The sequence below is a fragment of the Pan troglodytes genome, chromosome 1 (assembly GCF_028858775.2).
Source record: "Pan troglodytes isolate AG18354 chromosome 1, NHGRI_mPanTro3-v2.0_pri, whole genome shotgun sequence".
Lineage (NCBI taxonomy): Eukaryota > Metazoa > Chordata > Mammalia > Primates > Hominidae > Pan > Pan troglodytes.
Window position 1 is genome coordinate 69304622 of NC_072398.2, and position 576716 is coordinate 69881337.

At 40.8% G+C, this 576716-nt stretch overlaps 6 protein-coding genes, 1 long non-coding RNA gene, 1 other non-coding gene and 4 pseudogenes across 34 annotated transcripts; 6 read left to right on the plus strand and 6 right to left on the minus strand.

Annotated features, from left to right (window-relative positions):
• Window positions 1-301: 301 nt before the first annotated feature.
• On the plus strand, window positions 302-3198 carry LOC107969456 (uncharacterized). Its single transcript, XR_008536567.2, has 4 exons — window positions 302-399; window positions 993-1392; window positions 1510-2014; window positions 2105-3198. It is a non-coding gene; the product is annotated as an uncharacterized LOC107969456 (long non-coding RNA).
• Window positions 3184-91284, minus strand: FAM163A (family with sequence similarity 163 member A). 19 transcript variants are annotated; one of them, XM_063810788.1, is made up of 8 exons: window positions 91221-91284; window positions 90522-90557; window positions 13560-13695; window positions 11444-11535; window positions 7700-7792; window positions 7228-7249; window positions 6172-6286; window positions 3191-5583 (listed from the first exon to the last, which is right to left on the minus strand). In XM_063810788.1, the coding sequence occupies exons 7-8, from the start codon at window positions 6262-6264 to the stop codon at window positions 5173-5175; spliced, it is 504 nt and encodes a 167-aa protein (XP_063666858.1). In that variant the 5' UTR covers window positions 6265-6286; window positions 7228-7249; window positions 7700-7792; window positions 11444-11535; window positions 13560-13695; window positions 90522-90557; window positions 91221-91284; the 3' UTR covers window positions 3191-5172. The 19 variants fall into 19 exon arrangements, with proteins under 19 accessions (XP_063666845.1, XP_063666825.1, XP_063666829.1 ...); XM_063810775.1 differs by lacking the exons at window positions 7700-7792; window positions 90522-90557; window positions 91221-91284 and adding an exon at window positions 75670-75802 and having other exon boundaries at window positions 3184-5583; window positions 13665-13695; XM_063810755.1 differs by lacking the exons at window positions 7700-7792; window positions 90522-90557; window positions 91221-91284 and adding an exon at window positions 75670-75802 and having other exon boundaries at window positions 3184-5583; window positions 13550-13695.
• Window positions 91285-127850: 36566 nt separating this feature from the next.
• On the minus strand, window positions 127851-219722 carry TDRD5 (tudor domain containing 5). Of its 3 annotated transcripts, none has more exons than XM_514031.7 (18): window positions 219196-219722; window positions 218474-218719; window positions 217456-217863; window positions 215509-215699; window positions 192642-192725; window positions 190230-190286; window positions 180430-180583; window positions 176712-176884; window positions 175459-175679; window positions 171300-171512; window positions 170902-170968; window positions 160607-160807; window positions 159467-159625; window positions 157286-157447; window positions 149399-149581; window positions 148193-148336; window positions 141674-141884; window positions 127851-128436 (listed from the first exon to the last, which is right to left on the minus strand). In XM_514031.7, the coding sequence occupies exons 2-18, from the start codon at window positions 218703-218705 to the stop codon at window positions 128189-128191; spliced, it is 3108 nt and encodes a 1035-aa protein (XP_514031.3). In that variant the 5' UTR covers window positions 218706-218719; window positions 219196-219722; the 3' UTR covers window positions 127851-128188. The 3 variants fall into 3 exon arrangements, with proteins under 3 accessions (XP_514031.3, XP_009437392.1, XP_003308667.1); XM_009439117.4 differs by having other exon boundaries at window positions 219162-219707; XM_003308619.5 differs by lacking the exon at window positions 157286-157447.
• LOC129135576 (large ribosomal subunit protein eL21-like) lies at window positions 142854-146082 on the plus strand. Its single transcript, XM_054656336.2, has one exon. It carries the CDS (start codon window positions 145565-145567, stop codon window positions 146045-146047), a length of 483 nt encoding a protein of 160 aa, XP_054512311.1. The 5' UTR covers window positions 142854-145564; the 3' UTR covers window positions 146048-146082.
• A 2311-nt stretch (window positions 219723-222033) lies between the features above and the next one.
• LOC100615818 (arf-GAP with GTPase, ANK repeat and PH domain-containing protein 1-like) lies at window positions 222034-224684 on the minus strand (annotated as a pseudogene).
• A 10281-nt stretch (window positions 224685-234965) lies between these two features.
• On the minus strand, window positions 234966-235077 carry LOC112206955 (U5 spliceosomal RNA). Its single transcript, XR_002941427.1, has one exon. It is a non-coding gene; the product is annotated as a U5 spliceosomal RNA (small nuclear RNA).
• Window positions 235078-235386: 309 nt separating this feature from the next.
• On the plus strand, window positions 235387-260824 carry NPHS2 (NPHS2 stomatin family member, podocin). Of its 3 annotated transcripts, XM_016933386.3 has the most exons (8): window positions 235387-235754; window positions 246577-246680; window positions 250005-250077; window positions 251605-251687; window positions 254132-254335; window positions 256831-256886; window positions 258682-258760; window positions 259912-260824. In XM_016933386.3, the coding sequence occupies exons 1-8, from the start codon at window positions 235481-235483 to the stop codon at window positions 260188-260190; spliced, it is 1152 nt and encodes a 383-aa protein (XP_016788875.1). In that variant the 5' UTR covers window positions 235387-235480; the 3' UTR covers window positions 260191-260824. The 3 variants fall into 3 exon arrangements, with proteins under 3 accessions (XP_016788875.1, XP_016788881.1, XP_016788880.1); XM_016933392.3 differs by lacking the exon at window positions 254132-254335; XM_016933391.3 differs by lacking the exons at window positions 246577-246680; window positions 250005-250077 and having other exon boundaries at window positions 259912-260280.
• AXDND1 (axonemal dynein light chain domain containing 1) lies at window positions 256627-450611 on the minus strand. Of its 5 annotated transcripts, none has more exons than XM_001157492.6 (26): window positions 449902-450611; window positions 449294-449496; window positions 446929-447101; window positions 445825-445928; window positions 437150-437270; window positions 436425-436510; window positions 433157-433213; window positions 432369-432471; window positions 430541-430662; window positions 421851-421991; window positions 420691-420795; window positions 402567-402687; window positions 386001-386102; window positions 384689-384843; window positions 382958-383033; window positions 370107-370341; window positions 344327-344525; window positions 329723-329816; window positions 321218-321417; window positions 320006-320102; window positions 303620-303727; window positions 287572-287685; window positions 284510-284614; window positions 279073-279155; window positions 277987-278219; window positions 256627-256850 (listed from the first exon to the last, which is right to left on the minus strand). In XM_001157492.6, the coding sequence occupies exons 2-26, from the start codon at window positions 449388-449390 to the stop codon at window positions 256843-256845; spliced, it is 3039 nt and encodes a 1012-aa protein (XP_001157492.2). In that variant the 5' UTR covers window positions 449391-449496; window positions 449902-450611; the 3' UTR covers window positions 256627-256842. The 5 variants fall into 5 exon arrangements, with proteins under 5 accessions (XP_001157492.2, XP_054512282.1, XP_054512283.1 ...); XM_054656307.2 differs by having other exon boundaries at window positions 449921-450196; XM_054656308.2 differs by lacking the exon at window positions 303620-303727.
• Window positions 351318-359601, plus strand: LOC104004083 (heterogeneous nuclear ribonucleoprotein A1-like; annotated as a pseudogene).
• LOC104004079 (myocyte-specific enhancer factor 2A-like) lies at window positions 366893-367772 on the plus strand (annotated as a pseudogene).
• A 10735-nt stretch (window positions 450612-461346) lies between the features above and the next one.
• Window positions 461347-522159, minus strand: SOAT1 (sterol O-acyltransferase 1). Its single transcript, XM_514030.6, has 16 exons — window positions 521919-522159; window positions 513029-513154; window positions 492374-492432; window positions 480227-480378; window positions 477947-478006; window positions 476330-476437; window positions 474571-474853; window positions 473688-473766; window positions 472940-473021; window positions 472234-472279; window positions 470810-470939; window positions 468196-468293; window positions 466985-467083; window positions 465499-465634; window positions 464480-464625; window positions 461347-462338 (listed from the first exon to the last, which is right to left on the minus strand). The coding sequence occupies exons 2-16, from the start codon at window positions 513144-513146 to the stop codon at window positions 462282-462284; spliced, it is 1653 nt and encodes a 550-aa protein (XP_514030.2). The 5' UTR covers window positions 513147-513154; window positions 521919-522159; the 3' UTR covers window positions 461347-462281.
• A 22436-nt stretch (window positions 522160-544595) lies between these two features.
• Window positions 544596-544746, plus strand: LOC134807712 (large ribosomal subunit protein eL39-like; annotated as a pseudogene).
• Window positions 544747-576716: the final 31970 nt, after the last annotated feature.

The window sequence follows — 576716 nt, forward strand, 5'->3', positions numbered from 1 at the left end:
AGGTGTGAGCCACCGCACCCAGCCAGCTCACTTAATTTTCATGGAATACAGTGGGCATTATGATCCCAATTTTACAAGTGAGAAAACTGAGAAGCAGAGAGGTCCCCAAAGTTGCCTAAAGTCACACAGTAAGTGGTAGAGTCAGGATTCTAGCTGAAGTCTGCTTCCAAATCCCACCTTCTAACCGCCGCCACTAGACTGCTGTGTCTGCTGGGGTGTTAGGTCACAGGAGAAAAGAGATAATGGCTTTGTGACCCGGGAGCTCCTCCTTCACCTCCTCCTGCCATCCTCAGCATGAGCCAGCTGCATGAAGGGTGCTGTGTGCTGGGCTGGAGGATGGAGCCATGTGCCACTCCCTCTGAGGCACGCTGTGAAGGTGCAAGCGGTGTGTTCTGAGAGGTTGTGCACTACTTGGTTCTCCACCCAGCGAGCTGACAGGCCGGCGATGAAGGAAGGATGGCCGTTGGGAGGGGGAGCTGGTGGAGAGAGGGGCCAGCTGGGGAGGAGGGTGGAGGAGTAGCTTGAGTTAGACTGCAGGGGAGGTGCTGGCCGTCCTTGTCACTGTTCTTTAGAAAATGCCTCCGTCAGTGCCTGAGGTTCAAGGAGTGTGGGCTGTTTTCTTTCTGAGTTCCGAGCAAATCGAGCTGGGGGACTCCGGGGTATGCTGCCCTATCCCAGGACTCTCAGTCTTAGGTAGTTTGGCGATCTTCTCCTGTAAATCATCAATAGTCCCTGAACAGCACTTGTAAACTTGAGCGTAGAAAACTGGGTGAGATGTTTTTATGGTGAAAGAAGCTTCTCCTTGAAGTCCCCGCAGAAGCCCCAGGGGCAGAGTGACATGGACAGGTTTTGGGGATGTGGGCTGAATGATGCCATTATGGGGCTGCTGGAATCTGGGGTGCCAGAGCTGTTGGTTGGAAAGCCCCCGGGTATGAGGGCAATGTGCCACTTTGACGACAGCCTCTGCCTCCAACTTTTTTGGGCCTGAACAGTGCAGAGGATGAAAACTTCTCACCCAGCTTTCTACATTCAAGTTTACAAGTGCTGCTCAGGAGCCACTGATTATTTCCAGGGGAAGATCACCAAACCGCCTAAGGCCGAGACTCCCAGGATAGCGCAGCATGCCCCGGAGTCCCCCAGCTCTATTTGCTCAGAACTCAGAAAGAAAACAGCCCACACTCCTTGAACTTCAGGCACTGATGGAGGCATTTTCCAAAGAACAGTGACAAGGACAGCCAGCACCTCTCCTGCATTCCTCAGTCTGACTCAAGCTGCTCTTCCACCCTCCTCCCCAGCTGGAGCTGAGGCTGAAGGCAGTTGAGGGCCACCGGAGAGAAGAGCTGGGTCAGGGCCGTGACTTGCAGCAAGCATGAGGCCATGCAGATGTGCCGGGTGAGAGGCTGGAGGCTGAGTCCGGGCTGGCTGCCCTGCGGCGGCAAAGGAGATGGCTGGAGGTTGGGATGGGTGCTATGATGAGTGTGCCTCAGGGTCTGGTTTCTGATTCCATAGGACAGCTGTGGTGACAGAGCTGTGGCCAACTGCTCCCTGGGCCGAGGCTGAAGGAAGCTGTGCTCCCACTGGTGCTAGGGAAGGCTGCTGCAGGGCTGGAGGCCTGGGTGCTGGACTGCTGGGGCGGGCTGCCTGCTGCACCCCCAAGCTGCAGTCAGGGCTCGCCCTGAGGCCCTGAGGTGGAGAGAGAGCAGCTCTCTCGTACACACCCATGTGCACAAGCGCAGGCACACACACACACACACACACACACACAAGACGTTCTCACTTCATCCCCGAATTCTCCCTCCTACACACAAAGCTAGTTCCCAGTTCTCCAGTCCCCCTTCATCCCTCTCCACTTCTGTAGTCTCTGCTGGGCTGCACTGGGGATCTGGTCCCAATTGCCCTCTCTTCCCTTGCTGCCCCTGTAACAAAGGGCTGGCCGTGTGACATGATCTCCTCAGGCTTCAGAGAAGTGATTTTACCCTGAGCTACACAGGCAGGAAGACCACCAGCCTGGAAGGTGTGTGTGCAGGGTTGGGAAGAGGGGAAGGGCAGGTAGCAGGGGCCAAGGCCTGGGTTGCCCCACAGGGAAACTCACTATCCTCAGCAGGGCCCTTCAGCCACTTTCCCAACAAACAGCAAATCTCCGCCGACTGAACTCTGACTGAGGCAATGGGGGCATGCCAGGCAACAAGGTGGAGGTTTGCTACCGTGGGAGCAGGGAGAGCGTGGAACACAGACGCTCTGGATGTTGAAGAGGAGGCTTCACCCTTAAATCCACACCAACAGCCCCCTTCACTTCCCCCGGTGAAGAACGAAGGACCCTGTGGGATTTCTACTTCAAATCTCTCATTTATTCCGACACCCACTCGGTTATGACTCCAAGTTATCAAAGATGCAAGACAAGAAGTCTAGAGCAGGAGTGGTGAAGTGGAGGTGGAGAAAGACGGCGGAGAGGGCTGTGTTCCTGGCCCCTCCTTCTCTTCCAATTTAGGGCACCGTTTGAAAAGTGTACAAATAGTGTCCCTTAGCACAGTCTAGATAGCAGAAAAGGACAGTGCAGTTGAGTGGGGGAAGCTTCCTTTTCCACCGGGTGGGGCCCTGCGGCTGCAGCGGGCAGGCAGGCAATCTCGAGCCTGGTCGGAGACCGTGCCCTGAGCAGCGTGGGCTGTGTGGGGAAGAGCTGGGGCCCACCATCTCTCCAGCGCCCCAAACCCAGATTCTGATTTTTGGGGCTAGCAGGGCTTAGCTAGGAAAGCAGTAGGAGGGAGGGGATTGCACAGGACGCTTACACTCAGGGACCCCATCGATCAGGGGCAAGAAGCGGGTGATGGTTAACTGGGTCTTGATTTTTACAAAGGCAGGACGTACGAATGATGTTATTTCTGGCAAGGAGGACATGGCTGCTGTGGTTGATTGGCTGTGGAATTCCAGGGGAGCAAGGCACTAGGAAGTGGGGAACGCTGCCAGGCCCAGCAGCTCATCAGGAGCTTGCACTTGGCCCAGTTAGGGCTGGCCGTGGGACGGGTTTGTTGAAGCTGCTGCCGCCATAAGCTGCCCCTCTGCACCAGGAGACAGATCCCATTACCCCACCTACAGCTGCTTCCTGGTACAAGAGAAGAGTTACCATTTGAAGTGACTCCACAGGAGAGTCTGACAAACATGTTTGCTTTTCACTGACAATTAAAATTGTTTTGCTGCTAATCTTGTTTTATTGTGGTCTTTCATCCATCAGCAAGCATCCCTGCACGCAAGATCAGAGTTGGGTAAATACATCCAGACCCTGCCAGGATTAGGGCAAGAGGGAGTGGTCTGGGCCGGCAGATCTTTTTCGGAAGTTCTCACTTCTTGGAGCACTAAAGGGTTGTTAGTCTATCTGGGCAAGCCTCGTTTCCCTGGAGAAAATGGAGTCTCAGAGATTAGTGACTGGTCCTAGAGCTAATGAGTGACCAAAGTGTGACCAGAGCCCAGGTCTGCTTCTCAACCCAGGGCACTTTGATTCCAGATTGAGATGTAAGGTGACAGGTGCCTTAATAGTGGTGCAAAAGATGTGCATTCCCCTCTTCCTCCCTCCCCGCTCCCTGCTCCCCCAGCGGCACCCTGACCTTCCTCTAATGCAGAATCAAGATTTCAGCAGGGGGGGCAGCCCTTTCCCTGCCCCACCCTCCTCGAATTCAGTGACTCAGGAGTGGGAAGGGGGTTAGCTATGCCCTTAGAAGGGGGCCAGCTTCTGCAGAGGCCACTGGAAAACTCATCAGGATTCTCACTCACAAAGCCACTGCCACATTCTAAGTAGGAAGTCGGAGTTGGAAATGAGGCTGGTGTGAGACACAATAAACGGCTCATCGCCAGGAAACTGGGGAGTAGGGCGGCCAAGGGAGGGCGGCGAGCGTGGAATCCCAAGGCTAAGTCACGTCCCTCCCATCCTCAGGACTGGGCTGTTGCTCTGGTGAGATGAATGAAGATCCTGCTCCACGGCGTCACGGGTGGATGCTCACGTAGAATGCCGGGCTCTGGGGGACTTGACGTGGTTTCAGCCGCTGCAGCATCGCCCCACAGAGATTCTGTGCTCTTCCTGTTCACCAGCCCGCTGTCTGCCATGGGGATTGGTCACGTTAACCACCTTTCGTTCAAGCTGTTTGGGGATCAGACTTTTCCTTCTCTGGTACATGGGAGACCTTTCCTCTCTGCAGCTCCTGAATGTACAAAGCCCCTGGTGCCTACCCGTGGTTACTGGTGTGTGTGTGTGTGTGTGTGTGCGCGCGCGCGCGTGCGTACACCTGGGAACGGTTATGCACACCCTCACAGGACTGCATCCACGCAAGCTACTCGGCGTGGTGGGCTGGGCTGAGAGACAGTCAGCTGGTCTCTTTGCTGAGCTACCAGAAGTCGGCTAACAAAAATGAAAAAACTTCTCCAGCAGGGGGCGCTGGTTCCTAAGTCAGAGAAAGGATTTCGGGGAACACAAGGTTAGACACTTTCTGGTGCAGTCCCCACGAGCCACCTTAGGCTTTAAAGTCAACTTGACACGTCCCACGAGGAAGGGGGCAGGTGAGATGTGATACGTTCAGGAATCAACGTCCCTACGGGAGCAGCTACAGTGACAGCAGTAGCTATGGTAACCAGCGTACAAAGCTGGGCTGTGAACTAGCTGTTGGATTCGTTTCAGCAAGCGCGTCCTGAAGCAGTGCCGTTGACGCCCCGCCCCTCGTTTCTCCAATGCTGGAATTGTAGCTCTCACTTCTCTCCTTGCCCTCTGTCCCCTTTTCCTAGGCACGGATGCTTCATCTCCCGAGGACCCTGGAGGCCTCCCGAGCCTTTGCTGAGCTTTCCCTGGTGCTCCTTTTTGCAGTCCAGCGAATCCAGGGCACTGGGGCACACTGCAAGGGGTTGTGGTGGTGCTGGGGCTGCCAGAGGAGTGTCCCAACCAAGAAACTGGCGAAGCTGCAGACTCGACCTAGCAGTCCCCCACCTCTGGCCCACAGAGTTGGAGCCAGGCCCTGTCTTGGTTCTCAATGCACTCAAAAGCTTAAATCCTAGTAAACCCTCCACTGCGGAGCGAGAAAAGCCAAAGAAACAGAGACAACCCATGTGGGGCTGTTGGAGGGTCATTCATCACCCTCATGGCCCCCGCCAGGGCAGCAGTGTGGGTGTGTGTGCGGGTCGGGGTGGAAGGATTTACACGTCTGTACTAACAGCCCTTGGATTGGTGAAGGCCTCACGCCCAGAGCCTGGCCAGGTCACCGGGTAACTCTGGGGTGCTGCCAATTTGAGGGATGGGGGTCCCCCCTCTTTGTAGTATGTGGGAGCAAAGGAGAGCCTCTCGCCTCCACCCCCATTGGGCACCATGTCAGCCGTCCGTATGTAAAAGGGGGAGCTGTATGGGGAGCAGGTAGTGCAGTGGCTCGCGGCCACCCCACAGGGCTGGCTGCAGGGCTCGCTGGTGAGAGGCGCCAGGCTGCCTCTGCCGTCCAGGGCTTGGGAGCTGCAGGCATTGCAGGTGGGGCCTCTGGGATGCGTGGGAAGGTCGTGCTCCCGCTCCTCCTCCTCGTCTGCATCCTCGGTTCCGCTCTTCTTGCAGCAGTAATACTGTGCGGAAGGGCAGAGGGATGCCTGAGAGGGTGAATGCTCCCCCCGCCCCACGCATTTTTGAGCGTGCACAGGTGCCCCTGTCCCCTGCTCCATGGAGAACCTAGTGCCAGGCACTGAACCCCAGGGGCCTGCTCCACAAGTTTCTAATCCCAGCTTTGCAAGGCCAGTACTGCTTTCCTTTTCCCCTCCCACCACTCCTCGCAGTAACTCCAGGCTGTAGTTGAGCGGGGCAGGGACACACACATCATATTGAGGACAGGGCTGGAGCTGCTGGCGGCAGCTTTCAGAGCCTCCCCCGAATGGTGCTCTTCCCACGCTCCTGAAATCTCAGAGGTGCAGGAGACACAACCCAATGACCCCGTATCTTCCCAGCACACTTTCTGTGTGCTCTGAGTGGGCAGGCTGGGGGGCACTTAGCTCCCTTCCGACCAGCCCCAACTCCCATCCTCCTTGACTTAGGCCTGCTACATTCCATGGCTTTGGGCTCTGTGGGCCCTGAAGTCGGCCTCCAGTTTCTGCCCCCATAATGAAAAAGAGGTTTGCTGGTGGCCTGGCAGCCTCTGGCTACGGGTCCCGGGGACTGACCTGGAGCCTGCAGTAGCACAGGACGGCAATGATGCAGAGGAGGATCACCGTAGCTAGGATTCCGCCAGTGATCACAACCGTTCCCGCTGTCATCCGCCCGGCGCCCCATCAAACTCTGCAAAGATGTGCGGAGGGCTGAGGACCAGCTGTGGCTGCAGCCCTGGGCTGGGCCGGGGGGAGTCTTCCTGGAACTGCCCCGAGGCTGGGGCAGGGGGCCTGAGAGCAGCAGGTGCCGGGAGGGCCAGGCCCCAGGGGTTTCCTGAAGGCTGAGGACGACTGTGGCTCCAGACTGGGCCAGCCTAAGTGGGCGAAGTTGGGTACCCAGTTTCAAAAAGTTCTCACGATCTTTCCCCTTTGGTGCTCTTCTCGCCTTTCCTCTCCCGTCACACCCTTCTTAGCTCCCGCTTCTGCGTGGCTGCAGACACAGAGGAACAGCTGCCGCTGATTGCGGGGCTCCTCCCTGTGTGGCATCATGCTAAGCACCCCCACGCATCTTACCACATCCTCGCGATAACCCTTCGGGGCAGTTATTAGCTATCCCTACACGCATGCTGAACGGGGCTGCGAATAATTTGGCTGCAATTCCACCCAGCCCGTTCATCCCAAAGGCTGTGCTCTTGATCCCCGCCCTCTTGGCACACACCCCAGTGGTCCCTGAGCCTTTGGCCCGGGCTGGCGGGGAAGGGGCCAAATCTCGAAAACACCAGGTGGCTCTTCTCTGGCTCAAACCAGCACTTCTTTTAGGGGTATCTCTCTTCTCCTTCAAACCCTCCTGGAAAACAAAGGCAAGGCGAGCCCAGAGGGAGTGGTGTGTGGCATTCTGGGCCCTGGAAGGCTGTGGCCAAGCTGGGGAGACTGGTCCTGGCTTCTGAGGCTGAATGAACAGGACAGAGGCAAGCTCTGGGCATGAGGCTGTCATGGCTTCAGACAGATTCTCCTTTTAGGTCAGTGAATGGGGATTTCTGAGCCTCCCAGGTGCATTGGGACCAAGGGGCAGGAGGGTGGGGAATGGGAACTTGGCATCTTGGAGATGGAAAAATGACTATGATCACTTACATTCAGTAAAGGGAACGGTGACCTGCAAGACAACAGAAAGGACAGAGATGTTGGAATAAGAGAGTTACTCACTGAAAAAGGCCAGAAGGGTTAGATGATTCCCAGCCAACCCTCATTTTGCTTTCTTCGCTGTGTGGCATATCATCAGTGAGCCCACAGACCCCAAGTCCAGGTCTCCAGCTGGGTCTCCAGCTGCTAGTAGATAGACATTTCAGTGGATGTCCCAGTGGTCATCTCAAACTCAGTTATGACAGGTTAAAGTCACCACCCTGCTCTCCAAATGGACTCCTCGCCTCCGACCTGTCTCTGTTGGTGGCTCCACCAGAGCTGCCCCGAAGGGCTTTGCAAATTGTTTATTACTCAAAGGGCAAGTGGGGCTACAACCCAACTGCACTGTGCTCACAAAGCTATGCACCCTGGTGTGTTCACCAGGTAAAAGGGGTACCTTTATCTCTTTACCCAAAGATATCACCTGTCCACCACTGTCCTCTTAGAGGGCTGCACCTGCCCGGCAGCGTGGCTCCAAATCCACTCCCGCTCTGTGGACCAGCAGCGTGGGCATCACCTGGGAGCACCATTAGAAAGATAGCATCTCAGGCCCCCCACAGGCCTAATGAGTCAGAGTTTGCATTTTAACAAGGTCTCAATTGAGTAGGTTGCACATTAGAGTTTGACAAGCCCATGGGACATTCCCCCAGCTGCCCAGAATTTAAACTCCTCAAATTCTTCTTTGGCTACCCAAGTCTTCTGTCCCCCACACCAGTGAAGACTCATCACCTCTCAAGCTGCACTGGCATAATGGTTTCCTAACAAACCTTCCCAGTTTTGTCTCTGAGTACCCTTCCTGCCACCAGCTGTTAAGCCTTCCTTCATACCCCTGGGCCTTTCTGTGACTCTCATGCACCACATTGCCTGCAGGATACATTTATCTGCCCATAAACTTTTAGAGACAGCTTCAAAGACATTGCCATCCCCCACGTTCCTGCACACTTACCCTATTTATCTTTCCCTCCTCACCTCCCTTTCTTCCGCTTACGTGATCCACTGCCCCATCATGCAGTCCCACTGTTCTTTTTTTTGGAGACAGAGTCTCACTCTGTCCCTCAGTCTGGAGTGCAGTGGCACAATCTTGGCTCACTGCAACCTCTGTCTGCTGGGTTCCAGTGATTCTCGTGCCTCAGCCTCCCGAGTAGCTGGGATTACAGACGTGCAACCCCACACCGGACTAATTTTTGTATTTTCAGTAGAAACGGGGTTTCACCATGTTGGCCAGGCTGGTCTCAAACTCCTGACCACCCACCAAGGTGGGTGATCCACCCGTCTTGGCCTCCCAAAGTGCTGGGATTACAAGTGTGAGCCATAGTCCTACAGTTCTTAAGCAGCTTATTGCCTAGTGATGAAAAGATATGGGGCAAACCTTAGGATACAGTGTGAGACTCGCAGCCACAGAATTGCAGACCAGAGTTGCGGAACCTAGAGTGGGGCAGCTACTGACTGAGGGGAGATGCTCCACTGCAGGTGTTGTATTGAGCTGAATCCTAAAAGCTGAGTGAAAGCTTATCCAGTAGACAAGGTGGGGAGGGCAGAATGAACAGTCCAGGGGTGTGAGAAAACAGTTCCAGGAAGTGCGAGGGATCTGGCGAGGCTGGGACAGGCCAGGGCAGGCATGCAGCTGCAGAGGCTGCAACCCGGTCAAGGAATCCAGATGAACTCTCTTGGAGACCCTGGGGGTTTCCTGACGGGGCTTTTGACAGGGGAGCGTGTGGTCTTTCTTTTTCCATCTGTTTAAATCCTGCCCATCCTTCAAGGTTCTGAGAAGCCTCCCCTGACTGCCCCAGCCCTGAAGCTCTCTCACTTCTGGGCTCCTATTGCAATGCCCTTCATGGTTTGCTCTTCAAATCCCGCTTGGTGGGATGAGAGTCAACTTTTCATGTGGGAACATCTTGACTCCTCCACTATATTATAAGTCCTCTGGGATCAAGGGTTGTGTCTTACACGGTCTCCTATCCCCTGCAGCCTTATACACCATGCCTGACACATAAAAGCTCACTGTTTAGCTTGTCACAGCCCTGGCAGTTATGACTCTGACAGACCACCAGGGGGCAGCAAGCTGTACCTCTCAGCTCAATCCCATCTGCAGACTTGAGCATCACTGAGACCACTTTGATTTTGCCCAGGTGCATGGTGGGCCATGCTTCAGGGGTTTCTTGGGGCATCTGGAGGCGGGGTCAGATGAATCTCAGTGTGGGGAAGGCTTAGGCACTTTCACTACAGCACCACTTCATCCCCTCACCACTTCCCTGCATATTCGTCGCTGAGGGCTGCTTATAGACAGAGAGGTCTAGGAGTGACCTGAAGCTGGGGAGGCAGCAGTGATCCACCCCACAGACAGGCTTGGACTAGTGTTCCAGGATGTGCCAAGCCTATTTTAGGAGACAGGGAATTATGGAGAAGTCGTATAAGAACAGTGCCCTCCCTCCTCCCTGCCCCTGTGCTGGGCCACCCCTCTTTCAGGACCACGCAGGCTGTGCACAGCAATGGCCTGGACATTGGGGGCATGGCAGTGTGGGCAGAGCTGGGGTTCTCAAGGCCCAGGTTCGAGGATCACCTGTGCCACTGAGCAGCTACCCCATATTGGAAAATGACCTTCTTTCTCACTTGTAAAGCAAAGATGAACAAAACACTCAGCTCTCACATTCCTCTCACGTCTCCCTTGCCAGTAGGATTGCGAGGAATCGTAACCAAGGCTCGCCTCTCTTCCTCTGAATTCTCAAGTGTGACTGTGAGGAAAGAGGGGGATGGGTGTGAGAGCTCTTTGTAAACTAGAAAAGACCCCACAAACATGGTTTTGGGGGGCCTCGACATGTTGTGGCTGTTTAGGTCTGACCTTAAAATCATAAGCCAGAAAGGGACATGTACAGGGTATGAGACGAACTAATCAGCTCTCAACCAGTTTCCCTGAAGGCCCAGTACTAATGGAAAAAAAAATTTTTTTTTTGAGACAGGGTCTTGCTCTGTCGCCCAGGTTGGAGTGCAGTGCTGCAATCTCGGCTCACTGCAGCCTCAACCTCCAGGGCCCAAGCGATCTTCCCACCTCAGCCTCCCAAGTAGCTGGGACCAAAGGCATGTGCTACCACGGCTGGCTAATTTCTGTACTAATGGTACAGTTTAGCATTTAAATTCCCACATTCAGTGGCTCTCTATGATTTCAGGAGGGCTCATTGTCTCTTTGCAACTAGATGCAAATGCTGGCAATAACTCCTTACACCCAAACAGCAGCCTACAGTTTACAAAGTGCTCCATTTATGCTCTCTTATGGCAGGCAGGCTCTGAGATGGCCCAAGTGGTCACTGCCTCCTGGCAGTCATGCCCTTGTGTACTCCCCTCCCCTGAGTATGGGTGTGGCCTGTGACTTGCTTTAACCAATCGAAAACAGCATGGGTAATGGGATGTCACTTCTGTGAATAGATTATATAAGATTCAGACTATTCTCTTGCTAGCCATTCTCTCTGATAGTTTTGATACTGAAAGTTGCCATGTTGGGGAAGAAACCTAGGGTGGCCTCTGGCCAATTCCTGGCTGGGGACTGAGGCCCTCAATCCAGCCTCCCAAAAGGAACTGAACAGCCACATACTTGAGAGATGAAGTGGATCCTTCTCCAGTTGACCTTTGGGATGAATTGACAACCCCAGCTGAGACCTTGAGGCAGCGGGTCAACCAGCCACATCTGGACTCCTGACCCACAGAAACTGAGAATCACTGTGTGTTGTTTTAAGCTGCTGAGTTTGTGGTAGTTTGTGACGCAGCAAAAGATAACGAATACATTCTTGAATCTTACAAAAGCCCCAGCAATGCTGGAGGAGAAGCGAGACCATTAAGTCATTTGCCTAAAGTCATAGGATAACAAGTGCCTGAGTCAGGGCCCACGGGCCAGTGCTGTGGAGTTTCTAACACACCAGCTGCCTCCTGAGGTGTCCTGAGGACAGGAGAAAGAGGTCCCTATGTTCCCACCCAGGTCTCAGCAGGTCTAGGGCAGAACGACTCAGTGGTGGCCAAGTCAGGGAATGGGGGTAGCCAAAGAGGACAAACCTGCTGTCCACTAAAGAATCCTAAGGGCCTTCCCTCTGTGACCAGGACTTGCTGAAGCTCCTTCCCCACTGGTGGCCCAGACACCCTCCCCCAGAGGAAAAGGGAGTGGCCCGTGCCTTACACTTACGTGAAACAGCTGGAGCAGCAGTGACTCAGTCACGCGGGCCACACCTGAGCAGACAGCAGTTGGGGGTACGTCATGGCCAAGGGCATCAGTCCCTGCCAGAGAAGGGAAGGCTCATGAGAGCTGGACAGGGAGGCTGAGGACAGACAGGCTCCTGCTGGCCCCCAGTTGTGACCCCATGCCTCTAGAGTGGGAGTCTCTCCAGGGGTTTGCTTCTTGAGGTGAACTTCTACAGCTGCCTTGGTTTCCGAGGCCCCAGCCTAAGAACCTGAGGACAGACCTGTAAGGTTACACCTATCCCAGCTTTGTCTCCTTCCCTCTGTGCTGCTGCTGGAAGCCTGTGCCCAGGGCAGCAGCAGGATGCTGGGCACATGTCTGGGAGGTGACGGTGAGTGGGGCAGGGTGCTCGGCTGGCTTTCTCCTGCTCCACTGGAGGATTCGGATCTGTGCCCAGTGGATGCGTCCTTGTTGCCTGCACACTGACCCTGCTCTTAACATACCTCTTTCCCAGCCCCTTCCCCACCGTTTCCCGGGCCTATTTTTCCCAGTGCCCGGGCTGCACACTTCCTTCCCCTACTCCAATACCCTGACTTCTATCAGGCCAAAGATGGCGACTGGACAGCCAGATGAGCAAGTTCAGGCTGCTGCGCTGATGGTGGAGGGGGAGGCAGGGCCCTCCCGAGACATCCAGGAATCCAGGGTAGGCTAATTTTTGGGGGTCTCTTTACATTCTTTCATTTGTTTATTCATTTAACCAATCAATCTAACCCAGGACGGTGTTGATCTTTTTTTTTTTTGAGACACAGTCTTGCTCTGTCACTCAGGGTGGAGTGCCACTGCAACCTCGGCCTCCCGGGTTCAAGCTATTCTCCCACCTCAGCCTCCCAAGTAGCTGGTACTACAGGCACGTGCCACCGTGCCCGGCTATTTTGTGTTTTTAGTAGAGATGGGGTTTCACCACGTTGGCCAGGCTGGTCTCAAACTCTTGACCTTAAGTGATCCTCCCACCTTGGCCTCCCAAAGTGCTGGGATTACAGGCTTGAACCACTGTGCCCAGCCAGGACAGTGTTGATCTTTAAATAACCACTCAACATTATTCGGAAGAGTCTGGACCCTACACTGAGAGAAGGAGGGAGAGGAGGGATGCCCTGTGGGGGTGATGCTCGGCCCCGGCTCAGAGGAGGAAAGGCCCCCCTGGGTGGGGGATGTTTGTATTGGGGAGGAAACCCAGCCATTAACCACATCCACAGAGCCACCTTCCCAAGGGGACAGTGCTAACCACCTCCAGGTTCTCACCCTCGGCCAGAAACTGGAGGTCAAAGGACAGACATTAGCATGATGCCTCACGGACTGGGGCTGTCTGAGCCCAGCAGCTCTCAGGGGCAGAGCCCTGGGGAAAGCTGAGAAGGAGGCAGAGTGACTGCGTGACAGAACAGCCCTGTCCCCATATCACCTCTCTCCTAGATCTAGGCCTTCCTACACTCTCCCAGCTCCTGCCTTGGACATTCTGGGCACTTAGGCTTTCTTTTCTCCAAGATGTTCTCACTCACATTAACCTGTGATGTAGAGTTTAATGTGACTGGGTATCACAGTGGGGCTCTTGCTGCACGAGTTCTGACAGGGCAAAGGATAGAAATCAGAAGGTGAAAGTGAGTCTGGGGCAGGGCCCTCTGCCCCTGGCTGTGCACAGACTGTACAATGGGAATGTAAAAACATCTGTCTCAGGATCCGTGGATGCTTTCACCCACTTTATAAAATACATATAGGACCATAACTTGGTGAAGATTTGCTGAGGAGATTTCCATGGTGAGAGGGGTTGCTGAGCTATGTATCCCAAGGGAGGAGAGCTCTGGGGCTGGCTGTCTTGAGTCAATATTGTGTAAGTGTCAACAGGGAGAAGACCTGTACTGAAGAGGCTGCAGGCGGCCTCCAGATGCCCAGAGGCTGAGCAAGGGTTTGCAAAAGGTTCCTGGAAGAGAGATGCAGTGCTTGAGTGGGTGAAGGGAACTTCGGAAGAGAGGGGTCCAGCCCAGCAGGGAACCCCAGGAGAGCCCACAAAAACATTTCCAAAAGCAGGAGCCAGTTTTAACTTTGTCCAAGCTCTCTAACCAGTAAGAACCTCGAATTTCAATCCCGGCCAGTGGTAAAACAGCAGCTCCTGGGCAGGTGGTAGGGAAGAGAGAACAGGGCGGTGTAGACAGCAGAGGGACGTGTGGGGGCCCACCTCAGGTGCTTCCAGCTTGAGCAAAGAGAAACTGGAAGAAAGGAGAAAAACAATGCGGTCAGAGTAAGAGTGTTTCATTACTCATGATTATTATGCATTCCTTTCTTTTTTTTTTTTGAGACGGAGTTTCGGGAGTTTTGCTCTGTTGCCCAGGCTCGAGTGAAGTGGCACAATCTCAGCTCACTGCAACCTCTGCCCCCCCGGGTTAAAGCGATTAATGCTGGCTTTAAGGCAGGATGCCTCAGCCTCTCAAGTAGCTCAGATTATAGGCGCCCACCACCACCCCCGGCTAATTTTTGTATTTTTAGTAGAGATGGGGTTTCACCGTGTTGTCCAGGCTGGTCTCAAACTCCTGACCTCAGGTGATCCACCTGCCTCAGCCTCCCAAAGTACTAGGATTACAGGCGTGAGCCACCATGCCCGGCCTATGATGCATTCTAATGTCTGAGTGGACTGTATCTATAACTTACAGTAACTATAAGGCTATCACCAAAGACTGGATGAAAAAGCAATGGGATCGGGCCAAGTCTTTTTTCTAGGGGCAGGAGAAGATTTCTCCCACTGAATATACATTTTAAAGTAAAGGGACATTTGAAGAAAAAAAAATTAAGTTGCTTTTTGAGCATAAATCATGCAAAGTGCTTGTTACTTACAGAAAAATGATCCATGGAAATGTAAGGACTCCCGTGTCTTTTTAAAAAACTTTTATTTTAGGTTTGGGGATACAAGTGCAGGTTTGTCACACAGGTAAACTCATGTCATGGGGGTTTGTTGTGCAGATTATTTCATCAGCCAGGTATTAAGCCTAGTGCCCAATAGTTATTTTTTTCTGCCCCCTCCCTCCTCTCACCCTCCACCCTTAATTAGGCCCCAGTATGCATTGTTCCCTCTCTGTGTTCATGGGCTCTCATCATTTAGCTCCCACTTATATGTGAGAACATGTGGTCTTTGGCTTTCTGTGCCTGTGTGAGTTTGCTAAGAATAATGGCCTCCAGCTCCATCCGTGTTCCCGCAAAAGACAAGATCTTGTTCTTCTTTATGGCTGCATAGTATTCCATGGTGTATATGTACCACATTTTCTTTATCCAGTCTGTCACTGATGAGCATTTAGGTTGATTCCATGTCTTTGCTATTGTAAACAGTGCTGCAGTGAACACATGTGTGCATGTGTCTTTACGATAGAATGATTTACAATATCTTTATTTTCCAGATGATGAAACCAAGTTCAAACAGGACAAATGACTTGTTTAACACACACAGCAAGGCAGAGATGGCATTGTAGAGGTCCCAGGCCAGGGCCCTTCCATTTGATATTGTCTCTCCTTCCAGAAGATATGCATTTATTTCATCAGGAGCCAGGGTGTCCCCTGAAGTAGGGTTTCTCAAACTGGCTTGAGGGTAACAATTACCTGAGCCACGTATTAAAAAATGGAGACTCCAGAGTTACTGAAGCAGCATCTACAGGGTGGGGCCCAGGAATCTATGTTCTTAGCAGATGTGAGCCTTACCATCTGGCCCTTTGGAAAATGATGCAAGAAGAAACTTCTCTGGGAGGATTTCAATCTGGAGGCAGCAGGGGAGGGGAGTGATCTTGCAGAGCCTGTGGCATCATCTGGTGCCCATGACAAGACAAGAGTGGCTCTGGGTTCTTCTTAGGCTTCCCCCTCCTCCTGCCGCCTGGCCTGGAGGCAAGCAGGCCAGGGGGCAGGAGGAGGGGGAAGCCTAAGAAGAACCAAAGGCATGTGGCATTAGCCTGGGTGGGGATGGAGCCAATAAAGTGGTCAGAATGGGGGGCCTGGTTGGGTGCGGTGGCTCATGCCTGTAATCCTAACACTTTGGGAGGCCGAGGCGGGTGGATCATGAGGTCAGGAGTTTGAGACCAGCCTGGCCAAGATGGTAAAATCCTGTCTCTATTAAAAACACAAAAATTAGCCGGGCGTGGTAGCACGTGCCTGTAATCCCAGCTACTCAAGAGGCTGAGGCAGGAGAATTGCTTGAACCCGGGAGGTGGAGGTTGCAGTGAGCCGAGATTGCGCCATTGCACTCCAGCCTGGGCAACAAGAGCAAAACTCTGTCTTAAAATAAAAAAGAAAAAAAAATGGGGGCCTTAAAGGCCATTTGTCTAGTAGAGGCTGGAGTTGGGCACTAAAAGCCACCCTGATAGAATGTGCTGGGAAATGGGTCTCTCACTCCCCACGATACCAGGGGTCTCTGCTGTATCTGAAGGTTCCCTGTTCTCAGTGACTTCAGCCTCACTGAAGCAGGGTCACCTCGCCTCACTGCCTGGATGAATGCTGGCAGGAAACGCCAGCTGCGGCTGGCCCCAGCACATGTAATTAACCATCGACTGCCCCCTGCTCCTTGCTCAGCCCCCTTAGGAGCACAAGTTAATTGAGTGGGGCCTAAGCACCGGCTGATCTTAATTTCTCTGATGCAATTAAGCCTTCTCTAATCATTTATTAACTTATGAAATTGACACAGCAGGTTAGCAGTCCCAGAGAAGAAGAAGTTTTTTTCCCTGTTACCTGTCTTCCTGGACGGCAATCCTCAGGCAAGGCTGGAAGAAGGAAATGGGGAAGGGATTCCCTTTACTTTGATTGTATATATGCCCATTACAAAGTCCTGACCCCCAGGATGAGGGTTTGAAGAACTGGTGACTACATGGGTTCTTTTACCCCAGATGGGTAACTACAGCAGCAAAGAGATGTGCACTGTTTGAGAAGGGGTCTCTCTAGGAGATACAAGACTCTTGCAAATCATCAAGAAAAGACCCCCAAGAACGCCAGTGTAACAGTAGGCAATGGCAGGTGGTTTACCCTAAAGGCTCACAAAAAAGAGATGCACCAACTCATTATTAATTCAAGAAATGCAAGCTGAAGCCACAATGAGCTATCACTTTTTACCTTTGGATTGGCAAAAGTCAGGAGCAGGATAATGCCAAGCATTGGTGCAGATGTGGGTATACAGGAGCACTGGTGGTGGGTGTAGCTGGGGCAGCCACTGAGGGAGTGACCTGGTACCACTTAGTCATAGCAAGTACACACATGGCCCATGAAACAGCAATTCTGCTCCTGGTTTGATGTCCCTGAAATTTCTTAACACAGCCATAAGGTGTCACATGTGAAGATGTTTGTTACCGTTGCTGGGCTGTTTATGACGGCGGGGACCTGGAGGCAACCTCAGTGATCATCACCGAGGAGTGGACCCGTAAACTCAGGTAGATGCTATCACGGAGGATATGCACCTGCTGAAAGCAGAGGACCAGATGTGGCACCGCAACACACAGCAACGAGGAGAAAGCTTAGCACAGTGCTAAGAGAAACAGCGAAACAAAACAAAACAACCAAGCATGAGAGTCATAAGAATTCTGCTCACATGCATTTAAACTACAAGCATACAGATCCACAATCCACATGTTCAAGAACACATACCAAAAAATGAATACACATTATGGCTGCCTATGGAAGAAGGTAAATGAAAGTGAGAGTGAGAATAAACATCAATAAGATGTGACAGATCTTGCACAGACCAATGATCATGATACTGTTCTATGATCTGAAGAATATAGTTAACTTAGTCTTCTGCATCTGAAGTCCAAGTCAAACAAAAAGAGAAAAGAAAGGAGGCTTTCACTTCCCCCAGGGAGCCTTCCAGGATTGACTAAATGCTGCACATTTTTGTTTGGCCTTCCTAAGGCCTATTTGTCCTCTGGTATTGGCATTTATTGATACACGGGTATCCTGTGGGTATATTTTGCTTTCTCCTTTACAGTTTAGACCATTTAGGGGCACAGACTTGGAATCACGTGTCTTTGTTAAGCTCCACTCCAGCCACCTGCCTGGTATCTGCACATTCTGGATGCTGGAATGACCAGGTCTAAGGCGGAAGTTGCTTTGCACAGAGTGCTGTCCCCACACAGAGCCTTCCATCCTGCTGTGCTCTGCTGTGCACAGTGGAAAAACCACTAGGCCAGGAGTTCCAAGATTTGGGTTTAAACCCTATTTTCTGCACTTATTACCTGGGTGACTTTGGACAATTAATGATCTCCTTGAGGCTCATCTGCAAAACGGAGATAAATAATACACCTTTCTCTACAGGGTGAGGATTACCTGGGAAAATGGGGGGAGGGTGATCTTTAAAATCACACTGCCTTCTAAAGAGGGCTGTTGTTGTCCCAAGAGCCTCAGGGTCCCTGCAGTTAGCCCTCTGAGCTGCTCACAGGAGAGATGTCTCCATGCTCACTCATCCCTGGGTGAGTCTGGCTGTGCTGAGGTTTGGGAGTGGGCCTTGGAGAGCTGTGTGGGTGTGGGGTGGTGGGCAGATCAGGGATGGTGGGGTGAGGAAGAGAGATGAGCCCTGAAAACCAGCTGAGGCTCGGGGGTTCCACTGGGTCTCCCGGCCAGTTAAAAATCCCAGCAGTCAGACACTGCAAAAGGCTTCCAGGAATTGGGAGGTGTCTTATTTAATTCCAAGTGTTTGTGTTGGTGTCTCCTCAATGTGAGTGATATTTTTCTTCTCTGTGGCAATCCAATATGCATCCAGATGTGCCTATCTGGGTGCATATCCATAGTACACAGAAGACACTCACAGCAAGAATTCAGTGGAGGGAGAAGTTTGGAGCCAGGGGTGACCATGAGAACAGCAGTCCTCAGAACAGAGTTTGGGTTTCCGCTGAGCCCTATAATGGGGGCTTGAGCAAGTCCTATGTAGATCCTGCAGAACGTGTGACCCCAGCTCATATTTGAGTCATGCCTGAGCTAATGCATGTGAAAATGAGTTTGTTATTCCTCTTCTCTTCCATTCCATCCTTGATGGGCTGCTCAGAACAGAACATGAACCTCAGGCTCCTGATCATGACCTTGACTGGACCTTGTCTGGCTGGGCCTTTGTGTCTCAGCATCCTTGTGGAAACTCTGTTATTCCCCTCATTTATCCTTCATCTACTACTTACTGAGCACTAAGGAAAATGCCTGGCATGGATCCCAGCGCGAGGGACACAAGATGAGAGGCAGAGTCCCCTCAAGGAGCTCACAGGAGGGGACGCGGAGAGAAAACATGGCCTGTCCTCTGGTTTCAGGACCCCCAGTGTCCAGTCCACCTGTGGAAGGCCTGGGGGTGACTCTGCAGTCTCTGTCAGACCACCATGGTCTAACATGGCTTGGAGTGCACAGACACCCCAGAGTAGGCATATCCATCAGGCTTGTTCAGTGCTTGGGGTTACAAATAAATATTTGCTGCAGATAAACAGAGGTGCCCTGCTCCTCCCAGCCAAGGGCTGTCTCAGAGGTGCTGCCTACATCCTGGATGCCTGTCAAGGGCAAGGCTGAGCGTACCCCTTCCCTGATTCGGGCGACACAAAACAGGCTGCTCTGCATGTTTTTTTCAGCAAAAACTGTGCTGATAATGGAAGAAGAGTAGGCACAGGTGTGTCGGAACCCCTGCACTGGCAGAGCCTGAGAACCTGGCTGTGGGCCCCTTGGGCTGGGGAGGGGCTGTGACTTTGGTCTAAAGCCCCACAGCACACTGTTTCATGTCTGCCTTACTCACCAGTGAATCTTTAGCCCTAGAACATAGTAGATGCTCAATAGATACCTGTCGAATGCAGGAACTAGTGTATAGAGCATGCCATGTTTATTGGAAGTCTTCCTTGCCACCATCCCCCACACTGTCCACGTGTCTCTGCTGCAGAGTGTCACACAGCACCTCAAGCTCCACCTGCCACAGCTCCCAGCCTTTTCTGATCCTTCCAGGCCTCTCTTCCTGAGAACCTCAGTTTTGCCTATAGTCCATATGACACAATTGGGACTTAGTTATGTGTCATTTTACACGAGTGTGGGCAATTTTATGCAGATAATGCTAGTCTCTGGAGCTCCTGAAGTTCTGATCACAGGTCTGTCTGCTCTGCTTCAGAGAGGCCAGTGCTGAGGCCAGTAAACCTATTAAGGGTTTGGTTCACGTTGGACTTGGTTTTGTTTCTGTTTCTGCCTTTCTTAACAATGTTCATTAACAGTTTAGAGAGTTTTCCTATGCTTCATCTTGTTTGTCTCCTAGGCATGGCAGATTTTGATTTCTCTTACTTTACAGAAAATATTAAGTTTAGGAAGGCCAAGTGATTTGGCCACAGTCACATGACTATTTCCGGGACAGCCTGCTGCCACTCTTCTTCCATGACCAGAGTCGTTCTTGCTATGCACGGAACATGCCGAGCGGCCCATCTCCATGCCACCCTGGCTCTTCTAACCCCACAGTCACTACTCTTTCCTGGCCTATGAAAGCAGCCTGAATTATTGGCCATTCACAGGAGGCATGAGGACACCATGGCCTAGCCCAGTGTCGTGGGATAGGGCTTCACATTTCACAAGTCTGTTGTGTTGCACTTTATGGCTTGGATTTCTCCCTATCTGTCCTTGATTGTTTAGAGGGTGTTCTGAGATTCCCTATGCAGCAGGCCTGCAGCTCAGTGCCTGCTAAACAGACTTGCTAGGCAAGGCAGAAGCATCTATAGGGCTTGTTTCACTTCTTTAGTGAGATGTCAGCAGACTGGAAGAAATCCAGTAAGAACACAGGCCACTGAAGGGACAGAGAGCTTGATTTCTGAGGCAGATGGAGATAAGGAGGGTCACTGCATTAGGCTGACAAGAGGGCCAGAGGGAGCTAGCTGTAAAGACTGGCCATGGAGCCCAGAGTCCTCACACTCAGGGTGGCAGGAAGCGGGAGGCTTGCAAAGGGGTTTCCAAGAGGGGCAGGATTGAACTAGGTTGATTAAATTATACCAAAGAAACTTTAGACCAAGTCCAAGATGAATCTCACAGAAGGACATACACAAGTGCAACAGGGAGATTTGGAAGCTGTGTCCACCCACATCGTGCAGGGAGGCTTGGGGAACATTTTTGAGCTGCTCTCCTCTCCTTTCCTCCATCCCAGAGGGCCTGGCCTATTTATCCCGCCAGTCGGATCTGACTGGGCCAGACTAAGGCTTGTCTAGAGTGGGACAAGGCAGCTTCTGGGGTAGGAGACCTTAAAAAGCATGTCAGGGTAAATCCAGAATCCTCAATCACATCAGACAAATATTCTAAGATGGGCAAAAGTGCCCCGAGGAGGACTGTGAAAAGCCCAGGGGCAGGTGATAAGATGAAAGCGGCAGCAGGCCTGCTGAGTGTGCGCGTGGTGGCAGGGCTGCACTGAAGCCACTGGAGGGGCCGTCCAGAGGCAGCTCCTGAAACAAGAGGAGACACCAGGGGAACCCCACGGGGCAAGCCCCGTGTGAGACACAGTGGAGCCTGCAAAGGAAGGATCCCACTGGATCAGAATAAAATGATGCCCTCAGCCACACGGACGGGAACTTCCACCCTCACTTAGAGAGCTGGAATGGGACATTCACATCTAAACACATGCCTTATATTCTTTTTTTTTTTTTTTTTTTTTGAGATGGAGTCTGGCCCAGGCTGGAGTACAGTGGCGTGATCTCAGCTCACTGCAACCTCCACTTCCCAGGCTCAAGCGATTCTTGTGTATCAGCCACCCGAGTAGCTGGGATTACAGGTACCTGCCACCATGCCTGGCTAGTTTTTGTATTTTTAGTAGAGACGGGGTTTCGCCATGTTAGCCAGGCTGGTTTCAAACTCCTGAGCTCAGACAATCCACCCGCCTCGGCCTCCCAAAGTGCTGAGATTACAGGTGTGAGCCACTGCGCCCGGCCATGCCTTATATTCTTAATAGTTATACACACACATGCTCAAGTCAACTGCACATCAACACATATGGTTCCTATTCCACATAGGGGTTTAGTAATTCTCAACTCATTCTTTGGGTGTCTTTGTGAAGGTCCAAGTAAACCTTCTAGAAGTTGGCCTTGTTGACTATTAGAATCAGTATTCTGAGAGAGCGAAACTAAGGAAACAGCAACCTCTGTTTAGATTTTTTTAATTGACAGATAAAAATTATATATATATATAGATAAAGATGATGTACAACATGACATTTTAATATAGGTACACATTGTAGAATGGCTAAATCAAGCTAGTTATATGCATGAGCTCACATACTTTGTTTTTTTAAGGTAAGAACACTTAAAATGTACTCTCTTGGCAATTTTCAAGTATATAATATATTGCTGGGAACTATAGTCCCCAGCCTGCACAATAGAGGTCTTGAACTTATTCCGCCTGTCTTGACAAGTCTTATTTCCCTTTTTTTTGAGACAGAGTTTCGCTCTTGTTGCCTGGGCTGGCGTGAGTGCAGTGGCGTGATCTTGGCTCACTGCAACCTCTGCCTCCCAGGTTCAAGCGATTCTCCTGCCTCAGTCTCCCAAGTAGCTGGGATTACAAGCATGTGCCACCATGCCCAGCTAATTTTTTGTATTTTTAGTAGAGACGAGGTTTCACCATGTTGGCCAGGCTGGTCTCGAACTCCTGACTTCAAGTGAGCTGCCCGCCTCGGCCTCCCACAGTGCTGGGACCACAGGTGTGAGCCGTTGCACCCGGCAAATCTTATTTCTATCTGAGAAACACACTCTGACTTCTCTGCAGGGGGCAGTCCTGCGACGGCTCTGAGAGCTGAATCATTATCACTTTGCACCCTGTAGCTGGGGTGAGGCAGGATGTGCTGATTCTAAACTGCAGCTTCTCACTCTTCCCCAGAAGTGGAGGTGAAAGTGGGCAGGAGCCCCCGTGTCATACACAGGCCTGTGAGCTAAAGGGGTGAGAACTGCATGTGGTGGCTAACCCATGGGGGAAGACTCCAGAATGGATGATCCAGGTAAGCCTGCTGTCCTAGAGAACAGTTTAGGAAGGTTAGCAAGAGGGCAACTTCTCAAGTCTTCTATGTAACAGAAAAACACAGTAGGTTAAGATACAGTGTCTACAGCCTTTCCCTTCTTCTGCTTTCTGCTAAACAGTGTCCACCAGCTCATCTTGTGGGCTGCGCAGACTTGGGGTAAAAGGTAAGTTGGGAGGTACCGTGCTGTTTGGGTTTATATGTTAGAAAGGTCAGAGTAGCCAACCTGGATGTACTTAGACAATGAGAGAAGAGGGGGAGATATCAAAGAGCCAGCATGACAGGCGTGTGAGAAGCATCCTGGAGAACCTGCAGGAGGAGGAGACTTTGGGGGCAGCTGCCATCTGTGCAAGATAGAGGGAGAGGTGGAGATGGGGAAAGAGATTTTTTAAAGTTTTAACAATATGTTATGAATGAAATTCCTCCATTTGGAATTTTCCCCAAATCTTCAATAAACATTTTAATCGCTTTCAAAATACGTGACATCGGATTTGAGTCTCTTTAAATGTGACACCTTGAAGAGATGGAGCCCACAGGGCAACTTTTTTTTTCTTTTGTGGGTTGTAATTATAAATGAGAATGACTTGTCCAAAGAAAGTAGGAATTCAGTTGGAAGTATCAGTAACTCTCAGAGATAGAAAGACGCCAATTTAGGTAAAGTTGAGAAGAAATAGATAGATTAGCATTGATGTACATCCCAAACCTTAAGTTTGTGTGTGTGTGTGTGTGTGTGTGTGTGTGTGTGTGTGTGTGTATTATTGAATGTTTCTCTGGAGAAGGGGTACATAGCTTTCGTCGGATATCAGGGAGTTCTGTGACTGCAGAAAAGTCAAGGGCAACAGAATTAAGATGATGAATAGAAAGGAAGTAACAGAGGAAGGGAATGGCTAAGGAGACACAGTTGTAAAATAATAATAATAATAATAATAATAGAGAAAGACTCCTGTCATAGGATCTATAGGCAGAGAAAGGAAGAATAATAAAATTTAAATCAGTTATGAATGGCCAACGCAGGAACTCATTTCCATAAAACCAAGCCAAACTTGGGGAGAGGGGTTAGAAAAAGACAAAAGGAGATAGTGATTTGGTGGGAAACACGAATGATAAACACTCTTCAGAATGTTCCTATTTGGTAGCCTCTCTGGAACCAGCTGCTATTGAGCCCGATTCAGCCTGTGGTCAAGGCCATAGCACTAGCACTGTTGCTGGGACTGTGTCTTAGCCTATTTTCTACTGTTATAACAGCATATAAGAGACTACGTCATTTATGTAGAACAGAAGCTTATTTGGCTCATGGTTCTGAAGACGGGGGAGTCCAAGAGCATGGCACCAGCATCTCGTGGGGGGTCATCCAATGGCAGAAGGTGAGTGAGCAAGGGAGTGTGGGAGAGCAAGTGAAAATGCAGGCCAATTTATCCTTTTATCAGGAGCCCATTCCCACAATAACAATATGAATCCCTTTACAAAGGCACAGCCCTCATGGCCTAATGGCCTCTTAAAGACCCTACCTCTTAAAACCGTTACAACGGCAATTAAATTTCCAGCACATGAACTTTTGGGGGACACATTCAAGCCACAGCTGAGTGTAAACTGGCAGAGGTGATTTGAGGGCGATTTGATCGTATGTACCAGAATCAGAAAGATACCTCCACTTTGCCTCAGCCTCCTGAATAGCTGGGGTTATAGGCATGAGCCACCATGCCCGGCTGTTTTATAATGATGTGTCATAAATTGCTTTCTGTCCTCTTTAGGAATCCTCTTTAGATTAATCCTTGCTTTTCAGTAATTCTAGTCACTCTGATAGCCCTCTCCCATCCCCCTTCTTACCACCTTGCCAAGAGTTTGTCGTGCGCATATTTCTCTCTGGGGTTGCTGCTGGCAGGTGGTGGTGGTTAGAGTTCTGTGGTGAGTATGTGGGAAGGAGCCCAGGCCTTGGAGTTGGGAGGCCGAGATTAGATTCACGGCTCAGTGGGACTTTGGATAAGTCACTCAGCCTCTTTGAATTCCCATTTCCTTATCTTCATGCCCTTCCTCCCTTGCACTGTTACACGATTGCATAAATGCCTCCCCTTCAGCATTTCCTCATGACCCAGGGTTCACTCCCATGTAATATCTGTCTGAGCGCCTTGCCAGATGTAAACTCCTCTGATGCAGGGACCCAGCTTCTTTATCTCTGTATCTCCCAGAGCACCTAGCAAAGGACTCCAAACATAGTGCATACTCACATTTGTTAAATCAAAGCCAGACATTAAAAAGCACCACATAAGCCCTCACAAAAGCAGAGGATTACTGTCTTTTTAAAATTAGTGTTGTTATAATGATTTTTGGTTTGCCTAGTTTCATGTTATTGTCAGAATTTCTCATAGTGTGTCTATCCACCGCGTGCCACAGAGATGCCAGGATGCTAGTTTAAAATCCAGATTCCAGGGAATCCCAAGACACCTGTGGGTGCATCCTGGTAATGTGCATTTTAAGTAGGGTGATTATTCAATTTATTGCCTAACTGGGACACTTGAGTGAATGGGGGTACTATTAATAGTTATGCTGGGACAACTGGCATAAACCAGGACAGTCACACTCATTTCAAGTATTTCTTTGGACACTCAAGTGTGAGAACTGCTGCCCAATGCTCTAATTTTTTGGTGGTAAGAACCAGTTGTCTTCTCCCCTTTAACTCCTTAAACTGTGCAGCAAAGACAGGCCCCTGAATTGATGGGCTAGGCAGGCAGCTACGGTGCTGCCATTAGGCTGAGCAGAAGCACAGGGTGGCCAAGAGTGTGAGAGTAAGGGCAGCTGCTGCCCTGTGCAAGTCCTGGCCTGGAGTGTCCTCCTGCTACCTTGGAAGATGCTGGCTGTGGCCACTGTGAATGAAGCTGTAAGGGACTGGTGCTGATGTCTTCTCCAGCTGTCTTTCAAGGACCAGGCCCTCTTCACTCACAGATGAGACTTTAAGGGGACAGCAATAACACAAATAATGCCCCATACTCAACAGTGAGGGAGAATACCTACCTGTAAGTCAGAGAGCCCCGGGCCGGCAACAGCCACCCAGCATGTGGTGGCACTCTGCAACCTGGCCAAATGCCCACTGCATCACTGAGGACAGCAACAGGGCCTCCAGATCCTGTGGCAGGGCTGTTGCTTCCTTTCAAGAGAACTTGTCTTCTGTTCATTTTGCTTTTTCTTTTAATTCACAATCATGGAAAAGCACCCAGTTCTATCAAAGCCAATTCTAAGACTTTTGAACCAAAGCGAGCTATGACATTACACCTGAAATATGAGTTCCAGACCTATCTCACCAGGATCCCTTGAGCTTTAATAAGACACCCTCTAGAGCTGGGGTTTCACTGTCCCCTAATAGCACTAAACCAGCGGTCCAAGGAATCCCTGCATGAGCACGTACGCTTTTCTCATTTCTGTGCTTCATGCTTTCACCACGCACATACTTTTCCCATGAGACAAGCCCATATGTCACTAGGTAGATAGATGATGAGCCTTCTGATTTGCAGTAAAACTCATAGACTCTTAGAATTTTGGAAAGTATAACCTGCTTTCAAATAAGGTATTAATTATGCTCTGGCTAAAGAACTGGTTGTGGTGACATATGTGACATGTAGACATATGAGTATGGCCTGCCACTGGGACACACAGAGAAGGGACCGTATCCAGAGAGGGCGTGGGAACACTCACAGCCATGCAGGTGAGCAATGGTTGAAGAAACTGGGGATGTTGAGCCTGCCTAAGAGAAGTTATGATATCTTTGTCAGATATCTAAAGACCTGTCACTTGAAGGAAAGATTCATTTTATTTTGTTTCTCTGTTCCACAAAACTACATGATTCCATGCCTTTTGTTTTCATGATATTCTCTTCCCCACTAATCCCTCTCAGATGCTACCTTCTTTATGCACCCTTTCTGGGGCAGAACCAGCTGTCCCCTCTTTCAGGATGCCAGTTCCTGTCACACTGTATTTTATTATATATATATATTTTATTATCTGTCTCATCCACTAGAGTATGGGTCCCTTGAGTGCAGGAGCTGGGCACACTTTTCTATCTCAGCACCAAATACAAAGTAGCCCTTTCGTGTATGTTTACAGAATGAACGAATGAAGAAATGACTTTTTGGTAGGGGTGTTTTAGTATGAGCTCTGTGAGGTGATGGAGATCATCAGCTCCATTTTATTGATAGGTAACTAATGGAGGCACACAGAGAAGAGGTGATTTGTCTAAGGTAACACAACTAGTAAGTGGAGGCGCAGACACTAGTTCTCAGGTCTTCCTATGTAAAACTCCAGCCTTTCTGCCATGAGAACAAGTGTGAACGTAAACAGGTAACATTAATAATCAAGTCACTATTTATTGGCACTAATTATATCCCTCGTCACTGAGACTGGGCCTTCTGTTTAAGATATGGAGACCAAAGTCCAGGAGCAGTGGTTCCTGCCTATAATCCCACCACTTTGGGAGGCTAAGCGGGGGTGGATTTCTTGAGCACAGGAGTTTGAGATCAGCCTGGTCAACATAAAGAGACCCAATCTCCACACACACACACACACACACACACACACACACACACACACACAATCAGATATGGTGGCATGTGTCTGTAGTCCCAGCTACTCAGGAGGCTGAGGCAGGAGGATTGCTTGAGCCCAGAAGTCTGAGGCTGCAGTGATCCATGATCTTGCCACTGCACTCTAGCTGAGGCAACAGAGGTGGTGAATTATTATTTCCATTTTACAGATGAAGAAACTGAAGATCAGAGAGATTGAGAAACTTGCTCAAGGTCACACATCTAGTAAGTGGCAGAGTCAGGATTTGGAGCCTGGTCTCCATGAGTCAAAGTTCATTCATCTCTATACTCCATTGCCTGGCAGAGTGAGCCTTCAACTTATTACTAGTAAACGCTGTTTCTGGAACAGGAAGACATCGGAATAAAGGACCGCTGCTAGCAGTGAGAAAACTGCAGAGACGAATGAGCTAGTACTTCAGGAGGCAGTTCGACCAGCATCCAATCATAATTGGAAGTGATTAAGCATTTGGTGGGACGGCCAGCTTGGCCAGGTGGTTGGAATGAATGACTTTTACGGTTCCTTCAACTCAAGATCTTGCTATCCTAACATTTGTAGGGGTGAGGGCAAAAAGATAAATGGAGGCCACAGATGATACGTCTAAATATTTAAAAGTTAAAAATCCAGCTAGCAACTGTTAAATGAAAACACGTTCCATCCTCAAACACCTGGAAGATCAGCTCCATGCTGAAATGTGGCGGCATGGGAAGAGCTGGCTTAGTTGCCAGCCTGCAGCCTGTTCCCCTTCTCTTTCCACCCTAGACTGTACCCCTTAGGAGCCTCATGTACATGCAGTGTGAATACCCCGGCCCTAATTGTACAGGTTCCATCCCCTGTCCCCAAAGAACTGCCTCCTGGCCATGCTGCAGGCACAGGGTATGCATACCCTTGGAAGGAGAGAGCAGGGGGAAGAGGCCTGCATGGGCCCGGGAAGCAGCTTTGGGTTGTTTGGACAGCGCAAGGATATGGTCTAGAAGGGAGGGCACAGGCTTGCTCCCCATGGAGGAGGTGGTATGGCCTGAGGAGGGCCAGCATAGGGGCCTCTCGTGCCTGGGTCTAAGGGCAGTGTTACTGCCAACACTGAAGTCTCATAACGTTAGGTTCCTTGGGCTTTTCCTCTCTCTTGGACGTTTATATTGAGGTAATATATTATCTGAGATTAAGACTAATAGCCTCTGTCTGGGACAAAGACACCTAGGCTGGATGATTGAGCTGGGCTTCAGGGGAGCTTTGCTGGACTGTTAGACTTTGGGTACAGTGGGCCTAAAAGGGACTATTGCTGGATAAATGCAGGCAAAATAACTGATGGGAGCTCTAGTTTGTTTCCTTTCATGTTCTGTTCTTTTCTCCCTGGTTGGCTGCCTATCCATCATCCCTTATTTAAGAATATTCTGGGTTTTGGAGGAATTTCCCTCTTTTATCCCACAACTTTCTTCTACTTAGTCTCTTCTGTGTCCTCATTCTCTAATGTTCTGAAGGCCACTATATTCCCAGGTCTGTCCAGAGTCTGAGCTGGAGCTGCCTTCTCCCACCCTGACAGTGGACCTTTTGTGGAGTGAGTATCTTCAACTGTGTCTTCAAAGTTGACAGGCAGATCACCTGAGGTCAGGAGTGATCTGACCTAATCCTAAAATCCTAATCTCAGTGAGTGCTGACTGCCATCCATCCAGATCAGTGGAAGGGTGAGTTTGATCTCTTAGGGGAGACAAAGCTATAGAGGCCAGGTCTGCCTCACTTGCCGAACCAACTCGTCCTTTATCCAGCCTGTATCTGCAGGTGGGTTGGAGGGGCTGCTCAGTGCTGGGTTAAAAGTGTGAATTCTAGAGACTGTCAGCCAGACCTGAGTTGAAATACTGGCTCCCCTCCTTATAAGCTGTGTAAACTGGGCAAATCACGTCATCACTTTGGGCCTCAGTTTCCCATCTCCAAAATCTGTAATATGGGGAGACTAGTAAATACATCCTAGGGCCATTAGGAGACTTAATGAGAAAGTTGACAAAAAACCTCTTAGTTTTGCAGTGGCAAGCCCATAACAGCGGCTCAAAAAAAAAAAAAAAAAAAAAAAAAAAAAAGGAAGTCAGCTGTTATTAATACTTCCCACTCCTGTTAATAGTATCCCTCCAGTCTCTAGGCTTGGAGCCATGGCATTATCTTTGACACTGCTTTCTGTACCTACTGCTACCATCTGGGTTGAGGGTCATACTTCAAACAGTCCCTTTCCTACCAATCTCTTCTCCTTTCCATCTTTTCTGTATGTTGCTGTATTCACTTTCCTAAACCATTCTTTGGTCATGTCCTTTCCCTCTTCTAAAACATTCTGGGGGTTGCTATTGCCCACGACATAAAACACAGCCTCACCTGTTCAGCCCTCCTAAATGTAGCCCTAGTCCTACTCTTCCGCCATGATTTCCCACGACCCAAAATATGGTTGCTTTATTTGTGGATTTTGGTAAATATCTTGGGTTCCAAATTCAGTTTGTGCCATTTTTTAGTTGTGTAACCCTGGACAAGGCTTTAACTGCCTTTGAGTGCCTGTGTTCTCATCCTGGGTAATATTACTCGATTAGTTAATGACTTTGCCTTCCTCCCAGACCAGTTTCCATGTGATAGCACCCTACCAATGTTAAGTCTTTCACCACTGCAGCTCATGCCCAGGACATTCTCCACCCTTCTAAGAGATACCTCAAGGTCTACATCCTCCTGGTTGGATGATAGGATCCAAGATTCAATGATGTTCTAAAATAAGGAAAAGAAGGGGAAGGAAGAATGGTAGAAGAGGAGGAAAAATAAGAATCTGATCCCTGCCGGGCGCGGTGGCTCACGCCTGTAATCCCAGCACTTTGGGAGGCCAAGGTGGGCAGATCACCTGAGGTCAGGAGTTCAAGACCAACCTGGCCAACAAGGTGAAACCCCATCTCTACTAAAAATACAAAAATTAGCTGGGTGTGGTGGCAGGTGCCTGTAATCCCAGATACTTGGGAGGCTGAGGCAGGAGAATCATTTGAACCTGGGAGGTGGAGGTTGCAGTGAGCTGAGATAGCACCACTGCACTCCAGCCTGGGTGACGGAGTGAGACCCCATCTCAAAAAAGAAAAAAAAAAAATCTAGTCTCCTCTCTGCTCCCCTGGGAATGCACTGAAGATTTTGAGATTAAATAACCACAAATTTTACTTATTTCAAGTTGTGTTTTTAATGGCTGACCAGAGTGATCTTTGGGCTCATAGAAGAGAGTCTGGTGGCAGACATGCCCACTGGGAGGCCTGCTCCATGTCAGCATGGGCTGGAGAGTGGAGGCTGACATGTACTAAATGAAGAGACTGTTTAAGGGAACACTGGTGGGCAAGCAAGGGCTCAGCCCTGGGCACAGCACCACAGTGGACATAGACGGCGGCAATTCTCTGTGCCAGGTAAACACCCCACCTGGTGAGTGAGGCAGGCTGGAGGGTTGGACCTTGCACTGGAAGGTAGTCACAGCCAGGGTGCCTTGTTTGCAGACTTCTTGAGCCCCCTTTTTGTGACCTCTTTCCTCCGCAAAGCTGCAACCCTGCATTTCTATATTCCTGCGTAACGCCATACCAGATATATAACATGCATCACATCATTCAATGTTGCAAGATCCCTGGGATATAGATATTATTTTCCCCGTTTTGGAGACAGTAAAACTGAGGCTCAGAAATTTAAATTACTGTCCAAACCCATGCCACAGGTAAGAGGCAGGGCTAGGATCCGCAAACCCGAAAGCTCCACTTCACATTGAGTTTATCTGGACTCAGCCCATTAGTGATCTATACCGGTTCTCACAGGCTTTGTCATGTAAAAGAAAGCAGCAGGGCCAGTGGAAGAGCAGGTCTTGTTCAGAGCAGGCTTTCCCTGTGAGCTTCAGGGCAAGGAATCTTCCCTAGGAGGAAGTAAATGGGCTCCAGATGGTTAACAAATGCAGTCTGGGAGTAACAGTTTTATTTCAAACAAGAGAAATATCGTTCGGATTTACCAAAGCTATGAACAGGTGAGTGGGTGGTGGGAAAGAGAGAGGATTATTCAGTTTCAGAATGATTTCCCTTGGCTGGAGAAGAATTCTCTTGGCTTGACTGGAGACCAGAGGAGCAGGGAAATAGATGCAGAAAGAAACTGAAGTCAAACCTGCCACTGATTACACATTGTGAGAAGTGATTAGGTGGTGGTTGACAAAATTACCTTTATAGAGAAAATCCTGAAAAACACATCACTCATATTTGCATAGCATTTCACAGCTTACAAAGCCCATATATTAACTTGTTGTCTCCTAGAATCTCTGAGCTGGAGGGCACCTGGACCAGCAGTTTCCAAGCCTGGTTGACATCCAGGTCGCTTTGTAACGGTCCCCAGATTTCACCCAGACCCAGGGTGTCTCTATGGGTGGGAGGCTGGGGGGTTAAATGTGCCCCTGGGGCTTCCCATGGTGATCTGGATTTGGGCACTGCCAATCTCCACCAGGACAACTGCCACTACCTCTCACCTCGGCCCTGCAGTGGGTTCTTCACTGAGCTCCAGTCCTCCCATATCCAGGCCCTTCTCCATTCTGCCACCAGACAGGAGTTCCCTAAAACACATGGAGTCAGGTCCCGCCCCTGCTCCGGGACAGGAGAAAACCTGGCACTTTGGGGGAGCTGTAGAGCGGTGTGTCTAGACCTCATGCTCAGGCCCTGGCTACTCCTCACGCAAGGCTCCTCCTCTGTGAAGTGTTTCCCGATTTCACCCCTGCCTGTGGAGCAGGTGCTGTAGATCTTCTAATATTATAGCAATGCTCTCAGGGTCATGTCGTTATTTGATTACAGAACCATTTATCTGCACAAAACTGTGCGCGAGGGAACCTTCGGGGCAGGGGCTATGCCTTGTTCATTTCTGTATCCCTGGAGCACATGGTAGGATCTCTATAAACACCAGCTGAATGAACACATTGCATGCTGGCACCTTGAGCTATCACTGATGTGCATTTTAGATCAAGCAGGTCTCAGGAATAGATGCGTTTAGGGTGAGCTCTCCCTGCTCAAAGGCCTAATAGCCCAGCTAAATAGCTCTCTATTTACTACAAATTAAGAGCAGCCTCGGGCTAAAGAGATTGCTTAGAAACTGGAAGACTCTGCTTTGGGTCTGATACCACTTGTTCCATGACCACTTAATGTTTTCGAAATAATCTCATTTCAAACATTATTAATAATACTGCTTTGTATGTTAAAGGATGTCATGGTTTGCTAATGGACTTTAATTCATCCTCTACATCTCTGATGGGTAGGAAGATCTCCCTCCCTTTTCCTGGCAGCAGGCCTGATGCGGCCAGGGTGCAGGCAGAGCTGGTGGCAAGGTGCCAGTGGAGAACTCTGGCACCCTGCTTTGTCAGCCAGCTCATTCCACTGTCAGACCCTCGGGAAAGGGCCTTGGCTCCTGGGTCCTGAAACACACACAGATACTTAAGGATGAGGACAGAGGCCTTGGGCTGAGACACGCCAGGGGCTAGACAGGTTACAGGTCACTTTGGAAATGCTCAGGATTTGAGGCCTGAGGTCTGAATTTAAATCCTGGTTTTCCTTGAGACTTTGAGAAAGTTATTCAATCTCTCTGAACCTTGATACTTTCATTTGTTAATGGGTATAATACTTGTGTCTTCCTTACTGGGTTGTCTTGAGGATTCAATGGGCACAATTATGTCAGAGGGCTTAGCAGGTGGCTAAGTGCTAAACACATGTGGCTGGTATTACCCCTTAAGGCTGAGCCCTGGGGAACCCTCTTCGCTGCTGGGCAGAGGCTTTGGTGGGGAAGTAGAAGAGCCCAGCTCTGCTCCTAGGTCCATAACCTGGGTTCGTTTTACTTTGTGCATGGCACTCAGGCCTGCAGCCCAGATTGGTGGCTGGCCCTAAGAGTCTTTCTCTGGGGTTGAATAGGACATCCAACTTATGCCTGGCTCTGAATCTACCCTGGGGAGACCTGAGACCCTGCTGCTGTCACTGTTGCCATCCTGAGGGTGAGGGAGCTCAGAAAAGCCTAGCCAGGGCTGGTGGGAAGGAGCATCCACTCCAGGTTAGGGCCTGTGTGGCTCTGGGAGCCTTTTGTGATGTGTTAGTAGGTACTAAGTGGCTATTTGGATTAAAACAAAATAACATCTTTTTAAATCCAACAACTTGGTCAAGATTAAAAAGTATTAATTACTAGCCCCTTTTTGGCAAGGGAGTGGGGAAATGGCCACCAGTATACACTAGTAGAACCTCCCCAGAAGGTGATTTGGCAACATACACCAGTCTTAAAAATCAAGGGCTCAGCAATTCCACTTCAAGCATTTCCGCAAAGGAAATAATTATGGTTATGTGAAGAGATGTCAACTCAATGTTCACTGCAGCATTATATATGAAGGGAAATCTGTAAGGAATCAAATTCCTTAACAACGGGGGAAGCTAAATACACTATGGCACATGTAGAATACCATGGAAAAATAATATTATCAAATATTGCTGAGCAAGCAGGCTACAAAACAGTATTAGTAAATGACACTCTTTAAATATGTTTCCGAAAGCAAAACAAATGTGTACATATAGCCTATTAAAGAGCCTGGAATAATATATCCTAAAGTGCTAACCATTTTTTTAAGGGGTGGAATTATGGATTATTTCTCCATTGTGTTTTTCAGTGTTTTAAAGGTTTTGCCTCGAACTCATACATCATTTATACATTGTGAAGAGATCATTTTTATGACCCCCTCCCCACTCCCCCAAAACAAAAACAACAAACCAAAACCAAAGCTGGAGTGTGGGCTGGGCTGCTGGAGGCTCAGAATTCCCAGCTACACCCAAGAGAGCAGGCTACAGAACGAAAACCCAGGGAATGCCTTTTTGATCTCCGTCTTCATGTTCTCTCATTTTATCAAAGAAAACCTCAGTTGGAAGATGTGGGTGTACAGGAGATAATGTGCTTCAGAGACTTCCACTCACAGTTTAGAAATGCCTGTATTTATAGCTTGTGCAGTGACCTTTCTAGTCGACCACAATTTATGGTTTCTTAATTGGTTTTCTGGAAACAAGCAGTGGTAACTTATATACCAGGCAAGGGAGGAGCAAATCTAATCAGTTGCCAGGGTGAGGAATGGGGGGTGGGAGTTGTGGACCAGGGGAGGCTGGATGTGTTCTCTTCACAACAGCCTTCCTGACACACTGAATTACTGCGCCTTTAATTGATCTGGTGAATCACAGTGAGATGTTGGAGAAGCTGGGCTCTAAATGAATAATCTCTTGATGTTCTATATTTATTTGTCCTCCCACAGTGATGTCCATGGCCAAATTCTAAGGTTGGCCAGCTTTTCTTTGACATTTGGAACTACCTGCCGGGTAGCCAGGCAACAGAAGAGTCCAGTTTACCCAAGATAATTGAAGGGACAGAGATGAGGAGGATTAAAGTTACTTGTTAAGTCAGTGAAATAAAGTCATCACAAGGAAAGGAACTGGAAGGAATACTCCACACCCCCAGCATCTAGATTTTATACACTGCGACAAGTCACAATTCTAGGCTATCTTCTACCTGAAAGAAATGAGTATGCTTTTTCTTTTCGGGGCATATAATAGGAATTCAGCAAATGTTAGTCTATTTTTCCTTCTGTGCTTCATGTGCGCAGGTTTTGTGCTTTCTCAAGATAAGCCCCTCAAGGGAAGATGCTATACTGTTTTCTCTGGGTCTGTTGTGTATGTATATAGGGCAATGCTGGACCAAGCAGGAAGGGACTATTGAAGGTTACATGGAGACATGCCTGCCATGTGCCAGGCACTGCGTTAACTGTGAATTTAGTTCACCCTCACAACAGATTCTGTAATGCAGAATTGTCTTTATTTTCAGAGGATACAACAGGTTCAGAGAGGTTAAATTAACTTGTCTAGTAAGTGACTTTTCTCCAACATCCAGTAAGTTACAGAGCTGGTATGTGGACTTACACAGCGTGGCTTTGCATCTTACACTCTTACCTCCTCCACCACTGCTCTCAAAGAGGAGGCAGGTTTGGCTCAAGGTCGGGGCATAGGCAAGTTGAGCTGTGGCCAGGTTATTCCTGGTGAAGGCAGGAGGTTCTGGAAGGCCCAAGATGATAGTGTGTGGAAAGCAGATTTGTTATCAATTACGCCCAACCCTGAATTGCACCCTAGCCTTCCAGGAAGCCTCCACCTGGTCTGGTCACAACAGACCACAGCCAACCTATGCAGAAGGATCAGACTCTTGATGGCCTCAGAGGCAGCAGGAATCTCACCTGTATCTCTCTCCCTCGGGACTTCTATTCCAAATGTGCCCCTGGCCAGTGTTTGAACAAATTTCTGAGCCAGCTAGGTATAATCGGGAAAATGTTCCTTATAGCCAACTAGTGTATCCCATCAGGAAATATAATTTAATTTAGTTTTTTTTACTAAATTATATAAACTTATAAAAATTATATAATTTATATATATAATTATGTAATATTTGGGCTCAATTATATAAAATTTGGGAAGTATAAAAAAGTGCCAAGTGTGTGGCAGTCCTACATAGTGGCTGATGGTTAATACAAACAGGATCAGATTCTGGATTTGCTACTTAATATCTATGTAGCCATGGGTCAACTTTTAAACATTTCCATACCTCACTTTTCTTATACACTAAGTAAGATTATCTTTTTCTATTCATTCTATTATTTCATCAGGATGTCATGGGGTAGGAAAAATAAAAAAAAGGTGTTGATCAGCTATTTTAAGTTAGAATACTTTTTAATGCACATTTAAAAAATAAACATTGTCAAACTGTTTTCCCAAACGGTTTTACAAAATTTCACTGCCACCTAGCAACACAGGAGTTGTACCACAATCTTATCAACATAAGGTCATTGTTAGGATGGGTCATTAAACCCAATAAACGTTAGTTATTAACAGTAATAACTCCCTTTCCAGAAGCAGCAACAGTTAAGTCTTTCCCCATGTTTCTACTCAGTCTTTTCCACATATTTTATTCTTCAGATAGTTGAGACTATGCTGTCTGTACAGTTTGGCATTCTGCATTTTGAATGAATGAATGAATGAATGGCTTTTTCCTTTTTTTTTTTTTTTTTAAGACGGAGTTTCACTCTTGTCGCCCAGGCTGGAATGCAATGGCACGATCTCGGCTCACTGCAACCTCTATCTCTGGGTTCAAGCAATTCTCATGCCTCAGCCTCCCAAGTAGCTGGGATTACAGGCATGCACCACCACACCGGGCTAATTTTGTATATGAATGAATGAATGGCTTTCAAACCATCCAAGTGGTTTGGGATACAAGTTGCTGGAAATGCACACAGGCTGAGGACAGAGGGACCAACTGTGACCACGGTTTGAACAAACAGCACCAGCTAGGGGTGGGAGGTCTGGATTGCAATGCTGACATTGTCTCTAAGAGTTGGATATTCTCAGACAAGATTTCTCAGCTTCTCTAGGAAACAGTTGCCTCCTCTGTAACATGAAAGCGTGGACTCAGGACATTTAATGATTGCTCTGGCTCTAATGTTCTTTATTCTCAAACCAAGAAGGTGCCTGGCAGGGTGGCTTAGAACTTTGGGTTCTAGAAAGGGAAGGAGAATGCAGCAGCTTCAGGGTGCCTGGAAAGGATGATGGGCACAAGAAACTGTCCAGAACCCTGGCCAACGGCCTCTGAGAATCCAGATTCTGCGAGCAAAGCCCACCAGGCCAGCCTTACCAGTACCAGAGGAGTCTCCATCCCGTCCTGCTTGCACAAGCTTTCCCGCCAAATGAGAAGATGCTCCTGTGCTGCCCGGACCACATCACCAGGCCTCACTGTGTCCCTGCCGACCGGCCCTTCTGGTCCCCTTCTCCCCTTGCCCGTCTCTGCCCCCACAGCCTTACATTAGTGTCCGTCTCATCCCCTCTACATTGGCTAATTCAATGAGTCCCAGGTCTGTTAAATTAAGCCCACTGCTGCCCCTGCCAGAATCCTCTAACAGCTCTAATTGGAAAAAACAGCCTCAGCCTCTGCCTATCAAAGCTGATTATATCCATGCGCACAGAGGCCTGGTCCTTGTCCGGCATGCTCACTCCACCCGGCCCGTGAGATCATTTCGCCTGTTCCCCAGGGCTGTCTGCCAGCTGCAAAGGAGTCAGCCTGGTAGAGGCGCCTTCTCCACGTCAAGGAGCAGCAGCTGGCCTCCCAAGCCGGCCCTGATAGCATAAACAAGTTTGTGCTCATCACAGGGAACTGGAAAACAACTTGTGCTCGAAGCAAGACGTCTGTTTTTTTGTTTTGTTTTTTGTTTTTTTTTGATACGGATTCTTGCTCTGTTGCCCAGGCTAGAGTGCAGCAGCACGATCTTGGCTCACTGTGACCTCCGCCTCCCGGGTTCAAGCGATTCTCCTGCCTCAGCCTCCCGAGTAGCTGGGATTACAGTCACCCGCCACCATGCCCGGCTAATTTTTGTATTTTTAGTAGAGACGGGGTTTCACCATGTTGGCCAGGCTGGTCTTGAACTCCTGAACTAGTGATCCTCCCGCCTGGGCCTCCCAAAGTGCTGGGATTACAGGCATGAGCCACCGCGCCTGGCCAAGACGTCATTTTTAACTAACCTGCATTTACCACCCTCATCCCTGCAATCCCAGCGGAGTCTCTCACACCGGAGGCAAGGATTTACTCCAGGTAAAGGTACACTTGCCCCAGGAAGCCATCCCAAGAGAGTATAGTCCAAGCATGTACTAATTCCCAGGTGCCTGCTCATTTGAGCCCCTTTCTCGGGGGTCAGAACAGTCAACCAACCGAGAACTCTGTGAGGATCTAATACGTGCCCCATGCTATACTGCAGCTAGATGTGGGAGAAGGGGAGATCGGAGAGAAGTGGAATCATGCCTCCACATAAACCAGTGGGTTTTAAAAATATTTTTTGAGGTAAAATTCATATAAGATTCACATTGTCACCATCTGAAAGTGTACAATTCAGTAGTTCTTAGGATAATCACCATATTGTTGAACCATCACCACTATCAGATTCCAGAATATTTTCATCACCCTAAAAAGAAACTCTGTTCCTAGTAGGTAGTCACGCCCCATGCTCCTCTCCCATCCAGGCCTGGGCAACCACGAATCTACTTTCACTCTCGGTTAAGCCCCTCATTTTAAAGCCATCGTGTATGCTTGCATTTCTCCCCTCGTCTTTACGGTTTTCATAACTGAGTACCACCAGACCTTTGCATGGAGCACATTAGATGCTTTTACTTCTGAGATCTCAAAACACTTAAACACTGCAGTTTCCTTGGTTCTTGCCACATATTATAATCAGCAAATGCCCTCTGTCCTGTCAACACCAAAATGATGAGAACACTCTGATTCTGTGATGAAAGTCTGGTAATACAGCTCTGGTCTAGCTGATGTAACTAGGTAGCATTAGAAGTTTAGCCAATGTCAAGAACCTTATTTTGTCATGAAGAATGAGACATTTTAGGCAAACATAAGAAAGCACAAAGACAGTTAATGCAAACTGTCTTGGGGCAGGTACCTGTGTAGGAATCACACAACCTTTAGCAAGTATCAAAATCACCTGGAGGACCTGTTAAAATATGCATTGCCGGCCCCACCCAAGTTTCTGATTCAGCGGGTCTGGGGTGAGTCTTGAGAATGTGCATTTCTAACAAGTTCCCGGGTGATGCTGATGTTGCTCATCTGGGGACCACACTTCGAGAACCACTGGCATATTGACTAATGGTCACAGCAAGGAAGAACGATCACCGAGCTTATGTGTTTGGCTTTGTTTCAATTTCACTTCTTTAGGCTAACTGATAAGGTTGAAGTCTTGTCTTGATGGTCACTGGCAAATAACACTGCTTGTATTTCTACAAGTATGTTTTATGTTCAAAATTTTCCATTTCACACTTGGGAGCCAAGATCAGTAATTCCTTAATGTGCTTGCAACAGGGCATAATCAAGTAATAAATAATTTCCTTTCTGAATAGAAGTGTGATTGTGGATTATTTTATCCTGTCAGTTATGGTCAATCTTTGAGATCTTTACCCATAACATAAATATACATTTGCATAGTCCTGTGCCTTTTGGCCCATTATCTAGAGGGCTCTCTCCCTTGAATATGTGTCATAGTATTCACATGAACCTGCCTGGCCACAAGTGCCCATGTCTTGTACTCCAGGGACAGAACCAAGAGTCAGACTTTGGGTCACAGCCAGGGCATTCTTCAGAGCATGCAATCTTTGTGAAAACAACCATTTATAGTTTTATAGTGTTTTCATATTGTCTAACATAAAGCTCAAAACAACCTTCTCACATAAACTGGGCTGGTATTTCAAATCTATTTAGCACATACATAAACTGTGGCTTGGTTTACTGTGGTGATTTGCCCAAGATGTTCCAGTTAGTGGTGAAGCCAGGCCTCTAACCAACATATCCTCCACTTTATCATTCATGTGGATTCCCAGAGTTAAAGCTCCACTGATCTTTATGAATGCCCTGAGAGTGCCACTTGAAAACAACATAAATCTGTTTATCTACAGTAAGATAGTAAAAAGCCCATATGAGCCGATAAACAGGAAATAGGAATGCACATTACCATTTGGTTTTTAGTCTCAAATGTCAAGAAAGCCAAGACCATGCTCCCTGGAACAACTGTCTATTCATTCAATGGAAACAGCATCTTGTCACTGCCTGAGCTCTTTCTCTGAGACCCATAAATGGGGTCCCACTGGGACTTTTAAGGCTTTTAGGAGGGAGCAGGTGTCTCTGCTGGCCAAGAGTCACCCACAGTCCCAAATCCCACCAGCTCTCATTAAAGTATCAGGGGCCAGGGAGGCTCTCCAAGGCCTGCTTTAACCACAAACGGAAGGCATGATCCTGACTGCTGCAGCCTGCTTCATTCGTATCCCCCTGACCCCTGGTCTAAGCCAACTCCCTCTTCAAAAAGGCTGAAATCCAACCTATTCCTTCTACTCCTGCTACCACAGACTACTGCCAGGATAAAATATTTTATTTTGATATGACTTTTGTTGATCCTTTTCTAATAATATAAATATTGGTAAAGATAAAAGTGTAAGGAAAAGAAAAACTACCCAGATTCTTAACACCCAAATTAATCACCGTTAATATTTTCCATCATTTTTTGATATGAGTGTACACTGAGAGCATTTAGTTTTGTAGTAACTTTCTAAAACATAACTAGGTTTCTGTCCTGCCTAAACCTTTTGAAGGCTCCTCCAGCCTCTGAGATGACATCTAAATATTCCCTGCCTTGCTGCGTCAGCCTTCCGTCTCCTTATGAACCTCCCTCCCAAACCCTGTGAGTCTAGCTCGGAGCCTCTATTAGGTCTGTGTCTGTCTGTCTGGCTATGCTCCACAGTGTTTGAAGAAACATTGTTACTAGGTGGGTTGCACCCAGCCCCACTACAAGCCCCTTGGCACCTATTTCCTTATACTCTTCCCCCACCCCTCACGCCTTATACATATACGTTAACTGCACACCCCTGCAGGCCTTTGAGTTTGCGGCCTGAGTGTCTAGCTATACTGATCCATGTACCTTTCCCCACACCTGCCTATAAGCCTTTGCTCAAGAGATTGCCCTTGCCTGGAATGCTACTGTCTTTCCTACTACTGCTTGTGAGGAAATCCAGATCCAATTCTCATTTTTTTCAGATCCCATGGTCCGTAAAACGTCTTCCTTCCCTCTGCTCCTGGGGCATGCGATGCTCTACTCCACTCCTTTGCATGAACTGCAGACTCACATAAGCACATGTTCCCTCACCCTCTGGAATTCCTAGTGGCTCGGGATCACCCCATTTGGCCTTTTATTCCATAAAATGCTGTTCACAAGTAGGTGCTTGGGGTCGGTGGAACTGAAACTGATCACAGCTGTGTAAGGCCTTGGGCTCACCCATTTTCACCTGATCAGCACCTGGGGTGCTGTCTCTTCCTTGGAGTCAGGGATATGGGGTGTGAGGAGGCTGCTCTGGCCTCCTCGTGATCTTACCTAGGCCAGCCCTGGGTTCTACGTTCAGAGTTCATGGCAGGAAGACATCTATATTCACAACTATTAAGATGGGAAAATGATTTGTTACATCTTACCCCAACCTAAAGAGGATTTTAGGTGCTTCAGAAATACAGGTGGTTCCCAACTTATAATTTTTTGACTTTATAATGGATTTGTCAAGGTATGACATGCATTTTCAACTGATGATAGGCTTATGGGAACATAACACCATCATAGTCCAGGAGCATCTGTACACTCAGTAGGATAAAAATGGAATGAAGATCGCAGGGAGGATAGCATAGCAACATGCAGCCAGTCATAAGGTTGGTCTGCAGAACTGCAGGACGTGAGCTGCAGATTTAACTCTGAGCTTCTTAGCAACCAACGTGAAAAGAGAAATACAGTCAGTTAAACCAAATCACAGTGTGGAGGAGCTTAGTTTTTCTCTCCACTAAGCCTTGAGAGGAATTTCTCCTGAGGATCCTCTTAAAGGGGAGGCTGAGAGCTATAGGGGAAAGTTGTTACTACACCATTACATATTTAAAAAGCAGCTTCTTACCGTATCTCCCAGGGGAGTCTGAGGACTAACACCCAGGTACGGCTCTTTGAAAGGAGTGTACCAGGAAGCAGCAGTGTTCAAACCTTCAGTTTTCTGGCAGGTGACCTTGATCTGGAGCTTGGGGCATCTGCAGCAGCACATCAGAACCGCTGCCCAGAGTCCAGGAGGTCTGAGTGGCTCTTCGGGTCTGTGGGGGGTGGCGCACGAAGGCTGATCTCACGGAGCTCCTGGCCTCCTTGTCTAACTCACCCACAGCATTTCTGCCTTTTTATGTTTTTACATGTTAGAATTTGGGGTCAGCTGTTTGACAAAGAGTTTTGCATCAAAAACTGAAGTTTAAAAACCTGTCTTGAGTAATATTTCTCTTCACTGAGCTTTTGACAAGCATTTGCTGACATAAATTCATGTTTAAAGTTTTTGGGCAAAAATTTAAGAAGATTTCCATTCTTAGGTGTATACCCAGAAGATAGGTACTCAAACAAATACAGGTACCTGCATGTTCAGAGCAGCACTATTCACAACAGCAAAAAGGTGGAAACAGTGTTCATGGATGGAGGAATGGATCAAAAATTGTGAGAGGTTCATACAATGCGACGCTATTCAGTCATGAAAAGGAATGGCATTCTGATGCATGCTACAACATGGACAAACCTCCAAGACACGTTAAGTGAAAAGAGCCATTCACAAAAGTTCACATATTGCATAATTCCATTTGCATAAAATTTCCAGAATAGTCAAATGCATAGACAGGGTACAGCTCGGGGAGAACTGCTTAATAGGTAAATATAATAGGGTTTTATTTTGGAATGATGGCAATGTGACACTAAATAGAGGTAGTGGTTGTACAACACTGTGAATGTGCTGCCATTGAACTGTACACTTTGAAATGGTGCTTTTATGATATATGAATTTCACTTCAATACATTAAACAGATTTAAATTAAACAGATTAAACAGGGAAAATCATCCACATTGCCAATTAAAGACCATTTCGCAATTTGACAGTTGACCAGGCAGAGGGTAGGCCTGGCATCCTCATGGAAATGAAGGGGCTTTGTCAGGGCCGATACACACACACTTACCTCCTTATCAGGCAGGGCTGAGGGGATAAGTGGCCATAAGTGAATGCTACAGCAGTAAAGTTGTAGGTGGTTTCTCTCTCTCTCTCTTTTTTTTTTTGAAATGGAGTCTTGCTCTTTCGTCCTGGCTGGAGTGCAGTGGTGTGATCTCGGCTCACTGCAACCTCCATCTTCCAGGTTTCAGCGATTCTCCTGCCTCAGCCTCCTGAGTAGCTGGTATTACAGGTGTGCACCACCATGCCCAGCTAATTTTTGTATTTTTAGTAGAGACGGGGTTTCCATGTTGGTCAGGTCTTGAACTCCTGGCCTCAAATGATCAGCTCACCTCGGCCACCCAACAAAGTGCCGGGATTACAGGTGTGAGCCACTGCACCTGGCCAGTAGGTGGTTTCTCTTTCATGTGATTCCTGGCCACGATTTACACTGCTCTTATCTCTTCAGCACCTGGCACAGAATAAGCTGTCCAAGAAATGCTGACTCGTTGACTAGACCAGCACCAAGTGTAGGCCTCTTATTTTGAATCTATGATGCACCTATTTCCCAAACCCTCATATGTAACAATTTCCCTAATGCCACCCAACCCCCACCCCATCTGATCAATTCATTCAGGCTTGTCTGCTGTTGAATTTATAGCAAAGAATTAATAGGAATAAATCTTTTCCGCCAACGACCCTGGGGAATATTCTGAGGGTAGTAAAATTCAGCCTCACCTCAATAGAGTTACTTCACAAGCTCACACTTATCTTTGTCCTGTTCTTTACTGCTAGAATAAAGGTCGGCCCCAGCTCTTTTCCTGAGGGTCCTCAAAGTATTCTCCGGGCATCTGTCCACACTCATAACACAACATATTCTTTTATTTTTTCATCCATCTATCCTACTGATATTTATTGAATACTGAATGTGAGTGTTGATCATATGCCAGGCACTGTGCCAGGCTATAACTGGGGCTAAAATTAGACAAAACAAGCAAGGCTCCCCTGAATAGGAATCTACAGACACTAGCCACAATTATAAGTGTGCTGGGCTTTGATAGGGGATATTGCGATTGAGGCAGGAGAATAGGGTCTGGAGGAAAGGAACCTAAGGCCATTTCACGCTGACTTCTTAGAACTAAATTGAAAGGAAAACCCTAACTTTCCATGCCTAAGTAACAAAAGGACCAGAGGCTACTCCCTTTGCAAATCCCCACCTTTTCTGCGTGGCAGATGGGAAACTGGCTGTCTGCAACCAATCAGACTGATTGTAGACTAAGTCTTCGTTTGCATAGAAGTGCAACTTTGTAACTTCACCTTAGCCTCTGATTGGTTGCTTTTTGCAACCAATTGGATGTTTGCACAGGAGTATGACCTTTGTAATTTCACTTCAGCCTCTGATTGGTTGCTTTCGGCAACCAATCAGACCGTTTGTAGGCCACGACATGAAGTGAGCCAAGTGGCCAATGGGGAGCCTCTGCGGGTATTTGGACCCAAGAAAATTCTGCACCCAGGCCCTTGAGCTGCTGCTGGCTGCTTGGGCCAACTCCCACAATGTGGAGTGTACGTTCATTTTCAATAAATCGTTGCTTTCGTTCTTTTGTTGCTTCATTCTTTCCTTGCTTTGCTGTGCGTTTTGTCCAATTCTTTGTTCAAAACGTCAAGAACCTGGACAATTTGCAGTCAAGACCTGCTACCGGTAACACTATGGGAATGTTTTTCAGTGGAACAGACGGGCCTGGGGGCTCAGGGAAACTCTCCCTAGCTTGAGGGATTCACTCAGCCAGAACTAAAAATGAGGTCAGTGGGGACAGCATGGAGACGAGTTCGTCCAGGGTCTGCGGGTGGAAACAGGCTGTCCTGGCCGTGACTTCTGCCTGGACTGAAAGATGCTCACCCCACAGGGAACCAGGAGGATCAGTGTCGCTTCCATCAGCTCAGCCCACCAGTCAAAGCTCAGTGAATTCTCACCTGCTCTTCTGCTCTAGCTGCTTCCCTGCTGTACTCAGGCCTTACCTTCAACTCCCTCAGCACTCCTCCTCCAGTCTCCCACTCTCTGTATCACTGGGGATCATTCTCAGCTGCTAGGAGCTTGTGGATGCCTTTGAGAACCTGACGAAGGCTATGGACAGTCTTCCCGGAGAAAAAAGCACATAGGGAATTCTGCCTACAAGTTTAGAAAATTCATGAAACCCCTAAAGCTCATCCTTGGAGCCCCCCACTTCCCTGGGCATCCATGGGCTCAGGACTGGGAATGCCGGACCTGTAACCCCAGAAGCCTCTCACACTCCAACAGGCCTGGCTGACTGCAGCACACCTCAGCTGGTAGCACCTGCCCTGCAATGTGCCTGTCCCTCCTCAGGGCAACCGAGAGTCTCAGAGAGCTGTTGTGGGAAAGCCTCAGGCAGAGTTCTGGCTGAGCAGAAGCTCCTGACAAGTGGTTTAATTCCTTCCCATGGGGGCACAGTGAGGTTCAGCAAGGCTGCCCAGGGGTGAGAGAGCAGCTGGTGCTGGCTGATGCCTTAAGGAAGAGAGCTCCAGAACATGGACAAAGATGACAGGATGGAGTACTTTAAAAACCACTTGGAAATATGCTTCAGTACTTTCTGCTCTCACTGCAGTCACTACAGCAACCTGCAGGTCTTAAAAGTCCCTCTTTGCTCACTGCCCTTTCAATTAGACAAAGTCATTTTCATTCTCTGTTCAGTGGGCAACATGCCTGCGAATACCGGTGCTTTCTCAGAACGGAGGCTTCTGAAGGTAAAAGATGTCCGTTTCATTGGCTCTCTTCAGGGCCATATAGGTGAAGAGGCAAGTGCTTCATAAATACCAGCCATAGCTTTGGGGCCTGCTCTCTAGAGGCCGATGCTTTAATGCAGACAGCACTAACCCGGCAAGGTATGGACTGCTTGGGAAGCACCTTACTGCTAGGTCATGAAGGCCTTAATTATGCTAAGAACCTTGGACTGCTTACAGCGGGGAATGGGTTAGGTTTACAGCAGAGACACTAGTTGCTTATGACACCTCCCCTTCATTATTTTTGCTTCTTCAATGTTTTATTTTGAGATAGTTGTAGATTTACATGCAGTTGTAAGAAATAATACAGATCCCATATACTCCTCACCCAGTTTCCCCCAATGGTAACATCTTGCAAAACTATAGTGAAATATCACACCAGGAAATTGACACTGATACAATCTAGTGACATTTGGATTTCTCCAGTTTTACATGAACATATGCATGTGTGCACGCGTATGTGTGCATGTGTATATTTAGCTCTATGCAGTTCTATCACTTGTGTAGATTCGTGACCACCACCACAGTCAAGATACAAAACAGTTCTATCATAAGGATCCCTGGTGCTACCCTTTGGTAGCCACAGTCACTTCCTTCTCTCCCCACCCCCTGACAACTATCAATCTATTTTCCATTTCTATAATTTTGTTATTTCAAGAATGGTATATAAATTGGATCATACAGTGCTATATGTAAAATTTTGAAAGAACTTCAATTTTTAGCTGAGTATATTGCCACCCAGAACAAAAAACTACTTCTCAGCTTCCCTTGTATCTAGTATGGCCATGTGACCAAATTCTGACGAACTAGATTTAAGTGGAAGTGTTATTTGGGTCTCTTGGGAAGGCTGCTTAAACGGAGGGAGCTGACTCAGCTGGAAGAGTCCTCCTTTTGGCTCTTGTGCTTTTTCTCCTGGTCTGTATTAGGATATGATGGCTGGAGTTCTAGCAGCCATCTAGAGCCAAGAGGTAACTAACCTTAGTGGTAGAGCAAGCCATATTCTAGGAGTTGAAACAGAAAGCTAGGGCCCTGGGTTCCTAATGACACCATGGAGCTGTTAGATCAGCCCTGCACTGTCCATGGCCAAACTCCTTTTAAGTGAGAGAGAAGTAGATTTTTATTGTTAGCTGTTATAGCCAATTAAACCCTATCCTAACTACAACAAAGTGTCTTAGGTCTTTAAGCAGAGAAGAAACTTGCTCAGAGCAATGCTTCAGGGCAGTGGTTCTCAAACGTTAGTATGCATTGAATTACCAACAGATTGCTGGGCCCCACCTACAGAGTTTCTGAATCAGCAGATTTGGAGTGGGGCCTGAGAATGTGCATTTCTGACAAGTCTCCCAGTGATGCTGATGCTGCTGGTCTACTTTAAGAACTTTAAATGGACTTGGCAGCAGAGTAGACAATGGTCTGGAGACATAAAGACTGAAAAAGATGATCTGGAGGACCGGGGAGGTAACAAAATGCCAGCACAGTAAGACCTAAACCAAGGGTGAGGGTTGGAGGAACTCAAAGGAGATGGATGTGAGAGCCTGTGGGACAGCAGGGACAGGACCTCTGGGCTGACCAGATGTGTGAGCAGAGGAAAGGAAGGTGGCAGAGGTGGCTATGGGTTTTTAAGCCTGGGGATCAGAGAATGCCAGGACTGTTAACAGAGAGTCCGGAGGAGTTGCTATTTAGAGGGCAGCAGCTTGACTTTGACCTTGATATTCAGTGAAATTGAAATGCAAAATAAGAGCAGGAGAGATGTTCAGGCTAGAGACTGTGACCTGGGAGCTGCCACCTGGAGGGGTCATTTGGAGCAGCTGAATAGATGGTGTGGCCAGAGAACAGAATCTCAAAAAAACTGACCTGCAGAGAGGTTAGGAAGATGGGGACATGCCAGCAGATGAGTCAAAGAGCAGATAATCAGAAGCCCAGGCAGGCTGAGGGGTGCCAGGGAGCCTGAGGAGAGCATCTGAGAGCAGAGGATGGCCATCGGCATCCAGGGCAGCAGAGAGGCCAAGCAGATGACTGAGGATTTGTGATTAGATGGGCATGGGGGGATTTGGCAAGACTGATGTCAGTAACAGCAGTGGGGCTGGGGGATGTGGAGCTGTGATGATGTGGAGGCGGTGAACCGTCTCTGGGGAGGAAAGGGAGCAGAGAGCCAGGATGTGAGCTATGAGGCTCATGGGGCAGGAAGGAGCTTTAGAAGAGACAGATATCCAAGCACAGGTGTAGACGGAAGCAAAGAGCCCAGGATGAGGGGACAGACCAAAGATACAAGAAAAAATGGGGCAGTGCTGGCACAAGGGCCTGAATGAGGAAAGAGAGGGTGAGGTAGACGCACAGGCCAGAGAGGCACTTCAGAGACAAAACAGGAAAAAGAGGGTAGGATGGAAACTCTGCAAAGGAGAGAACAAAAGTGACAGCAGCTCTCACAGGGCGCCTCAATGAGGCCCAGAGGTCAGACAGGTAAAGCTGATGGGCCTGGACCATCTGTGGGCGGGACAGACCCCAGTGCTGGGTGGGGCTCTGTGGGTGCAGAGCTGGTGGGGCTGCAAGCGGAGGGGATGCACAGGGGGAGCCGGCGCTCTGACTTGGAACCTCCACTGGGGGCTGAAGCTGTGGACAGCTGGGCAGCTCCCTTGACAATGGGGGAGTGTTCAGAAGGCACTGTCCTGGTCCTGCATGGGGTGGGGTGGTAGTGGCAGGGTTAGAAGATCTAACAGCAGAGTGTGCTTGAGATCATACCGGAAAAAGCAGGCCCTGTCAGCAGAGGGCAGCAGGATAGATTCTGCAGCAACTGGAAAACTTCCTTCAGTAATAATCAGACCAGGGAACATTTGTGGGATGACTTTGAAGGCACAGGGATATCTGCGGACTTGAGGATACTGTGACCTGCTTGTTGCAATACATATTTCTGTACTTTTTCCTTTCTTGCAAATCAAATATATTCAGTCAGTTCAAAAAGAAATTTACCGAACCCCTGTAATAAGGGGGCTAAGTCCTATGATGGGGGCGTTTCCAGGTGAGCACAGAGAAGGAACACCAACCTGACTGGGGGACAGGAGGTCAAGGGATGCTTCTTGGAGGAAGCGAGGTTCAGCTGAAGCCTGTGGGGTGCGCAAGTCATCCAGACCAAGGCAGGAGGGAGAGTGTTCCAGGCAGAGGGGGCAGCATGTTCAAAGGCCTGGAAATGAGAAAGAGCGTGGTGCTTTTGAGGAACTGAAAGAATTTCAGGGTGGCTGGGGCACAGGGATAGAGAAGGCTGGAGATGAAAAATGAGACTGGACAGGCAAAGAGAGGCCAGGTGCCCCCAAGACTCTGGCACTGCTAAAGTTCAGCCTTCACTCCAAGAGCAATGGGAAGGCTTTCTTGTTTTAAGTACCCAGGTAAGAGATGACAGCAGCTTGAACTAGGGTAGTGGCCATGGCCATGAATGAGCAAATATGAGGTATTTAGGAGGCAAATTCAATCACAGCATTGGTTGGATATAGAAAAAGGGAAGAATTAGGGATGAAAGAGGCCAGGTGCGGTGGCTCACACCTGTAATCCCAGCACTTTGAGAGGCCAAGGCAGGCAGATCACGAGGTCAGGAGATTGAGACAATCCTGGCTAACACGGTGAAACCCCGTGTCTACTAAAAATACAAAAAAGTAGCCAGGCATGGTGGCAGGCACCTATAGTCCCAGCTACTCGGGAGGATGAGGCAGGAGAACGGTGTGAACCTGGGAGGCGGAGCTTGCAGTGAGCCGAGATCACGCCACTGCACTCCAGCCTGGGTGACAGAGCAAGACTCTGTCTCAAAAAAAAAAAAAAAAAAAAAAAGAATTAGGGATGAAAGAGTAAATGAATACTTAAAACAAATGAACAAAACAACGTATTTACTTTGTGATGTGGCCAAACTGTTTATAAGTAAGAAAGCTGGTGACTGCCAACTGCCTCTGGTGGAGAAGCACCCTAGGTCCAGGTTCAGGATGGAAGGCCTGATCCCAGAGCACGGCCTGCTCCATGGACAAAGCTCAGCTCCTCATGCCACTGCCACCTCTGCCACGGGGCTACACACATCTGCTGGTGCCGTTCCCGCAGCCTGCAGGGATTTTTGTTTGTGTTTACATTGCCTGCCCAATGGCTGTGGTACTTTATTTTCCAGAGCTTACAATTGATAGTAGTCAAAACTCCTCCTATTTCAGCAATAATCTGCTGAGTTCTTGAAGAGTGGGAGGCAGGTGTGACCTATCCAAATGTAAGATGAAAAGAGTTTTTTAAGATTCAAACATTTTTATTTTGGAAGACCTCTGTAATCCCAGAACTTTGGGAGGCCAAGGCAGGAGGACCATTTGAGCCCAGGAGTTCAAGACCAACCTGGACAGTGTAGTGAGATCCCAACTCTACAAAAAAAAAAAATTGAAAAAATTAGCCAGGCATGGTGGCATGCAACTGTGGTCTCAGCTACTCAGGAGGCTATGGTGGGAGAATCATTTAAGCCCAGGAGTTTGAGGCTGCAGTGAGTCATGATCACTCCACTGCACTCCAACCTGGGTGAGAGAGAAAGATCCTGTCTCAAAGTAAATAAGTAAATAAATAAATAAAAAATTTCAAACATATTCAAAAGTAGAGAGAATGGTATAATGAGCCCCCAGCCTAGTTTCATCCATACTTTCCAACAATGATTTTGAAGCATATCCTAGACATCATGTTTAATTTATAATCACTTCAGTATGCATCTCTAAAAGTCTTTTTAAAAAGCATATAACACAATACCATTAATGCACCGAAACAAATGAACAATAATTCCTTAGTATCTTTAAAAATCCAGTGTCCAGGCCGGGTGCAGTGGCTCACGCCTGTAATCCCAGCACTTTGGGAGGCCGAGACAGGCGGATCATGAGGTCAGGAGATCGAGACCATCCTGGCCAACATGGTGAAACCCCGTCTCTACTAAAAATACAAAAATTAGCTGGGCATGGTGGTGTGCACTTGTAATCCCAGCTACTTGGGAGGCTGAGGCAGGAGAATCACTTGAACCCAGGAGGTTGAGGTTTAAGTGAGCCAAGATCATACCACTGTACTTCAGCCTGGCGACAGAGTGAGACTCCGTCTCAGAAAAAAAAAAAATCCAGTGTCCATACACATAAGACACTTGACCACACCAAAGCCAAAGCTGGATGTTCTCACAGGTGTACAGTGATCAGGACTAGCCCAGCCACCATCACTTGCCCCTGCAGCCTCTAGTAATCTTGGAGAGCCTATTTTCACTAACGCCATGTTAGACCAGAGCCCCTAAATGCTGTTGCCAGAATCCAGGAGAGAATAATAAAAATCTGTACAAACAGACATCTTATTGGCTGTGTGGTCTTGAGCAATTATTGCCACACTTATTGGCTGTGTGGTCTTGGTCTTATTGACTGTGTGGTCTTTGTTTATGTGGGTGATGAGTTGCAAAATAAAGGGTTAAAAAAAACTTCTGAGGAAGTGACCCAAATGTCTATCAACAGATAAATGGTTAAAGAGATGTGGTATATCCATACAATGGAATATTATGCAGCCTTAAGAAGGAAATCCTGTCATGTGCTACAGCACGGACAGACATTATGCTAAATGAAATAAGCCATTCACAAAAGAACAAATACCATATGATTCCACTCATATGATGTATCTAAAGTACTCAAAATCATACAAACAGAAAGTAGAAAATGTGGTGGCCAAGGACTGAGGGAAGGGGAGAGGGGAGATTAGTGTTTAATGGTTACAGAGTTTCAATTTTTCAAGACGAAAGTTATCTAGAGATCTGTTGCCCAACTATATACTATACTTAACACTACTTAACACTTACGAATGGTTAAGAGGGGAAATTAATTGTTGTGTGCTTTTTTTAACCACAATAAATTTTTTAAAAAAACTTCTGAGGTCCCTTCTGGCTATAGGAATTAGAGGGCCATCGTAAAATTCTGGGATGCTGTTACATTGACCTGTGTTGGGAGGGCATTGGAGCACCAGGATTCTCCTTCTGTGGGGAGAGGGATGGGAGGGAAGCTGTACCTGGAACAGCAGGCTGCAGGTAGGGGGTGCCAGGACCTGGACAGGCTCTGTAAGGTAGGAGTGGGGGACGGGGGGTTTTTTCTCACCAAGAGAAACAAAAGAAAGTGGAAGCCTTTATCAAGGGCTGAGTTGTCCTCAGGGAACATTCCAGGGGAAAAAGGAGAAGGCTCCCAGTTGGCTGAGAGCAGCCATGCGGGGGGATCTGAAGTGACAGATACAAACGTGTAGTATACTGGCAGCCGTGTGGGAGATTAAAAGTGCACAATGCTGAGAGCTGGCAGTGGAGGGGAGGGAGCTGGGGAAGGCTGAGTCCCTGAACATCTTCCCAGGGCACCCGGTCTGCAGAGTGCTTTTAGCGCTCATTATCATAAGGCCATTTTTCAAATTAGCACAAGCCTGGCCTAAGGGAAGCCAGGCAACAGTGAGCAGGATTGGACTCGAACATGTCCAGCCCCTTCTCTGTGACCTCTTCTGGGAAGGTTCTGGAATCTGAGCATGCCAGAGAGTGGAAGGCAGATTCACTGTACTAGACGGTCATATTGTCTTGGTGCCTGATATCATCTCTGAGGGAAGACACTGGGAGAACGATGGCAGGGAGGACTCCCGTTTGTAGCTTCGAAAAAGGAGTAGAGGCCGGGGGCGGTGGTTCATGTCTGTAATCCTAGCAATTTGGGAGGCTGAGATGGGCAGATCACCTGAGGTCAGGAGCTCGAGACCAGCCCGGCCAACATGGTGAAACCCTGTCTCTACTAAAAAGATAACAATTAGCCGAGCGTGGTGGCATGTGCCTGTAATCCCAGCTACTCGGGAGGCTGAAGCAGGAGAATCGCTTGAACCCGGGAGGCAGAGGTTGCAGTGAGCCAAGATTGTGCCATTGCACTCCAGCCTGGGCGACAAGAGTAAAACTACGTCTCCAAACCAAAAAAAAAAAAAAAAAAAGAAAGAAAAGTAAAAAGGAGTGAAGTGCATCTCAAATGTGAGGGGCCATTGGGTGTAAAGAGAAAGTTCTGTCTATGCTGTGGGGTGTAAGGAGAAAGTTCCCTTTGGTTCTCTGAAGTTTCACTGAAAAATCAACTCGAAAAAGGCAGATTAATTGGAGGAAAGGCATACACATTTATTTAACATGTGTATCTGGGAGCCTTCAGAATGAAGACCCAAAGATATAAGGGGAAATTGTTCATTTTTATGCTTAGGTTCAACAAAGTATGGGCAGCTGTGTAGAAATATGATTGGACACAAAGGGTCTGATCTAATGTGAATAGACTGAGTGGGGAAACCCAGCCAGGCCTGTGGGTCTGGATTCTTCTTGGCCCCTCTGAGCATGAAGTCCTTCCTCTGGGTGTGGAGCAGGGCCCTCTCTGGAATGGGGGGTCTCATGACCTACAGTCAAACAAGGTGGGTCAGATAATTTCTTTATGGGAAAGCGGAGGGCAAGTTAGGGTAATATTTTTAGGTTTCATAGTTGGCTTTGGGGAAAAGGGGTTCTGGTTTCTATGACCTGTCTTGGGGAAGAGAGATTCTAGTTCCTATGGCTGGACTTGGGGCAAAATGGGACTGAGAGACAGGAACGCAGGGGAAAGTCAGAGAAAAACTTGTGCTTCTGAGGCCTTCATCTTGGGGTATTGTTTTCTGAGCCTGAACAAGGCTTATTTCTGGAACCCAGATTGTTTGGGACAGTTTTGTCCATTCATCCATCATGGAGCTGTAAGAGCCCTTCCAAGGTGGCTGAGAAAGTATCAGATCCCTCCTAGGCAAGGTCACTCTCTGTGAGGGGGTTTTTGGGTAGGGAGCCTGGAGGCCCAGCTTTGGGGACTTCTGTCATTTCAGGCCAGCCATTCTGAACCTCCTGTAGTCACACTGACCATGTGTCATTCCCAGGCACTGGGGGGCACTACACCCTTTGTCCACCATTCAAGAGAGCAAAACCATGGATGTGAGAGAGAAAGACTATCTAAGCAATAGTCTCGAACCAGCTCTGATATTTAAAATCAGCACACACAAAAAAAAAATTCCCAAAGCTCAATTCCTTAACCAGTTGTTATTAACTTTACCTACAATACTCACCATAGATCTCAGCATCAGCCCCACAGACCTTTCATGCCCCGATGGCTTCACCACTCTCTAAGCTGCTCCCCTCAAACACTCTAAGCATATCTAAGCAACTCCCACCCCTGTCCCCAGCACTAATTCTATTTTAGGGTCCTCAGCTGGGCAAGAATATTACCGTCTTTTACTTAGACTCCCACAGGCTGACACATGATGTGGCCTGGCCACATGTTTGTGGCCCATGGAGTGGTCCCAAACCGGCAGTATCTTTGGGAGCTTATTAGAAATGCAAAATTGTGGGCCCCACCTCAGACCTGCTGAATCAGAATCCACATTTAACAAAATTTAACAAGATGCCCAGGTGCTGTGTGTGCATGTTCAAGTCTGAGAGTACTGCACTTGGAGATCACATCCCACCCGCCTGCCATCCCTCAATCCTGCCAACAAGTGAAGTGGGGTGACATCCACTTTGACACAGAGCAAACCAGCCTCCACCAGCGGCAGCCATGGGGCGAGGAAGAAAGGGAAGAGGTGGACGAGGAAGGGGGTTGCTACAACGTGTGGAGTGCATTTAAATTGGGGGGCACTGAGATGAAATCTAAGGAGGCAGCCCATCAGTTCTGAGATCCCGCGATCTCTGTGATTCATCAACAGGCAGATGCTGTCAAAGTAATCATGGCTAACAATTACTGAGCTCTTCTTATAAGACAGGCACTATTTTAAGTAAAAGAGCATTTCACGTATGGATTTATATAATTCACACAGCAACCTCTTGAGGTACAGATTGTCACTATCCCCATTTTACAAATGAGGCAACTGAGGCACAGAGAGGTCAAGTGATTTGCCCCAGGTGACAGGGATGTGTTCCAGAGCTGGGACTTGTACCCTACCATGTGCCCAGAGCCCATGCTCTTAACGAACATGTGAGACCACCTCCAGAAATGCTCTCCCCCAACAGCCGTTTCTCTGAAGCAGTTACATACCTCCAGGGCGAACAACCATCCTGGTTTGCCGAGGACTGAGGGGATTCTCTGGATTTCAAACTTTTAGTCATAAAATGGGGAGAGTCCTTGACAAGTTGGTTACCCTATCAATACCTCATCTACCATGGAAGGGTAACAGAAGGAAAGTAAATTAAATTTAATAGGAAATCTTTGAGAGTACAGAATTTGAGCTGCTGGAGCACTGAATGAGAGGTTGCACAACTTGTTTCCATTTGAAGAACCCCAAAGTCTATCCACGAGACTTTGAACAACCTTCACTCCCCAATCATGGCTCAGTTTCTCTGCTCCTCAAAATGGGTATATTCTTATCTGCCTCGTCGTTCCCGCCCCTTCTGCCCAGATGTCATGAGAATAAACCAGAGCCTGTTGCTAGTGGATGCAACACCACCAACGTCCTGAGACAAAGTGGGCAGATAAAAATACTGGCTAGTGTTTCCCTTGTCAAGGTCACCCACACCCACACAGGTGTTCCCATCATCTATTTTCTGCAGTGCTGCCAGCCAGTTCTGTGACACTTGTTTCTTTTGAGCCCTGGGAAGAGTGCTTGATTGGTTCAGCTCTCTATTTCACCTGAGAGTCGTTATGATTCCCCAAATAAAATACAAAGAGCATGCACTCTCTCTCTCTGTCTCTCTTTGTGTGTGTGTAGTCTTTGAGAAATAATATTTAAAAGCAGTTCCCCATCCGAGTTGGATGGGACTGGCAAAGAAGCAGTGGAAGGAATTCAAGGGGAGGAATTCAGACTCCTCCACACACCCAGCTAAGTCCTCTAGGAGAGAAACTCTCCTCAGCCAAGGGAAGGCACTTGTCTTGTACCCATTGCACAAGTCCAAGCATTAGGATTTCTCTGCCATTTTGGGGAGGAGGTCTGGCCTTCAGTTTCTGCATCTGTAAAATGGGACTTGCTATAACCTACCACCAGAAACCCTGTGTCTCCTCTCAGGCTGAGCTTATAGTCCTCCAAAGTCTCCTATGCCCTTTCTCGGAAATCAGCTAAATCTTCAGGTCTTTCCTGATTAACCTTATTAGACTTGTGATTAAAGAATTACACATCCTTAGAGCAGGAAAGTAGGAAAAAGCAGAGTGCATCCCAGCTGCCTTCATTTTTCAGAAGAAACTAGCCAGTCTGGTGTTTTTCAGCCCCTTTGCTCACAACAAGTTTTTTACAATTATTTCGATGGCACTGCTCTGTAATGCTACAGTCAGTGCATATTCTCTGTCCAAGGAAGCTGTTGTAGGAGACCAGAACGTGCCATGCCAAAATATGCCTCTTTCGCATAAGGATGATTTTGAGCTGATTATTTTGAGAAACAACAGATACAGGAGAAGCTCTGAAAAGAGAGTAGAAGTTACCCTTTTGTAAGGGAAATTTACATCTATAAAGGAAATCACCATTTGTAAGGGTGTCTGTAGCAGGAAGAGAAGCATGGCTAAATCACGAGAAGGTCTTACTAATGGAGCAGGCTTACATCTGCATAACAGACTTTATTCTGATAATTTGCCTGGTCATCTCCCCATAACTGGCCTCCCCCACACCCTTCTTTCTTTTGCCTTTAGCTGAAGATGGTGTTTAAGCCTGAATTCTAAGCTGCCTCTTTGAGATTTACTTATTTTTTCCCTAAGTATCTCCCATGTAGAGATGAAGTATACATGTTGACAAATTTCTATTTGTTTTTCTCCTGTCGATTTGTCTTTTGTTACAGAGAGTCCCAGCTATGAACTCTGAAAAGCAGAAGGAAAATTATTTTTTCCTCCCCTACCCTGGGAACTCCTGGAAGATAAGGACCATCATCATGTCGCCTGAAGTATTTCTCTCCTAGGCCCCCACAGTGTGTGTTCACAATGGCCTCATTCCCCTTGCTGGCTAATGCAGAGCTGGAAGAAGGTATATTCAAGCCTTTTCTTGCACAGCAAGGAGGATGACTAAGGAGCTAAGAGATGTGAGCCGAAGCCTCCCTCAGTGTCTATTTGCTGACCCAATAACCCATCTTGAGCATTCCTGAAGTTGGTGAAAACCAGCTCTTCACTTGATATAATCTTGAATAAAAAAAGAAAGCATTTCCCTCAAATGTGCCCCAAGAAGCTGTGCCATCTGGGCCTCCTTCTCCTCTGTGTCCCTAGACCATGGGTGAGGCAGGCAAATTGCTAGGACAGGGAAGGACCTTGTAAGCAATCTGCAAATGAAAACGGCAGACATCTAGCCTTGTGCATAGGAGCACAACCAGGTGAACACCTCTCCTCTCCCAAACCGTGACAGGACTGACTGACCCACACACCCAGCATGATCCCAATTCTCTGCAGCCCTGGAAAAAAGACTCTCCTGATGTTTACTCCCATTACAGGCATCTACTTATAAATCTTGGGTAGGAAACAGAAAGAACCATTGAATTCTTGCCACATTCATTTGTAGCAGCTATCTATGAGATAGGTTTCTAACATGATTATCTCTCCCTGCCTTGATAGGATTATATGACCTTTTAAAATCATTCTTTCTTTTGTTCATTCATCCATTCATCCATTCAACAAGAGCATTTGGTATCTGCTTCCTGCCAAAATCAATGGGACATTTTCCAAGCTTTAAAATTCCTGGCCGTTAAGCAGCACCCTTTCAGTAGGGAAGTGGAGGAGTGGGGAGTGTTCAGTGCAGAAACGATGTTAAAACACAAGCTCTGTGATTCACCAGCAATTCCTTCTCTCTGAGTCTCCGTTTCAACAGCTCTAAAATGGGAATAATTCCTCCCAGAACTGCTGTGAGGTAAAAGGGAAGAATGCGTTTAGAGCTATACTCAATAGCTGATGCAAAAAAAAGGCATTCAATCATTATTAGCTTAAAGGAAGTGACCCAAAAATCCAGTTTGCTGCTCAATACTCGATTATCCTAACACCTCACCGACCCCAGTCAACATTCTCTCCCACATTCATTTTGCCTCTTAGGACAGTGTTCTTGGAGTTTCAATCCTTCGTTGAGCCGGCCCTGTCTTTATTCTGACTGATGGACTATACTATTTTGAGAATGTGATCTGTATCAAAGTCAGCTGGGAAGCTCTTGGAGCTTCTGGGAGGATGGATACATAAAGTCCAGTTAATAAATAAAGACACAGACATCAAGGCTACCGGCTGTCGTAGTAACAAGACTTTATGCTTTCCTGGCTCCTGTCATCTTCGGGACTGAAAGCACTTAATGAATTAGTCTCGCCTGCAGTCCTGGAGAAAAAGACTGCTGTGTCTACATTGTGCAGTCACGGTCACCAGCCAGAGGTCAATCGCTCTTGTGAACATTGCCAACCAGATCCCTAGAGCAGCTTTGTTTGTTGTTTGCTTCTTATCATAAAAGTAATACTTGCGTATTAGAAAAATGTTAAATTACGTAAAAGATAAAAACTAAAATTTGCTATAACTCTGTCCACTTGGAGATAAGCATAGCTAACATTTTGCGATACCCTCATACACACAAAATGCACATACACTTACCAGGATTATACCATGTATGTGCTGTTTTATAATTAATATATCATGACTATTTTTTCATGTAAAATATGTTTCTACATCATTTAAATGGCTACTGGTTTGCTAAACAAATCCCCTATTATGAAACATTTCAGTTGATATGAAGTATGTTAATTGTGAGAACAATCTTGTGCTTTCTCCTTTTAGGAGTTAGGGAGCAGCATGAGTGTGGGCACATGGCGTAGAAGAGAGTGGCAGGTTTGCAAAAGTAAACGTCACTTGGTGTGCCAGGAGTGGGGTGGGAAGAGGACATTCCACACCCAGATTGCGGGGGTCCTTGTGGGACATACAAGAAGAGATGAACCTTGAGAGGTCTTAAGCAGTTGTAGACTTTAGGAAAGTGCCCCTGGTAGCAAGGGTGGATATATCGGAGAAGACCAGACAGTGCTGGAGGCCCCACACTTCCCCTCTGCTCCTGCCTTCGCCACTTCATCAGCTGTTCCTGGAGCCTCTGGCTGCATTTGCTGAAATGATCTGGTCCTTGTCACCTACTCCAGTCTCCTCTCTCACCTGTCTCTGGACTTGATGCTTCTGCCCTGCCATGCTGTTGGGATCCTCTGGATCTTTACTGGGTTGTGCTGGGCCTGGCATGCCCATTCTCCCCCACTTTACTTAGTTAGCTAATTAAAGAAAATCAGTTTAGGTGTCACCTTCTCAGTTTTCCTGGATCTCCCCTTCCCCTGAGTTAGATTAGCTTCCCTTCCACGACTTCAACACCTCATGCGTATAGAATCACGGCACCTCTATACTTGGTTATCATTTGTGTCTGTCTCTAATATTGATAGATTTTGGGCTCCCTGGGTCAGCCTTACACATTGGGCATACAATGGGCACTCAATAAATGCTACTGAATAAAGTAAAGGTGGTCCCAGAACTAGTACTTCCAACCCCTGGGCATGACCAATATATGTGAGGCATCAGAAACAAGCAAGGCAAATTCCAAATCCATCCATAACTGTCCAACTCCTCTGGCATGCTCCAGGCTACCCTCAGACTCTCGCCTGGACCGCCATAACCATCTTCCAACTGGCTGCCACTCAGCAGACAGATGATCTTTATAAAACATGAATCTGCACCCATCATTTTCCTACTGAAAACTCTGCACGAACATTTGGATTACTCTTAGAATATCATGCTTTACAAAGACCTAAAAAATCAGGCAGGGCGTGGTGGCTCATGCCTGTAATGTCAGCACTTTGGGAGGCCAAGGCAGGTGGATCACCTGAGGTCAGGAGTTCAAGACCAGCCTGGCCAACGTGGTGAAACCCCATCTCTACTAAAAATACAAAAATTAGCTGGGTGTGGTGGCACGTGCCTGTAATTCCAGCTACTCAGGAGGCTGAGGCAGGAGAATCACTTGAACCTGGGATGCAGAGGTTGCAGTGAGACAAGATTGTGCAACCGCACTCCAGCCTGGGTGACAGAGTGAGAATCTGTCTCAAAAAAAAAAGGGGGATCTAGCTCCTGCCTACCTCCCCAGTCCCACCTTGCACCTCCCTTCCCTTTGGTCCCTATCTGCAGCCTATGAGCCCTCTTTCTGTTCTTCAAACAGCCAAAGCCCTTCCTGGTCTTGGGATGGTCTCTTGCCAGGAATGCTTGGTCCCTTGTCCCTCATGTGACTGGCTCCTTCTTGTCCCTTAGGCCTTGGATTAAGTGTCACTTCATCCACGTGACCTTGCTTCATAGTTGAACCCAAAGTCAGTCTCCCTTCATTCTCGCTCATGGTAGCCTGCTTGTTTTCTCCAGAGCATCTTTATATTGTTCAATAGTATTTTTATTTTTGTGATCATTTGTTTGATAATACTGTTTATCCTCTCAATGTGGTGGGGGTGGGGAGGTGATTTTGCCCCCATAAAGGCACAATTGGCAATGTCTGAACACATTTTTGGCTGTTAAAACTGGGAAGTAAACTATTAGTCTCTAGGGGCAGAGGCCAGGGATGCTCCTGAACATTCTACAATCCACAAGAAAACTCCTCGTGACAAAGAATTGTTGGCCCAAAATGTCAACGGTGACAAGATTGAGAAACCCTACTCTACACTATACATTCTGCAAAGGCAGGTGAACACTTGTTCACTAGTGTATCTCCAGCACCTGGCCCAACATCTGAGACACAGTAAGTGCTTAATATGCAGCTGAATGGAAAAATCGATGCATGGATGCAGGGGTGCTATTAAAACTATTTAACAACTAGTAGGGCATATCATGATCAATCAGAAATGCCAACCATAGTGCTGGAGCTGGGGTGAGGAGGCCATGCTGTGCTAGCCATTATCTCTTTGGTTGCCAGACTGTGGGGAAGTCTGGGGGTCCTAAGGAAGGGGCTGAGGCAGCCCCAGGGGTGGAGGATTCAAGGAACTCCAGGAAGTAGTTATTTACCATCTGATGAGAAAGTATGTAAAAATTTTAACAATCTGCATGGCCCTACCAGTGCATACCTGCTAAAAGTCAGTCCTGGACGGAGGAACAGAGGGACAGGAACACTAATGAAGCAGCTAGGGAGTGGAGGAAGGAAATGGTCTAGAAAGGAGCTGCTTTTTGTGTCTGTGTGGACAAAGAAGCTCTGCGCCCTTCACCTCTACACAAATTTGCCAACTAAGAGAAGGTATGAAGTATGCTAGAAGTATGAGCAGACATAAAGCTGGGGCAGAGAGAAAGGTGATGGAGTGGGGTGGGGCGTTCACCCTTTTTTTCTTTCTGTTGTTTTTCTCAGCATGTTCTCTGAGCACGGCTTTGCTAATAGAGACAGCAAGAAAAAGAAAGGTACCAGAAGAGTTCTTGTCCAGCCTACTTACTTTACCCCATATGACCTTTTCAACTAACAAGGCATCAGGAATCCAATAATAATATCAACATTGATAAGTCTATATGACTTTGTGCTTAGAGATTCTCCCACAGCATGTTCCTGAACATCTCATTGGTTTTACCGCCTCCTCTGTGTGAGGAAGTCACCACCAGATTCTGCCTAGCAGCCAGCTACGCAGTTCTGTCAGCAGAATCTGGAAGCTGGAGAGGATGCTGGCTTTTAATATACCCTCGAGATATTCTCAACATGTGTAGGACTTGTTCCCATGGATTTTCTGCCACTGCCTGAACTTAACAGCTTCAGAAACATCCTTAGCATCTTCCCCCAAACAATTCCCATTTCTGTCAATGCAATCATCATTGTTCAGTTGCCTAGGCTCAAACACTTGAATCCTTTAGTTCAGAATACTTCCATTTCCCTTTGGGACTATTCTAAACCTTTGTTCTTTTCACACCTCCACCTGATCCCCATCCTCTTCACTGTTCTTTGTTTTGTTTTGTTTTGAGACAGTCTCGCTTTGTCGCTCAGGCTGGAGTGCAGTGGTGCAATCTCAGCTCACTGCAACCTCCACTTCCTGGGCTCAAGTGATTCTCCTGCCTCAGCCTCCTGAGTATCTGGGATTACAGGCATGTGCCACCACGCCTGGCTAATTTTTGTATGTTTAATAGAGATGGAGTTTCACCATGTTGGCCAGGCTGGTCTCGAACTCCTGGGCTCAAGAGATCCACCCACCTGGGCCTCCTAAAGTGCTGGGGTTACAGGCATGAGCCACTGCACCCAGACAATCCTCTTCACTCTTAGCAAACAACCTTGTCTACATCATGGAGGGCACTGATGCCATCAGGGGTAAATGATTTAAGCTTCCTACCCCCATCTCCAGCCTAATCTGAAATATCCAGGATTACCCCAACTCATTCTCTCCACTCCATGTCTAAAGGCCAAAAGATTCCTCCTGCTGCTCAATCCAGCCTCCCATTTGTAATCTAATCCTGCTTCCTCCTCCTTTCAGACCACGCTCCACTTAGTACTCCCTCTGCCTGTGCTTTCCCCTTTCCCCGTCTCCACTTTACCTTTCGGTCCAAGGACATGGTCAAGCTTCTTCTACTCTTAAAAAACAACCCATTGCTTCTCCTCACATCCCACCCATAGCTACTATCCCAACTATCTCTCTTTTCCTTCCCAAGAAAGCTACTAGGAATAAAAGTCTATACGTGCTGTGTCCACACCTTCACAGCAATTATCCAGCTTTTGCTGCAGTTCTCTGTACCAATCACAGCAACATTTCTCTAATGTTTGCGTAAACTTGCTGTCTCTACTTCCTTGCAATTTGTTTATTCTGAATTCACAGAAATCTGGCCTCCAACTCCTACTCGCTATTCTGAAACTGCTTCAGAAAAAGGTCTTCAGTGACCCCCGTACTGCCCCTCCCAAACACTCTTCTGCTGACTAGACACTCCTACTGGAAACTTGTTATCCCTAACTTTTCTCCTCTTCAACCATTCATGACACTACTTCTCCTGGTTCAGGCCTTACTGCCTGTTCCCTCCCTGACTCCTGACTCCACACTTCCCCCACCATGAGCTTCCACACATTTCTGTCCCTGCCTCACCATGCCTGCCTTAGGCACTCACCTGCTTATGGATGATTCCCAAAGCTAGATCTCTGGATTCAACCTTCCTTGAATTTCAGACCTGCACTGCCAGTTGACTCCTAGACGTTGTATTCTTAGATATCCCAAAGGAACCTCCAATTCAAATGGTCTAAAACAGATCTTTGCATTTACCTGCTCTTTCCCCCAGACTACTTTTCCTCCTGTATTTCTACTGTTTAATTAATGGCACCACCATCCATCCTGTCCTCAAGCCCCGTAACTTGTGAGTTACAAGTCCTAGACGTGTCCTCTTTCTCTCCCCTCACATCCAATCAATCTCCAGGTCCTGCACATTTTCTCTCTTAAGTGTTTCTAGAGCTTGTCTCTTCCTCTATAGACATTGTCTATATTTAGACAAAAATACCATTGTCTCCATTTGGCTCCTCATTACCTCTTGACTAGATAGTTACGATACATTTACCTTCTTTCCTGACTGTCTGTACTCAACCCTAACCCTTAAACTACACAAGGCATTACTGCCTTCTGCTGTTCCAGATGGACCAGTCTGGCTTTTCTGGTAAGACTTTGAGATCTTTGATGGCATGGATCACATCTAGTATTTTGCTGAATCCTCCAATGTGCTCAGCACAGTACTGGGCCTAGAGTAGATGCCCAAAAGGAAAATGAGGCAGCAATGAGACACATCTGCTAAGAGAAGGTTGGTGTTGAACTATCAGCACCTGGGGTAAAGGGTGTTGCTCACCTAATTCCTTTGCCACAGTGAGAGCCTATCCTCAGTGTCAGCAAGACTTCAGCAGAGAGGTGGGGAATGGTCCTCTGAGGGGCCTGGGAAAGGGACCCCACCAAAGACATTATCATGGATTGTGGGGTCACCATGAGGACTCAGCTAAGTTCGGAGACCTTGAATCCATGGGCACTCATCTGTAAGGTTGTATGTGGTCCTCAAGCAGTTCTCAGTGGCCTGGCATCTTGGAAATGGCCCTACCTGTTTTGTGGTGGTTGCTTCCCCCGGGAAATAAGAAGAAACAGTTCAAATCTTTCATGAATCAATTCTGTTTTCCCAAATTAGAGTGTTCTATTTCCATTATCTTGCAAAAATCCTCATTCCTTTGAGGCCTGTGCCATGTGATTATTCTTCACTCTAACCCTGATCCCACTGCCAACTCTTCTCCACTCACTGAGAACTTTAGAATTTGTTTCCCCTTCATCAAAAATTCTGCCATCATCCTGGAAAGTTTCAACATGCACAAAGATGGCCTCTGTGACATCCTAGCCACAACATTTAAAAATCTCTGTAATGCCAGTGGCTTTTCCTTTCATTTCACTCACCCACTACCATGGCCCCACCTTGGACCCTTATCACTGAAACTGTTTCTGGTCAACCCTCACCTGGACCACCCTCACAGTCTCCTGACCAATCATTCTGCCCCCAATCACAGTGAATCTTGGTTATAACCCCATCCTCCATCCCCATTCTACCCCACTTCTACACTCAAACTATTCTTCCACTGACCACTAGAGTGGGAGAATTCTTTAGAGTGACCTTTCTTTTTTTTTTCTTTTGAGACAGAGTCTTGCTCTGTAGCCCAGGCTAGAGTGCAGTGGCACGATCTCCACTCACTGCAACCTCCACCTCCTGGGTTCAAGCAATTCTCGTGCCTCAGCCTCCCAAGCAGCTGGGATTACAGGTGTCTGCCACCACACCCAGCTAATTTTTGTATTTTTAGTAGAGATGGGGTTTCACCATGTTGGCCAGGCTGGTCTCAAACTCCTGGGCTCAAGTGATCTGCCCGCCTTGGCCTTCCAAAGAACTGGGATTACAGGCATGAGCCACGGCGCCCAGCCTAGAGTGATCTTTCTAACATGTAAACCAGAAGGTGTTATGCCTCTGTTAAAAAGTCTACAGTGGTTCCACATCTACAAGGCCAAGTCAGGGTCCTTAGCCCAGCAGGCAGTACACCAGGCTACTGTTTAGCCTCTCATCGCCATAACCTGCCATTTTATGTTCTGACATCACTGAATACGGACAGCTCCCAGTTCCCCTTGCCATCTCTTGAAGCCTCTTGGCCCTCCCTCTGCCTGGAAAGGTCATTTTCCTGCTTCTCTGTAAAGATGTTCATTTCATCTTTACATCTTTCATCCAGCTCAAATACTAGCTTCTCTGAGGAGCCTTCTCTGCTTGGTCTGGGCAGTTATGCGCTTTCTCCTGCACTTCCAGCACTTTCTGATACAGCCATTGCAACATTTATCTTATCAGATTCATGAGGGCTGGAACCATTCCTCTTCATCTGTGTGTCTCAGTCCCGGGTGCAGGCCTGGTGCAAAGCTGGCTTCTGTAGACATTATGAAAGGATTGGAGGAATGAGTTCCAAAGTCTTCTGTATATAAGCAAGGTCAGAAGAGATTGAGCTCTTAAATTACTTAAACCTCTTCTCCCTTTTCCCTGGCTTAGTGCCCTGCCTGTATGATTAAATCCCCTAACAGAATCTACCCTGGCTTAGCACCACATACAAATCCTTCAGCACTGAGTCATGGAAAGGCTTCCAAGTGCTTAGAAAAAAAAAGAGACTGGTGCTTCAGAGATGGGAAGTAAGACAAGTGATAGATACAGAGATGTCCTTCCGCTTCTGAGGTATCACCCGCCTGGGAGAATTGGTGAATATTTTATATTAACATCAATCATGTGGTCAGCACTCTGCTAGCCACCGACAGTGAAGATAAAAGTTAAAACAACAGCATACCTTTGTTAATAATCACTTTCTATGTACCATCTACAACTTTGTGGGGTAGGTATCATGGTTATTCCTATTTTTTAGGTAAGAAAATGGGCTCAATATCACACAGTTAATAAGTGCTCCAATATTATCATCTTTCTCTACTGTCCTCACCCTTTCTCTCTTCACCGAGTCTTTCTCCTAGTGCTCATCACACGCACTCTAAAATAAACTTCTTCCTCCATCCTGCCTCGCCTTCTATTTACATTTCAACTTCCTTCTTTTCATCAGATGGTAACATTCTTGCCTTCCCACCACCATATACACACCTATTGACATCTGCCCTTATCCTATCCTTCTCTCCAGTTACCCCAGGAGAGTGGTCCCTCTTTCTCCTAAGACCAGTCCCTCCACTGCAGTTTGATGCTGTCCACCCATTTTCTCAGGAAACTTACACTATGAATTAACCTTCCTTTCATCTATAATAACATTTCCATTAAACTGTGCCCTTTCCATTGGCTTTTCAAAAAATTATGGTAAGAATACTTAACATGAGACCTACCCTCTTAACAGATTTTGAAGTGCACAATACAGTATTATCCATAAACACAATGTTGTACAGCAGATCCCTCACATAACTGAAATTTTATACCCATTGATTACCAACTCCCCCTTCTCCCTAGCCCTGGGCAATCACCAGTCTACTCTCTGTTTCTGTGGTGACTATTTTAGATGCCTCATGTAAGTGGAATGATACAGTATTTGTCTTTCTGTGGCTGGCTTATTTTACTTAGTATAATGTCTTCAAGGTTCATCTGTGTTGCAAATAGCAGGAATTCCTTCTTTTTAAAGGCTGAATAATGTTCCTCTTTATGTATACACCACATTAAATCCATTATGCATGGATTTTTTTTAAATGTGGTGTATACATAGAGTGGATATGGTTGTTTCCATATCTTGGCTATTGTGGATAATGCTGCAAGAAATATGGGAGTACTAATATATTTTCAAGATTCTTATTTCAATTCTTTTGGATAAATACCCAGTAGTGAGATTGATGGATCATATGGTAGTTTTATTTTTAATTTTTTGAGAAACCTCCATATTGCTCTCCACAGTGGCTGCACCATTTTACATCGCCCCCACAAACAGTGCACAAGAGTTTCAGTTTCTCCACATCTTCACCAACTCTTATTGCTTTATACTTTGATAATTGCCATCCCAACAGGTGTAAGATAATATCTCATTGTGGTTTTGATTTACATTTCTCTGAAAATTAGTGATTTGGGGCATCTTTTCCTATGCTGTTGTCCATTTGTATATCTTCTTTGAAGAAATATCTATCAAAGTCTTTAGCCCATTTTAAAAATGGCTTGTGTTTTGCTATTGAATTTTATGACTTCCTTATATATTTTGGAAATTAACCCCTGATCAGATGTACAGTTTGCAAATATTTCCTCCCATCCCATAGGCTGCCTTTTCACTCTATTGATTTTTTTTTTTTTTTGGCTGTACAAAAGCTTTTATGGTTGTTGTAATCCCACATGTCCATTTTTGCTTTTGTGGCCTGTGATTTTCATATCCATGAAATCATTACCAAGACTAATGTCATGAAGCTTTCCCCTATGTTTTCTTCTGAAAGTTTTACAGTTTCAGTTCTTATGTTCAAGTTTTTAATCCATTTTGAATTGATTTTTTGTGTATGATGTAAGATTGGGGCCCAATTTTATTCTTTTGTATGGGGATATCCAGTTTTGCTAACACTATTTGTTGAAGAGACTATCCTTTCCACTTTGCGTATTCTTGGCACTCTTGTCAAACATCAGTTGACTGTATCATATGTGGATTTATTTGTGAACTCTCTATTCTGTTCCATTAATCTATATGTGTCTTTATACCAGTACCATACTGTTTTAATTACTGTAGTTTTATAATATAGTTTGAAATCAGGCAGTATGATGCCTCTAGCTTTCCCTTCTTTTTCAAGATTTTGGCTATTTGGGGTCTTTTGTGGTTCCATATGAATTTTAGGGCTTTTTATTTCTGTGAAAAATGCTGTTGGGATTTTGATAGGGATTGCATTGTATCTGCCAATCACTTTGGATAGTATGGACATTATAAAAATACTAAATCTTCCAATCTATGAACACAGGATGTCTTTCCATTTGTTTATGTCTTCTTTAATTTCTTCCAGGCCTTGTTCTTGATCTTAGAGGAAAAGCTTTCAGTTTTTCATCATTGAGTATGATGTAGCTATGTTCTCCACACTGGCTTTTTTTTCTTTTTCTTCTTTTTTGAGTCTGCTTGCTAGAGAATACACTGGCTTTTACAGGTCCTCAATTCTGTCATTAAAACAGAACAAAATCACCCTCTTTCTCCCTGACTTTCACAGCAAACCACTGGAAAGACTTATTTATACGTGCAGCCTCCATTTCTCACCTTCCATTTTCTCCTCCACCAATTACATCTGGCTTTTGCCCTCCACGTCACTGACCTCTTGCTTAAACCACCTACGATCTCTTTTCCTAAGGCCAATGGACCTTTTTAGGTCCTCATCTTAATTCACTCCTCAGCAGCACCTATGCTTTCTCTTTTCGTCTTCAGGAAATGCTCTGCCCTTGGCTTTCATGACATTTCTCCCTCTTGGTTTTTCTCTCATCTCTTTGGTTCATCCTTCTCTGTCTCCTTTTCAGGACCACCCTCTTCTACTTGAGGTTTAATTCCAAGCCTTCTCTTCTAAGCCCACCCTCTCTCCCTAGGCACTCTCATCCATGCCATGGTTTCAGTTACCCCTAGATGTTGATGACTAACAGAGGCATAGCTCCTACCTGGACCTCTCCTCTGAACTCCTGCCTGTATATCCACCTGTTCTCTTGACCCATCCACTCAGATGGTTCAAAGTCTCCTGGCTGAGACTCACTCACAATGTTTGCCCCAAAGCCTGGTTCTTTACCACTGTTTCCTGTCTTAGGAAATGGCATCACCAACCACTGGTACAAAGCTGGAAGTCTGGAACTCATCCTCCACACCCTTCTCTCCCAACTCTCACATCCAAACCATCACTTCCTCTCCATTTTACCATCTCGAATTTCTCACATCTATGTCTCTCCACCATCACTACAAACTTTCCAGTCTAAACAACTGTCACTTTTTGCCTGGACTATATCAGGAGTCTGCTAACAGGTTTCCCTGGATCTTCTCATGACCACCTCAAATAAACTGTTCAATTATATAGCCAAAGTGACCTTTTTGAAATAGAAAATCTGTCATCCTACTTCTCAAGTACTTCAGTGACTACCCCTTGCTTTAGAATCAACCTCAAAATCCTTAATGTGGCTGATAAGATGAGGTATGTTTAACCCTTTCCTACCTCTTCCGCTTATGTTGTATGATTTCCCCTCTCATTCTCTGAACCCTAATTCTACTGGCCTCAAAATGCCATATTCTTTCTAGCCATGGTCTCTGCCCATTCCAGGAATATCCTCTCCCATCTCCCAAAGTCACCTCACCTCCTTAGCTCCTACTCATTCTTCAGGTTTTAGCTCAATCATCACTTCCTCAGGATGACTTCCAGCTCCTTCCTGAATGGCCCCAGGCCTTCTGATAAACACTCTTATAATACCATGCACCTCCGCTTTATAGCTTTTATCACAGTGTTACTTTATATTTGTTTTGTGACAAATTTGTTTCCCCTGAATGACTTCAAGCTTCATGAGGGTAGGGTTTTGACTGTCTCCTCCTATCCCCCTGCCTCCAACATTGTATCTCCAGTGACATTCAGTAAACACTTGCTGACATCTTGACAATGCAATCCTCACTTTTCAGCCCCAGCCCCCTCTAGCTTCTGGCCTCACTACTCTACTGATATTGTCCTTGATAAGTCATCAACAACCTTCTGACTGCCAAAACTGCGCTTCTGTGGAGCCCTGGTGTTCTACCAGCTGGATTGAGGGTTTCCTGCATTAAAACAGAATCCTGGTAGTCTTTCCCCAATTCACAGACAATAAATAAGCTGATAGAATATTCTCAATGTAAAGCTTTTGTTTCATAAAGTTTTCTTAACACTTGGCACCTGTGCTCTTCAATTTAACTCAAAATTATATTTTCAGTTATTTTTATTTATTTATTTTTGACAGAGTCTCACTCTGTTGCCCAGGCTGGAGCGCAGTGGCATGATCTCGGCTCACTGCAACCTCCACCTCCCAGGTTCAAGCGATTCTCCTGCCTCAGCCTCCCAAGTAGCTGGGATTACAGGCACATGCCACCATGCCTGGCTAATTTTTTTGTATATTTAGTAGAGGTGGGGTTTCAGTTTCATCATGTTGGCCAGACTGGTCTCGAACTCCTGACCTCAAGCAATCCGCCTGCCTTGGCCTCCCAAAGTGCTGGGATTATAGGCGTAGACCACCGCGCCTGGCCTATTTTTAGTTATTTTAATATATGAATAATTCATGGTATTCTCCAAAGAGCCCCACAGTTTCCATGGGTTTTATGACATAAACAAGTTTTTGAGACCCACTGGCCAAATCCAGAGAAATATTTTTTAGTCCTCTGATTTGTCTTCTTGTTGGTGTCTGCTACTGCTTATCATGCTGTTTATTCATTATAGCCACCATTATTTATTGAGCACACACTAGGTTTTCCCACAGCCCCTTATCCCTGCTTTTATGATGGTTACCACCTTCTTCTGTGATCTCTTCCATGTACTGTGAGTCCCTGGAGGGTATAGAGACCATGCTTTTCCTTTTTTCTCTCTCTCCATCATCAGCCCTCCACTTGGTCCAGGCACAAAGATCATGTTTTTGGAATGCAAGAGTAGATGAATGAAAGAATAAACAAACAAATAAAATGCTGAGGCAGAACTCGAATCCTCATCACCAGCACTCTTACTCCAGTGTTCTGCTACCTTCCCACTGAAATAGTCATAGTGACACAGTAGCTGGATATTTAAATACAACAGAAATGTTGATTTCACATGCCTGTTGTCAATACCTGTTGATTTTACCACACACATGAAAAATCATAGTTGACTATTTTATGGGGATATAAACGTTTCATGTTACAAGTAATTAAAAATGACACGTATTATGTCTGTGGCAGAAGTTAGGTAAATGACGAATTACTAAGGCTTTTTAAAACACTCTGTATTCTACTGTAACCCTGTGTCTTTGCCCAACCTGTTGTCTGAGTTCCACCCTTTCTCCTGAGCTTATGTATCAAAATCACTACTTTACCTTCAAGGCCCAGTTCAAAAATCACCTTCTCCAAGACGGACTTAATAATTTATCAGAGTTCCTTGGGCCAGTCTCTGCTTCACTTTAGCCCTGTGCACCTCACAGCATGTCACTTGCTCCTCTACTTAGTGTTTGCTTCTTTAGTCTGCAGAGTCCTGCTGGTGATGTGAATGTTCCTCTCCCGCACTGCCCACGGGCAACCTGAGCCTGGGGGCCATGCCTTGCTCATCCTTCTGTGTTCTCAGGGCTTTGATAACAGACATTTTCTGAATTCGATGTGGTTAAACTGGTCCTCCACTACTTGTATATTATGTAAACATCTTTATTTTTGGCCTAAGGTGATTTTTTAAAAAAAACTAATAGGGCTCCCTGACTTTACCTCTCCTTGCTGGGTTCTGGCAGCCCTACCTGAGAGCCCAACCCAGCTTCTTGCTTCCGCCACTGTGGGCAACAGCAGCACAAGAAAAAGCAGCTGCCTTGTGTGTTCCAGAATTTATTTGGGGAAAATTAGAGCTGTTTCCTTTTGAAGTGGAAACAGAGTCAGAGGTGAGCCCTGGCTAATGAGACGGAGGAGGTTTGCAATGAGAGAGGCTCTCAGGTCTCAGGCTGTTTTTTCCAAACAACAGACAGACTCCCAGCACAGACTTGGGGCTTAGTGGCCACCTTGCTGACCTTTCTCCTTGGGTGCAGACACAGGGCCTCACAAGCTCATCTTCACAGCCTTCCACACCACTGGTGTCTGGACCAAAGCAATGACAAGCTGCCCTCCTCCTAGTCCTCTTCCTCCTCCCCCTCCCCCTCCTCCCCCTTTCCCTAGGAACATCACATGCACAGTCTACTCAGCTCCAGCCCTAATGCACACACAGAAACAGAAATAAGAGAAATGGAAATCCAAACCCAGAACACTGACTGCTTTGTTTCTGAACTGTGCCTTGTACAAATCTATCCATACTGCAGAAATTTCAACTGATCCATCAAAGCATGCAATGCTCAGCCACATACTGTTATAACCCAAAACCAGGTCTGTAAGCACCCATGTGATGCAGTTGCGCCTGTGTTGCAGCTTACTGCGTAGAGAATGGAAAAGTCAGTGAAGGGAGAGCAGAAAGACATGCTGCTTGATACCAAAGAGCCTGGGCTCTCACATATACCCGAGATAAAGAGATTCAATGAAATAGTGTAGGCTTAACAGAGTGACTGAAACATAGAAAGCTCTCAATGAAGGCTTTCCACCTAATGGTGTTGGAGGACCCATCTTTTGTGGCTGGAAGCAAGTCCTTCTTCCATTGTTTCTGCTATTCAACAGCCTGTCCCATCACCCACCCCAAAAAGAAAGGCAGTACCTAATATCTCCCCCATCCCCTTTGTGTATCCATCGGCTTCCAGGCTGAGGGATCAGCAAAAATGGGTGCTTGGAAGTAGGGGGAACTGAGCCAGGCATCTGTGCTGATAAGAAATGCTCAAAGAGGCATGTAGGACACACTGATTGATGCAGTGACAACTGCGCCAATAATCTTCCTTCTTTCTCTGGGGCAATACAGCCCTAGACTCTAGGATAATGTCAAACCTTTTTTTTTTTTTTTCAAGCATCTCTCTCTTCACCTTTTTGAGGTCCAAATGCAACACCAGAAATAGCCCTCCTACATATCTTTTGCCCTTTCTGATGTCCAGTCACAGTGTTCCTCTTGCTCCTTTACCCAATCCTATCCAGTCACTGACACTTTATCCTGTACAAGGGAACATTAGGGCAATAGAGAAAGGGGTGGTTTCTATTTCTGCAGATTGTTTTCAAGGCTGGATGATCATAACTTGCCTACCCAGCTCAGAGAGCCTGCTGTCCAAAGACACCTCTCCCCAGCTTTCCAAGTACAACTCTGCATATTTCAAAGGAATACTGGATGGCCCAGATACTATGGGCACTGTGCAGTCTCACAGCCCTTTGGCTTTTAATCCAAAGGGAACCTCTCAAGCAACCAAAAGGGGGTGGGGTATGTCACCCCACACTGTTAAGCTGGAAAAGTGTTTGAGGGAACATATCAGGCACAGGACGGATAAAGAGAATTTTAAAATAGTTAACGTATTCCCATGGTTCAGAATTCAAAAGGTACAAAGGGTTTACAGGCCACTTTTCCTGGAGGTAACAGGTATGATTAGGTTTTGTGTCTATAGTTATACACAGACAAGCAAATACCGTAAGACTCTCCTTCCTCTTGTATAACACGAGCAGCAGCATATTATAAACACTCCAGGCATGTTGTTTTTTCCACTTAGCCATATATCTTGGAAATCATTCCATATCAGTTACATAGTAAACTTACTAATTCTTTTTTCCATGAATGAATAGGACGCTATTTGACTCTCTGGAAGTACCATAAGACACTTAACAAGTCTCCCTTTGATAAGCATGTAAGTTGTTCTTTCACAGTTCGAACAGTGCTATAATGTACATATATCTTTGTGCCCATATGCAAGTTTAACAACAAATTCAATTCCTAAAAATGGAATCACTAGGTCAGATGGCATGGGCATTTATAATTTTGACAAGCGTTTCCAAAAATGCCCTCCAAAGTTGTACCAATTTACTCTCCCAGCAGCAATATATGAAAGTACCTGTTTTTCTACAACCTCATCAACGGTTTATCTCTTTGATGTTTGCTAGTTGAAAGATTTGTACTTAATAAGAAATTAGTCCTTTGTGTAGGAGTTAAACCCTTGAGTGACAGAGAGAAGGAGGTGCTGGCTGTTTACCAGGCCAGCACTTTCTGAAGTCTAGAGTCTAATGGGGTTATAAATATCTCTTGGATCTACAAGTAAGAGTCTTTATTCACGACAATTCTGGATTTCCAGCTACCACATGTGTGTCTGTTCTTAATTGGAAGAAAGTGGCCCCGAGGAAGGAGTAGTGACTTTGGAACCAAAGAGACCTGGGCTTCAAGCTCTGCTCTGCCATTAACTAGCTTTATGATCTTGGCAAATCGTTTGCCCTACCCCCAAACTCAGTTTCATCACACGAAAAATGGGGAAATAATAGTAATTTTGCAAAACCTTGTGTCTGGCACATAGCAGGTACTTAATAAATGTTAGCAACTTTCATTAATGTTAATAATCACCAGGCCAGATTCTAAACCCCAGGGCACTTTTCACAATGGACAGACCCTGGAATGGCCCTACCAGAGTCAAATGACTTTTTTGTTAAGTGGCCACCCAGAAGATTCCCAACTTCTCCTCTCATCCACCTCAGCCTTCTAAAGTTTGCAGATCAGGAAAATCCCAGCGTGGGCCTCTGGGTGAGGACTGGACTGTGCTGGGGCCAGGCTCCCCTGTTACCAGCTGATGTTTGCACTCAGGCTGAAGCACTCCCTGAACTAAGCCGGGGTCATTTCCAGTTACAGACGGCAAGCTAGAGAAAAAACAGAGATTCTTGGGCCAAACAGGGGGACCTGCTCTCATCTGCACGAGCCCATCTCACCTTGCCTTTCCAGAACAGTATGCCTGATGAGGTCACTGAATGCAGATCTCTAGCCCTGGCAGGGCCGCTGCCGACCTGCCTGATGCCCCAGCAGGACCCTCCGAGAGCCACACATTACTTCCCCTCTGGACGCCAGCATGACCCTGTATGTACCTGCTGGTTTAGATGCTCTTAGGCATGGGAACTGAAACCTCCCTAGAGAAGGCTAAGAAAATCTGTTTTCAGAGCATGTACCTTTACTGTTCCTTCCCCGGGGTCCACCTCTTTCAGGGTCTGAACATCTGTTACATGCAAGTATTTCATTAGGGCAGAAGGAAAGCTGCCTTTCCCCTCAGGACACAGACTCCAGCGAATCTTAGGCAAAGCGAACATGCGGGATTGAAGTCCGCAGTTATTGTTTGTCTCCCACACGACATAAAACATGTGTCTGGCTCAGCTGCTAGAGGACCAAGCAGGACACAGACGCAACTGCGCAGACGTCGGCCCTGCCAGCCACGCTGCGGCCCCCTCGGAATCTCAGGATGGGGCCCCCTGGGCGCCCTGGGGGAGGGCCCAGGTGGGCGAAATGACAGGAGAAAGTGCCTGCGGGCCTCCGCCTGCAGGTTGGATGACTGCGTCCCCGTCACGTCAAACTTGCCAGGACTAGCAAACTTCCAGGGCCCCACAGTTCCACTCAGAGGAAAGGAACCCCCAGTGTGACAGGAAAACACGGCTGGTGTGTGTCGGCCAAAGGGCGCTGACCGAGGGAACAGATCTGCACCCCTGCCTTCCCTCGCGGCCTTCGGAGCCGCAGAGAACCAGGATGCCACCCACCCAGGGCCCCGGCGCGCGGCTCTCGGCCTCTACCCGCCCCACCCAGGCCAGGCCGGGCGGCGGGGTCCCAGCAGCCCAATGCGGGCCTCGTCCCCACACTGCCTTCTGCTTGCCCGCTCTGCTCTCTGCTTGGCGAGGCCCTCCTCTGGGCCGCGGGGCGGAGGCTTCCGTGTGGCCGGCGCCTTGAGCGCGCAGGGCCCTCTGGAATCGGAGTGCGGTCGCCCGCTCTGGGGCCTCGGGAGCAAGGACACCGTGGCCCCACGGGCACGTCCGGCTTCTCCGTCCTACCCCCGCTGTCCTGGCCCCAGACTCGCTGGCCGAGACGCCGGCTCCCACAGGCCCTGCCGCCTGCATGCCCACGCCGCGCCGCGAAGGCACTTCGCCCTCTTTATTTTGTAAAACTTCGGAAAAATCACCAGCAAACCGAGCCCCGGTCTCAAGGTTGCCCACAGTTGCCGGCACGAATCCGGACTCACTGACCGACGGCGGCGCATTGGCCCAGCAGACCCCGCCGGTCGGCCCCCACCCTACCCGGGTCCCCTGCCCCGGCCTCATGCTCCCCGGGTGGCGGCGGGCGCGAGGCGCAGCAGCAGCAGCGGCGTTCGCGTGAGGTCCGGCCCGGCTGAAAGCGCAGAGAAGCGGGTCGCTGCAGACACGCTGAGTAGAGCGCCTTCGGCACGGCCCGGGGGCAGGGACCCGGCAAGTCCGGCCCCGAGGCGCGAGCACCGCCACCCGCGGTCTGGCCACGAGGCCGGAGATGCCCCCGAGTCGCCGCGCCCCTCGGAGCGAGAGGCCCCTGGCGCGGAGAGGGAGAGCCAGGGCGCAGACCCAGACCCAGTGGGGAACTGCTACGCTGAAGGCGGCGCGGTGGGCAGAGGGAGGCAGCCGGGGCGCGCTTACCCGGGTGTTGAGGCGCCCTCGAAAGTACGCGGTGGCCAGACACATCCCCGCGCGGAGCCCGAGCCCCGCGGCTCCTCAGCCCGCCCGCGCTCCGCCCCGCCCCTCCGCTCGCTTCCCTGCACGATGAGGCCCCGACCCGTTACCGCGGCTGAGCAGCTCCGCTCGGGCAGCGACTCCCGCGTTCGGCTCCCACGGGGTCGCAGCGCTTCCTTCCGGGCGCCCGCGGCTGGGGCGGCACACGTGAGGCTCCGCGGCCTCCCCGGCGCTCCGAGGACTGCCCTGCTCCGGGCGTGGAGCCTCATCGCCCCTCCAGGTGGCCAGGGCTGGGGGCAGGTACCGCGCGACCTGATTGGCGCTGGCCGGAGTCCGGGGAGAATCCCCCGCCAGAGAGGCTGATGCACGCGGGCCAAGTGAAGCCACGCAGTGAAACAGCGCAACGGGCGCCTTCCAAACACCCCTGCTTAGCTCCGCTGCCTTTTTGCCTAAGAAATGTAAACTCGGGAGGCGGGCGCCCTGGGAACTCCTCAGTACAGGGGACTTTGCGCCCTACAGATCGGGTCCAGGACGGAAAATTCGGAGAGCATGAGAATCTTAGGGACCAGGGTGTGTCGCTATCCACTGGAAAGAGACTGCCTCGAGAGCCTCCCGAAGGGCTCCTCTGTGTTCCTATTTCCGGCCCGCACTGTGCCCTGGAAATCCAGGGACACCTGGATGTCCCCGCCGCTGAGGGGTACCCGGGCCTCGTGGCAGGGCGGGATCAGATCAGTCAGGGTGTGATTAGAGCTGTGACGGTGAAGTCTGGCAGGAAGAGGCAGGAAGAGAGAGAAGCAATGCCTCGACACGAGGAGAAACCTGAATGGTGCGCTAGATTTCTTGTCTGAAATCACCTTCTTTTAATGTCTTAAAACTCTACGAGTTGCTTATGTGCTGTAGCCCAGCCAATAAGTTCTGACATCAGTAATTCAGAGGGTCTGCTGAGAGAACATGACGGCCTGAGAGGGGATAAGCTGTCACTTCTCCGCACTTCCGAAGCATCTCTATATGGAACGTTTACCTGTTCCGGTCTGATCATCTTTCTCTTGATCCTGCTTTCCGATCTTGATTGGACTGAAGACAGCGAGGACAGAGAGGTGGGGTCAACCCGGTTAATGCTCGAGGAGGGAGCGTTCCCACTACATCAACAGTTTTCCTCTCTTCTTAGGCAGGTTAGTTCGGGGGATTCAAGGCAAAGGTGATCAGGGAATCAATTTGAAAAACAAAAACAGAAAACTCCAAAACATTTAAAAACTGTGGACCCTCAGCCTAGGTCCAACTTCTAAAGAAGGGGAGTAAGAAATTTAGCACCTGGAGCAACCTTATTATTCCTAATACACTATTAAAAAACAAAAATCCCAAGGCAAGCCACCACCTCATCATGCCAGCAAGTCTACTGTTGTTGCAGCACACTCCACTTTTTACTCTAACTCTACTCACAGGTTTTACATTTTGAGCTCAGATTTTCATGTGCCGTCTTTTCTCAGCACAGTTAAGGCTCGTGCCTACATTCTTCCTCATCTCAAAGGCAAAACAATGAAATATGAAGAGGACGTGTGATTTTGTTATAAACTGTAACACAGAAAAGTGAAAACAACGTACCTTCATAGCCTAATGAATCATAAACCAAACACCACCCAGGTCATTGCTACCACCCCAGAAGTTCCCCTGCTCCACCAATTCCCTTCCACAAGTCCTTCCCTTCCCCCTAAAGCAACTATCCTGACTTTATGGTAATTACTTCCTTATGTATCTTTATAGTTTCTACCAATTTGTAATGTATCCCTAACCACTACAGTTTAGTTTTGCTTGGTTTTGAACTTTCTATAAATTGAATAATATTGCATGCATATTTTTGTGTGTGTCTGGCCTCTTCTTCCATTTGGCTGTAAGAGTCATCTACTTTTGTGGCATGTAGTTGTAGTTCATTCATTTTCATTGCTACGTAATATTCCCTTGTATGGACATATCACAATTTCTTTGTCCATTCTGGCACTTTAGGCATTTGGGTTTTTCCCATTGGGGCTATTACAAATGCTATTGCTAATGACATTTTTGTGTATATCTCCTGGTATGCAAGTGCAATCTTTAGGATGTATACCTTGGGGTGAAATTACTGGACTATAGGGTATGCATATATTTAGTTTTATTAGATCATGCCAAATTGTTTTCCAAAGTGGCCACAAAATTTAGACTCCCATCAGAGATGTACGGTAATTGCCATTGCTCCGCATCCTTGCCAAAATATAATATTATTAGACTTCTTATTTTTTGCCAGTCTGGCGGAGATGTAATGGTGTCTCACTGTGATCTTCGTTTCATATCCCTAATTACCAATGAAATTGGGCACTTCTACATATGTTTATAGGCTACTTGAGTTTTCTGTTTTCTGAGTGCCTGTTCAAATGTTTGCCCGTTTTTTTGAGCTTTTTCTTATTGATTCATAAAAGCTGTTTATAAAGTCTAGCTGCTACCATGCCTTGGTCAGTTAGAGACTGCAAGTATCTTCTACTCATTTAATGGTATCTTTTGATCAAGAGTCGCTTTTTAAATTAGAACTTTCATTTTGAGATAATTGTAGATTTGCAGGCAATTGTAAGAAATAATACAGAGAGATTGCAAGTACCCTTCACCCAGTTTCCCTCATTGGTAATATCTTGCAAAAACTATAGTAAAATATCATAATTAGGATATTGACATTGACACAGTCAAGATACACAACATTTCCACCACCGCAAGATCCCTCATATTGCCCTTTCGTAGCCACACCTGTTTCCCCTGTGCATCCTTCCCCATCTCTAATCTCTTGAAACCACTTACCTGTTTCCCATTTCCAAAATGTAAAATGGTACATTTTGTGATTTCAAGAATGTTATTTAAATGAAATCATTTGTATCCTTTCGTATCAATATATGTAACCTTTTGAATTTTTTCCCATGCAGCAACCTGAGTTGCAGGTTGTTGTATCAGTATTTTGTTCCTTTTTCTTAGTAGTATTTCATGGTATGAATGTACCACCAGCTTGTTTAACCATTCACTTAATGAAGGACATTTAGGGTTTTTTCCCCAGTTTTAGGGGTATTACAAATTAAGTTGGCTGAGGTGGGAGGATTGCTTGAGCCCAGTAGTTCCAGACTGGCTAGGCAACATAGTGAGACCCTGTCTCTACATAAAAAAATGAAAAATTAGCTGGGTGTGGCTGCACACACCTGAAGTCCCAGCTACACAAGAGGCTAAAGGGGGAGGATCCCTTGAACCCAGGAGTTGGAGGCTGCAGTAAGCTAGGATTGAACCACTGCACTTCAGCTTGGGAGAACAGAGCAAGATGTCTCAACAACAACTACAACAACAACAACAACAACAAAAACCAAATAAAGTTGCCACAAACATTTGTATACAGGTTTACAAGTGAGCATACATTTTCATATCTCTGGGATAAATGCCCAGGAGAACTATTTCTACTTTGTAAGGTAAATGCCCAGGGCAACTATTGCTAGATCGTATGGTAGTCACATGCTTAGTTGTTAAAGAGATTGCCAGCCTGTTTTCTAGAGCAATTGTACCATTTTACATCCCAACAAGGAACATATGAATGATCCAGCTTCTCCACATCCTTGGCAGGATTTGGTGTTGTCAATATTTTAAAACTTTCACCCATTCTTATACATGTATAATGATGTGTCATTGTGATTTTAAATTCCATTCCTCTAATGACTACTGATGTCAGACGTCTTCAGGTGCTCGTGCTTACTTGCCATCCTTATTTCCACCTATATGCAATCTTTGGTGAAATCTCTGTTTACGTCTTTTGGTCATTTGCTAATTGGATTGTTTTGTCTTTTTGATTGTTGAATTTTCAGAGTTCTCTATATAGTCTAGATAAGGGGTGTCCAGTCTTTTGGCTTCTCTGGGCCACATTGGAAGAAGAAGAATTGCCTTGGGCCACATATAAAATATGAAATAAAAAACACTAACAACAGCTGATGAGCTAAAAAAAAATCACAAAACAATTCTCATAATGTTTTAAGAAAGTTTAAAAATTTGTGTTGGGCCGCATTCAAAACCATCCTGGGAGGCTTGTGGCCAGTGGGCCATGAGTTGGACAACTTGGTCTAGATCCTGGTCCTTTTTCAGATCTGTGGCTTGCAAATATTTTCCCCCAGTCTTTTCATCCTCTTTACATGCACTTTGTAGAGAAATTTTTAAATTTTGATAAGGTCTAATTTTACTATTTTTTCTATTATGGAGCATGTTGTTGGTGTCAAGACTAAGAACTTTCTGGCTAGCCCTAAACCCCAAAGGTTTTCTCCAATTTTTTTTTTCTGTTTCATGTTCTGTTGGTAATCCATCATAAGTTAATTTTTGTATAAGATGTGAGGGCTAGGTTGAGCAGCTCCTTCTCCTTCTCCTTCTTCTCCTTCTTCTTCTTGCCTAATAAGGTCCAGTTGCTCTGGCATCATTTGTTAACCATTTAATTGCTTTTGCACCTTTGTCAAGAATCAGCTGGGCATATTTGTGTGGGTCTATTTTTGGATTCTCTATTCCATTCCATTGATCTATGTGTCTATCCCTCCACCAATACCATACAGTCTTGATTACTGAAGCTATATAATAAATCTTGAAACTGGGTAGTCTGATTCTGCCCACTTTATTTCTTCTATTCAAAATTGTTTTAGCTCTTCTAGTTCCTTTGCCTTTCTGTTTAAATATTAGAATAATCTCCTCTATATCTATTAATACAAAAATTCTCATTGATATTTTGATATAAATTAGGGAGAAAGCATTCAGTCTTTCATGATTAATTATAGATTAGCTATAGCTATCTAATTTGCCTTCTATTTGTATTTTTCTGAGAATTTTGTCATAAATGGGTGTTGAATTTTGTCAAATGCTTTTACATTAGTTTGTATAGCCATGTGATTTTTTCTTTTTTTAGCCTTTTAATATGGTGGATTGCGTTGATTTTTGAAAGTTGAACCAGCCTTGCATTCCTGAAAGCCTACTTGGTCAAAGTGTATAAATCTTTTCACATATTGCTAAATTCTTGGTTTTTAGATTTTTTAAACGCAGCTTTATTGAGGTATAATTGATATAAAAAACTACATATTTTTATGATATTTTTGCTTTTATTATTATTTTAAATTGACATGTAATAATTGTACATATTCATGGAGTACAATGTGATACTTTGATACAAGTATATAATGTGCAATGATCAAATCAGGGTAATTAGCAAATACATCACCTCACACATTTATCATTTCTTTGTGTTGGGAACATTCAAAATCCACTCTTCTAGCTATTTGAAAATATACAATTAATTCTCACCCTAAAGTGCTACAGAGCACTAGAATTTATGCCTTCTATTTAGCTGTACTTTGGTATCTGTTAACCAGCCTTTGGTCATCCCCTCTCCCTATTCCCCTTCCCTTCCTCTCCACTTCTATGATACCAACTTTTATAGATTCCACATGTGCCAAGAACATGCAGATTTATCACTCTGTGCCTGGCTTATTTAACTTAACCTAATGTCCTCCAAGCTCATCCATGTAAACTGCACCTATTTAACGTATTCAATCTAATGAGTTTGGACATACTGCGAAACCATCACTACAAATCAAGGTGATACACATAGGCATCACCTCTAAAAGTTTCCTTGCATCTCTTCGCTTTTTTTTTTTTTTTTTTTTGAGACAGAGTCTCACTCTGTTGCCCAGGCTGGAGTGTAGTGGTGCGATCTCCACTCACTGCAAGCTCTGCCTCCCAGGTTCATGCCATTCTCCTGCCTCAGCCTCCCGAGTAGCTGGGACTACAGGCGCCTGCCACCACGCCCAGCTACTTTTTTGTATTTTTAGTAGAGACGGGGTTTCACTGTGTTAGCCACGATGGTCTTGATCTCCTGACCTTGTGATCTGCCCGCCTCGGCCTCCCAAAGTGCTGGGATTACAGGTGTGAGCCACCGCGCCCAGCCGCTTTTTGGTCTTTTTTGATGGGGCGTTCGTTGTTGTTGTAAGAACACTTAACATGAGATCTACCCTCTGAACAAACTTCTAAGTGCACAGTCCAGCATTGTTAACTATAGGCATTATGTTGTATGGCAGATCTCTGGAATTTATTCATCTTGTATAACTGAAACTGTATAGCCATTGAACAACAACTCTTCATTTCCTCCTTTCTCCCAGCTACTTGGAAACCACTATTTATTTTCTGCTTCTGTGAGTTACTATTTTAGATACCTTATGTAAGTGGAATTATGCAATATTTTTCCTCTTCTAACAGGCTTATTTTCACTTAGCATCATCTCCTTCAGGTTCATCCATGTTGTCACAAATAGCAGGATTTCCTTCTTTTATAAGGGTGATAGTATTTCCTTGTATTTATATACAATACATTTTTCTCCTTACATGTCAGTGGACATTTGAGTTGTTTTGATACCTTGGCTATTGTGATAATGCTGCAATGAACATGGGAGTGCAGGTATCTCTTTGAGATACTGATTTTTTAGATATATATCAGAAGTGGGATTACTGGATCATATGGTTTTCAATTTTAAATTTTTTGAGGAAAAAATTTAAAATTTGAGGAAATGTCATACTATTTACCGCAGCAGCTGTACCATTTTACATTCCAACCAACAGTGTACAAAGGTTCCAATTTCTCCACAGCAATGCCAATACTTGTTACCTTTTGACTTTTTTTTTCTTTTTTCTTTTTTTTTGAGACTGAGTCTTGCTTTGTCACCCAGGCTAGAGTGCAGTGGTGCAATCTCTGCTCACTGCAACCTCTGCCTCCTGGGTTCAAGTGATTCTTCTGCCTCAGCCTCCCAAGTAGCTGGGATTACAGGCTGCCACCGTGCCTGGCTAATTTTTTTTTTTGTATTTTTAGTAGAGATGGGGTTTCACCATCTTGGCCAGGTTGGTCTCGAACTCCTGACTTCGTGATCCACCCGCCTTGGCCTTCCAAAGTGCTGGGATTACAGGAGTAAGCCACCATGCCTGGCCCACCTTTTGACTTTTTGAGAACAGCGCCACCCTAACAGGTTTGAGATGATATCTCAATATAGTTCTGATTTGCATTTCTCCGATGATTAGTGTGTTGAACACTTTTTTATATACCATTTGGCCATTTGTATGCCTTCTTTGGAGAAATGTTTATTCAGGTTCTTTGTCCATTTTTAGTTGGGTTATTTTTTTTTTGTCACTGAGTTGTATTAATTTCTTGTATAGTTCAGATATTAACCCTTATCAAATATATGGTTCGTAAATATTTTCTCTTTCCAAGGTTACCTTTTCATGCCACTGATTGTTTTCTTCGCTGTGTAGAAGCTTTTTCGTTTAATGTAGTCCTACTTGTCTGTTCTTGCTTTTGTGACCTTTGCTTTTGGTGTCGCATCCAAGAAATCATTGCCAAAACCAGTATCAGGAAGATTTTTCCCTACGTTTTCTTCTAGGAGTTTTATAGTTTCAGGTCTTACACTTCAGCCTTTAATTCATTTTGAGTTAACATTTTGTGTATGGTGTAAGATAATGGGTTCAATTTCATTATTTTACATGTGGCTATCCACTTTTCCCAGCCCCATTTATTGAAGAGACTCTCCTTTTCCCATTGTATAGACTTGGTACTTTCGCTAAATATCAGTTGACAGCGAGTCACCAAATCCAGCCCACGCAAGTGCGAGTGCTGCTCCACTTCCCATCCACCCTGTCTTAGAATGTAGCTCTTTCGGCTGGGGGCGGTGGCTCACGCCTGTTATCCCAGCACTTTGGGAGGCCGAGGTGGGCTGATCACGAGGTCAGGAGATGGAGATCATCCTGGCTAACACGGTGAAACCCCGTCTCTACTATAAATACAAAAAATTAGCCGGGCTTGGTGGCGGGCGCCTGTAGTCCCAGCTACTCAGGAGGCTGAGACAGGAGAATGGCGTGAACCCGGGAGGCAGAGCTTGCGGTGAGTGGAGATCACACCACTGCACTCCAGCCTGGGCGACACAACGAGACTCCGTCTCAAAAAAAAAAAAAAGAATGTAACTCCTTTACGGTTCCAACTCAAAGCAGGAGGTGGTTTAGCAACATCCATACCTTTGGTGAGCCATGAACTCCAACTTTTGACCTCTAACCAGGATTGCCAAATAATCCCAGTGACACTGAATACAAGGCTCATTTCTTCTGATTTCTGCCTTTTCTTGGAGCTTAAAACTAGTAACTTCTTATTAACGTATTAGCTCTTTGATGCTTTTAAGAAGATTTTAAACATATTTTATCCAATCTTTTTAGTTATCTTTAGCTTGCCCTTCAGGAGTATGGGTCTGAATTATTTAATCTACCTTTTTCAGAAACAAAATCAGTTGCTTGTCTGTTATTGTTATTGTTTAATCTGGGGGGACTTATTTTGAGTGAAAACTGTCTTTTTGCTAAAGATTTACAGAGCTACATCAAGGAAAAACGTAATTACCCACCCCTTGCTTTGTCAGGTGCACTCTAGCTCAGTAAGTTCTAATATAAACTTTTTTTGTTTTAACTTTTAATATAAACTCAAAGGACCATTCAGACAGAGGCCACATCACATAACAGGAATGGCCTAAAACTCAAATGTCAACCTAGTCTCCCTGGCCAATTGAAACAGCTCTTCCTCTCTTACCTAATGAGGCCAGTCCTTTCTTCCAATGTATTTTATGTTGGCAGTATAATTGGTGGGGGTGGGATTCTTTTTACTTGAAGACAGGTTCATCTGGTGGAAGCTTCCTGAAATACTGCAATGGACTGAATGTTTATGTTTATGTACCCCCTACCTAAATTCTATGTTGAAATTCTAACCCGCAAGGTGATGGTATTTGGAGGTGGGGCCTTTGGCAGGTGATTAGGTGAATGGGATTAGCACCCTTAAAATAGAGACCCCCGAGGAGCTCATTAGTCCCATCCAGCACGTGAGGACACAGCAAGAAAGAATCATCCATGAATCAGGAAGTGCGCCTCCACCAGAAACGGAGCCTGCTGCTACCTTGATTTAGGACTTCCCAGCTTATGGAACGGTGAGAAATAAATTTCTATGTTTTTATTGATTGGTATTATTATGGCAGCCTGAACAGACTAAGACAGATATAAAAAAAGGAGTATTCGTTTAATTTCTTCCATTTGGCCAAGTCTGCCATCTGGCATTCAAGTTTTTCTTTTTAAAGATGTCAAGTACTGTTTAGTCAATGATTAAGATGACAGCTTTCTCTAGTCAGGAGCCAGATTATTAAGCCTGGCTCAGTGGTGTTCTCCTATATAGGTCTACAGTCTTATTTACAACTTGAATTTCAAAAATTTCTGACAGTCAAAGTTTAAAAAAGATCTGTTGAGTGCAACATTTGAGCTGAGTTGATGTGATTTTGTGGTCAATTTGAAACTAAAGTGAGGCTATCTAAGCTTTTATTCACCTCACTTGGTGTCGATATTTATTCATTTTGCTGCAAAAACATTGATGCGTTTGCTGCTCCAGACACTATTGGGGTGTGTTGTGCTAATAAACAGGAACACACCAATTTACCTTTCTAAAATTAGGGGTAAATTGATTTTCAAAAAATCGTTCTCCATGAGGCAAGAGGAAAACTGTTATTCCTGGGATAGGAGGAACAAGGAGGAAGATAAGACGACAGTGGATACAGGGAAATGGGGAGAAGACTTTGAGCATCATCATGTCACCCCTTCCTGTGACCTTCTCCCAACCCTTCAGCAAAGTTGCTCTACTAACAGCATGCATTCTGGTGAGTGAATCCGTGGATGTGTGGGACCAGGTGGAGAGAGTTGTCTTTGTGCCTGTTTTGAAGTGGGTCAGAAGAGAGGTAGCACGTGTGGATACAGGAGCACAGAGACAGAAATTTGAGTGCTGAGTTCTGAGAACTCCCATAAATTATGGGGGATGAGGGGAGCATCACTGTCTCACAAGGCCTTGGAATTAGGATTCTGTTAAGGTATCATCAATTATATAAGGAACAGAGCATGCTACCTCTGTGAGGGTCTTAATTTTATCTTGTATTTATTTAGCTTTACGTGTTTTTCATAATTTCCTCCCTTTCCTGGTCTCCCTAATACAAGTGAAGCATCTATCCTCTCTTGAGACAAGATTTTGTGTTTTATAGTCATTTCTTGGGAACCAGGAATTATTTAATTTGCATTTCAAATAATCATACTGCAAAAACAGATAATATGGTCAATAGGCAAATGATTAAAATGATTAACAGCTTGAACCTTATAATCAGACAAACTGGATTTGGATCCTTTCTCAGGGAAGTTAATCTTTCTAAGCCTTAGTACCTCAGTTGCAAAAAGGGAAATAAATACTCCCTATGTATTAAGGTTGTACATGTGGAGGATGCTAGGCCCCATGCCCTAAGCATAGTGAGAATGCAATACATGATAGCTTTAAAAAATATTGAGAGTTGTCCTGGTCCCTGCCTCCTCGGTATGTGCTTCATATTCACATTACCAGCCAAGAATCCCTTTTTACTTTTACTCTGTAGGTGGCCTTTCTGAGCAGGTCTCTGTCCACATCCTCTCTTATGGCTCCTGTCACCTGCCCTCATCTCCAGAACCGCTGATGCATGAGACTAACAATCATGTAAACAATCTTTTTTTTTTTTTTTTTTTGAGGCAGAGCCTCACTGTGTTGCCCAGGCTGGAGTGTAGTGCTGCGATCTCAGCTCACTGCAACCTCCACCTCCCGGGTTCAAGCAATTCTCCTGCCTCAGCCTCCTGTGTAGCTGGGACTACAAGCTCACACCACCACGCCTGGCTAATTTTTGTATTTTTAGTAGAGACAGGGTTTCGCCATCTTGCCCAGGTTGGTCTCCGCCCCTGAGCTCAAGTGATTCACCTGCCTCATCCTCCTAAAGTGCTGGAATTGCAGGTGTGAGCCACCGCATCCTGCCTAAACAATCATTTATAACCAGCACAGCTGCTCTCAAGATCCAATGTGGTCAGTCTCTTATCTTGGGAGGGTATGAATATTACTCATTAAAAAACAATGTGCTGGCCGGGCATGGTGTACTTTGTCATGACTGAGTTAAAGTAATTGGTACAGCAAACTGAGGGTCAAAAAACATGTGTGGTTCTGTGGGGACATAGTAACAGTGCCCACACTGAAAAAAGCTTTGCCCAGCACCAAAGAGCTTTAGCGCATCTACGTTTCCATATAAAACAAAGTTCACATCCAATTTCTGTTTTGGCATGGGTCACCAGAAGATATTTAAGGATGAATCTGTTCTTGAACAAAAAGTCACAAAACAGCTGTGGGGTAATTTAGTAAATGAGAAAGGAGCAATTTCTTATTCAGATTTGAAACCTCTGTAAGTGATTCCTGCAATTGCTGTAAAACCTTAAGTCGAAGAAGAATGATTTAACAAAATAGAATTTGTTGGCCTTTGGTCTGTTTTTAGCTACCGGAAATAGGCAAGCTTCCATATTTATCTTTCTCAGCACAATACCATATTCGACAATTAATTCACATGGTTGCGACCTTCTGTGGGTTTATGAGACCTGGGATTATTAGCCCATTTTACACATGGGGATAGAGTATATAGCTGGCTGACTCAAGATTATGCAAAAATATCTGAATAGACCTAGAACTTGGTTGTTGGCACTGTGGTCTCACTTTGCTTTCAAGGATGTAATATTTGCCCTCTACAATGATGTAATATTTGCCCTTTACAATGATGTAATATTTGCCTTTTGCAAATATGACTTTAGTGTGTTTATAAACAGGTAAATGGGCAGGAGGGAGAAAAATGGTATTCTAGTAATAAACAGGCTACATGAAGACACAAGGGAGTTATGAGGGGTTGTTCCAAACCCTGCAGTTTGGCAATGCTTAGTCTTGCTGGGATGGCCGCAGTCCCGAGCACTGTTTATTTAGCTCAAGGTGGGCATCACAAGTCAACATTTTCTTCCTATATTGGAAGTTATCGTTAAAAATCTATCACATAAATTTACTTGTTGATTCATATTTCATGCCTTATGGAGCAAACTGCTCTATTTCCTGTGGAAATTTCATTCCGGTTGCTTTCAATACTGTTATGATCGCTATCTAGAGAAGAACCCTAAATCCTTGTACTGAATTCAGTATTGCTCTCTGAGGCTCTCACATCAGAAATGGTTTGTTCGCTGTCATCTGGCCATTTACAGCTGCTTCACTTCTTCCTCTGCTACTCCACATCCAAACTCACATTTGTAGCTTTTCATGGTATATTACCTCATAAATCTATATACCTTCTCTCTTCCCAGGTCATCCTGTCTCAATTTGTTTTAACCCTCCAATATGAAATATATTTGTCCCCTGACTGTATACGCAATACTAGAAAAATCTTTGCTTAAACCTAACGAAGAAAGCACAATTAACCTTTTCAAAAAATGTATCAGGTTTGTATCACCAAAAACTAATTGTAGGTGCTGATATATAACTTTCTCTTTTGCAAATTCATTTTAATTCCAAATTAAATACAAATTATTAAATAAAAAATAAATAAAAATTCCAAAGTAAGTACCTGGCTCAGCAGAGAAACCTCTGTGTAAACCTTGGGCTTTCCTAAAAGAAAAAGCGTTTACTCTAACAATTAGCTGTGGGCACCAGATAGAATTGGCACTCATATTCTTTCCTGTTGTTTTCCCTACCAACACTGATTTTGAGCTTTGTATGCCATCTATTTATTGTTGTTGCTCATGTAGTTTTCAAGATTTGCTGAATGCAAATTAGTGTCTTTTTTCACAAAAAGAACCTTAAGAAAACTATTTTGTACATAAAAGAGTGCTTTTTTGCATATAAAAATAGTTTTAAGAAAAGAGCTTTAAGAGCTCACAAAAAATATATAGATTCTGGTTTTAGATCCAGCACAATAACTTGCATAGCTGAGCAGTTAGTATTTTCTACCAATGACAACAAAGGCGTTAATTTCAGCTATAGAGACATAAACACCTCCTTCTGAGTCTTCCCATGGCACTAGTTTCTACTTTATATCAAATGCAGAGAAAGGGGGTGTCACTTAGGGGGCCTTTACTTTCCAAGAAACTTACTGCCAGTCCTCTAAGGCAAGAGTCTAAGTGTTGCTTCTGACTCACCAAAGCTACAAAAGAGGCCAGATGTGAAGGCTGTAACATCTGTCACCCCATGATCACCAGGATTGGTCTGAGTAACTTTGCTTCCTTGGATGGGGATCGGGGGTTCTCCTCCTTCTGCACCGTCCTACGTTCCCAGAAAGAGGAAATCATTTCTTAGCCTTCATCTTCTGCTGTTTTAAATCACTGTATGGATGCCAGCACGTGGCATTCGGATGGCTTCCCCTAATGGCACTCAGTGCTTGCAAGTGGGAGGATAAATGCCCCTGTGTGATGTGTAAGGTGACTGTGACATCAGGATAGTGAATTAGGATGGGGCTCTTTGTGATACCTAACCTGTCTTTCTTTTTGATTACCTATCTCAAACGCTGTCCTCATTTTGGCCAGGACTGATGGAAGGCCAGATCCCAAAGGTAGGAGGCTGATGCTCAAATCTCCTAATGGAGCTTGACAGCAGCAGGATTAAAAGCACAAGTGCAGCACCCAGAAAGCAGTGCAGGAAGGCATATGCATCCTCGCTATGCCCATTATCATGCTATCAGCTCTTTCTTTTAGAGAGCTGAACCATAAAGATAAATCTTTTCATAGAAACAGAAGTTTAAAAAAATACAAATGATGAAAGGGCTTTGGAGAGTGGGAAAAGAGGCAGAAGTAAACTTCGCTGTGGTATTTCTAGGGGCCAGGAGCTGGTCTTGTCTGTAGAATAAATCCCTTTGGGGAAGCAGAGATATCAGTATGCAAAGGACAAAATGACAATTGCAGTAATGCTACTCTGATAGCTAGATTCATTTGTAAAACCAGGCCAACTCTGAAAGCAGCTACTGACTTATTCTCTTAGAACAAGTAACAACTGTTACAGGCAACTAGGAGCCTTCTCAGAATGGCCCAGCTAGGTGACTTTCCTCTGACATCCTTAGCATTGTACCTCTTGGGTCTACATTTCCACATTTGGCACTGAATTATTGTTGCTTTGCTCTGTTATTGAACTGTTTCACCTGAGTATCCCTTGCTTCCCCAGTGAAACTCTAAGATCCTTGAGGGTAGAACAATGTATTAAAACTAATTTAAAAATATTTACAGAGTGTCTATATTATGTACCTAACTGGAGGGAATTCAAATAAGTGTAAGGGGCTCACAATTATAGTTGGCAAAATAAAACACATACATAGAACACCTATATGGCAATGCAAGGCAATGACTGTTGAAGTCACAAATACATAGGATATATTATCAATATACACCAAGTTTCTTTGGAAAGAGAGACTATTCTAAAGAAACAACAAGGGAAGACTTTGAGAGGCAAGAAGTCCAAGAAGAGAAGCCTCAGTATGCTCCCTTTCAGCTGGCAGGAAGAAAAACAAAAGGGTCCGTTCTGATCCTGTGTCCTTGAAGAGGAGAGAAATGTTGTCTTTCCAGACCAATAGCTAATCAACCAGCTACAAACAGATGCACGTACTGAGAAGCTGGGGTTAACTGACGCTTTAACAGGGCTTATATGCTGCACATATGCCCAGGTCTTGACACAAACATGTATCGATGCCTTGGGGAGTGAGCTGGCACTCTGAGGAAAGGCACTACAGTGACTTCAGGACAAAAACCATTTAGTCGTCTTTGCCTTCCGCTAGTTTACCTTGATTGTAGATTAAACCAATAGCTTTATTATTTTGCCACTGTGGCTAATCTTTGGTGGTTTAAGTGCTCCTAAATAGTGAAAACTGGGGAAATGTGTCTATTTGGCAGACACTGAGCAAATGAAAGACCAAAAACAAACAAATCACAAACCCACAAACATCAACCCTCCCAAATTATCACAGGGAGATATGGAGATGCCAGAAAACCCATCTGGGGACCACGAATTCACTGGGTGCTCTTACATCTGTGCTATAATCAAAATGAAGCTGCGACAGGAGCTGCAGAGAGAAAAAGGAGAAAGATCACTTACTGCCTGATGTTATGTGCCTGGCAGCACCCCCAAAGCACTCTTTCAGGCTGAAATGAGCTGTCATCTCACCGCATCCTGCCAGCACCAAATGCACTCTGACAGGCCACTTAAAACACAAAACCCTTCCATTTACAATTCCTGAAAAAGTAACTTTTGTCTGTAGTGGCCAAAGATACAGTCATTCATAACTGTGGATGACCCTCTGAGTCACCATGTACGTTCCCAGGACTCAAATAAGATAATCACAGTTTGAAAACATTTTTAGGAAAAAATGAACTTTGAATAGACATACAAGGGACTAAGGATAGGAAACATAATATTAAGAATAGGGATGTGCTTACTATGTGACAGGCACTGGGCTCAGCATGTCAGAGGGGCTATTTCATTTAACCTGTGCAACAATCTTCCAGCTACTGTCTCCTTTTTCTGCCCACTCACAGCAAAATCTCTGGAGTTGTCTAACATCATCTCATTTCCCATTGATTATTCCACCCATTATAATCAAGCTCCTATCTTTACCCTCCATTCTTAAAGTCACCAACTTTCTTATGTTGGCAAATCTATTAATAGTAGACACATCCCTGCATCTTACTCCATCCTTAATATTTTGTCAGTGTTTGACACCACTCACTGTGTTTTTCTTGGGAGCTTCTCTTCTCTGTGCTTCCAAAACACCACACAGTTAGTTCAAGATTATGTCAGTGTTCTCATGGTGCTTCTAGAATAATATCCTAACTCCCCATTGTGACCTAGAAGCCTGATGTGATGTAGCTTCTGTCTGCTACCACAATCTTCTCGTCCCCGGCCACCATCTCTGTTGATCACTTCATGGTGGCCATGTAAGCCTCCTTTCTGTTCCTCAGACAATCCAATCTCAGGACCTTTGCAGCTGCTGTTCACGCTGCCTGGAAAGCTCTTCTTCCATGCCACCCTTATAGAGTGGGTTCTTCTTAATCTTCAGACTTCAAGTTAATGTCACTTCCCTAGAGTGGCCTTTCTTGACCACACCATCCAAAGTGTCCCCTTACCACCCCTACCTACAGTTATGCTCTCCACCCGCATGTTTCTTTCAGAGCACTTATTAACTTTAAATATCTGTGCCACCTGTTTGTTTGTTTGTCTGTCTCCCTTACTAGGCTGTAAGCTGCACAGCCATGGGAGTTTGTCTAGATTTATTGCATGTCTCCAGTGCCTAATAGTGAGTTAGCACATAGGAGGAGTTCAATAATTACCAGTTAAATTAACGCATGTTACTTTAACCCCATATTATGCTGAGAAAGCTGAGGTTCAGAGATTGCACATTTCTAAGTTTTTGAGCTAAGATTTAATCCCAAGTTTTCAGAGTCTACACTCTTAAAACCATTACCTAGTAGTATTCCAGGGCAGTCTTGCTACTAGGACTTAGTTACAGCTTCAGAGGGAAAAAAATCACATTTCTTTATTTTATAGGGTTTTATAAGGTTTAACAGAAGTGACTTTTAAGGTTTGTGATAGTATCTGTTTGATATCTGAATCTCCTTCATTCAGTCAACAAACGTGGCCCCTGTAGGCTCCATGAAAGTGAATACTGTGTCTGTACCCTAGACTCTGGGTGTGTTCCTGGCACATGATAACCCTTTTAATAATTATTTATTGAAGAAAACATTCACATTTATCAGGCATTCTGCTTAGCACAGGAGAGAAAAACCTGTTTGAGAATATTCCGCTGGCATCCAAGAGCTCATATTTGCTGTTTCTCAAAGAGTAGTCCCAGAACCACCAGCATCAGTGCCACTTGGTGTGCTTGCTGAAATTCAGATTTCCTGGATTCAACCTAAGGCCTAATAAAAATCAGCTTTCTGCCTGATGCTTATGCATTCTGAGCTTTGAGATCCACTCCTCTCTAGGGAGGCAGTCATTTAAACAGCCTTCTCCAATAAAGCATGATCAGTTTTCAAAAAGGGTAGCATGGAATCTGGTGGAACCAAAAAGAACACAAAATCCAGACAGATGAGGTAGAGTTGGTAGCAGTTTCCTGGAGATGATGCCCTAAGCTGAATTAGCCAGAGGAAGGGGAAGAGGAAAGCCACTTTAGGCAAAGGGAGCAGCTTATTCAAAAGCAAGGGGGGTTGTTCTCAGAGGATAGGTTGTGAGGGTGAGTGGAAAGAGAAGTAGAACAAATGGGACTTGGAGCTGGATTGTGAAGGGCCTTCCCTGTATATTTTGCAGAGGAACTTGGACTTACTCTTGAAAGCAATGGAATCATTAATTTGTAGTGTCACCAGTTTGCATAGAGTATGATTTTTCCCCAATAGTATGTGGTATCTTGCCTGTATGAATGGTGAAGGCAGATTCACATCAATCCAGGATTATGTTTTGACCCATGGGTAGAGAAAAAGACAAAAAGAATAAGGAATTCAGAGCTGACCAGAGTGGTTAGAATGGCTGGAGAGAAAATGAAGGGAAATGCAGGAAAAGCTGCTGAGAGAAGTCAGAAAGGTGAAAGGACCCATGTATGGATGGGTGAAGACGTGTGGTGGTGATAAGGGAGCTAAAGAGCCAGAAGAATGGGAAGTTGTTGTTAGAAAGCAGGATGCTTGAGTTTCATATTTCAGAAATTGAATAGCTCCTGATGACAATGAAAACCAGAATGTAGCCGGGGGCACAAGGGGATGGAGTGAAGATGAAAATCACTGGAATCAAGGTGAAGACACTGCAAAGCTAAGTCACTGGATGGGTCTTCAACATGAACAGTTCAGTCATCCAAGACAACAGTGTAAACTGGGTCAGAAAGAAAGACTACAAGTCAGGAGCAAAGTCTTTGCCAACTAATTTTTTACAAATTTCCCATTCCCGATGTTCCATTGCTCATGAATTTTTCTATTCTCATTTAACAAATATTTGAATGCATATTCTTTTTCTTTAACCACTTCTCCCTTGGCATGGTCAGGAACTTAGTCAGCGATTAAGATGGCATTATATAAATGGCATTGGGAATCTGGATACATAAAAAATATTAAGTTGGGGCTGGGTGCAGTGGCTCATGCCTGTGATCCCAGTACTTTGGGAGGCTGACGTAGGTGGATCACCTGAGGTCAGGAGTTCAAGAGCAGCCTGGCCAACATGGTGAAACCCCGTCTGTACTAAAAATACAAAATTAGCCAGGTATGGCGATGCATACCTGTAATTCCAGCTACCCGGGAGGCTGAAGCAGGAGAATTGCTTGAACCTGGGAGATGGAGGCTGCAGTGAGCTGACATAGGGCCATTGCTCTCCAGCCTGGGCAACAAAAGTGAAACTGCATCTCAAAAAAAAAAAAAAAAGGTTGGATTCCTAACTTATTTCTTAGTAAGAATAAATCTCACATAGATCAAAGATTTAGACTTAAAAATAAATATCTTTTTCTTATAATTTTAGAGTTCAGTAGGACTTTTAAGCATAACTCCAAACTCAGAAGCCATATAGGAAGAGGTCAATAGACTATGTGGACTCACATAATCAACTCCGAAAATATACAAACCACACAATAGACAACAAGACTACATATGCTGCATAAGTTTATAAAATTTGATACATGTAAAAGTACAAACACATGCAACAAATTTGGAAAATATTTACAATATATATAACAAAACTAAATTATTAATGTATAGAGCTTATACATATTAAAGAAAAAGACCAATAACAATAGAAAAATAGGCAGATGTACAGAAAGTATACAGAAAAGGAAACACGAATGAATTTTAAACATAAAATAATGCCAAACCTCATTTGTAACAAGATAAATGCAAATTAAGGCCCTGAGACACAATTTTTCACCTGTCAGACTGAGAAATATTAAAGTCTGCTTAACACTGAGTGGATGAGGCAGAAACAGGGACTCTAATATATGTTTGGGGTTATAAATTGGTATAAATTAGGAACAATTTGGTAATAGCTTTCAAAATTAAAAATGTTTATACTATTTGAGCTAACAAGTCCATTTCTAGTAATTTATTCTGCAGACACACTAGCACCTCTGTACAAAGATGTTCATTAAAGCATTGTTTGCAATAGAAAAACAATGGAAACAGACAATGTTTACTAGTAGAGGATTAGAAGTAAATTGTGGTGTAGCAATAAAAGACAACACTATACAGCAGTCAAAATGAGAAAGTCTGTAAATGTGTACTTAGACATACTGTTAAGTTTTTTTTTTAAACAAGATGCAAAACACTACATAGAGCATGTTGTTATTTGCTATATATATAAATACATAAATAGGGCCAGGTGCAGTGGCTCACGCCTGTAATCCCAGCACTTTGGGAAGCCAAGGTGGGCAGATCATGAGGTCAGGAGATCAAGACCATGCTGGCCAACATGGTGAAACCCCATCTCTACTAAAATACAAAAAAGTTAGCCAGGGGTGGTGGCGGGTGCCTGTAATCTCAGCTACTCGGGAGGCTGAGGCAGGGAAATCACTTGAACCCAGGAGGCGGAGGTTGCAGTGAGCTGAGATCATGCCACTGTGCTCCAGCCTGGTGGCAGAGTAAGACTCTGTCTCAAAAAAAAATCTCTCTCTCTATATATATCTATATAGATAGCTATATAGATATATATATGCCAGATGTGGTGGCTCACGTCTGTAATCTCAGCACTTTGGGAGGCTGAGGCGGATGAATCGCCTGAGGTCAGGTATTCGAGACCAGCCTGGCCAACATGGTGAAACCCTGTCTCTACTAAAAATATAAAAATTAGCGAGCATTGTGGCACATGCCTGTAATCTCAGCTGCTCAGGAGGCTGAGGCAGGAGAATCACTTGTACCCAGGAGGTGGAGGTTGCAGCGAGATGAGATAGCGCCACTGCACTCCAGCCTGGGCGACAGAGCGAGACTCTGTCTCAAAAAAAAAAAAAAATTAAAAAAAGATGTATATATACCTATTCATATCTATATGTGTGTGTGTGTGTGTGTGTGTGTGTGTGTGTGTGTGTGTGTGTGTGTAGATCCTCTGAAAGGATGTTAAAATGGAAGGAGTATCCCTGCTTCTACCTAAGGCCAAGCCCTCCTCTTGTGCCCTGTTCCTATCCCCTCTTACCTTCTCAAGGACTTTATTTTTGAAATGATCTTCTTTCTTTCCTGAATTAATTTCTTTTTCTTTTAGATTATTTCATGTGCATATAAACATGCCTTAATATAATACATTTTAAGAAAAACTCCCCTTGATGCACATTTCCCATTACCTGGGCTCTGCTGCTTCTCTCACATATTTTTAAATCAATATTCCTCCAGCGGATTAGTTGTAATTTTTATATCCCCTCCTCAGCCCATTTCAATTGAGCTTTTGATTGTACCAGTTCACTGAAACAATTGGCAAGGTCACCAATCACCATTACTTGGCGGGCCAATAGTCAACACTTTGTTGCTATCTCACTTGACCTTTCTACAGCATTTGACCTGGCTGACAACTCCCTCATTCTTGAAATCCTCATCTTTTCTAAGTTTTATGAAACCATACTCATCTGGTTTTTCTCCTACATCAAAGCTGCTCCTTCTCAGGCTATTTTATTTTTGTCATACCCAAAGCTATTTTGTTTCTCTTCACGCTAGAATGTAAGCTCATTGAGGACAGGGACTCTATTTTGTTCACGGCTTTATCCTCAGGACCTAGAACAGTGCCTGGCAACATTCCCCCTGGGATAAGAAATTTGATGACTAGGCTGGGCGCAGTGGCTCACATCTACAATCCCAGCACTTTAGGAGGCCAAGACGGGCAGATCACCTGAGGTTGGGAGTTCAAGACCAGCCTGACCAACATGGAGAAACCCTGTCTCTACTAAAAATACAAAATTAGCCAGTAGTGGTGGTGCATGCCTGTAATCCCAGCTACTTGGGAGGCTGAGGGAGGAGAATCGCTTGAACCTGTGAGGTGGAGGTTGCGGTGAGCTGAGATCACGCCATTGCATGCCAGCCTGGGCAACAAGAGTGAAACTCTGTGTCAAAAAAAAAAATTCGATGATTAAAGAAAATGGATGGATAGAGACTTTTTTCTATAGGACCCCTTTGAATCTTTTATGTTTTGTACAACTTGTACATGTTAGCTATAAAAATAATAATTACACACAATTCCTCAAACATTGAATTTTACAATATGGGAAGTTGAAGAATCTTGAGAGTCATTCAGTCCTCTTCTCTACCGTTTACAGGGCCATGCCAAAAAAGTCTCACTCTGTAACCCAGGCTGGAGTGCAGTGGCAGGGTTTTGGCTCACTGCAACCTCCACCTCCCAGTTCAAGCGATTATCCTGCCTCAGCCTTCCAAGTAGCTGGGACTACGGGTGTGTGCCACCAGGCCCAGCTAATTTTTTTTGTATTTTTAGTAGAGACAGCGTTTCACCACATTGCCCAGACCGGTCTTGGACTCCTGGCTTCAACTGATCTGCTCACCTCGGCCTCCCAAACTGCCAGGATTATAGGCATGAGCCACCACACCCAGCCAGGAAGTGATTTTTATAGGTCCCCTTTGGCTTTGGTTTTCTTCCCATCTCACCCAAACCCAGATGTATTATCAGTTGTTTCAGTAGACATTGTCAGTAGCTATTCATGAATCTAAGAAAATGTTTTACTTGTGAAAAATGGGATCTTTCATCAACCCTATAGTCATGCAGCGAGATTCCTTGATGTTGATTGTCCTTGGAAACTGGGAGACAGTTCAGGTTTTATAAAACCTGGCCTGGGTTCTTGGCCACAGATGCAAACTTATCTATAATTAAGCAGCTGATAACTTCGCAGGGAAGAAAGGTGATTTGTGAGCTCAATGTGATTCGTGAGCCCAAGACAGATTTAGGATGGTATATGCCTGTTTCTCTGCTAAAATATCAGACATGGCCTCTTGTAGGTCTGAACCAAATGGTGGGAGTCATTACTGAGGTAAGAAGATCATAAATCATGGAAACAGATTGAGGCACTCCTCAGGGTTCTTGTCACAAGTCATTCTTCTTTTTCTGGGACCTACTGTTCTTGGGACAACTCTGGAGAGTTCGTGTCCTAATACTTGCCAAGACTGAGGTTGTGAGCAAGAGAGTTACATAATGCTATTGAGTGATTAAGGAGATATCTGATTTTCACTAGAATTCACATTTCCTTTCAGATTACCCAATATTAATCCTTATTTAAATTCTTTTTATTTTTTACATATTCCATGGCTACCATTAGGGAAAACTAGTAATTTCTAAAGGCTTAGGGGTTCAGACATAAATTGATATAGTGACGGGAAAGTAAATAACGTTTATTGACTACCTCCTACATGCCTGACACATTTGAGATTTTGGCATGAGTTTGGGAAAAGAAGCATCAGTGACCAATATACTTTGTAAATATTCTCCATGAAATATGAGAGGTAGACAGCAATTATTCTTAGAATATGGCAGATCAATCTTGGTATAGAATCAAATGACTTACAATGAAAGGCATCTGGATTTCCTAATTCTGGTATCTAATGTTATATTCTAACAACTAGAAAGTCCTAAACATCTAAAGCAGAGATATATACCATTTTCATCACCACAGAAAGAAACTCCATACAAATTAGTAGCCTCTCCCTGTTCGCCTCTCCCACCAGCTGCTGAAAATCACTAATTGACTTTCTGTCTGTATGCATTTACCCATTCTGTATATTTCATATGAATGCAATCATCCAATATGTAGCCTTTTGTGTCTGGCTTCTTTCACTTACCATAATTGCAAGGTTCATCCATGTTGTAGCATGAATCAGTACTTTATTCCTTTTTATGGATAAATAATATTCCATTGTATGGATATACCCCATTTTGTTTATCCATCGATCAGTTGTCATGAGTCAGTAATTTGGGTTGTTTCCACTTTTTGGCTATTACAAATAATGCTTTTATGAACAATCATTTACAAGTTTTTGTAAGAAGATAACTTTTCATTTCTCTTGGTATATAGCTAGGAGTGAAATTTCTGGGTCATATGGTAATTCCATATTTAGTTAGACTGTTTTCCAAAGTGACTATATCATTTTGCATTCTCACCAGCAGTGTATGAGGGTTCCAGTTTCTCCACATCCTCACCAACACTTATTAGCTGTCTATTACAGCCAGGCTAGTGAGTGTGGGGTAAAGTATTAGGTAGTGATTTTGTTTTGTATTTGCCTGATGACTAATAATGTTCAGCACCTTTTCATGTGTTTGTGGGACATTTGTTTATCTCTTTTGGAGAAATGTCTATTCATATTATTTGTCCATTTTAATGGAGCTATTTGCCTTTTTATTGAGTTATAAGAGTTCTTTATATATTTTATATGCAAGTTCCTTATCATATATATGACTTGCAAAAATTCTCTCCCATTCTGTGGGCTGTCTTTTCACTTTCTTGAAGGTGTCTTTTTGAAGCATGAAAGTTACTAATTTAGGTGAAGTCCAATTTATGTATTTTTTCTTTTGAAGTCCTAATTTTTCTTTTGTTGCCTGCGTTTTTGGTGTCATAACCAAGAAATAATTGTCAAATCCAAAATCACAAAGATTTATGCTCACTTTTTTCCCTAAGAGTTGTATAGTTTCAGCTCTTAAGTTATTGATCAATTTTTAGTTAATTTTACATATAGTGTGTGATAGGGTCCAATTTCCTTCTTTTGCATGTGTCTATCCATTTGTTTCAGAACCATTTGTTGAAAAGATGACCCTTTTCCCATGAATAATCTTGATACCCTTGTCAAAAATTAATTGTAAATGTATGGGTTTACTTCTAGACCATCAATTCTATTCCATTGTTTTATATGTCTATCTCTATACAAGTACCACACAGTCTTGATTACAGTAGATTTATAGAGAGTTTTGAAATCTGAAAGTATGAGTCCTCTAACTTTGTTCCTTTTTTGTTCTTTCCAAGATTGTTTTGGCTATTTAATGTCCCTTGTATTTACATATGAAATTTAGGATCAGCTTGTCAATTTCCACAAAAAGCCAGCTGGGATTTTGATAAGGATTGCATTGAATGTGTAGATCAATTTGAAAAGTATTGGCATCTTAACATGCTACAAAGCTTGCTCTTCTTACCAGGTTTCAGCTATTTTTCTTGACTAAACATTCTTTGGATTGCTGCAAGTCTTTGGCTAAGTTTCAGAGTTCTGAAAAAGTTGATTCTGTCAATTTTGCTGCTGTTTTTATTGCCTTTATGGAGGAAAGGATTTTTGAAGATCTTTACTCTGCCAGTTTCCCAGATGGCTTTAGGTCCTGGGCTGATCAGTTGTTTCCTTCTCAATCTTAAATAACCAGTTGTGACTGATGCTTCCTCAAGAGATCAACTGATTTGTCTTTCCACTGCATGCCTAAGAAAATACCAACTTTAGCAAAGGAAAATGATGTATCTGTTAAGAAAAGGAGCTTCAATTCATTGTAAGTGATTAATTGGAATTGTGAAAATGGAAATCTTCTGTTTCCAAAAGGTCGAAAGGAGATAACTGTAGTTCAATATTTATCCCACATGAACAGCTTTCCTAGGAATGTAGGGAAATTTTCATGAACTCTGCACACTTAAATGTATGTACAGAATAAGATATAGCTGAAACATTGGGTACATATGGACGTAAAGATGGGAAAAATAGACACTGGACACTCCAAAAGGGGAGGGAAGAGGGAAAGCTTGAAAAACTACCTGTTGGTTACTATGTTCACTATCTGGGAGACAGGTTCAGTTGAAGTCCAGACTTTAGCATCACGTAACATATTCATGTAACAAGCCTGTACATGTACCCCCCAATCTAAAATAGAAAAGGAAAGTAAGATATTGCTGGAGAGGCCAAATGCCAATGGATACTATTCTCTGAATAGACCCAAGATACACATATAAAATTGCTGTTTAGAATTTTAGTATTATTTATTTGTTTTCATACAAATATATTGTGGAGACAGGACATGGAAAAGAGTTGCATTTTCTGAGTGAGACCTTTGGACTCTTTCCTTTTCAAGGGGAGATACTCTGATTCTCTCTATCCCCTATGTCTTACTTTAGGCCTTCATTACTTCTGCATGGATTATGGACTATTGCAATAACCTCTTAACTAGTCTTCCTGTTTCCAATCTTGCCTCCTTCAAGTCTATACTTCATATTTGCTGTCAAAATACATCTTTATAAAGTGCATTTGAAATCCTTCAATGGCTCCCTATTAAACTCAAAAATCTCAACTCCTTTGTATGGCCTGCAAGGCCCATTTTCACTTGGCTTCTGCATGCTTGGGTAGCCTTATTTCTCTATCATCTTATTTGCATCCAATGATCCAATCATATTTACCTATTTGGAACATTGTGTTCCTGGTCCCCACATCTCTATGCCTCTGCACATGTGGGTCCTCTTTTCTTGGTACATATCCACTATCCATCTTGTTTAATCTATGCACTCGTCTGTCAATTTATGTGCAATGAATGAAGTGAAAAAGAAATGAACTCCTTTTAAATATCTATACACTAATTAAAAATTACTCAGTTTAAACACACATCAAAAATTTTGGATATTGTGGTGGTCAAATTCAGCAGAAAGTGCCGTAAGCACAGTGTTGCACTACTTCCAGCAGGATGGAAGATGATTCCCTGTAAGGTATAGCTAAAGCAATCTAGATAAAGAAGTGCAAAGCTGCAAGCATCACACTTTCTAAATTGTCACATGATGCTACATGGTTCTGGTGTTCTCAAATTAATCTTTGCAAATGTATATGCTTTCTGAGAGAATTTTTAAATCACAAAGAAAAACATAAACTAACACCACCATAAAGCCTCCAGATGAAGCAGAGAAAAACTATCCCAGTTAGTGTACACAGGTGGGGTGGCAGAACAATAGTTGAGATCACTGCCTAGAAGAGAGTGCTGAGTCTAGAACATAATTGCAAATCATTCTTTTTCTTACTATGGAAAAACAGAGCGTAATGTGGTTGAAGGGGGTTGGGTAATATCAGTAAATTAGTAACTTTTATTCACCAAAAAACTTTTAGAACTAATAAACAAATTCATTAAAGTCAAAAAATACAAAATCAACATAAAAATAATGAATTATCTGAAAAAGAAATAATGAAAACAATCCCGTTTATAATAGCATCAAAAAGAATAAGATAGGAACAAATTTAATCAGGAGGTGGAAGATCTGTATACTGAAAACTGTAAAACATTGATGAAAGGAATTGAAAACACAAATAAATGGAAAGATATCCCATGTTATGGATTGGAAGACTTAATACTGCAAAAATGTCCATACTACCCAAAGTGATCTACAGATTTAACATAATCTTCATCAAAATTCCAATGACATTTTTCACAAAAATAGAAAATAAATTCTAAAATGTATATGGAACCACAAAAGACCCCAAATAGCTAAAGAAATCTAGATAAAGAAGAGCAAAGCTGGAAGCATCACAGTTCCTGATTTTGAATTATGTTACAAAGCTACAGGAATCAAAACAGTATGGAATTGGCACAAAAACAAACACATAGATCAGTGGAACAGAATAGACAGCTCAAAAATAAAGCCATACATATACAGTCAACTAATCTTTGACAAAGGTGCCAAGGATACACAATGAGAAAAGGATAGCCTTTTCAATAAATGGTGTTGGGGAAACTGAATAGCTAAGTGCAAAAGAATAAAATTGGAGCCTTATCTTACACTATACACAAGAGTCAATACAAAATGGATTAAAGACTTAAATGTAAGACTTGAACCTGTAAAACTCCTAGAAGAAGACATAGGGAAAAATCTTGACACTGATCTTGGCAATGATTTATTGGATGTGACACCAAAAGCACAGGTCACAAAAGTAAAAATAGACAAGTGTGACTACATTAAACTAAAAAGCTTCTGCACATTAAAGGAAACAATCAGTGGCATGAAAAGGCAACTTTTGGAAAGAGAGAAAATATTTGCAAGCCATATATTTGATAGGGGCAATATCCAAAATATATAGGAATTAACATAATAGCAAAAAAATAAAAAATAAAAATAAAAAATAAAAAAATGAGCAAAAGACCACAATAGACATTTTTCCTAAGAAGACATACAAATGGCCGACAATATATGAAAAGATGCTCAACATCACTAATCATCAAGCAAATGCAAAACAAAACCATTATCACCTTATACTTGTTAGGATGGCCATTATTTGTCAAAAAGACAAATATCAAATTATCAGAAAGACAAAAGACAAATGGTTAATGTTGATGAGGATATGGAGAAAAAGGGACCCTGGTACACTGTTGTAGAAATGTAAAATGGTGCAGTCAAATGTAAAATAGAAAACAATATGGAGATTCCTCAAAAAATTAAAAATAGAACTACCATATGATCCAGCAATCCCACTTCTGGATGTATATCCAAAGAAGATGAAATCAGTATCATGTAGAAATATGTGCATGCCCATATTTGCAGCATTATTCACAAGAGCCAAGATGTAGAAACAGGTTGGTGATGTTAGCAAGATGGTAGAATAGATCTCCTGGCATCACTTCCCCCACAACAATACAAAGAGAAACCATCTAAAGAAGAATACCACTATGAATTCACCAGAACTCAGGGGAGAAGTAGAGAAACCTCCTGGGCCCACAGAGTTAAGAGAAGCTGCAAGTGGTAAGAGAAATGGTCATTTCAGAATGAGCTAGCCACTCCCCAAGCTGGCATAATGCCACTCACAGAGAATTTCCCTAGACTTAGAGTTTCTGAAGTGAGAGGAGGGAATTGGAGGTGGACAATGGATCTCCTCACCAGTCTGGGAATTTTCACAGGAAGTTGACTGTGGTCTCACCCTGCAGGAACCACTAGGGGTAATAGGAGAGTTGAACCACTGGGGTGAATTGGAGCCAAAGAAGAAGGCATTGATGACAATGACTGATCCATGGATCTTAGAGGTTATTCTGTGCTCTGGACAGCAGGGACACCACATTCAAGAGACTGGCTTGCCCCATAGCACTGCAAGGGGCACAATTCATGAGAAGGCCCAAATTCCTGGCTGAATTTTTTACAAAGCCCAAGTGCTTATGTGGAGCCTTTCTCTGGCTTGGAAACAACTAAAAGATCAGGATTAAGTTCCAGTGCCTATTTAAGTAAGCCTTCTCCAGACTAGGAAATAATAGGGTAGCAATATAGTTCCAGGGCAATGTTTGAGTTCTGATGTTTGCTGTTAGTATTCCCCAGATGAAGAAATAATGAAAGAGCAGTGAGTTAGTTCCATTGCAGTGTTTTCATTCTGGTGCTCACTTTAAGTCCTCCCCAGAACAGGAAGCAATGTTGACCAGTGCTTAAGTTCTGATACTAAGTAGTAAAACTCTAATACCACCTAAGAATACCTGCAAAACCTGAAAAAAGTGGCTATCTCTTCAAATGCACAGGTGTTGATATAAAGCTGCAAAGACTGTGAAAATTCAGGGAAATATGACACCACCAAGAGAAATGAACAAAGCTCCAGCAATAGACCCAGAAGAATTGTGGATCTGTGAAATGTCTCACAGAGAGTCAGAATAATCCTCTTTAAAAAGTTCAGGGAATCATAAGAAATACAAGAAAAGACAGAAAACTAAATGAAATTTGGAAAACAATCCAAGAACAAAATGAGAAATTTTACAGATAAATAGAAACAATTTTTAAATATCAAATGGAAATACTGGAAATAAATAATACAATAGCTAAACTGAAAAACTCATTAGAAAGCTTCAACAGCAGGCTTCATCCAACAGAGGAAAGAATTAGCAAGCATGAATACAGAACACATGAAATTATCTAATTAGAAGAGCACAAAGAATTTTAAAAAAGAGTGAAGAAGGCCTAGGGGAATTATGGGACACTGTCAAGAGAACTAACCTTCACATAATAGAAATTCCCAAAGGAGATGAGAGAGGAAAAAGGCCTAGAAGGCATCTTTAGGGAAATAATGGCTGAAAATGTTCCAAATCTGGAGAAAGACAACAGCATCCAGGTATAGGAATCTCAGAGGTCACCAATCAAATTCAAAACAGGAATTCCTTAAGGCACATCATAATCAAATTAGTAAAAATCAAAGACAAAAAAAGAACACTTGAGACATTTAGAAAAAGGAAACATATCACATTCCATAGAGTCCCAATACAGCGTTCAGCAGATTTCTCCACAGAAACTCTGCAAGCCAGGAGACATGGGATACTATATTCAAAGTGCTGAAGGGAAAATACTGCCAACCAAGAATACTGTACCCAGTAAAGCTATCCTTCAAATAGGATGCAGAGAGACTTTTCCAGACAAACAAAAACTGAGGGAATTAATCTACATAGGACCTGCCTTACAAGAAATGCTAAAGGGAGTTGCTCAACCTGAAAGAAATAGATGCAAATGTGAAATGAGAAAACATCTAATGTAAATGACGAGTTAATGGGTGCAGCACACTAACATGGCACATGTATACATATGTAACAAACCTGCACATTGTGCACATGTACCCTAGAACTTAAAGTATAATAATAATAAAATATACATATATATAAGAAAAGGGTGATAATAATGATGATAACACAAGCCACCATCAATAAAGTACCTTTTTATGAGATTAAAAAAAAAACCTGAAGGTATTAAACTCCTGGTAAAAGAAAGCAAACAGATAAATTCAGAATACTTTAATACTGTAATTGGGGTAAATAAACCACTTATATCTTAAGTATGAAGACTAAAAGACAAAAATATTAAGATATGGAGACAACCTAAGTGTCCATCAACAGATGAATAGGTAAAAAATTGTGGCAGATAGCTAGCTGGCTATGTGTTTGTGTATGTATGTGTGTGGTTACTAATCTTTTGCAAGATCCAAATATTTTTCCCATTCTGTAGGTTGCCTTTTCATTTTATTGGTTGTGTCCTTTGATAGAGTTTCAAATTTGGGGGTAGTCCAATTTATCTGTTTACATTTGTTGCCTGTGCATTTGGTGTCATATCCAAAAACCATTATCAAACTGAATGTCATGAAGCTTTCCCACTACATTTTTTTCCTAACAGTTTTATAATTTTAGGTGTTACCTTTAGGCCTTTGATCTATTTTGAGGTGTATTTGTATATGGTATAAGGCAAGGGACCAACTCCATATTTTTGCATATGGATATTCAGTTTTCCCAGCACCATAAGTTGAAAAGACTGTCCTTTCCCCATTAGATGGTCTTGGCACCCTTGTTGAAGATTCAATCACCATATAATTGGACGTTTATTTCTGCCATCTCTATTCTATTCATTGGTCTATATGTATTTCTTTACACGAGTCCCACACTATTTTGATTACTGTAGCTCTGTAGTGGGTTTAAAATTTGGAAATGAGACTTCCAACTTTGTCTTTCTTTTTCAAGTTATTTTTGGCTGTTCAGAGCCCCTCAAGTTTCCATGTGAATTTAAAAACCTAATCCTTATACAAAAAAATGGTGAGCTAATTTCAAAGTTTTATTTAACTCTTTAATGATGAACTCTTTAATGATGAAACCAGTAGGATGGCCAAGTAGGTTCCAAAAAGAGTTTGAGAAACTGAGATTTTTATAATGAGGGGGAAAAAAGGAATTCTGCAATAAATTTGCTAGTTACAAATTGTCGTATGGGAAAATTATACCCACCCACCCCCCCTTTTTCTTAACCAATGTAAAGAACCTTTTCTACCAACATAAAGAAGATGATCCATGGGTCTTCTTTACACTGGTAGAAACAAAAATCACCTTCTACATTTTATAGACTTGTAAAATGTTTGAGTCATGATCAGTTGTGTAAATAAAGTAGGCTCATTAGAAAATGTTGTTAGCATGACATAAAAAGTCATATAATCATCTTTTATCTACAAGTTTTAGGTAATTTTCCTTTAACTTATTTTATTTTATTTTATTTTTTAAGACAGAATCTCACTCTGTCACCAAGGCTGGAATGCAGTGGCAAGACTTTGGTTCACTTCAACCTCTGCCTCACAGGTTCAAGCGATTCTCATGCCTCAGCCACTGGAATAGCTGGGATTACAGGCATGCGCTACTACGCCCAGCTAATTTTTGTATTTTTAGTAGAGATGGGGTTTTACCATGTTGGCCAGGCTGGTCTCGAACTCCTGACCTCAAGTGATCTGCCTGCCTCAGCCTCCCAATGTGTTGGGATTACAGGCATGAGCCACTGCGCCTGGCCCCTTTAACTTATTTTTTACTTTTTTCCCCAACCAACTGGAATAATATCTCCCACATTTCCTTTTTTTCTTTTGTGCTTTTGAAATACCATTTATATGCTTTGGAAATACCTTCCATACACTAAAACTAGAGACAGGTATATGACCTTTAAAATCCAGCACAGGTTTTTTTTTGAGAAATCTTCCTCCAATATACCCTTCTCTCCAACCCTAGAGTGAGTGAAGTGTTCTGTGCTCCCAATGTTCCCTGTACGTGCTCCATAATGGCACTTATCACAGCCCATCGTAGTTGCTTATTTTAAGTTTCTTCTGCCCTGTCCCACCAGACTGTGAGATCCCTGAAGACAGGAACAGTCTTTCATGTTCAGCATCGAGCCTGATGCCTGGCACACGGTAAGTCCTCAACAAGTATTTGTTAATTAAATGAAGAAGTTGAGCTTTAGCCATCCAGAATCAATTGTCTAGATGTCTGTTCACATTTGGTTCTAGTGTCTCTTCTTACAGCCTCTTCATAAGTTTAAAATGGATCCTTTAAATTTGTGAGGAGCTAGAGACTTATCTTGGAAGAACTCTAACAACCATCTTTCATTTTATGTGTGATTAAATTATACATTGTTAAAGTGATGAAATTTAACATCTTTTCATAGTTTAGAAATGCTATGTCCTATTGCCATATATGAGGAGTTAGAAATGAGGGACCTACTGACTGGTATTTGTCTGGAAAAGGGAGGATTAAGAAGTGCAGTTGTCTCATTTACTAGAAGGGTCAATGTAATGTTTTGTCCTTGGCAAAAATCTCAAGATTTTAGTTAATTCTCATATTACTTTGAGAAATAGAATAGAATCTAAGAAGGTTCTATTTGGTTCTGGTCATTCGGAGCCTCATTTTCTTATTTATTGCCTCTCCAAAAGGCAAGCACTCCAGGAAGTTATCTAAACTATTATAGTCACTAGTTTATTCCTTTTCAATTGGTTTTGTCACATTCCCTTGCTAGATAGCAATATTTTTTGGGTATTTGTTTTGTTTTTTGAGATGGAGTCTCACTCGCTTACAGCTGGGATAATAATGTTTACTGCACTGCACTCCAGGCTGGAGTGCAGTGGCGTGATCTCAGCTCACTGCAACCTCCGCCTCCTGAGTTCAAGTGGTTCTCCTGCCTCAGCCTCCTGAGTAGCTGGGACTACAGGCACGCGCCACCACACCCAGCTAATTTTTGTGTTTTTTAGTAGAGACACAGTTTCACCATATTGGCTAGGCTGGTTTCGAACTCCCGACCTCGTGATCCGCCTGCCTTAGCCTCCCAAAGTGCTGGGAAGACTGAGGAATAATTTCAGACTCTAAAATGTAAATGGGTCAGTGTCACCTAGCAAGGTCCTTGGGTGAGTTGTGATAGGGGAGGGCAGGGCAGGGGGACTTTGTGGCCACTCATGGGGCAGAACCAAATAATGGTCAGAGGGAAAAGAGCTGAAAATGAAAATTGGAGAATGTTGAGGATCAGTATGGCTCACTTCCCAGTTTTGCCAGGCCAGCTCTGCCTGACGAGATCTGCCAGGTCTATCTATGATTTTCCTCTAGAATGTTGGGTGTCATCCAAGGTGTCCTGAGTTCTAGCATCTGGTCATTTTTTACAAGAAGAAAGAACAAGCTCTTGCTGTAGGCATTTAGTTAATGCCAGGGCCGACTTTTTACCCTCTATGCCTGGTCACAGTTGCACTAGGGAGCTACCCTCTTTAGTAAAGGATGAGCTCTTTTAGTCAATTTAATACCCTGGAGACAGGAGGTGACACAGCCTGTGTCAAACAGGCCCCCAGTAAATTTTCATTGAATTAGAAAATGACAGCTCTGTAATTTGGTGACTAGGGACATGCTGGAGGCCCACCTGGAATGAAAGGGGAAAGGGAGAAAAGGGCATTGCAAACCATGCTCCCCTCAAGGTACTTCTTTCTCCATTTTCTATTGTGTGTGTTTTAGCCATGTTAATACTACACCTCTGTAACCTGCCCTAGACTTTTCCAGCTAGCCATTGCATATTAAGATGCTATTAGGCTGGTGCAAAAGTAATTGAGGTTTTTGTCATTGAAAGTAATAGCGAAAACCGCAATTACTTTTGCACCAACATAATAATATCTTTAATCCGTAATTCCAGACCCTAATAGTGCAGAAATAAGGTGGGTCAAAAATTTACACAAGGCTGTTGAGTAAACATTATTATCCCAGCTGTAATGATTTTTTTTTTTCTCCTGGGACTTTCCAGGGGAAATGATTTTCAGCAGCAAATCTGCTTCTCTGCTCCACCTTCCTGTTGGCGTCAATGGAGACTGACGCCAACAAGCTTCCTGCGCTTTAATTCATCTCTGCTGAGCTACTGCATTGGGGTCATAGAGAGGTTACAGCAGATGTTCTTCTCACTGCTCCTGCTTAACATTCACTTTGGTTTTCTCTTGGGGGTTACCAAAGTAGGAAATAACCTGGGGGGAGATGATAGGATATAAGGGCTTGTGGCCCTTGCGGTGATTCTGGCCAGTCAGGCCCAGTTCTTTTTCATTTTATCAATCAGGCAAGAACCTCAGGCTCATTGCCTGGTCCTCCTAGGTAGCATTATCTTGTTTATCCTTGTATTCTTGGAGGTCAGCACAGGACCTGGCACATAGAAAATACACACTTTTTTGTTGTTAAATACAGGGCAATACTGAGGGTGTGGGGAATGTGGCAATTGCCTGGGCAGAGAGCTGTGGACAGTTCTGTGCCTTGAACCAGACTGTCCCACAACAAAAGGACCACTCCAGCTGAGGTGTGAGCACATTCTCCACCTCTGCCCGTAATCTCCTCTCCAGGCTGTGCACTCTCAGTTTTTCTCCAGGCTGTGCACTCTCAGATATTTATCATAAGTTGAAACAGAGGGAATATATAATGCAATGGAAAGGAGCAAAAGCCTTTGAAATCATTCATTCACAATAAACAAACAATTATTGTGTACAGAGGTGCTATTGTTCTAGCCTCTTGGGATATGATAATGCATGAAATGGACAAAAATACCTGCCCGGTGGAGTTTAGATTCTGGTTGGTGGAGACCTACGTTCACAATAAAACGAATGAGTCATGTTAGAAGTCAGGTGCTATGGAAAAAAGTGGAGCAGGATTAGGGGCATTGGGAGCACAGCGTTGAGAAGTCATTTTAGAAATTACCTCTTTGAGAAGACGCAGATGCTGGAGGAAGAACAGCCAAGGCAAGAGCCCAAAGTGAGGAGCTATGCACTGGAAGAAAGTGAGGAGGCCAGTGTGGGGGAGTGCAGTGAATAAGGGGGAGATCATGGGAGATGAGGTCAAGGAGGTAACGGGGGGCATATGTAGAGCTGGTGGATATGCCTGGCAGATTTAGCAGATAAAAATTTGCAATCTCAGCTAAATTTGAATTTCAGATAATAATTTTAAAAATACAGATATGCCTCAAATATTGCGTGAAACCATACTTAAACTAGAAAGTTATTAGCTGTTTACCTGAAATCCATATTTAACTGGGCATCCTGCATTGTCTTTGGCAACACCGCTGTGGACCATTGTAAGGACTCTGAGTAAGACTGGGAGCCCTCAGGGGGCCTTGGGCAGAGGAGGGATGCCAGCTGCCTTGGAGCTTGAAAGGGCCCCTCTGGCTGCTTTGTGGAGAGCAGAGTGAGAGAGCACTGTGGACAGCAGGGAAGCCAGACAAGGCTGCGAAGTGGTCCAGGCTCAGTACAGTAACTCTGACCTGGTGGTGGAGGTAGGGTTGGTGAGAAGCCGGCAGATTCCAGACACATTTTGGAAGCATAGCCAACAGGATTTCCTATAGATGTAGATGGTAGTTAAAGCCAGGAGACTGGGGGAATTCCCAAGAGAATGAGGCCTGGTGCCCTGCAGCATTAAGAGGTCAGGAAAAAGAGGAGGAGGCACAAAAGATGCTAAGGCTTTGACCAATGAGTACGAGGAAACCCTAGAGAATGAGATGTGCTGGGAGGAGAGAAAGTGTCAGGGAGGAGGATTGTCAAGTGTATCAAATGCTACTGATAAGTCAGATGGGATGACTGAGGGCTGACTAGTGGATTCAGCATGGAGTTGCTGGAGACCTTGACAGGAGCAGTTTTGGTGGAGTGGTGTAGGTGGAACTGGAATTGGTTTAATAGGTAATCGGAGAAGTATAAGAAGATAATATGGGCAAGTCTTTGGTGAAATCTGACTTATTTAAGGTCCTACCACTTACTAGCGTGATTCTTGGTAAATAATTTTCTGATCCTCAAGTTTTTCCTCTTGTAAAAAAAGAATAGTAACAAGGATGCTGTAAATATTAAATATGTAAAAGTTTTGGCATATAATGAGCATTTAGTAACTGGATATTAAGATTATTGTAATACAATATTAATTTCTGACATGATGTTGGCAAAATACATTTCTGTGCCTCAATTTCCTTATCTGTAAAATGGGAGTAATAACACCACCTACCCCATGGTGGTGTTGCAAGGATTACATGATGTAATCTATATAAAAGCACACAGAATAAACAGCTTGTGGCACATGTGAACTCCATAAAACTCTTATTATCCGATCAGTTCTCTTGTGAATGCTGGTCTATCTTCTTTGTAAACATTTTGCTTCCTAGAAGCCAACAGAGGTGTAGAACTTATCAAATTACTCTCTTGTCTTGTATGCTATCCTTGTGTTAATGTGATTTAAACTTTAGTTGGCAGCAGCCTCTGCTATTTTGCAATTTGTAAAGTCCTCTGTAAGTGATGGTTATTAGAGCTGACTCCTGATGTGAGTTAAAACCAGGCTCTGACCACAGAATTTGCTTGTCTTCATTTGAGAGTGAAGTCACAAGGGTTAATCAGTTTTCCATCTCACCGAGAATCTGGTGAGCAAATAGTCATATTACAGGATGCAGAATTCCTGCAGGCATTCTTGTTTTTGTTTTTTGAGATGGAGTTTCACTCTTGTTGCCCATGCTGGAGTGCAATGGTGCGATCTCGGCTCACCGCAACCTCTGCCTCCCAGGTTGAAGTGGTTCTCCTGCCTCAGCCTCCCGAGTACCTGGGATTACAGGCATGCACCCCCACACCTGGCTAATTTTGTATTTTTAGTAGAGATGGGGTTTCTCCAGGTTGGTCAGGCTGGTCTTGAACTCCCAACCTTAGGTGATCTGCCCGCCTCGGCCTCCCAGAATGCTGGGATTACAGGCATGAGCCACTGCGCCCGGCCTCCTGCAGGCATTCTTAATCATTTTTGAGAATCTGAGCAAGCCAAGAACCTTCCCCCAGAAAGGCAGACAAACACAAAACTTAATGCCCTGGAATTTAAAAAATCATTTTAAAGACTAAAAAATGTGCCTAAATTGTAATAATTTTGTATTTTTTCCTATAGCAGTAATTTATAAAGGAGGTGAAAACACATCTGCATGGAAAGGCCAAAATAAAGATGGCAAAGTGATTTTTTTTTCTTAAAACTTTTTCAGTGGAGCAAGATAGAATCAGTACTTGTAGCTTCTGAAAGAGATTAGGGGTTGTTGGTGTTTCCCCACCACCTTCAAAGAATAGATAACTATACAGTATTAAAGTTTAAGTTCTGTAAAAAGGGAGTGCTCTGTGGCCATTTCCTGGAGGGTAAAATTAGAAAGGGAAATTTTAATCTGTGGGAAGATCACACATTAAGAACCTATTTCCAATGAATTCATGTTCTAGGTCACTTAACTTGTTTTTTTTTTTCTTCCAAGTAAAAAGAGGGGTTGGATGAAGTTAGCTCCTAGCTCCATTTTTAACTCTAAAACCTGCGATGAAACACACAAGGGAAGGATTTTTAGCAGCTGGCCTGGCAACAGAACTCCTGTCCTAGAGCGCCACCTAGCAGCAAGGAAAAAGCAAAACCCTCTAAAGAATAATTAATTTGACTTTAGAACAAAACAATTTTTTAAAAATCCAGCTTTGGTGAAGTAGTCCCCTCACCAAGTCTACTCTGAGGAGTAATTCAGGTAGAGAAATCCTGGGCTTATCATCTCCAAGTTGAAAACTCGAATGAGGTTTTCACACACTACTTTCCCCTGGCTCTCCGTTTTAGCAGCTGCTGCTGAAAGCTCAGCTATCCGGGCAGTATTACCAACTAACCCTCGGCCAATGCCCTTATGACACCAAACACTCCTTATGACACCCTGACACTCCTAAAGACTCATTTCAAAGACAACAGCAAATTCAATTTTGTTAAGATTTCACAAAGGTTCCAATGATATCAGTTTATCTTGCCCAATCAATGTCATGGCATGAACAAACAAAAGAAGAGTTGCCACCGGCTTCACTGTTGGGAAGGTTGTTTCGACTCTCCCCACGTTGCCATCCGTTTGGCCAGTATTGTGAGAGGGGAAAAAAGCCATCACAATTCAAGTATTGTTCATGATATGGCCCACATTACATTTTTTACAATATTTGGTAGGAAAATACCACTATGGGAAATAAAAGAATATAGAACTTAGATAGTGGATAATCAAATTCAGATGAGTTACAGTAACCTATTGCTACTCTATTTCACTTATTAAAAATAAAATTACTTTCTAACATAGGAGTTCTCAGCTTCTTATGCCCATGCTCGCATGTCTGAGGGATAAAACCCTAGGATATGTCACAGTGGCTGTCACTTTCATTTGGGAAGAAAGAATTGCAATTCATGGCATACAGGGCGGTCTTTGGTATGTCTGAAGAACAAAGAGAACGTTGGGGGTTTTATAAAAAAGAGAAATGTAGCCAGGTGCAGTGGCTCACGCCTGTAATCCCAGCACTTTGGGAGGCCGAGGCGGGCGGATCAAGAGATCGAGACCATCCTGGTCAACATGGTGAAACCCCATCTCTACTAAAAATACAAAAATTAGCTGGGCATGGTGGCGGGCGCCTGTAATCCCAGCTACTCGGGAGGCTGAGGCAGGAGAATCGCTTGAACCCGGGAGGCGGAGGTTGCAGTGAGCCGAGATTGCGCCACTGCACTCCAGCCTGGTGACAGAGCTAGACTCCGTCTCAAAAATAAATAAATAAACAAATATAAATAAATAAATAAATAAGAGAAACGTTACATACTGCTCTTTGAGAAAGTTCTTTGGCACTAATAAGGTTCTAGGGAGCTGCAAGTTTTGATTAGTGAGTGATGGCAGTAGATAAAATTAGTCATAAAATTGCAGCAAATCATTTTAGCAACTATTTGATGAAATGGGTTTCAGATTACAGCACGCAGTTTCAGCAGCCAGGTGTGCAGAGAATTACATTTTTGGAGCAACGTTTTGGGTCCTGAGTTCTTTTCCCTCATGGCTTCTCAACTGTTTCATGTGGGTGTGACAAGAATGGCCCAATTCATATGATCAGCTTTCACAGAAGGACTGAAGAAATGGGGCGGGGAGGAGGGGCAGTGTGAATAGACTGATGAAGTTCTCTCTTCATCCAGGCAGTGTGCTCCTCCAACTCCTTCCCTTGAGAATCACCACTTTAAAGTTTTAGTAAGAAAGGTCAGGACATATGTGTTTGTGTTTGTTTCTTGTATGTAGTTGGTGTTACCCTCCCTCATGGTAGTTCTCAGCTCTTGTTGCTCATTAGAATCAATCACGTAGGAGCCACTAAATCAGTCTTTGGGAGATATGTTCCAAGCAGAGGAAGTTTTTGAAAGCTCCTCCAGGGGATGAAAGTGCAAGGCCAAGCTTGCAAACTGCTGCTGTGCCTGCTGCATTGGCAATGCTTATTTTAATGCATTTTATTTTTCAGTGTGAATCCATGATTTAATCTTTGTTATCTAATAGAAACAAAGTTGGTGGTACTTTCCTTGCTCATTTCTTTAGTTGTAATATTATTTTTTAAAATCACATTTTCTCACACTATGCCACATTCCAAACAAAACAAAAATCTCACGATTTTAATATTCAAAGTCAATATATACTTAAAAAGGATTAATGGAAGAAAAGCCACCACAAAATACAAAGACATTTCTTGGTAAGTAGAGCAAATTCTTTGGTTTGTTTCATTTTTCTTTTGTCCCTGGAGTTCATTATTTGGCACAACACATAGCCAGTGGTCACACCAGCACACACACACTCTCTCTCTCTGACACACACACACGTCCCTTGATTTAGCTACAAACTTTAAGACCACCAGAAGGTCCACAGAATGAAGTTAAAGTTCAAGATAAATATTAACTCTAAAGGGCAGCTTTAAATGAATTTCTTTTGACTTGTGTTTACCTGTTGCACTGGGGTTTGTGGTGTTAGAAAAATTTTCTGGAAAATAAACCATGAAGTCAGAGGTAAGCCTCAGAGAATGAGGAACAATAAATTAAAAGGAGCCAATTTGGTAAATCAGTGTTTTCTGGGGAGAGTAAGAGGCTGTTGCTGAAAAGCAGAAAATGTCAAATTGCTTTTCTGGGGGGACAGTTTCCTTCACAAACCCAACCAGAAAAATGATCAAATATGGTTTCTGCAGAAGAGTAACCTTAACAAAATACTTCCTGCCTTTCTACTCAGAACTCTTATCTGGAGGATGTGCTTTTCATCCAATTCTAAATGCAAAGTTTAAATGGGATGTTTGCTCATGTTTGATTAGGCTCTTCCCAATAAGTCTTCTGTTTTATAGATATTCAGAACACAGCATTGCAGAAAAAAGATCAAGATTTCAATGGCCTTAATTTATATCCTATTCCCTGTCCTATCTACTCATTCTATCACTCAGTAAAGTTTACCGAGCATCTACCACGTGCCAGGAAAGACATGGAAGTGGCTTAGCCTAGGGTGGCAGCAGGTCTACAGAGAAAGAAGGACTAATGAGATAATGAGGAGGTAGAATTTGACAGGCCTTGAATGTGAGGCATGTCATCCAAAACCACCAGGATGGCTAAATAGTAAAAAGGAGAGCTTTATTGGTGGTATCAGTTTGCAAACAGGGAAGAGATAGTCTCCAGCATGGATAAAGGTTCTCCCTCTTCTAAGAGGGGAAGAGAGGTTGAGTTTGATAGCTCACTGGGCTGTAACACATAATAGTCATACACATTCAGCAGGACTGGCAGAAAAGCTATACATATTTATGAAGGGGAGGGGCCGAGCACATGCCCAGTGGATAGACATATGTGTAACACACATCTCATGTTCACTCTAGAGTGGGCTTTTAACATTAAAATGCGGTAGAATTTGGCTCTTTACATTAAAAGGTGAACTACAGAACACAGAGTTTGTGTACAGCCTCTATCAGCTGGCTGAAACTGGCTTAGAGTCTGCAGGTGTGCTTATCAGAAAAGAATGTTTGTAGGGCTGGAAATCAGTTAGGAGGAGTCTGATAGCTCCTATTGTTAGAGGGTTTAGCAAGAGTGTAGTTTTCCTTGTCACCTAGGCATTCAGGAAGGTATCATGTCAACTGAGCCCTGAACCCTTGACCCGTAGGTAACTTTTGTTTTTTTAACCTTAGTGTCTGTCTTAGTTGATAAAGGGGCATTTTTATTTTTATTATTTATTATTTTTTTATTTTTTATTTTTGTCTCTCAGATCACAGGATGAAGGGCTGGGAGTAGCCAGAAGGAGTCTATTCCTAGTTCATATCTAGGCGAGGAACACAGGGCAGAGGTGGGGCTTGAGCAAGAGGGAGATTTTTCTGAACTTCTATTCAAGAAAGTCTGGGCCAGCCACGGTGGCTCATGCCTGTAATCCCAGGAATTTGGGAGGCCGAGGTGGGAGGATTGCTTGAGGTCAGAAGTTCAAGACCAGCCTGGGCAACATAGCTAGACCCTGTTCCTAATAAAAATTAAAAAGACAGAAAATTAGCCAGGCATGGTAGCATGCACCTGAAGTCCCAGCTACTCTAAGGCTGAGGTGGGAGGATTATTTGAGCCCAGGAGTTTGAGGCTGCAGTGAGCTATGAGTGCACCACTGCACTCCAGCCTGGGTAACAGACCAAGACCCTGTCTCTAAAAAGAAAGTTAATGACTCCATAAAAGTTGGAGATCACTTGTCCCTAGCATATAGAAACTTGAAAAGTCTTAGACATTATACTCATGTCAAACAGGGTATCATGAAGAGGAAATACATGGGGATATTCTTTGTCTAACAGTCAGTATCCTAAGTGGTACATACCATCTTATTTAACTGAAAGGTGTTTTCATATATATGGTATCAGAAGAGATTCTCTATCAGAGTAACAACACTGCAGTAATGCATGCTTTTGTCAGGGAACCATTTGCTCTAGTAAGTAATGAATTGAACTTGTTTACAGCTTCTACTTATGGTCCAGTGGAATGACAGATGAAGGAAAAGTTTGGAATTTCAGAACCATCTGGAAATGTTCTGCTCTAGGCAGAAGAGCTGGACTGCAGCAAAGGCTCTGAATGTGGAATCAATAAATCAAGGAGGCAGCTGAATGAGCACTGAGTTATAGTTGCAAGACAGAATTAGGTTTGGTATTTGGTGTGTGGAACAGATTCAAAAGAGAATTTAAGAACCTAGATGATGACTTAGGGTTTGACACGTTGCTATACAAAAGATAAATAATTCTTTGAAATGTAGCTGTCAGGTACTTAAGAAGTGGCTCCAACATTAATGAATTTCCAATTTCATGGAATTATCTAAAATATAAGAAAGGCTGACTAGGCCAGTACTTTGAAAATAAAGAGGTCATGCCAAAAATGAAGACAAATGGTTTAGTCAAGAATCAAATCTGTTTTCTAACTACATAAATTTTGCATTTTACTCAAGTGCTTTACATATTTAAATGAAATGTTCATTCCTATAGAATCAACAACACTAATTTACAAACACCGAGACATTTTTGAAAAAACAAATTCCAACTTCATAAGTATTTAAATCAAACAAAATGCTGTTACATACGTAAGTATTTAAATCAAACCAAATGGTAATCTTTAACCAAAGATTAAAGATTAAGCTAATCATTTCTTGATTCCAACAACTTCCCATTAGTTCTGTAACAAAAGTTTAGAGGGCAGAGATGGAGTTATACATTTGGCTTCATCATCAGATTATTTATTTAAATTGCACCAAGAAGTTAAAATCAAGTAAATATTATTTATTATATCTTTTCCATAAATTAAAAAATTTTAATGGAAACATACAACAAAGTTTAGGCCAAATAGAAAGCTAAAAGCATTTCCTGAAAATGAAGCTTAAAAAACCAAGAAAATTTAGTTGTGAATAAATTCTCTATTCAGTTTTGAGGTACAGTCACTCAATTTCACATGGAAAGTGGCACACAAGTCAATTATGATACTAAATATTAAAGAATTCCCTGAGTAGTTACAACATCTTCTGTCCACAGTTAAAACAAGTATCTAAGGGATTCTGGTTTCAAGAGGCCAGTGGGACCTAAAACTTGCTAGAATGACTGGTGACTGTCCAAATGAAACAAACGCCACTTGTTAGGAATGGGGCTAAATTCAAAGTACATAGATTTAGTTCATACAGCTATGCTCCTTGATTGGAATCTTGGAAAAGGTCAAGCTTTGAATGGGCTTCAGGAAATGAAATATATTCAACATCTTAGTGACAGCTCCTGCAGAATTATAAATAAGGCATATAGTGAATGCTATCCATTGGACTGTATATGAGATTATGAAAAGATATCAAAAATGTTAGAAATGCCTATTAGTATAAATGTTAATAGAAAGCTTCAGAAAGATTTCTCTGTAAGAAGTTGGTTTCTCATTCCTTATGCTAGCCTATCCCTTTTTCAGATTCTTCAGCTGTAGAACTGGCCCACTATTTAAGTATCCACATTCAAGGATATGACCAAGCCTGCCAATTAGTCCCTTGCCCCACCACCACCACCAAGCACCTTTCTTATGGACTGATCTATCAAAGCTGTGTCTTCTGGCATCAAATCATTTCAAGTACACAAGATGGAGCTGCAATATTTCCTGTGGAAAGGGCACTGAGCTAGGAATCAGCAGATATGATAATTCAAACTGTGTGACCATAGGCAAGTTGATCTTTTTTTTTTTTAATTTAAGTTCTGGGATACATGTGCAGAATGTGCAGGCTTGTTACATAGGTGTACATGTGCCATGGTGGTTTGCTGCACCCATCAACCCGTCATCTACATTAGGTATATCTCCTGATGCTATCCCTCCCCTAACCCCCCACCCCTCGACAGGCCCCCGTGTGTGATGTTCCCCTCCCTGTGTCCATGTGTTCTCATTGTTCAACTCCCACTTTTGAGTGAGAACATGTGGTGTTTGGTTTTCTGTTCCTGTGTTAGTTTGCTGAGAACGATGGTTTCCAGCTTCATCCATGTCCCTGCAAAGGACCTAACTCATCATTTTTTATGGCTGCATAGTATTCCATGGTGTATATGTGCCACATTTTCTTTATCCAGCCTATCATTGATGGGCATTTGGGTTGGTTCCAAGTCTTTGCTATTGTGAATAGTGCTGCAATAAACATACATGTGCATGTGTCTTCATAGTAGAATGATTTATAATCCTTTGGTTATATACCCAGTAATGAGATTGCTGGGTCAGATGGTATTTCTGGTTCTAGATCCTCGAGGAATCACCACACTGTCTTCCACAATGTTGAACTAATTTACACTGCCACCAACAGTGTAAAAGCATTACTGTTTCTCCACACCCTCTCCAGCATCCACTGTTCCCTTTTTAATGATCACCATTCTAACTGGTGTGAGATGGTATCTCATTGTGGTTTTTATCTGCATTTCTCTAATGACCAGTGATGATGAGCTTTTGTACATATGTTTGTTGGCTGCATAAATGTCTTCTTTTGAGAAGTGTCTGCTCATATCCTTCACCCACTTTTTGATGGGGTTCTTTCTTGTAAATTTAAGTTCCTTGTAGATTCTGGATATTAGCCCTTTGTCAGGTGGATAGATTGCAAAATTTTTCTCCCATCTGTAGGTTGCCTGTTCACTCTGATGATAGTTTCTTTTGCTGTGCAGAAGCTCTTTAATTAGATCCCATTTGTCAGTTTTGGCTTTTGTTGCCATTGCTTTTGGTGTCTTAGTCATGAAGTCTTTGCCCATGCCTATGTCCTGAATGGTATTGCCTAGGTTTTCTTCTAGGATTTTTATGGTTTTAGGTCTCACATCTAAGTCTTTAATCCATCTCGAGTTAATTTTTGTATAAGATATAAGGAAGGGGTCCAGTTTCAGTTTTCTGCATATGGCTAGCCAGTTTTCCCAACACCATTTATTAAATACTGAATCCTTTCTCCATTGCTTTTGTCAGGTTTGTCAAAGATCAGATGGTTGTAGCTGTGTGGCATTATTTCTGAGGCCTCTGTTCTGTTCCATTGGTCTATATATCTGTTTTGGTAGCAGTACCATGCTGTTTTGGTTACTGTAGCCTTGTAGTATAGTTTGAAGTCAGGTAGTGTGATGCCTCCAGCTTTGTTCTTTTGGCTCAGGATTGTCTTGGCTATAAGGGCTCTTTTTTGGTTCTATATAAAATTTAAAGTAGTTTTTTATAATTCTGTGAAGAAAGTCAATGGTAGCTTGATGGGGATAGCATTGAATCTATAAATTACTTCGGGCAGTATGGCCATTTTCACAACATTGATTCTTCCTATCCACGAGCATGGAATATTTTTCCATTTGTGTCCTCTCCTATTTCCTTGAGCAGTGGTTTGTAGCTCTCCTTGAAGAGGTCTTTCACATCCCTTCTAAGTTGTATTCCTAGGTATTTTATTTTCTTTGTAGCAATTATGAATGGGGGTTCACTCATGATTTGACTATTATTGGTGTATAGGAATGTGTGATTTTTGCACATTGATTTTGTATCCTGAGACTTTGCTGAAGTTGCTGATCAGCTTAAGGAGATTTGGGGCTGAGATGATGGAGTTTTCTAAATGTACAATCATGTCATCTGCAAACAGACAATTTGACTTGCCCTCTTCCTATCTGAATACCCTTTCTTTCTTTCTCTTGCCTGATTGCCCTGGCCAGAACTTCCAATACTATGTTGAATAGGAGTGGTGAGAGAGGGCACCCTTGTCTTGTGCCAGTTTTCAAAGGGAATGCTTCCAGCTTTTGCCCATTGAGTGTGATATTGGCTATGGGTTTGTCATAAATAGCTCTTATTATTTTGAGGTATATTCCCTCAATACCTAGTTATTATGAAAATACCTAGTGTTTTAACATGAAGGGATGTTGAATTTATCAAAGGCCTTTTCTGCATCTATTGAGATAATCATGCGGTTTTTATCATTGGTTCTGTTTATGTGATGGATTATGTTTATTGATTTGCATATGTTGAACCAGCCTTGCATCCCAGGGATGAAGCCAACTTGATCTTGGTGGATAAGCTTTTTGATGTGCTGCTGGATTTGGTTTGCCAGTATTTTATTGAGGATTTTTGCATTGATGTTTGTCAGAGATATTGGCCTGAAATTTTCTTTTTTGGTGGGTCTCTGCCAGGTTTTGGTATCAGGATGATGCTGGCCTCATAAAATGAGTTAGGAAGGAGTCCCTCTTTTTCTATTGTTTGGAATAATTTCAGAAGGAATGTACCAGTTCCTCTTTGTACCTCTGGTAGAATTTGGCTGTGAATCCATCTGGTCCTGGGCTATTTTTGGTTGGTAAGCTATTACTATTACTGCCTCAATTTCAGAACCTGTTATTGGTCTATTCAGGGATTCAACTTCTTCCTGGTTTAGTCTTGGGAGGGTGTATGTGTCCAGGAATTTATCCATTTCCTCTAGATTTTCTAGTTTATCTGCATAGAGGTGTTTATATTATTCTCTGATGGTAGTTTGTATTTCTGTGGGATCAGTGGTGATATCCCCTTTATCATTTTTGCATCTATTTGATTCTTCTCTCTTATTATGGCTAGTGGTCTTCTATTTTGTTGATCTTTTCAGAAAACCAGCTCCTGGATTCATTGATTTTTTTGAAGGGTTTTTTGTGTCTCTATCTCCTTCAGTTCTGCTCTGATCTTAATTATTTCTTGTCTTCTGCTAGCTTTTGAATTTATTTGCTCTTGCTTCTCTAGTTCTTTTAATTGTGATGTTAGGGTGTCAATTTTAGATGTTTCCCACTTTCTCCTGTGGGCATTTAGTGCTATAAATTTCCTTCTAAACACTGCTTTAGCTGTGTCCCAGAGATTCTGGTATGTTGTGTCTTTGTTCTCATTGGTTTCATAGAACTTATTTATTTCTGCCTTCATTTCATTATTTACCCAGTTGTCATTCAGGAACAGGTTGTTCAGTTTCCACAGTTGTGCGGTTCAGAGTGAGTTTCTTAATCCTGAGTTCTAATTTGATTGCCCTGTGGTCTGAGAGACTGTTATGATTTCCGTTCTTTTGCATTTGCTGAGGAGTGTTTTACTTCCAATTATGTGGTCAATTTTGGAATAAGTGTGATGTGGTGCTGAGAAGAATGTATATTCTGTTGATTTGGGGTGGAGAGTTCTGTGGATGTCTATTAGGTCCACTTGGTCCAGAGCTGAGTTCAAGTCCTGAATATCTTTGTTAATTTTCTGTCTCGTTGATCAAATATTGACAGTGGGGTGTTCAAGTCTCCCACTATTATTGTGTGGGAGTCTAAGTGTCTCTGTAGGTCTCTAAGAACTTGCTCTATGAATCTGGGTGCCCCTGTATGGTGTGCATATATATTGAGGATAGTTAGCTCTTCTTGTTGCATTGATCCCTTTACTATTATGTAATGCCCTTCTTTTTTTTTTTTGATCTTTGTTGGTTTAGAGTCTGTTTTATCAGAGACTAGGATTGCAACCCCTGCTTTTTTTTTTTGCTCTCCATTTGCTTGGTAAATATTCCTCTATCCCTTTATTTTGAGCTTATGTGTGTCTTTGCACATTAGATGGGTCTCATGAATACAGCACACTGATGGGTCTTGACTCTTTATCTAATTTGCCAGTCTGTGTCTTTTAATTGGGGCATTTAGCCCATTTACATTTAAGGTTAATATTGTTATGTGTGAATTTGATCTGTCATTATGATGCTAGCTGATTATTTTGCCCATTAGTTGATGCAGTTTCTTCATAGTGTCGATGGTTTTTACAATTTGGTATGTTTTTGCAGTGGCTGGTACCAGTTTTTCCTTTCCATATTTAGTATTTCCCTCAGGAGCTCTTGTAAGGCAGGCCTGGTGGTGACAAAATCTCTCAACATTTGCTTGTCTGTAAAGGATTTTATTTCTCCTTCGCTTATGAAGCTTACTTTGGCTGGATATGAAATTCTGGGTTGAAAGTTCTTTTCTTTAAGAATGTTGAATATTGGCTCCCACTCTCTTCTGGCTTGTAGGGTTTCTGCATAGAGATCCACTTATAGTCTGATGGGTTTCCCTTTGTGGGTAACCCGGCCTTTCTCCCTGGCTGCCTTTATTTCCTTCATTTCAACTTTGGTGAATACGACAATTATGTGTCTTGGGGTTGCTTTTCTCAAGGAGTATCTTTGTTGTGTTCTCTGTATTTCCTGAATTTGAATGTTGGCCTGTCTTGCTTAGGTGGGGGAAGTTCTCCTGGATAATATCCTGCAGAGTGTTTTCCAACTTGGTTCCATTCTCCCTGTCACTGTCCGGTATACCAATCAAACATAGGTTTGGTCTTTTCACATAGTCCCATATTTCTCAGAGGCTTTGTTCATTCCTTTTCATTTTTCTCTAATCTTGTCTTCTTTATTTCATTAAGTTGATCTTCAATCTCTGATATCCTTTCTTCTGCTTGATCGATTTGGCTACTGATACTTGCATATGCTTCACAAAGTTCTCGTGCTGTGTTTTTCAGCTCCATCAGGTCATTTATGTTCTTCTCTAAACTGGTTATTCTAGTTAGCAATTCGTCTAACCTTTTTTCAAGGTTCTTTGCTTCCTTGCATGGGATTACAACATGCTCCTTTAGTTCAGAGGAGTTTGTTACTACCCACCTTCTGAAGCCTACTTCTGTCAATTAATCAAACTCATTCTCCATCCAGTTTTGTTCCCTTGCTGGAGAGGAGTTGAGATCTTTTGGAGGAGAAGAGGCATTCTGGTGTTTGGAATTTTCAGCCTTTTCAAGCTGGTTTTTCCTCATCTTTGTGGATTTATCTACCTTTGATCTTTGATGCCGGTCACCTTCAGATGGGGTTTTTGTGTGGATATCCTTTTTGTTGATGTTGATGCTATTCCTTTCTGTTTGTTAGTTTTCCTTCTAACAGTCAGGACCCTCTGCTGCAGATCTGCTGGAGGTCTACTCCAGACCCTTTTTGCCTGGATATCACCAGTGTAGGCTGCAGAACAGCAAAGATTGCTGCCTGTTCCTTCCTCTGGAAGCTTCATCCCAGAGGGGCACCCACCAGATGCCAGCCAGAGTTCTCCCACATGGGGTGTCTGTCGACCCCTGCTGGGAGGTGTTTCCCAGTCAGGAGGCATGGGGGTTAGGGACCCACCTGAGGCGGCAGTCTGTCCCTTAGCAGGGCTCGAGTGCTGTGCTGGGAGATCCACTGCTCTCTTCAGAGCCAGCAGGCAGGAACGTTTAAGCCTGCTGAAGCTGCGCCCACAGCTCCCCCTTCCTCCAGGTGCTCTCTCCCAGGGAGATGGGAGTTTTCTCTATAAGCCCCTGACTGGGGCTGCTGCCTTTCTTTCAGAGATGCCCTGCCCAGTGAGGAGGAATCTAGAGAGGCAGTCTGGCTACAGCAGCTTTGCTGAGTTGCAGTGGGCTCCAACAAGTTCTAACTTCCTGGTGGCTTTGTTTACACTGTGAGCAGAAAACCGCCTACTCGAGCCTCAGTAATGGCAGACACCCCTCCCCCTACCAAGCTTGAGTGTCCCAGGTCGAGCTCAGACTGCTGTGCTGGCAGCGATAATTTCAAGCCAGTGGATCTTAGCCTGCTGGGCTCCGTGGGGGTGGGATCTGCTGAGCTAGGCCACTGGGCTCCCTGGCTTCAGCCCCCTTTCCAGGGACGTGAACGGTTCTGTCTTGCTGGCATTCCAGGCACCACTGGGGTATGAAAAAAAACTCCTGCAGCTAGCTGTCTGCCCAAATGGCTGCCCAGTTTTGTGCTTGAAACCCAGGACCCTGGTGGTATAAGCACCCAAGGGAATCTCCTGGTCTGTGGGCTGTGAAGACCATGGGCAAAGTGTAGTACCTGGGCTAGAATGCACCATTCCTCATGGCACAGTCCCTCACGGCTTCCCTTGGCTAGGGGAGGGATCCCCAACCCCTTGCATTTCTTGGGTGAGGCAATGCCCTCCCCTGCTTCGGCTCACCCTCAGTGGGCTGCATCCACTGTCTAACCAGTCTCAATGAGATGATCCTGGTACCTCAGTTGGAAATGCAGAAATCACCCACCATCTGTGTTGATGTTGCTGGGAGCTGCAGACCGGAGCTGCTCCTATTCAGCCATCTTGCCAGCCACCCCGGCTGCTGTCAAGTTGATCTTTCTAGACTTCAAATTTCCTCATGTTAAGTTCCCTTCTAGATCAAAATTCTGTAATTCTAAGTCTCTAGGTTAGACATAGGCTGATTGTGGGCAGAAGCCTCTAGTTACTCCCCATGCCTTGAAATGGGCAACTGACATCTCAAACCTGAAGTTTAGAGGGGAAAGGCTGCTTGCTGCTGGAATGGCTCCTCTTTTGGTATCTCATGGGTTGTTTTTTTTTTTTTTTTTTTTTTGAGACGGAGTTTTGCTGTGTCGCCTAGGCTGGAATGCAGTGGTGCGATCTCGGCTCACTGCAACCTCAGCCTCCTGGGTTCAAATGATTCTCATGCCTCAGCCTCCTAAGTAGTTGGGACTAACAGGTACATGCCACCAAGTCCAGCTAATTTTTGTATTTTTAGTAGAGACAGGGTTTCACCATGTTGGCCAGGCTGGTCTCGAACTCCTGGCCTTAAGCGATCCACCCACCTAAGCCTCCCAAAGTACTAGGATTACAGGCATGAGCCACTCCCCACCCCAGGCTTTTGGGGTATTTTTGGATGGGAGATGGGTAGTATTGGCTACAAGCCACTGGAGGTAAAACCAGAGTCGCTTTTAGTAAAGCCAGTCCCTCTTCCATCCCTAAGGAGTTTAGCACCAGGATTTTCCTTTATGTTCTCACTCATTTCCTTTCACATACCTCAGGCTCCCATTTCCCATTCAACATTCACTGGGGACCTCCATTACTGCAAACAGGTCTTGAATACCAAAAATGTTGGGGGTGGGGCAGGGAACTGTTCAAAGTATAGATGTCAGCCCATCTTTTGACAATAAAATAAAATTAACTCTAAAACACATAGCATCTACATATCTTTTGTACATTTCTTTCTTATCACTGTTCCTACCCATATACAGAAATCTACTCATTTTCAAATGATGTATCTACTTTGATTCTTTGCTGACAGTTTAGTTTAGTTTACTAGACAAAGCCCACCTTTTTGGGAGACAGTATAATAAGTAAACAGATTGACAGGGTGGCTATCCTAGTCAAAGCCAAGCAGTCAACATTACAAGCCTCTGAAAGGCTCTTTCTTCACACCAACTGAAATAAGGTATTAATCATTAATTACTAAATAGGCTTCTTTCAAAGTGTGTTGACACTCATTTGAAAGAAGTTTGAGATAGTTTTGTCTAAATGATTCTCTATCCAGCCACAGGCAAATGAGATTCTGAAACAGCCTTAGCACAGTTATTTCATAATCCCCATCCAGTTTGCAAGGTGTAAAATTAGTCCCTATCAGATTATGAAACCAACTATCAAACTTGCAAAAAGGCTACCCAGCTTTGGCAGACTTCCTTCTGGTATCTGGGTGCTATTATAGAGGGGGTTACAGTTTGGCTTACTAAATGTGTATTTCCATCAACCCTTACGACATACTGCTTCTACCAGAGTCATCTTGCCCCAAACCCAGTTTAGTGTTCACCTGGAAAAGTAAAATATAATATCAGATTTGGCTTCTTCTTTAAAGGAAGAATCAAAAGTGCCATCACTTCACAATGAATTTTCTTCTTTTGAAACACATTTTGTCTAATTATCTAAAATTATATGAAAAACTGCTCCACCGGTTCATACCAATTAAGCATCATATATATATATATAATATTTAACCATCACATTATATTTAACTGTCCACTGACCCTCCATATAACTCTCCACCTGCCTTCTCCAATAAAGATGTCTGATACAAAATCACAAAAGCCCAAAACTCTTTCATCAGTTGGATTAACTATCAGTGATGTTTCCAGATTACTTTTGTCTTTTTTTGTCAATTAGTGTATCCTTACATTATTCTTATAGATATATTGGAATTATAGGTGAATCTGAGCTTTTAAATTGTACGACATTTAAACATGTTTTCTCTAAGGCTTTTAAACAGAAAATGATCAGTAAAGACTTTTGGTTTACCTTTGTCTCATGATAATACTCTGAATGTATTTCTGTATTTACCCCCCTCCTACTCCCTTCCTTAGTGGATATTTTGCTAATTAAGTAGTTGGGAAGGAAAGAGGAGAAATTCCTTATTGTAGAAAAAGAGAGAGGAACCAGGAGACCAGCTCTGTCATTTAATGCCAAAAAAAGGAGGCCTTAGAAGAGCAGCTATGTGGGTGAGAACCTTCTTGTTACATGAAGCATGCTATTTACATCTCTTTCTCAGATTTTACTTCTAAGAAATGATTCTGTTTTTTCTCAGATTTTACTTCTAAGAAATGATTCTGTTTTGGGGGTTAATTCTGTGAGTAAAATATTTTTAAAATCTGGGTATAAGTCAAATCTGGTAAAAAAAATTAACTAGCATTACTCACATTTTAAAATTTCACCTTCAGTCTTTTTTGATGATCTATACTATGAGCTCAACAGACTACCATTATCACATTTCACAGAATCTGACCTCAGAGAACGTCATGTTATATAAATGCTTAAACAATGCCACTGTTGAACGATTGCTACATTAAGGCTCTTGGGAACTGTGATAATTATAGAGATGACTCAGCTACATTTCAGAAATTGCCTTTACTGCAAACAGCTTAATTTTTTTGAAATGTAAAAGTATTCGTATGACCAAAGCTTCAGGGTGTAGATTTTCTTATTGATCCCAATATTTCAAAGACATAATGGTACTCTATGATATAGAAGACTTCAAGTTAGAAAGCAGCCTTAAGAGTCAGACATCTTTTTTTTCTGGAGATAGGAATGTGAGACTATTTTGTCTTGCCAAATATAGATCACAAACATTAGTTTTTCAATTTTCATTTATCAGTCATGATAATGTACAAGAAAAACAGAAACACAAAAAAACATTCCTTTAAACTACATTAAAAACAAAGGTGAACAAAATGACACAGAATAAAATAAAATCAAGAAAAATCAAGATTAACAGTAAATATCAATACTTACTTACACATCAAAGTAGACTGTTAGCATAATAAAGCTAACATATAGTCACAGAAAGACAAAAGTATCAATGATCAAGATACTATTTTGCTCCAATAACTCCTCATTTTGGCCTGGGAGTTCATCAAGGCCTAAGCGGCTGGATTCTGTTTTTCTCCTCCCTCCCTCCCTCCCTCCCTCATGCTTCCATCCTTTTCACACTGGGGTACCAGTGTAGGAGGCTCCTGGATGTAGCTAACCGTGCGGCAGCACCTAAGGCAGCAGTGGCTGTACTTCGAGGAATGTAGAGCTTCTGAGAAATCTGGCACTCATAAGACAAAATCAAAGACAGCTGGTCCACAGATTCTTGACGCTTGTCTTTGTACAATGTAATAGCACGGCTGCTAGAAAAATCTTCATTCTTTAGGATCTCTGGTGAGCTTTCCACTGGAAAAGAAAGAGTACACAAACATCTTTTCAAGGGGTACTCATACTCACTGCCTTCTCTCCCCCATTCTAGTTCTATACTAATATGTGTTACAATCATTTTCTGTTAGGTAGCGACAATTACCAATGGCTAATCAGAGAAGATGAGACTTAGAAACCAGTCAACAAATGGAAAGGAAACGGGGAATCATGAATTGAGATAAAATAAATCTTGTCAGGATGAAGGTAAGTGAGAGAGGGAAAATATACCTATGAACAACGAAGGGATGCCTTATTTCTAGGAATGTCATAAAAATAAATTGGATATAATGGAAATCCCAGAGAAGAGCTCATAAGTGCTTCTATTTCCTTCCAGCACTAAGCTAAATGGTGTCCCACAGGCATTCTATTGCCAGAGTTGTTCCAATTCCAAGTCTGTGCCAGGGTAAAAATAAAACCATCCTAGACTGTGGTTGCTAAGAAGTCCCCCAAACCAGTTATCAGCCATAAAATAAATGCCGAGAGGTTCTAAGATGGCTGAATAGGAACAGCTCCAGTCTACAGCTCCCAGTGTGAGCGACGCAGAAGATGGGTGATTTCTGCATTTCCAACTGAGGTGCTGGGTTCATCTCACTGGGGCTTGTTGGACAGTGGGTGCAGGACAGTGGGGGCAGCCCACAGAGCATGAGCCGAAGCAGGGTGAGGCATCACCTCACCAGGGAAGCGCAAGGGGTCGGGGAATTCCCTTTCCTAGCCAAGGGAAGCCGTGACAGGTGGCACCTGGAAAATCGGGTCACTCCTACCCTAATACTGCACTTTTCCAACACTCGTAGCAAATGGCACACCAGGAGGTTTCTATCCCATGCCTGGCTTGGAGGGTCCCACGCCCACGGAGCCTCACTCACTGCTAGCACAGCAGTCTGAGATTGAACTGCAAGGTGGCAGTGAGGCTGGGGGAGGGGCGCCCGCCATTGCTGAGGTTTGAGTAGGTAACCAAAGTAGCCAGGAAGCTCGAATTGGGTGGAGCCCACCACAGCTCAAGGAGGCCTGCCTGCCTCTGTAGACTCCACCTCTGGGAGCAGGGCATAGCTGAACAAAAGGCAGCAGAAACTTCTGCGGACTTAAACGTCCCTGGCTGACAGCTTTGAAGAGAGTAGTGGTTCTCCCAGTGTGGAGTTTGAAATCTGAGAACGGACAGACTGCCTCCTGAAGTGGGTCCCTGACCCCTGAATAGCCTAACTGGGAGTCACCTCCCAGTAGGGGCCAACTGACACCTCATACGGCCAGGTGCCCTTCTGAGATGAAGCTTTCAGAGGAAGGATCAGGCAGCAACATTTGCCGTTCTGCAATATTTGCTGTTCTGCAGCCTCTGCTGGTGATACCCAGGCAAACAGGGTCTGGAGTGGACCTCCAGCAAACTCCAACAGACCTGCAGCTGAGGGTCCTGACTGTTAGAAGGAAAACTAACAAACAGAAAGGACATCCACACCAAAACCCCATCTGTACATCACCATCATCAAAGACCAAAGGTAGATAAAACCACAAAGATGGGGAGAAACCAGAGCAGAAAAGCTGAAAATTCTAAAAAATCAGAGCTCCTCTTCTCCTCCAAAGGAACGCATCTCCTCACCAGCAATGGAACAAAGCTGGATGGAGAATGACTTTGACGAGTTGAGAGAAGACGGCTTCAGATGATCGGTAATAACAAACTTCTCTGAGCTAAAGGAGGATGTTCGAACCCATAGCAAAGAAGCTAAAAACCTTGAAAAAAGATTAGATGAATGGCTAACTAGAATAAACATCATAGAGAAGACCTTAAATGACTTGATGGAGCTGAAAACCATGGTATGAGAACTGCGTGATGCATGCACAAGCTTCAGTAGCTGATTCGATCAACTGGAAGAAAGGGTATCAGTGACTGAAGATCAAATGAATGAAATGAAGCAAGAAGAGAAGTTTAGAGAAAAAAGAGTAAAAAGAAATGAACAAAGCCTCCAAGAAATATAGGACTATGTGAAAAGACCAAATCTACGTCTGATTGGTGTACCTGAAAGTGATGGGGAGAATGGAACCAAGTTGGAAAACACTCTGCAGGATATTATCCAGGAGGACTTCCCCAACCTAGCAAGGCAGGCCAACATTCAAATTCAGGAAACACAGAGAACACCACAAAGATACTCCTTGAGAAGAGCAACTCCAAGAAACATAATTGTCAGATTCACCAAAGTTGAAATTAAGGAAAAAATGTTAAGCGCAGCCAGAGAGAAAGGTCAGGTTACCCACAAAGGGAAGGCCATCAGACTAACAGCGTATCTCTCTGCACAAACTCTACAAACCAGAAGAGAGTGGGGGATAATATTCAACATTCTTAAAGAAAAGAATTTTCAACCCAGAATTTCATATCCAGCCAAACTAAGCTTCATAAATGAAGGAGAAATAAAATCCTTTATAGACAAGCAAATGCTGAGAGATTTTGTCACCACCAGGCCTGCTTTACAACAGCTCCTGAAGGAAGCACTAAACATGGAAAGGAACAACTGGTACCAGCCACTGCAAAAACGTGCCAAATTGTAAAGACCATCAATGCTAGGAAGAAACTGCATCAACTAACGGGCAAAATAACCAGCTAACATCATAATGACAGGATCAAATTCACACATAACAATATTAACCTTAAATGTAAATGGGCTAAATGCTCCAATTAAAAGACACAGACTAGCAAATTGGATAAAGAATAAAGACTCATCAGTGTGCTGTATTCAGGAGACCCATCTCATGTGCAGAGACACACATAGGCTCAAAATAAAGGGATGGAGGAAGAACTACCAAGCAAATGGAAAAAAAAAAAAAAAGCAGGGGTTGCAATCCTAGTCTCTGATAAAACAGACTTTAAACCAACAAAGATCAAAAGAGACAAAGGCCATTACATAATGGTAAAGGGATCAATTCAACAAGAAGAGCTAACTATCCTAAATATATATGCACCCAATACAGGAGCACCCAGATTCATAAAGCAAGTCCTTAGAGACCTACAAAGAGACTTAGACTCCCACACAATAATAATGGGAGACTTTAACACCCCACTGTCAACATTAGACAGATCAATGAGACAGAAAGTTAACAAGGATATCCAGGAACTGAACTCAGCTCTGCAACAAGCAGACCTAATAGACATCTACAGAACTCTCCACCCCAAATCAACAGAATGTATGTTCTTCTCAGCACCACATCACACTTATTCCAAAATTGATCACACAGTTGGAAGTAAAGCACTCCTCAGCAAAGGTAAAAGAACAGAAATTATAACAAACTGTGCCTCAGACCACAGTGCAATCAAATTAGAACTCAGGATTAAGAAACTCACTCAAAACCGCTCAACTACATGGAAACTGAACAACTTGCTCCTGAATGACTACTGGGTACATAACAAAATGAAGGCAGAAATAAAGATGTTCTTTGAAACCAATGAGAACAAAGACACAACATACCAGAATCTCTGGGACACATTTAAAGCAGTGTGTAGAGGGAAATTTATAGCACTAAATGCCCACAAGAGAAACCAGGAAAGATCTAAAATTGACACCCTAACATCACAATTAAAAGAACTAGAGAAGCAAGAGCAAACACATTCAAAAGCTAGCAGGAGACAAGAAATAACTAAGATCAGAGCAGAACTGAAGGAGATAGAGACACAAAAAACCCTTCAAAAAATCAATGAATCCAGGAGCTGGTTTTTTGAAAAGATTAACAAAGGAGATAGAACACTAGCAAGACTAATAAAGAAGAAAAGAGAGAAGAATGAAATAGATGCAATAAAAAATGATAAAGGGGCTATCACCACTGATCCCACAGAAATACAAACTACCATCAGAGAATACTATAAATACCTCTGTGCATATAAACTAGAAAATCTAGAAGAAATGGATAAATTCCTGGACACATACACCCTCCCAAGACTAAGCCAGGAAGAAGTTGAATCCCTGTATAGACCAATAACAGGCTCTGAAACTGAGGCAATAATTAATAGCCTACCAACTAAAAAAAGTCCAGGACCAGTCAGATTCACAGCCGAATTCTACCAGAGGTACAAAGAGGAGCTGGTACCATTCCTTCTGAAACTATTTCAATCAATAGAAAAAGAGGGAATCCTCCCCAACTCATTTTATGAAGCCAGCATCATCCTGATACCAAAGCCTGGCAGAGACACAACAAAAAAAGAGAATTTTAGACCAATATCCCTGATGCAAAATCCTCAATAAAATACTGGCAAACCAAATCCAGCAGCACATCAAAAAGCTTATCCACCATGATCAAGTGGGCTTCATCCCTGGAATGCAAGGCTGGTTCAACATATGCGAATCAATAAACGTAATTCATCATATACACAGAACCAAAGACAAAAACCAAGTGATTATCTCAATAGATGCAGAAAAGGCCTTTGACAAAATTCAACAGCCCTTCATGCTAAAAACTCTCAATAAATTAAGTATTGATGGGATGTATCTCAAAATAATAAGAGCTATTTATGATAAACCCACAGCCAATATCATACTGAATGGGCAAAAACTGGAAGCATTCCCTTTGAAAACTGCCACAAGACAGGGATGCCCTCTCTCACCACTCCTATTCAACATAGTATTGGAAGTTCTGGCCAGGGCAATCAGGCAGGAGAAAGAAAGAAAGGGTATTCAGTTAGGAAAAGAGGAAGTCAAATTGTCCCTGTTTGCAGATGACAAGATTGGATATTTAGAAAACCCCATCATCTTAGCTCAAAGTCTCCTTAAGTTGATAAGCAACTTCAGCAAAGTCTCAGGATACAAAAATCAATGTGCAAAAATCACAAGCATTACTATACACCAATAACAGACAAACAGAGAGCCAAATCATGAGTGAATTCCCATTCACAATTGCTTCAAAGAGAATAAAATACCTAGGAATCCAACTTACAAGGGATGTGAAGGACCTCTTCAAGGAGAACTACAAACCACTGCTCAACAAAATAGAAGAAGATACAAGCAAATGGAAGAACAATCCATGCTCATGGATAGGAAGAATCAATATCATAAAAACGGCCATTCTGCCCAAGGTAATTTATAGAGTCAATGCCATCCCCATCAAACTACCAATGACCTTCTTCACAGAATTGGAAAACACTACTTTAAAGTTCATATGGAACCAAAACAGAGCCCACATTGCCAAGACAATCCTAAGCCAAAAGAACAAAGCTGGAGGCTTCACGCTACCTGACTTCAAACTATACCAAGGCTACAATAACCAAAACAGCGTGGTACTGGTACCAAAACAGAGATATAGACCAATGGAACAGAACAGAGGCCTCAGAAATAATACCACACATCTATAACCATCTGATCTTAGACAAACCTGACACAAACAAGAAATGGGGAAAGGATTCCCTATTTAATAAATGGTGCTGGGAAAACTGGCTAGCCATATGTAGAAAGCTGAAACTGGATCCCTTCCTTACACCTTATACAAAAACTAATTCAAGATGGATTAAAGACTTAAATATTAGACCTAAAACCATAAAAACCCTAGAAGAAAACCTAGGCAATACCATTCAGGGCATAGGCATGGGCAAGGACTTCATGTCTAAAACACCAAAGCAACGGCAACAAAAGCCAAAATTGACAAATGGGATCTAACTAAACTAAAGAGCTTCTGCACAGCAAAAGAGACTACCATTAGAGTGAACAGGCAACCTACAGAATGGGAGAAAATTTTTGCAATCTACCCATCTGACAAAGGGCTAATATCCAGAGTCTACAAAGAACTTAAATAAATTTACAAGAAAAAATCAACCCCATCAAAAAGTGGGCAAAGCATATGAATAGACACTTCTCAAAAGAAGACATCTATGCAGCCAACAGACACATGAAAAAATGTTCATCATCACTGGCCGTCAGAGAAATGCAAATCAAAACCACAATGAGATAATATCTCATACCAGTTAGAATGGCGATCATTCAAAAGTCAGGAAACAGCAGCTGCTGGAGAGGATTTGGAGAAATAGGAACACTTTTTCACTGCTGGTGGGACTGTAAACTAGTTCAACCATTGTGGAAGACAGTGTGGCGATTCCTCAAGGATCTAGAACTAGAAATACCATTTGACCCAGTCATCCCATCACTGGGTATATACCCAAAGGATTATAAATCATGCTGCTATAAAGACACATGCACATGTATGTTTGTTGCAGCACTATTCACAATAGCAAAGACTTGGAACCAACCCAAATGTCCATCAATGATAGACTGGATTAAGAAAATGTGGCACATATACACCATGGAATACTATGCAGCCATAAAAAAGGATGAGTTCATGTCCTTTGTAGGGACATGGATGAAGCTGGAAACCATCATTCTGAGCAAACTATCGCAAGGATAGAAAACCAAACACAACATGTTCTCACTCATAGGTGGGAATTGAACAATGAGAACATTTGGACACAGGATGGGGAACATCACACACCGGGGCCTGTTGTGGGGTGCGGGGAGCGGGGAGGGATAGCATTAGGAGATATACCTAATGTAAATGACGAGTTAATGGGTGTAGCACAACAACATGGCACATGTATACATATGTAACAAACCTGCACGCTGTGCACATGTACCCTAAAACTTAAAGTATAATAAAAAAAAAAGCTGAAGTAATTAGTTTTAATTCAGAAGAAATAAGAATTTAAACAAAATGGCTGGAAATGCGATGCTTGAAATTTCCTAATAGCCAAGGAAGGGGATGCTAAGCACTCTGAGATGTGTACTCGTAGCTGGTCTATAAACGGCTTATTACCTGCCTACAATGAAAGAAGGCCCTTTTTCTGGCATCTAAACCAACACATTGTTTCCTTCAAGAAAGTCCTGCTTAAAAAAAAAATTCAGGTGAGCTAAGCAACGTGTTCAGCAACGTAGCTGCTTGAATACTCTGGAACAAACTCCTTACAGTATAGTCCACTGCTGCAAACCCTTCAAATTGGCACCAGTATGTAGACCACATTTTGAATAGCACTGTTCTAGATCTTAAAAACATAGATTTCAAAAAATTCAGAGAAAAAGGAGGCATAATCCATTATTTTATTCATCTTTGCATTTTTAGCATCTAGCAGAGTAACATGTAGTATATGTTCTACACTTTTGTGATGAGTTATGTTCGAGAAGGATTTGACAGCGTATTCTAAAAAGTGAAATTCTGATCATAAAACTATCGTGTCTATTAGAGAGGAAAAAGAATAATTTTTAATTAAATAATGTGATTTTACAGGAAGTCTTAGGTGAGCTCGGATATCAAAAGGTATGAAAAGCAGGAACACGTGACCAAGGATTTGAGAGTAGCAAAATTTCTGCTTTCAGTCATGGTGTTTTTCAACGAGAATATTTACTCTCTTGCCTTACACAACTGGAAAACTGGACAAAATGTATGAAACAACAGCTTTCAGACATTGAACAAGCATCCCAGGACAGTGACCCCTGAGAGAAGGCAAACTGTAAGTGCTTTAGCTCACTGCCCGAAAAGAATTTTCAGGCTGTAGTATGAGAAGGAGGAATCCAGACTGAACCAGGTAGTCTTACTGAGTTGAGAAAACAGACTTCAGAACTCAGAAAGGCCAGTCATCTAAAATTTGTGGATATAAAGTACCAGAGAGGAGGCAGCTGCAGAGAGAGACAGAGAAGAAACTGAGGATCTGCTGAGAGGTCTCCTTGAGTCTTGGAATGAGTAGTCATCTGACTCCTGTGTGTGTCAGCAAACTACCAAGGCCAGGGAAAAACTACCAGAAAGCAGCAGGCAGAATAATCATTAGATCTTACGTTGGGACAAAACAGTTTGTGTTCTCACCAGCCATAATGGAAAGACATCCTAACACATGCAACATCAAGTCCATCAATAATCTCAGAAGGTATTAGGTATTGCCTAAATAGCAGAGCCAAACCAGACCTAGACCACAGGCTTTTCCAGACCAGCCTAATAAACCTAAAAGGAACACTGAAAGAAAAAAAAAAAAGGGAAATTGAACTGCATCTCCCCACCCCCCAAAAAAAGACAGGAAGAAAAGGAGAAAGGGAAGAAATTAAGCCAACACACATATACACCATGGAATACTATGCAGCCATAAAAAAGAATGAGTTCATGTTCTTTGCAGGGACATGGATGAAGCTGGAAACCATCATTCTCAGCTAACACAGGAACAGAAAGCCAAACACCGCATGTTCTCACTGAGAAGTGGGAGTTAAACAATAAGAACATGGGCACAGAGAGGGGAACATCACACATTGGGGCCTGTTAGTGGGTGGGAGGCAAGGGAAGGGATAGCATTAAGACAAATACCTAATGTAGATGACAGGTTGATGGGTGCAGTAAACCACCATGGCACGTGTATACCTATGTAACAAACCTGCACATTCTGCTCATGTATCCCAGAACTTAAGTATAGTAATAATAAAAAAAAGAAATTAAGCCAACAATGGAAGTGTACCAGTCTTGTTCAGTTTCTAATTCAGTGTGTTTTTCTTTTTTTTTTAAGACAGAGTCTCGCTCTGTTGCCCAAGCTGGAGTGCAGTGGTGCAATTTCGGCTCACTGCAACCTCCGCCTCCCAAGTTGAAGCGATTCTCCCAAATCGGTAAAGAGGAAGTCAAACTGTCACTGTTTGCTGATATGATTGTATACCTAGAAAACCCTAAAGACTCATCCAAAAAGCTCCTAGAACTGGTAAATGAATTCAGCAAAGTTTCAGGATACAAAATTAATGTACACAATCAGTAGCTCTGCTATACATCAACAGTGACCAAGCTGAGAATCAAATCAAGAACTTGTGAAAGGAAAATATCTTGCGCCCGCAAAATCACTAAGGAAAACTCAAGTTGGAAACTGCTTAGGGTAAACCTGCCTCCCATTCTACTCAAAGTCACTCCTCTGCCCACTGAGATAGATGCATATCTGATTTGCCTCCTTTGGAAAGGCTAATCAGAAACTCAAAAGAATGTAACCGTTTGTGAATCACCCATCTGTGACCTGGAAGCTCCCTCCCTGCTTCTTGCCTTTGCTTCAAGTTGTTCCAACTTCCAGACCAAACCAATGCACTTCTTACATATATTGATTGATGTCTCATGTCTCCCTAAATGTATGAAACCAAGCTGTGCCCTGACCACCTTGGGCACATGTCATCAGGACTTCTTGAGGCTCTGTCACAGGCACATCCTCAACCTTGGCAAAATAAATTTTCTAAATTAACTGAGACCTGTCTCAGATTTTCTGAGTTCACAAACTCAACCCCTTTCACAATAGCTGCAATAAAAATAGAATACTTAGGAATATAGCTAACCAAGACGTGAAAGACTTCTATATGGAGAAAAACAAAACACTGCTGAAAGAAATCATAGATGACACAAACAAATGGAAACACATCTCATGCTCGTGGATGGGTAGAATCAATATTGTGAAAATGATCATACTGCCAAAAGCAATCCACAAATTCAGATCAATTCCCATCAAAATACTACCATCATTCATCACAGAACTAGAAAAAACAATCTTAAAATTCATATGGAACCAAAAAAGAGCCCACATAGCCAAAACAAGACTAAGCAAAAAGAACAAATCTGGAGGCATCACATTACCTGACTTCAAACTATACTATAAGGCCATAGTTACCAAAACAGCATGGTACCGGCATAAAGATAGGCACATAGACCAATGGAACAGAATAGGGAACCCAAAAACAAAGCCAAATACTTACAGCCAACTGATTTTTGACAAAGCAAACAAAAACATAAAGTGGGGAAAGGACACCCTATTCAACAAATGGTGCTAGGATAATTGGCAAGCCACATGTAGAAAAATGAAATTAGATCCTCATCTCTCACCCTATATAAAAATCAACTCAAGATGGATCAAAGACTTAAATCTAAGACCTGAAACCTTAAAAATTCTAGAGTATAACATTGGAAAAACCCTTCTAGACATTGGCTTAGGCAAATAATTCATGATCAAGAACCCAGAAGCAAATTCAACAAAAACAAACATAAATAAATGGGACTTAATTAAACTAAAAAGCTTCTGTACAGCAAAAGAAATAATCAGCAGAGTTAACAAGACAACCCACAGAATGGGAGAAAATCTTCACAATTGATACATCCAACAAAGGACTAATATCCAAAAATCTACAAAGAACTCAGCAAGAAAAAATGAAACAATCCCATTAAAAGTGGGCTAAGGACTTGAATAGACAATTCCCAAAAGAAGATATACAAATGGTCAACAAGCATATGGAAAAATGCTCAACATCACTAATTATCAGGGAAATGCAAATTAAAACCACAATGTGATACCACCTCACTTCTGCAAGAATACCCATAATCAAAAAAATCAAAAAATAATAGATGTTGGCATGCATGCGGTGGAAAGGGAATGCTTTTATGCTATTGGTGAGAATATAAACCATTACAACCACTATGGAAAACAGTGTGGAGATTCCTTAAAGAGCTAAGATCTACCATTTGATCCAGCAATCCCACTACTAGGTATCTACCTAGAGGAAAAGAAGTCATTATACGAAAAAGATACTTGCACACACATTTATAGCAGCACAATTTGTAACGGTAAAAACATGGAACCAGCTCAAATGCCCATCAATCAATGAGTGGATAAAGAAAATGTGATACACACACACACACACACACACACACACACACACACACCATGGAATATTTCTCAGCCATAAAAAGGAACGAAATAATGGCATATGCAGCAACCTGGATGGAATTCGAGACTATTATTCTAAGTGAAGTAATTCAGGAATGGAAAACCAAATATCGTATGTTCTCAGTCATAGGTGGGAGCTAAGCTATGAGGACGCAAAGGCATAAAAATGATACATTGGACTTTGGGGACTCAAGAGAAAGGGTGGGGGGTTTCGAGGGATAAAAAACTACACATTGGGTACAGTGTATACACTCAGGTGATGAGTGCACCGAAATCTCAGAAATCATCACTAAAGAACTTTCAAGTAACCAAACAGCACCTGTTCCCCAAAAACCTATTGAAGTAAAAAAAATTTTTAAATTTTAAAAATCGTATAATTCGTCCTAGGTTTTTACAAAATATTTTATGAAAATTATACATAAGAAGTACAGTATAACTGAACAACTTACATTCTAATGAAAACTTTGTTGCAAAACAAAAAATGTAGTATGTGGATAGACTTAATATTGTTAAGATGAGAATTCTCCTCAAATTGATCTACAAACTTAAATTTAAAAAATCAGATCAAAATCTTAGCAGGCTTTGTGTAGATACTGACAAGCTAATTCTAAAATTTATGTGAAAATCAAAGGGCCTATAATAGCAAAACAACTTGAGAAAAAGAAAGTTGGAGGACTAACATTATGTGATTTCAAGACTTATTATAAAGCCATGGTAATTAAGATAGTAGTACAAAAACAGACATATAGACCAAGAGGACAAAATGGAAATTTTAGAAACAGATCCTCACAAATACAGCCTATTGACTTTTGGCAAAGGTGTCAAGGCAATTTACTGGAGATAGTCTTTTCAACAAATGGTGCTGGAACAAATGGACATTCAGATGCAAACAAAATAAACATTGATCCTCACATCATACCCTATACAAATATTAACTTGAATTGGATCTCAGACTTAAAACTACAAAAATTTTATAAGAAAATGTAGGAGAAAATCTTAGTTATTTGAGTTAAAGATTTCTAAACAAGATACACAAAGCTCAAATTGTAAAGAGAAAAAAATCAATAAACTGGACTTGAAAACTTTTGCTCTTCCAAAGATACTAAAAGGCAAGCCACAGACTGGAGGAATATTTATACCTGACAAAGAATGTGTATACAGAACAAAGAACTTCTACAGGTAGGTAAGAAGATAACCCAATTTAAAAAGTAAATAAATACTTGAACAGGCACTTAGCTAAAGAAGATATATGAATGGCAAATAAGCACACAAAAAAGATGGTGAACATCGTGGTAAACAGGAAAATGCAAATTAAAACTACAATAATATACCACTACATACCCAACAGACTGGCAAAATTTAAAAAGATCGACAATAACATCTACTGGCAAGGATGTGGAGTGCTTGGAACTTTTATTCCTTGCTGGTGGGACTGCAAATTGGTGCAATCACTTTAGAAAACATTTTGGCAGTTTCTAAAAAGTTAAACATGCAGTTACTGTATGACCTAGCAAATCGACTCCTATGTGTGTGTACATATATAATTTTTTTTTTTTTTGAGACAGAGTCTCACTCTGTCACCCAGGCTGGAGTGTAGTGGCACGATCTCGGCTCACTGCAACCTCTGCCGCCTGGGTTCAAGCAATTCTCCTGCCTCAGCCTCCCCCAAGTAGCTGGGATTACAGGCTCCTGACACTGTGTCTGCCTAATTTTTGTATTTTTAGTACAGATGGGGTTTCATCATCTTGGCCAGGCTGGTCTTGAACTCCTGACCTCGTGATCCACCCGCCTCAGCCTCCCAAAGTGCTGGGATTACAGGCGTGAGCCATCGTGCCCAGCCTCTTATGTATACCTTTAATAGAAGTAAAAACATACGTCTACAGAAAGAGCTATGTGCAAATGTTCATAGCAGCTTTATTCATAATGGTCAAATTCTGGAAACAACATAGGTGTCCATTAACTGGTAAACAGGTAAATTGTGGTATATCCATGTAACTGAATACTATTCAGCAAATAAATAGGAGCAACTTTTTGATACTGGCACAACATAAACGAAACTCTAAAATATTACCGTAAGTGAAAGAAGCCAGCCAGACATAAAAACTACATATAATTCCATTTATATGAAATTCTAGAAAAGGGAAAGTGACATGCCAGAGGCAAGTAGGCAATGGGACTGACTGCAAAGGGGCACAAGGAAACTTTTCAGGCTGATGGAAATGTTATCATGATTATGGCTGTGATGGCGAGACTATCAATTTGTCGAAACTCAAAGAACTATACACTTGACAACCAGCAAATTTTACTCTATACAAATGGGACGCCCCACCCCTCCGGCAAGAAAACAAAAGTGCAGAAAAAAAGAAGAGTGGCAAAGTTAAAGGAACAATTGAGCCCAAACATAAAACAAGGACTTAACACAAATGCTAAGGTCAGTAATGTTTCAAGGTATATTTTGCAAGGGATAAATGAAGGTTTTTTTAGCAACATGGCAAACCATCATGTTTGTCAACTGTGAGCATGCACAAGTACACACAAACATACCAGAACCAGAGGGCTTTTCTGCGGAATCATCCACTGCAGTTGTTGAACAGGGTGCTGCTGTGGAAAGCTGAATTTGCTTTGGCTGAGTCTGACTGTTGTTGGGTTCAGACTGGCTCCCATCTGCTGACTGCTCTGACTGGGTAAGAGAGGTACAGAATTCTTCCAATTTGGGCAGTGTGGAAGAATCTGAAGAACCATTTATGTCTAGTTGCTGCAGAATGGGAAAAATGGGGCAAAAACATGAAAAGTGTTAGTATAAGAATAATTAAGCCCTATTTCCTTACTTATAAGCAAAATACAAATATTTCCATATTATAATAAATAAATAAAACTACTCACTTTCAAGAACCTAGATACTCTCAGCCGGGCGCGGTGACTCACGCCTGTAATCCTAGCACTTTGGGAGGCCGAGGCGGGCGGATCACGAGGTCAGGAGATCGAGACCATCCTGGCCAACATGGTGAAACCCCGTCTCTACTAAAAACACAAAAAAAATTAGCTGGGCGTGGTGGCAGGCGCCTGTAGTCCCAGCTACTCAGGAAGCTGAGGCAGGAGAATGGCGTGAACCTGGGAGGCACAGGTTGCAGTGAGCCGAGGTTGCACCACCGCACTCCAGCCTGGGCGACAGAGTGAGACTCCATCACACACACACACAAAAAATAACCTAGATACTCTCTAGAAAAAGCAAGTCCTTCTCTATCCTAATGAACATAAATTCAATTCAAGAAACATTTATGGAACACATCCCATAAGCAAACAGGGCACTGAGTGCTAACATACACAGGCTGGGAAAGAGGGGCAGGGCACGAGAGAAGTGATGTTCACTGAGCACCCCGTGTCGGGCACAGTGCTAGGTTATCTGCATGTGTTTCTTCATTTGAACATCAGAACAGGTGTCCTAGGTAGGTGATACTACGTCTTCTTTCACTTAGCATAATGCTTTTACAGAGTGGTTAAGTTATCCAACGTCCATCAGTAAATGGCAGGGTGCAGATTTGAACTTAAGCCAGTCTATGTTCTCTGTGCTCTACCACACCACCTCCCAGTCAGACAGGATCCCTGTCCCTAAGGGGCACTCAGTCCTCAGTCAGGGAAACTGTGTGTGCGCAGCTAGCCATGAAAGGAGGCAAGAGCTGCATGCTCCTCAGAAGGGACAAAAAGGCCAGGGTTTGAGAGAAAAAGATGAACTTCCAAACTGAGATTGAACTTGAGCTTAAATGAAGGGAGTGCCAAATTTTAACCATTATGAATTAGACCCCATTTCCTACCATATAGTCATTGCTGAAGTAAGTGTACTCTATGGTCATTTAATAGCATTGATCTTTGGTGATGTCAACTGGCATTAACATGAGTAAAGAGGACCCCATCAGACCAAGCTGTAACAAGCTAAACTAAGTGGTTTATCGTCTGGGATCTGCCTAGAGCAAACTGAAACAATAATTGTACAAACAGATGTAGGCTTGTTTTTCTGGCTCATATGCATCACACATTTAATATCAGCAAATGTTCCTTCTGTGGCAAAAATCTATAGCTGCTCACTTTCAAAGATGGCTGGCATGAATGTGGCTTATATAATTATATAATATATAAATGCCTGTGTGTATAACCTTTCTTGGTTGCAAAAAAGAAATTCTAAAACTCCAGATAGCTATACTGGGCCATACAAGATGTTATTTCAGGAAACCAAAGACCTGGACTCAAATTTTTGCATAGTTTATGCAATTCACATGTATACTTGAGCTACCTTTTAAGTTTATCTTCATTTAAAATGAGGCTGAGAATGAGTGAATTCTTTCAATAAGCTGCAATAATAAGTAAATCAATATTTATTAATATCATAAATTTTTTAAGCTGGGGAGATTACTAGTTCAAATCAGTCTTCACAGGTGGACAAGCTCAGGACACAAAAGGTAACTTGTTTAAACTTGCTAATCAGTGGTAAAGACTAGGCCCTAGATTATAGCACTCACAGACCAGTGCTTTTTACATTATGCCCTACTGCCTATGTTTAGCTGTTTAATAGATAATATACAGAAACATTTTTAAAAAGCTATATCTTCTTTCTTGACAAATATGATTTAAGAAAGATGCACTGTTGACACATATTTAAATGCATCCTGATAGCTTTCACTCTGAATTTCACTTTAAATTTGTATGACATCTGAAAGCAAGTATGTGTAGTAAATTTAAGCAATTAGTTGAAAATAAGTCTTCCCCTTCTAACAGTAACCTAGAGCCTTACTACTCAAAAGTGGTGTTCACTCATCAGCAGCATCAGCATTAGTTGGAAGCTTGCTAGACATGAAGAGCTTTGGTCCCTACCCCAGATATGCTGGATAAGAATCTGCATTTTAACAAGATTCCCAGGTGACCTGTATACACATTATAGTTTGAGAAGCACTGCTCTACCAGATTTATTCTTCTGTAGTTATAAATGACTGACTCCCTCACAGTTGTTTGGAAATACACCAAGATGGAACTACAGGTTAGTCTCAACAAACATGTTCATGATTTATGAAACATGAACAAATGCCCCAAATCACTTCACATCCACTAGAATGGCTATAATAAAAAAGACATGATTACAATTGTTGGCAAGAACAGCAAATGTTGACATGGACAAACTGGAGTACTCTTAAATTGTTGGTAGGAATGTAAAATAGCACCACTGCTCTGGAAAATATCCTGGTAGTTCCTCAAAATGTTAAACATAGGGTTGCCATGTGCTTATCTAGTTACATACTAAGATAAATGAAAACATGGGAAGGAGTAAGAAAACGGCATAGGGCAGAACTCTGGGAGACACCACAGGGAGCAAGCCTACAAATTACATCGGGAGGTAGGAGGAAAAAAGATCATGGCATCACAAAACCCAAAGGAAGATTATGTTTCAAGAAGGAACGCAAGATTACTTTCAAATATTGCTGAGCAATCAGGTACTGTAAGGTTAAAACATGCCAACCTAATTTAGCAACATGGGAATAGATGGTGACTTGAAGGATAATCACTGTAGTATTGTTTAAAGTCACATGAAATCTTAAAAATAGATATTCATCAGAACTATTTAAATCAGTGTGGCATATCCATACTCTGCAGGAGTTTAAAGCAATGAGGTAGGTTTGTAAGTACTGAAATGGAAAGGTGCTGAACAGTATGTGTATTATGTTCTCATGTATGTGTTTAGTTTCTAGGAAGGATACACAAGAAACTGCTTATGATGGGAGTTGGATTAGAAGAGGCAAGGATATCTTATTTCTGTAACTTTCAGAACTACTTGAATTTTAAAATCCTGCATATGTAGTACTTTCATAATTTTCAAAGGCAAAACATGTTTGTCTACATAGGGGATGAAAAACAAGTGTGGTAGCTAGAGAGGACTTTGGGATTTAAAAAATTTGGAATGTTTAAATTTTGTTTAGACGGAAGGTACACTAACATGTTTAAATGCTTATGAGAACACTCCAGTAGAAAGAGGTTGAAGATACAGACAGCAGGAGAGGACTGTATCCTAAGCATACTTCCAGTCCCAAGCCTTTTGAATAAGGGATATTCAACCTGCATGGTAAGTACAGGTTGCTTTAGAATAGGAATAGAAAAAGGGGTAGAAAAAGAAAACTTTCTTAAGAAATATACCTTAAGAAGTTCATTATGATACAGTAAAGATTTTACCTTTGTAACTTCTCTTCGTGGGGTATAAATTAATAGTATAAAACTACATGACAGAAAAAGTTTGAGGACTCAGATTTCCTGACTTCAAAACTTATTAAATAGCTAGAGTAATCAAGACAATGTGATGCTGGTATAGGAACAGACACATAGAGAATAGGATTAAGAATCCAGAAATAGCCTTTCCTTTCGGCCGGAACCGCCATCTTCCAGTAATTCGCCAAAATGACGAACACAAACGGAAAGAGGAGAGGCACCCGATATATGTTCTCTAGGCCTTTTAGAAAACATGGAGTTGTTCCTTTGGCCACATATATGCGAATCTATAAGAAAGGTGATATTGTAGACATCAAGGGAATGGGTACTGTTCAAAAAGGAATGCCCCACAAGTGTTACCATGGCAAAACTGGAAGAGTCTACAATGTTACCCAGCATGCTGTTGGCATCGTTGTAAACAAACAAGTTAAGGGCAAGATTCTTGCCAAGAGAATTAATGTGCGTATTGAGCACATTAAGCACTCTAAGAGCCGAGATAGCTTCCTGAAACGTGTGAAGGAAAATGATCAGAAAAAGAAAGAAGCCAAAGAGAAAGGTACCTGGGTTCAACTAAAGCGCCAGCCTGCTCCACCCAGAGAAGCACACTTTGTGAGAACCAATGGGAAGGAGCCTGAGCTGCTGGAACCTATCCCCTATGAATTCATGGCATAATAGGTGTTAAAAAAAAAAAAATAAAGGACCTCTGGGCTACAAAAAAAAAAAAAAAAAAAAAAGAATCCAGAAATAAACCCTATCTTTATGTCAGCTGATTTTCAATAAGGATGCCAAGACAATTCATGGGGAAAGAATCATCGTTTCAACAACTAGTGCTGGTACAGCTGAATGTCCACATGCAAAAGAATAAAGATGGACTCTATCTCACACCATAACAAATTAACTCAAAATGGATCAAAGGCCTAAATGTAAGAGCTAAAATTATAAAATGCTTATGTGAAAACACAAGTGTAAATCTTTGTAACTTTTGGTCAGACAATGGCTTATTAGGGGAGACCAAGAGCTCAAGCAACCAAATAAAAAAATCGATTGGATTTTATTTAAAAAAACCTTTTGTGCTGCAATGGACACCATTAAGTGAAAAAGAAAAACAGAAGAGTAGAAAATTTGAAAATAATATATCTCATAAGGGACTTGTAATATGATATTTTCTTATATCTGAATAACAAAAGACAACCTACTTTAAAAATGGGCAAAGGATCTGAATATCTTGTCAGAGAAGATAAATCACCAATAAGCACATGAAAAGACACCCAACATCATTAGCCATCAGGGATATGGAAAGAAAAACTTTCATATCCACTAGCATGGCCATAATCAAAAGAACAGGCAATAAGTGTTGGTGAAGATATGGAGAACTGGAACCCTCATACACTGCTGGGGGGTACATAAAATGTTGCAGCCACTTTGAATGACAGTATGCCAATTCCACAAAATGTTAAAAGCAGAATTACCATACGATCCAGAAACTCCACTCCTAGTTATATATCTAAGAAAAACTAAAACATGTTCACACAAAACCTTGTACTTGAACATTCTTAGCAGCATAATAGCCAAAATGTGAAAGCAGCCCAAATTCCCACCAACTGATGAATGGATAAATAAGATGTGGTATATCATAGAAGGGAATATTATTCAGCCATAGAAAGGAATGAAGTACTGGTTCATACTACAACAAGGATGAATTTTGAAGACATTATTAATGCTAGGTGAAAGAAGACAATCACAGAAAACCACATACTGTGTGCCATTTAACAGACAAATCTGTAGAGACAGAAAGCAGATTAGTAAGTAGCTGCCTAAGGCTGTGAGAGGACAGGGAAGGAGTATGACTGCTAATGGTCATGGGTGGTTTTTTTTGAGAGCGTGATGAAAATATTCTCAAATAGACTGTAGTGATAGCTGCACAGCTGTGTACCCTAAAAACATTGAATTGTGCATTTTAAACAGTGAATTATAATGGTATATCAATTATATTCCAATAAAGCTGTATTTAAAAAAAAAAGACAAGAGAAACAAAATATAAAAGCCTACTTTATCCTGAAACTAAATTCATGCATTAAGTAAGCTACATTTCTGGAAGAGACCATTCTATGAAATACAGAATGACTTTATCATTCTCATACAAAAGTAACCACAGTCTGAAGGAAATGTGTCACTTAGAAGGTTCATCTTCCCTAGATCTGCTTTTGAACAAGTCTTCTAGACTTAAGCTCTTTATTTTCAATGTAACACACCAAAGTAAAGAGGCCTGGCAGCCAAATTTCATGATTCACAGAAATTGTCCTGCTGCTTTCAGGATGCTCGTAATATATTCAGGAAACCTGAAACAAATAGATTCTATGCCAGGATTACTGCTTTCTGCCAAAGCAATGTGAATGAAGAAACTAGTCTAGACTATGCGACAAATATAGAGCTTAAAATTATGACTAAGTTACAGGAAAATCCCAATTTTCTGTATCTCTAAGAGAGGTTTAATCATTTTTAAAATTCTAGGCTCAGGATTCTCTTCTGAAGCAATAAGTAATTATGTTTTCATTTTAAAATCAACATATATTTTATGTATATGTATTCTACAACTGCTGAGAGAGGTCATTAACCACAAGTATTCTGGGGTGCAAATCCACTCGTAACTCTAGTACAAAGCCCAAAAAGTCAAATTTATCATCAACAGTAACAGCTACAGCAAGCTGTTAAGAGATAGGCAATATCAAAATATGTAAATTGAGACAATTTTGCTTTCTAAAAATGAAAGGACTTCCTTATGCAAACCTGTCCCAATAACCTGCATTAGACATTTACCTTTTGAGTCCTGTTTGTGCCAGTATTTTTTTCCTGAGCACCGAGTACTTCTGGCTTATGAACTTCTACTTTCGTTCCATTTACAAGGCCTGAAGGCTGCCAAGAATCATCCCATGTATCTTTAGGGGTAGAAAAACACCAGTCCTATAATGAAAAAATGGCAACAACAGACTGAGATAAAGTGCAACATGACCCAAAAAGAGGATAACTTGGGCAAGATAAATGCAAGAAAGCAATACATATTTTTAAAAAAGGTATTTATTAATTTTCTATATCAGTGTGACTTTCCTCCTTGCTTTATTGGTCCATACCCAGTATCTTGAACTCTGAACACATGGATCTCAAAAATAAATACAACTCTGTTTGTAGTCTTTTCTTTAATATCTTTTTCATGGCTAGATGATTTTTTTCATGATCACCTAGTACTTAAATAGCACAAACATGAAGGAGCAACATAATTTCAGATACTTATTCTTATAGCCAGTGGAAAATAAATTTCAAATATATATAGTTAGGCCTAATATTAGCAAATATGCTGACTCCAGAAATCCAGGGGTTATATTACAATGCTAAAGCAACAAAAGTAGAATTAGAGAAAATGGTTTCTTTCATTTATTTACAGATCCTAAGGGCCTTGACTAGGGGCCAATGATAAAACAAAAATCACAATGATTAAAAGGGCAGATATGCAAAAATTGGCCTATGGTTTATTGTCCCATGATGAATCCTCTGTCCCACTACATGTCACTGCCATTTTTCAAAATCATGTATTCTTTGAATTATGGCCTGATAAATACTTTTGAATTCCAGAATATATAGCTTTCTTGGACCTAGACAATTAAATTTAAATTTCCTTTTCTCAGTACTGATTTGCTTTCTTTTCCTATTTTTTTTTTAGATAGGGTCTTACTCTGTCACCCAAGCTGGTGGAATGTAGTGGCATGATCTTGGCTCACTGCAACCTCCAGCTCCCAGGCTCAAGCACTGATCCTCCTACCTCAACCTCCCAAGTAGCTGGGAGAGCAAGTGCACACCACCACACCTGGCTATTTTTAGTAGAGACAGGGTCTCACCATGTTGCCCAGGCTGGTCATGAACTCCTGAGCTCAACTGATCCACCCACCTTGGCCTCCCAAACTGCTAGGATTACAGGCTTGAGCCGCAGTGCCCGGCCTGATTTGCTTTCTATTTTTCCAAGGATCTAACCTTCTGTGGCATTTCTTTACATGATGAATACTGATTCTTTCCACCAAGGCTTGCAGTAAATAGATGGGAGGCAGCATCACCTCCTTTTCCCATCTTAGCCTGTAGAGGTAACCAGTTCTCATCCCAAATATCATCACCTATGGTCACTGACTCCAGGCATGGCATTCCAGTGGGGATCTCATCCTAAAATGTAACAGAAGACAAAGAAAAACTATCATTTATAGTTCCTATATGAGCACATAAAATTTAGGTTTTATAGTTTTTTCCTGACTCCAGGTAAAGATGACAGTTTGAATTCACAATTTATTAATTTCCCTTCTGAAATGCCACCAAAATAATAAAGAGATTTAGGATATAATCTTTATAGTCAAAGAGAACAGAAGAGGAGAAAGCACCATCTACTTTCTGGGTACAGGAAAGCAGACAAGTGACAACCGATTAAGCAGTCCTGAGAAAGTGGAATCCTGAGCTTGTAGTGAAAAAATTGAGAAGCAACCCAAATCTATACAATATATACCTCAAAAACTCAGAAATTTGTACTAAAAGGTTTTTGGAATTGAGGGGGTAAAATGGGAATGAAAACAAGCACACTGGCTGAAAGTCTGTGTAAGCAGGACTTAGATCTCCAGATACTCTCCCCTATTCCAAGGACTCAGGCAACTACATCTCCTCTATCTGTCAGAAGACCAGAAATATTCTGGAGGGTAAAACTGAGGATGGAGCAATCATAATAAAAAATTATTAAGGAATCAAATGAAAGTTTTTATAATGAATATTGAGATCCCTGGCTGTCTTTTCAATAGCAGAACAGAAATGAAAGAATGCATGAACTTGAAGACAGATCCCTAGAAATGATCAAATCTAAACAAAAGAGAAAAAAAGATTGGGGGGGAAAAAACAAAAAAAACAACCAAACAAAAAACCCAAAACAGAGCCTCAGGGACTGTGGAACAATACCAAAAGATATAACATTTGTGTCATCAGAGTCTCACAAGGAGAACAGAAAGAATATAATGCAGAAAAATAATTTGAAGAAATATGGCTGAAAACACCCAAAATTTGGTGAAAGACATAAATCTACAGATTCAAGAAGTTCACCAAAACCCAAACTGGATAAACCTAAAGAAATCCATGCCTAGACAGGTTCTACTCAAGTTGCTGAAAACTAAAGACAAAGAACTATCTTGAATGTAGCCAAAGAAAAATAACACATTACTTATAAAGGAAGAACAATTTCAATTACTGTGGATTTTGCATCAGAAACCATGAAGGGCAGAAAGGAGAAGAATGAAACTGTTAAAGTGCTAAAAGAGAAGAAATGGGAACCCAGGTTTCTATATACAGCCAAAATAGCCTTCAAGAATGAAGTAATAAATATATTCTCAATAAAGAAAACAGAATTCATGGTCAGCATACCTACTCAAAAATAATTGTTAAAGGAAGTTCTTTGGACAGAAAGGAGATATCAGAAGGAAACTTGGAATATCAGAAAAAGAAAGACCAACAGAAATGATAAATATCTGGGTATATATAACAACTATTCTCTTGAACTTTTAAAGAATATTCTTGAAGATGGAAAGCAAAAACTAACATCATAAATTGTATGTAGGTGTAATATATAAGACAAGGATGGCATAAAGGAAAAAGGAAGGGGTAAAAAGATCTAAATAGTAGGGTAAGACACTGACATTCCAAAGTGGTAAAATGCTGATTAAGTACATTGTAAAAGTCAAGAATGACAACTGTAATTCCTAAAGCAACCACTAAAAACACTATACAAATAGATATGATAAAAACACAGTACTTTGGGAAGCCAAGGTGGGCGGATCATGAGGTCAGGAGATTGAGACCATCTTGGATAACACGGTGAAACCCCGTCTCTACTGAAAATTAAAAAAAATTAGCCAGGTGTGCTGGTGGGTGCCTGTAGTCCCAGCTACTCGGGAGGCTGAGGCAGGAGAATGGCGTGAACCTGAGAGGCGGAGCTTGCAGTGAGCCGAGATTGTGCCACTGCCCTCCAGCCTGGGCAACAGAGCAAGACTCTGTCTCAAAAAAAAAAAAAAAAAAACACCATAGTAGATAAAATGGAATACTAAAAAATGTTCAAATAACCTAAGAGAAGGCAAGAAAGAGGAGGCAGATGAATGAAAATCAGGGGAACAAACAGAAAAATAAAATGGCAGATCTAAAATAAAAACATATATATAATCACATTAAACATAAATGGTCCAAACCATACTAATTAAAATTCAGATTGTCAGAGTGGATTAAAAAATAATCAAACAAGGCTGAGCACAGTGGCTCATGCCTGTAATCCCAGCACTTTGGGAGGCCAAGGTGGGCAGATCATCTGAGGTCGGGAGTTCAAGACCAGCCTGACCAACATGGAGAAATCCCATCTCTATTAAAAATACAAAATTAGCCAGGCATGGGGCGCACACCTGTAATCCCAGCTACTCAGGAGGCTGAGGCAGGAGAATTGCTTGAACCCAAGAGGTGGAGGTTGTGGTGAGCTGAGATCATGCCATTGCACTCCAGCCTGGGAAACAAGAGCAAAACTCCGTCTCAAAAAAATAAATTAAATAAATAAATAATCAAACTATATGCTGTCTCAAGAAACTTACTTCAAATATAATGACACAGGTAGGTTAGAAGGATGGAAAAAAATATACCAGGCAAGCGTGCGCGCACACACACACACACACGAAAACTGGAATGGCTATACTGATATCAGTGCATTATGTACACTTCAGTGCAAAAAAAGTAATTGTGAATAAAGACATTTCATAATGATAAAAGGGTTAATTCACCAAGACATGTAAGAATCCTAAATGGATAACACCTAACAATAGAGCTTCAAAATGCACAACAGAAAAACTGACAGAATGAAAGGAGAAATAGACAAAATCCAAGATTACAGTTACAGACTTCAGTGTTCTTCTCAGTAATCAACAAAATCGGTAGATAGCAAGGATCAGAAGAACTGAACAATACCACCAATCAATTGGATCTGACATTTATAGAAACTCCACCAAACAACAGAATACATGTTTTTTTCAAAGACACATGGACATTTACCAAGCTAGACCACATCCTGTGTTGACAAAACAAACCTTAACAAATTTAAAGAACTGAAATCATACTGTGTTCTAAGACCATACTATACTGGAAAGAAGTAACAGGAAGTTAACATGAAAATTTCCAAACACTTGGAAATTAAACAACACACTTCCAAATAATTCATGGGTGAAAGATAATATCTCAAAATAAACTATAAAATATTTGAACTGAATGAAAATGAAAATACAATATGTTCAAATTTGTGAAATGCAGCTAAAGTGATATGTAGAGACTCATAGCATCAATGCTTATATTAGAAAAGGTCTCAAATCAATAAAGTAAACTTCCATCTTAAAGAAATAGAAAAAGAAAGCAAAAATAAACCCAAAGAAAATAAAAGAAAGAAATCAACGAACTTGAAAACAGAAAGACAAGAGATAAAACCAGTGACACCAAAAGCTTATTCTCTAGGAATGGGAAGTTCAATAAAATGGATAAATCTCTAGTAAGACTAATGAAAAGGGGAGAAGACAAACTGCCAATATCAGAAATGTAATAGGAGATTATCATTGCAGACCCTGCAGATAACAAAAGGATAATAAGGGAATACTATAAACAATGTTATACATATAGTTGACAACTTAGATGAAGTGAACCAATTCCTCATTTGATAACTTAAATGAGTCACTTCCTCAAAAACCACGAAATACCAAGACTAAGATAAAATAGCTGATTTGAATAGTCCTATATCTACTAAAGCAATTTATTTTATAATTTAAATTCTTCTGGAAAAAAGTCTCCAGGCCCAGATAGTTTTATAAGGTAATATCAAACATTTTAAAAATTAACTTCTCTCCCTGAAAAATAACCTGATTTTATGTAACCTTTTCCAGAAAATAGATGAGCGAATACTTCCAACTCATTTTATTAGGACAGTATCACCCTGTACAAAGTGTACATCAATAAACAAATAAAGAAAACGTGGTATATATACACGATGTAACAATATTCAACCTTTAAAAAGAAGGAAATCTTGTAATTTGTGACAAAATGGATGAACCAGGAGGACATTATGTTACATGAAAGAAGCCAGATACAGAAAGAGGAATAACACATGATCTCACTTACATGTGGAATCTAAAAAAGCAGAGTGAAATAGTAGTTACCAGAGGCTAGGAGGTGGAGGGATTGGGCAGATGTTGGTCAAAGGACACAAAATTTCAGTAGACAGGAGGAGTAAGTTCAAGAGATCTGCTATACATCTTGGTAACTACAGTTAATAGTGACATATTGTATACTTAAAAATTGCCAGGAGAGTAGATTTTAAGTGTTTTCACCACAAAAAAATAACAAATATGTGAGGTAATGCATATGCTAAATAGCTTGACTTATACATGCTACAGTGTATACATATATTGAAACATGTTGTACACCATATATGCAATTTTACTTAATTAAAAAAACTAAGAAAATAAAGATCCACACAAACAACAAAAATAAATAAAAAGGAAATACAATTCTACATAATCTTTCCCAGAAAACAGCAAAGCGGGCAATATATTCAGATTTATTTTATGAGGCCAGGATTATCCAGTATAAAAACCAAAGACAATACAAGAAAACTACAGACCAATATCTCATGAAAACAGATATCCATTTGCATGTACTAATGCAGACAACATTACTGATACAGAAAATCACAAAAGAAACCAACAAAACACCCCCTAGAATGGATAAGTGAAGTTAGGTAGTTCAAAAAAACACCAATTTCTATATACTAGCAATTAAAATACAAAAACTGGGGAAAACATTTATAATAGCTCTCAAAATAAGTGAAATACTTAGGTATAAAATTAACAGAACATGTACAGATCCTGTATACTGAAAATTATAACACTGTTGAAGAAATAAAAGAAAACCTAAATAAATGGGGAGATACACCATGTTCATGGACTAAAGCATCAACTTTCCTCAAAATTATCTATATATATAACACAACTCCAATCAAAATCTCAGGTATAGATAAGCTGATTCTAAAATTTACAAGGAAAGAAAAAGGAACCAAAATATTAAAAACAATTTTGAAAAAGTATAAAATAGGAGGAATCATACTACCTGATTTTTTCTTTTTCTTGAGACAGAGTTTTGCTCTTGTCGTCCAGGCTGGAGTGCAATGGTGTGATCCCAGCTCACTGCAACCTCCCTCTGCCTTCCGGGTTCAAGCAATTCTCCTGTCTCAGTCTCCTAAGTAGCTGGGATTACAGGTGCCCACCACCACACTCGGCTAGTTTTTGTATTGTTTAGTAGAGACAGGGTTTTGCCATGTTGGCCAGGCTGGTCCTGAACTCCAGACCTCAGGTAATCCACCCACCTCGGCCTCCCAAAGTGCTAGGATTATAGGCATGAGCCACTGCGCCCAGCCCATACTACCTGATTTTAAGAGGTACTATGTAAGGCTACAGTAATCAAGACAATGTGGTAGTGATGAAGAGACAAACATATAGGTCACTGGAGAAGAATATAGAGTCTAGAAATAGACTTACAGAAATATAGACAATTGATTTTTGATAAGGCTTCAAAGACAATTCAATGGAGATAGGATAGTCTTGTCAACAAAGGATGCTGGATCAGTTGGACATCCACATGTAACAAAATGAAACCTAACCTAAATTTCATGCCTTATACTAAAATTAACTCAAGATGTCTTGATACTGGAAACACTGTCCATAATAGAAAACAAGTTGATACGTTAGGTTTTTTCAAAATTAAAAACTTCTGTATGAAAGACACTATCAAGAGAATGAAAAGACAAGCTACAAGTGAGAGAATATTTTTGAAAATCACATTATTTGACAAAGAACTAGTATCCTGAATATATAAAGAACTCTCAAAACTCAAGAGTAAGAAAACAACCCAATCAAAAAAATGGGAAAAAGACTTCAACAGAAATTTCACCAAGAATTGTGTATAGATGACAACTAAGCACATGAAAAGATGTTCAACATCATTAATCACTGGAATTTAAAATCATGCTGTGATACTACTACACACCTATTAAAATGGCTAAAGCAAAATTACTGACAATGTCAAGTGCTGACAAGAAAATGGAGCAACTGGAACTCATATATTATTGCTGGTGAAAATTCAAAATGGTACAGCCACTCTGGAAAAAAGTTTGACATACACTTATCACATGACCCAGCAATCTTACTCCTGGGTATTTACCGTAGATAAATGAAGCTTATGTTCACACAAAAACCTGTACATGAATATTTATAGCAGCTCTATTCATAAATACCCCAAACTAGAAACAACCCAAATGTCCTTCAATGGGTGAATGGGTATACAAACTGTGGTGTATTTATCCTATAAAATACTATTCAGCAATCGAAAAGAACATATTATTGATACATGCAAGAGCATGGATGAATCTCAAAGGTACAGAACTATACTGAATAAAAGAAGCCAGTCTCCAAAGGTTACATACTATATGATTCTACTTACATGACAGTCCTGAAAAGGTAAAACTAGAGTGACAGAAAACAGACCCCAGACCAGTTGCTAGGGGTTAGGGATGTGGGGAGACTGTGATTACAAAGCAGTAGCACAAGGGAGTTATTTTAGATGATGGAGCTGTTCTGCATCCCAATTGCAGTGTTGGTTACACAAATCTACACATTTATTAAAGTTGATAGAATAGTACACCAAAACAGTCAATTTTACTATGTGTTAATTTATAAAAGGAAAGAAATATTAACATGAAAAAAAGTTATACAAGGGAAAAAAAGGTGTAATAGTGTACTATAATACTTGGCCAAGCCGTGAAGAGCATTTACATAGTCACAGTAATGTAAATATTGAATGGTGATCTGATGGAAAGTTTGATGTACTATATCAGTAACATGGTAGGGGGAAGGGACAAAAAGGTTATGTTTGTGTGTGCTGGTGGTAAGGCGATGAAAGAGAACTAAGCCCTCATCTTTCACGGTGGGAAATCCACAGATACTTAAAACTGAAAAATCAGGAAATAACAAATAACAACATGAGGATGTTATTTAATGAAAGAAACAGAAGTAAATTCCAAAAGCAGCTAAAAGAGATAAACGTGGTTGCTCTGGGAAACAGGAAATATAGGGGAAGGAGTCATGGGGGATCTTAAGTTTTGTGTACATAAACATTTGATTAAAATAAAAATACATCCTCCAAAAAAGTTGTAAACATTTTTCCCAATGGGTTTTTTGTAATATAATTTCTCAATACTAGTTTCTAGCTACTGTATAATTCTTGAAGACCACCCCAAGTCACAGGATATTAACTAACACATCAAAGCCAGATACCTTTTTTTATGATCAAGGTTATATTGCTACAACTTTAGTCTTGGTTACTATGAACAATTTTTTTAATTTATTTTACTTTATTTTTTTGAGACAGAGTCTCACTCTATCACCCAGGCTGGAGTACAGTGGCACGATCTCAGTTCACTGCCACCTCCACCTCCTGGGATCAGGCATTCTCAAGCCCCAGCCTCCTGAGTAGCTGGGATTACAGGCACATGCCACCATGGCTGGCTAATTTTTTTTGGTACATTTTGTAGAGACAAGGTTTCATCATGTTGACCACGCTGGTCTTGAACTCCTGACCTCAAGTGATCCGCCCACCTCAGCCTCCCAAAGTGCTGGGATTACAGGTGTGAACCATTGCACTTGGCCTAAGAATTTGTAATACTAAAAGCAGTGGGGTTTAAACAGTTTATTCCAGTCCTCTTCACTTATGAATTCAGTGTATTATATTAATTACATATTCAAAGACTATCTTTCCTTCTCCTACCTCATTTTCTTCCTTCAGATCGTTTGGTTCTGGGTTGGACCACTTTGGATCTTCTTCAAAGCTCTTATTACAGGTTTTCAAAGACTCAAATTCAGAATCCTTTAATGGCTCCTTTGACTCAGATTTAAGATGACTTAAAGACTTTTCATCATTAATATCTTGCTAGTAGATATGAAAGAGAATTCCTTTATTTTAAATATTAATGCTGTTTCCAAAATCTACATGCCTATACATTTTGGGGGGAAGTTTTTGCTATGGTTCACACAAATGCTACATTATTTTATAGCTTTATCCATGATCCTAGGTCTTCCCATCCTGCTACCCTAGTTCCGGCCAATGAACATTTATTGAACCCTTATTGAACATTTATTGAACCCTTAAATGTCTACAAGACAGCTCTGTGAATACAAAGATGAATGCAACAGATTCCGGCTCCAAAGGAACTAAAAAATGTTGTGGAAAGACCTAGAATCAGTCTTCCAAGTACAACCATCACAAAGATATGACAAAAATATGACTGATAGAAGAGGACATCTGAGAAGATGCAATGAAGAAGATAACACTTGAAAGATGAGTAGGAATTCACAAGGAACTGGGTGTAGAGGTGTAGGTGTGTGTGTAGCATATGGGAGTCTTAATATGTCAAAGTACAGACTAGGGTGGAATAGTAGAGTTTTAAGCCCTTTCTCTTTTGCAGAAAAGATGGTTCTTATTTCATTTCCAGAATAAAACTATGATTATTTGAAGACACCAACAGAGTGATAGGATATTCTAAAAATATTAAAGGTTGAATTCAATTTACTATGTAAGAATGAAGAAATAGAATTCTCCTAGTCCAGTAATAATGACTAAGAAAAATTCAGGCTTTGGAAAGTGTTATTGGCATACAAGCTTCATTAATTTTAACATTAACTAGAAATCTAAAAATCTTTATATTGTTTTGAACATGCAGTAGGAAACATCGGTACATATTTTTCATAATAGGTAATCTCCCAGTAGTCAAAATGGCCTTTATCTTTTCTAATAATTAGTAAATGTCTACTTAAAAAATCATCTCTATAATTTTATTTTAAAAGTCAGATATACAAAACACACTAAACAAAACAATATTTTTACATTTTATTCAAAGAAAATAAAAAGACATTGTATCAATAAAACAAAACATTTTTGGCCCTCAAATTAAACACATCCTGTATTCTTAGCCCAGTATCTGTTATCGTGAGGAATATAAGACTTGGAGGACATGGTTTATTTGTTCAAGAAATATTAAGTCCTCACTATATGCTTCACTTGCCTTTTACACATTGAGTATCCCTTATCCAAAATGCTTGGGACCAAAAGTGTTTCAGATTTTGGATAATTTTGGATTTTGAAACATTTGCATATACATGAGATATCCTGGGGATAAGACCCAAGTCTAACATGGAATTCATTTATGTTGCATATATACATTATATGCATAGCTTGAAGGTAATTTTATATAATATTTTAAATAATTTTGTGCATGAAACAAAGTTTGGACTGCATTTTGACTGCAACCTGTCATATGAGGTTAGGTGTGGAACTTTCCACTTGTGATATCATGTCAGGACTCAAAAATTTTGAGATTTTGGAGCATTTCAGGTTTTGGATTTGTGCATTAGAGATGTACAACCTGTCTTTATAATGAAGATATGAAAGTATAAACCTGGTAATTTGCTGTAAAGATTAAATTAGTTAACACATGTGAATGCTTTTAACAGTGCCTGCCATGTGGTACAAGTTCGATAAATAATGCTGTTGTTCTTATTACTGTGGGCTGGAAAAAATACATAATAACATTACAATATTATTATTACTGGGAAGGGAGGAGTTGCTGAAAGTTTACAGGGAAAGTAAGAAACGAGACTACCTGAAGAACCTGTGTACTGCAGAGGGAAGAAGAATAGCATTCAGAAGCAGTGTAGTGAAGTCACAACTGCACAAAGGCAGCAATGGAATTTACTATATGAGAGCAATTGTTCAGGAAGAGGCATGACTGAAGCAAACATTTAAGCCAGCAAATAAAGAGACAAATTGTTAAGATCACTGTGCAAAATTTCCAAACTTTCCAAAATTTGGAAAGCCTTGGTTTCTTCATCTAAAAAAATGAGGATTACAGTAATAAAAAGAATTACAATAGTATTTGCAAAAATCTCTTACCAGGATATGTAACTCACTCTCTTTTGACTGTGGACTTATCTTTCGGTCTTCATTAAAATAGTGCTGCTGGGAAGGATAACCCAGTTCTGTCAAGACAATGTCCTCTGGCCCTCCACTGGATGTCGTGTATAAAGCTAAAGGGTTGAGCTCACTGAAACCCTAAGATTAAAAAAAGAAAAGGGATGGTTTAATTTACATGACCAACAGAAAAAGGGCGAGAAAGCACTTAATAACTTTCAAATGCTATGGAAGTATATTATCTTCCAAATTGTATTTATTTATTTCGAGATGGAGTCTCGCTCTGTTGCCCAGGCTGGAGTGCAGTGGTCCAATCTCGGCTCACTGCAACCTCTGCCTCCCAGATTCGAGCAATTCTCCTGCCTCAGCCTCCTGAGTAGCTGGGACTACAGGCACGTGCCATCACGCCTGACTAATTTTTTGTATTTTTAGTGGAGACGAGGTTTCACTGTGTTAGCCAGGATGGTCTCGATCTCCTGACCTCGTGATCCACCCACCTTGGCCTCCCAAAGTACTGGGATTACAGGCGTGAGCCACTGCGCCCAGCCTATCTTCCAAATTTTAGCAGTTAAAAATGTGTCCATTATTGACAGTTTTTGCTGGTTACAAAAATTATCAACATAACAGTGAAACAGATACTATCAATAATTGCAAAATAGGAGTGTTATTCTTCTCTAGGACAGTTTCAGATAACTACTTTTTATTTTATTATTATTATTATTATTTGAGACAGAGTCTTCGCCCTGTTGCCCAGGCTGGAGTGCAGTAGCACCATCTCGGCTCACTGCAACCTCCACCTCCCAGGTTCAAGCAATTCTCTGCCTCAGCCTCCCAAGTAGCTGGGATTAGAGGTGACAGCCACCGTGCCTGGCCAGATAACTACTTTTTAAATTAATTATTTAAAATAGAAGTATTCACATTTCAAAGGACAATTAGTCAAATGCAGTTTTTCTGTGGTCATCTGAAAATTAAGAGTGCTCTGCATTAAAAAGCCAGGAATCTCGTGGATGTCTCTAATTGGTTAAAGAATAAACCAAATAAACTTCTTTATTAAATTATCTTATACCTTGACGTGGTGAAATTAAACAAAATATATTACAAAATACATCCAGACTGCTCCACCTTAGAAGAGATATTTTCTCGGCATACAATAGCATGGCCCTCTGTTCTCAAGACATGATGGAAATAGACATCTTCGTTTGAGGATGTGTCACACAAAAAAATGTTAAGGATTCCATCTACATATTCATCCACTACCCCCACTAATGGCTTCAAACCGCACAACTTCTGGAACTGCAAAATAGCTTTCGATGTCCAGTGTTCCTGAAATATGATCAAGATATTGGATTCAGGTGATAGATCTAAACATGAATTATAATAACCATATACAACAATGAATTCTGATGAACTAGAGATTTAAGTGGAAATAAAACCATAAAAGTACTAGAATAACACATAGGAGGATATATATGATTTGGGGATGAGAAAAGTCAGAATAAAGGAAAAATGATAAAAAATGTAATTACTGAAAAAATTTAAATAGTTATGTGATGTGCAACTTCCATTTTCAGAAATTGTGAGTTAGATTATTAGACTAACCCTCCCACAGAAAACAACTAAAAATTCTAGGTAAAAGAATTATGAAATATATCCAAAAGGCATCAAAGAACTGACAAGCTTGAACAAATTATCAGGCCAAAATTGAAGGGAAAATGGGAACTACTTCTTTTGTCTTAAGGGTATCTGCTAATCCAGGCAATTTGAACTTTTTTTTTTTTTTTTTTTTTTGAGACAGAGTCTTGCTCTGTTGCCCAGGCTGCAGTGCAATGGCGTGATCTCGGCTCACTGTGACCTCCACCTCTCAGGTTCAAGCGATTCTCCTGCCTCAGCCTCCTGAGTAGCTGGGATTACAGGTGTGTGCCACTACACCCAGCTGATTTCTGTATTTTTAGTAGAGACGGGGTTTCACCATGTTGGCCAGGCTGGTCTTGAGCTCCTGACCTCAGGTGATCCACCTGCCTTGGCCTCCCAAGGTTCTAGGATTACAGGCGTGAGCCACCAGACGGTCTAACAGGACAAACAAGACAGACATCAAAGCCAGGGTGCACCCATGGTGGGGAGTTTACAGGAGAACTTTCCTTCATTAAACTGAGTCCCTAAGGAGATACACTCTCAGGGTAAGGGAGGAAGAAAATAAATTATCCTTCACATAGATTTGCAGCTCAGTTTTCATATTACCAGGGTGGTCTACACATCCTCAAGTTGTTAATTTAAATTAATATGGTCCCAGACTGGTAATATTTCCAGATATCTGGCAGAAGCCCATGTAAATCCTCTCTGGAGGTAGACAACCTCAGCCTTTATTATTCAACCATTCTTACAGTTAATTTTTCAAAGACAATGAGCAGTACATAGGCAAAGATAAAAAATATACAAAGAAACAATGAATCAAAAAAGAACAGAAACAATATAACTAATCCTCAATTTTAGATATTTTAATTTCTAGACAAATTATAAAACAACTAAACTTACTATGCTTAAAGCCAAAAAACCCAAACAAAAACCAGTTTAGCAGAAATTAGCAATCTATAAAAATTGATCTAGCAGAACTAAGAAGTTTTAGAAGGTAAAAACATAATAACCCAAATTAAAAACCTCATAGGTTAATTCAGTAACAGATCAGATATAATTAAAGAGTAAATTGGTAAAGTGTGAGGTATTTTGGAAAAAATTTCCCAGAATGCAGCATGGAAAGACAGACAGATGTAAAATACGATAGAAAGGTTAAGAGAAATGGAAGAAAAACTGAGAAGTTTTAACACTTTTAATAATGGTCCCAGAAAAAAAGCAGCAGAAATAAGAATACAAATATAAATATGGGAAATAGGCAATAATTGAAGAGATAATGGTTGGGAATTTGCAAGATTAAAAAAAAGTAACAAACACAAAAGAAGTCTGATGAACCATAAAGTAGCATAAATAATAAATTCACACATAAACACATCACACCAATACTGAAGAACATGAGCGACTAATAGAAAATTTTAAAAACACCTAGAGACAGAAAGGACACTACCTTCAAAGGAACATCTATTAAACTGACAGCTGACTTCTCAGAAAACGATAAGGGAAACCAGAAGCCAGTAATGATATCTTCAATGTGCTAAAGATACTAACTGCTAACCTAGAATTCTATACTTAGTAAATACATGTTTCTACAATAAGTGAAAAATAAATGATATTTTCAGATAAACACAACTTTGCTACCAGCTGACCCTCATTAAATAAAATCCTAAGGATACACAGTTCAAATGAAGGAAAACGGGTCCTGACGAAGGGTTTGACTGAAGAATGAAGAGCAGAGAAACATGTAATCTAAATTGACATTTTTTTTAATTTTTTTTTTAGTATTTAATACTCTTTTAATCTTGGTCCACGTCTCATTTAGATAGATAAAATGACTTACTGCATATTTAAGTTCAACAGTAGGAAGTTTGACTAAAAAACTCCAGAAGATTTTGATTTCTAAGTTTAAAATATTTCTTTGTTTTTTTTTTCCCTCAGGGTGGTTTGTTTCTTTTTTTTTTATTATTATACTTTAAGTTTTAGGGTACATGTGCACAATGTGCAGGTTAGTTACATATGTATACATGTGCCATGCTGGTGCACCGCACCCACTAACTCGTCATCTAGCATTAGGTATATCTCCCAATGCTATCCCTCCCCCCTCCCCCCACCCCACAACAGTCCCCAGAGTGTGATGTTCCCCTTCCTGTGTCCATGTGTTCTCACTGTTCAATTCCCACCTATGAGTGAGAATATGCGGTGTTTGGTTTTCTGTTCTTGCGATAGTTTACTGAGAATGATGATTTCCAATTTCATCCATGTCCCTACAAAGGACATGAACTCATCATTTTTTATGGCTGCATAGTATTCCATGGTGTATATGTGCCACATTTTCTTAATCCAGTCTATCGTTGTTGGACATTTGGGTTGGTTACAAGTCTTTGCTATTGTGAATAATGCCGCAATAAACATACGTGTGCATGTGTCTTTATAGCAGCATGATTTATAGACCTTTGGGTATATACCCAGTAATGGGATGGCTGTGTCAAATGGTATTTCTAGTTCTAGATCCCTGAGGAATCGCCACACTGACTTCCACAATGGTTGAACTAGTTAACAGTCCCACCAACAGTGTAAAAGTGTACCTATTTCTCCACATCCTCTCCAGCACCTGTTGTTTCCTGACTTTTTAATGATTGCCATTCTAACTGGTGTGAGATGGTATCTCATTGTGGTTTTGATTTGCATTTCTCTGATGGCCAGTGATGATGAGCATTTTTTCATGTGTTTTTTGGCTGCATAAATGTCTTCTTTTGAGAAGTGTCTGTTCATGTCCTTTGCCCACTTTTTGATGGGGTTGTTTGTTTTTTTCTTGTAAATTTGTTTGAGTTCATTGTAGATTCTGGATATTAGCCCTTTGTCAGATGAGTAGGTTGCGAAAATTTTCTCCCATTTTGTAGGTTGCCTGTTCACTCTGATGGTAGTTTCTTTTGCTGTGCAGAAGCTCTTTAATTAGATCCCATTTGTCAATTTTGGCTTTTGTTGCCACTGCTTTTGGTGTTTTAGACATGAAGTCCTTGCCCATGCCTATGTCCTGAATGGTAATGCCTAGGTTTTCTTGTAGGGTTTTTATGGTTTTAGGTCTAACATTTAAGTCTTTAATCCACCCTGAATTGATTTTTGTTTAAGGTGTAAGGAAGGGATCCAGTTTCAGCTTTCTACATATGGCTAGCCAGTTTTCCCAGCACCATTTATTAAATAGGGAATCCTTTCCCCATTGCTTGTTTTTCTCAGGTTTGTCAAAGATCAGATAGTTGTAGATATGCGGCGTTATTTCTGAGGGCTCTGTTCTGTTCCATTGATCTATATCTCTGTTTTGGTACCAGTACCATGCTGTTTTGGTTACTGTAGCCTTGTAGTATAGTTTGAAGTCAGGTAGTGTGATGCCTCCAGCTTTGTTCTTTTGGCTCAGGATTGACTTGGCGATGCGGGCTCTTTTTTGGTTCCATACGAACTTTAAAGTAGTTTTTTCCAATTCTGTGAAGAAAGTCATTGGTAGCTTGATGGAGATGGCATTGAATCTGTAAATTACTTTGGGCAGTATGGCCATTTTCATGATATTGATTCTTCCTACCCATGAGCATGGAATGCTCTTCCATTTGTTTGTATCCTCTTTTATTTCCTTGAGCAGTGGTTTGTAGTTCTCCTTGAAGAGGTGCTTCACATCCCTTGTAAGTTGGATTCCTAGGTATTTTATTCTCTTTGAAGCAATTGTGAATGGGAGTTCACTCATGATTTGGCTCTCTGTCTGTTGTTGGTGTATAAGAATGCTTGTGATTTTTGTACATTGATTTTGTATCCTGAGACTTTGCTGAAGTTGCTTATCAGCTTAAGATTTTGGGCTGAGACAGTGGGGTTTTCTAGATATACTATCATGTCATCTGCAGACAGGGACGATTTGACTTCCTCTTTTCCTAATTGAATACCCTTTATTTCCTTCTCCTGCCTAATTGCCCTGGCTGGAACTTCCAACACTATGTTGAATAGGAGTGGTGAGACAGGGCATCCCTGTCTTGTGCCAGTTTTCAAAGGGAATGCTTCCAGTTTTTGCCCATTCAGTATGATATTGGCTGTGGGTTTGTCATAGATAGCTCTTATTATTTTGAGATACATCCCATCAATACCTAATTTATTGAGAGTTTTTAGCATGAAGGTTGTTGAATTTTGTCAAAGGCCTTTTCTGCATCTACTGAGATAATCATGTGGTTTTTGTAAATTGACATTATTTTATGCAATTTCTTGAGGGGTTAAAAATAACATTACACAGCAAAAACAGGTTAGAAGAGGAGGGTAAAGGAGTTAAAGTGCTCTAATGTCCTTGCATTGTTATGCATGTTGTATTTCCTAGAGTAATCATTAAAATAATAGTGTATTTCTTAGTGAATTATTTTAAAGATCTCTTCAAAATAAGGCATGCATGGTGAGAAAAAGAATAGGTAGACCATATAGTATACACAAAATAAAGTGTAAGAGTTAAACCCAGATAATTCAATTATTACAATAAGTGTAATCAGCCTAAACATTCTGGGTGAAAGACAAAAGGTCTTAGCCTGGATTAAAAAAATACAACTATATAGTTCATAAAAGACATATCTAAATATAAAGATAGAGAAGGGTTCAAAGTAGAATGACAGTTTAAAAACACACCAGGATATTAAATAGAAAATGATAGTTATATTAACATCAGACAAAAGAAGTTTTTTTTTGCATTAGTAGAAATAAAGAGGTTAACTTCATAATGATAAAACATTCAGTCTGCTAGGAAGATATAACAATTTTGGTATTGTATATGTACCTAATAATATAGCCTCAATTGTATACAAAATAAAAACTGACTGAACTATAGGAAGAAATACACAAAAGAATAATCATAGACAAAAGCCACACTTCTTTCAATAATTACAGAAAAGCAATACAGAAAAATCAGAACGAATAAGAGTTTCACACAATAAAGTTGACCTTATGGACATATATAAAATATTACACACAAGAACTGCAGAATATACACTTTTTAAGAAGACACCACCATTTACAAAAAGTGACACTATACTGGACCATCTATCAGCCTCTGCATATTTAAAGGGCTGACGGATACTATCTAGAGGATGATCTCTGACCACAGTGTATTTAAACTAGAAATCAACTACAAAAGGACAAATTAGAAAAATGTTTATAAACTGAGAAACTTCTAAATAATCCATGAATCAAACAAGAAAGCAAAATATAAATTACAAAATATTTTTAACTGAACAATAATAAAACTACTACACAGTAAAACTTATGAGATCCACCTAAAGGTCAGAAATAACCTAAGCTTGCACATCAAGAAGTTAGGGAAAGAACAGCAAAATAAACCCAAAGAAAGTAGAATTAAGGAAATAGTAAAAATAAGACAGAAATAAACAAAATAGAAAAAAAATGTTTATAATAGAAACAAGAAAGCCAAACTTGGTTCTTTGAAAAAACTATTCAAAATGGCAAATACCTGTCTCTTTAGATCCTTAAAAAAGATACAAATACATATTTGGAATGTAAAAGGACATATCACTACAGATGTCAACATCAAAAGGACAAAAAAAATTATGGGCAATTTACGCCAAAAACAAAATTTTAAATGACATCAAAAATGTCAAGAAGGAACAAAAAGTGAAGATTCTACTATAAATACTACATTTTAATTTTTTGTTGGGGTGGTAAAAGTTGAAACAAAATATTAAGATTAAAAAATTAGTCAAAATTTACAAAATGAGTATTACATATAAACAAGTATATATTAGGTTAAAAATTAAACTTTTGAATAATTTCATGATTTGTAGCCTTTATACTCCTGTAGTTATTACAGCTTAAACTGCACTAAGACTTTAGGATAAATATATATTACATCAACATATGCTATAAACTCCAATATACAGTATTACCAATTTAGTTTTGAAAGTTCTATGTCTTTTAAAGGAATTCAGAGAATAAAATTAAAAATAATAGTCTTTCATATTTGCCCACATATTAACCATTTTCCATAATCATCATTCTTTCCTGTAGATCTGCATTACCATTTGGTTTCACTTCAGAATTGGAAGAACTTCCTTCAGTATTTGTTGTTCAAGATTGCTAGTGACAAGCTCAGTTTTTACATTTTGAAAATGTCTCCATTTCTTCATTTTGATAGATATTTTCACTAGATATAGAATTCCAGCTTGACTTCTTTTTCTCTTTCAGACTTCAATGTTGTTCCTTTCAATGGGCAGTTAGTTATTATTTATATTATTGTTTCCTGTATTTTCCCCCTTCTTGTTGCTTTCAGGATTTTCTCCTTTTGCTTTAGATTTCAGCAGTTTGATTATCATGTGCCTAGGTATGGTTTTCTTTGTATTTATTCTGCTTGGAGTTTGTTGATATTCTTGACTCTGAATATTGACCTCTTTCACCACACTGGAAATTTTTGGCCTTCCTTTTTTCCATCCTTTTCTCTCTCTCAACTCTCTTTCTGGGACTCCAATTACATACCTGTTGGGGTACCCGATATTGAGCCATAGACTTCCTTAAGTCTCTGTCCATTTTCACTTTAATTATTTTTTATGCTCTTCTTCACATTGGATAATTTCTTTTGATCTGTTTTTAAAGTTCATAGACTCCTCCACTGTCTCCAAATCTGCTATTAAGCCTACGCTGAAACTTTTCGTTTATTTCACTTTACAACTCTAGAATTTCCATTTATTTTAAATAGTTTCTTTCTGCAGAAATTCCTTCTCTGTTCCTTATGATGAGTAAATCTCTCAGTCCTTGAACATATTCACAATAGCTGCTTTAAAGTCTTTGTCTGCTAACTCCAATGTCTGGGACATCTCAATGTCAGTTTCTACCAACTACGTTTTTCCTTGAGTATATGTCACATTTTCCTGTTTTTTTTTTTCCCCCATGTCTAGCCATTTTTAGTTGAATAGTAAACATTATCAATGTTTTAGAACTTCTGGATTCTGTTATGCTCTTCTCAAGAGTGATTTGTTTTAACTGGCAGTTAAAACTGTCTGGATCCAAACTCTAAACTGTCTCTTCTGCAGTCTGTAGCAACAGAAATCTCTGTTCAGTTACCTCAAATGCCAACTGTTGATTTTTTCACTAGGGCTACTGAGTTCCCTAACACTTAAGAAAGTTCAGTAGTCACCCAAGGATTTGGGCAGATCATATATAATGATTTGGGAACTCATCCATTCTGTGGTTCCCTACCTTCAAGTATTTCCACCCTAACTTCTAGCTGTTCTGCCATTTCCAAACAATGTCTTATAATTCTTTAAGACAGCAAGACTGCAGATTCTCAGAAAAGAAGCTTGAAAAGTCCCATTGCCATTTAACTTCTGCTTTTTTGCCTGCGTCTGATTTTGCTAATGGGCATAATAGTCTGTTGCTATTATGCTATTACCAAATGTGTTATTTTTGAAATCAGAAAAAAAGACACAGAAATAAAGTGAGAGATTCATTTAGTTAAAAACCTAGTTATTGAGCATTTACCATGCACAAAGCCATTACTCTGGGCACTGGAGATTCAGTGGTGAACAAGATAATTTCCCTGATTTCAGGGGCTCACACTGTCATGCACAAACAAGACAATATCAGATAGTGATAAAGCATTATGAAGATAAAACAAGGTGACAACGAATGACTGAAGGGTGCATTTTTAATTGTCAGGTCAAAGAAGTCCTTTTTGAGGAAATAACATTTGGACTTAAATTTGAATGACAAGAAGGACAATCGTGAGATTACTGTGAATAAGCTATTCCAGTTATTAGAATGTGCAAAAGCCCTAAGGCCAGAAGTAGTTTAGAAAGGAAGAAAGGAGGGCTGGGCATGGTGGCTCACACCTGTAATCCCAGCACTTTGGGAGGCCGAGGCGGGTGGATCACTTGAGGCCAAGAGACAGAGACCAGCCTGGCCAACATGGTGAAACCCCACCTCTACGAAAATAAAAAAATTAGCTGGGCATGGTGGCACATGCCTATAATCCCAGCTACTCAGGAGGCTGAGGCAGGAGAATTGCTTGAACCAGGGAGGCGGAGGTTGGAGTGAGCCGAGATTGCACCACTGCACTGCAGCCTGGGCAATGAAGGAAGACTCCGTCTCCAAAAAAAAAAAAAAGAAAAGAAAAAAAGAAAGGAAGAAGGGAAAAGAAAAAGAAGAGAACAAAAAATGGAAGCTATCTGGCTGATATGAAAGTAATGAACACTGGCTACAACTGAGTCACAAATTTAGTCCTGTGCTTCCTGATGGCAAAATAGTAAAAAGAAACTTATCGGAAATAAAATGCCCCCAAGAAAACAACCTTGAATACAGGCTTCCACCAAAAAACATATTTTGCATACATTGTTTCTAACAGTCAAAAATCAGAATCAGTTTGAATGTCAAACAATAAAGAAACGGTTAAGCAGGCGATGATGCACATTTACCTAACAGATTACACTATGAATCCATTAAAATTGAGAACTTAATAACATATAAAAGTACTTATGCTATAATGCTAAGCAAAAGAGCAGAATACAAAATATTACGATTACTATTTTAAGTAATGCTGAAAACCACACCAAAAAACCCTCGCTCCCAACATCCAATAAAATAAACTGGAAGAAACATACACCAAATTTCTAAACTGTATATGTTTGAGTGGTGGAATTATAGGTAATTTTTTTTCTTTTTCTTTCTTTTTTTTTTTTTCTGAGACGGAGTTTCGCTCTTTGTTGTCCTGGCTGGAGTGCAGCGGCGCAATCTTAGCTCACTGCAACCTCCGCCTCCCGGGTTCAAGCAATTATCCTGTCTCAGCCTCCTGAGTAGCTAAGATTACAGGCGCCCACCACCACGCCTGGCTATTTTTTGTATTTTTAGTAGATATGGGGTTTCACCATGTTGGCCAGGCTGGTCTTGAATTCCTGACCTCAGGTGATCCACCCGCCTTGGCTTCCCAAAGTGCTGGGATTACAGGCGTTAGTTTTTCTTTCTTCTTTACAAAATTTTTCAGATAAAAAATATTTTTAAAATAATCCATTTATATGTGAGCAACTGATAAGTTATTTAGATTAAGCAGACAAATATGGCATAATAAATGTGTAGGTATGAGCTAGTAAGAGTTCTGAAGGAAAAATAAAAAGTTAGGTACATAAAATAATTATAATTATATAAATGCACCTACATACATGAAAATGCCTCCTGCTCCATTCCACCTCAAAGCTCTGCCACAATGTTGCTAGAGAATTATCTTGAAAACATGTTATCTGTCAGTGGCAGTTTCCTATTTACATCCTTTAATTGCTCCCCAGCCTCTAAAGGACGACAATGTTCAGTCTTCTGAATGTGGGTCTTCACATTAGGCTCCTATTTCTTTGACATTTTCTACCATGCACCCGCTGTAGCTCATCCTATATTCTGTAGCCAAACAGAAGTACTTAAAATTTCTCCCCTTTGAGATGTTTCATGCTACCCTCCCTTTGCTTGGAATGCCTTTCTTTTTTCATCATCTTCCTAATCTTCCTTCAAAGTGCCACTCAAATGCCTCCCTGATTACCCTGGGCAGAAACAAGCAATCTTCCTTTTGCACCTCTACCATTCATTCTTGAAACCTCTCCTATAGCAAATTTTATATGGCATAACAATTTTTGTCTACATGTCTATTTTCCATACTCTATACACTGACTTCTTTGAAGGCTGGTTCTACGTTTTATCTTCATATCCTGAGCATGTGAAACTGTTATTGGCACATAATAGGCACTCAAGTGTTTGCTGATTAAATGGGAGACAAGCAAACATACCTCTACTGGTCTCACCCAAGCCAAAGAACAAGGGATAGCCTGAGCTGGAAGCTTTGTGTAGCAGCACCTGCAATAGATAATCAAATATGTAAGTTCAATCTTCCTGCTATATATAAATGCACCTCTTAGCATGACCCAAAAAATCACTTTCTTAATAAGAGACTAAAACGTAATCTCATCGTCCATTCAAAATTCAGTGTCATGTAAAAGACAACACAAGAGTTACAATCCATCTGTGAAATGAAATGACCCAGTTGTCAAATATGCACTAAGAAGAAAGAAGGAAGGAAGGATTGGAGGGAGGAAGGCAAGAGAAAAGAGAGATCCCAACCCCACAGAGCTTCAACACTGTGATTCAAAATTTAATTCATCCATTGTTCTAATTCAATTCAACTCACTTGAGGAACCTCAGGGAGGACTTCTGAACAATTCCAATATTTCCAAAGTCTGGGTAGAACACTTCAACTTCCTGTTTCTCAAGGACTCGATGGATAATGACCCGATACCACCACTTATCCTCAGAAATCCTTACACAACAGAGATGTCCCGGCTGAATAAAACATTCTGGCATGACATATCGATCAGAAACCAGCTGATTAGAATAACAGCGCCTGTGGAATTCCATAATACAGAGAAATCCATAGGGGAAGAAAAAATTAAAGATAATTTTTATCAATGTATCAAGCCAGAAAGTCTTGGCAAAAAGCAAAGAAAAGAAAATTGACTTTGTCAAATTGTTAATGCTCATTAATACCAATTAATTGTTTTCTCTTATCTGAATCCCATCTCTTCATCAACAAACTTCTTCAAAGAGAAACACACACTCATTTTCTGATCTCACATTCTCTGCTGGATAGAATGTACCCCATCTTCATTCCCCAGTACTGCCTAGGATAAATTAGTTTTAAGACATCAATGACCTGATAGCTCCCAAATCCAGCAGCCTCTCTCCTCAGCCTTCAATACACATTATCTTGCTGCAGCGTTACCCTATCCTGTTTCAAACTCTTTCCTAGTTTCTAAAACACAATTCTCTACTTCTTTGTCAATAGTTATTTTTTTATTGGCTCTGTATTGCCTTAAATGTTGAGATTCACTTATCTTTAGGAAGTATAACATAATATAAGCTTAGGAACCAATAACCTGGGTCTAAATCCTGACTCCATCATTTACCAGCTCTGTGACAATCTTTCTGTGCTTCAGTTTCCTTGTTTAGGATGGGGATGATAAAAACAAAACATTTGTTAAAACATCTGAAAGTTTAGGACAGTGTACACATATACTAAGCACTCAAATATTAGCTATTGTTCTTGCTATACACTGTCTCACCCATTTTCATGTCTTATACCATACTACTGATCAATTGTTAATTCTCAATCTATCTCTAGAAGACCCTGCATCCTTTCTGCACTTCAAAACTCGAATATTTCCAACTATATGGAAGACATGCTAGTTGTTCCTCAATGCCCATTCTCCTCTTTCCCTTTTCTCTAGCAATAGAGTCCCCCAAATTTTAACTGGGTAAATGGTCATTCAGGTTTCCCAAGCTCTCCTGCATCTAGGTGTGGCTATGTGAATACTAAGTTTTGGCCAGTGGGATACAAGAAAAAGTGTACATAGTTAAAATGAATATATTTAATGTGTATTTTACCCACAGTTTTAAGAGGAAAATTCTGGGTTGTGTCTTTCAATAAAACAGGTATATCTCCCATCCCCCACTTCTTTTTCCCCTTCCCAGTAGCTGGCAGGATGACTGGGTGGTGGTAGTGGTCTGCCACACCCAAGACCACGTGAACAGGGACAACACACTATTCTGGAGCAGCAAGATTCTATACCTGTGTCCCCCTCCCACCACGGAACTATCATATCAGAATGTATTGTGTATATTTGGACTATTCTTGGAAGAAGAAATAAACTTTTATCTTCTTTAAGCTACTATGATAAAGTTATATCTAACAGTGGCTAAACCTAATCCTAACTCATACCATCTATTCAACATTGCCAGTGACTCTCATGGTCAACTCAGAGACACTACAGGTGAACTTCTACTAATAAGTTTTCACCCCAGCTCAAACCTGCCCAGTCTCTAAAGCAAACAGTTTTCATCATCTCCTTCTCTTTCTTATTCTTCTCAACACCCTTCTTGTCACCTGGCAATTTTCATTTTCCAAATTTATCTCTTCCTTTCTAGTCTCACTCTCATCAAGACTAGTCCACTAATAGATCTTCATCCCTTCATTCCAATGGCTTTCTTAAAACCATCAGTGCTTCCCCAGAATAAGATAAAACATCTTCCCATGGTATTCAGCATCTAGCCTTTTCTTAGTCTTCCAGCATCACATCAGTCACTCTCTCCCCCTTCCTGACTCTTGCAACCTCACCTGGTGCTAACGTCACTTCCTTATTGTTGTTTCCAGCGCACGCCACTTACTCCTTTGTTAATGTTGGCCTTGGTTCCAGTGACTGGACCTGATTATACCCACTCATAACCTCCTTGACTCGCAAATTCTTGTCTTTGAGGCCTAGCTCAATTATCTCTTTTGTGAAGCTTTCCTCAACCTTGCCCAGGCAGAACGACTCCCTTTTATAATATCCCATGTATCTCCTATCTTCTTAAGCTAATCACAGTATTTGCAAAGGCAAAGGACCATGTCTTACTTATCCTTGTAGCACAAGTGCCTCAACATTCTGACACCAAGCACAGAGTAGTTACAGTATTTTTTTTTCCCCCCAGACAGGGCCTCACTCTGTTGCCCAGGCTGGAGTGCAGTAGCACAATCATGACTCACTGCAGCCTCAACCTCCTGGGGAGCTGGGACTACAGGCATGCACCATCATGCCCAGCTAATTTTTAATTTTTTTGTAGATACAGGGTCTCACTATGTTGCCCAGATGAATCTTGAACTTCTGGGCTCAAGCGATCCTCCCACCTTGGCTTCCCAAAGTGCTAAGTTTACAGGCATGAACCACACTGTACCCAGTCTATAGTATTAATAATAACAGCAGCTAACATTTGGGCTATGCTCCAAGTACTTTAATTTTTAGAACTCTGTGAAGTAGGTATTATTATTATCTCATTTTGGAGATAAGACAACTAGGCCCAGAGAAGTAAAGTAACTTCAAGGTCACAGAGCCAGTGAGTGTGCTTTTAAAACACGTACAAATGTCCCATGGGCATACTGGAATGGAATATGTATTTTTACCAAGTGATTATGTGACTTACATTATGCCAGGTGTCCTGGAGTAGAAGCATACATACTATTGTCAAATTAAAAACATGGAATGTTTTTTGAGAGACAAAATAAAATGAAATAAATTATTTTTCTATGACAACAATTTATAAATCAGACATTGTTGTTCATGAATAAATCTAAAGTGGTTGAAAATGTCCATATTTTACATGGTGTTTGCTAACAAAGGACAGTTTTTAGTAGAGAAAAGAGATAATATAAGTTAGTAGTTCTCAAAGTATAGTCCACAAACATGATTTTTACCTGGAAGACGAACTAGCCATTTCTTTCATATCATTTTTGCTTGAAAGAACCACTAGCAAGTTGACTTGGGTATTTGACATTTTTCAAAAATGAAGCAAGCTTGTCACTTCAAGGAAAACAACTCACAGTACATGTTGTCAATGACAAAAATCAAACTTTCGAGTAAAAGGATTTTGGAAATGTTGCATTCACCACTGTGAGCTTGACAGCTTCCCAATACTAAATACTTTTCTGAGATCAGTGATGATATTAATGTGATATTTTTATACTGCATAATGAAATGTGTCAACATTTGGAAGATCTGCATAATTCAGCAAACTAGTTATTTTCCAAATGACCAACACATGATGTTATAAAGTTGTATGATCCATTCAGGGATAGGTTGAATCCATGCTTAGAAGCAGCTTTGTGCTTGCTTTAATATTCTGCTATTGCCATCTTGAAATTAGTAATTTTTAAACAGGGAGCACTGCATTTTAATTTTGCACCAGGGCCAGCAATTACACTGCCAGTCTTAGATCCATTCAAATTGTAGAGGCAGACCAGTGGATTTTAACATAATAGAGTATAAAAAGTTCAAATTCCAAATAACATTTGAGAAACTACCATTTCTCAAGTTTTAGCATACTATCAAAAAAGAATATTCACAATTTTCTGAAAAAGCTGTTAAAATACTTTTTCCCAGACTACACATTGGTATGAGGCCAGATGTCTTCAGATACTTCAACCAAAACAACATATCTCAACAGATTAAATGCAGAAGCAAATATGAAAAATCAACTTTCTTCTATTAAGCCAGATATTAAAGAGATCTACAAAAAGATAAAACAATGCCACCCTTCTAAATTTTTAAACAAAAAGTTATTTTCATAAAAATGTTACTTACATTAACACGAGAATTATTTTAATATTAAAATTTTACAGTTTTAATTTCTATACAATAAATACTGATTTAAAAAGCTCTCTTGGGTCTTTAATTTTTAAGAGTCCTGAAACCGAAATGTTTGAGAACTGTTGATTTAAGAGATATGTGAAAAACACATTGAAAACAACAGACTCCTACCGCATTTCAATCATCATATCTTCGAGTAACTCTGACGAATCCCTGCTATAGATCCGGATGTAGAATTGACTAGGAGAGATGATATACTCCACAAAGACCCCTATGAGGGAACTGGTGTCTAATGGTGGGAGTCTGCATAATTTCTTGTCCGGCACAGCATCTGGTGGGATGTCATGATTTGCCATTGCCAGGTTGAGCTCTGATTTGTTTGTTTCTACTTGCTATAAGTTAGAAAAAAAAAATTAAAAATCTCTTGGTGACATTTCAAACCCCATGGCATGTTTCTCAAAGTATATTTCATGAATCACCTTTATCAGAATCACTTGGGCAATTATAAAAATACAGATTCTTGAACTCTAGCCCAGACTTACTGATTCAGAATGCCTGGGAATAGGGCCCACAATTATGCATTTAAATAAATTCCCTGGGTGATTCTTACCTATGTTAAAATATGAAAACTACTACCTTATGACATTCGGTATAGAGTTTAAAAGCGTTACACAATTGCCCTATACAAAATTGAAAATATGATACTTCAAACATCCAGGCTGAACCAAGGTGGATTCTTATGCTACTCATATCAGCAGTCAAAGGTAACTTTAATAGGTTAAATTTCAGACTAGTATTCCAATTAAAAGCAGGATTTCTCAAATACTCTCATTCTGAAACATACTGTTTTCCTCTAGGCCTTCTATTTTCCTCCAGAAAATACAGACAGCTCTCCAAACAAAACTTTTTCCTTCCATGAAAGAAGCCAGGTAGAAAGGGTAGAAGGGAAAAAGAGCAAGCAATGATTCCTTAATAACAACAAAATAAGTAATGGGAGATAAGAACACAAAAAGGGTGAACTGTGTGTGGAGATGCAAGAAAAGAAAAAAAATAAAAGCACCCTATAATTGAGAATGAGTGTAGAGGCAATTTGCAGCAGTGTTGAGGCACACAGCCAAAACGAAGCCTCTCAAGTTTTCCCTCTAAAGCCCCTGTGGGTTTTCAAGACATCATGAGAGATCTGTCAACTCTCAAAACCATTCGAAAACTTTAAAATGAGCCTTGAGGAAAAGCTAGTTATATAAAAGACGAAAACCAGAAAGAATGCTATATGACATAACTTCAATACAAAGATGATTTCTTCTAATAAATGATATATCCAGAAATAAGACTTTTCTAAAAAGAATTTTGGTTTAAAGAAACACACATTCATTTACTTTCCATAATGCTGAATCTCCAGTGCACAGTCTTTAAACCTCACTCACCAGCTGTAAAGGCTTTACCACCAGATTAGGCTTCTTGCAAATCTTCTGTTGTGGCTCTTTTTGTTTTTTTGAAGGGCAATTCCATACAGTCTCTTTGACAGCAGCAGTAGACAATGAATTTCTAGGTGGACTGGAGACACAAGCTTTGGCTTCTATTTTCTTACCTGACTGAACTAAACACAAATTTCTGACTGATGAAACAACTCCATCTCAAATGGCCAATAGAGCAGCCTATGCATATTTGTTAAAATAGCTGTACAACCATTACTAAGCACCTTCAACGCACCAGGTGCTAGAAAGACAATGATAAATGAGAGATACAAACCTGTCCTTGCAGACCTTTCAGTGTGGCAAAATATAAGGGAAGTTCTAGGTGGGAACAAATCTTAAATTATTTGTGCTAGGGGGAGGGAGGCTTGTGATCTGATAAGGTTTCTTTTCTTTTTTTTTTTTTTTTTTTTTTTTGAGACGGAGTCTTGCTCTGTTGCCCAGACTGGAGTGCAGTGGTGCGATCTCGGCTCACTGCAAGTTCCGCCTCCTGGGTTCACACCATTCTCCTGCCTCAGCCTCCCGAGTAGCTGGGACTACAGGCACCCGCCACCATGCCGGGCTAATTTTTTGTATTTTTAGTAGAGACAGGGTTTCACCATGTTAGCCAGGATGGTCTCTATCTCCTGACCTCGTGATCTGCCCGCCTCGGCCTCCCAAAGTGCTGGGATTACAGGTGTGAGCCACCGCGCCCAGCCAAGGTTTCTTAAACTTTAGTTAAAGACTTAATTTTTTTCAGCATCTTGATTTCAATTTACTTTTTGTTCAAATTAAACAGGGAATATTCTTCGTTGCTTAACGTAGACTGTATGTAACTACTTAATATTCCATAATACAATTCCTTAATTCTTAGGAAATTTTCAAGTTAATCATGTATTTTGTTCAAATTTACATGTGTATGATAACTACAAGAGGTTGGCACATTAAAACAGACTCCAGGCTGGGTTCAGTGGCTCACACCTGTAATCCCAGGACTTTGGGAGGCCGAGGCGGGTGGATCACAAGGTCAGGAGTTCAAGACCAGCCTAGCCAATATGATGAAACCCCGTCTCTACTAAAAATACAAAAATTAGCCAGGCAGGGTGGCGGGCACCTGTAGTCCCAGCTACTTGGGAGGCCGAGGCAGGAGAATCGCTTGAACCTGGGAGGCGGAGGTTGCAGTGAGCCGAGATCACACCATTGCACTCCAGCCTGGGTGACAGAGCGAGACTCCATCTCAAAAAAAAAAAAAAAGACTCCAGACAGACCTACAAGCATGGTGGCTCCTAAAAAATGAAGTCATAAATACACAGAGATGTAGGTACAAGAATATTTGTCACTGCATTTTTTTGTGATGGTGAAAAAATGGGAACAATCCTAATGTCCATCAGTAGGAGACTGGTTAAGTACATTATAATTATATATAACTTCAAATGATGAAATGAGCTTGTTTGTACTAATATGAAAAAACACCCACAGTATATGAAGTGTTAAGAAATGAGGATTTGCATAATACAGATGTCCACAGTGGTTTGACTTTCTTATGGTATGAAAGTGATACACATTCATTAGAAACCATACTTCAAGTACCCATACAACACTGTTTTTCACTTTCAGTATAGTATTCAATAAATTGCAGGTGATATTCAACACTTTAATATAAAACAGGCTTTGTATTAGATGATTTTGCCCAACTGTAGGCTAATGTAAGTGTTCTGAGCATGTCTAAGGTAGGCTAGGTCAAGGTATGATGTTCAGTAGGCTAGGTATATTAAATGTATTGTCTACTTATGATGGGTTTATTGGGATAGAACCCCATCATAAGTTGGGGAAAATCTGTATTTATATACTACTGTTTTGTGTAGGAAAAATTATACATGTGATAATTAGCTATATCATATAGAAGAGGTCCAAAAATAAACACACTAAAACTATTAATGCTAGTTACCTCTGTATTGTTGGAATTGTTTAAACAAGCATGTGCAGCTTTTGTGATTAAAAAAAAAAGATCTATCTATGTCTTACATATTCATTGGAAAAAGTCTTGGAGGCTATATAAACATTCTAACAGCATTATTTTGGGGGGGTGGATAAAATAATAGAAAATGTTCTCTCTCTACTCATCTGTGCTGTTTATATATATTCAGAATGAACATGAGTTACTTTAATAATCAGAAAAATCAATAAAGGTAGTTACATTTTGAAAAAAAAAAACCTGTCCATCATAACCACTCATTCAAGCTTATAAAAATACAAGTACCATACTGCAATCTAGTTTTGTGAGGTGTTGCCATTGGAGAAACTAGGTAAAAGGTACATGGTATCATACTGTATTATTTCTTACAACTCCATGTGAATCTAAAATTATCTTAATAAAAACTTCAAAAGAAAAAGAAGGTCATGGCCGGGAGTGGTGTCTCACGCCTGTAATCCCAGCACTTTGGGAGGCTGAGGCGGGTGGATCACGAGGTTAGGAGATTGAGACCATCCTGGCTAACATGGTGAAACCCCGTCTCTACTAAAAATACAAAAAATTAGCTGGGTGTGGTGGCAGGTGCCTGTAATCCCAGCTACTCAGGAGGCTGAGGCAGGAGAATGGCATGAACCCGTGAGGCGGAGGTGGCAGTGAGCCAAGATCGCGCCACTGCACTCCAGCCTGGGGGACAGCGTAAGAATCAATCTCAAAAAAAAAAAAGAAAAAAGAAAAGAAAAAGAAGGTCCCTCACCACCTCCCCCCCGCAAAAAAAAAACACCAAAAATCAAGTGCCCTAAATGCAATGTGGTATTATCCTGGAGTGGATACACAAACAGAAAAAAGACATTCTTGGAAAAACTGGTAAAATCAGAATAAAGCCTGGAGTTTAGTTACTAGCAATGTACTAATGTTAATTTCTTAGTTTTGATAAATGTATCATGGTAAATAAGGCATTAATATTGGAAGAAACTGGGTGAAAGGTGTATGGGAACTCTGTACTACCTTTATGATTTTTCTGTAACACTAACATTATCCTAAAATTAAAAGTTTATTTTAAAAAATACAAGTGCTGGGTCCCAACGCACACCCATTTATTCTGCATCTCCATATATTTCTAAAAAGCTTTTGATGCACGGCCTGAGTTAAGAACCACTGCACTATCAGACCACCATTTTAGGAACTTTATTTCCTTCAGAATTATCAAAAAATCTAGACAATGAAGAGAGCAAGAAAAATTTTTATTTTGAGACAGAGTCTCGCTCTGTCACCCAGGCTGGAGTGCAGTGGCTTGATCTCGGCTCCCTGCAAGCTCCGCCTCCCGGGTTCATGCCATTCTCCTGCCTCAGCCTCCTGAGTAGCTGGGACTACAGGCGCCGACCACCACGCCTGGCTAGTTTTTTTGTATTTTTAGTAGAGACGGGGTTTCACTGTGTTAGCCAGGATGGTCTCAATCTCCTGACCTCGTGATCCACCCGCCTCGGCCTCCCAAAGTGCTGGGATTATAGGCGTGAGCCACTGCACCCGGCCCAAGAAAGCAAAATTTTTAAATTCAGATTATTTTTATTAATAATACAGATTAACCTTATTACAACAAATACCACCAGAAAGGAGGTCATTTCATAAAACATTTCATGGCTAGGCATTATTTCATGTTTTCTCTTTGTCCTCATAAGGACAATAAAAATGAGGTTTGCATCATACTGTGGTTCCACTCACCAGGTGGTAGAGGCTTCTTATCCGCATCAAACACTAGTAAGTCTTGCTGTCCTTCCCTGAACTCAACATGGAGAATGTCACTAAGAGCTCCAACAAGTTCTGTCACATTTAAGAAGCCTAATTTTTTTGGTGATAGTTGCTCTTTAAAAATTACCTGTCACAAGAAAATAGAAATTACATGAAACAGCATTAGATAACAGATACATAACATATATAGTTGTCCTTGGACAACCAAACTAAATCTTAAAGGGTCAATGAACTCAAGTATTACAGAGTAAAGGCTGACTTCCATACCAGTATAAAACAAACCAAGTGACCAATAATCCCTTACCATAAAACTTCTAGGTCAATGTCAAGTTCCTTTTAAAGCATGTGGTAAACTAAAGTAAAAGTTAGGGTGGGCACTTTTCACTTCTCATTTTTAACAATGTCTGAATATAAAGCAAAAGTGTTTAAAAAAACAAGAGGAGAATGCACAAATTACAACAGTTGTAATAAAACTATTGGTATTTCTCTATTTTCCAATAAAGATAATATTCAATATCACTTCCGACATGTACAGAAATTGTTTAAAAATATTTCCTTAAATTTTGTTTATTATTTCACCTTAGAAGTTGGAATAAAGGCCAGGCACGGTGGCTCACGCCTGTAATCCCAGCACTTTGGGAGGCCGAGGGAGGTGGATCACGAGGTCAGGAGATCGAAACCATCCTGGCTAACACGGTGAAACCCCATCTCTACTAACAATACAAAAAATTAGCCAGGCGTGGTGATGGGCACCTGTAGTCCCAGCTACTCGTGAGGCTGAGGCCGGAGAATGGCATGAACCCGGAGAATGGCATGAACCCAGGAGGTGGAGCTTGCAGTGAGCCAAGATCGCACCACTGCATTCCAGCCTGGGTGACAGAGCAAGACTCCGTCTCAAAAAAAAAAAAAAAAAAAAGTTGGAATAAATGAGCAGCTATCTATCGGTGTACTTCCCATAGCATACAGTTTGATTTTCTTGCCTTAGAAAAGAAGAAAAGTCATACCAAATGAAGACAGAAGATAATATATATGGGATAGACACATAAAATACATTCCTTAAACAGAAAACATTTCGTATGTCTTAAAAGGACTGTCTATCATCAGTTATTTATTCCATAGTCAAAAGCATCACCAACATTGTTTTAGTTTCACTCATTTATATTAACTGTATCTTACATAAATTCTTAAAACATTGAAAAAAAACTACTCCAAAGGGTTAAAAGTGAAATGTTCTCCCAAAGCTGCCTTCAGTCTTCATATTTTGCATCTATTGTAGGTATTATTCTAAGAAAGACAATAAATATGTTGCATTTATTGTATGTATTATCCTAGGATGATAAATTTGCTTATTTCTGAGCCTAAAAAACAAAACCTGCTACATCTAAAGAGACTTTTTTGTTGTTGAGTGACTTCTATCTTCATTCTTTACATGCATTTTATACTGAAAAACTCAATTAGTGTATTTTTCCCTTTTTAATCTATCGTGCAAATTATTTTTAATACTAATGTTAATGCTTTCAGTGGAAGACCTTCTAATATGTATTCTCATCTTGGCTCTTCAGGTAGTCTCCCATTTGAATTTTAATACATTATTCTCAATCCTTTTGGTTTTTAAAGTGAATAAGCTTCAGTTTCCTCAATTTATGTTGTGAATTTATTTTTGAGTTTTACATTGGATTGTTATCTGCTAAATTGGTCATGAAAATGTAAGCTGCCATCTTCCAGCTTTCTCCTCCGCACCAAGAGAAACAAGCAGATGAGAACATAGTGCTCATCTGGATTTCTCAATCACTTTGACTTGACAGCTCTTATTCAGAAATGACATTTTCCTTTAGAATTTATCTGTATTTTGGTAAACTGTAATGATGCTGAGTGATCTGATTATTAAAAGACAGGATGTGAGTTTAATCAGGAACTATTTTAAAAATAAACACTTCAGTTAAATTGGCAACAACAACAACAACAACAACAAAAAATTCCTCAGTCACCTAGCAATCACTTCCCTGGAAGTAACCATTATTGCCAGTTCCTTGTTAAAATGTTCCAGAGATTATCAAAACTCAAATATGATTCAACATAATAGATTACATATACTAGGTACATCTTGCTTTTTTCAATTATTATCTCAGTACACGAAACACAGTTGAGTTTTGCTAGCTGATCCTGAGACTCAGTTTCTTTTAAAAGGTTAGTCAATTTACTAATATGTCAGATATATTTTATCCTAATTCCTTTGTTATGCTTTCTGCTTTATTGGCTCCCAACTATGAACAATGAAGAAACTGATGGGCTGGGAAAAGTGGCTCATGTCTGTTATCCCAGCACTTTGGGAGGCTGAGGCAGGAGGGACTGCTTGAGGCCAGGAGTTAGAGACCAGCCTGGGCAATATAATGAGACTCTGCCTCTACAACTTAAAAAAAAAAAAAACTTAGCTGGACATGGTAGCATGTGCCTGTAATCCCAGCTACTCGGGAGGCTGAGGCTGCAGTGAGCTATGATTGTACCACTGCACTCCAGCTTGGGCAACAGCAAGACCCCATCTTAAAAAAAAAAAAAAAGAAAAGAAAAGAAATAAATAAATTGATATATTTCTACTCCCACCCTCCTTACTTTCCTTCCACCTTCAACGAAATTTTAATTATCCTTTTCTTAGAGTTTAGATTTATGCCTTAAAATATGTGTATATATCCTGTTTACATGATTTTGTTTTCTCAAAGTCTGACAATCTTGCAGTACAAACACTTTATTTCCTGCAAATTAGCATAATGAATATCCCCACAGGCTTGATCAGATTTGTGTTTGATCTCTTTGACAATACTATAAGTTATGCTATGTTCTAAAGAGGGGCACGTAATATCTGGTTGTCTCTTTTTTGGTGTTGTTAAGAGCCATTATTAGTCAATTCCTAGATCCATTACTTTGAGGGTTTTAACAGCAGCATTCTGTCAATTCCTTTTCATTATTTAGTTGGAACACTCTATAGATGTATGCTTTCCCTCCTGCTCTTTGCTTATCCAGCTGTATCAATTCATTTAGGAATGCCAAGATAAGTGATTGGCTCTCTTTATTTACCATTTTTAAAGAAAGTGAACTAGTTCCATCATCCTCTATGTTGAGTCATCAGTTTTTTTAGTATCGTATAAACTCACAGAATTAAATATATTTGATAGGCTTCAAAATATTGCAATTATTATCCTTATTGTAGCCTGAAATAATTCTTCAAGTGAATTCCTAAGCTCTAATGTGAACCTAGTTTTTAATAGCTTCCTTGCTGGTCTGGTATGACAAGATGTTCCAAACTCAATTTATGTAACTAGGATATCCTTGTATACACAATTTGAATTATCTAATTATTCATTTGCTTTATATCAAATTACACAACAATGGTCTCAGAATACTACCACCAATATAATCAAAACAAAATAATTTTGCATATGCTCACCCTTTCTTCTTCCACTATTTTGTGTAACTGTACTTTGTCTACATTAGCAGAGTACATTGCCACGAAACACTATATTCTCTCCCCCCAACCCTCATTTGATCTTAGTTGTATAAATGGTATTCACTTTCAGTCCTTTTATCAATGTCTCTCTAGTGTGATTTTGGTTTTCTGATGTTCATTCTCCAGTAGATTCCTCAGGAAGGGCTCATGGGAACAAGAGTTCTTGAATTCTTGCATGGTGATAATAGCTTGTCTGGCTCTCTGCAACTGAAAGTCAGTTTTGCTAGCTAAAGAATCTTTGGCTCATGTTTTGAGTATATAAGTCACTCCCTTTTCATCTAGCTTAAAACATTGCTGTGAAAATGTCTAATAATTTAACTTTTGTTTCCTTTATAAGTCACTTGCTGTTTTTGTTTAAATGCCCAGAAAAATTTTTTTTCTTTTAAGTCCAGAAATTTGATATTGGTCATTCTGAGTTGATATTGTCAGATATGCAGTGTGCTCTTCAAAACACATAGCCTCAAATCTTCCATTTCAGTAAGGTTTACTTGAATTCTAGTTTTTAGGCTTCATTCTGTTTCCTTCTTTGGCTTTATTATTCATGTTGGCTCTTCTTTGCCTGTTTAATACCTGTCATTTTCTCTTGAATCATCTTTATCTTTCCTTTTTTTCCCTAAGATTTTCTTATGTAAAATTTCAAACAGAAAAAGTTGAAAGAATTGGATACTGAACTCTACCACTATAGAGTTGCTATGTCATCTGTGTATCCAACCATCTACCAACCCATCTTATCTTTTATATACATTTCAAAGTGACCTGTAGACATCAGTAGCCTTTACCCCAAAATAGGCCAGCACGTACAGCATTAACTAGAAATCAGTATCTGTTCACTTTTAGGTAAAATTTACACGCAGTGAAATGCACACAACTTAAGTTTACCAGTCAGTTAGCCCTGATAAATGCAGAACTGTGTAACCCAAACCCCTACTCAAGATACAGAACACTTCCATTACCTCAGAAAGCTCTCCCTTTCCCAGTCACCCCTAGAGAGAAACTTTTTTTCCACCATAGATTATCTTTGGCTATTGTATTATTTAATATAAAAGACATTCTACAGTATGCTGCTGTATGAGACTTACTTCCACAGCAACTATTTTTCAGATTCATCCACACTGGTTCATGTATCAGCTGTTTACTTCTTTTTCTTTTTTATTATTATTATTATACTTTAAGTTTTAGGGTACATGTGCACATTGTGCAGGTTAGTTACATATGTATACATGTGCCATGCTGGTGCGCTGCACCCACTAACTCATCATCTAGCATTAGGTATATCTCCCAATGCTATCCCTCCCCCCTCCCCCACCCCACAACAGTCCCCAGAGTGTGATATTCCCCTTCCTGTGTCCATGTGATCTCATTGTTCAATTCCCACCTATGAGTGAGAATATGCGGTGTTTGGTTTTTTGTTCTTGCGATAGTTTACTGAGAATGATGATTTCCAATTTCATCCATGTCCCTACAAAGGACATGAACTCATCATTTTTTATGGCTGCATAGTATTCCATGGTGTATATGTGCCACATTTTCTTAATCCAGTCTATCATTGTTGGACATATGTGGAATAGTATTTTGTTGTACAAACGTACCACAATCTCTTCATTAATTCCCTTATTGATGAATAGTAGGCTTATTTCCAGTTTTGGGAGGCTATAATGTATAAAGCTGTTATGAATACTGTCATATAAGTCTTTGAGGACACAGACTTTGAATAAATATCTGGGAGTATAATTCTGGGTCAAAGGATAAATACACACTTATAAGAAATTGTAAGAACATTTTCCACAGTAGTTGTACCATTTTATACTTGCACCAAAAATGTGAGTTTATCATATGTTTATCAGTCACTCATATCTGCATTTGTGAAGTTAGGCCATTTACAAAAAGAATTGTTTGGCTTTCTATTATGGAGCTATAGACTCGTCTTTATGTATTCTGAATATAAGTCCTTTGTTAGATGTATGATTGTAAATATTTCTTCCCAGTCTGTGGTCTGCCTATTCAATTTTAAATGGGGTCTCCTAAATAGAAGCTAATTTTGATGAAGTCTCATTATCAGTTTTCTTTTAACTGATTACTGCTTCTGTGTCCTAAGAAAGCTTTGCCTGTCCAGGTCATTAATGTATTTTAATTCACCTGGAAGTTTTAGACCTTTAATTTTTTCATTTAGGTCTATGATACATCTTGAAATAATTTTTGTACATGGTGTCGGGTTGGGATTCTTTTTTTTTTTTTTTTTTTTTGTATTCAGTTGTATCTTGCATTCAGTTGTTCCAGCATCATTTGTTGAAAATATTTTTTCAAACTCCTGGCTTTAAGTAATCTTTCCATATCAGCCTGCCAAAGTGCTGAGGTTACAGGCATGAGCCACCATGCCCAGAGCTGAAAATACTGTCTTATCCCTTTTGAATTCCTTTGGCACCTCTCTCAAAAATCACTTCAGTGTATATGGGTGGATCTCCTATGCATGCACTGTAAGGCCAAATTCATGGATTTGTTAGTATCTACGAATAGTCCGCAAGAATTATGATGGGGACTATATTGAATCTATACATTAATGTTGTCATGTTCATATAATGTTATCAGTAATGAGTCTTCTCACCCATGAGTATCTTATACCTCTCCATTTATTAGTCTTCAACTTCTCAACAATGTTTATTAGTTTTCAGTGTACATGATTTATGTTTCTTTTGTTAAATTTATTTCCAAGTAATTTGACGATATAATAAACAGAATTTAATTTCATTTTCCAATAGTTTGCTACTTACATATGAAAATACAATTGATTTCCGTATACTAACCTTGTATTTTGAGCTAATAAGTTAGTTCTAGTAGCTTTTTCATGGATTCCTTAGTATATTCTATATGAACAATCATGTTTTCTACAAATAAAGTTTTACTTTTTTTCTTTTAGGTTTTCATGCCTTTTATTTCCTTATTGCACTGGTTAGAACTTGCAATACAATGTTGAATAGAAGCAGTATGACTGGATATACTTACCTTGTTCCAGATTTTAAGGGGGAATTGTTCAGTGTTTCACCATTGAGTATGACAAGCATATTAATAGGTTTTCACAAATGCACTTTATCAAAATGAGGAATTTCTTTTCTATTCCTAGTTTTCTGAGAGTTTTAATTGTGGATGGGTATTAAATTTTGGTAATTCTTTTTCTGCATCTACCAAAATAATCACATGGCTTTTCTTCCTTGTTATTCTATTAAAATGGTGAATTACCTTAATTCCTTTTGAAATGTTACTCCAACCTTGCATTCTTAGGATAAACCCCTCTCGTTCAGGGATTGCTTAATTCAATTTACTACTGTTTTGTAATAGACTTTTGTGTCCACGTTACGAGAAACATGTTCTAATTGTTTTTTTGTAATGTCTATGTCAAGCTTTAGTAGCAGGACAATGTATTTCTAGAATGAGTTGGGGAGGCCAGGTGTGGTGGCTCATGCCTGTAATCTCAGCACTTTGGGAGGCTGAGATAGAAGGACTGCTTTAGGACAGGAGTTAAACACCTGCCTGGGTAACATGGTGAGACCCTGTCTCTAAAAAAAATTTTTTTTTTAATTGGCTGGGCATGGCACCACATGTCTGTAGTCCCAGCTACTCAGGAGGCTGAGGCAGGAGGATTACTTGAGCCCAGGAGTTCAAGGCTGCAGTAACCCAAGATCATGCCACTGTACTCCAGCCTGGATGACAGTGAGACTCTCTCTTAAAAGGAAAAAAAAAAAAAGAATGAGTTGGCGAATATTCTCTGCTATTTTAAGAAACAATCTGTATATGATTAATATAATTTCTTCCTTAAATGTTTTACAGAATTCACCAGCAAAACCAATACACATCCTTTTCAGTCTTACTGTACCACTTCAAATAAAATATAAGAATCTTGCAACCCTATAGTTCCAGGTACTGCCCCTCCACTCATTATGCAGTAGTTTTCATATGCATTACATTTTCATGTTATAAACCCAATTATTTAATGCTGTAATTTTTGCTTTAAACAGTCATATATTTTAACTGATCAAAAAAGGCAGTCTTTCATATATGCCCAGATATTTACTACATCCTTTATTCAATCCTTCCTGAAGATTAAAGTTCCAATCTGGCATTATTTCCTTCAGCCTGAAGAACATTATTTAGCATTCTTATAGTACCAGTCTGCTTCCAATTCTGATTACCTGAAAATGTCTATCTCATCATCTTCATTCTTGATATTATCACTGGATATAAAATATTGGGTTAACAGTACTTTTCTTTTGAGTATATTAAAGATGTCATTCCATTGTCTTCTAGCATTGCTTCAAGAGGTCAGCCATCATTTGTATCACTGTTCTCCTGTATGAAGTGTGTTATTTTTAGTCTGGCTGCTTTCAGAATTTTCTACTTATATTTGGTTTTCTGCATTTTTACTATGATGTGCCTATGTGAGGTTTTCTCTGTATTACTTGTTTGGGGTTTTCTGGGCTTCTTAGATTTATAAACTTCTTTCACAAGATTTGGGAAATTTGGGCCATTATTTTTTCAAATATATTTCTGCTGTGCCTTCTTAGGCTCCAATTATATTAATAGATACATTAGGCCATTTGGTTTTATTCCACAGGTCTCAGGTCACTCAAGTTCTATTTTGTTTCTCTGTTCTTCAAATTGGATAATTTCTATTGATCTGTCTTGAAGTTTACTAAAGCTTTCTTCTGCCATTTCCAATTTGTTATTAGTGAATTTTTTACTTCAGATATTTTAAGTTATGAAAATCACTTGGTTTTTATAGTTTCTTTTTCTGCACTGAAATATCTTATCTCCTCATTTACTCTGAATACATATTCCTTTATATCCTTTAACATGGTTGTAAGAGTTACTTTAAAACCTTTTTTGCTAACTTCAATATCTGCATGATCTCAGAATTTCCATTGATCACCTTTTCTTTGTCAAGGGGTCACATTTTCTTGTTTCTTACTGTATCTAGTAATTTTGGTTTGTGTTCCAGGCATCATGATAGATGTATTGTAGAGAATCCGGAATCTTTTATGCTCTTTTGGAGATTATTGTTTGATTCATTTTAAATTTGGCTGAACATAAACCCAAAATCTGCCACCCTTTGATGGGCAACAGCTGAAATATCTTCAGTTCTTTTAGCCTTAAAAGAACAGAGGCTGCTCTATGTCTGCCCCAAGCATGTGCAGTTAAGGGTCAGGCAGAGATCTGAGCAAAGCTTATGTGCCAGGCACTGTTCTAAGTGCCTTATTTTTAAGTCATTTAAACTTCACAAAACTCTATAAAGTAGGTATTATCTTGACCTAACATATTGTCTATAAGATAGCACACAGAATTATATATCTTAACAATTATGCTATACTATCTCACAATATCTATGTTTTTACCTATAAATATACTATAGTTTTCATGGCACAGTAGTTAAGAGTTAGGATTCTGAAGCCAGACTGCCCAGGTTAAAATCTTGGCTCCACCTATTACTGGAAGTTGATGCTTAGGCAAGTTACTTCTCTGTGCCTCTATTTGTTGTGAAAACAAAATGAACATATGCCAATATGAAAGATGCTCTGGATAGAGGCTGGCACACAGTTAACATATGTATAGGACTTATCTTTTAAAAACTGGATATATGGCATTATCTGAATTATTCTGCAACTTGATTTTTTTCACTCAACATTATGGTTTTAAAAATGATCCATGTTGCAGAGCAGATTTATTTTATACTACTACATACAATTCCATTGTATAAATGTCAATCTCCATCCATTATCCTACTGATGTCCATTTGTTTCTCATTTGTTCCTATGTTGTGCTGTGCACTTCTTTACAGGTCTTCATGCGTACATGTGCAAGAGTTTCTCTAGAGTGCAAATGTAAAAGTGGAACTACTGGATCCCTGAGGGTGCATACCTTCAACTTTACTTGATAATGCCAAAATGCTCCCTAAGAGCATTTTGTCCCACAAGCAGTGTATGAGGTATTCTGCTTCTCTGCATTCCCACTGACACTTGGTATAACACTGTCAGACATTAATGGGATAATCTTTATTATAATAATATTATAACAATAAGTGGTAAAAATATCCTTCCTATGCATAATCAAGTATTTGTTAAAGATCATATTCTCAAGTCTTATAATATACTAAAATGCAAAACAAAATGTTTCCGTTTTAGAGCACAGACCTGGAGAATCCAAGGAGTAGCCACAAAATTCCATCTATCACAAGAAATATAAGCCATAAAAAATTAGGGTTGGGGAAAAGCAAAACACTTACCTCATACTCTCCAAGCAGTTTAGAAATAAACAAACCCTCTGGGAACTTAGATACAACCTAACAAATAGAAAGTGAAATACAATATAGACACACTGAAATGCTGAGTGACACAATATTAAAATAATATAAACAAATAACAACAAAGGCAAAAGTAACATTATTAAATGAATTTTAGTCATATTACATTGTTTTTTTTTAAATGAGTTTCCAGTTTTAAAAAACATTAGAACAAAAAGAGACTGTGATTTCCAACATTTCCAGAGTTGAGAAATGATTATTACATGATACTGCAATACCACAACTCTCCAGAAATTCCTGCACTTCTTTAAGCTCAGCTAACACATTTAGCTTCAGCTCACATAAAACATCCTATAGCACAGTTTCAAGCATTTTAATTGTTAGAAAAGAAATGCAATAAACACTAGAAAACATTTTGGAAAATACAGTTAAGCAAAAATAAAAGATCTGTTAAGAGCATTATTGCCCATACGTACATCAAAATATCTATTTAATATTAAAACAAGATCAATATTTCTATAGCCAGCTTTTAAATATCATACCAAAGACATCTTTCCATGTCAGTAAAAACAGATAAACATTTTCACTGGCCACAGATTTTTCAAAATATTAAAGACATCTAAATGTATTTGATCTTCTATTTTGTTTCTTATTTTTCATCCCAAATATTGTAATGATTATCCTCATGCTTGAGTTCTGCACACTAGTTCAATGATTTTTAGAATAATTTCCTAAAAGTAGACTTACTCTATCCCAATAAAGTACAAAAATCTTTGTTTTCTAAATTTTTCCAGATATATTTTATACAAAATTCTAATCAAGCTTCAGAAAAATCTAAAGTAAAAATTATTTCAAAATCCTGTGACCCAGAGACAGCCATTGCTACATTTAGAGAAACACCCTTTCAGAAATCCCCTTATGTGTGCACATGTTATTCATGGTTTTATATGAAAGAACAATTCTAACACACTATTCTATAAAACCTGTTTTTAAAGTCCAACAATAAGTCAAGGGAGAAACTTCAATGTAAACTAAGAGAGACATACATAAACTTTCTCATAAGCTACATGACATCCCTAGTTTGGAGAATATCCAATATTGATACATAACCAATCCTTTAAAATTAATGCCTAATTTTTCTCCAATTTTTGGTACCACAAAAAAATCATATTCACTCTTGTAATCCCAGCCTTTGGGAGGCTGAAGTGGGGGAATGCCTAAGGTCAGGAGTTCAAGACAGGCCTGGGCAACAGAGCAAGACCCTGTCTCTACAATTTTTTTTTTAATTAGCTGGGTGTGGTGGCATGCACCTCTAGTCCCAGCTACTTGGGAGGCTGATGTGAGAGGATTGCTTGAGCCCAAGAGTTGATGGTTGCAGTGAGCTATGATTGCACCATGGCATTCCAGCCTGGGTGACAGAGCAAGACCTTGTCTCTTAAAAAAAAAAAAAAGTCATATTGAATGTCCTTTAACAAGTAATTATTGGACACTTGCTCAAGTGTCTAAACAAAAAAACAGGGCCTGAATGCATCAAGGTTTTTGCATCTCTCCTAGTAAAATCATGACAGTTGAAATGGAATAATATAAGGCAGTACAAGCTGTAATAGCACCCTGATTACTCAAAGCAGGATTAACAGCTCCCACAAAAAATTTAAGTGTACATAACTCTTTGGCTCAATACATAACACCAAAGAGTTTTCACTTATTAGTAAGGTAAAACAAATAAGACTAATGACATAAACAGGCAATTCACATAAAAAATATATGTGACTACTAAGCACATGAAAAGATGCTTAATGTAAAAATCAAAGGATAAACTAAAACAACGTGGTGGGATAGTAACACCTGTCAGTGGGAGTATAAATCTGTTCAAGCATTTTAGAGGGCAATTTAGTAATATTTATAATCAAAACATAAGATGCCTCTGACTAGCAATTCCACTTCTAGAAAAATGTCCACGGACATTAACTGGAGAACTTTTTCCATAGCCAAAGATAAAAACACCAAAACTTTAATCAATCACGGATCTCTACATGAAACAGGGTACATCGATGTAATGGGATAACACACATTGGAACAATATTTAATGTACATTTATAAAATTGGTATTTGGAAAGATCTTGAACTGTTTGTCAACAGTGATCTATTGGGATGAGGGGAAGAAGGAAAGGAAGAGAGAACTTATGGAAGAACTTATTTGCTAAACAGTTTTATGTTAAAAATTTTTAGGAGTACGTATTTTGTTTCTTTTTCTTAGTCTAAAAGAATTGTTGCTTAGTTTGAAGTATATTAAAGATTAGATGTAAATTAATACTTGCAGACAAACTCAACCACAAATGATATATAAATTTATAAATCAATTATTATTGTCTCCCAGAAACAGAAATTACTTACAAATTTTATCTTATGTTTTAGTTCTGAACTGATAGTTCCTCCAGGTCCAATCTGTGCAATAACTGATTTGAATGTGTTCTCCAGCTATGAAAAAAGAAAAAAAAAGTCAAGTCACAGTCCCCCTGACCAAAGAAAGTCAAAGGTAGATCTAAACAATATGTAAAGAAAAAATCTATAAAAGGAGATATATTGCAATTAAATAGACAAAATACTGTTCTTAAGAGGAACTGTAACATTTCATACCATACGAAATACACTTAGAGTAGATAGAATCATTATGAAACTAAATGCTGAGGAATTTTCTAGGCTAAATAACATTCTCTAACAATTATTCTAGAGTCTATTACTCAATCCCATACTCTTACCCAGAAAGAATTTTTGTTACTAATTTTCTCCTATTTATAAAAGTATTCCATGTTTATTGGAAACATACTTAATGCCTAATGCAGGGAAGAGATGGGATGGTGGAACGTCCCTGGACGGTGGGACAACTGGCCCTAAAGGACAGGAAGGAAAAGTTTTTCTGTTGTAATAGAAGCAAAGAGAGTGGGGGAAAAGGTAAGGGTACAAAGAAAGGCTCTGTGAATGTGGAGTCAGAAGGTACAGAGAGTTAAAATCTGATAGCTCCTGCATTCTCTGAGTTCAGAAGCAAGGCCCACTCCTGAAAGTAAAAGGAAAGAGGAGGGAGGTCAGACATTTGAGAAAGTAGAAAAAGTGGGAAAATAAAGTTAAGGAAATATTGGATGATAATCTAAACTTAGCAGGTAGGAAGTCAGGACAGGAGGAATCTGAGTTAAGACAGTAGAGTCTGAGGATTTTAGTAGAGAGAAGTCAATGGCATACAGAGGCCCCACTAAAATAAAATGATCATGCATGGGAATAATTGAGAAGTAAGCTGGAAGGACAGGAGGATGTGATCAGAAAGTAGCAGGGAGAATATCCATTTAGCCAAGGTCCAGTGAACAGCCACAGCAGGAGAACTAAAGCGGAGTGAAAGATTGTAGAGTTATGTTCAATCGACATTAAAGTTGATAACTGAATGTAAAAAAAAAAAAACAGTTAAGTCACAAAGATATAAAGAAAAATACCAATTACCTAAAATCCTACCACCCAGACACAATCACTATTAATACTTTTTCCTTCTAAACTGTTTCTTTTGGTCTTTCTTCTTACTCTTACTTGGCCTGACATTACTTACAAACTGTGTAACCTTTTAGGTCTCAGTTTCTTCACCTGAAAAATGAAGATAATCTCCATCTCTCACAAGGCTGACAAGAAAACTAAATGTGATGAGGCACGAAGAGTGCATAACATAATGCCTGGCACATGGTGTGAGCATGACCCTTGCCTGCTCCTCTGGCAAGCAGCGCTTACCCTGGCAGGATTCTCCCTCTGGAACTGACTACCCTTCTTTTCATCCAATACCATTGGCACAGCATTCAGCAGGAGCCCCTCCAAGTTTTGGCAAGTACATGGCTCCCTATCAAGTTTCTGAGGGTTTTCCCCTATTTTCACATTTTCTTGGGCATTTCCATGGGTCTGGGAAGGAGAGGATTAGATACCTATGATTATATCGTTAGCTTTAACAAAAGGTACCTAGCCCTTAGTCTTAGATTCTTTACATTTCTTCTGTAGTTGCCATGAGATAATTTCCTAAAGCTCTCCCAGTGAACAGTAAGATAATCTTTCTAAAGATAACTGATCTTTCCATCCGAAGGTTCCTCCCATTTGCAGATTCAATAACAATAACGTATTAAATTATCACTGTGCTAGGTGTTTCAGGGACAAAAAAAGATTACCTTTGATGGTGTAATTCCTCTCAGGGCACTTAAAATTAAGTAGGGAAGTGAGATCAACGCATAAACATCTATAACCTAAGGCTGTAAGTGCCAGAAGGCTTCCTTTTATAAGGACCTTGCAGGATGGAGAGAATTCTGCAGACAGACATGGTAGAGAGAACATTGAAGGTAGAAGGAACTTCATAAAGAAAATTGAATAAAATAGTTTGCCTAAGGCATTAGGGAAATAGTGAAAGAAAAACTAGAAAGGTGGATTAATGTCCTATTACAGAATACCTTAAATGCCAAGCTAAGGAGTTTTTCTTGGTTATACGGCCAAAAACAGAGATACTGATACTAGAGATTTTTAGCAAGGGAGACAGATTATCAGAACTGTAATCTGGCAACAGAAAATTAGATTGGATGGGTGGACAACCAGTTAGGAAACCACTGCAACTCTCTAGGCAAGAGTTTTAACTGGGGTGCTGGGAGAGAATAGAAAAAGAAGGGATATGACAAAGGTGGAATCCAGAGAAATTAGGAAAGACAATGGAGAGGAAGGAATCGCTGATTCTACAGGGATGAATGATGAGACCAGAGAAACAGCCTCAAGGACCTCAAGTTCTACGTAGGAAACAAAAGTACTGTGGAACAGAGGTAGGCTTTTGTTGTTTTTTAATCAACTATAAAAGCTTGGAAAACTGGGAGGTAAATGGCAGGATGGTGATTACAGACTTGATGTGTCTCTCTGGATCATGGCTTATGACAAAGGTCGGCAAATTATGGCCTCTTTTTGTGCTTCCCATAAGCTAAGAATGGTTATATTTTTAAATGGCTGTGGGAAAAGGTATTATTTGTGACATGTGAAAATTATATGAAATTCAAATTTCAGTGTCCATAGTTTTATTAGAACACAGCCATATTCACTCATTCATATATTGCCTATGGCTGCCCTTGTGCTATAAGGACAATGTTTAGTAGATGCAGAGAACATTTAGCCTGCAAAGCCTCAAATATTTACTATGTAATCTGTTAGAGAACATATTTGCCAATCTCAGGTTTAAGATAGCAAAATGATGAGCTTTTAGCTAGGAATAGAATGCTTCTGAAAAAAGTAAAAAAAAAAAAAAAAAAAGTTTACCTCAAGCAAAATGTCTAAATTAAGGTGACTTTAAACTGAATGCAGTGGAGATTTTTTAAAGCCCAGGAAAAGTTGGAGATATCTATAATTATAGAGGGCAGAAGTTATAATGTGGAATGGAAAAGTAAGATTGGGAGGTAATCAGTGATTTCAACAACGCTTTTAGTGTCAGATGCTATACATCAAACATGAAGAATGGGGAATAAATCAAGCGAATGAGATAGAACTAGAAAATGAAGATGGAAAGTGATAAAATATGCTATATTCAGATAGGAGCTTATAGAACCACAGAAGAGAAAGAGCTTTCAATCAAAAAGATATACTCTTCAGAAAAATGAATCAAAACATGAATAGGCAATAAAATAGAAGACTAAGTAGCAAATTAAAGCATAAAGTTCAACCTCAAATACATACACGTTAACAGAGACAGTTATTTGCCCATCAAATTATAAAATTTTAAAAATACCCACTTATTCATTCAACAAATACGTAATGAGATCATACTATGTGCTATACACCGTATTAAGTGCTGGATATACAGAGGTAAATAAGCTAGATATGGTCCCTGTCCTCATGGAACTTGCAGAGATAGACCTGAATCGATCATATATATATGTAATTACAATTATTATAATGAAAAAACCCAGAGTCCACATGATCTTACTTATATGGGAAGTGCATAAAAGTCAAACTTGTAGACACAGAGTAAAATCGTGGTTACCAGACACTAAGGGGTGGGAGGATTGAGAAGACATTGGCCAAAGGACACAAACTTTGAGTTAGGAGGAGTAAGTTCAAAAGATCTATTGTGTATCATGTTGACTACACTTAACAATATATTGTGTATTTGAAAATTAAGAGTAAATTTTAAGTGTTCTCATCACAAAAAATGACAAGTATGTGAGGTAATACATGTCAAACAGCTTGATTTAGCCATTCCACAATGTATACATACATCAAAACATCAAGTTGTGCACCATATATAAAATTTTTACTCATCAATTAAAAATATTTTTAAACCCCCCCTCCCCCGAGTGTCACAAAAGGATAATATACCTGAAGGTATCAGAAAGGAAATGCAGGTGGGTGGGGAGGGATCTCTGAAGGAAACTCCATTTGTACTGAGTACCAGCAAAGGTACAAGGAAAGGAGCACACACACAATCTATGTGAGTGTCAACGGAAACAATTCTTATGGATGACAACCTAGCCACATACAAGATAAGCCATAAAAGTAAACATTCCTTTCAATCAATGATGGCTCTTCTAGAAATTTATCCTGTGGAGTAACAGAGATGTGTGCATACTTGAGCAAGATTTTCATCATAAGGTTATTTTTAATAGCAAAAACTGAAAATAGAGCAAATGCCCAACTTAGGCTACAAGTTAAATTATGGCACATTCATACCATCATTTAAAATTATGGCACATTCATACCATCATTTATAATCATGGCACATTGATACCATCATTTAAAATTATGTTGCATTAGAATATTTAGTAATGCGGCACATTTGCAATGCATAAGAGGAAAAAAAGCAGGTCACAAACTAAGAACCAGAATGATTTTAATTTTTAAGTCAAATTTTCATGTGATAAGAGTACACAGGTGATCTTTATTTTCTTTTGTGCTTTTCTGTATTTCAAGTTTTCTGTAATCAATCTATATTACTTTTGTAATAAAAAAATTTAAAAACAGACACCTGGATAATTTAGAAACATTATCTAATGATGAAAGCATTTTGGAAAGAGGATGCACGTGGCTAAAAGCAGAAAGAAACAGAAGTTACATCTCAGATGAATATACTTCAGACCTTTTGGCCATATGGGAAAACATTAATACATTTCTTACAAAGATCACAAAACTGGCACAGAAACATACAGCACCAATGCTTTCAGCTGCTTAAATATTTGTTAGGTATATGCTATAGTATAGACGTATCCCTCTCTACTCCCCACTCCCCAAATCCCTAAGTTGAAATCCTAACCCCCAAGGTGATAGTATTAGGAGGTGGAGCCTTTGGGAGCTGATTAGATCATGAGGGAAAGGCCCCCATGAATGGGATTAGTGCCCCTATTAGAGAGGCCTTGGCGAGATCCCTTGCCCCTTTTGCATTGTGGGGACACAATGAAAGACCTCTATCTATGAATGAGGAAGAAGGCTCTCACTGGACACCTTATATGCCAGAGCCATGATCTTTGACTTCAAGATGTTGAAAAATCCAAGCCTCCAAGAATGTTGAAAAATAAATATTTGTTGTTTACAAGCCACCCAGTTTGCGGTAGCTTGTTATAGCAGCCAGAACTAAGACCCTATAAATAGGATTATGTAGGGTCTGACTTATTTGACTAAAGCCAGGCAGTATGGGATTTGATTTGCCATACTAAATACTTCATCTGAACTTGTGGGAAAACAGCTACAGAAAAGCTACTCTAAGTTGGCCAGAGAATATAACCCCCAGAGAACTGCATTAATTAACCCACTGAATAGCTCCTTCTGATAATTGTTAATATATCCAATTATTTAGGAAGGATACTCTTGAACTACAGTTGAGTCAGGTTATCAGGTGAAATAAAATGTTTCACCTCTTATATGCAATGCCAAGCAAAGCATCTAATTCATGTAAAAACTATCAATTGTTTAGGTGCAAATTAAAAGTTAGGTGCAAACTAAGACCACCCTGATTTCATTTAGATGAGAAGATATTTATTTATAAGTCCAAGTTTATCTACCTTAATCTCATGGTGAATGTCACAATAAGGTCTTGAATCTGTAAGACAGAGGGGGCAGGGAACAGGTAGAATGGGGTACTCTTTTTTTTTTTGAGACAAAGTCTCACTCTGTCACCCAGGCTGCAGTGCAGTGGCACAGTCTCGGCTCACTGCAACCTCTGCCTCCTGGGTTCAAGAGATTCTCCTACCTCAGCCTCCTGAGTAGCTGGGACTACAGGCATGTGCCACCACACCCCAGCTAATTCTTGTATTTTTAGTAGACATGGGGTTTCACCATGTTGGCCAGGCTGGTCTTGAACTCCTGACCTCAAGTGATCCACCCACCTCCGCCTCCCAAAGTGCTAGGATTACAGGCATGAGCCACTGCACCTGGCAGGTTGATGTACTCTTAAATGGTATTAAGGCTAGAGATCCTAGAAATGCCAGATCTCTGTTCCTTGACAAATTGCTACTCTTAAAGGTAAATACCTATTAATAGAAAGCAACGTAATCTGTGGTCTAGAACTACACACAATGCAGAAAATTCTGATGACCTGGGCTGGACACAGCATCTGAGGCTTCACTCACTAGAAAATATAGCTAAATTCATATGCTATTCACCCATTAAAATGTTCATTTCTCCTCTAAATTCCCTCTCAAGAAGTCAAAATAAAGAAAATTGAACGCCTTTCAAAAAGAGGCTTTAAACTGTTCTAACAAACTGCTTTGTGAAATAAAGCAATGGGCAGGGGTGGGATACAAAAGGCCAAGCCAGCCTGTTTCTCTTGCAAGAGGAAAGTGAAGACATTCTGATCCTCATTTTATAAAGGAAAAACTTTTTTTTCATTTTAATAATATTTTCTTGTGACAAAAATGATGCATGTTCACTTTGGAAGAACAAAAGATACAGATGATCAAAAAGAAAAAAGTTTACACTTTAATTTTGTAATATATTTTTCTATGCACATAAAAACACAAACTTGCAGAGTTTGGAGGGAACACCTAACAAACTAATAGATCTACAGTTTTGAAGAAATGGAAAGTTGCACTTTTTGTAAATAGGATTCTGTGAGGTCTGATAATTTTGTAGTGTTTGTCCTACCATAAATTAAAATACATAGTTTAGGAATTAGAACCCACACCCCCTCTCAGAAGAAGATTTAAATTGTTCTGGTGGCAAAAAACTTCAACTGGAAGTGAAATGTGGTTATTAGGCTGCATCTATGAGGAATTATTAGAGCTGCAAAACTCAGGATGAAACTCAAAGAAAAGACAGAAGAAAGTGTATCTGCATCTCTCTCACTCCTCAACTTGGAGCCATGCCATGAGCAAATGTCCTCAACTCTGCATTCGTTATTGCCTGGCTCTCACAGTTAAAAGGTAGAGTCTTCCTGCTAAATTCTATAGAGTGGGAAGTTTCTGAAAAAAGAAATATACATTATAATTAATTTTTTTTGGAACTTTTAGTCAGCACAATAAATTTAGAAAATGGAAATAAGAACTTTAAATACTGAAAAGGGCACAGCAAATCTACTGTTCATAAATGGTAGGGTAGTCTACTTGGAAAACCTATGGGAAAACTATTGAAACAACCAAGTTTGCTAAGGTAGTTTCAAAATAATATTTAATAGTCAATTTCTTTCTTTCTGAACCATGAACACTTAGAGTTCCAGTCTTAATGGCAAAAACAGTATCACAACTAGCCAGGCATGATGGCTCATACCTATAATCCCAGCACTTTGGGAGGCCGAGGCAGACATTCAAGGTCAGGAATTCGAGATCAACCTGGCCAACATGATGAAACCCCATCTCTACCAAAAAATACCAAAATTAGCCAAGTATGGTGGCAACCCCTGTAATTCCAGCTACTTGGGTGGCTGAGGCGGCAGAATCGCTTGAACCCAGGAGGTTGCAGTGAGCTGAGATCACACCACTGCATTCCAGTCTGGGTGACAGAGCAAGGCTCCATCAAAAAAAAAAAAAAAAAAAGTATCACAACATACAATATCTAAGAATACAATTTCGAGAAATGTGCCAAACTCTAATAAAGAAAACTACATATCTGCAATGAAAGGCATAAGATTAATACTTGAATAAATAGAGAACTACAACATGTTAATGAATGAATACACTTAATGAAATGCATGAAGTCTCTTCAAAAATTTTAAACTTAATTCTAAGAAATCTCATTGAAATTTTGGAACTTACAAAAACAATTCTAAACTTTCAGGAAAAAAAAATAGAAAAAAAGTCTGAAAGGAGACTAACCAGGGGAGACCCGTCTTAAGAAACATTAAAATGAATTTAAAAGTAACTTAAAAGTAATAAAAATGGCTGATTAAAAAAAATCAACTTTGTCAGTAACCAAAAATGGATGTGAAACAATCAGACTCTATGTTTAGCTTTTTGATGAGAAAAAATTTTTGTACTTAACCATCTTTCAAGGATTGACATTTGAGTTAATAACCACACAGAATCCTAAGAGTTATATAATTAGAAAGTATGGAAAAAAAGAAGACACTACCACACTCTGAGTTGAAACATATATTGATACTTTTCTGGAGGTCAATTTAACAAAAGCCATTTTAAAAAATGAAGACTTTCTTTGATGAAATGAATGAGAAATAACTGAACAATTCATGATAATCTTTCTGAATTTCAAAGAAAAAGAATTTGACAAGCATGCAGTTAGCCAGCTTACCTACAAAGGAAGAAAAACAGGCTGGTTTCAGGCTTCTTTGGCACAGGAAATGACAAAAGAAATCAAAATAATCTAAAAATAAGAAAATTACTAAGAAAGCAACATAAATGAACACTCTTTCTTGGTAGTAAGACTATAACTCTTTTTAGGCTGAGTTTTCTGTATTAAGAATTACTTTCACCATTTAAAATAAAAGTTATGGCTCCCACTCTCCTGCCATAAATAACTAGAAAATTGGGAAAATGTATGAAACAACAATTTAGAGCTGTTGAATAACAATGCAGAACTGAGAGGTGAGCCTTGAACCCACCCCTCCTACACCCTGCCCACCTTACAGTCTGGAGAGCTTTCAGGATATGGTGTAGGAAGAAGTAAAAGAAACAGAGCCTGGCAGTCTAGATGAATTGAGGAGACAGATTTTGAGATGATGAGGATGCTAAAATTTGCAGGATTGAGTATGGAAAAGGAGGAGTGACACAGAAATAGCTCTAGAGATCTGCAGAGGAACTCCCTTAAGTTTCTAGATGAGTACTGATCTGCTCAAGTGGAGAGAAGTTCTTTGAGGCTGGAGAAACAAACAAGAAGCGACAGGCTGAACAATACTCCAAGCTCACATAGGGCTAGGAACAGTAGGAGTACTTCGTAATACTTTGAGTCAAACCTTAGAAAGGTAATGCTTCAGTGGTGGGGCTAAATTAGCCCTAGATTGAAGGCTGTTCTGGACCTGCAGGTCTTGGTCTGCTCAGGCTGCCATAACAAAATACCATAGACTGGGTGGCTTAAATGACAGAATTTTTCTTACAGTTCTGGAGGCTGGGAAGTCCAAGATTAAGGCATAGGTTGAACATCACAAATCCAAAAATCTGAAATTTGAAATGCTCCCAAATCCCAATCTTTCAATGCCAATACGATGCCACAAGTGGAAAATCCCATACCCGACTTTATGTGATGAGTCACAGTCAAAACACAGTCAAGACTTTGTTTCATGCACAAAATTATCTAAAATATTGTATAAAATTGCCTTCAGCTTATGTGTATAAGGTATATATGAAACATACATGAATTTCATATTTAGACTGGGATCCCATCTCCAAGATATCTCATTATGTACATGCAAATATTCAGATAAGGGATACTCAACCAAGCATTTCAGATAAGGGATATTTGACCTGTACTACCCAATTTGGTTCCTGGTGAGCACTCTCTTTGATGGCCACCTTCTTGCTGTGTACGTATATGGCCTTTTCTCAGGGTGTTCCCATGGAGAGAACAAACTCTCTAGTGTCTCTTCTTATAAGCTATTCATCCCATCATAAGACCCCACCTTCATAACCTAATCTAACCTTAATTACTTCCTAAAGACCCCATCTCCTAATATCATCATATTGGAGGCTGGGGCTTAAATATATAAATATGGGGAGAACATAATTAAGTCTATAATACCCACTCTAATACAGCTTAAAAGAAAAACTCAAAATGATCAAATTGAGTCAAAGTAATTTATATGTAAAGCCCAACAATGAAATATTCACAATGGTCTAGCATCCAGTCAAAAGTTACCAACCATGTGAAGTGGTAGAATATGATCATGTCAGGGAAAAAAATCAATAGGAAAAAAAAAAACAGAAATGGCACAGATAATAAAACTAGACAAGCCCTCTAAAACAGTTATTACAAACCTTATACATATGCTTATGTCCATAAAGAAATTATTAACATAATGAATAGAAGAAATGAGGATATTAAAAAGACCCACGTGGAATACCTGAAGATTAAAAATGCAACATCTGAATGAAAAATAATCTGGATGGAATTAGGTTACATTCTGGAGAAAAGATTAACCAGTTTGAAGACAGCAATTGAAACTATATAAAATGAAGCACACAGTGGGGAAAAAAGAGAATTGTAATGAAAGAAAAAGAGTGTCAGTGACCTGCAAGAAAATAACAAGCAGTCTAAAATAGATGTGATTGTACTCCAAAAGAGGAGAGAAAAATATTTGAAGACAAAATTTCTAGATTTCATGAAAATTATAAACCCACATACAAGAAGCTCAATGAATCTCACGCAGAAAAAAATAAAGAAAAGTACAACAAGGGATACTACAATCAAACTGTGCAAAACCAAACAAAGAGAAAATCCTGAAAGCATCAGAGGGAAAAAACACATTATGTACAGAACAAAGATAAGAATTATTACAGACATTGTCAGAAACTACGAAGACAAAAAAATGGAATAACATCTCTGAAGCACTAAAAGGGGGCAAAAACTATCAAACCAGATAGAATTCTATACCTGGAAAAATAATATATCAAAATGAAAATGATAAATAGACTTTTTCAGATGAATAAAAGCTAAGAATATACACCACTAGCAGATTTATCTTAGAGGATATGTTAAAATTTTCCAAGCAGAAAGAAAATTATACTGGAGAGAAATTTAAACAGAAAGAATTGGAGAGCATCAGAAATAAGTGTAAGTAAACAAGTTTTTTTCATTTTTAATCTCTTAAAATTTGACTTTTATGTTTTTAATATTTTAGTATTAAAATAAATATTTCTATTTACCTTAAACATTTTCTAAGCAAAAATAACAATGTATTAAGAGGTACATAACATGAGAACTAAAATGTATCACAATAAGAGCACAAAGGATGGAAGAGGGGAAATGTAAATTTACTGTCCCGAGGTGCTTACATTTTATATGAAATGTTATAATATTATATGCAGGTCAATTGTGATAAGTTAAAAATATAGGTTGAAAACCCTAAGGCATCCACTAAAAATATAAAACAGAAAAATATAGATAATAAAAAAGATAAAGTGGAATCCTAAAAAAAACACTTAACCAGGTACAAGGCAAAGAGTGTTCCCTCCCACTGCTTTGCAACATCTTGCTGGAGTCCTAGCAAATGCAGTAAGTCAAGAAAAGGAAATGAAACAAACAGACTGGGAAGGAAGAAATAAAACTGTCCTGTATTCACAGATCACATCATCTATGTAGAAAATAGGACAGAATTTTTAAAAAACTCCTGGAACTAATTAGCAATTATAGCAAGGTTGCAGGATGCAAGGTTAATGTACAAAAGTCAATCATTTTCCTATATTCCAGTAATAAGTGAAATTTGAAATTTAAAAAATACTATTTACATTAGCACTCCCCCAAATATAATACTTAAGTATAAATCTAAAAAAATATGTACAAGATCTGTATGAGGAATACTACAAAACTCTGATGAAAGATATCAAAGAAGAAATAAACAGATAACTATTCCATGTTCATGGATAGAAAAACTCAATATTGTCCAGATGTTAGCTCTTCCCAACTTGATTTATAGATTCAATTCAATCCCAAACAAAATCTCAGCAAGTAATTTTGTGAATATCAACAAATTGATTCTGAAGTTTATATAGGAGGCAAAAGATCCAGAATAGCCAACAAAATATTGAAGAATAAAGCCAGAGGATTGACACTACCCAACTTCAAGACTTACTGAAAAAGCTACAGTAACCAAAATAGTGTGGTACTGGTGAAAGAACAAATAGACCAGTGGAACAGACTAGAGAACCTAGACATAGACTCACATAAATACAGTGAACTGATCTTTGATAAAGGAGCAAAAGCAACCAATGAATCAAACAGTCTTTTCACAAATGGTACTAGAATTGAACATCCACTTGCAAAAATACCCACAAAAACGACCCCCCACACACATATCTAGACCTTACACCCTTCACAAACATTAACTTAAAATGGATCATAGACCTAAATGTGAAATTCAAAACTATAAAACTCTTTGAAGATAACATAAGATAACACTAGCTGACTTTGGATAAGGTGATGAATTTCTAGAAACAACACCAAAGGCACAATACGTGAAAGAAATAATTGATTGCCTGGTCTTAAGATTAAAAACTACTTCTCTGTAAGACAATGTCAAAAGACTGAGAAATAAGCCACAGATTAGAAGAAAATATTTGCAAGACACATCTGATAAAAGACTATTATTCAAAACAAAACAAAACAAAGAACTCTTAAAACTCAGCAATAAGAAACAATCCAATTTTTAAAAAATGGGCAAAATACCTGAACAGACCTCTCACTAAAGAAGATATACCAGATGGCAAGTAAGCATATGAAAAGATGTTCAATATCATGTCATTAGGGGATTTCAAATTAAAACAGCAATAAAATATCACTATACAGCTATTAGAATGGCCAAAATCTAAAACACTAGCAACACCAAATGCTGACCAGCAATGGGGAACAACAGAAACATTCACTCATTACTGGTGAGAATGCAAAATGGTACCACCACTTTGGAAGGCAGTTTAGCAGTTTCCTATAAAAACAAACATATCTTTATCTGACAGTTTAGCAACTGTACTCCTTAGTATTTACCCAAATGAATTGAAAACTGCTATCCACACAAAAAACCCACACACGTTTATAGCAACTTTATGAGGAAACAAGCAAGACGTCCTTCAGTACAAGTGGATAAACTGTGGTACCAGACAATGGAATATTACTCAGTGCCAAAAAGAAATGCATTATAAAGCCATGAAAAGACATAAAGGAACCTTAAATGCATATTACTAAGTGAAAGAACCCAATCTGAAAGGCTACATGCTGTATAAGTCCAACTATATGACTCTCTGGAAAAAGCAAAACTATAGTGACAGTAAAAAGATCAGTGGTTACCATGGGATTAAGAGATGAGACAGATGAATAGGCGCGAGCACAGAGGACTTTTAGGGGAGTGCAACTATTCAGTATGACACTACAATAGTGGATACATGTCATTACACATTTGTCAAAACCTGCAGAATGTACAACACCAAGAGCAAACCCTCCTACCCCCCACCTCCTCCTGAACAGGTGCTGGTATTCACGGCTGAGAGACCTCATTGTTGCAAGATGAATGCAACAAATAGCAGGATTAATGCAATAGTACCTCACATCTCAAAACTAACATCGAATGCAAATGGCCTAAATGCTCCACTTAAAAGATACAGAACTGCAGAATGGATAAGAATTCCACAACCAACTATCTGCTGCCTTCAGGAGACTCACCTAACACATAAGGACTCACATAACTTAAAGTAAAGGGGTGGAAAAGGCATTTCACGCAAATGGACACCAAAAGCAAGCAAGGGTAAGTATTCTTATATCAGACAAAACAAACTTTAAAGCAACAGCAATTAAAAGAGACAAAGAGGGACATTATATAATGGTAAAGGGCCTTGTCCAACAGGAAAATATCACAATCCTAAACATATATGCACCTAACACTGGAGCTCCCAAATTTATAAAACAATTACTAATAGACCTAAGAAATGAGATAGACAGCAACACAATAATAGTGGAGGACCTCAATACTCCACTGACAGCAGTAGACAGGTCATCAAGACAGAAAGTTAAAGACACAATGGATTTAAACTATACCTAGGAACAAATGGACTTAACCGATATATACAGAACATTTCATCCAACAACTGCAGAATACACATTTTATTTAACAGGGCATGGAACTTTCTCCAAGATAGACCATATAATAGGCCATAAAACGAGCCTCAATACATTTAAGAAAATTGAAATTATATCAAGCACTCTTTCAGACAACAGAGGAATAAAACTGGAAATCAACTCCAAAAGGAACCTTAAAAACCATGCAAATACATGGAAAATTACCTGCTCCTGAATGATCATTGGGTCAAAAATGAAATCAAGATGGAAATTAAAAAATTCTTCAAACTCAATGACAATAATGACACGGTCTATCAAAAATTCTGGGATACAGCAAAGGTGGTGCTAAGAGGAAACTTCATAGCCCTAAACGCCTACATCAAAAAGGCTGAAAGAGCACAAACTGACATTCTAAGGTCATACCTCAAGGAACTAGAGAAACAAAAACAAACTAAACCCAAACCCAGCAGAAGAAAGGAAATAACCAAGATCAGAGCAGAACTAAATGAAATTAACAACAACAAAAAAATACAAAAGATACATGAAGCAAAAAGCTGGTTCTTTGAAAAGATAAATAAAATTAATAGACCATTAGAAAAATAAACCAAGAAGAGAAGAGAGAAAATCCAAATAACCTCATTAAGAAATGAAACAGGAGATATTATAACTGACACCACTGAGATACAAAAGATCATTCAAGGCTACTACGAACACCTTTATGCACATAAACTAGAAAACCTAGAAGACATGGATAAATTCCTGGAAAAATACAACCTTCCTAGCTTAAGTCAGGAAGAATTGGATACCCTGAACAGCCAATAATAAACAGTGAAATTGAAATGGTAATTTAAAAATTACCAACAAAAAAAAGTCCAGGAGAAGACAGATTCACAGCAGAATTCTAACAGACATTCAAAGAAGAATTGGTACCAATCCTTTTGACACTATTCCACAAGCTAGAGAAAGAGGGAAGCCTCCCTAATTCATTCTATAAAACCAGCATCACCCTAATAGCAAAATCATGAAAGGACATAACAAAAAAAGAAAACTACAGATCGATATCCCTGATAAACATAGATGCTAAAATCCTTAACAAAAATACTAGCTAACCAAATCCAACAACATATCAAAAAGATAATCCACCATGATCAAGTGAGTTTCATACCAGGGATGCAGGGATGGTTTAACATATGCAAGTCAATAAATGTGATACACCACATAAACAGAATTAAAAACAAAAATCACATGATCAACTCAATAGATGCAGAAAAAGCATTCAACAAAATCCAGCATTGCTTTATGATTAAAACTCTCAGCAAAATCGGTACACAAGGGACATACCTCAATGTAATAAAAGCCATCTATGACAAACCCACAGCCAACATAATATTGGATGGGTAAAGTTGAAAGCATTCCCTCTGAGAGCTGGAAGATGACAAAGATGCCCACTCTCACCACTCCTCTTCAACATAGTACTGAAAGTCCTAGCCAGAGCAATCAGACAAGAAAAATAAATAAAGGACATCCAAATCAGTAAAGAGAAAGTCAAATTGTCATTGTTTGCTGACAATATGATCATTTACCTTGAAAACCCTAAAGACTCCTCCAGAAAGCTCCTAGAGCTGATAAAAGAGTTAAGCAAAGTTTCCAGATACAAGATTAATGTACACAAATCAGCAGCCCTTCTATACACCAAAAGTGACCAAGCGGAGCGTCAAATCAAGAACTCAATCCCTTTACAATAGCTGCAAAAATAACAAAATACTTAGGAATATACCTAACCGAGGAGGCAAAAGACCTCTACAAGGAAAACTACAAAACACTGCTGAAAGAAATTATAGATGAAACAAACAAATGGAAACACATCCCATGCTCATGGATGGATAGAATCAATATTGTGAAAATGACCATACTGCCAAAAGCAACCTACAAATTCAACGGAATCCCCATCAAAATATCACTATCATTCTTCACAGAATTAGAAAAAACAATTCTAAAATTCATATGGAACCAAAAAAGAGCCCGCATAGCCAAAGCAAGACTAAGCAAAAAGAACAAATCTGGAAGCATAACACTACCTTATTTCAAACTATACTATAAGGCTATAGTCAACAAAAGAGCATGCTACTGGTATAAAAATAAGCACATAGACCAATGGAACAGAATAGAGAACCCAGAAATAAACCCAAATACTTACAGCCAACTGATCTTTGACAAAACAAACAAAAATATAAAGTGGGGAAAGGACACCCTTTTAAACAAATGGTGCTGGGATAATTGGCTAGCCGCATGTAGGAGAATGAAACTGGATCCTCATCTCTCACCTTACACAAAAATCAACTCAAGATGGATTAAGGACTTAAACCTAAGACCTGAAACTATAAAAATTCTAGAAGATAACATTGGAAAAACCCTTCTAGACATTGGCTTAGGCAAGGATTTCATGACCAAAAACCCATCAGTAAGAAAAAAAACAAGCAATCCCATCAAGAAGTGGGCTAAGGACATGAATTCACAATTCTCAAAAGAAGATATACAAATGGCCAACAAACATATGAAGAAATGCTCAACATCACTAATGATCAGGGAAATGCAAATCAAAACCACAATGAGATACTACCTTACTCCTGCAAGAATGGCCATCATCAAAAAATCAAAAAACAGATGTTGGCATGGATGCGGTTAACAGGGAACACTTCTATGCTGCTGGTGGGAATGTAAACTAGTATAGCCGCTAAGGAAAACACTGTGGAGATTCCTTAAAGAACTAAAAGTAGGCCAGGTGCGGTGGCTTATGCCTGTAATCCCAGCACTTTGGGAGGCCGAGGTGGGTGGACTGCCTGAGCTCAGGAGTTCACAACCAGCCTGGACAACATGGTGAAACCCCATATCTACTAAAATACAAAAAATTACCTGGGCGTGATGGCGTGTGCCTGTAGTCCCAGCTACTCGGGAGGCTGAGACAGGAGAAGTGCTTGAACCCAGGAGGTGGAGGCTGCAGTGAGCCAAGATTGTGCCACTGCACTCCAGCCTGGGCGACAGAGCAAGACTCCGTCTCAAAAGGAACTGAAAGTAGAACTACCAGTTGATCCAGCAATCCCACTACTGGGTATCTACCCAGAGGAATCATTATACGAAAAAGATACTTGCAGATGCACGTTTATAGCAGCACAAATTGCAATTGCAAAATCATGGAACCAACCCAAATGCCCATCAATCAACAAGTGAATAAAGAAACTATGGTATATATATACAATGGAATACTACTCAGCCATAAAAAAGGAATGAATCAGTGGCATTTGCTGTGACCTTGATGAGACTGGAGACTATTATTCTGAGTGAAGTAACTCAGGAATGGAAAACTAAACATCATGTTTTCACTGATATGTGGGAACTAAGCTATGAGGACGCCTAGGCATAAGAATGATACAAAGACTTTGGGGACGTGAGGGGAAGGGTAGGAAGGGGGTGAGGGATAAAAGACTACAAATAGGGTGCAGTGTATACTGCTTGGGTGATGGGGGCACCAAAATATCACAAATTACCACTAAAGAATTTACTCATGTAACCAAATACCACCTGTACCTCAACCACCTGTGGAAAATAATAAAACAAACAAACAAAAACCCTAAAAACAAAATAGCCAAACCATAAACCAACTGAACTAAAAGGTAAAATAGACAAATCTATAATTATGTTTGAAAATTTCAATACTCCTCCCTCAGTAGTTCATTAAAAAACAGTTAAAAAGAAATCAATGACATAACTGACTTAATTGACATTTATAGAATATTATACTCAAATATAGCAAAATACATATTCTTTTGAAGTGAATTATGAAACATTTACCTAGATAAACATATTCTGAGCCATATGAGTCTCAATAAATAAATAAGGAATGAAATCTATGTTGTTGGACCACAATGAAATTCGAACAGAAACATCTCTGAAAAAAATCCCCAAATATTTGGATATTAAACAACACACTTCTAAATAATCCATGATACAAAGAAAAAACCAAAAGGGAGATTAGTAAATTTTGACCTGAAAATGAGTTTTCCTATCAAATTTGAATTTCATATCAAAGTTTGGGAGATGTAGCTATAGCAATACTTAGAAGAAATTTATAACCTTAAATGTTTACATTAAAAAGGGAGCAAAATCAATGACCAAACTTCTACCTTAAGAGCAAAGAGGAAATTAACCCAAAGTAAACAGAAGTTACAAAACAATTAGAACAGAAATCAATGAAATAAAAAGTGGAAAAATAAAAAAAATTATCAAAACTAAAAACTTGTTCTTTGAAAAATACAGCCATGCATCTTTTAACAATGGGGATACATTCTGAGAAATGATTAGGTGATTTCATTGTTGTACAAACATAGAATGTACGTAACACAGACCTAGATGGTATAACCTTACTACACACCTAGGATATATGGTACAGCTTATTGCTCCTAGGCTACAAACCTGTACAGCATGTTACTGTACTGAATACTATAGGTAACTGTAACACAGTAGCATTTGTGTATCTAAACACAGAAGAGGCACAGTAAAAATACAGTATAAAAGATAAAATGGCACATCTGTATAAAGTACTTACCATAAATGGAGCTTGCAGGGTTGTACGTTGCTCTGGGTGAGTGGGTGGTGAATGTGTAGGCCTAGGACATTATTGTACACTACTGTAGACTTTATAAACATCATACACTTAGGCTATACTAAATTTATCTTGTCATGTGGTAAGGTGTTCAGGGACAATAATATGCATGGAGCTGTCATCACCTATGATAACAATGCCTTCCTTCTGGAATACTTCCTGAAGGAAATGCCTGAAGCTGTTTTACAATTAATTTTTTTAGTAAGGAGTGCACTCTAAAATAATGGTACAAAGTACAGTAAAAACACAAACCCATAACATGGTTGTTCATTGTCATTATCAACTATTATGTATTGTACATAATTGTGCTATATATATGACTGTCACCACAAATATAAGGGTTGCATTGCACTATGTTGTTACAACAGCTACATCACCACCAGGTGGCAGGAATTTTCCAGTTCTGTTATAATTTTGTGGAACTACTGTTGCACATGCAGTCTTGTTGACACAAGTGTCATTATGTGGTGCATGACTGTGTATAAGTGAATAAATCTTTAGTGAGACTGATATGTGTGTGAGAGAGACAGAGACAGATAAAGAGCAAGCATCACAGACCCTAAAGACCTTAAAATGTTACTGGGAGAACATTATGAACAACTTTATTTCAATAAATTTGACAACCTAGATGAAATGGACAGCACCTCGAAAGACAAGGTACCAAGGCTCATTTAAAAAAAAAAAAAGAAAGCATAAAATACAAAATAGCCCTATATCTGTTAAAGAAACTGAATTTGTTGTTTAAAACCTTTCTGCAAAGAAAGCTCCAGGCCCAATTTGGTTCACTGATAAATCCTATGAAATATTTAAGAAAAACAAATACCAATGCTACACAAACTCTTTCAGAATAAAGAGGTGGAAAAAAACTTCCCAACTCCTTTCACCTGAGGCCTGTATTAAAATGATTCCAAAACCAGATAAAAGCATTACAAGAAAACTACAGAATATATCTTATAAACATAAATGCAAAACCCTTAAAATATTAGCAAACTGAAGGTAGCAACATATAAAAAGGATACTATATGATGACCAAGCAGGATTCATCCAGAAATATAAGGTTGGCTGAATATAAAACCAAGAAAAGAAATTTTTAAAAAAGAAAAGTCCTATAATAATTTCAATGTATGGAGAAAGAACATGACAAAATTCAACATACATTCATGAAAAAAATTCTGAGAAACTAGGAATAGGAGGGAATTTTCTCAACCTGATAAAAGGCATCTAAAAAGCTACAGTTAATATCATAATTACGAAACACCGAATATTTTCCCCATATAGTTAGGAACAAGTCAAGATTTTCCACTCTCACATTTATATAATATTATATAATACTAGAGAGGCTACACTGTGTGGTAAGGGTTGGAGGAAAGGCAGATAGATTGAAAAGGAGGAAGTAAAACTGTCTTTACTCTCAGACGGCATGACGGTCTATGCAGAAAATCCAAACTCTACAAAATAGCTGCTAGAATGATTTGAATTACAGAACTGAGTTTATCAAGTACCATGACTCAAGGTCACAGGATACAAGGTCAACATACCCCCCCCCCAAAAAAAAACCAATTGATTTTCTATTAGCAATGATTAGAAATTTTAAATACCATTTATAATAGCTAAAAAATATGAAAGGTGTAAAGGATAAGTTTAACAAAATATGCGCAAGCTTTATGCATTGAAAACTATAAAACATTGCTGAGAGAATGTAAAGACCTAAATAAATGAAGATATACCATGCTTTTGAATCAGCAGACTTGATACTGTTAAGATGTCATTTTCCCCCCCAGACGTATCTATAGATCCAATGTGATTCTAATGAAGATCACAATCTTATTTATTTCTGGCAGAAACTGACAAGTTGATTTGTATCAAATTAAATGTATCTGCAAATGCAAACCTAGAATATCCAAAGCACTTTTGAAAAATAACAAAGTTGCAAGACTTAACTAGTCATGGGCTGCATTATGACTTATGGTCAACAATAGACCACCTGTATGATGGTGGTCCCACAAGATTATAATACTGTATTTTTTCTGTACCTTTTCTATGTTTAGATACACAAATACCCCGTTGTGTTACAACTGCCTACAGCATTCAGTCCAATAACATGCTATAATGGTTTGTAGCCTATGAGCAATAGGCTATACCATATAGCCTAGGTGTGTAGTAGGCTATATACCACCTAGGTTTGTGTAACTGCATTCTATGATGATCATACAATGATAAAATCACCTAACAACACACTTCTCAGATCATATCCCTGTCATTGACACAGGACTATATATGACTAAGATATTATAAAGCTACAGGAATAAAGATAGTACAGTATTGGCAAAAACAGAAATGTAGATAAATGGACCTGAACAGAGTCTCAAAATAGAACTACACATGTGTGAGGTCAATAGATTTGATAGAGGTGCCAAATTAATAAGGAATAACTGTCTATATGCAGAAAACTTTGATCCATGCCTGGTACCTTGGGCAAATCTGGCTTGAAATGGATAATATACCTAAATATAAGAACTGAAAACATAAAACTTAAAGAAAAACATAGGAGAAAAACTTTGTAACTTCGATTAAAATCCATTAGATAGGCAAGAATAAAAGAAAAATATGGGCCAGGCGTGGTGGCTCACATCTGCAATCGCAGCACTTTGGGAAGCTGAGGCAGGCGGATCCTGAGGTAAGGAGTTCAAGACCAGCCTGACCAACATGGTGAAACCCTGTCTCTAATAAAAATACAAAAATTAGCCAGGTGTGGTGGCTGACGCCTGTAATCCCAGCTACTCAGGAGGCTGAGGCAGGAGAATCACTTGAGCCCGGGAGACGGAAGTTGCAGTGAGCCGAGATCGCACCATTGCACTCCAGCCTGGGTGACAAGGTGAGACTCCCTATCAAAAAAAAAAAAAGAAAGAAAGAAAAGAAAGAAAAATATGAATAAATTAGACTGTATCAAAATTAAAGACTTTTCCACAACAGACAGGATTAAGGAAATGAAGAAGCAAACATAGGCCAGGAGAAAATATTTACAAAACACGCCTCTGATAAGGACTTACATCTAGAATATGTAAATTTTTCCAATTCAATACAATGACAACACAGTTTTATAAAATGGGCAAAATATTTGAATAGACACTTCAAAAAGGAAATACAAATGGCAAACACGCATGTGAAAAGATGCTCAACATTATCATTAGATTATTATGATCCAACTTAAAACCATGAGATAGCACTACACACCCACTCAAATGGCTAATATTTTTAAAACTGACAATCCCAAATGTTAACAAAGATGTGTAACAACTACAACTCTCATACATATCTAATGGGAAAGGAAAGTCATACAGCCACTTTGGAAAACAATGGTAATTTCTTATCAACATACACTTACTATATGATGCAGTAATCCAACCCCCAGGTATTTACACAAGAGAAATGAACTATGGCCATACAAGATGTATGCAAATAATGACAGTGGCTTTATAAGTAAAGGACCAAAGAGGAAATAACCCAAATGTCATCTAATGGGGAAGGTATAACAAATTTACGTGTATCTGTATAATGGACTAACACTAAACAAGAAAAAGGAACAAATTACTGATATATACATCTCGGATAAACCTCAGAAGTATTCTACTAAGTTAAAGAAGCCAAACACAAAAGATTAGATATTGTTTGATTCCATTTATATGAAATTCCTGGAAAGCCAAAATCATAGAAAGCAGTGGTTGTCTGTGGCTGCAGTTGGGGAAAGAAACTACAAAGTGGCATGAAGGAGATTTTTTGGGGATGATGGAAATGTTCTGTTTTTTATTTTGATGGTGATTGTATAATTATATATTAATCAAAACTCAAACTGTGCACTTAAAATGAGTAAATTTTACTACATGTAAATTATGTTACTAAAGCTAATTTTAGTAGAAATCAGGCATTTTCATGTTTTGAACTTAATTTCCACGTGCTCATTCTGAGCTCTAACTTAAGTTGTTAACATGATGATTTAGTCAGGCATTTATTGGTTATATTCTAATAGTTTTTATTCAAAGTCCTTCAGCATTACAGTCACAGAAAAATACCAGGATTATTATGCTCAGGGACAGCCATTCAGAAGATATTCGTGAGGTAAATTGCAAATACGCTTCTGTAACTTTGGTGAGGAACTGGAACTAGAGATACAGATTTGGGAGTTGGGAGTCATTTGCAGAAAATAGTGGAAACTGTGGAGTTGATAAAATTGTACTCTTCTTTCACTCCACTTCTCACTAATCTACAGAACCATAGGAAATGCTTAGTCAAATTTGAAATAAGTGAATGACTTCAGTTTTTAAAAGGTCAACTTTTCCATCAGATCAAAGTGTTAACACCACTGAATTTAAAAACATCGTATATTTATATCTCCAAATTCTTATCTCTCACCTGGTTTAATTTTTCAGTGTGATTCAGTCTTGAAGTCTCCACTACATTTAACTTGGAAGTCTTTTCCATGCTCATTATTTGCTTCGGTGGTTTCATGTTTGAAGTGGGTTGTGAAAAGCATGGCTTTGCTACCGGAAAGCCTGTGGAGTATGACCCTTGTTTCATTCTAAATGGCTGGGTAAAAATTTTACCTTTTGTGAGTAATAGAAGAAGAAAGAAAAATTGTCACTAGCAACTTCTATTTCATTTTCTGGTGGCTACATACAGAGGCTACTGTGAGCTAACTGCCTTCAACTTAGAAGCAAAAATTAAGAAAAGAAAGCTGACATTTTTACATCAAGCCAAAACTTACATATAGTGTAAGTTATTAGTCATCCATAGAGGAAGACAGAGATCATTAAGTGTTACCAAAAGCTTGGGGCTATCTAAAAGTCCACTTAAGGTCACCTGAATATAATTATAGAGAGGTGGGATTCAATATGTAAAAAGCTGTATCCCATTTAGGAGACAAAAAAGTCTCCAAGGAGCCTGCTTAGCACTATGCTTTTCAAACTGGATAACCACTAGTAGTACCATAGTTCTGGGAGGATGAAAAGCTACAGAATAAAATATAAAATATAAATTCTTCAAGATTTGTAGGAAGGGGGAATACCACTGGAGAGGTGTATTCTGTTGCATGACATGAAAGATACATCACCAGACTTCACCACAGCCTAGCTCTTTCTTTACCCTAAGGTCAAGTTCACCAAAAAAACCAAAAAACAAAAAACAAAAAAACACCAGTTGACTTCAAGATATCCTGATGATAGAAGTAGGAACCATGGATGGAGAACATGAACAAAATCACTGGAAAGGAATATTCACCCCCAACTATTCAATAAATTGGTAAAGTGCTTTCTACAACTCAATCTCTTGCAAGTGTAATAGTATGAGTTAGTCTTCCCAAGTTTTAGGACTTCAAGAATACTGATAAAGTTGAGGGCTAGACTTGAAACACTTAGTGGCCTCCAGAGCCTTCCCTATCCAAGTATATCCTCATATCCTCAAACTACATCACCTACCACAGTGTAAATATTGGTTTATAAACTTGTGACACATCCTCTTGGTTCACCTATGTTAATCTAAATGCAGATGTTGGAGAAAAAGAAAATCACTGAAATAAGCATAGAATTCTCCCAAGTAGGCTCCGCCTATGCTCAGTATGTAAACTGTACATTGTCAAGGGAGATACTATCCAGATGGTCACACTGGTCTCTTGAGCCTTTAATAGACACAGCATTTGGGCAGAAATTCACTGGATGGGCAGCAATAAGAGCTGGGTATCTAACTCTAGCTGTACCACTTTTCCAGCCATGTGACTTTAGAAAAGCCATTTAATTTTCCTTAGCTTTGATCTCCCTATCTATAAGACACAGTTACTTACCCTACCTAGTATGGTAATGAGAATGCAAGGTAAAATGCTATACAGATAAGGTGGTTATTATTACACCACAAAAGTTACCAAAGTGTCTCCTAGGATAAGCCCCAGTGATGGCAAAGATTAGAAGGGTTAAGGCTAATAATTTAAGTATTTTAACTTTTCATTTTCCATATAGCTTATTTATATGAACACATTCATGTAAAGTTCATTTACAGTGTTCTAGAGAGAGCTGATCTTGTAGTTTTTAAAATAATAATAGCTACCACTTATTATCAGCTTACTAAATGCCAGAGACTTTACAGAACTCACCTCATGTAAGGTCCTCAACACAACCCTGAGAGGCAAATACTGTTATTTCTATTTTAAAGATGAGGAACCTAAGGCTTAAGTAGATTGAACAGTTCGCCTGAGACCACTCAGCTGGAAAGTAGTAGAGCCAGGCTTCAACTCTAACGAACTCATGGACCTTAGCGATTACACACCCCTCTATGTGCCACGACTGCTCCAACATTTGCTCACATGCATACCTGCTGGACGTCCTCTCGGCTTTTCCTCTGTTACACTCTTCTTTAGCATCAACAAAGAACCTGCTCTGGTCTGCTCTACAGAAATGACATCTGAAGCCGCATTAAGCACTTCAAACATAGAGAGAAATCCATATTGCATGTATTGGAATGATCGTCCAAATCTTTTGGCAAATGCCTTTTCAAAATCAGAAAGAAGAACAGGAGATAACGCCAACAGGTCCTTCAACTCACTCTTCACAACAGCTGGAAGAATAGGGGCAACCCTTCCTCGGTAAGGTACTCGCCGATGAGATCTTGGTCCAGAATAAATACTAGGTCTTCCCTTATGCATGGAGTTTCGAACCTTATGGCTGCTCCTCTGTTTTGCAACTAAGCTTGCTATTCCTTTGGTAGATTCATCTGGAATGGCTGAGACGTGAAAAAAAGAAATCATATTTAGGAGGAAAACTTACTCCCTTCTTTATCCTTAGTATCTGTGTTTATACAGTTTTTAACTCTCCAAGGAGCTGTTTATCCAGGCAGCACGATAAACAGTAACTCTTGGTTCCTCGATTTCTTGCATTTTGCAACAGCTTGCTAGCTCTTCTGCCAGCTGAAGAAAAGTTAACTCAATGTATTATCATTACAACTAATTGACCCCTGACAGATTTTTTGAAACTCTTGGGATGAACTGCAAACTTCCCTACAATAGTTTTTTCTTGTGCTTCACGAAATTTAAAACATGTTTTTATAATTAAGAAGTCCTTTTTTTGTTTCTCCCGACTTAAGGTGCAAGAACCTGAAATCATATGTAAAAATGTAGCTTTTGTGAGTGCACGATTGTTTGGGGGAATGGTTTGTTAATTTTGCAGAAGTTCTAATTTTGCCCACAACCTCAAAAGCAACTATGAGTCTCCCTCCCCCACCAAATTAAAATCCACTGGCTGGGATGCATAATAACTGCAGAACTAGAATAATTATTTACTAAGCAATTGTTTTTATTACAAAGTTTATAGACCTTCAAAAATCTTAAACCTACCTTTCAGTATTACAGTACCACCTGCACCGGGGCAGACACTAACAACATCAGGCATGTCCAATACCAGCTCCATAGTGGACCGATACCCAAGGATTCGGAGTGGTAGATGCTTGCCAACCATCAAAAGGTACTCCTTCTCCAACTCCTGTGGGCTCAAACCATCTTTGGTGGAAATGAGAAGTGACCTTATTTCCTTCCGCAGACATTCCTGTATACGCTCTTGTTCAGACATTGTGCCCTACAGGACTGAAGACAGAAACGCAGCTGAGGAAAAGGGGGAAAACCCACGAAAAAAGATTAAAAAAAAAACCAATAGTGGGATACAAATAACTGAGACGCCAGTTTTAAGGGTAATAAGGCAGAAGCAGTAGTATGAGGGTGCCCTGCGGCTTGCGCGTGGCCGGGCGATTCAAGCCCTGAATCTCCACCTGCGTTGATTAAGCTACAGGTGTCAAGAACTCTGCCCCTGGCCATGCGGAGGCGTTAACTGGGGTTCCTGTCGGGTGTTGGACTCCAACGCAAACTTCCCAGCCGAAGCCTTCAGGGGCTCCTCGGGAACCAGGACTAGGAACTGAGGCCAACGCAATGCCGCCTCCGCCCTGCAGGGCGAGGGCCCCACGAAAAAAGGCGCTCCCGCCGCACACCTCTGGCACCCCAAGCCGAGGGGGCGCTCCCCGCTCCCTCTTACCTGAAGGTACCACCAATCTTCGCCCGCCCCCTACCTGGTCTAGGGTTGGGGTCCCTGCCCCACCCCCAACGTCTCTCGGTGACCCTCGCGGGAGCGGGGCGTGGCCCTTCCACCTGCCCCGGCGGCTCTCTGCAACCTGAGGTGGAAAGGAAGGCAGGAGGCGCCAGGTGAGGCGCCCTTCTCGGCCCGGCACCGCCCTGCTGCCAGTCACCCTTCTTGCCCCCACCGCGCCCTGACGCCAGCACTGCTGTTGCGGGCCGAGTAGAGATCGGGGGCCCTCTCCGAAGCGGCGCAGGAAGGTAGCTGCGACGGCGGCCCCGCGCGCCTGCGCACCAGCGCCCCCTGACCAGCAGGCCTCTCCCGGGGCGCCGCGTTCCAGCCCCGAGGGCACGTGACGGGTGGGACGGTTGGGCAGGATTAGCCGCTCCGGGGTCAGGTGTGAGGTCCGCCCCAGTCTCAGGAGCCGCTGGGCCCGGCTGCAGAGGCTGGCCGCCTTCCAGGATCCCAGGCGCCTACGTCCTCCGACGCGGTGCGAAGACGCGAGGTGGGGCTGCGGCCCTTGAACCAATCCAACCACCTCCAGAGCTAGGGCCGGGCCTGACGCAGGGAGGGAAGCGGGCCGCGTGGGCCTCAGAATCACCTGTGGGGCTATGTAAGAGGCGAAAAGGGTGCACAGGTCTGATAAGCAGAGATTCTCATTCAATAGGTCTGGGTTTATTTGAGGAAAATCACAGACAATTCTGATTCTTGGCTGAGAATCCCTGCAGAGCTAAAGGCAACTCTGGCTCCCTGATGAAGGAATGGGTGGGGCTAGGAGACCTTTTCAAATGAGCGGACAACATTCTAGGTGCCACTAGAGATTTATTTGGATGTATAGTTGGTTTGGTAGAATGAGCCAGATTTATAAAGTCCTTGAAAACCAGATAACAGTAGTTTAAGAGATATAGAATAGGGAGGCATTGTATAATATAAAGACTTATACCTTAAAATGTACAGTCTAATTAAAGAAACAAAGACAAACCAAAATAACCAAAGAATTTGAATCAACGAAGAGGCTTGAGCACACACAACGACCTTATCTTCCTTCTTTTTTTTTTCTTATAAAATGTAAGTTTTAATATATGACAGCAAGGAACACCCCGGAGGCTGCCAGCGCATGTGACTTCGTGTTTCTGTGCTACATGAGACTAGTGTCCTCGTCTTCCATCGTGACAACCCTTCTCTCTCCCCCAACCCTCTCCCCCCCCACAGTGCCAACGGGCTCTGGGCAAAGCTGCCCCGTTTTCTTTTAACCTAAGGGATGCCATGGTTTGGCTGACTATGTTTGACTACCACCACTGAAGGCAGCTGATGTCTCAAGCAGCTGGATACTGTGGCGATGGGAATCAGAGGAGGTACTAGCATGGAGGGCGGGGGTGCAGGGTCAAGGTCGTCTGGGTTATCAGGAGCCAGTCTGTGCCACAGAACCATCGGCAGCTGCCTTCGTAAGGCACCTCGGTCTGGCATTCGGAAAACCACCCTGTCTTGCCAGAGCCCCTTGGTCTTGGTTAGCAAAAACTGTATCTGATCTAAATCATGCTTTCAATCAGAAGAAATCACATTCCTTCTTTTCCCTTTCTAATATATTCCAATGTGTCTTTTTTTCTCAATTTTGATAAGCAAATTGTACCACCATCTTATTCTGAGATGCTCCTTTTTAAAAGCTGTAGATCACATTAATGGAAGTGTTTACTGCTGGGAATATTTTCCATGTACAATGATTTGTAACCCTCTTATCTCAACTAGTTGCACATTATTAGTTCACATCCAGTTCAATTTATAAATTAAGAGAGGTGCCTTTTGTCTGTACAAAAATCAATGCATATTTATGAACTTCTTTTATTCAAATATATTTTCACACATCTTATCTAAATACATAAAATGCAGAAGTCCATGTGAGTTTGGCAGTGTGGCCCAGGAGGGCCTGAGACTAACACATCCACCTTGGCAAAAGGACAGACAATGTCTCTTACGGTTGGAAAAAATAGCCTTTTGTGTGTTTATTTGGTTTACAAAATATACTCAAAATGCTATTATTAGCTGAATTTGTGATTTCCTTTTGAATTTCTGAGTTATTCTTATTTATTTTTCCCATTTTGTTTTTGCACCAAGGAGACCGCAGTCAAAAAGAAAGTTACTCAGCAACTGATTTCCTCTCTTTGGACTGAAAAATTAAACAGATACTAAATTATGACAGTGAATTTAGAAAGGAGAGCTCCAAGGGCTTGAAAGAACATATCTGGGATGATATGATGCTTCTAAGAGTATTGCAATCACATTGTGGTGATCACCGGAGCATGCCGCATAACTACCTCCTTGGCTAATCTGCTGTCTTCTTGGTGATGACTAATCATCTTCTATTAAACAGCAGTACTGCTGGAAGAACTCAACTATACAAGCGTAATGAAGCCAGTATTCTCCCTGGACAGATTAGCTACAACTGACTTGACACATACCATCATAAGGGCTTCAAACCTGACAAACTCTGTGCTTGCTTCTGATTTATGCCATCAAGCTCCTCAGAGAAGAGATGGAATCCAAGTGTTCCGCTTGGTAGTACTGATGTGCTTAACTGCCAGTTAAGGAAAGTTGCCCCTCCCCCTCACATCCCCGCCCCTTGTGCCACCAGAACAAGGGTCCTGCGCCGTGTGCTATCATCAAAGAGCCGAGGCCTGTCGCTCTCTCCTGCTTGTGGTTTAGGGGAGTTTGTGCAAAGGAACTGCTTCTACAGTCTCCCAGCCACCTCTTCACCCCTTGAGGATGTCCAGGTTTTGTGATTTTGTGTGGGGTGGGAGTAGGTGGGTGGGAGGGAGGCGACCACCAGGAAGAGTGAGGGGATGTGACGGGACTCACGTGCTGAGACTTCCAAGTGAGTATGCTGCGAGGCTGCTGCGTCCCAGGTGTGGCTGGCGGGCAGGCAGGCACGGCTGTTCCTCAGATGATGGTGGGCACCCTCCTGCTGCTGCTTTTCCGGTTATTGTTTCTCCTGGACAGGTTAGGGATGGCCATGAGCACTCAGTGCTCATTGGGGCAGCCATACTCCAGGGCACATTGATGCATTCCTGCCTCGAGGCCTGCCAGGTGTAGGCCAGCACTGTGTTCCCATGGGCATCTTGGGCCATGACGTCCACCCGGTACCAGATCAGGAGCTGCACCAGGACCACATTTCCCTTGTGGCAGGCCAGATGCAGTGCAGTGCGGCCATCTCTGTCTCCCTCCCCAAAGGTTTCTTCCACCTTGTCCCAGGAGCTGTGCACCAGCAGCAGGATGGCCATCTGCAGGTCTTCGTCTGCGGTGGCCCGAAGCGGGTGCTGGCCCAGGGACAGCTCTGTGCAGGGTAGCGGGGCCAGGAAGAGCTTCTGCTCGTACTTGGCATGGATCCATTGTTCCTTCTCTTTCCTTGTGGAGTCTACTAAGGGTTTCATCCGCCCCTGGCTGCTCTCTTCCCAGACGCTGTTGAATATCTCGTTCCCAATGGATGACATCATCTTGATAAGCTCAACTGGCCAGTCATCCAGGTCCAGAGATCAGACTCGGGAAAGGTGGGTGCCAAGATTCCAGTGGATCCCTAAGCACTTGATGCACATGAGCACTCCCAAGTTCAAACGGGCCCAGTTAGGATTCTGCGTCTCGCAGTTCACACAGTGGGAGTTCCCGTGCATGTGTCAGATTGACTGCAGGGCCATGGCCTCACTCTGGTTCATCAGCTGGGACTTGTTCTTGCTGCTCTTGCACGACTGCAGGCTGGCCAGGATGGCCAGGATCTGGCTCTCGATGGCTTGGACCCAGGTGTCCTGCTCCTCATTCGTCGTGGCTTCAAAGTGCCACGTTTGGCCAGTGAGGGACACAATGATAAAGTTTTCTTGTTCTTCAGCAGTGTCATACAGGCCATCAGCTTTGAAGTTGCTGGTGGTTTTCTGCCTATAGTGCTTCTTTCTGTTGGTGTGAGGGGAGGTGGGCTGGTGGTGCTGGAGTTACTGGGACTGGAGCATACAGAGTCACCCACCCCGTGTCACTGCTAATGGCCGAGTTTGCAATGACTGTAGCCTGACTCCACTGGTTGGCTCTGGAGACTGAGTAGGAGTGCTGGTGCATGCCATCTGGTTGGCTGTTGAAGAAGACCAGGCTGATGCCACTTGCCAACTGAGACCCAGATGCACTAGTGACATTCCCTGAATTGGGTGAGATGTGTAAACTCCTCATGTGCTTGGATAGGCCATTGGTTTTAGGTCTGGAGATGGGCACTCAGGCCGACGTGGCTCAGGGTAGCCTCTTTCCTGGGACTTTCATAGTGGTTCTCAGAAGGTCAGTCTCCTTACCATGAACATTCTGCATGTAATCATGTAAACTTGGATGATAGGTCTGCATACCATTGTCACACAGGGTGACATATTTCTTTTTCCACTCTTTATTCAACGATTTGCCACTCTGCTTCAACATCATGCCCTGTATAATTGGCATGGCTTGGCTGCTCCCAATGCCGTATGCATGACTCTCTAGGCCTTTCTACTCTTTGGGTTGCTCCCTTTCTGAGAGGTGAACAGGTTCGACCCCACTTGGACTGTTTGTGAACTGCTTGTGAATGGGTGTGGGCGTGTTGGCAGTGGGAGGAACATCCATCTGAAGTTCCTTCTGGCTGATGCTGGGAGTTGATGGAACGGAGGAGGAATAGTTGCTTAAACTCCTACCTCCATTACTTGTCTAGTTGATGTGCATGGTGGACACCTGTGCAGAACAGATGGTGGAACGGCTTGGAGAACTGGGCAGCGACTTGCAGGGTCCTATGGGCAGCTGCTGCTTCTTCCTTGTGGCAACAATCTTCTGGGCAACCTCCTGGAAGTCCCTCTCCACATTCAGCCCACACATAGCACACGTCTACATAGTACGTGCACCACTTCAGGTCGTTGGAGCACTTCCTTACCCTGGCATCATCAATGACCCTTGGGTTAGTGGAACTTATGGCATCCTGGGTTCCCACCAGAACCAGAGGAATCTCCCTCATGTTCTGATAGTTGGCCATTCCACTGTAGTAAACAGTCTGGAAACTTATTTCATCCTCCAAGCTGAAAACAAATATAACTGCATCCACCGACATGGCAAACTGCACCTCCGGGGGGGGGGGAGTCCCCTTCATATTTAATCAGCAGCAGATAGCTCTGTCCATCAACAACAATCTCTTTCTTGAACCTGCCACCACTTTGAGCTCCGGGACAGATCGACTCAGCGTCCATTCCTAGCTGTTCACAAAGGCATCTTCGATGGCGATGACATGCTCCCGGATCTGGTTCTGCAGCACCGGCTCCTCCACGCGCTCCAGCAGCTTGTAGATGGAGTAGACGTTGGGGTGGACCGACTCGAAGTGCTGGATCTCGGCCGGGATGGCAGCCAAGTTGGCCAGCTGCTGCTGGTAGTTCATGTTGCAGGCACCAGGCCGGCAGCCGCCTGCCCCCGCCGCCCCTGCCCCCGCCCCAGAAGCCTGGCCTCCCGCGGCGGGTGGAGGAGGCTCGAGAAAGGCGGGTGGAGTAGGCGCGGGGCTGGCCCGCGGTCTCAATTCATGGCAGGGACAAGCGGCTGGCCAGCCAGCAGCCAGCGAGCAGGCCGGCGTCTCAACACGCCACCCCGAGAAAGCGCGCCCCCACCTGGAGCGCGCCCCTACCTGCAGCGCCCCACGGCGGGCGTGACGGGCCCAGGAGGAGGCTCGCTAGAGCGCCTTCCTGCGAGGCAGCCTCTTTCCAGCCCTAGGCCCCGCTCCGCCGAGCAGCCATTAAAAGCCCTGGCAGCCGCTGAGCGCTTAGCTCCGAGCTCCGAGCTCCGAGCTCCGAGCGCCGGGGCCGGGGGCGAGGGCCGATTCCCGGGCAGTGTGGCTGCTCCGCTCCGGGCGCCCGGCCGCGGCCTTCTTTCTTAAAACTGATGACATAATGCTTTTTTTTTTTTTTTTTTTTTTTTTTTAAGCCAAGGGAACAAAATGTTGTTCCATCAATGAGCCAGGAATATTGAGGAATCCCTGAAAGATTGAAAATAAGACTTATGGGCTGGTTTATAGCAGAATGGGCAGGGCTGAATAGCAGATTAACAAGAAGGAAAAGAAAATGGATCTAAACATTGCAACATTTGAATGACAAAAGCTGTATAAACAAAAACCAGCAAGAATGATGGTGAGGGTTGGGGAGTTAAAAAGAAAAAAATGTCCCAAATTTGCACCAAAACACATCTTATTAAAAGGGCCCACTTAGAGTTCTTAAAATAATTAATGAAAAAATATCCTGTCCTAGATAAACTCTAGGAGAAAGAGAATCAAGAGATTTTTATATGGAAATGTTATCTATAAAACAATGGAAATTAGTTTGCCCTTGAATTTCTCAGTGGCAATATCTTCAGGGCTAACTCTGGAATCCTTTAGGCTAACCAACAGTAAAGTGAGAGGAAAATAAAAACGTTCTCAGACATGAAAGTATTCAGAAAGTTTACCATCTCATTGAATGACTTGAAAATGACTCCTGCAAAATGAACAACGAATTACAAAAAAGATGTCCCAGATTCTCATCCCCAACAGATGAGGCAACAGACATTGAGTACATACTATGTGCGCTCTACACAGATTATCTCATTTTCTTCCCAATAACTCTGAAAAGGGTACAATTATGATGCCCATTTTAAAGTGAAGAAACTGATATACAGATGTGAACCAGAATATATGAAAGAATGATAGGCAATAAAACATAAAATATATTATTGAATCAAAAAGTTATTGGTGCATAATATAAAAAAGAGAGAGTTTTTACAAAGATATTCTGGAGCTAAATCCCAGATCGATAACTGCAAAGCAAGTGTCAGAGGCTGTGTGAAGTTGCTTCATTAGAAAGACTCCATCGGGGAACAGTAGCTACCCTTAGAGTCCCCACTTGATTGGATTTGCAGTAACCTAAGACCTATCAGTCATCTGTGGCAGCTGATCTGTGAAGTGAATGGGAATGAGGTGGGAACCATCACAGTAGCATCTTTCTCTCCTTTGATGGTAACACTTATCTCTGCAATTCTCCAGGAATGTAGCATTGCTTTTGATGTACTGTTTTGGCACCCCACTTGGTACTTCCTACCGGAATAGCCTTTACACCATGGGTGAGTGTACCAATGTAGGAATTGTGCCAGTTGCTAAGATTACCTATTCCAGCTATTCACTTGGCAACTAGGGCCCTTGACCACAGGATGAATTCACAGTCCCACTAGCCCTGCCCAAAGGTGAACCTGGGCCAGAATTCAGTTCATTTGTCACCCAACCTCTATAAGCTCAAAATGTTGATGGCAAACAGCAACATTTTGGGTCCCAGAAATTAGTGTTAGTTTGGGATTTGCATATGATAGTCACTAAAAAGTTTGGGTATTTCCTTTTCTCCAGAGCAATTATCTATAAGGGAGCACAAACTCTTTGGGGAGATGAAAGTTTGCATGCAGTCTTAGGTACAATATTTCCACAGCGTCCTTATTCAAGAATATTTGGGCTATGCTCAAAAGGCTGTGGATCTGGGATCTGATTTAGTACTGGTAATGGGGTGACAAGTTGTATCTCTCTTGCTCAGGAGAGGTCTCTGTTCCCCAGACATAAAGCTGTGTTTTGTGGGTTGTTTTTTGTTTTTTTTTTTTAGAGACAGGATCTCACTCTGTTGCCCAGGATGGAATGCAGTGGCATAATCATAGCTCACTGAAGACCTGAACACCTGGGCTCAAGCAGTCCTCCCTTCTCAGCCTCTTGAGTAGCTAGTCATGCATGCTCCACCATACTTAGCTAATTTTTTTTTTTTTTTTTTTTACTTTTTTTTGGAGGGGGAGGTAGGGGTCTTGCTATGTTGCTGATGCTAGTCTCAAACTCCTGGACTGAAGAATGCTCCCACCTTGGCCTCCCAAAACACTGGGATTATAGGCGTGAGTCACTGCCCGGCCTGGATTTGTTTTTGTTATACAAACCAAAAAGACTTAATGGGTTATTTGTTGAGTTCATTCCTTGGGTTCCTAAAATTACTTAACCACATCCAGAGAGCTCCTGGGTCAGACCAATGTGTTTTCCACCCTGCTGCCTATTATGATGACTGGAGCCCACTGTTCTTCTGGTAATTAACGCCCTCCACATGACTGCCTCCCATCCTTGCTTGCCTGTGGGAGTATATTTTAATTTGCAGCTGCTCCTTCCAGCATTCCTGCCCTAGAAAACAGCTGAGATAGAGAGAGAGAGACCCAATTTGGGCCCATCGGATGCCATTGTTCAAGTCTATTTCCTGCAGCAATGACTCCAGGCCTTTGCCATTGCTCTTACATTTCTTACCCTACTCCTGCTCTACCACTAGATGACTTTGCTCCAAACCACCCAGAGCAAATGGAGGCTCTCATACATGAACCCCCTCAACTTTGAGCCCAGTCCTCTAAACTAGTCCCCATCATGTCTTTCCTTCTGGTCTCGGTCGGTGAGGGGGTCATCCATCCTACTTTTGATTTTATCCCCCCAAGCTCCTCTAGGATCATGACCTTACCCTTTGGTTACTGTTACACATATTCAATACCTCTTCACAGACTACTTTCCTATAGCATAAAATTATGCTCTGATCTTACATACACATAACACAGACAGAGGAGAAAGACAGCAGGAAGGAGAAATAAACACTTTCTCTTGAACTACCTCCCACTCCAGCCTTTCCTTTGTGGCCAAATCCTTAAACAGTCTACACTCAGTTTTTTCCCCACCTTTTCATCCACCATTCACTACTCAGTCCATAGCAATCAGCCTGCTACTCAGGACATCTTTCTTTTACCAAAATTATCAATGGCAAACTTACTAATTGACAAGTTTTACAGACTTTTCATCTTACGTGATCTCTGCTGTTTACTGTTGGTGTCTCCTCCCTTTCTGAAAATCTCTCCTCTGTGGGTTTCTATGATGCTGTTGCACTGGGCTTGACTCCTAGCATTCTGCTATATTTCCTCCTTTTGTTGTTCTGTTAATGCCCATGTACATTTAATACAGGGTCTGTCCTTGGCTCTTTGCTTTTTTTTTTTTTTTTTTTTTTTTTTGAGAGCAAGTCTCGCTCTTGTCCCCCAGGCTGGAGTGCAATGGCGCAATCTTGGCTCACTGCAACCTCTGCCTCCCAGGTTCAAGTGATTCTCTTGCCTCAGCCTCCTGAGTAGCTGAGATTACAGGAGCCTGCCACCATGCCCAGCTAATTTTTGTATTTTTAGTAGAGACGGGGTTTCACCATGTTGGCCAGGCTGGTCTCGAACTCCTGACCTCAGATGATCCGCCCGCCTCAGCCTCCCAAAGTGCTGGGATTACAGGCATGAGCCACCACGCCCAGCTGGCTCTTCACCTTTTTATCCATCCCCCTCTTCCTAGGTCAGCTTTCTCATTCTCACAGTTTCAGCTTTGGCTAATGCCTTCCAAACAGCATGTTCATTCGAGCAACAAATATCTTTTAGCTCCTACTGTGTGCCAAGTACTGTCCTAAGAGATGGGACTATAACAGTAAGCAAAACAAAGTTTCTGTTTTTCTGGACATTACCAAAGACAAGCATTAAGCAGATAAAATATATGATGTCAAGTAATGATAAAGGATCTTGCAAAAAATAAACCAGGATAAGACAGTGAGAATGGGGCTGCTGTAAATGGAGTATTTAGAAAACACTTTTGTTTAACTTGTATCATACTGGCTCTCAAATTGTGGTTCCAAACCAACAGCATCACCTGGGAACTGGCTAGAAATGCACATTATCAGGCCTCACTCGACCTGCTGAATCGGAAAGTAGGGGTGGGGGGATGAGTCCAGCAATCTATGCCTTAACAGGCCCTCCAAGTGATTCTGATGCATGCTGTAGAGGAGTTTCCCATCTCTGTTGCCCCAAATAGATTACAGGTGTGCAGTCTAATACTAATTTTCTTAGCCCATAGGGATAGCTTTAGAGTTGGGGGTTAGAGAGATGCCAAGAACCTCTGGACCAAAGTAGCGTACACCCAGACTTTTCAGAAGGCAACCAAGTGGGATCGGCTGGCATGCCACAGGCCTCCAGGTGGCATGGTAAAAGCCATCCATTGATCTGCTGCAAGAAGCTAAGCGCTGTCAAGGACCTGCTTCCGCCCTCACTTCCAGGTGAAGTTTGTGGTCCCTTGCACATGGAGACTGCACAGCACAGAGCGAGACAGGTGTAGAAGCTACTCTAGCTGCACCACGACAGCTCTTCATAATGCATGTGTTGGGCTCCCTAGAGCTTCTTTCCTTTCCTTTCTTTTCCTTTCCTTTCCCTTTCCCATTCATTCGCATCCATTCTTTCACTCACTCGTTCATTCAATTCATTCATTTATAAATAGAGACAGAGGTCTGTCTAGGTTGCCCAGGCTGGTCTCAAACTCCCGGGCTCAAGAGATCCTCTTGCCTTGGCTTCCCAAAGTGCTGGGATTACAGGCATGAACCACTGTGCCCAGCCTCATTATTATTTGAAATACATTTATTTTTATAAATTTATTTATTTATTTTTGAGACGGATTCTCGCTCTGTCACCCAGGCTGGAGTGCAGTGGCGCAATCGTGGCTCACTGCAACCTCCACCTCCTGGGTTCAAGCCATTCTCCTGCTTCAGCCTCCCAAGTAGCTGAGACTACAGGTGCGTGCCACCATGCCCAGCTAATTTTTTTGTATTTTTAGTAGAGACAGGGTTTCACCATGTTAGCCAGGATGATCTCGATCTCCTGACCTCCTGATCCACCCACCTCGGCCTCCCAAAGTGCTAGGATTACGGGTGTGAGCCACCGTGCCTGGCCATTTTGAAATAAGTTTAAAGAAAAAGTTGATTAGATTTGAAACCCATTCACATTATCACAAGAAATATCAAAATTACATTTGTTGATGACAGAAATTAGATTCTTCAAGTTCAACTGTTGTAAATTTTTAAGCGATTGTAAAAATGATTTTTAAAGCTTTTAAAATTGTGTGAACACATTTCTCATTCATGGTAACAAAAATTTAGCGTTCATCATTTAAAAAATTTTGATTAGGAATTTTATGTAGTCATTTCAAACATGAAATTTATATCTGTGGAAGCAAACTCAAGATTCTATTTTAAAAATTTAAAATATTTGTATACAAATTTAGTTTACTGATATTGAATCCCTAACACTTTTTAAAACAATGATTATATATCAAAAATTAATTTTTTCACCAAGCCCTATACAGATACCCTCAAATTCCCTCAAGTTCCCCAGTATGCTATTCAAATAGTATCATTTTCTGTCCTTTAATGGGAAAAGACTGGAGGCACTGCACTAGGATCACCTTCTCTCTCTCCCTGTCTGTCCCCTCTTCCCTCTCCACCCCTTCCCTCCCCGCCATACCTCTTCCATAACACTGAACTATAAAGGGACAAAATAGAGTCCTCAGGGTCACACAAGCCACCAGAAATAGGAAATGTATCTTTTTTTTTTTTTTTTTTTTGAGACAGAGTCTCGCTCTGTTGCCCAGGCTGGAGTGCAGTGGTACAATCTCGGCTCACTGCAACCTTTGCCTCCCGGGTTCAAGAAATTCTCTGCCTCAGCCTGCTGAGTAGCTGGGATTACAGGCACCTGCCACCATGCCTGGCTAATTTTTTGTATTTTTAGTAGAGACGGGTTTCACCATCTTGGCCAGGCTGGTCTTGAACTCCTGACCTCGTGATCCACCCACTTCAGCCTCCCAAAGTGCTGGGATTACAGGCGTGAGCCACTGCGCCCAGCCCAGAAATGTATCTTTAGTGGAAAAAACCCAGAAAGATGATAAAGTATATTGAAACCATCGCTGGCCAGGATCACTTCGCCATGTGCTGTTTCCTCTTCCGTGTTTTTCTTTTGAAAATCCAGCACAGGATGCTGGAGCCAGAGTCAGCAGCTAGTGAAAGAGTCAGGATCTTGGCTTCAGAAACATAATCCCTCCCGAACTTTAAACCTAAATATTTCATTGTCCACTGTACATTTCTAGACAGATAACCTGCAGACACTTCTAGCTCAATACCTCTGAAGCTGAACTTGGCCCACCCACCTTTACACAAAATCTGTTTCCTTTTTTGTATTCCCTCAGTTGGATGTCAGCCCCATTCACCAGTCACTTTGATTAGAGTCCTGGGAGTCATCACTTTTCCCTGTAAACATAACTCATATCCTCCGTCTCACCTGGACTGTTGCAAGAGTCTCCCCACTGGTCTCTCTGCCTCCATCCTCTTCCCATTTCTTTCTCTTTTTTTTTTTTTTTTTTTTTTTGAGACAGAGTCTCGCTCTGTCGCCCAGGCTGGAGTGCAGTGGCGTGATCTCAGCTCACTGCAAGCTCCACCTCCCAGATTCACACCATTCTCCTGCCTCAGCCTCCCGAGTAGCTGGAACTACAGGCGCCCGCTACCACGCCCGGCTAATTATTTATTTTTTTATTTTTAGTAGAGACGGGGTTTCACCGTGTTAGCCAGGATGGTCTCGATCTCCTGATCTCATGATCTGCCCACCTCGGCCTCCCAAAGTGCTGGAATTACAGGCGTGAGCCACCGCGCCAGGCCCATCCTCTTCCCATTTCAATTCACCTTCCACCTTGTCCATAAAGTGACTCTTCTCAATTGCAAATCTTACCATTTTCCTTCCTCACAATGTTTCAATAGCTTCTTTTGTCAATAAGATAAAATATAAGTTTTCTTATATGGTATAAAAGGCTTTTCATTTCTTGGGCTGCCTACCTCTCCGGCCTCCTCTTTTGACAGTTTGTCAAACCACTGATTGACCTGCTATCTTTTGTACTGTTTCCTCTGGCTGGAAGGCCCAGCTCTCAAAGTCCGCCTGAGGATCACCTACTCATCCCAGCATGGCCCAAACTGGATCCCCTCTGACTCCACTCAGGTAATGTTACTCACTCCCTTCTTTGTGTTCTCACAGTACCATATAGATCAGTGATTCTCAACCAGGAGCAATTTTGTTTGATGCCATGGGGAAAACACTTGGCAATATCTGAAGATAATTTTGGTCACCACAACTAGGGATGAAGTGCTACAGGCATCTGGTAGAGGCCAGGGATTTTGCTAATGATGCTGCGATGCTAATGATGCTGTTACAATGTACAAGACAGCCCTCCACAGCAAAGAATCATCCAGTCCAAAATGTCAGCAGTGCTAAGGTTGAAAAACCTAGATGTACAACACTTTATCACACTTGTCTGTTTACACATCTGTCTCTCCCTGTTATACTATACGCTCCTCAAGGGCATGCACCATGTCTTACCTTTAAATCCTCAGTGGTGAGCAGTGCAATACATGTAGTAGGTGCTCACTAAGTTTCTATGGAGTGACTTAATGAGACAGAAGTTAAGTAAGTCCCATCTTGTCCCTGCACCTAACAGGCCAACACCTGCATTTCAAAGCAAAGAGGGTAGGAACATAAGATGCTTGGGGTCAAAACAGTTAGGGGATGTGGATCAACCAAAGCAGCTGCAACTTCCGATCAGCTGCTAAGCCTACTAAGGTTGAACTCTCCATCTTTCTCAAGTCCTCTATCCCTTCATGGTCCCCACTCCATAATCCCATGGGACTACCACATTATTTTGATTTTCTCCCTCGGAAATATTTCCTGAATCCAAGCCATCCCCACTGCCAAAGCTGCAGATCAGGCTCTCAGTTGCATCACTTTCCTAGACCACTATTGTGCCCTCCTATTTAGTCTCTCTGCCACCTACAAATTGAGAAAGTCAAATTTAGTAAGTCCTTATAGTTTCCAGCTCTAAAACAACAGGTTTTGTAACATGATGTAGTGCCAATCAATTCCAGCCTTTCCATTAAATAATCCAAATGAATCAGTATTCATGCATTCACTTACTCATATGGATATAATACTTCAAAACACTAACTGGGAATAAGTGTAATACTTTAGAAAGCCTTGCACTCTTTCATAATCTTTCATCTTGGAAACATAAACTCAAAAGTAAACAGCTTTAATTGATCCTCCCTTTCTTCTAGTAACCCAGTTCCCACAGATGTCAGTTTCTTCACAAATCCAAACAAGGAGTAAAGTATTGAGAGTTTCAGAATGTATGCATATCATATTTTCAGCAAAGGGATGAGCAACACTTTCAATTAAAAAGGAATCTAAAAGAAAACAGCAGCATCCTTGTAAAAGTAGATGAGGACAGCCAGCTGGACTTAGCTGCTAACTCAGCACTCCCTTCCCCAACTCCTCCACCTTCCAGCCATGCTGCATTGACCTTTTTATCATGGAATGGTATGCAGCTTCTCTGATTTTGTCATTGTCACTCATAATCCCAGCAGACTTGTGTTATAAGCAGCTGCTTATATTGCTGTTATGTATAGATATAGAAATGTAACTTGTCAGTGGTCAAAGAAGCCAAGGAAACTGAGCAAAGGTGACTGAGAACAAGTGCTCAACATGGGCTCCAACACCCAGTAGGGCCTTTTCTCATTGATTTTTCTCCTACAAGGAATTTCTCTCTTATTGAAAGACAGTACAGTTTGGGGAATATCATTTGACCAGATATCCTGCTCCATTCTTGGAATGAAAAACAGGTGCAATTTTAGTATAAGAGTCTAGCTAGGGATGCGGATGAAATTAATTTATAACAGGATCAGGCTGAGGAAAAACATCAATAAATGCTACAAATAGTTTGTCACTTTTTCTAACAGGGAAATCTCTAAAGGATGATAAAGATGCTAGCTGTGTTTAATAGCAAATGTTAATTCAGGGGAATATGAAATAATCATGATATCTTTCTCTCTTTGAGCCAAACGCAGCTTTGGAATTTTTCTCACTGTAGTGTTGTAGGTAGAAACTATCAACTGAGGCAGGCCCTTGCGAGGAAATATTTATCCTCCTTAGCCCATGCAATGATCAGGTTTAGACAGTAAAAAATCTATTTAAATGACTGGATTGCTCATCTTTTATTTACTTTACTCCCAGTGGCCTAACCTGGAACATATAGAAGAAAGTAGTGGAATGGTTTTTCCAGACGCACTTCACTTACTTCAGGTCCTCAGTGTTTAATAAGGTTTTGGGAGAGAAAAAAAGCTATTGCTGTGTGAATTCAATAAATATTTTAAAAATTTAAAAAATCAGTGAGCATTATTTCTGCCATCATGTGATCTGAACTATCTGAGTAGTATCATAAATCTTGGGTGATGGGTTACCTTGACCAACCTCCCTTTCAGTAAGAAACAAATTATTAACAGAAAGTGAAAGAGAAATAAACCTATTCAATGTTTCAAGTCCCTCAGAAGAGGGTGAGGCAGCTCCCCAGTTCGTTGCTAGATCCAGCCTGGCCAATGAACCCTGAAAAAGCCCAACTCCTGCTTTCATCATGGAAGCATGGGACAAAGTGTCTCTTCCTAAAAACAGAAGTTAGACCAGACCCCTTCCTGCCTATGATTCTTCAAGAAGCATTGCATCATCAACATCAGGCGTAAGCATTAATAAAGACCCTAAATAATAACAGAGATGAAACACATCGCAAAGAGAGTTTTCTTTTATCCCCTTTAAAATGTAAATACTCCCAGGAGGAATCAGCCAACATCATTAGGGGTTAATGCATATGTAGAATAACTAGGGCCAGGATATAAAATAAGAAATACGTAGGGAGGAGAGAAAGGCATCCTTGAGACGGCTCCAAGAAGGAAAGTTGGGGATTGAGGCGAAATTTCTGATTTTACCTTAAAGTCACCCTAATTCGATGACCTTTTGTGGTTTTTTTCTTTTTTCTTTTTTACTTGGCCCTGCCCAAGCAGGACCTAAAAACAAACAAACAAAAAAGGTTACTAACAACTGTTCCTCTCCACGAAAATCTGCAGTAAAAGGCAAAAGATGTATTCGTTTTGAAGAGAAACCAGAGCTTGCGATGAGCTTCTGTATCTCCGTCAGCCCTCTAGCATGACATTAGGAACCCTCCAGGAGATGAGTCTTCACGGCCCGGGTTGGCACCTGCAGACACGCACTTTTCAACGCCCGCACCCTGCCCGGGGCCGGCTCTCCCACCCAGGCCTCTCTCTGCTTCAGCGCCGCCCCGGCCGTGGGAGTCGGCGGGCGCAGTCCACAGCTCCACCGAGACACAGCCGTCGGGGTTCCGGGTGCGCCCCGCCCACGGCCCCGGGGTCCCGCCCCTCGCCCTCAGCCCCCACCCGACGGTCTTTAGGGTCCCCCGGGCACGCCACGCGGACCCGCAGCGACTCCACAGGGACTGCGCTCCCGTGCCCCTAGCGCTCCCGCGCTGCTGCTCCAGCCGCCCGGCAGCTCTGAGGATGGAGAGGAGGGCGCGGAGCTCCTCCAGGGAGTCCCGCGGGCGAGGCGGCAGGACTCCGCACAAGGAGAACAAGAGGGCAAAGGCCGAGAGGAGCGGCGGGGGCCGCGGGCGCCAGGAGGCTGGGCCAGAGCCGTCGGGCTCCGGACGGGCAGGGACCCCGGGGGAGCCCCGAGCGCCCGCCGCCACGGTGGTGGACGTGGATGAGGTCCGAGGCTCCGGCGAGGAGGGCACCGAGGTGGTGGCGCTGTTGGAGAGCGAGCGGCCCGAGGAAGGTACGGATTCAGCACCACTATCTGCCACCTTTCCAGGTGGTAACTAAGGGGCGTCAGATAAGGTGGAAAGGGTCATCCCCACGAGACCCACTGAAGCCAGAGCAGATTGCTGGATGCTCAGGTTCCCAGGAACGGAAAGGCGTAAGTTAGGAACCCAGCAACCTGCTATGGTGAGCAAAGAACATCAGAAGAAATACAAATATCACTATATACTGGTCTCGGGGCCAGCCTTGGATGGGAGTGGGGAGCGAGTGTGGTACATGTTGGGGACGAAGCAACTTGGCAAAGGAGCCATGAACTTGGTTTTTGTGGCCATGGAGGGGCATACGGGCACCTAATTTAAGTAAAGACATGCACGAGCTGGTGGCTGTAGGCTGTAGGCTTATTCTTCTTCCCGCGTCCCCACCCCTCGGTCTTACCTAAAAGCATTTTAAACTTCTGGGAAGATGATCATTCTTTCTGAAAAGCAGTCGCAGCAGAGCCAAGTGAGGAAGAGCCACACCTGAGTTTCAATCACAGCTCAACCCACTTGCTAGCCATGTGATCATAGGAAGGACCTTAACCATCTCTCATATAACAGTACCTGCCTCAGAGGGTAGTGGTGAGGATACAATGAGAAAAGGCATCCAAAGCACTTTGCACAAAGTCTGGAACAAAAACTTACTCGATTCCAGCTGCAAGCTAAGAGAGAGGAAAATTAGATCAAAGGAGGGAATGCAAAGAAAGGTGTCTCTTTTGCTTCTGCAGGAGAAACAACTCTTGGGAAAATTTTATCTACCTCCAGTCTTTTTTATAATGAGTGGAAGAAAAAAATGATTACCACTTTAGTGGGATGACAGATGTTAAAAGAAATTAAATAAGGAATAGTGTGTTATATTGCTTCCTGCTGGCTCTGAAGTTTTAACATTTCCTAGTTACCAGCAAAGCAGTACATGCTGGATCACTGAAAGCTACCATTTAAGGAAGATTTCTGCAGTTGGGGTATAATTTAAATGGGTCATGTTAATACTGTTTTGCCCAGTTGATGATACCCTTTCATCAGTCAGAAACCTCTGTTCAGTAAATGGTTGCTGGGTTCAATGCTGAGGTTAGAGGGCTTGTAACTGTGAGGCAGCAGATCACACTGGTAGGGTAGACAAGTAAGGGAGCCACCATTTATGAAACCCCTACTATATGCCAGGCACACACTGGGTGTTTTACTGAGTTATTTAATCCCTCACCATCCTCTTATCACAGATGAGGAAACATGCTCTGAGAAATTAAGTAACATGCCCAAGTCGTGTAGCTGGGAAGTAGAGAAGCCAAAATCCCAGAGTAAGACAGTCTGATTGAAATGCTCACCCTTGCTTGGTGCTGCCCCTCATTTCTGGTCATGGTCCTACAGCTGTGGCCTTGGGCACCTTTTTGGGCCTCAGTCCCTACAGCTACAGAGTAACGAAAGCAGGAGACCTCAAGCAATGGGCGAGCAGTCCCACTAAGGATGAAGTGACCTTTGCTGAGCCCTTGTGTGGGAGGTTTCTGAAGCTCACGGGGAACAAAGAGTAACATCCCCTCCTCTTTTTCACTTAGCACCACACTCCCAAAGGCAGGCTACTTAAGACGGGAGAAATGAAAAGGCGCTTCACCTCACCAAAATGTTGGGGACTCTCAGACAATGTTTAAAGGTTTTCCTGCTTGAATAATTAATGTTTCACTATTCACTTAAACCAAACAAGTTGGATATTCAAGCAACTTATTCTAACAGAATAATATTTTGGGGGTAAATCTTCACGTTAGGTTTGAGGATATAAATTAGTTTTCTATTCATATCTCTCGCTACTGTATGAAGGAATTTTTGAGGCCTTTCTTCATTTATAAAATGTAATTTTGTATATGCATTTATTTATTTTTACTTGCCATGGCTACCACTGGCAACTGAAACATATTTATAAACTAATTAAAACTGGCAATGATACTGTTAGTCATTGCCCTTGAAAAATAATATTATAAAAATTAATATGTTGGTAGAGCAGCATTCCCCAGAGTAGGTTCCATGAGAAATAAGTTCCATAGAATATCAATTAGTGTTCCTTAGAGAAAATATTACCTGGTCAAATGTGTGTAAACAAAGCTAAGAATGCTTTGCGAGATTCTCATAGCTTCAATGTCCTGAAGAGCACTGGGAACTCCAGGAATGGGATGTAGTGCCTAGTATTCTCTAAGGTCATTTGCCCAGGAAATTCTTCTTTGGTGGAGCACCCTGTGGGATTAGTATTTCGTAGGATGGCCTTTAGAAACTGCCATACTATGGTATTCAGTGCTGATTTTGTTTTTGTGCTGGTGCAGCTTGCATCTCTGTCCTCTTCTTCAAGTGATCTGCACATCAATTTGGTGGTGACCTTTCTGGGGCATGAAAATCAAATTTTCAGGCCTACTAATTAGTTATCCCCTTTGTCCCCATCTTTTAAAAATAAGATTTTAGGCCAGGTGCCATAGCTCATACCTATAATCCCAGCACTTAGGGAGGCTGAGGTGAGAGGATCACTTGAGGCTTGGAGTTTGAGACCAGCCTGGGCAAAATAGCGAGACCCCATCTCTGCAAAAAAAAAATTAGCCAGGTAAGGTGGCATGCACCTGTAGTCCCAGCTACTTGAGAGGCTAAGGTGGGGGGATGCTTGAGCCCAGGAGGCCGAGGATGCAGAAAGCCATGATTGCATCACTGCGCTCCAGGCTGGAGAGAGCAAGACCCAGTCTCAAAAGAGAGAAAAAAAGAAGGAAAGATAGAAAGAAAGAAAGAAAGAAAGAAAGAAAGAAGGGAAGGAGGGAGGGAAGGAGGGAGGAAGGGAAGGAAGGAAGGAAGGAAAGAAGGAAGGAAGAAAGGAAGGAAAGTAGACTACCATTTCCTAATTTTTAGTCACCTTCTAGTCCTCTATGATCTTTTTAAACTGGCAAATAATATTCCTTTAGTAAGTTTTCTAGTACCTGGAGGTTAAAATTCTTGAAATTTTCATAACTCTTACATTTAAATCATTTTCATTTCTCCTTTCTTCTCACACTCAACTAATATTTATTGAGCACATGTATGGTGCCAGGCACTATTCTAAGCCCTGGGGGCATAGTGTAAATAAGACAAGACCCCAAGAAGCTTGTGTTCTTGAGACTGACTCTCCTTGATATTGTTTCATTTATCACCCAAGCATCTTGGATGTTCTGAACCCCAGTTCCTTATCACTTTTTTATACATATTAGTAGGTGAATATTACCCCATAAAGTTAATTTTCAAAGACTATTGAGATCAACACCTTAATGGAGGTGTTAAAATGATGGAACTTCAGACATTAAGGCTTGTAATGAATGAGGAAGTTATTTCATGGAAGATAAGCCTCTGGACATGTGCTTGGAATCACTTAAAACAAACTGGACAGAAGATGGCCAAATAGGAACAGCTCCGGTCTACAGCGCCCAGCATGATCGACACAGAAGACAGGTGATTTCTGCATTTCCAACTGAGGTAACTGGTTCATCTCACCAGGACTGGTCGGAAAGTGAGTGCAGCCCATGGAGGGTGAGCTGAAGCAGGGCGGGGCGTTGCCTCACCCAGGAAGCACAAGGGGTCGGGGGATTTCCCTTTCCTAGCTAAGGGATGCCATGACAGACTACCTGGAAAAACAGGACACTCACACCCAAATACTGTGCTTTTCCCAAGGTCTTAGCAACCTGCAGACAAGGTGATCCTCTCCCGTGCCTGGCTCGGTGGGTCCCACGCCCAAGGAGCCTTGCTCACTGCTAGCGCAGCAGTCTGAGATTGATCTGCAAGGCCGCAGACTGGCTGAGGGTGGGGTGTCCGCCATTGCTGAGGCTTGAGTAGGTAAACAAAGTAGCCAGGAAGCTCTAACTGGGCGGAGCCCACCATAGCTCAACAAGGCCTACTGCCTCTAGACTCCACCTCTGTGAGTAGGGCACAGGTGAACAAAAGGTAGCAAACAACTTCTGCAGACTTAAACATCCCTGTCTGACAGCTCTGAAGAGAGCAGTGGTTCTCCCAGCACAGCGTTTGAGCTCTGAGAATGGACAGACTGCCCCCTCAAGTGGGTCCCTGACCCCCATGTAGTGTAACTGGGAGACACCTCCCAGTAGGGGCCAACAGACACCTCATATAGGCGGCTGCCCCTCTGGGATGAAGCTTTCAGAGGAAGGATCAGGCAGCAATATTTGCTGTTCTGCAGCCTCCGCTGGTGATACCCAGGCAAACAGGGTCTGGAGTGGAACTCTAGCAAACTCCAACAGATCTGCAGCTGAGGGACCTGACTGTTAGATGGAAAACTAACAAACAGAAAGGAATAGCATCAACATCAACAAAAAGTTCATCTACGCCAAAACCACATCTGTAGGTCACCAACATCAAAGACCAAAGGTAGATAAAACCACAAAGATGGGGAGAAACCAGAGCAGAAAGCTGAAAATTCTAAAAATCAGAGTGCCTCTTCTAAACCAAAAGGTTGCAGCTCCTCGCCAGCAATGAAACAAAGCTGGATGGAGAATGACTTTGACGAGTTGACAGAAGTAGGCTTCAGAAAGTCAGTAATAACAAACTCCTCCAAGCTAAAGGAGGATGTTCGAACCCATCACAAGGAAGCTTAAAACCTTGAAAAAAGATTAGATGAATGGCTAACTAGAATAAACAGTATAGAGAAGACCTTAAATGACCTGATGGAGCTGAAAACCATGGCACAAGAACTTCATGACGCATGTGCAAGCTTCAATAGCCAATTCAATCAAGTGGAAGAAAGGGTATCAGTGACTGAAGATCAAATTAATGAAATAAAGTGAGAAGACAAGGTTAGAGAAAAAAGAGTAAAAAGAAACGAACAAAGCCTCCAAGAAATATGGGACTATGTGAAAAGACCAAATCTATGTTTGATTGGTGTTGGGAGCAGGCCCCTCAAAATCTGGCCATAAACTGGCCCCAAAACTGGCCATAAACAAAATCTCTGCAGCACTGTAACATGTTCATAATGGCCCTAACGCCCAAGCTGGAAGGTTGTGTGTTTACGGGAATGAAGGCAAGGAACACCTGGCCTGCCCAGGGTGGAAAACCGCTTAAAGGCATTATTAAGCCACAAACAATAGCATGAGTGATCTGTGCCTTAAGGACATTCTCCTGCTGCAGTTAACTAGCCCAACCTATTCCTTTCATTCGGCCCATCCCTTTGTTTCCCATAAGGGATACTTTTAGTTAATTTAATATCTATAGAAACAATGCTAATGACTGGCTTGCTGTTAATAAATACATGGGTAAATCTCTGTTCCGGGATCTCAGCTCTGAAAGCTGTGAGACCCCTGATTTCCCACTTCAAACCTCTATATTTCTGTGTGTGTGTCTTTAAATTCCTTTAGTGCCACTGGGTAAGGGTCTCCCTGACCTAGCTGGTCTTGGCAGATTTGTGTACCTGAAAGTGATGGGGAGAATGGAACCAAGTTGCAAAACAGTCTTCAGGATATTATCCAGGAGAACTTCCCCAATCTAGCAAGGCAGGCCAATATTCAAATTCAGGAAATACAGAGAACACCACAAGGATACTCCTTGAGAAAAGCAACCCCAAGACACATAATTGTCAGATTCACCAAGGTTGAAATGAAGGAAAAAGTGTTAAGGGCAGCCAGAGAGAAAGGTCGAGTTACCCACAAAAGGAAGCCCATTAGACTAACAGTGGATCTCTTGGCAGAAATCCTATAAGCTAGAAGAGAGTGGGGGCCTACATTCAACATTCTTAAAGAAAAGAATTTTCAACCCAGAATTTCATATCCAGCCAAACTATGCTTTGTAAGTGAAGGAGAAATAAAATCCTTTACAGACAAGCAAAATGCTGAGAGATTTTATCACCACCAGGCCTGCCTTACAAGGGCTCCTGAAGGAAGCACTAAACATGGAAAGAAACAAGCAGTACCAGCCACTGCAAAAACCTGCCAAATTGTAAAGACCATTGATGCTATGAAGAAACTGCATCAATTAATGGGCAAAATAACCAGCAAACATCATAATGACAGGATCAAATTCACATATAACAAAATATTAACCTTAAATGTAAGTGGGCTAAATGCTCCAATTAAAAGACACAGACTGGCAAATTGGATAAAGAGTCAAGACCCATCGGTGTGCTATATTCAGAGACCCATCTGATGTGCAAAGATTCACATAGGCTTAAAATAAAGGAATGGAGAAAGATCTACCAAGGAAATGGAAAGCAAAAAAAAGCAGGGGTTGCAATCCTAGTCTCTGATAAAACAGACTTTAAGCCAACAAAGATCAGAAGGGACAAAGAAGGCCATTACATAATGGTAAAGGGATCAATTCAACAAGAAGAGCTAACTATCCTAAATATATATGCACCCAATACAGGAGCACCCAGATTCAGAAAGCAAGTTCTTAGATACCTACAAAGAGACTTAGATTCCCACGCAATAATAATGGGAAAATTTAACACCCTACTCTCAGCATTAGACAGATCAATGAGACAGAAAGTTAACAAGGATATCCAGGACCAGAACTCAGCTCTGCAACAAGCAGACCTAATAGGCATCTACAGAACTCTCCACCCCAAATCAACAGAATATATATTCTTCTCAGCACCATATCATATTTATTCTAAAATTGACCACATAATTGGAAGTAAAGCACTCCTCAGCAAATGTAAAAGAACAGAAATCACAAAAAACTGCCTCTCAGACCACAGTGCAATCAAATTAGAACTCAGGATTAAGAAACTCACTCAAAACCACACAACTACATGGAAACTGAACAACTTGCTCCTGAATGACTACTGGGTAAATAACGAAATGAAGGCAGAAATACAGATGTTCTTTGAAACCAATGAGAACGAAGACACAACATGCCAGAATCTCTGGGACACATTTAAAGCAGTATGTAGAGGAAAATTTATAGCACTAAATGCCCACAAGAGAAACCAGGAAAGATCTAAAATCGACACCCTAACATCACAATTAAAAGAACTAGAGAAGCAAGAGCAAACAAATTCAAAAGCTAGCGGAAGACAAGAAATAACTAAGATCAGAGCAGAACTGAAAGAGATAGAGACAGAAAAAAACCCTTTAAAAAAATCAATGAATCCAGGAGCTGGTTTTTTGAAAAGATTAACAAAATAGACCGCTAGCAAGACTAATAAAGAAGAAAAGAGAGTAGATTCAAATAGATGCAATAAAAAATGATAAAGAGGATATCACCACCTATCTCACAGAAATACAAACTACCATCAGAGAATACTAATAAGCACCTCTACACAAATAAAGTAGAAAATCTAGAAGAAATGGATAAATTCCTGGACACATACACCCTCCCAAGACTAAACCAGGAAGAAGTCAAATCTCTGAATAGACCAATAACAGGCTCTGAAATTGAGGCAATAAATGATAGCCTACCAACCAAAAAAAGTCCAGGACCAGTCAGATTCACAGCCGAATTCTATGAGAGGTACAAAGAGGAGCTGGTACCATTCCTTCTGAAACTCTTCCAATCAATAGAAAAAGAGGGAATCCTCCCTAACTCATTTTATGAGGACAACATAATCCTGATACCAAAGCCTGGCAGAGACACAACAAAAAAAGAGAATTTTAGACCAATATCCCTGATGAACATTGATGCAAAAATCCTCAATAAAATACTGGCAAATGAATCCAGCAGCACATCCACCTCGATCAAGTGGGCTTCATCCCTGGGATGCAAGGCTGGTTCAACATATGCAAATCAACAAATGTAACCCATCACATAAACAGAACCAACAACAAAAACCACATGATTATCTCAATAGATGCAGAGAAGGCCTTTGACAAAATTCAACAGCCCTTCATGCTAAAAACTCTCAATAAACTAGGTATTGATGGAACATATCTCAAAATAATAAGAGCTATTTAGGACAAACCCACAGCCAATATCCTACTGAATGAGCAAAAACTGGAAGCATTCCCGTTGAAAACCAGCACAAGACAAGGAAGCCCTCTCTCACCACCCTATTCGACATAGTGTTGGAAGTTCTGGCCAGGGCAGTCAGGCAAGAGAAAGAAATAAAGGGTATTCAGTTAGGAAAAGAGGAAGTCAAATTGTCCCTGTTTGCAGATGACAAGATTGTATATTTAGAAAACCCCATCATCTCAGCCCAAAATCTCCTTAAGCTGATAAGCAACTTGAGCAAAGTCTCAGGATACAAAATTAATGTGCAAAAATCACAAGCATTCCTATACACCATTATCAGAAAAACAGAGAGCCAAATCATAAGTGAACTCCCATTCACAATTGCTTCAAAGAGAATAAAATATCTAGGAATCCAACTTACAAGGGACGTGAAGGACCTCCTCAAGGAGAACTATAAGCCACTGCTCAACTAAATAAAAGAGGATAGAAACAAATGGGAGAACATTCCATGCTCACAGATAGGAAGAATCAATATCATGAAAATGGCCATACTGCCCAAAGTAATTTATAGATTCAATGCCATCCCCATCAAGCTACCAACGACTTTCTTCACAGAACTTGAAAAAACTACTTTAAAGTTCATATGGAACCAAAAAAAGAGCCCACATTGCCAAGACAATCCTAAGCAAAAGGAACAAAGCTGGAGGCATCACACTACCTGACTTCAAACTATACTACAAGGCTACAGTAACCAAAACAGCATGGTATCGCTACCAAAACAGAGGTATAGACCAATGGAACAGAACAGAGGCCTCAGAAATAACACAACACATCTACAACCATCTGATCTTTGACAAACCCAACAAAAACAAGAAATGGGGAAAGGATTCCCTATTTAATAAATGGTGCTGGGAAAACTGGCTACCCAAACGTAGAAAGCTGAAACTGGATCCCTTCCTTACACCTTACACAAAAATTAACTCAAGATGGTTTAAAGACTTAAATGTTAGACCTAAAACCATAAAAACCCTAGAAGAAAACCTAGGCAATACCGTTCAGGACATAGGCATGGACAAGGACTTCATGACTCAAACACCAAAAGCAATGGCAACAAAAGCCAAAATAGACAAATGGGATCTAATTAAACTAAAGAGCTTCTGCACAGCAAAAGAAACTATCAGCAGAGTGAACAGGCAACCTACAGAATGGGAGAAGATTTTTGCAATCCACCCATCTGACAAAGGGCTAATATCCAGAATCTACAAGAACTCAAACAAATTTACAAGAAAAAAACAACCCCATCAAAAAGTGGGTGAAGGATATGAACAGACACTTCTCAAAAGAAGACATTTATGCAGCCAACAGACACATGAAAAAATACTCATCATCACTGGTCATCAGAGAAATGCAAATCAAAACCACAATGAGATACCATCTAATGCCAGTTAGAATGGCAATCATTAAAAAGTCAGGAAACAACAGATGCTAGAGAGGATGTGGAGAAATAGGAACGCTTTTACACTGTTGGTGGGAGTGTAAATTAGTTCAACCATTGTGGAAGACAGTGTGGCAATTCTTCAAGGATCTAGAACTAGAATTACCATTTGACCCAGCAATCCCATTACTGGGTATATACCCAAAGGATTATAAATCATGCTACTATAAAGACACATGCACACGTATGTTTATTGCGGCACTATTCAGAAGAGCAAAGACTTGGAACTAACCCAAATGTCCATCAATGATAGACCGGATTAAGAAAATGTAGCACATACACACCATGGAATACTATGCAGCCATAAAAAAGGATGAGTTCATGTCCTTTGTAGGGACATGGATGAAGCTGGAAACCATCATTCTCAGCAAACTATCACAAGGACACAAAAGCAAGCACTGTATGTTTTCACTCATAGATGGGAAATGAACAATGAGATCACTTGGACACAGGGCGGTGAACATCACACACTGGGGCCTGTCAGGGGGTGGGGAGCTGGGGGAGGGATAGCATTAGGAGAAATACCTAATATAAATGATGAATTGATGGGTGCAGCAAACCAACATGGCACATGTATACCTATGTAACAAACCTGCACGTTGTGCACATGTACCCTAGAACTTAAAGTATAAAAACAAAAAACAACAAAAACAAACAGACACATGTAAAGTAAAGCTCAGTGCTTTTTATGTGTATGTGTTATTTTATCCTTATGCCAGAGATAGGTGATATAGCTCATGAACTAGTTATTATGGGATAGTCATGAGATGTTAGCATCCTCATAATATAGTGAAGAAACTGAGGCGTGAAAAGGTCATACGCCTTGCCTAAGGTCATCTGGATATGAAACAGTAGAGCCAGAACTGGAATCCAGACCTTCTTCACAAATTTTGTGCCTGTTCCAGTATAGCCCCACTCCCTTTCTTTTTTATTTTATTTTTGAGACAAGATCTAGCTCTGTCACCCAGGCTGGAGTACAGTGGTGCAGTCATAGCTCACTGCAGCGTCAACCTCCCAGGCTCAACCTTTCTTCCCACCTCAGCCTCCTGCATAGCTGGAACTACAGGCACGCACCACCATACCCAGCTAGTTTTTAATTTTTTATTTGTACAGACAGGATCTCACTATGTTGCCCAGGCTGATCTTGAACTCCTGGACTCAAGCGATCCTCTCACCTCAGCCTCCTAGAGTGCTGGGATGACAGGCGTGAGCCACTGTGCCTGGTCCCCACTACCTTTCCAGGAGCCTGCTCCTCCCCAGGCCCTGTGAACTCTGACTACTCTGATTTGACTTATTCTAATATTTCCAGCAAAGTCTCCAAGTTGTGCCGACTCCAATACCAAGAATTGGACCAACAGATGCTAGTCAGTGAATACAGTGAAGTTTCAATATAATTATTCTTTTGCTTTAATTTTTTTAAGGTACCAAATCCTCCGGCTTAGGGGCCTGTGAGTGGCTTCTTGTCCTCATTTCCCTGCTCTTCATCATCATGACCTTCCCTTTTTCCATCTGGTTCTGCGTAAAGGTGAGATTCCATAAGGACCCAATAGGTAATTTCCTGAGGCCTCTCACTGGCCACACCATGCCCATTCTCACTTCTGTTTTCTGGTACATGTTATTGCTCCATGTGGAATGCCCTCACCCCAGACTCACCTTCCAGGATAGCTTACTCCTCCAAGACCTTGCTCAAATGTGAACAGGAAGCCTTCCTTGACTCCCCCAGACTGTCATTCCCTTCCTGGTGCTCCCATGTCACTCTGCTTTCACTTTGTTCTAACACTTACCATGTGTATTATATTGGCTATGTCTCATTCATCTGCATTCTGTGACCAGAATGGATCATGACATCCACTCCACACACTTCCACGAAACTTCTCAGGCAGCTTCTATAGACCATGAGTCATGATTATGTTTGGCCCACAGGTGGTTACAGATGCCTGTCCCTGAAGTAAATGAAGACCTGTGTCCATTCTGGAAGCACATGCCAAGATGGAATTAGAGGAGCAAGAGATTTATTGGGAGACATTGCCTGTGAAAGATTAACGGGAAAGAAAACAAGAGTAGTCAGGAGAAGCCTTCAGACAGTTATGCAGGCCTGACACTTGTGATATGAGAAGGGGAAGAAAGGATTGGGCAGAAAGAGCCTCTGACTGTGGTGCAGCTCTGAGAAAGCATTGGCCAGCCCAAAAGGGAACTCCAGAGCAAGGTTTGCTTCATAGGAGTCCCACAGTGGGCAGAAATGGCACAGCCCTAGTACTCCTGCCATCTCAGTCATTGGCTGTAGCTGCAGAGAAGACTGTGTCCTTGGCTGAAACAGTACACCTGCTGCTGGGGCTGTTGTTGGTTTTACTCCTCACAGCAAGCAGCAGCTCTTTCCTCTTCCCCTTCACCTTTCCCTCCCCATTTTCCTCCCCAAGATACATTTTGGTATCTTGTGTTTTTGTTTTCATTTATCTCAAAGTATTTTCTCATTTTCCTTGTGATTTCTTCTTTAACCCATTGGTTAGTGTATGTTGTTTAATTTCCACATATTTGTCAATTTCTCAAATTTCCTTCTGTTATTGATTTCTAATTTAACTTCATTGTAATGAGAGAATATACTTTATGTTATTTCAATCCTTTTAAGTTTGTTTAAGTTAGTTTTATGGCCTAGCATATTATCTATCCTGGAGATGATGTTTCATGTATGCTGGAAAAGAATGTATTATCCTGTTGTTGTTAGGTGGAGATGTTCTGTGTAGATGTCTGTTAGGTCTATTTGTTGACAGTGCTATTCAAGTCTTCCATGTTTTTCTAGTTCCATCCATTGTTTAAAGTGGGGTATTGAAGTCTCCAACTGTCACTACTGAATTGTCTATTTCTACTTTGAATTATTTTTGTCTTTTTCCTCATGTATTTTGGAACTCTGTTTTTAGGTGCATCTATGCTTATCATTGACATACTTCCCTAATGCATTGATCCTTTTATCATTATACAATGTCCCACTTTATTGCTAGTAACATGTTTGCTTCTTTTGAAGTCCATTTTCTCTGATGTTAGGATAGCCCGCTCTCCTTTAGTTACTGTTCATATGGTATCTCTTTTCCATCTTTTACTTTCAGTCTGTTCATATCTTTGAATATAAAGTGTGTCTTCTATAGACAGTGTATAGTTGGCAGCAGGCTCTTCTCGAAGGGTGACCTGAGCACCTGCATGATTGCCACAAGATACAACACTGACTCAGCCATGGTTTTTGGGAAAGGCTCTCAGGTCTGGTCACTTAAGATGGTAAGCCCTAAGAAGCCAATTAGGGAGAGGAAACAAAAGCAGAACCAGGCAGTTATATTTGAGCAAGGTCTTGAAGAAGTAAGACTCCCCTTCATCTCTGGGGAGAATTTGTTTTTTCCAATAAAAGCAGGTAAGAAACAAGTAATGCTAGGAAACCAAGCAAATGGGAATTGCTTGGCATGCTCTAAGAACCACATACAGTCATTCATTCTGATTGTTTCAAGCAAGGCAGTGTTCTGGCCTCATAAAATTGTAAACCTCATGAAGACAAACAAAACATGGTTCCCAGCCTCAAAGGACTTACAGTGGGTTAGTAGATCCTGTTACTTTAAGAAGCACATTTCAAAATGTGTTTTGTTGGGCCTCTTTATCACATTTTTATATTTGGCTAGTTATTATTCATTGGAGCTTTTTAAAGTGGAGGGAGGATAAGGAAGGAAAATAAATTTGTCTATAGTCACAAATCATTCTTTCATTTATTCAATAAATATTTATTGAATACTTACAATGTATCAGGCATTTTTTAAGCACTGAGAAAAAAAAAGATTAATTCCGTATCATCAAGGAGTGCCTCATCTGATGGGGCATATCTTAACATGTAAATAAGCAGACCAAGTTAAATCAGTGATAAACACGCAATTGAACTCAGATTCTGATACTGGGTCAGAAAGTGAAGTTTATTTTTAAAGTAGTGTGCAGTAACTTCTCTATTTCTCTTCTAATAGACATTCTCCAGAATCTTTTTGTCATTTAAAAGTATCTCTGCACATTTTCAGGGTAAACACAAATCTTCTAGATCTATCACCAGTGAAAATTGGCAAATTAAAATCCAATTGAGGCTGGCCACGGTGGCTCACGCCTGTAATCCCAGCACTTTGGGAGGCCAAAGCAGGTGAGTCACCTGAGGTCAGGAGTTCAAGACCAGCCTGACCAATATGGCGAAACCCTGTCTCTACTAAAAATACAAAAAATTAGCCGGGCATGGTGGCTTACACCTGTAATCCCAGCTACTTGGGAGGCTGAGGCAGGAGAATCGCTTGAACCCGGGAGGCAGAGGTTGCAGTGAGCCGAGATCATGCCACTGCACTCCAGTCTGGGTAACAAGAGCGAAACTTCGTCTAGAAAAAAAAAAATCCAATTGAATCATTTTGAAGCAGCCTCAGAAGAAATTGCACTCTGAAACAAAACATCACAAGTGGTATTAAAATATACTCCCTCTTTCTGTTAAATAGCTAATGAGCAATACATATAAAAGCTAGTGCAGAACTCACAGTAAAATACAAGATTTAATATGCCTTGATAAGATTAATTTAGGGAAAACTGGCCATGGATTTTAGATAATCGTAAGTCTTTAATCAAAATTCTGTCTATGGGTTCAAAAATTAACATGGTTAATATACTTTTTCATTTCTGAAATTTTACACTTACTAAATATAGATTTTGGAAACTTAAGTATTAATAGAAATTTTTTCCTGGTTCTCAAAACAAAAAATTTCTGATATCTATGATCATTCTTATGCCAAGGCCTTTTGAAGACTTTTTCTTTCTGGGAGTGATTTGAAAGGATTAAATTTCTCTTTAGGTTGTACAAGAGTATGAAAGAGTAATTATATTCCGACTGGGACATCTGCTTCCTGGAAGAGCCAAAGGCCCTGGTAAAAAACACTCTTTTTTTTCTAAACACCTCTCTCCTGACTTGCCAATTTCTTCAACCCATGCAGATTTGTAATATGGACCTCAGATTAAATGAAGTAACTTGATTCATGATATCTGAATTTTCCAATCTGTTACTTATAGGTTATTCAAATATTCTTCAGAGACTATTACTACTAGGTCATAGGTAGCCAAGAGAGAGAATTGGTACAGAGACCCCACATGCCAGGGCAAGGCTTGCTGGAATAGCAAGTTAGCTTAGGACCAATGGCTGGGGACTGATTTGAGTACAATGTGTATATGGTCAGAGTCCTGTGAATTCTCAGAGAAAAGCTGAGCTATTTCCCAATCCAGGTGCTCAGATCCAATCATGAGAAACAGGCAAAGTTCAGCATTCAAATAACAAATTGGTCTTCAGTTATAGGGATTTAAAAAACATAGATTAAGCATTTCTTGTGGCTCAGACTCTGTGCTAACCATAAGACATGGTCTCTGATCTCAGGACCTTAAGATCTAGTGGAGTTGATGTCCAGAGGTCCAAGCTCATTATGGGAGACAGATAGAAGTATGGTCAGTCTGAAAGGTGTAGTAGTGGGGGTTTGGAGATCTAAGTCAGCCAGGAAGGTATGAGGAGCAAAGTCCCATGTGTATATTATATTGGAGAGGGTCTGAGTTCCAGGACACGCCCACAGAGACCAGACTAGGGACAAATATCAGAGTTTGAAGATTCAGAATGAATATATGAGTCCACACAAAAGTAGAACCAGACTCTGTAGTTCCAGGACAAAGAACATCTTGTTCTGGGCCTGGTTTTCAGGAACCTTCTCAATTGGCACTGAGGAGGACTAGTAGCTGACTAGTATCCTGGACTCTGTGAGGTGCTGCTTGTTTCAACAAAGCTTTGGCTTTTGCAGGAGCCCACAGAATCCAATGGGCTCTCAGAAAATCTCAATAAATCAATCTACAAATGTTTATTGCACATTGATCCTATATATTATATTGGGTGGGTGAGGACTAACTAGCCAACCAGAAAGCTGGTATCATGATAATTGCTATTCTGATTACTTCTGGGGCTCACATTCTAACGAATATGACATGGAGGTTGCTGGCTCTAAAGTTTGACACCTGGGTACACTCATGGATTCAAAAACAATTTTAGAGAGCACCTAAAAGGCACTAAGTCAGACACTAAGGCTAACAATAGTGCATAGGACACTACTTAGGGAGTTCAATTCTAGTGAAAGGACAGACATGCAATTGAGATCTGGGGAGGCCAGCACCATGACTAAAAGGACCACACAGCCCAGTTTGCTGGGAATAATCCCTGTTTATACCTATTGTCCCGGATTATATATTATAATATATAATAGTGCTCTCCTTTTACCCTCAGGTAGAGGTGGGATGGGCCAATGGTCTGTAATTAGAGGCTAAGAAAAGTAATGTAGTGTGCAACCTGACCCCAGAAAGGTGAAACCCAAACAGCCTTCATGCTAGCTATTTATCTGTCACTTCCTCCTCCTCTCTTTTAGGTCTTTTCTTTTTTTTGCCCTGCCTGGATACCTACCACAAGGTTGACCTTCGTCTCCAAACTCTGGAGATACCTTTTCATGAGGTAAGCCAAATGATGGCTTTTGCTTTCTCTATACATTTTCCATGGTCTACCTACCATGGACAAAATGATTATTTATACTCAAAAATAGGAAAGAAAAATAATGATATGGACTACATCAGAACTTAAAACTTTTGTGCATCAAAGGACACAATTAACAGAGTGCAAAGGCAATCTAGGGAATGGGGGAAAATATTTGCAAATCATATATCTCATAAAGGGATAATATTCAATATATATAAAGAACTCATACATCTCAACAACAAAAAAAGTAAACAACCTGATTTAAAAAATGGGCAAAGAACTTTGTGATAGTTAACCTTATGTGTCAGCCTGGCTAGGCCATGATCATTTGACCTATATTTGGCCAAACACATCTGGATGTTACTGTGAAGGTACTTTTTTAGATGGGATTAACATTTAAATCAGCAGACGTTGAGTAAAGCAGATTACCCTCCCTAATGTGGGGTGGGCCTCATCCAATTAATTGAAGGGCTCAAGAAAAAGACTGACCTCCCTTTGAGGAGGAAGGAATTCTTTCAGTAGAAAAGATAAACTCTTCCCTGGGTCTTCAGCCTGAAGATTTTAGACATGCTAGCTTCCATAAGCACATGAGCCAATTCTTTAAATCAGTATTTTTTTCTCTCCCCACCCCAGCATACCTATTATGTGTACATGTGTGTGTGCATATATATGTATGATGAAACCCCAACACACACATACACATTCTATAGTTTCTCTAGAGAACCCTAATACAAACTTAAACAGACATTTCTCAAAGGATGACAAAGAAGATGAAGATATATAAATGGGCAACAAGCATATGAAAAGATGCTCAGCATCACTACATTAGGAAAATACAAATCAATATCACAAAATATCACTTTACACTCATTAACATGGCTACCGTTTTTTTAAAAACCTGGAAAATAACAAGTGTTGAAGAGGATGTAGACAAATTGGAACCCTCGTGCACTGTTGGTAGGAAAATGTAAAATGGTGCAGCCACTGTAGAAAACAGTAGAGCAGCTCCTCAAAAAATTAAGAATAGAATTACTGTATGACCCAGCAATTCCACTTCTGCATATATACCTAAAAGAATTGAAAGTAGGGTCTTAAAGAATAGTTGTACACCTGTGTTCATAACAGCATTATTCACAATAACCAAAAGGAAGAAGCAACCCAAGTGTCTACTGATGACTGAAGAGATAAATAAAATGTGATATATAACCCACAATGGAACATTATTCAGCCTTAAAAAGAAAGGAAATTCTGATATTCTACAAGATAGATGAACCTTGAGGACATTATGCTGACTGAAATAAGCCAATCACACACACACAAAAATACTGTATGATCCTACTCATATGAAGCACCTAGAGTAGTCAAATTCATAGAGACTGAAAGTAGTATGGTGGTTGCAGGGGTTGAGGAGAAGGAGAAATTGGAGAGTTATTATTTCATGGGTACAGAGTTTCAGTTTTACAAGATGAAAGAGTTATGGAGATGGATGGTGGTGATAGTTGCACAATATTATGAGTGTATTCAGTATCACTGGACTGTATACTTAAAAATGGTTAAGATGATAAGTTTTATGGTATATGTATTTTAACACAATAAACAAAATTGGGGGAAAAAAACTCACCCCAATCCTGTTACCCATAGTTAACTGTTGATATTTTGGAGTATATCCTTTCAGATTTTTCAATGTATGTGGTTATATTTACAGATGGGCATATATATATACACATATATCATACCATATATACTGTTTTGTAATGTGTCTTTCTTAACCCAACAATATATTGTGATCATCTTTTCATAAATTAGCTAAATGCTTCTATCCCTTTATTTTAAATGGACATACAGCATTTCATTTAGTGGCTGTATCACAATTTACTCAACCAATTCCCTATTGTTGATGTTAAATTCTTTCCAATTTGTATTCCAATTAGCAATACTGTGAGTAACATCCTTATAGCTAAATCCTTAAAATATGTCCTTACGATCAATATAAAAAGGGAAATGTTAAGACATCTTTCTAGGGCTTGTGATGTATATCATCAAAGCATCCCCTAACGTACACTCTAGCAAGCAACACATTAGAGTGCTTGTTTCCCAGAACATGCTTCTCTTTTAGCAGATGCTTTATTTTGGTATCAGTTTAGAAAGATCTGGTTTGGAATCAACTGAATGTCTTCTTATGAGAAAATTATTTCTGATTTTTTTTACAAAAGGATTTACCACAGGATTAAGTTGTGCATTCTTTCGTGTATTTAATAAAAATTTCATAATTTTCAAAAACATGTCTATTTTAAATAAAGGGTAGGCCAACTCCATTTTTCTCTTGTGGAGAAAATTCACTTTGAACACATTTAGTTCCTCTAACCCCACATAGGAAAGGAGCCCAAGAATCAAGCCTGTCATCCAAACTTTTTTCTGCCTAGATTGTGACCAAAGACATGTTTATAATGGAGATAGATGCCATTTGCTACTACCGAATGGAAAATGCCTCTCTTCTCCTAAGCAGTCTTGCTCATGTATCTAAAGCTGTGCAATTCCTTGTGCAAACCACTATGAAGCGTCTCCTAGCACATCGATCCCTCACTGAAATTCTTCTAGAGAGGAAGAGCATCGCCCAAGATGCAAAGGTACTTAGATAAACATAATGGCCCATATGCTGAAACATTTATCTTTTATTCATTTGTTCATTGGCCATTTATTAAATCTTCTATGGCCGGTTTCATCCCTTAGGGACCATCCCTTTGGGAGCTCATAGCTAGTTAGGAGGTTGCCAAATTGACTCTGAGTCAATTACAGTTATCAGTATGGTGCTTGTTAATCAGTCATTGCCGCAGTTTTTGCTCTCAAACCTACTCCAGTGACTTTAAATTCATCTCCAAGTACTCACCTAGTATTAAGTATTCAGAATGATTGCTGGCAGGAACGGTGGGGTTGGTGGGGATGGACAGGAGGGGTTGGTACACAAAGATGATAAAGCATGGTTCCCAGGAGCTTACTGTCTACCTGGGGAAACAAGCATAATGAGTGCCAAGTTAAATAATAAGTTCAAATAAGACTTTCAGATAACAAAAGCTAAGATGTCATAGACCTTTACATGATGAATTACCCAATCCATTGTCTAGATTTAATCAATTTGGAATTAGAGGGGAAAGAGCAAGAACTGCTTCACAAGCAGCTCCCTCTAGTCCACAGACAGCAAGCTCAGCAAGCTCATTCACGGCCAGGGTCGGTGGCTTTGATTCTTACCAAGGCAGGTAGGCAACAGGTATTCAGAGGAGAAGTGAGAAGACAGCAGGATTCCAGGCAGCTGGCCAATGGAGTGGCAATTACCACCAGCAATGGAGCCTGTCACTGAAGCAGTGGGGACACCCAGGCCCAGAACTGGGTTAGGAGGTTGTGAATCATGGTAGTTGGAAGGAGGACCTCAAATAGAGGGACCCCAAGAATCAAAGGCACTGGTGGCAATTATGCTTTATGGGATGTCCCCCTTCACCCTCCTTTCCTTATTCATCCTTCTCCTTTAAAGGATAAAGTCCAGACACTTGACATTCAAGCTTGCCCTTGTTACACTGATTATAATATATATACAAGTGTTCTTTGACTTATAAACCATCATAAAGCAAAAAATATCGTAAGTCAAAAATGCATGTATCCTAATAAACCCATGATAAAAGTTGAAAATTGTCAAACCATTGCAAGTTGGGGACCACCTATCTAAGACATTAGTTTTCCCAGACTACAACCTCCATAGCAGCAGGGGCTATGTTTTATCCATCTCTTGGTCCTCAGCACGGGCTTGTCACACAGCAGGTAGATAATGTTTTTTGGATAAATAAATAAATGACCCAACTATTGTAGTCTCACCTCTTGCCACCCTTCTCCCACTGAATCTAATACTCCAACCTACTTTAGCTTTTGTCCAGCATTCAGCACTTTTATGCTCCCATTGCCTCCTCTTGGGCTGTATCTTCTGCATCGAATACTTCCCTTTTCTCCACAGGCAAGATTTTATTTGTCCTTTAAGATGCCACCTATTCTGCGACGTCTTTATCAACATTCCTTACTCTCACCCACACCCCCAAATTAGTCTTCTCAAGGTTCTCAATGCACTATGCTTACTGTTTGTCTAACCACTAAAAAATAATGAGAAAATAAGTGTAAAAAGAAGAGTTTGGGTCAACATGGAGAGCTCCATGCCCTGCCCCTCCTTTCCAGAATCCACAGTCGATTTTCTTCCCTCTCCTGTTTCCAACTTCAATCAAGGGGGTGGACGGGACTGGGAAGCAGGAGGAAACTGGAGCCACCAGCATCAGTTGTAGAAGTGAAAACATCCTATAAATGAAAGACATCTGGAAGAGAGACTAGAGACTGGTTCTCAACTCAGTGCATTTTAAAACAGATTTTTAAAATATATCTGTATTAGTTCCTATTACTTCTGTAACAAACTACCACAAACATGGTGGCTTAAAAACAAACAAAAATTATTTTCTTAGTTTCGAAGACCACAGAGTCCAAAATCAGTTTCAATGGGCTAGAGTCCAGGTGTCAGCTGGACCAATTTCTTCTGGAGGTTCTGAGAGGAGAATCCGTTTCCTTGCCTTTTCCAGCATCTGGTGGCTGCCTGCATTTCTCAGCTCGTGGCACCTTCCTCCATCTTTAGAGTGCATCATTCCATTTCCTGCTTCTATCATCATGTCACCTTCTCTTCTTCTGTAGTCAAATCACCATTTGCCTCCCTCTTATAAGGACACCTATAATTACATTTAGGGCCACCTGGATAATCCAGGATAATATCCCCATCTCAAGAGCCTTTAACCTAATCAAACCAGCAAAATCCCTCTTGGGGTAACATTCACAGATTCCAGGGATTAGGACATGGGATATCTTTGGGGACCATTATTCAGCATACCACACCATCTTCAATTGCACAGATATTTATTGGGTGGCACCATGCAAGTTAAACAACTCTTTGCAAGGCACTGTGAAGTTAAATACAACAGGCAAATAATGTCCTTTCAAAGGGAATGTTGTTCCTTAGTACAGAACAATGGCCACCAGGGTTTAGGCATGCTCTCCTCCCACCTGGAGGCTCCCACTGACATCTGAATTCTTCTTTCCACAGGTTGCCTTGGATTCAGTGACCTGTATTTGGGGAATCAAAGTGGAGAGAATAGAAATGTGGGTAGGAAATTAACTAGGAAGAACTGTATGATAAAGGAAAATATTCTGGTTTCATTTTAAATTTTTCATTTGAAAAATTATTTTCACTGAGTACTATAGCCATATCAGCATAAATTTATAAAAAAGAGAAACAAATCACCTAATATCTTACAGCCATAACACAATCACTATAACATTTGGACAAATTACTCTGATTATTTTTTTCTCTATGAATCTAAAAATTGTTTTAGATAAAATTTACATGAAATTTCCCATTTTAGGCCAGGCGCAGTGGCTCACACCTGTAATCCCAGTACTTTGGGATGCCAAGGTGGGTGGATCGCTTGAGGTCAGGAGTTTGAGACTAGCCTGGCCAACATGGTGTAACTCTTGTCTCTACTAAAAATGCAAAAATTAGCTGGGCGTGGTAGCACATGCCTGTAATCCCAGCTACCAGGGAGGCTGAGGCAGAAGAATCGCTTGAACCCGAGAGGCAGAGGTTTCAGTGAGCCAAGATCATGCCACTGTGCTTCAGCCACGACCACAGAGCGAGACTCGATCTCAAAAAAAAAAAAAAAAAAATTAGCCGGGGGTGTTGGCAAATGCCTGTAATCCCAGCTACTCAGGAGGCTGAGGCAGGAGAATCACTTGAACCCGGGAGGCGGAGGCTGCAGTGAGTCGAGATTGCGCATTGCACTCCAGCCCGGGTGACAGAGTGAGACTCTGTCTCAAAGAAAGAAAAAAAGAAATGTCACATTTTTGCTATTTTAAACTGTGGTTTTAGTATAATATATTTACTAAGGGGTACATCCATCACTACTATCTAATTTCAGAACATTTTCATCATCCCAAAAGGAAGCCTGTACTTGTTAAGTGGGAAACCCCCATGTACTCCTTAATCCCTGGCAACCACTAATTTAGTTTCTGTCTCAATGGATTTGCCTCTTCTGGACATTTCACATAAATGGAATCATACAATATATGGCTTTTTGTGTCTGGCTTCTTTTCACTTAGCATAATGTTTTCAAGGTTCAACCATGCTTGAGCATGAATCAGTACTTCATTACTTTTTATGATCAAATAATATTTCATTGTGAGGCTATACCACATTTTATTGGTTCATCAGCTGATGGACATTTAGGTTGTTTCTGCTTTTTGGCTAGTATGAATAATGCTACAGCAAGCATTAATTTGCAAGTTTTTGAGTGAACACGTTTTCAATTATCTTGGGTCTGTATCTAGAAGTAGAATTACTAGGTCACATGGTAACTCCATATTTAACTTTTTGAGGGGCAGCTAACCTGTTTTCCATATATGCATTTTTATAGTTATAATCAGGGTCAAAAGACAATTTTGTACCTCTTATGCAATACATTAAGTGTTGTTCTTATTTGGTCAGTTGTACCCTTTTCAAAATCAATTCTTCTCTTTTATAAACTTGGATGAATTCCCCTTATCTTTATTATCAGTAGTGTGGCTCTTCAAGCCATTGTTCAAATTTATTAGTTGGGGCTTAGATTATATCCTAAGCGGAAAAACTGAGCACAGCTCATCAATACAAAACCTGCTGTGCTGATAATGAGAAACTACAGCTCTACTGTAGCATCAGCAATAATACAAAACTGCATTTGAGGCATCGACCTTGGAGATCTGCCTACTTTTGACCTCAGAAATCTAGGAATGGCACACTCTGGTCACTCCAAATTTGCTACTCATCATGAGACAGCAGTAGAGAGGCTTGCAAGTCTGTGTGAAAGCTTTGGCCCCTAAATCATGGCTGCACACCTACATACCTGCATTCTTTCTTTTTCAGTAAAGATGTGAGGTTGCCAGCTGGGCTTCAGCACTCACTGGCTGTGGAGGCTGAAGCGCAAAGACAAGCCAAAGTGCGGGTGAGCACTCCATCCTTCCACCCAGACTGCTCTTTAGGAAGGCCTGCTCGTGGAGAACATTTCCCCTTTGCTTCCTTACTGTCCATTCATTAGGCACTGGGCAGAAGCTGTCTTGGGCCCTTACAACTCTATTAAAATTGCTCTCTTAAAGTGTGTTAATAGTCCCCTGACTAATGCAACTCCTCTCCCTCTCTGAAGCTACTGATAATAGTGACCACTCACTGCTTGAGTCTCACCTTCCCTCTCTCTCCTTAAAGGCATCTCCTCCACACACATCAATCCCTCTTCTCTAGTGCTGGCATCTTTTCCTGGGTAATCGTAGTCACCCTAACTTCTAACTTCTAGGTATCCCCTAGAACTGTATCCCAAGCTTGGCACAAGTTTTGGAGGGACAACCACGATCAGGGCCCAGTTCCCTCAATGCTAGAGCCAAGAGAAGGCTGTGCTACTCGGCTCCACTCAGGCATGACAGCAAGAAGCAAAGATGTGGCAGCTAGCAGCTTCTGGTAACTGAGGTGTGGGTGAGGGGGCCTTGGGAAGAGGAAAGTGAAGAATGAAGGGAGGCAGATTTCTCTGAAAGAACAGAGAGCAGGTGAAGATAAAAACCTGAACCAGTAAGAGGATCATTGCCTGTGGACCACTGAGGGGAGGCGGGGATGAGGAAGGGGAGGAGGATAGTCCCCAGGGCAGTTGCTTCTAGATCTCTGAGTGAAGTCCTCTTCACCCACTTTCAGGTAGCATTTGTGTAGTGAGCTCAGCACTTTCTCTTCAGAAATGTTTACCCATTCACTTTCCCTGAGTTGGGGGTCACCCTTTCATAACGTCATGACTTTGCATGGAATGCTGGCTAATCTTTTCTCTATGTTGGCAAAATCCTAATCTTTCAAGGCCCACCAGATGCTAATAACTCCCCTAATACTTCATTTATACTTGTGATGGCTCCTAACAAATTCCACCTTAAATTGTGATTAATAGTTTAATCTGTCTCCCCAGCTCAAGACCCTTCAGAAAGAAGAATAAACATGTTCTATGCTTAACCGTGCTTGCCACATAGTAGATGCTCAGGGCTTGTCTGCTGAGTCACACTGCATAGTGGTGAAGCCTTCAGGGAATGAAGAACAATCACTTTGCTTTCGTCACATGTTTTCTAGATGATTGCTGCAGAAGGGGAAAAGGCTGCTTCTGAGTCCCTGAGGATGGCAGCTGAGATTCTGTCAGGCACCCCTGCTGCTGTTCAGCTTCGATACCTCCACACCCTTCAGTCTCTGTCCACAGAGAAGCCTTCCACTGTGGTTTTACCTTTGCCATTTGACCTACTGAATTGCCTGTCTTCTCCCAGCAACAGAACTCAGGGAAGCCTCCCCTTCCCAAGTCCTTCCAAACCTGTTGAGCCACTAAATCCTAAAAAGAAAGACTCTCCCATGTTATAGGAAGGATGGGGCGTAATGTGACTGTAAAGGGGCCTGCCATAGAAAAGCCACATCCCTGAGGGAGGCACTCTGTCCTCATTCCCTGCCCTTCCTTTGGTTGCCATATGGAATGGCCATTGAATGCACGAAGTCACAATGCACCATCCATGAGAAGACAGTGAAATGATGTAATGACAGAGAAGGCAGACAACACATTTCCGTGACTCATCTAGTCAGAGCAATTATGGGAAACAGCTTTGGTCAACATTCTACTTTGGAAATAATTTTGAGTCTAGATGTGGTTAAATTTTGACTTCTGGGAACTTGGTTCAGATGTCCCTTTCACTGTATGTCCTCTGACCCCTTTGGCAAGGTTGCCACAGCTCCCACAGCCCTTCCTACAAGCACCTATCATTGGGCTTGTCACACTCTATTGCTCTTCTGTCCCGAAGATGCAGTCTTCTCTCCAACGATACTACCAAGTCTTAGTTTTCCTCAGCCACACTCAATCTTTTTGCTCCACCCTGAATTCCTCACACCTAACCCTGATAGTTACCTAAAGTGACACTTAAATGTTTCAGAGTGAATGCAAAAAAGAGAGATGTACTTGGAGTCGGATATACAATTTATCCCTAATTAAAGCATTTAAAAGGAATTCTTTTTGTGGAGATTCCTTTTTTAAATAAAGAAATAAATAAAAGGACAAAAACATCTGACACATGTGGCTTAAAATCTGAGGGAGAATCACTATAAATAGTGGGCCGGAGAGTAATCTATTTTCAGTATAGAACTTACCAGCTTGTTTATTTCTTCAAACAGTAATAATATTAGGTAACCTATACATGCCCTGACATATTGTTTTCTTATACAGATATTTCTTAATATAGATACATTTCTCTAAGTCTTATTTTCCATTAATTTGCATTATACAATTAGAAATGCATATCTGCAGAAAAAATAAGCCAATAAGAAAGCATATCTATACTTACAGCAAATTCTCTATAAACTTAAAAAAGTCACTAACATTATAAAACATTACTAACATTACTAAAATAATGTTAGTAAATTCTGAAGCCAAAGGAACAGGCAAAACTCTAAACTATGCAGGGATGCCAAAATATAAATGTGGAATCCAAAAGGCTCTCATATCCAAATAAGTCAAAGGCAGGTAACAAAATCTACCAGACCCAGGAGTATGGTGTCAGAAACAAGAAAGCAAACACTGATGAAGCAGCAACAGGACAAGGGTTGGGGAACTCCTAGGTGATTTCCTAGAATGTCTCATCATCTAGGATGTGGAGCTTGCTTTCATGGACCAGCCGGGGCATGATCATAGGTGGTTTAGCCCATTTAAAGGGTCAATGGCAATCAGAGCACTCCTGAAGTGGGAAATATTTCTCATTATCACTGTGTTGGCCCACACCCATTCCAGTGTATTGGTTATTGGAATTAAGATGGCACCAAGGGTTGTTGGTCACTTTTCACACCATATATGACGGTTCCTGATCTCAGGATAGCAAATTTTGGCATGTGTAATGAAGAAGAAGGTAGAGTCATGCTGGGTCAGGCATAACGGAAGCCAAAAGCAGAACAAGCAGAAGTGAACACCAGGGTAAAAATGGCTTTTATGACTCTTCATACTTCCTTATAACACTGGTTTTTTGTCAAAGGCAGATTTTGCTTGCACATCTGGGGAGTGCCTATGGTATCTCCTATTGTTTGGTTTCCTCTGATGTCTGGCACAGGTCAATATTTAAATTTCTCATTGGCATGCCAGAGGGCTTTCAGGTCTGCTTGATGGCATGTGTTGTCTTTCAAATTAACCAACTGTTGCAGTTGGTGGGCTTGATGAGAAGGAAATAATAGCGATAAGTTGCTATAAAACTGTGTTTAGGTGAAAGAGTATAGTGGATAGTCAAAGGTAAAATTCTTCAGAAACTGGCTAGGTGAGCTGACCCAGGTGCTGCATTCCAACTGGTTACTAATTGTGAAATGATGGCTGGAGGACAAGCTGGAGAGTACAATCAAAAACCATGATATGTTCTAGGAATAGTTTTTTTTTTCCTGATAATTTAATATTAATAGAGTGGCAATAAGCTGATAAACAGGGATAAGATGTTCCAGTTTGGCATTGGAGCCTGCCATGACCAAAATGACATGCCCCTGAGAGTGGGAGAAGTCTATGGCACACTCTATGACAATGGTGTTCCAGGGCATTTGGAGCTGACAGTGATGTGGCATTGGTGTATTCAGACCTGAATTTATTATGCAAGCAGCTAGCTTAAGGGCTGGTATACTGCAGATTGTTGGGCTCAAAATCATCAGAAATGTGGAGGCTTTGAAGGCCTTCCTTAGAAATTCAAGGGCCACCATGGCTCACCAGTAGTGTTATGGTGCAATGGGGGCTCTGCAGTTTGGACTCTCCTATCTAGAAGGCTCAGCAGGTCATTCTGCCAATACGCCTGCAGTCCACATCCTTGGGGACCATGTCTGGATGGCTCTGAGTAAGTATGCATCTCCTTGATGGACTGTTCCTGGCCACTACAATGTTCTTTGGCAGAGTCTATTGGAATTATGAGGTTCCAATAATTCTGGCTTTTGCACAGTAGCTGAGCTGAGCATTAAGTAAAGGATATGGAAGCCAAATCCTTTAAAAGAGAGGTCAACACACTTCCAACGGCTTCTTCTGGGCTTGGAAAGATATTACAGCACTATAGCTGGGAGCTTGGGGTCTGCTCTCAGACATATTAGATTTGATTCAGGCTCTACCATTTACTAACTGTTTAACCTTGGACATATTACTAATCCTGTGTATAAATGGGGATAAAAGTAGGATCCACCTCACAGAGTTGTGATTAAATAAGATAATGCATATGATATGCTTAGCACAATGCTTGCACAAGGTAAATTCTTAATAAATAATGGTGATTACTATTATTCTGGTTTTACCTCAGTAGCAATAAATGACAGCCATGAGGCTGCATCCAAATAAGAGCCTGCTGGCCCCTCCACATGTTGCCTCCATGTGTGAAAGGCAGCCCCGATGGCCAGTAGTGCCTGCTCCCAGGGTGGTTGTTCTAGGACAGAACCAGCTTTAGAACTTGCACATATGGTCTCCTGTTTTTGATTCCCACCATGATATAACAAGCATTTGTTTCAAAGTGCACAGCTGTTCGGGATCATAGTAGAGCAAAAACAGGACAGAAAAGTTTTTCCTCTTGGTGGGCAATAGTTACAGCCCAAACTCAGACAATCCCCCTTTCTTTCTTTCTTACCTGGGTTTGACTGTTTGGATGGCCAGAGTGGGAAATGAGAGATGAATTACCAGTAGTACCTTGTGAACTCCAGGATCTGTCAGACTTCTGGGTAGGGGGTAGGGATGGGGACATTTTGCCTTCTAAAAATCAGTTTGCCTTGGCAAGACAGATCATGGAAACTCTTAATCTTCAGACTTTCAAAAGTGTTTCTCAAGCTGGCCTAGAGGTAGCCTAAAGTATAACTCTGCCAGGTCAGGTGCTCGTGGGACCCAAACCTTGGAAATACCAGAGGATGCCCTCCAAACCGATAGAAGCCACTGCAGTCTTGCAGGTGCCCTTTCATTGGACATTTAAGAATAGAAGCATTGTCCTGGCAGAATGGCACATTGCTGTATAATGGGACTGCTTAGGGAACTTCTGGAAGGCTGCCTTACACGTTCTTTGTTGCACCATTTTAGACAAGCTGCACTTCTCAAAAACCTGCACTCTGCACAGTTCATCTTTGAGGTCAGAGGGATTAGTAGGCTTGCTTAGCAATCCTGAATGGGAGATTGCCTTGAGGCTGTGGCAGACCTGGCTAGAATAAGCTCTCCATTTTTCTGAGGCAGTGGTGGAAATCCTGATGAACCCTAGACACAGCTTCATATCAATATAGCTACAGAATGCCTCAGCCTCAGGCTCACCTAGCAAGCACTGCAGTTTTGCAGGTATGCAGGGCCTACGCAGCAGGGCTACAGCAGTTTTATTCCTAATTTTAGAGAAACTCCTCTGCTTCCTGTGGGGAAATACTTGCTGGTAGATGGATACTTATTTGATTCCAGGAATACCCAGACAGTGATCTAGAGCTTTGGGGCCTGCAAGCAGAATTTCCAGCAGGCTTTAAAAGTGAAATGCAAGATATGTTTCCCAAGTAGTATCTGGGTCATTGACCTCCAGCTAGGAAAGGCCAAGGACAAGAGGAAAGTGCAGTCACTGAATGCTACAAGGTAGCACATAAGAGACCTGACCATAGTCAAGTCAGTGAGACCAATTGTGTGAGTGGGACCAGATCTCTCAGGGGAGAATCTCCTGGAGCCCACGCACACTGAGTTGCTGTAGGTATGTGGTGAAGAGCCAGGCCTGGTGGTTGAGGGGGACTGTCCACTAAGCTTTCTAAGATCCTTAAGTACACCATGGTATGCACTCCCAAAACAGTACCAACTCGGCACTACAGGACATGGAACCTGTCGCCACTGAGATTGGGGGCTGGGACACAGAGGAGTATGATGAGGCTAACCAGTTTCCTCTCTCTGAAGGGCCAGAGCAGCTTTCTAGAAAAATGGACAGCATGGCTCGGTCTGGACATCTAAGCACAGAATGGCTAGTCTCCCATATGCAAGCACAACAGCCTCACTCGGCAGCCTGACTGCCAGTGATGAGCAGCAGAAGTTCCTCCCTCCACTCTGCTTGGGAGACCACTTCAGGGATACCCTGAGAAGGTGTGGCAGGGTCTCAAGGACTATTTAAACCTTCCCACAAAGCAGTTACTTGGGAGAGTGGAACTGGCCAGGCTAACTTGCAGAGAGCAGCAGTGCAGGTGCCCTCCCTGGGGCATACTTTTTTTTTTTTTTAACCACCTAACACTCATTATTGTCTTCCTAACCCCACCCTGATTTCCTTTCCCCATAGTGTGTCCCATCTTAGTGGAACAGCACCGCAAGGCATCCTTCCTTCACTTTAAGGAAGCCAGAGAGACCTGTGAAGTCTTCTCAACATCCCTGGTTCATCCATGGGGAGGTTTGTGACCACAGGGTAGCTTTTTTCTCTCTTGGGACTTTGAGACTTTGGCAGAATAATGTAAGGATGAAATAAATGATTGGTGTTTGTTTGGTGGTAGCACTGGAACAGAGGGTGAGGAACTATTGTGCCTGATCTAAAGCTAGCTGGTTCCTGTCTGTTCCCAGCCTAGTTCTTCAAAACTTTCCTTCAAATCTTTGAACCCCCCAGCATCCTTTCAATACATTATCTTTTTTCATGGGCTTGCAAGAGTAGGTGCTTGTAACAAAACCACCTCAGCTAATGTGGGTCCATGATGCCAATCACCTCATTCTAATTGTAGTGGCAGCAGATATAACTCTGGAATTTAGAGACTAAGCCTTCTACACAATGGAGCTGACATGGTATTTGGCACATTCTAAGGGACAAGGCTCATGTTCAGGGATGGGGCCTACTGATTTGTATGGAAATGACAACTCATGCCTGCAAAGTGGAAAATCAATAAAAATTATTCTGCAACCCCACAAAAAGTCCCCAAATTTTCTAGAGCTATCCAGGAATTTCTCTGGGAAGGAGCAAAGATAAGGCTGGCTCTGTTCCATCAGGCAGCAGCTGTAATTATGAGCCAACAGCTTCAGCTCGTCTGTCATTTGGGCCAGGAGCACTGCTAAGTTTCTGAATAATTTCATGTTTTCTTTTCCCAGAGGTAAAGAGTGGAACTGACCAGACTCCATCTAGTAGTCTTAGGTATATACTAAGGAATGTTGAAACCCATCCCTCACACAGTTTAATGATGGCCAATGACAGGCCTGGCCAGGGTTGGCTTAAATAAAGATGGGGACTCTAGAGTTGGGATTTCTGAGGCTAGAAGAACAGGTAAAGGTCTAAAATTCTAGGAGATAAACCCAAAGAAACACCAAATATGTGGAGTCAATGCAGGTGTAGAAATCTTGCCACAGGTGTTCAGAGATAAGAGCAAAGGCAAGTGAGCCAGGAGCAGTGAGGCAGCAGGGAGCCCTTGCTGAGTGACTGCCCAGAACATCCAGTTGTCACTTGCAACTGATTTTTGCGGGTTAGTCCATCTCTTGTGCCTAGATGGATTCAGGGTCATGAACAGAGCAGACAAATGAGACAGTAAAAGCAAGAAATAGAGATTCTGGGTGAATCTTCAGCAACACAGGCCCCTATGAAGGAAACCATCTGAACAATGGCCTGGTGGCCCTTCACTATTGTGAAACAGTCTGGACATGAGTCCAGTGAGCTGGGGGCTCTGACACCAATCAGCTCTGTGACCGTGTCTTATAATCACTGGGCCTCAGTTTTATCTTCTGAGAATATCTCCTCCACCTACTTTGCAGGGTTATTGCAAAGATCAGATAAATTATAAAAATGTCAGAAATCATAAGAAATCTGAAAATGCTGCAGAAACCTAACAGCATTGTCAAGATTTTCTCTCTTCTCTTTATTTATTTTTTTTTTTTTTTGAGATGGAGTCTTGCTCTGTTGCCCAGGTTGGAGTGCAGTGGCGCGATCTCAGCTCACTGCAACCTCCACCTCCTGGGTTCAAACGATTCTCATGCCTCAGCCTCCTGAGTAAGGTGGGACTACAAGTGTGCACCACCATGCCTGGCTAATTTTTGTGTTTTAGTAGAGACGGGGTTTTGCCACGTTGGCGAGTCTGGTCTCGAATTCTTCACCTCAAGTGATCCTCCCACCTTGGCCTCCCAAAGTGCTGGGATTACAGGCGTGAACCACCGTGCCCAGCCTAGATCTTCTCTTTTAAATTCAAAAACTAATGTTTTTTTATTTGCCAGTCTTGTCTGCAGAGTTCAAAGTTTTCAAAAAGCATTATTTTCTTGAGAGAAACTGACATTTCACAGACCTCTGTTACGAAATCAGTTGAAGAGGCTAGCAAACTTGCACAAGCTATTTTTAATGCGGGAAGTGAGCTAATGCACCTGACTCCCTACAGCCATAGCTGTGACTTAAAGAGAAAATGCTCTTGGGTTGTAGGTTATGGCTTTTCTAGTGGCTGTTACAAAGGGAGTCCCTCCAACTGAGCCACATCAGCTCTATAACGCAGTGATATCTGGGGTGTGTTCAGTGGATAGAGCCATTGTGAACCCCAGAGCTCTGTGGACACTACTTGGGTTTTGTTTTGTCATTGGATTTAGTCTGGATTCCAGATTTAATGTTGAGAGCACCGTCCTTGCATGGTACCTCTAAAAAGACAAAAACAGCTAGAATATTGTAGTAATAATATCTTATATTTACTAAGGGTTTTTAATTTTACAAAGCAGTTTTACATTTTTTCTGCCTGGGTAACCCTCAAGCTACAAATAAGCTATGTGCCACAAATTTGACTCTAAATTGGTTATTGGCATTCAGAATGCATTTCCCAAGTTCAAGTGTGGTCATTTAACTGTTTGAGTTCTGGGTCCTGGGGCAGGACAGAATGTGGTCAAGGAGTGAAGAAGAGAAAGAAGAACATCTCCTCCTTCCCTCTTGTACACAACCGAAGCTTGGTGAAAAAAAATTCAAATGGAAACAGTCTTCAGAATCTTCCCTTAACCATTCCTGAGCCCTTCTGTTGTCTCCCCAACCCTTTCTTTCCAGGCTCCTGTGCACAGACCTTGATGGCCTCTGGCCATCAAGCCTGCTCCCCGCAACATGCACGTGAAAAACAGCCCCGTGACGCTGCTTCCCAATTTGATTCCTTCAGACTGGCTGCTGCCATCTCCATCTTACATGTGGTTGCCTTTGTATTACTATTTGCACTTTATATTACTGTTAGTGTAACTTCTCCACACCCAACTGTAGACCCCACTGAGATCCAGGACTAAGCCATATTCATCTTTGCAAACTTCCCTCTTGATTCCTTTTTCAGTCACAGCTCAGAGCACAGTGATTTGCTAATTATTAAAAATACTGACATAAAAATAAAAATAAATACATCCCCTACTCTGTCCAGGTCTTCTCTTTACTCAGCATTCACAAGGCTCCTGCCGTTACCACAATATAATTTTCTATTCCTTCACTGCACAACTCTCAGGAAAAAAGTGATTTTATTGCACTAATATATATAAATATAGCAGTGCCAGATTGCTCCAGAGGTATCTGCATTTTTTTCAAGGGGCTACCTGCTAACTCTAAGGATGGATTTAACCTATGGATTTTCTGGAGACTCTGTTTAGGTCCCTTGCAGGGCACAGGGACTGCCGTGAGTAGGAGGCAACTCTCCTCAGCTTTGCAAGGCATCTCATCTTCCACTTCAGAGCCCCCTGGCAATGATTTTGCTGGTGGTTTTTGGAAGGAGGGGGAAGGGTGGCTGGGTGTCTGTGTAAATTACTGTTTGCAGGCTGGGGACTAACTTTATGTAGCTATTCTCTACCTTAAATAATTAAAACTAGCCAGTTTTCCCAGCACCATTTATTAAATAGGGAATCCTTTCCCCATTGCTTGTTTTTCTCAGGTTTGTCAAAGATCAGATAGTTGTAGGTAAGCGGCGTTATTTCTGAGGGCTCTGTTCTGTTCCATTGATCTATATTTCTGTTTTGGTACCAGTACCATGCTGTTTTGGTTACTGTAGCCTTGTAGTATAGTTTGAAGTCAGGTAGTGTGATGCCTCCAGCTTTGTTCTTTTGGCTTAGGATTGACTTGGCGATGCGGGCTCTCTTTTGGTTCCATATGAACTTTGAAGTAGTTTTTTCCAATTCTGTGAAGAAAGTCATCCCTTCCTTACACCTTATACAAAAATCAATTCAAGATGGATTAAAGATTTAAACGTTAGACCTAAAACCATAAAAACCCTAGAAGAAAACCTAGGCATTACCATTCAGGACATAGGCGTGGGCAAGGACTTCATGTCCAAAACACCAAAAGCAATGGCAACAAAAGACAAAATTGACAAATGGGATCTAATTAAACTAAAGAGCTTCTGCACAGCAAAAGAAACTACCATCAGAGTGAATAGGCAACCTACAACATGGGAGAAAATTTTCGCAACCTACTCATCTGACAAAGGGCTAATATCCAGAATCTACAGTGAACTCAAACAAATTTACAAGAAAAAAACAAACAACCCCATCAAAAAGTGGGTGAAGGACATGAACAGGCACTTCTCAAAAGAAGACATTTATGCAGCCAAAAAACACATGAAAAAATGCTCATCATCACTGGCCATCAGAGAAATGCAAATCAAAACCACTATGAGATATCATCTCACCCCAGTTAGAATGGCAATCATTAAAAAGTCAGGAAACAACAGGTGCTGGAGAGGATGTGGAGAAATAGGAACACTTTTACACTGTTGGTGGGACTGTAAACTAGTTCAACCATTGTGGAAGTCAGTGTGGCGATTCCTCAGGGATCTAGAACTAGAAATACCATTTGACCCAGCCATCCCATTACTGGGTATATACCCAAATGACTATAAATCATGCTGCTATAAAGACACATGCACACGTATGTTTATTGCGGCATTATTCACAATAGCAAAGACTTGGAACCAACCCAAATGTCCAAAAATGATAGACTGGATTAAGAAAATGTGGCACATATACACCATGGAATACTATGCAGCCATAAAAAATGATGAGTTCATATCCTTTGTAGGGACATGGATGAAATTGGAAACCATCATTCTCAGTAAACTATCGCAAGAACAAAAAACCAAACACTGCATATTCTCACTCATAGGTGGGAATTGAACAATGAGATCACATGGACACAGGAAGGGGAATATCATACTCTGGGGACTGTGGTGGGGAGGGGGGAGGGGGGAGGGATAGCATTGGGAGATATACCTAATGCTAGATGACGAGTTAGTGGGTGCAGCGCACCAGCATGGCACATGTATACATATGTAACTAACCTGCACAATGTGCACATGTACCCTAAAACTTAAAGTATAATAAAAAATAAAAAATAAAAAATAAAAAAAAAAAAAAAAAAAAAAATAATTAAAACTTCTCAGTTCTGGATTTAACCGAATCCTCAAGACTTTCGTGGGAATGGACAAAACTAAAGTCCCACATTCCATATTGAGGTAACCTCTCTAGTTTAACAAGTAGGCTTTTTGGATGGTTTGCTTATTTATCTTCCTAAATCTAGAAAAGGTCCAGTTTTCAAATTATCAGGATAAAAGTACATTCAGAATATAAGAAGATGAAATTTTAAAAATTCATGAAAACTCTCTCACATACATTCAAACCTAAAACTAAGGACTGATTGTCAGACTTGTAATAAATGACATTTTCGCCAGTTCAGAGTTGAAAGGAGTAGAAAAAATGAATTCACACTCTATAGGGTTAATGTCCCTGTACCTAGGGCCAGGGGCTGCGAGCAGTTGGCTAACTTCACTGCTTTTGCTGAGGGGCAGGTGGAGATAGGACTGACAGAGAAAAACGGAAAGTAGATGTCTTTCCAGTACTATCCTTTGCACCAGGAACTGTCCTGGGAACAGATCACAGGTTGGAGATGAAAGCAAAAATAAAAAAATAGCCTCTAATATTAGAAATATTGAGAACTGCTTGTGGGCATATTGCAGCACTAATTAGAAATAAGAAAATGAACAATTAAATTCCTCTCCCTATAACATAAAGTATCTGTAAAAATCATATGAAGTCAAACACGTACCAAAAAATAAAGATAACACTTCCTACAAACCTCTATTACCCAGAGACAATGTCTGTCAATATTTGGGCATATTTCTTTCTGGTCTTTTTTCTGCCTTTAAAAAATGATGTCATACCCTGTTTCTTGCATTTGATAGTTAACATAAAATTTCCCATGTCACTAAAAACTCCTTTAAACACCATTTTAATAGTTGTGTAATATTTATGTATATTAATACAGCATGATTTATTTAATCTTTCATGATTGAACATGTAGGTTGTTTCTATTTTTTCTATTATACACAATGATACACTGAGCATCTTTGTATATTAATTTTGTGTATTTAGGATTATTAAGATTCTCACGTCTGAAATTATTATGCATATATTATCATGCATATATTATCATGCATATTATCACGCAATATTATTATGCATATTATCATGCATATATTATGCATATATTAACATGCATATATTATAAATATATGCATGTTTTAAAGGGATAGCCATACATACTATCAAATTATTTTCTAAAATGGTTGTATGTGTTTGTCTACTCACAAGTATTACCTGTATAACTATTATATGCTGCCACTTCTAATCAGCATTGTGTTCTTTTATTAAAAAAAAAAAAAAAAAAAAAAACGGATTTTCCGGCAAGATGGCCAAATAGGAACAGCTCCAGTCTGCAGCTCCCAGTAAGATCAATGCAGAAGACGGGTGATTTCTGCATTTCCAACTGAGGTACCTGCTTCATCTCATTAGGCCTGGCTGGACAGTGTGTGCAGGCCATGGAGGGAGAGCCAAAGCAGGGCAGGGCGTCGCCTCATCCAGGAAGTACAAGGAGTCAGGGTATTTCCCTTTCCTAGCCAAGGGAAGCCATGAGAGACTGTACCAGGTGCGACGGTACACTCTTGCCAAAATACTATGCTTTTCCCATGGTCTTCGCAACCCACAGACCAGGAGATTCCCTCTGGTGCCTGGCTCAGCGGGTCCCCCACCCACAGAGCCCAGCAAGCTAAGATCCACTGGCTTGAAATTCTTGCTGCTAGGGCAGCAGTCTGAGATAGACCTGGGATGCTGGAGCTTGGTCGGGGGAAGAGCATTCGCTATTGCTGAGGCTTGAGCAGGTGGTTTTATGCTCACAGTGTAAACAAACCCATTGAGAAGCTCAAACCAGGTGGAGCCTACCGCAGCAGTGAGGCCAACTGCCTCTCTAGATTCCACCTCTGTGGGCAGGGCATATCTAAACAAAAGGCAGCAGCCCAAGTCAGGGACTTATAGAAAAAAGCCTCATCTCCCTGGGACAGAGCACCTGAGGGAAGGGCAGCGGTGGGCACAGCTTCAGCAGACTTAAATGTCCCTGCCTGACAGCTCTGAAGAGAGCAGTGGTTCTCCCAGCATGGCGATCAAGCTCTGATAACAGACAGACTGCCTCCTCAAGTGGGCCCCTGACCCCCGTGTAGCCTGACTGGGAGATACCTCCCAGTTGGGGCCGACAGACACCTCATACAGGAGAGCACTGGCTGGCATCTGGCAGGTGCCCCTCTGGGACAAAGCTTCCAGAGGAAGGATTGGGCAGCAATATTTGCCGCTCTGCAGCATCCGCTGATGATACCCAGGCAAACAGGGTCTGGAGTGGACCCCCAGCAAACTCCAACAGACTTGCAGCTGAAGGACCTGTTAGAAGGAAAACTAACAAACAGAAAGGAATAGCATCAACATCAAAAAAAAGGACATCGACACCAAAACCCCATCCATAGGTCACCAACATCAAAGACAAAATGTAGATAAAACCACAAAGATGGGGAGAAACCAGCACAGAAAGGCTGAAAATTCCAAAAACCAGAACACCTCTTATCCTCCAAAGGATCACAACTCCTCACCAGCAAGGGAACAAAACTGGATGGAGAATGAGTTTGATGAGTTAACAGAAGTAGGCTTCAGAAGGTGGGTAATAACAAACATCTCCGAGCTAAAGGAGCATGTTCTAACCCATCTCAAGGAAGCTAAAAAAGATTAGACGAAAATGATTGAAAAAAGATTAGACGAAATGGCTAACTAGAACAACCAGGGTAGAGAAGAACATAAATGACCTGACGGAACTGAAAAACACAGCATGAGAACTTCGTGACGCATACACAATCTTCAATAGCCAATTAGATCAAGCAGAAGAAAGGATTATCAGTGATTGAAGATCAAATTAATAAAATAAAGAGAGAAGAAAAGATCAGAGAAAAAAGAGTGAAAAGAAATGAACAAAGCCTCCAAGAAATATGGGACTATGTGAAAAGACCGAATCTACGTTTGATTGGCGTACCCGAAAGTGACGGGGAGAATGGAATCAAGTTAGAAAACACTCTTCAGGATATTATCCAGGAGAATTTCCCCATCCTAGCAAGGCAGGCCAATATTCAAATTCAGGAAATACAGAGAACACCACAAAGATATTCCTTGAGAAGAGCAACCCCAAGACACATATTTTCAGATTCACCAAGATTGAAATGAAGGAAAAAATATTAAGGGCAGCCAGAGAGAAAGGTTGGGTTACCCACAAAGGGAAGCGCATCAGACTAACAGCAGATCTCTCAGCAGAAACCCTACAAGCCAGAAGAGAGTGGAGGCCAATATTCAACATTCTTAAAGAAAAGAATTTTCAACCCAGAATTTCATATCCAGCCAAACTAAGCTTCATAAGTGAAGGAGAAATAAAATCCTTTACAGACAAGCAAATGCTGAGAGATTTTGTTTCCACCAGGTCTGCCTTACAAGAGCTCCTGAAGGAAGCACTAAACATGGAAAGAAACAATCGGTACCAGTCACTGCAAAAACATGCCAAATTGGAAAGACCATCGACACTATGAAGAAACTGCATCAACTAATGGGCAAAATAACCAGCTAGCATCATAATGACAGGCTCAAATTCACATATAACAATATTCACCTTAAATGTAAATGGGCTAAATGCCCCAATTAAAAGATACAGACTGGCAAATTGGATAAAGAGTCAAGACCCATCGGTGTGCTGTATTCAGGAGACCCATCTCCTGTGCAAAGACACACATAGGCTCAAAATAAAGGGATGAAGGAAGATCTACCAAGCAAATGGAAAACAAAAAAAGGGGTTGAAATCCCAGTATCTGATAAAACTGACTTTAAACCAACAAAGATTAAAAGAGACAAAGAAGGCCATTACATAATGGTAAAGGGATCAATGCAACAACAAGAGCTAACTCTCCTAAATATATATGCACCCAATACAGGAGCACCCAGATTCAGAAAGCAAGTTTTTAGACACCTACAAAGAGACTTAGACTCCCACACAATAATAGTGGGAGACTTTAACACCCCACTGTTAATATGAGACAGATCAATGAGACAGTAAATTAACAAGGATATCCAGGACTTGAACTCAGCTCTGGACCAAGTAGACCTAATAGACACCTACAGAATTCTCCATCCCAAATCAATAGAATATACATTCTTCTCAGCACCACATCACACTTATTCTAAAATTGACCACATAATTGGAAGTAAAACACTCCTCAGCAAATATAAAAGAGCAGAAATCACAACAAACTGTCTCTCAGACCACAGTGCAATCAAATTAGAACTCAGGATTAAGAAACCCACTCAAAACTGCACAACAACATGGAAACTGAACAACCTGCTCCTGAATGACTACTGGGTAAACAACAAAATGAGGGCAGAAATAAAGATATTCTTTGAAGCCAATGAGAATGAAGACACAACATACCAGAATCTCTGGGACACATTTAAAGCAGTGTGTAGAGGGAAATTTATATCACTAAATGCTCACAAGAGAAAGCAGGAAAGATCTAACATTGACACCCTAACATCACAATTAAAAGAACTAGAGAAGCAAGAGCAAACAAATTCAAAAGCTAGCAGAAGACAGAAATAACTAAGATCAGAGCAGAACTGAAGGAGATAGAGACACAAAAAACCCTTCAAAAAATCAATGAATCCAGGAGCTGGTTTCATGAAACATTAACAAAATAGATAGACTGCTAGCAAGACTAATAAAGAAGAAAAGAGAGAAGATTCAAATAGATGCAATAAAAAATGATAAAGGGGATATCACCGCTGATCCCACAGAAATACAAACTACCATCAGAGAATACTATAAACATCTCTATGCAAATAAACTAGAAAATCTGGAAGAAATGGATAAATTCCTGGACACATACACCCTCCCAAGACTAAACCAGGAAGACGTCAAATCTCTGAATAGACCAATAACAGGTGGTGAAATTGGGCCAATAATTAATAGCCTACCAACCAAAAAAAGTCCAGGACCAGATGGATTCACAGCCAAATTCTACCAGAGGTACAAAGAGGAGCAGGTACCATTCCTTCTGAAACTATTCCGAATAATAAAAAAAAGGGAATCCTGCCTAACTTATTTTATGAGGCCAGCATCATCCTGATACCAAAATCTGGCAGAGACACAACAAAAAAAGAGAATTTTTGACCAATATCCCTGATGAACATTGATGAAAAAATCCTCAATAAAATACTGGCAAACCAAATCCAGCAGCACATCAGAAAGCTTATCTACCACGATCAAGTCAGCTTCATCCCTGGGATGCAAGGCTGGTTCAGCATATGCAAATCAATAAACGTAATCCATCAAATAAACAGAACCAATGACAAAAACCACATGATTATCTCAATAGATGCAGAAAAGGCCTTCAACAACAGCCCTTCATGCTAAAAACTCTCAATAACTAGGTGATGATGGAACGTATCTCAAGATAATAAGAGCTATTTATGACAAACCCACAGCCAATATCATACTGGATGGGCAAAAACTGGAAGCATTCCCAGCACAAGACAAGGATGCCCTTTCTCACCACTCCTATTCGACATAGTGTTGGAAGTTCTGGCCAGGGCAATCAGGCAAGAGAAAGAAATAAAGGGTATTCATTGGAAAAGAGGAAGTCAAATTGTCTCTGTTTGCAGATGACATGATTGTATATTTAGAAAACCTCATCATCTCAGCCCAAAATCTCCTTAAGCTGATAAGCAACTTCAGCGAAGTCTCAGGATCAAAATCAATGTGTAAAAATCACAAGCATTCCATGCTATACACCAATAACAGACAAACAGCCAAATCATGAATGAACTCCCATTTATAATTGCTACAAAGAGAATAAAATACCTAGGAAAACAACTTACAAGGGATGTGAAGAACCTCCTCAAGGAGAACTACAAACCACTGCTCAATGAAATAAAAGAGGACACAAACAAATGGAAGAACATTCCATGCTCATGGATAGGAAGAATCAATATCATGAAAATGGCCACACTACCCAAGGTAATTTGTAGATTCAATGCTATCCCCACCAAGTTGCCACTCACTTTCTTCACAGAATTGGAAAAATCTATTTTAAATTTCATATGGAACCAAAAAAGAGCGCACAGAGCCAAGACAAGCCTAAGCGAAAAGAACAAAGCTGGAGGCATCACGCTACCTGACTTCAAACTATACTACAAGGCTACAGTAACCAAAACAGCATGGTACTGGTACCAAAACAGATATATAGACCAACAGAACAGAACAGAGGCCTCTGAAATAACACCACACATTTACAACCATCTGATCTTTGACAAACCTGACAAAAACAAGCAATGGAGAAAGGATTCCCTATTTAATAAATGGTGTTGGGAAAACTAGCCAGCCATATGCAGAAAGCTGAAACTGGATCTCTTCCTTACACCTTATACAAAAATTAACTCAAGATGGATTAAAGACTTAAATGTAAGACCTAAAACCATAAAAACCCTAGAATAAAACCTAGGCAATACCACTCAGGACATAGGCATGGGCAAAGACTTCATGACTAAAACACCAAAAGCAATAGCAACAAAAGCCAAAATAGACAAATGGGATCTAATTAAACTAAAGAGCTTCTGCACAGCAAAAGAAACTATCAGCAGACTAAACAGACAACCTGCAGATTGGGAGAAAATTTTTGCAATCTATCCATCTGACAAAGGGCTAATATCCAGAATCTACAAAGAACTTCAACAAATTTACAAGAAAAAAGCAAACAACACCATCAAAAAGTGGGCAAAGGATATGAACAGACACTTCTCAAAAGAAGACATTTATGCAGCCAACAGACACATGAAAAATGCTCATTATCAATGGTCATCAAAGAATGCAAATCAAAACCACAATGAGAGGCCATCTCACACCAGTTAGAATGGCGATCATTAAAAAGTCAGGAAACAACAGATGCTAGAGAGGATGTGGAGAAATAGGAACGCTTTTACACTGTTGGTGGGAGTGTAAATTAGTTCAACCATTGTGGAAGACAGTGTGGCGATTCCTCAAGGATCTAGAACTAGAATTACCATTTGACCCAGCAATCCCATTACTGGGTATATACCCAAAGGATTATAAATCATGCTACTATAAAGACACATGTACACGTATGTTTATTGCAGCACTATTCACAATAGCAAAAACTTGGAACCAACTCAAATGTCCATCAATGATAGACTGGATAAAGAAAATGTGGCACATATACACCATGGAATACTATGCAGCCATAAAAAAGGATGAGTTCATGTCCTTTGTAGGGACATGGATGAAGCTGGAAACCATCATTATCAGCAAACTATCACAAGGACAGAAAACCAAACACCGCATGTTCTCACTCATAAGTGGGAGTTGAACAATGAGAACACATGGACACAGGGAGGGGAACATCACACACTGGGGCCTGTCAGGGGGTCGGGGGCTGAGGGAGGGATAGCATTAGGAGAAATACCTGATGTAAATGATGAGTTGATGGGTGCAGCACACCAACATGGCACATGTATACCTATGTACCAAACCTGCACGTTGTACACATGTTTCCCAGAACTTAAAGTATAATAAAAAAAAGAAAAAAAAAAAACCTTTGCCAGTTTTGTAAATAAAAATTGTATCTGAGCTACTTTATTCATTCACAATTGTTATTCATTTGGTTTTCCTTTTTGTGAGTTGTCCGAATAAGATGGTTATGTGATTAAAATATGCACATTCCTATGAGAAGTATAAACTAGTAGATTAGCACCAAATATATTAATGTTCTTCTACAATATTTGTGGCCCAGTCAAATTTTCTTTCATAAATACAACCTGAATAAAGCAAAATACGAAGCAATCCTTACCCTTCTTTGGAGATTTTGAGGAATTTTCTGCTGACCTGACTTCTTCTTCTTCTTGTTTTTCTTCTTCTTCTTTTACTTCTCTTTCATCTTGATTTTCTTTCTCTTCTTTAGACTCCTTTCTTGATGTCATGACTAATTCCTCTAGATCTTTATTTTTTATAAGGGTATGATGAAGTTTCTCATATGCATCTTCAAACTTCTCCTCTGCCTGTCTGGCTCTATTTTCAACCTCCCTGATATGGAAGAGAAGAAACACAACAAAATAGAAAGGGTTGAAAAAGTATTTTTGATTTCGAAACTCATTTTCTAAAAAGGCAGTGAGATTAGATGAATGTGTCTGAAGGGTAGAAATAAGGGAAGCAACAGCATCAATGATTAACTGAGAACTGGGGGCCCAGGAGCGACTCTGAATGCTAATGTCAGAGTAGAAATCATGCTGCTATTTAAGAATATATTTATCACTTCTTAGTAAAATCTGATTTGGGGTATCTGGAATTCTCCATCAATGGCCAGGGAACTCCCTTTCAAGAGTTAATTTTGGCTTCTCTTAATTGACGTGATCCAACAAACTAAATTCAACAGAGTCACTTCTTTTCTAGCACCTCTAAAACCAAATTTTTACAATCAAAGAAACCAGCTTGAGATGTGCTTCTTAGCTACTACAGCACGTTATATGTCTACATGGCTACGCTCTTCTCCTGGCATCCCCAGCCATCTTAACTATACCGCCCTTTCTACTCTGAGTTATGTAACATTCTTTCCCAAGCACAATAGTTTCTCCTAGTTTCATCTATTTCCCTAAGTTATCTCTTAGAAACAAACATTGAATTGGATCACTCTAACAACCCCCTCCAACACACACAAATAGTTTGACTTCCTCTATCTTTCCACTGTAGTTAAGAATGGATGTTTCCACCAGGGCAGTGTAGTTTACTGCCTCTAGCAGAACATGTGGAGATACACATCCCCCTAATGTGGATAAAGAAAGCAGGAGAGCCAAAGGGAAGCCAAAAAGTGTGAATTTCTCAGTCAAACCTTCTGGCCAGCCATTTTCATCCTCTTACCATTGTGTTGACTCATACTTACAGTAACTTCTCCTGCATATGTTCAATTACAGCCATTGCTTCAAGATATTTTTGGGCCAATGTACCTTGCTTAGCTGACTCTCTCTGACAGAGGAAATATGAGATATGAATGAACTGACAGTCTCAACAATTAGTATTCTACTTTTTTAGGATGTTCTGGATCAAACCTTCTAGAATATTCTTTGTCTACTACCCATATCTATCTAATAGATGGTTAAGCACACCCTTAATACCAAAAAAAAAAAAAAAAGGTATTGTCTCTGGTCCAATAGCATAGAAGCTTCCAAATTACTCGTGCTTCAGGTGAATAAGAATTTGATTTGAATTGTAAAGAAGAAGCAGGGGAAACAGTAACAACAAAAAGAAACAGAGAAATAAAAAAAGATTTAAAAAATAAGGAGAAGGATCAACATGTTTCTTTATAAGTCAAGTTAAAGATCAAGGAAGCTAACTTGTATATCTGTCTTACTAATAATTTACTTCACTAAGAATGTAACATTGCAAAATCCAATGAAGTCTTTAAATTCCTTAGGGGACTTCATAAATATCAGTTAAAGATGTAGATCTTGCCAGGCAAAGAAAATATAGAAAAAAGATAACCTCTTTAATTTATTTTGACTCTATATAAGAGGAAGGTGAGAGAGGAAATTTAGAGGACAAAAACTATAAGCATATTTTTAATTGAATATTAACATTTTCCCAGAACAATATACTTTTAAAGTCTCATTTATCCATGTCTCTCAAGCAGTGTCAAGTACAAGGTAAAGTCTACATTATAGATGGAAGGAGAGATAGAAGAGGGTGGACAGCCTGCCACAATCACAGCATGATCCGGTGGGCTAAAGCAAGCCTGCATCTAAGCCTCTCATCCTCAATCACACATCCCATCATACCACTATACCTTTTTCTAAAAGAGAAAAGAACCTGTGTTAGTCTCTTCACTATTTATTTATTTATTTATTTATTTATTTATTTATTTATTCTTTTTCTTTTATAGAGACTGGATCTTGCTCTGTCACCCAGGCTACAGTGCAGTGGCACAATCATAGCTCACTGCAGTCTTGACCTCACAGGCTCAAGCAATCCTCCCACCTCAGCCTCCCAAGTGGCTGGGACTACAGGTGCACACCACCATGCCCAGCCAATTTTTAATTTTTTAGGTAGAGATTGGGTCTTGCTATGTTGCCCAGGCTGGTCTTGAACTCTTGGCCTCAAGTGATCCTCCTGCCTCAGCCTCCCAAGTGCTGAGATTATAGGCACTGGCCACCACACTTGGCCAACTTCTTCCCTTTTATGCTAGATATTAGACTCTTATTTTCTCTGTCACATATTTTTCTCTTTCTGTTTTGTTGCTTCTTTTGGGTAACTTGTTTGGAAAGTACACACTATCATTTTTCACCCTGAATCTAAGGTATGTGATGTGGCTGTGCCTGCCTGGCACACACTACTAACTTATTTGTTCTTTTAAAAGAAAGGGTTTCAGAGCAGAGGCTTCCAGAACTGGAATTCCACACATGGTTTACAGCCCTATGAAACAACTAAAACTATCAGTAGAATCCAAGGTAAACCAGGATTGTCCACTACTACCTGCGTGCATTTGAGCCTTCTGACTCTCTCCTCATTCTGTCAATAGATATAAATTTAGTTACAATATGCTAGGAAAACATCCCTTTCTTTTGATACTGGCAAGTACAGATTAATGTTTTGTGGTCCATTTCAAGTCCTTCAATAGGAGAGCTTCAGACTGTGGTCTGAAATGACATTTTGGACATTCCCATGGTCTGAAATGCTGGTTGTGGGGCTGCTAGCATCCTCCATGTGTGCCAGATGGCAATCCCCCATGCATCAACCATATACTGATGCAGATGCCTCAAGGCTAATTACAGTTACTGCCACAAGCCTTCTTCTCAGACTCCAAACCTTCCTCTGGCTTTTATGATATTTTACTCACTATATGACAGAGACAAACATGGACCATGCGGCTCTTGTAATCAATTGCATTGGACCCTCCTTGCTTGTGCCTATGTGCTGTAGCTTCCAGTTAGTCTCCGTCTGACATCAATTCTGCCTTTAGGTTTTTTAGCTTGGTCCTCCTGGGGTTTGACTCTACTAATGGGCTTTGGGTTGCATCTCTATGGCTTGGGCATGCCTCAGGGAAGATCCCACTCCAGGCTCAGCTCCTTGGGATTCAGTTCTGGACCCCTAGTTGGACTGGGTGCTCCTAGCAGCTTTGGACTATTCTCTGAGTACCAATATCCCCAAATATCAATCAACCTTGTCCCCTACTAGAATAGCACAATTAGGCCCCTTCTGTTTGAGCACCTGGTGATTGAAGCCACTTTTGCAAAATTATGATGTTAAGATAAATCTGATGGGGCTGACTCCATCTTGCTTGAGTCTCACAGGCTGGCTGACTTGGCTCATTCCTGGGCATGGGCAAAGTTTAAATGATAATAGCTCTTCCCCAAAACGAAACTACTAAACTACCCTTGTAAAACTAATGAAAGGCCACCAAGTTAGGAGTATGAGAGGGACCTGAATTCAGCCATTATTCCAGAGGTCACAAGATTTGCAACTTCCCTAATTATGCCTATAAATAACATCATTATTGTAGAACCTAAGGTTGGTATTTTGAGATGTCTTTTCAAGCTTCTGACAACAGGATGGTGCCACTCTGACTCATAACTCAGGTAGTCCTGTGGCCCCCACAGGACTGTTACACCAAAACTCCAGCATCAAATCTTAGAATATGGACTCAGTGCATGAGGACCATTTTCCATACCCCATGATTGCATCCCCAACCAATAAGCAACACCCATACCCTGGCCCCCTGCCTACCAAACTATCTTGGAAAAAGCATAACCTTTGAGCCTTCAAGAAGATCAATTTGAGTAGTAACTCCATCTCCTACGTGGTGTGGCCAGCTTCATGTCAATTAAACTCTTTCTTTACTGCAATGCTGTGGTCCCAGCTAATTGATTGTGTCTGTGCAATGGATAGGAAGGACCCACTGGGAAGTTACATGATCCCATTCTACTTGTGCAGTACTCCAGCCACCATTCCACAGGAAGAATGTGATTCTTCTTGGCTTCCAGGAACTTGCAAGTAATTGTACATCCAGATGGCATTTTAGTTCTTTCTCCAGACTTTTTGGTTAATCAGAACCTAGACAGTTTGGTCTTTAGTGATTTGTAGTAGCAGCAGCAACTTTTCAAAAGCTTAGAGATGGACTTACTGGTCCATGTTCTCTTTACCTGGGCTATCCACATGGCACTGCCAGTGTCACACAGAATGGCAGTATCTGGGAGCAGTGGACCTCACACTATCAAAGACATGCGATACTCCTCAGTTTTGTCCCAGGCTGCAGGCTCCTAGTCTCCTGACTGCTTCCTGCCTGGCTCCAGGGCCTAGCCTGGACGGCATACCAGAGTTCTAACTTTAGAGAAGCAAGTCTGAGGCAGGAGGGCTTGTAGCTGGGACTGGTGGGGGTTAGCAGATAAAAAGCTGCTACCTGTTGTCTTTGTCTCCTTTTTAAAAAATTTTGGCCGGGCGTGGTGGCTCACGCCTGTAATCCCAGCACTTTGGGAGGCCGAAGCAGGCAGATCATGAGGTCAGGAGTTCAAGACCAGCCTGACCAACATAATGAAACCCCATCTCTATTAAAAGTACAAAAAATTAGCCGGGCATGGTGGTGGGCACCTGTAATCCCAGGTACTTGGGAGGCTGAGGCAGAAGAATCGCTTGAACTTGGGAGGCAGAGGTTGCAGTGAGCCGAGATTGCACCATTGCACTCCAGCCCAGGTGACAGTGCGAAGACTCTGTCTCTAAATAAATAAATCTCACGACATTGTATTCCATTCCCACTGCTCCCTCTTACATATTTGCCTCACAGTCTTAGTGACCAACATAGTGACGCATTATTTTTAAAACTTGTTGAAAGTTCTCTGATGTCTCCCAAGGCACCACTTTGGGAGAATGTGCCGAAGGAAATTAAAATATATTACCCCCCAAATATATTTATTTGACATATTTTGAAATAGCCACTGCCTGGCCAGGAAACAAAAGTGGCCTTGCAAAGCTGTCTTTTGTGGGAAAAATTTGCATCTGTAGAGAATCTCCATTAAAGCAGTCACCGCCGCTTCCCCTTTCTATGCCTTTCCAGGACCCAGGAGAGATTGAGAGTCTGATGCCTTTCAAAGTCTGAAAAGAAACATCTTTATCTATTCTCTCTGAGGGAGACTTCATCTACATAACAAGGCCACCTTTGCCAGCCAAGCTTCTTCCTTTTCTCTCTCTCTCAACCAGTCTTTTCACTAACCTGATTCACCAAGGTAACCTGTTTCTAGCCATACTCAGTCTGTATTCCTTACTATGGCCTCAGGATGGTATATGAGCTTCTGGATCTTCATTCTGAAGGCTCTTATGTACACATGTTAAACAAATTTGTATGCCTTTTCTCCTATTAATCAATTTGCCTCACATCAGTGATTTTTCAACAAATTTGTAGGGGGCCAAGAGCCTATGGCTCCCACACCCCTAATAATGAAATGGTTCTTAACTTTAGGATGGAGAAATTTGACAAAATCTATTGATCCCCCAATCCAAGAAAATGCACAATATGAACATACACACAAAATATTACCACCACTTCAGGGAATTAGTGGGATAAAGCCCATCCATAAACTCTTAAAGTCACAGTGTTCTGTAGAGAGTAAGATACTGATCTAGAGCTAACTGAAGTCTACCATAGTCCTACAACCAAACTTCTGTGGAGACATTTTAAATCTGCTTTCTTGCTGAGTGTCCACAGCTACTGTCTCTAAGTTTCCAGTTTCCCGACAGTTATTGTTCTTAGGGGTATGTGCTTATTATCATAGCTCTCAATAAAGTCTACTAAATGAATGTTTAACAATTAGTCAAATACTGACCAAGAGATAGTTAAACTAAGGAAAGAGATGAAATACTGATGTTAAAATGGGGTTTAGGCCGGGCGCAATAGCTCGCGTCTGCAGTCCCAGATCTTTGGGAGGTTGAGGTGGGTGGATCACCTGAGGTCGGCAGATCGAGACCAGCCTAGCCAACATGGTGAAACCCTGTCCCTGCTAAAAGTACAAAAATTAGCCGGGCATGGTAGCAGGAACCTGTAATCCCAGCTACTCCAGAAACTGAGGCAGGAGAATCGCTTGAACCCGGGAGGCAGAGCAAAACTCTGTCAAAAAAAAAAAAAAGAGGTTTAAAGATGAGAATGAGAAGCTTTTGTAAAGTTAAGGTGAAAAAAGGAGTTTTCCAGGAATTATGTTGGAAGAAAAATATCTGTAAAATACATGACTTAGGAATCCCTGGTCCCCTTAGAGTAGCTAAAAGTTATGTTAGCACCATATCATTTTTATGCAATGTTAAATAGTGTTGAATTCCCTAGCTGGGTTTCAGATACATACCCAGGAAGACAACACATCTGTTTCAAATAGAGGTTTGGAATGAACATTTTCATCTTCTCCAATGAATCGAATGAGTTTTTCCTTCTCTGTAGATGTTGAAGGTTGCTAGAACACAGAAACATGCGGACCTGTTAGCAAGCTGGTGTAGCACCCCAGCAAGTTTCCTGGCACGGTAGCAAGTTTCCTGGCACCATGTTGGAAGCTTACATTTTCCATTTCCTTTAATCATACAACAAGAATTTTTGAAGACTTTCACATAGCAAACGCTGTGAAAAACTGGTAGGATGGGGAGTGTGGACAAGGGGATATAACTATGGGAAAAACAAAGAGGATTTCTTCCAGCTTCCAGAAACTGACAGTACTATAGGAGAGATAGATAATAAAATGAATAATTATGGTATAACATGATTACTGTTAGCATAAAAGTGTGCTCCAAGGGCTGTGCACACCCAGAAAAGGGTCATGCCTTCTTCCTAGGTATTTCAGGAATTATTAACAGAGAAAGTGATATTTAAAGCCTGAACAGGTGCTTGTAAAATAGAGAGGAAAGGGGCTCAACTAAGTCTACAGGTGGTAGTAGTAATAGCAGTAGTAGTAGTAGTAATGGTTTTGTTACCAGAAAAGGGGTCTTATCCCAGACCCCAAGAGCAGGTTCTTTGATCTCACACAGGATAAAATTCAGGGTGAGTCTCAGAGTATAGTAAAGTAAAAGCAGTTTACTAGAAATTACTCTATTACAGAGTTGGGTATCCTCAGAAAGCAAGAGGAGAAATGCCCTTAACATAAACATAATGCTTGCTTATATAGGATATTAACACTAAGAATAGTGTACTTTATTATAAAGGCTGGTGATCAGCTTGTGACAGGCTATTAGTATTATTATTCTCTAGTGTAACTGTTGACTTCAGCAATAATTTATGAGTATACTGTCAGAGACGTATGAACCAGAAAAACTCCATCTTAAAGAGTAGCTGGGTACAATGAGGCTAAAACCCACTGGGCTGCCTCCTCAGATGGTTAAGGCATTCTAAGTCATAGGATGAGACAAAAGGTCAGCACAAAATACAGGTCATAAAGACCTTGCTGATAAAACAGGTTGCAGTAAAGAAGCCAGTCAAAACCCACCAAAACCACAATGGCCACAAGAGTGACCTCTGGTTGTCCTCACTGCTATACTCCCATCAGCGCCATGACAGTTTACAAATGCCATGGCAATGTCAGGAAGTTACCCTATATGGTCTAAAAAGGGGAGGCATGAATAATACACCCCTTGTTCAGCATATCATCAAGAAAATGGGCAACCAGCAGCCCTTAAGGCTACTCTGTCTATGGAGTAGCTGTTCTTTTATTCTTTTACTTTCTTAATAAACTTGCTTTCACTTTGGACTGCAAACTCGCTCTGAATTCTTTCTTGTGCAAGATCCAAGAATCCTCTCCTGGGCTCTGAATCATGACCCCTTTCCTGTAACAGTACCATTATCTTTAAAGTGAAACCCATTTTTAAACTGAGAATGCCTTTTTCCATTAACTCGTTTCCTCAACCATAAACATCTTGTGACTAAGAGTGTCCAATTTCCTGGGAAAGTAACCCAGTAGGTTTTGCTTTATCTGGACTTTATTCAAGATGGAGTCACTCTGGTTAAGACACCTCTGACAATTTCCATTTATTCTGTGCCTTCTACATACCAAGCACTTTACCAGAAATAAAACAGAAAATGCTGATTGAAATAGGCTTGGGTGTTATATAATATTTTTGTTCTGTTGTCCTGCCTGTGCAGTGAGTAGAAGACCTATTTCAGAGTCTGGAGTCATGCCAACACTTAAACTATATACAGAGAAGAAATATATCAAAGAAGTAAATCAAGACATTGTAGAGAGTGTTAGGCAATCATGAGTTCTAGGAAGCCAAAGGCAGTAGTAGTCAATCTAAGAATTAGCAAGGGGTCTTGTGCCAGACTTAACTGGGTTTGAATATTGGTTCTGCCACTTACAGCTATATGATTTTGAGTAAATCAGTCAACCTCTCTGAGCTTCAGTTTTCTTATCTGTAAAATGGGGGCAATAATATAAACCTTGAAGTTGTGTTGCATAGATAAGAGATAATATGTGCAAAGTATATCACTCATGATAGGCACTCAATTTTTGGTAATCATCGTATTATTATTATTATTACAAATGTCCCAGGAAGGGTTTTTATTACTACAAATGCCCCTGCAGGGGTTGAGACGGGGTAAAGAGAGGAGAGGTCTGGTGATGGGCCTGGGAGGAGGGCAAAAGGCAGCTCAGAATGGGAGCTGAAGAAGTAGAAATATGGAGTTTTAAAGTGTTATCTGAAAAAATGTGGCAATGAAGGGCTAAAAAAATAGCACCAGAGTGAGAGGTAGATTTTGTAGTTAATAGGAATATAAGTATAAATGAGGCTAATGGGAAATGGCTGGATTTAGAAGGGAAAAGGAACATTCCCTTCCTCTGAAAATAAAGTGACAAAGATAAATATTTCTGCAGGTTTGGCTAAATCTATATGAGGAAAAGAAGGAAACTGGAGTTCACTCCAGACCACCTACTTCTATTCTCCACTGTCTGTGTGTGTCTATAATTTTCCCCCCACTATATATGTCTGTGTATATATATATACATACATATATATATATATATATATACACACACACACACACACACATATACACAGACATATATACATATGGTCCAAGCATGGTGGCTCATATCTGTAATCCCAGCACTTTAGGAGGCTGAGGTAAGAGGATCGCTTGAGACCAGTTCAAGACCAGCCTGGGCATAGCAAGATCCCATCTCTATAAAAAAATTTTTTTAAATTAGCTAGGCATGGTGGTGCATGCCTGTAGTCCTAGCTACTCAAGAGGCTGAGGCAGGAGGATCATTTGAGCCCCAGAGTTCGAGGTTACAGTGAGCTATGATGATACCACAGCACTCCAACCTGGGTGACAGAGCAGGACCCTGTCTCTAAAATATATGTATGTATGTATGTATGTATGTATGTATGTATGTATGTAGGAGGAAAAACAAATACCAAATAATCTTACTTCTTCTGCTCTCTCTTTATTTTCCTCCTGAAGTTTCCTATCCTCCTTACTTTCTTCTTCATCTTCTTTAAAAGACTCGTCTATTTCAGGCTCAATGAATTCTTTTACAGCCTCCTGTGAGATGAACCAATATTATGATTAAAGGGTGTATATAAATATTAGCAATTATTTGTTCAAAATATTTAATGAGCACTAATCCTGCAGCTGGGTACTGTGCTAGTGACAAGGATACAAAGGTTGATAACAATAGTCCCTGTCCTTAAGAAACTTATAATTTCACGGACAAGAAAATACAATGAATGCATACATTCACATAGTAGGAGCACCTAATTTAGACCAGGTAGTGGACTGGGTAAAAGAGGGAGTTGGTTAGGAAGGTTTCCTGAAGGAGATAATGTTTGAGTTTTTTTCTTGAAGGATGGGGAAGGAAAAGAAGCAGCTCTGGGCAGAGGATGTTCCATGCACATGATTGGATCTGAGAGAGCATAGTTCAATAGGACAAAAACTGGGAGACAAATGAATAGGAGTGCAATCAGAGAGAAAGGGCTAGACTGTCAAGCCAGGGAGATGATTGGATCTTATCCTGAAGGCAATGAGGCTCTAATAAATTGGTTGGTTTGCTTTGCATTTCAAAACAATCATTCTAGCAACAGGAGAATAGCTTTAAAGAAGAGGAAGAAAGGGAAGCAGAGGAAGAGAAAAGGAGCATGAACAAAACAGTGGTTGCGGGAATGAAGAGAAGGAAAAGGAGGATTCAAGAGATATTTAAGAGGCAAGTCCTAGTGATTGACTGGATGGACATGGGATGGTTAGAGAAAATGTGCATCTTGAATGACACTTGGTTTACAGTTTAGACCACTAGAGAGATGACAATGCCATTCACAGAGACAATGAACAAAATTGGATAAATAGGTTTGGAGAGAGAGATGAGTTCAGATTAGGCTGTGAGAGTTGGAGGTACCACTGAGATACCCAAGTGAAAATACCCAGCAAGAAGGTGAATATATGGATCTGGAGTTTAAGATGGAAGAATTTGGGCTAAAAATAGAGATCTGACAGTCATCTGCCTTTAATTAAAGCCAAGAAAGTAAATTATATCCTAAAGGCAAACTTGTGAAGTAGCCAGAGAATTAGACAGTAACCCAGTTACATAAAATGCTAGGGATCTATGGAAAACAGTGTAGCGATTCCTTAAAGAACTAAAAGTAGATCTACCATTTGATCCAGCAATCCCACTCCTGGGTATCTACCCAGAGAAAAAGCAGTCATTATATGAAAAAGATAATTTTACATGCATGTTTATAGCAGCACAATTCACAATTGCAAAAATATGGAACCAGCCCAAATGCCCATCAATCAATGAGTGAATAAAGAAAATGTGGTATATATACACCATGGAATACCACTCAGCCATAAAAAGGAATGAAATAATGGCATTTGGAGACCGTTATTCTAAGTAAAGTAACTCAGGAATGGAAAACCAAATATTGTATGTTCTCACTCATAAGTGGGAGCTAAGCTATGAGGATGCAAAGCCATAAGAATGATACAATGGACTTCGGGGATTCAGGGGAAAAGGGTGGGAGGTGAGGAGGGATAAAAGACTACACATTGGGTACAGTGTACACTGCTTGGGTAATGGGTGCACCAAAATCTGAGAAATTATCACTAAAGAACTTACTCATGTAACCAACTATGACCTGTTCCCCAAAAACCTATTGGGGAAAAAAAAGGAATGATGTTCTGATGCAGGCAACAATGTGGCTGACCTCCGAAAACACTATGCTAAGGGAAATAAGCACAAAAGGCCACATATTATATAATTCCATTTACATGACATGTCCAGAATAGGCAAATCCATAGAGCCAGAAACTGTGTAGTGTTTCCAGGGCCTGAGAAGAAAGGGGAAATTTGAGTGACTGCTAATCAGTATGGATTTTCTTTTTGGGAATGATTAAAATGTTCTGGAATTCAATAGTGATTATCACTGTACAACTTTGTGAATATACCACAAACTATTACTGAATTGTACATATTACATGAATTGTGTCTCAATAAAGCTGTTATTTTTAGAAAAATAATTTGGCCACTCCACATTGTACACATACTTCAAAACATCATGTTGTACACAATAAATATATACAATTTTTATTTGTCAATTAAAATAAATAAATAGGAAATTGCTGCCTCAAAAAAAAAACAAAACAAAAACAATCAGATGAAATCAAAAGCCTATACTCAAGGAAAACAATAATAGATTTTCAAAGCTCTGAAAAAAATAAAATGCTAGGGAAGAAAGAGGAGCCTGAAAAGGCAGCCAGAAGTAGCCTCTGAAGTATGAGAGGCCACGAGGAAAGCCAAAAGAGAAGAAAGAAGGAGTCATCAGTATTGAACACCTCAAAGGAGTCTACTCATATAGATTTAAAAACATCCTCTGGGTGTTTACAGCAGCAATATTTATAAAAGCAAAAGCTAGCAATAAGCTCAATGCCCACAATAGGAAAATGCACAAATAAATTATGGTGTAAGCCATATAACAAAATACTTTATAGCAATGTTAAATTATGCTATAGAAATATGTGTATAGTATAGAAAAATAGTCACAATGTGACTAAAAAATTAGGATATTTTTACAAAATGAAAATACTTTTTTTCTTGATAACATTCTTGCTATAAAATATTTGAACACTACAGAGGAATTAAGAATCTTAACTCTCAGAGTTAACAATTTTTATCATTTGCTGAATATTCTGCTAGACTGCTTTTTGCATCTATAAACATTTTAATATAAATGAGATAATATATCTTATATTCTATAATCTGCTTTTCTCAATAATATATCATGGATTATATTTATTTAACTACTTAAACATCTACTTTATCTGCATAGAATTCCATTATTTCAATGTACCATGTTGTATTTAACTAATCTCCTACTGATCAACATCCATATTGTTTCTAGTATTTTGCTATTATACTATGCTATAATAAACATTCTTATACAGATATATCATATATTAGAATTATCAAACAGACTACAAAAGTTATACTTAACCTATTTAAAGAAATAAGAGATTGAAAATATGAGCAAAGACAGAAAGATTACAAAAATGATGAGACTTGAAAAAGAATCAAATAGGACTTCAGCAATTTAATTTAAAAACTCAACAGAAAGGTTTAATGGCAGATGAAATTCAATTGGAGGGCAAATTAGTGAACTGGATAGTAAGCCAGAAAAATTATTCAGGATGCAATGCAGAGAAATAGAGAGAGAATATGAAAGAAGGTTAAGAGACATGGGGGATTGATTCCAACACACATTCATTTAGAGTTCTAGAAGGAAAGAAGAGAGCAAATGCAGTAGAGGCAACAATATTTGAATAGATGACTGAGAATTTTCCAGATCTAACAAAAGATACCAAATTAAAGATTCAGGAAATCAAGAGAATCCCAAGCAAAATTTAAAAGAAAAGAAAATCCATCTCCACATTAATCAGAGCAAAGACAAAAAGACGACCTTAAAAATAGAGAGAAGAGATGAATTCACTTCAAAGGAACTGACAGCTGGATTCTCAATGGTCAGTTCAATAACAACAAAATCCAGAAAACAGTAAAAATAATAACGATGTGCTGAGAGAAAAGAATACCATCCCAGAATCAATAGCATACCCGGCAAAAAAAAAAAAAAAAAAAATGTAAGAATGAGGGTGAAATAAAGGCATTTTCCGACAAACAAAAACTGAGTTTGCCACCAGGAGATCTTCACTAAAGAAAATTCTACAGGTTAAGGTAGGAGAAAAATGACCCAAGGTGGATATCTGAGACTTTTGAAGAAAGAACAAATAAATTAAATTATAAATCAGCTCCAATGCCAGCGTATTTCTTAAAGGTAAATCACTAAAGGCATTCCTGCTAAAGTCAGAAACAAGAAAAGGATGCTTGTTATCTCCACTACTATTTAATATTGAATTAGAAGAATTATTCAATATAATTAAACAAGAAAAAGCAACTAGAAGTATCAGAATTGAAAAGAAAGAGGTAAAACTATCCCTATTTGTAGGTGATTTGATTAAGTATCTAGAAAACCCCAAAGAATCCACTGAAAAACTACTAAAAACAGTAAGAGGAAGAGCAGCAGGAGGAGGAGAGAGAAATACAGTAAGAGAATTTAGTAAAGTCACAGCATATAAAATTAAAATAGGAATGGTGGTGAACATCTGTAAGCCCAGCACTTTGGGAGGCTGAGGCAGGAGGATCACTTGAGCCCAGGAATTCAAGCCAGCCTAGGCAACATAGCAAGACCCTGTCTCTGCGAAATTAAAAATTAGCCAGGCATGGTGCCACGCACCTATAATCCCACATACTCCAGAGGCTGAGGTGGGAGGACTTCTTGAGCACAGGAAGTCAAGGCTGCAGTGAACCATAACTGGACCGCTGAACTCCAGCCTGGGTAACAGAGTATGATCCAATCTCAAAAAATAAAACAAAATTAAATTAAATTACAATACAGAAATTGATTATATATATATAGTCTGTATATATATAATATATATAAATATGCTGTATATATATATAACTGTATATATATATACAGTTACTAGTTAGAAGATATAATGGAAAAGAATGTCTCATTTAAAATAGCAAAAAATAAAATATTCAGGCATAAACCTAATAAGAAACGTACAAAATAAGCAAACAAATAAGATATGATTTAAAGGCATAAAAGTAGACATCCTATATTCCATATTATTGGATAATACAATTCAGCATCATAAACATGTCTACTCTAAGTTAATATATAAATTTAATATTATGCTAGTTTTAAAAAATCTTATTTTTAAGAACTAGCTTATAAAGTTATATAGAAAAATAGCCAGGTGCAGTGGTGCATGCCATAGTCCCAGCTATTCTGGAGGCTGAGGCAGGAGGATCACTTAAGCCCAGGAGTTTGAGACCAGCCGAGGCAACATCAAGACCCTGTCTCTAAAAAATAAATAAATAAATAAAAAGAAGAATAAGTAAGCAAGAATAGCAATGAAATGCCTGAAAAAGATCAGTGATGAGGGCTGGTCCTACCAGATATGAAAATGTATCATAAGAAAGTCAAACTATCCCTGTTTGCAGATGACATGATCCTATATCTAGAAAACCCCATTGTCTCAGCCCAAAAGCTTCTTAAGCTGATAAACAACTTCAGCAAAGTCTCAGTATACAAAATCAGCATGCAAAAATCACTAGCATCCCTACACATTAACAATAGTCAAGCCGAGAGCCAAATCACAAATGAACTCCCATTCACAATTGCCAGAAAAAGAATAAAATACCTTAGGAATATAGCTAACTAGGAAGGTGAAAGATCTCTAAAAGTAGAACTACAAACCACTGCTCAAATAAATCACAGATGACACAAATGGAAAAACATTCCATACTCATAAAAAGGAGGAATCAATATCGTTAAAATGGCCATACTGGCAAGGGCAATTTATAGATTCAATGCTATTCCTATCAAACTACCATTGACATTCTTCACAGAACTAGAAAAAAAGCTATTTTAAAATTCATAAGGAATCAAGAAGAAGCCTGAATAGCGAGGCAATCCTAAGAAAAAGAACAAAGCCGAAAGCATCACACTACCCAACTTCAAAGTATAGCACAGGGCTACAGTAACCAAAACAGCATGGTATAATACAAGAACAGACACATACACCAATGGAACAAAATGGAGAACCCAGAAATAAGACTTCACACTGACAAACCATCTGATCTTCAACAAAGCTGACAAAAACAAGCAATAGGGAAATAATTCCCTATTCAATAAATGGTGCTGGGATAACTGGATAGCCATATAGAGAAAACTGAAACTGGAACCCATCCTTATGCCATACACAAAAATTAACTGAAGATGGGATTAAAGGCTTAAATGTAAAACCCAAAACTATAAAAACCCTGGAAGACAACCTTGGCAATACCATTCTGGACATAGAAACGGGAAAAGATTTCACAATGAAGACGCCAAAAACAATTGCAACAGAAGCAAAAATTGACAAATGGCATATCTAATTAAACTAAAGAGCTTCTGGACAGTAAAAGAAACTATCCATAGAGTAAACAGACAACCTACAGAATGGGAGAAAATTTTTGCAAACTATGTATCCGACAAAGGTCTAATATCCAACATCTATGAGGAACTTAAACAAATTTACAAGCAAAAAACAACCCCATAAAAAAGTGGGCAAAGGACATGAACAGACAGTTTTGAAAAGACATAAATGTGGCCAATAATCATATGAGAAAAAGCTCAACATCACTGATCATTAGAGAAATACAAATCAAAACCATAATGAGCTACCATCTAACACCAGTCAGAATGGCAACTATTATAAAGTCAAAAAATAACAGATGCTGGCAAGGTTGTGGAGAGAAAGGATCACTTATACACTGTGGTGGGAGTGTAAATTAGTTCAGCCATGGTGGAAGACAGCGTGGTGATTCTTCAAAGATCTAAAGACAGAAATACCATTTGACCCAGCAATCCTATTACTAAGTATATACCTGAAGGAATATAAATCATTCTATGATAAAGACACATGCATGCATATGTTCATTGCAGCACTATACACAATAGCAATGACATGGAACTAACCTAAATATCCATCAATGATAGACTAGATAAAGAAAATGCAGTACATATACACCGTGGAATACTATGCAGCCATAAAAAAGAACGAGATCATGTCATTTGCAGGGACATGGATGGAGCTAGAGGCCATTATTCTTAGCAAACTAACACAGGAAGAGAAAACCAAATACTACGTTTTCCCTGTTAAGTGGGACCTAAATGATGAGACCACATGGACACACAAAGGGGAACAATACATACTGGGGCCTTTCAGATGGTGGAGGATGGACCGAGGGAGAGGATCAAGAAAAACAACTAATGGGTACTAGGCTCAATACCTAGGTGATGAAATAATCTGTACAACAAACCTCCATGACACAAGTTTACCTTTGTGACAAACCTGCACATGTACCCCAAACTTAAAAGTCAAAAAAAAAAGAAAAAAGAAAATGTATCATAAAGCCTCAATAATTAAAATATTGTGGTAATGACCCACTAATAGACAGATCAATAGAAAAGAATAGAAAATCAAAAAATAGACTTAGGTTGAATACAGTTGTTTTTAAATGTTGGAAATATTATAATATGGAAGACAAATCAGCCCTGTTCATATTAACCACAAAAGACTGAACTAGGACCAGTTCGCAGAAAAAGCTAAAGCTACGAGGAGACATATTACATTTAGTTCAATAGAAAGAATTAATGTTCTAATACTCAGTGCTCACCAAAAATGAATGGAGTCTTTCTGAAAGTAGTTCTCTGTCACTTCAGATATTCAAACTTAAGCATAATGATCAAGTATGGATGTTATATTAAGACTCATCATCAGATAAAAGAGAAGATCATCCTGGTGGATGGGAAGTAGGACTAGATTGTAGCTCCAACTCAGATGGACAGAGCAGTGTGTGGAGGCTCACGTGAGAAATTTTAGCTCCAGAATGACTGCAAGAACAAAGCAGGAATCCCGAAAGGACCCAAAGACCCTCTGAAGGCAGTGGACTGCTCCTGCAGGACCTGGGAGACACCCCAAATACTGTGAGTGCCCAAACTGCGAAAGTGGGAAAGGGAGACCCTCCACTCCCAAACACACCCCCACTGGGGAAACTGAAGGTCTGGTTTGCAGGAGAAGTTTCCAACCTTACCTGGAGCTGAGTCAATTTAGAGAGCCGAGCAAAATACAGGGGTAGAGAAAGCAGCAGGAAAGGCTCTGGGAGTTTGCAGGGTCCCCAAGCAGGCCATTCCTGCCTGGCACCACAGGGATCCTTCGGGAGGGCGGCCAGAGGCACAGGGGAAAACGCCACAGGGAGAAGGAAGTCTCCAGCTGAACTTTGTAACAATTTGAATCGGGCGAGGTGCCTCCTGCTAGAACTCAGGGGAGGGCATGAATCCAGTGTACAGACTCCACAGGGGGAAGAACAACCAAAACTCTTTTCTTTTGCAGCTGGGAGGCAGGTAGCATGGGACAAGTTCTCAAGTCCTGCTTGCCCACTGCCTGGAAACAGCCTTAGGGCTGTTAGTAGGGGCATGGTGGGAGTAAGACCAGCCCTTCAGATTGTGTGGAGACCAGGTGAGGTCTGTGACTGCCTGCTTTCCCCCACTTCCCTGACAACCTGCATGACTCAGCAGAGGCAGCCATAATCCTCCTAGGTACATAACTCCACTGACCTGGGAAACTCACCCCCATTCCCCACAGCAGCCACAGCAAGACCTGCCCAAGAAGAATCTGAGTTCAGACACGCCTAGCCCTGCCCCGACCTGGTAGCTGAAGACAAAGGGTGGGTAAGGTATATGAAGAAATATACTCTTGGGAGTTCTGGGGCTCTGCCCACCACCAGTTCCTCTCCATACTATCACAGCTGATGCTCTTTGGAAAGTGCCACCTCCCAGCAGGAGACCAAGCAGCACAAAAACAGAACATTAAACCACCAAAGCTAAGAACCCTCACGAACTGTTTCACCCCCGCTGCCACCTCCACTAGAACAGGTGCTGGTATCCACGACTGAGGGAGCCATAGACGGTTCACATCACAGGACTCTGTGCAGATAACCCCCAGCACCAGCCCAGAACCAGGTAGGCTTGCTGGGTGGCTAGACCAAGAAGAGAGATAACAATTACTACAGTTCAGCTCATAGGAAGCCACATCCATAGGAAAAGGGGGAGAGTACTACATCAAGGGAGAACCCCATGGGACAAAAGAATCTGAACAAAAGACTTCAGCCCTATACCTTCCCTCTGACAGAGCCTACCCAAATGAGAAGGAACCAGAAAACCAACTCTGGTACTATGACAAAACAAGGCTCTTTAACACCCCCAGAAAATCACACTAGCTCACCAGCAATGGTTCCAAATCAAGAAGAAATCCCTGATTTACATGAAAAAGAATTCAGGATGTTAGTTATTAAGCTAATCAGGGAGGCACCAGAGAAAGGCGAAGCCCAATGCGAGGAAATCCAAAAAAATGATACAAGAAGCAAAGGGAGAAATATTCAAGGAAATAGATGGCATAAAGAAAAAGCAATCAAAACATCAGGGAAACTGGGCACACTTACAGAACTGCAAAATGCTCTGGAAAGTCTCAGCAATAGAATTGAACAAGTAGAAGAAAGAAATTCAGAGCTTGAAGACCAGGTCTTCGAATTAACCCAATCCAACAAAGACAAAGAAAAAAGAAAAAGAAAATATGAACAAAGCCTCCAAGAAGCCTGGGATTATGTTAAATGACCAAACCTAAGAATAATTGATGTTCCTCATAGTGTACTTACACAAACGGAGGGTATAGCCCACCACACACACCTTGGCTATATGATATAACCTTTTGCTCCCAGGCTATAAACCTGTATAGCATGTACTACACTGAATACTGTAGGCAACTGTAACACAATGGTTTGTATCTGTGTATCTTAACATAGAAAAGGTATAGTAAAAATACAGTCTTATAATCTTATGGGACTGCTATCTTATCTGCAGTCTGTTGTTAACTAAAACATCCTTATGCAGTGCATGACTGTATCTTGCAATTTCTTAACTTTTGCCAATATGATGAGTAAAAAAAATGAACCCTCATTTGTACTTTAACTTACATTATAATTTTTTGTGGATTAAAAAAAAGAATAATTGATGTTCCTGAGGAAGAAGAGAAATCTAAAAGTTTGGAAAACATATTTGGGGGAATAATTGAGGAAAACTTCCCTGGCCTCGCTAGAGATCTAGACATCCAAATACAAGAAGCACAAAGAACACCTGGGAAATTCATCGCAAAAAGATCATCACCTAGGCACGTTGTCATCAGGTTATCTAAAGTTAAGACGAAGAAAAGAATCTTAACATCTGTGAGACAAAAGCATCAGGTACCCTATAAAGGAAAACCTATCAGATTAACAGCAGTTTTCTCAGCAGACACCCTACAAGCTGGAAGGGATTGGGGCCCTATCTTCAGCCTCCTCAAACAAAACAATTATCAGCCAAGAATTTTGTATCCAGCGAAACTAAGCATCATATATGAAGGAAAGATATAGTCTTTTCCAGACAAACAAATGCTGAGAGAATTCGCCACTACCAAGCCACCACTACCAAGAACTGCTAAAAAGAGCTCTAATCCTGGAAACACATCAAAACAGAAGCTCTTTAAAGCATAAATCACACAGGACTTATAAAACAAAAAAAATGAAAATTTAAAAAGCAAAAATAAACAACAAAAAACCAAGGTACAAAGTCAACAAATAGCACGATGAATGGAATGGTATCTCACATCTCAATAGTAACATTGAATGTAAATGGCTTAAATGCTCTACCTAAAAGATACAAAACTGCAGAATGGATAAGAACTCACGAACCATCTGCTCCCTTCAGGATACTCACCTAACACATAAGGACTACATAAACTGAAATAAAAAGGTTGGAAAAAGCATTTCATGCAAATGGACACCAAAAGCGAGCAGGGGTAGCTATTCTTATATCAGACAAAACAAACTTTAAAGCAACAGCAGTTAAAGAGACAAAGAGGGACATTATATAATGGTAAAGGCCTTGTCCAACAAGAAAATATCACAATCCTAAACATATATGCACCTAACACTGGTGCTCCCAAATTTGTAAAACAATTACTAACAGACCTAAGAAATGAGATAGACAGCAATACATAACAGTGGGGGACTTCAATACTCCACTGACAGCACTAGACAGGACATCAACACAAAAAGTCAACAAAGAAACAATGGATTTAAACTATACCTTGGAACAAATGGACTTAGCAGATATATACAAAACATTTTCTCCAACAACCACAGAATACACATTCTATTCAACAGTGCACAGAACCTTCTCCAAGATAGACCATGTGATAGGCCACTAGATGAGCCTCAATAAATTTAAGAAAATTGAAATTATATCAAGCACTCTCTCAGAGTGAAATAAAATTGGAAATCAACTCCAAAAGGAACCTTCAAGACCATGCAAATACATGTACGTTAAATAACCTGCTCCTGAATGATCATTTGGTCAAAAACAAAACTCAGATGGAAATTAAAAATTCTTTGAACTGAACAACAATAATGACACTACCTATCAAAACCTCTGGGATACAGCAAAGGCTGTGCTAAGAGGAGAGTTCATAGCATTAAATGCCTATATCAAAAAGACGGAAAGAATACAAACCGACATTCTAAGGTCACACCTCAAGGAACTAGAGAAACAAGAACAAACCAAACCCAAACCCAGCAGAAGAAAGGAAATAACCAAGATCAGAGCAGAATTAAATGAAATTGAAATAAACAAACAAAAAAAAATACAAAAGATAAATGAAACAAAAAGCTAGTTCTTGGAAAAGATAAATAAATTTGATAGACTATTAGCAAGATTAACCAAGAAAAGAACAGAAAAAATCCAAATAACCTAATTAAGACACAAAACTGGACATATTACAACTGACACCGCTGAAATACAAAAGATCATTCAAGGCTACTAAGAACATCTTTATGCACATAAACTAGAAAACCTAGAAGAGATGGATAAATTCCTGGAAAAATACAACACTCCTAGCTTAACTCAGAAAGAATTAGATACCCTGAACAGACCAATAGCAAGCACCAAGATTTAAATGGTAATTAAAAAATTACCAACAAAAAAAAAGTCCAGGACCAGAAGGATTCACAGCAGAATTCTACCAGACATTCAAAGAATTGATACCAATCCTTTTGACACTATTCCACAAGATAGAGAAAAAAGGGAACCTTCCCTAATTCATTCTATGAAGGCAGAATCACCCTAATACCAAAACCAGGAAAGGACATATCCAAAAAAGAAAACCACAGACTGACATCCCTGATAAACACAGACACTAAAATCTTTAACAAAATACCCGCTAACTGAATCCAACAACATATCAAAAAGATAATCCACCATGATCACGTGGGTTACATAGCAGGGATGCAGGGACGGTTTAACATACACAAGTCAATAAATGTGATACACCACATAAACAGAATTAAAAACAAAAATCACATGATCATCTCAATAGATGCAGAAAAAGCATTCAACAAAATCCAGCATCCCTTTATGATTAAAACTCTCAGCAAAATCAGCATACAATGGACATAACTCAATGTATTAAAAGCCATCTATGACAAATCCACAGCAAACATAATATTGGATGGGGAAAGCTGAAAGCATTCTCTCTGAGAACTGGAATGAGACAAGGATACCTACCCACTCTCACCACTCCTCTTCAACATAGAACTGGAAGTCCCAGCCAGAGCAATCAGACAAGAGAAGGAAATAAAGGACACACAAATTGGTAAAGAGGAAGTGAAACTGTCACTGTTTCCTGACAATATGATCATTTACCTTGAAAACCCTAAAGACTCTCCAGAAAGCTCCTAGAAATGATAAAAGAATTCAGCAAAGTTTCCGGATACAAGACTAATGTACACAAATCAGTAGCTCTTCTCTACACCAACAGCTACCAAGCGGAGAGTCAAATCAAGAACTCAACCCCTTTACAACAGCTGCAAAAATAATAAAATACTTAGGGATATACCTAACCAACGAGGCAAAAGACCTCTATAAGGAAAACTACAAACACTGCTGAAAGAAATCATAGACAACATAAACAAATGGAAACACACCCCAAGCTCATGGATGAGTAGAATCAATATTGTGAAAATAGCCATACTGCTAAAAGCAATCTACAAATTCAATGCAATCCCCATCAGAACACCACTATCATTCTTCACATAATTAGAAAAAAAAATTCTAAAATTCATATGAAACCAAAATAGAGCCCGCATAGCCAAAGCAAGACTAAGCATGAAGAACAAATCTGAAGGCATCGCACTACCTGATTTCAGACTATACTATAAGGCCATAGTCACCAAAACAGCATGGTACTGGTATAAAAACAGGCATATAGACCAATGGAACAGAATAGAGAACCCAGAAATAAATCCAAATACTTATAGCCAACTGATCTTCAACAAAGCAAACAGAAACATAAAGTGGGGAAAGGACACCCTTTTAAACAAATGGTGCTGGGATAATTGGCTAGCCACATGTAGGAGAATGAAATTGGATCCTCATCTCTCACCTTATACAAAAATCAACTCAAGATGGATTAAGGACTTAAATCTAAGACCTGAAACTATAAAAATTCTAGACATAACATTGGAAAAACCCTTCTAGACATTGGCTTAGGCAAAGATTTCATGACCAAGAACCCAAAAGCAAATGCAATAAAACAAAGATAAATAGCTGGGGCTTAATTAAACTAAAGAGCTTTTGCACAGCAAAAGGAACAGTCAGCAGAGTAAACAGACAACGCACAGAGTGGGAGAAAATCTTCACAATCTTTACATCTGACAAACGACTAATATCCAGAATCTAAAACAAACTCCAACAAATCAGCAAGAAATGAAACAAACAATCACATCAAAAAGTGGGCTAAGGACATGAATAGACAATTATCAAAAGAAGATACACAAATGGCCAACAAATATATGAAAAAAAGCTCAGCCTCACTAATGATCAGGGAAATGCAAATCAAAACGACAATGCAATATCACCTTACTCCTGCAACAATGGCCATAATCAAAAAATCAAGAAACGGTAGATGTTGCCATGAATGCAGTGATCAAGGAACACTTCTACACTGCTGGAGGGAATGTAAACTAGTAGAGCCACTATGGAAAACAGTGTGGAGATTCCTTAAAGAACTAAAAGTAGAATTACCATTTGATCCAGCAATCTCATTACTGGGTATCTACCCAGAGGAAAAGAAGTCATTATAGGAAAAAGATGCTTGCACACACATGTTTATAGCAGCACAATTCACAATTGCAAAATCATGGAACCAACCCAAATGCCCATCAATCAACAAGTGGATAAAAATCTGTGGTGTGTATATATATATACACATACACACACACACCATATACCATATACTATGTATATATTATACCATATATATGTGGTAGTGTGTGTATATATATATAAAATCATATTATGTATATGATTGGAATATATATATACACACACACACTACCATATTTTTTATATATATATATATATATATATGATGGAATGCTACTCAGCCATGAAAAGGAATGAATTAACAGCATTTTCAGTGACCTGGATGAGACTGGAGAAACTTTTTTTTTTTGTGGGGGACAGAGTCTCACTCTGTCGCCCAGGCTGGAGTGCAGTGGCGTGATCTCGGCTCACTGCAGCCTCCACCTCCTGGGTTCAAGCGATTCTCCTGCCTGAGCCTCCTGAGTAGCTGGGACTATAGGAGACTCTTATTGTAAGTGAAGTAGCTCAAGAATGGAAAACGAAACACCATATGTTCTCACTGATGTGTGGGAGCTAAGCTATGAGGATGCAAAGGCATAAGAATGATACAATGGACTTTGGGGATTTGGGGGGAAGGGTGGGAGGGGGGCAAGGGATAAAAGACTACAAATAGGGTGCAGTGTATACTACTCGAGTGATGGGTGCACCAAAATCTCAGAAATCACCACTAAAGAACTTACTCATGTAACCAAACACCACCTGTACCCCAGTAACCTATGGAAAAATAAAAAATAAAAGACTTGTCAGATTCATGCAAGGTTAAATTCAATTGCCTTTAAATTCCCTTCTGCTCTCACGTCTCTGATTCTGTATAGTTCCTTGATTTTTTCCTAGATCTGATACACCAAGATCATGTCTGTGGTATTTCATTAAGTTTCTCAAAGTATACTATAATTTACAATTTATAATGTTGATAAAATCATTCGGTGGTTATTTCACAATAATTCTTGCCAAGATCTAGACAGCACAGTAAAATGAACATTTGTTAAAGGTGAATAATTTAGAAAGATATTTCTTCAGTGTTTAAATGTAAAAAAAAAAAGTTTCATAAATGTGTAGATAGAACCTTCCCCTTCTTTCTCAGACCCAAGACACTGACATATAGGCCATCAGATCATACCTGTATAGTATGACTCTGATAACAATGGGAGCTTCTTCAGAATTTACTGGAGGAGAACACCTTCAAAGAGGCTGAAATACAAACAAGAGTTGAGTTTGTGATGGCACATGATATTCACTGATTTGAGATTCTCGGTAAGCAGGTGGCAATTAAAACCACAGGAAACACAGTAATAGGTAGTGCGTACAAATGAGAAGTGAAAGCAAGCCAAGGACAGAATATCAACATTTAAGAGGCAGAAAAGGGTGAAACTCTAAAACAAGGGTGAAATAAAGAAGTAGGAGAAAAACCAGGACATTGCAAAAGGAGTGAATGGTTAAGAGAGCCAAATGCTACACAGAAGCCAGGTTAAATACAGAATTGAAGATACTTGGATTTGGCAATAAGGAATCACTGGTGACCTTAGAGTAGTTCTAGAGTTTTAAACAAATTGATTATGATGGAATGGAAAGAGAGAAAGAAGTAGCAGAGAGACAAGGTCAAGGGACATCCTTTTTAGGATGGGAGAAATGACCATGTTTTAGATTGCTTTTAGATTGATAAAATGGAACAATTAGAGAAGACATTAAAGAGGCAAAACAGAGAAGACATTGGACATGGGATTAAGTGCTCGATGGAAGAAATAACCTTGAATGGAAAGACTGAGACTGGAGGGGAGGGAAAAGGGTGAGCACAGAAGCAGATGAACCTGAGGATATGCCTCAGGAAGTGGCAGGGAGCTTCTACCTGAAACCCATTCTTTCCTTTATAAAATCACCTGCTAAAAACATGACGCAAAATGCTGAGTGGATGATTCTATTCCTTAGAGGGAAGAAGAGCTGTCAAAGATTTTGATCAGAACCAAAATTCTCATATGTTAGGGTAAATGAACAAGGATTCAGAACATTGATTGGAAAAAGCTGTGAACCTTCTCTACTGAAAAACAGGAATAATCTGAATAATGACCAACGCTAACATGTGGCAAATACCTCTTCAAGTAGCTGCTCTATTTCTTCATATGTCAATAATGTAATTTTTCTGCCTTTGATATTAGAAAGGAGGCAAGAGCATGTGTTGATCCATTCATAACATTCTTTCTGAGAAGAGATAAAAGATTACAAGCAGAAAAACCAGCTCATTTATTCACTCACCGCTATTGAGGAACTGATAAATACAATTCCTCTAAACATAACTATATTCAATTAACTTTATATCAGTTCAGTTCAAAGATTTGTGCAGTGGTGACTGGCTATTAACATACACCTAAATCATATTATCTCTTATTGACACGGTGTGGGATCTGGGTTGTAATGGGACAGGGAGTAGTGAAGTGCCGTAAAAACAGATACAAAAAGATTGTTTTATTTACTGATGTCTAAATGGCCTCCTAATAAATTTTATGCAACTGACCAGGTCAACTGTGATTGCATAATAACAACAGAAGTAGCAAACACCTACCTTGTACTTAATTATATGCCAGACTCTGTTCTAAGCATTATGCATATATTAACTCATTTGATCCTCAGTATGAGACATTAACTATTATTATCCTCATTTTTTAAGATGAGGAAACTGAGAAATTGAGTAGTTAAATGTCTTGCTCAAGGTCACAAAAATAGTTAAGTATGATGCTTGGATTCTAATCTATGTGGTCTGTGCTTAACCACTAAAAAAAAAAAAATCCCTCTACTGCTAATAAAGTGAGTGGATCAAGATTTGAGACACTTTTGGAAAAGGTGCTCACCTTTTATCTATTGAGATATGGGAAAGGTCTATAGCAGGTTTTAATCACCTAAGGTAAATAGTTAAACTGTATTTACCAAGATCTCCTAACAGTTAAGAGCTGGTTTCAATGTTTAAAAGGTACATTATTCCTTATTGGTTAATAAAAGCCCTGAGAACTAGGAAATGTTGTCCTCTCTGGGAACAGAGATCTGGTCACTCTAGCCAAAAAATGGCAGCATGTGGTGAAATGACCCACTGTAGGCTCCTGAAATCAACCACAATGAGCAGTAATATACCTTATATTTCTTTCATTATTAGCCTTTTTTTTTTGAGACAGGGTCTTGCTCTGTTGCCCAGGCTAGAGTGCAGTGGCATCATCATAGCTCACTGCAGCCTCGACCTACTAAGCTCAAGTGATCCTCCCACCTCAGCCTCCCAAGTAGCTGGGACCACACGTGTGCACCACCATACCTGGCTAATTTTTTTACTTTTTCTTGCCCAGGCTGGGCTTGTACTCCTGGACTTAAGCAATTCAGCCTCCCAAAATGCTGGGATTACAGGTGTGAGCCACTGTACCTGGCCCAGATTTCTTTTAAATTGTGTAATTATTATGAAACATCAGAGCCAAAAAATTTTAGAAATCAAACCTAAATCCATATGTTGTAGATAAAGAAACTGAAGCCTATAGTGGTAAAGTAAGTTTACTACAGCTTTGTTAATGTCACTGATGGTTAAATTCTGGATTCAAAGGGTTAGAATGGTATCTTATTGCATATTAGGAAGAAGAGTGGACAAGGCAGATGAAGGTGTTGGGTTTTAGTCCTAACTTCACCTAATTAGTTGAGAGTTCTTGAGTAAATGCCTAATAGTCCTTATCTTTTTTTTTTTAATGAAGCTGTTTGTTTACTCTAAGTGATCCATATGCAGTGGTGACCTGGTAAATGTTTAACAACCATTTCTGAGGGAGTTGGGGGAAGCCCTGATTTGTAGCAATTTCTGATTTCCATGGTATAAATACTCTCACCAGGCAATTTCAGTGATATTCATCAATTCAGTATGTTATCACGGAATGTGGACTTGAGAAGGCTTGTATATAATTGGTTCTTGTGAGCCAGTGTGAGTTTCTATCACACCACTGCCCCTAAGTATCCTTCCAGATATAAAGCTTGACTAATACATTTTTTAACCTTTTTTTATTGTACCTAGAACAAAAAAATTTCAAAACTAGTCTGTAGTTGAATTTGCATGCTATGAAACAGATCCTGGTCATTTTCTTATAAATGTCTGAGACATTGGAGATACTGTCATAAGACTTCTGATGAGGAAAAAAATTATTAGGAGTCTTTTACAGTTTTACTGTAAAAGTTTTACAATAATCTATAGAGTTCAGCAAGTTTTCCTTCAAAACCTTCAATAATACCTTTTTATCAGCTATAGACCAGGATAGCTTGGTTGCTAATTAATACCCATGAATCTCTTTCCATGAATATTCTTAATTGATTCTAATAAAGACTTCTGGTGTGAAGTAAAAGGACTAAAATTCATGTTTGGAGTGAAGGAGTATTTAAGAAGCAAGTGATAGTCCTAAATGTTAAGCCTATTGTAGCAGGAGAAACAGAAGGCCACAGGAGAGTCTTTTATAGGGTACCAGCAGTAAGACACTGGCTATAAATGGAGCTATTAAGAATCCATGATCCACAGAACCCCCATAAGGAAGGAAAGCTGTGGCTTCCTTGAGTTTACCTGCTAAAACATCTTGAGAGTAAGATTCCTACTACCACCGTCTTCAGTCATAGTCCTTTTGGAGGACCAAATCCTGGAACTGGCAGTGCTATCTCTGGTGACATAAAGAAAGCCTATTGTGGTCCAAGGTGGATGGCAGACTACACAGGGCAGAGATGAGACCAAATGGCATAGAGGAAGTTTTGTTTTGTTTTTTTGACACAGAGTCTTACTCTGTCGCCCAGGCTAGAGTGCAGTGGTGCAATCTCGGCTCACTGCAACCTCCGCCTCCTAGGCTCAAATGATCCTCCTACCTTAGCCTCCTGAGCAGCTGAGACTACAGGCATGCCACCATGCCCGGCTAATTTTTGAATTTTCAGTAGAAACGGGGTTTCACTATGTTGGCCAGGCTGGTCTCGAACTGCTGACCTCAAGTGATCCCTTGCCTCAGCCTCCCAAAGTCTGGGATTACAGGTGTGAGCTACTGTGCACAGCCGGCATAAAGGAAGTTAATTGTAGCTGGAAGTCAAGTTTGAAGAGCGCCAGCTAGAGGTCCTCATTTCCATTATGGTAGGTATTTATTTGGCATATTTCCCTCCCATATATTCTCAGCACTGTCAGGTGCTGGTCAATGTGTGTCTTTTTTGTCAGTCTTGGCCTGCTGAAGGATATCTCAGAGGCCCTTCCCAGTAATCTGCCATTTGCTCAGATTATGACTATTCTTCAGTGTATCAGTGACTCTAATTCTAGGTCCTTGGAACAGTAGAGATAGTCAACCTAAAGCACTTGAAAAAAAAAAATCCATCTAGCTTATCTGGCCTGGCTAAGTTTCCAGGCTTTCAGTAGCTGTTCTAGGCTGCAGTAGTTCTTGTATACTCTTACTGGATGCCAGGACTCTGATATAGTGCCTCCAAGTCTCACATGAAGCCTTATAACAAGCAATTCTCATCTCCAAGTGGAGTGGTTGCTATACAATGACATCAGTTTCTGTCTGAAATAGGCACAGGAGCAAGGATTCTCAGAACTGAGTCCTTCTAAAAAATGGCCTCCCGCTGTATGAGGTCAGACTGGATCAAGCTATGCCAGGATCAGGTGGACGGTAAATAATTAGCCCCTGGACTGCCTTAGTACTCTTGGGGAACTAGATAATCCCTATCTGTTTCTGAAGAAGCAATTTACCTAGACTGTTATGGAAAGTGGAGTAAGAATTTATATCAGTAGGGGTGATCAAACTCCAAAAGATGGTTACCTAGGAGATCTTCAATTTTTTTCTGTTTTTCTTTTTTTTCTTTTTTTTTTTGAGATGGAGTTTCGCTCTGTTGCCCAGGCTGGAATGCAGTGGAGCAATCTCGGCTCGGCACAACCTCTACCTCCCGGGTTCAAGGGATTCTCCTGCCTCAACCTCCTGAGTAGCTTGGAGGCACCCACTACCACACCTGGCTAATTTTTGTATTTTTAGTAGAGACACAGTTTCACCATGTTGGCCAGGCTGGTCTCAAACTCCCAACCTCAGGTGATCTGCTTGCCTCAGCCTCCCAAATTGCTGGGATTACAGGCATGAACCACCGCACCTGGCCGAGATCCTCAGTTCTGAACCCTGTCCAGCATCATGCAAATCTCCTTGGCTGGAAAGAAGCCCAAGAAACATTAGCTTGTGGGAAACTCTCACTAATGTCATCCAAATATCAGTCTAGTAGGTCAAATGCTAGAATGTGGCACAAGCCACACAGCATTACCATAGAGCCGCATTAGACAAGGCTTCTCTGGAAAACCATCTTCTTTTCACCTTGTGGGATGTGGATGAGGCCATAGAAATCCCAAAGTCTGATGTCATAAAGATTCATGTACCATAGAGGTTTGTCTAGATCAGGAGAAGATGGTAGCAGTCCAGGATGGTGATGAATTTGAAATAAAAATAACCTTCATGAAGATGGAACTAACCATTTTTTTAAAGAGTACCTCAGTATGGTCTGCTAAGTCCCTTACCATAAACTCGCTTGATATACCCTTGAGAGGCCTCAGGCTTAGAGAAGAGGCATATGCGTTTTCTTAGCAGAAGAAGGCCTTTGCATAGGCTCAGTTACAGCCTTACCTCTGGTGTGAGAGCAGATTCTCAGCCTCCTCTGATAAGACTCCCCCAGTTTATTTATCTGAAATCACTAGAGAACGGTTAGTGAGTGAGAAAGAGCTTAACAGAGGACCAAAGTAGCACTAGTGGAAAGTGTAGGTCCTCAAAGAGATGGTCAGGTTATGGGCATCCAGTCAGGGGATGGGGTGGCGCAGGGCAATGAATGGCCATAGCACAAGGCTTCCACAAAATCTCCTCATCTGGATAATTTTATAAGTCCCTGAACCCTGAAGTTCCCTCAGGAAGGGCTCCTCATGATAGTGTCCTCCATATGGCTATAGCCTTAACTTTTATAGGGAGATACACCTCAAAACATCTTGAAATCCTCATTCCAGATTACCTTTATCTGAAAACCTGGTCTCGCCACACAGAGCTCTACCCACTTTTAGGTAAATGAGGACTAAGTGTGTCATAGAGTTGGCCAGTGGGTCTCCACCACCATCTGTGGCAGGTCCAGCCTGCCAAAATCAGGATCCCCACCACATCCTGGGGTGGACAGAAGAAGGGGCTATTCACAGCAGGCCTGAGAAGGCTTGAACACATTTCTAGAGGTATAGTGTGGGTTCCAAGAGTCTGCTTGGTTCAGAAGTATAACAGCCTGTTGTGAAGAACCCTTCTGAAGCCTTCCCAGAACCAAAATGAGAACTCAGACATTCCATTCAACTCTTAGATGAGAAGTGATATATACCTATAGTAGCATATTTTCAAATAGTAAAATATTATTGCTTCCCTGACATACACCCTAAATGTTCATGGTGTTTTAGTCTTGTAATTTTCTACCACATTAAATTTGGTATTTTAAATTTGGATTTAGCACCTATATATTAATACATAAGATTTATTTTCTCTATACTCATCTGGACTTTTTAAAGGACATTAGTAGCTATGTGAAATAAAATGGGAATACTTTCAGTCGTTATCTATGCTCTTACACTGCTTATATAGCATGGGGATTACCCTACTCCTTGAAAGTCTGCATAATTCTCAGCAAACTATCACAAGGACAAAAAAGCAAACACCGCATGTTCTCAATCATAGGTGGGAATTGAACAATGAGAACACATGGACACAGGAAGGGGAACATCACACTCCGGGGACTGTTGTGGGGTGAGGGCAAGGGGGAGGGATGGCATTAGGAAATATACCTAATGCTAAATGACAAGTTAATGGGTGCAGCACACCAACATGGCACATGTGTACATATGTAACAAACCTGCACATTGTGCACATGTACCCTAAAACTTAAAGTATAATAATAATAAAATAAAATTAAAAATTAAAATTAAAAAAAAAGTCTGAAAAAACCTGTCTGAGGAATCCAGGCAAAATTTTTAGCATTTCTAAAAATTAGTGCATCCAATTTTTCACTGAAAATTGGCCAATTTTCTCCTTCAAGGATTAATGATACTATTTTCCTAGAAAAGTCTCCATCTCCTAGAGATTTAAAATGTATTAGCAAGATGTTGTACATAAAGTTTTTTATAACATAAAAGTTTTTAAACAGTTTTGTAATAGTTATAACTATTAAAAACTGTGAGATCTGTCATACATACAGAGAGACATAAAATAAACATATGCAGTTTAAAGAGAGAATTGCTTCCTACATGCCAGTCCTCATATACCATAATATTCATAATATTTATTCTACTATTTATGGACATTTGAGTTGTTTCCAGTTTGAGGATACTTCTAGAAATAATCTTGGAATATCCTTTTTTTTTTTTTTTTACACAGAGTTTTGCTCTTGTTGCCCAGGCTAGAATGCAATGGCACAATCTCACCTCACCACAACCTCCACCTCCCGGGTTCAAGTGATTCTCCTGCCTCAGCCTCCTGAGTAGCTGGGATTACAGGCATGCGCCACCACACCTGGCTAATTTTGTATTTTCAGTAGAGACAGGGTCTCTCCATGTTGGTCAGGCTGGTCTTGATCTCCCAACCTCAGGTGATCCACCCGTCTCAGCCTCCCAAAGTGCTGGGATTACAGGTGTGAGCCACCACGCCTGGCCAGAATGTTCTTATGTATGTCTCTTAGTCTAGAGCACTTGTGTAAGAGCTTATCTAGTATACTGACAGATGAATAGAATTGTTTGTTGCAAAGTGTGTTGCAACTTTAACAGATAATGTCAACTGATTTCCAAAGTGGATGTACAAATTTATATTCTTACCAGCAGTATAGAAGTACCTGTTGCTCCCCCATTCTTGTTAACACTTGTATTGCCAGACTTTGCAATTTCTTTTTTTTTTTTTTTAGACAGAGTTTTGCTCTTTTGCCCAGGCTGAAGTGCAGTGGTGCAATCTCAGCTCACCACAAACTTTGCCTCCCGGGTTCAAGCGATTCTCCTGCCTCAGCCTCCCCAGTAGCTGGGACTGCTGGTGCGTGCCACCATGCCGGGCTAATTTTGTATTTTTAGCAGAGACAGAGGTTCACCATGCTGGCCAGGCTGATCTTGAACTCCTGACCTCAGGAGATCCGCCCACCTCGGCCTCCCAAATTGCTGAGATTACACGCGTAAGCCACCGCACTCGGCCTAGACTTTGTAATTTTTCCCAGCTTGTTATGTAAGTAGTGATATTAGTTTGTATTTCCCTGATCACTTATGAAATTGAGCAGCTTTTCATAAGTATGTCAACCATTGGGATTTTCTCTTTTGTGAGGTATACATTCAAGCTTTTTGCCCATTTTTCTATTGGGTTGTGTATTTTTATAATATTGATTCCTAGAAGGTCATTTTCTATTCTGGATACTGGTCCTTTGTCAGTTATAAGTGTTGCAAATACATTCTCCCATTTTGTGGATTGTTTTTGTTTTAATGGCATTTTCTTGATAAAAATAATTCTTAAATTTAAGGTAATCAAAATTATGAACCTTTTCCCTTTGAGTTAGTGCTTCTTATCTCTTACTTAAAAAAATATTTTCCTACCCCCAAGATCTTAGATATTATCTTCTAAAAGCTTTATAATTTTGACTTTCACATGTAGGTTTCTAGTCCATTTGGAATTGATTTTTGTGTGAAGTAAAAGTCTCATTTCATCTCTCCTATATAGATAGCCAATATTCCTAGTTTTTGAGTTTTTTTGTTGTTGTTTTGTTTTGTTTTGTTTTAAGACACAGTCTCACTCTGTCGCCCAGGTTGGAATGCAGTGGCGTGATTGGCTCACTGTGACCTCCGCCTTCCCGGTTCAAGCGATTCTCCTGCCTCACCCTCCCCAGTAGCTGGAACTACAGGGGTGCGCCACCACACCTGGCTAATTTTTTTGTATTTTTAGTAGAGATGGGGTTTCACTGTATTAGTCAGGATGGTCTCGATCTCCTGACCTCATGATCCACCCGCCTCAGCCTCCCAAAGTGCTGGGATTACAGGCGTGAGCCACCGCGCCCAGCCCCCTAGTATTTTTAATTGGAAAGTTCATCATTTCCTCATTAATTCTATATGCCATGCTTATATAAAAGGCCATAAATTTTTGGTTCTGTTTTTTGATTCATTGACATAGTTGTCCATCTTTCAACTAACACCATGCTGTTTCAGTTTAGCTTTACAAGAAGTTTAAAATATGGGAGGATGAGTCCTCTCACCTTATTTTCAAAAGTGTGTTAGCTATTCTTGGTTCTCTGAATATCCAAAACAGGTTTTAGAGACAGTTTGTCAAGTTGAAAAAAAAAAACTGTTGGAAACTTGATTGTGACACCTAGATTAGTGCTGTTTAATAGAACTTTCCATAATAATAGAAATGTTCTATATATGTGTGGTCCAATATGATCCCTGGTAGCAACATGTACTATTAAGCACTTAAAATATGGCTAATATGACTGGAGAGGTGAATTTTTAAATTTAAATTAATTCAGCCGGGCATGGTGGCTCACACCTGTAATCCCAGTACTTTGGGAGGCTGAGATGGGTGGATCACTTGAGACCAGGAGTTCAAGACCAGCCTGGCCAACATGGCAAAACCCTGTCTCTACTAAAAATACAAAAATTAGCCAGGTATGGTGGCCTGTGCCTGTAATCCTGGCTACTCAGGAAGCTGAGGCACTAGAATCTCTTGAACCTGAGAGGCAGAGTTCAAGAGAGCTGACATCGTGCCACTGCACTCCGGCCTGGGCAACAGAGCCAGATTCTGTCTCAAAAAATAAAAATAAAAATAAATTAATTCAAATGTGAATAGCAATATGTGGCTAGTGGCTACTGTACTGGACAGGATCACTACATAGCATTCTGAGGAGAATTGACATCTTTACAATATACAGTCTTTCAGTTCATGAACATGGTGTATCTTCCACTTAGGTCTTTTAATGTTTCTCAAATAAAGTTTGAAATATACTCCAGAAAGAAACTGATCAACCTTTATTAGATTTATTCCTAAGTACTTTATAATTTTGAAATTATTATAAATATTACCTTTTTCATGTTTCATTTTAGAACTACTTAATGCTGGCAGGCAATACACATGCGCGCACACACACACACACACACACACACACACACACATAATGTACCCTGCAATTAATGGCTATATATATATATGTGTGTGTGTGTGTGTGTGTGTGTGTGTGTGTGTGTGTGTGTGTGAGACCCCTCTCATTTACTGCTGGATTTGATTTGCCTGTATTTTGTTTAGGACTTTTGTATTCCATGTGAGACTGGTCTATAATTTCCCTTTCTTGAACAATCCCTTTTGGGTTTGTGTATAAAATGTATTCCCTCTTCTTTAGACCCTGAAAGAGTCTGTATAAGAACAGAATTATTTATTTCTTAAATGTTTGATAGGGCTTTCTGTTGAAGCTGTCTATACTTAGAGCATCTTTTGGGGGAAGATTTTTGACGAATTCCTTTAATGATTATAGGACTACTTGGGTTTTTAATTTATTCTCAAGTCTTCTGGGTTATATTTATTTGTCCATTTCATCTAAATTTTCAAATGTTTGTGATAATGTCCTTCATAATCTCTTCCTACCATCTTTCTAATGTCTGAATCATCTGAGTTACTCATTCCTGAAATAATTTTTTGCATCTTTTTGTCTTAATTAATCTTGCCAAAAGCTTCCCAATTTTAGTCTTTTAGCAGACCAATTTTGGGCTCTCTTGATCATCTCCTTTTAGTCAGGTATTCAAAAACATATGATACACCCATTTAAAGTGTATAATTCAATGGTTTTTAGTTATTCACAAAGTTGTGCAACATCGCTGCAATCTATTCCTAGAATATTTTCATCAGGCCCCAAGAAAGCCTGTACCTGTTAGCAGTTGTTCATTTCCCATTCCTCCCCCTCCTTTACAAGCTCCAGGCAGCCACTAATCTTTCTGTCTCCATAGATTTGCCTATTCTGGGCATTTTACGTGAATAAAATAATACAATATGAGGTCTTTTGAAATATTTTATGTGAATAAAATAATATGTGGTCTTTTGAAACATCACAATATATTACTGACTTCTTTCACTCAGCATGTTTTCAAGGTTCTTCCATGTCGTTGCATGTATCAGTACTTCTTTTTTTACTGCCAAATAATGTTCTATTATATAAATATACTGCATTTTGTTTATCTAGTCAGCAATTGATGGACATTTAGGTTGTTTCCAGTTTGGGTCTATTATTGTTTGCTCTTGTGAATAGCACAGCAGTGAACATGTGAATGCGTATGTCTTTTTGGTAGAATGATTTATTTTCTTTTGGTGTGTACACACTAATGGGATTGCTGTGTTGAACTGTAGCTCTGTTTTAAGTTCTTTGAGAAATCTCCAGACTGCTTTCCACGATGGCTAGACTAATTTACATTCCCAACAACAGTGAATAACAGTTTTCCTTTTTCTCTGCAGCCTCACTAGCATCTGTTGTTTTTTTTTTGACTTTTTATAAGCTATTCTGACTGGTGTAAGATGGTATCTCATTGTGGTTTTGATTTGTATTTACTTGATGATTAGTGATGCTGAGAATTTTTTCATATGTTTGTTGGCCACTGTGTATCTTCTTTTGCGAAATATCTGTTCATATCCTTTGCCCATTTTTAAGTGGGTTATTTGGTTTTTGCTTGTTGATTTGTTTGAGTTCCCTATAGATTCTAGATATTAGGCCTTTGTCAGACACATAGTTTACAAATATCTTCCCCCATTTTGGAGGTTTTCCATTTTTCCAATGACAGTTTCCTTTCTGTGCAGATGTTCTTTAATTAGGACCCACTTGTCTATTTTTGTTTTTGTTGCTACTGCTTTTGGAGATTTCGCCAAAAATTATTTGCCAAGGTCAATGTCAAGAAGAATATTTTCTAGTCTTGTTTTCCAGGATTTTTATAGTTTGATGTCTTACATTTAAATCTTTAATCCAGTTATCCCAGCACCATTTAATGAATAGGGAGTCTTTTCCCCCTTGCTAGTTTTTGTCAGCGTTGTTGAAGATCAGATGGTTGGTAGGTGTGAGGCTATATTTCTAAGTTTTCTATTATGTTCCATTAGTCTACATGTCTGTTTTTGTACCAGTACCATGCTGTTTTGTTTACTTTATTATATAATTTGAAGTAAGGTAGTGTGATGCCTCCAGCTTTGTTCCTTTTGCTCAGGACTGCTTTGGCTATTTGGGCTCTCTTTCAGTTCCATATGAACTTTTAATATTTTTTTCAAATTCTGTGAAGAATGACATTGATAGTTTGATAGGAATAGAACCGAATTTATAAACTGCTTTGGGCAGTATGGCCATTTTTATGATATTGATTCTTCTTATCCATGAGCATGAAATGTTTTTCCATTAATTTGTGTCATCTCTGATTTCTTTCAGCAGTGTTTTGTAGTTCTCCTTGTAGACGCCTTTCACCTCCTTGGCTAGATGTATTCCTAGGTATTTGATTTTCTTGTGGCTATTGTAAGTGGAATTGTATTCTTGACTTCACTCTCAGCCTGGACATTATTGGTGTATAGAAATGCTATTGCTTTTTGTATATTGACTTAGTATCCTAAACTTTACTAAAGTCGTTTATCAATTCTAGGAGCCTTTTGGCAGAGTCTTTAAGACTTTCTAGGTATAGAATCCTATCATCAGCAAAGAGAGATAGCTTGACTTCTTCTTTTCCTATTTGGAGGCCTTTTATTTCTTTCTCTTGCCTAACTGCTCTGGCTAGGACTTCCAGAGCTATGTTCAATAGGAATAGTAAGACTGGGCATCCTTGTCTTGTTCCAGTTCTCAAGGGGAATGGTTCAAGCTTTTGCCCTGAATTCAGTACGATGTTGGCTATCGGTTTGTCATAGATGGCTCTTATTATTTTGAGGTATATTCCTTCAATGTCTAGTCTGTTGAGGGTTTTTATCATGAAAGGATATTGGATTTTATTGAAAGCTTTTTCTGGGTCTATTGAGATGCAGTGTTAAGAGAATAATTTCATAATGATAGAGTCAGTTCACTCTAAATGTATTTGCACCTAATAACATAGCTTCAAAATACATGAAGCAAAAACTGATAGAACTCCAAGAAAATAAACAAAACATAATTATAGTCAAGGTTTCAATACTCCTCTCTGAATAATTGATGGATCAAGTAGACAGAAAATCAACAAGGATATAGGACACTTAAATAAGACTATCAACCAATTTGATTTGAACTCCATCAATAACAGAATATTCTTCTCAATTGTACATGGAACAGTTACCAAGACAGATAATGTTCTAGGTTCTCAAACAAGTCTCAATACATTGGAAAGGATGTAAGTGGTACAAAATATGTTCTCTGACTACAATGAAATCATATTACAAATCAATAGCAGAAGAGCTCTGGAAAATACTCAAATATTTGGGAACTAAATATACTTCTAAATAACCCACGGATGAACGAAGAATGCAAAATGGATATTAAAATGTATTTTAAATGGAATTAAAATGAAAACACAACATATCAAAATCTGTGAGATGCAGCTAAAACAGAAAGTTTGTACTACTAAATGCCTACGGGGGTATGGGGGAGGAGGTAAAAAGGTCTCAAATCAATAATCTCAGCTACACTTTAAGAAACCAGAAAATGAAGAGCAAATTAAACCCAGAATAAGTAAGAAAATATAAACAATAAAGACTAGACTGGAAATTAAGGACGTAGAAAACAGAAAACTTGTGGAGAAAAATCAATGAAAGCAAAATCTGGTTCTTTGAGATCAAGAAAATTGGACAATCTTTGTGTAGATTCATGAAAACAAAAAGAGAGAGGCTTCAAAATTTCCATAACAGAATGAGACAGTGGACATCCTACAATTATTAAAAGAATAATAAGGGAATATTGTGAGCAATTGCATGACAATAAACTAGACAACTTAGATGAAATCACAAATTCCTTACAAGTCCAAAGCTCACTCAAGAAAAGGAAATAATAGCTCTATATGTGATAAATGTATTTAAACTTGTTAAAGAAATTAGATAGCTCTATATTTGTTAGTTAAAAACTTTCCCACAATGCCCAGATGCTTCACTGGTGAATTCTACCAAACATTTATGGAAGAAATAAACAATTCTACACATATTATTTCTAAAACAGAAGAGTAAGAAACACTTCTTAACTCATTTTAAAAGGCCAGCATTACCCTGATATCAAAACCAAACAAAGATATTACAAAACAAAACTATTTAATAAATATCCCTTATGAACATCAGTGCAAAAATTCTAAACAATCAATCAATTGAATTTGCAACATATAAGAAGGACAATACATCATGATCAAGTGGAGTTTATTCCAGGAATACAATACTGGTTTAACATTCAATTTAAAAATCAATAAATGTAATTCACCATATTAACGCACTAAAAAAGACAACTCATGAGCATCTCAATAGATGCAGCGAAAGGATTTGATAACATCCAACATCCATTACTGACTAAAAAAAAAAAAAAAAATTTTCAGCAAACATGAAAGAAGAATTTCCTCAATCTAATAAAGGGTATCTATAAAAAAAACCTATAGCTAGCATTATACTTAAAGATGACCAATTAATACTTTTTCCCTAAGATGGACCAAGGCAAGGATATCTGCTCTCATTACTTTTTCAACCTAGTATTATACAGTCTTATTAGTGCAATAAGGCAAGAAAAAGAAAAAATATATACAGATTGGAAAGGAAGAAATAAAACTGTCCCTATCTGCAGATAAGATGACTGCATGACTGTGTATTAAAAATCCCAAAGAATCTGAAAAAAAACAAAATAAAAAAAATTCTTAGAAGGAATAAGTGAATTCAGCAAGGTTACAGGATATGAGATTAATGTACTAAAACCCCATTGTAATTCTATATATTAGCAATGAATAATCAGAAATTGTAATTATAAAATAATACCATTTATAGTAGCACCAAAATATGAAATACTTAGGGATAAATCTCACAAACTATATGTAAGATCTATACACTGAAAACTATAAAACTTTGCTTAAAGAAATAAAGACAAACAAATGAAGAGATAGACCATGTTCACAGATTTAAAGACTCCATATTGTTAAGATATCAATTCTCCACAAACTGATCAATAGATATAATATCAATTAAAATCCCAGCAAGGTTTCTTGAGGAAATTGATAGGCTAATTATAAAATATGGAAAGCAAAGGACCTAGAATAGCCTGATCTTGAAAAAAAACAAATTTGGAGGATTTATATTACCTGATTTTAAAACTTATTACAAAACAATAGTAATGAAGGCAGTTTGGAGACGGTGACAATGTTGACAAATGGATCAACAGAACACAACAGAATGTCCAGAATAATACCAAGACATATATGGTTAAAAGGTTTTCAATCAAGATACAAAGGCATCTCAATAGAGAAAGTACAGCCTTTTCAGCAAATGGTGCTAAAACAAGGGATATCCAAATGCCACAAAATGAACTTGAATCCAACCCCAGCACCATATTTTTAAAAGTTAACTCAAAGTGGGTCATAGACTTGAATATAATGCCTAAAACTCTAAAACTTCTAGAAGAAAACATAGGAGAAAATCTTTATGATGTTGTTATGCAAAAATTTCTTTAGATAGAATACCAAAAGCAAGGTCTATAAAAGAAAAAAAATCAGAGATTGAACTTCATCAAAATTAAGAACTTCTCTCTTTGAAAGACACTATAACTGGGCATGAGGTTCATGTCTGTAATCCTGGCTACTCTGGAGACTGAGGTGGGAAGATCACTTAAGCTCAGGAGTTCAAGTCCAGCCTACGCAACATAGTAAAATACTATCTTAGGAAAAAAAAAAGACAAATCACAGACTGAGAGAAGATATTTTAAAATCATGTATCTGATAAAAGACTTGGTATCGAGAAAAAAACAGCTGTCTAAACTCAATAATAAGGAAACAAACAAATCAATACTAAACAGGTCAAAGATTTGAACAGACATTACACCACAGAAAATACATGGATTACAAATACACACATGAAAAGAAGTTCAACATCATTGGTCATTAAGAAAATGCAAATTAAAACCACAATAACATCCCACTACTCACTTATTAGAATGTATAATTTTAAAAGACTGACTATATCAGCCAGGCGCAGTGGCTCACACCTGTAATCCCAGCACTTTGGGAGGCTGAGGAGGGCGGATCACTTGAGGTCAGGAGTTTGAGACCAGCCTGGTCAACACGGTGAAACCCCATCTCCACTAAAAATACAAAAATTAGCCCGGCATAGTGGTGCACGCCTGTAGTCCCAGGTATTCAGGAGGCTTAGGAAGCAGAATTGCTTGAACCCAGGAAGCGGAGGTTGCAGTGAGCCAAGATCATGCCACTGCACTCCAGCCTGGGCAACAGAGCGAGACTCCATCTCAAAAAAAATTTTAAAAAGACTGACTATATCAAGTGTCAGTGAGTATGTAAAGCAACTGGAACTCTCAGATACCGCTGGCAAGAGTGTAAAAATGGTTTAAACACCTTTTAAGAAATTGATATATCATATTTGTACATATTTTGGAGTACATGTGATATCTTGATGCATGTGTACAATGTGTAAAGATCAAAGCAGGGTAACAGGGGTATCCATCACCTCAAACATTTATCTTTTCTTTGTGTTGGAGATAGCCAATTCTTCTCTTCTAGCTATTTTGAAATATACAGTGAATTATTGTTAACTATAATTTCCCTAATGTACTATTGAATACTAGAGCTTATTCCTTCTACCTAACTGCACTTTTGTACCCATTAGCCACTTTGGAAGGCAGTTTGACCATTTCTTTAAAAGTTAAACACACACATTCCATGTGACTCAGCCATTCCATTCCTAGATATCAACCCAAGAGAAGTGAAAGTATACATCCATTCAAAGACTTACATATGAATATGCACTGAAGTTATCTAGTAATAATTTAAAACTGGAAACAATTCAAATGCATATCAACAGAGACTAAATAAATTGTGTCTATCCATACAATGAAATATTACTCAGCACTAAAAAGCATAAGTGGTTGATAAAAGCAACAATATGTGTGAATCTCTAAGTAATCATGCTTAGTGAAATAAGTCAGAGAAAAAAAGTATATTCTTTATAATTCCATTTTTATAAATTCTAGAAAGTAAAAAAAATCTTTGGTGTTAGATAGTAGATCAGACATTGGTGACAAGATGAGGCTGGAAGGATAAATAAAAGAGGAGTACAAGGAAACTCTGGGTGTGTTTGATATGTTCCCTATTTTTCATCTTTATTAATTGTTTTTATGAGTATGTGCATATTTTAGAACTTATAAGATTGTATTCTTTAAATATGTGAGCTTGTTGTACATCAATTGAACCTCAAAAATCTGATAAAAACAAACAAAACAAAAACAAAACTAAGGGGAAGACAGAGTTATTACCTTCAACTTATCCACCTCATAAAGGTCTTCAGTAGCATTTTTGTGTAAGTTAGTGGATTTACTCACAGCCATTGCTGTTACCATCCCTTTGCAACAACTGCAAAAAGGGGGAAAAAAAGAAAAAGAAAAAGAGCACATACACACTCAGCATAACCTATTTATTGCTGGTTCTTCTTCTAAGTGTTTAAAATTTTAAAAATCCAGACAAAGTGGAAGTTCACCATAATAATTCAGCTACTGACTCACCAAGGAGAATAATTTGTCTCCTCAATTTCTTACCCTTGTCCTCCTTCTCCCTTCCATCCCTCTTATTCTTGACCCTTAGTAATACTGAATTGAAATGAAGGGAAAATTTGCTTAGAATGCAAAAGCTACTTCCTGAATTTAAAGTAATGATAGCATCAAGCTTGCATCTTAGTTAATAGATTACAATTTTCCAGACTTCATCTTTATTCAGTGGAAATCTTCTAGCTTTTCAGATATAAGGGTTTGTGGGTTGTTTTTTTTTCTTCTTCCATTTTGTAAAAAGAAGTTTTGGTTGGCATTTAGTGAAGCACATAAAAGTATACATTCAGGGCTGGGCATGGTGGCTCATGGCTGTAATTCCAGGACTTTGGGAGGCCAAGGTGGGCAGATCACTTGAGATCAGGAGTTCGAGACCAGCCTGGCCAACATGGCAAAACTCTACCTCTACTAAAAATACGAAAATTACCCAGGCATCGTGGTGCATGCCTGTAAATCCCAGCTACTCAGGAGGCTGAGGCACAAGAATCTCTTGAGCCTGGGAGGTGGAGGCTGCAGTGAGCCGAGATCACGCTACTACATTCTAGCCTCGGTGACAGAAGAAAACTCTGTCTAAAAAAATACATGACAGTACACAAGAAACTACAATATTCTTCTTAAATCCACTCCCTCACCAGTATGTGCAAAAGTGTAAGATGTGTCTTATTTATGCAAGAAAGTGAGTCCTTTTTTCCTAATTCTTACTCCCACATACACACACTTCTCATCCTGCCCGTGCCAACAGTTTTCAAAAGAAAAACCAAAATCTCATATTATAACTGCTCACAGTGTTAAAGCTAGTTGAAAAACTGAACTAGTATTTCTTTCAAGGTTTTAAAATAACTCCTATTGCTACTACTTCACTGTCTCTTCTCTGTTATATGTGACATTCAATTCTTCAAAAGGGCAACAATAAAATAACCACTTCACCTGCTCAAATAGCTGGAGTATTGGTACAACTTCCTTGTCAGTTCAATCGCATCTAGCTCCAATCGCGCAACTCCTATATCATGTTTCTCAGCACTTTCCTCCTCCAACTTCAGGAGACAGTCTTGGTCAGTAAAGTTGGGTATCATTAAAATCAGCAAGTTTACCATCCACTGGATCATAGATATATGTAACTCATCCATCTGTTAAAAAATGAGTATAATACAAATGACCCACTTTAAATAAATCAAACAGTAAAAATCACACCAAATTTTAAAATAGAAATGATCGTGCCTGTGTCCAACTTTCAACATTATAATTCTTAATGAAATCAAGTCATCAGCTAGCATGACCCTATTTTCTTTTGCTCACTACATGACATTAAGCTACTCTCTTCTTTTTATTGATATTTATTTATTTAATTTTTTTGAAACGGGGTGTCACTCTGTTGCCCAGGCTGGAGTGCAGAGGCATAATCATAGCTCTCTGCAACCTTGACCTCCCCAGGCTCAGGTGATCCATCCATCTTAACCTCCTGAGTAGCTGGGACTACAGGCACACGCACCACCATGCCTGGCTAAGTTTTGTGTTTTTTGTAGAAATGGGCTTTCACCATGTTGCCCAGGCCGAACTTGAACTGCTGGGATGAAGCAATCTGCCCACCTCAGCCTCCCAAAGTGCTAGGATTACAGGCGTGAACCACACGCCCAGCCACTGATCTCTTCTTTAGCCTGGCCATAGATAATAACCTGTGAGAACCTACAATTCTCAAATTGCACATCAAGGCATTCCAGGGCTCCACAGCAAACTCACAAGGATGCCATAGGATTTTAAATTGAGGGAAATAACAGTAATATGTAACATCTACCAGACACAGCATGAACTTAACACAATTCACAGTTTTCAACTTTAGATGCCCTATATTAATTTTGATGACATCATATCTTTTTGAAACTGGTTTGATTGGTGGTTGTGTGATAAAAAAAAAAAAAAAAAGTACTGTGTGAAAATTAACATGGAACAGGAAATGAAGGTGGTAACGTCCAATCTGATTCCAAGGTCAGAGAAGCTGTACCATGCCAAAAGTACATGCCTTACATTGGTAAGTGGTATTGATTAAATGAGAATAAAATAAAATGTTTTTTCTTTCAATGTATGTGTAGTACTTTTCCAAATGGTTAATAAATTGTTAGGACATTAAATATTTAGTAAGCGGTTTGAACCTACCTACTTAATAAACTTAACTGTGAGGTATTTCTTTTGGCTTAGGAGTGTGAAAATATTGAAACCCAAAGGGCACTGTGAATAGAGAAAGTTTAAGAACCTCTGCATGACAGTATTTGCTGAGGCTAGGTCCCAGAAATAAAATGCAGAAAACCTGTATGCAAAATTCAGACACACCATACTTTTCAAATACCCTACTCCCTTTCTCTGTTTGGTTAGTTCTGGAGTATTTCTCTAGGCTTAAACATGATCTACTCTGAGAAGACTTACCAGTTTCCACTGGCTCTAATTTGCTCCCTTTCCCATGTTTTTACAGTACTTTGTATATATCTCTGTTATAGTCATTTGCACATCTATCTCCTCAATTAACCTGTCTGTAAGACATGAGCCATCAACTTATCCCTGCATACCACACAGTACTTATCAGGGAGTAAGTTCTTAGTAAATGTTTCTTGAATGAATGAATAAAAATAAAATGTAGTAGCCTAGGCCGGGCGCGGTGGCTCACACCTGTAATCTCAGCACTTTGGGAGACCGAGGCAGGCGGATCACGAGGTCAGGAAATCGAGACCATCCTGCCTAACATAGTGAAACCCAGTCTCTACTAAAAATACAAAAAATTAGTCGGGCGTGGTGGTGGGCGCCTATAGTCCCAGCTACTCGGAGGCTGAGGCAGGAGAATGGCTTGAACCCGGGAGGCGGAGCTTGCAGTGAGCCGAGACGGTTCCACTGCACTCCAGCCTGGGCGACAGAGCGAGACTCCGTCTCAAAAAAAAAAAAAAAAAAAGAAAAGTAGTAGCCTATCCAATAAAAACCCAAACTTCCTGCTTCTTGATTCAGACGGGAAGGTTGTTAATGACCTAAAGCAACGTTGATTAATGTATTTGACACCTGAATTTATGTATCAGGAAAAGGGGCAACCTTTCCTGAGAAAGAGTTAAAAAGGCAAGTCTTTTTCACAAGAAAAAGATACTACTTCCTTACATATTCTACTAGCTATGTCCCTGCTGCTTCTCTGTGAAAATACATAAATTCCTAACTATTATTTCATATACCAATGGCCTAGATTATACTATCATTGAAATAACTCATTTTTGCTTACATAAAATATTAATCAATCCTTGGACTATCCTTAGGAAATAAGCACAAATAGATGTTATTATCTTAATTTAAAAGTTGTATTAGAGAGATTAAATGGTAGAATCAAGGTCAAACAATAAATCATAGGTGAATTTAAAATTAAAATAAATTAAAAACAAAGAATATCTTTTACTTTCCTAAAGATACGTAATTCTTTTTAATGAGATGGAAAGTGAATATAATTTTTGTACTAAAATATAGATTTACTGTGATTCTTATACAAAATTCTTAAAAGACATTTTAAGATGAATTGACTGCTTTTCTTTTGTGAAAAGACTTCTTCCAAATTTACTAATCTTTTCAGGGATAACAAGTGAGTAATTAGCCACTTCTTAGCTGATATTAAGAAATAAATGAGCCGGGTGTGGTAGCTCACACCTGTAATCCCAGCACTTTGGGAGGTCGAGACAGGTGGATCATGAGGTCAGGAGTTCAAGACCAGCCTGGCCAAGATGGTGAAACCCTGTCTCTACTAAAAATACAAAAATTAGCCTGGTGTGGTGGCACGCGCCTGTAATTCCAGCTACTTGGGAGGCTGAGGCAGGAGAATCACTTGAACCCAGGAGGCAGAGGTTGCAGTAAGCTGAGAACGTGCCACTGCAGTCCAGCCTGGGTGACAGAGCGAGACTCCATTTCAAAAAAAAAAGAAAGGGAGAGAGAGAAAGAAAGAAAGAGAGAGAGAGACAGAGAGAGGAAAGAAAGAAAGAAAGAAAGAGAGAGAGAGAGAAAGAAAGAAAGAAAAAGAAAGAAAGAAAGAGAGAGAGAAAGAAAGATAGATCAGGCCAGGTATGGTGGCTCATGCCTGTAATCCCAGCACTTTGGGAGGCCAAGGTGGGAGGATTGCCTGAGCTCAAGAGTTCAAGACCAGCCTGGGCAATTTGGTGAAACCCCATCTCTACAAAAACCAACCAACCAAACAAACAAAAAAACCCACACACATACTTAATTTGTCCCTTTCAAATATATGTGAAATTTAACAATGAGCAAAAGAAACTTATACTATGGAGAAGTTGTTTTGAGAATGAATAGGAGGAAATATTTCCATCTTGGTGTGAGTTTGTTGCTAAAAATGAAACACAGCTCACCTTTTAAAAGTCTAAAATCTACATATATATAAAATCTGGAAGTATGTTTCTAATCTTTTTAAAAATCTTAGAAATAAAGCATTTCAATTGGCTGGGAACACTTTGTTAAAATATAGGAATGCTACACTGTCTAATGTTTTAGACAACTGTGAAAACAACTGATTGACATTATGATAGATGGAAAAAATTACTAGTTAATTTTAAAAAAAACCTTTGCATAACTGATTGACGGAATTGAAATTTCTTTCTCTTTTTTTTTTTTTTTTTTTTGAGACATGGTCTCACTCTGTTTCACAGGCTGGAGTGCAGTGGCACAATCATAGTTTAGTGCATCCTTGACCTCCCAGGCACAAGCGATCCTCTCACCTCAGCCTCCCAAGTAGTTGGGACTATAGGTGTGTGCCACCATGCCCGGCTAATTGTTTTATTTTTTGTAGAGATGAGTTCTCACTGTGTTGACCAGGTTGGTCTTAAATTCCTGGGCTTAAAGCAATCCTCCCACCTTGGCCTTACAAAGTGCCGAGTTACAGGCATGAGCCATCACGCCTGGCCTGATTGATGGAAATGAAAAGTGAATATTATCATTCCAATGATGTATTTCTTCAATTTGGATTCATGTTTCTTTCTGAGCTATCATTTCAGCAGTGACTGCCATTAAAAATTAGTATTGAAGGAAACTGAATTTAGAAGCAGACCTTCAAATAGCTTTATAATCACAAGTTTAATCTGCAATTTAAACCTGCAATTATAAAAAATCATGAAGCTTGTTCAATCAGTTTTTTGAACCATTACCAAAAATCATTTTTAAATATTGTTAATTTCATACCATTTGGCTTTCTGTATATGTTTTATAATGTACCAAACATGTCAATTGAGTAATTTTTGCATGCAAATCAGAAATAGTAAGTTAGAAAGGCTTGCTCAAAGACTTTTTGCTAATAGAGGTACATAATAAAAAACGTTTAGTGACCAGTGTTTTAGACAGCCAAGCAGCACAGGTAAAATGAAGTAAGGAGGCAAAGGAAAAACAATGACAAAAAAACTGGAGATAAGAACATGGATCAGGAGGGAAAATGAATGTCTGTTTTTTCTGAAATTAGAATAGCAACTCTTGTTTTTACAGTTTTCCATTTGCTTGGTAGATTTTTCTCCATCCTTTTACTTGGAGACTTTGGATGTCACTGCATGTGAGACAGGTCTCTTGAAGACAGCAAACTATTAGGTTTTGTTTCTTTATCCAACTTGCCACTCTGTGCCTTTTAATTGGGGCATTTAGCCCATTTATGTTCAAGGTTAGTATTGATATGTGTGGATTTGATCCTGTCATCATGTTGTTAGCTGGCTACTATGCAGACTTGTTTGGTTGCTTTATAGTAGTCTAAATACCCAAGTGTGTATTTGTCGTGGCTGGTAATGGTCTTTCTTTTCCATATTTAGCACTCTCTTCAGGACCTCCTGTAAGGCACATCTGGTCACAAAAAATTCCCTCAGCATTTGTTTGTCTAAAAAGGATCTCATTTCTCCTTTGCTTATGAAGCTCAGTTTGGCTAGATATGAAGTTCTTGTTTGGAATTTCTTTTCTAAGAATGCTGAACGTAAGCCCACAATTTCTTTTGGCTTGTAGGATTTCTGCTGACATGTCTGCTGTTAGCCTTATGGAGTTTGCTTTGCAGGTGACCTGCCCCTTCTCTCTACCTGCCTTTAACATTTTTTCTTTCATTTCAACCTTGGAGAATCTGATGACTATGTGTCTCATGGATGGTCTTATTTTGTAGTATTTTTCAGGGGCTCTCTGCATTTCCTGAATTTGAATGTTGGCCCCTTTAGTGAGGTTGTGAAGATTTTCATGGATGATACCCTGAAATATGCTTTCCAAATTGCTTGGTTTCACTCTCTCTCTTTCAGGAATGCCAATGAGTTGTATATTTGATATTTTTACATAATTTCATATTTCTCAGAGGTTTTGTTCATTCATCTTTATTGTTTTTTCTTTATTTTTGTCTGACTGAATTATTTCAGAGAACCAGTCTTCAAACTCTGAGATTTTTTTCCTCAGCTTGGTTGATTCTGCTGTTAATACTTGCAATTGCATTATGAAATTCTTGTAGTGTGTTTTTCATTTCTATCAGGTTAGTTTTGTTTTGTTTTTTTTTTTTTTTGAGACAGAGTTTTGCTCCTGTTGCCCAGGCTGGAGTGCAATGGCATGATCTTGGCTCACTGCAACCTCCGCCTCCCGAGTTCAAGTGATTCTCCTGCGTCAGCCTCCTGAGTAGCTGGAATTACAGGTGCCCACCACCATGCCTGGCTAATTTTCTGTATTTTTAGTAGAGATGGGGTTTCACTATGTTGGCCAGGCTGGTCTCGAACTCCTGACCTCAGTCGATCCACCCACCTCAGCCTCCCAAAGTGCTGGGATTACAGGCATAAGCCACCGCGCCTGGTGGTTCTTTCTTATAATGGCATTTCATCTATCAGCTCCTGTATCATTTTATTGTAATCCTTAGATTCTTTGGATTGAGTTTCAACTTTCTCTTGTATGTTGATGATCTTTGTTCCTATACATATTCTGAATTCTATTTCTGTCATGTCAGCCTGGTTAAGAAATATTGCTGGGGAACAGTGTGGTCGTTTGGAGGTGAGAAGACACTCTGGCTTCTTGAGTTGCCAGAGTTCTTGTGCTGGCTCTTTCTGATCTTTGTGAGCTGATGTTCCTTCAGTCTTTGAAGTTGCTGTCCTTAGAATGCATTTTCTTTTGTCTTTCCTCCTCTTTGACATCCTTGGAGGTTTGATTCAGGTATAAGTTGGGTTCAGTCAACCTGCTTCATTTCTGGAAGATTTTAGGGGTCCAAGGCTCAGCTTAGGCCTTCTGGACTGCATGCTCTAACTCTAGGGTCTGGTATCAGGTCCCCAGCTTTGTTATCTGGCCCCTCAAGGTTAGGAACCTACTGTATTGGAAGAGCCAAGGTGTTCCCAGACCACTGGTCACAACACTCCAATGGGTGATGCCAGCCAAAGCAATTCATTAGGTGGTGACAGCGGGATCCGTGCTTGTTTACACATGCCAGGAGCAGCAGCAGTGCAGCAGGGTGCGTGCTCATCAGCTGTGGTGGGGCACTAATGAGGGCAGGGATGTGGACATTTGCAGTGGTGGCAGTGCAGCATGTTGCAGGGGGTAGCCCACCAATGTCCCTATGCATGTTCACACATGGGGGCAGAGTGCTGGCAGGTGCAGGACTGGTAACCTCTGTGCACATACTCGCACAGGCAGCAGTGGCTGCACAAGGTGGGAGGCAGGTCTGCTGGCATCCATGTGTAGTTTCATGCCAGCAGCACTGTTGGCACAGTGGCGGGGCAATGGCAGGCACAAGGTTAGCAGTCTCTGTACCCATGAACACTCCAATGGCAATGGCAGTGCAGGACAGAGTGTGGGGCCACTGGTCTCCTTGCATACCTTTGCATTGGTTATGGGGTGGGGAGTGTGATGCACTCACAGTGGCAGCAGTTGGCATGGTAGGGTGCATGTGCACATGTGCGCTGGTGGGGAAGGAGGGGCAAGGTCTGAATACATGCAACCACACTAGCAAAGCAATGTAGGGGGTGGTCATGGGTGAGTGCACACTGGCAAATGGCATGGGGGAGGCTGTGATGGGTAGAGTACATGGGCGGGCTGGTGCTCATTAGGTGGGGGTGCTCTGCTGGAGCTCTCCAATGGTCAGGCATGGTCTGCCAGTACGGGAGCTATGATGCAGGCCCCTGGGAGGCACCTCAGCTGGGCATCCAAGGCTGCACTGCAAACAGCCATGGTCAGGCTGGAGTCCTGGGAGAGTCCACAAGACAGGGGGGTGCTCAGGTGAAACTGGCCCTGTCTTAGGGGCAAGATCACCCTGTATTGTTCAGGTCTGATAGTTCCCCTAAGACTAATGTCTCCTAAAGGAGCAAGGCAGGCCTTGGGGGATAGGCACCCCTGACTGTGCTCCACTATAGATGCTCCCGCACCAAACCCTCCAGGCTCCACACTAGCTGGGAGTACCACCCCTACCACCTCTCTAAGCAGCTCTCTCTGCCAGCTCAAGTGACTGTGGGGGTCCTGGGATCTCCTGCTGTCTGAATTCCAGATGCCTACGGCAAGAGTAGGTCACTTCTCGCCTGCTTAGCTCACTTTTTCCCCAAGAGTCATTGGGGACCAGGAAGGAGTCCCAGTGTGTGGTATCCCTGTGCAGGGTTTCCAGCTTCCTCCCCCTTTAGCCCAGCATCTCTATCTTCCCTCTGTCCACCCTCAATGCCTTCCCTCTAAAGATAGGCTTGGAGTGCACCAGTCTTTCCAATCTTCTAGTCCCTCAGTGGCAGATGTTTCTCCTGGCTGAATTTAGTCAAGCATCTTGTCTCCTATATCCAACTTTTCTGTTTCTAAATATTAATAAGAGTTAATATGGATACACAGGATACACATAATTCCTCATGGAGTTTACAATCTTGCAAATTTTCTACACAGATTAATTTTAATAATGCAGTGTTAAAATTGAGGTATATAAAGGCACTTTCTAAGTAATCCCACACTATAAAAATTAAATTCTAGAAAATAACAAATTGAGCATATGATTTCATGGAGATAAATCCCTAATGGTAAATCAAGCATTTTTGCCAAAGAAGGGATTAATGTAGCAGCACCATTAGATACCAACAGTGCTGGAATATTCTTCCTAAATTCATTCAACAAACATTTACTGAGTCCCACCATGTGACAAGCACTCTGTTACCCTTTTTCTTATTCATTTTGGTTGTCAGAGGAATTTCTCCCAAGCCTAGGGATTGCCTGAATCCGTACTACCAGCTTTAACATATTTGCTCATTGACTCTTCAATTGCAAAACTTCATTCCAGAGGCAGAAACATTCTGCTTTAAAAAATCCATTGAAAATTATTTGAGAAATTATTATACAAGCTTCTATTTTGCCCTCTCAACCTCCTGCTTCATTTAAATAGGGAGAGCATTATTTTTCCTTGAAGAAATTTGCCAGCCGAGGCAAAATATAACGTCAAAAACCCTTACAAGTACATACGTGGTGCTGAAGTTCAATGTTACCGTTGTTAATTTCATTGCCTATCTTCAAAAGCCATTGTTGAATCATGTTAAATATATACGCTTGGAGTACCCTGAAGGAAAAATCAAGTAAAATAAAAGTGACTGGCTGATTTAAAGGATAAATGTAACTATCAGCTATGAGAAAGAGTTTTATTTGGCTGGTTATTGTAAACTTAGATGTTGACAACTGCTTGAGAACTGAGGAAAGGGGAATCAAAGCCCTGAATTATCTAGTATGATAGTTTACTCACTGACAAAGCTTTCCTAACCCCCAAATAGGTAGCAAGATGCACTTTGGACAAAGCAGATCTTACGTTCAATATTAGCTCTCTACTGTAAAAACTTACACCCTTTACATTTACTTCCAGGCCAGTACTATGTGAGAAGAATGAATTTTAAAATCCTCTCAATGAATGACTTCCAGCATGATAGTGTGAGGAGAAAGGCTGCCCTTTCCACCGCCCACCACCCCCGAAACTGGTAACAATTATTTTTTTAAATACACCACTTAAAGCCTCTAAAAATGGTGCTATGGAGAAGTTCCAAAAACATCTATTCGAGAAAATCTATGAAGATTCAGTAAGAAAGGCAATAATCTATGGTATTTGAACCATGACTGCTCCTTCCTCTCCTTAGCTCAGTGAGGCAGCAACTTCATTTCAGAATGCTGTAGCCAAGAACACAGAGCTCCCTAACCCTCTAGCTCCCAATCAGATGGCTTTCTTCCATGGATTTTTATACTGCCTCCAGCTATCTGGTGTTGAGTCTAGGTACTGGGTAAATGCAGGTAACAAGTAGGGGTTGTCTTTTTCCACCCAGCCCCTATATATATAATAAATACTCTACCCTATGCATAGCATGCCGAGAATCATGGGTCCCTGATTGTCTGGGCTTGTAAGGCAGTGGTTCTACTCCATGAGAGGCAATCCAAGAAGACCTCAGGCTGCTACTTTCCCCTCTAAGGAGTGCTCAGGTCTGACAGTGTGAGTGTCACTCAGAGAGAAGCTTTCCATTGTCCCTACCCCCAGCTCTAGAGCCCTAGCTCAGAGATTTTGCCTGGAGATAGAAGAAGGCAAAAAAAAAAAAAAAAAAAAAAAAAAAAAAAATTAAAAAGCTCCTAATCTTGTCCCAAATAAACTAACTTCATTTGCAACGTAGCCTGAAGATGTTCAAACCTAAGGGTGCTTTAAAGAACAGTGGAGGTTTGGTGAAATGCAATTCAGTGGAGATTCAAGATATAGGTTAAACTGTAGGCTAACTAGTTTGCAGGAAACAACCAGGCACTAAGACAACTAGAAGAAGGCCACTTGAGTTCAGAACAAGATCAAACACTGATCTCAGGAATTATTCTTTCCAAGGAGCCAAAATTACATGAAAGTAGTTTTAGCACAATATATGCCCCAGAGAATTATTGAAAACAATAGATCATTTATGCAGCCAACAGACACATGAAAAAATGCTCATCATCACTGGTCATCAGAGAAATGCAAATTAAAACCACAATGAGATACCACCTCACACCAGTTAGAATGGCGATCATTAAAAAGTCAGCAAACAACAGGTGCTGGAGAGGATGTGGGGAAATAGGAACACTTTTACACTGTTGGTGGGACTGTAAACTGGTTCAACCATTGTGGAAAAGAGTGTGGTGATTCCTCAGGGATCCAGAACTAGAAATACCATTTGACCCAGCCATCCCATTACTGGGTATATACCCAAAGGATTATTAAATCATGCTGCTATAAAGACATATGCACACGTATGTTCACTGCGGCACTATTCACAATAGCAAAGACTTGGAACCAACCCAAATGTCCAACAATGATAGACTGGATTAAGAAAATGTGGCACATATACACCATGGAATACTATGCAGCCATAAAAAATGATGAGTTCATGTCCTTTGTAGGGACATGGATGAAGCTGGAAACCATCATTCTCAGCAAACTATCGCAAGGACAAAAAACCAAACATCGCATGTTCTCACTCATAGGTGGGAATTGAACAATGAGAACGCTTGGACACAGGAAGGGGAACATCACACACCAGGGCCTGTTGTGGGGTGGGGAAAGTGGGGAGGGACAGCATTAGGAGATATACCTAATGTAAATGATGAGTTGATGGGTGCAGCACACCAACATGGCACATGTATACATATGTAACAAACCTGCACGTTGTGCACATGTACCCTAGAACTTAAAGTATAATAAAAAATAAAAAATAAAAAAATAAAAATGAATACATTTTATTTTAAATAAAAATGAATACATTTTATTTTAAATAAAAATAAATAAATAAATAAAAGCAAAAACAAACAAACAAAAAAGAAAACAATAGACCAATCAACTAGAAATTAGTGAAGTTTAACAGCTTGGTGTGGTCAAAGAAAAAGAAGCAAGCCTTGACAAAACACCACTGTCACTGCAGGGTGACAGTGGGCATACCCAAAAACTGCACCTTCTTGAGAGCAAGATCAGAGACTTAATACAAGGAAGAGGGGGGTAGCAACCAAAGTTGCTACAGTACATTATCTAGTATGTCCAGTATCCAAAAACCAAAAACAACAACAACAAAAAGAAACCTTACAAGGCATGATAAGAAACAAGAAAGTGTGACATATACACCAGGTAGGCAACAGAAACTGCCTGTGAGAGTGACCAGAACTCTGGTTTTTCAAAAACTTCAAAGTAGCTGATAAGGTTTGGCTATGTCCCCACCCAAATCTCATCTTGAATTGTAGCTCCCATAATTCTCTCATGTTGTGGGAGGGACCCAGTGGGAGATAACTGAATCATGGGGGCGGTCTCCCCCATACTGTTCTCATGGTAGCGAATAAGTCTAATGAGATCTGATGATTTTATAAGGGGAACCCCTTTCACTTGGCTCTCATTCTCTTCTCTTGTCTGCTGCCATGTGAGATGTGCCTTTCACCTTCCACCAGGATTGTGAGGCCTCCCCAGCCATGTGGAACTGTGAGTCAATTAAACCCCTTTTCCTTTGTAAATTACCCAGTCTCAGGTATGTCTTTATCAGCAGCATGAGAATGGACTAACACAGTAAATCGGTACCTGGAGTGGGGAGCTACTGTAAATATACCCAAAAATGTGGGAGCGACCTTGGAACTGGGTAACAGGCAGAGGTTGGAACAGTTTGAAGGGCTCAGAAGAAGACAGGAAAATGTGGAACAATTTAAAACTTCCTAGACACTTGTTGAATGGCTTTGACCAAAATGCTGATAATGATATGGACAATGGAATCCAGGCTGAGGTGGTTACAGATGGAGATGAGGAACTTCTTGGGAACCGGAGCAAAGAAGACTCTTGTTATATTTAAGCAAAGAGACTGGCAGCATTTTGCCCCTGTCTTAGAGATTTGTGGAACTATGAGCTTCAGAGAGATTATTTAGAATATCTGGTGGAAGAAATTTCTTTCTTTCTTTCTTTCTTTTTTGAGATGGAGTCTCACTCCGTCGCCCAGGCAGTGCAGTGGTGCGATCTCGGCTCACCGCAAGCACTGCCTCCCAGGTTCATGCCATTCTCCTGCCTCAGCCTCCCAAGTAGCTGGGATTACAGGCACCCACCACCATGCCCAGCTAATTTTTTGTATTTTTAGTGGAGACAGGGTTTCACCATGTTAGAGAGGATGGTCTCAATCTCCTGACCTCGTGATCCGCCCGCCTCAGCCTCCCAAAGTGCTAGGATTACAGGCATGAGCCACCACACCCAGCCTTTTTCCTTTTTTTTTTTTTTTTTTTGAGACAGAGTTTCGCTCTTGTTGCTCAGACTGGAGTGCAATGGCATAGTCTCAGCTCACCACAATCTCTGCCTCCTGAGTTCAAGAGATTCTCCTGCCTCAGCCTCCCAAGTAGCTGGGATTACAGGCATGTGCCACCATGCCCAGCTAATTTTGTATTTTAGTAGAGACAGGGCTTGTCCATGTTGGTCAGGCTGGCCTCGAACTCCTGACTTCAAGTGATCCACCCGCCTTGGCCTCCCAAAGTGCTGGGATTACAGGCATGAGCCACTGCACCCGGCCAGTGGAAGAAATTTCTAAGAATCACAGCATTCAAGGGGTGACTTGGGTGCCGTTAAAGGTATTCAGTTTTATTTATTTTATTATTATTTTTTTGAGACAGAGTCTCTCTCTGTCTCACCCAGGCTGCAGTGCAGTGGTTTGATCTTGGCTCACTGCAGCCTCTACCTCCCAGGTTCAAGCGATTCTCCTGTCTTGGCCTCCTGAGTAGCTGGGACTACAGGCATGTGCCACCACACCCAGCTAATTTTGCATTTTTAGTAGAGATTGAGTTTCACCATGTTGGCCAGAGCTGGTCTCGAGCTCCTGACCTCAAGTGATCCACCTGCCTCAGCCTCCCAACATGCTGGGATTACAGGCATGAGCCACCATACCCGGCCAGGTATTCAGTTTTAAAAGGGAAACAGAGCATAAAAGTTCAGAAAATTTGCAGCCTGACAATGCAATAGAGACAAATATCCCATTTTTTAAGAGAAATTGAAGACAGCTGCAGAAATCTGCATAAGTAATGAGGAGCCAAATGTTAATGCCCAAGACAATGGGGAAAATGTCTCCAGGTCATGTCAGAGACGTTTGGGGCAGCCTCTCCTATCACAGGCCTGAAGGCTTAGGAGGAAAAAATGGCTTCATGGGCCAGGCCCAGGGTCCCTCTGCTGTGCCCTGCATCCCAGCTGCTCCAGCCATGACTAAAAGGGTCCAAGATACAGCTGGGGCCATGGCTTCAGAAAGTGCAAGCCACAAGCCATGGCAGCATCCACATGGTATTGAGCCTGCAGATGCACAGAAGCCAAAAATCAAGGTTTGGGAACCTTTGCCTAGATTTCAAGGATGTATGGAAATGACTGGATGTCCAGGCAGAAGTTTGCTGCAGGAGTGGGGTGCTAATGGAGAATGTCTGCTAGGGCAGTGCAGAAGGGAAATGTGAGGTGGGCACCCCCACACAGAGTCCCCACTGGTGTGCTGCCTAGTGGAGCTGTGAGAAAACGGCCACTGTCCTCCAGACCCCAGAATGGTAGATCCACCAACAGCATGCACCGTGTGCCTGGAAAACACGTAGACACTCAATCCCAGCCCATGAAAGCAGCCGGGAGGGAGCCTGTGCCCCACAAAGCCACAGAGGAAGAACTGCCCAAGACCATGAGAACCCACCTCTTGAATCAGCATGACCCAGATGTGAGACATGGAGTCAAAGGAGATCATTATGAAGCTGTAAGATTTGTCTGCCCTGCCGGATTTTGAATTTGCATGGAGCCAGTAGCCCTTTTGTTTTGGCCAATTTCTCCCATTTGGAATGCCTGTACCTACCCAATGTCTGTACCCCCTTTGTATCTAAGAAGTAACTAACTTGCTTTTGATTTTACAGGCTTATAGGTGGAAGAAACTTGCCTTGTCTTGGATGAGACTTTGGACTGTGGACTTTTGAGTTAATGCTGAAGTGAGTTAAGACTTTTGGGGACTGTTTGGAAGGCATGATTGGTTTTGAAATGTGAGGACATGAGATTTGGGAGGGGCCAGGGGCAAAATGATATGGTTTGGCTGTGTCCCCACCCAAATCTTATCTTAAATTGTAGCTCCCATAATTCCCTCATGTTGTGGCAGGAACCCAGTGGGAGATAATTGAATCATGGGGGTGGTTTCCCCCACACTGTTCTCATGGTAGTGAATAAGTCTCATGAGATCTGATGGTTTCATAAGGGGAAATCCCTTTCACTTGGCTCTCATTCTCTTCTCTTGTCTGCTGCCATATGAGATGTGCCTCTCACCTTCCACCACGATTTTTTGTGAGGCCTCCCCAGCCACGTGGAACTGTGAGACCATTGAAACTCTTCCTTTTGTAAATTGCCCAGTCTTGGGTATGTCTTTATCAACAGTGTGAAAATGAACTAACACATGTTAGTTCATGTTCACAGAACTAAAGAAATCCATGACTAGATAAGCAAAGGAAGGTATTATAACAATGTTGCAGCAAATAAGAGAATAGAAATTAAAAATATAAATTGGAAAAAAGAAATAAATGAAAATTTTAGAGTGAAAAAGAACAATAACTGAAAAAAAATTTAAAATCACTACTAGGGCTCAACAGTAAATTAGAACTGGCAGAAGAGAGAAGAATTGAACTTGAAGATAAACATATGGAAGTAATTCAAGCCAAAAAATAAAGAGGAAAAAGAATGAAGCGACATGAAAACAGCCTTGAAGAAATATGGGACACCCTTACATATAAAGGGAGTATTGGAAGTAGAGAAAAGAAAAAGGTACATAAAGATATTCAAAGAAACAGGATCTGAAACTTTCCAAATTTATTGAAAAACAGTAACACATTCAAGAAGCTTAACAATCTCCATGTAAGATAAACACAAACAGGTCTACAAACTTATATATGAGAGTTAAAATGCTAGAAGTCAAAATAAGGAGAAAATCTTGAAAGTGGCAAGAGAAAAACAACACATCACTTACAAGGGAGTCCCAATAAGATTAACAGCTGACTTCTCAAAATAAACAACAGGTGCCAAAAAGCAGTGGGATAACATATTCATAGTGCCTAAAGAAGAAAAAAATGTCAACCAGGAATCCTATATCCAACAAACATGTGTTCCAAAAATGAAGGTGGAATAAAGACTGCCCCAGATTTTAAAAAAAACTGAAGAATTTGTTGCTAGTAGACTTTCCTTACAATAAATCCTAGAGCAAATTTTTCAGGCTGAAAGCAATGACCACAGATGGTAATTAGAATCTACACAAAAAACAAGGCATTATAAATAAAATATGCAATTTTAAAAGACAGAATGAATGCATATTTTCTATTTCTTAACTGATTAAAGAAGAAATTATATAAAATAACATATGACATATTGTTGGACCTACAACATAAAAATGTAATATATGTGTAATATATATGCCAAAACAGCACACAAGAGGTGGATGGGAGCAAACTCTAATGGGTGATAGAAATGATGACAGATGGTAAATTTATAATTATAACAATGTATTTTTGTGTTTGTAATATTGTATTACACCAATTCTACAATGCTATAAAGAAATACCCAAGAATGGGTAATTTTTAAACAAAAGAGGTTTAATCAACTCACAGTTCCACATGGCTGGGGAAGCCTCAAGCAGCTTATAATCATGGCATAAGGGGAAGGAAAAGCAAGTACCTCTTCACAAGGCAGCAGGAAAAAGAGAAGTGCAAGCAGGGGAAATGCCAAATGCTTATAAAACCATCATATTGCATAAGAACTCACTATCATGAGAACAGCAGAGTGAAACAGCCCCCATGATCCAATCACCTCCTTCCCTTGACATGTGAGAATTACAGGTCCCTCCCTTAACACATGAGGATTACAATTCAAGATGAGATTTGGGTAGGGAAACAGAGCCAAAGCATATTATTCTGCCCCTGGCCCTTTCCAAATCTCATATAATTTCACATGTCAAAACCAATTATGCCTTCCCAACAGTCCCCCAAAGTCTAAACTCATTTCAGCATTTATTCAAAAGTCCACAGTGCAACATCTCATCTGAGCAAGGCAAGTCCCTTCTGTCTATGAGCCTGTAAAATAAAAAAAACAGTTAATTCCTTCCAAGATACAATGCAGGTAGAGGCATTGGATAAATGCTCTCATTTCAAATGGGAGAAACTGACCAAAACCAAGGGGCTACAGGCCCCATGCAAGTCTGAAATCCAGTAGGCCAGTCATTAAATCTTAAAGCTTCTAAGTAATCTCTTTTGATTCCACATCTCACATCCAGGTCATGCTAATGCAAGAGGTGCATTCCCACAGGCCTGGGCAGTTCCAATCCTGTGGCTTTGCAGGGTGCAGCTCCCACCTGGCTGCTTTCATGGTCTGGTGTTGAATGTCTGTGGCTTTTCCAAGTGCACAGTGCAAGGTGTTGATTCATCTACCATTCTGAGGTCTGGAGGACAGTGGCCCTCTTCTCACAGCTCCACTAGGCAGTGCTCCAGTGGGGACTCTGTGTGGGGGCTCCAAATACATTTCCCTTTCGTACTGCCCTAGCAGAGGTTCTCCATGAGGGCTATACCTCTGCAGCAGACCTCTGCCTGGACATCCAAGCACTTCCATACATCCTCTGAAATCTAGGTGAAGGTTCCCAAACCTCAATTCTTGACTTCTGTGCACCCGCAGGCCCAAGACCACCTTTTGAAGCAATGGCCCAAGCTGTACCTTGGCCCTTTTTAGCCACAGCTGGAGCTGAAGTGGCTGGGACACAGGACGCCATGTCCCAAGGCTTCACAGAGCAGTGGGGGCCCTGGGCCTGACCCAAAAAACCATTTTTACCTCCTAGGCCTCCAGGCCTGTGATAAGAGGGGTTGCTCTGAGGATCACTGACATGCTCTGAAGATATTTTCCCCATTGACTTGGCTATGAACATTCAGTTTCTCATTACTTACACAAATTTCTGCAGCTGTCTTTATTTCCTCCCCAGAAAACGGGTTTTTCTTTTCTACCTCATGGTCAGGCTGCAAATTTTCCAAACTTTTATGCTCTGCTTCCTTGAATGCTTTGCCACTTAGAAATTTCTTCCACCAGATACCCTAAATCATCTCTCTCTAGTTCAAAGTTCCTCAGATTTCTAGGGCAGAGGCAAAATGCCACCAGTCTCTTTACTAAAGCATAGCAAGAGTGACTTTTATTCCAGTTCCCAGTAAGTTCCTCATCTCCATCAGAGACTACCTCAGCCTGGACTTCATTGTCCACATCACTATCAGCATTTTGGTCAAAACCATTCAACAAGTCTCTAGGAAGTTCCAAACTTTCCCACATCTTTCTGTCTTCCTCTGAGCCCTCCAAACTATTCCAACCTCTGCCCATTATCCAGTTCCAATGTGGCTTACATATTTTCAGGCTAACTTTATAGCAGTACCCCAATTCCAGTACCAATTTCCTATATTACTCCATTCTCACACTGCTATAAAGAAACTACCCAAGACTAGGTAAGTTGTTTTTTTTTTTTTTTTTGAGGTGGAGTCTTGCTCTGTCACCCAGGCTGGAGTGTGAACTCGGCTCATTGCAACCACTATCTTCCAGGTTCAAGCAATTCTCCTGCCTCAGCCTCCCAAGTAGCTGGGATTACAGGCACCTGCCACCATGCCCGGCTAATTTTTGTATTTTTAGTAGAGATGGGGGTTTCACCATGTTGGCCAGGGTGGTGTCAAACTCCTGACCTCAGGTGATCCGCCCACGTTGGCCTCCCAAAATGCTGGGATTACAGGTGTGAGCCACCACACCCAGCCAAGACTAGGTAACTTATAAACAAATGAGGTTTAATTTGATTCACAGCTCCACATGGCTGAGGAGGCCTCAGGAAACTTACAAAACTTACAATCATGGCAGAAGGGGAGAAAGAAGCAAGTTCGTTCTTCACAAGGTGGCAGGAAAGATAGAGGTGCAGGCAGGGGAAATGCCAGATGCTTATAAAACCATCAGATCTCATGAGAACAGCGTGGGGGTAACTGCTCTCATGATCTAATCACCTTCCTCCATTGACATGTGGGGATTACAATTCAAGATGAGATTTGGGTGGGGACACAGAGCCAAACCATATCAAATATTAAGAGATGTAATGTGCATAAAATTATACCACAAAAGGTGGGAAAAGGAATCAAACTAGATAGAAGTATATCTATATGTCACTGGAATTAAGCCAGTATAAATCTGAAGCTAATTCTTTTTTTTTGAGACAGAGTTTCACTGCTGTTGCTCAGGCTGGAGTGCAATGGCGCGATCTTGGCTCACTGCAAACTCCACCTCTTGGATTCAAGCAATTCTCCTGCCTCAGCCTCCCAAGTAGCTGGGATTACAGGCACCCGCCACCACACCCAGCTAATTTTTGTATTTTTAGTAGAGACAGGGTTTCACCATGTTGGCCAGGCTGGTCTTGAACTCCTGACCTCAGGTGATCCACCCCCCACTTGGCCTCCCAAAGTGCTGGGATTACAGGCGTGACCTGAAGCTAATTCTGTTAAATTAAGGGGGTTATGGTAAACTCTAGAGAAGCCATTTAAAAAACTTTTTAAATGTAGAGAAAAGTCAGTACAGAAATGAATTCTACATTAGAAAGTATTCATTCATTACAAAAAAAAAAACAATAAAAGAAAAACAGAGAAACAAAAAAGTCATGAAACAAAACAAGCAGTAAGATGGCAGAGGTAAATCCAACCAGGTCAATAATATCTTTAAAGGTAAATGGATTTAACAATCCAATTAAAAGCCAGAGATTGTCAGACTGGATTAAAAACATGAATCAACTATATTGTCTCTATAGAAGACATACTTGAGATTCAAAGATACAAATACATTAAAAGCAAAAGGTATATAACAGTATAAAAGGAAAAGATATGTAACAGTAACCACAATAAAGCTGGTGTGGCTGTACTGATAGCAGATAAAACAGATTTTAAAATTTAAAAAGTTACTAAAAATAAGGAAGGATATTTTATAATTATAAAAGGATCACTCCATCAGGAAGATATAACAATTATAAACGTGTGCACCTAATAACAAAGTACCAAAAATACATGAAGCAAACATCAAGAGAAAGGAAGGGAAAAACAGACAATTTAAGAATAACAGTTGGAGACTTCAACATCCCACTATCAATAATGGTTAGAACCACTACACAGATGATAAATAAGGAAACAGAAGATTTTAACAATACTATAAACCAACTAGACCAGACATCTCTAGAACACTTTCTCCAATAACAATGAAATATACATTCTTCTCAAGTGTACATGGAAAATTCTCCAGGATAGACAAGATGCTAGGCTGTAAAACAAACCTCTATAATTTTAATGCTAGAATAATATAAAATATATACTCACACCACAATGGAATGAAATTACAAATCTGAAACTGGAAAAAAATGGGAAACTCACAAATATGTGGACATTAAATAACATACTCCTAAATAACAATGGGTCAATGCATAAATCACAAGAGAAATCATAAAAATACTTTGAGATTAATGAAAATGAAGACACAGTCCGGGCGCAGTGGCTCACGCCTGTAATCCCAACACTTTGGGAGGTCAAGGTGGGTGGATCACAAGGTCAGGAATTCGAGACTAGCCTGGCCAAAATGGTGAAACCCTGTCTCTACTAAAAATACAAAAAAATTAGCCAGGCGTGGTGGCACATGCCGGTAATCCCAGCTACTCCGGAGGCTGAGGCAGGAGAATTGCTTGAATCTGGGAGGCGGAGGTTGCAGTGAGCTGAGGTCATGCCACTGCACTCCAGTCTGGGTGGCAGAGCGAGACTCCATCTCAAAAAAAAAAAGAAAAAAAAAAGAAAATGAAGACACAACATATTGAGCCGTCCTTAGAGGGAAATTTATAGCTGTAAAACCTGTGTTAAGAAAGAAGAAAAATCTCAAATCAATAAACTAACAGCTCAACTTAAGACTATGGAAAAGGTAGAGTAAACTAAATGTAAAGAAAGTGAAAGGAAGGAAATAATAATGACTACAGCAGAAATTAATACAATAGAGAATAGAAAAACACTAAAGGAAATCAATGAAATCAAAAGATGGTTATTTGAAAAGATCAACAATATTAACAAACATTTAGCTAAGTTGACCAGGAGAAATAGAGAAGGCTCAAATTATTAGAATTGGAAACGAGAGAAGGGATGATCTTCTTTCAGAAATAAAAAGGATTATAAGGGAATACAATGAACAATTTTGCCAACAAATCAGATAACTTGGATGAAATTGTCAAATTTCTAGAAAGACACACACAAAAAACTGATTCAATAAGAAATAGACAATATAAATAGACTTTTAACAAGTGAAGAGATTGAATCAGTTCTCAAAAACCTACCCACAGATGGCTGCACCACTGAATCCTCCCAAAGAGCCAAAGATGAATCAACACCAATTCTTCACAATATCTTCCAAAAGATAAAGATGGAGGGATACTTCTAACTCATTTCATGAAGCCAGTATTACATTGATATAACACCAGGCAAAGACATCACAGGAAAATAAAATAGACCAATGTCTCTTATGAATATCAATGCAAAGACTAGCAAACAGAATCCTGAACTGATCAAAAGTATTTTACACAATTACCATGTGGGATTTATCCTATGCAAGCAAAGTTAATTTAATATCCAAAAAGACAATGAATGTAATACATCATATGAACATGAAAAAAATAATCACATGATCATCTCACTAGATACAGAAAAAGCATTTGTCAAAATCCAACAACTTTTTTATGTAAAAGCATGCAACAAATTAGGAATAGAAGAAAACTTCCTAAATCCAATAAAAGGCATCTAGGAAAAACCCACAAATAACATTATACTTAATAGTGAAAGACTGGATGCATTTCCCATAAGAATAGGAACAACATCTTCCATTCAACATTGTATTGAGGTTCTAGCCAAAGCAATTAGGCAAGAGAAGGAAATCAAAGGCATCTAGATTAAAAAGAAACTACTTCTATTTATAGGTATGATCTTTTGTATAGAAAATACTAAGAAATCCTTTAAAAAATTATTGCAACTAATAAATGAATTCAGCAAGGTTTTGGGATGTAAGATCAATATTTTAAAAATCAGTTGTGTTCCTATACATATGCAATAAACAATCTGAAATAAAGTTTTAAAAATCTTATTTGCAATAACATTTAAAAAGTACTTAGGAGTAAATATAACAAAAGAAGTGTACAGCTTATACTCAGAAGAAATTAAAGAAGATCCAAATAATTGGAAAAACATCCCATGTTCATGTAGAAGACTTAACATGTTTAAGATAGCAATATTCCCATTCTGATGTACAGATCCAACAAATTCTTTTTCAGAATCCTAGTTAATGTCTTTGCAAAAATTGACAAGCTTATTCTAAAATTTATACGGAATTGCAAGGTACCCAGAAAAGCCAAAATAATCCTGTAAAAGAAGAGTCAAGTAGAAAGACTCACATTTCCCATTCCTTTTCAAAACATTCTACAAAGCAAGAATAAGCAAGACAGTGTGTTACTGACACAAGGGTGGACATATAGATCAATGTGATAGAATTAATCATTCAGAAATAAATCCATGACTGATTTTCATCAAAATTGTCAATACCATTAAGTGGAGAAAGAATAGTCTTCAACAAATGGTGCTGGTACAACTAAACATCCACATGCAAAAGAATGAAATTGGACCCTTACCACACACCATATACAAAAATTAACTAAAATGGATCAGAGACCTTAATGTAAGAGAGCAAATGCTACAAAACTCTTACAAGAAAACATAGGGGTAAATTTTCATGACCTTGGATTTGGCAAAGAATTCTTAGCTATGACACCAGCACAAGCAACAACAACAACAGCACAGAAAAAATTTCCCTCAAAGAAAATACACAAATAGCCAATAAGCATGTGAAACAATTCTTCACATCATTTGTCATTAGGGAAATGTGAATCAAAACCACAATAAAATAACACTTCAGTCCCTCTATTATAGCTAGAATCAAAAGTCAGATAATAAGTATTGGCAAGTATGTGGAGAAATCAGAACCCACATGCACTTCTGATGTGAATGTAAAATTGTGTAGGTTTTCCAAAACACCTTGGAAAACAGTCTGGCAGTTCCTCAAATTATTAAAAATAGAATTGCCATATGATCCAGCAATTCCACTCCTTAGGTGATACATACCCAAGAGAAATGAAAACAAATGTTTGTCCACAAAAAGCATGCACATGAATGTTTATTGAAACATTACTCATTAAGGCCAAAAGATGGAAACAATCCAAGTGTCTATCAATGGACAAATGAATAAATAAAATGTGGTATATCCATAAATAGAATATGATTCAGTCATAAAAATGAACTACTGAAATATGCCACAACATGGATGAACCTTGAAAAAATTATGCTAAGTCAAAGAAGTTAGACACAAAGACCACACAGTACAATGATTCCTTTCAAATAAAATGTCCACAACAGGCCAGGTGTGGTGGCTCACACCTGTAATCTAAGCACTTTGGAAGGCCAAGGTGGGCGTATCACCTGAGGTCAGGAGTTCGAGACCAGCCTAGCCAACATGGTGAAACCCCGTCTCTACTAAAAATACAAAAATTAGCTGGGCATGGTGGCAGGCGCCTGTAGTCCCAGCTACTCAGGAGGCTAAGGTAAGAGAATCACTTGAACCCGGGAGGTAGAGGTTGCAGTGAGCCAAGATCTCGCCATTGCACTCCAGCCTAGGAAATAAGAGCAAGACTTCGCCTCAAAAAAAAAAAATTGTTCATAACAATACAATCAACAAAGACAAAGTAGATTTGTGGTTGCTTAGGGCTGGGGGTAGGACGGTAGGAGAGGATGAAGGATTGCAGAATGATAGCTAAAGTGCATAAGGCTTCTTTTTGAGGTGATGAAATATTCTAAAATTGACCGGTAATGGTTACTTATATCTATAAATATACTGAACACCACAGAATTGTACACTTTGAAAAAGTGAATTATATATGAAGTGTATTGCAATAAACCTTTAGGAAAATTATCTCCGAACAAAAGAAACCTATGGGAACTTACGAAACAGAATCTACATCTATGTGCTGTGGAACAATACCAGTAAGGTTTAACAATATATCCAAGTGTGATTTCATTTCATTAATTTTTTCATCTATTTCCTGCCATTCTTCAAGAGGCGTATCAGGAAACTCCAGGTTTTCCAACTTGAAAGCACAGAAGTCAAGAGAACTAATCAAACTTGGAAGAATTTTGGAGTAACCTAGAAAAGTAAGAAAAGCATTAACTTTTAGAAATATTTGTAAGACTACTATTTTAATACCAAATTATAAAATCCTACTGAGCAAGGGCTTATCTTTTAAAAATCTTTTATTATCCTACAGCTTGACTAGCAGAGAACCTTACAAAAAGCAGTTCCTAAATAAATGTTTAATGAATAAGCACTGTGTAATTGGTGCTTTAATGACTAACAAATTATTTTTTCAATGACAGTTTATATCCTACATTTCTTGTCTTTTCAGCTGAGAATCAAATGCATTAAACCCAGAAACTATCAACTATAGTTTTCTGTAAAAGACCTTAATTCACTACATCATTCTTTTAAGAGGACAATGATAATAATCAGCTTCTTCATGATTATGGGATAGTGAATAACAAATTAAAATAGATTATCATAGTTCTTGAGTCATTTTTTAGGTTATTGATCAGGGTTTCATAAAGTTTATAGCTTTTAGTCTGAACAAAACTTGAGTGTGGATCCTAATGTGGGTCCAGTGGACTGATTCACTATGAGATTATGGCAAAATACCCTCTTTTTCTTATTTATTTGCAAAATACAAAATGAAAACATTCCCATCTCAAAGTTATATAAAGACAAGTAATTTAAAAGGAAACTTTTTCTTGTCTTGGATGAAAATATTTTCACTGCCTTCCTTCATCAGTAAATTTTGATCTTTTAGGAATATTCAAAATGATCTGCTAATTTCACCACCATTCATAATTTTGACTTCTTCTTTTATTTTAAACCATTTGCTACCTCATTTTTCTCTGCCCACTGTACACAGTCATCCCTCAGTATCTACAGAGGATTGGTTTCAGGACCCCCATGGATACCAAAATCCATGGATTCTCAAGTCCCTTACAGAAAATGATGTGGTATTTGCATATAACCTATGCGCATCCTCTCGTATACATTAAATCATCTCTAGATTACTTATATAACCTAATACAATGCAGATGTTATGTGATATTTATTATACTATATTGTGTTTTTATTTGTACTTTTTAATTTTTTTTAAGTATTTTTGATCCACGGTTGCTTGAATCTGATGATGCAGAACCCGCAGATCCAGAGGGCTGACATGGATAAGTATTGCCATTTTATCAATAACTATATTATTGCTGCCATAGAAAATTAAATTGTGTTTTCCCATGTAGCTTTCATAGTGCAGTTTTAAATTGAACAATTGTGCCAGTCAATGGTTCGGGGTTGCCTCAGACACTTTGCTGAGAAGGATTCTTAAGAAACACATGATGCACTGAGCAAAAATGCTTTAATGAATTTTTAATATCTTTCATGGACTTTGAAGGATGGAACTTCAATATCTTTCATGGAAATTTGGGATATTAAGTCACTCTACTCAGGGTCGGGTGGTGGACAAAATTGAAGTACAGAATTTGCTAAGGAGTAGAGGTCCTGGTAACAGCAGGATACTATTGGGACCCCTAATTCTCTGAAGCATTACATCTTAAGAATAATGGTGGAACAGAAATAGAACAGCCCTCAGAAAGCCCAAGGCCAGACTTCATTTCAGCTCAGTCCCTGCTTGGATTAAGGTGATCCGTGCCTGCACTAAATGACCTGCCAGAATAAAAAGTAAAATCCTTCTTATGTAATATAGTATCATCCAGAGTCTCAAATTATCTCTAAAACTTTTCACACACAATGTCCAACATTCAATCAGAAACAGAAATATGAAAAGAATGGACTCAAAACCAAGACAAAAATATAGAAAATAAAATAGAACTATAGGAGAACCAAATATTATCCAATCACCAGACATGGATTTTAAAATTAACTGTGACTACAACTTTCAAGTTATAAAATGACAAGATGGAAAATTTCGGCAGAGAACTGGAAACTCTAAAAGTTAATAAATTCTAGGACTGAAAAATATAATAATTAAAATTTTAAAATCAGTGGATGTTTAACAGAAAGTTAAACTAACACACTAAAAGAAAAACACTGTCAAATTATAATTCTTAGAAAATAACCATTAAGGCCCAGTGCAGTGGCTCATGCCTATAATCCCAGCACTTTGAGAGGTCAAGGGGGAGGACTGCTTGAGCTTAGGAGTTCAAGACCAAGAGCAGCCTAGGCAACATAATTAGACCCCATCTCAAAAAAAAAAAAAAAAAAAAAAAGAAGAAGAAGAAAGAAAGAAAAGAAAAGAGGAGGTTCCAAGATGGCCGAATAGGAACAGCTCCAATCTACACCTCCCAGCGTGAGCAATGCAGAACTCGGGTGATTTCTGCATTTCCAACTGAGGTATTGGGTTCATCTCACTGGGGCTTGTCTGACAGTGGGTGCAGCCCATGGAGTGTGAGCTGAAGCAGGGCGGGGCATTGCCTCACCCGGGAAGTGCAAGGGGTCAGGGACTTCCCTCTCCTAGCCAAGGGAAGCCATGACAGACGGTACCTGGAAAATTGGGACACTCCCACCCTAATACTGCACTTTTCCAATGGTCTTAGCAAATGGCACACCAGGAGATTATATCCTGCGCCTGGCTCAGAGGGTCCGACACCCACAGAGACTCACTCACTGCTAGCACAACAGTCTGAGATCAAACTGCAAGGTGGCAGCGAGGCTGGGGGAGGGGTGTCCGCCATTGCTAAGGCTTGAGTAGGTAAACAAAGCGGCCAGGAAGGTCGAATTGGGTGGAGCCCACCACAGCTCAAGGAGGCCCACCTGCCTCTGCAGACTCCATCTCTGGGGGCAGGGCATAGCTGAACAAAAGGCAGCAGAAACTTCTGCAGACTTAAACATCCCTGGCTGACAGCTTTGAAGCAAGTAGTGGTTCTCCCAGCACAGAGTTTGAGATCTGAGAACAGACAGACTGTCTCCCCAAGTGGGTCCCTGACCCCCGAATAGCCTAACTGGGAGACACCTCCCAGTAGGGGCCAACTGACACCTCATACGGCCAGGTGCCCCTCTGAGATGAAGCTTCCAGAGGAAGGATCAGGCAGAAACATTTGCCATTCTGCAATATTTGCTGTTCTGCAGCCTCCGCTGGTGATACCCAGGCAAACAGGGTCTGGAATGGACCTCCAGCAAACTCCAACAGACCTGCAGCTGAGGGTCCTGACTGTTAGAAGGAAAACTAACAAACAGAAAGGACATCCACAACAAAACCACATCTGTATGTCACCATCAACAAAGATCAAAGGTAGATAAAACCACAAAGGGGGAGAAACCAGAGTAGAGAAGCTGAAAATTCTAAAAATCAGAGCGTCTCTTCTCCTCCAAAGGCACGCAGCTCCTCGACAGCAACGGAACAAACCTGGATGGAGAATGACTTTGATGAGTTGAGAGAAGAAGGCTTCAGATGATCAGTAATAACAAACTTCTCTGAGCTAAAGGAGGATGTTCAAACCCATTGCAAAGAAGCTAAAAACCTTGAAAAAAGATTAGATGAATGGCTAACTAAAATAAACAGTGTACAGAAGACCTTAAGTGACCTGATGGAGCTGAAAACCATGGCATAAGAACTACGTGATGCATGCAGAAGCTTCAGTAGCTGATTTGATCAAGTGGAAGAAAGAGTATCAGTGATTGAAGATTGAATGAATGAAATGAAGCGAAAAGAGAAGTTTAGAGAAAAAAGAGTAAAAAGAAACAAACAAAGCCTCCAAGAAATATGCGACTATGTGAAAAGACCAAATCTACGTCTATTGGTGTATCTGAAAGTGACAGGGAGAATGGAACCCAGTTGGAAAACACTCTTCAGGATATTATCCAGGAGAACTTCCCCAACCTAGCAAGGCAGGCCAACATTCAAATTCAGGAAATACAGAGAATGCCACAAAGATACTCCTCGAGAAGAGCAACTCCAAGACACATAATTGTCAGATTCACCAAAGTTGAAATGAAGGAAAAAATGTTAAGGGCAGCCACAGAGAAAAGTCGGGTTACTCACAAAGGGAAGTCCATCAGATTAAAAGCGGATCTCTTGGCAGAAGCTCTACAAGCCAGAAGAGAGTGGGGGCCAATATTCAACATTCTTAAAGAAAAGAATTTTCAACCCAGAATTTCATATCCAGTAAAACTAAGCTTCATAAGTGAAGGAGAAATAAAATCCTTTACAGACAAGCAAATGCTGAGAGATTTCATCACCACCAGGCCTGCCTTACAAGAGCTCCTGAAGGAAGCACTAAACATGGAAAGGAACAACTGGCACCAGCCACTGCAAAAACATGCCAAATTGTAACGACCATCGATGCTAGGAAGAAACTGCATCAACTAACGAGCAAAATTACCAGCTAACATCATAATGACAGGATCAAATTCACACATAATATTAACCTTAAATGTAAATGGGCTAAATGCCCCAATTAAAAGACACAGACTGGCAAATTGGATAAAGAGTCAAGACCCATCAGTGTGCTGTATTCAGGAGACCCATCTCATGTTCAGAGACACACATAGGCTCAAAATAAAGGGATGGAGGAAGAACTACCAAGCAAATGGGAAAAAAAACAGCAGAGGTTGCAATCCTAGTCTCTGATAAAACAGACTTTAAACCAACAAAGATCAAAAGAGACAAAGAAGGCCATTACATAATGGTAAAGGGATCGATTCAACAAGAAGAGCTAACTATCCTAAATATATATGCATCCAATACAGGAGCACCCAGATTCATAAAGCAAGTCCTTAGAGACCTACAAAGAGATTTAGACTCCCACACAATAATAATGGGAGACTTTAACACCCCACTGTCAACAGTAGACAGATTAAGGAGACAGAAAGTTAACAAGGATACCCAGGAATTGAACTCAGTTCTGCAACAAGCAGACCTAACTGACATCTACAGAACTCTCCACCCCAAGTCAACAGAATATACATTCTTCTTAGCATCACATCGCACTTATTCCAAAATTGACCACATAGTTGGAAGTAAAGCTCTCCTCAGCAAATGTAAAAGAATAGAAATTATAACAAACTGTCTCTCAGACCACAGTGCAATCAAACTAGAACTCAGGATTAAGAAACTCACTCAAAACTGCTCAACCACATGGAAACTGAACAACCTGCTCCTGAATGACTACTGGGTACATAATGAAATGAAAGCAGAAATAAAGATGCTCTTCGAAACCAATGAGAACAAAGACACAACATACCAGAATCTCTGGAACACATTTAAAGCAGTGTGTAGAGGGAAATTTATAGCACTAAATGCCCACAACAGAAAGCAGGAAAGATATAAAATTGACACTCTAACATCACAATTAAAAGAACTAGAGAAGCAAGAGCAAACACATTCGAAAGCTAGCAGAAGGCAAGAAATAACTAAGATCAGAGCAGAACTGAGGAGATAGAGACACAAAAAACCCTTCAGAAAATAAATGAATCCAGGAACTGGTTTTTTGAAAAGATTAACAAAATTGATAGACTGCTAGCAAGACTAATAAAGAAAAGAGAGAAGAATCAAATAGATGCAATAAAAAATGATAAAGGGGATATCACCACTGATCCCACAGAAATACAAACTACCATCAGAGAATACTATAAACGCCTCTATGCAAATAAACTAGAAAATCTAGAAGAAATGGATAAATTCCTGGACACATACACCCTCCCAAGAGTAAACCAGGAAGAATTTGAATCCCTGACTAGACCAATAACGGGTTCTGAAATTGAGGCAATAATTAATAGCCTACCAACCGAAAAAAACAGGAAGAAGTTGAATCCCTGAATAGACCAATAAATAACAGGTTCTGAAATTGAGGCAATAATTAATAGCTTACCAACCAGGACCAGACAGATTCACAGCCAAATTCTACCAGAGGTACAAAGAGGAGCTGGTACCATTCCTTCTGAAACTATTCCAATCAATACAAAAAGAGGGAATCCGCCCTAACTCATTTTATGAGGCCAGAATCATCCTGATACCAAAGCCTGGCAGAGACACAACAAAAAAAAGAGAATTTTAGACCAATATCCCTGATGAACATCGATGCAAAAATCCTCAATAAAATACTGGCAAACCGAATCCAGCAGCACATCAAAAAGCTTATCCACCATGATGAAGCTGGCTTCATCCCTGGGATTCAAGGCTGGCTCAACATATGAAAATCGATAAATGTAATCCAGCATATAAACAGAACCAAAGACAAAAACCATATGATTATCTCAATAGATGCAGAAAAGGCCTTCGACAAAATTCAGCAGCCCTTCATGCTAAAAACTCTCAATAAACTAGATATTGATAGGATGTATCTCAAAATAATAAGAGCTATTTATGACAAACCCACAGCCAATATCATACTGAATGGGCAAAAACAGGAAGCATTCCCTTTGAAAACTGGCACAAGACAGGGATGCCCTCTCTCACCACTCCTATTCAACATAATGTTGGAAATTATGGCCAGGGCAATCAGGCAGGAGAAAGAAATAAAGGGTATTCAATTAGGAAAAGAGGAAGTCAAATTGTCCCTGTTTGCAGATGACATGATTGTATATTTAGAAAACCTCATCGTCTCAGCCCAAAATCTCCTTAAGCTGATCAGCAACTTCAGCAAAGTCTCAGGATACAAAATCAATGTGCAAAAATCACAAGCATTACTATATACCAATAACAAACAGAGCCAAATCATGAGTGAACTCCCATTCACAATTGCTTCAAAGAGAATAAAGTACCTAGGAATCCAACTTACAAGGGGTGTGAAGGACCTCTTCAAGGAAAACTACAAACCTCTGCTCAACAAAATAAAAGAGGACACAGACAAACGGCAGAACACTCCATGTTCATGGATAGGAAGAATCAATATCGTGAAAATGGCCATACTGCCCAAGGTAATTTATAGATTCAATGCCATCCCCATCAAGCTACCAATGACTTTATTCACAGAATTGGAAAAAACTACTTTAAAGTTCATATGGAACCAAAAAATAGCCCACATTGCCAAGACAATCCTAAGCAAAACGAACAAAGCTGGAGGCATCATGCTACCTGACTTCAAACTATACTACAAGGCTACAGTAACCAAAACAGCATGGTATTGCTACCAAAACAGAGATATAGACCAATGGAACAGGACAGAGCCCTCAGAAATAATACCACACATCTACAACCATCTGATCTTTAAGAAACCTGACAAAAACAAGAAATGGGGAAAGGATTCCCTATTTAATAAATGGTGCTGGGAAAACTGACTAGCCATATGTAGAAACCTGAAACTGGATCCCTTCCTTACACCTTATACAAAATTAATTCAAGATGGACTAAATACTTAAATGTTAGACCTAAAACCATAAAAACCCTAGAAGAAAACCTAGGCAATACCATTCAGGACATAGGCATGGGCAAGAACTTCATGACTTAAACACCAAAAGCAATGGCAACAAAAGCCAAAATTGACAAATGAGATCTAATTAAACTAAAGAGCCTCTGCACAGCAAAAGAAACTACCATCAGAGTGAACAAGCAACCTACAGAATGGGAGAAAATTTTTAGAATCTACCCATCTGACAAAGGGCTAATATTCAGAGTCCACAAAGAACTTAAACAAATTTACAAGAAAAAAACAAACAACCCCATCAAAAAGTGGGCAAAGGATATGAACAGACACTTGTCAAAAGAATACATTTATGCAGCCAACAGACATATGAAAAAATGCTCATCATCAGTGGTCATCAGAGAAATGCAAATCAAAACCACAATGAGATACCATCTCACACCAGTTAGAATGGTGATCATTAAAAAGTCAGGAAAACAACAGGTGCTGGAGAGGATGTGGAGAAATAGGAACACTTTTACACTGTTGTTGGGACTGTAAACTAGTTCAACCGTTGTGGAAGACAGTGTGGCGATTCCTCAAGGATCTAGAACTAGAAATACCATTTGATCCAGCCATTCCATTACTGGGTATATACCCAAAGGATTATAAATCATGCTGCTATAAAGACACATGCACACCTATGTTTATTGTGGCACTATTCACAATAGCAAAGACTTGGAACTAACCCAAATGTCCATCAGTGATAGACTGGGGATTAAGAAAATGTGGCATATATACACCATGGAATACTATGCAGCCCAGCCATAAAAAAGGATGAGTTCATGTCCTTTGTAGGGACATGGATGAAGCTGGAAACCATCATTCTCAGCAAACTATCACAAGGACAGAAAACCAAACACCGCATCTTCTCACTCATATGTGAGAATTGAACAATGAGGACACTTGGACACAGGGTGGGGAACATCACACACCGAGGCCTGTCGTGGGGTGGGGGGAGGTGGGAGCGATAGCATTAGGAGATACACCTAATGTAAATGATGAGTTAATGGGTGCAGCACACCAACATGGCACATGTATACATATGTAACAAACCTGCACATTGTGCACATGTACCCTATAACTTAAAGGATAAGAATAATAATAAAGAAAATAAAAGAAATGAAAGAAGAAGGAAGGAAGGAAGGAGAGGAAGGAAGGAAGGAAGGAAAGAAAGAAAGAAAAAGAAAGAAAGAAGGAAGGAAGAAAAGAAAAGAGAGAGAGAAGGAAGGAAGGAAAGAGAGAAAGAAAAGGAATGAAAGAAAGAAAAGGGAAAAGAAAAGAAAGGAAGGAAAGAAAGGAAGGAAGGAAGGGAAAGAAAAGAAAAGAAAGAGAAGGAAGGAAGGAAAGAGAGAGAGAAAGAAAAGAAAGAAAAAGAAAAGAGAAAAGAAAAGAAAGGAAGGAAGGAAAAAAGGAAGGAAGGAAAGAAAGAAAAAGAAAGAAAGGAAAGGAAAGAAAGAAAGAAAAGAAAAGAAGAGAAAAGAAAGCAAGCCTTTAAACAAAAAATAATCAGCAGACCCACCACTATAGAAAATACCAAAGACATTTCTTCAAGGAAAAAGAAAATTATTCCAGAAAGCAAATGCAAACGTAGGAAGGGAGCAATATGAGAATAAAAAGATCTTACTCTACAAATTCACAAAAGGGAAAGATCAGTTATTCTTTGGCCATAGACTCAAGCCTTAAACAAGTAATCACAAAATCAATTTTAAACTTTTTCATGAGCATTTATTTTGATTATATAAACATTATCTTATCCTATGTATTAATTTTAGAAGAATTATATTATGAAAATGTATTATATTACATATATAATTTTCTTCCTATAGAACCTATGTCTTTTAAACAACTAAATGTATTCTAGCCAGGCATAGTGGCATGCACCTGTAGTCCCAGCTACTCAGGAGGCTGAGGCAGGAGGATTGTTTGAACCCAGGAGTTCAAGGCCATTATTCGGCCTGGACATTATAGGTAAGTACTTCCTTTAAAGAATGTATTCTTGAGGTGATAAAAACTAATGGCTTGGAAGTATTTTTCCCATTCTCATTTTTAGGTCCTTTATTGCTTAAGTAGAGAAAAACAATTTACTTTTATTTATTTAATTCTGATTCAGTCTCCTCACCAAACTGTCTTACTGATTTTAATCTTTTTTTCCTATAGTTCCAGATTTTCTAAGTATATAACTATAATATCAGCACAAAGAAATATTTTATCTTCTCTTTTTCAATATTCATATCTGTTATTTTACTTTATTCTATTATTTTATTTTCTAGAACCACCAAAAAAATAAAAAAAAATGTTGATATCAAGCATCCTCATCTATTTTGTTAGGTTAATTATAAAGTTTAAGTGTTTTTCCATTCATGGTATTACTATTAGTTTTTTATTTGTTTTAGTATTATATTTATGTAGTTTTTTTCTAGGGATATTTAATTTAGACTTTTTCTTGAGAATATGCTGTATTTTAACAAAACAATTGCAGCATCTCTTATATGATCACACAGTTTTTTCTCTTAATATTTTTATGAAATGTATTATGCTGATCAATTTCCTAATGTTGAATCGCTCATGCATTCCTGGAATATATTCTACTTGGTTAAAATGTTTTGCTTTTAATCTTTGCTAAGCTATAATAATAATTATTATTTTATTTAGAATGTTTGCACCTACTGTCATAAATAACAGAAAATTGATGGGTTTATTTGTACTATATTTATTGTGTTTTGACATTATGGTTTTCTGGGTTCATAAACAATTTGGAGGATTTTCCATATTGTTCTAAGGCTTCGAATTATTTAAGAATCTTAAAATTCCAGGAAGAAGTTGAATCTCTGAATAGACCAATAACAGGAGCTGAAATTGTGGCAATAATCAATAGTTTACCAACCAAAAAGAGTCCAGGACCAGATGGATTCACAGCCGAATTCTACCAGAGGTACAAGGAGGAACTGGTACCATTCCTTCTGAAACTATTCCAATCAATAGAAAAAGAGGGAATCCTCCCTAACTCATTTTATGAGGCCAGCATCATTCTGATACCAAAGCCTGGCAGAGACACAACCAAAAAAGAGAATTTTAGACCAATATCCTTGATGAACATTGATGCAAAAATCCTCAATAAAATACTGGCAAACCGAATCCAGCAGCACATCAAAAAGCTTATCCACCATGATCAAGTGGGCTTCATCCCTGGGATGCAAGGCTGGTTCAACATACGCAAATCAATAAATGTAATCCAGCATATAAACAGAGCCAAAGACAAAAACCACATGATTATCTCAATAGATGCAGAAAAAGCCTTTGACAAAATTCAACAACCCTTCATGCTAAAAACTCTCAATAAATTAGGTATTGATGGGACATATTTCAAAATAATAAGAGCTATCTATGACAAACCCACAGCCAATATCATACTGAATGGGCAAAAACTGGAAGCATTCCCTTTGAAAACTGGCACAAGACAGGGATGCCCTCTCTCACCGCTCCTATTCAACATAGTGTTGGAAGTTCTGGCCAGGGCAATCAGGCAGGAGAAGGAAATAAAGGGTATTCAATTAGGAAAAGAGGAAGTCAAATTGTCCCTGTTTGCAGACGACATGATTGTTTAACTAGAAAACCCCATCGTCTCAGCCCAAAATCTCCTTAAGCTGATAAGCAACTTCAGCAAAGTATCAGGATACAAAATCAATGTACAAAAATCACAAGCATTCTTATACACCAACAACAGACAAACAGAGAGCCAAATCATGAGTGAACTCCCATTCACAATTGCTTCAAAGAGAATAAAATACCTAGGAATCCAACTTACAAGGGATGTGAAGCACCTCTTCAAGGAGAACTACAAACCACTGCTCAAGGAAATAAAAGAGGATACAAACAAATGGAAGAACATTCCTTGCTCATGGGTAGGAAGAATCAATATCGTGAAAATGGCCATACTGCCCAAGGCAATTTACAGATTCAATGCCATCCCCATCAAGCTACCAATGACTTTCTTCACAGAATTGGAAAAAACTACTTCAAAGTTCATATGGAACCAAAAGAGAGCCCGCATCGCCAAGTCAATCCTAAGCCAAAAGAACAAAGCTGGAGGCATCACACTACCTGACTTCAAACTATACTACAAGGCTACAGTAACCAAAACAGCATGGTACTGGTACCAAAACAGAAATATAGATCAATGGAACAGAACAGAGCCCTCAGAAATAACGCCGCTTACCTACAACTATCTGATCTTTGACAAACCTGAGAAAAACAAGCAATGGGGAAAGGATTCCCTATTTAATAAATGGTGCTGGGAAAACTGGCTAGCCATATGTAGAAAGCTGAAACTGGATCCCTTCCTTACACCTTATACAAAAATCAATTCAAGATGGATTAAAGATTTAAACGTTAGACCTAAAACCATAAAAACCCTAGAAGAAAACCTAGGCATTACCATTCAGGACATAGGCGTGGGCAAGGACTTCATGTCCAAAACACCAAAAGCAATGGCAACAAAAGCCAAAATTGACAAATGGGATCTAATTAAACTAAAGAGCTTCTGCACAGCAAAAGAAACTACCATCAGAGTGAATAGGCAACCTACAACATGGGAGAAAATTTTCGCAACCTACTCATCCGACAAAGGGCTAATATCCAGAATCTACAGTGAACTCAAACAAATTTACAAGAAAAAAACAAACAACCCCATCAAAAAGTGGGCGAAGGACATGAACAGGCACTTCTCAAAAGAAGACATTTATGCAGCCAAAAAACACATGAAAAAATGCTCATCATCACTGGCCATCAGAGAAATGCAAATCAAAACCACTATGAGATATCATCTCACACCAGTTAGAATGGCAATCATTAAAAAGTCAGGAAACAACAGGTGCTGGAGAGGATGTGGAGAAATAGGAACACTTTTACACTGTTGGTGGGACTGTAAACTAGTTCAACCATTGTGGAAGTCAGTGTGGCGATTCCTCAGGGATCTAGAACTAGAAATACCATTTGACCCAGCCATCCCATTACTGGGTATATACCCAAATGACTATAAATCATGCTGCTATAAAGACACATGCACACGTATGTTTATTGCGGCATTATTCACAATAGCAAAGACTTGGAACCAACCCAAATGTCCAACAATGATAGACTGGATTAAGAAAATGTGGCACATATACACCATGGAATACTATGCAGCCATAAAAAATGATGAGTTCATATCCTTTGTAGGGACATGGATGAAATTGGAAACCATCATTCTCAGTAAACTATCGCAAGAACAAAAAACCAAACACCGCATATTCTCACTCATAGGTGGGAATTGAACAATGAGATCACATGGACACAGGAAGGGGAATATCATACTCTGGGGACTGTGGTGGGGAGGGGGGAGGGGAGAGGGATAGCATTGGGAGATATACCTAATGCTAGATGACGAGTTAGTGGGTGCAGCGCACCAGCATGGCACATGTATACATATGTAACTAACCTGCACAATGTGCACATGTACCCTAAAACTTAAAGTATAATAAAAAATAAAAAATAAAAAAAAACCTTAAAAAAAAAAAAAAGAATCTTAAAATTATATGTTCTTTAAAGTTTAAATAAAACTTAGCTATGAAGCTAGGAATAAAAAAGAAAATCGGCCTGGTGTGGTGGCTCACTCCTGTAATCTCAGCACTTTGGGAGGCCAAGGTGGGTGAATGACTTCAGCCCAAGAGTTTGAGACCAGCCTGGACAATATGATGAAACCCAATCTCTACAAAAAAATTAGCCAGGAGTCACAGCATGCACCTGTAGTCCCAGCTACCTGAGAGGCTGAGGTGGGAGGATCACTTGAGCATGGCAGTTTGAGGCTGCTGTGAGCTATGATCATACCACTACACTCAGGCCTCAGCAACAGAGTAAGACTGTCTCAAAAAAAAGAAAAAAAAAAAAAAGAGAAGAAAAGAAAAGAAAAGAAAAAAGAGAAAATCAGCCCATGATATTTCCTCACTTCAGAATGTCAGCCAGTTAGCAACAATCCTATTCTAGTTACCATATGCCTGAAAGTCAATCAAGTAACAACAGCCTCACTCCAAATACAAGGTATCCATGGCTGAAAGTAAAACGATCTCTAAATACTCTTTTTTCTTAAAGTTTTTCAGTCTTGGAATTCCATGCTTCTGTGTGAATATCTCTTGCTTTGTTCAGAGAGGTTGTACATTGTATTACAGGGCTCCCCTCCTTAACAAGCAAAAATTCAGCTTTTTTATGGTTATTGTATTTGAATACTTGTATCTTTCTTAGACGAACTGAAAATATGAATATGTGGATAAATCTAAATGAATACTGGCTATATGAAATACGAATAATAATGTCTTGTGAGATTTAAGTATGTAAAAAGAACTGAAACACAAACAAAAATAACACGAAGTATGGGGGAAGCTAAACTAAGAACAAAATAAATTTTGAAATGTTTGGAAAGTAAATACTACATCTTCTAAATAATCCTGAGTCAAAAGACAAACCACAATGGAAATTTAAAACTGTCTTGCCTTTCTGCCCCTGGACGCCGCCGAAGAAGCATCATTAAAGTCTCTCTTCTCCCAGCCGTCTTGTCTAACTCAGAGTCTCCTAAAGAGCCCAAACAGTTGAGGAAGCTCTTCCTTGGACGGTTGAGCTTAGAAACAAGCGACGAGAGCCTGAGAAGTCATTTTGAGCAATGAGGAATGCTCATGGACTGTGTGGTAATGAGATCCAAATACCAAGCGCTCCAGGGGCTTTGGGTTTCTCACATAGGCCACTGTGGAGGAGGTGGATGCAGCTATGAATGCAAGGCCACACAAGGTGGATGGAAGAGTTGTGGAACCAAAGAGAGCTGTCTCAAGAGAAGATTCTCAAAGACCAGGTGCCCACTTAACTGTGAAAAAGATATTTGTTGGTGGCATTAAAGAAGACACTGAAGAACATCACCTAAGAGATTATTTTGAACAGTATGGAAAAAATGAAGTGATTGAAATCATGACTGAGGCAGTGGCAAGAAAAGGGGCTTTGCCTTTGTAACCTTTGACAATCATAACTCCATGGATAAAACTGTCATTCAGAAATAGCATACTGTGAATGGCCACAACTGTGAAGTTAGGAAAGCCCTGTCAGACCAAGAGATGGCTAGGGCTTCATCCAGCCAAAGAGGTCAAAGTAGTTCTGGAAACTTTGGTGGTGGTCATGGAGGTGGTTTCAGTGGGAATGACAACTTTGGTCACGGAGGAAACTTCAGTGGTCATGATGGCTTTGGTGGCAGCTGTGGTGGTGATGGATATGGTGGCAGTGGGGATGGCTATAATGGGTTTGGTAATGATGGTGGTTATGGAGGAGGTGGCCCTGGTTACTCCGGAGGAAGCAGAGGCTATGGAAGTGTTGGACAGGGTTATGGAAGCCAGGGCAGTGGCTATGGTGGGAGTGGCAGCTATAACAGCTATAACAACGGAGGTGGAGGCAGCTTTGGTGGTGGTAGTGGAAGCAGTTTTGGAGATAGTGGAAGCTACAATGATCTTGGAAATTACAACAATCAGTCTTCAAATTTTGGACCCACGAAGGGAGGAAACTTTGGAGGCAGAAGTTCTGGCCCCTATGGTGGTGGAGGCCAATACTTCGTCAAACCACAAAACCAAGGTGGCTATGGAGGTTCCAGTAGCAGCAGTAGCTATGACAGTGGCAGAAGATTTTAATTAGGAAACAAAGCTTAGCAGGAGAGGAGATTCAGAGAAGTGACAGGGAAGCTACAGGTTACAACAGAATTGTGAACTCAGCCAAGCACAGTGGTAGCAGGGCCTAGGTGCTACAAAGAAGACATGTTTTAGACAAATACTGATGACTATGGGCAAAAAACTCAAGGATTGTTATTTGTGACTAACTCTGTAACAGGTTATTTTAGTTTGTGTTCTGTGAAAAGTATAAAGCATTCCAACAAAGGGTTTTAATGTTGTTTTTTTCTTTTGCACCCATGCTGTTGATTGCTAAATGTAATAGTCTGATTGTGATGCTGAATAAATGTCTTTAAAAACAAAACAAAACAAAAAAAACTATGTCTTAAACTAAATAATAAAAATTATGCAAAACATGGGATGCAGCCAAAGCTGGCTTCTTATGACTCAATTCTATTGGGTTTCCTCCTACTTCTATTGTCCTACTATCTCTCGTTACCCTTTAAAATGTTGGGGATCCATTCTTAGTCCTTAGTTATTCCCATTGTATATTTCCCCCACAAGGTGATCTCATCAAAATTCATGGCTTTAACTAACACATATACTAGTATCTTCCAAAAATTTTTTTTTAATTTTTTTTTTTTTTGAGACGGAGTCTCACTCTGTCGCCCAGGCTGGAGTACAGTGGCACGATCTCAGCTCACTGCAAGCTCTGCGTCCCGGGTTCACGCCATTCTCCTGTCTCAGCCTCCAGAGTAGCTGGGACTACAGGCGCCCACCACCACGCCCGGCTAATTTTTTTTGTATTTGTAGTAGAGACGGAATTTCACGGTGTTAGCCAGGATGGTCTTGATCTCCTGACCTCGTGATCCGCCCACCTCTGCCTCTCAAAGTGCTGGGATTACAGGCGTGAGCCACCGCGCCCAGCCTCTTTTTTTTTTTTTTTTACTTTTTTTTTTTTTTTTTTTTGAAACAGAGTCTCGCTCTCTCCCCTAGGCTGGCGTGCAAGGGTGCAATCTCGGCTCACTGCAACCTCCGCCTTCCGGGTTCAAGCGATTCTCCCGCCTCAGCCTCCTGAATAGTGGGGATTACAGGCATGTGCCACCATGACTGGCTAACTTTTTTTTTTTTTTTTTTTTTTGAGACGGAGTCTCACTCTGTCACCCAGGCTGGAGTGCAGTGGCACGATCTCCGCTCACTGCAAGCTCCACCTCCTGGATTCACGCCATTCTCCTGCCTCAGCTTCCAGAGTAGCTGGGACTACAGGCGTCCGCCACCACACCCGGCTAATTTTTTTGTATATTTGGTAGAGATGGGATTTCACCATGTTAGCCAAGATGGTCTCAAACTACTGACCTCAGGTGACCCACCTGCCTCAGCCTCCCAAAGTGCTAGGATTACAGGTTTGAGCCACCGTGCCTGGCGTCTTCCAAAATTTCATCCAAGATTTTTCTCCCACATTCCTGACATGCCTGTTGAACAAGTCCACTTAATTGTGCCATAGCTACTTGAAAGTCAGTATGTCTAATACTAAATACACAATCTCCCTTCCCCATACTTTTCCTTCTCCTGTATTCTCTAATCTTAATAAATTGGATGACCCATTTACAGTCCAGTCAGGAACACAGCCATCCCACAATACTCTCTCTCACACACATAATTGTGTAGCCTACATTTTTAAAATCTCTCTTATTTTTCTTTCCTCTTCTCCATTCCCATGTCTTAGGATAGGTCTTCATCATTTCTCAACTTATTCCTGTAGTAGATTCCTGTATTAGTCCATTTTCATGCTGCTAATAAAGACATACCCGAGACTGGGCAATTCACAGAAGAAAGAGGTTTAATGGACTTACAGTTCCACGTGGCGGCGGAGGCCTCATAATCATAGCAGAAGGTGAAAGGCATGTCTCACATGGAGGTAGACAAGAAAAGAAAGCTTGTGTAGGGAAACACCCCATTATAAAACCATCAGATCTCGTGAGACTTATTCCCTACCACGAGAACAGCATGGGAAAGACCTGCTCCCATGATTCAATTACCTCCCACTGGGTCCCTCCCACAACACATGGGAATTCAAGATGAGATTTGGGTGGGGACACAGCCAAACCATAACATTCTGTCCCTGGCCCCTCCCAAATCTCCACATTTCAAAACCAACCATGCCTTCCCAACAGTCCCCCCAAAGTCTTAATTCATTTCAGCATTAACTTAAAAGTCCACATTCCAAAGTCTCATCTGAAACAAGACCAGTCCCTTCTGCCTATGAGCCTGTAAAATCAAAAGCAAGTTAGTCACTTCCTAGACACGAAGGGGGTACAGGCATTGGGTAAATACAGGTATTCTAAATGGGAGAAATTGGCCAAAACAAAGGGCCTACAAGCCCCATGCAAGTCCAAAATCTAGCAGGAGAGTCAATTTTTTTTTTTTTTTTTGAGACAGAGATTTGCTCTTCTTGCCCAGGCTGGAGTGCAACGGTGCGATCTTGGCTCACTGCAACCTCTGCCTCCCAGGTTCAAGTGACTCTCCTGCCTCGGCCTCCTGAGTAGCTGAAACTACAGGTGCATGCCACCATGACTGGCTAATTTTGTACTTTTAGTAGAGATAGAGTTTCACCATGTTGGCCAGGCTGGTCTCAAACTCCTGACCTCAGGTGATCCGCCTGCCTCAGCCTCCCAAAGTGCTGGGATTACAGGCATGAGCCACTGTGCCTGGACAGCAGTCAAATCTTAAAGGTCCAAAATGACCTTCTTTGACTCCACGTGTCACATCCAGGTCACGCTGATGCAAGAGATGGGCTCCCATGGTCTTGGGCAGCTCCACCCCTGTGGTTTTGTGGGGTACAGCCTCCCGGCTGCTTTCATGGGCTGGCAATGAGTGTCCGTGGCTTTTCCAGGTGCATGGTGAAAACTGTTGGTGGATCTACCATTCTGGGGTCTGGAGGACAGTGGCCCTCTTCTCATAACTCCACTAGGCTGTGCCCCAGTAGAGACTCTGTGTGGGGTCTCTGACCCCACATTTCCCTTCTGCACTTCCCTAGCAGAGGTTTTCCATGAGGGCCCTGCCCCTGCAGCAAACTTCTGCCTGGGCATCCAGGCATTTCCATACATCCTCTGAAATCTGGGTGGAGGTTCCCAAACCCCAGTTCTTGACTTCTGTACACCCGCAGGTTCAATACCACATGGAAGCTGCCAAGGCTTGAGGCTTGCACCCTCTGAAGCCACAGCCTGAGCTCTATGTTGGCCCCTTTCAGCCACAGCTAGAGCAGCTGGGACACAGGGCACCAAATCCCTAGGCTACACACAGCATGGGGACCCTGGGCCCAGCCCACGAAACCATTTTTACCTCCTAGGCCTCCAGGCTTATGATGGGAAGGGCTGCCATGAAGACCTATGACATGCCCTGAAGACATTTTCCCCATGGTCTCGGGGGATTAACAGTTGGCTCCCCATTACTTAAGTAAATTTCTGCAGCCAGCTTGAATTTCTCCTCAGAAAATGGGATTTTCTTTTCTATCGCATTGTCAGGCTGCAAATTTTACAAACTTTTATGCTCTGTTTCCCTTTTAAAACTGAATGCCTTTAACAGCACTCAAGTCACCTCTTGAATGCTTTGTTGCTTAGAAATTTATTCTGCCAGAAACCCTAAATCATCTCTCTCAAGTTCAAAGTTCCACAAATCTCTAGGATAGGGCAAAATGCTGCCAGTCTCTTTGCTAAAATATAACAAGAGTCACCTTTGCTCCAGTTCCCAAGAAGTTCCTCATCTCCATCTGAGACCACCTCAGCCTGGATTTCATTGTCCATATCATTATTAGCATCTTGTTCAAAGCCATTCAACAAGTCTCTAGGGAGTTTCAAACTTTCCCACATTTTCCTTTCTTCTTCTAAGCCCTCCAAACCATTTCAACCTCTGCCTGTTACCCAGTTCCAAAGTCCCTTCCACATTTTCAGGTATCTTTTCAGCAGCACCCTACTCTACTGGTACCAATTTACTGTATTAGTCCATTTTCATTCTGCTGATAAAGACATACTCAAGACTGAATAATTTATATGGGAAAAGGGGTTTATTGGACTTATAGTTCCATGCGGCTGGGGAAGCCTCATAATCATGGTGGAAGGCAAGGAGGAGCAAGTCACATCTTAAGTGTATGGCAGCAGGCAAAGAGAGAGCTTGTGCAGGGAAACTCTACCTTATAAAGCCATCGGATCTTGTGAGACTTATTCACTATCATGAGAACGGCATGGGAAAGACCTGGCCTCATGATTCCATTATCTCCCAGTGGGTCCCTCCCACAACATGTGGAAATTCAAGATGAGATTTGGGTGGGGGCACAGCCAAGCCACATCAGTGAAAATTAATAGAGAATAGAAAAACAATATAGAAAATCAAGAAAACCAAAAGCTGGTTCTTTGAAAAGATCCACAAAATTGATAAACCTTTAGCTAGTTTGACCAAGAAAAAATTAAGACTCAAATTATTAGAATCAGAAACTTAAAAGTTTTAGGGCATTACTAACAACTGTGGAGAAATAAAAAGGATTATAAAGTGGACGATTTTTTTTTGAAATATACGGACAACCAAAACTGAACCAAAACAAACCAAGAAAAAAAAGACAATATAGATAGACCTCTTAAAGAGCAGGTTAAGTCTGTAATCAAAAACCCACCTGTGAAACTAAGCCCAGGCCCAGATGGCTTTACCACTAAATATTATCAAGCATTCAAAAAGAATTAGCACCAGTTCTTTACAACTCTTCCAAAATAACAGAAAAGGAGGAAAATCTTCCCAGCCCATTTCATGAATGCAGTATTATGCTGACACCAAAACGAGATAAAGATATCACAAGAAAGAAAAGCTACAGATAAATATATCTTACAACTATAGATGCAAACTCCTCAACCAAATACCTCCAAACCAAACCTAGAAACATATAAAAAGAATTATATACCATGATCAAGTAGGTTACGTTTTTTTTGAGACAGTGTCTCTCTCTGTCACCCAGGCTGGAGTAAAGTGGTGTGACTATACCTCACTGCAGCCTCTAACTCCTGGGCTCAAGGCATCCTCCTGCCTCAGCCTTCTGAGTAGCTATGTAGCTATGTGTACAGGATCTCACTATGTTGCCCAGGCTGGTCTTGAATTCCTGGCTTCAAGTAATCCTCCTGCCTTGGCCTCCCAAAGCATTGAGATTACAGGCATGACCCATCACTCCCAGCCTGAAGTAGGATTGATCCTAGGCAAGGAAGATTGGATTAATATCCAAAAATCAATGTAATATATCCTATTGATAGAATAAAAGACAAAAGCCACACAATTATCTCAATGAATACAGAGAAAGCATTTAAAAAAAAAATCCCACACATTTTCATGTAAAAGAATTCAATAGGAATAGAACAGAATTTCCTAAACCTGATAAAAAGCATCTATGAAAAACCCACAGCTAACATCACACTTAATGGGGAAAGACTCAAGCTTTCCCGCTAAGGACAAGAATAAGACAAGAATATCTACTCCCACCATTTCTGTTCAACATTGTACTGGAGGTTCTTGCCAGGGCTATTATGCCAGAAAAATAAATACAAGAATCCAGGCCACCGTGGCTCACGCCTATAATCCCAGCACTTTGGGAGGCTGAGATGGGTGGATCACAAGGTCAGGAGTTCGAGACCAGCCTGGCCAACATGGTGAAACCCCATCTCTACTAAAAATACAAAAATTAGCCTGGCATGTGGCAGATGCCTGTAATCCCAGCTACTGGCAGATGCCTGTAATCAAGCTGGGACAGGAGAATCGCTTGAACCCAGGCAGCAGAGGTTGCAGTGAGCTGAGATCGCGCCACTGCACTCTAGCCTGGGCAATAGAGCAACACTCTGTCTCAAAAAAAAAAAGAATCCAGATTGGCAAGAAACTAGTAAAACCCTCTCTTCACTATAACATGATCTCATAAACAGAAAATCCTAAGTTGTCCACTAAAAAACCGGAAACTATTAGAACTAATAAATGAGTTCAGCAACATGGCAGTATATAAGATCAATATACAAAATCAATTCTATTTCTATACACTTTAAGTGAAAAATCTGAAAATAGAACTGAGAAAAAATCTCCATTCACATCATCTAGAAGAATAACATACTCAAAAAAAATTTAACAAAAGAAATATAAAACTCCTCAGAAAACTATAAAACATTGTTAAGAGAAATTGAAAAATATCTAAATAATTGAAAAAAAATCCATGTTTATGGATTGGAAGACTTAACATTGTTAAGATGGCAATACTCCCCAAACAAATCTACAGATCCAACATAATCCCTATCAGAAGCTGATTTCTTCATAGAAATTGATAAGCTGATTATAAAATTCATAGCGAATTTCAAGAGATGCAGAATAGCCAAAACAATCATGAAAAAGAATAAAGTAGGAGGACTCACACTTCTCGATTTTGAAACTTACTATAAAGCAAGAGTAATCAAGACAATGTGGCACAAGGACAAACATACACATGAGTAGAATAGGCTTAAGACTACAAAATAAGCCCAGAGATCTCTGGTTAACCGATTTTTGACAAGGATGCCAAGACTATTAAAGGGAGGAAGAATGTTATTTTCAATAAATGGTGCTAGGACAACTGAACATCCACATGCAAAAGAATGAAATTAGAGCCTTACCTCACACACTATATAAAAATTAACCCAAGGCCAGGTGCGGTGGATTATGCCTCTAATTCCAGCACTTTGGGGGGCTGAAGTGGGATGATCGCTTGAACCCAGAAGTTTGAGACCAGCCTGTGCAACATGGTGAGATCCTGTCTCTACAAAAAATAAAAAAATTAGTCGACAGTGGTGGCACACACCTGTAGTCCTAGCTACTCAGAGGTTGAGGTGGGAGGATTGCTTGAACCCAGGAGGCTGACACTGCAATGAGACAAGATCGTGCCACTGCACTCCACCCTACATGACAAAGCACAACTCTGTCTCAAAAAAAAAAAAAAATTAACTCAAAATGGATCAAATACCATTATATAAGAGCAAAACTATAAAACTCTTAGAAGAACTAAACGTAAATCTTCATGACTTTAAATTTAGGAAAGGATTCTTAGATATGACACCAAAAGTACAAACAAAAAAGAAAATAAAATTAGTAAGTTGGATGGACTTCATTGAAATTAAAAATTTTGTACTTAAAAGGACACTATCAGGATGTCCTGGCGAGTCCCAAGCTGAAGGAGGCGGCTCCGGGCAGTGCGGAGCGCTGGCGGCGGGCCCAGGCTGCAGCGTGTGCGTGCCCAGGAGACACAATCTTGTAGAAAATTTCAGCTGTAGCCCTTGGAGTAGAAGCTGAAATAACAGAAGCTGTACGATGCATTATGGTATTGAAGAAAATTAACTTTTATATTAAATATTTGGAATATAAGGAAATAAGGAAAGGTGGCTGAAAATGGTGCAGAAGAAAATACAAATCACATGCATAATGGATGAAAGGAACTGACAGGCCACTTTTACAAAGAGAGAGTTTGGATTAATGAAGAAAGCCTATGAACTTAGTGTGCTCTGTGACTGCATTTTCAACAGCTCTAACAAACTCTTTCAATATGCTAGCACTGATATGGACAAAGTTCTTCTCAAGTATACAGAATATAATTAACCTTATGAAAGCACAACCAACTCAGATATTGTTGAGGCTCTGAACAAGAAGGAACACAGAGGGTGCGACAGCTCAGACCCTGAAACTTCATGTGTGCTAACTCCATATACAGAAGAAAAATTTAAAAAAATTAATGAGGAATTTGATAATATGAGGCAGAATCATAACATTGTACCTGGTTTGCCACCTCAGAATTTTTCAATGTCTGTCACAGTTCCAGTGAAAATCCCCAATGCTTTGTCCTACACGAACCCAGGGAGTTCACTGGTGTCCCCATCTTTGGCAGCCAGCTCAACGTTAACAGATTTAAACATGCTCTCTCCACCTCAAACCATATTACATAGAAATGTGTCCCCTGGAGCTCCTCAGAGACCACCAAGTACTGGCAATGCAGGTGGGATGTTGGGCACTACAGACCTCACTGTAAGCAGCCCAGTGGGGAATGAATTTGTAAACTCAAGAGCTTCTCCAAATTTGATTGGAGCTACTGGTGCAAATAGTTTAGGTAAAGTCATGCCTACAAAGTCTCCAACCCCCCACCAGGTGGCAGTAATCTTGGAATGAACAGTGGAAAACCAGATCTTCGAGTTGTCCTCCCCGCTTCAAGCAAGGGCATGACACCTCCACTAGTAAGTTGAACCTTTCTTCAACTTCATTCTTTAAAACATGTATTTTATACATAGCCTGTAGCTTCCTTTGGAATTTTCTGCGCCACTGTAGAATCTATATTCCTAATGAATATTTCCATTCAAAATTAGTATTTGAAGGGACAACACTATTTTAAATACACAAAAATCAGATTATGGAAATTTGCTTAATGGTTATTTAAAATTAAAGCTAAATATGAACATGGATGGAACTGGAGGTTATTGTGTTAAATGAAATAAGCCAGGCATGGAAAGATAGATACTGCATGTTCTCACCCATGTGTGGAACCTAAAAAATTTGATCTTGTGGAGATAGAGAATAGAATGATAGCAGATGCTGGGAAGGGTGTGTGGGTGGGAGAGGGGATAAAGAGAGGTTGAAGTGTAGTGGGTAAAACCATACACTTAGATAGAACAAATATACCCCTGTATTCAATAGGAGAGAAGGGTGACTATAGTTAGCAACATTGTAGATGAAGTATATTTCAAAGTAGCTAGAAGAGAGGACTTGAAATGTTCCCAACACATAGAAGGGATAAATACTCAGGATAATAGATACCTCAAATACCCTGACCTTGATCATTACACATTCTATGAATGTAACAAATACTCACATGTACCCCATTAATATGTAACACACTTCCAATCAATTTTTAAAAAGTAAAATATAGAGAGATTATTATGTTTAATTTTTAATTTTACCAGGCTAGAAGCATTAAACATGACTTATTTATTCTGTTTAAAAAAAAAAAGGACACTATCAAGAAAATGGAAGAGCCACCCACAGAAAAGATAAAGTGTTTAGAATTCACATATCTGAAAAAGGACTTGTATTCAGAACATATTAAGCAGTCTTATAACTCAATAATAAAAAGACAACCTAAATAAAATATGGGCAAAGAACGCTCATGGACTGTGTCCTTTATTGGGACACATATGTAGACCACTGGCATCAGAATCACCTGGGATGCTTGCTAAAATTGCCAGTTTATGGGTATCTCTGTAGACACAGTGTACTAAGGAGACTGGAGGCAGGGCTCAGGAATCTGCATTCTTCACCGAATCCCTAATCACACTCAAGTTTGAGGACCACTTATATAGAATGTTACTTCACAGACTAATATCTCAGATAGGTCTCATTCTATTTGACATTTTCAAAGAGTTACACTGTCAGCTGGTGGACATTTGTCTAGAATTCTAACACAAGTGATAATAGTGCACAATAACACACAATATTCATTAATGTTGAACAATGGTATCTGTTCTCTGGTAGTATGAAACCTTAGAAAATGGCTTTTCTTTCTATACATGTTATAAATCAATAGCATAAATCTCAATTTTTGTCTTAGAAAAAAAACTTAGGCAAAGTACCTGAGCAGACATTTCTCCAAAGAAGATATATAAGTGGTTAATAAACCTTTTAAAAATGCTTGACATCAGTAGTCATCAGGAAAACACAAATCAAAACCACAGTGAGATTTTATTTTACACCCACTAGTATGGCCAGAATTTAAAAGTGAGACAAGTACTAGCAAGTATGCAGAGAAAGTGGAACCTTCATACACTGCTGGTGGGAATATAAAATGATGCAGCCTCCTTGAAAACAGTGTGGCAGGCTTCAAAAAGTTAAAGATATAGTTATCAAATGACCAAGAATTTCACTCCTGTGCATGTATCCAAGGAAAATGAAAACATATTTCTACCAGGAAATGTGTAATAAATGTCTATGTCAGCAATATTCATAATAGTCAAAAAGTGGAAACAACCCAAATGCCTACCAACAGATGAAATGATAAAATGTGATTTATACATACAATATTATTAGGCCATAAAAATGGGTGAAGTACTGATAATTGCTAAAACATGGATGAACATTGAAAACATTATCCCAAGTGAAAGAACCCAGTCAAAAGATCAAACAGAACATGAATTCATTCACATGAAAGTCCAGAACAGGGAAATCTATAGAGACAGAAAGCAAACTTAGGACTGAAGTGACGATGTTGGGGGTAAGAGGGTGAGAGCTGAAGAGTATGGGGTTTCTTTTGAGGTTCATTTTGATGAAAATAATCTAAAATTGACTGTGGTAATAGATGTACACATCTGTGAATATAATAAAAATCACTGAATTATACACTTTATATAGGTGAATTGTAATGTATATAAATTATATCTCAAAGTGATGCTCAATGCTTTGCTTATTTTGCTTGGTTTTTAAAACTATATGGATTTATTACTTTTATTTTAAATATTCATTGTATTGAAAATAATTATTGTGGAAACATTTTATACCAAGAAATCTAATTATTATGAGTATTTTCTTACCATTCTCCCCATTTATTCTTATTTCATATTCTTTGTAGAGTTTTTGTATGTTTTTGATAATTTCCTCCATGTACTGTTGCTCTGATGGCATCTCCCCCTCCAAACTTTTATGCCGATTAAATATCCCAAGCCCAATATCTGCCCAGTTTTCCTGTAAATGTTTAATAATCTTGAGAGTATCGTATTTTGACAGTAGAACATCCCCAGTAAACTCTTCTTTTTTCTCATTCAGGATCTAAAGAGTGAAAGGAAGAGGGAGAGTAGCATATTATCCACTAATGAGTTTATCAAAGTCTACCAGATGCTTATTCCCCAGTGACTCCCAATTATTTTGGAGTTGCATATCCTATTATTATTATGCTCCAAAGAGATGGTATATGACATATATCTTATTTTTAAATTAAAATGAATTTAAACTAATTTTGGTACTCTATGAGATAACCCATAGTTTACCAGGATGAAAATCATTATATTAAATCCTATGTGGTTAAAAAAAAAAAAAGTAGTGATAAGCAATTAAGTCCTACAAAGCTAAGCATGTTTAATTACTATTGGCTTTAGTAAGGTTGTAATATATCTGTTTACATGATCCCCACTAGACTGGGAAAGTTCCTAGAATATACAAGTTGTATTTTATTCATGTTTTGTTTATCTGTGTAAACCCAAGTCCAAGTCCTGAACATGACATATCAATAAATATTTGTGGAAAAATAAGGTACAATTTATATATATAATTTGGCATTATTTGTGCTCAGATAATAGAAACATTACCCAGCCTTCAATAAGAGTAATTAGCGTGGGGAGACAGTGTAGAAGAGCAATTAGGAGTAAGAATTTTGAAACTGGAGAGATCTGGACTCAAATTCTGACTCTGCCACTTACCTTTTATAGATAACTTAGGTAAGTTACTTAACATCCTAGCCTTCGATTTCCACATCTGGGACATGGAGATTATAAGACTTGCATCATAGGACAGCCATGAAGAGTAAGTAAGATAATATATGGAAAACACATTTTCAGCTCCTCACACAGAGTAAGTGCTTAATAAATGAGAGCTATTACTATTCCTAAATTGAAGAAGTATGACTTTTTTCTATTTTTTCTATGCATGTCAAAACCTCCAGATAAAAAGTAAAAAAAAAAGTCACTAAACTAGACATGTTGTATATAGAACAGGAAATATCTTCAATTCTGAGAATATACTGTTCAAGTTATTCCTAAAGAAAAGAAAATGGTTTGTTGGGATCTTATGAAATTTTATTAGGGAATGATTTTGATATTCACTTTGGAAGTATTTCAATGTCACATATATTTTCCTTTGTCAGACTACTATAACATGATAGTAATTTGATCAATGAAATCTATTTTCCAAGCTCCGACCCCTTAAAGATTATGTTATTAATGTATAAACAAAATGTGGTATATAAATACAATGGGATATTATTCAACCTTGAAAAGAAAGAAAATTCTGACACTTGCTGCAAAATGGATGAACCCTGAGGACATTATGCTGAGGGAAATAAGCTACTCACAAAAGTAAAATACTGTATGATTCCACTTATATGAGATGCCTAGAGTAGTCACATTCATAAACAGAAAGTAGAATGAGATTGCCAGGGGGTTGGGGGAGGCAGAAATAGGGACTTACAGTTTAATGGGTACAGAATGTCAGTTTGAGGAAAAGAAAAAGTCCTGGAAATGAATGGTGGTGATGGTTGTATATGTATACAATATAAATATATTTAGGGCAACTGAACTGTATGCTTAAAAATGATTAAAATGGTAAATTTTGTGTTGTATATATTTTACTGCAATAAAAAAAGATGTTATTAATTTTAAAAGTCCAATTTGTCCTTAAAAGCCAGATATAGGATAGGCACAAACATTACTTATGTCTGACAATTAGATAATAGCATTGAACTACCCTCACTTATAGGGAGCCGAAGGCCCGTGGGACGGGACCAACTCAGCGCTCCACTTGAGGCTATATGATCAAACAGCAAACTGTTTATCATGAATGCAAGATGTGAACAAACTCACACTGCGCCTGCCACCAAAAGGTTTGCTGAGGGACATCACTCCTTGGCGCTGGGCTCCTTGAAGTTATCTATTGAGAAATCTAGCACCTATTGTTCAAAGGATGCAGTCTCACAAGCCTGCTGTGAACCAAATGGCCCACTGACAATTACTCGACAATCATCGCCCCCCTTTCTCGCTATCTCTTTTACCTAATACATACGGAGGGCTGTGTAAAGCTCAGGGCCCTTGTGCACCAGAGGCAAGGTGCCCCCTGACCCCTTCTTCCAAATATACTCTTTTGTCTCTTGTCTTTTATTCCCACGTTCGCCCCACTTTGTTCAGTCCCCCGAGTTTTGTGCGGGTTACATAGTGGCATCCGAACACAGGACTTCAAGGATGTGAACAAAGAAGGTCTGCTGGAACAGGGGAACTAAAATTGACAAGGCAAACAGTGACCCCGGGATGAGTCTGCCGGCAGCGGATGTAAGGTCAGTGCCCTAAAGAGGTACCGAGAGCAGTGCTTTAAAGAAGTACTGGGAATGGGAAGTTTTCTGAATCAGGGTAACATGGAGCAGAATTTGTCTGTTGAAGAAAAACATGTACAGTGGCTTAAAATTTTGTTGAAACGAAATGGTCCTCAGGTTAGCTCTCAGACATTGACTAAGCTGCTGCAGGAGGTTATTACGCATAACCCATGGTTTCCACAGGCAGGCACTCTTGATGTGGAAAATTGGGAGAGAGCAGGAGAAGGATTAAAACAGTCTCATCAAAAAGGTCTTAAAGTTGATTCTTCAGTTTTCTCCACGTGGAGTTTAGTTCATACTGTACTTCTGCCATTATCTCCTTATTATTCTGCAGGACAGCAGGCTGAATCTAAAAATCTGAAAGAATCTGTCATCCCACCCACAGCTCCAATTGAAAATAAAAACAGGAGAGGGAGGATAAAAAGTGGCCTATACCGCCTCTTCCAGTTGCAGAAACATCTGTACGGACTCGTTTGGTAGCAGAAATAGAAACCCCAATACAAAGAATTTTACGCTGTGCTGCCATAGCTGGAGAGCCCTTAGGACCTTGTGCTTTTCCTATTTCCGTAGGGCCTGATCCAAATAATCCACAGCAGGTTATTCATGAACACACTCCACTAGAGTTTAAGTTGTTAAAGGAATTAAAAGCAAGTGTGATAAATAATAGCGTACAGAGCCCATTCACCTTAAGATTGCTAGAATCTGTGTTTGGTGCTATGCGTCTTTTACCCTTTGATGAGAAACACTTGGCGCGAACTTGCTTGTCTGCTAGCGCATATCTGATACGGAATTTAAATTGGCAAGAAATGTGTGCAGACCAGGCTAGACAGAACCATGCTGCTGGAAATGGAGACATTACAGAGGATATGCTGTTAGGTAATAGCCCTTATTCAGACCTGGAATGTTAAATGGCACTCCCAGATGCTGCTTATCAGCAGTGTGTACAGGCTGCTAAACGTGCCTGGGCCACAATTCCTGAAGAGGGAGTCCCAGTACAATCTTTTTTACATACATGTAAGTGTCACAGGAACCCTATGTGCAAGTTCTTGCAAGATTACAAGAGGCAGTGAAGCGTCAGATTCCTCATACCGCGGCCGCAGAAATGCTAACCTTAACTCTAGCTTTTGAGAATGCAAATGCGGATTGGAAATGTGCACTGGCACTGGTGAGGTGTACAAAAAACTTGGGAAATTTTCTCAGAGCTTGTCAGGATGTAGGAACTGAGCTTCATTGCTCTGCAATGTTAGCACAAGCGATGGCTAATTTAGCAGTTGACAAATCTAAAAGGAGCCAAGGGTCAAGCCCTAAAATGGGAAAATGTTATAATTGTGGAAAAACTGGACATTTTGAAAACGAATGCCACCATATGTTAGGATAGAAAGGACCTTACAATGCTGTGCCCCACCCAACGGAAAAAACGCAGGACTTTGTCCTTGCTGTAACAAAGGAAATCAATGGGCCAATCAGTGCTGCTCAAAATTCATCAGAATGGCACTCTCCTGCCGGGTAACGAGACAAGGGCCTGGACCCGGGCCCCACACACAATGAGAGTATTCCTAGTCCAGACCTCAACCCCGTTTCAGGGATGGGTTCCCGGAGGCACATTGATTCCCTCACCCTACTCCAGGTGGACAAACTTATTTTACTGATGGCCCTTCCAAAGGTTGTGCCACTATCTGTGGACCAAAACATACTCAAACAATAATGACCTCTGGGGTTTCAGCTCAACACTCAGAGCTAATTACAGTCATTCAGGTTTTAGAGCTCACAGCTTCAGATCCTATCAAGTTTTGTCTGTGATTCAGCTTATGCTGTAAATGTAGCCGGTCGCATAGAAACTGCTACAATTAAAAGTATACTAGACCCAGAACTGCTGAATTTATTTTTAAGACTTCAACAAGTTATTCGCTCTCGTGCAGCTTCTTTTCACATTTCTCTTATTTGCTCTCACACACAACTTTCTGGGCCACTATCTCTAGGTAATGAGAAGCAGACAAATTGATTGGTTCTGTGTTTCAGCAAGCTCAAGTGTCTCACACGCTGCTGCACCAAAATACTTCTGCCCTTACTCGCCTGTTCCATTTATGTCACAGCCAAGCTAGTGCTATAATACAAGCCAGTCCTACTTGGCCAGCATGTCTCCCTGGAGTCACACCTGTAGAATGCTGTAACCTACGAGGTTTGGCTCCAAATGAAATTTGGCAAATGGATGTTACACACATAGCAACCTTTGCTAAGCTCAGCTATGTTCATGTGACTATAGACACTTATTCTCATATGCTGCATGCTACATGCCAAACAGGTGAGACAGCTGGTCATGTACGGTGACATTGTCTGTCATCAATTGCTCATATGGGATACCTAAACAATTAAAACTGACCATGGATCTGCTTATACTAGTATGCTTTTCAAAATTTCTTACAGCTTTGGGCTATAACCCACAAAATAGGAATTCCTTATAATCCTAGAGGACAAGGCATTATAGAGTGGGCACATCAAACATTACAATGCATGTTGAAAAGACAAAAAGGGGGTATAGGAGGCCAACTGCCACCTCAATCAAAACTATATTTAGCTTTATTTACTTTAAATTTTTTGACTCCTGGTACAAATGATAAGACTCCAGCAGAAAGACGCTGGCAAGTGTTAGAGGAAAATTTATCCAAAAATGTTACGGAAATCTGCAGAAGGACAATGGAAAGGTCCAGTGGATTTACTGACATAGGGACAAGGGTATGCTTGTGTTTTTACAGGAGATGGAGAAACCATGTGGGTGCCCTCAAGGTGTGTGCGGCCATGGAATGGGAGACTGGAGGAACCCAGGGTGGCCAACCATGGGCCCGGTCCCTCCGGTACGAGCCATGAGCCAGCTGAGCCTGAGTGCAAAGATGGAGAGAAGGCTGACAAGGGTCACGATGACATCAACCCTCATAACCTGGGGACAACTCAAGAAAACCATGCAGGAAGCTGAGAAACTACTGGAGCATCAGGGAGAGGCAAAAACCCCTGATTCCATATTCTTGGCCATGTTAGCCATAATGTCCTGTGCAGTATGTTTTCCCTGTGCAGAGGCAAAAACATACTGGGCATATGTTCCCAATCCCCCAGCAGTACGACCTAAACTTTGGAGTGAAACTCCTCCTGAGATTTGTCATGATCAGGGAGAGTGGGCTCCAGGACCCCTAACTCCCCCTGACATAGAACAGTTAGATTCTCAGAATAATGTCATTAATTATACCTTCCACTGGAAGGACTTCCTTTGTGTATCACTACAAAGACATCGCTCAGCCATAGCTGTCTTACAATTCAAGCTCAAACATGGTTGAGTCACTATGGAAAAATTATGTACTTATTAGGTCTTGGTTCTATTAATGTAACTGGTGTGCTCACCAACCATTCCTGGCCCAGTCGCCCTAATTGTGCTGATTATACAGAATAGATTCCATTCAATAGCTCCTATCCCCTTCTGTGGGCCCAGTGTCTTGGTCCACTGGCTAGAAAACAATCTATGGTAACTGGAGACATTGTGGATTGGGGACCTAAAGGTCAATTAGATGGAAAAGATGAAAATCAGAAATCATAGCACAAACTTCGCTGGCATTGGTAGCAAGCTTTTAATGCTTCTTCTTTATACAACACCGAGATCCAATCCCAGTCTGCCGCCCACATTGCTTGGCATGGAGCAGGCTTTAGCCCACCTTTTCCTCTGGCATTATCCAGGGAGGAAAGGACCAATTCAAGAGACGATATAGAAGGCAGCACTCCCATTTATGAATGGCAACATCTGGGTTGGAATATTATCCAATAATAGCAATGGTAAGCGACACAGTCGCTTTTTTTGGCAGCTAGGAAGGACCAGCTCCAGGTAAACAATACCCAATTGACCTGCAAATCTTGCCAGTTATATCACTGCATTAATCATAGCACACTGCAAACACATAATATCCCTACTTTCAGGTTTTTGGTTTTTAGGTCGCATCCCTGGGCTATGGATTCCTGTTAATCTGTCTGAGCCTTGGGCTGCCACACCTGCTTTGCATTTTGTGAAACTTCTAACTCAGCTTACTCATCGTGTCCGTAGAGCCTTAAGCATAAGTTTTGCTATTGTTTCCTTGGTCACACTAATAACTTCTGTTGTGATGTCCTCTGTAGCTTTGCATGATTCTATTCAAAGAGCTCAGCACCTGAAGAACTGGATGCACACAGCCGACCAAGCGTGGCCACTTCAGAATAAAATTAACACTGAGTTACACATTGAAGTGGTAATGTTAAAATCCACGGTCCTATGGTTAGGGGAACAAGTACAAAGCTTGCAGTTACAGCAGCAAATGCATTGTCATTTTAATCACACTCATATTTGTGTAACCAACTTAGAATATAACCAAAGTATCTGTGGGACCTTGTGAAAGCCGATTTGCCGGTAGCTTTCACATCCAACGTCACCTTTGTTTTATTTTTATGTATTTATTTATGTATTTATTTATTTATTTCTGAGATGGAGTCTCACTCTGTGGCCCAGGCTGGAGTGCAGTGGCACGATCTTGGCTCACTGCAACCTCTGCCTCTCAGGTTCAAGCAATTCTCCAGCCTCAGCATCCCGAGTAGCTGGGATTATAGTCACCTGCCACCACGCCTGGCTAATTTTTGTATTTTTAGTAGAGACAGGGTTTCACCATACTGGTCAGGCTGGTCTTGAACTCCTGACCTGAGGTGATCCACCCACCTCAGCCTCCCAAAGTGCTGGGATTACAGGCATGAGCCACAATGCCTGGCCATTACCTTTAATATTGGTGAACTGCAAAACAAAATTCTTGATTTAAATAGGTAAACTCAAGAATTTCAGCCTTCTTTTGAAGACTGGACTGAATTCCAGCAAGGCCTGGAGAGCCTCAACCCTTGGACCTATCTGAAGCACCACCTTAACATCTTATATGTAGTTCTTGGAATAATGTTGTTTTGTCTCTGTCTTCTGTTCATAGTCTGTAAAATCGGATGGACTGCCAATTGGAAAATGAGAGCTGCCCAGCCTGGCCTTACATTCTTTCAATTAATACATAAACAGAAAGGGGGATATGTAGGGAGCCAAAGGCCTGTGGGACGTGACCAACTCAGCATTCCACTGGCGGCTATATGATCAAACAGCAAACTTTATCATGAATGCAGGATGTGAGCAAACTCACACTGCGCCTGCCACCAAAAGGTTTGCTGAAGGACATCACTCCCTGCCACCAGGCTCCTTGAAGTTATCTACTGAGACATCTAGCACCTATTGTTCAAAGGATGCAGTCTCGCAAGCCTGCTGTGAACCAAATGGCCCACTGACAATTACCCGACAATCACCCGCCCCCTTTCTCACTATCTCTTTTGCCTAATAAATACAGAGGGCTTTGTAAAGCTCAGGGTCCTTGTCCACCAGAGGCAAGGTGCCCCCGACCCCTTCTTCCAAATATACTCTTTTGTCTCTTGTCTTTTATTCCCGCATTTGCCCCCCTTTGTTCAGTCCCCCTAGGTCTGTGCGCGTTACACTCACTGCCACCCAAGGAGATTTTCCTAATTTCTTTCCTTTTTTTTTTTTTTCAGTGAGTGTCTATTTTATAGATGAAGAAGACATATGTTGGGAGAAACAAAGCTTTACAATGTAATATACAGTAGAGCTGTCATTTTAAGCTACACATGAAAGCAAAAGTTACTAATCCTTACCCTGCATAAGCAAATATGTATTCAAAGAAGAAAAAAGTGTAAAGCTGATATCTACCAAGCTTTTTGTGTTCAACGTAGACATTTTTTTTTTTTTACTCTAAGTTTGGGGATACATGTGCAGAATGTGCAGGTTTGTTACACAGGTATACGTGTGCCATGGTGGTTTGCTGCACCTATCAGCTCATCATCTAAGTTTTAAGCCAAGCATGCATTAGCTATTTGTCCTAATGCCCTCCTTCCCCTTGCCCCTGCACCCTCCAACAGGCTCCAGTGTGTGGCTTTTCTCCTTCCTGTGTCCATGTGTGCTCATTGTTCAACTCCCAGTTATGAGTGAGAACAAGCAGTGTTTTGTTTTCTGTTCCTGTGTTAGTTTGCTGAGGATGATGGCTTCCAGCTTCATCCATGTCCCTGCAAAGGACATGATCTCATTCCTTTCTATGGCTGCATGGTATTCCATGGTGTATATGTACCACATTTTCTTTATCCAGTCTACCATTGATGGGCATTGGGTTGGTTCCATGTCTTTGTTGTTGTAAATAGTGCTGCAACAAACATACATGTGCATGTGTCTTTACAGTAGAATGATTTATCTTCCTTTGGGTATATATCCAGTAATGGGATTGCTGTCAAATGGCATTTCTAGTTCTAGATCCTTGAGGCATCACTACATTGTCTTCCACACGGTTGAACCAATTTACATTCCCACCAACAATGTAAAGGCATTCCCATTTCTCCACAGCCTCACCAGCATCTATTGGTTCTTGACTTTTTAATAATCACCATTCTGACTGGCATGAGATGTATCTCATTGTGGTTTTGATTTGCATTTCTCTAATTATCAGTGATGTTGAGCTTTTTTTTTCTTCATGTTTGTTGGCCACATAAATGTCTTCTTTTGAGAAATGTCTGTTCATATCCTTTGCCCACTTTTTGAGGGGGTTGTTCATTTTTTTTCTTGTAAATTTGTTTAAGTTCCTTATAGATTCTGGATATTAGACCTCTGTCAGACGGATAGATTGCAAAACTTTTCTCCCATTCTGTAGGCTGCCTGTTCACTCTGATGATAGTTTCTTTTGCTATGCAAAAGGTCTTTAGTCTAATTAGATCCCATTTGTCAATTCTGGTTTTTGTTGCAATTGCTTTTGGCATTTTCATCATAAAATCTTTGCCCATGCCTATGTCCTGAATGGTATTGCCTAGATTTTCTTCTAGGGTTTTTATTGTTTGGGATTTTAAAGTCTTTAATCCATCTTGAGTAAATTTTTATATAAGATGTAAGGAAGGGGTCAAGTTTCAGTTTTCTGCATATGACTAGCCAGTTTTCCTAGCACCATTTATTAAACAGAACCTTTTCCCCATTGCATGTTTTTGTCAGGTTGGTCAAATATCAGATGGTTGTAGATGTGTTGTGTTATTTCTCAGGTCTCTGTTTGTTTTATTCCATTGGTCTATGTGTCTGTTTTGGTACCAGTACCATGCCGTTTTGGTTACTGTCATCTTGTAGCATAGTTTGGAGTCAGGTAGCATGATGCCTCCAGCTTTGTTCTTTTTCTTAGGATTGTCTTAGCAATATGGGCTCTTTTTTGGTTCCATATGAAATTTAAAGTAGTCTTTTCTAATTCTGTGAAGAATGTCAATGCTAATTTGATGGGAAAAGCATTGAATCTATAAATTACTTTGGGCAGTATGGCCATTTTCGCAATATTGATTTTTCCTATCCATGAGGATGGAATGTTTTTCCATTTGTTTCAGTTCTCTCTTATTTCCTTGAGCAGTGTTTTGTAGTTCTCCTTGAAGAGGTCCTTCGCATCCCTTATTGGCTGTATTCCTAGGTATTTTATTCTCTTTTTAGCAGTTATGAATGGGAGTTAATCCATGATTTGGCTCTCTGCTTGTATATTGTTGGTGCATAGAAATGCTTGTGATTTTTGCACATTGATTTTGTTTCCTGTGATTTTGCTGAAGTTGCTTATCAGCTTAAGGAGTTTTGGGGCTGAGACGATGGGGTTTTCTAAACATAGAATCATGTCATCTGCAAACAGAGATAATTTGACCTCTACCCTTCCTATTTGAATACTCTTTATTTCTTTATCTTGCCTGATTGCCCTGGCCGGAACTTCCAATACTATGTTGAATAGGAGAGGTGAGAGGGTACCCTTGTCTTTTCAAAGGGAATGCTTCCAGATTTTGCCCATTCAGTATGATATTGGCTGTGGGTTTGACATAAATAGCTCTTATTATTTTGAGATATGTTCTATCAATACCTGGTTTATTGAGAGTTTTTAACATAAAGGGATGTTGAATTTTGTGAAAGGCCTTTTCTGCAACTACTGAGATAATCATGTGGGTTTTGTCATTGGTTCTGTTTATGTGATAGATTACATTTATTGATTTGTGTATGTTGAATCACCCTTGCATCCCAGGGATAAAGCCGACTTGATCATGGTGGATAAGATTTTTGATGTGCTGCTGGATTCGGTTTGCCAGTATTTTATTGAGGATTTTCACATCAATGTTCATCAGGGATACTGGCCTGAAGTTTTCTTTTTTTTGTTGTGTCTCTGCCAGGTTTTGGTATCAGGATGATGCTGGCCTCATAAATGAGTTAAGGAGGAGTCCCTCCTTTTCAATTATTTGGAATAGTTTCAGAAGAAATGGTAACAGCTCCTCTTTGTACCTGTGGTAGAATTTGGCTGTGAATCTGTGTGGTCCTTGGCTTTTTTTGGTTGGTAGGTTATTAATTACCAAGCAAATGGAAAGCAAAAAAAGCAGGGGTTGCAACACTAGTCTCTGACAAAATAGACCTTAAACCAACAAAGATCAAAAAAGACAAAGAAGGGCATTACATAATGGTAAAGGGATCAATTCAATGAAAGAGCTAACTATCCTAAATATGTATGCACCCAACACAGAAGCACCCAGATTCATATAACAAGTTCTTAGAGACCTACAAAGAGACTTAGACTCCCACAATAGTAGTGGGAGACTTTAACACCCCACTGTCAATATTAGACAGATTGATGAGACAGAAAATTAACAAGGATATTTTGGACTTGAACTCAGCTCTGGATCAAGTAGATCTAATAGACATCTACAGAACTCTCAACCCCAAATCAACAAATCTTCTCAGTGCCACATGGCACTTATTCTAAAATCATCCACATAATTGGAAGTAAAACACTCCTCAGAAAATGCAAAAGAAATGAAATCATAACAAACAATCTCCCAGACCACAGTGCAATCAAATTAGAACTCAGGATTAAGAAACTCACTCAAAACCATACAACAGCATGGAAATTGAACAACCTGCTCCTGAATGACTCCTGGGTAATAATGAAATTAAGGCAGAAATCAAGAAGTTCTTTGAAACCAATGAGAACAAAGAGACAACATACCAGAATGTCTGGGACACAGCTAAAGCAGTGTTAAGATGGAAATTTATAGCACTAAATGCCCACATCAGAAAACTAGAAGGATCTCAAATCAACACCCTAACATCACAATTAGAATAACTGGAGAAGCAAAAGCAAACAAATCCAAAAGCTAGCAGAAGGCAAGAAACAACTAAGATCAGAGCAGAACTGAGGGAAATAGAGACGTGAAAAACCCTTCAAAGAATCAATGAATCCAGGAGCTATTTTTTTTTGAAAAAATTAACAAAATAGACCACTAGCTAGACTAATAAAGAAGAGAGAAGAATCGAATAGACACAATAAAAAATGATAAAGGAGAAATCACTACTGACCCCACAGAAATACAAACTACCATCAGAGAATACTATAAACACCTCTATGCAAATAAACTAGAAAATCTAGAAGAAACGTATAAATTCCTGGACACATCACCCTCCCAAGACGAAACCAGGAAGAAGTTGAATCCCTGAACAGACCAATAACAAATTCCTGATTTCTTTTCTAGCAGCCTAACTTAATTTGACCCAAAAATCTGAAATAGAACTGAGAATATTTAAGCATATTTTTTAAAGTCCCTGAGCACTTCCTTTTTTCCTTGTTGTTCATAAAACTTAACATTGCATTTTTTTTTTTTTTGAGATGGAGTCTTGCTGTGTCGCCCAGGCTGGAGTGCAGTGGTGCAATCTCGGCTCACTGCAACCTGTGACTCCCTGGTTCAAGTGATTCTCCTGCCTCAGCCTCTAAGTAGCTGGAATTACAGGTGTGAGCCACTGTGCCCGGCCCCTAATATGGCATTTTTAAAGAATGAGATGTGGTCGGGCATGGTGACTCACACCTGTAATCCCAACACTTTGGGAGGCCGAGGTGGGTGGATCACTTCAGGTCAGGAGTTCAAGACCATCCTGGCCAACATGGTGAAACCTTGTATTTACTACAAATACAAAAATTAGCCAGGCGTGGTGGCACATGCCTGTAATCCTAGCTACTTGGGAGGCTGAGGCAGGAGAATCACTTGAACTCAGGAGGTGGAAGTTGTAGTGAACCAAGATCACACTACTGCGCTCCAGCCTGGGCGACAGTGAGTGAGACAACGTCCCCCAAAAAAAAAGGATGAGATGTGACTCAGTTGTAGGTCCGGAATGCCAAGTTTACAATCAGCACTTTGATTGCCAAGCTCTTTATTAAAAAGTCTTACCTTCTGCCACTGTTTGAAGTCTAAAAGAACTGAATTAAATATATTTCCCTTGTTAGGGGATAAAATGTCTTTTTCACTGAAAAGAAGAAAAAAGAAAAAGAGAAACATCTCAGAGCAAGACATAAACAAAATCATCAGTTCACACACTAAAGACTAAACAACTAACATATTTCTCCTCAATAATTTTGAAGCATGCCTTCCAGGTCCAGCCCCTCTCCCCATAGGTATTTATCATTAAATTTGTAAACATAAATTCAGATTCTATTCAGACCTGAGCAATCAAGTTACAGGGCCATGGGCCACAAGAGTATTTTTTTTAAAGGGTGGTCTCTTGAGTCTTGAGAATTAAAAACCAGATCACTATCAGAAGATCTGTTGAATGCAGCTGTCAAAGCAATATATAAATAGAAAGAAAGCCTTTACAGTGATTAAGACTCAACATTTAAGCCAGAAATCCCAACTTCTGGTAGAAAACAATTTCCTTTAATGGCTCTGAAGTCTCACAAGGTGAAAGCTATTGATAAATAAGCTTCTGAAGCTAAAGAGACAAGAACTATGGCCACCCGTGCACGCCTCCCAGCTAAGAATCAACAAACAATAGAAATGGGTACACGGCAGGAGCAGCCAGCTTGGAGACATACCAGCTTCAGCTTCCAGAACTTCCAAATCTACTAATGGGGAAACCTTTAAGGGGGTATGAAAAACTGAAACCATTATTCTCAATTTGAAATGGAAATGGTACCTAACAGACAAAGCATCTTAAAATTAAAAAAAAAAAAAAAACCGTAGAAATCATCTAGTCCAGGCCTCAACAGACAAAGCATCTTAAAGTTAAAAAACAACAACACAACAACAACAAACAAACAAACAAAAACCTTAGAAATCATCTAGTCCAGGCTGGGCATGGTGGCTCATGCCTGTAATCCCAGCACTTTGGGAGGCCTAGGTGGGTGGATCTCCTAAGGCCAGGAGTTCGAGATCAGCCTGGCTAACATGGTAAAACTCTGTCTGTTCTAAAAATACAAAAATTAGCCGGGTGTGGTGGCGCATGTCTGTAATTCCAGCTACTTGGGAGGCTGAGGTGGGAGAATCGCTTGAACCCCAGAGATGGAGGCAGCAGTGAGCTGAGATTGCGCCACTGCACTCCAGCTTGGGTGACAGAATGAGACCCAGTCTCAAAAAAAAAAAAAAATTAAATTAAAAAAAAGAAATCTAGTCCAGACTGCATCCAAAGCATAGATTCCCACTAACCTTGGCTGTGATTTAGCCATCTGACCTCAACTTAACTACTTTATTAGCAGCTTCTTTCATTGTCAGATTTCTCTAATCATTGCAAAGTATGATATCCAATCAAAACCATCTCCCTCTAACTGTCACCCATTGGTTTTACATCTCTGCATATGATTTGCAGATGGATCCAAATACTCAAGTTTGCCAAAGTAATGAAATAAGTTGACTTTATTTCAAAAAGAGAGAAAAGAAAAAGAACTGGACTCAAATGGGGACAGCAGCAGTTGAGCAGGGGGATCGGGATGGACTAGAGAGATACTTAGCACTAGAAACCACAGGACTATTCAAGGTTGTTAGCAGGATTGTGCCTTCATAGGGACTGCTCCCCAAAATCAATGTTAGAGTGATTACAAGGTAAAAGACAGAAGGAGGAACACAGAGAATTTGACTGAGTTATCAGACATAAGTATAATCAGAAAAACAAGATTCTTGGTGACTCACTTGAAGAACTCCTGCCATTTGATAAGCCCATCCTTAACAATTTTCAGTGTCTCGCTTGTAGACTCTTCCATTTGTTCTACCTCTTGTTTAAGTTTATTCACTAAGTTTCTCCATTTTTGTGTCAACTTCTGCAACAGTGCAAGGTCTTCAGTGTCCTATATAAAATGCATAGAATCAAATAATATATTCATTTATGTATATAACAAATAGTCATTAACATATACCAGGCCATTATTAATATTGTAATACTAGAGAAATTCATAGAAAATTGATTAAAAATTGAAAAGTTACACTACTACACCATTCATTTGGTGATGAATTTTCCATGGCATTTCTTATAAAGTATTAAGAGACAAGATTTTTTTTTCCTTTGCAACATGAACCCAGTGTTTCCATAGGACTTTCACAGGGGCAGTGTGGTGTGCTAGACAGAATAGGAACCAAGAAGCCAAACCAAACCAAATGTGAATTGTAGCTATTACTGGCTATGTAACCTTGGGCAATGTTATCTAATCTATTTGGATTAATTTTTATTATCCATAAAGACCCTAATATCTATCTCACAGAATTGTCTTAAGAGTTAAATGAAATGACTAGTGTAAATGCTTTGACTCGGTAGAAACATGCTAAATGCCCTCCTTTTCTATCTAGTGTGCTCACTGAATTTTCCCATAAAATTGATAATGCAACTATTTCAAAAAACACAGCTACTTTTTTTACTTTAACCATGAATCAATAGGATCATAATTGTATGAGTAACCTTGTAGTGTTATTAAACTTGAATAAATTGCTTTAATTAGAAGACAAATATAGAGAAATAAGAGCCTTTATTCACCTTCCCATAGATTTTTCATTCTGTACACAATAAGCACTAATATAAAATGATATTTTTAAAATCGATAAATTTTTTTTTTTTTTTTTTTTTTTTTTTTTTGAGACGGAGTCTCGCTCTGTCGCCCAGGCTGGAGTGCAGTGGCGCGATCTCGGCTCACTGCAAGCTCCGCCTCCCGGGTTCACGCCATTCTCCTGCCTCAGCCTCCCGAGTAGCTGGGACTACAGGCGCCCGCTACCACGCCCGGCTAATTTTTTTTTTGTATTTTTAGTAGAGACGGGGTTTCACCGTGTTAGCCAGGATGGTCTCGATCTCCTGACCTCGTGATCCGCCCGCCTCGGCCTCCCAAAGTGCTGGGATTACAGGCGTGAGCCACCGCGCCCGGCCAAAATCGATAAATTTAACAAAGGCATCTTACAGTCTCAACCCTCACCACTTGGCATCTTTTTTTTCCCATAACTGAAGATAATTGACCTTTACCTTGTTTGACAGCAGTATGATGAAATGCTTAGTGTATTTATTCCAGCCTTTTTCATTAAGGTAAAGTCTTCTAGCCAATATGACTCTATTTCTTTCAATCACCTATAAAAATAATGTACTATAATCAGGAACCTAAAACTTTAGCAAACCACTATAATTTATTACAGTGATTTCATATATCGATTTTTCATCGAATCATTAACTCAACTAAAATTTCTTGTTTAAATCATTAACACGAATTACAAATTCACATTTTCCACTGAACTGGAACCAAACTGAAGTATAGTGTATAGCAAAACTTCTTCAAAAATTTGATCTAAAGACCCCTTTATACAAAAAATGTTATCTCAAGACCCCTTTATACTCTCAAGTGCTTTTATTTATATGGAATGCATCTATTGATATTTACTGTATTGGAAATTAAACTAGATTTTTTTTTTTTTCCTGAGACAGTGTCTTGCTCTGTCACCCAGGTTGGAGTGCAGTGGCGCGATCTTGGCTCACTGCAAGCTCCAACTCCCGGGTTCACACCATTCTCCTGCCTCAGCCTCCTGAGTAGCTGGGACTACAGGCACCCACCACGATGCCTGGCTAATGTTTTGTATTTTTAGTAGAGATGAGGTTTCACCTGTTAGCCATGACGGTCTCGATCTCTTGACCTCGTGATCCGCCTGCCTTGGCCTCCCAAAGTGCTGGGATTACAGGCGTGAGCCACCGCGCCCGGCAGAAAGTAAACTAGATTTAAAACGTGTATTTGTTAATCACTTAAACATTAACAAACCCATTACATATTAACATAAATAGCATATTTATTTTTTAAAATTTTGTTAAATTAGTAAAAAGAGTGCTATTGTTTTACATTTTTACAAATCTAATGTTTGCCTTAGAAGAATAGAGCTGGATTCTCATTTGCTTCTGTATTCAATCTGTTAGACTATATCACGTCATGTAGCTGCTAGAAAAATCCACTGCATACTCTTAATAAAAGAATGAGAATGAAAAAAGCAAACAACATTTTAGTATTATAATGAAACTAATTTTGATTTCTTGAAGCTCTTAAAAGGGTCTCATAGAGGCCCCCTGCCCCCCACAAGGGGTCCCTGGGCCATACTTTGAGAACCACTAATATAAGAAATCAACTGCTAGTCATTTAATGAAATACTGTTCTAGACACTGTGGACATAGACATGGACAAAAGAGATAAAAGTTCTTATTTTCAAGGAATTGACATTCTAGCTGTCACTTCAGTTAGAAGGGACTCTAGGGATGATCTAACACAAAGCTCATCAATGCAAGGAATTCTACAGAAACCTCTACCAGGGGCCAGCTCTCTACTATTGAAATACTTCTAGTGTGAGGGATCTCACTTTTCTTCTTTTTTCTCCACTGAACATGTCTAGCTCAAATCTGTTTCTTACATCATGTATTTACTGTCATGATTGTTTCCTCTGAAAATGTCAATGTGCCCTTAAAAATTCTGCATCAGAATGGAACACTGTATTCTAGATGAGGTCTGACCATTTCAGAGAAAAATGAGACAATGATCTCCTTCTATTCTCTTTACTTCTAATCTTGTAAAAGTCCAGCATTGTTTTGAGAATCATTTCATGCAGTTGCCTTAGCAAATCCACAGTTACTTCAATGTCACAAATCTTTTTTTTTTTTTTTTTTACATGGATTGCTCTTACATTGGGTCTCCTCCTTTAGGTGGCTGCCCTGAGTTTTGTTTGTCTTTTGTCTCTGAAGATGGTATATAATGGAAATTGGGAGTTCAGGCTCTGGGATCAGACTTGCTAGGTTCACCATTTATTAGCTATGTGAACTTAGGCAAATTACCTCTCTGAGTCCTCATATGAAAAATGTGGGTAATGATAGTACTATTTCAAGGGATTACTGTAAGAACTATGCTAATTATTCCCTTAGCAAAATATCTGACACATAGTAATAACTGAATAAATAATTGCTGCTTCTTTTTTAAAAATAATATCATGGTAATTATTAATGTTAATCATATTAGTAAGATTAATCTATACATTTATCCCTACTAACATTTCATTTGTCTGGAAAGGCTCATCATTCTCAATTGTTGAGATATTTGACTCTCATGAAGTTTTATGGGCAGGAACTTTGTCTCAATTATTTTTATTTTACCAACCAGTACATGGCATAATGTCTGACACATAACACATGCTCAAAGTTTATTTTTAAAAATTAGTAGATCCTCAAAAATTACCATTCACAGTCAAAAAATTAATATATATTTATTAAAACAAAGTCAAACAATATAGAAGTATAAAGTAAGTTTCAAAATTCCCACCAGCTCACCCAACCCTAACATTCAACTAACCAAAGGTAATCTGTCTTATTAGTTTGCTGTTCTCTTAGTGAAGATTTTGTGTGTGTGCATATATAAACTATATATAGTTTTTTTTGTTTTTGTTTTTGTTTTTTTTGAGACTGATCCTCACTCTATGGCCCAGGCTGGAGTGCAGTGGCATGATTTCGGCTTACTGCAACCTCTGCCTCCCAGGTTCAAGTGTTTCTCCTGCCTCAGCCTCCCGAGTAGCTGGGATTACAGGCATGGGCCACCATGCTGCCTAATTTTTGTAATTTTTTTAGTAGAGACGGGTTTTCACCACGTTGGCCAGGCTGGTCTCGAACTCCTGACATCAGGCCATCCACCCGCCTCAGCCTCCCAAAGTGCTGGGATTACAGGCTTGAGCCACTACACTTGGCCACATAGTTATTTATATACTTGTGACAGTTTTTATTAAATGTTCTCCTATCCTTTTATATTATTCTAAAACTTGCTATTTCTTTTATTTATCATAGCCATCTTTGCACATACATATATATCTACAACATTCTTTTAAACAGCTCCTTAGTATTCTACTGTTTGAATAACTATAATTTCCCTTCTGGTGGATATTTAGATTATTTCAATATTTTTGTAATCACAAGCAATGTTGAAATGAACATCCATATTCTTATTCACTTGTATTAGTATTTCTTAGGAATGGAATGACTTTTTGCCTGTGTGATTGGTTAATCAAACAGGTACAAATTTAAAATACTGTTAGCCTCTATAAAAATTTCTAAAATGGTTATATCAATATACATGCCCATCAATAGTACATGCAAATGTTCATGTTTATCATCTGTCTATGTTTGCCAATATGCTAAGCTAAAAATGTTATCTAATTATTCTGTATGTTCCATCTTATTGATGATTGGTGAGGTTGAACATATTTTCATATATTTATTGGCTATTTGAATTTCTTACTCTGAATTATCTGTTTATAGTCTGTGCCCACTGTTTTGCTGGATTATTTTACCTTTAAAATTTATTTATTCTACCACTTTAGTAATATTAACTGTACAAACATTTTCTCCCAGTTTGTTATTTGCTTTTATTTCTAGTGATTGTCACTGAACGGAAGTTTTAAATTTTAAGATTTCCCGTCATACTTAGAAAGAGCTTTGGCCAGGCGCAGTGGCTCAGTCCTATAATCCCAGCACTTTGGGAGGTTGAGACAGGCAGATGACAAGGTCGGGAGTTTGAGACCAGCCTGACCAACATGGTAAAACCCCATCTCTACCAAAAATACAAAAATTATCTGGGTGTGGTGGCATGTGCCTGTAGTCCCAGCTACTTGAGAGGCTGTGGCAGGAGAATCGCTTGAACCCGGGAGGCAGAGGTTGCAGTGAGCCGAGATTGTGCCACTGCATTCCAGCCTGGGCGACAGAGTGAGACTCCGTCTCAAAAAAAAAAAAAAAAAAAAAAAGAGTTTCCACATTTCTCTCTTTACACACACACACACATATTTGAGACAGGGTCTAACTCTGTCACCCACACTGGAGTGCAGTGGTGCGATCTCAGCTCACTGCAGCCTCAATCTCCCTCCCTGCTTCTGCCCAGCACAAAGCACATGGAAAATTTTCCCCAAACTCATGGTTTTTACACTGGAAAAAGTGAGATCAAGATGGACAACAAGCTTCCTCATCATGTTGATTCCTTGGCAGGAGACCCCATCATGTTGATTCCTTGGCAGGAGACCCCATCATGTTGATTTCTTGGCAGGAAACCATCACAAGTGCCTGAAGAGATAAATATGCCTGAGGACAGGCAGAGACAAAGGGTAGAAGAAGGACTACCATCCCCAGGCCTGGAAACTTTGCTCTGCAACTCAGCCAAAGGAGACTCCATGTGAGAGAGGGTTATCAACAGCACCATGCTGTGCAAGGTTCATTCCACAGATTCCCTGGGCACTAGCCCCTAGCCATCCTTCTCACACTGCAGAGATATTGCCTTTGGAAACTCCCCTACATGGGAAGGGTAGCACTTCAATCCTTTACTAGAGTTGAGGTGAACCTGGGTTTAAAGCACCATGTAGTGCTGAAAAGGAGGCAGCAACCTTAAGATTTGCTAAGCAAAAACAGCCAATCAAACATAAAACAAGCCAGACAGAGAAGACTAGAATAAATAACTAACCCTTCAATGCAAAGTAATAGACATACATTCATAAGAAACAACAGCAAACAGGGAACCATGATCTCCCCAAATGGACAAAGCAAGGAACAAGTGAGTGACTCTAACACGTGAGCTCTCTGATGAAGAATTCAAAACTACAGTTTTAAGAAAACTCAGTGATCTCCAAGATAACCCACAAAAGCAATTCAGAAATTTATCAGAGAAATGTAACAAAGAGATTGAAATAATAAAAAAATAAAACTACTGGAATTGAGAAATACATTTGCTGAACTGAAAAATTCATCAGAGGTTCTCAACAGCAGAATGCATCAAGAAGAGGAAAGAATCGGTGAACCCAAATACAGGCTACTTGTACACAATCAGAGGAGAAAAAAGGATAGAAAGAAACAAGAATCAGCAGGGCATGGTGGCTCACGCCTGCAACCCCAGCACTTTGGGAGGCCGGGGCAGGTGGATCACCTGAGATCAGGAGTTTGAGACCAGTCCGGCTAACATGGCGAAACCCCGTTTCTACTAAAAATACAAAACAATTAGCCAGGCCTGGTGGCACATGCCTGTAATCCCAGCTACTCAGGAGACTGAGGCAGGAGAATCGCTTGAACCCGGGAGGCAGAGGTTGCAGTGAGCAGAGATCATGCCACTGCACTCCAGCCTGGGTGACAGAGCCAGACTCTGTCTCAAAAAAAAAAAAAAAAAAGATAATAGAAAACTTTCAAAAACTTAAAGATATGAATGTCCAGTTATAGGAAGGTCTGAGAGCACCAAACAGATGTGACCCAAACAAGACCACCCAAGGTATACAACAATCAAACTCTCAAAGGCCAAGAACAAAAAGATGACCCTAAAAGCAGCAAGAGTAAAGAAGCAAATAACATGTTAAGGAGCTCCAACTTACCTAGCAACAGATTTCTCAGTGGAAACCATACAGGGCAGGAAGGAGAGAAATGACATTTTCAAAGTGCTGTAAGAAAACAAACAAACAAACAAAACCCTGCTATCCAAGAATACTATATCCAGCAAAGTTGTTCTTTAAATATGAAGGAGAGATAGTCTTTCCCAAACACAAGCTGAGAGAATTTACCACCACCAGACCTCTCTTACAAGAAATGCTAATGGGGAGTTCTTCAATCTAAAAGAAAAAAACACCAACATGTAAAAAAAAACTCTGAAGGTATAAAACCCACTGGTAAAATGATCTAAACAGACAAATATAGAATATGCTAATACTGTAACTGTAGTGTGCAATCCACTCATAACTCTAGTATGAAGCCTAAAAGACAAATCTATCAAAAACAATAATAGCTACAGCAACTTGTTAATAGATGGGTAATATACAAATATGTAAATGCAAATAACTAAAAGTCAAAATGTTGAGGAGAATAGAGTTAAAGTGTATTTTTTTCATTTTTTATTTGCTTCTATTCTTTTTTTGTAATCTAAGATAGATTGTCATCTCTTTTTTTAAAAAAAACCTGTTATACAATTTTTTTTAAGCTTCATGGTAACCACAATGCAAAAACCTATAATAGATTCACTTAAAAAAAGGCAACAAATTAAAACATAATATCAGAGATAATCACTTAATCACAAAGGAAAACAGTGAGAAAGGAAAAGAGGAGTTATAAAACAAGATAAAAAGCAACAAAATGGAAGTAGTGAATCCTTACTTATCAACAATAACACTGAATGTAAATGAACTCAATTATCCAATTAAAAGGTACAGAATGGCTGAAAGGATAAAGAAACAAGACCCAACAATATCTGTCTACACAAAATCCACTCAACTATAATAACACATACATACTGAAAGTTTGTGGGTAGAAAAATATATTCCATGCAATTGGAAACCAAAAGAGAGCAGGAGTAGCTATACTTATATCAGATAAAATAGGTTACACATCAAAGACTGTAAAAAAAAAAGTTACTATATAATTATAAAGGATTCAATTCAGCAAAAAGATATAACAATTATAAAGAAGGTGTAACATTATACACCCAACACTGGAGCTCCAAACTATACAAAGCAAACATTAACAGATATAAAGGGAGAGATGGCCAGGCACAGTGGCTCACACCTGTAATCCCAGCACTTTGGGAGACTAAGGTGGGCGGATCACTTGAGGTCAGGAGTTCAAGACCAGCCTGGCCAACATGGTGAAACCCCATCTCTACTAAAAATACAAAAATTAGCCAGGCATGGTGGCAGGTACCTGTAATCCCAGCTACTTGGGAGATGGAGGCAGGAGAATTATTTGAACCCAGGAGGCGAAGGTTGCAGTGAGCCGAGACTGCACCACTGCACTCCAGCCTGGGCAACAGAGTGAGACTTCATCTCAAAGAAAAAAAAAGGGGGAGAGACAAAATGTAATATAATAATAGTAGGGGATTTTAACACCCTTTTCAGTAATGGACAGACAAGAAATCAACAACAACAAAAAACGGAGTTAAACTACACACTGGACCTAATAGGCCTAACTGACATTTACAGAACATTTCACCCATTTGTTAAGGAATACACATTCTTTTTGTCAGCAGATGAAACATTCTCTAGAATATACCATATCTTAGGCCACAAAACAAGTCTGAAGAAATTCAAAAAAGTAGAAATCATATAGAGTATTTTTTCTGACCACAATGATGGAATAAAACTTGAAATCAATAACAGGAGGAATCTTGGATACTTCATAAACACACAGAAATTAAATAACATTTTACGGAATGACCAATGGTCAATGTAGGAATCAAGAACAAAATGAAAAATCATCTTGAAATAAATGAAAATGTAAAAACAGCATACAAAAATCTATGGGATACAGTAAAAGCAGTATGAACAGATAAGTTTATAACAATAAATTCCTATATCAAAATGATAGAAAGATGGGAAATAACCTAACAATGCACCTCAAGGAACTAGAAAAGCAAGAACAAACCAAACCTAAAATTAGTAGAAGGAAAGAAATAATACAGATAACAGCAGAAATAAATAAAATTGAGACAATAAATACAAGGAATCAATGAAAGGAAAAGCTGGTGGGCTTTTTTTTTTCTTTTCTTTTGAGATGGAGTTTCGTTCTTGTTGCCCAGGCTGGAGTGCAATGGCACAATCTTGGCTCACTGCAACCTCTGCCTCCCGGATTCAAGGATTCTCCTGCCTCAGCCTCCCAAGTAGCCGGGATTACAGGCGCCTGCCACCATGCCTGGCTAATTTTTTGTATTTTTAGTAGAGACAGAGTTTTACCATGTTGGCCAGGCTGGTCTCAAACTCCTGACCTCAGGTGACCCACCCACTCTGACCTCCCAAAGTGCTACGATAACAGGTGTGAGCCACTGCGCCCAGTGGAAAAGTTGGTTTTTTGAAAAGATAAGCAAAATCAATAAAGCTTTAGCTATTGATTTTGTATAGCTAAATCTAGCTATTTCTTATTTAGCTAGACTAAATAAGAAAAAAGATAAAGGTCCAGGCATGGTGGCTCACACCTGTAATCCCAACTTTTGCAGGCCGAGGCAGGTGGATCACTTTAGGCCAGGAGTTTAAGACCAGCCTGGCCAACATGGTAAAATCCCATCTCTACTAAAAATACAAAAAATAGCCAGGCATGGTGGTGCACACCTGTATTCCCAGCTACTCAGGAGGCTGAGGCACAAGAATCACTTGAACCCAGGAGGCAGAGGTTGCAGTGAGCTGAGATCATGCCACCCCACTACACTACAGCCTGGGTGAAAGAGCAAGACTCTGTCTCAAAAAAAAAAAAAAAAAAAAAAGGAAAAGAAAAAGAAAAAGAAAAGGAAGGAAGAGAGGAAGAAAGGAAGGAAGGAAACCATAGAGAACCACAAAAGACCCCAAATAACCAAAGCAATCTTGTGCAAAGAGAACAAAGCAGGAGGCATCACACTACCTGACTTCGAAATTTACTACAAAGCCATAGTAAACAAACCAGCATGGTAATGGCATAAAAGCAGACATACAGACCAATGCAATAAAATATAGAACCTGGATATAAATTCATGCATATATAGCCAACCATCTTTGACAAAGAAGGAAGGAAGGAAGGAAGGAAGGAAGGAATACACAAATAAAATAAGAAATGAAAAAGAAGATGTAACAACTGAGACCACAGGAATACAAAGAAGCATTGGAGACTTATAAACAACTATGCATGAACAAATTGGAAAACCTAAGGCTGGACATGGTAGCTCACGCCTGTAATCCCAGTACCTTGGGAGGGTGGGGCAGGCAGATCACTTGAGGTCAGGAGTTCAAGACCAGCCTGGCCAACATGGTGAAACCATCTCTACTAAAAATACAAAAATTCATCAGGTGTGCTGGCAGGCACCTGTAATCCCAGCAACTCAGGAGGCTGAGACACGAGAATTGCTTGAACCTGGGAAATGGAGGTTGCAGTGAGCCAAGACTGTGCCACTGCACTCCAGCCAGGGGGAAAATGGAAAAAAAAAAAAAAAAAAGGAAAACCTCAATAAACCAATAACAAGTAATGAGATCAAAGCCATAACACAAAGTCTACCATCAAAGAAAATCCCAGGACCTAATGGCTTCATAGTTGAATTCTACCAAGTATTTGAAGAAGAACTAATATCAATTCAACACAAACTCTTCAAAAAATCTGAATAGGAAGGAATACTTCCAAACTCATAAGGCATTACCCTGATATCAAAACCAGACAAGAACACAACAAAAAAAAAGAAAACTACAGGCCAATATCATGGATGAACATAGATGTAAAAATCCTCACAAAATATAAGCAAACCAAATTCAACAACATGTTAAAAAAGATCATTCACCATGATCAAGTGGGATTCATCTCAGGGATATGAGGATGGTTCAACATGTGCACATCAATAAATGTGATACATCACATTAACAGAACCAAGAACAAGAAGCATAGCATCATTTCAATAGAAGCTGAAAAAGCACTTGATAACATTCAACATCCCTTTATGATAAAAACCCTCATCAAATTTAGTATAGAAGAAACATACCTCAAAATAAAAGAAAGCCATATATGGCAAACCCACAGTTAACACTGTACTGAATGGGGAAAAATTAAAGGCCTTTCCTCTAAGATCTAGAACAAGACAAGGATGCCCATTTTCACCACTTTTATTCCTGGAAGTCCTGGACAGAGCAATTAGGCAAGAGAAAGAAATAACAGGCATCCAAATTGAAAATAAAGAAATCAAATTAGCCTCATTCACAAAAGACATAATCTTATACTTTAAAAAACCTAAAGACTCCACCAAAAACCTGTTAGAACTGAAAAACAAATTCAATATATTTCAAGTATACAAAATCAACATACAAAAATCAGTAGGATTTATATATACCAATTGCAAACAATCTGAAGATGAAATCAAGAAAGCAGTTCTATTTAAAATAGCAATAAATAATATAAAATACCTAAATTTGGAAAAGAAGTAAAAGATCTATACAAGGAACACTATAAAACTCTGATAAAAAAAAGACATAAAAAATGGAAATATATTCCATGCTCATGGACTGGAAGAACTAATATTGTTAAATGGCAATACTACCCAAAGAAATTTGCAGATTCAATGCCAGCCCTCTTAAAATACCAATGGCATTCTTCACAGAATTTTTTTTTTAAATCCTAAAATCTACATGGAACCACAAAAGGCCCCAAATAACCAAAGCAATCCTGTGCAAAAAGAACAAAGCAGGAGGCATCACACTACCTGACTTCAAAATTTAGTACAAAGCCATAGTAAACAAATCGGCATGGTAATGGCATAAAAGCAGACACATAGACCAATGCAACAATAAAACTAGACCCGCTATTTCTCACCATATACAAAAATCAAATCAAAGTGGATTAAAGACTTAAATCTAAGACCTGAAACTAAAACAACTCCTTGAAGAAAACATTGGGGAAACACTCTAGGACATTGGTTTGGGCAAAGATTTTCCGTGTAAGACCTCAAAAGCACAGGCAACCAAAGCAAAAAGAAAGAAAAAGCAATTACATCAAGCTACAAACCTTCTGCATGGTAAAGGAAACAATCAACAAAGTGAAGAGAAAACCTACAGAGATAGAGAAAATATTTGCAAACTATCTATCTGACAAGGGAGTTACAACCAGAATTTATAAGGAGCTCAAACAACTCAATAGCAAAAAAAAAGAGGAGATAGTCTGATTTTAAAATGGGCAAAAGATCTGAATAGATATTTCTCCAAAGAAGACATACAAATGGCGAACAGGTATGTGAAAAAATGCTCAACATCAGTAATCATCAAAGAAATGCAAATCAAAACTACAATGAGATATCATCTCACCCCAGTTAAAATGGATTGTATCAAAAAACAGGCAATACAGATGCTTGCAAAGATGTGGAGAAAGGAGAACTGTTCTATAAAAGGGCCGTATATGCAAGGAAGTTTCCAAATGCCGAAGGAGCTTAGAAACCAAAAACCAAGGCAGACAAATCCAGTTTATGGGTAAAGGGTGTTTTATTGGGGAAACTAACAGAAGCATTGTCTAGGGTAGCCACAAGACAGGTAGATCTCTGCACTGTTACTCCCCAGGCTCAAGGCTTATATACCATAAAGAAAGGGTATGCTTGTTTTGTGCAACACAAAAGCAACCCTCCAGAACAGGCAAGAATGCTGTAAGCATCATAGCCTTATAATTTATGTGATAACATCAAGGTTGCTTTGTTCTTACACTGAGAAAAGTAAATAGAAATCAGGAGGCATTCACTTGACTGGGGCTAATCAGAAGTCAACATGGCACATTAGCATTCAACATGGAGTCACTTTTCTCTCCACTTGTACGCTGTTGGTGGGAATGTAAATTAGTATAGCCACTGTGGAGAACATGATGGAGGTTCCTCAAAAAACTAAAACCAGAACTACCATATAATCCAGCAATTAATTCCACTGCTGGGTACATGTCCTAAAGAAAGAAAATCAATATATCAAAAGATACCAGCACTATTCACAATAGCCAATATATGGAATCAACCTAAGTGCCCACCAACGAATGAATAATGAAAACACAGTATATAAACCCAATGGAATATTATTCAGCCACTGAAAAATAATAAAATCCTATCATTTGCAGCAACGTGGATGAAACTGGAGGTCATTTTGTTAAGTGAAATAAGCCAAGTCACAGAAAGACAAAGATTGCAAGTATCCACACGTGGGAGCTAAAAGAGTGGATCACATGAAGATAGAGAGTAGATTCATGGTTACCAGAGGCCAGGAAGGGTAGGAGAGAGAGAAGATAAAGAGAGGTTGATTAATGGGTACAAGTATATGATTTAACAGAAGAAATAAGTCCTAGTGTTAGATAGATAGGTAGACTGACTATAGTTTACAACAATCTATTGCACATTCTAAAATAGCTAGAAAAGAGTAAATCAAATGTATCTACCACAAAGAAAAGACAAATATTTTAGATGATGTCTATCCTAAGTACACATATTTGATCTTTACAAACTACATGAATGCATTAAATTATAAGATGTACCCTGCTACTCGGGAGGCTGAGGCAGGAGAATGGCATGAACCCGGGAGGTGGAGGTTGCAGCGAGCAGAGATCGTGCCACTGCACTCCAGCCTGGGCAACAGAGTGAGACTCCATCTCAGAAAAAAAAAAAAAGATGTACCCTGGAGAGAAAAGAAAGTTCATTCATGATTACCTAAGTTGAATGGGTTGGAGGTAATGAGAAGCGACTGCTAAAATGTATGGAGTTTCTTTTGAGGGTAATGAAGAAGTTTTCAGATTGGTTGTGGTGATGGTTTCACAGTTCTGCGACCATGCTAAAAAACATATAATTGTACACTTTAATTGGGTGAATTATATGTCACAAAAGCTACTATTTTTTTGAAAATTCTCACGTGATTTCTTCTAACATGTTTGTAATTACATTGTTTTTAACATTTAATTATTCCCTTCTGGGATTTACTTTTTAGGTATCTTTTTAATGAGGTAGGGATCTAAATTTGTTTTGTTTTGTTTTGTTTTTTGAGATGCAGTCTCGCTCTGTTGCCCAGGCTGGAGTGCAGTGGTGCGATCTCGGCTCACTGCAACCTCCACCTCCCAGGTTCAAGCAATTCTCGTGCCTCAGCCTCCTCAGTAGCTGGGACTACAGGTACCCGCCAATATGCCCAGTGAATTTTTGTATTTTTAGTAGAGATGGGGTTTCACCATGTTGGCCAGGTTGGTCTTGAGCTCCTAACCTCAGGTGATCCACTTGCCTCGGCCTCCCAAAGTGCTGGGATTACAGGCATTGGCCATCACGCCCAGCCGAAATCTAAATTTTTTAACAATTGAATAATCGATTGTGCCAACCCAATTTGAATATCCCATATATAGGTGAGTCTATTTCTGACCTTTCTATTCTATTCTGTTGTATTTATCTATTCTAACCAAGTAACACATTTTCTCACTTTGACTTTATAATACATTTTGATGTCTAAAAGTACAAGTTATTTTTATTAATCTTCTTTTAAAATGTTTTATTATTCTCATATTCAGATTCTTCCAGATGGGTTTTATAAACAACTTGCCAAATTCTTAAAAATAAAATTGTTACTGAGATTTTTAGTGGAATTATATCAAATTTAAAGATTAATTTGGCCGGGCACGGTGGCTCACGCTTGTAATCCCAGCACTTTGGCAGGCAGAGGTGGGCGGATCACGAGGTCAGGAGATCGAGACCATCCTGGCTAACATGGTGAAACCCCCTCTCTACTAAAAATACAAAAAATTAGCCGGGCGAGGTGGCGGGCGCCTGTAGTCCCAGCTACACAGGAGGCTGAGGCAGGAGAATGGCGTGAACCCCAGGGGGCGGAGCCTGCAGTGAGCAGAGATCGCGCCACTGCACTCCAGCTTGGGTGAAAGAGCGAGACTCCGTCTCAAATAAATAAATAAATAAATAAATAAATAAAGATTAATTTGGAGAGAACTGACATCTATACAATATTGATTATTGTTCTCAACCAGTGATATGCTATACAGCTTTCCTTTTAGTTTTCTTTTAAGTTCTTTACTATGGTTTTAGTGTTTTCAAGATATAGGTCTTATCCCTTCTTATTAAATTTATTCCCTCTTTGCATTTCTAATGTTTATTATTGTATATAGGTAATACGTTGGGGTTTTTTTTGTATTTATCTTGTATACATCAACCTTTATTAAAGGCTAAATAATTCAAACAATGTTTAAATTTATTTTTTTCTGGGTAGAAAATTGCATTATTTGCCCAATGTTTGTTAAAAAATTGTATATTTATCTTATATTCAGCAACATTATTAAAGGCTAATTAATTCAAATAATATTTAAATTTATCTTTGCTAGGTAGATAATTGCATTATCAGGAAATAATAGTGACTTTGACCATAATGAGATACCATCTCACACCAGTCAGAACAGCTATTATTAAAAAGTAAAAAAAAAACAGATGTTGACGAGGATGCAGAGAAAAGGGAACACTTATAGACTGTGGTGGGAATGTAAATTAGTTCAACCCCTGTGGAAAACAGTATGGAGATTTCTCAAAGAACTAAAAATGGAACTACCATTTGACCCAGCAATCCCACTAGTGGTTATATACCCAAAGGAAAAGAAATCATTTAATCAAAAAGACACCTGCACTCATATGTTTATTCCAGCACTATTTACAATAGCAAAGTCATGGAATCAACCGAAGTGTCCATCAATGATTAATTGGATAAAGAAAATGTGGTATATACCATGGAATATTATGCAGCCATAAAAGAGAATGAAATTATGTGCTTTGAAGCAACATGGATGGAGCTGAAGGCAATTATCTTAAGTGAAAAAACTCAGAAACAGAAAATCAAATACTGCATGTTCTCACTTGTAAGTGGGAACTAAACAATGGGTATACATGGACACAAGGATGAAAATAATAGACACTGGTGACTCCAAAAGTGGGGAGGGTGGGAAAGGACCAACAGTTGAGAATTCACCTATTGGATACAATGTTCACTATTTGGGTGATGGGCTCACTGGAAGCCCAAACCTTATGATTTACACAATATATCCATGTAGCTATCCTGCACATGTACCCCTGAATCTAAAATAAAATTTAAAATTAATTAATAAAATAAATATAAACAGTTAATGTGGATATGTTTATTACCTTGATTGTCATGAGGGTATCACGAGTGTATGTAAATGTTCAATGTCAAATTGAATATATTAAACGTGTGGATTTTTTTTGTATATCAATTGTACTTCAATAAAGGTGTTAAAAACAATGTAATATGTCAATAAAGTAAAAGGAAATCAAGATGTAGTAATCTCAATTGACACAGAAAATATATTTGACTAAATACAGCACCTATTTATGATTAAACTCTAAACAAATGAAAAATTTAAGGGAACTTCCACAACCCAATAAAGGGTATATATGAAAGCCTGCAGTAAATATTGTACTTCATGGTGAAAGCAGAATGTCTTCCCCATAAGACTGAGAACAGGAATATTCACTTTTACCACTTCTATTCAACAATATACTGGGGATTTTTGCTAAAGAAATCAGTGGGAAAAAAAAATTTTAAGAGATTTTGCTGCTTCCTATAAGTAGTTATATCTCTTGATCTTATTTGCATGTTATTACTGAATTAGGATCTCCGGTGATAGCAGAAATCCTTTCTCCTCTCTTGAATGGAAATGCCTCTAGCATGTCCCCAGTAATGATCTAGATTTCTAATAATTACCTCTAGTAAGTAAATGAACTTTCCTAAATAACAAGCCTTGATTCCACCATCTAGTATATTAGCTTTCTCTCTAGCTTTAGGACACTTGACAGGGATGCCTTCTACATTTTCTTCCAAATAACTGACAAACTACTACATGTGGCAGGGTTAATACAGAGCTCTAATGCAGATGTATTAATGCATTAATGCAGTATATCTCCATGGAGAACGCTGTGACCTGCCACCAGTAGACCAGTGAACCAATTTAACTGAACTCATTTTTTAATCTTTTGAGGATCAAAATTCACTGTACCTAGAAGTCCCAGTTGTCAGAACAGGCAACAAACAAGTAAATATTTTAGAAATATAGAATATTGTGTGACTTTGCTATTTCCCTAAAGTATTACTATAATGGTCCACAGTGTACCATATTTCAATTCATTTGTCATCTTGTGTACCAAGGTAAACAGAATCAGAGAGTGGGTCAGCCACAGTGGCTCATGCGTGTAATCCCAGCACTTTGAGAGGTTGAGGCAGGAGGATGATTTAAGCCTAGGAGTTCAAGACTATCCAGGGCAACATAGAGAAATCCCATCTCTACAAAAAATTAAAAATTAGCCAGGAGTGGTGGTGCACACCTGTAATCCCAGCTACTCAAGAGGCTGAGGTGGGAGAATTGCTTGAGCCCAGGAGGTCAAGGCTACAGTAAGCTGTGATTGCACCACTCACCACTATACTCCAGCCTGGGCAACAGAGTGAGACCCTGTTTTTTTTTTTTTTAAAAAAAGAGAATCAGAGTGTGATATCCAGTGATCCAAATATGGTCACCTTGTATGAAGAGATAAGAACCACCTTTCCTACTTTATTATTAGTATAAATTAAAGTTGAAAATTTTAACATGTTCCCAAACAACAGAAAAAGAACACTTGTTCATATTTCATAGATTCTGCCCTTAAAAAAAAAAGATCCCTTAATTGTGTAATAGCTACGTGCCCAACAAATGCAAGAATAAAAAGAAGAAATTCAACTTTTCCTTTTCAAAGCCCACAAAAGTTACATTATACATCAATAAATATACATCCTCATTTTTTTGAGTCTTTGTCTAGATTATTGAAAACTGCAAAATGGGCCAGGTGTGGCAGCTCATGCCTGTAATCCCAGCTACTCAAGAGGCTGAGGTGGGAGAATTGCTTGAACCCAAGAGTCAGAGGTTGCAGTGAGCCGAGATCACATCACTGAATTCCAGCCTAAGCAACAGAGTGAGTAAGACTCTTTCAAAACAAAACAAAACAAAAAAACAAATTTTAAAACTGGAGAATGAATCTTTAGCCAAAAAAGAAGTGTGAGTTGTGAATCCAGATGAACTAACCTTCAGGGCCAATTCATATGTGGCTGAGCTCCAGATATCTCTTTCTGCCACTAACTGTTTCATATCATTCTCCATCCTTTCTCTTTGTAATGTATATAAGTCATGATATTCTTCTACCATTCTATAAAAACAATTAAGAAACAGCTTCATTTAATTTATACTAACAATATAGACACATATTTTTTAAAAAAGAAATTTGTTTTAAAATAGGTAATGTGTTCCTTTAGAACTCATCATAAGGTAATTATGGTATAATTGCTGAATATATTGATAACACATATACAGTGAAATAGAAGAAAAATACTCCCATTTAATTTATAAATCTAATAAAAGTCAATGAAAGTAAAAATCTCATATATTGTTCCTTGCTCTAAACATTTTTCATCTTATTCTTTATTTTTTCACTAGAATTCTGACACAATATTCCAATGGTATAATAACACCATATCTAATGAAAAATTCAGCATACAAGTAACCATAACCTAACAGTTTTATTGTCAAAGTTTGCTCACAGACCTAAGATTCTTTATGAAAGGTACAAAGCCGAATAATTGTGAGCCACTAAAATTTTTAATTATACATAATTAGTACAAGATTAAAGAAAATTGTCCCTTAACCCTTTAAAACCTTAAATAAAGCAGCTTTTTCTTAACTATTGTTTCTTTGTGTCTACCAGAACATACGTTTTTCCTTCTAATTTACACTGAAGCTTCATTTAAAATTAACAGACTTCCTGGCTGGGCGCAGTGGCTTACGCCAGTAATCCCAACACTTTGGGAGGCCGAGGCAGGTAGATCACCTGATGTCAGGAATTTGAGACCAGCCTGGCCAACATGGTGAAACCTCGTCTCTACAAATACAAAAATTAGCCAGGTGTGGTGGCGCGTGCCTGTAGTTCCAGCTATTTGGGAGGCTGAGGCAGGAGAATTGCTTGAACCTGGGGGGCAGAGGTTGCAGTGAGCCAAGATCGCGCCACTGCACTCCAGATTGGGCGACAGAAAAATTAAAAGACCTCCTGAAGTAAATACAAACATAGAAGTTATAACGTAACAAGTAGCATTTCACAAATCTTTTGAAACACTTCCTCCCAAGGACTTTGCAATAAGAATTAGGCCACTGAAGTAGAATTCTTCTAGTCTTAGAGGCTTTCATTTGTTCAAAATAATAAAAAAACTTATACAGGTGAATACACATGTACAAATTCACTGAGCTATACTCTTAAGATTTGTGCACTTTATTGCCTAAAAATTAGACCTCAATTATCAAAAGAGAATTAATGACCCTAATTTAACAGTAAAAGCAAAAAATCCAGAAACAATCTCAGTGTCCAACAACAAAAGAGTAGACAGATAAAAATATAATGTAGTTCTATGATTTAAAAAAAACACTGTAGATAATTAAACATCATCATATTATTTTTGTTTTGTTTTGTTTTTTGTTGTTTTGAAACAGAGTTTCGCTCTTGTCCCCCAGGCTGGAGTGCAATGGCGCAATCTCGGCTCACTGCAACCTCCACGCCTGGCTAATTTTTGTATTTTTAGTAGAGATAGGGTTTCACCATGTTGGCCAGGATGGTCTCAAACTCCTGACCTCAAGCGATCCGTCCACCTCAGCCTCCCAGGGGTGCTGGGATTACAGGCATGAGCCACCGTACCTGGCTAAACATCATATTCTTAATACTTTGGTACATGGGAAATTTCTTCATGTTATAATACAAAATGAAAAAACCAAAATGCTAAAATTATAAAATGTTTGATCTCATTTCTATTAAAAAACTACATAAAGTTCTAGCTAATTTGGCAAGTGAAAGAAATAAAGGGCATCCAAATTAGAAAGATAGAAGTCAAATTGTTCCTGTTTGCAGACAGCAAGATCTTATATATTTTTTTAAAAACCCCTAAAAGTGGCACCAAAAAACTCTTAGAATTGATATACAAATTCAGTAAAGTTGCAGGATACAAAATCAACATACAAAAATCAGTAGTGTTTCTATACACCAACAATGAACCAGTAGAAATCAAGAAAGCCATCCCATTCATAATAGCTACCAAAAAAGAACATCTAGGAATAAATGTAATCAAGGAAGTGAAAAATATGTACAAGAAAAACTACAAAACACTGATGAAAGAAATTGAAGATGACACAAATAAACTGAAAGCCATACCATACTAGTGAATCGAAGAATTCATATCATTAAAATGAATATATTGCCCAAGCAATCTACAAATTCAATGCAACCCCTATCAAAATACCAATGTCATTTTTGGCAAAAAAAAAAAAAAAAAGAAAGAAAAGAAAAGAAAAAAAGAAAACACACTTTAAGAGTCAAGGCAGGAGGATTACTTGAACCTAGGAGTTTGAGACCAGCCTTGGCAACATAGTAAGACCACATTTAGGGGAAAAAAAAATTTTACCCAGGCACAAGGCACTCTAGTGTGTACCTGTAGTCTAGCTACTCAGTAGGCTGATGTGTAAGGATTGCTTGAGCATTGAGGTCAAGGCTGCAGTGAGCCATGATCATGCAACTGCACTCTAGCCTGGAGGATACAGTGAACCCCATCTCTATAAAGAATTTTTCATAAAATTATCCAGGTTTGGTGGCTCATGCCTGTAATCTCAGCACTTTGGGAGGCCGAGGTGGGATCACTTAAGGTCAGGAGTTCAAGACGAGCCTGGCCAACATGGCGAAAACCCATCTCTACTAAAAGTACAAAAATTCACCAGGTGTGATGGCACGTGCCTGTAGTCCCAGCTACTTGGGAGGCTGAGGCAGAAGAATAGCTTGAACCCAGAAGGCAGTGGTTGTAGTGAGCCAAAATCACACCAGTACACTCCAGCCTGGCAACAGAGCAAGATTTTGTCTCAAAAAAAAAAAAAAGAATTTTTCATAAAATTGGAAAAAAATGATGATTAAATCAGATGCACAGATGGCAAAGTAAGAACATAGGAAACATGAAAAAATAATTATCTAGTAACCAATCTCAACAGAAATGAAATTTATAAAATGTCTGAAAAAGATTTCAAAATAATGATATTAAAGAAACCCAGTGAGATACAAGACACACAGATAAAGAACACAAATAAATCAGGAAAACAATCCATGATCTGGATGAGAAACTCAACAGAGACAGGTATCATAAAAAGGAATGAAACAAAAACCCTGGAACTGAAGAATTCAATAAATGTAATAAAAAATACATTTGATAGCTTCAACAATAGACTATATCAAGTAGAAGAAGGAATTTCTTCCGACCTTGAAGACAGGTCTTTTGAAAAAAACCTAGTCAGACTTTAAAAAGGAGAGAGAGAAATGAATTGAAAACAATGAAGAAAGCTTATGTGGATATATGGGACACCATAAAGTGACCAAATTTTTTTTAATCTGGGGAGTTTCAGAAAGAGAAGAGATGGACAAAGACATAGAAAACCTATTTAATAAACTAATAGCTTGAAAATTCCCAAATCTTGCAAGAGATAAAGACATCCAGATACAAGAAGCTCAAAGATCCCCAAGACAGTCAACCCACAAAGATATTTTCTAATGCATATTATAGTCAAACTGTCAGAAGTCAGAGACAAAGGGAGAATTCTAAAAACAGCAAGAGAAAAACATCAAGTTACACATAAGGGAATCCACATTAGACTAATGGGTTTCTCAGCAGAAACCTTAAGCCAGGAAAGAACTGAATGATATATTCAAAATGCTGAAAGGAAAAAAAGAGGCCAGGCACAGTGTTTCACACCTATAATCCCAACACTTTGGGAGGCCAGTGCAGGCAGATCACGAGGTCAGGAGATCGAGACCATCCTGGCCAACATGGTGAAACCTCGTCTCTACTAAAATACAAAAATTAGCTGGTCATGGTGGCACGCGCCGGTAGTCTCAGCTACTCGGGAGGCTGAGGCAGGGGAATTGCTTGAACCAGGGAAACGGAGGTTGTAGTGAGCTGAGATCACACCACTACACTCCAGTCTGGTGACAGAGCAAGACTCCATCTCAAAACAAAAAAAAAAAGAAAGAAAAAAAAAACCTGCTAGCCAAGAATTCTGTACCTAGTAAAGTCATCCTTCAAAAGTAAAGGACAAAAGAAGTCTTTCTCAGATAAGCAAAAACTGAGGAAATTCATCACCACTAGACCAGCCTGAAGGGAGTCCTATATTTAGAAACAAAATGACAGTATCTACCATCATGCAAACACATCAATGTAAAAAATCTCACTGGTAGAGCAGAAACAAAAAAGAGAAAGGATTCAACTGTTACCACTACAGAAAACCACCAAACAGCAATGATAAACAATAAAATAAGAGGAAAGGAGAAAAAGCTATACAAAATAATCAGAATATAATTAACAAAATGACAGGAATAAGTCCTCACCTATCAATAATAACCTTGAATATAAAAGAATTAAATTCCCCCATGTAAAAGATATAGATTGGCTGAATGGATATAAAAATGCAACCTAAACATATGCTGCCTCCAAAAAACTCACTTCACTTGCAAAAACATATATAGCCTAAAAGTGAAGAGATGGAAAAAGACACTCTATGCAGACAGAAACCAAAGCAAGCAGGAGTACTTATACTTACATCAGATAAATCAGAATTTAAGTCAAAATCTATAAAAAGAGACAAGTTCATTATATGAAGATAAAGGGATCAATTCAGGAAAAGGATATAACAACTCTAAATATATATGCACCCAACCCTGGAGCACCCAGATGTATAAAGCAAACATTAGATCTAAAGAGACAGATGGAAGCTAATACAATAATAGTTGGGGCCTTCAAAACCCTACACTCAGCATTCAAAAGATCACCTAGACAGAAAGTTAACAAAGAAACATTGGATTTAAGCAATACTTTAGAACAAATGGGCATTACAGGAATTTACAGAACATTTTATCCAACATCTGCAGAATACACATTCTTCTCATCAGCACATGGAACATTCTCCACAAGTGACCATATATTAGGCCACAAAATAAGTCTCAATACATATTTAAAAATTGGAAACATATCAAGTATCTTCTTGGACCACAATGAAGTAAAACTAGAAATTAATAACAAGAGAAACTTTGGAAACTGTACAAATATGTGGAAGTTAAACAACATGCTCCTGAATGATCACTGGGTCAGTAAATACATTAAGAAGAAAATTTTTAAATGTCTTGAAACAAATGAAGCACAAGGCCTATGGGATAATGCAAAAGTAGTGCTAAGAGGGAAGTTCATATTAATAAACACCTATATCAAAAGAGCAGAAAGATTTCAAATAAACAACCTAATGATTGTTTATTATTCCAGGAACTAGAAAAGAGAGAAAAAACAAAACCCAAAATTAGTAGAAAGAAAGAAATAATAAATGTCAGAGCAGAAATAAATGAGAGAAACTAAAAAACCACAAAAATCAACAAAATAAAAAGTTAACTTTTTGAAAAAATAAACAAAATCAATAAACTTCTAGCTAGACTACCCAAGAAAAAAAGAGAGATGACTCAAGCAAATAAAATCAGAAACAAACAAACAAACAGAGATATAACTGATACCACTGAAATATAATCATGAACAACAATCCACTAACAAATTGGAATACCTAGAAGAAACTAGATATACTCCTGAACACATAAAACCTACAAAATTGAAACAGAAAACCTGAACAGACCAATAATGAGTAACAAGATTGAATCAGTAATTAAAAGTCTCCCAAAGAGTGTAAATTAGTTCAACCATTATGGAAGACGATGTGGCGTTTCCTCAAGGATCTGGAACCAGAAATACCTTTGACCCAGTAATCCCATTACTGGGTAGATACCAAAAGGATTATAAATCATTCTGCTATGAAAACACATGCACACGTATGTTTACTGCAGCATTATTTACAATAGCAAAGATTTGGAACCAACCCAAATGTCCATCAATGATAGACTGGATTAAGAAAATGTGGCACATATACACCATGGAATACTATGCAGCCATAAAAAGGATGAGTTCACGTCCTTTGCAGGGACATGGATGAAGCTGGAAACCATCATTCTCAGCAAACTAACACAAGAACAGAAAACCAAACACCGCATGTTCTCATTCATAAGTGGGAGTTCAACAATGAAAACACATGGTCACAGGAAGGGGAACATCACACATCAGGCCTGTTGGGGGTTGGGGGGCAAGGGGAGGGAGAGCATTAGGACAAATACCTAATGCATGTGGGACTTAAAACCTAGATGATGGGTTGATGGGTGCAGCAAACCACCATGGCACATATATACCTATGTAACAAACCTGCACATTCTGCACATGTATCCCAGAACTTAAAGTATAATTTAAAAAAAAAAGTCTCCCAGCAAAGCAAAGCCCAAGACCAAATGGCTTTACTGCTGAGTTGTACACAACTTAGAAAGAATAAACACCAATTCTTCTCAAATGATTCCAAAAAATTGAAGAGGAGGGAATTCTTCTTAACTGATTCTGCAAAGCCAACATTATTTTGATATCAAAACCAGACAAAGACACAACAACAAAAAAGAAAACTACAGACCAATATCATGGATGAACTTAGATGCAAAAATCCCAACAAAATACTAGCAAAGCAAATCCAACAACATATCAAAAAGATAATACACCATGATTAAGTGGGATTTATCCTGGGGATGCAAGGAGTTTGTTCAATAAACATATTTGAACATTTTTTGGAGATTTGTGACAACTTGAAAAAGCTCAGCCAGGTGTGGTGGCTCACACCTGTAATCCCAGCACTTTGGGAGGGCGAGGCAGAGGGATCACCTGAGGTCAGGAGTTCGAGACCAGCCTGGCCAACACAGTGAAACCTCATCTCTACTAAAAATACAAAAATTAACTGGGTGTGGTGACGGATGCCTGTACTCCCAGCTACTCAGGAGGCTGAGGCAGGAGAACTGCTTGAACCCAGGAGGCAGAGGTTGCAGTGAGCCAAGATTGCACCACTGCACTCCAGCTTGGGCAACAGAGTGAGACTCCATCTCAAAAAAAAAAAAAAAAAGACAAAGAAAAAGCTCACAGATGAACACAGCCTAGAAATATCAAAAAATGAAGAAAAGTTAGCAATGTCATGAATAGATAAAATACACGTAGATACTGGTCTATTTTGTCATTTACTACCATAAAATGTATACTAATCTATTATAAAAAGCTAAAATTTATCAAAACTTACACAAACACTTACAGACCATACATGGCACATTCATAGTCAAGAGAAATGTAAACAAATGTACAGGTACAGTATTAAATCATAGTTGAATAAAATTAACTATAGTACATACTGTATTACTGTAATACTTTTGTAGCCACCTTCTGCTGCTATTGCAGTGAGCTCAAATATCCACTTAAAACATGATGTAGGCCGGGGGCAGTGGCTCATGCCTGTAATCTCAGCACTTTGGGATGCTGAGGCAGCAGGATCACATGAGGTCAGGAGTAGTTCCAGACCAGCCTGGCCAACATGGCAATACCCTGTCTCTACTAAAAATACAAAAATTAGCCGGGTGTGGTGGCACATGCCTGTAATCCCAGCTATTCAGGAGGCTGAGGCAGGAGAATCACTTGAATTCAGGAGGCGGAGGCTGCAGTGAGCCAAGATTGCACCACTGCACTCCAGCCTGGGTGACAGAGCAAGACTCTGTCTCAAAAAATAAAGTACCATATAATGTAATCATCACTGCATGAGTAGTTTGTCTCTCCAGTCAATTGTGTATTGCAGTAAAAAGTGATCTCTCCCAGTTTTCACGAAATTTTCATCACGTTTAGTACAGTAACATAAACCTTGAATAACACCATGGTACCTATACGAAGTGTCAGTAGTGATGCTGAAAGTACAACCAAGAAGCAGAGAAGAGTCATGATGTCAAAAGAAAAATTAAATGCTTGATATGTACTGTAGATTCAGGTCTGCAGTTGTGGTTACCCACCATTTCTGACAGACATATTCGTCTTGTAAACAGATGATGTAAATGTACAATATCAATGAATACAGTACAGTACTATAAATGTATTTTCTCTTCCTTATGATTTTCTTAGTATTTTCTTTTCTCTAGCTTACTTTGTTGTAAGAATACATTATATAATATATATATAACATGCAAAATATGTGTTAATTGACTGTTTATCAGTAAGGTTTCCAGCCAACCATAGAATATTAGTGATTAAGTTCTGGGGACATCAAAAGTTATATGTAGGTTTTTGACTATGTGGGTTTCAGTGTCTCTAACCCCTACATTGTTCAACAGTCGACTGTATACTGAAAGACACTGTTTCAAGTAAGATTAACTGATCCATTGTGACAAATGCTGCTAGTAAGGCAAGTGAAACGAGAATTGATCATTGGATTTAGCAATATGAAGATCATAGGTGACTTTGTCAAGTGCCATTTAGTGGCATGGTAAGGATGAGACACAAGTGATAATGGCAAGAGAAGAAACAATAAAGACAATGAGTATGACAACTTTCTGTAGAGATTTCCTGTAAGGAGAGCAGAGAAAAGGGACCATAGCAGGAAGGGAATGTGTAGTTCTAAGAGACCTGGGACATTTTTGTTTGTGTTTTTTGTTTTTAAGATGGGAGTAATTATAGCATATTTGCATACTGATGGGATTAATCAGCTAGAGGGGAAAAATTAATGATGCAAAAAAGAGAAGGAACGTTTGCTGAAAGTTTCTCAAGTAACAGGGGATATGAAAGTATACAAACAAGAGATTGGCCTTAGAAAGGAGCAGACTATAGTTAACAAAAGGGAAAACAGAATATATAAGCACAGATGCAGGTGGGTGGATAGATGTGGGGGTGACAGCTTAAGTTCTCTTCTGTTTGCTTCTACTTCTTAGAAAGCAAGATCATCAGCTTATAAAGAGGGTGGAAAGGTAGGATTGAAGGTATAAGGATAGAAGACTAAGTATAGAAGTCACCTTGAAAAACAACAAAGTTATACTACAGAAAAAAGTAGTATATAGAGTAGGCAAAAATTGAATAAAGTATCTCATGTTACATATTAGTCCATTTTCATGCTGCTGATAGACATACTCAAGACAGGGTGATTTTTTTTTTTTTTTTTTGAGACGGAGTCTCGCTCTGTTGCCAGGCTGGAGTGCATGATGTCGGCTCACTGCAACCTCCGCCTCCCAGGTTCAAGCAATTCTCCTGCCTCAGCCTCTTGAGTAGCTGGGACTGCAGGCGCATGCCACCACGCCCAGTTAATTTTTGTATTTTTAGTAGAGATGGGGTTTCACCACGTTGGTCAGGATGGTCTCTATCTCTTAACCTCGTGATCCGCCTGCTTCAGCCTCCCAAAGTGCTGGGATTACAGGCGTGAGCCACCTTGCCCGGCCCCGAGACTGAATAATTTATAAAGGAAAAGAGGTTTAATGTACTCACAGTTCCACGTGGCTGGGGAGGCCTCACAATCATGGTGGAAGGTGAAAGGCCCCTCTTACATAGCGGCAGGCAAAGAGAGAATGAAAGCCAAGCAAAAGGGGTTTCCCCTTATAAAACAATCAGGTCTCGTGAGACTTACTACCACGAGAACAGTACAGGGAAACCACCCCCACGATTCAATTATTTCCCCCCAAGTCCCTCCCACAACACGTGGGAATTATGGTAGCTAAAATTTAAGACAATATTTGGGTGGGGACACAGCCAAACCATATTATGCTAGTAAAGAATAAAATAGAATAAAAGTAAAAATACATTTCTGAATTTAGATTTTAGGTACATTTGGTTTTTCTTGACATTTAAAAAATTCAATCACTCTTCAATCAATTTTTTAGAAAGCACAGGAATAGGCTGTATTAAAAGAGATATAAAACAAGATGTAATGTGTGTTCTTAGATTGGATACTGGTTTGGCTAACCCAACTGTGAAATATATTTTGGAAAAACTTGGGAAAATTTTAATATCTAGCTAATCTATGAAGTAAAAATTTACTAAAATAGGCAGACATTCTTTTTTTTTTTTTTTTTTTTGAGATGGAGTTTTGTTCTTGTTGCCCAGGCTGAAGCACAATGGCACAACCTCAGCTCACTGCAATCTCTGCCTCCCAGGTTCAAGCGATTCTCCTGCCTCAGCCTCCCAAGTAGCTGGGATTACAGGCATGTGGCACCACAACCGGCTGATTTTGTATTTTTAGTAGAGAAAGGGTTTCTCCATGTTGGTCAGGCTGGTCTCGAACTCCCAACCTCAGCTGATCCACCCGCTTTGACCTCCCAAAGTGCTGGGATTACAGGTGTGAGCCACTGCGCCTGGCCGTAGACATTCTTTTTATCATTTGTTTGTTTCTGTGTCCTTTTTTTTTTTCTTTTTTCTTTTTTTTTTGAGATGGAGTCTCGCTCTATTGCCCAGGCTGGAGTGCAGTGGCATGATCTCGGCTCACTGCAAGCTCTGCCTCCCGGGTTCACGCCATTCTCCTGCCTCAGCCTCCCAAGTAGCTGGGACTACAGGTGCCCGCCACCGCGCCCGGCTAATTTTTTTTGTATTTTCAGTAGAAACGGGGTTTCACTGTGTTAGCCAGGATGGTCTTGATCTCCTGACCTCGTGATCCACCCACCTCGGCCTCCCAGAGTGCTGGGATTACAGGTGTTAGCCACCACACCTGGCCATCTTCTCTTTTTTTTTTTTATTTTTTATTTCTTTCCTAATTTTTAAATTTTATTTTTCCATAAGTTATTGGGGTACAGGTGGTATCTGCTTACATGAGTAAGTTCTTTAGTGGTGATTTGTGAGATTTTGGAGCACCCATCACCCAAGCAGTATACACTGCACCATATTTGTGGTATTTTATCCCTCATCCCCCTCCCACTCTTTCCCCCAAGTCCCCAAAGTGTATTATTCTTATGCCTTTGCATCCTCATAGCTTAACTCCCACGTATCAGTGATAACATACAATGTTTGGTTTTCCACTCCTGAGTTACTTCACTTAGAATAATGGTCTCCAATCTCATCCAGATCACTGCAAATGCCATTAATTCATTCCTTTTTATGGCTGAGTGGTATTCCATCATATATATATATACACCACAGTTTTTTTATCCACTCGTTGATTGATGGGCATTTGGGTTGGTTCTACGATTTTGCAATTGTGAATTGTGCCGCTATGAACATGCCCATGCAAGTATCTTTTTCATATAATGACTTCTTTTCCTCTGGGTAGATACCCGGTAGTGAGATTGCTGGATCAAATGGTAGTTCTACTTTTAGTTCTTTAAGGAATCTCTACACTGTTTTCCACAGTGGGTATATTAGTTTACATTCCCACCAGCAGTGTAGAAGTGTTCCCTAATCACCGCATCCATGGCAACATCTGATTTTGATTTTTTGATTATAGCCATCCTTGCAGGAGTAAGGTGGTACTGCATTGTGGTTTTGATTTGCATTTCCCTTATCATTAGTGATGTTGAGCATTTTTTCATATGTTTGCTGCCCATTTGTATATCTTCTTTTGAGAATTGTCTATTCATGTCCTTTGCCCACTTTTTGATGTGATTGTTTGTTTTTTTCTTACCGATTTGTTTGAGTTCATTGTAGATTCTGGATATTAGTCCTTTGTCAGATGTATAGATTGTGAAGATTTTCTCCCACTCTGTGGGCTGTCTGTTTACTCTGCTGACTGTTCCTTTTGCTGTGCAAACACTCTTTAGTTTAATTAGGTCCCAGATATATATCTTTGTTTTTATTGCTTTTGCTTTTGGGTTCTTGGTCATGAAATCCTTGCCTAAGCCAATGTCTAGAAGGGTTTTCCAATGTTATGTCTAGAATTTTTATAGTTTCAGGTCTTAGATTGAAGTCCTTAATTCATCTTGAGTTGATTTTTGTATAAGGTGAGAGATGAGGATCCAGTATCATTCTCCTACATGCGGTTAGCCAATTATCCCAGCACCATTTATTGAAAAGGGTGTCCTTTCCCCACTTTATGTTTCTGTTTGCTTCGTTGAAGATCAATTGGCTGTAAGTATTTGGGTTTATTTCGGGATTCTCTATTCTGTTCCATTGGTCTACGTGCCAATTTTTATACCAGTACCACACTGTTTTGGTGACTATAGCCTGAAATAGGTAGACATTCTTAACTGAAAAAATGTTGATTGTAGAATAGTGCATACAATACAATTTTGGTTTTAACTATACATACACATGTGAGTACATGTACACAGAAACAAGACCCATAGCACCAGCCTGCCTGCTTCCTCCCAATACTGCAGCTTCCCCCAAGCCCACAGCAGCACCCCACATCACTTTGCTGGCCCATGTGTGTGCAGGCATGTTTTGCTTTCCTTGCCTCACCAGCATGCATGTGTGCATGCACCCTGCCCTGCCACTGATATGGCAGTAGTACATTCTGCCCTTCCACACCCTCCCCCCAACCCCTGCCACAAGGCTTTGATCCATTACAGTGACAGCCTTGGTGGGCAGACACCCAGCCAGTCCCACCCCCACCAGCACCCTGCCCTTAGTGGCAACACTCCTCCAAGAGTAAAACTAAGCTCAGAGAACAGTGGACTCTCCCCCGCCCTGAGTGACCACCCCTGCCTGCAGCTCACAGAGAATGCACATAGACCTGCACCTGCCAGAGCCTTGCCCCCATGCTAAGACCACCACCAGCACAACTGTGCACACAGTTGCCAGCAGGGGCCCCCCAACCCTCTTCCAGCTGTGCTGCCTCCACTCTGTGGTGACACCCACATGGAAGCAGGCACCCCAGCACCTGTTGCAGCCAATGAGAATGCACCCCTACAACATTGCCACTACCGCTGCTGCTGACACATGAAAACAAGGGCAGATCCCACTGCCACAGCACTATGAAAGGCTTTGGCTGACACCACCCAACAGAGTGTAGTGACCAGTGGTCCAGGAGCACCTCAGCTCCCCTAGTGCAGTGGATTCCTAACCTCAAGGAGCAGAGAACAAAACTGGTCCCAATACAAGTCCCCCAGAGTTGGAGTACACGGTCCAGGAGTTGGAAGCTGAGCGTTGGCCCCCTAGAATCTTCCAGAAATAAAGCCAGTTGGTTGAATCCATTTTATACCACAATCAAACTCTCGATGTCATCATATAGGATAAAAGAGAAAAAAAACACCCAAACATCAGCAACTTCAAAGATGAAACAAACATCAGCCCACAAATATGAGAAAAAAACAACACAAGGACTCTGACAACTCAAAAAGTCAGAGTGCCTTCTTTCCTCCAAATGATCGCACCACCTCTCCAGCAAGGGTTCTGAACTGGGCTGAGATGGCAGAAGTGACACAAACAGAATTCATGCTATGGATAGAAATGAAGATCATTAAGATGCAGGAGTATGCTGAAACCCAATTCAAGGAAGCTATGAATCACAATAAAATGATAAAGGAGCTGACAGACAAAATAGCCAATATAGAACAGACCGTAACTGGCCTGATAGAGCTGAAAAAATGTTCTACAATAACTTCATAATGCAATTACAAGTATTAATAGCAGAATAAACCAAGTTGAAGAAAGAATCTCAGAACTTGAAGACTGGTTTTCTGAAATAAGAGAGTCAGACAAGAATAGAGAAAAAAGAATAAAAAGGAATGAACAAAACCTTGGAGAAATGTGGGATTATGTAAAGATACCAAATCTATGACTCATTGATGTCCCTGAAAGAGATAGGGTGAGTGTAAGCAACTTGGAAAACATATTTTAGGGTATCATCCATGAGGATTTCCCCAACGTAGCTAGAGAGACCAACATTCAAATTCAGAAAATGCAGAAAACCCCAGTACAATACTTCACAAGAAGATCATCCTCAAGGCACATAATCATCAGATTCTCAAAAGTCAAAATAAAAGAAAAAAGGTTAAAGGCATCTAGAAAGAAAAGTCAGGTCACCTACAAAAGGAAGCCCATCAGACTAACAGTGGACCTCTCAGCAGAAACCCTACAAGCCAGAAGAGATTGGAAGCCAATATTCAACATTCTTTAAAAAAAGAAATTCCAACCCAGAATTTTATATATGTCCAAACTAAGCTTCATAAGTGAAGGAGAAATAAGATCCTTTATAGACAAGCAAGTGCTGAGAAAATTCGTTACCACCAGATCTGCCTTAAAAGAGCTCCTGAAGGAAGCACTAAATATGGAAAGGAAAGACCATTACCAGCTGCTATTAAAAAACACATAAGTACAAAGACCAGTGACACTATGAAGCAACCACACAAACAAGTCTGCATTATAACCAGCTAACATGATGACAGGATCAAATCTATATATATCTTTACTGGTTTACCTTAAACGTAAATGGGCTAAATGTCCTGATTAAAAGGCACAGAGTTGCAGGCTGGATAAAGAAACAAGACCCATTGGTATGCTATCTTCAAGAGACTCATCTCACATGCAATGACACCCATATGCTCAAAATAAAGGGATGGAGAAAAATCCACCAAGCAAACGGAAAAATCCATTCTGAGTGATTGATACATAAATTATACATTAATACATAATTATAATTTAGTCATATGGTTAATATTATAGTGCAGAAAAATTTGTTCTATATGCATCATAATGAGAAGATCTCAAAAGAATAGTATTTAGTTGGTAAAAGCAAGTTTTTTTTTTTTTGAGATGGAGTCTTGCTCTGTCGCCCAGGCTGGAGTGCTGGAGTGCAGTGGCGCAATCTCGGCTCACTGCAACCTCCGCCTCCTGGGTTCAAGCAATTCTCCTGCCTCAACCTCCCAAGTAGCTGGGACTACAGGTACGTGCCACCACGTCAGCTAATTTTTTGTATTTTTAGTAGAGACAGGGTTTCACCGTGTTGGCCAGGATGGTCTCGATCTCCTGACCTCATGATCCACCCACCTCGGCCTCCCAAAGTGCTGAGATTACAGGCGTGAGCCACTGTGCCCAGCCGCAAATTTTTTATATGTAACTATGTATTATAGTAAAATATAAAAACATGGATAGGAAAGTTACATACAAACTATTGATTATTGATTAACTCTGGGGAGGGAAGAAGCAGAATGGAGATATATAGAGATACAGACATAGATATAGATGTATTTTTTTAAATCTCCAAATATTTTTCTTTTTTTTTTTTTCTTTTTTTGGGACAGAATCTCACTCTGTCACCCAGGCTGGAGTGCAGTGGCACAAACTCAGCTCACTGCAACCTCTGCCTCCTGGGTTCAAGCAATTCTCATGCCTCAGCCTTCCACGTAGCTAGGATTACAGGCAAGCACCTCCACCTCCAGCTAATTTTTGTATTTTTAGTAGAGATGGGGTTTTGCCATGTTGGCCAGGCTAGTCTCAAACTCTCAACCTCAGGTGATCCACCTGCCTCAGCCTCCCAAAGTGCTGGGATTACAGGCGTGAACCACCATGCCTGGCCTAAATCTCCAAATATTTCTATATAATTTTGTTTCCTAAAAATGGGGTGTGAAACAAGTATGACATAATGGCTGACATTTGGTAATTCATGAAAGGTAAATGAGTACTCACTATAATGCTTTCTTTTTCTGAATGTCTGAAATATTTCATGACATAAAATTTCATTAAAAGCAACCATCCTCTCCCTCTCCCTCTCCCTCTCCCTCTCCCCCTCCCCATGGTCTCCCTCTCCCTCTCTTTCCACGGTCTCCCTCTGATGCCGAGCCAACGCTGGACTGTACTGCTGCCATCTCGGCTCACTGCAACCTCCCTGCCTGATTCTCCTGCCTCAGCCTGCCGAGTGCCTGCGATTGCAGGCGCGCGCCGCCACGCCTGACTGGTTTTCGTACTTTTTTGGTGGAGATGGGGTTTCGCTGTGTTGGCCGGGCTGGTCTCCAGCTCCTAACCGCCAGTGATCCGCCAGCCTCGGCCTCCCAAGGTGCCGGGATTGCAGACGGAGTCTGGTTCACTCAGTGCTCAATGGTGCCCAGGCTGGAGTGCAGTGGCGTGATCTCGGCTCGCTACAACCTCCACCTCCCAGCCGCCTGCCTTGGCCTCCCAAAGTGCCGAGATTGCAGCCTCTGCCCGGCCGCCACCCCATCTGGGAAGTGAGGAGCGTCTCTGCCTGGCCGCCCATCGTCTGGGACGTGAGGAGCCCCTCTGCCTGGCTGCCCAGTCTGGAAAGTGAAGAGCGTCTCTGCCTGGCCGCCATCCCATCTAGGAAGTGAGGAGCGCCTCTTCCCGGCCGCCATCCCATCTGGGAAGTGAGGAGCGTCTCTGTCCAGCCGCCCATCGTCTGAGATGTGGGGAGCGCCTCTGCCCCATCGCCCCGTCTGAGATGTGAGGAGCGCCTCTGCCCGGCCGCGACCCCGTCTGGGAGGTGAGGAGCGTCTCTGCCCGGCCGCCCCGTCTGAGAAGTGAGGAGACCCTCCACCTGGCAACTGCCCCGTCTGAGAAGTGAGGAGACCCTCCACCTGGCAACTGCCCCGTCTGAGAAGTGAGGAGCCCCTCCGCCCGGCAGCCACCCCGTCTGAGAAGTGAGGAGCCCCTCTGCCCGGCAGCCACCCCATCTGGGAAGTGAGGAGCGTCTCCGCCTGGCAGCCACCCCGTCCGGGAGGGAGGTGGGGGTCAGGCCCCGCCAGGCCAGCCGCCCCATCCGGGAGGGAGGTGGGGGGGTCAGCCCCCCGCCCGGCCAGCCGCCCCGTCCGGGAGGGAGGTGGGGGGGTCAGCCCCCCCGCCCGGCCAGCCGCCCCATCCGGGAGGGAGGTCGGGGGGTCAGCCCCCCACCCGGCCAGCCGACCCATCCGGGAGGGAGGTGGGGGGTGGTCAGCCCCCCGCCCGGCCAGCCGCCCTGTCTGGGAGGGAGGTGGGGGGGTCAGCCCCCTGCCCAGCTAGCCGCCCCGTCCGGGAGGTGAGGGGCGCCTCTGCCCGGCCACCCCTACTGGGAAGTGAGGAGCCCCTCTGCCCGGCCAGCTGCCCCATCCAGGAGGGAGGTGGGGGGGTCAGCCCCCTGCCCGGCCAGCCACCCCGTCCGGGCGGTGAGGGGCGCCTCTGCCTGGCCACCCCTACTGGGAAGTGAGGAGCCCCTCTGCCCGGCCACCACCCCGTCTGGGAGGTGTACCCAACAGCTCATTGAGAACGGGCCGGGATGACAATGGCGGTTTTGTGGAATAGAAAGGGGGGAAAGGTGGGGAAAAGATTGAGAAATCGGATGGTTGCCGTGTCTGTGTAGAAAGAAGTAGACATGGGAGACTTTTCATTTTGTTCTGTACTAAAATAAATTCTTCTGCCTTGGGATCCTGTTGATCGGTGACCTTACCCCCAACCCTCTGCTCTCTCAAACATGTGCTGTGTCCACTCAGGGTTAAATGGATGAAGGGCGGTGCAAGATGTGCTTTGTTAAACAGATGCTTGAAGGCAGCATGCTCGTTAAGAATCGTCACCACTCCCTAATCTCAAGTACCCAGGGATACAAACACTGCGGAAGGCCGCAGGGTCCTCTGCCTAGGAAAACCAGAGACCTTTGTTCACTTGTTTATCTGCTGACCTTCCCTCCACTATTGTCCTATGACCCTGCCAAATCCCCCTCTGTGAGAAACACCCAAGAATGATCAATTAAAAAAATAAAATAAAATAAAAAAAGCCACAGCATAGATGAACCTTGAAAATGTTTTGCAAAATGAAATAAAACAAATACAGAAGAACAAAAAAAAAAAGCAACCATTATAAGAATATTTCATATTGTCATAGCACTGACTATATGCCAAGCACCATTCTAAGTGCTTTACTTATATTACTTCCTTTAATACTCGTAATAACCCTATGAGGTAGGTAATATTATTATCCCAATTTTACATATGGGCAAACTTAGGCCCAGAAAAGTTAAGTGACTTCCCCAAGGTCACACAGCAAACAGTATGGTTCCAGAATCTATGCTATCTATGCTCACTGTTTCTTTACCCTTTCTTGTAGAAAACCAGAAAGTAATAGCCTGCAATCCTCACTCAACGAAAATGATTAATGCAGAAAGCAACAGTCTATCTCCAAGAGAAAAAATCATGTTTTACCTTCTTTGCACCCAGAATGAGAAATCAACTAAATTCAGATAAAGTAAGCTATCTATATGTGATTTTAGAATTCAAGAAGTTATAGTATCATATATATTATTTCAGAAGCTATATAAGCTTCTTCCCTTTCCCCTATGTAAGCTAAACAAACTTTAAGCAACTCACTTGGCATTCTTTTCCGCATTTAAAATAGCTTGTGCCAAATCCTTGTGGGCTTTTTCTGTTTCCTTTGTTAATTTCACATCATGTGCCCGAACTAGACACAGTTCCCTGAAATAAAGCAAAGAAATTTTTAATTCATATTTGGAGATTTCCAAAAAGTTTCTACCAAGAAAATCAGATTTATATTCAGGAATCTTCTCAGTTATCATGCGTACCTCCCTTCCCAGTTTTTCCACCTTATAAACCAAATCAAGAAATTGAGTGTACATTCTAGATGGAATCTTGCCAGGTTTGGAAATGAAATCAGGCTGGCAGGAATCAGAAAGAAGATGTAGGGGAGATCCTTTAGAATGGAGGGAGGCAGATGCTGACATGCAAGGCCTCCATGCTGGTCTACCCCGCTTTCTGATATGACTATCCTATCTTCTTTATTCTCACCACTAACCATCTTGCTTCAAGGTTAAAAATTAGATGATCACTAACTTTGATGGCTATATGATACTTATTCTCTTTGAGATGTTAACATCCATAATGTTAACATCCATAATTATGGCACTGTTCTATAAACCTGATTAAGGTAAACATCTGTATTTTATTTTATTTTATTTTATTTTTCTGAGACAGGGTCTCGCTCTGTCACCCAGGCTAGAGTGCAGTGGCATGATCTCGGCTCACTGCAACCTCCACCTCCCGGGTTCAAGTGATTCTCCTGCCTCAACCTCCCCAGTAGTTGGGATTATAGGCATGTGCCACCACGCCTGGCTAATTATTTGTATTTTTGGTAGAGACGGGGTTTCACCATGTTGGCCAGGCTGGTCTCAAACTCCTGACCTCAAGTGATCCTCCCGCCTCAGCCTCCTGAAGTGCTGGGATTACAGGTGTGAGCCACCATGCCCAGCAACATCTATATTTTAGAAGAAAGAGTAAGTCTTTTCCATGTCAAATATATACAGAGTCTTCGTTTTTATGTGAACTTGCATAACCCATTTATCTATATCTATATCTACAATGACATCTAGTTCTTTTTGTTCTCTTGCTAAACATGAAAAGGAAACAGAAGAACCTTGGCCTTTAACCATTCCACTTTCCCTAAATATTTTTTACTCCCTTTAGAGACATGACATTGACTTTTGTTTTGTGTTTAAGATAATCACAGTTTTTACCTGGTCAGTTCTTCAATAACATGCTTGAAATTATACAATTCTTCTAAAATGCGCTGGTCCATCACTCGCTGAGTTACCAAGTCTTTGTAGAAATCAATCATCTGCCGAGCAATCTGGTCAAGCATTTGCACATACCTCTCTCTGCATGACAAACAACCAAAAAGCTCCTAGATCTGATAAATGAATTTAGTAAATTCTCAGGTTACAAAATCAATGTACACAAATCAGTAGCACTGCTATACACCAAGAAAACCAAGCTGAGAATCAAATCAAGAAATCAATCCCTTTTACAACAGCTGCAAAAAAAAAAAAAAGAAAAAGAAAAGAAAATACTTAGGAATATACTTCACCAAGGAGACGAAAGATCTCTACAAGAAAAACTACAAAACACTATTGAAAAAACATTGCATATGACACAAACAAATGGAAACACATCCCATGTTCATGGATGGGTAGAATCAATATTGTGAAAATGACCATATTGCCAAACTCAATCTACAGATTCCATGCAATTCCCATCAAAAATACCATCATCATTCTTCACAGAACTGGAAAAAAAAATCCTAAAATTCATATGGAACCAAAAAAGAGCCCACATAGCCAAAGAAATACTAAACAAAAAGAATAAATCTGGAAACATCACATTACCTGACTTCAAACTATACTACAAGGCTATAGTTACCAAAACAGCATGGTACGGGTATAAAAACAGGCACATAGACCAATGGAACAGACTAGAGAATCCAGAAATAAACTCAGATACTTACAGCCAACTGATCTGCAACAAAGCATACAAAAACATAATGTGGGGAAAGGACACCCTTTTCAACAAATGGTGCTGGGATAATTGGCAAGCCATATGTAGAAGAATGAAACTGGATCCTCATCTCACACCTTATACAAAAGTCAACTCAAGATGGATCAAAGACTTAAAGACATGAAACCATAAAAATTCTAGAAGATAACATCAGAAAAACTCTTCTAGACATTGGCTTAGGCAAAGAATTCATGACCAAGAACCCAAAAGCAAATGCAACAAAAACAAAAATAAATAGATGGGACCTAATTAAACTAAAGAACTTCTGCACAACAAAAGAAATAATCAGCAGGTTAAACAGACAACCCACAGAGAGGGAGAAAATATTCATAAACTATGCACCTGGCAAAGGACTAGTACCCAGAATCTACGATGAACTCCAACAAATCAGCAAGAAAAAAACAAATAATTTCACCAAAAAGTGGGCAAAGGACATGAATAGACAATCCTCAAAAGAAGATATACAAACAGCCAACAAACATGAAAAAATACTCAACATCACTAATTATCAGGAAAATGCAATTTAAAACTACAATGAAATATCACCCTACTACTGCAAGAATGGCCATAATTTAAAAAATCAAAAATAAATGTCAGCTTGGATGTGGTGAAAAGAGAACACTTTTACACTGCTGGTGGGAATGTAAACTAGTACAACCACTATGGAAAACAGTATGGAGATTCTTCAAAGAACTAAAAGTAGAACTACCATTCAATCTAACAATCCCACTACTGGGTATCTACCCACAGGAAAATAAGTCATAAGTCATTATATGAAAAAGACACATGCACATGCATGTTTACAGTAGCACAATTTGCAACTGCAAAAATATGGAACCAACCTAAATGTCCATCAAGCAATGAGTGGATAAAGAAAATGTGGTATATACACACTATGGAATACTACTTAGCTATAAGATGAAATGAAATAATGGCATTTGCAGCAACTTGGTTGGAGTTTGAGACCATTATTCTAAATGAAGTAACTCAGGAATGGAAAACCAAATATTGTATGTTCTCACTTATAAATAGGAGCTAAGCTATGAGGATGCGAAGGCATAAGAATGATATAATGGACTCTGGGGTCTGAGGGGGAAGATTAGGAGGGGGGTGAGGAATAAAGACTACATATTTAGTACAGTGTACACTGCTCAGCGGGTGATGGGTTATATTAGTCCATTCTCACACTGCTATAAGGATATACCCAAGACAGGGTAATTTATAAAGGAAAGAGATTTAATTGACTCTCAGTTCCACAGAGCTGGGGAGGCCTCAGGAAACTTACAATCATGGCAGAAGGGAAAGCAAACATGTCCTTCTTCACATGGCAGCAGGAAGGAGAAGAATGAAAGCCCAGAAAAGGAAGAAGCCCTTTATAAAACTATCAGATCTCTGGCCAGGCACAGTGACTCATGCCTGTAATCCCAGCACTTTGGGAGGCTGAGACAGGTGAATCACCTGAGGTCAGGAGCTTGAGACTAGCCTGGCCAACACGGTGAAACCCTGTCTCTACTAAAAATACAAAAAATTGGCTGGGCATGGTAATGCATACCTGTAATCCCAGCTACTTGGGAGGCTGAGGCAGGAGAATCACCTGAACCCAGGAGCTGGAGGTGGCAGTGAGCTGAGATTGCGCCACTGCACTCCAGCCTGGGCAACAGCGTAAGACTCCATCTCAAAAATAAATAAATAAATAAATAAATAAATAAAATCATCAGATCTCATGAGAACTAATTCACTATCACAAGAACAGAATGAGGGAAACGGCCCTCATGACTCAACCATCTCTACCTGGTCCCTCCCACAACATGTGGGGATTATGGCAACAACAATTCAAGATGAGATTTGGATGGGGACACAGCCAAACCATACCACGAGTACACCAAAAATCTCAGAAATCACCACTCAAGAACTTATCTGTGTAACCAAAAACCACCTGTTCTCCAAAAACTATTGAAATAAAATAAGAGAAACAAGATATCACGCAAAAGGAAAGGAAAAAAAGATAGAAAATATGCAAGAGAGAAAGTAATGTTAGGCAATAAAATAGTAAACAGACATTCCAAAAGATATGTGAGATGAACAATATAGAAAAAAAAAAAAAAAAAAGAAGTCTGGCCGCAGTGGCTCACGCCTGTAATCCCAGCACTTTGGGGGCCCGAGGTGGGTGGATCACCTGATGTCGGGAGTTTGAGACCAGCCTGACCAACATGGATAAACCCTATCTCTACTAAAAATACAAAATTAGCCAGGTGTCATGGTGCATGCCTATAATCCCAGCTACTCAGTAGGCTGAGACAGGAGAATCACTTGAACCTGGGAGGCAGAGGTTGCAGGGAGCCAAGATGGCGCCATTGCACTCCAGCCTGAGCAACAAGATCGAAACTCCATCTCAAAAAAATAAATAAATAAAAAATAAAAAGCACAGAAGCAGAATGCTGTGGCTTCATTAGAAAAAAAAAAAAGGAATCTAGGCTATGTTTTCCTGCCATGCCATACAAGTGAGTGAACAATTGTACAGAATTGTAACCAGAGCCCTAATTATTTGGAATATCATACGTTAGATGTAAAACAAAAATAAAAACTTGTTTTATTCCTTCTTCTAGATATAAATTCCTTGAGACTAGAAACCATGTCTTACATATTTGTATTTTTACATCTAACAGCATGACTTAACGTATAGTGAGATTCTTATAAATAGTTAAATTCATGAATAAAGCCACTTTTTTCAAATTGACAACATGTAAAACGACATCAACTATTTAAACACAAACAAAAATCTTTAATACAAAGAAGTCATTTCTTTTGCTTCTGAATAAAACCAAACAAAATATTTGGAAGTGATCACAGATGATAAATTATAAATACCATAACTAAATAGTATTCATTTATATTAACAGTGATCTAGGCCAGGCATGATGGCTCACACCTGTAACCTCAGCACTCTGGGAGACCGAGGCAGGTAGATCACTTGAAGCCAGGAGTTCAAGACCAGCCTAGCCAACATGGCAAAACCTTGTATCTACTAAAAATACAAAAATTAGTGTGGCATGGTGGCACATGCCTATAATCCCAGCTACTTGGGTGGCTGAGACACAAGAATCACTTGAGCCTGGGAGGCAGAGGTTGTAGTGAGCAGAGATCTCACCATTGCACTCCAGTCTGGGTGACAGAGCAAGACTGTCTTAAAAAAAAAAAAAAAAACTGATCTAGGTGTTACACCCTAAGCCTGAGGTCCTAGATTTGTAATATGTCTGAGTTGACTGGTCGTTTAATCTTTCATCCATTGACAGAAAGAGTTATCCAGCCCTTGCTTTAAGGCTGAAAGTGGCAGGGAGTTTATCACCTCAAGATGCAGCTCATATATTGGAAATATTAATTTAAAAAACATCATCTTTAGGATTTCCCCCTCCTGACAATATAGGAACTAAATACTCTGAAGGACCTTCCCATTACAATCCAACTAGATCCATAAGAGAACACACTTTTCAAAGCATTACTGAGTTTGCAGGAAGAAACAGAAGACTCTAGGGATGAAAAACAATAAGAACAAACAAAAAATAGTAAGTTAGAAATAAAGTGGGAGTTGTAAGCAGTAAGCAAACCCAAGGTCAGGATGGTCCCCAGGAAAATACCAACACTGAGAACCAGAGACTAAGCCTTGGGCTGACTTCAAAGTGGGAGACATGGGCAAGTGTAGGACTACTGCATGAATCCCAGATTCCAGAAGGGAGCACATGCAAATCTTCTTTTTCCAGAAAGCATCCTGGATTCATGCCCTGAGGATCCCATGGCCAAGGTCAGTGAAATATTAGCTCCACAAGCAAAGGCTGCAAAATACTAATGTAAATAAACCACCATGAATGAGACTCAGAAGAAATAACCAATAGCGGATTTTATAAGACTATGCATGAAATGTTTGAGAAATAAAAGATAGAATCTAAAAATGGGCTGGGCATGGTGGCTCACACCTGTAGTCCCAGCACTTTGCGGGGCTGAAGTGGGCAGACCACCTGAAATTAGGAGTTCGAGACCAGCCTGGCCAACATGGTGAAACCCCGTCTCTACTAAAAATGCAAAATTAGCCAGGCATGGTGGCGCATGCCTGTAATCCCAGCTACTCAGGAGGCTGAGGCGGGAGAATCACTTGAATGCGGAGGTGGAGGTTGCAGTGAGCTGAGATCGTGCCATTGCACTCTACCCTGGGTGACAAGAGTGAAACTCCATCTCAAAAAAAAAAAAAAAAAAAGAATCTAAAAATGAATAAGCAATAAAATTATTATATTTGATGAGACAAACGTGGAAACAAACCAACAGAACTCTTAAGGGAGGCCAGGCACAGTGGCTCACACCTGTAATCCCAGCACTCTGGGAGGCTGAGGTGGGCGGATCGCTTGAGGCCAGGAGTTCAAGACTAGCCTGGCCAATATGGCGAACCCTGTCTCTACTAAAAATACAAAAAAAAAAAAAATAGCCAGGCATGGTGGTGTGTGCCTGTAGTCCCAGCTACTTGGGAGGCTAAGGCACAAGAATCACTTGAACCCGAGAGTCAGAGGTTGCAGTAAGCCAAGATCGTGCCACTGCACTGCAGCCTGGGCCACAGCGAGATCCTGTCTCAAAAAAAAAAAAACTCTTAGGGGAAAAATATAATTGTTGAGTTAATAATAGATGGGTTATAGCATAATAGACACACCTAGAGAAGACAGTAATGTCCTAGAACAAATTACCCAAAATGTAGGACAGAGACAAGAGGGAAACTATGAAAAAGAGATTAAGAGACAAAGAAGACAGAATGAGAATATCTAACATATATCTAATCAAAGCTCCAGAAACAGAAGACAGAATGCAGTACAGACATGAGTCAAAGATCATCACTGATAATTTCCCAAAACTTCTGAAAGACATTAATCTATATAGTGAATTATGGTATAGATATAGGTACAGGAAATATAAAAAGAAATCCAGAGGAACTAAATTTACTTTCCTACCTGAAGTGACAACAACAAAACAAGGACAAAGAATATGAAACCATTTTTAAGACACTGGATATCAGGCAATGAAAGAAAGTGATCCCTGAGAGACCAGAAATAAATAAAGCAAACCCTACAATTGTGCCAGCCTAATGCCTTGGGAGAGTTTTCCAGGCCATAGCACACTGAGAGGGAATCCAGGAAGACCCCAGTTGACTCTCTGAGTTAAGGAGACAGAGTTAACAGTCTAGAGAGATGAAAGCAGCTAGAGTTCAGAGGACAGAGTAGCAGAGAGAAAAGAGTTATACAAGATATGCAGAAGATCTCCCTCAAGTGTTCAGCTAAGTACTGATCAGGGCATAAATGTGAGAAAACTACCCAAGACCAGGGAAAGAACTACCCAAAAGGATCAGAGGTAAGAATGCCAGAACTCGCATAGAAGTAGTACCAGTACCAACCAACCAGACTGTAAAAACTCATGATTCATGGGACATTGGAGATGGTACACAGAAAAGTTTTGTCTTGGTATTCAGAAATAATTAGCCCTAAATTGGGCACTGCTCTTGTCCCACCTAAAGACCTAACAGGATCAGATTTTTTTTAAATAACTTAATTGTGTCCCAAAACAAAGCTAACGAATATTTGTATGAAAACAAAAATATACAGCATCCAAATAAGGCATAACTCATGTCTGCCATCCAATCAAAATTACTGCTAGGTTTAAATGTTTCTCCCCTCATAACTAGTGTTGAAATTTAATTGTTATTATAACAGTATTAGGAGGTGGACCTTTCAAGAGGTGTTTAAGTCATGAGGGCTCTGCCCTGATAAATGGACTAATGCCATTATTGCAGGAATGGGGTCATTATCGCACAAGTGGACCCACTCCCTCTTTCTCTCTCTCTCACCCTCTCACTTTCTGTCATGTTATGATTACCACAAGAAGGTTCTCACCAGATGATGGCAGCTTCGTACATTGCACTTCCCAGCTTCCCAAACTGTGAGCCAATAAATCTCTGCTCATTATAAATTACCCCCCGTCTGTGATATTCTGTTATAGCAGCACAAGGCAGACTAAGACAATTACTAAACATGTAAAGAAGCAGGAAAACACGCCTATGAGGAGAAAAATCAATGAATCAAAACTGACCCAGAACCAAAATAGATGGTAGAATTAACAGACAAAACCACTAAAAGTTATCTAACTACATTCTGTATGTTCAAAAAGTTAAGTAGAGACATGGAAGATATTTAAAAGACCCAAACTGACCTTCTAGAGATGAAAGCAAAAATGTCTGAGATGAAAATATATACTAGATAGGATTAAAGTGAGATCCTGTCTCTACAAAAAAAAATACAAAAAAATTAGCTGGGTGTGGTGGCACACACTTGTAGCCCCAGCTACTTAGGAGGCTGAGGTAGGTGGATCACTTGAGCCCAGGAGTTCAAGGCTGCAATGAGCCAAGATCATGCCACTGCACTCCAGCCTGGGTAACAGAGCAAGACTCTATGTCAAAAATAATAATAATAGTAATAATAATTAGATAGGATTAAAAGCAGATTAGATATTATGGGAAAAAAGATTAATGAACTTGAAGGTATAGCAATAGAAACTATCCAAAATGAACACAAATAGAAAAGAGCAAAAATGTGTATAACATTAGTGATCTGTGGGACAACTTCAGTACTAGTGGCCTAATACATGTGTAAACAAATTCCCTCAAAAGAGGTGGAGGGACAGAAAAACACTTAAAGAAATAGCCAAAACTGTTCCATATTTGATGAAAACTATAAAGCCACAGACCAAAATGCTTAATAAGCACCAAGCACAAGAAACGTGAAAAAAACTACACCAAGTCATAGCATAGTGAAACTGCTCAAAAGCAATAGTAAAGAAAAAATCTTAAGGCTGGGCTCGGTGGCTCACGCCTGTAATCCCAGCACTTTGGAAGTCCAAGGCGGGCAGATCACGAGGTCAGGAGCTCGAGACCAGCCTGACCAACATGGTGAAACCCCGTCTCTACTAAAATACAAAATTAGCCGGGCATGGTGGCAGGCGCCTGTAATCCCAGCTACTCGGGAGGCTGAGGCAGGAGAATTGCTTGAACCTTGGAGGCAGAGGTTGCAGTGAGCCGAGATGGCGCCATTGCACTCCAGCCTGGGCGACAGAGCGAGACTGTCTCAAAAAAAAAAAAAAAAAAAAAAAAAAAAAGGAAAAAATCCTAAAATCAGCTCCAGGAAAAACACACATTACGTTTGGGGGAATAAAGACAAGGATGGCAGCAGATTTCTCATTGGAAACAATGCAAATGAGAGTAGGGCAACAACATATTTAAAGTACTAAATTTAAAAATTGTCTATATCCAGCAAAAATATCTTTCAAAAATTCTCTTATTGCCCCAAGGCCAGGTACCAAACAACCAGGGACAACCCCTATTATGGAATGCCCAGTGAAATTATCCAAACAATCCAATCCTAAGCCTACTTAACCTGCCTCACCTATTCCTTCCCAAGGAAACCACAATAGAGGTGCCTCCCCACAGGTTCCCTCCCTCTCATTACCTCATGACTGACTTGGTGTCTCCCCACAATGGCCCTGTATGGCATGCTGCTTCTCCCCAGGGAGCTGTGAGTATAACAAAACTATAAAACTCTTTCTGGGTTCTTTCTCTTGATCTGCATCAGGTCTCACTGTATCTCACCCAAGATAATATGGCTAAAATAAAATGAAAGCTATAGACCCTTTCCATATATTAACAAAAAAGAAAAAAAAATGCAGTTAGATTACTTACGATCAGTAGAATAGAGAAGTGCACTTTTGTGGCATTCTCAAAAGTAGATATAAAGACAAATCTAATATAAAAATCAAAAGGAAACTGGACCATTCCAATAACAGCACTAACCTGACTTTAGACAGAAGTTCTCCTCTGTCTGCACAGTCCACACTGACTTGTCGAATAAGTTCATGAAATATCATGTTGTAAATGGTCTGTTCCTTCTTCAATATATGTAGTAGTTTGTGCATCTGTCAGAAGGTAAGTAACATAATCAGTACTTATTACAGTCTTAGTAAAAAACATTTTAGGAGGTTAACACCTTGAATGTAAATAAGTTTTAGAAACATGTTGATTAATTTATTTCACTTACATTTTCATTTATATATATACAAAAGTGATATTTGATTTTTAAATGTTGGTCTGCCCAGGTGCAGTGGCTCACACCTGTAATCCCAACACTTTGGGAGGCCGAGGTGGGCAGATTGCTTGAGGCAAGGAGCTTGAGACCAGCCTGGGCAATATGGTGAGACCCTGTCTGTACAAAAAATATAAAAATTAGCCAGCCATGGTGGCACACGCCTGTAGTCCCAGATACTCGGGAGGCTGAGGTGGGAGGATCCCCTGAGCCCAGGGAGGTTGCAGCTGCAGTGAGCCATAATCACAGTGTACTCCAGCCTGGGTGACAGAGTGAGACTTTGTCTCAAAAAAAAAAAAAAAATTGGTTTAATCATGTGCCTCTTTATCTGATGCACTGAAAAGGTCACAATATCACTTCTATGTTATAGCTGCCAAAAATAAAAAACCCCAATCTAAAATCATGACTATACATCTGACAAACCAAAATTGAAGAACATTCTACAGAGTAACTGGCTTGTGTTCTTCAAAACAACAAGGTCAAGAAAAACAAAGAAAGGCTGAGAAACTGTTTCAGATTAAAATTGTCTAAAGAAACATGACAACTAAAAGAACTATGTGATCTCTTAGATTCTGGACTAGGAAGAAAAAATAGCTATTTTTAAAAGCCATTACAGAGACAATTGATAAAATATAAAATTTAAATGTGGTCTGTGTCAGATAATACTATCATATCAACATTAAATTTCCTGATAACTATATTATGGATATATAAGAGAATGTCCTTGTTTGTAGGAAATATATCCTGAATATCTGGGTATTAAAGAGGCATGATGTCTCCAACTCACTCTAAATGGTTCAGAACAAAGTGATGCATATGTAGACAGAGAAGGAGAGAGAATGAGAAAGCAAATAGGGCACAATGTAAATAACCAGATGGAGAATCTGGGTAAAGGTTACATAGCAGTGTCTTGTATTCAACTTTTTCTGTAAGTTTCCAATTCCAAACAAATAAAATACATAAAACAAAAAAGAAATAGCCCTGATAAAGAAAAAGGTCTCTATCTATGTAAGACTAAAAGAGTTCTTTCTTAAGTAGAAAATAAAAATTACAAGTGGTGGCCTGGTGCGGTGGTTCATGCCTGTAATCCCAGCACTTTGGGAGGGGGAGGTGGGCAGATCACTTGAGGTCAGGAGTTTGAGAACAGCCTGGCCAACATGTTGAAACCCCATCTCTACTAAAAATATACCTGGCAGTGTTTTTTAGTGTTACATAAAATAATAAGGGTCTTACAATCAATGATACCTTATATTTGGTGAAATAATAATACTAACAATTAATTATACAGTATCTACCACATGCCAAGAACTGTTCTAAGCACTTTACATTTATTATGTCATTTCATCTCCACAAAAACCCTATGAGGTAGGTGATATTATTATCTCCAATGTCCAGATGAGGAAACTGAGGTACAAATACATTAAGTGACTTGTCCAAGGCCATCAGTAAATATATGGCAGGGTCAGAATTCTAACCTAGGCAATCTGCCTCCTGAGTGCATGCTCTTAGCCACCAGGTTGCATTCGGCTTTGCAGTTACCTTCGTTGGTCCTGTATATCCCTGATTTTCCACACCAGCCCTCTCTAGCATAGTATCCATCACATCATTCAGCTGGGCCACTTCTACTCTTTTATTAGGTTTCCTAAAAAATTAAGGTGGCAGACTTATGCAATTAACATTGCAACAGGGAATTCTCAAATGGCAAAAAGAATATAATATGTGTAAAGAGAATATATATGCTCTCTGGGATATTAATGGCATTTTAAGCATTAGACCTGTGTCTATTAATCTATTGGGAGATCAATAATATAGTAGAAAAAAGCAAGAAAAATGCAAATAGTATGATTCTCTTTTTCATAAAAGAAAATAATGCTTCCCCCCAAAAAAATTCTATATACCTATCATATAGGAGTGTAAGAACATAGAAAAAGAAAAAATATAGGGAGATAAACATCAAACTTTTAACATTGGTTACCTCACAATGTGAGAGAAGAAAAGGGACAAAGAAAAGGAAAAAAAAAGACTATAGCAAAATGGAGAAATACTAATGGTTAAACATAGAATATAAAAGTACTTTATCATATTTAAATATTATGCTATATATGTAAATATGTAAAATTTAATATGCAATTAGACAAATGAAATATATAAACACTGAATATACAATTGTAAAAACGAAAACACTGATTAGATGATGAACTTGTAGGCAATTATTGCCTTGGGTTGCTGCTATAATTTTAATAATTTTGTTTAATAAAGTACCAAGAAATGTGTATGTATATAGGTATTCTTTCTGAGAAAGATTTTAGAAAATAAACTGTACTTACATGGATGGGAAGAGCAATAGCCTGTTTTCACTATCTGTGAGGAGAGTAGTGTATTTGCTACAATAAATAAGATAGGTAAATGTTATTTTAAGAAAATTTTCTGGCCTGTTTATCAATTAGCACAACTAACCCCCAGAATCTTGGTTTCTAAGTACCATTCTCCACTAAAAGGAATGAGTACTGCTTGGAGAAGTGACTCACCACCCATTCCAGGGCTGGAGTTGGAAAATGCAAGATGAACCTGGAAGTCTTATCAAGCCAGAAAATAAGTGTTCAAATAATCATGGGGACATGGCCAAAGAACACAAGAGAAAGCTCAAAGGAGCAGCCTTTGGCCATTGGCCAAATCTGGAAAAATTTGAGCATCAAAATAATGGGCCGGGCATGGTGGCTCACACCTGTAATCCTAACACTTTGGGAGGCTGAGGCGGGCAGATCACTTGAGGTCAGGAGTTCGAAACCAGCCTGGCCAACATGATGAAGCCCCGTCTCTACTAAAAATACAAAAAAATTAGCCGGGCATGGTGGCGGCGCCTGTAATCCCAGCTACTCAGGAGGCTGAGGCAGGAGAATTGCTTGAACCTGGGAGGCGGGGGTTGCAGTGAGCAGGGATCGTGCCACTGCACTCCACCCATGACAGAGGGAGACTCTGTCTCAAAAAAATAAAAAATAAAAATAAAGGGCTGGGCGGGGTGGCTCACGCCTATAATCCCAGCACTTTCGGAGGCCAAGGCAGGAGTTCAAGACCAGCCTGGCCAACATGGTGAAACCCCATCACTACTAAAAATACAAAAAAAAAAAAAAAATTAGTCAGGTGTGGTGGCGCGTGCCTGTAATCCCAGCTACTCAGGAGGCTGAGGCAGAAGAATCGCTTAAACCCAGGAGGTGGAGGTTGCAGTGAGCCATGATCACGCCACTGCACTCCAGCTTGGGCAACAACAGCAAAACTCCATCTCCAAAAAATAAAATAAAATAATGATAGTAAAGAATTAAAATCCATCAAATAAAATAGAAATCCATTATTCCATATGGTAAAATGCCAAATAACAAATTGGCAGAAGAAATAATGATCATACAGAAGAAATGATGAAATTTTAAAAAATTCATCAAGGCCAGGTGCAGTGGCTCACACCTGTAATCCCAGCACTTTGGGAGGCCGAGGTAGGTGGGTTACCTGAGGTCCGGAGTTCGAGACCAGCCTGGCCAATATGGCGAAACCCCATCTCTACTAAAAATACAAAAATTAGCTGGGCGTGGTGGCAGGCACCTGTAGTCACAGCTACTCGGGAGGCTGAGGCATGAGAATTGCTTGAACCCAAGGGGCAGAGGTTGCAGTGAGCCGAGATTGCACCACTTCCCTCCAGCCCAGGTGACAAAGCAAGACTTTGTCTCAAAAAAAAAAAAAAAAAAAATCAGCCATGTGCTGTGGCTCATGCCTGTAATCCCAGCACTTTGAGAGGCCAAAGCGGGCAGATCACCTGAGGTCAGGAGTTCGAGACCAGCTTGGCTAACATGGTGAAACCCTGTTTCTACCAAAAATACAAAAAATTAGCCAGGCACCGTGGTGCCTGCCTGTAATCCCAGCTACTCAGGAGGCTGAGGCAGGAGAATCGCTTGAACCTGGGAGGCGGAGGTTGCAGTGAGCCGAGATCATGCCATTGCACTCCAGCTTGGGCAATAAGAGCGAAACTCCGTCTCAAAAAAAAAAAAAAAAAAAAAAAAGTCACCAAAAGATCTATAACTAATGGGTTGTTAGGAAATACACACTAAAGTATTTGGTGGTAGAAGTATTTGATTACTTACTCTTAAATAGTTTGAAAATATGTGCATGTGTATGCATGCTTGTGTATGTTTAAGAGCAAATGAGACAAAGTGTAAACAACCAGTGACTCAAGGTAGAGGGTATATAGGCATTCCTTTTCCCATTTTTGCAACTTTTTTATGTCTGAAATTACATTAAAATAAAAGGTTACCCAAAAAATGAATTTCATTTGGTTCTCTTGGGCAAAATATTGTTCTGAAACATACCATCACAATGAAATGCAATATATTATAACATACATATTGGAAAGACAATATCAAAAGAGTGACAGCCTCTGGATATTTTATTATAAAACCTGAGTCCAAAGTTCTCATTTTCTAAACTATAAAACATTCAAGTGTTGTTTCAGAAAATAAAAGCAAGATCCTATTTTCAATCCCATAAACAGGAATCAAAGATGACAAGATAATGAGTCTGCAATGTGGAGCCAAGCCCTGGAGCATGGATTATGAGATGCTGGCTCAGAGGGCTACTTTCCTTTGTCTCCATAATCATTGCTCAAAATCATTCCTAAAGGGCATAGTCACACATTCAAAACAAAGTTCCATTTTTTAAAAAATTCAAAATTAAATGGCAGGAAAAAATATGAATAATTTAATCACTAACATCCCAAACTCTTTTAAGTACTTTTAGTTTTTATTTTTTTCAATTTGTATCTTTTTCTTTCATTTATGTATTTTTTTTTTTGAGACGGAGTCTCACTCTGTCGCCCAGGCTGGAGTGCAGTGACGCGATCTCGGCTCACTGCAAGCTCTGCCTCCTGGGTTCATGCCATTCTCCTGCCTCAGCCTCCCAAGCAGCTGGGACTACAGGCGCCCGCCACCACGCCCGGCTATTTCTTTGTATTTTTAGTAGAGACGGAGTTTCACCGTGTTAGCCAGGATGGTCTTGATCTCCCGACCTCGTGATCTGCTCGCCTCGGCCTCCCAAAGTGCTGGGATTACAGGCGTGAGCCACCGCGCCCCGCCAATTTGTATCTTTCTTAATTGTATTAGGATGGCTGGCTCAAATGTTTCCTCATTTCAGTTTATATATTGCTCAGGAATATGAGTGTACTATTCTCAGGTTCTTCTATGTATGGGAAGGAGGAAACAGTTCAACTTGTCAGGTATTCTTTCTTTTTTTTTTTTTTGAGATGGAGTTTCACTCTTGTTGCCCAGGCTGGAGTGTAATGGTGCAATCTTGGCTCACTGCAACCTCCGCCTCCCAGGTTCAAGTGATTCTCCTGCCTCAGCCTCCCCAGTAGCTGGGATTACAGGCACCCGCCACCACACCCAGCTAATATTTTTGTATTTTCTGTAGAGACGGGCTTTCACCATGTTGACCAGGCTGGTCTTGAACTCCTGACCTCAGATGATCCACCTGCCTTGGCCTCACAAAGTGCTGGGATTACAGGCATGGACCACCGAGCTGGGACAGGTATTTTTTACATATCATAGTACTCACTCATCATAACACTCCAAACCTGAAACTCCTGTACTTGACACAATATGAAATTCTTCAGGAATCAAAGTATCTGTTAGTGTCTTTGGCTTAAAAGAAAAGAAAAGCAAAATAAAAGAATGAATATATTAATAGAGAAAAAATTCACTTGCACAAATCCTAATTCCTAACCTAAAGAGATACTATTTTTTAAGTTGAAAAATTTTGATTGGAGAAATAACAATATTAGCAATGTGGGTCATAGCAAATGACAAAAACTAACCAGAGCACACATCTCTAAAATAACCATAAATTAAAGAATAACCTTGGTGCTAGTATTAGTTACATGTATCCCATATATTCAGAAGTTTATTGATTCCTTTCCTTTAAATTCAGCCGGGAATTTAAAATTCAACTTAGCAAGATATCAAAGATAAGAATCTTACAACTTTATATGTGGATTTCTAAGGGAAAAACAATATAATCTCCCACGCTGTGTTTTTTAGATTAAAACAGATTAACTGTGGTTTGCAAAATGGCTTAAAATAAGACATTTTGATCTTTTCCTGCTAAATACCCTTTTCCCATTTTAAGAAGTAATTTGAAAATGCTATGAAGATTGGTGAGCAATGCAGGTTGTTATAGTATGACGTTGTTTTATATTTTAAATTTATATTAAAAATCATTTTAAAATGATTTTTAAAAGTAGACAGAGGGAGAGAAGATTATTTGTCAAATACTTTATTTACCTTATGGGGCACAATGACACCATCATGTGACTGTAATGAACGGGCCAAATGTGGGGGACAAACTGCTTTCTCCCTAGTCTGTCCTTTGGCATATGTAACATCATACAGAAAAGAAATATCCCTAAAAAGTAAGAAAAATATATTTACAAAACAAATTTTCTATCTGGATACCACATAACAGCAGGTGAGATCCACACATATCCTTCTAATGGGTAAGATGGTCCTCTGTGTCAGCAAAACTGATCTCCTTACATAACACTTTACTAAGACTGAGGCATTAAACATGAGTTCCCCCACATTCTTTCTCTTCTCCACCTGAAACTTCTCATTCATATCACAAACTCTTTCCTTTCCTTCAGTATCAGGTTAAAATATATTCTCTTTCCTATGGCTATTCCCTCCACTTAGGTGCTTGATTCCGTCTTTGCCCATATCCTCAGGAGTCTCATTCCATCAGTCCTAACTTCTGTGTATCTCCAACTCTACATACCCTTTGACCTATAATAAACTTTTTCCCCTTCTAAAAATCTTTCCTTGAACATGCATTGCTGTCATGTTGTGATTGTTATTATCATTATTATTATTTTGACACAGAGTCTCACTCTGTCGCCCAGGCTGGAGTGCAATGGCGCAAAATCTCAGCTCACTACAACCTCCGCCTCCCGGATTCAAGCAATTCTCCTGCCTCAGCCTCCCAAGTAGCTGGGATTACAAGCACGTGCCATCAGGCCTGGCTAATTTTTTGTATTTTTAGTAGAGATGGGGTTTTGCCATGTTGGCCACGCTGGTCTCAAACTCCTGGCCTCAGGTGACCTGCCTCGGCCTTCCAAAGTGCTGGGATTACAGGCATGAGCCACCATGCCCGGCCGCTGTCATGTTATTATGATCTATCAATGGATCAATCGATTGATCTATCATCGATCACTTGTGTTAAATATCAAACTTCCTGAAATTGTCCTGCAATTTGATTTCCACCCATACCTCTCTTCTGAAACTATTTTCTAGAAAGCTGATGATGATTACCACTGCCAAGTTAAACAATCTCTTAGCAGTTATCTTCTACCACGCTTCCCTGGAATGTTTTCCAGGGTTGATCACATTTGCAACTTTTCTGTGAGTCTTTAAATTATTTCAAAATAAGAAGTTTAATAAAACAAAATAAAGAAAAGTGGAGAAAAAAATCCTCTGATAACCAAGATGTGGGCCAGTGGTCTAAGCTAGGCCAAATATACTCTCCCAGGAGACGGAATCTTGAGTCATTGACTCTTTTAAGATTTCCATGACAGAAAACAATAGGCATTAATTCATCACTACAATGGTACCCTGAAATGATTGTCCATTACATCCTTCTATAAACTCCAAATGTATTTACTGGTTTACATAGTAAAGACTAATTCAGCATCTACTGCATACCTGGCACTGCAAGCTAAGAACACTAATAGTGAAAAAAGCAAATAAAAAGTGTCTACCCTCATGGAACTGATTCTAGTGGTGAAGAATGACAATACAGAAATATTACAATTTCAAGGCCAGTTGCAGTGGCTCATGCCTGTAATACCAGCACTTTGGGAGGCTGAGGCGGGCAGATCACTTGAGGTCAGGAGTTTGTGACCAACCCGACCAATATGGCGAAACCCCACCTCTACTAGAAATACAAAAATTAGCTGGGCGTGGTGGTGTGTGCCTATAGTCCCAGCTGCTTGGGAGGCTGAGGCAGGAGAATCACTTGAACCTGGGAAGCAAAGGTTGCAGTGAGCTGAGATCGTGCCACTGCACTCCAGCCTGGGTGACAGAGTGAGACTCCATCTCAAAAAAAATAAAAAACTACATTATTAAATTTGGGTGCCCTGGGTTCTAGGATTGTACATTAACGTGCCCAAAATTCATTAATTTGCTCAGCAGTTATTTATTAACCATATTATAAGTGACAGAAAATATGCTAGATGAAAGGAATATAGAACTACTTCTTAAAATAGACACAGTCCCTACCATTGGGGGGCCTTCAATATAGAGGGGAAGATTCGCAAACCAAAGAAAAGTATAATATAAAGACATTGTAACAGAGAATAGAATGTTACTGGAACAACTAATAACAACAACACCCAAATACAGTTTAGACCAAGTCAGGGAAAACCTCGGGAGGCAGTAACAATTAGTGAGAACAAAAAACTGATTTGGATTTAGGTAAGCAACCAAAAAGTGTAGAGAACAGCATATGCATAGGTCCTGAGACACAACAGCACATGGTGACTTCGGCGAACTGAAAACGTAGTATAGTTGGCCCTTGAACAACACAGCCTTGAACTGCATGGGTCTGCTTATACATGAATTTTTTCAACCAAACACTGACTGAAAATACAGTATTCAGTGGATATGAAACCCTCATATACAGAGGGCCAACTTTCCATATATATACATGAGTTTCTGACGCATCTACGGCTGACTGCAGAAATTGAGTGGACACAGATTCTGGTATCTGCAGGTGTCTGGGAACCAATCCCCCACATATCCCTCAGTATGAGGGATGACTGAATATACAGTTGAAGTATGAAGAATAAAATTATTGAAATTAGAGAACTAAACACAGAAAGCCTTGCAAATCATGCTTAACATGTTGGGCTTTAGTCTAAGAGAAGCTAGAAAGGTTTTATGGATGAATGAAATTTTAAATTATTTTAGAATGACTATAACAGTTGCAATATTGTGAAATGGTGGGAGAGGGTGTGCTTTGAGGGCAATGTCATTTGGCAGCTGATGTGGCATGTGAGGTTGGTGGAAACAGGCCAGTTCTAGTGTCCCAGGAAGATCCTGAAATATACAACATGGACCAACTATTTTTAAACGTATATATTGGTAGTAAAAGACATCAAGCTATTGATGTCCTGCGCTGTGATATTCTGGTTCTCTTGGATATGTACAGGGGAAAAATGTTAGAGCTGTATTTCCCAATCCTCCGGATTCTTTCTCTGTTCCACCCTCTTACAGGTTTTACATAGTCACAAAGATCTGAATGAGCTGCTCTCAGGATGATGGAACAGCAGTTCTTCTCACACCAATAAATGCTGGAGAAGTTGGCCATTACAATTGTTTTGTTAGCTAAAAATGATGAATGCTTCATGTACATATATGTGTGTGTAGATACACACATATGTGCATATGTATATTATATACATATATGTACATATATTTATGTACATATATGTGTACAGTATATACCTGTATATACATATATAATGCATATGTATACATTATACATTATATGTTATACATTATATATATTTTATATAATTATACATATATTATACACACAATATTTTATGCACATATACACAAACATAGAGTTAAAGAATATGTTGGGGCCGGGCACGGTGGCTCGCGCCTATAATCCTAGTATTTTAGGGGGCCAAGATGGGCGGATCACCTGAGGTCAAGTGTTCAAAACCAGCCTAGCCAATATAGTGAAACACCATCACTATTAAAAATAAAATTAAAAAACTAGCCAGGTGTGGTGGCAGGCACCTGTCATCCCAGCTACTCGGGAGGCTGAGGCAGGAGAATCGCTTGAACTTGGGAGGCAGAGGTTGCAGTGAGCCGAGATCACACCACTACACTCCAGCCTGGATGACAGAACAAGATTCCATCTCAAAAAAAAACATTTTTTTTAATAAATAAAGAATATTTTGATTTAGTAATCATCACTCAAATTTTCTCAAGAAGCTACTTTAGGAGCCTTTTGTATTTTTTTATTTTTTTAAATAATTTATTTTATTTATTTATTTTTTAAATTATACTTTAAGTTCTAGGGTACATGTGCACAATGTGCAGGTTTGTTACATATGTATACATGTGCCATGTTGGTGTGCTGCACCCCCCATTAACTCATCATTTACATTAGGTATTCCTCCTAATGTTATCCCTCCCCCTCCCCCCATCCCACGACAGGCCCCGGTGTGTGATGTTCCCCACCCTGTGTCCAGGTGTTCTCATTGTTCAATTCCCACCTATGAGTGAGAACATGCAGTATTTGGTTTTCTGTCCTTGTGATAGTTTGCTCAGAATGATGGTTTCCAGCTTCATCCATGTCCCTACAAAGGACATGAACTCATCATTTTTTATGGCTACAAAGTATTCCATGGTTTATATGTGCCACATTTTCTTAATCCAGTCTATCACTGATGGACATTTGGGTTGGTTCCAAGTCTTTGCTACTGTGAATAGTGCCACAATAAACATATGTGTGCCTGTGTCTTTATAGTAGCATGATGTATAATCCTTTGGGTATATACCCAGTAATGGGATTGCTGGGTCAAATGGTATTTCTAGTTCTAGATCCTTGAGGAATCACCACACTGTCTTCCACAATGGTCGAACTAGTTTATCCTCCCACCAACAGTGTAAAAGCATTCCTATTTCTCCACATCCTCTCCAGCACCTGTTGTTTCCTGACTTTTGAATGATCGCCATTCTAACTGGTGTGAGATGGTATCTCATTGTGGTTTTGATTGCATTTCTCTGATGGCCAACGATGATGAGCATTTTTTCATGTGTCTGTTGGCTGCATGAATATCTTCTTTTGAGAAGTGTGTTTGTATCCTTTGCCCACTTTTTGAAGGGGTTGTTTTTTTCTTGTAAATTTGTTTGAGTTCTTTGTAGATTCTGGATATTAGCCCTTTGTCAGATGGGTAGATTGCAAAAATTTTCTCCCATTCTGTAGGTTGCCTGTTCACTCTGATGGTAGTTTTTTTTTTGCTGTGCAGAAGCTCTTTAGTTTAATTAGATCCCATTTGTCAATTTTGGCTTTTGTTACCATTGCTTTTGGTGTTTTAGACATGAAGTCCTTGCCCATGCCTATGCCCTGAATGGTATTGCCTCGGTTTTCTTCTAGGGTTTTTATGGTTTTAGGTCTAACATTTAAGTCTTTAATGCATCTTGAATTAATTTTTGTATAAGGTGTAAGGAAGGGATCCAGTTTCGGCTTTCTACATATGGCTAGTCAGTTTTCCCAGCACCATTTATTAAATAGGGAATCCTTTCCCCATTTCTTGTTTTTGTTGGGTTTGTCAAAGATCAGATGGTTGTAGATGTGTGGTATTATATCCGAGGGCTCTGTTCTGTTCCATTGGTCTATATCTCTGTTTTGGTACCAGTACCATGCTGTTTTGGTTACTGTAGCCTTGTAGTATAGTTTGAAGTCAGGTAGCATGATGCTTCCAGCTTTGTTCTTTTTGCTTAGGATTGTCTTGGCAATGCAGGCTCTTTTTTGGTTTCATATGAACTTTAAAGTAGTTTTTTCCAATTCTGTGAAGAAAGTCATTGGTAGCTTGATGGGGATGGCATTGAATCTATAAATTACCTTGGGCAGTATGGCCATTTTCACGATATTGATTCTTCCTATCCATGAGCATGGAATATTCTTCCATTTGTTTGTGTTCTCTTTTATTTCATTGAGCAGTGGTTTGTAGTTCTCCTTGAAGAGGTCCTTCACATTCCTTGTAAGTTGGATTCCTAGGTATTTTATTCTCTTTGAAACAATTGTGAATGGGAGTTCACTCATGATTTGGAGGAGCCTTTTGTATTTCTATACATTATTAAAGTACTGGGTATTGCTATGGTTTGAATGTGTCCCTTAGAAATTCATGTGTTGGAAATGTAATTGCCATTTTAATAGTATCATTATGAAGTGGAAACTTTAAGAGGTGATTGTGTTATTTACTTTTAGAAGAAGCCTGTTTTATTTACTTGTTGAAATATAATTTTTTATTAAAAATAATTAGAGGGCCAGGTGTGGTAGCTCACGCCTATAATCCCAGCACTTTGAGAGGCTGAGGCGGGTGGATCACCTGAGGTCAGGAGTTTGAGACCAGCCTGACCAACATGGAGAAACCCCGTCTCTACTAAAAATACAAAATTAGCTGGGCATGGTGGTGCATGCCTGTAGTCCCAGCTACTTCAGAGGCTGAGGCAGGAGAATCACTTGAACCCGGGAGGCGGAGGTTGTGGTGAGCCGAGACTGTGCCATTGCACTCCAGCCTGGGCAACAGGAGCAAAACTCCATCTCTCAAAAAAAAAAAAATAATAATTAGAGATATGTTTTGTTTCTTCATAAAATTCTATGGTAAAACACCAGCTTCCACTCTTCTGGAAAATCTATTTTTATTTAAAAAAACAAAAAACAAAACAAAACAACTTTGATTTTTAATCATAACATAATAACTGGATTTTATTTGTCTTTAAGAAATCCTCCAACTCGTTCTTCAGCCCCCAGATTATTAACGGAGTTCATAATTCAAGCTTTTCTTCAAATCATCATTGGTTGAGTTATGTCTATCTATAAACATGTCTTTTATCTGAAGATGTCAATGTCACCCTGTTCTGGGAGTTATTTGCACAGGTACTTCCTCATACCAGCTCCTTTAGCCCTTCCAACAATTTTGTAAATACCCAATGTTCTGCATTTGATTCTTTCCTGCTTAAAATATCTAGACTGATTTATTTTCTGCCTGAACTCTGCTGAAAGAGTCGAAAAATATTACTCAGAGAATATTTGCTTTGCTGTTTTATATTTTACTGCTGGGTTCTGGGTGATTGAGGTTGCTGGACAAGTTATCTCGTTATGAATACTATTAGCTGTGCATTTGTGCATTAGTTTTCTATTGGTGCCATAACAAATTACCACAAATTTAGCATCTTAAACAACACAAATTTATTATCTTACTGCTCTGTAGGTCAGAAGTCCAACAGGGTCTCAAAGGGCTAAAATCAAGGCGTTGGCAGGACTGTGTTTCTTTCTGGATGCTCTAGAGGAAGATCCATTTCTATGCTCATTTGGGTTGTTAACAGAATTCAGTTCCTTAAAGTTGTAAGACTGCAATCGCTGTTCCCTTGACAGTTGGCGGCTGAGCTGTCATTAGAATTCCTAGCTTCTAGTAGCCAAATTCATTTCTTGGCTGCTTTTCCCCTTCCTCCATCTTCAAAGCCAGCAATGTCAGGCTGAACTCCTCTCACAAGTCAAATCTGTCCTCTTCCTTTCTCATCTCTCTGACCCACTTGACTGCCTTCCTTTTCCACTTTTAAAGATTCAGGTGATTAGGCTGGGCCCACCCTGACAATCTAGGATAATCTATCCTTTCAATGTCCTTTACTTTCATCATATCTGTAAAGTCCCTTTTGCCAGGTGAGGTATGTATTCACAGGTTCTGAGACTACAGTGAAAATGTTTTCGTGGGGTTGAGGGGGCATTATCCTGTCAACCTGACTTCACACTTAAAAAATTCCAACTCAGAGTCATTTGACATTAAAACTTTATTTTTTGTTTTGTTTTGTTTTGAGAGGGAGTCTCGCTGGGTCGCCCAGGCTGGAGTGCAATGGCACAATCTCAGCTCACTGCAACCTCTACCTCCCGGGTTCAAGCAATTCTCCTGCGTCAGCCTCCCAAGTAGCTGGGATTACAGGTGTGCGCCACCACGCCTGGCTAATTTTTGTATTTTTTGTAGTGACAGGGTTTCACCACGTTGCCCAGACTAGTCTCGAACTCCTGACCTCAAATGATCTGCCCACCTCGGCCTCCCAAAGTGCTGGGATTACAGGAATGAGCCACTGCACCTGGCCGACATTAAAACTGTAATGTCAGCTTAGTGCCACATTCAGATATAGCTAATTAATTTTCAAAGTACTTCAAACAACTCATAATACTAATTATTGCTACCAATAATTATAACCATGATCCAGAGGCATAGAATAAAATATAAAGCCTCAGGACATACAAGTCAATAAGACAAGTTTCTACCACTTTTCCTTGCACTGAAGCATAGCTGAGTAATAGCACCTATACTTAAATAGCACATTATAGTTTTACAAGTGCTCTTGCATCTATTATCTTATTTGTGCTTTACAATATCCCTGGGAGGCACACAAAACTGGCCCAGCCTATTATTCCCTTTTTACATATGAGAAAATGGGGCTTCAGAAAGACTAAATAACCTACTCAAGTATGTTAAGTGTAAACATTTCTTTCAGAAGAAGTGACATTTAAGTGAGGGCGCATGCATGGAGTAAATTGATAAGTGGACAATACATAGAAAACTAGCAGGTCTCAATCTTCACAGGGAAAATGGTGACCCACTTGACCGCCTTAGAATGACTTAGAATGTTTGTAGGAATGAGACAAAAACAAATAGTATTTTCTGACTTGATCTGAAACAGTATAAAGATTAAGGGCTCCCTTTGGAGAGATCCAGAAATTAAGCTTTTGTTTTTCAAGGTTTTCCACATCATGAAGCTATGTTACCTAGTTCTTTCTTCTAAAGATGTCCACAAAGAAGACATACACACAGATAAAAGGAGCACTAAAGGCATTCTGCCTGTTGGATCTTGTCCCTTTTACTAGGGTACAACAGGGAATAGGAGAGTATAGGGACAAGTATACAAAGGCATGCAAAAAGCAAATTTAAACCAAAAATATGTAAAGCCAGCACCTATTTCCGTCCTACTGATAATAATCACACACAAAAAGATGGTCTTTGGCCCTTCTGGATTGTATTCTGATTCAAAGATACTGTAAATTTTATCATCTATGATTCAGTGATTTTTCTAATTCTGCCCCTCCCAAGGTAATCATTCAAAATGAGAAAACAACTCTATTTATCAGCATCTACCCTACTATCTTCCTTCTTTACCTTCCAGCTCCCGTGAGGGAGACGGGATGGTCAATCAGGTATTTGAATTTATTCCTTCGAACAGGGTGATGCCAGACATGGTCTACAAGGCGTGGAAGAGTGCCCTGGGAAAAAGCAAATACACATGAATATCCAGCAGAGGGCGATCTAATCAAATAAAATGTATTAATAGTTTTGAGTAAGTACTGTATTTACATTAAGGGCACTTGGGTACTCTAAGGAAAAAGAGAGCAGAATTCTTATTAAATGACATAAAGACTAAAACTAGAATAATTCTATACTGAGTGAAAAACATTAAGGGTAGCAATTATCATTTTAGTAAATCCACATAAAAACAGGTCAATGGAAATACTCAAGCCTTGGAAACAATTTATACAAAGGACTGGAGTTTTCAATCTAAGAAATTATTTAAAAAAATTTTTTTTGAGACAGAGTCTTGCTCTGTCCTCCAGGCTGGAGGGCAATGGCGCAATCTCGGCTCACTGCAACCTCTGCCTCCCGGGTTCAAGTGATTCTCCTGCCTCAGCCTCCCGAGTAGCTGGGACTATAGGCGCATGCCACTATGCCCAGCTAATTTTTGTATTTTTAGTAGAGACAGGGTTTCATGATGTTGGCCAGGATGGTTGATCTCCTGACCTCGTGATCTGCCCGCCTCAGCCTCCCAAAGTGCTGGGATTACAGCCTAAAAAAATTTTTTAAGGCCAGGCATGTTGGCTCACACTTGAAATTCCAACACTTTGGGAGGCTGAGGCGGGTGGATTGCTTGAGCCCAGGAATTTGAGACCAGCATAGGCAACATGGCAAAACTCCGTCTCTACGAAAAATACAAAAATTAGCCAGGCGTGGTGGCACAGACCTGTAGTCCCAGCTACTCAGGAAGCTGAGGTGGGAGGATCACCTGAGCCAGGGTAGTCGAGGCTGCAGTGAGCAATGATCAGGCCGCTACTCTCCAGCCTGGGCCACAGTAGTAAGACCCTGTCTCAATCAATCTTAAAATTTTTAAGGCTATCTGGAATATATAATATGTGCATAATAAATACTTAAAGAATAATCAGATTCCCAAAAAATAATGTTCCCCATTACTCTACATATGTACATACAAACCTTTGGGGTTTTAATTTTCTTAGGAGGTAGTAAGTTTTCAGGACAAGGACCAGCATTGGCCGCATAGGTCAGAGAAAGAAGAACTTCTTTGGGAATGAACTCATTCTGAAGGGAAGTAGGAAGGAGTTTTGAACGATCCACCATATTTTTTTTCTCCTTTAGCTCAGGAAGTCCTAAGTAAGTAGTGGAAAAGAAAAACTCTTACTATATATTTTTTTAAGTTAGATGCAGCTTCTCAGACTGCCTCATCAATCCCATCTGTTTCTAACAGAGAGAAACATTGCTTCTATTTGACAAAGATAGTAACAAATAATATTTAAAACAGTGAACATCATCTAGTCAAGGAAAATAACATTCATCTTGCCTACCCTACTCACATTACATCAGACACAGTTTCAAAAACTCAGGTACCAAGATGAACCTGCATGATTCTCAATTCAAAGTTGAAAACTAAACTCATTTCACTTGCTCAGGTAACTGGGAGAGCCTTAAGAAGACAGGAATGAATGTCTATTTTCCCTTTCATATGAAAATCACAAATCTCTCCCCCCAAGCTGTCAAATTATTTAGTAATGTTTTTCTTACATGAATTCAAAGGTGAGAATAATTGCATTAAATCGAGGCATTTATAGAGTGGAAAGGCTCTGGGTTGGGCTTAAAAGTAAAGATGGAACTGGGATTGTTGCAAATGAGAGTGGAACAATCTGAGCTGACAAATCTGTGGAATGGGAACTGTAAAAAGAGTGTTCTACCCTGCTTGACTAGGGCAGGGGAGTAATAAAGACAGGTAGTTGGGATAATGTAGGAAAAGCCCTCCTATGAAGTCAGTCAGGTAGGGTTGAGTTGTTATTCTTCTTAATCTATGCCTGTAACATGGTATGGTTTATGTTTATTTCTATAAGGAGGTATTATGCTTTGATTACTATCAAAAGTTGTTAGGGTTTACATTACCAAATCTCCTGAGAGCTTGAGATCAAAAGAAACAGAAAAAAAAAAAAAAGTTGGGTGGGGCTTGGGGTTTTAGTACAAGGTGCAGGTGAGATGGGAAAAGCTTTAACAGAACCGGGTAAGGATAACACTAGCTGACTCTAGTACAGATCTGCATATGAATGAAAATCTTAAGGAATTGCTCTCATTTAGAAAAATTACTAAAAGCTAATACAAAGTGGCACGTTGTACTAAATTGAGTTTCTCTTATCTCTGCTATTACTTTTTGTTTCTTTATTTACTTATTTGAGACCAAGTCTACCTCTGTTGCCCAGGCTAGAGTGCAGTGGCAAGATCTTGGCTCACTGCAACCTCTGCCTCCCGGGTTCAAGTGATTCTCCTGCCTCAGCCTGCCGAGTAGCTGGGATTACAGGCGAGTGCCACCACACCAGGCTAAATTTTGTATTTTTAGTAGAGACGGGGTTTCACCACGTTGGTCAGGCTGGTCTCAAACTCCTGACCTCGTGATTTGAGACGGAGTCTCGTTCTGTTGCCAGGCTGGAGTGCAGTGGCGCAATCTCGGCTCACTGCAACCTCCACCTCCCGGGTTCAAGCGATTCTCCTGCCTCAGCCTCCTGAGTAGCTGGGACTACAGGCACGAGCCACCACGCCCCCCCTAATTTTTGTATTTTTAGTAGACAGAGTTTCTCCATGTTGGCCAGAATGGTCTCAATCTCTTGACCTCGTGATCCACCAGCCTCAGCCTCCCAAATGGGATTACAGGTGTGAGCCACTGTGCCCGGCCTATTTATTTATTTATTTTGAGATGGGGTCTTGCTCTTGTCTCCCAGACTGGAATGCAATGGCTCGATCCTGGCTCACTGCAACCTCACCTCCTGGGTTCAAGCGATTCTCTTGCCTCAGCCTCCAGAGTAAGCTGGGACTACAGGCGCGAGCCATCATGCCCGGCTAATTTTTGTATTTCTAGTAGAGACAGGATTTCATCATATTTGGCCAGGCTGGTCTCGAACTCCTGACCTCAAGTGATCCGCCCACCTCGGCCTCCCAAAGTGCTGGGATTACAGGCTTGAGCCACCGCGCCCTGCCTCACTATTACTTTTTCCAAAGTTCCTTAAAGCCAAAGACCAGGAACCAAAAAATACATAACTATTGATATTTAAAATAGGTTGAATTTAAAACCATATATAAATCAACATTTGAAAAAAATTATAAACTGTATTTAGATGGAGTAGTGAAACAGTACTCTGACTCAAAATACTGTAAAAGGAATGACTTCTTGCTTTATTTAAGCAAGTGTGTTAGAAAAATGTAGCCAATCAAGGCATTCTGAATATCAGATTTAAAAAACCGGTGAATGGAAGGTGATTTCTGTCTTACGGCCATGACTGTTTATGACTTCAGAATCAACGAAGTTTACCTCTTGTCCCTTCCTTGGCTACAGACACTTTTAACTTTTTGCTCTCAGATGTTGATGTAGAGTTTAGCGGGGTGGAGGGCGTTTTCGGGAGAGACATAATAAACAATGCCTCCTATCTCTTTAGTAATTTGAAATAGTCCTCCGGAAAGCTAATTTAGACACAAATCAGCGCCGCACTGGGACTTGCAGGCTGCCACATAGTCCTGCAGGCAGAGGAAAAAAGATTAAAAAAAAAAAAAAAAAGATGACAACTATTGAGTACTTAGGTTCAGATCGCAATTTAGAATTCATCTAGCATGGTTTTCCTTTTTTGGGGCGACCTCTATGTTCTGGGGTTATCTGTCGCTACTAAGAAGCCTTAGTGGACCGTCAGGTCAGGGTCAAGGAGCAGGGCAGGAAGGACCCGCTCGGCGGACCCCGCAGACCGCCGGCACCCCTGGTGGGGGACACTCGCTGCAGGCGGCTCGGCTGGGGACCCCGACCTTCCCCACAGGCAGCGCTCTCGCGCGCCAGTTCCACAAACTCGCGAGTTGGGCAGGCCTCGCACTGCTTCTTGGTTTAAAATGACGGGAAAGGGACACCCGCGATCCTACCCACACATTGCGTACCCGCCCAGCATCCGCTCACTTCCTCCTTTGCTGGAACGCCTGTTTGTCGTCATAGAAACCCAGGGCCCCGAGGTTTAGCGCCCTCGATAGGGGCTGCCTTCAGCGGTGCCGGCGGAGGAGGGAGACAGCTAAGACAATCCCTACAGCCTCTCGGAGTTTCTTCTGTTCTAAGTCACAGCATAGGTTCAGTAGCAAAGGAGAAGAAAAACGTTTAATCCGGCCGTTGTCACGGAATCCGAAAGTGTCTCACGCCGGGGCTTCCTGCCGCGGGCCAGGCCAGTGCGCAGGCGCCGGTGGGGGTTAGCTCGAGGGGCCGACCCCTGTAGCCCGTGACGCACGCGGGTTAAGCAAGGGTCTTCTGAGTTGTTTCCATCTTTCTAGCTCTCTTTTTTGTTGCTTTGCGTATTTTTCTTTCTCTTTCTTTCTCTTTTTCTTTCTTTCTTTTTTTTTTCCCCTGAGACGGAATTTCCCTCTTCTCGCCCAGGCTGGAGTTTAATGGTGCGATCTCGGCTCACTGCAACTTCCACCTCCTGGGTTCAAGCAATTCTCCTGCCTCAGCCTCCCAAGCAGCTGGGACTACAGGCAGACGCCACCATGCCCGGCTAATTTTATATTTTGTTTTGTTTTGTTTTGTTTGAGACGGAGTCTCGTTCTGTCGCGCTGGCTGGAGTGCAGTGGTGCGATCTCAGCTCACTGCCACCTCCGCCTCCCAGGTTCAAGCGATTCTCCTGCCTCAGCCTCCCGAGGGACTACAGGCGGGGGCCACCATGCCCGGCTAATTTTTGTATTTTTAGTAGAGACGGGGTTTCACCATATTGGCCAGGCTGGTCTCAAACTCCTGACCGCGCCCGCCTCGGCCTTCCAAAGTGCTGGGATCATAGGCGTGAGCCACTGCGCCCGGACGCTTTGCATATTTTTCTAAAAGCCAAACTCAGGGGGATGTTGGGTAATAAGAAACGCTGGGTCCCTTATTGGGTAAGCCGTCCAGTGCTTTACATTTCGGTCACGTCTTCCTTGGACCCTTAAATGCCTCCCCCCAGAGCACAAGGAAGGCCTCCTGGGCCCAGATTTTTCAGCCCCTGGGGGCAGGGAAGGAGGATTGAGCTTAGGTGGAACCAGCTCAGGTATAATTGTCGGGGCTTCTGGCGTGAAAACCTGCCCTCAGGAAAGAATACCATCAGCGGCTGGTGGCTCACGCCTGTAATCACAGCACTTTCTTAGGCCGAGGCCGGTGGATCACGAGGTCAGGAGTTCGAGACCAGACTGACCAACATGGTGAAACCCCGTCTCTACTAAAAACACAAAAATTAGCCAAGAGAGGTGGCGCGCGCCTGTAATCCCAGCTACTCAGGAGGTTGAAGCAGGAGATTCGCTTGAACCGGGGAGGCAAGGGTTGCGGTGAGCCGAGATGGCGCCACCGCACTCCAGCCTGGGCAACAGAACGAGACTCCGTCTCAAAAAAAAAAAAAAAAAAAAAAAAGAGTATCATCAGAGCCTTCGCACTGCACTGAGGCTCGGTTCGGTGAGGGATCATTTCTTTTCTTTTCTTTTTTGAGACGGAGTTTCACTCTTGTTGCCCAGGCTGGAGTGCAATGGCGCGATCTCGGCTCACCGCAACCTCCGCCTCCCAGGTTCAAGCGATTCTCCTGCCTCAGCCTCCCTAGTAGCTGGGATTACAGGCATGCGCCACCACGCCCAGCTAAATTTGTATTTTTAGTAGAGACGGGGTTTCTCCATGTTGGTCAGGCTGGTCTCGAACTCCCGACCTCAGGTGATCCACCCGCCGCGGACTCCCAAAGTGCTGGGATTACAGGCATGAGCCGGATCGTTTCATATTAAGGCAGAGATTTAGTGCCAAATAATGAACCGCTGGGAGAAGCCCAGCGTCTAGTTGCTTCCAGACAGGGAGGAAACTTTATCTTATTCAATCACCATATTCCTTAGCACCAAGTACAGTGCCTGGACAAACATGAAAATCTGTTGGACAGTTCTCTTCTGTGTTGACAGAATTACGGCTATTTTCTGGTTTTGAGAGTAATAGCTGTGAGAAATTCGAGCAAAGGGTTCAAAACAAGTCTACGTGGTCCCTTTGAACTCTTCCGATCAAACATGTTGGGTGTGTTAGCATTTTAGCCTTTTAGCCTTATCTCCCGTTACCCTAATTTTTCAAAGAATTAAAATACACACAATAGCATTATAGAGCACACAAAGTTATCCATCTTTTGTATTCTTAACCTAGTTCAAAAAAATCCAAGTACAGTATTAAGAAAGCAGATAGAAATAAGTGAACACATTCTAGAAAAACACATAAAGTATAATCTAAAGGATTTAGGAAGTGATTAGATCTGTGAGACATCAAAGGTCTCTTTTCTGTCTTGTGCTGTGGTATGGTGATCATACATAATGTCAGAGGAGTTTGAACCATAGCAACTCCATCTTGAATAGGCACTGGGTAAAATAAGGCTGAAACCTACTTGGCTGCGTTCCCAGATGGTTAAGGCATTCTAAGTCACAGGATGAGATAGCAGGTCATAAAGACCCTGCTGATAAAACAGGTCGCAGTAAAGAAGCCGGCTAAAACCCACCAAAACCTAGATGGCCACGAGAGTGACCTCTGGTCGTCCTCACTGCTATACTCCCACCAGCGCCATGACAGTTTACAAATACCATGGGAATGTCGGGAAGTTACCCTTTATGGTCTGAAAAGGGGAAGAATGAATAATCCACCCCTTGTTTAGCATATCATCAAGAAATAACCATAAAAATGGGTAACCAGCAACCCTCAGGGCTGCTCTATGGAGTAGCCATTCTTTTTTTATTTTCCTAATAAACTTGCTTTGCACTGTGGACTCGCCCTGAATTCTTTCTTGTGCAAGATCTAAGAACTCTCTCTTGGGGTCTGAATCTGAACCCCATTTCCTGTAACAATACCATTTACTAAGACTGGAAACAAAGGAGGAAGACCAGATTTGGAGGAGGGCTTTGGAGAAGGATACGTTTAGGACTGTGGATATATTAAGTTTGCAGTAAGATTGAGATATCTGGATGGGAATGAGAAGTAACTATTTGATTATACATTAATATATGGGTCTGAAGCTCTCGGCAAAGGCCTACGTTAAAGTTGAACGGATGAGGCAGGGCGTGGTGGCTCATGCCTGTAATCCCAGCACTTTGGGAGGCTGAGGTGGGCAGATCATTTGAGGTCAGATAGAGACCAGCCTGATCAACATGGTGAAACCCTGTCCCTACCAAATACAAATACCAAATACAAAAATTAGCCTGGCATGGTGGCACATGCCTGTAGTCCCAGCTACTCAGGAGGCTGAGGCAGGAGAATCGCTTGAACCCGGGAGGTGGAGGTTGCAGCACCATCGCACTCCATTCTGGGCGACAAGAGTGAAACTCCCTCTCAAAAAAAAAGTTGGATGAATGGCTGGGTGTGGTGGCTCAAGCCGGAGTCATCCCAGCACTTTGAGAGGCTTATGCTAGAGGATGGCTTGAGGCCAGGAATTCGAGACCAGCTTGGACAACGTGGCAAGACCCCATCTCTACAAAACAAAACGAAAAAAGTTAATAGATGAGGCATAAACAAAAACAGTACAATAAGACTATAACTATCAAAAAATACAATTGCTACTTATAGGGTAACTCCTCTCCTAATTTTTAATTATACCAAGAGAATCCTAAAATGGAATAAAGTAAAATACTATTAAGGTCTTTGATGGAAAATACCATAGCAAAATGTAAGCTGAGTAGGTAAGAATCTTCCTAAACAGAAAACCTCAAGATGTGTAAAAGTGATGGTCAGAGTCGATTTTTTTTTTTTTCTCTTGAGATGGAGTCTGGCTCTGTCACCCAGGCTGGAGTGCAGTGGCGTGATTTTGGCTCACTGCAACCTCTGCCTCCTGGGTTCAAATGATTCTCTGGAGCCTCGGCCTCCTGAGTAGCTGGGATTACAGGCACCCGCCACCATGCCCAGCTAATTTTTATATTTTTAGTAGAGAGGGGATTTCACCATGTTGGCCAGGCTAGTCTTGAACTCCTGACCTCAGGTGATCTGCCCGCCTTGGCCTCCCAAAGTGGTGGGAATACAGGCATGAGCCACCATGCCTGGCCTATCAACTCATTTTCTAACTGCGTGGTCAGGGATTTATAAACACATCTGCAGGCACTTAGAGCATGCAAAGCTCCCTAAAGGAATCTGCAGGGGAAGTGGGCCAGTGTTTGTATTTAATGCAGCTAAAAAAAGAAGGTACCAATTAGAAACTTCCATTTTTTTTCTTCCTATTATTTTTAACAGAGTCTCACTCTGTCACTCAGGCTGGAGTGCAGCGGTGCGATCTAGGCTCACCACCTCTCAGGTTCAAGCAATTCTCCTGCCTCAGCCTCCTGAATAGCTGGGATTACAGGCACGTGCCACCATGCCCTGCTAATTTTTGTATTTTTAGTAGAGTTGGGGTTTCACCATGTTGGCCAGGCTGGTCTCAAACTCCTGACCTCAAGTGATAAGCCCACCTCAGCCTCCCAAAGTGCTGGGATCACAGGTGTGAGCCACCACACGGGGCCTCCAGTTAGCAACTTTTAAAAGCAGACACTGAGAAGGAAATCTAGGCACTACTCAGCCAAACACTTTCCAAGGGAAACAGTAGCTTCTAGTATTGCTTCCACCCAAGAAGGGCATCCCTAAAACTGAATGATGTCTGACTTTATCATTCAGTTCACACACAGGCATGCCTACAGGAAGAAATATGCTTTTGTATTGTTCATGTGTCTTCAGTGCATGGCATAGTATCTGACAAATGATTATGCAGTCTGTGAGAATAAATTCATCTTTCTCATTGTACACTAAGTTGGGCTTCTACAGAGCAAATTCAATGATCATGCCAACCTTGAGGATGCTACTGAGTGATTTCTCATAGTAAATTTACCAAGTTATATGTTTTATAAATCAGATGCATGAATTTGGTTGAGTCCAAATGATAGCTATCCAAGCCTAAAGTGACACAACTCTATGCTTTCATAAATTCATCAGAAAAATTCCAACACTATGGCTTTCCCCCTAGCAGCAATGAACAACAGCCACTGGGTCCAAGAAACAGGGGCAGAGTTAACTTCTGAAAGGATTTCCCCTTTCCCACTCCTTTGGCACTGCAGAGCCAGGTGGGTATAGCTAGATCATCAAGAGTAACTAGAGAGTATTCCTTGACTGTTGCTATCATATGTGCTTCCACCAACAAAGTGTTGCAATGTCAAGTAGTCCTCATAATAGGCTCCTATTACGAGTAGATTCTTTGGAGAAAGGGCATCTTCATCTGAGCTGCCATAACAGAATACCTGGGACTGGGTAATTTATAAAGAAGAGAAATTTGGCTGAGTGCAGTGTCTCATGCCTGTAATCCCAGCACTTTGGTAGGCCGAGGCGGGTTGATCACTTGAGGTCAGGAGTTCAAGACCATACTGGCCAACATGGTGAAACCCCGTCTCTACTAAAAATACAAAAATTAGCTGGGCATGGTGGCCGGCACCTGTAATCCCAGCTACTCAGGAGGCTGAGGCAGGAGAATCTTGTAAAGCTGGGAGGTGGAGGCTGCAGTGAGCCCACATCACACCACACACTCCAGCCTGGGCGACAGAACGAGACACTGTCTCCAAAAAATAGGCTCTGCCTCAGTAACAGCACATTGGCAATACCTGAATTTTGGAGGAGACACATTCAAACGATAGCAGGAGGAAGCAACCCTATCTTGCTCCAAAACTGGTTTCCCTTAGTCTTAAGAGGCATACCTCCTAGCCAACCGCTTTTCACCTTTCATTAAAAACCTAAAGTCCATTTCTACCCATCGGAGGTAGAGCAATGCTTTCTTAGATACCTTCACAGGTTTTTGTTTTGTTTTTGAGACGGAGTCTCACTCTGCCGCCCAGGCTGAAGTGCAGAAGCATGATCTTGGCTCACTGTAACCTCCACCTCCCAGATTCAAGCGATTCTCATGCCTCTGCCACCCAAGTAGCTGGGGTTACAGGTGTGCGCCACCAAGCCCAGCTGATTTTTGTATTTTTAATAGAGACAGGGTTTTATCATGTTGGCCAGGCTGGTCTCGAACACCCAAGCTCAAGTGATCCACCTGCCTCAGCCTCCCAAAGTGCTGGGATTACAGGCGTAAGCCACCACACCAGGCCCCTTCACAGGTTTTAAAAGGCCAAGAGCAAAAGGAATTAAGCAACAAATAACGGACTCAAGAGAGAGTGAGGCGGCAGAAGAGTCACTGTCACTGCATTTCTTGATGCAAATACAAAGTCACAATTGGGCCCCACAATTTATTTGTAACCTTTAACACAGTTCTCCTTCATTAGACTGGACAAGAAAGTCCTGGTCAGTTGTTTGCCTTCTCTTTTGGCTATATTCAGTATATAAAGTTGCCTGGTATCAAGATGAACAGCATTTATGAACATGAACCATAGAGTTAATACTGAACACACTTGAAGTTACTTTTAAAAGAGACTTGGTTTCTGGCCGGGTGCAGTGGCTCATGCCTGTATTCCAGCACTTTGGGAGGCCGAGGCGGGTGAATGACCTGAGGTCAGGAGTTCAAGACCAGCCTGGGCAATATGGCGAAACTCCATCTCTACTAAAAAATACAAAAATTAGCCAGACATGTGATGTGTGCCTGTAATCCCAGCTACTGGGGAGGCTGAGGCAGGAGAATCGCTTGAACCTAGGAAGGGGAGGTTGCAGTAAGCTGAGATCACACCGCTGTACTCTGGCCTGGGCAACAGAATGAGACTGTCTCAAAGACATAAAAAAATAAAAAATAGACTAGGTTTTTCCAAATATATTTATCACATTTACATGTGCAGTATTTTGCCTTTTTTGTATATTTTTAAGTTAAAAAAAATTTTTTTTTGAGACAGAATCTCGCTCTGTTACCCAGGCTGGAGTGCAGTGGCGCGATCTCGGCTCACTGCAACCTCTGCCTCCCGGATTCAAGCAATTCTCCTGCCTCAGCCTCCCAAGTAGCTGGGATTACAGATATATGCCACCATGCCTGGCTAATTTTTTTGTATTTTTAGTAAAGACGAGGTTTCACCATATTGGCCAGGCTGGTCTCGAACTCCTGACCTTGTGATCCACCCACCTCAACCTCCCAACGTGCTGGGATTACAGGCGTGAGCTACCGCGCCCGGCCTAAAAATTTTTAAGTTAATGCTAATACAATTCATACTAAACAAAGTATTGGTACCAGTGATCAGACAAGGACTTGCAGGGGGCAGAGGGAATAGCAATTCAGGAAAGTAACATACAAGAATGAATCAGAAAAGACATCTTTCACTATAGAAAAACCTTTAATAACAACTTCAGATTTACATGACCCTTCTGGTGCTCAGAACACTATGGATTAACACACACACTGGAAAGATACAGACACAGGAATCTGCTGCATTACCCCAAATGGCAAAGTCTTGACTGGGGCTTCAGCTCCTTTCCCAATCCAAAATTGGCACCTTTTTCCATGGAAATTCAAACTTCATCTCTAAATGATGGGGTACATGAACTGTCTGTTTCAAAAGTATTTAAAAACAAACAGGAAGTACAGCTTCCATTTCATTAAGAAAACACCACCACAAGACATGGTGCAGTATCTACTAGCTTAAAGTTTATCACTCCATTAGGGCTTATTGACAGCAGAAATGTGAATGTAGTAATGTAGAAATAAGGAAGAGAGCACTTAAGAAAAAAACAGTACAGAAGAAGTTTTAGAGTTTTTTAAACTTTAATAATATGCTTGACTAATATAGTCAAAAGTGATATGCACTCGTGAAATTAACCCATTTTCTGAAGTCCAAATTAGCTATTAAAGTCTTTTTTTTTTTTTTTTTTACCAAAAACATATAAGGATTTAGTACACTATATAGATTACATAGCTTTCCTACCAACCTAAAGCTTATCAACTTTATTATTGTCTACTGATTTTCAAACTAGGCATTAAATTTAGGGTGGGAAAGAAGTGATACACTCTGTTTCAACTAGGGTGGTTGCGTATTATCCTCTCTTTAAACCGGGCTTATATGTAATTTTTTTTTTTGAGACAGGGTCTCGCTCTGTTGCCCATGGCTCTGAAATGGAGGGAACTGGGACATAAATGTTTTGAGGAATTAAGTGGTGTGATCACAGGTCACAGGTCATTGAAGCCTCCATCTCCCGGCTTGAAGCCGTCTTCCCACCTCAGCCCACTGAGTAGCTGAGACTACAGGCGTGCACCACCACGCCTGGCTAATTTTTGTATTTTTTGTAGTGACAGGGTTTTGCTATGTTGCCCAGGCTGGTCTCAAACTTCTGAGCTCAAGCAATCCTCCTGCCTTGGCCTCCCAAAGTACTGGGATTAAAGGCATGAGCCACTACACCCAGCTATATGTAACATTTTATTTCAACAGAGGGCCAACACTGTATTACCTGACAGAAACTTTAATAATGATACAAAAGTCAAATCCTTATATAAACTTCACCCAAAACATTCACTTTGGCCGGGAGCGTGGCTCATGCCTATAATCCCAGCACTTTGGGAGGCTGAGGCTGGCAGATCATGAGGTCAGGAGTTCGAGACCAGCCTGACCATCATGGTGAAACCCCATCTCTACTAAAAACACAAACATTAGCTGGGCATGGTGGCAGGCACCTGTAATGCCAGCTACTCGGGAGGCTGAGGCAGGAGAATCGCTTGAACCCAGGAGGCAGAGGTTGCAGTGAGCTGAGATCACACCACTGCACTCCAGCCTGGTGACTGAGACTCCGTCTCAAAACAAACAAACAAACAAAAAACATTCACTTTATTCCTCAAAACATTTATGTCCAGTTCCCTCCATTTCAGAGCCATAAAGCCTAGAGATAAGATACATAAAATACCCAGAACAGACCTTTGTGTGTATACAGTGTATGTGTACATACCATATGTAGCATTGTTATGTAGTATTACATAAATTACATGAAATTTTGCATAAGATTAGTAAGCAAGTCACTGAAACTTTATTAACAATAAGTATGGGCTTGGCATGGTGGCTCATGCCTGTAATCCCAAAGCTTTCAGCAGTGGGAGGTTTGCTTGAGGTGAAGAGTTTGAGACCAGCCTGGGCAACATAGTGAGACCCCCATCTCTAAAAAAAAAAAAACAAATAAATTAGCTGGGTATGGTGGTAGGCACTTGTAGTTCTAGGTATTCCAGAGCACTATTTGAGTCCAGGAGTTTGAGACTGCAGTGAGCTATGATCACGCTACTACCAGCCTGGGCAACAGAGTGAGACCCTGTCTCTTTAAAAACAAAAACAAAGTATGAGCTATCTTCCATTAAAAAACTGATTCTGGAGCAAGGAGCCAGGAGCCGTGGCTCACACCTGTAATCCCAGCACTTTGAGAGGCTGAGGCAAATAGATCCCTTGACTCCAGGAGTTTGAGACCAGCCTGAGCAACATGGTAAAACCCCATCTGTACAAGAAAAATAAAACTGGCCTGGGCGACAGAACAAGACTCTGTCTTAAAAAAAAAAAAAAAAAAAAAAAAAAGGCAGCCTCAGTTTTCTAATTAAATTCTAACATGAGGCAAGCAACTTTACCTGCAAAGTTTTAGTATGTGAATCTACCAACAAACAAAACAAAATTGCATTTTGCATCATTATCCAAGATTGAGAATAAAAGGATCTAACAAATTTATCCTCACACATAAAGGTACTAGAAGGTCAGTTAGAGATCTAATGAGAAAGTGATATACATACTACATAATTGTTCTGTTGGTTAATATGCCCAAAATAATAGTTACTATCATTACATCTTACAGAAACAAAAACTTTAAGCTTATTACTTTTCAGAAGGAAAAAAGTATCCTATAACTGAAAATAATTTTCGCCACAATAGCAAAATAGAAAAAATAAATCTTCCTGAAATATTAGCAAGAGATTTTAGTTTTTATTTGTTTAAAGAGTATAGGTGGTGGTTTCAAGAAAAGACTTTTGCTAAAAGCAGCTAGCAATAAGATTATGGCTATCAAACCAGTTTCTTTCATAGAAAGTGACCATTCCTTGAAGTGCTACTGTTTTTGAAAGTTTCTTAGAACAGTCTCAGCATTCTAAACAGTCTGTAGTTCTACATATTTGTTGTTGCAATCTTGGGCAGGAAAATCACTAATAACAGGAAACAGAGGCCGGGCACGGTGGCTAACGCCTGTCTTCCCAGCACTTTGGGAGGCTGAGGTGGGCAGATCACAAGGTCAGGAGTTTGAGACCAGCCTGACCAACATGGTGAAACCCCATCTCTACTAAAAATACAAAAATTAGCCAGGCGTGGCCCTGTAATACCAGCTACTCAGGAGGCTGAGGCAGGAGAATAGCTTGAACCAGGGAGGCAGAGGTTGCAGTGAGCTGAGTTCACGCCATTGCACTCCAGCCTGGGCGACAGAGCAAGACTCTGTCTCAAAAACAAACAAACAAACAAACAAACAGGAAGCAGAGAGCTTTTTGAAAAATAGCCTTGATCAATCCAACAAATACAGTATTCAGAAACACTACAGAGCAACAAAGTCTTCTCATAAGAGTCATATTTATAGTATTTCTTAACAGAAATATAAACCTAAGAATTCCATTCTCTAGATTCAAAAGATTGGCTTGCTCATAACCAGGTCTCAGCGCAATCTGTCCCCAATATATTTAAAATGCAGTTATAAATTCAAGAGACTGATTTGTTTTAATTTTAAGAAAAATGTCAAGAATTACAAGCCATATTAAAGCAAACTAGTTAGGAGGTTATGATTCCATTACAATTACAATACTGTTGTGCAGAACATTACTGCGGGAACATGCAGAGTACCTTTTTAAAAATAACTTCCCTTGAGTGTATTTGTTTCCGTTGAAGTTGGATTTAATGTTTGAAAATTACCTAAACTCATCTGGACCAGTGGTATCGTGAGTAAGATACGTGATTAAGCTGGATACTTGTGGTTCAAATTAAGTTGTGACTATTAAGAAACTCTACTTACCTTCTTGTGAGACTCAAACTGACTTTAAAACAATTCCAAACAATACCAAGAGAGCCTCTCAAGTGGCTGTTCCAAGTAACAACTATCATTTAAATAATTCATAAATCTTACTTTGAGTGGAAAGTTGAACTACATGGTCTCTGATACCCCTTCCAATGCTCAATCTTTACAATCATACCTCATACATACAAATAATTCGTACACACATTGTATTAGAAATGGGCATCTTATAAAATGGAAGTATTACATAATAGAGTACATTTCCTTGAAACTAATCACATATTAATTTATTCCACCTAAAAACATACTACCATTAAAAGTATAACTGAGCAAATGCAGAAGCCAGCTTCTGGATTCTTAATGATCACTTTAATATGAGTGGAGGTGATTAATACTTATGTTACTAATATAATTAGTCTGCAAAATAATTCAAGAGAAGTCAATATTTATTAGACAATAAAATAATTGTTCCAAAGGATATTTCTAAATAACTTCAAAGAAGTTACCATAAAGTTAAAAAGGAATATCTTCCATGTTAAGTTTGTGATAAAATAATTTAAACACATGATTGACTCTACAAATCTTTTTTACAAATTACTTCAGAAGTTATAAGAGGAAATGTTTTTCTTTTTCCTCTGCTATCTCTTATTTTTTCCTTCCTACTTCTGATCCCCTTAATATACAATATTATTGATGTAAACTCAAGAATTCATGGTAAAAGGCATCTTTTTGCTTCACAGAAATCATGACCTATAGAGAAAACAAGGTAAAAACTAAGGAAAACTGAACATTGAACTTTTTTCAAAAAAATTACAAAATAGGATGTATAACATTATCTTTGGAAAACAGACATTTTCTTTCTACTAGAAATAGCAAAAATCATTCTACATTTTTTCTTCCCCAATTGCATGTTCAATTAGCATACATTCCAACAGTGTGCATGAAAAAATTTCTAAGCCAGAGGTATTTAAGTGATTTCTTCCTAAGTGTTTTGGCTAATTCAGTGGCCAAGAAACTATGATGTTTATTCTCTGATTGGACGGAGTCAAGAAACAAAACAGATATAATTACCAAGGGATAAAGCTGATATGACCCAGCAACAATCTGTCATTACTTCAGCTGTTAGTCGGCCTTCTCCCCCTACCCAGCCCCACAAAAAAAGTTCTGCTCTGCTTAAGTGTACAAGACTCCAGTGAACTTCCAACAGTTTGGCTTCAAGTGACCTAGGAATGGAGTGAGTCATCTGTAAAGCCTGGAGTGGTCCAAATAACACAGATAACTTCAGTAACAACTGGAAACAGCTGGCTCCAAATCAGGGAGCTACCCAATCTTCAGTGACAAGGAGGAAACAAAGTCCAAGCTTCTAAAACACGTAACGACAAGTCCAGGAACGTGGCCGGACATAATCCAAAAATGTGGGCTGCAGTGGGGAAAAATAAGAATGGAAAAATAATTTGTGTACAGAGTAGAGGAGGTGTGGAGATAGGCAGGGATGTTAATATGATACATTGTACATCTCTAAAATGCCTCCCACCATTTCAACAACCCTCAAGGTATAAGCAGCTCACTAATTCAAAAGATGTTCAGTACTTTTATCTATAACACAGATTTATTCAATTAGGTGCTTCACATAAAGCTTTTAAAGTCCAGTAAACTATACACAATTGTGTGGAGTTTGACCAGTTTCTAAATAGGCACTATCTCTTTCTGTATCTTTATTTTAGCACAGCCCTACTTTTAGTACCTTAAAATCTAAATGGTGGTTAAGGACGACAAATATATATATATATATATATATATATATATATATATAAAACCACCATTTAGATTTTAAGGTACTAAATATTAGTATATATTAGTAAATGTATAAATATAAATATGTATTATATATACACATATAAATGACTAATATATACATAAATGACATATATATAAAAATGACTGATACAAGGTTTAAAATTACTGAACTATCAAAGGAGGAGCAAATGAAGCACTACAAAAGTTCAGAAATAGGAAAGAGAGGGAAGCAAGCATTTGAAAAATCATCATGGAAGATGTGGCATCCAAACTGGATTTTGATAGGAGAATAAAATCTGACATGTGGAATCCAGGTGACCAGGGACAGTCAAGAGCAATTACTTCAGATGAACAAAGGAGATTAATATGAAATAAAGAGGGAGAGTTGAGGCAGCCTAACAGACATAGGGTACACAGAAAGAGGGGAAGCTTTGGAGAGGAAACTGATTAATTTCATTATGGACATCTTCAGTTACAGATGCCTATGAGAAATACCCAGGATATAAATCAAGAAGGCATCCCCTCCAAACCTGGAAGGTTGTAGGGATTGAATGAATTATTAGTAGGGCCACCAAATTTAGCAAATACAAGTACAGGATGCCGAGATGAACTTGAGACAAATAGCTCTATCTGCCATATTTTTTGTAATTTACTGAAAAAAGCAGAATATAGGACATTTGGGGTGTTCTAAGAAACCCAATACAGGAGGCAGGACAAAAATGTTAAATACAGGACATACCCTATATGCACAAAAAACCTGGAAATCCTACTTCTTAGGGTGTTTCCATCATGAAATTCTATCCATAACTATAAGCAGTACTTTCAGCTAGTGCTAGTAGATCTAATTAACCAGATCACATCAATTAAATTAACCAGAGTGTTTGCTGGGAAATTTCTATGTCCTATACTGTGTTACTTGAAAATAAAATTCTTAAAAAAAAAAAAAAAAGCCATCCTCCTAAAATCTGTACCCATGTATAGCTAAAAACTAAAGTCCTAAGAATAAATGAAACCTGAATTACCAAAAACAAAAATAGAATCAAGAGAAATGGAAGGATCTCAGTGTTGCCCAATATTTTTACAAGAGTTTATTTAGAAGAAAGAGGTTTAAAAAAAAAAAAAAAGGTATGTTTTAGGTGGTGGTAGTAGGGACATACATGGCATTAGGAAAACCCTGGAGAATACTTAGAAGGGGCTGGCTGAGCACGGTGGCTCCAGCACTCTGGGAGGCCGAGGTGGGCAGATCATGAGGTCAGGAGATCAAGACCATCCTGGCTAACATGGTGAAACCCCATCTCTACTAAAAATACAAAAATTTAGCGGGCATGGTGGCATGCTCCTGCAATCCCAGCTACTCGGGAGGCTGAGGAAGGAGAATCACTTGAATCCGCGAGGCAGAGGTTGCAGTGGAGCTGAGATTGCACCACTACACTCCAGCCTGGGCGACAGAGTGAGACTCAGTCAAAAAAAAAAAAAAAAAAAAAAAAAAAAAAAAAAAAAAGAAATTAGAAGGGGCTGAAGAAAAGGGAGTAAAAGAAGAAAACCAAAAGCTAGAAGAGTTAAATGTGAAGAAAAGTAAACAAAAGGAAAAACTTCAAGTACAATAAGATCAGATAATAAACTAATGCTTTTACTCCTCATTTCCCTCTCTTTAACACTAATTCATCATAATCTCCACTACTGTGCTCCTCAACATTGCCCACCAACTCTCACAATCAGAGAATAAACAGGTTCTTTTGCACTCCAACCAGGTTGGTGACTCACATTTTTCAGAGGACAGTGCTGACGTGCATACCATTCTTGAGAATAAAAGCAGAGTAAGACTCCATTGCCCAAGAAAAGAGAAGTCCACATCAGAACATTCCAAATCGGCTTTTTCCGACTATCATTGACAATGAAGTTGAAAGCCACTAAAAATAGGAAGGCAACAAAGAAATATACAGTTATCAGAGGTCAGAAGTTCGAGACCAGCCTGGCCAACATGGTGAAACCCCATCTCTATTAAAAATACAAAAACTAGCCAGGCGTGGTGGTGTGTGCCTGTAATCCCAGCCACTCGGGAGGCTGAGGCAGGAGAATCACTTGAAGCAGGGAGGCAGAGGTTGCAGTGAGCTGAGATCATACCACTGCTCTCCAGCCTGGGTCACAAGAGTGAAACTCTGTCTCAAAAAAAAAAAAAAAAAAAGAAAGAAAGAAAGAAATATACAGGTATCAAAACATAATTTATCAGAAGATGAGGGACCTCAGGTATCTGCTGTTATTTAATAATCACAGTGAGCAACAACTGTTTATATATTTTTTTATTCTGGTCACTGTTTCTATAAAGAAAAATAAAGCTTCAGTGTTAAAATCAGTAACTGACAAGAAATCAGTGTTTTCAGAACATGTGTATATATATTTCATGGAATTAGAATATTCATATTCCAACTTTTCCCTCTCTACTCACTCAAAAACTTGTCAGTTTTCTAGGGGGTGCATACCGACAATGTTTACGAATGGGAAAGCTGTTTATATAGATAACTTTTATGACCTACCAAATCAGTGTTATCAATGGTCTTCATGAGGTTACCTAGTTCATTTCCCTACTTCAAAGTGTAAATATCTTGAGACAGAGCTGTGTATAATTATTCAAAGTCAATATTCTGACCATCTGATAAAGAAGTACTACCTTAAAATGTTACTACTACTATCTAGTTCTCCTACATTGATTTTATAGTTTCCTTTCTATCTGGTTTTCTTTTTTAGCATAGTACCCAGTACTCACAGCATGCCAAGATACTTACTTCCAAAGAACATGAAGAGCACGAAGAGCACGGGATAGAAAAAGCTCAAGCAAACAGCCAAGGCATATTCGTGTACTACAGCAGATACAGCAAAGACAGCTAACATGGCAGCAGATTTGAATCTCTTGGAGAAAAACTAAAGAAAAAGGAAAACACTACAAAGTAATTTTTAAAAATTTAAAGCAAGCATGGATTATATAGGATGTAAAATTATATGCCAAAGGCACCTATTGTATTTGTACTTAATTTTCTAAGTCTACTCCTTGGATTAATCCAAGTCTATTAAAATAACTACAAATCATATACACTTACAAACTCTTATTATTGTTCAAATATCTGAGTCTATTTTCAAAAATATCAGTAACTTATGTTTGTAAGTTATTACAACTGACAAAACATAGTTCTCCTATATAAATGAAACATATTGAATTTCAGTCTTTAGAGTAACACTGTATGGTAGATGGGGCAAGTGTCCTCTCCATTTTTACACATAACAAAACTAAGATTTCAGAAGGAGAAGAGGGACTTGCCTTATCCGTATGTGAAACTACACTTGAATGACAGAATTAGCACTCAAATATTAATACAATGCTATTTCCACCATAAGATGCTGTCACTAAGCCAAATGGTGCCCTCACTTAATAAAAACTGTAATCTAGATACCTGTTTATCAACCAGGAGATTCAAGATTACATCTCATCAGTCTAAGTATATTCTGCTCTAAAGACTGTCTCAAAGCCAGGTGTCACTGATTGGAGAGATACAAATCCACACAAAAGTGTTTCTCACAGAAAAGTGTTTCTCAGCCAGGCACGGTGGCTCATGCTTGTAATCCCAGCACTTTGGGAGGCTGAGGCGGGCGGATCACCTAAGGTCGGGAGTTCAAGATGAGCCTGACCAACATGGAGAAACACCATCTCTACTAAAAATACAAAATTAGCTGGGCGTGGTGGTACATGCCTGTAATCCCAGCTACTTGGGAGGCTGAGGCAGGAGAATCGCTTGAACCCGGGAGGAGGAGGTTGCAGTGAGCCGACAACATGCCGCTGCACTCCAGCCTGGGCAACAAGAGCGAAACTCTCTCTCAAAAAAAAAAAAAGTGTTTCTCTACCTTTAACCATGAAAAACGAATGAAAAAGACCAAAGGGAGATTATTTGTTGGCAACAAGATTCATAAGAAACTATCCATTATTGGTGGATCATTTCAACTCCAACAACCTCCATGCATTCTTACTTTGCTATGTAAGATAAAATTCAGAGCAAAAGACACAGTATTAGACCTACTAGTGTACACACAGTGGTTTCTAAGCAGTACCATTCAAAGCAGGTTTCTAGATGTAAATTTCTCAAAAGAAAACTGAAAAGATACTATCACCCTTTCCTCATGAGCAATTAAATATAACTTCTTCCAGCTGTATAATACTCATACTTTCTGAAAAAGAATCTCCATTTCATAAATAATATCAACTTAAACCTTGCTACTTACCCAGAGAAAGTCCTTGTAAGCATAGTAATATAGCCAGTCATGGACCACCACATTCCAGGTTCTATAATAGTTGGAGTATGACGTGGAGTTCCACCAATCCTGAGGGAAAAAGTAAAGGTATAAAACTACACACACACACACACACACATCCCACCCTAAAGCAAACCCCCCTGACTTCCCAAAGAACATATGTAACAGAAAAATCAAATTATACTGTGATAAACTGTTGGTTCATACACTGATGACAGAAAAATCTTCAAAGGCATTTTGGTTATTAGTGTTGAATATGACATGAATTCTCATACTATATATGATTTAGTTCCTAGGTTCATACGGAACACATAGAATCATTTAAATCTAATGTTCATCTAAACAGCAATCAGTAAGCCCCACCCCCCTTACCCTGCTAGAATGTCATGAGAAAATTCTATGGTCATGAAGACCAGAGAGAGTGCTAACACTAGAGAGCTGTTTGGTGGTTACCATAAATGGCAAAATTATCCAGGGTGAGATGGTGGCTACCTCAAAGTCCTGGTATCCCTATATATGCTTCTTGCTCCCAATATTAAGATCAGATGAATGAAATCAGGTATCTAAAATCTGCAATCCACACTTAAAGTTTCTTTGAGAAAAAAGGTGGTAGACTTGGAGTGTTGCCAAAAACAACTCAAAGAGAGCTTTAGGTAGGGTTAAAGAATGCTATGAGCCATTCTGACTCTAATTCTATAGCTTAATTCCAACTTTAGAAGCATAAGGATACTATCTGAAGCAAAATTAACACCTTTCAAAACTAAAGAGGGAAAAGTTATTTCCCTCATGAACTGCTCAATTGTCTTAAATGGAATAATTTGCTGAGGTCATTCCTACAGAACTAGACGGTCCATTTCAAACGAATGAACACTCAGGGAAGTCTCATGGTGTGCTCTGAACAAACAGTTTCCTACTGGAATCACCAATATATCCTTGCAGGATCCAGCAGAAACCATGTGCTTATGTTAAGGGAGCAGATACTAGAGACAGAAGAAAACACAAGGTTATGCTAGTTATATCTGTAACCGAATTTCAGAAAATACTGGCAAAACTTGTAGAAAAGAAAATTATTTCACAATGTTTGTGTGAAAGGCTGGTGACATTAGCCAACAATGTCAAAATACTAATAATGAAGAAGTTAATAAAATGTAAAAAGAAAGCTAAGTCTAAGTATATACTACCTTATAGAACATCCTGTCACCAAAGCGTAACATCTCAGCAAAGGCATTGAGCCAGCAGTGCAAAAAGGCAAAAAAAGTAAGGAAGAGAATCAGCACACCTAAAAATAAGATTAACAATATTAACAGTCTTTCCAAATAGCTCACATACCAAGCAACTAATTATATCACATCATTTTATTTAGCTGGGATTATTTTGTAAAATATAAGTTATTATTCCAGTTTACCCATTCCAGAGATGATATACTTTTGGAGTTAATTATCTTAATTTTAAAACAGTAACTTCCTTCAAAGTGGGTTCAACAAATGACATTACCCAGTCTGGTTTTTTTTTTTTTTTTTTTGAGACAGAGTCCCGCTCTGTCGCCCAGGCTGGAGTGTAGTGGCGCGATCTCGGCTCACTGCAACCTCTGCCTCCAGGGTTCAAGCAATTCTGCCTCAGCCTCCCAAGTAGCTGGAACTACAGGCATGTACCACCACATCTGGCTATTTTGTATTTTTAGTAGAGACGGGGTTTCACCATGTTGGCCAGGCAGGTCTCAATCTCCTGACCTCGTGATCTGCCCACCTCAGCCTCCCGAAGTGCTAGGATTATAGGCGTGAGCCATCGCGCCCAGCCTACCCAGTCTGTTTTTAAGAAATGCCTAAATATATGGCTTAACTTAGTACCCAAGGTCCTTTAAAAATCTGGCCCCCATACCCCCCTCTTAAACAATTGTTTAAAACTGGGAGAGACTTTGCCCCCTCTCCCCCACAGGACATTTGAAATTCTAGAGACTTTTTGTTTTTAAAAGACAGGGTTTCACTATGTTGCCCAGGCTGAACTTCAACTCCTGGGGCTCAAGTGATCCTCCCACCTCAGCCTCCAGAGTAGCTGGGACTACCGGTGCAAGCTACTGCACCAGTGCTGTGACAATTGGAGGAGAGGGAGTTGTGCCACTGGTATCTAGTTGTTAGAGGCCAGGATGCTGCTGAACAGTTTATGCTACAATGCAGAAGAATGCCACTCCAAACAAAGAATTAACCAGTCCAAAATGTTAATAGTGACATGGTTAACATAGTGACATGGATAACATTCTAAACATATCTCCAATGATTCTACCCTCTAAGTGATGTAAACATCATCCACAACTGGGTTTATGCCATTCCAGAATGCTCCATGCCCTTGCATCCATCCCACTACCTAGAATGATCTTTCCACCAATTCTCTGCCAGGCAAATACCTATTTTTCAATACCCAATATTAAATGTTATCTCTAATATGAAACAAAGGCCATAAGCATTTTGTTTATCCTACTTATGTAGTACATATTACAATATATTGTAAAATATCCATTTATATGTCCACCTCTTTCACTCATTTATTGAAAAATATATATTTATAGAGCATCAACTATGTACCAGACAATATGAGAGAGACTGTGATTGGCTATAAAACACAATCCTTGAACTCAATAACTTTGCAGCTAGTGAGGAAGACACTCGAGTATGTAACACATATTCTATTTTAGGGACAGATACAGAGTTCATTCAAATAAGTCCTGGGGCTGGTGAGGGAGGGTTACTGGAAGAGGAATGCAAGAGAAGAAAAGAAAGGGAAGGTGATGACAGAAAACATTACCAACATTCAATGAGTAAAGAAAAGAGGAAAAGTAAGGGAAACTATAAAAGCTCCCAGACTGTAAAGATAATACATCTCTTGTTCACTTCTGAGTCCTCTGCACCTGGCATAGTACTAGGTACTCATATATCTCTATAATAGACAAAAAAATGCAATAAATATATTTAAGAAATCAAGGTATGGTCGGAAAGACGGGAGGAAAATAAGAAATAGTGGCAAAAGGCCAAGCATGGTGGCTCAAGCCTGTAACCCCAGCACTTTGAGAGGCTGAGACAGGAGGATAACTTGAGCCCAGGAGTTTGAGAATGGCCTGGGCAACATAGGGAGACCCCGTCTCTCCAAAAAATAAAAACTTAGCCAGGCATGGTGGCATGCACCTGTAGTCCCAGCTACTGAGGCGAGAGGATCACTCGAGCCCCAGAGGTCGAGGCTAGTAAGCCATGATGACACCACTGCATTCAGACTGGGTGACAAAGAGAGATCCGATTTCAAAAAAAAAAAAAAGGCAAGAAAACAGTGACAAGAGAGATTTAAAAATGTGGTCAGCAGCACCCAATGCTTCATGGAGGTCAACTTGGATAAGGGGTAAAGTACGTCTTAATCCATCCACTGGATTAGAATATGGATTACTAGTAATTTCTACAAGTAATTTCTACAAGTTACTAGTAATTTCAACAAGGGGCATTTAAGTGGCTTGGTGGAATCAGGAGCAAGATTACAATGAACTTAATAGCGAACAGGAAGACACAGCATGAATGTGGACTGTCCACTGTCAGAGAAAGGCACAACTTGAGTGAAAGCCATAAGATGAAAGACTGACCTGAGACTGGATGAAGGATACTTCATTTATAAAGTAGATGCAAAAGAGGTCAAGATGGGCATAGATGTATAGAAGTTTAGATGAAAAAGTAGGCAAAGCAAAGGTGCTCATAGGCAATAGCTTTCTATTTACCTCGTGAATTTATGCATGACCAAATTAACAAGTACCCATGTTACCTGGCAAGATGGAGTTAAATACACATAGGACCAGAACACGAGCGCTGAAGGGCTCCTGTTTGATATTCCGAAACAAGGGGGCACAAAGCCTTTCAAAGATGTAGTACACATAGAAAAAGCAACCAAAGACCTGGAACATAACAGAGACAGAATTATAATAACGATGGCTTAATAAGATGGAAGGCGATTTTTTTCTCTCCAAAAGAAAGTACAGATGTGACCCTTACAGTAATGTTCACATATGTATTCCATTTAACACTAGTATAGAAGACTGCTATAATCCTTCAGGGAGATTACTCAAGCCTAGTTTCTACCATCACTTTTCCTAACCCTTTACCAAATGATATTTTTAGAAGAGCTTACTCTTGGAACCTGTTTTCCTGCTGCTTAAAACCCGTAACATGGCCGGGCACAGTGGCTCACGCTTGTAATCCCAGCACTTTGGGAGGCTGAGGCGGGTGGATGACTTGAGGTCAGAGTTCGAGACCAGCCTGGCCAACATGGTGAAACCCCATCTGTACTAAAAATACAAAAATTAGCCAGGCGCAGTGGTGGGCACCTGTAATCCCAGCTACTCAGGAGGCTGATGCAGGAGAATCGTTTGAACACAGGAGGTAGAGGTTGCAGTGAGCCAAGACTGCATCACTGCACTCCAGCATCGGTAACAGAGCAGGATTCCTTCTCAAAAAACAAAACAAAACAAAAAACCCATAATGAAAGAACTTACTTCATAAATGGGCATTTGATTGAGACAATAATTTAAAATGGGATCTTCCAGGATTAATGATTCTGATGGAGGTGGGAGGAGGAATGGGGAAGAGTCAGACTATACCCACATACATATATACCTCCCCCAAAAACAGGAAGGAAGGGGGAAATTAATGCTTACTGAAATAACCAATTAGAATTACTTTATAAATAATACACTCTTTTTTTTTTTAGATGGAGTCTTGCTCTGTCGCCCAGGCTGGAGTGCAGAGGAGTGATCTCAGCTCACTGTAACCTCCATATCCCAGGTTCAAGCAATTCTCCTGCCTCAGCCTCCTGAGTAGCTGAGATTACAGGTACGTGCCTCCACGCCAGGCTAATTTTTGTATTTTTAGTAGAGATGGGGTTTCACCATGTTGGCCAGGCTGGTCTTGAACTCCTGACCTCGCGATCTGCCCACCTAGGCCTCCCAAAGTGCTGGGATTACAGGCGCAAGCCACTGCACCCAGCCTAATATATTCTTTTATTAAAGAAAATTACTTTTGATGTTGGCAAAACAAACACCATTTACCGTACTGGAAATAGTTTAAAAGACTGCATAATGTCAACAGAAAGCATTCTTAGCTCCCAATTAGATTTAACTAGATTATATTATTATCATAAATATGAATCCCCATCCCCTAATCAACATACCTTAGGCAGTTACAAAAACTTACCTGTGCAAACTTCATAGCGACATAACCCCATCTTACAGTGGGATTCCTGAAAAAGAAAGAAACAAAAATAAGGTTTCTAAATAAAGTAATTGAACTTGAATAAAGACCCTCACAATTAATGTTTTTTGGTCAGGCGCGGTGGCTCACACCTGTAATCCAAGCACTTTGGAAGGCAGTGACCAGGAGTTCGAGACCAGCCTGGCCAATATGGTGAAACCCCGTCTCTAATAAAAATACAAAAAAACTAACCGGGCGTGGTGGCACACACCTGTAATGCCAGCTACTTGGGATGCTGAGGTAGGAGAATCACTTGAACCCAGGAGGCAGAGGTTGCAGGGAGCCGACATAGCACCACTGCACTCCTGGGTGACAGAGCAAGACTCCCATCTCAGAAAAAACTAAAATTAATTAATTAATAAAAAATAAATTAAAAATAATAAAAATAAAAATTAATTAATTAATTAATGGTTTTACACACAGAACATCATTTATGACCATATGAAATACTTTATAATTCTGTCAAGAATTACTATAATCAAATTAGACTTCTCTACTCACCATTTGAGGCTTCCCAGGTCAGACAGAAAATGAAAACTCATTCTATATTTTCTATGTCCCTACATGAACTGGCCGCTGTTTACCTATCCCACCTCACTCATGCCACACTTTTGGTGTTTACCACATTTCTGCTTCACAGTACCATTACCTGGGATAGCTGTCACGGTAGATAAGGGTAGGAGCAAATAAGAAGTACAAATACTGGTTGACTGTAGGTATTGGAACAGTGCCTAGAAAAGGAAAATTATAGTTAGAGCAAAGGCTCTTTGATTTTTCACAGCAAAAATAAAGGGGGGAATATAAGGAAGCACAGAACAGGGAAGAATAAAATGACTTATCAGCTCATGTTCTTTTTTCCTGATCTCCGGAATGACTTCTTATTCTTGCACGAATTGAATATTACCAATCTCTTTAAACCAAGTAATTCCTGTGACTGAGATAACTTCTAGAGTGTGAAGCAACAATTTGCAAAGAATAGGCAGGCACAGGTGTAATGAGGCTATTAACATTCCATAAAAATAATGCAAAGTTGCAAAAGATAATCAATTTTTAAAAATTGTAGGTTCAAGGGCAAAGCCGGAATAGTCAGGAAACAATGAAGTGGTCCTCAAAATCAATATGGATCATATATATTTGAAATAAAACACAATCTCTACATTATATAATGTGACATCCCAGAAAACAACAAAGGGTGACATATCCAGCCAATAATCCTTTAAACTAATGAAATTTCACAAAGAAAAGAAAAGAAAAAGAGAGAGAGAGAGAAAGAGAGAGAGAGAGAAAGAGAGAGGGAGGAAGGGAAGGAAAGAAGGAAAGAAGGGAAGGGAAGGGAACGGGGTAGGGGGAGAGGAGAGGAGGGGAGGAAGAAATAATGAACAAAAGAAATTACATACTTGATTTCTCCTTAGCTGAATTTAGTACCCGAGGCACGTTCTCTCTGACAAATGAGTGGGCCTTCATTACAAAACGAATCTACAAAAGCAGGAGGAAAAAGATGTCTCTTCAAAGAAAGTCTCCTGCAAGTGTCCTTTCCATTAGTCAAATGCATTATAGATAGCCAATAGTCAGAAAATTCTGATAAGTGTATAAACAAATTAAAATAAAACCTTTATTATATAGTTACATGACAAAACAATGAATGTGACATTTCAAAAGTGAAGTTTTTAATTATGAAAATATTTTATAATTTAAATGACTTTTACAAAAAGTATTCAGAAACAAAATCTTGATGCATCAAAAATAATTCAATGTGGCCGGGCGCGGTGGCTTACGCCTGTAATCTCAGCACTTTGGGAGGCCGAGGCAGGCGGATCGTAAGGTCAGGAGTTTGAGAACAGTCTAGCCAATATGGTGAAACCCCATCTCTACTAAAAATACAAAAATTAGCCGGGTGTGGTGGCAGGCGCCTGCAGTCCCAGCCACTTGGGAGGCTGAGGCAGAAGAATCACTTGAATCTGGGAGGCAGGGGTTGCAGTGAGCCGAGATGGTGCCACTGCACTCCAGCCTAGGTGACAGAGCGAGACTCTGTCTCAAAAAAAAAAAAAAAAAAGTTCAACGTAATTTATTTATCAAAATTCAGAGAACATGGAAGCTACAATGAAACTTAAGAGGTGAGATGATTCTAGTTTAACAATTTTACAGATAATGGCAAAAGGAACAATATATGAAAATTTATCCAAGTTAATACAGCTAAAAATAATAGTATCAGTATGTCATCATCATTATTATTATTTTAGCCGAGGACAGCATCGCCTTGGGTAACACTTAAAACCTTACCTGCTCGAATATAATGATGAACCGGGAAGCTGGTGGCAGTGTATATGCTAACACAACATATGTTGGTCCAAAACCTAGAACTCCAATCTGGAAGATCATGAAAAGAAAGCCATGGAAGAGAGAACGGATCAGCGGATGAGAACTCTTGCTATAGCCAGTGGCCCAATGTTGAAACAGAAAATAGGGAACTGAAAATGTAGACAGGAACATGATCCACCAGGTCCAAACAACGGTAGGAAATTTGCCAAAAGCATAAGACAGGAGGCTGAACTCAAGCACCAGCCTGGGGAGAAAAGGTACAGAAAAAGAACATAGAGGTGAATTTTTAATATACACTGAGTTCACAGAATTTAAAAGTTTCAAACACCAAACTTTCAACCTTAGGAAACACCACAACGTTAATACGCTGAAGTCATGGATGTAATAGTTCTGCTAGTTAGAGATCTGCTTCTAACCATCTGCTTTACAATATATATATATATATCAACAATATATGTTCTTTAGAAACAAGTTTTCTAAAAGCCCTAAGATAAATACAGTCTTCAAACTTAAGATATCTAAGATAATTGGACTTTGAACTTCTGAAAGATTAGATTCTCACATTAATTTTCTAACTGTAAAATATTCTATGGAAAATATTCAAACAGCAATCGTTCTTATGTACAAAAGATGATTTTTCAGAAGAAATAGGTACAATTTAAAAATATGTTAATATACTATACCATTATCTCCAAATTTAATTTTCAAAAAAAGTACATAATTCAATCCATGATTACCACGCTGTCATTTTTTAAGCTACAATTTGAGTTTTAAAATTTTATTTTGAGATCGGGTCTCCTTTGCATCCAGGCTGGAGTGCAGTGGCACAAACACAGCTCCACTGCAGCCTCAACCTCCCTGGCTCAAGCGATCCTCCTATCTCAGCCTCCTGAGTAGCTGGAACTACAAGTGTCTGCCACCACGCCCAGCTAATTTTTAAATTTTTTGTAGAGATGTTGCCCAGGCTGGTCTCCAACTCCTAAGCTCAAGTGATCCTCCCGCCTCGGCCTCCCAAAGTGCTGAGATTACAGGCACAAGCAACCATGCCTGGCCTATAATTTGACTTTCACATTAAAAAGAAATATCAACTTTTTCAACCTTCAATTCCAATAAGCTACTTGTTTTAAGCAACCATCTTAAATAAAGACAATCAAAAAGTTAATAAGTCATATACAGTTATCCCTCCCTATACATGGGGGGTTGGTTCCAGGAAAGTGTGCAGACACCAAAACTTATGCAAATTCGAGGCCCACAGTTGGCCCCGTGGAACCCACAGATATGAAAAATCTGCCATTCTTATATGTGTGTTTTGCATCCTGGAATACTCTAGATCCCAATCAGCCTTTGCTTGCAGATGTAGAACCCATGGATACAGAGTGCTAAACACATTGATTGAAAAAATTCTGCGTATAAATAGACATGCACAGTTCAAACCCGTGCTGTTCGTAGGTCAACTGTGTATAAAGTTCTCCCATTTGGGAAAATTACCTAGAAACTACTGAGTATGGTCTATTCAAATAAACCATTTTAAAAATAAAAGTAATGAAACTTCTAATTTTCTCCATCAGTTAAACTTTTCAGGGCAAAGGAATATCACCCTCAAATCTGCTGCTTTAGGATTTCCTGAAGCAATTTAATCAATTTACCCTTTACCAAAATTTAGTGAAAACCTCTAACTTCTCATGCATCAACTAGCCAGCCATCTTTTTTGTTGTCTTACCTTCCTTCATCAATGTAATCTACTACAAGTGTGCTGAGGATAAAGAGAATGAGGAGGGCAATAAACATGTGATATATTGTTCTGATGTGGTCCACTTCAAGCAGTTCACTGTAAATGTAGTTCAAACAAAACAAGTTAATAATGTATATTTAAATTTAAAACACCATAAAATATTTTCTTAAAGCAGTTAACTTAAAGCAGTTGAGAAGATGCTTAATCCACTCTCCAAAAACATCTCAAAAAAGAATGGTCTACATTCTTTAAAACCTACCAGAAATGGATGTTTTCTAAGTAAACAAAGGCCAGTCACTAAAAACAGGAAACTATTTCAAATGTTAAGAATTTTTTTAATCCTATTCATATTCTACTCCCTAAATTTAATATATATTAAGTACTACCTATTTCCAAAATGTTAAAATTGACATGAGTTTCTATAATGTTGATCATGATGATGATGATAACCAATTACTACCCTACACGTCTATAAAACTCAACCATTTACAAAGATTTTACCTTCTCATTGACTTTTGTATTTAAGACTGGTCTAATTTTCTTTTAGAATATAACAATAATATAGATGACTTTTCCTAAATAATCTTTTATATCTGACTAAAACAGGTTTTTAAACTTGTTTTAACTTGTTTTTGGAAAGATAATGCTAATCTTTTAAATGATTTTGAGTAATCTAATATACTACTACTCAATCTCTGGACCAAGGATCTTCACAGTCTAATAAAAACTCATCTAAGCCATAGAAAACATGTTTTGTTTCCTTGGTTAAAAATTTTTTAATATGTAATTTTGTTTATTTTTCATGTATAAATTCTATCATTAAAATCCTAATTATAATGTTTAAAATAAATTTTCTTTTCCCTTTTATGTGAAAAGCCTGCGTTTTCCCCCAGATGTAAATTTTAAAAGATTAATTCCTTCAAACTACAGTGTAACAGAACACTTAACACTATACATTACATGCTTAGAAAACCGGCCTTCTTATCTAGGGGAAGTAGTAAACATCAACTTGACTCACAGAAAGTAACTTTTGATAAGCATAAGATGTCTTTTTAAAGAAAAGTACACTTTTTTTTTTATTGAGACAGTCTTGCTCTGTCACCCAGGCTGGAGTTGCTGGGTGTTGCACCTGGTGCTCAGGCTGGAGTGCAGGGGCACAATCTCAGCCCATGGCAACCTCCACCCTCCCGGGCTCAAGCGATCCTCCTGTCTCAGACTCTTGAGTAGCTGGGATTACAGGCATGCACCACCAAGCCTGGCTAATTTTTTGTATTTTTTGTAGAGAGAGACTTGCCATGTTGCCCAAACTGGTCTTGAACTCCTGGACTCAAGCGATCTGCCTGTCTCAGCCTCCCAAAGTGCTAGGATTACAGGTGTGAGTCACAGTGCCAAGCCCAGATAACCATTCTTATCCCTAACTCCTCTTTTGAAACTAGATACAGAACCAAAAGATCAGAAAGGAGCAAGAGAGAGCATACAAGAAAAAAACCCACTAATGATTTATACAGATACAGAACTCATTACATGTCCATATACTAAGCAATGATTCTATCAGAATAGTTTTTTAAAAATCAAACATATTTAAAAACAACTAAAAATACTCACTCTAAGAGAGAGCGCCTTGCAATAAAAATCTTTCCTTGTTCTGGAGGTGCTCTCAAATCCCTGAGAAGAGGAAAAATTAAAACAAGATATAAGTACTTCAAGTATTATAAGAAATCTAATCCCACAGACAAGAGAATATACCAATAACACCATCTAACATTAATTGACCAATGACCTTTTCACTACTAGGATTACAGATGCCCGCCACCATGCCCAGCTAAAACAGATCCAAATATTGTGTTACAGTTTTATGTATGTTACTTCATTTACCCTCTCTGTGAGGCAGGTACACACACAACTCTTAAGAAGGGAAAGCTTGCCACACCCAGCCCCTATGGACTTTGGCAATCACTTTTCCTTCTTGTAGAGAATGGCAAGGTCGCCACACTCAGCCCCTATGGACTTTGGCAATCACTTTTCCTTCTTGTAGAGAATGGAAAGGTCGCCACACTCAGCCCCTATGGACTTTGGCAATCACTTTTCCTTCTTGTAGAGATCCCCTAAGGTCATAGACAGGCCTCTAAGCACACTCTACTCCAGGTCATATATACTGTTACTGATCTGTCCTCTGAAACTGCACTGATGTTTACCATACCCTTCCTGATATCAAGGGACTTCCAGCAACTCCCAACAGCCTCCTGATCTTAAAGGTTGCTGCAAGTTACTAAAAACTCCCATTTTAACATCTTGCTTATCTTCTTTAGGGCTTTTCGTACTACTACCAGCACTTAACTATAATTGGTCAAAACTATTCTCCAGAACATCAGTCTATGCCTCCAAACAGGGGCATAAAACTGAGAAGAGCATGGAATGGCAAGTTAACACATATTAGCCTTTGATAGCCTTCACTCGATTATTCTGGATGAACCATCAATTAGAAAAGTATATACTAATCGCATTGTACTTTATTACAACAATTGTATAGCAAATAGAGAGGCACGTAATGATATGATTTTTTTTTTTTTGAGTCAGTCTCACTCTGTTGCCCAGGCTGAAGTGCAGTGGCGTGATCTCAGCTCACTGCAACCTCCTTCCCCCGGGTTTGAGTGATTCTCCTGCCTCAGCCTCCCGAGTAGCTGGGATTATAGGCACTTGCCACAGCACCCGGCTAATTTTTGTATTTTTAGTAGAGACGGGGTTTCACCATCTTGGCCAGGCTGGTCTTGAACTCCTGACCTCGTGATCCACCTGCCTTGGCCTCCCAAAGTGCTGGGATTACAGGCGTGAACCACCATGCCCAGCCATTATATGATTAAGAGCAAGGACTCTAGAGCTAGACTCTAGGTTCAAATCCCTGCTATGTATTAATTAAGTACTCTGTGCTTTAGTTTCCTAATCTGTAACATGCAGATAGTTACAGTTATCTGTCTCATAGGATCACTGTTTGGTTTAAATGAATTCATCATGTAGAGCACTCAGCAAGTGTTGGCTATGTTGTTTTATTAGTCAGTATTTTTTTTTTTTTTTGGAGACAGGGTCTCTGTTGCCCAGGCTGGAGTGCAGTGGCATGATCTTGGCTCACTACAACCTCTGCCTCCCAGGTTCAAGTGATTCTCATGCCTCAGTCTCCTGAGCAGCTGGGACGACAGGCGGACGACAGGCGTGCACGACCACGTCCAGCTAATTGTTGTATTTTTGATAGAGATGGGGTTTCACCCTGTTGGCCAGGCTGGTCTCAAACAACTGACCTCAAGTGATCCACCCGCCTCGCCCTCCCAAAGTGCTGAGATTACAGGTATGAGCCACCACACCTGACCTTATTAGTCAGTCTTTTTTTTTTTTTTTGGAGACAGAGTCTCTCTCTGGAGTGCAGTGGCATGATCTCTGCTCACTGCAACCCCCGCCTCCTAGGTTCAAGCGATCCTCATGCCTCAGCCTCCTGAGTAGCAGCAATTACAGACGCCCGCCACCACGCCCGGCTAAATTTTGTATTTTTAGTAGAGACAAATGGTTAAATAACCATGTTGGCCAGGCTAATCTTGAACTCATGACCTCAGGTGTTCCACCTGCCTCAGCTTTCCAAAGTGCTGGGATTACAGGCGTGAGCCACTGTGCCCGGCATTAGTGTTAAAAGAGGTATGCATGTATGTTATAATTTATACGTAAAGACAAAGAAATCCCCATCCTCCTTCAAATGGTTAAGTAACTTTCCCAATGTAACACACAGCCAATAGAAAGTGGCACCAGGGTGTGAACTCAAGCATATTTGCCGCAGTCCATTTTCACCATTGAACTATACTGAGTAGATGTTTGCATTAAAAGAAAATAGCACATACTTACTTCGCTCTATGGTTGTTTTTCTCTCCTTCAAGAACAGAAAAGGTTGTGAGAGCGCACCCACCATTATCTAATGATGCTGACTTTTCAATGAGATTGGTCACAAAATCATCAAAGTGACTGCCAACTTCCTTCATAAAAAATGGCTTCAATTCCTAGAATTTTAAAACAAAGAAAAAGATGGGGAACTAATACATGCTTGTGAGTCATTAGCATTTCTCTAAAGGGCTCCCTTAAACAGAGCTGGATCAAAAGAAAGACATAGTGAGTTCGCAGGAGTAAAAGCAAAAAATCAATTCCTGTATCTGACTTGAAGTTTCAGAAACAGCTACCTAAAAGGCAACATAGTGATTTATACCCTTTTAAAATGTATACCCCTTGTAAGCATAAAACAAAATACCTCAGCCTCCCAAGTAGCTAGGATCACAGGTGTGCGCCACCACTGCCGGCAAATATTTTATTTTTTGTAGAGATAGGGTCTCCCTATGTTGCCCAAGCTGAACTCTAGGGCTCAAGCAATCCTCCCGCCTCAGCTTCCCAAAATGTTAGAATTACAGGCAGGCGGCACTGTGCCTTATCCACACGTTATAATTACCATGATTCTAAGTTCTCTTTTTTTCTTTTTTTTTTTTTTTGAGATGGAGTTTTCCTCTTGTTGCCTAGGCTGGAGTGCAATGGCACGATCTCGGCTCACCGCAACCTCCGCCTCCTGGGTTCAAGTGATTCTCCTGCCTCAGATTCCCGAGTAGCTGGGACTACAGGCATGCACCACCACACCTGGCTAATTTTGTATTTTTCGTAGAGACGGGGTTTCTCCATGTTGGTCAGGTTGGTCTCCAACTCCCAACCTCAGGTGATCCGCCCACCTCGGCCTCCCAAAGTGCTGGGATTACAGGCACGAGCCACCGCACCTGGCCCAGTATTGTAAATTTCTTTCACAATCTCCCTCATCTATGACCCCAACCTCTGACACCTCAGACGGTACAGAATGTTACTTATAAGGTAACTATTTTAATATGATCAATTCATGTATTTTCTTTTCTTGAAGTAACATTCATATGTGAGTAGTTTAGGTATCCATATGCGAGACAAAATAACAAACCACAAAAAAAGCCATATTTACTCATTTCTGCTTGCCAACACAATTTCACAAAGTTCTTGACTCTATGATGATACACAGCTTTCCAAATACTTTTAAGACAAAATAAAACACACACTCCCCCCACATATCTTGCCTAAGTCACTATATTCCTTGAAGATAATAACCTTGCCTTTTCCTATAAATGACAGTTAGTAATTACACTTCTATAATCTATAACCAAATATACTCTTACACCAAACCTTAACATATTCTACTCTAATATAACTTCTAACTTCTAAACAAACGTAACATAATTTTACATATGCGAAACCCCCACCACCTATACATAAACAGTAGACTAAAATACAGTGCCAGAAAAGGCTAACAAAACCTCTCTAAAAGACTACTCCCAGGCAGCAGGCTCTGTCTACAATTCTCAATAAGACTTCTAAATACAATAACTTTAATTCTTAAAAAGCTTTTCTTTAGTTGACAATCACAGCGACTATGAAGGGGCTCAAGAATAGACTGCCCAGGGTCATCTGGAGCATTGCAAGGAACTGCAGCCTTGGTATAGCACAGGCCCCTTGAGCCCCTCTGGCTCCGCCATGGTTGCAGCCGACTGGGTGAGCTTCTGACCTCCCATTTGGTTGACAGTCCTGAATATTATTCAGCTAGCTGCTTTCACCACTTGACAAAAAATGAGTTCTTCCTTGAAACTTTTTTTTTTTTTTTTTTTGAGACGGAGTTTCACTCTTATTGCCCAGGCTAGAGGGCAACGGCATGATATTAGCTCACCGCAACCTCCACCTCCCAGGTTCAAGCAATTCTCTTGCCTTAGCCTCCCAAGTAGCTAGGATTATAGGTATGCACCACCACACCCAGCCCATTTTGTACTTTTAGTAGAGATGAGGTTTCTCCATGGTGGTCAGGCTGGTCTCAAACCTCAGGTGATTCGCCCACCTCGGCCTCCCAAAGTGCTGGGATTACAGATGTGAGCCACCGTGCACCGCCTGAAACTTTTACCTTTTTAGAGATGTGGTCTCACTATGTTGGCCAGACTGGTCTTGAACTCCTGGCCTCAAGTGATCCGCCCACCTCAGCCTCCCAAAGTGCTGGGATTACAGGTGTGAGCCACTGTGCCCAGCCAAGACTTTGTTTTTTTTTTTTTTTAGAAGAGGAATATCCTAGTTAAAAGATACTATGAAGAAAAAGATATGTGAGGCTGTCTGATTGGCCAGGTTGTACAGGTGTTTTCCCTTTCAATTTGATTCTATAAATGAAGCTCGGCAGGATAGAAACTATTACACATGGATAACGGTCTGGAACTGAAAACACACAGGATAGCACCTGACACAGTTGTCACTCTCCAGGTATTCATTGTTCCAACCTCTCCCCCTCAGTCTGAGCTAACCTATGAGGAACAATAAAACAATGTACAATAAAAATTGTAATTTAAGCAAATCCTATCATTTAGTCCTTTTATTGTTAAAAGGTAACTAAACCTACCACATTCCTTTACATGGCATTATAATTACATGCCTAATGTTCATTTCCTAATGCCCTTCTCCTCTTTCTCTGAGGAATTAAAGTTGATAGAAGGTGCTGCCACTGGGGCACAAGGAAGAAAGAACTCTGCTCTGTGGACGCTTACATTTCCTGAATCTCCTCCTTTCACAGATCCTAGCAGTGATGACAATAACGAGTAACTGCTTATTATTGTTACTCCCTTTGTAAGAGGGAATACTAAGAAATACAGTACAAGAAACAGTCCACTTCTGCCTTCTGACTTCTATCACATGAAACTTGTTAATTAGAACTCAGTATGTGATCACTAATAAATCTGAATAATGTCTGGTATCAGTAACCTGAAAATAATGTTGAGGTTATAGTCTTTCTAATTTGCTTATCTTTTCAATCTCGTATCTACTGATATTAATTTCATGCAGCCAGTGGACTCTGACAGCCCTAGCACCATGACAGATGGATGGAGAGAAGGAAGGAAGGGAGAAGCGGCAGAAGGGAGGAGGCAGTTAAGTAGAAACTAAAAAAGGTGCTTTTTTAGGTAATCTAGTAAACTACATTTTTAGAGCTTAAGGAAACCTTTTGTATTAAATAAGCAGCTGAATTAGATAACCTCTAAGATTCCAAGAACAGGGATCAACCATGATACAAAGACCCTATGGTTGGAACACATAGTTAAAGGAACAAATGATAATGATCAGAGATAAGGCTGGAAAAGCAAGTAGGGACTAGATCATGGACCTTTAAGCCATTTTAAGAATTTTTTATCCTAAAGACATCTGGAAGCCAATGACATTTTAAGCACAAGATTTGTAAACATGTTCAGATTTGCATCTTAGAAAGATAACTCTTCTACCTAAAAAGGCTTCCAGGCAGAGATTACTTTGGACTGAGTATTACAATGAAAAAAGGTCAGGGTCATTTATGGGTAAATAACTCTTTCAAAGGTACAGAGACATAAAACAATCTTAAAGTATGCTGAAAGAAAAAAACAAAGTAAACCAATCAGTAAATAATAATATTTTCAGTGTCTCAAAAAAAAAGTAGGTCCCTTGATCACAATTTCTTCATAAATGGTTTTAAAGAACATTAACTCCACAAGGTCATATATTGCTAGTCTAAAAATTATTTCTTCCTCTGATTTGCTGCCTGTCTTTGCACAGAGAATCTTTTAATCTTGGTGGCATGGTACCAGAAACCTGACCTTTCTGAGCAAAACAAGTAACACAATGGAACAGGTAATACAGTGCTTAGGACTTACACTAAATTGACTCCTCAGAAAGGTCTCCTGATAATTCACTCTAAAGTTCTTTCTATTCTCTCTTACTGAATCTCATTCTTTTCCTTCATTGCATTTACTTGAAATTCTATATATTCAAGTGTATATGCTTTTTGGCATCTCACTGTCTGCCCCCCACCCAACTGATTTTAAACGATGTATCTTTTTGTTAACTGATAATTTTGTATTTTTAGTAGAGACGGGGTTTCACAGTGTTGCCCAGGCTGGTCTCGAACTCCTGGCCTCAAATGATCTGCCTGCCTTGGCCTCCCAAAGTGCTGGGTTTACAGGCGTGAGCCACTGTGCCTGGCCAAAGAACATTTTTAAGGTATCTAATTAAGTCACTGTTCCCCTTGCTCATGCATTTTGCATATAGTGTTCTCAGTTAGCATGAGAACAGAAAACACAACTTCTTTAAAATCCCAGCACTTAATGTAGTACCTGATAGACAAAGAAACCAAGTAGGCATTCATTAAATTGAACTGCTAAACATTCGAGGGCAACAGGACAGGTACCTGTCTACCTTTTGTAAGTGATGAAATCATAAAGCACAATAAACTGACTTTCGCAAAATTATTCAAAATAGACTAGAGATTCTTACACTTGTGCATTTAAATGAGAAAAGGCAGAAAGGAAAATATCAGAAAAATGTATAGTCACACTTGCATAGCAAAAAGGTGAAATTTGACCAGTAGATTGGGACAGCAAAGAAAAATGGACAGCCATAGTAGAAACTGTTATTTGTCAACCCTATCAGTGCTACCCCCTTTCTTAGTACTAGAATCCCTGATTTCTATCTGGGCACATGACTGCTTAGAGTAAATAAGTTTCCCAGTCTCTCTTTGCACCTAGGTAGCCAATGAGATACAGGTGGAAATGGTTTGTCAAAGTCCACAGAAAATTTCCTTAACAGACACAGATACCTGTTCCTTACCCCCACTCCTTTCCTTCCCTCAATTTGGCCACTTGGAACTCAGACGAAATGACTAGAGCCATTTGGGCAATGAGAAGGACCACAGCCTATGAATGTGAAACTGCCTTTGCAAAGACTACGACAGTGAGAAACGTCTACCATGTCTGACTCCATCATGCTTCTAGCCTCACAGGCTGGCCATCCTTGCTCATTCCTGAGCAGAGGCCAATCTAACTCTGGGAGAAATTCATAGTTCAACTTTGATGTAAATAGTCCCTCCCCAAAATTGACCCCCTTCCTTGTTGGGAACTGAAACCACCTTTGTAAGACTAAAGAAAGGCCACAAGATTAGGATTATGGGAGGGACCTGAATTCTGCTAAAACGTAGGCACAGCTTGCCTTTCTATAATAGTTTACTGTACCTAAAGTCACAAGATTTGTGACTTCCCCAACCGCTCCTATGGAGAACATCACTATTATAGAACCTAAGATTGGTCTTCTGAGATGTTTTTCTGATCTTTGAATTCTGGCGACTGACCAGCTTGCCCCCTAAACCCATGACTGGTCCTGTGACCCCCACCCAGAGGCTGACTCTGCGCATGAGAACTGTCTTCCACACCCTTATGATTTCAACCCCAACTAATCAGCAGCATCCACTCCCTAGGTCCCCTGCCTGCCAACTTACCATAAAAACCCTAGCCTCTGAGTTCTCAGCAGCTGGTGTGTATAATAAACTCCTGTCCTTCCACTTGGCTAGCTTTGCATTAAACTCCTTCTCTACTGCTTTACCACTGTCTCAGTCCATTGGTTTTGTCTGTGCAGAGGGTAAGAAGAACCCAACAGGCAATTACAAATGGTGAGGCAGGGAACTGGAAGGAACCAAACCAGGGTCCTTAAGGACCATGGAGCCAGTATCAGCTATGGACCTGCTAACTCTGAACTGTTGACATGAGAAAAAGAAATTACTAATCTTGTATAAGCCCCTATTATTTTGTTCACTATTACAGCAAAACCCAATCTTAACTTACACAATAATCACAGGATTTCTGGGCAGAAAATACTTAAGACTTGTCTCTCCAGCAGTCGGCCAGTAAATCAATAGATAAACACTATCCAAAAACTTCTTTTTTTTTTTTTTTTGAGATGAAGTCTTGCTCTGTTACCCAGGCTGGAGTGCAGTGGTGTGATCTCAGCTCACTGCAACCTCCACCTCCTGGGTTCAAATGATTCTCCTGCTTCCAGAGTACTTGGGACTACAGGTGTATACCACCAGACCCGCCTAATTTTTTTTGTATTTTTAGTAAAGATGGGGTTTCACCATGTTGGTCAGGCTGTTCTCGAACTCATGTGATCCGCCAGCCTCAACCTCTCAAAGTGCTGGGATTACAGGCGTGAGCTACCATGACTGGACCAAAAACTTATTTAGAAGGCGTTACTTGAATGACTGAAAAAACATGGTGAGAAACTCTTATTTTCAGACATGACACTTGAGTCTTTTTTTTAATTTATTTTTTTGAGACAGAGTTTCATTCTTGTCTCCCAGGCTGGAGCGCAATGCCATGATCTCGGCTCACTGCAACCTCTGCCTCCTGGGTTCAAGCGATTCTCCTGCCTCAGCCTCCCTAGTAGCTAGGATTATAGGCATGTGTCACCACACCCAGCTAATTTTTGTATCCTGACTCTTACTCACCAGTTTGATCATTTAATGGCTGGACAATAGCATAAGGTACTGATGTGAAAAAACAATATTTGAAATGCTATATAAGAAGCAAACAGAATATGTTGCAACAATTTTTTTTTTTTTTTTTTTTTTGAAGACAAAGTCTGGCTCTATCACCCAGGCTGGAGTGCAGTGGCGCCATCTCAGCTCATTGCAACCTCCACCTGCTGGGCTCAAATGATCTTCCCACCTCAGCCTCCCGAGTAGCAGTACTACTCGGGCACGCACAATCATGCCCAGCAAATTTTTTGTATTTTTTGTAGACACAGGGTTTTGCCATGTTGTCCAGGCTGGTCTCGAATTCATGAACTCAACTGATCTGCCTACCTTGGCCTCCCAAAGTGCTGCGATTACAGGTATGAGCCAATGCGCCTGGCCCAAAAATGTATTTTTAAGAAGGAGAAATAGAAAGTAATTTTTTTCATCCTTTTAATATTCACATGAGACCTAACATTCCCTCTATAAAGTTGTGTACATTAATAAAAGTTTGACAAATACCAATTAGTAAAGACATTCCCTTTGCCCTTCTTAACATATTCATTTTTCTCTGAAAACTATTCTCAGAGCCAAGGACAGGCATGTAATGTCCAGGCCAGGGCTGTACTATATGACCTTGTCCTTCTGGCCAAAATTCAATTCTCTGTCTTATAATAAATCTGAGGTTCTGAGCTTTGAAAGAAAGTGAGTGGGAACTTTATTATATTGAAATATCTAAAGTATCTAAACTCTTCCTACTAAAATCCTTACTCTTTCCAGAGCTTGAATGTTCATCTTCTCCTAAGATTCTGTGAGATATATTAATATCATTTGAATATATTTTCTTTTATGTCTAAATAAACCAAAGTAGGCTTCTGTTATTTGCAACCAAAAGAAATAGCTTAACATAATGTTAAAGCAAAGCTAGGCCAGGGATAGTGGATCCCTCCTGTAATCCCAGCACTTTGGGAGGCCAAGGCGGGAGGATTATTACTTGAGCTGAGGAGTTTGAGACCAGACTGGGCAACATAGTGAGACCTTGTTTCTATTAAAAACAACAACAACAAAAGCAAAGGTAATTTAATTGTTAATGTAAGTTGGTTGGGACTTAATCATATGAATCTCCCTTGGACTGTTCTAGATCTTTTAAGTCTTGTTACAACACAATTCTAAGGATTTCAAAAGGTCATAACTCAGAGTTACACAAGTTTGTATGACCCCACTGGCATTAGATAAAAAATACATACTGAAAACCTTTTTTAACAAGCATGTTAGACCTCGAGGCGACCTTAAGAGATTCAGTCAGTTCAAACCACTAATTTCAACACACTCATGTTATCACTTCCCTCACTCCTCTTCCCTTTAGACTAAAAGGTTTGCTCAATGCTTGACGAACTTCTTCACACTTTTCCTTACTTAATAAGAGCTCCTCTATCTACACATCAAACTTTTCACAGAGTTCTTTGTTGGTTGCCCAATTTGGCAAATAAAAAATATAGGACACTATATTTAAATTTAAATTTCAGATAAATAACGTTTTAGTCTGTCTCAAATATTGCATGATTACTAAAAAAGTATTCATTGTTTATCAGAAATTCAAATTTGACTGGACGTACTGTATTTTACCTGACAACTCTAGTTCTGTGGAGCTGAAACAGCTGCCGGATGAGATTTATCTACTACCTATACAATAACAAGCAGTGAATTCTGAAAAAGTTTTCGTCAGCTACACAATTATGACGTAAACCTTTAGAGCTAAAAGGGACCTTGGAGACAACTAGTGCAATGCTCTCACTTTAAAGATCAAGGAAAGATGAAGTGACGACTGGGAGGAACATGACACAAATTATAAATGACCGGAAAGATTCCTAACTTGCATTTAAAAAAAATTATTTGTAAAAACCCACAAGAGGAATTAGTATGTGAAAAAACAAGCCAAGTTCATGGCTCTGAACAATGTTCACATACCTATCATCTCAAGTCCTTCCATGTTAGTAAATGTCAACCAATAAAGCTAAGCAACAACTAAAAAAAGTGACCAATTAGAGATCTCTTATAAATGGGATGATTTAAGTAAGTAAGATTGTGTATATAAAGCACCTAGTATAAAAGCTTAGCCTGTAAGAGGACTTCTAAATGTAGTTCCCTTCTCCTACTGGCTCATCTGTTTCCTCGGTCTAGAATACTAAAATATTACAATAGCTCCCTGTCTATTCTCACTGTCTCCAAACTCTATATGCCATCCTGAACTTTCAGATCAGAACAGTAGTCCTACTATATCTTGTTCAAAAACATTGCAATTGGCTGGGTGCGGTGGCTCATGCCTGTAATCCCTGCACTTTGGGAGGCCGAGGTGGGGGGGATCATTTGAGGCCAGGAGTTCCAAAACCAGTCTGGCCAACATGGTGAAACCCCACCTCTACTAAAAATACAAAAATTAGCCGGGCATGGTGGCACATGCCTGTAATCCCAGCTGCTGGGGAGGGTTAGGCAGGAGAATCACTTGAACCCGGGAGGCAGAGGTTGCAGTGATCAGAGATCGTGCCACTGCACTCCAGCCTGGGCGACACAGTGAAACTCTGTCTCAAAAAAAAAAAAAAAAAAGAAAAGAAATTACAATTAATAAACAATGGTAAAATATTCAATCTCATTAGACAGCAAATAATTGACAATTTTAAAACTTCTAAGTCAAATCACCTAAAGTTCACCAAATGGCATGTGATGACTCATTCAGAACAATGCACAGTCTAATACATATAGAGTATATAGTAGGGGTATAAACTAAGTAGTTAGGAATATAGAGTAGCGAGGACATCATTTCAACTGCAATGTTCAGAAAACTGTAGAAGCAGCAAGATTTGACCTAGAATTTGAAGGATATACATTATTTTGATTTGTGAATGGAGAAAGAGGAAATTTCAGATAGAAAGAGCTACATGAAGGAGGGCATAAAAGTCGAGAAAAAATGCTTTATAATCTAGCCTCAATTTTTCAACTTTTTCTTGCCATTGTGCCCCAATAGAGACACAGATGTCCATCAAGTGCCCTAAAATATGTACGGTGTAAGTTTTCTAACACCATTACCTTTGTTCAGGCCAATACTTCCCTTAACATCAGGGAACAAGTCTTGCACAACTCTGCAACCCTTATGTCACCTGCACAATACACATATTAATACGAGCTAAACCAGGGTCCACCATTCTTTCAGCTTTTCCCTTATTTCATTCATTACTTTCTCCTTCTAATCCTCCTAAGTGACCAAGCTAAAAGATTTCATAATTTTATTAATATATAAAGCAGACAAGTACAATATTCTTTAAAAAGTTTTAACTTAAATCCTTGGAACATCCCCCCTTCATCCTGCCACCACTTTCTACCCCTTTCCCCCAAAACCTCTACTTTCCACCCCAAACTCCCTTTCGCCTTTGGGTTTGTGATTCTGTATGGGAAAGATTCTCCTCCCACTTTAGGTTTTCAAATAGAGGAATGATAGCAGAGACAGACTTACTTTTCACCTATTTGAAACTTGCCCTCACAAATAGAACATAATATGTTTTTGTGTTCTTGATAAGAAGGGGAGGAGCAAAAGAGGACAAAAGAAGAATTGAAAAACGAATAACAAAAATGTAGGTATCCTGCCTGACTAGAGAAATAAAAAGGGTCAGAAACACTCTAGTAAACCACAAAAACAAAACTTATTTTAGGCCGAGCGTGGTAGCTCACGCCTGTAATCCCAGAACTTTGGGAGGCCGAGGCGGGCAGCTCATGAGGTCAGGAGATTGAGACCATCCTGGCTAACACGGTGAAACCCCGTCTCTACCAAAAAATACAAAAAAAATTAGCCGGGCATGGTGGTGGGCACCTGTAGTCCCAAATACTCGGGAGGCTGATGCAGGAGAATGGTGTGAACCCGGGAGGCGGAGCTTGCAGTGAGCCGAGATCGCGCCACTGCACTCCAGCCTGGGCAACAGAGCGAGACTGTCTCAAAAAAAAAAAAAAAAAAAAAGTTAGTCACTAAACTTGCAAGAATAGATGTTTAAAACTAGCACGTGCCAGCCAGGCGTGGTGGCTCACGCCTGTAATCCCAGCACTTTGGGAGGCCAAGGCAGGAGGATCACGAGGTCAGGAGATTGAGACCATCCTGGCTAATGCAGTGAAACCCCATGTCTACTAAAAATTACAAAAAATTAGCCAGGCGTGGTGGCATGTGCCTGTAGTCTCAGCTACTCAGGAGGCTGAGGCAGGAGAATTCCTTGAACCCAGGAGGCGGAGGTTGCAGTGAGCTGAGATCGTGGCACTGCACTCTAGCCTGGGCAACAGACTCTGTCTCAAAAACAAACAAACAAAAAAACTAGCATGTGTCTATACGTTAAATATTGTTATTTTCTTAGCCAAAATTATAAATTAGTCATCAGATAAAAAGTTGCATAACAAATCCTTAAACAAGCTCTTATGATGGAGAAACAAAGCACTAATTGGAAAAGACATTCATCAGAAATGATCTTCATCACTGTAGTGCTGGAGGCTTACAAAGGTAACTTAATGGAATCAGGAAAAATAAAGTTTAACACCCTATTAACTAGGAGTCTATACCCACAATTTCAAGTGCAGTAAATACATCTTTTGAGTACCACTTTATAAAGCAGTACCATAAGGAATTACATTGTAGTCATCACAAATATGCCTACAGGATGATGGAAGGAGGACAGGGTAGATCTCTTAATGTTAAGCAAATATGTTCTTTAATAAATTTTCTGTGACAGCATCATCCTTGGACTCAAACAGTACTGATTTCCAACACATTAGATGAAAGTACAAATACTATGCCCCTGGCCTTGGATGATAACTGAAAAACTAGGTCTGATAATAACAAAGACATTGACATCAAAGTGAGTATAAATAATCTGGCATACATTTCATGAAATATGATTACAAAAATATTTCTAAATCTAGATTATTCTATAAATGCATATGTACATACATACATGCATGTAACTAAATAAATAAAACAGGGCTACTTCATCTTCATCACCGGATGTTTATATAGTCAAACTGGCCAACAAATTTTGGAAGTGATCTTCTCCTTGGGAAAACAGGAGTTTGCTTTGGATTTTAAGTCAACTTACACCCAGGTATTGGATTATAATGTTTTTTTAAAAAAGTGTTCTTCGCCCTCCACAATTTCCTGAGGGTACTGAAGAATTCTGGTTTGTAGAACTATTTATCCCCACTTGAAATGATTTCATGATTTTTTTTTTTGAGTTGTTATTTCTACTTCCTTGACAGGGAATCTACTTCTAGATTCAGATTCAACATTTATTGGAGAGCTGCTATTTACTATGAATCATGACAGATACTTTCACAAAGCACTCATACAGACATTCAACGCTATCAACTGTTAACGTGGGTCACTAAAACCAAGATTTGCTGGTAAGAGACAGAAAATGCCAGTGATAGATGAGATGGGAGAGAAAAAGGCAATCTGGATCCTTATGCAGGATGACAAGTCAGCAGATCTTATTTTCTTGTTCCACAGGATAATAGCAACTGATGAATGGCTTAAATAATTATCTGAGCAATTTAGCATTAAAAATGTTACCAAACAAAACTCTATCTAAAACTCTACATTTTTGTTTCTAGAAGAGGGAGTTACTTGCCTCTGCTTCTGCTGTCAACTTTATCTTCTTTGCTATCAACTGTTTTATGTCAATTCGACCTACGGGAAGAAAAAAACATGACTTTTAAGTTGATGGATACAGCTACCTAGTAGCACTGTCTAAATCATAAAGTTGAAAACAAACAAATACAAAGGTAACTGCGTAAACTGTGGTGCAACCATAAAACATGACAGCATGGTCAAAATAACTAGAAGGAAATTTATACATAAAAATACCAAGAACAAAACTAGTAAATGTACACACAGTAATTACAACGATGTTAATTATGCAATGCTATAGATCTGATTCTGACAGCATGGGAAATTAGATTCCCTGAACAGATTCTACAGTTGAGACCACTAAGATGCTGGGTAAAATATTAAATAACGAAAACCTTTTAAAACTTATTGCCAAGCTAGTACAAATTCAGAGGCAAAAAAAAAAAAAAAAAAAGAAAGAAAAGAAAAGAAAATGAAACTAGAATCCTAGGGGACATATAAGAAACGTAAGGATTCTCAACAAATCCTAGAAACCTTGAAGCAACACAGGGTACAGTATTTTTGCAGAATAGTACACAGAGGACAATACTTTACAGAATGGCAAAGTCTAGGGCCTGCCCAAAATGGGAAGTCTAACAGGATACTGCCACGTAAAACTAGGGACCACACATAAGGCTACATCCTCAGTGTATAAGAAAGAAACCAAAACAGAAGGAAATGTGTCTGTCTCTACTTGATGCTGTGCAGAGAGGGAAAATTTGCCCCAAGAAATCATAACCCCCTCACTAGTGTTTGCAATCTAAATTCACACTATCTATGTGGTCTGAAAAATCTGAGATAAATATGTTCTAAAGCTAACCCAAGTCGGGTCTCCAGGCTACTGGCAGACATAAGTGCAATTCCTCCCTGGAAGATTACAATATCAATCAAGGCCGTACAGAATTCCAACAGATAAAGTTACCATAAAAAGAAGAAGCTTGTCCCAGCTATTCAGGAGGCTGAGGCAGGAGAATCGCTTGAACCTGGGAGGCGGAGGTTGCAGTGAGCCGAGATTGCGCCACTGCACGCCAGCCTGGATGACAGAGTGAGACTCTGTCTCAAAAAAAAGAAAAAAAGAAAAAAAAGGAGAGTAGTCAAACTTCATAAAACACACTAGGAAACTAGGCAGAATAAATGGGAAACAGCAGAAACAAAAGCCAAGAGATGCAGATCTGAAAAACTAAAGATAATGGAATTGTTACTTTTAGGACAAAAAAATCAGAATGATCATTATGTTAAGGGAAATAAAAGTGAAACTTGAAAACATAGAAAAGGAAGGCTGGGCATGGGGGTGCACACTTGTAATCCTAGCACTTTAGGAGGCTGGTGGGGAGGATTATTTGTTGCCAGGAGTTCAAGACCAGCCTGGACAACATAGCAAGACCCCATCTCAACAAAAAAAAGTTTTAAGATTAGCCAGGCATGGTGGTGCACGCCTGAAGTCCCAGCTACCTGGGAGGCTGAGGTGAGAGGATCACCTGAACCCAAGAATTTGAGCCTGCAGTGAGCGTGATCGCACCACTGCACTCCAGCCTGGGCAACACAGTGAGACCCTGTCTCAAAAAAAAAAAATGGAAAGAAAAAAAGAAGGAAAACATAAGCAAGTAACAAGAAACCATTTAACCAAACAGATTTGAAAACAAACAACAAGATTTCTCAAAACAAAAAAAATTGAAGTTTCAAATTCAATGGATAAATTAAACAGTAGATTAAACATGTCTGAAGAGAGTACTAGTAAATGGGAATATAGATCAAAGGAAATTATACAGAGGATAGCCCAGAGAAATAGTGACAGAGAATAATAGAGGTTAAAAGACATAGAAGAGGTCCAACCAAACAGGCAATTGGAGATGGGAGCCAACCACAGCTGCGCTAGAGATGGAGGATAGTTCCACAACAAATACTTCTGACTTGGAATTTCTGCAGACTATAATGGAGGAAATCATTATGTTATACAGTCTTAAGGTGAACATGAATGATAAAGATATAATGGTTCAGGCTATGCATGGTGCCTCATGCCTGTAATCCCCACACTTTGGGAGGCCAAGTGGCGAGGATCAGTTGAGCCTAGGGGTTTGAAACCATCATGGGCAATGTAGCAAGACCCTATCTCTACAATAAATGTTTTTAAAAATACAATGGTTCAAAAGAAAGTCTCAGAGGATATATGCCAATGTGCCAAGAATAAAAAAAAATGCCATACCTCAACCAGAAATGATTGCAAAGGATGACAAAGATTATGTCCAAGAATGTGAGTTCATGGCTGGGCGTGGTGGCTCATGTGTGTAATCCCAGCACTTTGGGAGGCCGAGGCAGGCGGATCACCTGAGTCAGGAATTCGAGACCAGCCTGGCCAACATGGCAAAACCCCACCTCTACTAAAACTATAAAAATTGTCCAGGCATGGTGGCAGACACCTATAATCCCAGCTACTTGGGAGGCCAAGGCAGGGACAATTGCTTGAACCCAGGAGGCAGAGGTTGCAGTAACACAAGATCGCACCACTGCATTCCAGCCTGGGAGACAGAATGAGACTCCATCTCAAAAAAATATATATATAAAAATTTGACAGGCCGTGGTGGCGTGCGCCTGTAGTCCCTGACACTTGGGAAGATGGCAGGACAATCACTTGAACCTGGGAGGTGGAAGCTGCAGTGAGCTGAGATTATGCCACTGCACTCCAGCTTAAGCAACAGAGCGAGACTCCGTCTCAAAAAAATAAATAAGTAAAATAAAATAAAAGAATGTGAATTCATCAACTTTATAATATCTGATGCAAATAAAAGGTGCCATGAAGAAAATGGAATAAAAATTGAACTAAATAAGTCTAAAGACATCCCATATTCATTGACTAGAAGATTTAATATTGTTAATATGGCAGTGCTCCCCAATTTTTCTATAGATTTAAAGCAATACTCACTAAAATTTCACCTGGCTTCTTTGCAAAAATTGACAAGCCGATCCTAAAATTCATATAGAAATTCAAGAACACAGAATAGCCATACAAATCATGAAAAAAAAAATAACAAAGATGGAAAACTCACGCTTCCCAATTTTAGAGATAGACACATAGATGATCAATGTAAAAGAACTGAGAGTCCAGAAATAAACATTCACCTTTATGATTATTAATAATTGATTTTCGAAAAGGGTGCCAAGAAAAATGCAGAAAGATTCTTCTTTTCAACAAATGGAGCTGGGACAACTGAATAGCCACATGAAAAAGCATGAAGATGGACCTGGAACTCACACCATATGTAGAAACTAACTCAAAAAGGATTAAATACCTAAAAATATAGAAGATAACAGGCCTTGGACTAGACAATGACTTCTTAAACACCAAAATAACAATCAAGATTAGAAAATATAGAAAAACTATATTGATAGATTCTATCAAAATTTAAGTCACTTTTGTGCTACAAAGAACACCATCAAGAAAGTAAAACGACAACCCATAGAATGGGAAAAAAAAAAATTTGCAAATCTGATTAGGGACTTGTATCCAGAATACATAAAGAACTCTTACAACTCAACATTAAAAAGACAAATAGGCCAGGCATGGTGGCTTACATCTGTAACCATAGCACTTTGGGAGGCCAAGGTGGGAGGATCACTTAAGCCCAGGAGTTTGAGACCAGCCTGGACAATATGGCAAAACCCCTTCTCTACTGAAAATACAAAAGTTAGCTGGGCGTGGGATGCGCACTTGTAGTCTCAGCTACTTGGGAGGCTAAGGTGAGAGAATCGCTTGAACTTATGAAGCAGAAGTTGCAGTAAGCCAAGAATGTGCCACTGCACTCCAACCTGGGCTACAGAGCAAGACTGTCTCAAAAATAAAGTAAAATAAAATAAAAAAATAAAAAGACAAATAGTCCAATTAAAACATAGGCAAAGTAGGCCAGGTGCGGTGGCTCATGCCTGTAATCCCAGCATTTTGGGAGGCCAAGGCGGGCGGATCACCTGAGGTCGGGAGTTCGAGACCAGCCTGACCGATAGGGAGAAACCCCGTCTCTACTAAAAATACAAAATTAGCCAGGCATGGGTGGCACATGCCTATAATCCCAGCTACTTGGGAGGCTGAGGCAGGTGAATCGCTTGAACCCAGGAGGCGGAGGTTGCAGTGAGCCGAGATCGCGCCATTGCTCTCCAGCCTGGGTGACACAGCGAGACTCTGTCTTTAAAAAAAAAAAAAAAAAAAAGACAAAGTAACTGAACAGATATTTCTCTTTAAAACAAAATGCCCAATAACCACACAAAAAGACACTCAACATCCCTGGCCATCAGGAAAATTCAAATCAAAAGTACAATGAGATATCATTTCACACCCACTAGGATGGCTATAATCAAAAACACAAACAACAACAAGTGTTGGCTTGAAAGTGAAGAAAGAAACTTCAACTATCCAGGATATTGCTGGTGGGAATGTTAAATGGTGTAGTGCTTTGAAAAACAGTCTGGAAGTTCCTCGACAGATTAAACACAGAGCCAACATAAGACCTAGGACTAGGTATATACACAAGAGAAATAAAAACATGCCCTCTCAAAAACTTGTATATGAATATTCATGGGCAGCATTAGTCATAATAATAGAAAGTGGAAACAAATACCCATAAACTGAAAAACAGATTAATAAAATGTAGTATATCCATAAAATGGATTAACAATAAACCAAAAGAAATATTAATACATGCTATAATATAGGTGAAACGTAAACATTTTGCCAAGTGAAAATAGGAAGTCACAAAAGACTACATATCGTATGATCCTATTTACATGACAATGTCCAGAACAGATAACTACTGAGACAGGCAAAACGCTGGTGGTTGCCTAGAGAGCGAGGCACGGGGTTATGGCAAAAAGGGAATAACTGCTAATGGGTACAGGGTTTTGGGGAGGTGATGCTAAAAATATTCTAAAATTCATTTCATTCTAATTTCTCTGTTCTGAAATATTCCTTTCTGTATATTAAGTTACAGTAATGTAATTTCCTGGTGTTTAACTTGACTAACTGCAGTATTCTGACTGAGAATCTTTTTCGTAATTTTATAACAAAAATTGGATTTGAAAGGTATGACAGTATTTTTTATGAGAATGTGCTGCTCTGTATAACTCCTGTGTATGTATGGTGCATACTGAGCTTTATTATTGTCACAGATTTAGAGACAGTTTCTTATTTTCACACTGAATCATGGTACCATTATAATTTTAAAAGCAGTGGGATTAATTGATCTCTGCCCTTTTAATAAAATATGGGTAGAGTTTTGGGGGCTTTTTTTGAGACAGGATCTCACTCTGTCATCTAGGTTGGACTGCAGTGGCACAATCACAGCTCACTGCAGCCTCTAACACCTTATCTCAAGTGATCCTCCTGCATCAGCCACCCTGCTAGCTGGGACCATAGATGTGTGCCACCACACCCAGCTAATTTTTTTTTAAGTGTTTTGTAGAGACAAGGTCTCACTACGTTGCCCTGGCTGGGCTTGACTTAACTCCTGGCCTCAAGCAATCCTCCTGCCTCAGCCTCCCAAAATGCTGAGATTATAGGCATGTGTCACCATGCCTACCCCAGGGTAGAGTTAATTTTGAATGCCATCTGCCATTATTCACAAATGAGTTTGTGAATAATGAGATATGAAATATCTTTATTCTATCTTTTTATAAAGTGTCAAGTCATCTGTTATATTATGGGAACCGAGAAACATCAGACGTCATTATGTGCACAGACCTACACAGATAAGTGAATGAAACAGAATGGAATGAATACTGAAAAGTGTGAAACAGAAAACTACAACGTCTAGTTTGCTATTTTCGTTAAAAAAAAAAAACAACCTATGATGATGAACTATCATTTTGGCAGATGAATTTTTAAAATTGAGAATTTGTATTTTCTCATTTACTCTACATGGTAATAGTTTAAGTTTTTTGTTTTGTTTTTTTTTTTGAGACGGAGTCTCGCTCTGTCACCCAGGCTGGAGGGTAGTGGCGCAATCTCGGCTCACTGCAAGCTCCGCCTCCTGGGTTCACACCATTCTCCTGCCTCAGCATCCCAAGTAGCTGGGACTACAGGCGCCCACCACCACGCCCGGCTAATTTTTTGTATTTTTACTAGAGACAGGGTTTCACCGTGTTAGCCAGGATGGTCTCGATCTCCTGACCTCGTGATCCGCCCACCTCGGCCTTCCAAAGTGCTAGGATTACAGGCGTGAGCCACCGCGCCAGGCCAGCTTAAGTATTTTTATTTCAGCATTGACAACTGCTATTGTATATTTTGCCTAAAAAGGAAGATTAAAAGCCATTCAAATTTATAAAAGTAATTTCCCAGAAAAAATACACTGAACAGAAATATTTACTTTGCCAAAATGAACTTTGGAGGCATATTTGGGGTAATTTAAGCTTAATAACCCCTTCCCTTAAAAGCAAACCATAAAAACATAAAAACAAACTCATAAACATACTGCTTTATAACCTGTTTTTTCACTTAATATATTGTAAACATTTTTCCCTGTCATTACATATTCTTGTATATTATTTTCACTGCCCTATTACTGTTTTTATGGTAGAAATATAATTTAATCTTCTATTGGACATTTCTTTTCACAGTATGTCGCTTGGAAAAAAGACATGAAGAATGAGAAGGTACAAAATGCATCTAATCAGAGCTCTATACGGAGAGATAATATTTGAGGTGATTATAGCTGAGAATTGGCCAGAACTGTTGAGAGACACAAATTCTAGGATAAAGTCAAAGAATTCCAAGCAGGATAAATAATCTACTTAGTGCTAGGCGTGGTGGCTCACGCCTGTAATCCCAGCACTGTGGGAAGCCAAGGCAGGTGGATCACCTGAGGTCGGCAGTTTGAGACCAGCCTGACCAACATGGAGAAGCCCTGTCTACTAAAAATACAAAATTAGCTGGCGTGGTGGCACATGCCTGTAATCCCAGCTACTCAAGAGGCTAAGGCAGGAGTATCGCTTGAACCCAGGAGGCGGAGGTTGCGGTGAGCCGAGATCATACCATTGCACTCCAGCCTGGGCAACAAGAGTGAAACTCCATCTTAAAAGAAAAAATAATAATAATAATCGACTTAGATATATCACAGTGAAACTGTCTGACGCAGGGGTTAAAAAAAAAAACTAAAAGCACCCAGAAAGAATATCAACTACGCAAGTACTGCAATTACAACGCATACCTGACTTAACATCAATGGAAGCCAGGAGACAGTGGAATGTCTTCAATTATCAATAATGGCAGAGTTGATGACTGGGAAGAAGACTAGGTCATATAATAACAAGGGCTTTGAGGAAACAAAGAATTTTATGCAGGAAAATACTGAGCTGATATTGGAAGATGGAAAGGACCATATAACAGAGAAATGCAATAAATCCGGACAAAAAGTGATGTTGTAAATGGCAAGGAGAATGGAGAGCAGAGGATTAATTTAAGATATTTACAAATTGGTAACTGATTAAGAAATATAAGGGTAAGACAAATGTCCATTTGATTTTTCAATAAGTTAAAGAATATATTTTTAATTTAGTTCTATGACCAGACCATGGTTTCATAAATGAACTATTTCATAAAAAAATGAAGACAAAAGCTTCTTTCCTTCAACTAATTCAGCTACCATGGGGGAGGAGGATTGGTAAGGAGACTGTAAAAGATTAATTCTCACTACTTGTGCGTCCCTTCCCAAAAGAATCTGTCTATCCATAAATAACACGACAGCCATCATTACAAACAGGCTTTGAGATGCAGCCACTGGAAAGTTAGAAAAAAGATTTGTTCACAGAGTCTCTGAAGACCCCACTGAAAATGACAAAGTTAAGTAAGTGGAAGAAAAATATATTTTAAAATGCTAATTCATTTTCCTTTACCTTCAAAATACCTCTTCATATAATATTCCAAAGAAATTCTTAACTTTCTACAATTTAAAATTTAAAAATTAGATGTCAAAGTCAAAAGAATGCCTAAAAGCTAATATCCACTGCTTTTTTTTTTTTTAAGACAGGTTCTCACTCTGTTGCTCAGGCTAGGGGGCAGTGGCTATGGCATGATCATAGCTCACTGTGGCCTGGAACTCCCAGGCTCAAGGGATCCTCCCGCCTCAGCCTCCCAAGTAGCTAGGACTACAGGCACATGCCACCACACTCACATGCCACCACACCCACCTAATTTTAAAAAAATTTTTTTTGTAAAGGCAGAGCCTTGCTATGTTGCCCAGGCTGGTCTTGAACTCCTGGCCTCCAGCAATCCTCATGCCTTGGCCTCTGAAACTGTTGGGATTACAAGGATGAGCCACCATCCCCACCCACATCCAATGATTTGAAGAACTATTTACAAGCACTCAACTCAAGGCTTCTCAATTTCTAAAACACTGACCCTGAAACAATGATAAGCCAGGACTGAGGGTGATGTAATTTCGGAATCATTTGCCTACCTCTAGTAACACACTAACTGCTAACACTAGGAGTCAGTTATTTGCTATCTGAAACTTAATAGAACCCCTCATAAGTCCATAAGGAAAACTATTCAACATTTTTTCCCTTAAATTTCTGATTTCTAAAAAAATCAGGCTTGCAATACTTATCTTCATGAATAAATGCTATCTCTTTTAAAACCTGCTATACTTAATGGGAATGTTTAAAATTTAGTCCTTGACATGTCAAAAATCTTATTTTAACCAGTTTTGATGAAAATTTTTGTAAAATTATGACATGCTTTGCCACCCTAAAAAAAACCCAGACTCCAGGCATGCTGGCTCACACCTATTATCATCGCAGCACTTTGTGAGGCTGAGACAGGAGGATCACTTGAAGCCAGGAGTTTGAGACCAGCCTGAGCAACAAAGCGAGACCCCCCCCATTCTCTACAAAAAAATAAAACAAAAATGTACTTTACCCTACATAATCTTCGGGACAAGTAAGAGAGATCCATTGTTGTACTATACTATTATAGTGATATCTTTAGCAAAAACGGAAATGTGGAGTGCAATCAGGCCCCACTCAGCAGTCCTGGGGAGCTGTGCCTTTCTACCTAGGCTGCTTCCACAGGGTTCTCCCTAACAAGCCTACACTTCTATTACTATAGTCAATCTACCGCCAAAGCTACACAGAAGAAAAGACACAAATAACCAGGCTTGTTAAATTGGTAACTAATTTACTCAATTTATATACTCATGCATTAAGTAAAAGCCCACTGAGGACCCAATACATGCAGGGCAAACCCTCCCTTCAGGATCTCAGGAGAAAACTACAAATAGGGAAAAGGACAATACAGAGGAGCGCTGTGGGAGAATGAGGGGTGTAGGAGGCTTTTGCAGAGGAGTCAATATTTGAACTGAGTCTCAAATAATAAAGAAAAATTATGGTGAACAAATGCTAGAAACATTATTCCAGGCAAATGAATGAAGCATGAAGACTTGTTGGATTTTTCTGAGGCCTGAAGCTCAGTCAGATGCCTCTTAATGCCATGCTCTCTTTTCTTGACAATATTGTATTTAATAGGCTTTGGCCTAAGGGAAGCTTATCTACTTACTTTCTAGGCCACCAGTTACATTCCCGATCAGTGTCGTCCTATAAACATACAATGTGTGGCCAGGCGTGGTGGCTCACACCTGTAATCCCAGTACTTGGGAGGCCGAGGCAGGCAGATCACCGGAGGTCAGGAGTTCGAGACCAGCCTGACCAAAATGGGGAAACCCCGTCTCTACTAAAAATACAAAATTAGCCAGGCGTGGTGCCGCATGCCTATAATCCCAGCTACCTGGGAGGGTGAGGCAAGAGAATCGCTTGGACCTGGGAGGCGGAGGTTGCGGTGAGCAGAGATCGCACCATTGCACTCCAGCCTGGGCAACAAAAGCAAAATTCTGTCTAAAAAAAAATATATATATATATATACACATATAAACACATACATACACATAAAATGTGAATCACCATGTGTAATTTTAAAATTTTTAGGAGCCACATTAAAAAGTAAAAAGAAATGGGTGCCAGTAAGTCTCTGAAATCTGACATATCATAACTATAGTGTTTCTCAATCCAGACTAGCCACATTTCAAGTGCTCAACCAGACTATATTAAACAGTGTACTTCCAGTGGCGACCATATTGAACAACGTAATTCTAGATCAAGAGTCAGAAAGCTTTTTCCGTAATGGGCGGTATAGTCTGCAACTATGTAACAACTACTCAACTCTACTGTGATAACATGAGAAAGCACTACAAACACAAAAGAATGAACATGGCCACGTTTGCCAACTTTGTTCTAGATGGCCAAGTTTACTGTGTAAATCTGGTTGGCAAATAAAACAGACAAGTACACACACATTTTTTTATAATGTAACACAGCCATGGTGAACACTGCCGGTTGCTTCCCAAATAAGGACATGCATGTCACTGCCTTTGCGAGAAACTGATTTAAAAATGGGCCTGGGTATCAGGCAGCAAAGAGATGACCCACTCAAGCTTATTGACTGGGAAAAATTTAAAGAGGTCCTTTTTGTAAGTGTGTGGTCAGAGTTGAAGAAAAGCAACAAAGGATGGTAATAAGGATGATATGGAATTCTAGGGCTAGTAATAAACATCAGGAAAGCTGTTACCATCCTGAGGCCAGAAAAGGGCAAGGCGGGTAAAGGGTTAGTGGAACCCAGAGAGAGCTCTTTAGAGAGAAATATTAGAAAGGAGCAATGGTTACCTACCAGGGAGAGAACCTTAGTTATAAACACACCCACCTTACTCTCTGCTCTTAGATCTCCTGAAGTTCTCCCACTGGCCAAGCCTACCAGAAACACACAGGGCACTGGAGACTATTGTTGCAGTTCTTAAGGTCAGTCTCCCAGGAAACAAAGTAGCGTAGAAAAGACTGGAGAGGCAAAAGGTAGATAGCCAGCATAACTTGTAATCTAACTGTGGCCAATGAGACACGAGAAGTCTGTAGGGGAATTTCTAGGGAAGGTTTCATCGCTAAAGAGAAAGACAGGGAAAGAGACAGTTTCTCTTCTGATAGAAGTCATCGTTTTGGTTTTCCAGTTTTCTTAACCAGCACGGACTTACTAACCCTCTGTCATTATTTCTATCTGTCCCTTATCACCACCACCAATTTCCTGGACCCACCATGCCACACGCCGACTCCAGAAATTACCCGCTATCTGCCTTCTGATTCCAAATTGCCATGCGCTACAGAAAAAGTTAGGAAAATGGGCCCATTCTAAACTGCTGCAGTCAAGCCTTAGGCAGGCCTGCAATGAAAATATGCAATCTTTGTCTCTGCCTCTTGATGAATTTCTGTGACATTCCTCACAAAAGTAGTTGGAAACCTTTTCCACTTTCAAGTCCCAGCCCCACCAAGTAACTTTCAGTTGTTCAGTTTTGGTACCAAATCCTTAAATGTCTTCTATGTTTCTTAATTTTTGCTGTCTTTCAACCTCTTCTCCAACATTTCTGTGTCAGAGGAAAGAGTAGCCCATCTCTTTTTCAAGACTAACCCTTCAAACTATTATTGTCTTAATCATTCCCTATTCAAAAAGTTCAACCCACTGAGTCAATTATATTGTCCACATTTAAATTCAGAGACAATTTGTTCTTTAAAAACCATGTTTCAGAAATTATGATATGGATGTCATCAGTGATACTGAAAATAAAATCTGTAGTTCTACTAACACTTATCAAGTTATTACATATTTTATTTGTTTTTTAAAAATAAGTAATTGAACATCAAACCTATGATTTAACAATTTATTACTTAGGTTGAGAATAAATTTTCAAGTGAATTTTTTAAAGTTACATAGTAATAGTAATATAACGGCAAAATAACTGAAATTTGAGAAACGATTTTTTTTTTAAAAACAGTCCTTTTGAAGATCACTTAACCCTCATGACATGCTGTACTTTTCCTTCTAATATAAAATGTTCTGAGAAAGAATTTTACACTTCTTATCTTTGTTTTCTTGCTAGCCAATAGTTTCCACCCATTTCTGCAATTCTTCTTTTCCCTGAAGACATTATGGCCTCCAAATTTCTAAATCCGCATCCTTGTTAAACTTGTTACAAATTTTAACATATAGTCTTGCTCTGTCACCCAGGTTGGAGTGCAGTGGTGCAATCCTAGCTCACTGCGACCTCTAACTCCTGGGCTCAAGCAATCCTCCCACCTCAGCCTCCTGAGTAGCTTCAGCTACAGGCACATGTTACCATGCCCACCTAATTTTTTTTATTTTTGTAAAGATGGGGTCTTGATATGTTGCCCAGACTGGTCTTGAATTCCCGGTCTCAAGCAATCCTTCCACCTCAGCTACTCAAAGTGCATGGATTATAAGCGTGAGCCACCACATCTGGCCTCATTTCTATTTTTAAAATAAAGAAACTGAGATTCAAAGAAATTGAACATCTTGTACACTGTCACATGGCCAATAAGTAACTGAGCCTGAAGAAATCCTTGTCTCCTGACCCCTAGTCATGCAGCATTGAAGAAAAAAAAAGGACAGCCAACCTATGTGATTACACTCATAAAGATGACTAAGGAATACTAAGCAGTGACTAATAACCAATTTTCAAGTTGCAGTTCTTTTAATAAATGTTTTCTTCATCTACTTGTGGCAAGAACAGAATTAGCTAACGTGTAGGCACTGACTAGTTTATTGCCTAGAAATTCAAACTCATTTTTAAATCCTGATTGTTTTCTAAAAAACTCTCATTGACCGTGTCTTATAATACCTACATTTCAGCTTCACTTTGTTCTCCACAAAGCGATACAAAAGTCACTTGAAAAGTCACCTTTATGTCCATAGTATGGTTAGGTTTAGGAGTATTTCTTGAAAGAGTCAATCACTTTTCAATCTTAATAATAAAAGGGAAGATAAGATAGTAAAATCCATCTGTAATCGTCTATTGCTCCACTGACCACAAAAACTTTACAAAGTTCTCAACTACTCACAAGTCTGCACTACTTCAGAAAAATGGAATCTGAGCCAGAAACGTGGATTAGTGCATGTTCATACAGAAACAGAGACTTAATAGATAATGTTGAAGCAACTAACTAGCCATTTTGGAAAACTAAAAAATTAGATCCCCAATGATGAATGCATCACTCAAAAATAAATTTCATATGGATCAAATATTTCAATATAAAACACCACAAAAGTAAAAAAAAAAAAAAAAAAGTCATGTTTTCTTTTTGTCATAATCTTGGATGATTTCTAAGCATGACAAAAAACAAACCTATAAGCAGCCAGGCGTGGTGTCTCATGCCTGTAATCCCAGCACTTTGGGAGGCTGAGGTGGGTGGATCACTTGAGGTCAGCAGTTCGAGACCAGCCTGGCTGACATGGTGAAACCCTGTCTCTACTAAAAATACAAAAATTAGCAGGACATGGTGGTACATGCCTGTAATCCCAGCTACTCAGGAGGCTGAGGCAGGAGAATTGCTTCAACCCAGGAGGCAGAGGCTGCAGTGAGCCAAGATCACGCCATTGCACTCCACTCCAGCCTGGGCAACAGAGCGAGACTCCATCTCAAAAAACAAAACCAAAAACAAACAAACAAAAAATTATAACAATTAAAAGAATATTTGATATATAAAAACAAAACATGGCAAAGCATACATACATAAGCAAAGTCAAAAGACAAATCACTAGTTTGATTAAGAAAATATTCAAAGTACATAATCAAAGGATTAATTTATTTAATATAGAAAAAGCTCTTAAAAATAATAACCACCAGATAAGGAATAAAAGTGAGCAAAGGATATGAACAGGGCTTTTAAAGAAAAAAAAATACATGGTCAATAAATATGAAACAATTTCCCCACCTCACTTAAAATTCATGAGAACAAATTTATGCTATATGTATACTGTTTTTCACCCATCAAATCAGGAATTTTAAAAGACTGGTAAGATTATTGCCAAGAGTTGGTGAAACAGTATAGTTAGGAATATAAATTGGCATAACATTTTTTAAAGGAAATTTGATAATGTCTAAATTTTAAATGCAAAAGCCCTTTGACCTAGCAATTTCACTTTTAAGAATGTATCCTGGCCAGGTGCAGTGGCTCACGCCTGTAATCCCAGCACTTTGGGAGGCTGAGGCAGGCGGCGCACTAGGTCAGGAGTTCGAGACCAGCCTGACCAACATGGTGAAACCCCATCTCTACTAAAAATACAAAAATTAGCAAGGCATGGTGGCGCACACCTGTAATCCTAGCTACTCAGGAAGCAGAGACAGAAGAATCGCTTGAACCAGGGAGGCGGAGGTTGTAGTGAGCCAAGATCGCGCCACTGCACTCCAACTTGGGCGACAGAGTGAGACTCCGTCTCAAAAAAAGAATGTATCCTATAGGTATACCAGTACAAGTAAGCAATGATGCTGTTTCAATGATGCTCTCTGTAGCACTGCTTGTAATACTGCAACTTTGGAAACAGCCTAAGTTTCCATCAATAAGGAGCAAGTTAAATAAACCGCCAAGCATCCGTACAGCAGAAATACTACACAGGTATTTAAAAGAATTACATATACTAAATGAAAAGATATCTGAGACTTACAAAGTATAGAAGAAACAAATTGCAGAAGAGATCTCAAATATGATCCCACATGTAAAAAAAAATGTTACTTGAGGGAGGAAGTATTACTTAATAACTTTCTATAGTGTTTGAATTTTTTCAATGAGTATATATTACTTTAAATGTAAAAAAATTTATACGCATATTTGAGCAATTTGTTTAATAAAACCAAATCTTTTTTTTTTTTTTTTTTGGACAGAGTCTTACTCTGTCACCCAGGCTAGAGTGCAGTGGCGCGGTCTCGGCTCACTGAAACCTCCGTCTCCCGGGTTCAAGCGATTCTACTGCCTCAGCCTCCTGAGTAGCTTAGATTACAGGCACCCACCACCACGCCCAGCTGATTTTTGTATTTTTAGTAGAGACAGGGTTTTATCATGTTGGTCAGGCTAGTCTCAAACTCCTTACCTCAAGCAATCTGCCTGCCTCGGCCTCCCAAAGTGCTGGGATTACAGGAGTGAGCCACCGTGCCCGGCCATCTGGGAACTATATTACTCAACTAGAGTAACTTTGGCTTCTTTTTCTTTTATCACCACATCTGTATCAACTGTGTAGGCTGCCTGTATATGCAAGAAGATAATCTGCCTTATTACCACTAAATTGTTACATCATATTATCTTGTTTTAAATCAAGAGATAATTTCTGGTAGGAATATTAGAGGATTTCATGTAGATTATAATTCTCAGTTGATATACAACAGGAGATTATAAAAGCTACCTCAGGAACTGGGACAGAAGAGTGGACAGCACTGCCAATAAGATAATACCTTAATGAGGCCAGGCGCAGTGGCTCACGCCTGTAATATCAGCACTTTGGGAGGCCGAGGTGGGTGGATCACCTGAGGTCGGGAGTTCGAGACCAGCCTGACCAACATGGAGAAACCTCGTTTCTACTAAAAACACAAAATAAGCCAGGCGGGTGGCGCATGCCTGTAATCTCAGCTACTTGGGAGGCTGAGGGAGGAGAATCGCTTGAACCTGGGAGGTGGAGGTTGTGGTGAGCCGAGCTTGTGCCATTGCACTCCAGCCTGGGCAACAAGAGCAAAACTCCATCTCAAAAAAAAAAAAAAAGATAATACCTTGATGAACACAGTGCTACATACGCAGAAAGTGCTTTCATATTTGCTATCCTTGGCTTTGCATAAAAGGTAACCTAAGCACTGACAAGCTGTAAGATTTGTCCAAAATCATTCACACAGGTAGGTCATCAGTCAATGACAATACATACAGTAAGACTTCAAGTCCTATTTTTTTTTGAAGTCTGCAAATCTTCCAGTAGTTAAGACCATTTTTTTTTAAGAGATGGGGTCTCACTGTGTTGCCCAGGCTGGATTCCAACTCCTAGGCTCAAATGATCCTCCCAAGCAGCTCAGACTATAGATGCAAGCCACCACATAGAAGATGTTGATACAGTATTTCTGAGAACGGACATCACCTTTACAACAAAACCAGAGCCCCTATTAAGCATCCAGAATGCTACAGTAATCAAACACTGACCATTTCTTCTTGCATGTGTTTTGCTCTCCTCTTCTAGAAGCTGTAGATGTCTATTTAGTTTACCATCTTGATGAAGTTGCATCTACAACAGTCATGTCATCTGACATTCCTTCAACTACTGTAACTGTATCTATGTTTGAAATGCCTTACCCAACATTGTCATGATGAGGATTACAAGTGGCAGTAGCAGATATCCCACACAACCCAGGTATACAATCATTTCTGACCAGCCATCTGTTTTGGCAAACAGTGTTTTCACTCACAACTGCCAACTGCACAGATGTCTTCGTTTTGAGGTATTAAAGGTGGTCTTTCTAAATCCAGAAAACATAGTCGTCTTTCATTTAACATTAAGTATGCAAGGCACTATTTTTAGCGCCAGAAGTTTAAAGGGAGCTGACTGAAAAAGGTTGAGATGTGCTGGTTTTGAAAAGGAAATGTCTTTATTATTTCCTACTACAACAATCCTCTCTGCCTTGTCACACTAGCATTTGTGACAGCATATGGTGGTGCTGCTTTTTTTTTTTTTTTTTTTTTTTGAGAAGGAGTCTCACACTGTTGCCCAGGCTGGAGAGCAGTGGCATGATCTCGGCTCACTGCAAGCTTTGCCTCCTGGGTTCACACCATTCTCCTGCCTCAGCCTCCCAGTAGCTGGGACTACTGGTGCCCACCACCGCACCCGGCTAATTTTTTGTATTTTTAGTAGAGACGGGGTTTCACCGTGTTAGCCAGGATGGTCTTGATCTCCTGACCTCGTGATCTGCCCACCTCGGCCTCCCAAAATGCTGCGATTACAGGCGTGAACCACCACACCTGACTTTTGGTGGTGCTACTTTTAACGCTTCTGGAACCCTCATTAACAAATACCTTCAGTGTGTGCCATTTCACAATGAATTTAACTAATTTCCACCACCTTAGCAGCAGTAAAAGAAGGAAATACTGCCCAATCACCAAATGTATACCAATTACTGCTTGCTATTTGGCACTATCTGCTTCTATGCTTCATATCAAGTCCTTTGACTTGCTTCAATGTGCATGTGTCAAATTTAGAGCCACTTTTGTCCTCCTGGGCCCACTGGAGGGTCCCCAGCAAGGGCCACTACCCACTAGCTGCCAGGGCAGTTGGCTGGGCACTGAGAGGCTGTTGGAGCCTTATCTTCTTACTTACTTCTGGCCTTTCCAATTTGCTCTATACTCCTATCCATGAAAACCAACCACAAATCCATCTGTACTACCTACCCCTCATCCTCTCTAAAAGCAAACAAAACACCACACACACAACACTACACTGTCTTAAAAAGTCTTTGCAAATGCATATCTCTGTGGATTGAAAGCCCTCTCCCAGTCTTATCTCAAAGGCCAAACTCAAAATCTACTTCAGTGAGACTTTCCTCCATTCTAAAGCAAGGGCTCCCCCAACCCCATCGGTCTCTATTTGGTTACTATAACTCACTTAGCTCCTATTTATAACAAAGGATTTTTTCTATTTGGGTATCTTATGCACACCAACTTCAAGCTCCCTATTAACAAACCTGGTACCCTATCTTACATTTAGATCAAAGGTGCTTAACTGACACCAGATTATTAATCTGTTGGCTGGAAGGCTATCATCAAAAGACAGATAATAAGTCTTGGTGAGGATATGGAGAAATTGGAACCCTCATACATTGCTGGTGGGAACATAAGAAGGAGTAGCTATTTTGGAAAAGTACAGCAGCTCCTCAAAAAGTTAAACATACATTTACCATGACTCAGCAACTCAACTCTTACGTATATACCCAAGAGAACTGAAAACATATATTCCATAAGCTTCTACACAAATGTTCATAGCAGCATCATTCATAATAGCCAATCATTGTAAATAACCCCCCCAAAATAAATATCAACTGACAGATAAGCAAACTGTATCATACCTATACAATGAAATATTATTCAGCCACAAAAAAAAATGAAGTACTGATACATATTAAAACATACTGCTCAGGAGGCTGAGGCAGGAAGATCACTTGAGGCCAGGAGATCGAGGCTGCATGTGCTATAATCATGCCTGTGAATAGCCCCTGCACTCCAGCCTGGACAGCAGAGCAAGAGTCCACCTCAAATCAAAAAACCAAACAAACATGGAAAACATTATGCTAAGTGCAAGCAGCCACACACAAAGGCCACATGTTCTACGAATCCCCTTATAAGAAATGCCCAGATCAAGCAAATCCAAAGTGACAGGAAGTATATTAGCGGTTGCTAGAGGCTAAGAGAAGAGAGGAATGGGACTTCTTTCCAGGGTGATAAAAATGTTTTGAAATTAAACAGCAGTGATGGTTCCACAACCTTGTAAATATATTAGGAACCACTGAATTGTAAACTTTAAAATGGTGACTTTAATGGTATGCAAATATATTACTAAAAAATTAAAAGGAATGGAGGCCTGACATGGTGGCTCATACCTATAAAACCAGCACTTTGGGAGGTCGGGGCAACCAAATCACTTGCCAAGTTCGAGACCAGCCTGGCCAACATGTTGAAGCCCCAACTCTATTAAAATACAAAAATTAGCCAGGCGTGGTAGCACATGCCTGTAATCCCAGCTACTTGGGAGGGTGAGGCAGGAGGATCACTTGAGCCTGGGAGGTGGAGGTTGCAGTAAGCCAAGATTGCACCACTCCAGCCTAGGTGACAAAGCGAGACTATCTCCAATTAGGAGGAATGGAAGGAAAAAGGAAGAGAAGGGGATGGGGGAAAAGGGAAGAAACGAAGAAGGAGGAAGAGGGGAAGAAAAAGGAGAAAAAGGGCTGGGCATGGTGGCTCACACCTGTAATCCCAGCACTTTGGGAGGCTAAGGTTGGTGGATTACCTGAGGTCAAAAGTTCGAGACCAGCCTGACCAACATAGTAAAATCCCGTCTCTACTAAAAATAACAAAATTATCTGCACGTGGTGACGCATGCTTGTAATCCTAGCTACTTGGGAGGCTGAAGCAGGAGAATGGCTTGAACCCAGGAGGCAGAGGTTGCAGTAAGCCAATATCGCACCATTGCACTCCACTCTAGGCAACAAAAGCAAACCTGTCTCAAAAAAAAAAAAAAAAAAAAAAAAAAAAGGAGAGAAAGAAAGGGCACCTAGACCAGGCTGGGCGCGGTGGCTCACGCCCGTAATCCCAGAACTTTGGGATTATTCCCAAAGCACTTACTCCCCAAGGTGAATAAATGTTACAATATGTGAAGAAACATTTTCAAATTAGCATTATTTACATTAAACCAAAGAGGTTGTTACACTTCTTGATTTAAGCTAACCAATTCAATTTTTAACACCTGCACTAAAACCTGGATTGATTAAAACTTAATGAACTAGGACAATAAAGAACACTGAAAATACACAGAAATCAGAAGAATTTAGAATCTTTTTAAAAACTTGGGACATAAAGAGAATGATCATATACAGTGACAGAAAGTTTCAATTAAAATAAGTTTTCTGTCCCAAGAACTGGAAGGAACAAACAAGCATGAAGTTTCTAATGCGTGAGAATGCAGGCAAGGGAAACAAACTGGGTTATCACTAAGTCCCTAAATCACGGAAGGAGAATTCTCCCCAGTATTGGCTCATCCTCCTTTGCATAAATTTCACATTTTATATCACACTAAAACTAGCCCATATGCCATATAAATATGTCATATATAGCTAACTAAGAGCCTATCAATAAACCTCATTATGCCAACTCAAGCAGCAATATTTACATTCCTGGTAGGATCCAGCTGTTGATATTTAAGTTTAATTATATTTAGGTAGGAAAAACAAAACTGTTTCTTTATGAAAAGAGATGAAATGCCAAAGACAAGTCTCAGAAGGTTCCGCACCTATTTGTTAACTAAACAATCCTCAATTTTCAAATCCTTGTTGAAATCAAACCTTTACAAATGTCACTGCAAAAATAAATACCCTGATGCAATAGATGACATCAATTAGAGTTGTGTTTACAAGTCTATCATTCATAATCATAAACCTTGACCTTAACAACAAAGGACTATCGTATTCCTCTTTGTAGTCAGGCATTAAGCAAACGTGGATACAAGAACTAATAAAACTCCCTAACTACTCCCCTCCCAAGATTTATAGCTCAGTATTGAACGGGGTTAGGCATCCCGCTAATTACTCACATTTTACTCATTACATCTATTATGAGAGTAGTTAATTACAAGAATATTACACTGTGATAAATCTAATTATGTGTATGATTTTGGAGGTTTTGTCATTCACTTAACTTGGAGCTCCATAATGGCAAACAAATCCGTACTGATTACTGCTATAGCCCCAGCATCCAGCGGGGGAGCTCAGCAATTATTGGTAGGTTACGTGACTGAATGAATGGTCTCTAAAACACAGCAGATACCAATAGATGTCCACCAAATTAATTAACGAGAAAGGGCTTATTGTCTAATTGCTTTGTTACTAGACATATAAAACTCTATCAATACCCATTTACAATAAAGAATTAAAGAGATGGCAATACTTATTCTATAACACTGTATTTGTTCTCTATTTCACTAATTCACCTTAAAAAAAAAATTAAGCCTCACCATTACTAGGTGTCTCTAGGGACTCCTTTGCAGGGTTTCTCTGGTCTTCATCTTCCTCAGGATTTTCCCTGGACTTTGACAGCCGGTTTCTTAGAGACATCTTCTCTTCACCCACCATTGTATTGTCTAGGAAAGAAGGTGTAAAAAGCTTTCGTATTAGTCCGTTTTCACACTGCTATATACTACCTGAGACTGGGTAATTTATAAAGGAAAGAGGTTTAACTGTCTCACAGTTCCGCATGGCTGGAAAGGCCTCAGGAAACTTACAATCATGGCAGAAGACCAAGGGGAGGCAAGGCATGTCTTACGTGGCGGCAGGAGAGACAGAGCAAGGAAGTGCCACATTTAAAACCATCAGCTCTCATGAGAACTCCCTCACTATCACGAGAACAGCATGGGGGAAACTGCCCCCATGACCCAATCACCTCCCACCAGGTCCCTCCCTCGACACGTGGTGATTACAGTTAGAGATGAGATTTGTGTGGGGACACAGAAGCAAACCAATATATCAGCTTTGAACTAAGCATCTGGCTTACGTGAATTTCACAATACCACTATATTTAGGAGAGGTGAAATGTGATGATATATTCTCTTCCTTTTGCATTAAGCATTTCAAAGCATTTTCTGGGTACAAGATACTCAAGATAACAAATCTGAAGAAATCAGGTCCTATAAAATAATTTGAATGGTTTCGAAGCCCCTTTTTAAACATAGACCCCACTCTTAAAGAACAATTTAGTTGAACAAAGCATTATGTAAAAAAAAAAAAAAAAAAGGATTAAATAGTAACAGGTAACTACAAAGATGCCACAGGGTAGAGTATGATTTAATAACAAAGTCAATGGTAAAAACAATACCTTAAGTTCAGAGACATCAGAGACAGCAGAGATTAGCAGAAGATGTAAAGGTTTCACAGAAAAGAAGGTATTTTAGACACAGTCTTGAAGGATGAGAACTGTGCATTCCATGTGCAAGAAAGGATTAAAACAAGGACCTTATAAGCCCCGTTCAGGGAACCATGACGGAATTGAACTACGACAAAAACAAGTTTTTGTTAAGTATCTACTAAGCGCAAGGACCCTGCCAGATGCTTTAAGTTTTCTCATTTAATCTTCATAACAATTCTGAAAAAAATTACCCTCAGTTTTCACACGAGAAAACAATGATTTAAAGTAGTTACTATCAGTGTCCTCCACCCCTGTACCAGGAATACACCTGCAGTTGAACAAGCTGAATTTACAGGAATGCACACCACAGCCCCAGGTACTAGAGTCTGCTTTTCTTCTCATTACAGTAACTTGCCCAAGACCACACAGCTAACAACAGAGCCCGATTGGAACTGGCATTAGTTGGATCCAAACTACAAAGACCACTAACTACTGGGGGAAAATAGTTGGTAATGGAGAAATGTGATGAGGGAAAAGACTAGAAAGGAGGACAGGAGTCAAACTATAAAGGCCTAAAAATTAGAAGTTTTTCAGGAAGGCAGTGGTGAGACACTTTAACCACTAAAAAACATGATCAAAGATCAATATCAAGATAGTACAAGGTTTACTCTAAAGCCATGTGTTTCACTAGTTGGGCATGGTGGCACACAGCTGTAGTCCCAGCTACTTGGGAGGCTCAGGCAGATGACTTGAACCCAGGAGTTTGAGTCTGGCGTGGGCAACATAGCAAGACCACATCTCAAAATTATTTATTTATTGAAAAGGAGTATCGCTTTGCCCAGGTGGGAGTGCAATGGCGCAATCTCGGCTCACTGCAACCTCCGCCTCCTGGGTTCAGGCAATTCTCCTGCCTCAGCCTCCCGAGTAGCTGAGATTACAGGTGCCTGCCACCACACGTGGCTAATTTTTGTATTTTAGTAGAGACAGGGTTTCACCATGTTGGTCATGCTGGTCTCGAACTTCTGACCTCAAATTATCCGCCCACCTCGGCCTCCCAAAGCGCTGGGATTACAGGCATGAGCCACCGCACCCGGCCAAAAAAAACAATTTTAAATAAAAAGTAAAGCAGTGTTTCACTATGTGATAAAGTTTTCAAGAGTCTAAAGCAAGAAGAAAACAACTGTGAAATACTCATTACATTATTTTAAAGCTACATATATTTAAATTCTGAGACTACAGTTTTTCTTAATTTTTGTATTAAAATATCCTTTTCTGTATAAAAGGATGAAATATAGTACATGGTGGGTTTGGTTGTTTTTCAACTATCACAGCTTGGCAAAGTAAAAATCTGACAAATCTAGATCGGCTTTCTTCTAATTATTTCTGAAATCAAACAAATGAAACAATTGTGGAACAGCAGATGAATATATCAAGTAGAAATGTTATGATATCATAAGATCTAATTAAGAGGAACTTAAGGGAAAAGTCAGGGCTAATAAATCACAAGACGATGCCCAACTTACAATGTCCAATTCTGTGTAAAAGTGACAGAGGAAGCCACAAGAGCACCTATCTCTTCATCAGAAATGATGAGAGAAGTGAGAACTGAAAACTAAACTTTGAGGGACAGCCTCAAAGTAGAAGAAATCAGGGAAGAAAAAGAAAGACGCAAAAGGAACCAAGATGTTTCAGTAAAAGAGGAATTTTACAAGGAATAATGGGAATTTTTTTTTTTTTTTCTGGAAGAGGAACAGAGAGTTTTTTTTTCTGGTCAGATGATGGGGAATTTAAAGTAGATACTCTTTTAAAGAGCATATAGCAAAAGTTTAAAGCATAAAAGACCGCAAAATGAAGCCAGGTGCGGTGGCTCATGCCTGTAATCCCAGCACTTTGGGAGGCTTAGGTGGGCAGATCATGAAGTCAGGAGATCAAGACCATCCTGGCTAATACAGTGAAACCCCATCTCTACCAAAAATACAAAAAAAAAAAAAAAAAAAATTAGCTGGGCATGGGGGCAGGCGCCTGTAGTCCCAGCTACTCGGGAGGCTGAGGCACGATAATGGCATGAACCCAGGAGGTGGAGCTTGCAGTGAGCTGAGATCACACCACTGCACTCCAGCCTGGGCGACAGAGCAAGACTCCGTCTCAAAAAAAAAAAAAAAAAAAAAAAAAGGATAGCAAAATGATTAAAAAATAAATGCCAGATTAAAGTTTATTACCCAAGCCCTATGAAACAGTATAGCACAATGCAATATTTCTCAAAGTAGAATAATAACAGCTGATTTTTTTTAGTGCTTATGTGTTTTACATGTATTATTTTCATCTCAACAGAATCAAGACAGATACTATTGTTATTTTCCAAATATTCTTTGGCCACCATAGTGTCCCATATACTCTTCCCTGTCTATAGAAAGCTATTTCTCCTCTGCCCTTTTTTTATGTAGCTAACTCCTACTCAAGCCTTCAAAGAATCACAGCTGCAGCAGTAATAGAATTAATACCAACAGTTCTGATTTAATGAGCACCTATTATGTACCTCTAGGCACTGTGCTGCTAAACTTTTTACATTACATTTAATCTTTACAACCTTAGATAAGTATTATCCTCATTTTACAGATGAGTTTAGGGAAGTGATTTAACTTGTCCCAAATCAAATAATTCTCCAACAGCAGAACTAGAATTCAAAACAAAGACTATCAGATTCTACAACCTGCCCTCTAATTGCTAAACTGCCTCCAACTCACACCCTCTGAAGTTTCCTTTACCACCACCTCTCATCTCATCCTCTCTGCGGTCCCACTACACTAAGCATCCTGTCACATGTTACATTGTCCTGTAATCAGAGAGCAATACTCTCTGTCTCTTACATTAGGCTTAAGTTCTCAAAGATAGGGATTACATAGTATTTTCTGTAAGACTCCCCCAAATCTAGTGTGGAGTACCTGGAGTACAACAGGCAGGCATTAAGAAAGAAAGCAAATGTATCAGTTAATATGTAACCAATTATTCTAAGCACAAGACAGTCCCCAACTTATGATGGTTCAATTTAAAATTTTTCAACATTATGATGGTGCAAAAGCAACATGCATTCTGTGGAAATCATATTTTGAGTACTCATACAACTATTCTGTTTTTCACTTTCAGTACAGTATTCAATAAATTACATGAGATAATGAACACTTTATTGTAAAATAGTCTGTGTTCAATAATTTTGCCCAACTGTAGGCTAATATTAAGTGTTTGGAGCATATTTAAGGTACACTAGGCTAAAAATACCCAAAAAACATTTAGCCCGGCGTGGTGGCAAGCACCTGTAATCCCATCTACTCAGGAGGCTGAGGCAGGAAAATCACTTGAACCCAGGAGGCGAAGGTCGCAGCGAGCACAGGTCGCACCTCTGCACTCCAGCCCAGACAACAGAGTGAGACCCTGTCTCCAAAAGAAGAAATATAAAAAAGGAGTCCTTGGTAATAAGATGGTTCCTCAACCATCGAGCTACTCTAGAGGAAACCTTACATCAAAAGCTAAAACAGGGCCGGGCATGGTGGAATACACCTGTAATCCCAGCACTTTGGGAGGCCGAGGTGGGCAGATCACGAGGTCAGGAGATCGAGACCATCCTGGCTAGCCTAGCATGGTGAAACCTCGTCTCTACTAAAAATACAAAAAATTAGCCAGGTGTGGTGGCAGGTACCTGTAGTCCCAGCTACTCGGGAGGCTGAGGCAGAAGAATCGCTTGAACCCGGAGGTGGAGGTTGCAGTGAACCTCAATCACACCATTGCACTCAAGATAAGTTAGATCAAGTCACTTCACAACTTAAACCCCTTCAAACATCCTAAGTCCTTACCATGATCTAGTAACTTCTGCATTGCCTGCCACTCACCACCACCCCCTTAAACACCATCAATTTTTTGTTTTTTTGTTTTTTTGAGACAGAGTTTCACTCTTGTTGGTCAGACTGGAGTGCAATGGCACAATCTCAGCTCACCGCAACCTCCGCCTCCTGGATTCAAGCGATTCTCCTGCCTCAGCCTCCGGAGCAGCTGGGGTTACAGGCCACCACACCCAGCTAATTTTGTATTTTTAGTAGAGATGGGGTCTCGAACTCCCAACCTCAGGTGATCCGCCTGCCTCGGCCTCCCAAAGTGCTGGGATTACAGGTGTGAGCCACCGCGCCCGGCATTTTTTTTTTTTTTTTTTTTTTGAGATGGAGTCATGCCATGTCGCCCAGGCTGAAGTGCAGTGGCATGATCTTGGCTGTCTCATTTTCTCTACTCATTACTTTGGCCTTCCACTGTTTCTTAAACAAGCGCACCGGCTCACGCCTGTAATCCCAGCACTTTGGGAGGCCGAGGCAGGTGGATCACAAGGTCAGGAGTTCTAGACTGGCCTGGCCAAGATGATGAAACCCTGTCTCTACTAAAAATACAAAAAATTAGCCAGGGGTGGTGGCAGGTGCCTGTAATCCCAGCTACTCGGGAGGCCGAAGCAGAGAATTGCTTGAACCCAGGAGGCGGAGGTTGCAGTGAGCCGAGATCGTGCCACTGCACTCCAGCCTGGGTGACAGAGCTGGACTCCGTCTCAAAAAAGAAAAGGACAGGACATGGGATATTTCACAATTGGGGGACATTAATAGCTATGATTTGATTACATGCACAGTTTTAGGAGGAAGGACAAATAAATATATTGGAGTACGCCGCCAGTAAGTTGAGGAAGTGAAAACAGTGATCATAAGACTAGTCTCTCAAGAGGTCTAGCAGTGAAGGAATCTCTAGCGTTTAGGAAGCAGGTAACAAAGTGCTGAATGCAGTAGGTGTAGCACATATCTCATTTAACATGTCCATTTTTAAAGATGCAGGAGATTCAGAAATGCTAACAAACTTGTTCAAAGTCACAGGTAACATAAAGCTATTCCCCCCCAGGTAACAAAGCTAAGTAGACAGCTATTTATACAACACACTGATTGAAAAAGAATTTCTTAAGAATCTAATCTGTGCACGCAATTACATAATGTTCAGTGTGATAAGCATCTAACTTATCTTAAGAAAGCAAAACAAAGAGAAATGATTTGAGAAACAAATGAACTTGGAAAGACATGTCAACTTTAGCCTGCCTCCGTGTTCCCATTAATATAGCTTTCAAAAGAGCCCATAAATCTGTATCACAAATACTGAGTGCCTACTCCAGGTAAAGAACTTTGCCACATCACCCTTAGATTCAGTGGTGGAAAGGGGACACAACTGTGGATAGAATTTACAATCCAGAGCAAAAAAAATTTCCCTCTGGCATCCAAAGGTTGGCCCTAACACAACACTACAACTTTTACATATCACAGAACTAGGTCTTTAAGTAATTAGCAAAACTAAAGAACAAGAACAAATTCTCATTTACATCTGTATGGTTAGTATAATCTCTTATTAACCAATGTGGCAAAAAAATGCAAAACAAAGCCATCCTCTTAGAAAAATGGAACTTGGCTGGTCTTTGTTAAAAACTTTTTCCCATAGGAAAAAGGGACTCTTCCCTGGTTAATACAGTAGTTCTCCCATATCCATGGGGGATACGGTCCAAGACTCCCAGTGGATGCCTAGAACTGTGAATAACAGTGAACCCAATACACGTTGTTTTTTCCTATACATACCTATTATAAAGTTTCATTTACAGGCTGGGCACAGTGGCTCACGCCTGTAATCCCACCTCTTTGGGAGGCCGAGGCAGACGGATCATCTGAGATCAGGAGTTTGAGACCAGTCTGGCCAACATAGTGAAACCCTCCCTGTCTCTACTAAAAATACAAAAATTAGCCGGGCGAGCTGGGCGCGGTGGCTCACGCCTGTAATCCCAGCACTTTGGGAGGCTGAGGCGGGCGGATCACCTGAGGTTGGAAGTTCGAGACCAGCCTGACCAGTAAGATCTGATCAGTCTTTACTAAAAAAAAAAAAAAAAAAAAAAAAAAATTAGCCGGGCGTGGTAGCACATGCCCGTAATCCCAGCTACTTGGGAGGCTGAGGCAGGAGAATCGCTTGAACCCGGGAGGTGGAGGTTGCGGTGAGCCGAGATCGTGCCATTCCAGCCTGGGCAACAAGTGCCAAACTCCATCTCAAAAAAAAAAAAAATTAGCCGGGCGTACTGGGACACGCCTGTAATCCCAGATACTTGGGAGGCTGGGGCATGAATATCCCTTGAACCTGGGAGGCAAAGTTTCAAAAAGTTAGGCACAGTAAGAGATTAACAATATATTGTAGTAAAATTCACTTGAACATGGTATCTCTCGAAATGTCTTATTGTACTCTGTTTCGCACCTCAGGTAGCTGAAACTACAGAAAGCAGTTAAGTGGGGATCACTGTATTTCTCATTCAAAAGTTCCTTCCTCTGTCCACCAACTTATTCATTCTTTCTCTGGGCCAAGTGCTGGACCAGACCCTGAAAATTAAGAGGTAAGATAGGCTAAACCAGCCTTCATGAAATGCACTAGCAGAGGAAACAAAGCAACTAATTCATTACAATTAATGATCAACTTCTGCTAAGGAGAATAAAGAGTTCATGGAGGGCTTAATGGGGATGGGGTGATTTCCAGAGGAAGTGATATGTGGGCTGATATCTGAGGCAGGTATAAGAGTTGGAGGGAGGGAGAGAATACAGCATTAGAGGTGGAGGAAACTCCTAAAAGCCAAGAGATAGGAAAGAAAATAAAGCTTTCCAGTAACAAAAATAAAGCCAGTGTGGCATGAACCTGGAAAGCCAGAAGGAAAGTGGGCCAAATGAACCAGAGATAGAGTGTGCTCACTCAGTAGGTCTTTATCCTAAAAGACTGCGAAACCTCAGATGCATTCTAAGCATGTGATTCACTAAAACACGTGCATTTCTAAACGATAATTCAGTGCCACAGAGCTCCTTCCAAAACCCATTCTCACACCCAGACAACGCACAGACTTCCTTAACAAGTCATTCACTGACACCGCCCAACTTTTAAAAAGAAAAAAAAAAAAAAAGCTTCAAATTGAATTCTACTTCAAGGAAGAGGAAACCAAGCAGGCTGAAAAAAAGAAAAAAGTGGTTTAAACAGGTGGCAGCCACTTAAATATTAAAAAGTGACCAACAGGCCAGGCGCGGTGGCTCACGCCTGTAATCCCAGCACTTTGGGAGGCCGAAGCGGGCGGATCACTTGAGGTCAGGAGTTTGAGACCAACCTGGTCCAACATGGTGAAACCCCGTCTCTACTAAAACTACAAAAATTACCTGGGCGTGGTGGCGCACGCCTGTAATCCCAGCTACTCGGGAGGCTGAGGCACGAGAATCGCTTGAACCCGGGAGGCAGAGGTTGCAGTGAGCCGAGATTGCGCCACTGCACTCCAGCCTTGCGACACAGCGAGACTCCGTCTCAAACAAACAAACAAAAGTGACCGACGAACTTAACCTAAATATATATACGGAGAATAAAGTTTATATAGTTGTTTCTCACTTAGAAATAACCTTTCAATATACATATTATTTAAATTACATGACCATTAACACTTAGGGAAAACAGAAACTTACCTACATCCTAATATTTTACAATAAAACATGAGCTTGATTAAAGGTTCTGGTGCCCCTACAGATTTTCATGTCTTGCTAATACCATCCTTCCCTTCACACATTTTCTCTAAATCATTAAAAAGCTGACTTCCTGAGTGCATTTTTGGTTTCGCTTTTTAAAGAATAAAACGTCTTCTAATTCCTAACTTTCTTTACTACTGACTTGAGAGATGCCACGAGATTTGCGGAACACCAAACCAGCCTGCAGGGTTTAAAAGGCTGCCCGTGACCCGGGCGCCTGACGGTAACTTTGCCGCCCTCCCCTCCCCAACTCCCCTGCAGTCGCCGAGCCTCGCCTTCTCCGCAGCACAGCCCAGGACAAGGCCGGGCCGGAGCTGCTGCCGCCACCGCTTCTCCCTTCCCCGCGGGCTGAGGCCGGTGGACCCAAGCGGGAAGCGAGGAGAGGCGCGGGAGCACCACCGTTACCTGAGGCCCGCGCCCGGCAGCGGGCACTTCGGCCAAGAGGGCAGAGCCGGGAAGCGGTCACAGAGCAGCCAGCAGGAAGGTCGACTCCGGGAAGCTCTCCTGGCGCCCAGGGCCCGCAACGTCGCCTGCTAAGCTAAAGCGCCGGACAGCCCGGCCCCTACGCCCCCTGCCTCCGAGCACCGCTGCGTCACGCGCAGGGCCACCTCCGGCTGAGCATCCTATTGGTGGTCCCCAGGTTGCCAGGCTCCGCCCACCTCCCCGCCCCTTCCCGGGCGCGCGGGTCCCCGGCGCCAGTGCTCGCAGGCTGGCCCTGGCAACCTGCCAAGGAAGCTTCTCACCCGGACATCATGATACCGGCGACAACATCTTGCTTGACACTTCCACCCCAGCAGTAGAATGTGCAGCCAAAACGGGACTGCGACAACTCCCTGCAAGCCCGAAACGGCACCCTGCGTGGTAGCATGGAGCTGCAGGGGCGTTTGGCTCCTAGGCCGACTGGAAGAAGCCGCTTCTGGAGCTGTGGATCATTGCAGTTTGAACTGACCATCCAGGAACAACGTAGAACTAGCCAGAAGCAAGAATCGCTGGCTTATCTGCACACCAAGATTCGTGCCTTTATCAGGAGATTCCTTACCGTTTGAAAACCAGCGTCCTTCAGCAACATTCAAACTAGATAAGGGGAAAAAACCTGCACCAAATAATAAAACACACAAAATAATGGAACAACTAAGTAATATTTAAGGGCCCTTGAGGCCAGGTGCGGTGGCTCACGCCTGTAATCCCACCACTTTGGGAGACCGAGGTGGCTGGGTCACCTGAGGTTAGGATCGAGACCAGCCTGACCAACATGGTGAAACCCCGTCTCTACTAAATACAAAAAATTAGCCGGGCGTGGTGGCGCGCGCCTGTAATCCCAGCTATTCGGGAGGCTGAGGCAGGAGGATTGCTTGAACCCGGAAGCCAGAGGTTGCAGTGAGCCTAGATTGTGCCATTGCACTCCAGCCTGGGCAATAAGAGCTAAACTCCTTTTCAAAAAAAGTTTTAAAAATAAAATAAACAAAGGGCCCTCGTGACTTCATAATCAAAAGAAGAATGATGCAGAGAGATTTGGGACAGAGATTAAATACAACAGTTAATCGCTTGGAATTTGTGAAGGCAGAGGTGTATGTGAATTTAGGGTAAAAGTAGGTGAAAAGGCAATGATGAGAGGAGCAGAGACTGAAGAGTCGCACTCACAGCCTGCAAACTAATACCAGCTAGCCTGGCCTGACTAATCGCTTCTTCCCCACTCCTCCCCAGGACAAAAATCCCTGAACAAATAGATGAGGTTTAGCAGAACTGACTACTCTCTGTGGTCCTTTAAACAAAGTGGATTTGTACACGTTCCCTTGGCCACCCAGCAGGCTGCACTGTTCACTCAAAGCAGAAATGGCCCTCAGCATCCAGTCGAGTTTAGTACTGGCTGTCATTGGCAGATCTGCTCCGTTTGGCCTCTTCTACAACTGTGATTGCCACGTGTGCTGACTAGTTGGTGACAGGGTCTGGTAGACCCCCAGCTGCTTCCCCTCCCCACTCCCACTAGTTATAGAGCAGTAGGAACATAGGCACTCATTTCTATTGGGTCTCTGTTGGCTACCTTCTATATACACCAAGATGACTGGCCTTTTCACTGTTCGATTCATTCATTCAAAAAATATTGATAGTATTCTTGGTGCTAGAAATACAGTGGTGAATAAACAGAAGAAGCCCCTGCACTTAGAGGCTTATGTTCTGCAGGACTAGGTATGAAAGGAAACAAACAGGTGGCTCAAGCCTATAATCCCAGCACTTTGGGAGGCTGAGGCAGGAGGATCACTTTGAGGCCAGGAGTCCAAGACCAGCCTGAGTAACATAGTGAGACTCCCTCTCTACAGAATTTAAAAAAAAAAACAACAACAACAACAATGACAACAAAATTTGCTGGGAATTGTGGCAGGCCCCTATGGTCCCAGCTACTCGGGAGGCTGAGATGAGAGGATTGCTTGTGGTGGGGGATGGGGGGTGAGGGACGGAGGATGCAGTGAGCCAAAAAATCATGCCACTGCACTGCAGCCTGATCGACACAGTGGGACTCTGTCTCAAACAACAAAAGCTTATGTTTCTAATGGAGAATATAAATAATAAAACGAATAAATGAGATAATCACTGGCAGTGATAAGTACTGAGCAGAAAACAAAACAGAATGGTCAGGCAAGGATTTTCTGAGGAGATAATTCAGGAGCTAAGACCTAAATGACAAGAAGGAGCCAGCCAAGCCAACCATGGGGAGGAAGAACATTCTAGACAGAGGATAATGGGTGTGAAGGCCCCGATGCTGAACTGTGGCTGATGCTGAAGCGTGGCTGTTTGAGGAACAGGCCAGGAGGCTTGAGCATGTCAAATAGGGGTTTGAAGTTGAGTTTGGAGCATTAAGCAGGAACCTAATCACGTTGTTTGGATTTATCTGTTAAGTGCAAAGGCAAGATAATGAAGGGTTTGGGTTTTTGTTGTTTTGAGATGGGGTCTCACTCTGTCGCCCAGGCTGGAGTGCAGTGGTGCAATCAGGGCTCACTGCATCCTCTACCTCCCCAGGCTCGCTAAGTCATCTTCCCACCTCAGCCTCCCAAGTAGCTGGGACTACAGGCGGTCGTCACCACACCAGACTAATTTTTGTATTTTTTGTAGAGACAGGGTTTCGCTGTGTTGCCCAGGCTGGTCCTGAACTCCTGGGCTCAAGTGATCCTCCCGCCTCAGCCTCCCAAACTGCTGGGATTACAGGCATGAGCCACGTGCCCGGCCATTGGTTTATTTTTTTTTTAAATCAACCTATTTTATAGAGAATGACTTGAAGGGAGCAGCAATGGAACAAAAAGGAGCCGAAGAACAATACAAAGTTATTGGGCAAGTTCAGGGGGTAGATGGTGGTACCTGGACTAGGCTGGTTGGTGTGGAAATAGAAATTGAAAGATTTCAGGATATTTTCCCGAGGTGCAGGTGTGAAGAAAGGTAGTAAACGAGATGACTCCCAGGTTGTTTCCTTAAGCAATTGAGAGGATGGGGATACCATTTAGTGCAAGGGCAAAGATGATATATGATTGGAGGGACTCCAAAGCCTGTGCTCAGACTCCAAGCCTCTCCCACCACTGCACTGAAAATCTCACATTACTCAATCCTTGGAAATCAAGGTTTGGTTAAATGCAAGTGTTGACTTCATCATATTGAAAAAAAAAAACAGGTGTACAGAACTTGTATAGTTGCTAGTGCTAAGAATATGAATAAGACTGTCTATTGGAGACACTAATAGGTATAAGCCATTTCAAAACAATGAGATAAGTGTTACAATAAAAGGATGTTAAAGGCCAGGCGTGGTCGCTCACACCTGTAATCTCAGCACTTTGGGAGGCCAAGGTGGGCGGATCACCTGAGGTCAGGAGTTCGAGACCAGCTTGGCCAACATGGTGAAAACCTGTCTCTACTAAAAATACAAAAAATTAGCCGGGTGTGGTGGCAGGCGCCTATAATCCTAGCTACTTGGGAGGCTGAGGCAGGAGAATCTCTTGAACCCGGTAAGTAGAGGTTGCAGTGAGCCAAGATCGCGCCACTGCACTCCATCCTGGGCAACAGAGCAAGACTCCCTCTCAAAAAGAAAAAAAGAAAAAGATGTTAAAAAAAATTCTTTACAGTGGCTCATGCCTGTAATCCCAGCACTTTGGGAGGCCGAGGTGGGCAGATCACTTGAGGCCATGAGTTCAAGACCAGCCTGGCCAACATGGTGAAACCCCATCTCTACTAAAAATACAAAAAATTAGCTGGGTGTGGTGGCAGGCACCTATAATCCCAGCTACTTGGGAGGCTGAGGCAGGAGAATCGCTTGAACCCGGGAAGTAGAGGTTGCAGTGAGCCGAGATTGCGCCACTGCACTCCAGCCTGGGTGACAGAGCGAAACTCTGTCTCGAAAAAAAGGCTGGGCGCAGTGGCTCACCCCTGTAATCCCAGCACTTTGGGAGGCTGAGGGGGGTGCAGATCACCAGGTCAGGAGTTTGAGACCAGCCTGACCAACTTGCTGAAATCCCGTCTCTACTAAAAATACAAAAAAAAAAAATTAGCCGGGCGCCACGCGCACACCTGTAATCCCAGCTACTCAGGCAGCTGATGCAGGAGAATCGCTTGAACCCGGGACGTGGAGGTTGCAGTGAGCAGAGATCGCGCCACCGCACTCCAGCCTGGGTGACAGAGGGAGACTCTGTCTCAAAAAAAAAAAAAAAAAAAATGTGTTTACCCAACAGGGTCATTGTGTGGATTAAATTGGTTAATGCCTTCAAAGCTTCACATATAGACACTGGTATATAGAAGTGCTCAACCAATATTAATGGTTTTTGTTATTTTATTTTTATTCTTATTTTTGGAGACAGGTTTCTTGCTCTGTCACACAGGCTGGAGTGCAATGGCATGATCGTAGCTCACTGCAGCCTCAAACTTCTGGACTCAAACTGTTCTCCTGACGCAGCCTCCTGAGTAGCTGTGATTAAAGGTGTGAGCCACCAGGCCTGGCTAACCGCTATTATTATTGTTTATGTTATTATCTTCTGAATACAGTGGGAGCAGGTTAATGATGATCACAGCTGGCGGTTGGAGGAGAGGGAAGGGAGAATGGAAGAAGGCTAACTGAGCCCAGTTTTCTGAACCAGTAGGAGGAGTTTTGTCATCAGGGTAGGGAAGAGGAACATTCCAAACAAAGGAAAAAAAAAAAAAATCAAGGTCAAAGGCCACAAGGCAATAAGGAGCCAGAACCATCCAGGAGACATGAAGGAAGTCGTGAGTATTGTTAAAGGGGCCAGAGGTAAAGCCGGTGTCAGGACTTAAAAAGTTTGTAGACCATGTTGAGACATTCTGAGCCATACTCTTTTTGTTTTTGATGGGAGTGGGGTGTAGACAGGGCCTCACTCTGTCACCCAGGCGAGGATGCAAATCTTGACTCACTGCAACCTCTGCCTCCCAGGCTCAAGCAATCCTCCCATTTCAGCCTCTGAAGTGGCTGGGACCACAATCACCCGCCATCATGCCTGGCTAATTTTATTTATTTATTTATTTATTTATTTATTTATTTATTTATTTTTGAGATGGAGTTTCGCTCTTGTTGTCCAGGCTGGAGTGCGATGGCACGATCTTGGCTCACTGCAACCTCTGCCTCCCGGGTTCAAGTAATCCTCCTGCCTCAGCCTCCCAAGTAGGCTGGAATTACAAGCATGTGTCACCACACCCTGCTAATTTTGTATTTTTAGTAGAGACAGGGTTTCTCCCTGTTGGTCAGGCTAGTTTCAAACTCCTGATCTAAGGTGATCCACCCGCCTCGGCCTCCCAAGATGCTGGGATTACAGGCGTGAGCCACGGCACCCGGCCAAATTTTTTTTTTTTTTTTGTAGAGACAGGGTCTCACTACATTGCCTAGACTGATTCGTATGTTTATAGACAGTGAGGAGCCAGTGAAGGATGTTAAGTAGAGGGGAGTTATGATTTAGGAGACTGTGCTGGAGGCGATGCAACTGGAGGTGGAGAGATCAATTAGAAGGGTGATGTGGCAATACAGGTGAGAGATGATAGAGGCCTAAACTAAGGCAGTAGCAAATTAGAAAGAAAGAAAGGGACATATTTGAAAGATAGTTAAAGTGACAATTGACAGAATTAGATAGTGTTTGGATGGTGGCGGGGAGGTATTAAGGATGTATCCAGGATTTATGACTTAGCAGTCCAGGTGGTTAGAGTTAATGCTGACCGAGATAAGAAAATACATCCTGGAGAAGGAGCCAGAATAAACTTTACCTGGGTTAATATTTAAACTGCGTTAGTCCACCTTCTACTAAGACCTGAAGGAACTGAACAAGAAGCAATGAACTTTCGTTCTGTTTTGACAATAAAGTAGCTTTCACGTGTTTTCTGTTTATATCAACAATGCATACTATTGGCAGAAAATAAAATCAAATACAGAAAAATACAAAGATAAAAGCCATCTAATATTCTATCCAGAGATGCAGCTAAATGTTGCCAGGGAGAAGAAAAGAAACAATGGCTAAGGCCTGCTGCCAGAAGGCACTGGGTTCTACAGGGGAGACAAAAAGGGAAACTGAACAAAAATCAAACCAGGTTTTTAAAACACAAACAAAACATCTCAGTTCTTCAAAGAACCACAACTCCCTTAGTGATACCAAACAGGCAATAAATCTTTACCCCATCCCAAGTATGTATACTTTTGCCACTGGCATTCGCTCAAGCATAGGGAAAGCAGATTAATCTGGAGTTAAGGTTTTGTGATTGAGTAAGACAATGAGGCAAGGGTGTAAACCAGGACATAGACCTTCATTGAAATGTTTCTGAAAACTCTTGAAGGGCTGGAATCCTGTCTTGTTTATATCCCAAAGCACCTAACGCAATACCTATAGGTTACCCAATAAAGGGATTGAATGAATTAAGAAAGCAACTGAAAGCATGAGGTCCTAGAGTGTGGGTCAACCTCAAAGACAACAGGGGTCAGACACATTCCTCCTCTCAGTGATCCATTCATCCATCTTTCTTTCTTTCTTTCTTTCTTTCTTTCTTTCTTGCTTGCTTGCTTTCTTTCTTTCTTTCTAGACAGAGTTTTGCTCTTTTTGCTCAGGCTGGAGTGCAATGGCGTGATCTTGGCTCACTGCAACCTCCGCCTCCCAGGTTCAAGTGATTCTCCTGCCTCAACCTCCTGAGTAGCTGGGATTACAGGCATGTGCCACCATGCCTGGCTAATTTTTTAGACTTTTAGTGGAGACAGGGTTTCACCATGTTGCCCAGGCTGGTCTCGAACTCCTGACCTCAGGTGATCAACCTGCCTTGGCCTCAAAAAGTGCTGGGATTACAGGTGTGAGCTATGGCTCCCAGCCGATCCAGTCATCATCTTTCAAGTTATATCATCACTTGTTTTTCTGCAAGCAGAAGTCTTTATATACAAGGGAGAGAGTAATCTATGCTGGTTAAGAGAATCCATCTTGCCTACATGGATTTTCTCTAGCTCTAAATAGCAAAGTACATTCTAGGCACCACCAGAAGTGTAATGATAGTTCAAAGATGTACACATATAAGGAAACAGCATCAAGAGTTTCTCAAGCACCACTGGTGAATGGATACTACCATCTGACTGTCCCATGTAGGAATGGAATAACTGCCACACAGCTGTGCTTGCCAATGACGCAGTTCATCTTTTCTGACATTACTACCAGAATTTATTTGTTTCTCCAAAGGAAGGGGCTAATTTTCTTTATTAGCCTAATATGTATTGTTTTTATTTCCATGAGGAAGACAGATTTATTCCTTATTAGATAAATAACACAAGCTTGGCCAGACACGGTGGCTCACGCCTGTAATCTCAGTGCTTTGGGAGGCTAGGTTGGGTGGTTCACTTGAGGCCAGGAGTTTGATACCAGCCTGGCCAACATGGCAAAATCCCATCTCTACTAAAAATACAAAAATTAGCCGGGCGTGGTGGTGCACGCCTGTAATCCCAGCTACTTGGGAGGCTGAGGCATGAGAATCACTTGAACCCGGGAGGCAGAGGTTTCAATGAGTCAACATTATGCCACTGCACTTAAGCCTGGGCAACAGAGCAAGACTCTGTCTCAGAAAACAAACAAACAAATAAACGAAACCACAAGCTTGCTGAAAAATTCAAAAAACATATACGATTATTAAGGAAGAAAATAAAAATCACTCAAAATTGAAATAATCACCTTTAACACTTTAACATGTTGGTGTCCACCCTTTCATAGAATTCTTTATGAATATAAACACATTCAAATATTGAATTTTTTCACTGAAGCTTTTGCATTTGTGAATTTTTCTTAATACACTGTTTTTAGACGGATTCACACTCTGTCGCCCAGGCTGGAATGCAGTGGCATGATCTTGGCTTACTGCAACACCTCTGCCTCCCGGGTTCAAGCAATTCTCCTGCCTCAGCCTCCTGAATAGCTGGGATTACAGGAGTCTGCCACCTCACCCGGCCAATTTTTGTATTTTTAGTAGAGACAGGGTTTCACTACGTTGGCCAGACTGGTCTCAAACTCCTGACCTCAGGTAATCTGCCCGCCTTGGACTCCCAAAGTGCTGGGGTTACAGGCATGAGCCACCACGCATGCCAGGCCTACATACTTTATTTTTTAAAGCACGTTTGTTTTTATTTTGTTTTTTGAGACGGAGTGTTGCTCTGTCGCCCAGGCTGGAGTGCAGTGGCGCGATCTTGGCTCACTGCAAGCTCCGCCTCCTGGGTTCACACCATTCTCCTGCCTCAGCCTCCTGAGTAGCTGGGACTACAGGCGCCTGCCACCATGCTCGACTGATTTTTTTTGTATTTTTAGTAGAGACAGGGTCTCACTGTGTTAGCCAGGATGGTCTCGATCTCCTGACCTCTCAATCTCAAGTGAACCTCCCAACCTAGCCTCCCAAAGCGCTGGGATTACAGGCATGAGCCACCGCGCCCGGCCCAGGTTTGTGTGTGTGTATGTGTGTGTGTGTGAAGGAGTCTGGCTCTGTTGCCCAGACTGGAGTGCAGTGGCACGATCTTGGGTCACTGCAACCACTCCCTCCCGGGTTCAAGTGATTCTCCTGCCTCAGTCTCCCAAGTAGCTGGGATTACAGGTGTGTGCCACCACACACGGCTAATTTTTTGTATTTTTAGCAGAGACAGGGTTTCACCATGTTGGCCAAGCTGGTCTCGAACTCCTGAACTCAAGTGATCTCCCCACCTCAGCCTCCCAAAGTGTTGAGATTACAGGATTGAGTCACCCCCCACGGCTTAGAGCAGTTTTAGGTTCATGGGAAAGTTAAGCAGAATGTATACATACCACCTACCCCCATAAGTGTACATATAGCCTCCCCCATTGTCAAAATCCCCCACCTGACTGGTACATTTGTTCCAATTGGTGAACCTGTGTGGACACAGCATTATCACCCAATGTTCATAGTTTACATTACAGTTCACTCTTGGTATTGATATTATTTTTTAAGGGCTTTATTGGTGACCTATAGCTCATCTAGAAGTAATTAATTTATTACCCGGTAACAAAATAGAACTTGATTTTGTTTAGCCCAAGTGTATTCCACTTTCTGAGTTCACAAAATATGCCTGAGTCAATTTTCTGTGTTTAGTAAACTTTTGTTATAATTTTATGTACTTTAATTACATTCCTTTTAAACCTTCACTCTTTGAATATTGAAAATTCCCAGTCTTTCTGGACTATCATACTATAGCTTCTCTTTTAGCCTCCGCGACTAATACCTTGCTTGAACATCTTCATATCTTTAGGCAATTATGTTTTCCTTAAGGTTTAGATGATTTGATGCACCAGGGTATAGTATAATGGTAGGATCAAATTTTTTTCTCTCTGTTTCATTGTGCCTCTCCAATATTGCTTAACCTTGGGATCCTTTGAGGGCACAGGAAAATACTGAGCTTGTTGACAGTGACTCTAAGACATGTTTCTAGGATTATAAATTATATCTCAGAGCCCAACTACACTGTAAGTACAATTTTCCCCTCAGTCTAACTCACGCTTCTCTATGTTGAAGCTCAGTTTTACTCACTGAGCCAGGCTCTTGAGCTTTTTCCCTTTTTTTCTTAAAGAAGTTGCTCTCTTAAAAAAAAAAAAAGAAAAACAGTAATTATCAACATCATGGGGCCAGGCTTACTGGCTCATGCCTGTAATTTCAGCACTTTGGAAAGCCAAGGCGGGTGGATCACTTGAGGTTGGGAGTTCAAAACCAGCCTGGCCAACATGGCAAAATCTGTCTTTACTAAAAATACAAAAATTAGCTGGGTGTAGTGGTACATGTCTGTAATCCCAGCTACTTGGGAAGCTGAGGCAGGAGAATTGCTTGAACCTGGGAGGCAGAAGTTACAGTGAGCTGAGATCGCACCACCGTATTCCAGCCTGGGCAACACAGCGAGACCCTGTCTCAAAAACGACAAAAAAAAAAAAAAAAAACCCCTAGTGAGACAAGGTCTCACTATGTTGCCCAGGCTGGACTCAAACTCCTGGGCTCAAGCCATCCTCCTGCCTCAGCCTCCAGAGTAGCTGAGATTACAGGTGTACACTACTGCAATCAGCTCTTTTTTTTTCCCCATCAGATTGGTATTTCTCTACAAAGTGATGTGTAAACCCAATGTTTTTCCTGTGTATTTCTATGTTCACATTATATGTTAAAATGTTGGATGAAACGCAGGCCCAGGGAAACTTACCTTTGTTTTCTATTTCTGACATTTTTTCTTACCTAGGGAAAAGTGATTTTAATAGGCTTTTCCTACAGAAGTCTTGCAAGGACTTTTCGAAAACAAATTTTTATCTGTGATCCTCCCTTTCCCAGACTTTTTCATTTTAGGATATCCTTTCCATCTTACCTGTCACTGTCCTAGTTAAGGTCATTTTTGCTTCTCACCTGTAATTTCAGTCACAATTGCACCCTTACAAGTATCCACACCTTTATTATTTCCTCAGCAACCAGACCAGTCTTCCTAGAATGATGCTAGAATTGTGTTATTACCCTACTCAAAAAGCTTCTATAGCTCCCTATATCAGATACTGCTAGCTGCTTACTCAATATCCATTTTCCCTTTTTCTTTAGTAACAGAATTCTGATTTTATTCTGGACAGTAGCGAGTGTGCCTGGTTAGAAGGCCAGAGTGGGCTGGGCATGGTGGCTCACGCCTGTAATCCCAGCACTTTGGGAGGCCGAAGTGGACGGATCACCTGAGATCAGGAGTTCAAGACCAGCGTGGCCAACATGGTGAAACCCCGTCTCTACTAAAAATACAAAAAATGAGCTGGGCGTGGTGGCGGACACATGTAATCCCAGCTACTTGGGAGGCTGAGGCAGGAAAATTGCTTGAACCCAGGAGGCGGATGTTGTAGTGAACTGAGATTGCGCCACTGCACTCCAGCCTGGGCAACACAGCAAGACTCCGTCTCAAGAAAAAAGAAAAAAAAAGGGCCCGGCGCAGTAGCTCACATCTGTAATCCCAGCACTTTGGGAGGCCAAGGCAGGCGGATCATGAGGTCAAGAGATCGAGACCATCCTGGCCAACATGGTGAAACCCCGTCTCTACTAAAAATACTAAAACAATTAGCCAGGCATGGTGGCATGCCCCTGTAACCACAGCTACTGAGGAGGCTGAGGCAGGCGAGTCGCTTGAACCCGGGAGGCAGAGGTTGCAGTGAGCCAAGATCATGCCACCACACTCCAGCCTGGCGACAGAGTGAGACTCCGTCTCAAAAAAAAAGCCATAATGTCTAGCTTTCCCTATAGCGTGAGGTATCCACTGAAATGTAAATAGAATTTATTGGATGGGTTTTCAGGAAAACTCCTGTAAAGGGGTGATAACTTATCTGAGAATTGCATATTTTTGTGTCTCTACCCCTTTTTCTTTGTCTAGGAAATAAATATAATATTTGGATCCCCAGTCACCATTTCAGACCACAAGGAAACTATGAGGATGAAATTCATGACTAAGAAGAGTTGAACAGAAAGAGAGAATGAGTGAGTGACTGTGGAGTCTTGATGGGAGTCCTGAGTTGTCTATCTACAGAGTGCTTTATGTGACACAGAAATAAATTCTAATTTTATTTACCCATTTATATGGATCTCCTTTTTTTTTCATGTTTTGAGACAGAGTCTTACTCTGTCGCCCAGACTGGAGTGCAATGATACAGTCTCGGCTCATTGCACCCTCCGCCTCCCAGGTTCAAGCGATTCTCCTGCCTCAGCTTCCCGAGTAGCTGGGAGTACAGGTTTGCACCATCACGTCTGGCTAATTTTTGTACTTTTAGTAGAGACGGGGTTTCACCATGTTGGCCAGTCTGGTCTCAAACTCCTGACCTCAGGTAGTCCACCCGCCTTGGCCCCCCAAAGTGCTGGGATTACAGGCATGAGCCACCATGCATGCCAGACCTATACACTTCATGTTTTAGAGCAGTGTTTTTTTTTTGTTTTTTTTTTTTTGCTTGTTTCTTTTTTTTTTTTTTTTTTTTTGAGATGGAGTCTGGCTCTGTTGCCCAGGCTGGAGTGCAGTGTTGCGATCTCGGGTCATTGCAACCTCCGCCTCCTGGGTTCAAGCAATTCTCAGGCCTCAGCCTCCTGAGTAGCTGGAATTACAGGTGCGCGTCAGGACACCTGGCTAATTTTTGTATTTTTAGTAGACACGGGGTTTCTCCATGCTGACTCTGCTGATCTCGAACTCCTGACCTCAGGAGATCTGCCCTCCTCGGCCTCCCAAAGTGCTGGGATTACAGGCGTGAGCCACCGCGCCCGGCCTCATATGGCTCTCCTTTTAATGCAACTAGAGCTAACTCTAATGAACACACTAGCTACTACCTACTGAATCAGGCACAAATTTTTTAGAGTAGCATTCAAGACCTTACATAGTATGGCTCTAAAGTCCAAAGATTAAAATACTAAGCAAATATTTTTTGACTTGTGTCTTCCACTATACTCACACTCATATACAGTCATAATGAGAATACCATGATTCCTTGGCTCTGTGTCTTTGATAATTCTCTTTTTTATCTTGAATGCCCATGATTTAAGTCTTGGATAATTCTCTTACCTGCTTTGCAGTTTACCTTTACTCTTACATCTCTGCCTGCTGAAATCCAATTCACTTTTAAAGATGTAGTTCAAATGCCAACTCCTTCTCAAAACTCTTATATTTCCACAAGATTCTTCATTAGCTACCACAACAAAGAGCTCACCTGAGGTCAAAACAAACCCAAAAGAATGGCTTCAAAATCTACTCCTGCCTGAATTTAATTAAATCTGCTTATGGAACAATTTATGTCCCCGAGAATTGTTGAAAACAATAGAGCAATTAGTGGAAAACAGCAGGCAATTAGTGTAGCCTAATAGCTGGATGTGATAACCAATGAAGCATCTAGCTTAAAAGAAAAATCAAGAAAGAGTTAAGCTGAGAGCTTTGCTGAAATCACTGCATCCCAGGACAGTCCTCCAAGGAGTGACACAAAAAGCTTCACATTGCAGGGGAAATAGACTTCACTAAAACAGCTATGTCCCTAAAATAAATAAATAAATTAATTAATTAATAATGACAATAACAGTAATAAAAACAAGCTCTGGAGAAGGGTAAAGGGAGTCAGTATCCAGAGTTGCTATGGACTAAATGTCCAGTTTTCAACAACGACAACAAAATTATGATACATGAAAAGAAACAGAAAAGTGTGACTCTTATATAAGGAAAACAAACACAAAAACAGGCGACAGAAATACCTGTGTGAGGGCCCAGATGTCAGATTTAACAAACAATTCAAAGAACAAAAGGAAACTGTGCTTTAAAAAGTAAAGAGGCTGGGCGCAGTGGCTCACACCTTAATCCCAGCACTTTGGGAGGTCAAAGCAGGCAGATTGCCTGAGGTCAGGAGTTTGAGACCAGCCTGGCCAACATGGCAAAACCCCGTCTCTACTAAAAATACAAAAAATAGCCAGGTATGGTGGTGGGTGCCTGTAATTCCAGCTACTCGGGAGACTGAGGCAGGAGAATCGCTTGAACCCAGGAGGCGGAGGTTGCAGTGAGTCAAGATCGCGCCATTGTACTCCAGCCTGGGCGACAGAGCAAAACTCCATTTCAAAAAAAAAAAGTAGCCAGCATGGTGGCTCACGCCTGTGATCCCAGCACCTTGGGAGGCTGAAGCAGGTAGACCACGAGGTCAGGAGTTCAAGAGCATCCTAACTAATACAGTGAAACCCTGTCTCTACTAAAAATACAAAAAATTAGCTGGGCGTGGTGGCAGGCGCCTATAGTCCTAACTACTCAGGAGGCTGAGGCAGGAGAATCACTTGAACCCAGGAGGTGAAGGTTGCAGTGAGCCGAGATTGCGCCACTGCACTCCAGCCTGGGCAACAAGTGAGACTCTGTCTCAAAAAAGAAAAAAAAAAGTAAATGAAGCTATGAGGTCAATGTCTCATCAATAGAGAATATCAATAAAACCATATAAAATATTTTTAAGGAGCCAAATGTAAAGACAAGAATTGAAGGTACAATTGAAATGAAAATTTTTCTGGAGGACCTCAACAGTAGATTTTAACTGACAGAACAAGTCAAACTTGAAGATATGTCAATAGAGATAATGCAATTCAAAGAACACAGAGGAAGAAAAGAATGAAGGAAAGGAAACAGGGCCTCAGAGAAATGTGAGACACCATTAAGTGCATCAACATGTATGTAACGACCAGAAGGAGAGGATAGAGAAAGGAATAGGAAAAAAAATACTTATTCCAAGAAGTAGTGGCTGAAAACTTCCCAGATTTAATGAGAAACATTCATCTAAACATCCAGGAAGCTCAACAAATTCCAGATAGGACAAACTCAGTCAGGTGCGGTGACTCACACCTATAATGTCAGCACTTTGGGAGGCTGAGGGGGGCATATCACATGAGATCAGGAGTTTGAGACAAGCCTGGCCAACATGGTGAAACCCCACCTCTACTAATATTACAAAAATAAGCCATGCACGGTGGTGCACGCCTGTAATCCCAGGTGCTCATGTGGCTGAGGCATAAGAATCACTTGAACCTGGGAGGCGGAGGTTGCAGTGAGCCGAGATCATGCCACTGCACTCCAGCCTGGTCGACAAAGCAAGACTCAGCCTCAAAAAAACAAAACCAAGTAGTACAAACTCAAAGAAATCTACACTTAGACACATCGTAATAAAAATGTTGAAAGCCTAAGGAGAAAATCTTGAAAGTAGTAACTTATTGGGAAACCCAGTAAGATTAACAACTAACTTCTCATCAGAATCAATGGGGGCCAGAAAGCAATGGGATGATGTGTTTCAAGAGCTGAAGGAAAGGGAAAAAAAAGACCTGACAACCAAAAATCTGAGAGCCAGAAAAGCTATCTTTCAAATATAAGGGCAAAATAAAGACATTCACTGATAAACAAAATGAGATTTCTTTTTTTTTTTTTTTTTTTTTTTTTTTGGCTAACAGACCCACCTTACAAGAACTAATAAAGGAAGTTCTTCAGGCTGAAAGCAAGTGGCTCCAGTAATTTGAATTTATGTGAAAAAAACAAAGAGCACTGGTAAAGGTAATTATGTAATTACAAAAAAATAGTATATTTCTTCTTCTTTCCTCTGTTACTTGATTTAAAAAGCAATTATATAAACCAGTATATATGTTCCAAATTGTTAGATAAATGTAACATATTTAGCAATAACCACACAAATGAGATACATAGGAGCAAAGCTATAGCAAGATGGTAACTCTGGAATCCACAGGAACTAATGAGGAGAACAAGAAATGGTAAATAGGAAGGTTAATGTAACAACTCTATAAATATATACTTGCTCTCTTTTCTTTTCACAGCTTCTTTTTTCTCTCTTGTGTGTGTGTGTGTGTGTTTTTTTTTGAGATGGAGTCTTGCTCTGTCGCCCAGGCTGGAGTGCAGTGGCACGATCTCGGCTCACTGCAACCTCCGCCTCCCGGGTTCATGCCATTCTCCTGCCTCAGCCTCCTGAGTAGCTGGGACTACAGGCGCCCGCCACCATGCCCGGCTAATATTTTTTGTATTTTTAGTAGAGACGGGGTTTCACTGTGTTAGCCAGGATGGTCTCGATCTCCTGACCTCGTGATCCACCCGCCTCGGCCTCCCAAAGTGCTGAGATTACTGGTGTGAGCCACCATGCCCAGCCACATCTTCTTTAATAAAGATACAATTATATAAAGTAATAAGTATAACAAAGTATTTATAGGTATAAATATATAGCCATATATAGATATCATTGGTATAACAATATTAATACAAAAGGAGAAAGAGGGAATAGTGCTATATAAGAATAGTATTTCTTTTCTCTTTTTTCTTTTTATTTTTTTTGAGATGGAGTCTCGCTCTGTCACCCAGGCTGGAGAGCAGTGTCATGATCTCGGCTCACTGCAACCTCCGCCTCCCGGGTTCATGCCATTCTCCTGCCTCAGCCTCCTGAGTAGCTGGGACTACAGGCGCCTGCCACCACGCCTGGCTAATTTTTTGTATTTTTTAGTAGAGATGGGGTTTCTCTGTGTTAGCCAGGATGGTCTGAATCTCCTGACCTCGTGATCCACCCACCTCAGCCTCCCAAAGTGCTGGGATTACAGGCACGAGCCACCACGCCCGGCCAGGAATAATATATCTTTACCTCACAGGAATTAACTTGGAATAAATCTGAACAAGACTCTGCTCAGTTAAGATGATATGGTAAGCCCTACAGTGAGCACTAAGAAAATACAAATATAGGGCTGGGTGTGGTGGCTCACACCTGTAATCCTAGCACCTTGGGAGGCTGAGGCATGAGGACCACTTGAGGTCAGGAGTTCCAGACTAGCCTGGCCGACATGGCTACCAAAAATACAAAAATTAGCCATGCGTGGTGGTGCACACCTGTAATCCCAGCTACTCTGGAGGCTGAGGCACAAGAATTGCTTGAACCCATAAGGTGGAGGGTGAAGTGAGCTGAGATTGTGCCACTGCACTCCAGCCTGGGCGACACAGTGAGATTCTGTCAAGGGAAGGAAAGGGGAGGGGAGGGGAGGGAAGGGGCCACACAAAAACTTGTACAAGAATGTTCACAGCAGCATTATTCATAATAGCCAAAAAGTGGAGACAACCCAACTGTTCATCCACTAATGAATGGATTGTTAAAATGTAGTATATCTATGCAATGGGACATTATTCTGCCATTAAAAAAAAATGAAGTGCTGACATGTGCTACAACATGGATGAACCTTGAAAATGTACTAGGTGAAAAGAAGGTCTTGCAAAGGGAAGGGGAGGGGAGGGGAGAGGAGGGAAATGTAGTAAAAAAAATCAGTAAAGGATTTAAATTTTACACTAAGAAATATTCATACAAAAAAAGTAAAGGAGGAAGAGAAGAATAAAAAGACATGAGAGATAGAAACAAAAAAAAATTTTTTTTGAGACGGAGTTTCACTCTTGTTGCCTAGGCTAGGGTACAATGGCACGATCTCAGCTCACTGCAACCTCTGCCTCCCGGGTTCAAGGAATTCTCCTGCCTCAGCCTTCTGAGTAGCTGGGATTACAGGCACCCGCCACCATGCCCGGCTAATTTTTTAAATTTTTAGTAGAGATAGGGTTTCACCATGTTGGCCAGGCTGGTCTGGAACTCCTGACCTCAGGTGATCCACCCTCCTCAGCCTCCCAAAGTGCTGGGATTACAGGCGTGAGCCACCGGGCCTGGCCTACAAAAATTTTAATGTCAGGCGTAAATCCAACTATATCAATAATAATAATAAATGTCAATTAATTGAGCAATCCAATCAAAAGGTAGAGATTGTCAGACTACATTTATAAAAAAGACCCAACTGTACACTGGCTACAGAAGACAGTTTACATTCAAAGATACACATACAGCCAGGCACGGTGGCTCATACCTGTAATCCCAGCACTTTGGGAGGCAGAGGCAGGTGGATCACCTGAAGTCAGGAGTTTGAGACCAGCGTGACCAACATGGTGAAACCCCATCTCTACTAAAAATACAAAATTAGCCAGGCGCGGTGCGCGTGCCTGTAATCCAGCTACGAGAGAGGCTGAGGCACGAGAATCACTTGAACCTGGGAGACGGAGGTTGCAGTGAGCCAAGATTGCACCAATGCACTCCAGCCTGGGCAACAAGAGTGAAATGCCATCTCAAAAAAAAAAAAAAAAGATACACATAGACTGAAAGTAAAAGAATGGAAAAATATATACAAAGAGCAACCATAAGAAAGCTGGAGTGATTGTACTTATATCAAACAAAACAGACTTTAAGTGAAAAGATGTAAAAATGGTACAACTACTTTACAAAAGAGTTTGGCAATTAAACATACAGTTACCATATCACCTAGCAATTCTACTCTTAGGTACATACTCAAGAGAAATAGAAACATTAAGGCCACACAAGAATGTTCACAGCAGCATTATTCATAATAGCCAAAAAGTGAAGACAACTCAAATGTTCATCCACTAATGAATGGATTGTTAAAATGTGACATATCTATACAATGGGACATTATTCAGCCATTAAAAAAAAAAAAAACAAAGTGCTGACATGTGCTACAACATGGATGAACCTTGAAAATGTGCTAAGTGAAAAAAAGCTCTTGCAAAGGATGACAAATTGTATGATTCCATTCATATGAAATGTCCAGAATAGGTAAATCCATACAGACAGAAAGTAGATTGGCAGTTGCCTAGAGCTGGGAAAATGGGTGGGAAAGGGGGAGTGTTTGGAGATAGAGTTTCTTTTTGGGGGTGATGAAAATGTTCTAAAATTGTGTTGATGTTTGCACAACTCTGTTTATATACTAAAAAAAGCATTGAATTGTACACTTGAAATGGGTGAACTGTATATTTTGTGAATTATATCTCAATAATGTTTAAAAAACAGGCAAAACTCTTATCTGGTGATAGAGATCTGATTGATGGTTACCTTTTGCAGGGTTATCAGCGTGGAGAACTGGCATGAGGGAGCTTGCTAATGTCTTAGAGATATTCAGTGTCTGATCTGGGTGATGAATACATGGATGTACACAAGTATAAAAGTTCTTCAAATTATATACTTAAGATTTGTGTACTTTACTATATGCAATACCTTAGGTGAAAAAAAAACACTTTTATTTATTTATTTATTTTGAGATGGAGTCTCACTCTGTTGCCCAGGCTGGAATGCAGTGGTTCAATCTCGGCTCTCTGCCTCCTAGGTTCAAGTAATTTTCCTGCCTTGGCCTCCCTAGTAGCTGGGATTACAGGCATGCACCACTACACCCAGCTAATTTTTGTATTTTTAGTAGAGATAGGGTTTCACTATGTCTGCCAGGCTAGGCTCGAACTCCTGACCTCAGGTAATCCAGCCAGCTTGGCCTCCCAAAGTGCTGAGATGATATGCACGAGCCACCACACCTGGCCAAAACATTTCTAAATGTCAGATTTATAATTTTGACTTAAAATATTGATATTAATTAGTTATAATTTTATTTTCTACTCAAATTTAATAGCTAAAATATTTTATAAGTAAAATAACTTAAAACATAAAATAAATCTTTTTGAGACAGGGTCTTGCTCTGTTACCCAGGCTGGGGTGCAGTGGCACGCTGTCAGCTCACTGCAGCCTCAACCTCCTGGGCTCAAGTGATTCAAGTGATCCTCCCGCCTCAGCCTCCTGAGTAGCTGTGACTACAGGCACGTACCACCAGGCCCAGATAATTTTTGTATTTTCTGTAGAGATGGGGTTTTGGCATGTTGCCCAGGCTGATCTCAAACTCCTGGACTCAAGCAATTAGCCTGCCCCAGCCTCCCCAAGTTCTGGGACTACAGACATGAGCCACCGTGCCTGGCCAAATGTAAAAATTTTTGCATTTTTACATTGAGATTCTTTTTTTTTTTTTTTAATTTTTTGAGACAGAGTCTTGCTCTGTCACCCAGGCTAGAGTGCAGTGGCGCAATCTCGGCTCACTGCAACCTCCACCTCCCAGGTTCAAGCGATTCTCCTATCTCAACCTCCTGAGTAGCTGGGATTACAGGTGCCCGCCACCACGCCCGGCCAATTTTTGTATTTTTTTTTAGTAGAGACGGAGTTTTGCCATGTTAGCCAGGCTGGTCTGGAACCCCTGACCTCAGATAATCTGCCTGCCTCGGCCTCCTAAAGTGCTGGGATTACAGACATGAGCCACGGCACCCAGCCTACATTGACATTCTTAATGAAAATATATTCAACATATACAATTTTTGTATCCTTTATTTATTTATTTATTTACTTACTTTTTGAGATGGAGTCCTGCTCTGTCACCCAGGCTGGAGTGCAGTGGCGCCATCTCGGCTCACTGCAACCTCCGCATCCAGGGCTCAAGCGACTCTCCTGCCTCCGCCTCCCAAGTAGCTGGGATTACGGGCCCCTGCCTCCACACCTGGCTAATTTTTGTATTTTTAGTGGAGACAAGTTTTCGTCATATTAGCCAGGCTGGTCTCGAACTTCTGACCTCAAGTGATCCATCTGCCTCGGCCTCCCAAAGTGCTGTGATTACATGCATGAGCCACTGTGCCTGGCCTGTACCCTTTAATTTTTACTACATCTAGGTAATTGCTGTAGATAGAATACAGATAAAAACTTGAATGATAATAACATAATTTGCAATTTTTTTGAAAAGATGGCAAGATAAAAATTACAGAATAAATATAATGATATATAAATTACACTTTAAAAATTTTATTTCTCATCCACACATCACTGGATTATCAGTGGAACATCTGGACACATGCGATAATATTTAAATTCTGTCATTTTTGACATTTCACTTTCAATCATATAAAAACTATAGCTTTACACACATATTTTTCTATTTGGTTGCTATGAAAATTTACTTGTTGAGGTATGAGGCTATATTTTATTTGGTAGTCTATGTTAACTTGATTTACAACTTTAACAGATTTAAGTATATGGCATGTGGGCCTCAATTTGTTCTTTTGTTATTAATCCCAGAAATGTTATTGGCGGGCCTACACATAGCATGTGTGTTCTGCCTTATGTTACAGTTTTCTATGTACTTTTTAACTCCCACTTCATTCTCCCACATACACACAAACAAACACACACACACGACTATAAAGCTCCTGAAGAACAGAGATGGTCTTACCCATTCTTGATTCCCCTGGGTAGTGTGTATCACAGCGATTGTAGGCACTCAATAAATAGGTTTTGAATATCACGGAATCACGCAGGTAGGAAGTGGGATGTACACCTTAAGAAATTTCTCCTAAATAGGATGGATTTAAGAAATCCAACAGGCAGAAATGATGGATGTTGAAACTCAAGTCTTTTGTCCTCAGGACATATAAAGCCCCATAAGCAATAGAGAACAAGGTTAGCCAACCTGCCTCACTGAAGTGCCTCCTTTGACACAGTGGATGATTTCTGTAGGTGAGAGGGTCACTGACTCAGAACTGAGCTCTCCAATGTGTGATAATGAGACATATGTCTTCTTGGCATATCTTTTAGAATGAGAAATAGGAAGACATTAAACTTCATACTTGGAGATAAAAAAGTAGCTCTGTAGAACTATATAAATTCCTCTTTGCAATATTCTAACAGTCCACCTATTAGTTCCAGTGGAATGGAATCTAATTGTTTAGATTAGATTGTCCAGTAAAAATTCAAGTAACAATTGTGGTAATTTTAGCAATATAATCAATTGCCATCTATTGGGAAGTTGACTAAGATTCCCTCATAGGTGGGTTGGGCTGAATAAATTCTGAATAACAAAAAATATACATATATATATATAAAGCAACAATTAATTTCACCAAATAGCTATGATCCAGGTCTTCAAATTTCAGGTCAGGCAGACTTGCACAAACCTAAGATCATCTTCGTTCTGTGCAAAAACAGAATGTAGGTCAAAGTTGTGCTGGTGCCAGGCAAGAACAAGTTGGCTTCTCACCTACTTCCATCTTACCAAGTAAATTTTGTGACTTGAAAGGTTTGTATTGGAGATAATAGCAGGCGCAAAAGCATGGAAGTCAGAAGAAACAGAATGTCTTCAGGAAATAATCAGTAATTAACTTGGCCAGGAGACCCACTGATTTTCAAACTTTTCTGTCCAAATACCCTCTACAGAGAAAGGATAAATTTGAATGCCCCACCTGCCAGGGAATGTAGGCATTTGGCCCCATGTCCCCACTTAGTCTGTTTTATCTTTTTTTTTTTTTTTTTTTTGGAGACAGGATCTTACTCTGTTGCCTGGTCTGGAGTGGCATTATCATGGCTCACTGCAGCCCCAACCTCCTAGGTTCAAGCAATCCTCCCACCTCAGTCTCTCAAGTAATGAGGACTAAAGGTGCGCACCACCAGGTTCAGCTAATTTTTAAAAAATTTTTTGTAGTGATGGAGTCTTGCTATGTTGCCCAGGCTGGTCTTGAACCCCTGGGCTCAAGCAATCATCCTGCCTCAGCCTCCCCAAGTGCTGGGATTACAGGCATGAGCTACTGCATCCTGCTTGTTCTATCTTTGAAATGGATGTAAATTTTGCATTCTACTCTATCATATCGATGGTACTCTAAAAAATGTTTAAAGGTCTATCATTAGAGAAGAATACAAGTTTCCTATCTGTATTCTTGGTTAATAGACTTTCTAGGGGAAAACAGATTCCTGTTGGTTTTACTGGCTTATACATATGACCAACCCTTTTATTTATTTATTTATTTATTTAGAGACAGAGTCTTGCTCTGTTGCCCAGGCTGGAGTGCAGTGGTGCGATCTTGGCTCACTGCAGCCTCTGCCTCCTGGGTTCAAGCGATTCTCCTGCCTCAGCCTCCCAAGTAGCTAAGATTATAGGTGCCTGCCACCACACCTGGCTAATTTTTTGTATTTTTTAGTAGAGACAGGTTTTCCCCATGTTGGCCAGGCTGGTCTTGAACTCCTGACCTCAGGTGATCCACCCACCTTGGCCTCCCAAAGCGCTGGGATTACAGGCATGAGCCACCACGCCTGGCCCACCTTTTATATACATGTATTTTTTTCAAATTTTACGAAAATTATAAATATAAGAATGTATGCAACATAAACGTATGTTTTAAAGATTAATAATAGGACTAAGTTTCTCACCATGTCTTCTCACAAGACTTTCAGGATCACGTAATTCCTGGCCAAGAAACAAAAGCAAAACTGTCTCATTCCCCAGTGGATTTGGATGAAAACTGGTAATCAGGTACAACACCAAGAGGAGACATTGGAGAAGAACGAAGCTGGGTCTATAAGGATTTGCACATGGGATGGCACACATATCTATTCTGTATCAAGGTCACTATCATCTGACCATATCAAGCTGGAAACATCACCACTATCTGGACAGTTGGACATGTTTAATTACAAAAATTAGTATGTACGAATATGGCCTGCACTACCAGGCTGGTTCAGTAATAAATATGTAAAATCTTTTGTTTGAAAAAAAAAAAAAGAGATTAGCAATAAACTGAACACTAAATAACTACCACTCAACTTAAGAAACAGAACATTCCAGGCCAGGCGCAGTGGCTCACACCTGTAATCCCAGCATTTTGGGAGGCCGAGGTGGGTGGATCACCTGAGGTCAGAAGTTCAAGACCAGCCTGGCCAACACGGTGAAACCCTGTCTCTACAGAAATACGAAAATTAGCTGGGCATGTTGGTGGGTGTCTGTAATCCCAGCTACTCGGGAGGCTGTGGCAGGAGAATCACTGGAACCCAGGAGGCAGAGGTTTCAGGGAGCCAATATCGTACCATTGCACTCCAGCCTGGGTGACAGATCGAAACAGAAAGAGAAGAAACAGAACATTCCAGAACCTTAACCCTCCGAGTATGCCTCTTCCTGATTGTTTCTCCTGCCTGTTCTCCCTTCCTCAAACCACTGTCTCAAATTTAGGGTTAATAATTCCTTTGTTTTTCTCTATTGTTTACTAGTTTACCACAAATATAGATATTCCTAAACAATATAAGATAAAGTTGCATAAATAGGTTTGTTCGTATTTTTAAATTTATCCAGTGTTACTGGACGATGTTTCAGTTTTTTGTAATTAAAAAATGTTTCTGTGTTATTCTAGTGTTGCTAGACATCTTGGTGGTTTTCCTTTTTTTTTATAATACAGAGAGTTTTGTCTCCGGGCACATATGGGAAAGAATTTCCTTAGGGCAAATACCCAGGTGCGAAATTATAAGTCATAGAGTATATAAATCTTCAGCTTTAGTAAATAGTGCCAGTAGCAGATTGTATTTTTGAAAGCTGCTTAGCCGTGCATGGTGGCACATAGCTAATCATGCAGTCCCACTTACTCAGGAGGCTGAGGTAGGAGGATCAACTGAGCCCAGAAGTTCCAGGTTGTAGTGAGCCATCATCATGACACCACACTCCAGCCTGGGCAACAGTGAGACCCTGTCTCCAAAAAAGAAAGAAAGAAAGATGGCCACAAAAGTAACTTTAATCTCACGCGGACTTTTTACAATGTGACTTTGACACACCTCCCATTAAGACATGGAATCTATATCCCTTTCCTTTGATGGGGGTGGACAACTGTTTCAACCCTTAGAATATAGCTGAAGTTATACCATGTGGCTTTCAAGGCTAGTTCATAAAAGGCCATGCAGCTTCTACTTTGTTACATCAAATACTTGCTCTGAAAAGATCTTAGCTCCCTTGTAAGCACTGTAGAAGCCTTGTAAGCACTCTGAGGCCCCCATGTTTTGAGCTCAACCTAGTCCATGTTGAGAGGTCACCTGCAGGGATCCTGAGACAACATGAAGACAGATCCTAGTTAGCCGGGCATAGTGGCTCACATATGTAATCCCAAAAACTTTGGGAGGCCGAGGTGGGAGGATCACTTGATCCCAGGAGTTTGAGACCAGCCTGAGAACATAGGGAGACCTCGTCTCAAAAAAAAAAAAAAAAAGACAGATGCTAGCCAACCCCTAGCTGCTCCAAGTCCCAGATGTCCTATTGTAACTAAAGGAGATTACAGAATTGCCCAGCCAAGTCCTTTCCAATTTGCTGACCCACAGAAAATGTGGTGTGTTATTTTGAGTCTCTAAGTTTGAGGTGGTTTGTACACATCTACGGAACTATAGAACAATACAAAATTGTCTTCCACGGGGGCTGTACCAACTTTCAGTAGCAGTGAAGGGAGCACCTGTTATTCCACATCTTCACCTCTGGCTAGTTTTGGCCTGTCTGGTATATGTGACAGGAAATATGATTCTGGTTTTACTTTGAATTTCCCTGATATCCAGTGACTTTGAGCACTTTCATGTATTTAGTTGACCCTTTGTGTTTTTTCTTTCACACGGTTATATATATATTACAAATACTTCTTTTAGATTGCCACTTGCCTTTTTCACTCTTTTTATAATGTATTTTGATAAACAGCAGGTAGTGATATTTTCCTTTATGGTTTGAGTTTTTCTGTCTTAAGAAATCCTTTCACCCTGAGATCACAGAGAAGATCTCCCATAACTTATTTAAGAAGTTTTAAAGTTTTACTTTCACATTTGAATCTTGAATCATCCATTTAAAATTTACTTTTGTTTGATATGAGTTAAAAAAAATCTTAATGGATCCAACTGAGTATCTTTTCCTAAACTGATGGTTCTATTTTATGTCAAGTTCCCATAGTGTGGTCGGTTTCTGTGCTTTCTTGTCTGTTCTATTGATTTATTTGTTCATTGTTTTGTCAATACCTCATGTTTTCAATTAGTACAACTGAACAATAAGATCTGAAAACCTAGTAGAACATGACTCTCTTCCTGATAGTTCTTATTCACAGATAGGCTATGTCTTTCTATTTAGTCTCCCTTAATGTCTTTCAATAAACGTTGATAGGCTGGGCACAGTGGCTCACGCTTGTAAGGGAGCACTTTGGGAGGCTGAGGAGGGTGGATCACAAGGTCAGGAGTCCAGACTAGCCTGGCCAAGATGGTGAAACCCCATCTCTACTAAAAATACAAAAGAAAAATTACTGGGCATTCTGGCATCTGCCTGTAATCTCAGCTACTTGGGAGGCTGAGGCAGGAGAATCATTTGAACCTGAGGGGGTGGAGGTTGCAGTGAGCTGAGATCACGTAACCGCACTCCAGCCTGGGCGACAGAGTGAGACTCCATCTCAAAAATAAATAAATAAATAAACTTTGATAAATGTCTCCATCAAGATCTTACACATTTTTGTCAGATTTATTCCTGAATATTTAAAATTTTTGTTGTTATAATAAGACTATCACTTAAAAAGAAAGTTTTAATGTGTTTTGGTATAATCTTATATCCAGAAACCTTCCTAATTGCTCTTATTAACCGGTTCATAGATCCTTTTTCAGTTTTTCATGTAGAAAATCATTATCTCTCAAGAATTAGAGTCATATCTTCCTTTCAACTTCTTATATCTCTTACTCATTGCCTTGCCTTATTATACTGGCTAATACCTACAGTACAACGGTGAGTAACAGTGGGGATAGTGGGCATTTTTGTCTGCTTCCTAGTTTTAACAGGAATGCTTCATTTCATCATTAAACACGATGTTTGGAGTATGTATTTTGAAACTTGCTTTTATCAGATTTAGAAGTTCTCTTTTTTACTAAGTTACTAAGAACATATTTTTTTCTGTCTAAAAAGGGGTAATCATATGGTTATTGCTATGTGGCACCTAGCCTCCAAGATAGCCCCCAGTGATTCCTGCCTTCTGCTTTTTTTTTTTTTTTTTTTTGAGACAGAGTCTCACTCTGTCACCCAGGCTGGAGTGCAGTGGCACAATCTCGGCTCACTGCAAGCTCCTCCTCCCAGGTTCACACCATTCTCCTGCCTCAGCCTCCCGAGTAGCTGGGAATACAGGTTCCTGCCACCACGCCTGGCTAATTTTTTTATTTTTAGTAGAGATGGGGTTTCACCGTGGTAGCCAGGATGGTCTCGATCTCCTGACCTCATGATCCATCTGCCTCGGCCTCCCAAAGTGCTGGAATTACAGGCATGAGCCACCGTGCCCGGCCGCCTTCTGGTATTAACATCCTCATGTAGTGTCTCCCACATTGTACCAGAATGGGTCTGTGTAATCAATAGAATATGGGAGAAGTGACGATATATAATTAGATTAGATTTTAAAAGACTTTGTGACATAATAGAGATATGAATCAATGGAATTGAGTTAGGAATCCAGATATAAACCCTACATTCATAGTCAATTGGTTTCGAAAAGGATGCCAAGATATTTTAATGGGTAAAGAATAGTTTTCTCAACAAATGATTCCGAGACAACTCAACATCCACATTCAAAAGAGTGAAGGTGAACTCCTACCTCACACCATATACAAAAATAATGCAAAATGGATCAAAAACCTAACTGTAAGAGCTAAAACTATAAAATTTAGGAAAAAAAATAGGCCTAAATCTTTGTGACCTTGCATTTGGTGATAGTTTCTTAAATATGACACAAAAAGCAAAAGTAACAATAGGAAACATGGATAAATTGTACCTCATCAGAAGGTACCAGTGGCTGGGCACAGTGGCTCACACCATTAATCCCAGCACTTAGGGCGGCCGAGGCAGGGGGATCACCTGAAGTCAGGAGTTCAAGACCAGCCTGGCTAACATGGTGAAACCCCATCTCTGCTAAAAATACAAAATATTAGCCAGGTGTGGTGGCAGGCGCCTGTAATCTTAGCTACTTGGGAGGCAGAGGCGGGAGAATCGCTTGAACCTGGGAGGCAGAGGTTGCAGAGAGCCGAGATCACACCACTGCACTCCATCCTGGGCAACAAGAATGAGACTCTATCTCAAAACTAAAATAAAATAAGGTACTAGTATCTAGGACAGGTGCGGTGGCTCACACCTATAATCCCAGCACTTTGGGGGGCCAAGGTGGGCAGATCACCTGAAGTCAGGTGTTTGAGAACAGCCTGGCCAACATGGCAAAACCAGTCCCTACTAAAAATACAAAAATTAGCCGGGTGTGGTGGTAGGTGCTTATAATCCTAGCTACTCGGGAGGCTGAGGCAGGAGAATCGCTTGAACCCAGGAGGCAGAGATTGCAGTGAGCTGAGATCGCACCACTGCACTCCAGTCTGGGCAGCAGAGCAACACTCTGTCTCAAAAGAGAAAAAAAAAGAAGGTAGTAGTATCCAGAATATATAAAGAACTCTTATTCAACAATAAAAAGACAACCCACTTTTATTTTATTTTATTTTTATTTTTATTTATTTATTTATTTATTTATTTATTTATTTTTGAGATGGAGTTTCACTCTTGTTGGCCAGGCTGGAGTGCAATGGCTCAGTCTCAGCTCACTGCAACCTCTTCCTCCTGGGTTCATGCGATTCTTCTGCCTCAGCCTCCCAAGTAGTTGAGATTACAGTCGTGTGTCACCATGCCCAGCTAATTTTGTATTTTTAGTAGAGATGGGGTTTCACCATGTTGGCCAGGCTGGTCTGGAACTCCTGACCTCAGGTGATCTGCCCACCTCGGCTTCCCAAAGTACTGGGATTATAGGCATGAGTTACCGCACCCAGCCCCAGTTTTAAAATGGGCTAAGGATTGGAATAGACATTTCTCCAAAGAAGATATGCAAATTACTGAAAAGCACATGAAAAGATGTCCAACATCATTAGTCATTAGGGAAATACAAATAAAAACCATAAAATACCATTTCACAACCACTAAAATGTCTATAATAAAAAGACAATAACAAGTGTTGGTGAAGATGTAGAGAAATTGGAACCTTCTTATATTGTTTGTGGGAATGTAATATAATATAGCCCCTTTGGAGAATAATTTGGCAGTTGTTCAAAAAGTTAAACATAGAGTTACCAATATACATTCATATTCCTTGGGATTTCTCTGAGGTTCAAGTTTAAAGCGCCTTCTTCCAGAGAGTATTTGAATTTGCTCTCCCAGGTAATTCTGCCAGGTGGAGCAGTACCAATCTAAGGCCACTTTAAATTTGTATCTAGGGATTTTAGGGATTTGTTTTTTGTTGTTGTTGTTGTTGTTGTTTTGCATGGTTAGGAACTTTCTTAAAGACATATTTTTCCTCTGACAAAACTTAAGTTGAGACAGACAAGCATCCCTGACAAATCCTGCCATTTTTTTTTTTTAATTTACCTGCTGAAGTGAAGTATCTTTGTGGGGGGCGGGGGGCGGTTCCCAAATCCATGCAGGGGCTTCCATCCAATCTTGCACCATAAAGGGCTAAGTCTTAGTTTTCTCCCCTGCTCACTAAATCTCCTAGAACCCAAGCATTAGGCCACCCATGTAGACAAATGCCCCCAGAGCAAATATTAACATTTGAGTGCACTGTTGATTTCAAGTCTTCCTACCAACTGAGCCATATATATTAAAGCTTTTTGAGTGTGCATGTGTGTGTGTGTGTGTGTGTGTATAAACACACACACGTATGGTTTAATTGGGAGGCCATTAGGCTGAGATGGCTTCAGCACCTTGGGTTCTTACCCAAGCAAACCAAAGTTCAATGTAAATGGCAAAAGAAAACTTAAGCCTAACCAATCAGAAGCCATCAATTAACTTCTAACTAGGGATTTCCATGTTAACCAATCAAATATATTTTATTTGTCTTGCTTCCGCAAACACGTCATAAAAGTTTGTCTCTCATTCCCCTTGGATCACTTCAGTGCTTGCAGGCTGGTGCTGCCCCACTCATGCATTGCTGAATGCTCAAGTAAACTCATTAAAATATTAATGTGGTCAAGTTTATCTTTTAACCATTTGTATGTGTGTGACGTGTGTGTGTGTCGTGTGTGTGTGTGTGCGTGTATTCCATCATTTTTAGGGGTTGCATGCCAGGAGGATTTTTCTGGACACTTAATCTTCCATACTGCCCCAAATGAAAAATCTGACAAAACATATTAATTGTGCAGACATTCACACACCCCCACTAAAAAAATAAAATCTTTAAGTAAACACTACTCTCTGGGAAAATGCTTATCTTTTGATTTCTTTTACCCCCTGGATATTCTTGCATTAATCATGTTCAAGGAACACAGTGGAGGAGTGAAAGGTTGGATTGAAGCCACATTTAAAATAGTCCTAAATGCAAAAGTAGGAATATAAGACTATTTGGATTTCCAAACTGTCACTTTTGTGATTCAATAGATTGAAACTCCATGGCAGGCATAGTTCCAACTGGCAATAGTTATTTTTTTCAAGTAGATTCCTTCATTCAAACTGTTGAGTGACTCCTACAAATCTAACACTGGATTAATGCTGCATGGAACAAAGGAAATGATGAAAGACGCAGTTCTACCCTGAAGTAATTTGTAAGCAAATCTCAGAAACATTTCTTGTACGCAAATGATTATGACGTAAAGCAAAATATGACAGGTGCTAAATAAATGGTGAGAGTTCAGAGAGCTAAAGAAGTTAAAAGTCAGAAGCAGTATTTCTAGCTAGGAGTGCAGGTGGGGTGACCAATCGTCCTGGTTTGCTGGAGACTGAGGGATCTCCTGGGATGCAGAACCTCCAGTGAGAAAACTAGGATAGTCCTAAGATAACCAGGACAGTTGATCACCTAATAAAGGCGGATGTATAGAAAGAAGCAGAAAAGGCTTCATACAGGATAGGAGATGGAAGTTGAAAAAGACCTTGTGGAATTAATTGGATTGGATTGGCTACCTTCATTAATACATTTAACATAAACACAACATTAACTTCCTCCTCTACTTCTCAACAGCAGTCCTAGCAACTGTGTAGTGATTCCATTCTTGCTTCAAAAGACAAGGTTACCAAAAAAAAAAAAAAAATTAGTTTAAATATCTAATTGACTTTCATTTGCAATTCTAGAAACAGGTAACATCTCATCCTATATAAAGAATGGTGTTTCACGGAGCTGATTAGAGGGGATTGGCTTTATAGGCAAAAAAGCACTGAAGAAAGTAGAAAGATAACAAAAGGGAGATTGGTCTTTCAGCTACTTTTCTTATAGGGTTAAAACAGAGGGAACTTTCTAACATGCTTGGTCAGGTAAACTGGGCCCCTTCTGATTGGTTGCTGTGAATCTCCTGGTTGGTTGGTTTTAACTGACAATTTCAAAGTTCAGTTGATTATATGGCACTTAGTTTCAGCGACTCCATTCTGGTTTGGCCTGGTCTGTTGGGCCAGTGCAGAAGCTCAGTCCAAAACAATGGCCTCCCATAAATTTTATTTAACAGTTGTATTTGCTTTAGATTGTCATACAGGTTGAAATCTTTTATTCAGCCATTGATTTCTGGTTTCACTGCTGTACTTGTGTATCCTAGAGAGTTTTCTAATTTTCAGTTGCTGTACATCCCTTCAACACTGAGTTAAAAAAGCTTTTTGGAATGCTTCTTCCCCCCAAATGTATTAAATTATAATAGAGTATTTGTGGCAATTATGCCCTTGGGTCAACAATTGGAAGGCTGCTTAGAAACATCAAATTGGTCTTCACTGACTACAGATCCTCACAAGCAACAGCTGACCCCGCTTTAAATTAAACAGGAGAAAAGGTGTTTGCCTACTTGGAATACTATAAACCAGTGCTTCTCAAACTTTAACATACGTACAAACAACCCCGAGTTTCCCCTATCTTGTTAAAATGCAAATTTTGACACGTGGAACTGAGGTTCTTATTTCTAACAAGCTCCCAGCTGATTTCATTGCTATTGGTCCTAGGACCACACTTTAAGCAGCAAGGCTATAAAGCAGACAGGCCCTTTAAGTGACTTGTACCTTCCTAAATTTCCCTGCACCCCCTAAAATTTTTTTACGTTGCTAGTAAGTCTGAAATTCCACCAATTACATTTCTGTAAAATGAGCTGTAGATTTATTCACAACTTAATATTAATTCTTTTAATCTAATAGTTTTCCTCATCATATCCACTGAGTTGGGAACTTTTAAGAATGAACATTGGTTTTTATAAATAAGAAGGAATTTTAATAATGAGGCACTGTGTACGAAAGAGTGAACAAAACAGTGGGCAGAAGGGGGTTAGAAAGAGGTGGGTGTTTGGCAGCTTGCAAAGTATGATGAAAGCAGAGACACCTGGGGTCAGGGCAGAGGCTTTATGAGGAAGTAGGAGGAGGTGAAGAAAGAGAGGTGTGAGGCTACCTGTACAAACCTCACAGTTTCAGAAGCCTTGCCTTGGGCCAGGCTGAGGAAATCTAACGATCTCAATAAAAACAGCAAGCCTATACCTAACTTTTTATAGAATGGTAGTAAGATCCATGTATATATCAGTAAGGATTATTATTTTTTCTTAATTTGCTTATGCAGTTGTGAAATGCACAGTCATTTTGCTAAATGCATACGCCAGTTGAGACTGCAGGAAATGTCCTTTAATAAAAATTAAAGATGTCAAGAGAGGATTTAGAGCTCAAGGTAAGACCAATGAATGGCATCACAGAATGATAATGATAAATGGTAAATGAGTTAGAGATCTTTGAACAAGCAGATTTAATTGGATTGCTCAGTGTCATTCAGGTAGTTAATGAAATAGCCTGAACTTGAATACCAGGACTCTTGACTCTTCATCAAGTGCTTTCTTTTTTTCCTTCTAACATCAAGTGCTTTTTAAAATACTACACACTAGTTCAAAAGTCTAGGTTAACATTTCCCAAAAGGCTTCATATTTTGGTTTCAGTAACTTCTTTCTAAAAATGTGTGGAAGCAGGCTGGGCGTGGTGGCTCATGCCTGTAATCCCAGCACTTTGGGAAGCTGAGGCAGGTGGATCACCTGAGGTCTGGAGTTCAAGACTAGCCTGACCAACATGGAGAAACCCCGTCTCTACTAAATATACAAAAGTTTGCCGGGCGTGGCGGCACATGCCTGTAATCCCAGCTACTCAGGAGGCCGAGGCAGGAGAATTGTTTGAACCCAGGAGGCGGAGGTTGCAGTGAGCCAAGATCATGCCATTGCACTCCACCCTGGGCAACAAGAGCAAAACTCCGTCTCAAAAAAATAATAATAAAATAAAACTATAATATAAAAATGTATGGAAGCATTTTTGTGTTTAGTGATCTTATACTTTAATGGTTCAACTAATTTCCTTGTTGCTGTGTTTCGTTTTTGTTTTTGCTTTTTATGGACCTCATCTGACTGGCACGATATATTTTTTAAGGGATTTGTTTTCATTTCTAGGAGACCCATACAATTTACTGCACATAAAGTCCAAACTGAAATAAATCAATTTATTTTCAGAACATAATCCAGGTGACACCAGGAGCATTTGTTTTGAGAAACAATAAACCCTATTCTCCTGTCTCAAAAATAAGCCCTGTTTTCTTTTGAAATTCCTCCACCTACCATGTGCATACTCCATGTCTGGATTTGGACAGCAAAGGCAGATGTGAAATAGACAATGGAGCCAATTGAGATAGACCTGTGAGTCCTGACCTGGGACATTACCCCACCTGCCAGCTTTACCTACTTGGCTAGGACACACCTTGAAGCACCTGGAAGGTAAATGTGGAACAAATGAAAGATAATACCATGCCATCATGCAGGTCATCAAGCAGTGATATTTATTACCAGAAATGACACAAACTAGTATGTTTCCTTCCCAGGCTCTATCTTACCCTTTATCAAAAATGCATTATGATGTTATACTTTTACACTCCAGTGTGAATTTAACTCAATTTATTGCACTTTCTAAAACAGTTCGGATATTATACCTCAGTACTACTCTAAGTAACAGTGATGGAAAGACAAGGTCTCCAGTCTTATCCGTTATTGTAGAGGGCAAGAAAGCATTGTTTTTGTAGAGAGGAGTTTTCTAGAACCCCTGAAATCACAATGGATAGAGAACAGAATATTCTGAAATCCCAATTATAGTGTCATAGAACTCTTAGGCAGATTTGTTACTTCATGGGTGCTATTCTTAAGGAGTTATTAAGAGAATCAGAATCTCATAATTAGGATCTCATAATCTTGCAGTTGAATTTACAAAAGAAAACTGCTCACAAAACATTATTTTCTTTTTTCTTTTTTTTGAGACGGAGTCTTTGCTTTGTCACCCAGGCTGGAGTGCAGTGGCATGATCTCGGCTCACTGCAGGCTCTGCCTCCCGGATTCACGCCATTCTCCTGCCTCAGCCTCCCGAGTAGCTGGGACTACAGGCGCTCACCACCACGCCCGGCTAATTTTTTGTATTTTTTAGTAGAGGCGGGGTTTCACCACGTTAGCCAGGATGGTCTTGATCTCCTGACCTCGTGATCCGCCCGCCTCAGCCTCCCAAAGTGCTGGGATTACAGGCGTGAGCCACCGTGCCTGGCTAACAAAACATTCTTTAGTGTCAGTATTAGACTCAACACTTGCATGGATGAATCACAAATGTTTCCCATAATAGCAAATAAAATCATAAAATCAAAGAGATTACCTAATACAAACTTGCATTTGACAGATGAAACAAATCTTTATGTTCTTGTATACTTGATGTCCTGCCATTAATGAAATAAGTAGGATAAAAAAAACAAAATATACAGAAACCATAAGAAAGAAAAAGAAGTCCAAGCCCAGGCAAATAGCCCAGTTTTGCATTTCATGTTTATTATATCCCTATAATTGTTATCATCCTATAAATTTTCAGATAATTTTGTAACCATTTAATGCAAAGACTTTTTTTTTTTTTTTTTTTTTGAAACTAAGTCTCACTCTGTCACCCAGCCCCAAGACTGTTTTCTTTTTTTCTGGAATTTAGCTTCAGCTGAACTGAAACTTAAAGCTAAATTTGCTATCCAGAACTCAATAGTGACTCACTTTAGTTAAGGAGAGTATAAATAAAGAAAATAATCATAGGCACCTGCAGGTGCTAAGACAATTAAGAGAAACTATAAATATTATTCACATTGAAATTCATCAGCAACTCAATACAGATGCATGTATTGTTTCTTAAAAAATCACAAAGTAGGCCGGGCATGATGGCCCACGCCTGTAATCCCAGCACTTTGGGAGGCCGAGGCAGGTAGATCACCTGAGGTCAGGAGTTCGAGACCAGCCTGGCCAATAGTGAAACCCCATCTCTACTAAAAATACAAAAATTAGCCAGACACGGTGGCGCATGCCTGTAATCCCAGCTACTTGGGAGGCTGAGAGGGGAGAATCGCTTAAAGCCGGGAGGCGGAGGTTGCAGTGAGCCAAGGTCGCCCCACTGCACCTCAGCCTGGGCAACAAGAGTGAAACTCTGTCGGAAAGAAAGAAGGAAGGAAGGAAGGAAGGAAGGAAGGAAGGAAGGAAGGAAGGAAGGAAGGAAGGAAGGGCATGAAGTATACAGAATGAGCCAATGTTCAATAAACAGTAGAAAAGAACAGATCTAAGGGAAATTTGCTGTGTTTAAAATTTATACTTTCTTTTTTGCCTCATAAAGGATGAAAATCACTTCTTTTTTCTCTTTTATAAATCCTCCCTTTAATTAGTGTTCAGATAGTGTGTATAGTGCTGAGAGTCCTACACTTCAGACACAGAATTCAAATGGAGAAGAAAAATGCAAAGTTCTTGCCAATTTCTAGATGAAGTTTCAGCAGTTTTACTTTTTAGGTACAACTTCAACAAAATGGTTGAAGTTGGCTCAGGGATATATGTTATGCTGATTAAAGACTTACTAGATTTATGATAAAGAATTTCCTTGAATAATTTAAAAGAAAAAGATGCTAATTTCTAGAGATTATTTTATATTTAGTTGATCAAAGCTCTATGTAGCAAAATAATTCGCACTCTCCAACTGTGGCAGATTGTTATAATAATGACTCCTAAAGTATTATGAGTCTCATGAGTCCTCATTTTCATGGTCCATGACATTGCCTCTCCTTCCATCAAAAGGTAGACTCTATTACCCTATGGCCTAGAATCTGGACAGGCCTTGTGATTTGCTTTGTCCAATAGGATGTGGCAGAATGATGTCGTGTGAGCACTGGAGCCTGAGCCTGAAGATTCTTGGCAGCTTCTGCCTTTGCTGTTTTGGAACAAAGCTGCCATGTAAAGAAGTTTAAACTGGCTGCTGCTTGCTGAATGATGAGAACCCACATGGAAAGAAAAATCTCAGCCTTGCAATTATCCCCATCAAAGTCAAGGAACAATGAGCCATGATCATGATCTTTAGATTGCATTTTTTTGCTAAATGTGAAATAAATATATTGTATAATACACGTGTAAATAGAATAGGTTTTCCCCCGAGATCTTAGAAGAGAATGCCTATAGTATGTTAATAAGCCTTGGTATCATACTATAAAAAGAGCAGGAGGTAAAGGCTAACCATGTTGCATCATTATTGAAAATCCTGACCCGGCACACAATGGCTCACATTGGTAACAGCACTTAGGAGGACTGAGGTAGGAAGAATACTTTGAGCCCAGGAGTTCAAGATCAAGCTGGGCAACAAAGCGAGACCCCTGTCTCTACAAAAACAAAAACAAAAATTAGCCAGGCGTGGTTGCGTGCAACTATAGTTCTAACTACTCAGGATGCTAAGGTGGGAGGATCGTGATACACAATGAAGTTTGAGAACCACTTAGCTAAGAAAACAGCTATTGTTAGCTAATAAAATACTCAAGTGGGCAGCCCCAAAAGTTGATCAGTCCACTCTTGCTATTTTTTATTTACTATTTACTTTTGAGACAGAGTTTTGCTCTTCTTGCCCAAGCTGGAGTGCAATGGTGCAATCTTGGCTGACTGCAGTCTCCACCTCCTGGGTCAAATGATTCTCCTGCCTCAACCTCCTGAGTAGCTGGGATGACAGGCGCGTACCACCATGCCCAGCTAATTTTTTTGTATTTTTAGTAGAAACGGGGTTTCACCATGTTAGCCAGGCTGGTCTTGAACTCCTGACCTCAGGTGATCTGCCCACCTCGGCCTCCCAAAGTGCTGGGATTACTATTCTGGCTGGATATCGAGATAGTGGGCAGTTTCCTTGCCCCCTAGGGAAGGCTTGCCTAGCATGAGGCTACCCTGTGCAACCTCACAACAATTATAGAAACTCTATCCTATAAGACTGTGATGCTCTTACTTGCCTCAAAGTCTTCCCAGACTCATTAGCCAATACTGTGCTTGACAATCACTTGGCTTTTGATTACCTCTTGGCAGAACAAGGTGGGATATGTGTAGTCACTAACTCTTCCTGTTGTGCTTTGGTAAATAATTCAACATTAATAGAAAAAGACATTAAATTTATCTATGACCAGGTCAAGTGGTTGCACCAATTTAACGAAAAGGGCACAAATGCTCAGGGAATATGGGAGATCATAAAATAGGCCATCCCTAATCTCACCTGGTTTTTACCCTTCCTGGGCTCTTTAGCTGCCATCCTACTTCTCTTGATTCTGGGCCCTGTCTCTCAAACTGTCTGGTCTCTTTTGTGTCTAAGTAAATTGAAGACGGTAGGGCGTGGTGGCTCACGCCTATAATCCCACCACTTTGGAAGGCTGAGGCAGGTGAATCACTTGAGGTCAGGAGTTTGAGACCAGCCTGGGCAACATGGTGAAACCCCGTCTCTACTAAAAGTACAAAAATTAGCTGGGCATGGTGGCACACACCTGTAATCCCAGCTACTGGGGAGGCTGAGGCAGGAGAATCACTTGAACCCAGGAGGCGGAGGTTGCAGTGAGCTGAGATCGCTCCACTGCACTCCAGTCTGGGCAACAGAGTGAGACTCTGTCTCAAAAATAAATAAATAAATAAATAAATAAATAAATAAATAAATACAGTGAATTGAAGCCATACAGGGATATAAACAGCTAGATTTGCACCCGGGAGATAACCAGACCTATCTAAGACTAGTTAGGAAAAAATTTCACTAATCTAATAGGCCCCATGTAAACACCCAAACTCAGCTTGAAGAAGCTGTAGAAGACAGATCTTCATTCCACAGCACTCCTCAAGAATGAGGACTGAGGCCAGACACAATGGCTCACACCTGTAATCCCAGCATTTTGGGAGGCTGAGGCAGGCAGATCACTTGAGCTCCGGGTTCGAGACCAGCCTGGGGAACATGGTGAGACCCCCCCGCCCAACCCCATCTCTACAAAAAAATTACAAAAATTAGCTGGGTGTAGTGACATGTACCTGTGGTCCCAGCTATCCTGCAGGATGAGGTGGGAGGATCGCTTGAGCCCAGGAGGTTGAGGCTGCAGTGAGCTATGATCATGCCATTGCACTCCAGCCTGGGTGACAGAGCAAGACCCTGTTTCAAAAGAAAAAGAAAAAGAATGAGGAGTGAATGTAGAGAAAAAGGGAGATTTGTGTTTTTTGTTTTTTTTGTTTTTGTTTTTGGGAGAAGAGGCCAATGCAATGGCTAGTCTTTATTGGAAAGAAAAGACTTTATAGCACATTTGAGTAACTTAACACAGAGGCTCCATGGGCCCCCTGATGGGGCAGATTCCACAGTTAGGATATTACCGGCTCTTGCCTTTGTGTAGCCAAAACTAGATTATGGCACTGTTGTCCTCTTCATAGATATAGCCCACTATTCACTTATTGGTGATGGTGGGGACCAAATTAGGGTGTTCCCTGTGACTGAAGCTGCCTTTGGGGGTATTATACTGTATGGGTCCAGTCCCTTCCATGCAGCCATCATGAGCTCCCTCTCCAACCCAGCCGCCTTCTTGTCGTCAGTAAGAACACCACCTCCAGATGCCATGGAGTACACCATGGCCACCCCATTGGAATTGCAGGCCCTCGGGGCCTGTGTGGCCAGCGCTCTGGTCTGCAAAGCATCTTGAAGCCGTCACACCCGTGACAAGCAGTAGCACTGGGAGATTTGTCACCTGGTATAACGTGTAGGTGACATAGCTGAATTCCTACCGTATCCAAACTCTTGTTTAAGAAACAGGATGCCTGCAATTAAAAGTTCCCTTTGTAACCAGACTAACTGAGACTGGTTAGAACCAAGATAGCCAACAAAATGACTTCAAGAAGACCTCAGGCTTCATTATAATCTCACTTCCATGCTAAATGACACTCCCACTAGTGCCATGACAGTTGACAATTGCCAAGACAATGACCAGAAGAAGCCATAAAAGAACAAAAAAGAAGGCAGCACTATGGTTCTGGGAAGCCCACCACCCATTTCCAGAAAAAATGTGAATATTTCTCCCCTTGCTTTTAAAGTCCAACCCCTTTATTAGAGAAGCCCTAAATTTTAGTCCCCTCACCTTTCACTTATTGAGACATTGATTAGTGAGCCAGGCTCCCACTTCTGGATTCCACGGCCATTGAATAAAGCCTGCACTGTTTGACACTCACTTCTAGTTTTGTATATTGACTTCATGACACCAAATAGTAAAGTACCACATCTTTATAGGGACCAGCTTTGTTGTTAATAAAACTGGCAACCCAGATGGGACACTGGACTAGATTAGGGAAGGCCTATTTGGGAAGGCCCTTTGCCTCACCGCAGACCTGGCAACGGGCACCTGACAGCTGGAACCAGCTTTGTCAGTAACATTGTGAAGATTAAATGTAGACATAAACTCTTAGGACAGTACATGGCACAGGATAGGAATAGTCTGATTTTTAAATTTATTTATTTATTTTTTGAGATGGAGTCTCACTCTGTCACCAAGGCTGGAGTGCAATAGCGTGATCTCGGCTGGGACAGGCTCAAGTGATTTTCGTGCCTCAGCCTCCCGAGTAGCTGAGATTACAGATGTGCACTGCCACGCCTGGCTAATTTTTGTATTTTTAGTAGAGATGGGGTTTCACCATGTTGGCCAGGCTGGTCTCGAACTCCTGACCTCAGGCAATCCGCCCACCTCGGCCTCCCAAAGTGCTGGGATTGTAGGTGTGAGCCACCATGCCCAGCTGAATAGTCTGAATTTTAGCCATTATTAGACATCTGGGAAACTCTTTTTTCCTCTATGTGTAGAGGAGTTGGCCTACTGAGGAACTCTACCACCAATCAGTCTGTGCTATGACTGAGTTTCTGGAGTCAGTCTACCTCTAAATGTGTTCATGGACATAGAGTAGCAAGCATGGCTTCATGTATCCCTATACAAAGTGTTTTCATTTCATTTCCTATTGCTGCTGCAATGAATTCTGGAGGCTCTAGGGGAGAGCCTGTTTTCTTGCCTTTTCCATCTTCTGTAGGCGGCCTGCATTCCTTGGCTTGTAACCCTGCTTTATTCCAGACCTCCGTTTGCATCATCATACCTCCTCTTCTTATTCTCAATATCCTGTCTCTCCCCTTATAAGATTCATGTGATTGCCGGGCACGGTGAATCATGCCTGTAATCCTAGCACTTTGGGAGGCCAAGGCGGGCAGACTGAGCTCAGGAGTTCGAGACCAGCCTGGACAACATGGTGAAACCCCATCTCTACTAAAATACAAAAAAAATTAGCCAGGAGTGGTGGCGTGCGCCTGTAGTCCCAGCTACTCGGGAGGGTGAGACAGGAGAATTGCTTGAACCTGGGAGGCAGAGGTTGCAGTGAGCTGAGATTGCACCACCGCACTCCAATCTGGGTGACAGAATGAGACACCGTTTCAAAAAAAAAAAAAAAAGATTCATGTGATTACTTTGGGCCCACTGGCTAATGCAGGATTATCGCCCCATCTCAAGATCCTTAATTTAGTCACATCTACAAAATCCATTTGACCATGTAAGATAACATATTCTCAGGTTCTAGAGATTAGAAAGTGGGCATCTTCGATGAGGAAGTGTCAGTTTATGCTTACCACACTGGACAAGGAGTTTATCTCAGTTGTGGTGGACACATTTCTCTGAATCATACAGAGGTCATGTTAGCCACTTTCTCACTGATGCTCTTTTCCCAAAGAATAACAGTGGGAAAGAAAAATGCCAGCCTTTGAAAAGACAGAGAGACAGAGGAGTATACCATTTTTCTTATGTGAGTGAAGAAATGGTGATAGGAACGGCTACTTTCTGAAAATATGCAAGGACTATCTAAAACCCTGGAAAGTTAAGGGCTTGATGACATAGAAGTCATAGCAGCAACTCCAGCCTCAGCTGGAAGTAGGCTGAAGTAGGCTGCATGGCCTCTTTACACTTTCGCATATGCTTCCAGATCCCACATGTCAGTGACAAATGATCGTGTTATATAGCAAAACACATAAGAACACAAGCTCTGGAGTCAGCCAAGACCCACATCCTCGCTCTGCTAGCTCTGCTATTTACTAATTGGGTGACCTTGGATGACCTGCTTAACTTCTCTAGACTAAGTTTTCTTGACTGTAAAATGGGGATAATAAGAGTTCACAGGTTTGTTATTAGGATTACATGAGATAATATATGCAAAGTGCTTAGCATAGTGTCTGACACAGTAATTACTATTCAGTAAATTATTATTATTATTATAACTGGAATAAATATGAGGAAAGATAAAGTAGAACTGCACCATCTAACACAACAACATACTCTATAATCGCCTATAAATCTCCCCCCAAAGTCCCACTCATCATAGAAACTACTCTCCTAAATTGCTCTTCTTTGTCTCTTTGGAAACTCCTATCCTTTCTGGGTCTCTTCTTCTCACTTTTGGAATAATTTCTGTCAGGCATCTTCTGTATGGCTTCTCATTTAGGCTCATTACATTCTGTTTCTCTGCCCATTTAACTAATGAGTATAACAAAGGCACACTATTGAGTCATATAGATATCCCTTTAAAAGGAGCTGAAAGTGGCAGAAACAAGTCTGTGAATACTTACCCTGGTCTCTTTTTGTCCTATCAACTTCTGTTTTTTTGTTTTGTTTTGTTTTGTTTTTGAGACACAGTTTCACTCTGTCGCCCAGGCTAGAGTGCAGTGGCACGATCTATCTCGGCTCACTGCAACCTCTGCTTCCCGGGCTCCAGTGATTTTCCTGCCTCAGCCTCCGAGTAGCTGGGATTACAGGCTCCCGCCACTGTGCCCGGCTAATTTTTGTATTTTTAGTACAGATGGGGTTTCACCATGTTGGCCAGGCTGGGCTCGAACTCCTGACCTCAGGTGATCTGCCCGCCTTGGCCTCCCAAAGTGTTGGGATTACAGGTGTGAGCCACCATGCCTGGCCATTTCTTTCTGTGTTGTTGTTGTTACTGTGTTGTTTTGTTTTTTCTGAGATGGAGGCTCACTTTGTCACCCAGGCTGGAGTGCAGTTGGTGCAATCTCGGCTTACTGCAACCTCTGCCTGCTGGGTTCAAGTGATTGTAGTGCCTCAGCCTCCCAAGTAGCTGGGGTTACAGGCATGCGCCACCACGCCCAGTTAATTTTTGTATTTTTAGTAGAGACATGGTTTCACCACATTGGCCAGGCTGATCTCGAGCCCCAGTTCTCAAGTGATCTGCCCACCTCGGCCTCCCAAAATGCTGGGATTACAGGACAGTCAACTTCATTTTTTATCCTCATGCTCTTCCAGCTTACAACCTTGTTCAGGTGTGCCAAATGTTTGGAGAATCATATAAATTGAGCTTATTTATATTCAGTTTGGAATTCTGAAGCATTTATCAAACTCTTTCATCTATGTCGACTGGGGAACAATGCATCTGCTCAATAGTGACTGCTCTGGAAAAGTCCTTGTTAAGCTACTAGCTGCAGGTTTCTTCTATCCAAGGAGGACATCTAGAGGCTAATTGTGATGTGTAGCCTTTCCAGGAATGCTTTCCAAATTGTTTTCTTCACAGATCCAATCATAAATCATAAATCACATACCCAGTAAGTCTAACTAGAATAAATATTAAAGTATAGCTTATCTTAAGGGAAGAAACAGACTTAACGATGTTACAGTTATTTTCCAGGCACAGTAGAAGTACATTAAGGGTACAGAAGAACTTTTAAATGTGATGAGTTGGGAGAAGAGCTATAAAGACAATTTGGGGGCTGGGCGCACTGGTTTACGCCTGTAATCCCAATACTTTGGGAGGCGGAGGCAGGTGGATCACTTGAGATCAGGAGTTCGAGACCAGCCCGGCCAACATGGTGAAACCCCCCTCTCTACTAAAAATACAATAATTAGCTGGGCATGGTGGTGGGCGCCTGTAATCCTGGCTATGTGGGAGGCTGAAGCAGATGAATGGCTTGAATCCAGGAGGTGGAGGTTGCAGTGAGCTGAGATGGAGCCACTGCACTTCAGCCTGGTCAACAAGAGCAAAACTCCATCTCAAAAAAAAAAAAAAAAAAAAAAAGGATTTGGGACAGGTGAAGAAATTTGAACATGTTGGTTGATGTGACTGAGTTAATGTTGATTTTCTTAAGTGTGTTAGGACACTGTGCTTCTGCAGGACAGTATTCCTGTTCTTGGGAGATTCAAGCTGGGATATTTAAGAATAATGTAGGAGGACATCTGCAACCTACTTTCACATGTTTTAACAAAAGGGAGATGTGTGTATACATATGTAGAGAGACAAAGCAGGTGTGGCAAGAGGTCAACAGTTGGTAAATCTAAGTGGGGAGAAATGTGAGTATTCATTACACTTTTCTACAACTTTACGTTTTTTCCAAATGAAAAAAGTTAGAACAGGCCGGGAATGATGGCTCATGCCTATAATCCCAGCACTTTGGGAGGCCGAGGCCCGTGGGTCACCTGAGGTCAGGAATTCAAGACCAGCCTGGCCAACATGGTGAAACCCTGTCTCTACTAAAAATACAAAAATTAGCCGAGTATGGTGGTGGGCACCTGTAATCCCAGCTATGTGGGAGGCTGAGGCAGGAGAATGGCTTGAACCCCAGAGGCGGAGGTTGCAGTGAGCCGATATCATGCCACTGCACTCCAGCCTGGGCGACTGAGTGAGACTCCGTCTAAAAAAAAAAATCAGAACATAAAAGCAATGAGCAAAGTCACTTAAAATATTACCTGAATTTGCATCTCCACTGTTGTGACATCTCTTATGCTGTGTTTTGTTCCTGTGTTGAAATTGGGCTTTTTTTTTTTTCTTTTTTTGTGATGGAGTCTCACTATGTCACCCAGGCTGGAGTGCAGTGGCATGATCTCAGCTCACTGCAACCTCCACCTCCCAAGTTCAAGCGATTCTCTTTCCTCAGCCTCCTGAGTAGCTGGGATTACAGACGCGTGCCACCACACCCAATTGATTGATTGACTGATTAATTTTATTTATTTATTTATTTTTGAGATGGAGTTTTGCTCTTGTTGCCCAGGCTGGAGTGCAATGGCATGATCTCGGCTGACTGAAACCTCTGCCTCCTGGGTTCAAGTGATTCTCCTGCCTCAGCCTCCCGAGTAGCTGAGATTACAGGTGTGCACCACTATGCCTGGTTAATTTTGTATTTTTAGTAGGGACAAGGTTTCTCCATGTTGGTCAGGCTGGTCTGGAACTCCCAACCTCAGGTAATTCGCTCGCCTCAGCCTCCCAATATTTTTTTATTTTTAAAGATGGAGTCTAGGCCGGGCGCGGTGGCTCGTGCCTGTAATCCCAGCACTTTGGGAGGCTGAGGTGGGCGGATCACCTGAGGTTGGGAGTTCGTGACCAGCCTGATCAACATGGAGAAACCCCATCTCTACTAAAAATACAAAATTAGCCAGGTGTGGTGGCACATGCCTGTAATCCCAGCTACTCGGGAGGCTGAGGCAGGAGAATTGCTTGAACCCAGGAGGCGGAAGTTGCTGTGAGCTGAGATCACGCCATTGCACTCCAGCCTGGTCAACAAGAGTGAAACTCTGTCTCAAAAAAAAAAAAAAAAAAAGATGGAGTCTTGCTCTGTGGCCCAAGCTAGAGTGCAGTGGTGTGATCTCAGTTCACTGCAACCTCTGCCTACCTGGTTCAAGCGATCCTCCTGCCTCAGCCTCTCGAGTAGCTGGGATTATAGGCACCTGCCACCACGCCTGAATAATTTTTGTATTTTTAGTAGAGGCAGGGTTTCATCACATTGACCAGGCTGGTCTCAAACTCCTGATCTTGTGATCCGCCTGCCTCGGCCTCCCGAATTGCTGGGATTACAGGCATGAGCCACCGCGCCCAGCTGAAATTGGAGTTCTTATGTCTTCCAATCCCACTGTATTGTAATCACTGACATAGTTATTCTGTGCTCCTTGTATCACTCAGCATACAGCAAACACTCACAAATATTTGCTAATGCTAGAAAAAAAAAGTGATAGAAAACTTCACAGCTCCCCACTGTGCCATGCTCCCTCTGGTCTTCCTTAGGGCGGGGAGAATGCTTCCTTCCTCTGTTTCCCCTTCCTCCAGATTCCCACGTTGGGGGAAGCCTTCCTGGCCCTGCTTCTGTGCTCTTAGGTCATTTCCCCTTCTTTAGCACTCATTGCACAGTATATTCTAATTGTCAATTTTCTTTACTGGATTCTCCAACCACACTACAGTTTCCTTGAGGAGAAGGGAATTTTGTCTGCCTTTTTTACAGCTGTTCCCTTAGTCCCTGATACAGCAGCTGGCACACAGTAAGAGCTTAATACTTAGTGAATGAATGGCCAATGCTAGGGTGACCAATGTTTTAAAGAGCCAAACTGGCTGGGCACGGTGGCTCATGCCTGTAATCCCAGCACTTTGGGAGGCTGAGGCAGGTGGATCACCTGAGGTTGGGAGTTCGAGACAAGCCTGACCAACATGGAGAAACCCCGTCTCTACTAAAAATACAAAATTAGCCGGGCGTGGTGGCGCATGCCTATAATCCCAACTACTCAGGAGGCTGAGGCAGGAGAATCACTTTAACCCGGGAGGTGGAGGTTGCGGTGAGCTGAGATCACGCCATTGCCTGGGCGGAGCAAAACTCTGTCTCAAAAAAAAAAAAAAAGAGACAAACTGGAATACAGCCATACTAGAAACTCCCCCAAATACATGTATAGCTATACACATATATGTTGTTAATTTAGCATAAAATATGAACACAGTGTTTATTTGATATCAAAGGCGTTTTGATTATTATGGTAAAACAATTTCTTAGAAAGAAGTTCAAAGTCCTCCTTTTCAGGAGGGACTCTTTATTGAGTTAATCTTTATATTATTATTATTTTTTTTGAGACAGGGTCTCACTCTGTTGCTCTGGCTGGAGTGCAGTGGCACAATCATAGCTCACTGCAGCCTTGACCTGCTGGGCTTAAGCAATCCTCCCACCTCAGCCTCCCAAGCAGGGAGTATAAGCATGAGCCACCACACTCAGCTAATTTAAAAACATTTTTTGTAGAGATGGAGTCTCAATATGTTGGCCAGGCTGGACTTGAACTCCTGAGATCAAGTGTTCCTCCCGCCTCGGCCTCCCAAAGTGCTGGGATTACAGGTGTGAGCCACCGTGCCCAGCCAATCTTTGTATTCTTTATTACAGTTTTATACTCACTTCCCATTTAATACTCTTTTCTTTTCCTTCCTTCCTTCCTTCCCTTCTCTCTCTCTTCCTTCCTTCTTTCCTCCCTTCTCTCTCTCTCTTCCTTTCTTCCCTCTCTTTCTTTCCTTCCTTCCTTCCTTCCTACCTTCCTTCCTTCCTCCCTCTCTCTCTTTCCTTTTTCTTTCTTTCTTTCTTTGACAGGGTCTCATTCTGTCACCCAGGATGGAGTACGGTGGCGCGATCTCGGCCCACTGCAACAATCTCGGCCTGCTGCAGCCTCAACTTCCCGAGCTCAGGCCATCCTCCTGCCTCAACACTCCCCACCCGACTACCCCTCTGTCCCCGAGTAGCTGGGATTACAAGCGAGCATCACCATGCCTGGCTAATTTTTATATTTTTTTGTAGAGACGGGTTTTTGCCATGTTGCCCAGGCTGTAATACTTTTTTCTGATCAACTTATTACATATACATATACATATAAACATTATATATATATGTATTGTATATAGATATACTTTGTTTATTTTTACTTTTTCAAATTCTATTTCTAACCCATTGCTCCGATTAAGGGAACCTACTAAGTTTATGGATCTTTACTTATAGCTAGCCATTCTAACTTGTTGTATTAATTCTAAAACTCTTTAGTTGAGCATCCCAGATTTTCTATATACATAGTCATAGCGGCTGGGCATGGTGGCTCACGTCTGTAATCCCAGCACTTTGAGAGGCCGAGGTGGGCGGATCGCCTGAGGCCTGGAGTTTGAGACCAGCCTGATCAACAGGGAGAAACCCTGATTCTACTAAAAATACAAAATTAGCTGGGCGTGGTGGCACATGCCTGTAATCCCAGCTACTCAGGAGGCTGAGACAGGAGAATCGCTTGAATCCGGGAGGCAGAGGTTGCTGTGAGCCGAGATCACACCACTGCACTCCAGCCTGGGGAACAAAAGCAAAACTCTGTCTCAGAAAAAAATGAATAATGGCCTTCAAATTAATGCATGCATACCTTTGGGTTACACAAAGACTTTGCCAATGCTATATCAACAGGAAAGCTTTAACAGTCTCCAGATACTTAGGTTGTGTGTGTTCTTTCTCCTAAAGCTGGTGACCACGTGTCTCTCTTCCTCATACTTGAAAGGCACTTTTTGGTAATGATACTCAGGATTGTAATTAAATTTTCCAATAGTATTCTAGTTATCTAACCAAACTATCATTTTACAGTGCAAGAAACTCAGTCCCAGTGAGATTTTCTGATGCTTCAAGGGTCATACAGTTCCACGTTACCTTCCTCTAATTTAGTAGAAAAATTTATGCCAGGCTGGCACGGTGGCTCACGCCTGTAATTCCAGCACTTTGGGAGGCTGAGGTGGGCGGATCATCTGAGGTCAGAAGTTTGATACCAGACTGGCCAACATGGAAAAACCCCGTTTCTACTAAAAATACAAAAATTAGCCAGGCATGGTGGCACATGCCTGTAATCCCAGCTACTCAGGAGACTGAGGCAGGAGAGCACTTGAACCCAGGAGATGGAGGTTGCAGTGAGCCAAGATTGTGCCACTGCACTCCAGCCTGGGCAACAGAGCGAGACTCTGACCCCCCCCAAAAAAAAAGAAAAGAAAAAAGAAAAATTTATACCAATTATGGGTTCAGCAATTATTTTAATGATTCTAATTTTTAAATGGTGATTGTATCAAGAAACTAAAGTTTATTATTAGCATTCAGTAGGCCCTTTTTTCCTGCTGCCTAACTTGCCTAACATCTTAGGATTACTTATTTCTCCATCAGTTTCTTCCATTTCTGTCATATAGCCCTATATAAGAGATTCCTATATATTAACTTAGGTTATTATACCTATTAATTCAGGAAATAATTGTGAAACTGATGGTCAATACTCTCATCTTAAATTTTACAGGCAAATCTTGTTTTGAACCTTTCAGCTGTATTTCAAGCGGGAGTCTTACAGGTGTAGAAGATAGAAGATGAAAGGTGTTTTATGACGTAGGCTCCAAAATCAGAGTCAATTCTGCCATATTCATTGGTCAAAGCAAACCACAGTACCAGCCCAGATTCAAGGAAAAGAGAAACAGACTATACACTCTGAAGCACATTGGATATCATCATAAGTTAAACCTCTCTTTCTCAGGGGAAATGATTTTAAAGCACAGAGGTAATTTGAACCCGTGAAATTGAAGTTGAATTGCAAATAAATTACAGTTTTATTTTATTTTATTTTATTTTATTTTATTTTATTTTATTTTATTTTATTTTATTTTATGAGACAGGGTCTTACTCTGTCCCCAGGCTGGAGTGCAGTAGTCCAATCGCAGCTCACTGCAGCCCCAACCTCCTGGGCTCAGATGATCCTCTCACCTCAGCCTCCCAGGTAGCTGGGATTACAGGCACACACCACCATACCCGGCTAACTTTTTGGATTTTTTATGGAGATAGGGTTTCACCATGTTGCCCAGGCTGGTCTTGAACTCCTGAGCTCAAGTGATCTGCCTGCCTCAGCCTCTCAAAGTGCTGAGATTACAGGTGTGAGCCACTGCACACAGCCCAAGTTACAGTTTTAGTACTGAAATTGAAAGTCTTGTTTAACTTGGCTATCCTTTCCTGGTGACACTTTTTTCTTTTCTTTTTTTTTTGAGACGGAGTTTCACTCTGTCACCCAGGCTGGAGTGCAGTGGCACAATCTTGGCTCACTGCAACCTCTGCCTCCTGGGTTCAAGTGATTCTCCTGAGTCAGCCTCTCAAGTAGCTGAGATTACAGGTGCTCAACACCACATCTGGCTAATTTTTTGTATTTTTAGTAGAGATGGGGTTTCACCATGTTGGTCAGGCTGGTCTCGAACTCCTGACCTCAATTGATCCACCTGCCTCAGCCTCCCAAAGTGCTGGGATTACAGGTGTGAGCCACTGTGCCTGACCTCTTTTTTTTTTTTTTTTTTAAGTTCTGAAGGAGGCTTATTTCTAAAAAAATGAGTCTTTTTTTTCCATTGTGATTTTTTGTTGCAACCTACATGTAACAGTGAGCAACTTGGGGTGTTCCGTTCATACCCTTCCCCGCTTTAAGGCTACTTAGGCCTCTTTAAAGATCATCAAATAGTTTTGGAGAAATGGCACATAAATTTCTGTTTTACTGTAATCCTTTTCTCCATTCTCATCTTCAGAATAATTTGCAAATTAGAAATGAACATTCTTCTCATCCTATACTTTGAAAATATGATGTTATGGCAAGTCAATATTTTCTATGGCAGGCATCAATGATAGTCATCTTATAGGCACATGTCTAAATAGGCTACCTTCTTCCATTTCTGTCAAAAGTCTCATTGAGTGTTTCTGCATGTCTTAAGAAAATTGAAAACTCACCAAAAACTTTTATTATTGTCTTAGCCTGTTTGAGCTGCTATAAAAAGATGCTTTAGACTGGGGTAATTTATAAACAACATGGGCCGGGCGCGGTGGCTCATGCCTGTAATCCCAGCACTTTGGGAGGCCGAGGCGGGCGGATCACGAGGTCAGGAGATCGAGACCATCCTGACTAACACGGTGAAACCCCGTCTCTACTAAAAAATATACAAAAAAGTAGCTGGGCGTGGTGCCAGGCGCCTGTAGTCCCAGCTACTCCGGAGGCTGAGGCAGGAGAATGGCATGAACCTGGGAGGCGGAGCTTGCAGCAAGCCGAGATTGCACCACTGCACTCCAGCCTGGGTGACAGAGCGAGACTCTGTCTTAAAAATAAAAAATAAAATAAAATAAAATAAAATAAGGAACAGGGCCAGGCGTGGTGGCTTACGCCTGTGATCCTAGCACTTTGGGAGGCCAAGGTGGGCGGATCACCTGAGGTCAGGGATTTGAGACCAGTGTGGCCAACACGGTGAAACCCCATTTCTACTAAAAATACAAAAATTAGTCAGGTGTAGTGACGGGTGCCTGTAGTCTCAGCTACTTGGGAGGTTGAGGCAGGAGAATCACTTGAACCTAGGAGGCGGAAGTAGCAGTGAGCCGAGATTGCGCCGCTGCACTCCAGCCTGGGCAACAGAGTGAAACTTTGTCTCAAAAAAATAAAAATAAATAAATAAATAAACAGCAGGTATTTACTGCTCACAGCTCTGGAGGCTAGGAAGTCCAAGATCGTGGGGCCAGTAGATTTAGTGTCTGATGAGGGCTCACTCTTGGCTTCATAGATGGCATCTTCTTGTTGTGTCCTCACGTCGCAGAAGAATCCAGCAGCTTACTCAGGCCCTTTATAAGGTGTTAATCGCATTAATGAGGGCTAGTCTTCATGACCTAATCATCCCCTAAAAGCACCACCTCTTAATACTATTGCACTGGGGATTAGGTTTCAACGTAGGAATTTTGGAGGACACAAACATTCAGGGCACAAGTAAACAGATCATACATTGTCTTCGTCCATTTTGTACTGCTGTAACAGAATACCACAGACTGGGTAATTTATAATAAACAGAAACTTATAGACTCACAGTTCTAGAGCCTGGGAAGTTCAAGATCAAGCAGCCAGCATGTTGCGAGGGCCTTCTTGCTGCTTTGTCTCATGGCAGAAGGTGGAAGGGCAAGGAGTGAGAGTGAGAGAGCAAGAGGGTGTCGAACTTGGTTTTATAACAAACCCACTCGATAACTAACCCACTCTCACAATAATGACATTAATTACCTCCTATTAGGCCCTATCTCTCAACACTGTAGCACTGGGGATTAAGTTTACAACACATAAGCTTTAGGGGACACATTCAAATCATAGCATTCTGCCCCTGGCCCCCCAAATTCATATTTTTCTCACAATACAAAATACATTCATTCCATCCCAATAGTCCCCAATGTCTAACTTTTTCCAGCATCAACTCAAAAATCCAAAGTCCAGAGTCTCACCTAAATCACATGTGAGTGGGACTCAAGGCAAGATTCATCCTGAGGTAAATTCCTCTCCCACTGTGAGCCTGTAAAATTAAAAAACTAAGTGTTTTCAAAATACAATGATGGGACAGGCATAGAATAGACATTCCCATTCCAAATTGGAGAAATGGGCAAGAAGAAAGGGCTAACTGGTCCCAAGTAAGTCCAGAATCCAACAGGGAAAACAACATTAATTATGAAAGCTAGGGAATAATCTCCTTTGACTCCATGTCCTGCATCCAGGGCACATGGAGACAGGGGTTGGGCTCCCAAGGCCTTGGGCAGTAACTCTCATGTACTGGAGTCTTGTACCTGCAGAATTTATTGTTGTTGTTGTTTCTGTGACTCAAGGCGTCACTTGATAGACTGTAGAAAGTGTGACTGTGACTGTTGGTGGCTGGTCGCAGTGGCTTATGCTTGTAATCCCAGCACTTTGGGAGGCTGAGATAGGCGGCTCACTTGAGGTCAGGAGTTCAAGACCAGCCTGGCCAACGTGGTGAAACCCCGTCTCTATAAAAATACAAAAATTAGCTGGGTGTGGTGGCGCGTGCCTTGTAATCCCAGCTACTCGGGAGGCTGAGGCACGAGAATCACTTGAACCCGGGAGGTGGAGGTTGCAGTGAGCCAAGATCACGCCACTGCACTTCAGCCAGAGCAACAGAGCAAGACTCCATCTCAAAAAAAAAAAAAAAAAAAAGAAAGTGTGACTGTTGGTAGGACCTGTCAGAATCAGCTCTCTATTATGAGGGGCCAACCCATCTGTCATCAAATTTCCCCTTTTGTTTGCCAACAAGACATTTAGTTGTAACCTCAGAATCAGGAAATATAACTTTATTCAGTTTCATAGAGCAATCAAGGAATGCATGCGAATCCGTGTTAGTTTTTGTGATATGCCCAAATCAATTCAATAGCAACTGTTTTAGACTGAGCATTGGTGTCTTTTGAGGAGATGCAAAAATTTTTCATTGATGCAGAAGTACTTACCTTTCTTATTCTGGACTTGTGAGATTTAGTCTTAAAGTTAGTACTTTCACTGTCCAACTCCAAATTATTTCCTGCAAATTGTGTGGTACGTTGTTTTGGTTATTTGCCTCTTTAATCCTGTTATATGGGTCCTTCTATCTATATTGCATTAAAACAACACAGTAGCTTAGTCTTGTTTTGCAATGATGTCAAGGTAATGCTGGCATAGGTATTGTAATTGTTCTTTTTCATTATGTGAACTTTTAGAAAACATGGTCACAATATTAAAAGTTAAATAGTACTATCTGCATACAAAACACAATCGTTAATCCACAGGCAAAGTCAAAGACAGAATATTACAAAACACATAAATAACCCACTTCAACTGCATCCCTTGGAGTAAGGCAACAATGGAAGATCTGTTCTTGTGAACTGCTAACCAGAGTGACCAACATCAGCCTGGAGAACTGAGACGGGAGCAGCAACCAGCGACTACAGAAGGCAGATAATTTATGTTGAATCTATTTGACACTAACAGTAGTGTTGCTTTCAGCCTCTATTTTGGGGGACATCACAAGGCTTTTGCACTGGGACTTTTCCTGTTGCTGGCAAGGGGCTTCCCAGGACCTGGGATTTTCATGCTGGGCCACTCCTTTCACATAATTGCCTTTCTCACTCTATTCAGATGCTCACACAAGATTGTTGCTCTGTGGGGACGCTCTATTCAGCCTACTTGGACTCTAACATTTCTTCCTCCTGGCTGACTGTCCTCCCAACATGGATTCTCCTTTACCCTGCCTGGGCTGTCCCTCGATAAGTATAGTGCTTAACACACAAAAAGATATAGACTAGAAGAGAACAGAAAATAGCGGTATATCGCAGTAAAAGTAAGGATTATAGCCAGGCACAGTGTCTCATGCCTGTAACCCCAACACTTTGGGAGGTAAGGTGGGAGGATCCCAGGAATTTGAGACCAGCCTGGGCAACATAGGGAGACCCTGTCTCTAAAAAAATTTAAAAATTGACCGGGCACGGTGGCTCATGCCTGTATTCCCAGCACTTTGGGAGGCCGAGGTGGGCAGATCACCCTGAGGTCAGGAGTTTGAGACCAGCCTGCCCAACATGGAGAAACCACGTCTTTACTAAAAATACAAAAATTAGCCAGGCGCGGTGGCTCACGCCTGTAATCCCAGCACTTTGGGAGGCCGAGGCAGGCGGATCACCCGAGGTCAGGAGTTTGAGACCAGCCTCAGTAACATGGTGAAACCCTGTCTCTACTAAAAATACAAAAACAGCTGGGTGTGGTGGCACATGCCAATAGTCCCAGCTACTCGGGAGGCTGAGGCAGGAGAATCGCTTGAACCCAGGAGGCGGAGGTTGCGGTGAGCCAAGATGGCGCCATTGCACTCCAGGTTAGGCAACAAGAGTGAAACTCTGTCTCCAAAAAAACAAAAAAAACAAAAATTAGCTGGGCGTGGTGATGCGCACCTGTAATCCCAGCTACTTGGGACTCGGGAAGCTGAGGCAGGAGAATCTCTTGAACACAAGAGGCAGAGGTTGCTGTGAGCTGAGATCCCGCCACTCCACTCCAGCCTAGGTGACAGAGCGAGACTCCATCTCAAAAAAAAAAAAAAAAAAAAAAAGAGTTTAAAAATTATCTGGCCATGGTGGTGCACACCTGTAGTCCCAGCTAGTTGGGAGGCTAAGGCAGGAGGAATTGCTTGAGCCTTGGAGGTCAAGGCTGCAGTGAGCTATGATCACACCATTGCAATCCAGTCTGGGTGACAGAGTAAGACTCTGTCTTAAAAAAAAAAAAAAATAGGGGATTGTTTCCTGAAATCCTTTTTTTTTTTTTTTTTTTGAGACAGGGTCTTGTTATTTCTCCCAGGCCAGAGTGCGGTGGCACAATCATAGCTCACTGCAGTCTTGATCTCCTGGGCTCGGGGTATACTCTTACATTAGCCTCCCTAGTAGCTGGGACCACAGGCACACACCACCATGCCCAGCTAATTTTTCATTTTTTTGTAGAGACGAGATCTCACTATGTTGCCCAGGGTGGTCTCGCACTCCTGGGATCAAGCAATCCTCCCATCTCAGCCTCCCAAAGTGCTAGGATTATAGGTGTGAGCCAACATGGCCAGCCTCTAAAATTCTTAAAATTTGTTGTGTGTGTGTATATGTGTGTGTTAATAACTGCATTAACTATATTGCAATGTAAAATGTATTTCTTACTGTTGATAAAGGTAAAATAACATTTGAAAACCAGTATTTATAGTATGATCCCAATTTTGCTTTAAAAAAAGTGAGCCAACTCTTAACAGGGTAGTGAGGAAAGAATAAAGAAAAACTTTTACCTTTCTAATCTATGTTCTGTATTACTTTAATTCTTATAACTAAGATACGTATTATTTACTTTAAAAAATTAACAAAAATGGGGGCCGGGTGCAGTGTCTTACGCCTGTAATCCCAGCACTTTGGGAGGCCCAAGCAGGCGGATCACCTGAGGTCAGGAGTTCAAGACCAGCCTAACCAACATGGTGAAACCCCATCTCTACTAAAAATAAAAAATTAGCTGAGTGTGGCGGTGCATGCCTGTAATCCCAGCTATTTGGGAGGCTGAGGCAGAAGAATCGATTGAAACTGGGAGGTGGAGGTTGCAGTGAGCCAAGATTGCTTCATTGCACTCCAGCCTGGGCAAAAAAGTGAAACTCTGTCTCAAAAAAAATTAACAAAAATGGGCTGGGCACGGTGGCTCACACTTGTAGTTTTAGCACTTTGGGAGGCTGAGGCAGGTGGATCACCTGAGGTCAGGAGTTTGAGACCAGTCTGGCCAACATGTTGAAACCCCGTCTCTACTAAAAATACAAAAATTAGCCAGGTGTGATGGCACACATCTTCCACACCTTTAATTCCAGCTACTGGAAAAGCTGAGACAGGAGAATCACTTGAACCTGGGAGTTGCAGTGAGCGAGTTCTTGCCACTGCACTCCAGCCTGGGCAATAGTGAGACCCTGTCTCAAAAACAAACAAACAAACAAACAAACAAACAAACAAACCAAAAACCACAAAGGCCAGGCACGGTGGCTCATGCCTGTAATCCCAACACTTTGGGAGGCCAAGGCAGGCGGCTCACCTGAGGTCAGGAGTTTGAGATCAGCC

Excerpts from the sequence above, each read along its gene's own strand:
- FAM163A (XM_024350339.3), bottom strand. The coding sequence starts at position 13,742 with ATGAAACACTCTTACTCTGACCGCATTGTTTTTCTCCTTTCTTCCAGT. Across the intron at positions 11,536-13,549 it reads GAAATTCGAGGTTCTTACTG|GGACTGATGCCCTTGGCCAT; the intron begins GTTAGAGAGCTT and ends CTTCTCTGGCAG. Across the intron at positions 6,287-11,443 it reads TGCTGCTCCAGCTGTTTCAC|AGTTTGATGGGGCGCCGGGC; the intron begins GTAAGTGTAAGG and ends ACATCTTTGCAG.
- LOC129135576 (XM_054656336.2), top strand. The coding sequence starts at position 145,565 with ATGACGAACACAAACGGAAAGAGGAGAGGCACCCGATATATGTTCTCT.
- TDRD5 (XM_514031.7), bottom strand. The coding sequence starts at position 218,705 with ATGTCTGAACAAGAGCGTATACAGGAATGTCTGCGGAAGGAAATAAGG. Across the intron at positions 192,726-215,508 it reads ACACTGAAAAATTAAACCAG|CTGGAGAACACATTCAAATC; the intron begins GTGAGAGATAAG and ends CTTTTTTCATAG. Across the intron at positions 148,337-149,398 it reads GTAAAGAAATGCCACAGAAG|GACTGGTGTTTTTCTACCCC; the intron begins GTTAGATCCTTG and ends TTTTCATTATAG.
- NPHS2 (XM_016933386.3), top strand. The coding sequence starts at position 235,481 with ATGGAGAGGAGGGCGCGGAGCTCCTCCAGGGAGTCCCGCGGGCGAGGC. Across the intron at positions 235,755-246,576 it reads GAGCGAGCGGCCCGAGGAAG|GTACCAAATCCTCCGGCTTA; the intron begins GTACGGATTCAG and ends AATTTTTTTAAG. Across the intron at positions 258,761-259,911 it reads AAAGACAAGCCAAAGTGCGG|ATGATTGCTGCAGAAGGGGA; the intron begins GTGAGCACTCCA and ends CATGTTTTCTAG.
- AXDND1 (XM_001157492.6), bottom strand. The coding sequence starts at position 449,390 with ATGTCTCTCCCGAAAACGCCCTCCACCCCGCTAAACTCTACATCAACA. Across the intron at positions 420,796-421,850 it reads GTTATTGAAGAACTGACCAG|GGAACTGTGTCTAGTTCGGG; the intron begins GTAAAAACTGTG and ends GCTTTATTTCAG. Across the intron at positions 287,686-303,619 it reads TAGAGCAGCTACTTGAAGAG|GAGGCTGTAAAAGAATTCAT; the intron begins GTATTTGCCACA and ends TTCATCTCACAG.
- SOAT1 (XM_514030.6), bottom strand. The coding sequence starts at position 513,146 with ATGGTGGGTGAAGAGAAGATGTCTCTAAGAAACCGGCTGTCAAAGTCC. Across the intron at positions 492,433-513,028 it reads CCTAGAGACACCTAGTAATG|GTCGAATTGACATAAAACAG; the intron begins GTGAGGCTTAAT and ends TTCTTCCCGTAG. Across the intron at positions 467,084-468,195 it reads GTGACAGGATGTTCTATAAG|GATTGGTGGAACTCCACGTC; the intron begins GTAGTATATACT and ends TTTTTCCCTCAG.